The sequence below is a fragment of the Leucopleurus acutus genome, assembly GCF_964270905.1.
Source record: "Leucopleurus acutus genome assembly, chromosome: 2".
In the NCBI taxonomy this organism is placed as follows: Eukaryota; Metazoa; Chordata; class Mammalia; order Artiodactyla; family Delphinidae; genus Leucopleurus; species Leucopleurus acutus.
The window spans coordinates 97,441,245-98,017,960 of NC_139143.1; the positions used below are offsets into that span (position 1 = coordinate 97,441,245).

The 576,716-nt window shown below is 42.1% G+C and overlaps 17 protein-coding genes and 1 pseudogene across 33 annotated transcripts in view; 10 read left to right on the forward strand and 8 right to left on the reverse strand.

The window, feature by feature from the left end:
• Nucleotides 1–12,503: 12,503 nt before the first annotated feature.
• Nucleotides 12,504–35,819, forward strand: PSMA5 (proteasome 20S subunit alpha 5). Of its 3 annotated transcripts, none has more exons than XM_082863014.1 (9): nucleotides 12,504–12,525; nucleotides 16,639–16,705; nucleotides 23,274–23,400; nucleotides 25,641–25,708; nucleotides 26,646–26,753; nucleotides 26,895–26,953; nucleotides 27,544–27,646; nucleotides 28,872–28,958; nucleotides 35,581–35,819. In XM_082863014.1, the coding sequence occupies exons 3-9, from the start codon at nucleotides 23,352–23,354 to the stop codon at nucleotides 35,656–35,658; spliced, it is 552 nt and encodes a 183-aa protein (XP_082719140.1). In that variant the 5' UTR covers nucleotides 12,504–12,525; nucleotides 16,639–16,705; nucleotides 23,274–23,351; the 3' UTR covers nucleotides 35,659–35,819. The 3 variants fall into 3 exon arrangements, with proteins under 3 accessions (XP_082719140.1, XP_082719139.1, XP_082719138.1); XM_082863013.1 differs by having other exon boundaries at nucleotides 12,505–12,631; XM_082863012.1 differs by lacking the exon at nucleotides 12,504–12,525 and having other exon boundaries at nucleotides 15,810–16,705.
• Nucleotides 35,820–40,220: 4,401 nt separating this feature from the next.
• On the forward strand, nucleotides 40,221–112,329 carry SORT1 (sortilin 1; the record flags this gene model as incomplete). 6 transcript variants are annotated; one of them, XM_082832709.1, is made up of 21 exons in its annotated part: nucleotides 40,222–40,580; nucleotides 68,982–69,041; nucleotides 70,454–70,527; nucleotides 79,017–79,119; nucleotides 79,652–79,816; nucleotides 82,876–82,949; nucleotides 85,840–85,889; nucleotides 86,777–86,907; nucleotides 90,464–90,608; nucleotides 91,474–91,629; nucleotides 93,250–93,356; nucleotides 96,003–96,105; nucleotides 96,441–96,609; nucleotides 97,645–97,835; nucleotides 100,945–101,134; nucleotides 104,534–104,650; nucleotides 105,266–105,374; nucleotides 106,183–106,281; nucleotides 106,826–106,932; nucleotides 107,199–107,322; nucleotides 107,760–112,329. In XM_082832709.1, exons 1-21 carry the CDS (start codon nucleotides 40,275–40,277, stop codon nucleotides 107,772–107,774), a joined length of 2,595 nt encoding a protein of 864 aa, XP_082688835.1. In that variant the 5' UTR covers nucleotides 40,222–40,274. The 6 variants fall into 6 exon arrangements, with proteins under 6 accessions (XP_082688834.1, XP_082688835.1, XP_082688836.1 ...); XM_082832710.1 differs by having other exon boundaries at nucleotides 40,230–40,580; nucleotides 86,780–86,907; XM_082832713.1 differs by lacking the exon at nucleotides 40,222–40,580 and adding an exon at nucleotides 41,014–41,023.
• A 2,656-nt stretch (nucleotides 112,330–114,985) lies between these two features.
• Nucleotides 114,986–131,257, forward strand: MYBPHL (myosin binding protein H like; the record flags this gene model as incomplete). Its single annotated transcript, XM_082858921.1, is given in 12 exon segments — nucleotides 114,986–115,013; nucleotides 115,016–115,129; nucleotides 123,248–123,336; nucleotides 123,889–124,089; nucleotides 124,296–124,374; nucleotides 124,377–124,429; nucleotides 124,568–124,727; nucleotides 124,829–124,860; nucleotides 124,864–124,923; nucleotides 124,927–124,965; nucleotides 125,302–125,488; nucleotides 131,226–131,257. Coding segments are annotated over 12 exon segments (1,074 nt in total).
• A 298-nt stretch (nucleotides 131,258–131,555) lies between these two features.
• Nucleotides 131,556–134,074, forward strand: PSRC1 (proline and serine rich coiled-coil 1; the record flags this gene model as incomplete). The annotated part of the gene is made up of 7 exons (XM_082864623.1): nucleotides 131,556–131,599; nucleotides 131,749–131,808; nucleotides 131,900–131,957; nucleotides 132,397–132,838; nucleotides 133,200–133,314; nucleotides 133,405–133,653; nucleotides 133,977–134,074. The coding sequence occupies exons 2-7, from the start codon at nucleotides 131,790–131,792 to the stop codon at nucleotides 134,072–134,074; spliced, it is 981 nt and encodes a 326-aa protein (XP_082720749.1). The 5' UTR covers nucleotides 131,556–131,599; nucleotides 131,749–131,789.
• Nucleotides 134,075–138,781: 4,707 nt separating this feature from the next.
• CELSR2 (cadherin EGF LAG seven-pass G-type receptor 2) lies at nucleotides 138,782–161,802 on the reverse strand (the record flags this gene model as incomplete). 2 transcript variants are annotated; one of them, XM_082865747.1, is made up of 34 exons in its annotated part: nucleotides 138,782–138,803; nucleotides 139,245–139,479; nucleotides 139,619–139,789; nucleotides 139,928–140,122; nucleotides 140,235–140,323; nucleotides 140,554–140,681; nucleotides 141,274–141,396; nucleotides 141,508–141,634; nucleotides 141,723–141,802; nucleotides 141,946–142,058; nucleotides 142,380–142,554; nucleotides 142,867–143,067; nucleotides 143,182–143,308; nucleotides 143,408–143,575; nucleotides 143,726–143,906; nucleotides 143,992–144,120; nucleotides 144,229–144,412; nucleotides 144,890–145,099; nucleotides 145,335–145,429; nucleotides 146,198–146,299; nucleotides 146,478–146,661; nucleotides 147,088–147,208; nucleotides 147,381–147,522; nucleotides 147,764–147,938; nucleotides 148,028–148,315; nucleotides 148,581–148,747; nucleotides 149,094–149,219; nucleotides 149,384–149,547; nucleotides 149,935–150,092; nucleotides 150,487–150,575; nucleotides 150,751–150,866; nucleotides 151,278–151,500; nucleotides 153,447–154,094; nucleotides 158,508–161,802. In XM_082865747.1, 34 exons carry the CDS (start codon nucleotides 161,800–161,802, stop codon nucleotides 138,782–138,784), a joined length of 8,751 nt encoding a protein of 2,916 aa, XP_082721873.1. The 2 variants fall into 2 exon arrangements, with proteins under 2 accessions (XP_082721873.1, XP_082721872.1); XM_082865746.1 differs by lacking the exon at nucleotides 138,782–138,803 and adding an exon at nucleotides 138,922–138,949.
• Nucleotides 161,803–172,603: 10,801 nt separating this feature from the next.
• SARS1 (seryl-tRNA synthetase 1) lies at nucleotides 172,604–189,458 on the reverse strand. Its single transcript, XM_082832941.1, has 11 exons — nucleotides 189,236–189,458; nucleotides 185,215–185,285; nucleotides 182,038–182,118; nucleotides 180,724–180,882; nucleotides 179,617–179,760; nucleotides 178,504–178,659; nucleotides 175,709–175,930; nucleotides 174,621–174,750; nucleotides 174,194–174,351; nucleotides 173,332–173,461; nucleotides 172,604–172,996 (listed from the first exon to the last, which is right to left on the reverse strand). The coding sequence occupies exons 1-11, from the start codon at nucleotides 189,369–189,371 to the stop codon at nucleotides 172,839–172,841; spliced, it is 1,545 nt and encodes a 514-aa protein (XP_082689067.1). The 5' UTR covers nucleotides 189,372–189,458; the 3' UTR covers nucleotides 172,604–172,838.
• A 5,232-nt stretch (nucleotides 189,459–194,690) lies between these two features.
• Nucleotides 194,691–258,980, reverse strand: ELAPOR1 (endosome-lysosome associated apoptosis and autophagy regulator 1; the record flags this gene model as incomplete). Of its 5 annotated transcripts, XM_082865697.1 has the most annotated exons (23): nucleotides 194,691–194,893; nucleotides 195,550–195,602; nucleotides 195,846–196,011; nucleotides 196,535–196,713; nucleotides 196,791–196,917; nucleotides 198,113–198,214; nucleotides 198,686–198,782; nucleotides 199,084–199,264; nucleotides 201,822–201,995; nucleotides 203,286–203,549; nucleotides 204,546–204,683; nucleotides 204,946–205,051; nucleotides 206,885–206,975; nucleotides 207,377–207,505; nucleotides 208,239–208,416; nucleotides 211,864–211,952; nucleotides 217,679–217,828; nucleotides 217,961–218,066; nucleotides 218,995–219,075; nucleotides 219,546–219,693; nucleotides 225,196–225,388; nucleotides 227,674–227,794; nucleotides 258,828–258,980. In XM_082865697.1, the coding sequence occupies 23 exons, from the start codon at nucleotides 258,978–258,980 to the stop codon at nucleotides 194,794–194,796; spliced, it is 3,126 nt and encodes a 1,041-aa protein (XP_082721823.1). The 5 variants fall into 5 exon arrangements, with proteins under 5 accessions (XP_082721823.1, XP_082721825.1, XP_082721824.1 ...); XM_082865699.1 differs by lacking the exon at nucleotides 195,550–195,602 and having other exon boundaries at nucleotides 194,691–194,862; XM_082865698.1 differs by lacking the exon at nucleotides 195,550–195,602 and having other exon boundaries at nucleotides 194,691–194,907.
• A 1,167-nt stretch (nucleotides 258,981–260,147) lies between these two features.
• On the forward strand, nucleotides 260,148–265,176 carry CFAP276 (cilia and flagella associated protein 276; the record flags this gene model as incomplete). 2 transcript variants are annotated; one of them, XM_082861041.1, is made up of 5 exons in its annotated part: nucleotides 260,148–260,228; nucleotides 263,243–263,359; nucleotides 263,890–264,005; nucleotides 264,561–264,688; nucleotides 265,106–265,176. In XM_082861041.1, 5 exons carry the CDS (start codon nucleotides 260,148–260,150, stop codon nucleotides 265,174–265,176), a joined length of 513 nt encoding a protein of 170 aa, XP_082717167.1. The 2 variants fall into 2 exon arrangements, with proteins under 2 accessions (XP_082717167.1, XP_082717168.1); XM_082861042.1 differs by lacking the exon at nucleotides 263,243–263,359.
• Nucleotides 265,177–268,531: 3,355 nt separating this feature from the next.
• Nucleotides 268,532–273,749, reverse strand: TMEM167B (transmembrane protein 167B). 2 transcript variants are annotated; one of them, XM_082832581.1, is made up of 4 exons: nucleotides 273,642–273,749; nucleotides 271,996–272,140; nucleotides 271,583–271,714; nucleotides 268,532–271,027 (listed from the first exon to the last, which is right to left on the reverse strand). In XM_082832581.1, the coding sequence occupies exons 2-4, from the start codon at nucleotides 272,069–272,071 to the stop codon at nucleotides 270,945–270,947; spliced, it is 291 nt and encodes a 96-aa protein (XP_082688707.1). In that variant the 5' UTR covers nucleotides 272,072–272,140; nucleotides 273,642–273,749; the 3' UTR covers nucleotides 268,532–270,944. The 2 variants fall into 2 exon arrangements, with proteins under 2 accessions (XP_082688707.1, XP_082688708.1); XM_082832582.1 differs by lacking the exon at nucleotides 271,996–272,140.
• Nucleotides 273,750–282,968: 9,219 nt separating this feature from the next.
• On the forward strand, nucleotides 282,969–290,572 carry TAF13 (TATA-box binding protein associated factor 13). The gene is made up of 4 exons (XM_082834049.1): nucleotides 282,969–283,035; nucleotides 283,759–283,837; nucleotides 287,588–287,685; nucleotides 289,751–290,572. Exons 1-4 carry the CDS (start codon nucleotides 283,009–283,011, stop codon nucleotides 289,919–289,921), a joined length of 375 nt encoding a protein of 124 aa, XP_082690175.1. The 5' UTR covers nucleotides 282,969–283,008; the 3' UTR covers nucleotides 289,922–290,572.
• A 16,038-nt stretch (nucleotides 290,573–306,610) lies between these two features.
• On the forward strand, nucleotides 306,611–363,556 carry WDR47 (WD repeat domain 47). Its single transcript, XM_082834047.1, has 15 exons — nucleotides 306,611–306,825; nucleotides 323,330–323,496; nucleotides 326,349–326,432; nucleotides 330,288–330,372; nucleotides 331,964–332,766; nucleotides 337,230–337,353; nucleotides 343,120–343,298; nucleotides 347,390–347,650; nucleotides 350,455–350,530; nucleotides 352,322–352,479; nucleotides 355,585–355,754; nucleotides 356,529–356,699; nucleotides 357,382–357,513; nucleotides 360,334–360,552; nucleotides 362,254–363,556. The coding sequence occupies exons 2-15, from the start codon at nucleotides 323,339–323,341 to the stop codon at nucleotides 362,394–362,396; spliced, it is 2,763 nt and encodes a 920-aa protein (XP_082690173.1). The 5' UTR covers nucleotides 306,611–306,825; nucleotides 323,330–323,338; the 3' UTR covers nucleotides 362,397–363,556.
• LOC309958296 lies at nucleotides 324,631–325,480 on the reverse strand (annotated as a pseudogene). The gene has a single exon. The product of its transcript is annotated as an uncharacterized misc_RNA (transcript).
• A 2,868-nt stretch (nucleotides 363,557–366,424) lies between the features above and the next one.
• CLCC1 (chloride channel CLIC like 1) lies at nucleotides 366,425–392,125 on the forward strand. Of its 2 annotated transcripts, none has more exons than XM_082832721.1 (11): nucleotides 366,425–366,510; nucleotides 377,814–377,954; nucleotides 378,356–378,457; nucleotides 380,613–380,720; nucleotides 383,313–383,534; nucleotides 383,800–383,940; nucleotides 385,305–385,398; nucleotides 386,657–386,754; nucleotides 387,037–387,183; nucleotides 388,797–389,138; nucleotides 390,596–392,125. In XM_082832721.1, exons 2-11 carry the CDS (start codon nucleotides 377,826–377,828, stop codon nucleotides 390,809–390,811), a joined length of 1,599 nt encoding a protein of 532 aa, XP_082688847.1. In that variant the 5' UTR covers nucleotides 366,425–366,510; nucleotides 377,814–377,825; the 3' UTR covers nucleotides 390,812–392,125. The 2 variants fall into 2 exon arrangements, with proteins under 2 accessions (XP_082688847.1, XP_082688848.1); XM_082832722.1 differs by having other exon boundaries at nucleotides 366,434–366,446.
• Nucleotides 392,126–393,890: 1,765 nt separating this feature from the next.
• GPSM2 (G protein signaling modulator 2) lies at nucleotides 393,891–442,657 on the reverse strand. Its single transcript, XM_082834341.1, has 14 exons — nucleotides 442,568–442,657; nucleotides 433,428–433,649; nucleotides 432,911–433,046; nucleotides 432,416–432,555; nucleotides 431,761–431,884; nucleotides 431,530–431,645; nucleotides 428,884–429,039; nucleotides 427,653–427,761; nucleotides 426,657–426,786; nucleotides 410,982–411,052; nucleotides 408,353–408,529; nucleotides 405,896–406,055; nucleotides 404,799–405,016; nucleotides 393,891–394,802 (listed from the first exon to the last, which is right to left on the reverse strand). The coding sequence occupies exons 1-14, from the start codon at nucleotides 442,621–442,623 to the stop codon at nucleotides 394,575–394,577; spliced, it is 2,043 nt and encodes a 680-aa protein (XP_082690467.1). The 5' UTR covers nucleotides 442,624–442,657; the 3' UTR covers nucleotides 393,891–394,574.
• A 37,302-nt stretch (nucleotides 442,658–479,959) lies between these two features.
• AKNAD1 (AKNA domain containing 1) lies at nucleotides 479,960–513,020 on the forward strand (the record flags this gene model as incomplete). The annotated part of the gene is given in 15 exon segments (XM_082858934.1): nucleotides 479,960–481,025; nucleotides 482,950–483,018; nucleotides 483,549–483,697; nucleotides 483,794–483,856; nucleotides 488,400–488,438; nucleotides 488,442–488,533; nucleotides 496,278–496,434; nucleotides 498,530–498,819; nucleotides 505,259–505,356; nucleotides 508,310–508,399; nucleotides 508,402–508,431; nucleotides 508,527–508,634; nucleotides 510,928–511,009; nucleotides 512,046–512,145; nucleotides 512,889–513,020. Coding segments are annotated over 15 exon segments (2,565 nt in total).
• A 3,836-nt stretch (nucleotides 513,021–516,856) lies between these two features.
• STXBP3 (syntaxin binding protein 3) lies at nucleotides 516,857–569,503 on the reverse strand. Its single transcript, XM_082833279.1, has 19 exons — nucleotides 569,386–569,503; nucleotides 560,472–560,521; nucleotides 559,774–559,855; nucleotides 556,408–556,484; nucleotides 553,708–553,786; nucleotides 552,348–552,448; nucleotides 547,511–547,665; nucleotides 543,871–543,961; nucleotides 540,935–541,059; nucleotides 538,304–538,399; nucleotides 538,111–538,168; nucleotides 532,448–532,513; nucleotides 531,296–531,376; nucleotides 530,267–530,405; nucleotides 529,870–529,976; nucleotides 529,228–529,320; nucleotides 526,526–526,611; nucleotides 518,639–518,787; nucleotides 516,857–517,747 (listed from the first exon to the last, which is right to left on the reverse strand). Exons 1-19 carry the CDS (start codon nucleotides 569,432–569,434, stop codon nucleotides 517,653–517,655), a joined length of 1,779 nt encoding a protein of 592 aa, XP_082689405.1. The 5' UTR covers nucleotides 569,435–569,503; the 3' UTR covers nucleotides 516,857–517,652.
• On the forward strand, nucleotides 519,543–520,477 carry LOC309957389 (large ribosomal subunit protein eL37-like; the record flags this gene model as incomplete). Its single annotated transcript, XM_082832599.1, has 1 exon — nucleotides 519,543–520,477. The coding sequence occupies one exon, from the start codon at nucleotides 519,543–519,545 to the stop codon at nucleotides 519,834–519,836; it is 294 nt and encodes a 97-aa protein (XP_082688725.1). The 3' UTR covers nucleotides 519,837–520,477.
• Nucleotides 569,504–574,526: 5,023 nt separating the features above from the next.
• The window catches only part of FNDC7 (fibronectin type III domain containing 7), a gene marked incomplete at both ends in the record, with an annotated part of 22,429 nt that continues 20,239 nt past the window's right edge, over nucleotides 574,527–576,716 (reverse strand). The window contains one exon of the mRNA XM_082858949.1: nucleotides 574,527–574,558. Within this exon, the coding sequence (XP_082715075.1) occupies nucleotides 574,527–574,558 (32 nt within the window). The remainder of the gene's footprint in view (nucleotides 574,559–576,716) is intronic.

Sequence of the window (576,716 nt, forward strand, 5' to 3'; positions counted from 1 at the left end):
GAGTTGTCTGGATATTTGAATATTTAGGCCTGGAGCTCAAGAGAGGGTAGAGGCTAGAGATACAAATTTTGTAATGATTAAATTATATATGAAAGGGACAAATATGAGAGTGGATGAAATTAGGAAGAATGAAAAGCAGAAGCCAAGGAATAATCCTGAGGTATCAATTTTTTTTGACAACAGCACATGGCTTATTGTTTCACTTCTCATGCCTGTTAAAGCCTTTCCTTCCCTGGATTCACACCCATCTCTCATAGTACTTTACAAAAATCTTCATTAGCACTTATTTCATTGCATTTACGTTATATATCTGCTTCTTCCACCAACCTGAAGGCTCCCTCTGCCAAAAGCTTTATCCATCTTCGTTTCTACAACTCTTAACATAATGCATAGTAGGTGCTAAATGAATGAGACATGGAGCAGGGGGAAGTTAATCCACAAATAGACTGTGTGATATATAAGCATCAGGAAGTGTGAATATGCCTTTTATGCCTTTCTGAAAGAAATATACATGTTGGAAGGAATTCATCAGTGAAGCTATCTGGAGTTTTCTTTGTAGAGAGGTTTTAAATGATTAGTTCAATTCCTTTAAAATACAAAATATAGAATTTCCTGTTTGTTATTATTTCAGTGTTGATAAGCTTTATTTTTCAATAAAATTTTCCATTTCATCTGAATTGCCAAATTTATTGGTATAAAGTTGTATCCTCTTATATTTTTAATAGCTATAGGACTTGTGGTGATGCCCCTATTTTATTGCTGATATTAGTAATGTGTTCTCTTAAACTTTTCCTTGATTAGCCTTGCTAGGAGGTGATTAATTTTTTGTCTTTTTGGAGATTAATAAGTTTTGCTCTTGTTGATTTTCTCATTTTTTTGCTTTCTATTTTTATCAATTTCTGATTTTATATTTATTTTCTTTTTTAAAAATTAATTTATTAATTTATTTTTGGCTGTGTTGGGTCTTCGCTGCTACACGCAGGCTTTCTCTAGTTGTGGTGAGCAGGGGCTACTCTTCGTTGCAGTGCATGGGCTTCTCATTGCAGTGGCTTCTCTTGTTGTGGAGCACGGGCTCTAGGCATACGGGCTTCGGTAGTTGTGGCTCATGGGCTCAGTAGTTGTGGCTCGCGGGCTCAGTAGTTGTGGCTCACAGGCTCTACAGCGCAGGCTCAGCAGTTGTTGCACACAGGCTTAGCTGCTCTGCATTATGTGGGATCTTCCTGGGCCAGGGCTCGAACCCGTGTCCCCTGCATTGGCAGGCAGATTCTTAACCGCTGCACCACTGGGGAAGTCCCTTTATTTTCTTTTTAAACTGTCTTTGCAAAAATTTCCTTTCTCTCAATTTCCCTCTGAGCTCTGAATCCTAACAGTAGTTCTCAAGCCAAAGTGTCCCATTAGAGGAGTCCCAAGTCTGGAAGGAATGAACCTGCATTTTTACTCCACCATGCTCAGTAGTTAGGTAGGAGTAGGTTGTGGGAAATGTGGCCTCAGTTGTGAACACATTGGTGGATCCAGATCAGTATCTGGGTTCATCAGTTAACTATGCTATGCACAGCAGGAAATCCAGTGGCACATTTTCAGAAACACCACAGTCCACTCCTTTGACCCACTGATCTATACACTTCTTCTTGTTGGTTTGGGGAGAAGCTCTTCCATGGTTTCCATGGGCCTCTCTTCCTGATGAGAAACTTGAAAGAGGAAGGTTAGTGGAATGAACTATAGAAATTGGTCTGGAGGCCACAGTTGATACTCATTCTCTCCCTTTTCCACTATCCACTCTAAATTCCCCTCACCCTCAGTCTTCATCTTAGCAGGTCTCGGTGGCTTATGTGGTGGTATAATCCAAACCCTTATTCTTGAGGGGACTGAGCTCCTAGTAACCACACCCTTCTTAGTCCAGAGTTGCTGCATGTGTTCACAGTTACAGTGGGGCAAGGGAGTATCAGGAGATGCCCAAGTGGATCACATGGATTCTGTAAAAAGCCGTGATACCTTCTCCTACTGATCAGGGTCAGTTATCCTTGTCATGATGGTGACTTCTCTTTTCACCTACCGGTCCCTGGAATAATGAGTCCAAAGTGCCCCAGCAGCAGTCATAGCTTACAGTTCAATGGGACCTTTACTGTGTCCCTTAACAGGAGTGCAATCCCATTGGGGACCAGTACCTCCAGCCCTATATATCCCAGGTTTGTGGGTACGGGAAGCACAAAATCCTCTAGTGGGTCATTGGTAGTAAATGTAAATGGAGCTATTCCTGCAACCACTCCTTGGTTAGTGGACCCATGTACTTTTCCTATTGGGTTCATAAAGGCCTGGGATTTAATGTGTATAACATATCCTGAATGATAGCATCTTGTTTTTTCAGAGTTGCCTCTGCAGCATGTGGGAAGCTGGAATAATGAATAAGTGAAATGAATGGCATTTCACTTGAGACTTTAGAAAGCCATTCCAGCTCTTTATCAGGTCAGCTTTTTCTGGCTGGTGCGGTACTAGGTCATGGGTCCACTCTCGCACTTCTTTTACCATGAAGCAGTTGCCCTGGTTGGATGCTATGTTATGCAGGATTCTGTGCCTGTGGATCAGACACTCCACAAATCCCAATTCAGTAATGTTGGCTGAGGATCTGTTGGTGGAAAGGAAAACCCATATCCAGAATAGCTATCTATCACTGTGAGAATGAAGCACTGGCCCCCACAGAATGGAAGGGACTCAAAGTAGTCAACTTGTCACCAAGTAGCCAACTGTCTCCATGAGTAATAGTTCCATTTTGGGGGCTCAGCATTGGTCTCTATTGCTGACATGTTGGACATTTAGGCATTAGTAGCTAGATCAGCCTTAAAAAGTTGGAGTCCATACTTTCTGGGCCCATATATAGCTTCTATCTCTACCACTGAGGCCACACCATTTATGTGTCTGTATTAGTTTCTTAGGGCTGCGTTAACAGAGTACCACAAATTTGGTGATTTAAACAACAGAAATTTATTGTCTCACAATTCTGGAAGCTAGAAGTCTGAGACCAAGGTGTCAGTAGGCTTGGTTCCTTCTGAGGGCTGTGAGGGAAAATCTGTTCCATGCTTCTCCCCTAGCTTCTTTGGTGTTCCTTGGTTTCTCCTGCATCACCCTAATCTCTGTTTTTATCTTCACATGGCATTCCCTCTGCATATTTCTGTCTTCATATGGCCTTCTGTTTATAAGGATACCAGTCACATTGAATTAGGGGCCCATCCTACTCCAGTATGATGTCATTTTAACTAACTACAACAGCAAGAACCCTATTTCCAAATGTCACATTTTGAGGTATTGGGGATTAGAACTTTAACGTATGAATTTGGGGGGGATACAATATAACCCACAACAGTGCCCATCAGGCTGGTTCCAAGGTAGCCAATGATTAAGGCTGGTAATGACAACTGCATGAGTTATTTTCTCTACTTAATTGTTTAGTACCTCTTCCCTAGTGGGTGCAAAATATGATACAAAAATCTTCACACTTCATGCCCACTCATGTATATTCACCCACAAGACTCTACCCTAGACCTTCTTGTCTTTGGTCTTCCAGTCTTTTTTCTTCCTGGCCCCTTACCAGCGGGCCAGGCCATTGACACATGCCCAAGAATCTATATATATTCTTACTTCAGTCTGTTTCTCCTTATACACAAACCAGATGACCAGGGACAATGTTTCTAACTCTACCCATTAGGAAGATTTTTCCTCTCCACTATTTTTCAAAGCTTCTCAAGTATGTGACTATAATGCAGCCACTATCTAACTTTGGCTTACATCCACATCTTAAGCTGACTCACCCATAAACCAAACTCAGGCTTTACCCCTCCTTCAGCTGGTCACGGTATTGGTGCAGTTGTGGTGGGTGACATGGGGGTCTGGACTACCTGGTCATGCAGCTTACAAGTACCTCAGTTGTGCTTGAGCTCCATCTCAGATGCACCATTTCCATCTTACAATACATGCTGCTGGGTCCATCTGAACACCAAAAGAACCAAGGCCGTAACAGGCAGTTTTGGACACATGACTACTTGGGAGTCCCACGGTTAAGTGTTCGGTTTCTACCAAGGCCTAGTATCACATTAGTAGCTGTTTCTTAAAACGTATATAATTCTCTGCTGCAGATGGCATGGCCTTGCTCAAGTTCCAGGGACTGCATTGTGATTTTTCCACTGAGGCTTACCATAAGTTCTGTCTTAAGTCAGTTTGGGCTGTTATAACGAAATACCATAGACTTGGTGGCTTAAACAACAGACACATTTTTTCACAGTTCTAGAGGCTGGAAGTCTGAGATCAGGGTGCCAGCATGTTCAGGCTCTGGCAATCCCTTTTCCTGATTTGGAGACAGCCACCTTCTCATTCTCACTCTGTCCTCACGGGGTGGGCGGAAAGTGCTCTCTGGTATCTCTTCTTCACCATCACATTGGGGGTTAGGGCTTCAACATAAGAATTGGGCAGGGGGACAAATTCAGTCCATAACATTCCACCCCTGGCCCCTAAAATTCATGTCATTCTTAAGTGCAAAACACATTTATTCCATCCCAATAGCTCCCAAAGTCTTAACTCACTCCAGTATCAACTCTAAAGTCTCATCTAAATATCATCTAAATCAGATATAGTGAGACTCAAGGTATGATTCATCCTGAGGCAAAATTCCTCTCCAGCTGTGAATCTGTAAAATCAGACAAGTTATGTGCTTCCAAAATACAGTGGTGGGAGAGGCACAGGATAGACATTCCCATTCTAAAAGGGAGAAACAGGAAAGAAGGAAGGGGGGATGCGTCCTAAGCAAGTTCAAAATTTAGCAAGAAAATTCCATTAGATCTTTAAGGTTTGAGAATAATCCTCTGGCTCAGTGCTCAGCCATCCAGGTCCAGTGGGGTGGCAGCATCACCCCCAAGGTTTTGCTGGGTAGTCCCACTCCCAAGGCTTCAGGCAGAAGCCGCCTGCCTGTCAAAACTGAGGCAGTGGCCCTGGTGATCAGCTATCACTCTGTCCTGTCCAATTCAATAAATCTAACAGCCATCCTTCATTTTCCCCATCTCTGTCCCCTTCAGTTCAAACTGGCAGTGCTTCTGCTCATGTAATCCTGTAAACTCCTTATCAAGTGATAATCTCATCACACCATTGGTATTTGAACATGCTTTCTCATTTTTTGCAATATGGATAGCCTGAGAATCTTCCAAATCATCAAGTTCTGGTTCCTCTTTGCTTAACAATTCTTTCTTTAATTCACCTCTCTCCTTTCACATTTTACTGCTAGCAATCAGGTGAAACCAAGCCCCTCCTTCAATACTTTGCTTAGAAATCTCCTCAGCTAAACATCCAATTTTATCACTCAAATTCTACCTTCCACAAAACACTAGGACACAGTTCAGCCAAGTTCTTTACCATTTTATAACAGGGATCGCCTTTCCTCCAGTTTCCAATAACATATTCCTCATTTCTGTTTGAGATTTCACTAGATTTGCCCATAATGTCCATATTTCTAGCATGTAACTTAAAATTATTCCAGCCTCTACCCATTACCCGGTTCCAAAGCTGCTTCCACATTTTTAGTTATTTTTTACAGCTGCACTCCACTGATAGTATCTCTATTAGTCAGGGTTCTCCAGAGAAACAGAACCAATAGGAGTTAGATATAGATATAGATGTAGATTTATTATAAGGAATTGGCTCACATGATTAGAGAGGCTGAGAAGTCCCAAGATCTGCAGTCCGCAAGCTGATGACTTAGGAGAACCAATGTTTAGTTCCAGTCTGAGTTCAAAAGCCTGAGAACCAGGACACCGATGGTATAAGTTCCAGTCTGAAAGTTGGCAGGCTCAAGATCCAAGAAGAGCTGATGTTTTGGTCCAAGTCTGAAGGCTAGAAAAGACCAATGTCCTAGCTATGCAGTCAGGCAGGAGGAATTCCCTTTTACTCAGCTTTTTTGTTCTATTCAGGTCTTCAATTGATTGAATGAGGCCCGCCTACATTAGGGAGGGCAATCTGCTTTACTCATTCTACCAGTCCAACATTAATCTCATCCAGAAACACCCCCCACCCCAACACACCCAGAAAATGTTTGACCATATTATTTGGGTACTCCATGTCCCAGTCAAGTTGACATAAAATTAACTATCACAAGCTCCAAAATGCATCTTTTCCCACTCTTGACACCTCTAATACAAAAGAGTCTACTGGAATATATGGCCAAGTGGCAGAGATGCTTGTACAGGAGCCTGGACCTTCTGAAGAGCCCTTCTCCTGTTCTGGGCCACAAAGCTGGAAATCTTCAATACTACCTGGTATATGGGCTGGAGCAGTATTCCCAGGTATGGAATGTATTGCTCCAGAACATAAAGAGAACTACCAAGCCCTGTGAATTCTCCTTTGTGGTAGGGGATGCAAGATGCAACAGTTTGTTTTTTACTTGGAAGGATATACTACTAGCACACCTCTAACCAGTGGACCCTTAAAAATTCACCAAAGTGGCAAGTCCTTGAATCTTTGTAGCAATTTTCTACTCTCTGGAGCACTGGTCTTACCAATACCTCCAGCATACTAGCCACCTCTTGCTTGTGCTTGTCTGACCAGCATAATATTATTTATGTAATGGGTCAACTACTGAAGCCTGCAGTAGTCTACAGTCATTCTCCAGGATCCATCTGCAAGGGCCAGACTGGCTAATTAAGTGGAGACATGATAGGGACCATCCTCCCTCCACCCACATTCTTTAGGTCTTTAATGGTGGCACTAATTTCCATTATGCCCCTGGTATGTGATATTTGTTTTTTTAATTCACTATGTTGGCCAGGGGTGGGTGTTTCCACTTGGCCTTGCCCACTATGATAGCTCTTACTTCACACAGGTCAAGGATTTAATGTAGGTAGGTATCACTCCAACCGCCAAATATATCAATTCCAATTACACACACAGAAACCGGAGAAATCACCATCGGGTGGGTGCATAGACACAATGGACCCACTGTAAGCTGGACTTTAGCCAGGACCCCATTTACTACAAGGCCCCCATAAGCCCCCACTCTAACAGGGGCCACGACAATGCTTTGGGTCTCAGGGTACTGATGTCAACTCAGACTCTGAGTAAATTTTCTGGTTATTCCTCTTCCCCAGTGTGTACAGTCACCAAAGTAAATGGCCACAGGTCTCTTTGGGGAAGGACTGAGGAATCATTACATGTATACTTGCTGCAGTGCTGCAGGATCTGCCACCTCTTAAGTCAATGGGTTTCAGATCTGAAGAGTGGCTCAAATCCAGACACTGAACAAGGGATAATGACTTTTGGTGCAGTGCGGGGGAACCATACTCAGGCTCTTGCTTCTCCATTTTGGCCTTCTTTTGGTTGTAGATGTTAACTTTGCCCCTAGAGATGCCAAGTTCTATATCCATCTCCACAATTCGCTGTGGGTCAGGCCCCCTTGGTTGCCACTCTTGTCAGATGTTGTTGGTCTTTGTCATAATTGTAGCCTCCTGGCTTCTGGTGACTAAGTGCCACCATCTGGTCTCTCTTACCTGGGGGAAGGGGAATATCATTCCCATAGTTATTAATGAGCCCCAGCTCTGTGACTGTTTCTACTGTCAGCCCAGGCAGCAGAGAACTTCTTGGTGATGCTCTTGCCCCTCACCAGATTTCTGATGGCCTCAGTGAATGGTGTGTTTTCTGGGCCTTCCTGTTGAACATAATCTTCTGATGGGTCTTCTGGCTTCACACACCTATTCCTGCATGCCCACTTTCCTGTCTTTTTTTTCATTCTTGTATCATATGCCAGGGCAACTGGGGCATTTCTACTTTACTCAGCATTGGCCGTCACTTTCTCTAGGTTTCTAAAAGCCTCCCGGCAGTGAGTTTTTTTCATCCCCAAGAGTTCTTGCCAGGGTGTTAAATCCTGTGCCTCAAGAAAGTGCTCCCAATTCAATGAATTCCTGATTGTCTAGTCTTATATTCCAGCCACTTTGATCAAGCAACCTCAAATTTCAATTGCAGGGTACTCCCCTGGCTTCTGTCTATATATGCGAGCTAATTCTTACAGCTCTTTGTATTTAATCTCTTTCCTCCATTATCAGGCCCAGTATGTTCTCAGCTGGGTTTTTTTTTTTAAATATAAATTTATTTATTTATTTTTGGCTACGTTGGGTATTTGCTGCTGCGTACAGGCTTTCTCTAGTTGTGGCGAGCGGGGGCTACTCTTCCTTGCAGTGCACAGGTTTCTCATTGCGGTGGCTTCTCTTGTTGTGGAGCATGGGCTCTAGGCGCACTGGCCTCAGTAGTTGTGGCACATGGGCTCAGTAGTTGTGGGTCGCGGGCTCTAGAGTACAGGCTCAGTAGTTGTGGTGCACGGGCTTAGTTGCTCTGAGGCATGTGGGATCTTCCTGGACGAGGGCTCAAACCCACGTCCCCTGCATTGGCAGGCGGGTTCTTTTTTTGTTTTTTTTTTTTTTTTTTTTTGTGGTACGCAGGCCTCTCACTGTTGTAGCCTCTCCTGCTGCGGAGCACAGGATCCGGACATGCAGGCTCAGCGGCCAAGGCTCACAGGCCTAGCCGCTCCGCAGCATGTGGGATCTTCCCGGACTGGGGCACAAACCCATGGCCCCTGCATCAGCAGGCGGACTCTCAACCACTGTGCCACCAGGGAAGCCCGGCAGGCAGATTCTTAACCACTGCACCACCAGGGAAGTCCCTCAGCTGGGTTTTGTTAGGATTTAACTCTAGTTACTGGCCTGGCAGCCAGGACAGGAAGTAGGGGCAACTTCTATGTTGCCTCATGGGGCAGTGGCTCTGCAGTGTCTTTCAGCATGCAGAGAATAATACGAAGAGGTGAACCACCTCTGCAAACTTTGTAAGTTCATGTGGGTTTGCAGAACTAACATCCTTACAGATGTCCATCCAGAAGTCCTATCCCTTGTTTCAGGGTTTCAGGTTTTTGCAACCAGGGCCCTGACCTGCTTTGGTTGCACATTTAAATGTCTCTGGAACTCTGTTGCCTCTATCACGACCTGAGTCTGTGGTTTAACTGTGTCAGCTCTTCCACTATAGGACATAAAAGCCTCTTTGTAAGCTACTAAAGAGGTTTTCTGTCTCTCACACTTAGGCATTAACCCAGGGAGAACCCTTGCTTTCTCCTTATTCCTTTTCAGAGTGTCAATACCACTTAGCAGTAACCAGCCAACTCCACTGTCCTTGTAGGCATGTTCCCACTCATATATTTCACATGCCTGAAGTTCTATCTGCAAGGGCTTTCTCCTCCACTGGGATGTTTTCCCAGGTCACTACTGATTAAATCTTTAGCAACTGGGTCACCACCTTGTGCTAGGAGCTACCCATGCCCCTATATTGCTCAAGATAGCATCGTCTTTGCTTATGAGGTAATGAGTGTGCCAGTCCTGAAACTTCAACTTATTATGTTTTCTTGGACCTCTCCTGGTACCACTTGTGCTAGTTTGGGCCCTCTGAGAGGCAGTTGCCAAGGTGGGATTTGACATGTGTATTAGCCAGGGCTGCCATAACAAAATACCACAGACTGGATGGCTTAAACAATAGAAATTTATTTCTCCTTTATTTCTGGAGGCTAGAGGTCCAAGATCAAGGTGTCAACAGGCTTGGTTTCTTCTGAGGCCTCTGTCCTTGGCTTGCAGATGGCCACCTTCTCACAGTGTCCTCACATGGCCCTTCCTCTGCAAACATGCCCCTGGTGTCTCCTACGCGTCCAAATTTCCTCTTCTTATAAGCAATCAGCCGAACTGGATTAGGGTTCACCCTACCTAACACCTTCATTTTAACTTAATCACATCTTTAAAGGACTCATCTCCAAATGCAGTCACATTCTGCAGTATTGTGGGTTTAGGGCTTCAACATATGGATTTTGGGAAGGACACAATTCATAACAACATGCAAGATATTTTTAGGGGAACTATCTGTGAAAGATAAAAGGGAAGGGAGCAAGGGAAGGTTAGAGAGTCTGCAAACTGTGACTCAGGCCTGACACCTATGAAGGAGAGGGAAAAGAAAGGATTGAGAGTAGGCAGGGTCTCAGACCACAGCACAATTTGAAGAAAGTTCAAGCTAGGATGATGGGTTCTCCAGCCAAAACTGCCCATCAGAGACCCAAACATTACAGCAATGAAGCACATTAGCCATGTTCAGTCATTTATAAGTTAGACAGTTACAGGAACATAAAGAATTCAGTTTGGGGATCAGTTCTTACTGGTTTTTCCAGTAGTGTCTCCAGTCCACCCTGACCATTCTGCCACACTTTATTTTGCTCCAGGAGCCATGTGCCTAGCTCTCCGAGATGTTTATACACCTTTCTCAGTTTCTGAATCTAGCTCATTCTCTCATGCTTTACTCCATTCCTTTCCTTTCTGTCTTCTGTGGCTCATTTTTTCAGAGGGACACCTGGTTCAACTTTTAATGAAGCATTTATTGAATGGAATTGATTACAGGCAAGAAACTATACTAGGTGCTGGATTTTTTTTTTAATTTATATTTTTTCTGCGTTGGGTCTTTGTTGCTGCACGCAGGCTTTCTTTACTTGTGGCAAGCAGGGGCTACTCTTCGTTGCAGTTCATGGGCTTCTCATTGCGGTTGCTTCTCTTGTTGCGGAGCACAGGCTCCAGGCGTGCAGCCTTCAGTAGTTGCAGCACGTGGGCTCAGTAGTTGCAGTGCAAGGGCTCAAAGGCATGCAGGTTTCAGTAGTTGTGGTGTGCAGGCTCACTAGTTATGGCTTGTGGGCTCTAGAGCTCAGGCTCAGTAGTTGTGGCGCACGGGCTTAGTTGCTCCACGGCATCTTCTGGGATCTTCCCGGACCAGGGATCAAACCCGCGTCCCCTGCATTGGCAGCCGGATTCTTAACCACTGCGCCACCGGGGAAGTCCGTAGGTGCTGGATTTTTATTCCATAATGGTCCACTTTCTTGGGAGAAACCAAGATTTCCCTTCTTATCCACAATGAGAGCTACCTGTGACTCCCTTTCACTTATGATATATAGGGCACAAACACATTTACCCAGAGGAGTCTACATTCAAATAATCTTGTGAGACATTCACCACCACATCTGATACGAGTAAGGGCTGCAGAGCACCTTGCATCCCTGGGTGTTCAGGAAATACTATTATGCTCAAGTACCTATATAGGTACATAGGTAATATTTATGTAGGTATATAGGTAGTTACTATATATTAATTTCAAGAGAACTTCAAAAGAGAGGGCATACTGAAATTAACTAAAATTTTTTAATAGAAAGGGCACATTAAGCTGACCAGAAACTAAAGGATACCATTCCTTTCTCAGAAATCTAAAAGGTCCCTGAGGATTGCCACTTGGAATTTCTCCTCAGTTTTACTGGTGCCAAACTTCTTATTGGCTAGGGACCACAAAACGAAATTCCTGTCGAATTTACGAGGGAAAGAAATAAATGTTGGCAAAAACAGATGTCAATACCCAAAAGGCTTATTTCTACATTTCCCCTACCACTGAATTGCCTTGGTCATTTACAAACCTAATCTAAGGCTAAGTTATGAACTTAACTTGAGAGAGACAGGCCTGGAGAGGTTAAGGCCTTGACCAGTGGTATATCTTTAACCAGAATCGGAACCCTTGCGTTTCCCTTTCAGTCATACACTGCCCACTAAATGACTTCCTAACTGGTTATCTTTCTTGAACACATAATTCATTTACAGTCTTTCTATGAAGCTGTGAAGTTGCTCTCCTACGCTTAGGGAATGGAAGCATGAAGCACAAAAAAGACGGCACCTTCAGCTAATTCATGAATAACAGAAAAACAGTGAACAATTTGAATCCCACATCCAGAGCTCTGGGTCACCAGGTCGAAAGCCTGTACTGGGGGCAGCGGGGAGAAATGGAAGGAAATGCTAGTAAAATTACCTCGACCGTGCGGAAACTTGAAGACTTTCCTACCGACTAGAACTCACCAACTTTTCTCAACAAACGAGCCATGAGAGGGGTGTGCTGAAGCGACTGGACTCGCCCCCGGCGCCCGCTCAGACGCACCGGAGCGCACCTCATCACCTCCCAGGTCGAGTCCTGGAGGCCGTCACACAGCACCTGGAGGAAGTCCGCGCCGGAGCCGGAAAAGCGAGGAGTCCCGCCAAAGGCCGGGCAGGTGAAGAGCGAGGAGAGACTGGGACCAACGTGCTCTGGCGGGGATTGCGGGAGTCGGCGAGGGACCTGTCAAACCAGGGTTCAGACAGACCGACTCTCCATACAAGTTCCCCAGTTGCCAATCTTGGGATGGCTTCACAACGTCTCTAAAACGTGAACTCTCACCACACACCTACCGTTCCGAGCGCCCCTAGCAACCACAAGCAATTAAAAGCGGAAGAACGACCTTTGTCCCGCCCTCTCTGGAACTACCGAGGCCGGGCGGGGGAAGCGCGTTGGCCCAGTCACCTCGGCGGGAACTCCGACCAACCAATAGAAGGCAGGTACAGGAGGGCGGGCTGAAGGGGTTGCGAGCGCACGCGCAGTTGGTAACGGAGACTTGGCTGTGTGGCGGTGTGGGTGAGTTGGGTGCAGGTGGACTCGTCTTGGCCCTCAGAATCCCCGAGTGGCCGCTGCCGCTTTCTCCTGCCCTTACCATGTTTCTCACCCGGTCTGAGTACGACAGGTCTGTGTGGTTGGGGGAAATGGGGTGGAAGTTACGGGTCGGCGGGCCCGGGGCCCGGTCTGGGCCTGGGTTCTGCCGTGTCATGGGGGCGCCCCAGGATCCCGAGTCTGGCCCGGCCCGGGGATCTCTCGCCTTCCCCAGCCGCCCGCTGTGATTCCCCAGGCTAGAGTTGCGCCTGTCGGCCGCACTTGTCCTACCGCTGAGTCACTGCTGGGTCCGAAGTCGGTGCGGAAGCGTGAAGCTCCGCTTTGTGCTTGGGGAAAGGCGGCTGGCGCGCCGCGACTCCGACCTTAACCTGGAAAGGCCAGGAGTCACCCCTTCTCCCCTTCATCTTTTTGTGCTGAGTGTGACTGCCTTTTTAAAAATGTAAACGTGTGCCTGGAAGAAAAAGCAATTAGAGATCACTTAATGGGTTTGATCATTTCAGCTCCCTTTTCCTTCTAGGAGCACAACCTCGTTTTCCGTTTCTTAGCTGTGGGAACAGAGCAGCCATTCCTTTGATTGAGGTGTAATGGGGCGTGATGTGATGTATAGTTTCTGCAGAAGCGCGAAGGAAGTCTCAGCTTCGCCCAGATATAGTGTATGGTGTCTGATTTTATGGGAACTGGAGTTTAGAGTGTTCTCAAGAGTTTTGTCATCATGCTGATTCAACTAGACCCAAGCTTTTCTGACTTTTTAAACAGTTTAAAGCAAGTTACTTTAAATGTGTGTTGCAGCCAGATCTGTTTTTGAAATCAAAGCTGTGAGGTTGTTGTATTTGTATAAAACAAAAAATCTTTCAGAGCTTGGAAATGTTAAGAAATATTAAATTGTACATACTTATGCTGTAGACATTTTTACTTTCAGTTTCTGTTTTGATCAGTTACGTTTCACATAGCTATTGTTTTTTTTTAATTTTAAAGCCAGGAAAGGCAGATGTTTTCTTTGTACTAGATGGCTTGAGAAGCTGCATTTCTTGTCAAGTATATGTTGAACCTGTCAAAAGTTTTATCAGTTAGAACTACCACTTTAAGAAAAAAATCCTTTTACTGACTCATAGAAGATGTATGTGAGGTTTTAAAACTGACTCCTTAAAAAAAAAAAAAAAACGGACTCCTTTTCCTACTGTCCTATAAAATAACTTTGTTAGTCAGTATTTAGCTTCCAGAGCATTGAAAAGAATCATCTTTGGGTGATATAATTTTGAGTAAGGGGTGTGTATGATGGAAATTGTTATTCTTATCAGAAAGCCTTTATTAAGGTTTTTGTGATCATTTACTTAACATCTTTATTAACTGCTTTGTGTTACTCATTTTTGTATCTTCCTAAAGAATGCCTAAAACAGTCCTTTTTTATTCACTTAGCTAAGGTACTTGAATGCTTGTCATATGGCAGTGAACAATATCATGATCCTTTTTCTCATATGGGAGACTGTCCTTTAAAGAACTATTTACAAAAGTAACTATAGTATAATTCAGAAATGTGTTCATGTCATTAGAGAAGCTCAAATCAACACTATGGGAGTTTGACGAGAGAGATTGCATTCAATATTAGGGTATTATGGAAAACTTCAAAAGGAGCTGATATTTAAACTGAGCCTTAGGAACTTCCCTGGTGGTTCAGTGGCTAAGACTCCGCGATTCCAATGCAGGGGGCCCGGGTTCGATCCCTGGTCAGGGAACTAGATCCCACATGCATGCCGCAACTAAGAGCCCACATTCGGCAATGAAGATCCCACTTGCTGCAAATAAGACCAAGCACAGCCTAAATAAATAAATAAATTTTTAAAAACATAAATAAACTGAGTCTTAGATGTAAGGTTTTAATAAATATGGAGAGTGAGAGTGAATAGTTTTGAGGCAGAGAATATAGGATGAACAAAGGAGGGGCAGTGGGAAAGCATACATAGTGTTTGCGAAAATTCTAGTCTGCTGGCACATATGATACACATATGGGAATGGGGGGAGATCTGGGAAAACACTATGGTGCTAGATACTGGATGGTTTTTAATATGAGGTTGAGAAGTTTGGGTCTTATTTTGTAGGCATCTGTGTGGCATAAATTATAATTTTAAGAAGTTACATAATCATAATTGCGTTGTATAGAGATTAATTGACTGGATTAGAGGAAAGAGAATCAGTACCAGTTAGAAGGCTATTAAAATACTTAGTTGAAAGGTAATGAGGGCATTGAGAATGGAAGGGAGTGTAGAGTTACTGTGTGGGGGGCGTGGGGGGAACTGATTTGAATTGATATGACTTGGCATATTGTTAATTATGGGAAAAAGGGAGGAGTGAGTCAGATCGTTCAGAACTTTATAGTTTGGGGAACTGGGAGATGCGAGGTGTTTTAAAGTAAAAATGAAGTAGGAATGGCAGGAGATGTAGCTGATTTTGCAAGGGTGACTGTATATTTCAGACTGGAAAATGTCAAGTGTTTGGCACTAATGGGATATCCAAATGGAAATGCTCAGGAGGCTTTCAGATTAATCAGGAAAGAGGTCAAACTGGTAATAGAGATTTGGAAGTAGTTAGTGCTTGACATGAATGAAATAACCCAGAGAAAGTTTGGAAACAGGGCCAAGAGTAGAGCCCACATTAGGAAAGACTTAGTAATACCTCAACAGGATAAAGTTCCTGAATTAGGGTGAAAATACTGTATTCGTATTCACACAGTACTTTACACTTTACAAAGTGCTTTCATAATCTGTGCAATTCAATACCAATTGTATTATGACAGAGGCAGGATAGATTTTTTTTTTTTTCATTTGAGCAAATTAAAGTTAGTAAGTGGCAGAACTAGAATTTAATCCCAGGTCTTCTGCCCTCGGACTTTCCTCTCAGTGATTTTTAAAAGCTGTTTCTTAGAGTCTTAAATTTCCTTTTAAATGACATTAGGGATAGTACCTCTGGGGAAAATGGGAGGCTGGAATGGTGAGATTCTCTTTTGACTCCTGATAGTTGAAAGCTTTGTCTTAGATTGCCTAAATTCTCATTCCAGTTCTGCCTCTTATATGCTGAGTGACTTTGGGCAAATTAGTCAACCTCTTTGTGTCTCAACTTCCTCATCTCTAAAGTAGTATCGCTTTAGAATACTATTTCATGGGATTGTTTTGAGAATTAAGTGTGTTGTCATTTAAAGGTTTGCAACAGTGCCAGGCATATAGTACATATTCAGTAAATGTCAACTTGTATTATTATCTGTTTTATATTTGGGATATATATATATATATAAAAATATTTATTTTTTTAAAAAAAGAGGTTTTGATAAAACAAATTAGAAAACACTGCTCTATATCATCTTACACGTTATAAACTCCAGACTCCATAAACCAAGGAGCACAACTATTTTCATTCATTTGTTCAAATATTCTTAAAGTGTCCATTGTGTGCGGAAAGCTTTTATAGCTAAGACCATGATGCTTCTTCTCCAAAGGGATTTCTAACAGATGAGCAAGGAAAGGTTGGGAATTGTTTAAGGGAGAAGAGCAGTCTGGCATGTATAATGTATTGAGTGAATTAACTAGGTTAGGCTTTAGGAACTGCAACAGATCTCAGTCTGTTTTTCAGATAACAATACTAATTCATACAAATAAATAGAGAAATGTCCCTGTGGCTGACTTTTACTAAAAAGTAAGATATTAACATCAAATTCACGTAATGGGAAGAGGATAAGGATAAATGCACATTTTCTTAGGAATTGCCTGATAGTTTGGGGGCATGAATTTACCAGAGGGATTCCAAATTGATTCAAGATTGAGGCAGAAAGTCACCTGCTTTCATTTGATCAGTTTGAAGATACTATGGGAGTGGGGCAGAGGTGTTCTATGTATAGGTTCCATTCTCTTGAAAAACTGTTAATGTACCAAAAAACAGCTACAGATTGTTGTGGGTAAAGGAGCATAAAGACAGTGTGCACATCTTGTAGCCATCTGAGCTAGATGTCAAGGAACTTGACTTTAGTGTCTCTATGCTTATTTTTTCTGACAATTTTAATACCTTTTTCTTTTTTCTTTTTTTTAATTATAGGGGTGTGAATACTTTTTCTCCTGAAGGAAGATTATTTCAAGTGGAATATGCCATTGAGGCTATCAAGGTATAGTATCAAGTGGGGTCGTTTTTGAAATTTCATGGCAACTTAGTACTTTGCTGGCAGAACATTTGGAGTAAATGTGTTTTAGCTATTCCTTTAGAAAATGTTCTTTATCTTCCTTTAATCAACCACAGTTAACCTTCTTTTTAATTTTATTTTTTTATTGAAGTATGGTTGATTTACAGTGTTGGGCACAATTAACCATTTGTATAACAATTTCAATCCCATTCCTAAAAACTACTTTGGAACTTTTTAAACAAATAACTGCTTCATAGTTATGTAAGTAGCTTTTTCTTAGTGGGGTTGGAAGGACATGTTTGTGTTTATAATCTTCTTGGCTATAAAGAAAGGGGTCTAGAATTCCTGAGTTAGCACCTGGGAGATATTTTATCATCTTGAACAATTCATTTAACTGATCACCTGTATTCTTGTTGGTAAATTTGTCAATTTGTACTAGACATTTTTGGGTCTGAATAAGAGATGTGTCCTGTAATCTAACAACAAAATCGAATAGTTCAAACCAGTATTCAAAAAATTAGTTAGAAAGTAAGCTATTTATACTAAAGTTACTTATGTGGGATCTTCTATTTGTTGGATTATGGATAATCTAAATTCTGCTTTAGATCTAAATTAGGTCGTTTAGGATAAGGTCCAGGCATCAGTATTTTTAAGGACTACCTCAGTGATTCTTAGTGTCTAGCAACGGTTGAGAATCACTGATCTAGTCCAACTCTTCACTCTGTTTCAATCACCTCTGCATCCCCAAACAGCTTCTGTTTTTATAGATCTAGTGACAGAATATTTTCTCACTAGATACCTCATTCTGTTTGGAAATCGTTCATAATGGTTTAGAAATTTATCCTTATATTGAATTGAAAGTCTAGCTTCCTGAAGTTTCCTTCAGTTGGCCCTAGTTTTGCCCTTGAACCATACAGGATGTTTAAACCTCTTCCATAAGGCAATTCCTCACATATTTGAAGAGAACTATTGTGTTTCCCTCTAAGTTACCTCTTCTAGAAAGAGTGTATTGGGGAAAATAGTTGTATGAGAATCTGGAAAGGGCAAAGAAGATTCTTAGTTGAAGACATAGAAGTGAAGGTGGAAGCATTGTAGTAGATAGTGGGCAGAAAACGATGGGCCAGCTACAAAAAGTGCCTGTTTTCTATTTCTAATCATGTGTGCCCTATATTTAAACCATATGTTACTATGAAGTCTGAGATTATCACAATTCCAAGCTGTAGCATTTATTTTGAGCCTCAGCTAAGGTAATAGTTCTATCCAGATGTGCAAGCGAAGAGTAATTCTCAGTTTTTTTGGTTCTCCTTAAGCCCGTTAGTGCTAGTAATTTCCACGTTGCTTAGAGATAACGAGATAGTATCTGATCTCTGTAGCCCTAGTTTGAGCTAGGATGCAGTAGTGCCATTAATGTATGCTGCTTAACCTGTGTAAAAATTCATACTCCTAGGTGTTGAAACAACCTTGTTGTTGTCTTGGCAACTTAGCCAATGTGAAAGCAATTTGATAACTATAAGGATTTAGTAGTATGAAAGGAGCTGGAGAAATGACTGAAAATGGCTGACAAATAGAAATTATCACGTAGAGGTGCTGTATGGATGGCATGGGTGAGATATAGCCAGCAGAGGTGGGAGCAGAGTGCCTTTTAGAGTTAGGTTTGGGGGAAGAAATGGAAATCTGTGACAGTGTCAAAATTATTGTATTATTCTGAGCATCTGGACATTGGTTACTATGCTAGTGAATTATATTAAATAAATAATACATAGTTCAAGTGTTCTCTTTCTTCCCTCCTCCATCTCCCCAGTCCCAACCCAGGGTGGGGGTGGAGTTTAGTCAGAATTGTAATATTGAAATGTCTGGGTATAAATATAATGTACAAGAGAAAATTATCTTGATATATTTTGTAACATAGCCTGTCTCAAAATATTGACCCTTTTTTGGAGTAGAAGCATAGAAATTATATTTTTTAATTAATTGATTGATTGGTTGATTTTTTACTGCATTGGGTCTTTGTTGCTGCGTGCGGGCTTTCTCTAGTTGCGGCGAGCGGGGGCTACTCTTTGTTGTGGTGCTCAGTCTCTAGGTGCACGGGTTTCAGTAGTTGTGGCACGTGGACTCAGTAGTTGTGGCTCGCGGACTCTAGAGCGCAGGCTCAGTAGTTGTGGTGCACGGGCTTAGTTGCTCCGCGGCATGTGGGATCTTCCCGGACCAGGGCTCAAACCCGTGTCCCCTGCACTGACAGGCGGATTCTTGACTACTGCGCCTCCAGGGAAGTCCTAGAAAGCTATTTAAGTTGGAGGCCAAATTGAATAAGTTGAAAATTTTTTCTTGTGCTATGAGAACTTCCTCCACAAAATAATTACAGGGACTATTGACATTTTAGAATGGATAATTCTTTGTTGTGGGGGACAGACCTGTGCATTGTAGGCTGTTTAGCAACATCCCTGGCCTCTACCCGTTAGATGCCAGTAGCACTCACTCCTCCAGTTGTGACAACCAGAAATGTCTCCAGACTTTGTCAGTTGTCCCCTAGGGGGTAAAATGGCTCCTGGTTGAGAATAACTCTGCTAGATAAAATTTTAAGGTAGGCATGGGGACTTCCCTGGTGGCGCAGTGGTTAAGAATCTGCCTGCCAATGCAGGGGACACGGGTTCGAGCCCTGGTCCGGGAAGATCCCACATGCCGCAGAGCAACTAAGCCTGTGAGCCACAACTACTGAGCCTGCGCTCTAGAGCCTGCGAGTCACAAGTACTGAAGCCCACATGCCACAACTACGGAAGCCCATGCACCTAGAGCCCATGATCCATAGCAAGAGAAGCCACCACAATGAGAAGCCCACGCACTGCAATGAAGAATAGCCTCCGTTCGCCGCAACTAGAGAAAGCCTGCGTGCAGCAACGAAGACCCAATGCAGCAGTAAATAAATAAATAAATAAAAATTTACAAAGTAGGTATGAATTCTGTTCTGCTCTGTTCAGTTGGAGATTCAAGATCAATACACTATACACAAAACAATTAGAGGACAACTAAGTGCCAAATTAAATTCTCTGACAATGGTTTCTGACTTTTTTATTTTACAGTTGACCCTTGAACAAGGCAAGGGTTAAGGACACTGACCCTCCAAGCAGTCTAAAATTGCCCTATAATCTATTGATATAGTTGGCCCTCCATATCTGTGGTTCCTCATTCACCCATTCAACCAATCACAGATCAGTACTGTTGTATTACCATTGAAAAAAAAATCCACATGTAAGTGGACCTGCACAGTTCAAACTTGTATTGTTCAAGGGTCAACTGTATTTTTAAGGCATACGTGCATGTAGTTTTAGTCAGAAGGTAAAATAGTTTTATAAACCTTGTAACAAAAGCAGAAATCCCTGAGCCTGCCCCTCTTTATCTTCAGCTTCTCAGATGCAACATTTTAAAGTCTTTTAGCTAATTTTCTTGGCATTTACTTCCATATCCCTAAGATAGGAACACAGACTTACATTTTTTTCACCTAGGTATTATCCACAGACTTTTCATTATGAAGGATGACGACTTCTGCCCCCAGTGACACACAGATATACAGTTTCCTACTGGGGTAGAGATAGGGCAACCCTCTCAATGTATGTCATATCTATCATAATTTTGTTAGATCATTAGTCAACATTTCTATTGGTAAGACTACGTAAATGCTTTTCATACCTGAGCTGTTTTTCTGTTTCTGCACAATAGTGTTTTCCTGGGAGTTTGTAATTCTCTTTAAAAATTTTGCCTAATTTAGTATGTAAATATCAATAATTCATCCCCAAGGTCTCTCCAAGTTATGTATATCCTCTCAAAACACTCAGGCACATTAAGTATCCTGTAAAAGATTCTTAAAGAAATCTTTGAGTCTTTGACCAGCTCTAATCTGGACTGGTTCTCTGGGCCTGCTGCACAGCTGTATACTTAGGCTCTTCTATCATCATCATCCTAGGAACTCTCTTTAACTCCCTCTTGCGTTAGATCGCAAGTCATTTTCTTTTTTGATGTATTCCTTCAATTTGGTAGAACCCGTTCTCCAATGATTTCATAAGAAAGTATTTTCAATTTCCAAGCTTCTTTGCTTTTTTCCTTTTTCTTATTAGTGTCCTGTTCTTGTTTTATGGATGAAAATACCTTTTTCAAGGACTAAAAAAAAATATTTTCTTTAGATTTGTTTTTCCCCTTGAACAAGCTAGATTCTTTAGAGATATATATTTTTAAACTGCAGATCTTGACCTATTAGTGGGCACTGAATCAATTTAGTAGGTCATGGGAGCATTTCTTTTTGACGTAGACTGGAGCAGTAGATCTCAGAATGCCTTGCTCATAGTATTGGTGAGTGTTTTCTTTTCTTCATGAAACTTTGTTTCTATTATATTTATTTCTTTGTACCTGTTTGTGTATTTTGGTCATGATATAAAGTATATTTCTTAATGTAGATTTGGGTCAGAAAATTTGAAAACTACTGCTCTAGAGAAAACTGCCTCTTCTCATTTCATGCCTTGAAGGTGTTTCTGCCTGCTCACTTCTGAGAGCTGAGCAGGGAAAGAAGGCTGGGGTTCTTAACATTAAACTTGTCAATTTTTACTTAATTCCCCTGTTTTCCTGTAGTACTCTGCCTTCGATGGTGGCATCCCCCAATCTAGAGACCCTCTGTTTTACTCTCTCCAGAGTCTTCTACAGGAGTGGGAGTGGGGGCCATCATCTAGCTTTACAACGTAGGGTAAGAGATCTGGAAATCTGTCTCTTAAGCAAACGTTGAACTAATTTTATAATTTTTAGCTGTTCTGTTTCCATTTCCAGAGGTCCTTGTTGCTACCATTCCCTTTTTGGGGGGTCCTATGATAGAAATCAGGTTGTTTCTTGACTTTCTTTACTACTGGCTTAGGATTTGGATTTCTCAGGTTTGCTAAGTAAGTAATCACTAACCCATCTTCTTTCTTTAAAATTTTGTGTCTGTGTCTTTGTCCACTCTTTGTCCTAGTGGATTTATCCAGTCCCCGCTTAAGCCTTTTAATCTCCTGTTCTCAGGCTTGGAGAAGGAGTAGAGCTAATGTATGTATTCAGTCTACACCTTTACTTAGAAGTAAGAGCACTCATTTTTTACATAAAATTCTTTGACATTTTATCTCCTGTAGTTATGCATGTACCATTAAGAAAATATACAGTGAAAAGCAGGTATATATATTTAATAACACTTCTAAATAAAGTCACAACTTTACACATTTGAAAAATAATTCATATATGTAAAAGACATGATCATTCAGTCTGCATGCGTTTTAAGCATGTTATGCACAATGATTTATGAAATTCTTTGGAATACTTTGCAATAACAGACTCCAGGAATCTGATGCTCACACTGATAGTCATTGCTTTGTAGAACTAAGTAAATATAGTGATTTACTGTAAGTAAATATAGTGATTATTTAGAGGAGAGAGCACATATAGTTATGGAAGCCTTTATGAATGATGGGTGGAATTTGGATAGGCAAAGGGAGGAGCGTATTCCAGGTGGGACAGCATGGGCAGAACAAGGGTAGCGGATAATATAGCATGAGAAAATGGATTTGGCTATACCTGAGGGATTTTGCTGGAGAATGATAAATAATAAAGTTGGAAGAGTAAAGTAGGATTAGGTTTTGAGGACTCTGGAAGCTTTACTTGGATTTTATGTTACAGGCAGTATAGAGAGATATTAATTCTTTAGAGAAGGAGAAGTATAATGAAAATAGCATTTTATTGTATCAGTCAGGCCATAATATGAAAGATACATTGGGAGAGAGAGATTAAAGATAGGGAGACTAAGGAGGCTATTGAAGTAATCTTGGCATATAAAAAAATAGCTAACACTTGTTGCTCATTTATTATGTGCAAGTTACCATTTTAAGCATTTTATGTATGTGTGTTTACCCCTCTTGATGTGTAGGTATTGTTGTTATTATCCCCCTTTTGTAGATAAGGAAACTGAGACAAAGAGGGGTGGGTGACTAGGATGGTGACATGGAGATGGAGAGATGAAATCAAGCTATATTGTAGACTGCTAGTGACCTTGAAAGATATTTTTATGTTGTTGTTGGTGTTTCTTTATCTTTTCTTTTTTCTTTCTTTGTTTTTTTTTTTTTTTAAGTAAATTACTTTTCTGGAGTCACATAGATTTGAGGGATATCACCTTTTCGGATAGATCAAGGTAGCAGAGGTAAAAAGATACCAAGTCCAGAAAAAACATTAGAGTTGTATTACTTCTTGCCCTCTATGTTTAGAACTTTAGAATCTGCCCCTCTCCAAAAAACTGGCATTAGAGTTGATCATTTTCCGGACATTTTCAAGACCTTCTTGAACTTCCCCTTTAGAAGCACAAAATTCTGTAAATCAGTGCTCTTGCCATTGACAGGAATAGTACATTATTAGGGTGCTCCTTATTTTCTCTGTGTATTAGATATGGCTGATTGAAGCTTCTATCATGTGAAGATATACAGAGAGATTCCTGGTGAGTATGTGAGATTGTTCTTTGACTTCTATATGATAACCATAACCTGTTTCTCTTTAGCTTGGTTCTACAGCCATTGGGATCCAGACATCAGAGGGTGTGTGCCTAGCTGTGGAGAAGAGAATTACCTCTCCACTCATGGAGCCCAGCAGCATTGAGAAAATTGTAGAGATTGATGCTCACATAGGTAAGGAGTAGGAGAAGGCTGTTCTGTAGGATCTTGCCTGGGTTAATCAGTCTTCTTTGATGTTTCAAGGGAGGTTCATTAGGTGAGCATCTTATCCCTTGTTAGTTATCATTTTCCAGGTAGTAGGCCATTGTGCATAATATAGGTAGTAGGAAGCAGTTATAGGATTCACCTACTCCCAGACGTTCCTTTCTCCCTCAGATTTATACTTGGCAAATGTGATGGTTATTGAAATATGTGAAGGTTGAATCATAGGCCAGCTCCCTATGGTGGCTGGGTCCTCATCGATGCATAACATTAGGAGGCTACCTGGAGCAGAGGATTGTGTGGGAAGGTAGGGGTGTCCACTAAGCAAAGAGAAATTCTTAAAGATCTTCAGAGTGACCAAGGTGCAGAGAGTATAAGGATGATAGACTTTGACCCAGATCGGTACTCTTCCTCTGTTTTCAGATTTATCATTTCAATCTATCTCCCCTCACCTTCCCTTCCTCCCTTTTTTGGGTCCCTGTTAAATTCCCCTGCCGTGGCTTCTGGCATCATTGTAGCATGATGAGTAGTTCTACTTATTTATAGCATGGCATTTTAGTTGACTGCCCACATTTACTTAACCTATCTAGTCATCTAATTACTGAAACATTGGTAAAATAATTAATTGCTTGAGGGCGTCAGAATCAAATGCCATAGTGACTCAGGGAGCTTGACATTATCTCTTTCATAGATATAGAAACTGAGATTTAGTCTTTTAAGATTAGAACATTTTATCTACTTTCTCTGAAGCCATCTACCTTTTGGAGGTAGGTCAGTGTCACTTCATTCAACAAATTGAGAACCTATTATGTGCCAGACTTTGTGCTAGACACCAGGGGCACACAAAGGAATGAGACATAGTCCCCGTGTGTTCCAGGAGCATACAGTTTAATAACAGAGGTAGATATGTAAATAAGTCAATGCAATTAAGTGAAGTAGGTATTAAGAAAGGCTGTAGTATATGCTTAGTAGGGGTACAACGGAGGAAACAATTAGTTTTCCCTGGGGCCAGTGGTAGTGAGGTTTTCAGAAAAGGATTCCATAAAGGTGATGCTTGAGCTGAACTGAATTCTAAAAGATAAGGAAGTGTTTACCAAGTGAATAAGTGTCTGGGTGTAGCAGGGGAGAGCTTTCTGGTCGGAGGGAATAGAAGAGCAAAGCTGTGGTGGTGTAAAATATAAAATACCCTGGCACACGCAGTTTGGCATGACTGGCAGGTGAAATGTGGCAAGAAATGAGTCTGGGATCAAACAGTGGAAGTCCTTTTTACCACACTAAAGAGCTTGAACTTGATCCTTTTGCATTGCCAAGGTTTTGAGCACTGAGGAAATATGATCAGATTAGGATTTGAGAAAGACCATTCTGATAGTAGTGTTGAAGGTACAGTGAAGGGGGCTGAGACTGGAGGCAGGGAGATCAGGTCAGAAATTTTTTTAATAGTCCAAATAAAGAGATGATGAAGGCTTAACCAAGGTGGTGGCCAGAAGACGGAGAGGTAAGGACTAATGCCAGACAGGCTAATCAGACAGCAATTGATAGAATTTGGGATTCAGTTGGTTGTGAGGGCCAGGGAAAAAGATGGAGCCTAGAAGGGAAATGAGTTGAGTCTGTGGTCTATCCAAGTAGATATATTAAGGGAGTCATTTGGCTTTATAGGTCTGAAATGTGAGAGTGAGACCCAGGCTGGAAATTTAGATTTGAGTCATGACGTGTAACGTCACAGCCATAATCTTGGCATCTTGGGCCATCTCTCATATAACTAGTTTGTGTTTGGTCAGAAAGTGAAAAGACTTGATTTTCCTCTAGGGTCTTCCATTGTAGCTCATAGTGAGATAGTTATTTTTTTTCCCTTGTTTCTCCTGTTGGACTGTTAGTGCTTGCTTAGTTTGAAAGTGCATCATGGGCTACCAAAGAGTGCTGAAGGAATGCTTGAGGATGTAACGTGTGGAAATTCATGTTTGAGTAGCTGCTCTTCTCTGTCTCCTACCTTAATAGCTGGACTTCTGTTTCATTATGAATGGTTTTTATTTGTTAGTGATATAATTATACTTGTGTTCAGTGTAGATAATTTCCCATCTAATCTCTTAGGTATATTGCTATGGGATTGCTGAATGGCTGCCATGGTTTCACTCCAGAATTTCAGTATTTCCTGAGTGGATGAAAGAGTTCTACAAGGATTTGGCTATCGGGTCACTGTTGCTTTTACATTGCAGGTTGTGCCATGAGTGGGCTAATTGCTGATGCTAAGACTTTAATTGATAAAGCCAGAGTGGAGACACAGGTAAAATTAGCATCATCTCTCCTTTTTACCATGATGCTTGTGTTCCTTGTTTAGTGATGATATAACTGCCTGGGCTGTACTGCAGGTATCTGTGTTAATATCAGATGTAGCTCTTGGGAGTGATTTTGGGTAGAATCCCTAGTTACAACTTTCTGAGGCTTGGAGTCTAGCCATCCAACCATTGCAGCTTTGAGGAAGCCCTGGTAAATAGTGCTGACAGTCTCTTGCTTCTTTTTGACTTGCCTTATATAAAGCAAACATTGCACTGCATTCTGTTCCCTAATTGACTTTCTGTGGGAGCACCATAGCAAGAGGTAGAAATAGCTAAAGGAATTCTCACCCCAACTGCCTTTGCAGCTAGGCTTGCAAATGACAGCTCTCCTGTAGTGAGTAATGATATGTACCAGGTGATAAATGCTGGTTAGGAATACTGATTTTTTTTTTTTTAACTGAGCTCCTGCTGCCTACAGAGTAGTAGACTGGTAAGAAAAAAATATCTGATTGGTAAAAAATTTTTTTTGTGCTTATTTGCAGGTTTGCTGTCAGTACTTATGTAAGAATAAGTCATTTAATTTAAACTCCAACAGAATGATAAGATAGGGCCTTTGAGGGAAAGCGGCACTCAGCTATTAGCCTTCACTTTGTGAAAAGACTAGATTTGGGGCTCTGAAGGGTTAACTCTGTTTTTCAAGGGATCAATCCTCTCCCTTGAAAAGTCGTCATTGCTTAGAGTCCTTTTGGTATAACTTTTATTTCCAGAGCTATTTCTCTTCCTCTCGTGCAGTCCCGAGCATTTGAGTTTAATGTTAAGGAAAACACACCAGAGCTTGAGCATTCAGTTTTTAACCACAGTTCAAAGGGATGTGTGTGGTGAGATGGTGGGCTACTTTTAATGCCATTCTTACGAAAGGTAGACCATGCTTTGCTCTTCTTTTAGAACCACTGGTTCACCTACAATGAGACCATGACAGTGGAGAGCGTGACTCAGGCTGTGTCAAATCTGGCTCTACAGTTTGGAGAAGAAGATGCAGATCCAGGTGCCATGGTGAGTTTGACGCTTGTGCGAAGCTTTCTTGTTGTCCTGTGGAACTGATGACATTTGTCCTCGGAACATGTCTTTCCTGTCTCTTCTCGCCCCCCTACTTCATAGCTATTTATCTTAATACCTCCTGCTTTTTGGTTCTAGTCTCGTCCCTTTGGAGTAGCACTGTTATTTGGAGGAGTTGATGAAAAAGGACCCCAGCTGTAAGTACCATTTGGCCATTTTTTTCCTGCTTCCTTTTTGGGAGAATTATTTTCATTTGGGATGGGACTGGTTGTTTAAATCAAGTGAGAAGATTATTGTAGAGTTGTAAAAATGAAGGGCTTCTAATTCTATAAAGTTCATTGATTCTGTGCTGCTTACACAAAAACAAATTTGGGGATTTTATGAAGAACTCCTCTACTGGAATCAGTCCTATTTCTGGAAAGAAATTAGAAGTAACTTTGTTGCTGTAGTCAAAATGTGTTTGAGCCTTGCTTTGGAATATTGATTTGATCCCTGTCCTCAAATAGTATTTAGATAGGCATACATAAGTATCATATTTATATATACTCTCTATATAAAGTATTCTTATACATACTTCTCTTCTAAATCCCTGAGGAAATTATTATTAGTTTTCTTAAACACTTTTTAAAAGATCTGGTTTCTCCAGCCATAGAACATCTTTTGGATTTGTGCCTCGGTATTTCCTGGCTGCAGGGCCAAGCATTTATATTTTTTAGTGAGACGTTTGTTACATAAAATGCCACTGTTCTTAAGCATTTTAATCCTCTTCTTTTTGGTGGTTTTGCAGGTTTCATATGGACCCATCTGGAACCTTTGTACAGTGTGATGCTCGAGCGATTGGCTCTGCTTCAGAGGGTGCCCAGAGCTCCTTGCAAGAAGTTTACCACAAGGTAATTAAGCATTCTCACGACTTCCATTATCTTTTTTTTAAATCATGGTATAATTTACATACAATAAAATGCACAGACCTAAGAGTTCAGTTCTATGAGTTTTGACAATTGTATACACCCTTGTAACCAGCACTTAAAACAAAATATAGGGACTTCCCTGGTGATCCAGCGGTTAAGACTCCACGGTCCCAACGTAGGGGGCCCCGGTTCGAGCTGTGGTCAGGGAACTAGATCCCACAGGCCGCAGCTAAAAGATACCGCATGCCACAACTAAGACCCGGCGCGACCAAATAAATAAATAAATAATTTAAAATAGATACATATATATATAGCACACTTCCATCACCCTGCCCCAAAATGCTTGCCTCCTCTCCAGTCAGTCTCTTCCCCCGTTTCAGGCACATTTACCGTTGTAGATTAGTTTTGTCTGGTCTTTCTATGAATAGAATCATACAGTTTGTATTTTCATGTCTGCCTTTTTTTGTTCAACGTACTGTTTTTGAGATACGTTCGTATTTTTGCACATTTCAATAGTTTCTTTTTATTGATGAGTGGTATGCCATGGTATAGATATACCACAATTTGTTTATCCTTTATCTTCACAGCTTTACTTAGCAGATTATATCCTCTAGTCTGGCTCTCCAAGCAAGTGGGCATTTGGTACTTTTTATCTTTGTGGGATGGGAAGCCTTGGTTTGGGGTAACTCATTGTAGTGGCTGAAGGCTGCCCTACTTGTCATTCAGGTGGTTCATACAGGGATGCCTGCTTAAATCAACTTCTCCTAGTATTGCTTTTACATGTGCAGGAAATTAGATACAAAATGGGGTAAGCAAAGAGCAGATTTTCTAAACCATTGGGCTACCTTCTAGATCATTTGGGAATTATTATTCACAGGATATCATCAATATTATCTTGCTTCTAAATCAAAAGACAATAACTAGAGAAGTCTAACTCTTTCCCCTTCTTCAAAGATCATTTAACATATTAAAGTTGGTAACTTTGTTCTGGTTCAAAATAAGACTTCTTTTCTCTGAATAAAGGTACTCTACTTATTTACCATTTACCTGAATTCTGGAGATACTTGTAATGCACTGTACTTATTGAGATGTTTGATTTATTAATATTTGCTAAATCATTTCTTCAGGGAGATATAGGGGAAATCTTTGAAGGAAGGAGGGATTATGTACAATTAATGGCTACTCTTCTTACCCTCTTTGTTTCAAGTCTATGACACTGAAAGAAGCCATCAAATCTTCACTCATAATCCTCAAACAAGTAATGGAGGAGAAGCTGAATGCAACTAACATAGAGGTATTTTTCTGTTTTATTCAGATATCATAGCTCTCATTGCTGAAGATCAAGATAGTAACATTTTTGTATGCTCAGTTCTCAAGAAGTTATTATCCTGTGAATAAGCAACTTTAGTAACATGGTATGGCAGAAGCCAGAATTTGGTGAGTTAAAGAATAAAAGGGAGTGATGAAGTGGACAAAACAAGAATGTGCTGCCTTCTCAAGAAGTAATTAATGTCAGCAGCAGGCAGCATTAAAGAAAAGGATTTTTGTCTTTTTAAGGATGGGGAAAGACTTGAAAATACTTTTATAGTCTGAGAAGCAAGTAGTGGATAGAAAAATGTTAAAAGAATTAAGGGCTTCCCTGGTGGCGCAGTGGCTGAGAGTCTGCCTGCCGATGCAGGGGACACGGGTTCGTGCCCTGGTCCAGGAGGATCCCACGTGCCGCGGAGCGGCTGGGCCCGTGAGCCATGGCCGCTGGGCCTGCGCGTCCGGAGCCTGTGCTCTGCGACAGGAGAGGCCACAGCAGTGAGAGGCCCGCGTACCACAAAAAAAAAAAGAATTAAAAGTGGAAGTTAGATAGTGATGGAAAAGTTCTAGAAGAGAGAAGGCATGGTACAAATGAAGGAGTTGGTTTTGAAAAATAGAATTGATTCAGCATTATAGTGAATACCCATTACATGCCAGGTACTATGTAGATGCCAGGGATACAGACACAGAAAATCCAGTTCCCATTAAGTAGTATAGACGACATACAGATAATAACAGCTTGGGTTGGTACTTCTGTAATAGCAATATGAATGGATTGACACAGGAACATATAACTTATACTGGGGCGTTGTGAAAGCTTACTGGAAGAGGTGAAGTTTGGAGAAGGGAAGAGAATGGTATTCCAGGAAGAGGGAACAGGACATGTAAAATAACGTTGTGCGTAAAAGGGGACTCAGGGATTTATCTGAATGCTGGAGTGTGAGATGTATGTAAGATAGGGAGATGACACTGGAGAGACGTGGACCAGATTCTGAATGCCCTTATTTAGGATCCTAAGAGTAGACAGCAGGATGGGAGGTAATGATGAGTAAAGTTAAGGCAGGCTTGGAGGTGAACTGGGAGAGAGGTGTTATATTTCCCTGGTGATTGTTAGATCATCTGCTGAAGGTGGGTGAATGCAACAGTGAAATAAAAAGGAATGGAAAATATTTGGAAAAGTCATTATGGATAGGGAAAAGGGAAGACAGGGATGAGTAAAAGGATTGCTGGGTCACATTAAAATACGCTAGCTGAGGCTGAAATCACAAAACAAGTTGTTGTAAAAAGTCAGGATAGTGGTTACCCTTGGAGGCATGGTATGTATGTATATTATATTTTAATTAAATTTTTAGGGCTTCCCTGGTGGCGCAGTGGTTGGGAGTCCGCCTGCCGATGCAGGGGACACGGGTTCATGCCCCGGTCTGGGAAGATCCCATATGCCAAGGAGCGGCTGGGTCCGTGAGCCATGGCCGCTAGGCCTGCACATCCGGAGCCTGTGCTCCGCAACGGGAGCGGCCACAGCAGTGAGAGGCCTGCGTACCGCAGGAAGGAAAAAAAAAAAAAAATTTTTAAAGGCCAACTGAAGCTGGAATCACAAATCAGTAATTAAACCAATCAGCACTTACCAGGATACTTTTCAGCTATACTCAGCATAGATTGAGAAAATGTATATTTAGATAAATCTCTGGCAAAGGATTGACTGGTTATGGGCAGAAGAATGGAGAGAGTACTGGAGAGTATTGTTTATCAATCTGTCACCAGTAGAGCCCGGTTCCTTAGGCTGCAGTGAAAGGGGCAAAATTGGGCACCAGAACAAGGGGCTGGCCTAATGGTGGGAAGGTCTGAGAAGAGTTGGAGAGAGGTTGGGGCTTCGGGAGGGGTGTTTGGCTTGCTTCTTCAGCAGTCATGGGGAGAGGGGGTTATGGAATGGAAATGGAAAACTTACTTCATAAATAGTTGTTTTTTCACCTTCTCAGTAAAGATTTGAAAATGCTTGCCCTTCGTGCCAGTCTCTGAGATGATGAGGCGCAAAATATGCAACGATAGCCCATATTGACCCTTAGGAGGGATTTTGTCAGTTCCTTTTGTGCTTTGTTTTCTGTGGTACTGAATGAGATAGGGTCTTGGCATTTCCACTAAGACTATCTCCTTGCTACCTCAGAGTAATTCACATGTAGCTCTTTTGATCTCACAGTGAAGGTTCTAAGGCCTGCTTGGTTCAACTAAAACTTCAAAGATATTTTTTAGCTCATTCAGTTTCAGTGCAACTACAGTGTTGCTTTGAAGAGAGCATCAGGTGTGTGTCCCATCCACGCTCTATCATTAATCCCTGACTAGAGTTTTCTTCCCTTTAACACAGGGGCACTTCCACTTTTCCAAGCTCTAACTCATGGTTTCCAAACCTGGCTGTCCATCAGTCTTTGGCTGTCCATCAAAAATCTCTATTTTTGAAATCTCCTTGGGTGACTCTGATGCTCAGCCTAAGAAGGTCAGGCATTTGGGAGCCACTGCTCTAGAGCCCACCCTCCTCTATCTCTTTGAGGTCCCTGCTCCTCCAGTTGTCCCTTGCGTCACCAGCCTCTCCTCAACAGCCACTTCCCCTCAAAAAGGGAAAATTTCCAAGTTGCATCTTTCTTTAGAGAAACAAAAAAACAAAACCCACCTTTGTCAACCCCTCTCTCTACCTAGTATCCTTTTTTAAAAGATCAACTTCATTGAGGCATAATGTACATACTGTAGTGTGTGCCTGTTTTAAGTTTACAGTGCAGTGTACAGTTCAGTTCAATTTTGACAAAGGTATAACCCTTGTATCCGCAACCACAAAATAGAGAACGTTTCTGTCGTCCCCAAAAGTTACCTCATGCCCCTTTTTAGTCACTTCCTTCCCACTGATCTGCTTTTTGTCACTATAGATTTGTTTGGCATGTTCTAGAATTTCTTATAAATGGATCTTACAGTGTGTATTCTTTTTGTGTCACACTTCTTTCACTTAATAATTTTGAAATTCAGGAGTTTGTTACATTTTATTGCTATTCCATTCATCATATCTTTTAACCTTTAATTGCTAGATGATGAATCTGTATTCATTGTCTTCACTGCCTCGCCTCTCATTTATTTCTCAGTCACTGCCTTGGTTTCTGTTATTATTTCCCTGAGACTGCCCCTTGCTAACATAACTCCTCTTTATCAGATTTCATGGTCATTTTTAAGACTTCTTATATGACCTTTTCTGAAGCAGACACCTCAAATTTTTGACAGTTGTAAAACTAAACACATTTTTCCTGAAAACCATTTCCTCTTCCCTTATTTCTAATTCTGGTTGATGACACCTTCAGTGAACCTGTCATTCACAGCAGAAACCTGGAAGACTCTGACCTCCCTTTGCCTTCACCGATTTGTTTCTTTGCCTCCTTAAATAACTCTCATATCAGTGCCTTTTCTTCATGCCTATTCCTAGGGCCTTCTCTTGTTCAGGCCCTCATTTTTCTCCTGCCTTGTATGTTTTGAGATTTCCTAGCTAGTCTTCCTGCCTCTAGCCTTACCCTCCTCATTTTCATTCCATTTCCCCTGCCATTGTGCTACTGAAGTGGATTTTCTAAATTGCATATCTAATCTCAATTGTCCTCCACTTGTAAAAAGTCTTTTCTGACTCTTAACTGTCTGCAAGATAAATTCCAAACTTCTTTTCATGTCATAGTAATTTACTACTTCTTAAGGCATATGTTTAGCCTGTTAGGTACCTTGCTAATTTTACATGCAATTATCTTTTAATCCTCACAATAGCCTTATGAAATAGATATTCCTACTTCCATTTTACAGAGGAGGAAACTGAGGCTTTGAGAAGGCAAGACCTTGCCCAAAGTAACAGTATTGGTAAATGGTGGGGTCACGGTTTGAAACCAGGTCTGATTTGGGGTCCTGTCCTTTTTTTTTTTTTTTTGCGGTACGCAGACCTCTCACTGTTGTGGCCTCTCCCATTGTGGAGCACAGGCTCCGGGCACGCAGGCTCAGCGGCCATGGCTCACGGGCCTAGCTGCTCCGTGGCATGTGGGATCTTCCCGGACCGGGGCACGAACCTGTGTCCCCTGCATCGGCAGGCGGACTCTCAACCACTGCACTACCAGGGAAGCCTGGTCCTGTACTTTTTAACACTTTAATACACTATCTCTGTATGAGCTCTGAACTCCTGCTACCTCTCCATTTCATCTCATCACATATGCAACTTCTGCTCTAGTCATTCGGAATTACTTTCAGTTTTGCAAATGCATCATCTTGTTTCGTGCATTTATGCATTTGCATATTCGGTCTGCCCTCTGCTCCTTGACTGACCCATTCTTGTAGTGCTTTAAGACACAACTCAAAGATTGCTTCTCCTTGAAGCCTTCCTGGACTCCCCCTAGATTACTCCTTTGTGCCTTTATGTATGCTTGGCTCTGTTGTAACACTTACCTGACTTTAAAAGCATTTGGTGTCTAGAGCTCTTAGTAAATAAGACAGACTTTCTTCATGTTTGGATCTCTAGTGCCTTGTACAACTGTAACTAGTACACAGGTGCTTAGCAATTAATTATTGATCAAATCAGTAAAAGAAAATATCTGTTTTACCTGCCTCACAGAGGTTTTTTGAAAGTAAAGTGAGGATTTCCCTGGTGGCGCAGTGGTTAAGAATCCTCCTGCCAATGCAGGGGACACAGGTTAGATCCCTGGTCCAGGAAGATCCTGCATGCCACGGAGCAACTAAGCCCGTGCGCCACAACTACTGGGCCTGTGCTCTAGAGCCCGCAAGCCACAACTACTGATCCTGAGTGCCACAACTACTGAAGCCCACACGCCTAGAGCCTGTGCTCCGCAGTAAGAGAAGCCACCTCAATGAGAAAGAAGCCCGTGCACTGCCATGAAGAGTAGTCCCCGCTCACCGCAACTAGAGAAAGCCCGCGTGCAGCAAGGAAGACCCAACACAGCCAAAAATAATAATAAATAAATAAATGTATTTTTAAAAAAAGAAAGTGAAATGAGATAAATAGAAAAGTAGCTTTCATATAGATTATGTAAGTAAATGGCAAGGGGTTATTTTTACTCATCTAGTGATGGGTACCTTCCTGAAGGCAGTATTTGGTTTAAGTCCTATTAGTATTGATTTGCAGCCTGGTTCTATAGGACTGTTCTAATTCAGAGTTGCCCAGTTTCTGGTTTTTAGCCCCTGTAATGGTTTGGGAGGACTAGCCTGTGAGCCATGGGTGACTTGACAATGAACTCTATAGGCTCTCACTCTTCTCTGGTTTATTGACTTTGTATCTCTCTGTCCTCATGTCCTTAAGAAAAGCATTTATATATTTTAATTTCCTTGGAATAGAACTCATGGTCTATATGGACATCACTAAATTATTTAACATACATTTTACAAATATGTTTGGGACTCTTCTGATATTTCGTGTAATTGGATAGATCTCTTAGGAGAATCTAGTGGAGACTGCAGGCTTTGAGAGAACATTTTTTTTAGTCTGTCCCCAGACCAGATCTTCAGGTGTTTTAAGATGTGCAGTAGTAGTCTTCTTCTAAATTTTACCTGTAGTTGAGGCAGAGAATAATAAACATTATGTAACTGAGCTACGCTAATTTTGGCAGTTTTCAAATTATACTAAATACCAATAGTGAATGTTACTCAAAAAATGCCCTATTATGTTTAATTTTAAAGTTAAAAAAAGGTAATATAAGGAAATGACATTTCAAACAAACACAAAAGCTAAAGGGAAAAGTGAAGTGGCACCTATTCCTCAGTATTACCCTAAAACATGGGACTATGTTGTCAGCAGAGATGATGGAAGACCTGGTGGTTTGGTTAAATTTGAAACTAACCATCTTCTGACCCTAGTCTTTTATTGCTTAAATACATTATAATCTGGACTGCTGGTTATTACTAATATCTTTAGTTGTAACTGATTTCCTATGGTCAGTGTTAATGAGATCTTTTCATCGCCAGTCCTTTTAAAAAAACAAAACAAATGTTTTTCTTGTTAAGTTACCATATGGGCAGTTTTAGAGAAAATAATACCCACCAATAATAGTTAATTATGTGGTGCTTATTACAATGTTCTAGACACTGTTCTAAGCACTTTACATGGATTAACACATTTAATCCTCACAACTACTCTATGAGTTAGGTGCTTTTATCCCCATTTTACTGATGGAAATTGAGGCACAGAGTGGGCAAGTATACCAAGGTCACATACACAAGTTCAACTTGCAAGTGTGTGAATATGCTTTTAATATATTTCTAAAGGAATCTTTAACAGAAAAAACTACTGACACCAATTTGCTGCTGCTTTTGTGATCCTTGTTGAAGTAACCTCAAGAAGTGACAGTGATGCCAGGCATTTGGTTAACTATTATGTGGTGGGTTAACCTCAAAATAGAAAATTTGGTCAAGAAGATTTTTATTTTGGAGTCAGACAGCTATTTTAGGAACTGCTGCTGGAAAGGATATCCCTGGGACAGCAGATCCCTTAGTTCCTAATGAACAGCTGTGTCACCAACAACTTCTCCTGACCGTGCTGGGGCTATAAGCAGGGTGATCGAGCCGAGCTTATTAAGCCTTCTCTGTTTTCTTTCCAGCTAGCCACAGTGCAGCCTGGCCAGAATTTCCACATGTTCACAAAGGAAGAACTTGAAGAGGTTATCAAGGACATTTAAGGAAGCGTGATCCTCAGAATTTCTTGGGGACAGTTTCAGTTCTCCTAGTTGCCCTTAACTTTTATTTCCAGCTCCAATTCCTTGGAAAATCTCCAGTGTATGTGCATTTTTTTATGATGTCTGTACATAAAGGCAGTTCTGAAATAAAGAAAAATTTTGAATATTTGTTAATAGACTATTCTCTTCTAAAGCCGTCTTGTGTATAAAATACTTGTGTTGTGGGCAGAAAGGATAGTGGTATTAACATCCCTATCCTATCAGTATCCTAAAATTGTTTTAGTGGCTCTGTACAACAGAATCAACTATATTATGAATTCCTTGGTGTTGACAGATGAACTCCCAGCTAGTCCAACTCCTCCTCATGTGTTATAGGTACTAATACCACTGTAAACTTCAGTTCTGTAGTTTTTCTTGAGTAAATAATTTTTTGCTGCTTTCCTTATATGAAGGAGATGCTACTAATTGACCATCAAAAGAACATGTTTTGAGGCCCTCCCCAAAACTGATGGGTTGGAATAAGCCAGCTACAATGTTGTACTATTTGTTGTGCCTTAAGGGACAATTTGGAATGAGATTTTCTTTTTTTTATGAAGTCAAGGACTATAAAAGCATCAAATTTATGATCTTGGCCTCACTGGCAATCAATTACAAATCAGTAAGAGAGAACTGGGTAATTCAGAAGTAGTTTACATTAGACTTTGGAATATACTATGAACTTCCCCCGTTAGAGCTGCCAGCATATGACTGGTTGAGATGATTTAAAGAATCAATCTATTGGAGCCTCAAAAATGGCCATATGGACCCAGCAATCCCACTACTGGGCATATACCCTGAGAAAACCATAATTCAGAAAGAGACATGTACCACAATATTCATTGCAGCACTATTTACAATAGCCAGGACACAGAACCAACCTAAATGTCCATCAACAGATGAATGGATAAAGAAGATGTGGCACATATACACAATGGAATATTACTCAGCCATAAAAAGAAACGAAATTGAGTTATTTGTAGTGAGGTGGATGGACTTAGAGTCTGTCATACAGAGTGAAGTAAGTCAGAAAGAGAAAAACAAATACTGTATGCTAACGCATATATATGGAATCTAAAAAAAATGGTACTGATGAACCTAGTTGCAGGGCAGGAGTAAAGAGGTAGGCATAGAGAATGGACTTGATGACCTGGGGTGGGATGGCGAAGCTGGGGCAAAGTGACAGTAGCATCGATATATATACACTACCGAATGTAAAATAGTTGGCTGGTGGGAAGCAGCAGCATAGCACAGCACAGATCAGCTCAGTGCTTTGTGATGACCTAGAGGGGTGGGGTAGGGAGGGTGGGAGGGCGGCTCAAGAGGGAGGGGATGTGGGGACGTGTATGCATATGGCTGATTTGTTGTGCAACAGCAACTAACAGTATTGTGAAGCAATTATACTCCAATAAATATCTATTAAAAGGAATGGCCACATGAAGTAGATATTGTTACTTATACTTAACAGATGAAGAATGTAAGGCTGTGTGACCATGGACTCAGAAAATTAAGCTGTTGAGACTTGAACTCAGGTTTTAAATCATCAACTCTTGGTACAATGCCAGGCATGAGAAGCCTAGATACCTACTGAGTAATAGGGAAATCTCATTGAGATTTGAAATGTACTATCCACAACATGGCTAATCCACGTGCGAATAATGCAGAATTGATTGTGTATTGTCTTCATTAACATTTGTAGGAAGTTGTACTCTATGATTTCAAATTCTGATGATTTGAATAGGCTGAATTCATATTAAATTTATACCAAATTTCCAGCAAAAAACGTGCTTATATACATTTGGAAACTGCAATGATGGGAAACATTTGGGAAAACAGAATTTTGCTCTAGACACACACACATAAGGTAGGGAACTAAAGTTATATTGTCGCCAATGTTCTTGAGACTGTCCTAGTGATTTTAACCCTGTTATTAAATATAACGTGATCATGAGATTAGTTTCCCTCGTGTTCACCTCTTATCAAATCCTAATAGAAAATGCCATTGAAAAATCCTATCTCAACTAATATTTGTTCAGATTTAACAAATTTGAGTACCTATGTACTATATGCCAAGTAATGTATTAGGCATTGGGGATAGAGCTGTGGTCTAGGTATGGTCTGTGCTCCCATGAAGCTTCTAGTGGGGAGAACTAGGCAATAAATACCCCATTTAACTCAATGTAGATTAATGCAGAAATGGACTAAACATGCTGCTTTAGGGCAAGGTGAAGTTGTGTCTCTGAATCATGTGTATTATGTAGGGAAAAAACATATACCAAGGAATAAAGTAGCTCTTAGCTTCAGCTTACACTGTACTGGTGAAACAAAAAATTTCATACCCTCTATAATTCCAATTATAGAATTCTTGAAAGAGATGGACTTTGGTTTTCTGTAGAGTTTTAAATTTTCCTACGAAGTTTCTTTTTGTGTCCATTTAAATAGAATCAGAAATAATCTTATTAGCAAAAGCAATGGTTTTGTGAAACGTAACTGCTTTCAATTCATCTTTCTGCCACAGAATTTATCTTGGAGAAATGTATGGTTTTTAGTAATAAGATAAATTTACATATTTTAGTTCTGCAAGTAAGGTAATATCTTAGGTGTGGTATTTCACAAAGGATATCTGACAGTGCAACTTTTGTATTTCGTGCCAGTGTCATTGACAAAAGCGAAATACTAAAATAATTCATTCACTCAAACATTTTCTCAGTTCCATATGCAAGGTACCATGTCCCCAGAAGCTGATACAGTTTGAAGAAGGAAACATATTCTGTAAACATACAATAATAACTAAAAGCAATATATTAAAAAATGAAGGTACAGGTAATTCCAACAATTTAAGAGTTTAAAAGTGTATTTAGTAATTTCTCCAGGAGATGGCACTGTTGAGTTGGCTTTTTTCTTTTCGGACAGTAAGACAATAGACCATTCATCTTTGTGTCACCCAAACAAAGAAATATTCCTGTATAGACCCTTTTCTCTCCCCGGCTAATCACATGCTACTGGAACTGACTGTCTTGTGATCTACTCCACAGTTGGCACAGATTAAAAAATAATCTCTTACAAAAATTATCTGACACATTGTAGTTAATGGAAAGGAACAAATTGTTCACCAGTTTTCATGGAGCTTTATGTCGTCAGTTCAGTAGCTGAGAACTTGGAATAGTATTTTAGTGATTTTACCATCCTGCTCAGATGCCATTCAAAAATATTTTTCACTTGTCATGTCTTACTATGGTTGTTCTGGCAAAATGTAAATTTGTAAATTTTTGTTTGCAAATTAATGTGACTAGAGGATTTTAATGTAAACCTTGGGTTCGGTGCACTGCACCATTTATTTTCCTCTACAATAAATATATTCTCATTCGGGTTTACCTGCAGTTAATAGTTAAAAGTAATTTTTTTTAAAAGTAATTTTTAGTTGCTTTCTTTATTTGGGTGTAACGTGTTGTATACTTTGTGTCTTTCTATTTGTTCCCTTTTCTTCTGAACAACTGGCATTCTGAAGAGATGGAGTCAATAAAGAGAACATCCAGAACTGGTTTTACCTGCACTGCATGTTCCAGAATAAAGTTATGGGTGTAGTTTCTGCGATAAAGGGAACAGCGTAGGGGTTTTGTTTTATTTATTGGAGGCGGGATGTTAATTTAGGGGATATTATATATCGAAAACCAAACTTATGCAGTGCGCTCACTGCAGGGTTAAGGCACCCTGATAAATATGCATCTATGCAATGATCATGTCTAAAGTCGGCACTGAGCCAATTTTATAAAAGGGGGCAATTCTCTTGCCCCCTTTTACCTGCCCCTAATGCCTAAGCTACTTTCTAACTCCAGGAAAATCAATAAGCAACTTCTTCTTTGGCTTAACCCCCTGCATAAGAGGAAGGTGAGAGAGAAGAGACTTTCTCCAGGCTTGCGTGAGTCACGGATGTTCTGATGTCTGCCTCCATGAGACTTAGCCCACACAGTTCTTCACCTTGTGTCAGCAAGGCGGCTGCTTCAGCAGACAATGGGCGCTGCAGCGTGTGGGGGTTAAAAACCAGAAGCACCGGTTCATGACGGAGACCCGTTTTCCAGCTGAGCAAACTCAGGGTTTCCCCGAGGAGATTTTCCAGGCGCTGCCACAACCCAAGGAATTTTAGGGGTGTCTCTGGGGGAGAAGAGGGGACCAACCCAGCCCCAACTTGAGGGTGCCAGAGGGAGCAACGAGGGGTCGGGTCGCCACGAAGCGGGGGCGTTCTTGTGAAGGGGCGTTCTTGTGAAGCTCCTACGCTAACTCTAGAAGCCCGGCCTTGGATACGCCGGCGAGAGGGGGATGACCTCAGCCGTCTCTGCCACGTTCCAGCCAATCAGTCCTGCAACTTGGCATCCTAATCCAGGACCCCCGAAGCCGGAGGCGACGCGAGCCAATGAGCAGTGGGCCGGGGAAGAAGGACAGGCGGCCAGCCTATGGGGGCGGAGAGGCCCGGCTGCGCGTATCCAAGGAACGCCGGGCTCGGGCTCGGGGGTGTGGCGCGGCGCCGGCGGGGGTGGGCGGGCGCGCCGGGCGGCAGGTGTCGGCAGCTTAGGCATTCGGCGGCGATGGAGCGGCTCCGGGGAGCTGCTGGCGACCTCTCGCGCTGGCCCCACAGTCTCAGCCTCCTCCTCCTCCTCCAGCTGCTGCCGCCGGCGACCCTCGGCCAGGACCGGCTGGACGCGCCGCCACCGCCCGCTGCGCCGCTGTCGCGCTGGTCCGGCCCCGTCGGGGTGAGCTGGGGGCTGCGCGCGGCCGCGCCTGGGGGCCCGGCTCCCCGCGGCGGCCGTTGGCGCCGCAGCGCGCTCGACGAGGATGAGGACTGCGGCGGGGTCCGGGACTTCGTCGGCAGGCTGGCCAACAACACGCACCAGGTGAGCGGGCGCCGGGCCCGGGCACCGCCCGGACTACGAGGTGCCACCCGCGGGCCCCTGGGCCCGCGCACCCGGCTCCTCTTTCTCTGTCCGCGCGCCTCGCGTCCCAGCGGAGGAGACCCCGGCCGCTCGCCCGCCGCGCGGCGCCCGCGCCACCTGGGCCGCAGCCCCGAAACTACGGCGGGCGGGCGGGCCGAGTCGGGCCCGGAGAGCGGTCCCCGGACGCCGCAGCCCGGGCAGCTGTGTTTCGTCACAGGGGAAGCCGGCTTAGACTTTCACGCATTCTTTTTTTTTTTTTTTTTAAGTTGTCAGAATCTCTCGAGCGTTGTTGTTTTCCGTCTGTATAAATAATTTGGATCCAGCAACGCTATACCCCAACAGGAAGCTGGAGGAGTGGTTGGAGAAGTTGGAGCTAAACAGAAACAAACGTGTGTCCTCGCGGGGTCAGTACTTTCAGGGTGGGTAGGCGGGTGTTCAGAAATCCCAAAGCAATGATTAGGTTCCTGTGTGTGTTTTAATAGTTAAAGGAACAAGCTTGGCAATGGGGTGACAGCGTATATGGGATCTCTCTTACTCCTTCAACTTGACCTTCTATCATGGCATTGGACTCTGACCAGGATGTCAAGATCCTCTTGTAACAAGGTTTGCAATGGGTAAGAAACACATTGCAGATACTCTGCTTTGAGCTAGGTCCTAGTCGGACACTTTAAAAATTGTGGCAGTTCTGTTTCTGGGGACAAGCAACCCAACCTCTGCACACTACTGTGTTGACAAAGCCAGTTGTTGGCAATGTCCTGGCTACTTGCTCTAGATCAGCTCGGGCATCTTCTTCGTGTTTTTTCTAGAACTGCCGGTTTAATTGTTGCATAATGTATTTTCAGTTTAATGCATTTTCTCTCTTATATCTCTTCCTCATTCAAAGAGAGTTGCACATGGGGACAGAGGTGAGGGGCTAACTGCACTTGTCCTCGTTGAACCACATTCTGTATCAGCCGAATCTCAGTCTCCCCTTGATCTTTCTCCCTCTGCCTGGACTCTACTTGTTACCTGTGCAGAATTCTCTGATCTGGGGACCCAGGGCAATTGCACTTAAAGCATAAGCAGTCAGGGAGAACTCTCGCTAAACGCAGTCCAAGCAGCAGCTGCCTAAAGGTGGCCAAGCTAGTGCTGACGTGTGGGATGGGTTGGGTGCAGATAGGGCAGAATGAGAACTGGGAAGTCTTCGCGTTTGATGAGGGGGAAAAAATGTGTAGACTTCCATCTCACGGTGGAGAGTTGAGAAAGGCTTTACAGCACCAGTGCCTAATTTATAACAGGAGCACTTCCTTCCTTGAGCCAGCCAGACACAGCATTCTTACTCCATATTTGGATTCTTCTCTTTAGGACCTGGGGCTACTGGATTTATTCCTTTAGTCAGAATCTTCCCTGGTTGGTTTGAATTTATATGTCATTTGCAATATATTGATTTCTAAAGCAAGAGGTTGAAAAAACTGGCTCAGGGGGTTCTTAGGCCAGATCTACTCAAGAGCAGATCTGAAACCTCATTCTTTGAAGTCCACATGTTAATAAAAAAATCTTCCCTCTTTTTCTTTCATTTTATTTAGTTATTGTTTCCAGTGACTTTTTAAATTTATTTTTTTGTCTTCTTTCATTGACCTCATTTAAACGAACTGTTTTTGCATTTCTTAATCTTCCATGGTTTCTTCAGAGATCCCATCCTTTTTGTAGCATGTGTATGTGGTAAAAGTGGAACCACTGTTAATAATCTTCACCTTAGAAATGGTTGAATAAAGCAGTTCTTAGTGGTGCACCCCCTTAACCAAGAACTGTTATCTAGTGGTCTGTTCTGCTTTTCAATTCTATAGTTTTAGAAGTCATAATAAATCATCCTGACCTTTGCTGAAGAGATCTGGTGTTGGGGGAGCCTTTATAAATAGTGTGAAATAAAAGTATAGGCATAACAGAACAACTTTTTATTAGAAATATTGTATACTTTTGTACAGCTGGGAAAGTGCCATTTAGAGTAGTTTTTCATAAGATGACAGGATTCAATGCCCAAGAAAAATGAAAAGTTCGTTGTTCTCTTATTTGTTATAACTTGCTGTTCATGTCAAGCCACATTGCTTCATGTAGTCAGTGTACATGAATGTCCTCCAAAAGTCCAAGATGTGCTAGATACTGGGGGTGCCAAGATACAAAGAAGAGATCATTCAGACTGGAGAACGAAAAGCCTCAGAAAGTTTTAGCGAATCTCCTAGACCTGTTTCTATGGCTTATTTGGCTTTGTGAGAATAGGTTGGTGTTTAACTAATCTTCTTAAGAAAGCAAAGTAGAACTAAAGCGTGATAGTGCTTTTATAGTCTTCTGGTTTTAGGAGACCTTTGCCCTAATGACCTATATAACTCAGTCTCCTCACTCATGAAATCCAGCAAATATGTGTGTGTGTGTATTTATAAATGATTTTTTCTTAGACTAATGAATAACCTTCCTTTTGCCTTTAACCCCAAACTCTTTTCATGCCACACTGTTAACTGATTCTTTCCTTTAAGTGCTTGGAATGTTCATGACATGTATAACCTTTGTGCATGAGAGAAGTTGAGCAAGCCTAGAGTTTATTAATGTTGGTTGCTAAGTTGGATTGCTTCCAAACATTCCTCCTATAAGCACCCCTTTGAGGTTAGGCATGAAGCTCTGTCTTAAAGAAACAGATGAAATGCCTTGGTCAGAGTTATGGTGGTGGCTGACATAACTTCCTTACTTCTCATTCCTGAGTTCAGACTATTTGACAATTTCCTTAAAACTTTTAAAACTTAGGATTAGTAAAGCCAGGAATGTTGTTCATTCTCTGTCCTCCTTCTGTTCCTGTCATTAACTACTTCTTTACACATAACTTCCCAACATCAAAGCATCTGGTTTCTTATATAAACAGGCCCTGTAGTGAGGTTGTGTTGTATGGGGTGTCAGCTCTGAGAAGAATGCGTGTATTTGTTTGCTGGTGCTGGCAGGGCTGAGTCCAGGCTGACAGGACTGAATGTGCCTGTTGGAGGCTTCAGGGAGCTGCCGCTCTTAGCCTGTTGTGGATCTTTGTCACACCCGGAAATCTGAAGGTCAGTGCATTTAACTGCCCCAGAACTTTCTAACTGCCTCATTTATCCCAGTACCCACCCTCTCTTCATACTGCCTTCCCTGCCACTCCCACCGTCACCCTCTAGTTAATCTTTCTTGAGTCCTGTTTCATCCATTCGTGCCGGGGTCAAGGAATAGGAATTCTGTAGGATCTCCTTCCTGGTCCTGGTTGTGCAGAATGAGCAAAATCCTCATGAGGACTCTGCGCCCATACAGTATATTCATCAGACTTTTAACCCCTACGGGATGTTAAAATGAATTCTGTATTGGGGATTTCAGTTAGAAGTATCAGCAAAGTTGATGAAGTACATTTATCTGGGGAAAGGTTAGTTGTCACCTGAGGTTTGGTTGAGGTGAGGGTAGAGAGCTAGCCAGATAGGACAAGTGGCTCAAAGGGAATGCAGGGAAACAATTAGGTAAGTTCTCTGCTGACTCAGATTTTTGGTTCTGTGCATAGTGATTTTTAATTAGAAAATTAAAAATCACTATGATGAGTCTCCTGGTCAATTTCTAATGACTATTTTCTTTCTCTAATGATAATAGTAATAGGCTCCTTATCCTGCTGTTTTGATCTGATATTTTGTGTTAGGTTCACATAGGCTATTAGCTTCTTTTGCACTCTGCCAATTTCAAATCAACTCTTGCCAATAAACGTTGGGTTCTCAGTGGGTGACTGCAGAAACCATGCCCCCCAACTTTGTCCTAGTTGGCTTGTTACTCATGTGATCCTCACAGAAAGGGCAGTGCTTGAGGGCAGTGGCCAGATGCAGCTTTTCTAGCAGAGGGCTGTGTGGCAATGGCTCCAAAAAAAGATACTGCATTTGTAAATTTCTAAAAAAAATATTCAGTTACTTTTTTTTTTTTTTTTTTTTTTTTGCGGTACGCGGGCCTCTCACTGTTGTGGCCTCTCCCGTTGCTGAGCACAGGCTCCGGACGCGCAGGCCCAGCGGCCATGGCTCACGGGCCCAGCCGCTCCGCAGCATGTGGGATCTTTCTGGAGCGGGGCACGAACCCGTGTCCCCTGCATCGGCAGGCGGACTCCCAACCACTGCGCCACCAGGGAAGCCCTCAGTTACCTTTTTATCTTTTTCTAACTAGTGTTTCTGTTGCATCTTGTACTCTTCTATTTAAACGCTTGGTGAAAACTTGTTCTTTCCACTGTCTACGTGGCCTCACTGATCTGTACGTAGGTGGTTTTGAGGGGTAATGGGGCTTGAGGAACAAACTGGTCAATTTCAGTCTGTTCTAGGCAGGGTTTTTTTTACTGACACTGTAATAGTGACTGCAGTCAAAGTTGGGTTAGTAATATGTGGCTTTGAGCTATCTGAGTTGAATGAATCTTCATGATAGACGCTTCATACCTTTAGAGGTTGTTAGGTGAATGCTGGACATGTGTTTTTTTTTTTGTTTTGTTTGTTTTGTTTTTTAAGATTGGGGCTATTTTTTCCTTCTCTGTCCTCAACCCCAGTCTCAGGAAACCACAACAAAAACAAAATCTTCTATTCAGAGCCTGTGGTGTTTTCCTGAGAAAGTTTTCTGTGAATGTAATTTATTTTCTGTTTTGCATTTCAGTATCTGGCCCTCAACTCCTCATCTACAGCATGAGAAGTTTTGGACTAGATTTAAAATGTCTAAAGAACTCTGTGATTAATATGGAAGAAGAGGAGGCCAAAGGTTGTGATCACAAATGTTTACTGGTTGTTTCCAAGTTTAGAAGCAAATTGTGGCTGTTCCCTTTCCCAGTTGAACTTGAACATAGCCTGGATTTCACATCTGGGGGTAATTTGTTACCACCTCCAGAGCTTGCTTCAGTGAAATATGAGTGTTCTTAAAGATAACAGGAGTATTTCTTTTTTCATATAATTGCGAAAGACATTTGACTTTTTATTTTTGGGAAATACTTTATTGTTCCTTGTTGGCTGAAAAAAAATCTAATGCAAATCAAAGCTACTAGCTTGGATATTCCAAAAGCAAACCAAATAGATATCTAGCAGTAAATTTGTTTTTTCTTTTCCTTCCCTACAGCACTCTGCCAAAACTGGGGCTTTTATTTTTTCTTTTTGTCTTGGCTGCCTGTGTGCTTGAAAATAGATGGTCAGCTTCCCATTAAATACTCAGCCCTGTGCGAGTTAGAAACTTACGTGTGATTAATTGGCTTGATTTATTTTCATTAGAAGAAAATGTATGTTTTTTTCCTTCTAGGGCTTATGAGTAGTATCTCTCTTATGTTTGCTTTTGTTAAGAGTTTTGCTCTTTTTTTTTCCTGTATGTTCTAAAAAACTAAGTTCTAATATTGTAGTTGAGCCTGTTTGCAAATCTGATTCAACAGTAAGATCACCCTGAAGTACCAAGAGAAATTGAACTGGGAAGGAAATTTTTAACTGACGTTAGTACTTCCCAGACAGGATAGTTCAGATCAAATGTTTATCTGGTACCTGCTCTTTGTCAAAGAGTTTCACATCATAAACATGCTATATGAAAAGTTCAAAAAAGACTTCTTAATACTCAGATTTGAATCCTGGCTCTGCTGTTTCATAGTTGTATGGTATGATCATAGACAATCACTTAACTTCTCTGACCTTTATTTATTATTTTTTTTAAAACTGGAGAATCAGTTTTAGGATTATTTGGAGGGTCAAGTGAGAAGTTTTATCAGAATGTTTTGTTAAATGTATTGTGCAGATATCTTTCACTCAAACACTTCTGGAGTTCTGGCCTGTACGTAAGAAAAGTTAAACATTAAAAACATCCGCATTGGGCTTCCCTGGTGGCGCAGTGGTTGAGAGTCTGCCTGCCGATGCAGCGGACACAGGTTTGTGCTCCGGTCCAGGAAGATCCCACATGCCGCGGAGCGGCTGGGCCAGTGAGCCATGGCTGCTGAGCCTGCGCGTCCGGAGCCTGTGCTCCGCAACGGGAGAGGCCACAACAGTGAGAGGCCCGCGTACCGCAAAAAAAAAAAAAAAAAAAAAAAATCCGCATTGATGTCATCTTAAGTATTTAGCTGTTCAGAGATGGCTTGCTGAGAGTTTGGAAGAGTTTTTGAAGAAGGCATGACCACTGCAGTGCAGTGGTCTGGGAAGGCCTCATGGATGAATAGAGAATCAAAGTGTGGAGGGAATTCTTAGGGAGACCTGTAAAGGCATGGAGGTAGGGAAGTCCAAGACATGCTCAGGGGATGATCAATGGGGACTTTCTGTTGGGGAGAAGTAGTTGATGAGAAGTATGAAAGACTAAGTTTTCCAGGAAAACATATAGAGAAGTAAAAAAAGATAGCTCTTCCTGCCGATGCAGGGGACATGGGTTCATGCCCTGGTCCGGGAGGATCCCACATGCCGTGGAGCGGCTGGGCCCGTGGGCCATGGCCACTGAGCCTGCACGTCCGGAGCCTGTGCTCCGCAACGGGAGAGGCCACAGCAGTGAGAGGCCCGCATACCGCAAAAAAAAAAAAAAAAGATAGCTCTTTGTGGGGGATGGGAAAAGAGGGGAGGTATGGGGAGGGAGTCTGCCATTAGGACTTACTGGAGAAAGTGTTTTAACAGGTAGTGGTTGACATGAGGCTAGAGCTGGATAAACCAGAGGTGGAAATGGGGAGCCAAGAAGAGTTATCCTTTTGGACGTTGACCGTTACTGTGCTCTGTCCAACAGGAGAGCAGAATAGAGGGCAGGGCCGACCATCTTTTATACTTGAAGTGCTCAAGGTTCCAAGAAACAATCCAGGACTCCTGGAACTTATTGAAGGAGGTTGTGAGCCCAGGCATGAGGAACCCAGGAGCTATAAGACAGTGAAGCCCGTGAACAGATTTTTCTGAACATTTGTGAACAAGGGTAAGATTGAACTCTTGCTGATAATGTGCTTAACAGTTTGAATCATAGATTCTTAAGCTGATTAACTGGTCAGATCTCTTACCAAGAAGGCTAAATGACTTGCTTACAGGCCAAGAGCTGGGCGTAGAATACTTATGTCCCAACATGGTGCTGCATTTGGAAGTGTTTCATAGAGATATTTTAAGTCAATGCATTTGCTTTAGGAATAAGGCAGGGTTATAGACCCCAGTTGTAAGTCATGTAGTTGTGAATTTCTCTCTGCTCCTTGAGGTCATAGTTCCCTCAACAGAGCTCAATTAGCCTTTCTAAGCCTCAGCTCCCCATCATGTAAAATATTATTATCATAAGGCTTCAAAGAGAGAATGTTTTGAAAACCTTGAATCCTACCACATATGTAGGATTTATGTCATTTCTATATTTTTTTAAATTTATTTTATTTATTTTTGGCTGCACTGGGACTTCGTTGCTGTGCGTGGGCTTTCTCTAGTTGCGGCGAACGGGGCCTACTCTTCGCTGCGGTGCGCGGGCTTCTCATTGCGGTGGCTTTTCTTGTTGCAGAGCACGGGCTCTAGGTGTGCGGGCTTCAGTAGTTGTGGCCCATGGGCTCAGTAGTTGTGGCTCGCAGGCTTTAGAGCACAGGCTCAGTAGTTGTGGCGCATGGCTTAGTTGCTCTGCGGCATGTGGGATCTTCCCGGACCAGGGCTCGAACCCGTGTCCCCTGCATTGGCAGGCGGATCCTTAACCACTGCGCCACCAAGGAAGCCCCATGTCATTTCTTTATAAGCCTGTTGGTTTATTACTGTGTCCATAGAGTCCAATTGTCAGCCAAATGAGCCTGATAAATACCAACTCCAGAGGAACATGTGCATAAAAGGAGACAGATGAGGCATAAATGTATTCGGTTTTATCACTTGGCAGGGTTGGGTGACAGGCTTGGGCGGAGGTGGCGAGAATGAAAGTGAGTCAAGATTGGCAGAAATGTAAGAAGCATATGTGTTCCTTTTTTTTTTTTTAACCTTCATGATTACATCAAAATTTTAACTGGTTAATATGAGTGATACTAACAAGTGGTATTAATTGGAGTTCTTTGAGGCCGTGGTTAGGAAGGAATGTGATCACAGGTTAGACCTGGATTCAAACTTCAGTGGTAACCAGGGACAGATGACCCTTAGTGAACCTTAGTTTTTTCATCTATAAAATGGATATACTAATACGTACCCCTTAGGGTCTTTGTGAAGATTAAATGAGACTGTGTAGAATTTGGTGTGTATTCATCCTTTATTGGATGTTTTTTATAATGATTATCTACACAAAGCTTCTAATGCATAACCAGTTAGATGCTCAGATATTTGTGTATGCACTTAAATTTTTTTTCCATAGCTGAAATATTCCAGGAGAATTAGTATGGGTACTCACAGGAACCAAATATGTATTAAGAATTATGTACTAGTTATGTGCTTGGACTTGGAGTTAAAAAAAATTGGGTATGGTAAGGGAGAGACCATCTATTCAAAGTATCTTTCTTGAAGCTATGGGAGATGGAGGAGAAAATAACCCCACCATCATCAGATACCTGGTCATCTGGTTATAATAGTTTCAAGTATATATAGTTATTTACTTATAGTGTTAAAGAACTTACAATTAAAAAAATAAGGCTACTTGTAATTCAGTAACTATTTCTCTTCTCATTCATTAAGCTTTAAATATGCGGTTTTAAGTTGACAGCTCTAAAATAGCACTTTGCCTGTTTCACCCTGATTCATTAACTGAGCAATCACTATTAGCTTTGTACTCTATCGACCTCTGTAACGTTTTAAGAAATATTAGTGAGATGTGATAGGTACTCCTCAAGAACTTAGCTTGAGAGCAGGGCAGACCAGAATGTTAATGGAATTCTTTTTTATAATGCGCGTATACCTTTAAGGTAGTATCTCACTATTTCCTGGCCTACGTTAGCTCTGCTCTAGTTGAAGTTACCTTATCACCAGTCCCTTTAGCTTGCCATGTGCTCTGTTGCTTCTCCATTTTTGTTTTCATGGCATTCCTCCCGTCTGAATGCCTTTCTAGCTCTGCTTGTTTTATTTCTGTTCTCGCCTACAACATTTAACAATGCCATGTAATCCAGCACTTTACTATAGTATTCTATTTTGTATTCACTTTCATTTATTCAGTTGGTATTCTCCAGATTATAAACACCTTAAAGGTAGTACAAGCATGACCCCTTAACTTCACCCTTTTGCCTCACATAGTGCTGGAGAAAGTGTAGTCATTAAATGTATAGTCTGGAGTCAGACAGGAGCTTGAAACCTTGCTCTGCCACTTACCAGCTGTGTAACTTTGGGAGAATTATTTAACCTCTCTGACCCTCCTTCTTCATCTGTAAAGTAGCAATGGTGCTTTATATATCATGAGTGCTCAGTAAAGGTCAATATTATTATTATTCAACACTTTTTATTGAGCACCTACTATGTGTTGGGCCTTGTACTGGGTACTGGAAACTGATTTGGAACACAACAGACAAGATCCCTGCCTTTATGGACCAGTAGAGAAAATGGACATTAAACACATATGTAATTACAAATACAATAAGTACCAAGAAGGAAAAAAGCAACTACAGGAGAATAATTGACAGAGGTCCTTTTAGCCTGGGGCACTAGGAAGCACTTGCTGAGAAAGTACTTAAACTGGTACTGGAAGATGAATAGAATTTTTCCTGTAGGAGTGTCCCAGGCAGAGAGAAAAGCATGTTCATAGGCCTGGGGCTAGAAGGAGCATGGTGCACCCAGAGGTCTGGAAGAAGGCCAGTGTGGCTGTAGCAGAGGGAGGCCGGGCTGGTCCCCACACCCAGTGGGGACTGGTGAGCTTTTATGGTCCAGTCAGCTGGCCACAGGCGCATATACTTTCATCACTTTCTTTTCTTTGAAATGAGATTAAGATGTAAAAATTAAATGCCAACAGTTTGAAATTTAACTCATTTATTAGGCATGATGAGAAATGAATTATCCCATGAAGATGAGTTTTTCGAAAACTAAGCCTAGGGTAGACATTTAAGCCTACCCTTTTGAATGCCAAAGTTTCTTGTTTTTGTCATTTTTAATGGATATCTTTCTAAAATACATATGTCTCTGCCTTCTTTGTCAACAGTATGACCTTGGATCATTAAGGAGATTAAATTATGCTGTACCACGACTCACATCATTTTAAAGTGGTATGGCATTAATGCCCTCAAGGTCTGTTGAGATTTGTGGGGCTATTTTCTCCCATTTTGAATGGCCCAGATTTATAAGCTTAGTGCCATTGTCTGCCTGTTGAAGTTTACTCTTTTTTTCCTGCAGAAATGATAGTCCCCTTGCAATATCCTGTTCCTTCTTGCTGCTATCCCTGTCTCTAGATACAGTGTCGCCCAAATTTAACTTCTGTAAGCTAAGAAATTTTACTTCTGTAAGATGCTTCTGTAAACTGAGAAAAAGATTTCTAATTTTAGGCAATCTAACAGGTTTAGCAGATTGATTTAGAGCGACGGTCTGCAGGTTTCTCTTAGTGGTCAGGTACATAGGGTTTTATTGCATGGACACTGTCATCAGAGGTCTCTCTCCCTTGCTTCCTTTCAGTGAATGTCCAGGTTGTTGAGGTTTCTAGATAATGGAGTTGCTGTTGCCCTTTCCTGTTGACACTAGAGTATTGTGGAGCAAGGGGCTGATTTTTTTTTTGTTTTTTTCCCAAATGAAGGCAGAGCAGTGGAAAAGCAAACTGAGGTGTGAAATTATTGATGAGTCATAGAATTTTAAAGCTTATAGGTACTGGAAATGCTGTCATTCCAGCTTCCGCGCCTTGGTGGTGAAGTTAGGTTTTACTGCCCAAGTTCACAGAGCTGTTGGCAGAGCCGGAAATGAAATTCACATTGACCAGGTATTAGCCCAGTGCTCTCCTCTGTTCCATCCTGCCTCACAGAAAACTCTGAATAATTGAATAGGTTTGCAAACTTGTATACTGTTTTATGTTTAGCCTTTTTATTTCTAAGGATAGTCTCTGGGAGGACTGGAACATTTGTGATCTTATTTTTGGCTCGTGTTTTATAGTCCTAGCAGTGCCTTATTTAACGGAACTGTATTCTGTTAAGGTTTTATTCCTGCCCGCAAGAGCTTCGCCCAGGTCTTGTCCCAAACCTCTCTTACACCATCACTGTGTCCTGTCTATCCCTGTGTTCCTTGTTTGGGGTTTGGAAGCCTAAATCTTAAATTCCCAGCCTTTATGGGATCACCAGTGCCTTGTTATTTCATTTGATTCTTATTATTCCAGTGAGTGAAGGAGCATAATTCAGTTTCACTCCTGAGGAAGTAGATTCCCAAGAGAGAAAATGATTTGTGCCCACTTTCCCAACCAGTTAGTTACTAGACCAGGCTTTAACACCCTTTTGCAGTTTTATTTTTCACAATGACAGGTTGTCTTCTGTAGGTTGAATATCTAGCATGTTTAATCTTTATTCTTAGACTTCTGTTAAGAAGTGTGTTCATAGAGTATAAGCTCCCTGAGCACAGAGTATGTGTTATCACTGCTGTGTCTGCAGCGCCCCAAAGAGGGTCCGGCCCATGGTAGGCAAGCAGATGTATTTGTTGAAAGAAGGAACATGTGTGAAGGATGGCATCATTGAATTCACTCTCTGTTTACTTGCCAGAGAGGTTGCTCCTGATGGCCAGACTGTCGGGTCATCTGCAAGTGGCTTTTAAACTGGGGCGCGCCATGTGAAACTGATCCAGGCTCAGTTGTGCTGGTGTTAATTCTTTCAGTGTTTTACTTTTGATCAGGTGTGTAACTAAAGATAGGCAGAGGTTTCTCATTACCAGAATTTTTTTCCAAGCTACGGTGACTCTCGGGACCAACTTTAAGTTCTCCCAGCTATAGTAACAGTAATTTAATTAGACTTCTTGTTTGATTAGATGTGAAGACAAAGTTATTTCCGTAAAGAATGTTGTGTGTTATGGCCTTTCTCTTTTCCAGATGGAACTAGGGATTAGCCAAATGACCACAGAAATGGACATTTTTGTTAATTCATGGTCTCTAAAATGTGTGGACCTCAGGCTTTAAATGGTGGGCATTAAATGTGTGGATGAGTCTTGCATTATCCTGTCAAGATGGTTGTGTTTCAGAGAAGGTAGTACAAGCTGTCACCTACTTTCTAACGTAATGGGTCCCTGAAAACCAATTTGGTTATAAATGCCAGTCAGTGACTCCCTGCTGCCCAGAGCTCCCCTACCAGAGGTCAGTATATGGCTATCAGTGCCACCTGGGACACTAGAAATCACTATTCAACAGATGATAGGGTGGGGAGTAATTCAGTCACCATGGAAAAACTATAAAGAAGAAACACCACCATAAATTCTGCCACTTAGAGATGGTTGCTGTTAATATTTGGAAGAATGTTTTTAACCATAAACGCACACACACACGATTTTACATGCTATTCTGTAAACCTGCTTTTTACTCAACATGTTATGAATATCTTTCAATGTCAGTAAATACCTGAAACATTTTCATTAGCACCTGGTATATTGTTTCATTGCATAACATAACGCATTTAACAAAGCTTCAGTTCTTGTCTAGGATATACAGGTATAGTAATATGGGGTTGTTATGTGGATTAAATGATAATGTGTGTAAGATGTTTAACACAGTAGATGGCCTGCAGGATGCAGTAAACCTTCAGGTGTATAACGTATTTTGTAAAGATGTGTAGTTATCCCCTGATAATAAATTCCTGAGTGGGATTGCTTGGGTCATGTGGTGTGGACATTTTCAGTTCTGATTCACATCACCAAATAGCTCTCCAGAAAAGTTATAGCAGTTTATATATTCCCACCCACAGTACACACAGGTGCTCTGGTGTCCACCCCTCACTGGATACATTTTGTCAAGCGCTTCCAACAGGTGGAAAATGTTATCACATTATTTTTCTTTGATTTTCTTTTGATTACTAGTGAGATTGAATAGCTTTTCAAACATTATTGGTCATTTCTGTGTCCTTTTGTGAATTACTTGTTTGTGTCCTTTGCCTATTTTCTTTTCTTTTAAATTTTATTTATTTTTGGCTGCGTTGGGTCTTAGTTGCTGCGCACAGGAGCTACGCTTCATTGCAGCGTGCAGGCTTCTCATTGCGGTGGCTTCTCATGTTGCGAGCATGGGCTGTAGGTGCTGGCTTCAGTAGTTGCAGTACAAGGCTCAGTAGTTGCAGCACGCGGGCCCTAGAGCACGTAGTTGTGACACGTGGGCTCAGTAGTTGTGGCTCGCGGGCTCTAGAGCACAGGCTCAGTAGTTGTGGCGCACGGGCTTAGTTGCTCTGCGGAATGTGGGATCTTCCCGGACCAGGGCTCGGAGCCATGTCCCCTGCATTGGCAGGCGGATTCTTAACCACTGCGCCACCAGGGAAGTCCCTGCCTATTTTCTTTTGAGATCTTTGTCTTTTTCTTATTGATTTGAAAACTCTGTATTAACCCTTTATTGTGTTGCAAATAATTTTTTCCAGTTTTTTTTAACTTTATGTTCAGTATTTTGCCATTAATTTTTTTTAATAGTCAAAGTAATTGCTATATTAAGGGTTCTGGGTTTTGTATCATTTTTTGTAATGGTCTTCTCATTTCTAAGATTATAAAAATATTCACTCATACTTTTAGGATTTTTATGGTTTAACTTTCTGTATTTAAATCTTTGTCATATGTGGAATTTAATGTGGAGTCGGGGTGGGGGGTAAGAAGGGAGTTAGAAATCCAGCTTTTTATTTTTCCCAAATAGCTGGTTTTTCCAAAACTCTTTTACCACTGATTTGAAATGCTTGCTTTATCATACACTAAAAGAAACTTTGTCCAGCCTTGGACTTTGTTTTGTTCCATTGATCTGTCTTATCTATTCCTGTGCCAGTGACTGTGCTAGGGGATTAATAAACCTCTCACTAGATGGGGCAAGTTTCATGCTCATCTGTTCCTGATAGAATCAAGCTGACATTTGACATAGCTAATCTTAAAGTTCTGGGTTTCTGAGCTTTCTACAATAGGGTATGATTATGTAATCTGAATTACTGTATTTACTCTGTGGCCCCTCTAGATGCTGGTTTTGGATTGCTAATCACACAAACAGTATATTTACGTGGTTTCCCTTAATTTTGACCTGCTTCTAGATCCTGCATTTGACTGACTGCTTAGCAATATGTAGTGGCCAGATCGTGTTCTCTTTGTGCTAAATAATCTACCTCTTAAGCATACTACATTGGAGCAGCACAACTATTGTTTACCAGAAATAAAACAGGCTTCAGCTCTCTGCCGCCTTCTCCATTTCATTTGTCATGTATACAGCTAATACATAACATCTTTTTTGTAACAATGCTTGAAGTAGACACTTTACCTTCTATTGGCTGGACTCCTCAACTCCTAAATGTTTTATTTATATGTTTAGTATTTTAATATTGTAGGATATTCATTGGAAATATTGTGTTGGAGGTTTGGGGTTTTCTCTTCCTAAAGGGCTTATTCTGCCTTTCAGTTCTTTCTATCCAGAGTTTTGTCCTCTGCTCTTATTTCTTTTATTCATCTAACTTTGCCTTGATTAGAGCAGTTGAACCATAACTTATTAGTTGATTATGTTCAGCTGTATGTACCGTTGGAAACCTTCCTCATTTTTTTTTCTTTTTACAATTTGTTTTTATTTGTATCACACAGTACAACTGTTCAAAAAACTTTATGCCATTCTGGAAAAGAAAAGGCTCCCTTAAATAGAAGGACCAAAGTGATAATGGGGAGAATAAAATAGGTTAATGCAGGAAAATGCGGTTTTGGTTTCTTTATCTAATAATAGTATGATAGGCAGAAAGAGTTCCAAGTTTTACTTATAAAGGACCAAAACAAATGAAATCCTAGAAAAGAATATGGAGGCAGCCAACTAGCCAATTGACCATTACATAGGTAGAACATAACCCCGCTTCCATTTATCCCATCGCCAAGGAGTATCATTTGCTTTTGCTTAGGACCAGGAATGTGTACATTGTGATGCTCAGAAAGGCAGCAGAGAAGCACCATATATTTTCAATCCAGAATGAACACAATATACCGTGGAATCTTTTGGGTTTAGTTTCTCCCAAGAATAGATCTGACTCTTGTGGGGTAAAAGAAAGTAAGAACCAGGCTGCCCTGGGAAACCTTCCTTGTTTGAGTGAGTGATCCTGTGGCCTCGTCTCAGCTTTCTTTGGGTATTTCAAGAAGTACTTTTTCTTTTCACACACATTTCCTTTTCTCTATTTTTATTTTCCTTTTATTCCCACTATAACTGTGTTTATCCTGATCTTGAAATTCTTATTTAACAAGTACTTAATAGCATCTACCGTATACGTAGCACTTTACTAGTTGGTGAAATTAATATATTTTATTTGTGTTACCCTTTGAACTTTTTCAAAATACTTGCCTATATCTTCGTGTTTGTTCTGCCTGCACAACTCCCTCTACCATACCTTGCTATTGCTCCCAGCTGCTCCCACCTCTGTCATCCCTGCTTAAATCTTAGTGGACAGACTTTTATTTCTTCATACTCAAATATTTGAATTTCTCTTCTGTATAGTCTACTCCTGGCCGTTGCCTCTAAACACTTTGATGTGTTTATCAATTTTTGACTATATGGAATTGATGGTAACTACAGTGAAGGAGAGGAGTAAGGTCACTATTGTATGTGTGAATACCCAAGAACACATACTAGTGTTTAACAATGTTGTGGCTGGCAGTAAGGGCATAGGAAGAAACCCTACTTAGCTAGTATTTACTGAAATGGTGGTAAGCACGGTAGAGGGGAGATTACACAGATCAATTTTGGTAGCAGGGGTTTAGGAATACACTTTTATGGAGATGGTCTTGGAGAACTTACTATCTATAAGACCTTGTGCTAGGCCTGACAGGAAATACCAGATCATACTGTTTGCCATCTAAGAATTCCTAACATGATTTGAGAGGTAGCCAAATATGTAAATAGTTATAGTACAAGCAACATCAATAAATGCTGTGAGAATAATACCTAAGAAGAGGTTATTCAAGCTCTGATAATTAGGAACTAGAGTGGTTGGTTTTACATGGAAAAATGGGATTTCAGCTGTCTTTCAGATCTTTTGCGTTGGTGTAGTCCCTCTCTTGTGGCTATCAAAAAGAAACACCCACAATGTGGGAATGTAAATTGGTGCAGCCACTATGGAAAACAGTATGGAGATTCCTCAGAAAACTAAAAATAGACTTTGCCATATGGTCCAGCAATCCCACTCCTGGACATACACAGACAAAACTATAATTCTGAAAGATACATGCACTCCTATGTTCATGGCGGTGCTATTTACAATAGCCAAGACATAAAAACAACCTAAATGTCCATCAACAGGTGAATAGATAAAGATGTATGTACACAATGGAATATTACTCAGCCATAAAAAATAATGAAATACTGTAATGCCATTTGCAATGACATGGATGGACCTAGAGGTTATCATACAGAGAGAAGTAAGTCAGAAAGAGAAAGACAAATACCATACGATATTACTTATATGTGGAATCTAAAATAGGACACAAATGAACATAAGTACAAAACAAAAACAGACTCACAGATACAGAGAACAGACTTGTGGTTCCCGGTGGTGGGGTGTATGTGTGTGAGGGAAGGATTGGGATTTTGGGATTAGCAGATGCAAACTATTGCATATAGAATGGATAAACAACAGGGTTCTACTGTATAGTACAGGGAATTATATTCAACATCCTGTGATAAACCATAATGGAAAAGAATAGGTATATTGGGTTGGCCAAAAAGTTGGCCAAAAAGTTCATTTGGGTTTTTTCCATAAGATGTTAAGGAAAAACCCAAACTAACTTTTTGACCAACCCAGTATGTATAACTGAGTCACTTTGCTGTACAGCAGGAATTAAACACAACATTGTAAATCAACTATACTTCAATAAAATTAAAAACAGAAAAGAAAAGAAAAACCCACCATATAATGCTGAGGAGCGATGGATATGTTGAGAACAGAACCTTTCTTCTTTAAAACCTGCATTTTTTTTAATGTGTAAAATTTATTGATTTTTTCATACATTCAGAGAGTTATGCAATTGTCAACTACAATCATTTTTTATTTTTTTAACATCTTTATTAGAGTATAATTGCTTTACAATGGTGTGTCAGTTTCTGCTTTATAACAAAGTGAATCAGTTATACATATACATATGTCCTTATATCTCTTCCCTCTTGCATCTCCCTCCCACCCACCCTCCCTATGCCACCCCTCTAGGTGGTCACAAAGCACTGAACTGATCTCCTTGTGCTATGTGGCTGCTTCCCACTAGGTATCTATTTTACGTTTGGTAGTGTATATATGTCCATGCCACTCTCTCACTTTGTCCCAGCTTACCCTTCCCCCTCCCCGTATCCTCAAATCCATTCTCTAGTAGGTCTGCATCTTTATTCCTGTCTTGCCCCTAGGTTCTTCTGACCATTTTTTGTTTTTTAGATTCCATATATATGTGTTACCATACGGTATTTGTTTTACTCTTTCTAACTTCCTTCACTCTGAATGACAGTCTCTAGGTCCATCCACCTCACTACAAATAATTCAGTTTTGTTCCTTTTTATGGCTGAGTAATATTCCATTGTATATATGTGCCACATCTTCTTTATCCATTCATCTGTCGATGGACACTTAGGTTGCTTCCATGTCCTGGCAATTGTAAATAGAGCTGCAATGAACATTGTGGTACATGACTCTTTTTGAATTATGGTTTTCTCAGGGTATATGCCCAGTAGTGGGATTGCTGGGTCATATGGTAGTCCTATTTGTAGTTTTTTAAGGAACCTCCATACTGTTCTCCATAGTGGCTCTACCAATTCACATTCCCACCAGCAGTGCAAGAGTGTTCCCTTTTCTCCACACCCTCTCCAGCATTTATTGTTTGTAGATTTTTTGATGATGGCCATTCTGACTGGTGTGAGATGATATCTCATTGTAGTTTTGATTTGCATTTCTCTAATGATTAATGATGTTGAGCAGTCATTCATGTGTTTGTTGGCAATCTTTATATCTTCTTTGGAGAAATGTCTATTTAGGTCTTCTGCCCATTTTGGGGTTGGGTTGTTTGTTCTTTTGATATTGAGCTGCATGAGTTGCTTTTATGTTTTGGAGATTAATCCTTTGTCAGTTGCTTCATTTGCAAATATTTTCTCCTATTCTGAGGGTTGTCTTTTGGTCTTGTTTATGGTTTCCTTTGCTGTACAAAAGCTTTTAAGTTTCATTAGGTCCCATTTGTTTATTTTTGTTTTTAATTTCCATTTGTCTAGGAGGTGGGTCAAAAGGATCTTGCTGTGATTTATGTCATAGAGTGTTCTGCCTATGTTTTCCTCTAAGAGTTTGATGGTGTCTGGACTTACATTTAGGTCTTTAATCCATTTTGAGTTTATTTTTGTGTTTGGTGTTAGGGAATGTTCTAATTTCATTCTTTTACATGTAGCTGTCCAGTTTTTCCAGCACCACTTATTGTCTTTTCTCCACTGTATATTCTTGCCTCCTTTATCAAAGATAAGGTGACCATATGTGCGTGGGTTTAATCTCTGGGCTTTCTATCCTGTTCCGTTGATCTATATTTCTGTGTTTTTTTGCCAGTACGATACTGTCTTGATTATTGTAGCTTTATAGTATAGTCTGAAGTAAGGGAGCCTGATTCCTCCAGCTCCATTTTTCTTTCTCAAGAGTGCTTTGGCTATTCGGGGTCTTTTGTGTTTCCATACAAATTGTGCAATTTTTTGTTCTAGTTCTGTGAAAAATGCCAGTGGTAGTTTGATAGGGATTGCATTGAATCTGTAGATTGCTTTGGGTAGAGTCATTTTCACAATGTTGATTCTCTGAATCCAAGAACATGGTATATCTCTCCATCTATTTGTATCATCTTTAATTTCTTTCATCAGTGTCTTATAATTTTCTACATACATGTCTTTTGTCTCCTTAGGTAGGTTTATTCCTAGATATTTTATTCTTTTTGTTCCAATGGTAAATGGGAGTGTTTTCTTAATTTCACTTTCATATTTTGCATCATTAGTGTATAGGAATGCAAGATATTTCTGTGCATTAATTTTGTATCCTGCTAGTTTACCAAATTCATCGATTAGCTCTAGTAGTTTTCTGGTAGCATCTTTAGGATTCTCTATGTATAGTATCATGTCATCTGCAAACAGTGACAGCTTTACTTCTTCTTTTCCAATTTGAATTCCTTTTATTTCTTTTTCTTCTCCGATTGCTGTGGCTAGGACTTCCAAAGCTATGTTGAATAATAGTGGTGAGAGTGGGCAACCTTGTCTTGTTCCTGATCTTAGTGGAAATGGTTTCAGTTTTTCACCATTGAGGACGATGTTGGCTCTGGATTTGTCATATATGGTCTTTATTATGTTGAAGAAAGTTCCCTCTATGCCTACTTTCTGGAGGGTTTTTGTCATAAATGGGTGTTGAATTTTGTCAAAAGCTTTCTCTGTATCTATTGAGATGATCATATGGTTTTTCTCCTTTAATTTGTTAATATGGTGTATCAAATTGATTGATTTGCTTATATTGAAGAATCCTTGCATTCCTGGGATAAACCCCACTTTATCATAGTGTATGATCCTTTTAATGTGCTGTTGGATTCTGTTTGCTAGTATTTTGTTGAGGATTTTTGCACCTGTGTTCATCAGTGATGTTGGCCTGTAGTTTTCTTTCTTTGTGACATCTTTGTTTGGTTTTGGTATCAGAATGATGGTGGCCTTGTAGAATGAGTTTGGGAGTGTTCCTTCCTCTGCTATATTTTGTAAGAGTTTGAGAAGGACAGGTGTTAGCTCTTCTCTAAATGTTTGATAGAATTCGCCTGTGAAGCCATCTGGTCCTGGGCTTTTGTTTCTTGGAAGATTTTTAATCACATTTTCAATTTCAGTGCTTGTGATTGGTCTGTTCACATTTTCTATTTCTTCCCGGTTCAGTCTTGGAAGGTTGTGCATTTTTAAGAATTTGTCCATTTCTTCCAGGTTGTCCAATTTATTGGCATAGAGTTGCTTGTAGTAATCTCTCATGATCCTTTGTGTTTCTGCAGTGTCAGTTGTTACTTCTCCTTTTTCATTTCTAACTCTATTGATTTGAGTCTTCTCCCTTTTTTTCTTGATGTGTCTGGCTAATGGTTTATCAATTTTGTTTATCTTCTCAAAGAACCAGCTTTTAGTTTTATTGATCTTTGCTATCGTTTCCTTCATTTCTTTCTGATCTGATCTTTATGATTTCTTTCTTTCTGCTAACTTTGGGTTTTTTTTGTTCTTTTTCTAGTTGCTTTAGGTGTAAGGTTAGGTTGTTTATTTCAGATGTTTCTTGTTTCTTAAGGTAGGCTTGTATAGCTGTAAACTTCCCTCTTAGAACTGCTTTTGCTGCATCCCATAGGTTTTGGGTCGTCATGTTTTCATTGTCATTTGTTTCTAGGTATTTTTTGATTTCCTCTTCGATTTCGTCAGTGATCTCTTGGTTATTAAGTAGTGTGTTGTTTAGCCTCCGTGGTTTGTATTTCTTACAGAATTTTTCCTGTAATTGATATCTAGTCTCATAGCGTTGTGGTCGGAAAAGATACTCGATACGATTTCAGTTTTCTTAAATTTACCAAGGCTTGATTTGTGACCCAAGGTATGATCTGTCCTGGAGAATGTTCCATGAGCACTTGAGATAAATGTGGATTCTGTTGTCTTTGGATGGAATGTCCTATAAATATCAATTAAGTCCATCTTCTTTAATGTATCATTTAAAGTTTTTGTTTCCTTATTTATTTTCATTTTGGATGATCTGTCCATTGGTAAAAGTGGGGTGTTAAAGTCCCCTACTATGATTGTGTTACTGTCGATTTCCCCTTTTATGGCTGTTAGTATTTGCCTTATGTATTGAGGTGCTCCTATGTTGGGTGCATAAATATTTACAATTGTCATATCTTCTTCTTGGATTGATTCCTTGATCATTCTTTGTCTCTTGTAATAGTCTTTGTTTTAAAGTCTATTTTGTCTGCTATGAGAATTGCTACTCCAGCTTTCTTTTGATTTCCATTTGCATGGAATATCTTTTTCCATCCCCTCACTTTCAGTCTGTATGTGTCCCTAGGTCTGAAGTGGGTCTCTTGTAGACAGCATATATATGGGTCTTGTTTTTGTATCCATTCAGCCAGTCTATGTCTTTTGGTTGGAGAATTTAATCCATTTACATTTAAGGTAATTATCAATATGTATGTTCCTATTACCATTTTCTTAATTCTTTTGGGTTTATTATTGTAGGTCTTTTCCTTCTCTTGTATTTCCTGCCTAGAGAAGTTCCTTTAGCATTTGTTGTAAAGCTGGTTTGGTGGTGCTGAATCCTCTTAGCTTTTGCTTGTCTGTAAAGCTTTTAATTTCTCCGTCAAATCTGAATGAGATCCTTGCAGGGTAGAGTAATCTTGGTTGTAGGTTTTTCTCTTTCAACACTTTAAATATGTTCTGCCACTCCCTTCTGGTTTGCAGAGTTTCTGCTGAAAGATCAGCTGTTAACCTTATGGGGATTCCCTTATGAGTTACTTGTTGTTTTTCCCTTGCTGCTTTTAATATTTGTTCTTTGTATTTAATTTTTGATAGTTTGATTAATATGTGTCTTGGCGTGTTTCTCCTTGGATTTATCCTGTATGGGACTCTGTGCTTCCTGGACTTAACTATTTCCTTTCCCATATTAGGGAAGTTATAAGATTATATCTCTTCAAATATTTTCTCAGTCCCTTTCTTTTTCTCTTCTTCTTCTGGGACCCCTATAATTCGAATGTTGGTGCATTTAATGTCCCAGCGGTCTCTGAGAGTGTCCTCAATTCTTTTCATTCTTTTTTCTTTATTTTGCTCTGCAGTAGTTATTTCCAGTATTTTATCTTCCAGGTCACTTATCCGTTCTTCTGCCTCAGTTATTCTGCTATTGATTCCTTCTAGAGAATTTTTAATTTCATTGTATTGTTCATTTCTGTTTTTTTGCTCTTTAATTCTTATAGGTCCTTGTTAAACGTTTCTTGTATTTTCTCTGTTCTATTTCCAAGATTTTGGATCATCTTTACTATCATTATTCTGAATTATTTTTCAGGTAGACTGCCTATTTCCTCTTCATTTGTTAGATCTGGTGGGTTCTTGCCTTGCTCCTTCATCTGCTGTGTGTTTCTTTGTCTTCTCATTTTCCTTAACTTACTGTGTTTCCGGTCTCCTTTTCACAGGCTGCAGGTTCGTAGTTCCCGTTGTTTTTGCTATCTGTCCCCAGTGGCTAAGGTTGGTTCAGTGCGTTGTGTAGGCTTCCTGGTGGAGGGGACTAGTGCCTGTGTTCTGGTGGATGAGGCTGGATCTTGTCTTTCTGGTGGGCGGGTCCACATCTGGTGGTGTGTTCTGGGGTGTCTGTGGCCTTATTATGATTTTAGGCAGCCTCTGTGCTAATGGATGGGGTTGTGTTCCTGTCTTGCTAGTTGTTTGGCATAGGGTGTCCAGCACTGGAGCTTGCTGGTCGTTGAGTGGAGCTGGGTCTTGGCATTGAGATGGAGATGTCTGGGAGATTTCCACCGTTTGATATTACATGGAGCTAGGAAGTCTCTTGTGGACCAGTGTCCTGAACTTGGCTCTCCCACCTCAGTGGCACAGCCCTGATGCCTGGGTGGAACACCAAGAGCCTGTCCTCCACACAGCTCAGAATAAAAGAGAGAGAAAAAAGAAAGAAAGAAGAAGATAAAATAAAGTTATTAAAATAAAAATAATTAATTAAAAAAATTTTTTAAGTAATTAAAAAAAACAAAAAAAAACCCCAGACAGGCAGAACCGTAGGATAAATGGTAAAAGCAAAGCTATACAGACAAAAGTCATACACAGAAGCATACACATACACACTCACAAAGAGAGAAAAAGGGAAATATATATATATATATATATATATTGCTCCCAAAGTCCTTCTCCTCAATTTGGGATGATTCGTTGTCTATTCAGGTATTTCACAGATGCATCAAGTTGATTGCGGAGATTTAATCCGCTGCTTCTGAGGCTGCTGGGAGAAATTTCCCTTTCTCTTCTTTATTCGCACAGCTCCCGGGAGTTCAGCTTTGGATTTGGACCCGCCTCTGTCTGTAGGTCACCTGAGGGCGTCTGTTCTTCGCTCAGACAGGACTGGGTTAACGGAGCAGCTGATTCGGGGGCTCTGGCTCACTCAGGTCAAGGCTAGGGAGGGGTACGATGCGGGGCGAGCCTGCGGCGGCAGAGGCCAGCATGGCATTGCACCAGCCTGAGGCACGCCGTGCGTTCTCCCGGGGAAGTTGACCCTAGATCACGGGACCCTGGCAGTGGCAGGCTGCACAGGCTCCCAGGAGGGAAGGTGTGGGTAGTGACCTGTGTTTGCACACAGGCCTCTTGGTGGCTGCAGTAGCAGCCTTAGCATCTCATGCCCGTCTCTGGGGTCCGTGCTGATACCCGCGACTCGCGCCTGTCTCTGGAGCTCCTTTAAGTGGCGCTGTTAATCCCCTCTCCTCGCGCACCAGGAAACAGAGGCAAGCAAAAGTCTCTTGTCTCTTCAGCAGCTCCAGACTTTTTCCCGGACTCCCTCCCGGCTAGCTGTGGCTCACTAACCCCCTGCAGGCTGTGTTCTCGCCACCAACCCCAGTCCTCTCCCTGGGATCCGACCGAAGCCCGAGCCTCAGCTTCCAGCTCCGCCCACCCCGGCAGGTGAGCAGACAAGCCTCTCGGGCTGGTGAGTGCTGGTCGGCACCGATCCTCTGTGCGGGAATCTCTCCGCTTTTCCCTCCGCACCCCTGTGGCTGTGCTCTCCTCTGCGGCTCTGAAGCTTCCCCCCTCCACCACCCGCAGTCTCTGCCCACGAAGGGTCTTCCTAGTGTGTAGAAACCTTTCCTCCTTCACAGCTCCCTCCCACTGGTGCAGGTCCCGTCCCTATTCTTTGTCTCTGTTTTTTCTTTTTTCTTTTACCCTACCAAGGTATATGGGGAGTTTCTTGCCTTCTGGGAGGTCTGAGGTCTTCTGCCAGCGTTCCGTAGGTGTTCTGTAAGAGTTGTTCCACATGTAGATGTATTTCTGATGTATTTGTGGGGAGGAAGGTGATCTCCGCGTCTTAACTCTTCCACCATCTTGCAGCTCCTCCAGGACCTGCATTATTAAAAGGTATTTTCACTGTGTATAGAATTCTATCTTTACAGTTTTTTTTTCCTATTCTTTAAAGATGTTGATACACTGGCTTGCATTGTTTCTGGAGAGAAGTCTACTATGATTCTTTGTTCCTCTGTATGTAATAATCATTTTTTCTTCTGGATTCTTTTAAGATTTTTATCACTGAACCAATGGATGCTAATGGATGGGGTTGTTTTCCTGTCTTGCTAGTTGTTTGGCATAGGGTGTCCAGCTCTGTAGCTTTCTGGTCGTTTTTTGTGTGTTTCTGTTTGGATAGTTTCCACTGGGAGTGTCTTCCAGTTTGTTAATCTTCTCTTCTACAATGTCTAATTTCCTGTCAATCCTATCCAGTATAATTTTCATCTCAGACGTTGTAATTCTCATCTCTAGAAGTCCAATTTGAGTCTTTTTTTTATATCTTCTGTATCCTTATTTAATGCTTATCTTTGCTCAGTCTGTTCTCTAACTTCTTTTCTTTTATATTGGAGTGTAATTGCTTTACACTGTTGTGTTAGTTTATTCTCTAACTTCTTGAATGAACATATGGAGTATAATTATAACTTTTAATGTCCTTAATCTTATTATCTGTGTCATTTCTGGGTCAGTTTGATTGATTTTTCTCTTCATTATGGGTCCTGTTTTCTTCTTTGCATGCCTGGTTATTTTTTATTGACTGTTGGATGTGGTGAATTTTATCCTCATAGGTGCTGCATATTTTAATATGCCTGTAAATATTCTTGAACTTTGTTTTGGGATGTAGTTAGGTTACTTAACAGTAGTTTTTGGTCTTGTTTTTAAGCTTTTTAGGCAAGGCTAGTATAGCATTTAGTCTAGGATTAATTTTTCTTCATTACCAAGGTAAAACTTTTCTGAGTATTCTGTCCAAATCCTTGTAAAATATGTGGTTTTCTCCTATGATTTTTGGGAACAGAAATTGTTTCTGGTCCTGTGTGACACACAGATATTGTTTCCTTCAGTTTTTTCAGGTATGTTTTTCCCTGGCCTCAGGTAGTTTCCTCACATTCATGTGATGATTAGTACTCAGATGAACACTTGGCACTGCTCTCTTTCTTTGTAGCTCTTTCCTCTTTCATACACTAAGCTATGAACTCCAGCCTCTTTGGCCTCCTCAGACTATCAGCTCATCTCTTCAAGTGAGGAAGACCTCTGGGCTCTGCCTGGGCTCCTCTTCTTTGTACCGTGGCCTGAAAATTATCTCCGGACAGTAAGCTAGGGCAGATGTAGGCCCTCATTTGGGATCATTGTCCTTCATTGCCGGAAGTCCAGTGTCTTGAAGACTGTTGTTTTATATATTCTGTGCTTTTTTAGTTGCTTCAGGTGGGAAGGTGAATCTGATCCATGTTAACTCCGTCTTGGCCAGAAGCAGAAGTCCTCTCAGAATAGAACTTCTACATTTCATTCTCATTTCTGCCTTGGGGAAATTAAGTGGATCTGGCCTTATCTTTTCACTTCATTATCCTCCTTTTCAGAGCTTTGCAAGTAGTTCTTCTAGGAAATGAATTCAATATTTATTGTCGTCCATGTGCTATTGCTATATATTAGTTGCCAGAATGAATAAGCTTGGTCCCTGCCCCCGATGGGCTTCAGGTCTAGTGAGGGAGGCAGACAAGATTCTTGTTGCTATAGTTAAAAGTAACACACGTTTTGAAATATCTAAGATACTACCGTAAGGTAGAGTGACGTACATTGTGTTAAACACGGTAAATAATCAAGCATTAGAATTAATGGCCTTTTGCTGACATTTGTAAATTCTGTCTCCTAACTATGACCAGATTGTCCACCCTTTTCCTGGACATCTGTAATCCTCCCGTTGAAGGGGAAGGATTGTATCTGGGGTCTTGGTTCCCCATTCTCCTGGATTTGTCTCCTTTCCATATGACCTTTTCTTTCTACCTGAGCTCTGGTCTGTTGTTAGATCTGATTTCATTTTTCTCTTTTATGTTCTCTAGTATAAGAGTGGTAAAAACTGAAACATAAAAAAATAATTGCTTTTTTCTCTAGGTGGATGAGTTTTTCAGTGAGTTTGTGTGTTTTCAAAAGTAAAATTTAATTGGTTGTTGGGAAAGGAAGGGAAGGTTAAGGGTAGCAGGCCACAATTGTAATTCATGAATTTCACCTGCATTTTCCCAAAGGAACTCTGGGTGATGAATGAGGTCGGCTATCCTTTGATTTGTTTGGGTTAAGTTGAGGGTTGCTAGTGTCATCTAATAATCTTCCTCTTTCTGTGACTGAGCAGTAGGAAGATGTGAGTAATTCCAGTGTCTGCTGATTGGGTCAGGTGTGTAGAGCATTGCCTGAAAAGTGAAAGCTTGATCAAGCTAGCCAGAGCTCCTGGGATGGGATTTTTCTTTTATCCTAGTCAGCTGTTGTGCCCAGAACCTTTCTTGGAAAGATAGCCTCTGTTTAGGTAACTGTTAGCCCATGTGATCTATCTGGTGTTTGTGGAAGCTCTGAATATTCCTGCTCTCCTCAAGGAGCTCATTGATGTAATTTCAGACACTGTATCCTCACTCAAGAGAACATGCTGTCTTGCTCTGTGTGGCATCTTACAAGACGCACTGCTGTGTCAGTTTTTAAGCTTCTGGCTCCAGATGTCTCTAGCAGACGTACTTTTTCTCAGATGCTTGGCCGGCTTACATGTATGAATAACCTTTCTGTCCTGCAGTGGCTGTGAGAAGCTCTGAGCGTTTGAGAGTTAACCAGCACTTACTGAGCAAGCCGTCTGTGTGGCACTGATTGTACTATTTACAGAGATTGTACAAGAGATTCTGTCGACCTCAGAGGTACTTACAGCACAGGGGGAAATAATATAGGTGAATTCAGTGGCCCATTTAGGAGGACCACAAAGGAAAATTAAAAGATAAGCAAAACAGTTAGTGTTTTGAGTTCTGTTTCTTCAGACTTGTCTGTTGGGAATGGTGGCTTGAGTGACCAAGCAGCTGGAATCCCACCAGCTGCTTATGGACATGTTCTATTTTGAGATCAACTTTGTGGTTTGGGAAGGATGTATAATCACTTTCAACAAATGCCTATTGAGCATGCAAAGTGTCATGGTAGGCACAGGGCATACCGTGACTATAAAATTATATCCTCAGCTACTAAGGAACTGCGCATATTTGGAAAGGCAGGACATATTTAAGATTTTTTAAATCTTAATAATATATAAGTCTTCATAAAAGAAAAGCATAGTCGTCAACATTTAGTAGAAATATAGACTAAACTACTAACCCCTCTGGGTGGTGGGGCTGTGGCGGGAAAGAGGAAGGATCTTCATTTCTTACTATATACATTTCTATATATATAGTAAGAAATTTTTACCAAGTGCTAATGCTGCCTTTTTGGTGTTATTTCTTTATCGGTTAAAAAAGTGATAGAGACCAGTAGATTATACACATAATGTTAACCTTGAATATCTCTGTGTGATAGAATTATGAATGATTTATATTTTCTTTATTATATCTATTGTACACATTTTCTATAATGGATGTATATTATTTTAAAAATAGAGAAGAAAGTAGTTGAAAACCAAAACTCAAAAGCACCTACAATAATTATTATAGCTGCATTTCAATATGATTACCATATTTTGGATATAATATACCAGCTTTCCCGTTTTTGTCTCCTCACTCACCGCATCTCTATTAAGGTTGTTCTATTATTATTAATACTATTATTGTTGTTGTTATTATTAAATAAAAAGGTGAAACAAGGGCATTTACTCTTGCTTCTGTCCCTTGTCATTTTGGGTGAGTTAGCCTAGAAGCAGAAGGAATCCAGCTATTAGCTATTCAGCTGTACTGTGAAGGCTGCTTAGAAAAATTTTAACTATGCTGATCGGGTTACAGTTATATCTGTCATTGTGGGCTGTGATCTCTTGTTTTAAAATATCCTAAGAATACTTTCTATATCTTTATATTTAGTTCTGTTGGAGAAGGCAAATAGATTATCCCATCTCCCCATCTGGTGCAGTGAAGAAAACTCATCTGTTTGGCTTACTTTGTATGAGAGAGAATTGAAATTTCCAACTTATTTGTAATTTAGGTTAAGTGGTTAAATACTATCGTGTCCAAATTTTTTTGTTCCAGGAATCCATATCCCCTTATGATTATAAACATAATTACTTTGAAAGTAATAGTGTTCTGTATTATTTAAAGAAGTCAAAGATTGAAGAGGAGATGTCATTTCTAAATTGAGGTTCTTTTTCCCTTATAGCATGTGTTTGATGATCTCAGTGGCTCAGTATCCTTGTCCTGGGTTGGAGATACCACTGGGGTAAGTAATGTTTTGAGTCTGTTGATTCAACCTAACAAGAAGATGGTGTAGATTTGGGGAGTTTAAGCGCTAAGTGTTTTACCTTCTGAAACTGTCTCCAACCTCAGTCGTAGAAAATGCATGTTTGCTGGACAGACTTTCAGGAAGCTGTGGTCGATTTTGTTTTGCTTTAGAACTAGGAACATCTTGTGACCACCTTCTTCCATAATAGGAAGATAAACACCTTTTTAGTCCTTGGTGGCTGCTTGGCATCAAGATGAGCAAGAAGAAGAAAGAGGAAAGAGAGTGCTATGTGCGAAAAGGGAGACTTACAGTACTAGGGAAAACTTCTGTGTGGAAGCGGAAAACTGCACATTACACATCTTGGCATTTTTCCTCCAAACTGTATTGTTCCGGTGTCCTTTCCCACAGTTAATGTTGAAGGATTGTAGTGCCCGTGGGCTTATCGCTGTTAGCTCCATCTTTTGTCCCTTCCCCTACCACAAAGGAGGTACTGCCAGGATCGGGGGAATGGGAGAGTCAATAAGCTCCCCCTTATCCATCCTAGTATGTAGCCCATCTCCTAGTAGGAGGGATGCTGAGGATTCATTGGCCTCAAGTCTTGAATCAGGGCTTGGCATTACCTGTGTCGGTTATTACCCTGCCTGACAACGTCAGGGACCACAGCTCATGCCCCTCTAGTATTCCAGTAATGTGTGCATCAGAGCACTGAGGCACGTGATGGCTGTATCAAGAGCTGAAAGAAATATAATTTTGGCACTGAAGAGTAAGTTATAAATTAAATTTTAAGTTCCTGGTAGAATTTCTTCAAGCAGGTCTCGTTTTCTTCTAAAATTTGAGTTGTTCCCTGTTTCCCATGATTTATCCATTTATCTAAGACAATTGCTGTCTCCAAGATTTGTTATATGGCTATTTGAGACTCCCTAGCCGCTTGTTCTAATCTTTTACAATCTTACCTTCATGCATATTTTTCTCTAGAAAAATGCTTATTTAAAAAATTGATTTCATGGAGAGCTAATGGCCGGGGGAGGAAGAAAAGGACCAATGTGACATAGTGACTTCTATTAGAGCATCCACCCTATTCTAGCCTCTGTAAGCAGAGAGATGATTCTTGCTTGAGAATATCTTACAATAATGTGAATACAAAATAGTTAAATCCTTCCTTTACTGTAATGTGGAGTTGATTAGCTCTGTCTCACTGCTTCAAATGTAGGCGATGAGACCATCTCAACAAAATGAGTGGAAATTTTGAATCATTGTAAGCCCTAATCACTTGATCCTTCTTGGTTTTCAGATATAGTATTGCAATGTAGGCTCCTACGAAGCAGGGATCCTGGCAATCGTTCAGATGGTCAGTTGTTGCAAGCATGTAATCGGACTATGTTTCTTACCACATGCTTTTGTCTCTCCAGATCATTCTCGTCTTGACTACATTCCATGTACCACTGGTAATTATGACTTTCGGACAGTCCAAGCTATATCGAAGGTGAGATGCCTAGCATATGATTGGGGCATCTGACTGAGTAATGCATTGTGAATGTAAGTTCTCTGCTTTTCTAGACATGATGGGATCCAACAGTTGATTTAAAAGATCTTCTGGCCATCTTAAATTTTCACCAGACTGTCACACTCAGCACACTTTTTAATATCTATCTACTTAGCAACCTGAAGAAGTATGAAAAGGGATCTAGTTCCAAGGAAATTAGGTTGACCTGACTGAGTGGCAGAACAGTAAAGGAAGATGAAGGAAGTGTCTATAGGGGTGTATGCATATTAATTTAAATGGATATTTGTGGGGAGGTAGCTTAGTGTTTAACCATCTTTCTATTTATTATGAGCAAAAAATGGTTTTTATACCCCTGAAGTTACAATACTTACTGTATCTTCCAAGTGAATTTTTTTTTTTTTTTTGGCCATGCAGCACAGCTTGCAGAATCTTAGTTCCCCGACCAGTGATCAGGCCCAGGCCGCCACAGTGAGAGCGTGGAATCCTAACCACTGGACTTCCAGGGAATTCCCCCAAGTGAATTTTTTTTTATCTAACATTTTAAGCCCCAAACATTGTTTTTAGATCAGGAGGAGGTTCTCAGATCAGACGTACCAAAGTGCCTGGTAATGATTGTGGTAATGTATGTTCTGGAACCATAGTCTGTACTGTGACATTCACAAAGCTTTAGAATTATCTTCTCAAAGGTACAGCTTGGGGGCTTCCCTGGTGGTGCAGTGGTTAAGAATCTACCTGCCAGTGCTGGGGACACGGGTTCAAGCCCTGGTCTGGGAAGATCTCACATGCAGTGGAGCAGCTAAGCCTGTGCGCCACAACTACTGAGGCTGCTCTCTAGAGCCCGCGAGCCACAACTACTGAGCCCGCGTGCTGCAACTACTGAAGCCCGTGTGCCTGGAGTCCGTGCTTCGCAACAAGAGAAGCCACCACAATGAGAAGCCCACGCACTGCAATGAAGAGTAGCCCCTGCTCCCCGCAACTAGAGAAGGCCCACACGCAGCAATGAAGACCCAACACAGCCAAAAATAAAAAATTAATTAATTAATTAATTATTTAAAAAAAGTATAGTTTGGTTAAAGAGTAGGGTTCTTTTCGTTACCTATAAAATTCAAAACCAGCTAATATCCAGAAGTTGTTGATTGTCTTCCCAATCATTTGTTTCTATCCCATTTTTCCCCTAGAGACCTAAAGAAATTTGACATTTCAGCAGATGACACAGAAATTACCCTCAGGGCCAAAGGATCTCCCAGGAGCCATCATACTTTCTCAGGGTTCTTTTTTGATTGTTGGTCTTGGCCAAGGTGGGAGTGAAACTCTGAGATAGATCAGCCCAACCTCCCTTCCTCAATAGGTGACCCTTGACTGCTGCTCCTGAGCCTGGAGATGGTGCTCTCTGCCCTTTAGCACAGTGACTTTAGCTTAAAAATAGGCCAAGAAGGAATTGCCATCTTGGAATTGTTGTACGCTCCATGAAGGCAGGTTCTTGACTAACTTGAGGTTCTCTAGCAACTAGCCAAATGTCTGACACATAGCAGGCAGGCAGTACATATTAATTGAATGAATGAATGGCTTGCCTTCTCTAATAATTCTTAGACTAATAATATTTTTGATTTGTTTGATAAAGATTGACAATGTATTATAGAATCCTAGTTCTAGAAGGGCTATAATTTATAGGTGACTTTGTTTATTAAGTTAGAACAGTAGTTGAACCATTTCAGACATATGAAAAGTATCCTGTTTTAGAAGGGAAAAAAATGCATTAAAATTTTTGTAACTTTAATAACTCCATTTTTTAAAAAAATTTGCTGTTGTAAAATCTATGATATAGTTTTTCTTACCAATGCACCTTTCATTAAAAAAAAAGCAGGGCTTCCCTGGTGGCGCAGTGGTTGAGAATCCACCTGCCAATGCAGGGGACACAGGTTCCAGCCCTGGTCCGGGAAGATCCCACATGCCGCGGAGCAACTAAGCCCCTGTGCCACAACTACTGAGCCCACGCACCGCAACTACTGAAGCCCGTGCACCTAGAGCCTGTGCTCTGCAACAAGAGAAGCCCCCACAATGAGAAGCCCGCACAAATGAAGACCCAGCACAGCCAAAAATAAAATAAATAAATTTTTTTTAAAAAGCAATAAAACCATATTATAAAACATTTGGAAATTTTAAAAGAAAGAAAAAATTCACCCTAAAGTCAAGTAATCTTATTTACAGTTTATTATCTTGATTTTTCCCCTATAATGTTATACCATATGGCTAGATAGTCTAGGAAGCAACATGGTATAGTGTAAAGTTGCCAAATTTTATTGGCATATAGGCCTGGGATTGGATCTCAGCATTGTCATTTGTGAGCAGAATGAACTTGGGCAAGTCATTTAACCTCCCTGAGTCTTTTTGGATGTCTGTAAAGGAAAGGTGATAATAGCGGCCACCTTAGAGCTGCTGCGAGTTACGCTTTGCGGTGCCTGGCACGGAGTAAGAACTTGGTGCTCTTAGCTGCTACCGTGCCAACGGCCAGATATGGTATGTAGCCAGCATGTACTGGCACTGTGGTAGAGTTTTTTAAATGAATTGAAAGCCTTCCGAACCAGTTGATAAAAAGTGCCTGACAGCAGGTGCCTCCATGACTTCTACAGATGCACACCCCCCTTCCCCGCCAACATGCAGGTGTTAGTAACGCTTGGCGTTGCAAACTATAACCATTCTGATTGGTCAGTGCTCGTACCATGATACTTGTCATATTCCCTCTGCTAGTAACCCATCATTTTTGTTAGATTGAAAGAATTTATTTAATCATTATTCTCTTGGACAGTTAAGTCGTAGCTAATTTTTTTACTATTGTTAATGCTGCTGTAATCAATATCACACATATATGTCACAGAAGATGCCTATTTCCAGTTTATGTTTTGGTAGCAAATGAAAACCTCCTCTCTGATTGATCTCTACATGTTTTGAAGCCTTTATAAACTCCTTCTCTTGGTTGAATTATCTCCTAAATCTGTTGCCTCAGCCATTTTTTTGCTTGCCTTCTGAATTCACTTTTTAGTCTCTATAGTGCTCTTTAATCCTGTGGCTAGAACTGGGCCTGACAGACCTGCGTCATGCCCGTGGGGAGTGAAATGTGTTCATGACTTCTTTTCCTATTCTTTTGATTTTCAGTGTTGTGCTTACTTTGAGACAAAACCAAACCAAACAAAATGGTATCACTATGTTACTGTTCAAATACCTACCACCATCTGACTCAGCCCTTTTCCATCCTATATTTGTCTAGTCTTGTGAGAAACCACTAACATGCAGTTTACCAGAGAGTAATCCTATTTGTTTCTGGTATACTATCATGTTACTAAGGTTCTTTTTCTTCATTTTGCACAGCGGGTTGTTTGTTTGTTTGGTTGGTTGTACAAAGGTCATTTTGAATATTAATTACTTCCTCCCTGCTGTGAAGTGAAAACTCTTCCAGAGTTTAGGTGGAAACTGTAAATATTCCTTGTTGCCTCTCCAGTTGGGCTGGCCTGGCCTGGTCTGAAGTGACTCATGTTGTTGGACACACCAGCCAAGAGGCACATGTTGCTTCAGAAATGGGAAAGGGAGGGAGCAGTTTGATCGAAATGAGTCCTGAATATGCTGAACTTGCCTAACTGAGGAATAAAATAAAAGCCTGTTGAAACTACTCTGAAGATTCTTCTGTTTTTCACAGCTTTAATGATTGTATTATTTATTGGATTATCTTTCTCTGCTACATCTTATGTAGTCAAAGGTTCATTTGGGATTCAAATAGAAGGCAGCTGATCACATGCCACCTGCCTTGAGTAGTACTGCATGGAGGCGCACACAAGGAGAAGGAAGTTGTCTGTGTTAGCTGTGCAGAGTTGGAGCATACTTCAGTCGTCAGGTTGTGAAAGAGGATTGTTGAAAGATTTGGGAAATAAAGTCCCTAGACATTAGTGTTTGGGTAGAATTGAATAATATATTAATATCTTCAATTTAAAGGAATCATGTTTGAATAGTATAAAGTTTGATTCTCTGTTAAGTAATATTAATTCATATAATAGATTATAAAGTACATTTGCCTCTCACTTGCAAATATGAAGTTAAAAAGGAAATAACTGGCTACAGTTAAGATGATAATTTGATTTTTGGCAACTAAAAGATGTTTTGCACCTTTTTGTTTTATGGCGCCTTGAGTCTAACCTTTCATTGTAAGATTAGCTACTTAGTAAAGCACATGTAAGCATTATGTACAGCAAAATTCTGTACCAAATTACCAGAAAACTGCTGGGCTATTTTATTTGTGATTTCTATTTCCTGTTGAGAGTTGTTCAGATTTTGGAAATTAATAAGGGAATCTCTGAGAGATTTCACATTAAATTTTATTCCATAGTCAATGTAAGTTTTTCAGGATGTTACTTGAGGTTTTAAAAAAAAGGATAACTTGGGCTTCCCTGGTGGCGCAGTGGTTGAGAGTCTGCCTGCCGATGCAGGGGACACGGGTTCGTGCCCCGGCCCGGGAAGATCCCACATGCCGCGGAGCGGCTGGGCCCGTGGGCCGTGGCCGCTGAGCCTGCGCGTCCGGAGCCTGTGCTCCTCAACGGGAGAGGCCACAACAGTGAGAGGCCCGTGTACCGCAAAAAAAAACCAAAAGGATAACTTAAAGATATAGAACAGATATTAAAGCAAAGTTCAGCAAACCAACTTCTCCAAGGCATGTCATTATGACAACTTTTTTTTTTTTTTTTTTTTTTTTGCAGTACGCGGGCCTCTCACTATTGTGGCCTCTCCCGTTGCGGAGCACAGGCTCCGGACGCGCAGGCTCAGCGGCCACGGCCCACGGGCCCAGCCGCTCCGCGGCATGTGGGATCTTCCCGGGCCGGGGCACGAACCCGTGTCCCCTGCATCGGCAGGCGGACTCTCAACCACTGCGCCACCAGGGAAGCCCCAGGATTCTTTTACTGTTACTTCTCGTTAAATGTCTGCAGGTCAGATGCCCGGTGTCACAAGTTCCTCTCTATTGTAAATGAAAAGTGCTCAAAAACAAGGGTGTAATCCTTGGCTATTGACATTTGGGTTGAGTGTCAGTCAGCATGTGAATCTTCTGGAAAAATGCCCTCCTGAGTCTTTCATCTTACTAGGAATTTTTTTTTGCATCCGTTCATTTATTCATTGGTTTATCCATTAAACACATTTTTTTCTTTAACATCTTCTTTGGAGTAGAATTGCTTTACAATGGTGTGTTAGTTTCTGCTGTATAACAAAGTGAATCAGCTATATGTATACATGTATCTCCATATCTCCTCCCTCTTGCGTCTCCCTCCCACCCTCCCTATCCCGCCCCTCTAGGTGGTTACAGAGCACCGAGCTGATCTCCCTGTGCTATGCAGCTGCTTCCCACTAGCTATCTATTTTATATTTGGTAGTGTATATACGTCCGTGCCACTCTCTCACGTCATCCCAGCTTACACCTCCCCCTCCCCGTGTCCTCAAGTCCATTCTCTACTTACTAGGAATTTTGATGCTATATCTTACCAGGACTCCATGTGGTGATTACCTTTTTTTCCCCATTTATTTAAATGTCTAGATTTTTCATGTTCTTTGGGGGTATTAGGCTCTATTCCAAAAATATTTGTATTCCAGCACTATTTTTTGTTATAAATGTACATATTCTTATGCGTGTTTATACCACAGATTTAAGCAAAAGTGATCATTTATTTTTAGTAACCAGAAAGAGCAGATATTAGGATTGAGGTATAGAATTGTTATTAAAAAGACTTATCTCTAAAACAGATGGTTTTATAGGGCTTTGTTAATGTTTGACTACTGTTCATATCTCTATTATCATATGGAATTTGAAAAGTGATTTATTTTTCAGGGTGTTTCATTGATTTCCTCTTCCTGATATATCATGTATGCTGATAAAAAATAAAGCTACTTTAAAATAAAGTGCTATATTAAAATATATCCCTGAGCCCAACGCGGCCTCCACAAAACCCTACTTTAAATCCTACCAGGTTGAAACTAGTCCACTGTGCTCCGTTTGTTTAACTGGCTAAAGTGTCAGAGTGTTGCAGCAGATGGTTTTTGTTTCGCTCATGTCGCTTCCTTTTTCTGAAGGGCAGGGATGTGTTTGTTGTGCCAAGTTCTTGAAAAGCAAGCAGACTTGTCAGCAGGGTTGTGGAGGGTCCCCGGGATGTCGTGAAGGAGCGGCAACGTGTAAGCGGGTGATAATCGAGCCACTGCAGACCACTTAAGACGTTGTCTGAGCTATTGATGATACAGGCACTGTAGAACTAGGACATGTTTATGCATATCTCTTTTTTTTTTTAGTAAATGTATTTATTTATTTTTGGCTGCGTTGGGTCTTCATTGCTGCACGTGGGCTTTCTCTAGTTGCGGTGAGCGGGGGCTACTCTTCGTTGTGATGCGCGGGCTTCTTATTGCGGTGGCTTGTCTTGTTGCGGAGCACGGGCTCTAGGCGTGCAGGCTTCAGTAGTTGTGGCTTGCGGGCTCTAGAGCGCAGGCTCAGTAACTGTGGCTCGCGGGCTCTAGAGCACAGGCTCAGTAGTTGTGGCGCACGGGCTTAGTTGCTCCGCGGCATGCGGGATCTTCCTGGACCAGGGCTCGAACCCATGTCCCCTGCACTGGCAGGTGGATTCTTAACCACTGCGCCACCAGGGAAGTCCCTATGCATATCTCCTGGCCTGCTATTGGGAAGATAAGAACTCTTGTACTCCAAAGCCAAGAAAGAGTAATACGGGAATCAGTTGGGTGGTACCTAATCCCTGTTTTATTTAACTAGGACTCTTCTCTGTGTATGTTCTGAGAGATGGGAAGACAACTTAAAGTCCCATGTAGTTTGCTTTAGCATTCTGTCGGGGACCTGTACAGACACTGAGAGATTCTTCCCTCCTGTGTCTCTGCACCTTCCTATAAGCTGATCTTTCCTGCCAGGCCACAATCCCTGGCAAGGAAGAGAAAGACCACAGGTTGCAAAGGAAGAATTCCTAACACATAATTAAAAGTTGTCTCAAGTTTGAGGCTGAGAGTTAAGAGAACTGGACTGTAGTTTCAATTTTGCCCTTAATTAACTGGTTGACTTTTGATGAATTGCTTCCCCTTGAACCTCCTCATGTGTGAAATGAGGGATTTGGACAAGGTGTTCTCTTCAGTCCCTTGTATCTCTCATGTTCTGTGGGTCTGTGATTCTTTCTTTGTTGAGGCTGCTACCAAAATTGTACCATCTTTTAAGTCATATATACTATCATTGAAGACCACTGTACACTGTGTTTATCACTGGGCAACTAACTTGCAGTACATAGTGGTCATCACTCGTGGACATTGAAACTTAATGAATATTAAGATTTTAGCATTATATATCATAACAGAACTGTGTATAGTATTAAACCTGTCAAAATTAAACAGCTACTGACTTTGTTTTCTTTTATTTTTTGAAGTCTAAACATGGAATTTAATACCTCTCAAAGATATTGTTGGAATGAACGTTTGGGAAAAGCTTTACCAACCCAAGAGTTGAGATTAAGTTTCTTTGTCTTCCCTAGCTGAGTGCTGCATGCATTAAGAGACTTGTGCTTAGGGATGGTAACTTTGGTGGGGGACTTAACTTACAGCTTTATTGTGAGTACTGTGCATTGGTAGATTAGTTAGAAAGCCTTTGGCTACATTTACCAGAGATCCCAACTCAAGCTAGCTTAAATAATAAGGGAATTCATGGCTCATAACTAAATACAGAGGAAGGATGGGTTTCAGGGTCAATTCAATCCAGGGTCATAGGTTCTGCTTCTCTGGAATTCCAGAATTGCCTCAACAGTACTGTCCACTTACGTTGGCTTCATCTTCAAGTTGTGTTCTCATTGTATCAGAATGCTTATAGCACTTTTTTGTTTTGCATTCACATACTACAACATGGGGGTTTCTCAACCTTGTGCTGTTGACATTTGGGGCCAGATAATTCTTTGTTTATGGGACTCCTGTGCATTGTAAGATGTTTAGCAACACCCCTGGCCTCTACTTACTAGATGCCAGTAGCACCTCAACCCTGAGTTATGATAATGAAAAATGTCTCCAGACGTTACCAAATGTTTACTTGGTGGGGTTGGGGGATGGGGCAAAAATACCCTGGTTAAGAACCACTGATCTAAAGGAAGACAGATCATTTCACTAGGTGGTTGTCTTAAATGTGTTTCCTAATAGACCCCAATTCCCCCCTTTTGCCTTACTGGCTCAGCCTGGATCACCCCCTCACTCCTGACCCCATCACCCATGAGGGGTTGGAACTTCTTTCCACTAATCAGGCGCCCACCACTGGAGGTACGGGTAGAATCAACTTCCCTGAAGCTGTGACCTCTTGAGGAGGGTGAGTGCTTCAGTAAAGTCGGCGAGAGTGATGGAAGCCGGGTGGGAACCCAACAGTGTCCGTGACCTCTGCATTCTAAATTTGTCTTTTTTTTTCTTCCTCTCAGTGAGGACTATGGAAAGAACTTTAAGGATATTACAAATCTCATCAATAACACCTTCATTCGGACTGAATTTGGCATGGCTATTGGTCCTGAGAACTCTGGGAAGGTGAGACTCATTCATACATATACAAAGCTGTGCATGATACCATATACAGGGCTGTCAGATGTTGATATTTGAATGATCCAGTGGTACACAGCAATATATTTAGTTTACTATTACTGTGTTTTAAAAATTAAACATGATTTAATACTGATCACAAATCAATGGAATTTAGCACACAGATTCTTTTTTTGGACCCTGTCCAAGAGGCACCAAAACTCTTCATAATTATGTGGTGGTTATTTAGCATTGTAAGGTATACATCTTAAGGCAACATTTTAGTCTTTGGGGAAACTGGCTAATCTCAAACTGACCAGGCTCAACTTCATAGATATAATATACTGGCTCAATTCAGGACAGTATTTTTTGATAAGACTAATACTTGAGGAGTAGAGTGTACCAATTAATCTGTTTTTTTAACTCTTCTTACTTTTGGAACTAAAATTTTCTTAACAAATGTCTGGTGAAAATGGTGCAAGAACTTCCTGTAGTTTCATAGTATTATACCCTGATGCTGAACTTCCTTCTCCCTAATCAGGTGATTTTAACAGCAGAAGTGTCGGGAGGGAGTCACGGAGGAAGAATCTTCAGATCATCCGATTTTGCAAAGAACTTTGTTCAGACCAATCTCCCTTTTCATCCTCTGACTCAGATGATGTACAGTCCTCAGAATTCTGATTATCTTTTAGCTCTCAGCACTGAAGTAAGTTAGGTGAAGAGCTTGTCTTGCCTTTTGCACTTTTATAGTCTCAAAATGTACTGTCTTAAAACGACCCTGTAGGTAATGCTTTTTATGTTGGACTGTTTTCTAGTGACTTCTTATGGTATGAAGTATGTATTTTTTGCATTTTTTCCTATATGGTAAAGGGCACAGTTTTCATGTGCTATCTATTCCAGATAAGTATGATGTCTAGTCGTCATTACAATTTTTAAAAATTAAACAGATATGTGCTGTTGGAGTAATGAACTAGAAAACGGTTTAATGTAATCCTTCTTGTTCTACAGGGGACAAGCATAAATTGTCAAACTCCTAATGATGTTATTGTTCCTTTCCTATGGCCAAACCACATCTTTATAATTTTTTTGTTTAGGTCCTTGGTATAAAAGCCTGTTGATTTCTGTCTTTGACACCCATGTATTAGATACCCAGAGTCTTAAACCCCTGTACCCGCTACCACATTCCTATACTCTCCCCAGAAACCAGTGTCCCTCCCTGTCCCTCCTGCCTCTCTTCTGAAAGTTCCCTGAGGAGCAGCTCAGCTTTTCCTTTCCTGGAGGATCAGTCTCCTGTATCATGAATGTTAAGGGCCCAGAGTGGCTGAGTTGCTAGACTATGATAGTCGTAATTGCCCTCTATATTTATGTGGCTGTCTCTCATCTTATTGCTTAGAGTGTGGTCTAATGACCAGCAACATCAGATAGAAACCCTAGGGAGGCTGGTTTAAGATACAAACTCCTGGGCCCCGATCCAGATATAGTATGTTGGTGACTTCTGGTTGCGAGGTTGCTCGTGTTTTTAACAAGCTCCCCAGCTGAGCCTGCACACTAAAATTTGAGAGCTGTTGCCGTAATGACCATTGTGGGGACAGAAATAGGATTATCAAATATAGACAAGTTGGGCTGAACAAACGGATGGCATGGAGAGGAGGAGAAGGGCACTTGGAAGAGAAGTCTGGGTTCTGGGCCTTCTTTGGGCAGATCTTTGAGTTGAGGTGAGGCTGGAGGACTCAGGGAAGGTCAGAATTAAGCTTAGCCAAAGGAGGCCAGAGGAAGGAAACTCGCCTTCTGGGTAGGCTTTAGATCTTAAAGCAGCAATTCCTGGGAACTGGCTTTCAGCAGCTTGAGCTGAAGGCCCTTCAAGGGAACAGAGAGACCCCTATAGGAATGGACAGAACCATTGATCTGCCTTTGGCCACCCCATCACAATTATCAAGTATCTTACGCTTATCAAACCAGGCTATCCTCAGGAAGAGGCAGACACAGTCTGCCTTTATACCTGAAATTGCTTCCCATTAAGGGTAAGTCTGAAGTACAAGTAACCAGGGTAGAGAAGATGGGCCAATTTGTACTAAAGTGCAAATAGGTGATACCAGACCCTTTCCTGTTTCTGAGTAGAATTAGGTAGATTAGAAATGCTGGGAGGTGAACATTACTAGAGGAGGAAAAGTTAAAGAAAGAAGAATGGTGGGTGAGAGTGGAGGAGGACTGAAGGTAATTCTGCCTAGATCTGCACCATTTAATTTCAGCTGTACTGGGACACCTCTGTCCCACCTCCACTGAATCTGGGCCCACTAGGCTCGTGTTGCCAATGTAACTGAAATTGTCAGTCTCTGCTGCACTTGAAAGTATTGACCCATCCTTCCACTTGCTTGGCTTCTGTGACATCATTCCCTTTGTTTTTCTCCTACCTTCTAATGGTTGCTTCTTGGTCTCTTTTTTAAACTCCTTTCAACCTCCGCTTAAATCCCTGCTCATTTTACTCTGAACAGTCTCTTCCACTCTTACATTTTACTACCACTGTAATGCGTAAGAGTCTCAAATCCCTGTCTTTGGTCCTGGCTTCTTCCTAGGGCTGCAAATGCCTATTTTGCTGTCCCCTGGGTATCTCTAGCTAGATGTCCCACAGGTCCCTCAAACTCAATCTAAAGCTGACATCTTCCTTGCTGTGTCTCAGACATGTTGTTCTTCCCTTCATCCTTATGCTGCCTAAAGATTCCACAGTGCTGCTTTCCCCTCGCCCAGAATCCCAGAGTGTTCAGCTCGCGCTCGCGCTCTCTCTCTCTCTCTCTCTCTCTCTCTCTCTCTCTCTCTCTCTCTCACACACACACACACACACACACACACACACACTCCGTCCTGCCCTACCAGAAAAGCCATCCAGTTCTACGGACTCCAGCATCTAAATTCTTCCTGAGCCGCCTCCTCCCAGCCGTGGTGTCAGGCCTCACTAACTCTTAATGAACTGATGTGGCAATTAGTCACTGCTTTTCCTGCTTCTAGTCTGAACCCTCTGAAATCCATCTTTCCCACTGTCGTCCAAGTATTCCTCTTAAAAAAGTAAAACTAGTTGTGTCATTCACCTACTTCAAGTACCTCATATAAAAGAAAGACCAGATTCCTCAGCATGGCATAGAAGGAGTGTACCCCCAACCCAGCACTGGCTCCTCCTGTCTTCACCTTGGAATGTGTGCTCCACCTGTGTCTGAAGGCTTTAGCTCCCTGCATACGCTGAGATGTTTCATCACCTCTCTGCCTTTGCTTGTACTAGTCTGTCTTTGTGCAGTGATATCTCATCTCCCATTTGCCTTCTTTTGGTTACACTGCTCATCATTTAAGACTCAGCTATCTTCTTCACAAACCATCTCTGATGCAGTGTCCCTTCTTTCCCTGCTTTTACCCCAGAGACCATATTTCCGTAACACTTACCACATGTATTGAACTTCCTTATGTGCACCCCTTGTTAAACTGTGAGCTCCTTGAGAACAGGGAGTGTGTCGTATTCATCTTTGTATCCCCAGTGCAACGTCTGGTATGGTGCCTGGCACACAGTAGGCACTTCATAAGCATTTGTTATTCTGAACTTGCAAGACCCCAAAGGGCCCCCATAAACCGTGTGTGTGTCTGTGGAGCTCAGGAAGCTTAGATGGAATTTCAGTGTGTGTTTTTACTGTCCTGAATGATTGGATATGAGTTATTAAAGGTCATACAAGCAGCTGCACAGGATAAAGCTGGAATTTTGATAAGTCATTTATAATCTTTCAGAATGGCCTGTGGGTGTCCAAGAATTTTGGGGGAAAATGGGAAGAAATCCACAAAGCAGTATGTTTGGCCAAATGGTGAGTAACAGAACATTCCATCTGTGCAGGGCCCTAAACCTTTCCTGACGGTGCTGCCAGAAGTCACAGGAATAAATATTGAGCACTTACTATGTGCCGGGTACTCTTCAGGGTGCCGTAAGGGATGCGAGAGAGGGGTATGCCGCAGACCTTGACCTGGAGGAGCTTCTGATTCTTCTGGGAAAGAAGACTTAGTCTCACTAAGTTTTAGAATGTAAAGTATAAAACAAGGCACATGACTGAGTAGCTGCTGCCTGCAAACGGTTGATTTTATGTAAATGGTGACATCAGCTGCAAGAGCATGAAGTACAGCGTTGATTTGGGGACTTACATACTTCTCTGCGCACAGAGATCTCCTCTAGAGATCCATTTCAGTTATGTGGAATGTAGTGAGGCATCAGGAAGAAAGCTCAAAGAGCTTCCCGACTGCCAGAGTCACACTGTCCATGCACCAAAATCCATTCACTTCTCTCGGTGCCCCTCCCCAACCCCGGCTTACAGACGATGGAGGGAGGGAGGAGGCTCCTACTTGGGAGTCATGTCACCTTTGTTCTAACCTGGATCGGCTGCTAGTCGAGACTTAACCTCTCTGGGCTTTAGTTTGTTCCTTCTGTGAAAGGAGATTTGTTTGGGGAATTTGGGGGACGGTTGAGCAAGAATTATGAGCCTTCATACCTCCAAAACTCTGGTTAGGCTCAGACCCTTGTTTAGAGCCTCTTTCTTCTTTCTCTTTGACTAATTTCAGCAAGTTTGTTGATCTGGTTTCCCAGTTGATAGCAGGTTGCTGCCAGAGGTGGGGCATGTGAGTGTGAACAGCAAGCACAGGCCAGCCTGAGAGTCCACTGCCTGGGAGCCACATGGAGGCAGGAGAACTCTCAGAGTAGGCAGACAGAGAACGCAACGGGATGAAAGGATTTAGTGCTGTGTCAAGAGAGCACACAGGCCTCAGTAACTTCCAATAGGAACACTGTTACCGTTTCATACGGTTGACATGGACGACGATGGTCCGTAATCCCAAGGAAGAGTTCACTGTTTAATGTCCTCTACTTAGGGAGATAGGGAAATGTGTAATATAGACATTGCCAAGTATGTCTACCAAAATAAACTATTAAAAATGGTGCTTAAGTAAAGCGTCCTTTTTTAGAAAATGCTGGTTAAATTAGGTTTTTACAGCACCACTGTGGTACACGTGCCACATCTGCTTTAATTTTATGTATTTTAATTAATTGTGTTTATATCTTATATGGTCTTATCAGGAAGGAATTTTTAAACTAACAAAGTTAACAAATTATTTCGCTCCTGATAGACCTAAAATACGTAAGGTGTGTTCAAATAAGACTATAATAATTTTGATCATTAAAACTCACCTTTACATCTGTATATCAAATCAGCACAGTGTATGCTTTAAATATCTTACAATTTTATTTGTCAGTTATACCTCAGTAAAGCTAAAAGAAATAAATAGAAAACGCATCTTTAAAACTAAAAAGTTATTTTAAAGTGGTATTTTATTTTGTGTCCTATACAAGATTTTTTACTTTTGTAACTTGTTTTTCTTCATGGTGTCTAAATATAAGATCTGGGCTGCTGGTAACTGTTTACTCACCTTTTAGATCTTTGGTTTCTAGGAAGTTACAATCTAAAGTTCCGAAAGAACATGCTCAGACCCAGCGCCCTTTTTTAATTGAGTTACAGTTGATTTACAATATTATATTAGTTTCAGGTGTATAACATAGTGATTCAAAATTTTTATAGATTATATTCCATTTATAGTTAAAAAACATTGGCTGTATTCTCTGTGCTGTACAACATATCCTTGTAGCTTATTTATTTCATACATAGTAGTTTGTGCCTCTTAATCTCCCACCCCTATCTTGCCCCTCCCCTCCTCTCTCTCTCCGTTGGTAACCACTAGTTTGTCCTCTGTGTCTGAGACCCAGCACCTTTTGCTGGTGCTAATCTATAAGTACTATCAAGGTCTGAATCTAGTTCCCTGGAAACTCCCTTTCCAAGTTAGAATTTAAATAATTCAACCTCTGACCTAGTTGTCTATTTGAGGTGAAAGAACTAAATTATTTAGTTCATGCAAAGCATTGAACTAGGTTCTAAGGGGAAACAACAAAGCATAAAACTTAGTACCTGCCCTGAAGAACTCAGTAGTGTAGTAGGAGAGATAAGACACACACTATGCAATTAAAATAGCCAAACAGGAGACAAAGGAGTGCCAAGTGGCTGACACAGAGTAGCACAGGGCTCTCGCACAGGGTTTCTCAACCACAGCACTAATGATGTTTGGACTGGACAGTTCTTTGTTGCGGGGGGGAAAGCCTGAGCATTGCAAGATGTTTAGCAGCATCCCTGGCCTTTCCCCACTAAACAGTTGTAACAGTCCCCCTCCCCCAGTTGTGACAACCAAGAATGTCCCTTGGGAGCAAAATTGCCCCTGGTCGAGAACCACTGCTCTAGAAGTTTGCACCAAAGAAGGCTTCCAGTTAGAGTGACAGGGAACACTTCATGGAAGAGTTAGATTTTAACCTGGAGCCTGAAGGTTGTGAGGGTAAGATTTGGTCACACGAGAGAAAAGTGTTTTAAGAAGGAAATGATATGAGCAAATGCAAGAGGCAGGTTTGGAGAGTGTAAGGAGACCCGTTTGACCGGCTGGAAGAGTTCACATAAAGAAGTGGTGGCGTGTGGAAAACGCCTGGGGCCAGACTGTGGGAACCTTGATGTGAGGCTGTGAAAGAATCGGTGTACAGCATCCAAGAAGGCTGTTTCGGCTGGTACCCATAGGTGACCCTTATTAGACCTGCTTGGAACTAAGTGACTAAGGTTGATGCAGTCTGTTAGCAGTCTTGAACCGTGTCTTTTCTCTGTCTTTGCCTCACTGTAGGGGATCAGAAAACACCATCTTCTTTACCACCTATGTGAATGGCTCCTGCAGTAAGTATATTTTAGTCCCAGAAAAGAGTGTCCTGGTGTCCATTCATGGTAGAATATTCTGGGTTGTAAGAGGTAGAAGCATCAAAGATGTTTCCATTCTCTTGTTATTTTAATAGCTAAAGATAGCTAGCTGTTAGTGATTTTTAAAATCTGGAAAGTACAAACAACCAAGTACTATACTCTGCCTCGATCAAATAAAAAATGAAGGCTATACACAGAGACAGTATACTTAATTTTAGCAGTGTATTTACATAAGGTAAATATGAGGCTACAAACAACAAATTGAAATGCATAGTGATTTCTGCCAAAGAGCATGGACTGTGTTTGTGTAGGTGGAAGCCGCTGGCTTTCCAATCAGCGGCACAGTTTCGAAGCTGAGAGCGTAATCTTTCATTTATTCATTCAGCGGACTCATTTCGTTTATCCATTCATTTGAGCACCTGCAGTAGTATGCTAAACACCATTCTCAGGACGGCGAGAACGAGACACCCAAGGCCTGCTCTTACGGAGCCTCGGTTCAAGTAGGGATGCTGGATGATCAACAGGAAAACCGAAACTCAAACAAGACAACTTAAAATACAATAAGATAATTGCAAACTGTGTTGTGAAGAAAGTAAAGCAGGATGCTGCGGTGTTTTTATGCAACACTGTACTGGAACTAAGTAAACTGTCTTTCTGTCCAATATAAAACCTCACATGTATAAAGATAACACCCAACTGTGAATTTCCTGTGTCTCATTCTATATTCTTTTATATTGTTACCGGATTAACATGCATAAGATTAAAAATTCTTTTGCTATAAAACTAAGAACAATTCTAAAACAATTGTTTTGAACTAGAGGCTCACAAGTAAGTGAAATTTTAATTAATATTTTGTCTTGTTTAAGAAGCTGACCTTGGGGCACTGGAATTACGGAGAACTTCAGACTTGGGAAAAAGCTTCAAAACCATTGGTGTGAAAATCTACTCATTTGGTCTTGGGGGACGTTTCCTTTTTGCCTCTGTGATGGCTGATAAGGTGGGTGTTTGCCTCTTCTCTGTGGGTTCTGATGTTTCTGTAAATATGCCTCAAATAGATAGCTTTTACTACATGTACTGATGGAGTTTCTTGCCTCTTGCAATATTTAATAAATTATGCCTCAAATAGGTAGCTTTTACTACAGGTACTGATGGAGTTACTTGCCCTTTGCATAGTTAATATCACCGTAAGATTTGGAGGTGGTTCTTTTTATAGAGGCTGATTGACTCTTCTGGGATCCTCTGTACTTTGGCCTGTGTCACCAACTGAATTCTGGTATCTGTTTTGCGATATGTAGACCCAGTGTTTGGGCTTGACTCAGACATGGATTCTGATAAAAGCAATCTACTTGCCTTTATTATTCAATAAAGATAATGGAAATATGTAACATTAATTGAGTACCTGCTATATACTAGGTATATAGGCTCTGGGAATATAGCAGTGAACAAAACAGATAAATGTCCTGCTCTCAGAGTTTCTATTCAAGTAGGGAGATAGATACTAAACTGATCAATATGATATAATATCAGGTAATGATTAAAGCTTTGAAGAAACCTAAAGCAGAGTGAATACATAGAAAGAGGCGGGAATTGGAGCAGCGCTGTTTTATTTATTTGTTTGTTTGTTTGTTTATGTATTTATTTCGTTGCGTGGGATCTACACTGTGGTGCACAGGCTTCTCTCTAGTTGTGGCGTGCGGGCTCTAGTGCATGTGGGCTCTGTAGTTTGCAGCACACGGGCTCAGTAGTTGCGGCGCACAGGCTTAGTTGACCCGCGGCCTGTGGGATCTTATTACCCCGACCAGGGATCGAACCCTCATCCCCTGCATTGGAAGGTGGATTCTTAACCACTGGACCACCAGGGAAGTCCCGGAGCAGATAGGGTGGTTTGGATGGGCTCTCTGAGACCTGACTGAAGTGAGAGCACAGCCGCATGGACATCTAGGCTGAGGAAGCAGTGAGTGCAAAGACCCTCAGGCTGGAGTACGCTTGGAATACTGAAGAAAAGTGAGAAGAGCAGCATGGCTGGAGCATAGGGAAGGGTGGTCCAGAGATGGGCAGCCAGTGGCCAGATCGCACAGGGCCTCTGTAGGTTGTGATTAAGACCTTGGCTTCCATTCTTCACGTGTTGTGAAGCTGTGAAAAGGTTGCAAGCAGGGGAATGGCATAACTGGCCGTCTCTTCTGACAGAATAGGTGTGTGTAGAATAGCCTCATGGGGCAGGAATGGAAGCAGCAGGAGCAGCAGTGAGAGAGATGGTACGTTGGACCAGGCTGTTAACAGTGGATGAGGGGAGACATGGTAAGATTGTGGATATATTTTTAAATGTATCGCCAATAGTGTTTGCCGATGGATTAGATGCGGATTGTGAGAGAATAAGACGAACCAAGGATAACTTTAGAGTCTTTGGCTTGAGCAACTGGGTGAATGGTGGTGCCATTTACTGAGACGGCAAAGACTGCAGGAGAAGCAAGTGTGTGGGAAGAAAATCAAGAATTCAGCTTTGGATGCGAGATGCCTATTAGGTATCTAGGTGGAAATGTCAAGTAAACACTTGGGTATATGAATCTTCCAAAATTATATGGTGTAATCATATGGTATAATCTCACCTGGCCATGTGACTAGATGGTATCTTGTGGAGGAATGAGTCAGTCAAGAAGAGCTGGGAGGGCTGAGCACCTGGTGCCCTGAATCACCCCAGCAGGGAAAGGTTGGAAAGAGACTGTTCAAATCAGCAAAGAGGACTTCGAGGGAGGGACCAGTGAGGTGGGGGAAATAAGACAGGTGATGTCATGAAAGCCAAGTGAAAGAAATGTTTCAAGGAGGAAGAAGTGGTCAGCTGTGTTAAACTCAGCTGAAATGTGTAGTTAGATGAGTTCTGAGAATTATCCACTGGAGTTGGAAAAGTATAGGTTGTTGGTGACCTCGATGAAAGCAGTTTCCTTGGAGTACTGGAAGTTAAAAGGCTGATTGGAGTGGGTTCAGAGAGAACTGGAGATGGGGAAGTAGACATAGTAACTACAGATCACGCCCTGGAGCACTTTCATAATAATCCTCCCCACAACCCTATAAGTTCATACTGTTATCTCGGGTTTTATTTGAGGAAATTGAGTAACTTGTCTAGGGTCACCCAGAGGTGGAACCCTGGTGGAAACCAGACTGTCTAATTCCAGAGGTAGTCGCCTATACACTGTACTGTTACAAAATTAAAATTCTGCTGTGTGCTTTTGAACTCTAGTTTCTACCTATAACAGTGACAGTAAGATTCACAGTAAACATCTAAGATGTGAGTTAGAAAAATAAGTTAAATGTACTTGTCACTGAAGAGTATTTAACATAAGGAGGCTCTGGGACTAATTCTTGTGCCCTGACTAAACTGTCTAGAAGCTATTTTAAACTATTTATCAGACAGTATGTGTTAATTGCCTCCTCAACAGACTCCTTTTAACAGCTAAATACTCCCTGATCAGCTTCATTATATTAATTTCTGACTCTCCTTGGCCTCTTCCCAGGCTGGCATGTTCCCTCCATCATGGCTGTTCGGAGAGCCTTCCTTAAAGAGGAGACATGTCATGTATAGCTGATTCACTTTGTTATACAGCAGAAACGAACACACCATTGTAAAGCAATTATACTCCAATAAAGATGTTAAAAAAAAAAAGAGGAGACATGTCACATTTTGACTTCCCTCATGATCTCCCAAGCCTGCGTTTCATCTCCATTTTCTAGACCCTTAATTATCTAATTCTTTGGATTATGCCAGGACTGTCTCAAAGGGACCAAACTTCTATGCAGCAGTCATCATTTTAAGAATTATCTGAGGGCTTCCCTGCTGGTGCAGTGGTTAAGAATCCGCCTGCCAATGCAGGGGACACGGGTTCGAGCCCTTGTCCAGGAAGATCCCACATGCCACGGAGCAACTAAGCCCGTGAGCCACAACTACTGAGCCTGCGCCCTTAGAGCCCGCGAGCCACAACTACTGAGCCTGCGTGCCACAACTACTGAAGTCCACGCGCCTAGAGCCCGTGCTCCACAACAAGAGAAGCCACTGCAACGAGAAGCCTGCGCACCACAACGAAGAGTAGCCCCCGCTCACTGTAACTAAAGAAAGCCCGCGTGCAGCAACGAGGGCCCAATGCAGCCAAAAATTAATTAATTAATCAATTAAAAAATGAAAAGAATTATCTGAGCAAGCATATGCGAATGGCTATAGAGCCAAACTAATGATGGTCCCGACAAACCCTAATCTCTATTGAAGGAAATTGGCATGTCAGAAGTTGGGAGGTTAATATCTTAGGGGGCCACACCAGAATGAAGAAGCCAAAGAGGAACCCAGGATAACCTTACTTACAGTAGGATGGATTGTTCCAGTGCCTGGATCTTGCAAGAGGTTAGAAATAGCTTTGGTAATTGGTACTAGGACCTTTCATTTTTAACAGTTGTACCCAGTGAGGAAATGGATAATGATACATATAATTAATAATGTATCTCTTCGTGTCACTGCACATGGTATCTTGGTAGAGAATTTAAAAGATAAATATTGGCATTTGTTCCAGGATACAACAAGAAGGATTCATGTGTCAACAGATCAAGGGGACACATGGAGCATGGCCCAGCTCCCCTCTGTGGGGCAGGAACAATTCTATTCTATTCTAGCAGCTAATGATGACATGGTGTTCATGCATGTAGACGAACCTGGAGGTAAGAGCTGTGCAGTGGCTCACCCTTGAAGCACAGAGATTTAAGCTCTGAACCCTATTTTAGTAGCTTTCCTTCTTGCGTGTCAATTTTTCCTTTTACCCCTAGGAATTTATTGCTGGCCTACTGAATACTCTGTCTTAGAGATGATATGTAGCCTCTGTTAAAAAGGCCACTTGCTTTGACCCTCTAAGGCGGTTTGTATAGTATGTCCAGGTGTTCTAGAGCAGTGCTGCTCAAAGAATGGTCGGAGGACTGGTACTAATTTGCAAATTCTTTATTACCAAATATGTATGGAAAGCAAGAGCGAGCATTTAGAAACTCTTACAGCCCTTTGACAAAGAAATTTTGTATCTGTTGACTCTAATAATAAAAAAAATTTTTAAGGATTATATTTTTTCTTTCTTTTGTATTTCATTTTTCTAGTGATAAATTTTTGTTATATTTACAAAAGCATCAGTTTGTGACATAATTGAAATCTTAAAATTGATCCTTCACCACAGTTTGAGAAGCATTATTTTAGAGTGTAAAGATTTTAAAAGATGTGTAAGATATGAAGCTAAATACAGTGCCTCTGCCACCAGAGTATAACTGAGAAGAGCTTTTCTGTAACATCTGATTAATTTATTCAACAAATTCAGCATCTGCTATATTTCAGGCACTAAGCTGGGTACTAGAATTAAAGATGGCCATGAAGATCTTGAGTATCAAACCTTGATTGACTCTCAGGTCTGCGTGTACATCATGAAGGGAGAGAGTTGGCTGATGTGTGCAGTCAGTCAGTCATGTGTCATGTGTCTGACTAGACTATTGTTTTCTCTCTGTTCCCTCCCAAGACTTAGTGTTTTTGTTTGTTTGCCTATTCCAGATACCGGATTTGGCACTATATTTACCTCGGACGATCGAGGCATTGTCTATTCTAAGTCCTTGGACCGACACCTCTACACAACCACAGGTGGCGAGACAGACTTTACCAACGTGACCTCCCTCCGTGGGGTCTACATGACAAGTGTGCTCTCAGAAGGTGGGTCTCGGCACAGCTCTCCTTCAGCTGAACATGTTGGGAGTGGAGGCTTTTGGGGAAACTGAGGATCCTATCCTCCCCAGTAATGTTGCTTGCCTAGTCAACAAGGCTATCCATGTAAATTCTGGCTCTCTATTTTAAATAAGTTATGGTAAATAGAACTAAGAAAGAACAAAACAGCAGCAGGCAGAAAGAAAGATTTGGGGGTTCTACATTGTTTATAAAATAAGTCTTCTGTGTTGGGAGGTTCAGGCCTACAGGAAGGAGTTTAGACCACTTATGCTTTTCGCCTTGTGGAGGGCGGAGTGATAGCCAGCCGAGATTCCTCTTGGCGTTCTCTTCACTGGTTCTCAGACTTTCCCTTTACTGTGGCCCAGTTGCACAAGTAAACACATTACCCTAAAGTACAAAGATTTGTTTAGGTTTTGTTTATTTATGTATTCACTTTTTGGAAGGAGGTGGGGGATGTTTGTTTTCACTTTGTGAAGACCCTGCAAAGTCCAAGTGATATTGACACCCTAGTTCCTCCCTGACCTCACTTCTAGCTCCTCTCTGCTTTGCTCACTCTCCTGTAGTCACTCTAGCCCTTTGCCAGTCCTTAAACACACCAGAATCACACACTCGTGGCTGAGAGATTTGCACTGACTGCTCTCTCTCTTTCCCCAGATATCTGCAAGGCTGACGCTTTCCTCCTCCCAGCCTTTGGTCGTGTTACTTTCTGATGAGACCTGCCCTGACTATCCTATTTTAAATGTCAGTCTGCCTGCCCCTACACACGTACACTCTCAGTCCCCCTCAAGCTGTGCAAGTCTTTTCCACAGCACTTATTTTCTAACGTACTATCTAATTTACCTATGTACAATGTCTAGTGTTTGTCTGCCTCACCCTAATAGAATATATATTTCACAAAGTTTTTTTTCCTGATTTGTTCACTGATATATTCCCAAAGCCTTACAGCAATTTTCACATAGTGGACAGGCAATAAAACATCTATTAAATAAATGAAATTTACCTTATTTGCTTTCTTTTTTGATTCTCCTTGAGAAACTCAAAGCATAATATCTTTGAATTTAAACCTGCAACAGTTTATATCATTAAGAATAGAGAATGGGGAAGACACATGAAGAAAAAAAAGGAAAAGGTAAAAGAGGGATAGGATATGGAGTGGCAGAGAGACAAAATTAGGAATTATTAACTGAGACTTATGCAGATACATTCAAATCTTGAGATTCACTGAAACAAGCCCCGTATCATGGCCTTGTCTGAGTCACGATTAGAATGCCTTCCCACTGTAGATTTTACTTCCAAGGCAAGCAAACAAGGAGGAAGAATAGATGTCAGCCTGTTAGTGCTGGTAAGGAGATAAAGGTATCTTCTTATAAGAGCATCAGTGTAGATGATTTCTGGGATCAATTGGATCCTGTTCAGGTGGGAAGCCTCTTTCAAATATCATACTCACCAGCACTGAGCCATTTCACTGGATGTAACAAGCTTGTGGGACTCCAGAGTTCTAGCGGTGTTATGTAGTCTCTGTTAGGAGAGAGTTATGCAATGATAAACTGAATTTAATAGGGTGTGCTTCCAATGTATCAGGCTTAATATCATCCTTTTCCTATTCAGATAATTCTATCCAGACTATGATCACTTTTGACCAAGGAGGAAGGTGGAAGCACCTGAGGAAGCCTGAGAACAGTGAATGCGATGCTACTGCAAAAAATAAGAACGAGGTTTGTTTTACTCCAACTGTCATATGTATTTGGAGCAAAGCAGCCATTCTCTTCTGCTCTTATTAGTGCCAGCCTTTTGAATAACGAAGTTTTGTACTTGATGAGGGTCTACAGATAAAGGTGGAAAATTTGGAAATGAGGGGTTGAAATTAACTAGGATGTAGGAAATAGGAATGGCAAAGAAAGACCAAAATATCATGGCTTATTTGTCTTTAACGAAAAACAAAATCGAAGGCTAACAATTTGTGTTGTACTAAACTGCTGAATGAAAACATAGTGGACAGATGGGCCGGTGATTAGTTAGGAGTCATGATGGCAGCTATGAAACTTCAGGAATTCTACAGAAAGCCATAGACCAGCCATTCATGAGCAGTGCAAAGCTGTACTGGCCAGAAACAAATGAAGGAGAACTTGGTGTCTCTTCCCCTCTGCCAAAGCTCCACGTGGCCGGTGGGTGTGGGTGGTGACCCGGTGTGGCATGTGGAAGCAGGAGAAGAGCCCTCTGAGGAGAGACCAAGAGCTAGAAATACAAACGCATTGCTCCAGGAGATCCCAGGTTTCATGATGGACAGGTCTTGACAGCCAAGAAAAAAAGGAAAAACAAACAAAAAACAAGCTTTATGTCTGACTTTTACAGAATTTGAGAGGAGCTTAGTGGAACCCTGGGAGTTTTCTTCAAAAGTGACAGTGTTGGTAATTCCAAGCTCTCCTCAGAGTACCTGTGGCTGATATGCACTCTGCTCTCCCAGCTGGGCTTTCTGGTACACCACCCTCGTCACGCCCTCTCTCTTCTCTGTATTCATGAGTGCTGTGGAGTGTCTCTCCCTATCCTGCTCCCCTTTTTCCATCCCTCCGCCCTGGCCTCGCCCTGCACCTGCCCTTCTCACCTTAAGCCTGAGCAGGTACAGTGGCCTCTTTACTTACCTTGAAACCCTCACGCTGCTGTGTCTCTCCCTCCCCAACACTCTTTGTGGTTCCCCTTTGCCTGTGGTCTGGCGAATGAAGGTCCCCTCCTCCCCTGTCAGGATATCTTCTGCCTTTTCATTGTCATTGCCCATTTTATCACTGGCACGCCCCTTGTAACTTCTGCTGCTCCCGGAACACCCTGCATGTAGCTGCCTCTTGCCCACGTTATTCCTGGGGAAGTTGTACCTGTCTCCTCTACCCCCAGTTCATTAGGGTTAATGGAAATCCTAATCATCCTTAGTGCCCATCTTCAGTTAGAACTAATCATTGCTCTTCGTTTCGTTAGCAGTTTGCTTGAAGCTTTTTTTTATTGCAGTAAAATATACATGGCATAATATTAACATTTTAACCAATTTGAACCTCTTGTAAAGCACTAATTTTCATCCTGCTTTATACCTCAACTAGTTTCTGAGAAATATTTCTTAAAGACAGGACTGGGTCTTATTCAAATCACCGCCACATCTTGTACAGCATCTGAAGTATGTCAGGCGTTCATCAAGTTTATTTGTGTGGAATCATACTTTAAATATTGATCAGAGGCTTTGATGTAGTGCAGGAATAAAGTAAACTAAGACAGATTACACATGCGAAAATAATTGCATAGTTTTTTCCCAAATATACTAATGCATTTCAGAATCAAGAATATCCCACTGAGCCTGTAACTCAATAACAAAAAAACAAATAACCCACATTAAAAATGGGCAAAGGACTTGAATAAACATTTCTCTAAAGAAAATATACAAATGGCCAGTAAGCACATGAAATGATGCTCAATACCACCAATTATTAGGGAAATGCAAATCAAAACTTTTGATTTGCGAGAGATCACCTCAGATCCATTAGAATGGCTACTATCCAAAAAATAAAAAATAGTAAGTGTTGACTTGGATGTGGAGAAATTGGAACCCTTGTGCACTGCTGGTGGGAATGAAAATTGTGTAGCTGCTATGGAAAACAATATGAGGGTTCTTCAAAAAGTTAAGTGTAGAACTACCATATGATCCAGCAGCTCCACTTCTGGGTATATATCCCAAAGAATTGAAAGCAGTGTCTCAAGAGTTATTTGAACATGCATGTTTGTAAGCAGCACTATTCACAATAGCTGAAAGATGGAAGCAATCTAAGTGTCCATTGACAGATGAATGAATAAGCAAAATGTGGTGTATAAACACAATGGAATAATATTCGGTCTTGTAAAGGCAGGGTATTCTGGCACATGCTGCACCGTGGGTGGACTGGAAGGACGTTATGCCAAGTGAAATAAGCCAGTCGCAGAAGGACAAACACCGTATGGTTTCACTTCTATGAAGTACCTAGACTAGTCAAACTTACAGAGACAGAAAGTAGCATAGTAGTTGCCAGCGTCGGGGGAAGCGGGGATGGGGAGTTACCGTTTAACAGGCACAGAGTTTCAGTTTTGCAGGACACAGAAGTTCCAGAGATGGATGGTGGTGATGGCTGCACAACAGTGTGAATGTACATAACACTACTGAACTGCACACTTAAAAATGGTTAAGATGATAAATTTTATGGTATGTGATTTTTACCACAATTTTTTTTTAAAAGAGTATCCCACGGAAGTCTGGGTTAATACATTCAAAGCCTTATTAGAAGACTCTCTGAGATGAGAAAAAAAATTTCACCTTTGGTTTTAATCTAAGCTTTGCTTTCTTTCTACAGTGCAGCCTTCATATTCACGCTTCCTACAGCATCTCCCAGAAACTAAACGTTCCAATGGCCCCACTCTCAGAGCCTAACGCTGTTGGCATAGTCATCGCCCATGGTAAGCAGCCCACCCTCACTTCTGCAGGAAGAAGTGGCTGAGCACACTGAAACTCAGTCACAGTGTCGAGCCCTGTGAGAAAACCACCATACGTGGCTTTTACCATCCTTTGCAGAATTTCTTGCAAGATAATGATACTGTGGGTTTTTCATAGACTCTCATCAGAGAGCAACATGACTTCTCCCTTTACCAAATTGTCAGTGGCCTTTTTTTCAATTACAAGAGGCATGATGGGAAATAATCAGAATAAACTCATTCAGAATTATTCTCTTGACAGTAAATCCTCTCTGTTTCATTGCTGATATGTGCTGATGAGATGGTGGATTGTGTTGTAGGTAGCGTGGGGGATGCCATCTCAGTGATGATCCCAGATGTGTACATCTCAGATGATGGGGGTTACTCCTGGCTGAAGATGCTGGAAGGACCTCACTATTACACCATCCTGGATTCCGGAGGCATCATTGTAGCCATCGAGCACAGCAGCCGTCCTATCAATGTGATTAAGTATGCATGAGCTCAGCTCCACCCACACTATCTGCATAGAGAGCAACTGTGGGATGTTTGTCAGTTTGTTGGGGGGAAGTTACAGTCCCTGATTCAGATTAGTGCATTCTACAGAGCTGTAGGGAAGGTGCTTGAAAGGATTGCATTTAGAGCAACTCAAATTAAATAGCTTTGTGTTTTCCTCTGACTCCCTCTAGCTAACACTTTTCGTCACTTTTAAAAAATACTCTTCTCCCTCCCAACAAGAATATTATGGGAGCATTTAAGCACTCTGGAGAGGAAATGACTCCTTAAGTACAAGTTCTTATTATATAATTTCTGTTTGTTGACTTGGAAGCCCATTCTTACATGAGTCACTATCCTTTTTTCCTTTGGAAGAATTTTTTTTTTTTTTTTTTTTTTCTTTTTGAGGTACGCGGGCCTCTCACTGTTGTGGCCTCTCCCGTTGCGGGGCACAGGCTCCTGACGCACAGGCTCAGTGGCCATGGCTCACAGGCCCAGCTGCTCCACGGCATGTGGGGTCTTCCCGGACCAGGGCATGAACCCGTGTCCCCTGCATCGGCAGGCGGACTCTCAACCACTGCGCCACCGGGGAAGCCCTGGAAGAATTTTTTTTTTTTTTTTTTTTTTCCGCGTTACACGGGCCTCTCACTGTTGTGGCCTCTCCCGTTGTGGAGCACAGGCTCCGGACGCGCAGACTCAGCAGCCATGGCTCACGGGCCCAGCCGCTCCGCAGCATGTGGGATCCTCCCGGACCGGGGCACGAACCCGCGTCCCCTGCATCGGCAGGCGGACTCTCAACCACTGCGCCACCGGGGAAGCCCTGGAAGAATTTTTATAAAGGCGTTTTCTTCCATAATATTTGAGTGAATCCCTTTTCCCCGTTAACTATAGGTGTTAAAAATTAATATAATAGTAAGCCATCACCTAAATATGAGAGTTTTTCTCTGATTTGTTATCAAACAGCTGGTGGTTTCCTGATATTCCCGTAAATGTTGATCCTCTCTCATGATCTTTCTCTAATTGTGGTTTCAGGTTCTCCACAGACGAGGGTCAGTGCTGGCAAACCTACATGTTTACCAGGGAGCCTATCTACTTTACTGGCCTGGCTTCAGAACCTGGAGCTAGGTCCATGAACATCAGCATCTGGGGTTTCACAGAATCTTTCCTGACTCGCCAGTGGGTCTCCTACACCATCGATTTTAAAGATATCCTTGAAAGGAACTGTGAGTGTTTCCTTTGTACTTTTCTACCAGAAACTTGTGAGCCCATTTTCCTAAATAACCGATTCAGTTTAATTTCTTCTAGCTGGAATAAGAAAATCATGTGTGTGAAAGAGGAATGAAGGATGTTCCATGTGGGTTAGCAGGCAAAGGGATGGTACCAGAAAAGCACTTCCCTCTTTGGATTAGCACTGTCCAAGAGAAATAAAATGAGAGCCACGTATATAATTTAAATTATTCTATCAACTAGCTACATTATAAAAGTAAAAGAGGCAAAATTTATTTTAATAATATAGTTATTTCAGTATGTCCAAAATATTATCATTTTAACATGTAAGCAATGTTTTTAAATTATTAATGAAACATTTTACATTCTTTTTTTTAAGGTATTTTAATTTTTTTATTGGAGTACAGTTGATTTACAGTGTTGTGTTAGTTTCTGCTGTACAGCAAAGTGAGTCAGTTATACACATACATATGTCCACTCTTTTCTAGATTCTTTTCCCGTATAGGTCAATACAGAGTATTGAGTAGAGTTCCCTGTGCTATACCGTAGGTCCTTATTAGTTATCTATTGTATATATAGTAGTGTGTATATGTCAATCCCAATCTCCCAGTTTATCCCTCTCCCCCTTTCTGCCCTGGTAACCATAAGTTTGTTTTCTACATCTGTGACTCTATTTCAGAAATGTTTTGTAAATAAGTTCATTTGTACCTTTTTTTTAGATTCCACATACAAGCAATATCATATGATATTTGTTTTTCTCTGTCTGACTTACTTCACTTAGTACGATAATCTCTAGGTCCATCCATGTTGCTGCAAATGGCATTATTTCATTCTTTTTATGGCTGAATAATATTCCATTGTATATATGTACCACATCTTCTTTACCCATTCCTAAATGTCGATGGACATTTAGGTTGCTTCCATGTCTTGGCTATTGTAAACAGTGCTGCAGTGAACATTGGGTGCATGTATCTTTTTGGATTATGGTTTTCTCTGGATATATGCCCAGGAGTGGGATTGCTGGATCATATGGTAGTTCTATTTTTAGTTTTTTAAGGAACCTCCATACTGTTCTCCATAGTGGATGTACCAATTTACATTCCTACCAACAGTGTAGGAGGGTTCCCTTTTCTCCACACCCTCTCCAGCATTTATTATTTGTAGACTTTTTGGCAATGGCCAGTCTGACCGGTGTGAGGCGATACCTCATTGTAGTTTTGATTTGCATTTCTCTGATAATTTGTGATGTTGAGCATCTTTTCATGTGCTTTTTGGCTATCTGTTACGTTCTTTTTCTTCTAACTAGGGCCTCAAAATCCAGTGCATATTCTACACTCACCCTTATGGTAAATCTCAATTCAGACTAGCCACATGTGGACATCTAGGAGAGTATAGTTTTGTACTTTAGATCTCTGTAGCATTTTCTGAGAGTTTTTTGTGCTTGTAAGGATAATGCATGTTTTTGTTTGTCTAAAATTATTTCATAACACTTCAGGGTTTTTCACACTTGATTACAACAGAACTGTAGAGGAAAGTGTGTTACAAAGACCATCTAACTGACTGTGTCACTTATCAAAATGTTGAAGTGAGGAAGTTTTCATGCAAAGAGTTTGGCTTGACCATTTCAGAATGCTGTGACTTCAAACTGGAAGGCATGTTAAAGGCCCAGAAAATGGCTTCAGAGAAGTTAAAATATTCATTGCAAGGTGTTCCTAAAGAATGACAAGCAAACCCAGGCCCCCAGTACCAAAGATGCTGACATTGTACTGAAAACATGGAGGATAAAAAAAAAAAAACTGGAGAAAAAGTGATGACTCCCTGTGACCCATAGTTGCTTTCTGGCATAATATGATAGAAGACTTAAGTTTCGAGAAGCTCTGGTTAAATTTGGTCCTGACTGTTATTAGGCTGTGTTGGGGGCCCGTTTCCTCAGCATGTTAACTTTAGTGAGTCCTGCAAGAAGCAGAAGGACTCAGTTTGGACCTTACTTTTCTACAAGATGTTTCAATGATTTAAAATCGGAGAGTCATTATAATCTAAATTCACTAAATAGACTGTAAAGGAGCTGGCTTATGAGTTTTCCCCTCAGCAGGCAGCTCTACAGTTATCCCTGAAGTTTAACATCATTAAAAGATTTGTTAAGCCCCTGCTCTTTTTTAAAAATTTTTATTTATTTATTTTATATTCATTTTTGGCTGTGTTGGGTCTTCGTTTCTGTGCGAGGGCTTTCACCAGTTGGCGGCGAGTGGGGGCCACTCTTCATCGCGGTGCGCGGGCCTCTCACTGTCGCGGCCTCTCCCGTTGCAGAGCACAGGCTCCAGACGCGCAGGCTCAGTGGTTGAGGCTCACGGGCCCAGCCACTCCATGGCATGTGGGATCTTCCTGGACCGGGACACGAACCCGTGTCCCCTGCATTGGCAGGCGGACTCTCAACCACCACGTCACCAGGGAAGCCCCAGCCCCTGCTCTTTAACAGGCCCTGTTCTGGTCTTCACATCCCAAAAGATAAAAACCTAATCCACAGTCTTTAGGCCACAGCCTTTGAGTCATTTTTCCATGAGTGGATGATATGACACACTAAGCCAGGTTGACTGTCATCACGGTCTTCATTTGAAAGCCAGTCTACAAGAGTTAAAAGCCTAGAAAGTATGTTTCCCCTTCCGTTTGAAGCAAACTAACCCATAGTGAAATTAAACCCATGCTTTTGGCTAATTGGTGTCTTGTCCTAAAGGCAAGCATCTGGTTGCTTACCTGACAGCTTCTGCTGACCAAGGGCACAGGTGTGCAAGACTTAAAGACAGAAGCTTCTCAGTCTGGAAGGAACCTTAGAGGTTCTCCATCCAGCTCCCCACTTCAAAAATAAGGTTTTTCCTAGAACTCAAATGGGTCGTGAGATGCAAAGACTCCTCCCTTGGCATGAAGAAAAGCCCATTGCTGGTAGGCTCCCACTAATGTTAACTTTCATTTGCAATTCCAAAGTGAAGCAATAGGTTGAGTCAAACATCCCTACTTTTCCTCTCCTCGTTCTTCCTATTGCCTGGCAGCTGCCTCACATGGGTGGGTTCTGTCCCATGCAGTTTCCTGAACAGCCTGTCTTTCTTTTAGGTGAAGAGAAGGACTATACCATATGGCTGGCTCACTCCACAGACCCTGGAGATTATGGAGATGGCTGCATCTTAGGCTATAAAGAACAGTACCTACGGCTACGCAAGTCTTCCGTCTGTCAGAATGGTCGGGACTATGTTGTGACCAAGCAGCCGTCCGTCTGTCCCTGCTCCCTGGAGGACTTCCTCTGGTATCAGCATCCCTCAGATCCCTATCAGCCATTTCCCGTGCTGGAGGAGGCAAAAGACAGTTCAGAAATCTTTAAATCCTTTTCTTTCCCTTCTTCCTCAAGAGTGGAGTACTGTTGCTTCTTATTAAGGAAATTGAGGCACAGAGAAAGGGAACCAGAGTTGTTAATAATTGGACAGATAACATTGCATCAGTTACTTATTGGCCAGAACCAGCAACAACCCCTGGACATCCTGACTTGGCAGTGGTGGGAAGGAGAGAGGTACATAAGGAGGATGAGAATTAAAAAGGAGAGAGAGAGAAGATGATAGGACAGAAACACCAAGAAAAGTGGTACAGGAGCTCAGAGGAAACTGGACTTTAGCAAGCAGCCTGACAGCCTGGGTGTAGCAGGTAGGGTACTAGGTTTGGGGTCGTCTGCAGGACTGAAGGCGGAAAGAGTGTGGATCTGTCCCAAGAGAGGAGGTGACATCAGTATGTATGGTCTGTATGTCCCATCAAGGGTTAGAAGCCATCAAGGTGAACTCCCTAGAGTTCAGGACCATCCAGGCTTAAGGGTTAGTTTCTTGGCTGGCACAGGGTTAGTTGATTATACAAGGGCAAGGGAGTCCCTAGGTAGCCTAAGCAAGGTAACTTAGGGCAAATAAGAGGAACTGCTTCACATCACAGGTACTAATCTTATGGAACTTGTTACCTGCAAAAGATACTGACAGGAGGTAGAAGTGGATTTGGAAAAGAAGGCAGGCAGATAGCAGTCCTGTCCTCCCACAATGTATTCTCCTGAACTGCAGGTGACAGAGAATGCAGGACTGAGCAAACTGCAGCCTGACCCAGTGTGTTTCCTCCTGCATGGCTCATATCTGTGGAATGGCCAGGGGTCCTCCCTTCTCTATTTCCGCAGGGGAAAATATCAGTCAGATCACTTTGATGTTGTAATAGGGCTAGAGCTTATTCACACTGTCAAACTCTGAAGGGCTGTCTCCCATCCTTAACTGCACACAGGGTGGCTCTCGGTCACCTGAGCTTCTGCTATTTTCCAAACATGTTGTGCTTCTTCAGAGCTCCATGCCACTGTGCATGCTGCTGCTGCTTCCTGGAAGTCTGTCCCTGCTTGACCCCAAGCCTGGTGAATTCCTACTTAGCCTTTAATACTTAGCTCAGATACCGCCTTCTTAAAGCCTTCCCCAGATTTTCCTCATCTAGGCTCCTAATACAGCACTTACCATATTTTAATTTTTGTGTGTAGATTTGCTTCCACCGTTAAACTCCAGACTCTTCGAGTGCATATTGTATTTGATAATCACATAGTCATAATGATAGCCGCTGACGTTTTTTAGCAGTACGTCTGTTTACACTTCCCCTCAGCAGCCCTGTGAGAGAGGTACTCTGGTTATTTCCATTTCACAAAGGGAGAAATGAAGGTACAGAGAGGTTATGACTAATTTGCCATCACGTGGCAGAGCTGCGATGTGAACCTGGCCATTCAGCTCCAGAGCCTGCCCACTGTACCCCACGTGCTTGAGAAATGTGTACTTTGTGAGTGGGAAGGGTATGGTCCCTGAAATTTTGGATTGAACACATAAAATTTTTGCCAGAAATTTCTCCTCGCTATTGGAGGTGTGGTGTCTTCTGTATCTTTTGTTCTCTCTACCCTCTCCCTTAAATATTTGTCAGAAAGCCTTGAAGTACAAGCAGCATCTATATATTCACCAAATATTCATTGAATATTTTCTATGCACAGGGCAGTGCAAAGTGGTAACAGGAAGTTTATTATAGACGCTCCTGGTAAGATGCACATAATTATGTTTGAAACAGAAGGTGGGATCCTTGGGGATTTAGAAAAGGGAGAGACTATTCCATCCAGAGCTGAAAGGAGGTAGGTGGGTCAAAGAAGGCTTTGTAGAGGAGGTGGCATTTGGGCTTAGCCCTGACGAGCCGTAGGATTTGACCATGCACATCTGGGAAGAAGCAGGTCGTTAAAGCCCATGGACTGATGTGGGCTTAGACCACCCCAACAGCGTGATCAGGAAGGGTGTGCTGGAAGATAGGCCATGAGGGGAAGTTACAGTAGTCACGATGAAGTGAGTGGGTCCAGATGGGGGTGCTCAGGCTGTTTCCAACTTAGATGGTGGGAAGGAAGGTAGTGTCCTGGACAAACGGAGGAAATGACCGGAGGGACTGGCATGAAGGAGGAAACGTGATGTATTTTGAATGTTTTGTTTATTTGAGGTTCTGTCAGCAGATTTAGATGGCAGTGTCCAGCAGGTATTTGGAAATGTAGGATTAGAGCTCAAGAGAGGTAAAACCTAGAAGTTTTAGTTGCAACAAATAGTTAAGCTCATGAAGGGGGAGTAAGAGAATGAATTATAGGATCTTGGAAAACATCTGCACTTATGGGTTAGGAAGAGAGCAGAGCAAGCAGTGACCAAAGAAACAGACGAGTGCCGCTCTCAGGGCCTCAGTGGGTGGGGCACAGCATTGTGGCAGCTGCCCCAGAATAGGTGATCAGAGTGAACGAGACAGAGAGAGCCCCCTAGGTTGGATGACTGGTGAGCCCTGGGGGGCCACAGACATTCATTTTCAAGGTTGCAGAAGGGGGTCGAAGCCCAAATGCATAGAATAAAAAGTAAATGAGTACAACAGAACAAGGAAAAAATATTTTTTAAGAAATCTGGCCAGTAAAGGAGAGGATGGTGAAGGAAGAGGACAGGTTCAGGCTAAGGAGGAGCCTCCAGGTGAGTGGGACTAGTGGTCACTGCCACACTGTCCATGGAACGAGCCCCCGCCCAGGGGCATTAGGAAGGATGGGGCCGAGGCCACTCGTGTCATTTCTTTGGGGAAGGCAGAGAAAGGGCAGATGGGTGGTGCTATGGAGAGATGGGATAGAATGGAGGGCAAGAACAGGCATTCACATTGGCGGCAGGGACCATCTAAGAAACTAAGAGGGACACGGAAGTGGGGAAGGCAGGAAAGGTTTAACATACCCGCCATGGGTAGAACATGGGTAAATGAGTTATTTGGAGAGAAATAAAAGAGTTGCTGAGTGTCCCAGAGTTTAGATCTGTTGCTGATGTACTATTTCTCTGTGTCTTAGTCACGTGAGTCCCCACCCCCTGCAGGCTGCCCTCCTTCCCTTCCCGGAGCCTGAGCTGTCTGTGTGGGACTCCTAGCTACTGAGTCTGAAGCCCAATCCATAAGCTCTTTTCCCTCAGTTCAGCCCTCCCCATGTGCTTTTTTTTCCTAAACAGACCTCTTTATATGTCACAGGCTTCCTTAGCTTCTTTCTGGCAACCCAAGACTGGAATATTCACCATCCACTGCCCCATATAAAGCCTTCATTGCTAGTCGCTTCCTGTCTTTCAGCAACTTTGAAAGATACCTTATTTGCTGATTCTTACAGTGATTTTGGCTACTTCCGTCCAGAAAATGACTCCAAGTGTGTGGAACAGCCAGAACTCAAGGGCCACGACCTAGAGTTTTGTTTGTACGGGAGAGAAGAGCACCTGACGACAAATGGGTGAGATGCCTGCTTCTCCCGTATCGGGACTGAGTCTCCACTGTGCAGAGTGAAAGCTGCGTCTCTCCGCATAGTTCTGAGCAGTAGTTGAGAGCACTCTAGAAAAATACTGTCTACTAAAACTTTCTGTGATGGGGGAAATGTTCTGTAATCTGCTGTGTCTGATGCGGTCGCCACTAGCCCTTTGTGGCTGTTGACACTAGTGTGAGTGAGGAACTGAAGTAATTTTAATTAATTTAAGTGTAAATAGCCACCACAGTAGAGAGCGCTGCTCTAGAGGAGGCTCACTGCCTCCTTCCCTGATAAACACTCCCCTCCCCTGTGGTTTATGTACCGCGTGTTGACTGCATTCCCTGGTCACAGTTCTTTGACACAGTCTCTTAAGGCAGAAAGGTGGCATGTCCCTGCAGCAAGGCAAGGGATGTGTGGTCTGTCCAAGGACTGAAACTACACAGAATATCCCCAAAACATCCCTGCAGATCTCCCCCAAGGCCTGAAAGATGGTGTAATGACCAGAAGTTTTTCTGCAACTCCTAAAATCTTGTTTTCAGGAAGCAAGCAAGAATCCAGAAGTACATCCTTGTATTCTGTTAACAAATTTTCTCTGCCTCTCAGGTACCGGAAAATTCCAGGAGACAGATGCGAGGGCGGAGTGAATCCTGCTCGAGAAGTGAAAGACTTGAAAAAGAAGTGCACAAGCAACTTTCTGAGTCCAGAAAAGCAGGTAAGTTAAAGTAGATCTGGTTTAGATACAAGTGGGGTTTCAAGTTCTGCCAGGAATAGTCAAAGTTACAGTGTCAAGAACTCTGTTACTGAGTACAAGTGGCCAGACTACTTCTGTCAGGCTTCCCTTCGTACAGGAAACTGTCAGGATGAGGGATGGTCATATAACCCAACGCTAAGCTCATCTACCGAAAACGTTTTTGTTGGGGGGAAAAAAATGGTATTCAGTAAAGTTTTTCCAAGTCTTAGATGCATACGGTTGAGGAAATTTCTGAGGCTCAGAGTCATTTAGGAAAAAGACTCAAGAAGTTTGGCTGTAAAGGGCTGGAGTTTTACACATGTGGAAGGGAGGGTACTGGACCATAGGTAGGGTGGATCTCTTTGCCGAGTCATGTCAAGTGTGTTCAGAATGAAAAACTGAACTATGGTAATAAGGGGCTGGTTTTGATTTAGAAGCAAGTTTTAGGGCTGATTACAGTTCTGTAGCACTGAACTATCTGGCTGGAATATGGGGATATGGTAAAGAGGAAACCTCTTGATAAAGAAGCACTGGCCCAGCAGTGAGACTTGGGGCAGTAAACTGTGGGCCCCAGGTTCCTAATCTGGAAATTGAGAGGTGGACAATCTGCAGTTCCCTCCTATCTAACCTTCTAAGGGATGAAGGCCTGACAAGGGGTGGGATTAAGAAGGCAGTGGGAGAGAAATGTGTGGGTGTGTGTACTTGTCGGGGGCAAGTTCCTCCTTCTCTGCATCCCCGCCCTGCACTCCTGGTGGCTGTCCTCAGAGTGTTTGTGTGTGTGATTGCACAGGACTACCGCCCACAGGGACACAACTTGTCCCAGAATCCAGCTCCGCCTCCTCTTGGATACATTGAAAACACACACACCCTATCTCCCACCCAAAAGCAGGTAGGTCACACTCAAACAATGATACGGAAAGCTTATTTGTAAAAACATACAACAACTTAAGTAAAAAATCTCGGTGTCATAGGATGGCTTGCCTAACGTAACATTGGCACAGCTCCTTTCCAGGTAATTGGCCCTGTTGTAGATTCATTCAGCCCACTTATTATCATAGTCTCCCTTTCCTGCTTCACCCTTAAAAGCTCCAAGACTTATAAACAGTGGTAGTGGGGAACAGTCACAATTACCATTTGATCTAGGTAGTTGCTACGACTTCCAGTGTAACTTTGACATGGAAGCCACTGAGTTTGCACCATTCTGACAGCTTTAAGGCAGTTGAAGTTCTGGTCACCCTCTGCCAGCTGTGATATTCTCCTGTTAGCACTGAGATGGTTCATCTTGGGGGCGGGGGTTGGGAAAGTATCATCATTAGGTGCCTAGAGACTGCAGATCATTCAACAGAGAAATAGGGGAATGAGCAGCCTCTTTGAATTCAGTCTGAGAATATGCACACCCAAAATTGTTTGTGTTTGTGTTTTAATTTATCAAGAATTCCAAGTCAAATTCTGTTCCGATTATCCTGGCTACTGTGGGATTGATGCTGGTCACAGTCGTAGCAGGAGTGCTCATTGTGAAGAAGTACGTCTGTGGGGGAAGGTAAGGAACGGAAATCAATCAAACCAGAAAGTCCACCGAGGGCAGACGGTTGAGTCAGCCCCTGGCAAAAACTAACTAGTTGAAGTGATGTTACTGAAACATCAGGCCCAAATCTTTCCTTACATTTTCCATATGCCAGCTACGGGCTGTGCTTCCTATATGTGTGACTCATTCTGCAAGTGTGTAAAACTTGGAAAAATCCGCCGTCCTATAAGAAATGCACCCCTCCTCCCCATGTGAGAGTTGACGGTGGTTTCCACCCGCAGGTTCCTGGTGCATCGATACTCTGTGCTCCAGCAACATGCGGAGGCCAACGGTGTGGATGGTGTGGATGCTTTGGACACATCCTCCCACACTCATAAAAGTGGTTATCATGATGACTCAGATGAGGTGAGACTATTTCTTCTTGAGGGGTGGTCCAGAAATTTTTAAAAAGGGTGATCTTTGGGCTTCCCTGACGGTGCAGTGGTTGGGAGTCCGCCTGCCGATGCAGGGGCCACGGGTTCGTGCCCCGGTCCGGGAAGATCCCACATGCTGCAGAGCGGCTGGGCCCGTGAGCCGTGGCCGCTGAGCCTGCGCGTCCAGAGCCTGTGCTCCGCAGCGGGAGAGGCCACAACAGTGAGAGGCCCACGTACTGCAAAAAAAAAAAAAAAAAAGTGATCTTTTCTTACTCATGATCAAGATAATGATTGAAGCAAAGGAGGGTATAAGCTAGAAGCAGCAATTTAATGACTGTAAGACTTGGCCAGCCCAGAAACTAGGTAATGGCTTTCAAAATAGGGATTTTTTTGGTCTGTAAATAATATGGCCTATGTCTTTCTTTTCAGGACCTCCTGGAATAGCTCCTCAAAGGAGCTGGGACTGAGCACAGATGATGGAACCGCAGTACCTCTTACACTCCCTGTGGCTCCGACTTGGGGAAATAAATTTCCCATTGCGAGGGACCCAGCTCTGTTTCTGCTGCTTCCATCAAAGCCAAAAGGACCTACACTAAAGAAATGGGGGGTGGGGACCCTAAACACTCTTACAATTGGCCCTGAGAAGAGAGGGAAAATTTTTAATTCTTTAACTTTTCATTTCAAGTTCTGTCTTTTTGCAAGGTACGGGCCCTTTTCGGTTTTGTTTTTGTTTTTTAAGGGAAATGAAATGGAATTGAAGGGAACTTTTCACTAACCCCACTGTTGCATGTTTTGCATGGCGCCTGCCCCAGGGCACCTGCCAGCTTCAGCATCAACTCTCACAAAGCACTTGGTGCCGTCCCTGGGCTGTGCTGGCAACACGGAGCAGCCGCAGAGATGAGCACAGAGGCTGCGATGACTGGCACAGCCTGGGCAGCCTTTCTCCATCTGGGGACAGCCCCGCTCCAAGAACACTGCACACCAGCTCCTCACACAGATCCCTGCTTTTTGTTGTTGTTGTTGTTGTTTTTTCAGGGACCATAGGCCACAGTGATTTTTCTTTTCCCCTGTTTAATTAGGCAATACCCTCATTAATTGCCCTTTGGCAACTAACTTACATGTGCTTCCAAGACACTAAATCAGGAAAACTTAAAGGGTAATATTTTTAATTTGGGGCAGGAAAAAGGGAGCAGCAGAGAATTGACTAGATTTAGCACCTATTAAAGGAGAAACTCTTGCTTCTTCCGAGATCTTTCAAGCCATGCTTTGTGTGTGTGCCAGTGGACTTGCTCAAGGTCTGGGTTCACGCTTGCCCGGGCTGTGTGCCCAGGCTGAGCGAGCTCTTCGCTGGAGTGGCTGGTGGCATGGGCCGTGCAGCCCCTGAGGATGGCACGTCACAGTCTTCTGCGTCCCCTCCTGCCTGCTGTGCTGGCTCCTTGGTGAATCATTAGAATGGCTGCTTATTTGCTTCCTCTTAGGTTGCTGCTCTGCATGGAGCCATGACTAGACATGTTTTCAGATTTAGGCTTTTTTAAAAAAATCAGAATTTTATTACCAGACTCTCCTCCTCTGCCCTTTTTCCCAGCTTTGCCAAGTAATTTGTTGGCATGAAACTTTTGGCTGAACCAACTGAAAAACACACTTCTAGTGTAGATGATGTTTCGTGTGATACATTAAGTTCGTATTTTAAATTTAAAAAAATTTTCCTTTTGACATTTTTAAAAATGAGATAAATTAGAAAATGTAGCAAGATGGATTTTGGGGTGGCCATATAGTGATGGAAAGCTGCAATCGTTAGTTTTAATACAGCTTGACTATTTGCTATACCAGAATATAGTAGCACGTTTTCAGTCTTAGCATACCTACTGTGCCGGTCACAGTTTCTCCCAATAATTATGATTGGGACATTCTTTGATAAACTGCCGTTTTGTTGCTAGTTCACTTTATGGCTAGAAAGTCAGGAAAAAGTAAATGTGCCAAATTAACTGTTGTCAGAATGCGTGAGCAGATGGCTGAGTTCTCTCCTCACCAGAATGGATTCACAGCCGCAGGGAAAGTGGGGGAGGGAATGGATGGAGAATTCTAGAGACTTTGAAACTGCAGTAAACTTAAATGAGTCAGGGAGCTATAAAGTTAGGGCAGTTTTTGTAAAGAGAGTTAATACTTGTTAGAGCCAGAGAACACTTGTCTTTTAGGAAAAGCTCATTCCTTTTACAAGGTTTTTAAATTAAAAGTAATTCCAAAGATATACCAGCTCACAAATGATTAAGTATCGGCTTTTGTCCCCGGTCGCCCTCACCTCCTGCCCAAAATGAATTTGATGTCCAGAAAAGACCTACTTACACCATACACCTCTTCTCCCCACATATACCCGCTCGGGTAGGTGTGCTGATACATGGTAATTCTCTGATTAGTTTTAAGATAGGAAAGTTAATATTCTTCTCTAACCGTATAAGATTAGGGCTCTTTGCCTATAATGATATTTCTATAGAACTTGGCAGTTTTCACAGCACTTTTTCTCTTGCATTATGTAATTTGAACCTTACAACATTCTCGTGAGATTTAAAAAAAAAAAAGGCGGGGGTTGTAATCCCCATTAGAGATGGAGCTGAGGTACAAAAACGGAGCAAGTCGCCAGGGTCCCTGTGTGTTACGAGCACCGCCAGTGGTTGTCTTCAGATCTCGTATACGTTTTGATGCGCGCCAGTGCTGAGCACCTGGAGCAGGGCTGCTTTCTTACAGATGACTTGCTATTCTTTAGGATGCGGATCAGTGACATTTCTTGCAGAGCAGTATTTAGCTGTTTTTTGCCACCTTGGTAAACAGAAGAGTTTATTCTCCTGTTGTTCATGGCTGAAAACAAAAGTAATGGTAATTTTGAATATGTGTTTAGAAACCGCCCCTCACCTTGTTGAGGGTCACTGTTCAAGAGTGCAGGAATGGAATCTCCATTGATGAGTCACCCTCTTCATTCTTCTTGTCCTCCCACCACTGGCTGGCTAGCGAGCTCAGTTGGTTTGAGGACTGCTAACAAGCCTGGCTAGTTAGCCTTCTGGGTCAGCCTGCACTCACACAAGTGCATGCCCTCAGCCAGACAGGAAAACGGCCTAAATCCATGACAGCTTCTAAGAAAAGAAGATTTCCAATTTGTCCTATCGATGTTAGGTTAGGAGAATCATCTTTGAAAGTAAAGTTGTGTAAAGTCTCAGGCTTGATAGCAAAAGATTATTTCAACAATAGAAGTTAGCACTGTAAGGTAGGTTGGACATATTAGACCGTCCAAAGTGACCTGAGCTCTAAAATCCAGGCGGAGAACTCATCATCCTTCGTGCTCTGTGGACAGGTGTCTTGGACGTAAGGGGGCTCTTGGTTTTTAGTGAGACCAGAGACCAGGGATGCATACACCTAGGCTGTTCATTGAATGGGAATGCCCCTTAGAAGAATGAAAGCGTTTGGAGGATTGTGGCAGTTCTAGGCTGGGCTTAAGAGATTCAACAGATTAGCTGTAACTAAAACTTAGAATTTGCCGTCTGCCTCTGAATAGGCTTTCCAGTGTGCGTCTCTGTAATTCTTAGGTTTGCCTCTGGGCCTCTACATGCCCAAGCTGGCCTTTCATCCCTGACAGATAAGTAATGAACTGGCCACCGCTGGCTCTGTAAACCATTGCTGGTTCTCCCATGGCCTTCACCACGGTACAAGGATAGAGAGAGGAGTGCAGGGCAGTTCATATCCACTCCAGGTGGCAGGACTGTCCTGACTTGAGTCATTTCTTTATTTTCTAGGCAAATGATTCAGGTAGAGAGATTCTCTCTTTCCTTTTCGGAGAGGTTTAAAGAGCCCCGCTCCTGTGTGCAATGGCTTAGAGCTCGCCCTGCTCATTTTTGGTACCGCCCCCTTGCCTCACATGAAGCCCAGATACTTGGAACTGCTAAAATAGGAAGAGATTCAGCTTTTCAACTTTGCTACTACCTTCCCTCAAGCAGGAAGATTAACATGGACTTACATGTCCTTTGGACAAAAACCAAAGTTTAAGATTTGCCACATGATGGAGTGATAGGGAGGGCCAGACTTTCAGCACTGGCACTCAGCAGGTGCCAGACTTTCTGTTCCATCTGCCACTGATCCGCCCAGCTCAGGCAGCTCTGGCAGTGCTGTCCTGCCCTAGCAGAGCCCAGGCCTCACCCTCATGGAGGATGATTAAAATAGCAGGAACATGTTGATTTCTTGGCTACTTTGCATTATAACAATAAGAATCAGAACATTAATTAGAAATTGTCTTCAACAACTTAACTGTACGCATTTTTTCACACTGGTACATTTTTAAGCGTCCTTGTTTATATAGGATAACTTAAACTAATCTGTACCTTTCTATATATATATGTGTGTGTGTACATATATACATGTATAAACTGTATAGTGTACATGTTAATGATTTATTGATATGTCCCAAGTCTTTAATGCAGTTCTCATCTTCCGCATGCCCTCAGTTTGTGGTCGGGTGACTTAAATGTTCCTGATGATTCTGCCCACCTCCTGTGTTTGGACGCCTAGGGAGGAGGGGTTTGATGGCACCCTCCTTATCCTCGTGCACAGAAATGCTCAGGGTCCCCGTGTGCCTGTTGTCCAGCCCTGTCTTGTCTCTTGTTCCCTATCAGCATGTGGTCCCTCCTTGCTCTGTAACTTCTCTGCCTCCACCCCAAGCTGTCGGTACAAAAGTGTAAAGCAGTATTAAGATCGTTACTGCATGTATGCTGAAAACCCAAGTTTTCTGTTCCCTTGGGACAGAAAATTGCATGTGAGGTGGGATAATCAAGTTTCAATGACCAATGTCGGTTACACAAAAAAGCCAGACCCTAGAATAAAATTCCACAAAATGGAAATAAAACTCAAATTTCTTTAGCATTATGTAAATAAATCTGGGTGTGTTTAACTTTGTACTGGTAATTTTCTGTATATTTGCAATATTTGGGTTAGAAATAAAACAGACTGGACTTTGTTACCTGACCTACTAAAATGACTAAGCTACAGTTTGTTAATATGAAAGCTTTTCCAGTTTTCTAGCTTCAAAAATCAAACTCCAGCAACCAGAGAATAAGTCAGTTAAAGAGCCAGGACTATTCATTTATAGCATGTAAGGTATTAGGTAATTTATAGGAAAAACTACTCACCTGTTTCTGCTTTATGCTCACAAAGATCTACCTCCCATGGGTATTTGTAAAAGCAGCTTTCTTGTTCTTACTCCGGGAAAGTCTAGCTGAGCCACCCCGTACAGCTTCTCCGTTTCAACCGCTACACTCTTCCTTCTGCACGCAGCGGCATGTCATTACTCTCTTGAATTCCATGTTCTTCTAGCAGGTTGATAAGTAACACCAAGGAGTTTACCTTCCACACCTTTCCATCTGCCCCTCTTAACGTTTCTCCTGCTGCACTTACTCGTAGTCCTTCCTGACCCATTTCATTTAAGGACCTTCAAAGAGTTGCAACTTTCCTCCTCCAAAATATTTCTTTTAGGGGAGGTTCCTGCCCACCCCCACTGAGCCTTTAGCCAAGCCTCACGACTGCTCAGCCTTCCGTCCTGGCGGGTATTTCCATTTAATGCTTGCTCTGGCGTCGTGGTCTAAAGATGACCAGGCAGAGACCTTGCTCTTGAGGAGCCCATGTCTGCTGGAAGAGCCCTCCCCCAGGAGGTTATCCAAGGTGGTTTATTTTCTGGAATTCTATCTAACATAGTGTTCTAAGACTTCCTGCAACAGAATCAGTAGGTTGTTTTTTTAAAATGCATATCCCACCTAGACCTATTAAATTAGCCTTTCCAATGGATAAGACCCTAGGAGTCTGCCTTTTTTATTTGATTCTTCAGTTGCAACAGGAGCTAAGACCAAAAGCCTGGCCAATCTCCTCATCAAAGCATGGATTAAGTGGGGTATAAGAGGGGGTGTTTGGAGTCCCCTGGTGTACTGTCTGGACTCGTAAGGGCTTTGGCTGGGTCAGACGAGAGAAATAGGTCAAAGAGGCCTTTACACAAATCCTGACATGACACAGCGCAGCCTCTGACCACCAGCCTAAGGTCAAGCTCCACAGTCACCCTCTTCAGTCATCCAAGCTCCTGATAAACAGCTTCCTGGGCACCAGCTGTGTCTACAGGTTGTCCTAGCCCTCGGTCCCTATACAGGTTGCAAAGATGAGTTCTGGGCTTCTGTCCCACACCCCAAGATAGAAACAGGCTCCCAGGATCCTAGTGACTGCCCCCAATTTGACGGCTAAAGGGGAGAAATGAGTAAGGAGCTCATTCATTCAACCATACTCATTTGTTTCCATAAAAAATAAAGGAGAGGAGGGGAAGGGGGGAATGTGGGAACTCTACTTTCCACTCAACTTTGCTGTGAACCTAAAACTGCTCTTTAAGCCTACTTAAAGAAAAAAAAAAATATATATATATATATATATATATTCACAGAGGGGATGCCAGCTTCTGGAGATGAGAGAGTATGATAGGAAACCAGATTGATTGGATGGAGTGCATAGAACATATAAATGATGGTCTGGTGAGCCTAGAAATCACATAGGACCGTTAGTATGTAACACCTGTGCTCTGGCCACTTTCATATACTTTTACCATTTTATCTTCAACACAATTGTGGCATCATCATCCCTTGTTTCATGGACCAGGGACCTGAGGTTCAGAGTAAGTGATTTTCCCAGGGTCACCTAGCAAAGGAGTGAGTAGTAGAGCCCAGAGTCACACTCAAGTCCTCTAACCTTATGCTCCTGGCTCTCCCCTCCATCACTGCTGCCTCTCACTTAATTTGTACTTTATCTCATAGGCAAGGGAGCTTTGAAAGGGACAAGTGCTGGCCCAACCTAAAAATAGCTTACATTTATCGAGCACTTAGTCGGCTACACTCTGCTAAGCACTTTACCCAGATTACCTTTGAATCCTCACAGCAACCCTATGGCTGTTATCTCCACTTCACAGATGAGGAAACAGACCTGAGAGAGACTGTGATGTGTGGTTACAAGTCACACAGCCAATTGGTGATGGAGCCAAAGTGAGCCGGGGGGTCTGGCTCCAGTGTGCAGACCCTGCCCTGCACTGCCACGGGGGGGAGTGGAGAGGATGGGGCCGCCCCCATAAAGGCTGAGCTGGCGAGACTTTACAACTCAGCGAATGTGGGAGCAGAGAGGGAGAGACCACCTAAATGTGTGCCTGTGAATCAGCTAATCCTGGGGCCCCTTCCTTGGACCTGGACACCCTTGGATGAGCTGGAGGTCAGGAGCCGAGATGTCACCCAATCCTCCTGCCAGAAGCCAGAGGCCCCATTTGGATGGTCTGGGTGGGTAGGGGCTGTTTGAAAAGCTCGAGCGCTCCCCTCCCTCCCTGGTGTTGTGAGAGAGGTGTCGGTTCTCTCTCCCAAGATAACAGGACTACCAGGTCCTCCTCCTGCAGCTATTCTGGGCTGCGGTCCACTCCCCACTCTTCCCCTAGCCCCTGCTTCAGCCGTCTGGGAGTAGCTGGGTGGGAACAGGCCAGCCCTGTTACATAACCCTGTGGCTGGGACCGTGGGGAGGCCGGGCTGGCGAGCAGGTGCTCAGCCCCTCCCTCGCCACCAACAGTGAAAATCTTTCTCTGGAGCCCAGCCTTGGGGTGGCCCAGCATGGAGGCAGCCACAGCTCTGGAGGTGGCCTCGGATCCACGCTGAAAGTGAAAGAAGCCAGCCTAGCGGATGCTGACGGAGCCCAGGCTTCACCTCGGCGGGGGGCCGTCAGCCCCATTCCCCAGCTCCTGCCCCCCACAGAAGGTGATCCATGGGGATGGGGAGTGAGCGGTGGGAGTTGGGAGGATGCGCTACCGCCCTGACTGCACCTCCATAGGTTTTGCGGATCTAAATGGTTTCATGGGATTGGTACTTAGGATGGGGAAGCACCCATTGGAGCCCCCACCCCCTTCCTTGGTGGATTCTAGCTTGCTGCTCAAATGTCTCTGCTGGGTCTTTGCTTTTTACCTGAAAAGTCAGTGAATGATGTTTGTGGCAATTTACAGTGACTGATAATGATAGGTTTGTATTTTTACCTTTAAAATATGTCTGTCACAGGGACCTGATATACCAACGCCAGTCAGGAAGGGAATGAGGGGTGAGATGGTGTCCATCTGGATTTGGAGAAGAAAGAAACAAAAAGCTTAGAGCCACCGGGAGGCTAAGTGGTGAACAGTATGTGACGCTCCACCTCGCCCTTGGTAGAGCCATGGGTCCTCCACCTACCCTACTTACATCTCCACTGGCTCCCACGGGAAACCCTAGCCTATTTGAGCCTGAGCTCCACGGAAGTAGAGACCGTCCGGAAGAAGAATTTGGCTCCCTCTCTGTGGTCTCTGTGAGCCTCTCAGCATAAAGGCATTTTCGAACTAGGTGGTGGGTGCCCCTTCCAGCCCCAGAGTTCCCTGCCAGCAGCCCTGCTGCCCACCCCCCAGACTGCCCCTGGCTGAGGCCTTTGTAGCTAACAGCTCTGTGACATTTACCCTGGGTGGCTCCCACTGCACCTGGCTCAGCCGACAGAAGTGGAAGACGGGAGCCTGGCTCTTCCCCTCTCCTGCGAGGTAATCGGCGGAAGCAACTACAGGGGCTGCACGAAACATTTAAGAAAGTTCCCTGCACAAAGTCCCCACTTCTGGCCCCTTGGAGTCTTGAGTGCGGAGGATGCAAAGACCACAAACGAGACACCGTGGAATCCCTGGGTAAGGAGAGGTAAGAAAAGAAGACAGCATCTAGACTCAATTCCCAGGGCCACCTCCAGCAGCTCTGTGACCTTGGCCAAGTCAATGGACTGCTCAGTTTCAATTTCCTCTCTGTAAAATGGTGAGTAATAGTATCGACCTGGTAAGGTAGTCGAAAGGATTGTTGAGATAATCCAAAGTGCCTTGGAAGAGGCCAAACAAAGATACGAATAGATAATAAATTATTTCCAAGTCAGGGATAAAGACTGAGTTCTCCCTGCAAATAGGGTTGTGGAGGGAAAGTTTGCTGCCTCTTATCATCCTGATGGAAGATGCTGGGTCTACAGAAGCTATTTGTATGTCAGGGGCAGAGAGCCGACCAAGTTTGCCCCACTGAAAAACAGGTAAAGAGAGCAGAAGTTATTGGGAACATACTAGGCTGGAATGGTCTTGAGGCAGAAAATCAGTTTCTTCCCCAAAAGGCCCAGGGAATAAGTCACAGGCAGAGGGAGAATGAGAGCCAGGACTGCGGACTCTCTGACCACTGGTCTGCACAAAACCCTGGGGGAGGGTGCTCATCCCTTCCACACTCCTCCCTCCTGACGGCCCCTGGCCACAGCCCCCAAGTGCGGCCTGAAGGGCCTTGATCTTGTGTGTGGCCTCAGGGCCACCAGCACCCAGCAACTCAACCCACCTACATGCCAGAGGTCACTAGCAGCAAGGACTCCTTGTGACATTGTGCAAAGTGTTTGCATCTGTTATCCGGTTGGGAAAAGAAGACATGAGTTCAAACCCTAGCTCTGTCCTGTGACCCAAGGCAAGTCAATCCACCCCTCTGGGTTCTATTTTCTCATCTGTAAATTGAGAGGTTGAACTAAATCAGAGCTCTTAACCCTTCGGTGGATATGGATCCCTAGGAAAAGCTGATGAAAGCTGTGGATTCTTGCTCCAAGAAAAATACTCAACAAAGTTCAGGGAGTTCATAGCATCACTGAAGCCTAGCTAGAGGTCTTCAGGGGGGTGCTATGGTGCTGGACTAGATGGCCCCCAAGCTCCCTGTGAGCACCAAGGACTTTTCCTTCCTCTTAACGCCTCCTCTTCCTTATGGGGAGCTCTATGGGACATAGAAGGGCACAGTGGCTAGCATGTGAGTACACATGAAATAGAGCAGGCGTCAAAATGTTTGTGACATTAAAATGAACTGCAACTGGCCGACACTGAGCTTTTAGTCAAGAAAGACTGCTCCATGGCTAAAGAAGCAGAAGTAGGTGTTTGGCATTGGGAAACCATCCTCTGTCACTCTCAGCACTGCACAGAGGCACTGTGTCCTGGAGGCAACGCTGGGCAGGGGCCAGAGGAGAGCTTTCGAAAGAGTGAGAGATATGGGACAGACTGCACCCTGACACGGAGAAGACGGGACTCTGAGACCCGGTAGGAGGGCCCGTCTGCTGATCTCAGCTCGATTGCTTCCAACTGACCCTGTATCCTCTTTCAGTCTGGACTGTTCTGTGTCTTCCAGGCTTGGGAAGCTGAATCCCTAGCCTTGAAGTGACCATCCTTCCTTCCTCCCTCCCACCCTCCCACTGTCCCTTCTTATCCTCTTTCTTCCTTCTACAAATATTTACTTTGTGTCTATTATGTGCCAGGCACTGTTACAAAAATGCACAAAATAGGCAAAAATAACTTCCCTTGTGGAGATTACATTCTATGTAAGGAGATAGATAATAAATAGGCAAATAAAATATATAAAATATCAGAAAGTGATAACTGCTATGCTGAAAAGTAAAGCAGAGAAAGAGGAGGATATAAAGTGCTGGGGTGGGAAGTGTACTTGCTGTTTCAAGCAGGATATTCAGTGAAAGTCTTGTTAATAAGGTCATCTGAGCAGCAACTTAAAGGAGACCAGAGAACAATGCATGCAGATATTGAGAGTGAAGGTTTTCCACAGACAGAACAGTAAGTGCAAAGACCCTGAGGCAGGAGTGTGCATTATGGATTGGGGCCACTGTGGCTGTAGCAGAGTGAGGGAGAGAATAGCAGGTTTGGGGTCAAAGAGGTAGCAGGACCATTGTGAACACTGGTTCAACCCTGAGACAGATGGGCAGCCAGTGCAGGGTTTTAGGTGAGATCTGGCATGATCAGGTGTAGGTTTTAAGACTTTTCTGGCTGCTGAGTTAAGAATAGGCTATAGGCAGGCTTTAGACACTAGCAAGATTGTCAACTGAGAATAAGGATTCAGGAGAAGGTATGGAAGTTTTAGAAGAGGGTGTACAACAGTCACCCAGGAGAACAGGAGATTGAGTGAATTAGGGAAGTCTGGCAGATCTGCCAGGGTCCATTTGGAGGCAATGGCCATCAATTTAAAGTCAGCATAGTTTTGTAATATTTTTCCCCAGTCGTGTTTGGCTGTGTGGATGCAGACACTGAGGGGGTGTATTTAACTGGGGCTGGGTATTGCTAGGAAGTGGAAAAGGATTAGGGCTTTGAGTGGGTATGCAAGGGAGTGAGTCTAACGATGACCATGGAATCTAATTTGGGTGGGAAAGAAAGTGATAACATGGAGGGGTGATGGAGAGTGAAGGGGTGGGAAGATAATGGATCAGAGGTCTCAGTGGGCTGAAGGATCACTGCTGGCGGAGCTTTAGAGGGAGGGAGCTGAAGGGATAGAGACTGTTCATTAGGTTATGCGACCTCAGAATTTAAGGCTCAAATACAATAGATGTTTATTCCTTACTGGCAAAACAACTAAAAGCAAGCGTTCCTACTCAGCAGATAGTTCTCCAGCACTAATTCAGGGACCCGGGCCTCTTCCATCTTGCGGCCCCGCCATGCCTTAGGGCCCCGTGGCCGCCTGCATGCAGCTAGCAGGTGGGAAATAGAAAACTCATTCATTAAAAGCCTCGACTCAGAAGTGATTCTCATCACTTCCACTCACATTTCACTGGCAAGAACTAGTCTCACTGTCATACAGCAAGTGGGGCCGCTCCTTCTCAGAGATCCCTATACTATGGAAGAGATAATATGTACAAATTGTTGTGAGCAATTAGCCATCCCTGTCATGGAGGTGGTGCTGAGAGAGTGGGACGCTTGAAATTCAGATTCTATAGTGGCTATAGTTATTGGTCTAGACAATGACCAAAGGAACCATGGGCTGAAGCAGGGGAGGACAAACTCATTGGAGGAGTGGCAGGCAAGGCTGGGAGCGGCCCTGCAGGGACTGGAAGTCTAGGTGTTGAAATGAGCAGGAATCATGACCGGAGAAATGTTGGAGAAAGTGACACTGAGCCAGGGCTACCGTCATCAGCATGAGGGGGAGACTGCCACAAGGGGAGAGGGTGATGGAGTCTTTTCCTCAGAGAAGTATTGCCTATTTCTATGTCCTTTTATTTTTTCTGATCTTAGTTTCATGGCCTTCAAGGAAGTGACACTCTTGTCCTTCACAAGGTTTTTAGGTTTATTTTTTTGAAGTCACCACATTTCTTTCCCACCACACTCCTCCAGACAAGTTTCTGATAAGGTCAAGTCCACACCCTATGCATCTGCTAATGTTTCTGTAAGAAATGCTGGTAGTTTTTGGATCCCTGGAAATCTCTGGGGTTTTTTGGGAGCCATAGCTTGCCTTGTGCATTTGCCCTCTTTTGGTAACCGTTCACTCACACAGGCCTGTGCATGTGTGTGCACACATGCACACGAACTCACAGTATTGCACACTCACGCACACACTCTTTCAATGTGTCTATCTTGTTCCTTCATTCTCTGGGCCATAATTAATACCATCAATCTGAACTACACAGTCCTTAGGGAATCGCTGGCAGTAAGTCTTTAGCCATGTGAAACCAAGTTATGAGAGGATGGGAACAATTATTTCCCATGAGCAGAGAATAAGGAAATGGGCATAAACCACAGCGGGATGAAATTCGGTAGAATTAGGAAGGATTTTCTAATGAAGAGAAGTCGAGATCTCTGGACTTTAAGTAGTTTCCTCTCCACTCCTTTTTAAGACAGTATTCTGTCTGAGAGAAATTCAGTGCTGAGAGCAACACAGCTCAGAAGCCAGGGGCTCTCAAAGGACTTTTCAAAATGTCTTTTACCTGAGACTCTATGAAGGGAGAAAATCTCATAGACAAACTGCGGCTGTCTCAGACCTGGTCTTAGAAACCCGAGGTTCTGCTTTAGGGCTGTAGCCTTTGGTTCACATCCCTCCTGGCGTATGAGGAGGAGAAAGACCTTGGGCGTCAGGGAAAGCCATGTTTCTCCAAGGTCAGTACAATTAACACCTCGCTTGACTGTGGATGTGTGAAAAGAGATGTCCCAGATGAGCCCTCCTATTAACACTCTTAGCAAGGGGTCAGATTGCTCTTGTTTGCTGGGCAGATTCAAGGCCTGGGATGCTCTGGAGAAGAGCTTGCTGCAGCCCAGGCACCTGGAGCTGTCACACACTGTCACCTCCCATATTTTGTCAGCAGCTTTGGCCTTAAGCCCATCCTCTGCCCTCCCACTGGGGCTGGGAGACTGCTGAGAGCAGAATCCTCGCCTACTAGTCCTCAGACTTAGAACATTCCAAATAGTAACTTAAGTTTGTCCCCTACTGATTCACCATCTTGTCAGGGAATCCCACTTCTAAGCAAAGAACTGGCCCGGGAGCCCTCCAGGGAGGAAGAATCCACCATCCTGGCTGTCAGCCTTTCTCCTCTGTCTCTGCCCCCTGCTGGCATCCCCTCTGGATCTCAGGGCCATTCTGCTCATCCTCCTCCTAATTCCCCCATCTTAGCTTACGTTCCACATAAACTTATTTCTTTCATTTTTCTCCTTAGTTCAAGTGAAACAATGCTAACCTTTTCCAAGATACTTTTCTAGGAAAGACTAAGTGGGAACAAATACTATATACATCAGCATGCACCTACCTATAGAAGCCCCCTTCCTACCTGAGGTGTAAGCAGATCAGGGCTCAACTGGCACCTCTTTCAGGCGTGACAGCCTGGGTTCCTTTCCTCACATCAGCCTTTTTAATCCTTGAGTGTGGCCCCCTGCCTTCCCTTCTTGGCCTTTTCCCTCCAGGGGCAAGATCACTGCAGGAGCCCTGACTGTGGTGCCCAGCCCCAGGTGGCCACTGAAGGGCAGGTAAGTGGACAGATATGCTGTCATGCTCAGAGAACAGGTCCTTCAGACACACGTTCCTAGATGGTGCCAGCACGACTTCACAACCGGCCGTGAGGTCAACAGCAAAGCTGTTTCTCTCTCCCAGCCCTTTCCTTCCAGTCTTCTCCTTGCTCTGGGTGCTCACCAAGGTCCTTCCTAACTCAGAGGTTCTGTAGGCAGCGCAAGGGACAGCAGAGCCGGCTTCTCCCCAGCCCTCTCCCCGGCAAGCGTGAAGGGTTAGGTCCCCACTCAGCAGTGGGGAACCAAGCCCAACAAGATGAGGTTTTGACCCTCCTTTTCAATTACCGCCCTCTTTTTGCAGAAAACCCTGAAGTCATATCCGCCTGTTCTCAACTCCTTGGTCGCTTGCCAAGATGGCCACAGGAAAGGAACACATCACACAACACCACTTCTGTTCTTCATGCCCCGCCTCCACCCAAACTGCCAAAGTCGAACAGAGGGCAGCCGAGCAGGGTCATTCAGCTGCCTGGGTTCCGAGCTGAGTCCTTGCTGAGGCCTCAGGCCCTGGGCCGTACGGGCAGGACAGCGCTTAGAGCCCTGGAGGCCCTGTACCACACAGTTCCCACTTCTGTCAGGGTAGAGGGGTGAGGCGCAGCCTAAGACAGCACAACCCAGGTTAAAACGTAAGCCACACGGTGGAAAAGGAAACTAGGCAAATAAAATGGACAGCATGCACTGAATATTTCTGTCTATCTTCATCCACAAAGCCCAAGTTATCTCAAGATGCTAATCAGGGCGGACTATGGAAGTTCCTGGTCTCTAAACAACGATCTACAAACTGAGGTGTAGGAAGAGCTTTGTAGACCCTTCGTTTAATTTATTTTCAATTTCACCATTCAAATTCTGCATTATGTAATGTACATTTTAAACAGTTCAATTTGTAAATAAACATACATACATTGGGGTGAATGTTCAGGGATGTATTTACAGGGAAATGTGTGTTATCAAAAAGTTTGGAATCTGCTATCAAGCTGTTTGCCACAGTTGTGTGCTGGGGTGGAGTTCTTCCAACTGATAGGAATGAAGGAGCAGGGAGGCTGGGGAGTTGGTGGGAACTGAGACTGTCACACTCCCTGTAAGACTACAGCAGCGGGGGACTGTCTCTGCCTGAGAAAGGGGGAAGCAGTAGCACCAGAAGCCTGGAAAATGGAGTAGATTTCAGCTAGGACCCGAAAGGAACCCAGGTGGGATGTCTGCACTTCTTCAGCCAAGGCTGCCGGAGGCATCCTGAGAGGAACTTATACCTGATCATTCCCCAAACTTACACTCAGCACTTTCCTGAGCATCTCCTGTCTTCATCCTGGAAGCCAATAAACATAATCTAATCTCTCTTCTCACTGGAACACGCCTGGAAGATCAAGGGGGAGTAAGCAGTGGACCTAATCTGTCCCAGATTCTGACTGTACAAAGTGATCCTCCACAGACTGGAAGACACTGTGCAGGCCCCTGAACAGGGCAGCCCTGCAGAGAAGGGACCAGACGCCAGCTCCCTCTGCAGTGACATCAGTGCTGTCCTGGTGGGGCCAGGGTGTTGACTCTGCCTGCAGAATATAAAGCTTTCTCCTCGGGGTCTGGCACCAAACTGGGGAGCGGGGCGGACACTTGGGGGTCAGGATTGACATTGAAAGTGGCCTTGAAAAAAGGAGTGTTGTTGAGGACAAATGTAGAAAAGGAGTGGAAAGACAGACCACTCGGACTGGACTGGTCTGTGCACAAACAAAAAAGAAATCTCAGTTGATGAAAAGTCGATGGTGGAGAGTTACCAATTAAAAGAAGTAGGTGTCAGGCTCGCGCTTCAGTGCTCTTTCTGCTGAGACTAACTCTCTCTACAGGATCCCACAGCTGGTTGCTTATCCCTAAATCCCAGTGAGACAATGGGAACTATCTTCCCATTCCCCGAGAGAGGGCTTAATTTGCTGAGTGTTGCCTGGGTCACCTGGCCATGGAGCACAGCTAGATGCAGCAGCCACTTACACGTCCTCTAAACTCTCCTTTTCCCCCCAGGGAGGCTCACCACCCCGTTCTCTCTCTTTCCATCACTCAGAGCACCCCAAGATCTGGCTACCTCAGGCCCAGAGGCAGACCTACGTCCGGAAGGTTGGAGACACTCTGAATCTACTAATCCCGTTCCAGGTGATCATGACAGCCCCACGTTGGGTCCATGACTGGAGCCAGGCCAGGGTTTTGATTTGGAAACAAAAAACAAGAGTCCTGCTAGCAGTGGGACAGTCGTCCTAGCCTTGAATGGAAGGGGCATGTCACTGAGTGTGAGGCCAAACAGCCCTTCCATCAGCACTCCTGCGAGTGTTGGGGTCAGGTCGGGTTAGGCATGCCCAGGTGATGATGTAAGGCTAATCCATGCCCTTCAGTCAGCAGGGGTCTGGGAGCTCTCAGTTTGGAGAGCTCTCAGGAGTTTGGGCAGCTAATTTTAGTCCCAGCTGCCCTGAGTGTCCATGACCTAGACTCTCAGAGGCGGGGAGACTCAAAGCCATCCCCCTTTCCCATGATCCTGAGGCTGTTGCTGAGAGATGGAAGTCCGCTGGGACAGTCCACCAACCTCTCACTCAAGGAATTTGCAGCTGCGAGTCAAGTCACCACGTGGACCTGGTGGATCTGACCCCTGTTGCAGCCGGGAGGGGCAAAAGGCCTCTCGGGGCAGCTCACAGCCTTCTCCCCATTTCTCAGAGCAAACCCCAATCTCAAGCCATGCGCACGCATGACGGCTGTGCCTTGGATGCCAGTCATGTGAGCGTGCGGAATGGGGAGCGGGACTCCAACCTCTTCATCCGAGAGGCCCAGTGTGCTGACTTGGGTCACTACCAGCTCCATGTGCAGCTGGGCGGGCTGGAGGCCACCGCCACCACTGACACCCTGGTGATCGGTACAGTGGGGGAATGGGAGACGACGTGGTCCTTGGGGGCTCCCACCCCAGCCTGAAGAGGAATCAGCACAGAGAGCCGGGGAAGCGGGGCTGTGGGACGCAGTGGTGGGTGAAGGGAGGGGTGGCTGAGCAGAAGCAGAGGGGCCCCTCCTGGTAATGTCCTGGCGTGTGAGGCGTGCCATGCCCGCTGCCATGCTTGGCCCTTTCAAAGAGGCCAGGCTCTCCTCAGAGTATCAAGTTGGTGGATGTCTGGGGCTCCAGCGCTACCCTGGAGTGGACTCTGCCCCAAGACACGGGAACGCACTCCTGGGATACGCAGTGCAAAAGGCTGACACCAAATCTGGGGTGAGGCCCAGCTGGGATGGAGGGAGGGGGGAACAGCACATTCTGGAATGGGACTCTGGTAGTTCCACGCAGTAGGCTGGGGTGGAGTGAGTTGCCAAAACAGGGGTCTCATTCCGGGCATCTTCCGGGGCCCCACAGCTGTGGCTCACGGTGCTGGAGCGCTATCACCGCGCCAGCCGCACAGTCTCCGACCTCATCGTCGGCAACTCCTATGCATTTCGAGTCTTTGCTGAGAACCAGTGTGGGCTCAGCCAGACAGCCTCTGTCACTGCCAACCCAGCCCACATCCAGAAAGCAGGTAAAGCACTGAGACTCGGAGCCGGGAAGAGTTAAGGAGAAAGAGTTGAAGGCGGGTGGGGCTCTCAGGCACTACAGCAAGGCCCTTCTTGGTCCCCTCAGCTCCTGTTTACGAGACGGAGGGGTTTGTCCAGTGAGATTTCTCAGAAGCCCCGAAGTTCACCCAGCCTCTGGCAGACTGCACTACAGTCATTGGCTGAGACACCCAGCTCTTCTGCTGCGTCCATGCCTCCCCCAAGGTGAGCAAGGAGGTCTGTGGGTGGCTGTGCTGCTTTCTGCTTCTGCTCTAACCTTAGCTGTGTCGAAGAACATTCTAACCAAAACATTTGCTCCCGTCACCATCATCTGCCTGTTCCACAGCACATTACGTAGGAACACTCAGGGCACTGGTGTCCAAGACAGGCTGATGTGGATAATGTTTCCAGTTTTGCTTTTAGTGTTTGTTCCTCATATATGAAGATGTCACTTAATGACCTGCTGGCAATTGGGCACGAGATTCAAAGCTGTCTCTCTGGCAGGGGGGCTGGAGTCCTGTTGGCTGCTCCTGACTCACCCCCCTCATCTTTGTCTTCCAGCCAAAGATCATCTGGCTAAAGAACAAGATGGATATCCAAGGCAACCCCAAGTACAGAGCCCTCACTCACCTGGGAATCTGCTCCCTAGAAATCCACAAGCCTGGCCCCTTTGACGGGGGCATCTACACCTGCAAGGCCGTTAACCCCCTGGGGGAGGCGTCAGTAGACTGTCGGGTGGATGTGAAAGGTAAGGGCAGAACTCGCACCTTAAGGCGCAATCACCTCCTCTCTCCACAGGTGGGAAAGTCGAGGGCAGAGACACAAGCCGAGATGGAGAAGGGCTTGGGTTGCTTCCCCTTCAGGCCTTCTCATCACTGTCATCATCAGGATGTATTTTAGGAGCCATTTTTATCATCCATTCCTCATTTCTCTCCATCATAATTCTGTAATATAGGAAGAATCACTGTTTCCACTTTGCAAAGGAGAAACCTAAAGCACAGGGAGGTGATTGATCAGTTTACCTGCGATTTCCAGTGCTGGTTAATTGAGGAGTTGGCACTATGGTGGAAAAGAGGCCAAGTCTGCTGGACCTTACCCAGATCATTTTTCATTAAACTATACAATCTGACTCAATCCAGGAAAGCTGTAGCTTTTTATTGGGCTTTTAAACAAACCAGAGGACTTTCATCTCTAGTTGGTTAAATGGGAATATGGCACATCCTCTCTACCGCTTTTAAAGTATTCATTCATTTATCCATTCCTGTCCCCTTGCTCAGATTGCCATCATTGCGTTTAGAATATTGTTTTATAATTATCTATTTACTGATCTGTTTCCCCATAAACTGTGAGCACTGTGAGGGCAGGGACCATCTTATTCACCTTGTCCCCCAGTGTCCAGCCCAGTTTCTGGTACACAGTGGGCACTTTCTAAGCATGTGCAGCATGACTCAGGAATGAATGGGCCATTACATGTCCTATTCTTCCCTCTGCATAGACTCCTAATTAGCACCATGGACTCCCTCCAAACCTGGAAGTATATCCCTTCTCGATGCTCTGAAAGGTTTCCCAGAGATTGCTGAGATGTTAAAACGGAGAGATGTCAACACAGAGAGATGTCTGAATTTTGCAGCTCCTAACTGAGGCACACTAAGCAGACATTGGCAACTCTGAGGAAGGTAAGGAGAGGTACAGGGGATCTGAACGGAGTATTTCATGTTTATGGCTAGTGTTGCTGAGTCTGAGACAGATATATATTCCTGAGCCTTTCAACCATACACTCACTGGCAACCACTTTTCTTTTAACCACTTTTTTTCTTGTAAGTGAATACTATCATCTCTGTGGAGGGAATTTACCATAGATGAGGTCTACTTTTGTCACATCCTCTATGTATCTGTACTCCTCAAGTTGATGACAGGAATTAAACCTAGCGGCCCTCTGAAAAAGAGTGATAGCATCTACCTAATTGTAAGGGGGTTTTGTGGGAGGGAGTGAGCAGGTGCTGTAAGAAAAGGTGTCAAAGAAAACAATCAGGAGTGGAGGATGGCCGAGGTCACCACCACCACCACATGACAGAAAAAGAGAGAGGAAGGTGTTCCCATCAATTAAGTGTTTCTACCTCAGTATCTTAAGCATGGTGAAAACCAGATGAGCTTGCTTCCTTTTTACTTTGAAGATTTTGGATTCCTTCCCTTCCAAGAGAAGAAAACCACTGTTATCATTATATGTCAACAATAATTGAACATGTAGGGAATGTGGTCCCAAGCAGCACGTTACTGGCAAAGGGCAACTCAGACCATCATTTAGAATTTGATAACTCCTTCAGACTCTAAATCACTCACAGCAGAAATGTTGTGTACAAACTGATGAGTGGGGTGAAAAGGAAGCTCATGAGAGAATTAAAGAGAACTGGTTCCCAACATCTCTGACTTGCAGCTCCTGGTCAATGAAACCCAAGAATTAATTCCATCCCAGAAGCCATTTATTTAAGCCTCTCACTGATCTTTAGCAAATGAAAACCTTGAGGGATGCATTAAAAGTACAAGCTTCTGGGCTTCCCTGGTGGCGCAGTGGTTGAGAGTCCGCCTGCCAATGCAGGGGACACGGGTTCGTGCCCCGGTCCAGGAAGATCCCACATGCTGCGGAGCGGCCGGGCCTGTGAGCTATGGCCGCTGAGCCTGAGCCTGCGCGTCCGGAGCCTGTGCTTCGCAACGGGAGAGGCCACAACAGTGAGAGGCCTGCGTACCAAAAAAAAAAAAAAAAAAAAAAATAGTACAAGCTTCTCAGGAGATCTCTCTCTGCCAGCTGGCTTGCACAGCCAGTTCTCTCACCATCCCTCAATTCCTTCTCTGCATTAAGGTTAAGGTTAATGTCATGTTGTGTTGGTGTTATCCTTGTTACTCTTAGTGCCCTTTTCCATTTCTCCTGGTCAGTGCCAGCAACGAAGCAGGGTAAATACAGAATTCAGAGCACAGGACCCAGGGACCATGAAAGGAGGTCACCTCAGCAGCCTGGATGAGCTCTCACTGTTTGCCGTTATGGCCACAAAATACCCTCTCTTTTCTGTGCCTCCAGGAAGCCTGTGGAGAGACTGTGTTCTTAAGGAGCTCCAGCATAGTGTCTGTTTGGACTAATCTAAATAAAGGTGTGGATCCTCGCTGCATAAGTGTCCATCTGTTTGAGCCTTTCTATATAGAAAACCATTGAGAAAGTTGGAATCCTTTAGCCAGACTGTATGGAATCTACGGGCCCCCAGACTCCTCTTTCTCTTCCCATAACTACATTCTCTTCCACAGAGGTTCCTAACACTGTCCTTTTCTCTAGACAGTCTATGACAACTCTATACAGTATTAGGTGCTCAAAGGGGGATGCTCAAGATGACCTGCTCTCTTCCTCTCTATGCTTTCCGGTATAAGTTGGAAAACAGGATTCACATCTATCACAGAGACACAGACAGCAGGACACATAAATACACACAGAGCTAATTAAAGACAGAGCACTAAGATGTGAGGGCCGGGAGATAGTGAAGAAACCAGTGCAGAGTCTCATTAAGCCCTGGGGAAAGAATAAAAGTGATGTGCTCTTGCTTACATGTTTTCATTTCTATAACAAATAAGATACTGAAGGCATTCTGTGATGGAATCTGCAAAAGATAGCAACAATTCCTCCCATCCTGGAATGGTCATGGTGCTCTTTCCACCAAGAGTTGGAGTCTTTTTCTCCCCCCTTGAATTTGGCTGACCATGTGCCCTGCTTTGACCATAAGAATGTAGTGGAGGTGATGCTATGCCAGTTGAGAGTCTACTAGTCTCTGCTTTTGCTTTTGGAAGTCAGTTCCCATGTAAAGCATCTCAGGATAGATTACTGAATTATGGGAGGCCACGTGGAGGACAACCAAGCATCCCAGCTGACAGCCAGCATCACAGCCCTAGACATGTGTGGCTACCTTGGACCCCTCAACCCTAGTCAAACTCAATCTACTCCTCACGTAGAGACAGGTTGTCCTTGCACAGCTCTGCCCAAACTGTAAAATCATGAGCAGATGAATAGTTGCTGTTGTTTCAAACCACTAAATATTGGGTGGTTTGTTGCACAATAATACATAACTGAAACAGCTTTCTATGCATCAGGCGTTATCTCTTTTAATCTTCATTTTACAAATGAGTGAGTTGAAGCTTACAAATTGCTCCAAGTTATGTAGCTGGAAAGTAGAAGTTCTAAGATTTGAATCACGTCTGTTTGAATTCAAGTCTTCCCTATTTCCTCTTATCTCTTTCACCCAGGGACCCCCACTGTTTCGGTCTGGGTTGGAATCATGGATTTAAGAAAGAAAAAAATTCTAGGAGGCAGTAAATATAAGGCAAGGTTTTGAGGAGGAAGTGGATATGTTTTGGCTGAGTGTGAAGAAGAGCTTTTCTGTTCAGACCAAAGGCCTATTTTCAGTTGAGGCCAAGTATCTATTCCAGTCTTTCTCAACTGAAGTTCTATGAGAAAGTCCCAATGCCCCAAGGCATTCATTGTATGTCATAAATTAACTTCTTCCTATGCATCAAGAATATTACTAGTTATGTAGCATCCTTGGGAAAACTGAGAAAATAGTCAAACAAATCATTTGTAGGGTCTAAGGCACTAGCGGAACCCCGGCTGAGAATGTTGAGAGGGCCATTAGGGAGCAGGGGCCAGAGTCCCGAGCCAGCCGGTCACGTACACAGTGACCAAGAGGCTTCCCGGCATTCAAGGAGAACTGCACTGGAATCCTTAAGTTTATCATTTATGCACTCAACACTACGCTCAAAGTACCTTCTCAACTAAGGCTTACCATGTGCCTGGGAGGGGGTATACTTTCTTCATTAATTCATTTCTTCATAATTTACCCAAAATCTTTAACTCTTATTCATACATACCATTTTGGAGTTGAGCTGAGGGGGACACGTAATTTCCCAGATTAGTGGCCTTACGCTGAGTGAAGAATTCTTGTGCCTGAAATCTATATCTTCTGGCTTTGTTGTCATTCTGGTGGAAGAGAAAGCAGGTCCATTGCTTTTTTTCTTCAACAGCTTTCAAAATCATAATTTGGTGACAGAAAATTGGAGATGAGTTTCCTTAGAAGAAACTAACTTCCAACTTGCTAAAACTGCCTCTTCCACTTACCTGAACGTGGGTGAAGAACTTCCCTACTCAGGCTGCTCCTAGGGGAAGATGGAATGCAGTTAATTAACAGCTTCTTTCCCTCTGATCTCCACTACCTGCCTGAAGAGAGAGAAGCTACTGGCTCTGGTTTTCTTACCTCCAAAGAATTTGAAAACTGCAAGCAACTAAAATTCCACTGTCACCAGGAAACCTACGGAAAAAGAGGCAATCCTCTTCTCTCAGCTTTTCCTCACACAAGCTTGCAAGTTCTGGGTCTCCCCACCCTCTCCCTTATCACACCACTAAATTCCAAGCCTCCTTTGCTCCCTGTGGCATTTATTACTGTAACATCTCACTCCTGCCAACCTCACCACCTCAACTTCACAACTAAACACTCGGAAGTAAACAAAAAGCCTATAAACCGCCAAAATAATGGTCATAAACTCTGGAGACTAAAAGCTTAGGCTCTTTGTTTACAGGAAAGCTCTTCAACCATTCTTTTTGGGACTTTTAACTTAAAATTTTTAGAATATTTCTGAGAAGACTGGTGGCCCAGTCTATTCACAGGCAACCCTTGGAAACAACAAAGAAAATCCCTAATAAGTAGGCTTAAGCTTTTTACACCACAGCTTTTAATTTAGAGGAAGGCACACGGTATAAAACTTGATGTTCATAACTATCCTCCTAACCATGTACTGCGACGGTCACGATCCTTAGATAAGCGAGGGGTCAAACATAAGCTCAGAGAGGTCAAAGATACTCAATATACTTGTCAACAGAGGAGCCACGGTTGAATCTGAACCCAAATCTCCTTGTCTGAAAAGCCCATAGTTTTCTTCACACCTTGGATGCCTCAGGTTCCGAATGTTCTCGCCTAAAAAGCCGATGGAAGATGTACGTCTTAGAGAACCTCAATATACCTAAAATATAAATGTTTAGTTGCTTCCGTGAATACACCTGAGGGATCAGGCTAACCTGCGCTTCCGAATGGAGTGAGCCGAGTGAGCCCAATAAAACGAATTTCCTCAGGCAGAGCGTTAGTTCTAGGGCCGACCGCCGCAAGGGGCGTCAAAGCTCAGCTCTGCCCCGCACAAGAAGGAGGGGGCGGAGAAGAGGGGGACGGCAGGTCGCGAAGCTCTCACTCATTGGCCCGTTCCCTCGCGCGTCGCCGCGAGGTCCCGCCCCTCGCAGGCCCGGCTCCGGGAGGGAAGCCTAACAAGGTCTCCCGGGCAAGTAAGCGCGCTCGCGGCCTCCTCGCCTCAGCCCTCCAAATGAAGCCTTTCTTGGAACGGCTTTCCACTCGGCCCCCACCTGCGGACTTCCGGCCGGCTACCCCTCTACCGCCCCGCCCCACAAGGGCGGAGGATGCTGGTCTTCACCAATCATTGAGCGCGTGTGGTAGGAGTGGGTGGGGCCTGAGAGATTCGAAAGGAGCCCCGCCCCCTCGGAGCGGGTTCCCTGGACAAGGTTGTAGGAGGAAAACACCTTCCGCGGGAGGTGAGGCGAGTCGGAGAGTGAAAACTGAGGGTGGCGTGGAGGTGTGGTGTGAGCGTGGTGCCGCGGGGAGTAGAAAGGTGGCTTGGGGAGAGGAAGAACCCGGAGGGTGATGTTGGGGAGGAGGATGGGGCGCGTAGACCGCCCCAGCGAGAAGAGGTCGGGTCGCAGTGGGGCGGGGGCCAATGTGCGGAAGGAGATGGGAGGATGGGGCATCTGTCGGCACTTGCTCCGGAGGTAAGAGTACCTCAGTTACAGGGGCAGGTGCTGCTGCTGGGACGCCTGCTTTACCTCCGTAGTGACTCCCAGCCCCTGGCTTTTACCGAGTCTAGCTGGGAGGCCTTGGGCAGGATGGAGACCTGAGGAAAGGTATATTTTCTCTCCAGCTCCGGGGTCTAAGCTGACTTTTGCTCCTGCTGGCTGGAACATGGAAGATTTAGAAGAAGGTAAGGAAACGCTGGAGGGAAGAATGAGGCCCTGTGATTGAGAGCCGTGTTAGGAACCAAAGGCTGGCATTCCTTCTCTCCTCCCCTACAGATGTAAAGTTTATAGCAGATGAGACCTTGGACTTTGGGGGGCTGTCACCATCTGACAGGTAGTAGACTCTTTATCCTACTTACCTTCTTCCAACAATGGTTGTCTCTAACACCTTACTGCTGAATTATTGGCCTTAGGTCTGGATTGGTAATTTAGCAAGGTTGGGTGCACTGGGGCTTCTGGGTGGCTGGTTGACTTCGCCCCCTATGACACTACTGGGGAAGGGGAGAAGGGATAAGCTGGAACGAGATTTCAGGGTGTTAAGAAGAAGGGTAAGTGGATTTGCTTCATGTACATCCTGGCATAATTCCCAATGTCAGTAAGTGCTGAAGGCCTCCTAGAACTGGCTGTCTCATCACTTAGATCTCACAGCCAGCACGGGTATCAGGGTTTGGGGTTGTGTTCCTAGCTCTGTAGTGGGGGTTTTGCCCAGTCTCCCTTGTAGTCTCCTGCTCTCTTCCATGTGGGCATGGTGCCTGAGTTGTTTTCTTTCTCAGTCGAGAGGAAGAAGATACAGCAGTGTCGGTGACTCCGGAGAAACCCCTCCGACGAGGTCTCTCCCATCGAAGTGACCCAAATGCAGTGGCCCCTGCCCCCCAGAGTCTGAGGCTCAGTTTAGGCCCCCTTAGCCCAGAGAAGCTGGAAGAAATCCTCAGTGAAGCCAACCGGCTGGCAGCTCATCTGGAACAGTGTGCCCTGCAGGAGCGGGAGAACACCAGTGAGGGCCCGGGGCCTCGAAGGGTGAAGCCCAGCCCTCGGCGGGAGACCTTTGTGCTCAAGGACAGTCCTGTCCGAGACCTGCTGCCCACCGTGAGCTCTTTGTCTCGGAGCACTCCCTCCCCAAGCAGCCTGACACCCCGACTCCGGAGCAGCGATAGGAAGGTGTCAGTCAGGGCTCTTCGAGCAACATCTGGAAAGAGGCCCTCCAGCATGAAGAGGGTGAGTGTAGAGGGTTTGGGTTAGATGTGTGCCCCCGACACTGTGCCTGACTCAGTGCAGGCATAGAGCAGTTTCCTTGTTGGTAAAATAGAGATAGTCAAATTCTACCTCATAGGACTGTTGGAATTAAACGAGGTACCATAAGCAAAGTACTTACCACCGCGTCTGTGCGTGAGCTCTATAATGCTTATAGTCAGCTCTCAATAAATGGCATTGGTGATGATGATGATGATGTTGGCAGCTAACTTCTGCTCTTCCTTACTGGGATCTAGGCAGCTCTCCACCTCTGTCCCTTAATCAGCCAGCAGAACAGATTCTTTTTCCATTCTAGTCCTTTTTTTCCCCTCTCTTTGTGCTTCAGGAGTCGCCCACTTGCAATCTGTTCCCTGCATCCAAAAGCCCAGCATCTTCTCCTCTTGCCCGATCAACTCCTCCAGTCCGGGGGAAAGCCGGGCCCAGTGGGAGAGCAACAGCAAGTGAGAAGACCTGGGCAGCAAAGCTGTGGGTGAGTGGGAGGAGGGAGGATGTGGAGCTGACCCTAAAATTCCTCTGCTCCTCTCCACCAGGCCCACCTACCTCTGTCAGACCAGTCTTGGCTCCACAGCCTTCTACCAGCAACTCTCAGCGCGTGTCTCGGCCACAGGGAGCAGCTGCTAAACCTTCCAGTCGACTGCCTGTTCCGTCGGCCATTCCCAGGCCTGCCAGCAGGATGCCACTCACCAGCCGGAGTGTACCATCCAGCAAAGGTGCCCTTCCTCCAGATTCCCTGCCAGCTCGGAAAGGACTTCCAAGACCAAGTGCCGCAGGGCACAGAGGTGAGAAGAATGGCCATAAGGATAAGAAATCAGGAGGAAGAATACCTACCCCTGCCCAGCATGAACGCACCCTCCCAGAGTTGGTAGCAGTGACTTTCTCCACCCTCATTACAGCTCTGTTTGAAGATGGGAAGGCTGAGTTAAGGAGAGAATGTGGGCCTGGGCAGAGTTTGAGCCTCAGTTTTCAAATACCATATGTTTTTTATCTTGGGTGGGAAGAAAGGCACTAATCCCAAACTCACTCTACCTTCATCCAGTATTTCTTTTTGAGAAGGTCACTTGAACCTTCTGCTAACTCATGTCTTTTGTTAACACCCATCAAGTTCCTGTTTCTCAGCGACCAAATCTTCCCATCCCTGGTGCCGGTCGCAGCAATCTGCAGCCCCCCAGGAAAGTTGCAGTCCCAGGACCTACCAGGTAAGACAGGTTGAGATGCTGTCTCTTTCTCCCTTGATGGGGATGACAAGGGGAGCCTGGAGGGGCAGAGAGTCCCATTTCTTCCTGAACTTGAACTCAGCTGGTGACAAATGGGCTTGTGAAAGAAGGGCTATTTAAAGCAGTTCCTTCTTCTGTCTCTTTAGGTAAAGAGATCAGGACAGCAAGCAAGAATTCAGTAGCAAACTACTATAGTCACTGCCTGGACTCACCTCTGTATTCAGCTTCCCAAGCTCTCTCCTTGGAGGCAGGCCTGACTCCAGCAGATTCTGGCCCAGGGACAGAAGGAAGAGCTGCCACCATGGCTGGTGCCCCAGGAGTAGAGACCATGGGAGATAGGGTGGATTCGGGTTGAGCTGGAGGGGAATCAAACTCTCAGTTGAAACAAGATAGGAAAAAGAGGTTGCCTCCCAGTGGTGAAGTTAAACAGAAAATAAGAAATGCTCCAGAGTGGTTTGTCCTCATCCACCCCCATTCTTGTGTCCAGCTCCACAGAGTTTGATTTTCATCCCAGGCTTTGGTTCGATGGACATTTACATGTGAATGGCCTCTGTAGCTAACCTCCGTGCTCTCCAAGGAGCAGTCCTCCTGAATAACATCCTCTGCTGGACTCAGGCCTGTTTGGAGAGGCAGAGGCAGGCATCTGGTCTCCAGAACTTGTTTCCTGTGGATTCTATGACTCCTAACAGGCCAGTTTATGATGAGCTTACTCCATTGGTCTGCATTTTTCTAAAATAAAATGAGTATATTTTTATATTCTGAATACATGTGGAAGTAAATCCTGCTCCAATGTCTAACAAATTTGGAGTAAACTCCTGTGTAATTCCAATGAGGGAGCCAGGATGGGCTTCCCAGGCAGGGGTCTGAATAGGCCTTAGACCCTTGAGATTCCAGCTAATCAGGCTATGACTAGCCCCCTTGTTGGCATTCGATGGGAACAGGCTGCCTTTTTCTAGGCATTTCCAGGCTTCATATGTTATTAGAAGGTCCAGATCAACTTAAGTAGAGTTTATTTACTTATTTTTTTGCGGTATGCGGGCCTCTCACTGCTTGTGGCCTCTCCCGTTGCGGAGCACAGGCTATGGACGCGCAGTCTCAGCGGCCATGGCTCACGGGCCCAGCCACTCCACGGCATGTGGGATCTTCCCGGACCGGGGCATGAACCTGTGTCCCCCGCATCGGCAGGCAGACTCTCAACCACTGCGCCACCAGGGAAGCCCTAAGTAGAGTTTAATTCACAGTATGTGAGGCTATCAAACCAGGGTCTTGGTAAATTATTATTTATATTCTAAACGTGCATGTCCTTTCCTGGCAAGAGAATGGATACTCCTAGGAATTCAGCATCTTGTCTGCTGTACTTATGGGATGAGGGGGCCTTTGGGTGGGTACCCTGGTGTTCGGGTTTGCTGATTGCCTCAGGCAGAAGATGCCTGAACACCTTGTTATGTTCTGCCTTACGTCTTTAGAATTGTTGGTGTTCTCCTCTTCTTACCCCTACTAGACTTGAGGGCTGGCGCCAGGATTTATAAACCTCTGCAGTGCCTAGTGTTGTGATTTGTATGTGGTGGAGAGTTCTATTCATTTATTGAAAAAATATTTGAGTGCAAGATGGGGGGGGTGTTTGTTAAATGAATGACAAAAGATTCATTTAACAGATTAACTAGGGGTCTCCCTTTTCTCACAGCCTTCGATTCTTGGAAATGCCAGAACCAGCCCAATTCCTTATGAGTTTTGAGAGGACTTTTCCTCCTTGGAGGCCAGGCCCTGACTTAAGGAAGTCAGGCAACTGGGCCAAGGGAGTGAGTTCCAGCTCGTGCCCCGCCCCCCCCAGGTTTACATGCCGATAGGCCCCCTTCTGAGGCACTAAAAGGCCCTTCCCCTGTTCCTGGGCCAGGCCCCCACCCCGGGGCTTTCTTCTTTTTATAGCTGATCTTAAGGTTCATTTAACACATTCACCTATATCGCAGTGACAGCTGCCTACACTTTCACCTTTCCCTGAGCCTCTGGGATTCCAAGCATTGAGTTGGGGGAGGGTGTGTGGAGACAGACAGAGTGTCTGGCTCTGGAGAACATTTGGCAGGGGCAGGAAGACCTCGGTTGCGTCTCCCAACCGCGTCCTGCACTGGTGTCTGACAGAAGCAAGCCCAGACACACGCTTAGGTGTGGCCAGCAGATGGCATGTTCGTGTGGCCTGCGTGTGAGCCAGGCCCCAGTGGGTCCTCAGAGGCAAAACAAGCAGCAGACCCGCGTGCTATTGCCACCTGGTGGCCGAAGAGGACAAGGCAAGGCATGTTCCTTTCGCCCTTTAAGTCAGTGTAGGGTTTCGTTAACTGCCCCTCCAATCCCACTGCAGATCTGTTTAAGCAACGTTCAGGAGGCAGCATCTGCGGGGGAGGAGGCCTGCCTGTCACGGCTGCCCTTCTAGCTCACTACCTGCTTACTTCCTTCCGTTTGGGTCGAGCTTTCTGTCTTTTCTCTTTATGCACTCTATCTTCACCCCCCTCCCCAGTAGCACCAGGGAAGGAAGCCAGGGTTTCTTGGTCTCTTAACTATGCACTGTGAACTGTTCTAAGCGCTAACATATGTCAACTCATTTAATTCTCATAAAAGCTCAGTTAGGCACAAATCATTATCATCCTCATTTTGCAGGCAGGGAAACTAAGGCTCAGAGAGATTAAATCACTCAGTCTGGTTCCGGGGTTTGTGTTCTTAACAACTCCCCTCTATGGCCCCCGTGTGAACTCCCTATCTAGTTTGTTGAACAGACCTTCGAAAAACACAAAACTTGGGAACAGAAGTAATGTGGTAGAGCACACAGCTGGCTACAGTATGAGTAGTTGCTTCATTTCCGATGGGGAAAAACACGAGACCGCCCAGAGGAATGAAGTTAGGATGTACCTAGTCACTGGGCACCTTTCAATTCCCACCAGCCTCTCAGCCCTCCCTGCCTCCTGAATTCTGCTCCCAGGACGGGACTCAGTACTGAGGCTATTTGGGGGACACTGCTGGGGGTGTCGAGAGGATATCTGAGTCCCCTGACCTGGCCCTTCCAGGGCCCTGCCTGCTCGTGTTTTCCAGCGACCAGGCCTCCCCGCGCTGGAAGGAGAGGGCCCCACACAGGAGGAAAGGATGACAGTGCTCAGCCCGCAGAGAACTAGTTTTATTCAGTGGCATGGAGAACTGAAAAAACAAAGCACAAAATGCTACCATATTTACAGTTACAATCAAACTGTACAATCAGATGGTTAGTATCAAGTTAGCATCCAGCATCTTTGTATTTTTTTTAAGTCAAGTCATCAGTAGTAAAAACCAGTTAAGTTTTTAACCCTTTGCAGGAATTGCTGAGGGGAGAGGCCAGGGAAAGAATCCATGGCAGAAAAGCCAGAGACCAGCCTTACAAATGAGAAATAGGAACACTTTTTCTACGCATAGCCTCTTTTTCTAGCCACCTGCTCCAGAGGAAAATGGGTGACAAGTCTGGAATACATGCTCAGCATAAATGGTGACTCAGATGAACAGCAGTTGGCAAAACTGAGGAGGGAGGGAGAGGGGGGGAGATGACAGCCTGGAGCAAGAGGAAGGGCCTGAGGCCCCCTCGCCAGGACTGCTGGGTACACACCCCACCTGACTGATGGCCACATCAGACCCCCTGGGACTGGACCCATCCCAACACAAAAAGCAAATAAATAAAAAATATATATTAACTCTCTCTTCGCAGGGAGCTGGGTGGTGAGGGGGAGAAAGAGGAACAGGGACCTGGTCCTTCGAAGAAGAGAGCCAATTCCAAGAAGGGGAAAAAAATAGAACATGTCTCAGAGGCCACAGCAGGTCAGTGGGGTTTGTCTGGTCTCAGAGGAGGGCGAGTGGACCCTGGAACCCAGGCTGGAGACCTGGGCTGGAGACAGCACGGGGCAACCGTGCCAGCCCCATCTGTCCTCTTCCTCCCTGTCCCACCCACACAATAGCAAAGAAGCTCAACTTAACACATGACTGGCCTTCCCCAGCACGGGGCGGGCAGGGAAATGAAGCACTTTTGGGTCAGCGAACTGAGCAAACACCTGGGCTGCAGTGCACGGCCAGAGTCCAGGGAAAGGAGAGGGGCTGGGGTGGCCCGGCCGCCACCCAGGGGCATGGGTTCCCTTCAGAATGTGTTCATGCAGCATTTGGGGGTCTGGGGGCGCTGAGTCCTTCTGCCCCCTCTCCGGACAGGGCTTTTTCAGTTCCTGGAAGGGGCGGCACAGGCGGGGTGAGGAGTGCCCTCGGCCCTGCGCCCTCACCGCACTGAGGCCCGCCCGGTGCGGCCCGCAGGGCTTGATGCCCTGGGTGCATGTGGCTTTGTCCTTTCCTTTTGGTGATGGCAAACGAGGGGCAGGTCCCCCAAGAGTCCCTTTCCTCCCAGAGGCACAGCAGATGGGAAACTGAGGAGAGGCTGGGAAAGCATCCTGGGAGGTCCTATCCTCTTTGGGGAGGGAAAGGGGAGTCAATTTCCAGCGTATAAAAAAAATTAATCCCTGAAGTCATGAAGAGTGGAGTTCCTTTTTTAAATTTCTTTTTTCCTCTTTTCTGAAAAACTTTGTCTTGGAGATGTTGGCCCCAGGGGTCCAAAGTGCAGTGAGGGGGATGGTGGGGGAGGGAGTTGGCACTAGATGGCCTTGGGTGGGGTGGGTGCCCCTCCCGGCAAGGCCCAGGCTCCTCAGATGGATGTTTCGTCGCTGCTGCAGGCAGGCAGGCAGGGGGAGCAGGGGCGGGATAAAGCACAAGACAGGAGTGGGAGCATGAGTGCAGCTGGGGAGCGCAAGGGAGCCTCAGGGTGTAGGAACCACCGGCCCAGGGTTAATGCAGGAAGTTAAAGAAGAGAAATCTGGAGAGGCAGGAAAGGAAAGTGACAGAAAAGGCAGACAGAGGGTTAGTCAGAGCAGAGGAGACAGTGAGAAGCTTTCACCAGAAGAAGGAAACAGAAAAGCAACCCCAGCTCCCCACCCTCCCTCACTTTGCCCGATGCTGGGCTGGGCTGACCCCACAGGGTGTCATGTTTGTGGGCATGTGGCCTGAAGGGACCTGGGCCACACTCTGCTGCCCACCAGAGCGGCCTGGGAGGCCTGGAGGCGGGGCCTCTGTGGGGCTGCACCCTGTCCCGCCCACCCAGCCACACTCACTCGGAGCCTGACGAGTCCTCATCCACCGTGCCTGCCTTGATGCTCATGGCGATGGGCATGACCCCGTTCAGCTGCTCCTGGAGGCTCTGCCGGGGTGGAGGGCGGGGAGGGGGCCCACCCCGGCTGCCCTCGCTGGCTGAGGAGCCCCGGGAAGACCCTGTGCCCTGCTCCAGGGGTAGCCGTAGGAGGCTGCTCTTCTCACTGATGGTGGGCAGACACTTCTTCTTGAGGATGCCTGTGGGCCAGAGGGCGGGTGCCATGAGGAGCAGGTGGAAGGAGCATGGGGCTGCCCTCGAGAGCCCTGCCAGCCACAGGCCAGTGTGAGGAGTGAGGTTGCTGATGGGGGAGCATGCAGCTGAGCATACCCCGCTCACCTTTGTGAGGTTGGGCAGAAGGGCCTGGAAGGGGACCCAGGGACCCCTCCCGAGGCAGGGCATCTCCATTCTCCCGCGGCCGCTCCTCAGAAGCCCCATTGCCACCACTGTCCTTTGCTGCGATCCCAAAGTCTCCTGGCCAGGGGGCCTTCCCGGACCCCAGGCCCCCATCTGGTGGAGAAAGGAAGTAGATGAGGCCCAGAGAAGACAGACGGCTAGGAGAGTCACCACCCTAGTCTTGCTTCCCAGGAATCCCAGCCCCTCTGCCCTCCCACTGCCCCCAAAGGCCACAACCCTGCGCTGACCCACCCTTGGGGGTACTGTGCAGGGGCAGTCTCTCCGCCCCAGGCCCCAGCAGGCTGTCCCAGCCCGGCTCTCCAGGGAAGGTGGCCTCCGCCTCTTCCTCCTCTTCCTCCTCCTCACTATCTGATGAGTGGGTAGAGGCATAGGAGCCACTCTGGTCATCTTCCAGGGACAGGTCACTGTCAGAGTCTGTGTCTGGATCTAGGAAGTGTGGGAGAGATCACAGGCAGCCCATCCGCCACTGCCCACCCTCAACAAAAGTTAGGCAGCTGTGCCTCCACCACCACTGGCCGTCAGGAGGTTCCGTCCTCACCATGCTGCTGGTCTTGACCTTCCAGGAATAGGCCACCAGGGTTCCCCAGGCCAGGGGGCCCTTGGCCAGGGTTCAGTGTGGACTCCTCCCTAAGAAGACAAGACATGCTGGAGGCATCAGCCTGGCCCCTCACCCGGTGTCCCATTCTCTTCTCTGTTCTGGGTTTTCCAGTTCCTTCCCCATGTTCCTCACTGCTTCCACTTCAAGCTGCCACCGTGTCGGCCATGGTGTGTGCTACGCAACTCCTAGCAGCCTGGCCTGGGTCTAGCATGCCCGGTGCCCTTCTCCCCTCCCCAACTGTCCCATCACCAGAGCTCACCTCAGCAAGAAGGGGATGTAGCTGGGCTGACTCTTGCCCGAGCGGCTGGCGCTGTGCAGAGAGCCTGCTGAGTCTCCGTAGGGCTGGTAAAGCCTTCCATCTGCATAGGGGCTGGGGCAGTTGTAGGACTAGGCAGGGAACAGGGAGGTCAGTACATGGGTGAGCCGGAAGGGGTGGCCCCGGGAAAGCGGAGGGGCCGAGGGAGCTTGCCCTAAGTTCTCCCCGCCACATGCCCAGGACTGAAGAGAGAGGCCCCACATCTTTGCTGCCCCCGTTTCAGGGCCTAGTAGTGTTGTAGCTCTGCCATAGCTGTGCCAGTTCTACGCACCCCAAGTGCCCCGGACTCGGCTGTATAAGGGTCTGCTGGCAAAAGATGGCACCAGGAATTATCTCCTGGGAGCATTCTGGGAGGCACAGAAGATTTACCAAGAGGCACAAGGGATTCTCAGTTGTGGGGCATTTATGACCTGATTACCTGTCTTGGCTACTCCCTCATCTATTCTAAGCTCTGCTCCCATCCCTCCCAAGTCAAAAATCCCCCTCCCCGACCCCAGGCCCCTTCTTCCAGGCCACACATACCATTTCACCACCCCTTCCTCCTTCCAGGAAAGGATATAAGGATGGAGAAAAAGTGGGACAAAAGCACAGCCTTTGTCCCTCCTGCCTCTTCCCCCTCAACTCCCCATGACCCCTTCACCTCCCTGACCCCGGCTCCCTCACCGAGGTCAGAGTGGACTTGGTGGTCAGAGCAGGGTCAGGGCTGGGCTTGCGGCTGCAGGCAAACTTGAGTGCTTTCCGGACCTCCTTGCTAAGCACCACATAGGAGAGGAAGATGAAGGGGCCCTGACAGGCAAGAAGCAGCAAGTGTCTAAGTGCTTATTAAGGCACCTCGTACCCAAGCTTCCCACCTACAATTCCACCAGCCTCCCACAGGGCAAGGGTCGGACCAGGTACCTGGATGCAATTGGAAGCAGCAAAGAGGTAGTGGAAGAGGAGGGTGTCACTGTTGACAGACAGCAGTGCCAGTAGCCACGTGGCGCTCAGCAGCAGGAGGACGGCGAAGGAGGGCCGCAGGCCCAAGCTGGGGAGGGGGTGGGCTGTGAGTCTGGCCGTGAGGCCTCCCATGCCGATGCCCGTCCACTGCCACGGCACCCACACCCCATACTCACACAGGGCCTTTCTTCTCAAAGCCCTGCCGCTGGGCAGCACAGGACGCCCGGGCCGCCAGGATGTACAGGAAGACGCTCATCTAGCAGGGGAGGGGGACGTGTGAGGGGGACCATCAGGGAACAGACAGCTTCCACCCCACCCTATGGAGGCCTCAGCAATTCCTAAACGGGATCCTGAGGTCACACTCAGCCTGCTCGCCCCCAGCCGCTTTCCAGCACTTACCGAGACAGCAAAGGCCACGGGGCCAGCAAAACTCCAGATGAGCGTGTCGTAGATGGAGAGCCAGCAGAAGTCAGGGTTCCCATAGCCCTCCGGGTCCAGGCCCACGGCTAGACCTGGTGACAGCAGCGGGGAAGGGGTGATCAGGGACTTGGAAATCAGTCAGGCGGTCAAGTGGGCTCCTAGGGCCAGGTGCAGGGGATGAAGGCTTCTGCCCACCATCTGTCCATGCCGTCCTCTCCAGGATGGGGGACCCTGTCCCTGAGTGGGGGTGTCAATAGCTGAGTTAAACCAGAGGGATACTTGTGGAGAACATGGTCTGGGCATAGGGATGTGGGCCTCTGGGCCTGGGATGGGAGTGGGAGAAGGTGGCATGAAGATGGACTTAGGCCCTAGGGACGTAGAACCTCAAGGCCCGGGATCGGGGGTGCGGGTACCTGTGATGAAGGCGGGCACACCCCAGCCTAGCATGTAGTAGAAGCGCATGGGGCCGGCATTGACGTCGCGCACCTCGGTGAGCGCCCGGTACAGGTGCAAGGCCTCCAGCAGAGCCCAGGAAAAGGTGCAGAGGTACAGGAAGTGCAGCAGGATGGCGATGACTGTGCAGGCAAACTGAGGGCCCAGGCCGCGCCCAGTCAGTGACCAAGGCACACCCAGAGTGTGGGTCCTGCTCTCGCCAGACAGGGGAGGAGAGCCTGGGTGTTGGGGGGTGCTTCAGGGGGAGTCTGGGCCAGAGGAAGGTACCTCTAGGGTGCTGGGGAAGTAAGGGGGAGCTAGAGAGGAGGAAACTGGGGGCCAGGCACTAGGCTGGCTCAGTCACTACTGCAGGAGCAGGGATTGAGGGGGCCGCTGGGGAGGACGCGTATGGGAGCCTGAGAGGGCTGGGCACTGGGGAAGGTTTCTGCGTGAGGAGGAACATCTTACAGGGAGGTCAGCCTGGTTGATTCCCAGGAGGAAGACCAGCTGAGCTAGGCCCAGGGCGGCAGTCAGGTTCCGTTGGATGCCGTGCTGGTTGGAGCGCAGGGCACGCAGAATAGTGAGGAAGAGGAAAGTGAGCAGTAGGGCAGCCAAGGTGACCCCTAGGGCCACATAGGTCAGCGTCTTCAGTGGCAGGATCTCCCCATTCTGCAGGGTGGGTGGCAGAGAGCCAGAGGGATTAGGAAGGGCGGGGCCTAAGCACCTAGTCCAGTGCCCTTGGCTCCCACCCCCAGCTCTGCAGCTACCCCTGGTGGGTCCAACCTCCCGCCTGGACACGTCCATGAGCACAGCGAAGCTCGTCATGTGGTTGCACTGGCAGCTGACGTGGCTCTCGTTGCGGAAGACGACTTCGCAGCCTCGGGCTGACCAGCCACCTGTGCCACTGACCCTGCGTGAGGGAGGCAGGGTCAGGAGACAAGAAGGGTGGGGTGCCCAGGGGCCTGAGCTCTCCGCCCAAAGCCTTGGGGGCAGGGCAGTGCAGGCTCACAGGATCGAATGGTTCCAGAAGACACAGATGGGCTTGGTCCGCTCCTCCGTCTCCAGCAGCCGGAACTGCACTGTGACTGGCTTGTCCAAAGCACGGGGCAGAAGCTCCTCATCGTCATGGACGCTGATGCTCACCACGGGCGTGTTGATGACAGGGCGTTTGGGAACTCTGGCGCGGGCAGGCGGGCACACAATCACCACGGTAGTCGTGTGACTGGAGGACGCCCCAATCACTCTGAGATGCCCCCAACCCCTGGCCCCTCTCTGTGCCTCACCCACCCGACCTGTCTCCCCCCGACTCGTCTCCCCAGCCGCTCACCTCAGGCTGCGCTTGTCTGGGTCGTAGTTATGGGGCAGCAGCCCAGCCAGGGTGCGGTAGATGATGACACTGGCCACCGCCTCACCCTGACTCAGCTCCGGGTGCCGCCGCTGACGCCGTGCCAGCTCCTCTGGCTCCTGGGCCTCTCCAAGGCCCGCGGGCCTGACCATGGGGGGCGTTTCTGGGATGGGGACACTGTCCACTCAGCTGGGTCCTGCGCAGATGCCCTGGCCTGGCCCCTGACCCACCCCTTGGCCCCCACTGACCTCTGAAGACGGACTCAGGCAGAATGACCGTTGTCTCAAGGTCCGGGGGCCGCTCCCCTCTCAGCGCCTCGTAGCGGGGCAGCTTGGCCCCGGCAAAGTTACCCTTGTCCAGGCGAACTACAGAGATGACTAGGGAGAGGTCACAGGTCAGACCCCCGGTGAGGTGGGCAGGCCCCTGGCACGGCCGCCCTTACCAGAGACTCTCCCTGGACCCTCCCACCCTGGCAGCAGCCTCACCAATGTTGGGCGTGACGATGGTGAAGGGGCTTAGGTAGGTGTGCCGCATGTTCTGGGCCAGGGCACTGGCGTAGGCCTCATAGTGCTGGAGCAGCCAGGCGGTGCCACCCTCTGTCTGCTGGATCAGCTCCCAGTGCCGCTTGTTGGCTGCATCCAGGAGGGCGCTGCCCACCTGCAGCAGATTCTGGGGGAGGGCACGGTCTCGGTGGGCTGTGCCTGAAGCCTCAGTCCTCGTCCCCAGCACCAGGCCCCAGCCTGTACCTAGACCAGCCTTGGCTCGCCCCCCACCATGCCCCTCCCTCTAACCCTTCCTCCTCAGTCTCTAAGAGTTTCCCACACAGATGTCATTAGATGCTGGTTCCTCCCTGTCCTGGCACGATGGGCAGGGCCTCTCCTCTGAGAAGCCTGATCAGACCAGGCCCCAGTACAAACATTATTTTCTATGGGCGCCTTGCTATGAGAAGGGTTAGGAAGAAGTGCTCTAAGTTACCCATATGCTGGGCCATGGCTCAGCGGGTCTCATGGCGGCCTCATGCCGGCTGAGAGCTCCCCAAAGGCAGGGGTGGGGAGTGCCCCCCAGTTTGCCCCCAGGTGGCCAGGAGCAGGCTCACTCACCGTGACCTCCACCCACCCAGCCATTCCTGCCCCCTCCAAGCCCCACCTCGGTGAAGTGCACATCCTGTGTGGCGGACAACCCGAAGCCTCGCTGGGTGCTCTCGTGGGCCAGTAGCCGAGCGGCCAGCTGGTAGGCCACCTTGACGTCACTGCCGAAGTAGCCAGCCGTGTGTTGGGTAGCGTTACGCAGAAGCAGGGCCAGCCGCTGGGAGCGCCCCGAGTCCAGGCCTGACTCGTTTCGCTGCAGCCGCTCAGCCTGGGACCAAGATAGGCTGGGGGGTCAGCACAGGAGTGAGGTACCCAGAGAGTGAACTGGAACTCTAGAGTAAAAGGACTCAGGAAAGGGGAGAAATGGCCTCCAGGTGGGGGCCCTGGGAGGCAGGAGCTGGAATTCCAGAGTCCCCTTTCTCAAAGCTGGGGAGGCAGGCAGGTCATACTGGGCCAGGGCAGGGGGCAGGGGTAAGGAGATGGAGATGAGAAGTTCCACTTACAAAGCCCTTCAGCTCTGAGAAGGTGACTGATGTGCAGTTGAAGAGGTTTGGGGGGAGCCACCCTCTGTGCTCGTCACAGTGGCGCACAGCAGTCCCTGGGGGAAGGCAGCCAGGAGGGCAGGCCTCAGGGGGAGACACAGGAGGCTGCCAAGACCTGGCTGAGTTCTGCTGGGGGGCAGCCCCTCATGGACCAGAGGCAGGAGACAACCAAACAAGGGCCCTGACATCCTGTACTGCAGGTGAAAACAGGGAGACGCGTGTGGAGAACACCAGAGCCAAAACCTCTGTAGGATCAGCCCAAAAAAGGGCTACAGGAGCACACGTGGTCCTGCAGTACACGTGGTCCTGCGGCACATGTGGTCCCTTTGAGCCCCCAGACGTGGCTGTCTCTCTCCAGCCACCACCTTGAGCTCCCTGCCACTCACTCTCTACTTCTGAACTCTGGTCATCGTCAATCCAAGGACCAGCGCCAGCCCCCATCCTGCGGCTGGGTCGCCTGGGACAGCACCTCACCTCCCCTACTCCCCAGACCATCTTTCTAGTGGCATAACTCCAGCACTAGGTGGTGAGCTGAGGACGGGAACCCTGTGTGACTCATCTTTGAATCTCTAGCACCCAGCCCTGTGCCATGCACACTGCAGGTTTTTTAGCACTTTTGTTAAGAGTCCAAGATATAGGCACCTTTCATTTAGGCAACCTTGGGAGCAGGGAACAGTGAGCCAAGGAAGCATGGGATATGGAATCCCCAGGACCTGGAGGCTGGAAAGTGGGGTCTTATGATCAGTAGCCAGGGGCTCCCCACCCTCACCCCACTGATGAAAGGCCAAGTCCTCAGTCCCACATTCTGGGCCTCCAGCACCTACCAAAGGAGCCTTTGGGGCAGGGGGCAGCAGCAGGCAGCCCGAAGCGGGTACGGGGCCACCAGATCCCAGCCTCGATGGCCCGTGGGCAGCTGTCATAATTCACTGCAGGGAAGCACACACCGTCACTCAGGAGCAACTGTCCCCCTACAGCTCTGGCCAGGCTCCCCAGCCCTCCCTGTGCAGCCTCAGGCCTGCAACCAGCCCCTGCTCCTGGCCTCCCTGGGACACCAGGGCCTGGCACACAGCAGGGAGGGCCACCCATCTACCACAAGAGCCCTACCTTCACAGCCGTTGGTGGTGACCTCAGCAAAAGGGTTGTCACAGCGATCACACTGGCGCCCAATGACACCTGGCTTGCATGGACACTGGCCATCCTCAGGGTCACAGACTCGGGACAGAGAGCCCGTGGGGTAGCAGTCACACAGCAGGCAGGCGGGGCTGCCAGGGGGCCGGTAGTGGTTCTCCTGGGAGGGGAGAGGGAGGATGGGGTCACTGGCTCAGGCTCTCTTCCCTGGATGCTCATGGATCCTTCACTGTGGCCCCTCTGGAGAGAGGCTCCCTGACCTCAGGTCCCCACCAAGAATGGTACATTCAAAATATGTAACAACTGGTAATGTTTTGGAGTTTAATCCATCAATGAGACACCAATCAGAACAGGCTGCAAACAACCAGTATAGCTGACCCAGAGCTCACTGGTTAAGTATAGGTCCTGGACGCCCCACACCCCAGACACACGAGGACAAACAGCCCCTTGCCCGCCCTAGTGGAGCAAAGGCACATAAGCCCTCAGCTCTCTGCAGAGTCTTCCTTCATTGTCCCCCCCAAGGGCCCAGGAGGTACAGAACAGAGGCCAAGGCAGCCGCTATGGAGGCCTAGGCCGGGGCTGTCACCTTGCAGTGGCACTCGCCGCTTGTCTTGTTGCAATCCGGATCGAAGCCTTTGCTGACGTCACAGTTGCATGGGCCGCATGTGGGGTGTCCCCACCAGCCTCGGGGGCAAGGCTGGTCGATCCTGCGGAGAAGGACCAGGCAGACATGGGCTCCCTCTGCCACCCGTCTGGCGTAGCCATGTGTGGCCCTTCTGAGCCTGGCTGTGGCTCAGCCAGGTTCTCAGTACTCGGAGGGACACAGCAGACACAGGCAGTGCCACTGGGACCTGCTGCTGCCTGCAATGGTCCACTTACCTGGTCTCACAGTATGGCCCAAGGTAATTTTGGGGACACTCGCAGATGTAGCCATGGGGGTCACTGGGCTTTCGGGTACACACGGACTGATGCTCACATGGGTTCAGGTCACACACGTTAGTACAGTTGTCACCATAGTAACCTGGGACCAGAAGGACAGCAGAGGCTCAATCCCCACCTTCCCCTAGCACTTTCTTCAAACCTGCCTTCATCCATCCCCTTCTATCCTGAGCAGCTATACCAGCTGGTTCTGGCTTTGTAGTGCAGGAGGAGAGGCTCAGAGAGGTGATGTGACTAGCCCCAGGTCACACGGCAGAGCCAGAGTGAACCGTCGCCGCCCCGCACTTGCTAACCTGCCCCATTTCCCTGGATCCCTGGCATACCTGGATCGCAGCTGCAGGAATAGCTGTCCCAGTCGTCACTGCAATAGCTGTTGGCAGGACATGGGTTCGAGTCACAGGGGTCTGGCAGGCTACAGCCTGGCTCCACATTGATGCTTTCCCCACGGCTGGGATCCAGACTGCTAATACCCTCGGACGTCTCGCTTACCCGAACACCCTGGGATGGACAAGGTAGTGTTGGCCCTTTGTGGAGCGGGCCTCCAGCCTCCAGCTATTGGAGATGAGAAGGCAGGGCAGGAGGCTTACCTGCAAACAGCCCCGGAAGCCACGGGCCACACCACTGGCCGGCCCAGGCACTCCCCCAACGGTAATGTTGCTCAGGTGTAGCCCATGCAGCCGGGGGCCCAGGTTGCCCTCTGCCCGCTGCTGCCCATAGTCGAAGGACAGGATGGCGTGGCCGGGGCCCCCACTGGCTCCCAGTGCCAGCTGTGCATGGTGCCAGTCGCCATCATTGGCCCGGCCTGGCTCCAGCCGGAGAGACGAGGCCTGGAGTCCGGTGCCCTCCACGCTCAGCACCACGTGGCCCTCCTGAAGCTGGCACCAGAAGAAAAGAGGGTCAGCAGACTGCCTTAATGGGCTCTTCTTCCAGCCCACTGTCCTCCTTCCTGGACCACCAAACCCATCCTGCTGCCCAGCTGAGGCCAGAGAGGAAAAGGTATTATTTCCCTTGGGCCCAAGAGATGGCAGCAGTGATCCACCAAACGAACCTAGCTGCCTTTCTTTCCAGGGAAAGGCCCCGCCCAGCCATCTTTGACCAACCCTGGCCAGGGCCCGCCTGCCCCACCCCTCTCTGCATCACCTGCAGGGTGATGGTGCTGCGCCCCCTGGTGACAGCCTGCAGCAGGACGCCGTCGGCCTGGCGTGTGCGGAACATGAGGCTGAGGTGCCAGGGCTGAGAGATGGGCAGCGAGAGGCCATGCCAGGCCACCAGGCTGCTGCCCAGGAAGCGCTGCGGGTTGGCCATTTCTGGGGAGACAGATAAAGGCAGACTCTGAGAGGTGGAGCACCCAAGTGCCCCAGGGGGTATGATGCTCAGCAGGGGCGGCTCCCTGGGAGGCAGGGCACTGTCCCTCCTAGTGCCCACTCTCCACGGCAGCCCCGCCCCCCAGAGCATTCACCTGCCCTGTGCCCAGGCCTGCCTCTGACTGGGCCCTTTGTCTCCCGTGCTACCCTCTCAAGGCTCTGCCCAGACACGCTTTTCTACCCACAGCCCAGCTCAGCTGGGCCCTGCCCAGTGCCTGCCCAGACCCTGCCAGTGTTCCCAGCAGTGCTGACAGCTCCCAGGCCCCGACCTCTGAGGGCTGGCCCCTACCCTGGGCACAGCTCTTGCCCCCGAAGCCCAGAGGGCACTCGCAGCTGAAGGCATCCCACTGGTTCACACAGGTGCCCCCATTGTGGCAAGTGTTGCTGTCACACACGTTCTTCTTGGCAGGGCAGCCTAGAGTGGAGAGAAGGGCGCTCAGGTGGAGGCTCCCAACAGAAAACCTGTGGCAGCGGCTGGAGGGGGCTCTGAGACCCGCCATGTGCAGGGGTCCCCGCAGCAGGCACACCCCTCCTCTCTGCGTAGGGCCCCTGGCCTCGCCCCTACCCCAGCCCCCATACCGGGCACGGTGCCGTTGTTGGCAATGAAGTCCGCCATGTCGACGTGGCGGCTGTCCACCTGCAGGTTCCTCATGCAGCCCACAAAGTGCCGGGTTCGGACAGGGAAGCTCTCGGGCAGGTCAGGCACCCCGCCCAGCAGCAGGGGCCCTGTCAGGTCCAGAGACCTGGGGGAGCGAAAATGGCTGCAACATGAGGGAGAGTGGGGTGCTTCCGGCTCTTCCTCCTCCCTCAGCCCTGTCGCCAGGCCAGGAGCCCAAGGGGCCCTGCAGAGCAGCCAGGGGAAGGGGAGCCTCAACCCGGAGCTGCTCTCATCTGATACCCGCCCCTCCCCAGACCGCTGCACGAGGCCCAGCTCTAGTCCCCCAATCTTGCCCGCTCCCACCTCCCACCCCAGCCCCCACAGAGCGCTAAGCAGGGGCAGAGGGAAGCAAGGCGAGGGATGACCCCCGTCTGAACTGGTCCCCATTTCAGGGCCCCCAAAGGCCCCCCTACAACCCTCCTCCCTGACTGGCCCACACCTCACCGCAGCCCCAGCCCTCTCCCCTGCTTACTTCTTGCTGCCACCCTGGGTGCCCTGGGCAGCGCAGGAGTAGTTGCCCAGCACAGCTCCGAAGCGCAGGGCCACCCCTGTGTCACAGCCATCCACGGTCACCACGGCCACCTTCTGCTCGGATGGGCCCTGCGGGAGCCCTGTCTGACCCAACAGCGGCTGTGGACAGGGAAGGGCAGAGACGGGAAAGAGTGGGCAAGAGCCACTCAGGTCACGGGCCAGGCACTAACTCACCCCCTGTGTGTACACACCCCCCCACATATACGTGTGTGTGTACACAAACACACATGCACACTGATGTGTGCTCACAGGACTTACGCACTTTACCTTCCTCAGCGTCTACTCAAGTTTCTGCCTACTAGAACAGGAAGGATCTATACCACCCAGCGGAATGGGAATGCCCAGCAAGGTGGTAAGTTCCACCCCTCCCTTCCCCCATCTCAGCCAGAAGTGCCATGACCAGCCCCTGGGGAGGCAAGTGCCCCCCAGGTCTAGGTGAGCTCCTGAGCCAACGACAGAACCCTCCAGCTCCTTGACCGCCTCCCACACCCACCTTATTGTAGTACTTCAGCTGCACTGTGTGCCACTGGCCGTCACTGACCCCTCCGGACACGAACGGGGACACGGTGGTGGTCGACTCCCCTGGGGAAAGGACCCAGGTGAGCTGGGACACCAGATGAGGGCTGGGAATGGGGAGGGGATGCTCATGGTTGGGCTGGGCCCAGATCTGGCTGGGAGAGTGTGTGCCTTGGGGTCAAGGGCCGAGAGACACGGGGCCTCTAGGAGATGGGCAAGGACATGGGGCAAGCGGGATCACCTGCAGAGAAGGTGAGCTGGACCTGCTCCTGGATCACCTCGAGGGCCACAAAGTCATGCTTCTCGTTGAAGCGCCCATTGTACAACAGCAGCCCATCACGCTCCTTGGTGGCAAACCTGAGTAGGAGTGGGCGATGGGGGCACGCAATGGGGCACCCACCTGGATGCCAGCACCCCAGCCACCTAACCAGCCCTGATCCTACTCAGGACTCTCCAGAGGGCTGACTCCTTGGCCGAGGCTATGGGCCATGTGGCTAGAGTGTGGAAGATGAGCCCAAACCAGGACCAGAAGCAGAACCTTGGCATCCTAGCTCCCACCCTTGAGGGTGGGGTGGGAGGAGCGTAGACGGCCCTGGTGGGTGAAGGAGGCCTGCTGGCCAACTGCACAGGCAATTCCAAGTGCAGACCTGGCTCTGCCAACAACCTTTTCTGGGCACTTTTGCTGCCTGACTTCCCACCTCGTCCGCAGAACAGGAGGCACCAGACACCCCCCCCCCCGGCCCCTACCCCCAGCACCCAGGAACTCACGAGAGGGCCAGGGTGAAGTGGAAGCGCTGGCGTAGGCCCCGGAAGGTGATGAAGGAGCGGGCGGGGAAGCTGCGCGTGGTCACCTGGCAGAAGGGCTTCTCAAAGTCTCCGGATGGGCAGTCGCACTTGAAGCCGCCCACCAGCAGGTTGACACAGGTGCCCCCATTCTTGCAGACACCCGGGGTGCAACGGCCTGAGCGGGCACTCACCTCACAGTGCTCACCTGGGCAAGAGGTAAGGCAGGTGAGCACCAAGTGCCTGGGGAACTGGGACTCCCTTTGCATCCAGTGATCCCTCCGTGGTCTCCTGTGACCCCCATAATACCCCCAAACTCTCCCAGGCATCCCCACTTCCTCTCATGTGCAAACTCAGCCATTCTGTGCTGTGCGTGGCGCACTGGGCTGTTCTCACCACAATCCCATCTACGGCTGTCCTGCGAGTTCCCTGAGGCTCCCAGTCCCTTCCATAGCCCTGTTTGGACCTCGAGAGCACAGGTCCACGAGGTCGCTGATTATAAGGGCCAGGTCCTAGTGGCCTTTGGTGTCAGGGCTACCACGCAAGCTTAGGGGTGTTCTGGCCCCTTCAGGGGTGAATGCGCATGGAGGGAAGGGCCTGCAGGACAGCATGAGGGCTGCTGCCAACCCCTGCTTCCTCCCTCCCTCCTACTGCTGCTTTTGTCCCTGTCAGGCACCAAGATCAGTTTCCCTCCCTGGGGATAAGACCAGGCTTCCACTTGGATTTGTCGGAGTTATGGGATGGTGTGGGCAGGAAGCTGGGGACTTTCCAGAAATGGGGCAGGGAACTCCCACCCTGAGCCCTGGGGTCCAGACTGAGGACCTCTGTGCACTTGGGAGATGCTGACAGAGTAGGGAACTGAGCCCTGGGAGCAGACCAGGATTCAATGGAGGAGATGAAAATTCCAACAATATCAGATGGAAAAATCCACCCTTTTCTCTCCCTCCCCATTCCCAGATTCTAGAGATAGGTTCTCAGCTCCAGTGCCTAGTGACAGGCTCCAGTTTCCATGGAAACTGTTGTTCGCCTACTCTAAGCACCCCCCTACCCCATCCTCCTGGACAAAGACTTCCCTCCCCTCCCCCAAGCCCACCCCTCTGCTCCCCACCCGCCCCTCCACCCACAGTAGCAGCTGAGAGGAGTCAAGTCTGGCAAGTTCTGGGCAGGAAGATGCAGCAGGGGTGGCAGTGGGGCTTGCCTACCACTGCTGGCAGAGCCAGTGGGCATAGCTCTGGAGGAGAGGGAGCAAGCCCTAAGGCATCTGGGAAGGAAGGACCCATGGAGGAGAGAAGGGGATGTCCTGAGGAAAAACAGGAGCCTGCAGGGAGGGGTCAGGAGCACAAAGCAGAGGCAGTGAGCATCCCAGGGAGAGGCTTGGGACAGGACGTGTAAAGACCCCTGGAAACAGGCCAGCAGGGAGGCCTCTTGGTCAGGACGCTGTTTTACACACCTGGGCAAGGGTGGGGCTATTCTGTTCAGGGTCACACACAGGTGCGATAATCTGAAAACCACTATCCCCATACCCAAACCCTCCAGTTTCCCCAGCTCTTCTGTGCCTTCCCCTCAATACCTAGGGAAAAAAGCACTTGCTGCAGCTCAGAAAGGTAACTCACTCACCAGTGGGGAGAGATCAGGTACTAGGCCCAGCCGCATCTCTAATCCAGATGAGACCTGGAGCAAGTCACCTGATCTCAGCTTTCCCTTAAATCACAGCCAACATTTCCTACAGGCCAGGTCTTTACCCGTATTAAATCAGTCCTCACAACCACCTTATCATGTGAATAGATTCATCATCCACTTAAAAAATACTAAGGCACAGAGAGGTTAAGTAACTTGCCCAAGGTCACCCAGCTAGTATTGTCAAAGCTGGGATACAAATGCAAGCCGCTTGGCTCTAGAGCTAGAGCTGACCTCAGTTACACCACTTGGGGGTGGGGGCTGGGTAGGTGGCCGAGAAGAAGGGGTCCCCTCTCTGCCTTCCTCAATAGGTGGTTGTGAAAGAGCAAGTGGGACTTGTGAATGGCCAGTGTACCCTGTACCTTACTCTGGAAAAGAACGAGGCCACCCCTGTCCTTAGCCTGATTGTGCTGGCACCGCGGCGTTAGCCCCCCAGAGCCGCCCCCAGGGGTCCCCCCTCCCTCGGTGAGGGCTCACCGGTGTAGCCATCGCGGCAGAGGCAGGTGTAGCCGCCCTCACGGCTGCGGCAGCGGCCGTGGGAGCCGCAGGGCCGCGAGTAGCAGAGGTCCACCTCCGTCTCGCAGTAGTCGCCCGTGAAGCCAGGTGGGCAGCGGCAGCGCAGCCCCCCGACTGGGTGAATGGGCCGGAAGAGCACGGAGGAGGAGGCGATGAAGGGCGCGGAGGAGTCGAAGCGCAGCACCGACACGCAGCGCATGTAGTTCTCGCAGGGCTCGCGCAGGCAGATGTTGTCGTCGAAGGGCAGCACGCGCTGCGCCGAGATGGCCGTGAGCAGACTGCGGTTGAGGTACAGGCGCTCCTGCAGGTCCTCAGAAGGCAGGAAGGGAGGCCCGCCCCCGGGCCCTGGCGGCTGGCCCACCGACAGGCTCACATTGAGGATGTGGCCGCCTGGGGCGTCCGTGTCCCGCTGCACGTTGAAGACCACCACGTGGTCTGGGGGTGTGGCCAGCGTGGCGGCCACGGCCTGGATGAAGAGACCCAGTAGGGGCGACAGGAAGCGCTCGGGCGACATGTCCTCCAGGCGCAGCGTGATGCTGTGCGTGAGCATCTCGTCGGTAATGATGGTGACGCGCAGTGCGCACTGAGCGGTCACACTGTGCACGCCATCTGCGGAGAGGTGAGACGGTCAGCACCTGGGGAGGGCAGGGTTGCCAAGCCATAGACCTGGCCCCGGGCAGGAGCAGCCGGAGGAAGGAGTGAGTGCGGGCTGAAATCCCGCCTGCACACTCTTGCATTGCCTAGTTGCCAACAAAGGGTCCTCTTTTCTAATTGGCATAAAGGTGCACTAGGAGTTATGTGTACCTCACCTGAGGGAGAGTCACTCCATGATGGCTCAGCCCGCATGGGCACTTAAGGGCATTGATTTTCAGAACTTCTTATTGCATACTTCCCAGAAACCCTCTGTTGTGAAGCACGGATACATCTTTTAATATTTGTGCACCTTTCCCTGCCCAAGCCACAGGTCCTGCTCCCTTATACCAGACCAGGTGCCTTCCTGCACAAGAATCTTATTTCGCCTTTTTCTTACCTTCCTACAGGGCCCAGAGCACCATGAGAGACCCACAGATATAATCCTTCTGCCCCCTCAGCCTCTATTTCTCAACACTACCATAACTCTGACCCTGGCCATGTTCCCCCTCCCCCACTGCAGTAGAGAATGGAGGGTGAACTGGGTCAGTGGGCCACCCAGTCCCCCTCCCACTGAGCCCCACGGCTGCTTGGGCTCAGGCCCGCTATCCCCATGGCAACGCCCCACACAAAGCATTCTTCCCGCCCAACTCTCTGGGCTGCAGAGGGTAGCCTGGGGGGCCCCACCCCAGGAAATCCAGCTGAGCCACCTTACGGGTGGTAGCACCACCCACTGGCCTGATGCTGTGGCGTTCTGGGGGTCAGAGATGGAAGGGCCTGGGCAGCTCTCCACCCTGAGCCCCAGACAAGAGCCCCAGTGGGCTGACCTCTCCTCCGGCCCTAGGGCCTCTGGCTACTCATCACCCACTTGGCTAACCGCATTATAGCCGAGTGCCTGCCACACCTCCAGGCCACACACTCACCTATAAACAGCTAAGTACTAACACTCTGGCTTCTCACTCCACCTACACACCCTAAGCCCCGAAATACCATATACACCTGAATGCACAAATACATGGCAATGGATTTTATTTAGCTCAAAATGAAAGCTGGAGGCCAAGGGGAGAGGGAAATGGCTTGGCAGGGCTATAAAGGATATTCATCTTTTTTATTTACTACAATGTCCTACGCATAGTAGGTGTTCAGTAAGATGTTCATGAGAATTTATTTGGTCTCCATAATGAAGAAAGGGTCTTTAAAACACAGCAGGAGGGGCCCGGGTAGCTATTAAAAAGGACACCCTAGCAGGAATGGGACAGGAGTTGGTATTTCAGGGGTGGGGTGGGAGTAGGAAAGGGATCTGGGAACAGATCCTGCTTCTGTGTCACAGCGACTTGAGGTGGCTAACTGCACTGGCGGCTGGGAAGGCTAAAGCCAGACACCCATCTCAGCCGTGTCCTCGGCCCACTGCCCACCTGCCCTCCAGCCGCATTGCTTGAGAATGCAAGGCCCGCCTGCTCTCACCAGCAAGCCTGTTTGTCATCACTCACTTGCTCCTCCTTCTCTTGACTTGCTGCTACTGAACAAGCTGTTCCTTCCTACCTGGCCTATCCAGACACCAGCCCACGGCCCTCCTGGTTTTCTAACCCGCTCTAAACTCACCTTTTCCAGGAAGCCTGCCCAGATTTATGACCTCAGGCTCTACTGTTCTCCCTCTTTCAGACCCCCCTGCACTTAGTTATGGAGCTGGCACAGGGCTCTTGTGTACCTGGTGCCGTTATTCCTTGGTGGCATAGTCCCTCCGGGCAGAATGCAGCCCAAGAATCCACACAGAGTACTTCTAACTAATCAGGGAGGGGAGGGGGCAGTCAAGAGAAACCTCACCACCACTCAGCCCTGGGAACAAGCACTCCTCCCTATGTCCCCCCTCCGTCATCCCAGGCCCCGCCTGCGCCCCTTGCCCAGTGTGTCTCTGTTGCTTCCCATCTGGTCCACCATCTGTGGCCACCTGCCCCCTCCGCTATTTTCCCCCATCCCAGCAGTCAACCTACTGCTCTCTGCTGCTTCTTTGTTCCTCTCTCCTGCCTTGACCTGGGTCACCCCTCAGGTGCAAAAGGTAACGGTGGAAACAGGGGTGGGGGGTGCATTACCTGAGCCATCCTCCTGGGAAGAAAAGGGGTGGGATGGGCCCTGACTCCAGGAAACCCCACCTGTGTCTAGAACCCAACCTGCCACACCTGGAAAAGTGCCAAGTCCCAGACTGTGGCAGAATCAGACTCCAAGCCCCTCTTCCCCTGGCAGATGTGCCAGTGGGAGTTGTAGGCCTGGAGGGGGTCTGCCACTCTGGGGAATGACCAGGCCATGGACAGGAGCTCCTGTGCGCCCTAGCAGGGTAAGGAAGAGGCAAGGAGAATTCAGGCTTCAGGGGAGCCATCCGGCCCAAGCTGGGGCAGCTGCAGCCACAGGGAACAAGAGAGGGGGAAATCAGAGAGGCATAAACACAGAGACCAAACAGGGGCAGACAAAGGCCCAGGAAAAGAGCCAGCAGTGGAGAAAGTGGGAAAGCAGGAGAGAGTCACACAGGAGATGGGGAGAGGGCAATGGAGGGGGCCGTGCAGAAGGGCCCCCAGGGGCAGAGGCGGGAAAGAAAGAAGAGACAAAGAACAAGAGAAGGAAAACAAAGGGGCAGTAGGAGTCAATCCCCCTTACCCCAGCCTCCCTGAACTTTGGGGTTGCCGTGGTGACTGCCTCCAAGGGTCAGGGCTGAGGGGAGAGGGTGGGGCTAGGGCTGGAGGGTTAGCCGAGGCCTTCCCCTCTATTCTAGGGGAGCTGAGGTCTGGGGCTCTGCTCTGGTAGGAGCACAAAGGCTGGGTGGGGCCCCTGCCCATCCCTCCATCACCTAGGGCGGACTGGGGATGGACAGGAGGGAGAGGCCCTTCCTCTCCACTCCTTCCCCCTGCCTCCCAGCACAGAGAAGGACGAGATAGGGGAGCTCCAGCTCCCACTTACTCCTCCTGGAGAGGAACTGAGGCTTCAAGATGCACAGAGCCTTGTCCGTGACCTCTAAAAGCTCATGTGCCCTGGCTCTGATGGCCACCTGAGGAGTGGGGAGGGGAGTCATGAGTCCCCGGAAGGACCATGAGTGGAGGGGGTGGGGAGCTGAAGCCACACCCTGTGTCTTGCACGCCTCTCACTCCCATCCTGGCCCAGACTCCCCAGGGTGGAAGTGAGGCCCGGCAGGCTCTTCTCTTTCTCCCCTCCCTGATGTGTCTGGAGTGAGGGTACCCTGACCCACCCATCCCCAGGGCACAGCTAACAGTGAGCCCTCATGAGGGTCCCAGTTGTTCCCAGGCTTGGGGAAGGGGTTCAGCAACCTGGTGCTGGCCCCCTCCTTGCTGCTGCTGCTGCTGCCCACTCCCTGTAGCTGACAGAAGAGACAGGATGTCGTCCCCACCCCAACTCTCCTCCCCCAGCCCTTCTGTCCAGGGAGTCTGCAGGCTGAGCGCTTGGCCAAGCAGCTGGAATGCCCGGCCTAGGTCCCGGCCAGGCTCCCATGCCCCAGGATTCTGTTCTCTCACCACTGGATCAGGGGGCTGTGCCTTCAGAGGCCGCCAGTCCCCTGGCCCATTGCGGTCCCCACACCCCATCCCCTGAGCCCAGGCTCTCACGGCCTGCAGGGAAGGCCTGGCGTCTGAGAACAGCCAGCCCTTGGGGCAGCAAGGGGACCCAGAAGGCTGCAGCCTGCCCCGGGCTTGCAGCCCCTCCCCCAAGCCGGACCCCGAACCACAACCTCTGACAGTGGGGTCTGTTTGGACAGAGACAATGAGCTGTGGCCTCACTTCCTGTGGGAGCTCTGAAGGGGGAGCCGGGCCAGGCTCTTTCTGCCTGGAGGGAAAAGAATGTCCTAGACAAAGTCCCCCTCAGCCGGTCTGCGGCTCAGCCGGGAGCCAGAAGGGGCCCGACTGCAGGGTCCTGACCCCGAAGTGGCAACCCTGTGCCCCACGGCCTCAGCTCTGTCAGAGGCTGTATGAGATCACAGGGAGACCCCGGTGGGCGGGCGTGAAGGGGCGCTGAACCGCCGGCTCGCCTCTCCTGGCCACGGTCCTCTCCATCCCTCCCCCAGCTCTCCCGGACCCCAGTCCTCCACGCGCCTTTTTTCACAATTCTTGGCAGCCGTCACCAGGGCAGCCTCACAACGCTTCCCCCACCACGTCACAGGCTGGCAGGCAGGGGGCGGCCAACCGAAGCAGCCAGGTCTTGCAGCCCGGGGCAGCGGGCAGGGCCAGCACAGCTGCCAGGATTTCTAGGGCTCCTTCCCAAGCTGCTTCTCACCCCTCAACCGCCGGGCCAGTACCGGGGACAGAGGCGGGTCAGCAGTTCCGCCTTGAATGGCTCTCCAGGCCCTCCCCCACGGACCACCCCCATCCCCATGTCACCTGGGCCCTTCCTTACCTGACACCAGCACGCTCATGATGGCCTCCAGAGGTCGGTTGTTGTCCAGTGCCCGACTCAGCCTCAGCTCGCCCGTGGACGCGTTGAGCAGGACCAGGCTGAGTTCGTTTCCCCGCTCGAAGCTGTAAGTCAGGCTGTCGGAGATGTCAGGGTCGTGGGCAGGCACCCGGCCGATGGCACCCCCGGGGAAGCTGCTCGAGCGGTTGGTGACATAGTTGTTGAAAAGGATCTCAAAGTTGCCCAGCACAGGTGGGTTGTCATTGCGGTCAAGCAGGCGGACGTGCACTGTAGCCCGGCTCACCAGGGGAGCCGACGTGGCCTGGATGACCAGGATGTATTCAGGCCGGTCCTCGTAGTCCAAGTCCACCAGAGCGGTCAGCTCCCCAGAGAAGATGTCCAGCTGGAAGACCTCAGGGATGTTGCCCTCCACGATCTGGTACATGATCTGGGCATTAGTGCCTTCGTCAGGGTCCGTGGCTGTGACGCGGGCCACAGCCAGCCCAATGGGGCTGTTCTCTTCGACAAACACATCAAACTCATCCTGCTCAAAAACAGGCGGATTGTCGTTCACATCCAACACAGCGACCGTCACGTCCATGGGCGTGCGAGCTGGAGGCATCCCCTTGTCCACTGCATATGCTCGCAAGGCATACTGGGCCACATTTTCACGATCCAGCCTCCGCAGTGTTCGCACAATGCCTGACGTGGACTCTACGATAAAGTCACCATCTCCATCATCGCCTCCCTGGAAGGTGTAGAAGACCCTGCCGTTAAGGCCAGAATCACGGTCAGTGGCCGAGATCTGCAGGACACTGGTGAAGGGGGGCACATCCTCATAGACACTGCCCTGGTAGGAGTCCCGCAGAAACTGAGGGGCATTGTCATTCACATCATTTACCAGGATCTCCAGGTAGGTGGTGTCAGACTTCTGGGGAATGCCATTGTCCCGGGCAGTGATAGCCAGGGTGTAGGACACCTGGTCCTCATAATCCAGCTCGGCCTGGGTGGTGACAGCACCTGTATCTGCATCGATGTGGAACTGGGGGATGCTGTCCTCCATAAAGTAGGTGATGCGGGCATTCTCACCTGTGTCCTCATCTGTGGCACTGATCAGCACCACCGTGGTGCCTGCTGGCCGGTCCTCGTTAATATTCACCGTGTAGTGAGAGCTCTGAAACACGGGACGATGGGTGTTAGCGTCGGTGACGTTCACCACCACTTGTGCCGTGTCCTGTCGTGTGCCATCGGAGGCAGTAACAGCCAGCACGTACTGCCGCTCCAGTTTGTAGTCCAGCGGCAGGGCGAGGGACACCAGCCCCCCCCCACTCTGGCTGGTGATGGAGAAGCGGTTTCGGGTGTTGCCGCTGGTGATCTGGTAGGTGATGACACTGTGGGCATCACGGTCCACGGCCGACACCGTCACCACGCTGGTGCCCACGGCCGCATCCTCGTTGAGCCGCACCGTGTACTCTGGTTGGGTAAAGCTCGGGTTATTGTCATTGACATCCAGGATGGTCACGCTGACACTGGCCGAGGCAGTGAGTGCTGGGGTGCCATGGTCGCGGGCTTCTACTCCAAAGCTGTAGAAATCAACCTCTTCCCGGTCCAGCTCAGCAGCCACGGAGATCCAGCCTGTGCCATTGTTGATGGTGAAGGGGAAGTCATGCCCGACCCCCGCAAGGCGGTATTCCAGGCGGGCATTGTCACCAGCATCAGCATCGATGGCCTGGACATGGAGAACCAGGTAGCCTAAGGGGACACTCTCCAGGACAGTAGCCTGGAAGGGGGTGCTGACGAAGATGGGAGCATTGTCATTGATATCCAGGACCTGCACTGTCACCAAGCCGGAGACGTTGGAGAGAGGGGGGCGGCCGCCATCCTGTGCTCGAACCCGTAGGGTGTATTCCTTGGTCGTCTCATAGTCAAGAGGGCTCACCACATCCAGAGCCCCAGTCTGGGCATCTAAGTAAAACTGTCCCCGCGCGTTGCCACTCATGATGCTGTAATGCACCAGGGCATTGCTGCCCTTGTCTCTATCCGAGGCTGTGACCCGGAGTACCGGAGCTCCTGGGGCCACATCCTCCCGCACCTGGACCACATAGCGCTTCTCGCTGAACTGGGGGGCATTGTCATTATCATCCTCCACAGACAGGAAAACAGCAGCGGTGGCACTCCGTGGACCGGGGTCCCGACCCTGATCACTTGCTTCCACTGTCAACTGGTAGGATTCCACCTCTTCCCGATCCACAGGGCCACGGGTTCGTATTACCCCAGAGCGAGGGTCAATCTCAAAGACCTCAGAGGGGCTGCCCCCAGGCCCCTCCAGCAGGCGGTACAGAATATTGGCATTGGGAGGGGCGTCACCATCTGTGGCTCTGACGGTGAGCACCTCATAGCCCACCTCCAGGTTCTCCCTGAGGCTCTCCTTGTACTCCTGCTGCTCAAAAACAGGGTCGTGATCATTGGTATCAGTCACCAAGATGGTGAGCGTGGCCAGGGCACTGCGTCGGGGCATGCCGTGATCCTGCGCCGTGACTCTGAAGACATGGGTGCTCTTGGTCTCACGATCCAGCTCCTCGGCTGTGGTTACTGCACCGGTGATTGGGTCCAGGGAGAAGAAATGGTTGGAGCGGCTATCGAAGAGGGCATCCATAGTGTACTCAAGCCGACCTGCCTCACCCTCATCTGGGTCGATGGCCCGCAGAGATGCCACAGGGGTACCTGCTGGCTGGTTCTCGGGCACTGTGGCCTGGTAGCTGGGGGGCTGAAACTGGGGGGCTGTATTCACATTCCTCTTCCGACGTCCACCCATGGACGCTTCTGCTGAGCTCTCCCCTGCCCTGAACCCTGGGGTCTGCATCAGCTTACAGGACTGGCATCTCAGCCGTGGGGCCTTTAAGCACAGGTGCTCATGGGGCAGGGCAAGCTTGCCCTGTGGGGAAAGGTGGCCTCCAACGCCCAGAAGACGACAGCTCCAGGGGCAGCCTTCGGGCGCTGGCGGCAAGGGGATGTGGGCCCCGGATTCTGGACACCAGACCCTCAGACCATCATGGTGGGGCACCAGATGGCCAGTCAGTTCCGTCCCCGCATCCCTGCAGCGGCTGGTGTAGAGCCAGAGGTTCGAGGATGAGGCTGGACAGAGCCAGCCCACGGGAGCACAGGCCCCCGAGGAACCGCGTCCCCCAGGTCCCAGGGAACGACAGGGCCCCACCTGGTCTCCCAGTAGTGGCGGCAGCAGGAGCAGTAGCAGCGGCAGTAGTGTTGGAAGTGGGGCGCGGGCCGCCGGGCTCCGCATCTCTCCCTCTTCCCGGCCGGCCGGGTCAACGGCGGCGGCGGCGGCGGCTCCTCCTCCCGCTCCTGCCCGCCCCGCCGCGCCTCATGCCCAGGCCAGGGCGCCAGTCCCCGGGGGCCTGCTCCTTGATGCCTCACCGGAGCCCGGGCTCCCACCGTTCCCTGAGCCGGGCCCGCGCCCCGGTCACACCGACCACCACGGGCTGGCGCCGCGCTTCCACTGGCACACCCGGCTCTCGCCACCTGCACCCGCGGACCCCGCGCGCCCTTGGCCCTGCCGGCCCCCAGATCCTCGGAGTGTTCCTCGCTCCCGCGGGATAGCCCACCTGCTCCCGCGGAGCTGCGCACCCGGACCCCGGCCCGGCCCCGGCCGCCCCCGACGGCCCAGCGCCGCCCGCTCGTGCCCCGCGTCCCCGCCGCTGCTGCTGCTGCTGTCGCCGCGGCCCCGGGCCCAGCCCCACGCTCCCTCGCCTCCCAGGCGGGCGGGCGAGCTCTGCAGAGCAGCGGCGGCGGCGGCGGCGGCGGCGGCGGCGGCGGCAGCAGCGGCGGCTCATTACCATAGACCTGCTCGCGCCGCCGCCGCCTTAAAGTGGCGACGCCAGCCGCACCGAAGGAGGTGGGCCCCACCCAGCGCCGTCCTCCGCACCAGTGCTGCAGAATTCAAGCAGTCCAGACCCCCTTCCCCCACCCCAATCCCACCCCAGGCCTGACCCTGGGCCGATGCCACATTCCTACAACAGTCTAGAGAGGAATTAACAATCAGAAGCCAGACAGCAAATGATAATAATGGTGGCAGTACCCTAAGTATGCTTAGAGGTTTTCAAAACCTTTTGAAGGGCTCTCGGAGGCCAAGTGCCCACCTCACGCCACCCAACAAGGCTGGATGCCGCTGGCTGCTGATAGGAGCCCTTGCTGCTGTCCCCTCCACAGGTCTGGGTCAGACTGAGCTAAAACGGCCCTGTTCGATAGTATAAAGCCTCCCCCATATTCCAGAGAGACACCCCACTTCCCTGCAAACACACAGTGAGGTCCTGAGCCCACACCTCCCCAGACCCCTCAGCAAAGTTGTGATCTAATCAGGCTGCCCCCTTGGGGTCCAGCTGCAGCATACAGTACAGAATGGCCTCAGCCTCAGCTTGGATGCCACCTGGGCTTTTTAGGGGGAGGTAAGCTGGGAATGTCAGAGCAAAAGCCAGCTGGTATAAACATGCTAATATTAGCAGGTTCTGAGGTCCAGAGAGGGTGAAACTTGTACAGGGTCACAAGGCTGGATAGGGGTGGAGCCAAGTTTTAACTCAGGCTTCCTGGGTCCTAGACCAGTGATTCTCACTGCCCCATAGGGCCTCTTGTCTGGAGACATGACCTCTTGCCCCCTGCCTCCTTCTCCATCAACGTCCAGCTGCCACTCCCCTCCTTCTACCCACAGCTTTGTGACAGCAAACAGCCCTGCCCAGTGCATGGGGCTCGGGGGGCCTCTTCACAGAGCAGGCCTTCAGACTGGACGTGCCACTTGAAGGGGTGTGGGAGATTCCGGGGCTCCTGGAGGAGGTCAAGGCATGGAAGCTGGACCTTGAAGAAGAGCCAGGCAAGGGAGGTGGAGGATGATTCAAAGGGACTTCCGTCTCTCATACCCCAACCAGGGATCCAGGGCCAACGGTGTGAGCAGCGAGGGGCTGGGACTGGTGGTCTGAGGCCTGGCCTGTGGAGGAAGCCAGGGCTTTTCCAGGCCCAGCCCACCACCCTCTAGCTGTGTGACCTTGGTCAAATGCTTGTGCCTCAATTTCCTTTTGTAAAATGAGGGGATCGAATAAGCTCAATAATTTCAAAAATTAATTTAACAGTGGAATCCTTTTTTCAATGAAATCTAAAGTAGAAGCCCAGAATATAAAGCGGATAGAAGTAGTGCTGCTGGGTTGAAGTGGGCGTCAGGTCTTGCCACATCCCCACTGCTCCCCAAGGAGCACACCTCTGGGCCCCCTGTGGAGCTTGAGGGTCTGGAGGAACCCAGTTTGAAAAGCATGGGGCCAGATGCTCTCTTCCAACACGGCACTCTGGTCACAGCTGTGTCACTCTCAGTGGGTCACAGCAGGAGAGCTGTGAATCCCCTCTCAGAGGCCCCAGCCCAGGGAACTTCCGTGTGACCACAGAGTGATGCCAAGAATGAGAAATCAGCGTTCTTCTTTCTCCCCAGGGAAAAGGAAAGGAGATGAGCTTTGGCGACAGCAAGAGGGATTCGGGTTAGACTAGACTCCTGGCAATGGTAGTGGACTGGATGAGGAAAAGGAAGTGGGCGGGGGACCCACGACTCAGGGAAGTGCCCTCTTCTCTGACTGAAGATGAACAAGGCCAAGGGCAGCTCCAGACACAGAAGGATGGCTTAAGTGCCCTCCACGGGGCTCTGCCTCTCCGGACTCCCTTTGACTCTGTGGTTTGGGAGGATCTAGGGGCTGCGTAGGCATTTTGCTCTTCACCTAATAGCCATGTGGCGCGGAGAATGCTCAGAAATTATACCATCTGTTAATTATCCTTTGAATTGGGGTTGGGTAATGAGACTCATTTCTGCTGCAGGCCCAAGCCAACGCAGGCAGAAACTGCAGCCCTCCATTCATCTCTCTCCCTTTGTACTAAAATAAGCTTGCTGGGTAGGAGAGCGCTGCAGCCTTGGCTGGAGAACTTGATTCTGGAGCCTAGAGCGGAGGCGGCACGGCTGTGGGAAGCCCCTTTCCCTGCGAAGGGCCTTTCTGCCCAAGGACAGACAGGCTGGGGATGCAAGGAACCCCTCCCTTCATCTCCAGGCACGTTTGGCAGATAGTCCTTCGTGGTCTCCCTGCCCTGCCCCCAAGGAGCACAGGACAGAACTGCCTCCCCAGTCCACTCTCCCCTGCTCAGCCGCTTCTCCCTACCAAAAGCAGGACAGAAACTTCCAGGTCTTCTACGCATCATGGTGTCTCAAACTAGGGCTTGTCTTTGTGGTGTCCTCCTTGACCCCTAGGGGAAGGTCTGCCTATTTCATGGAACTTTCCAACTTAAGGAACCTTTAGATCTCCCTCCCACATGGGAGAAAACCAAGGTGCAGCAAGATCCTGGAGTCTATTCAAATGGAAATTACTGCTCTTCTAGTCCAAACCTTGGGAGGGAAAGTGACCTGTGGGGAGAGCCCAGGCTGCCCTCCAGTTCCAATGGACTTCCTCACCCATGCTGCTTCCTGAGGGTCCCCCAGGCCTACGGAAAATACACACATGCATAAGATGTGGCTCTCAACTGAACAAGGTAGTGTGGGTGAAGTGCTCCAGGAGCAGCTGAAATAGAAAAGGCTAAAGGAATTCAGAGGAGGGAGAAGTGAAGGTTGAGGAAATCTCAGTCTGCCTCTTGGAGGAGGTAGGACTTGGGTTGCCTCTTGAAGAATCAGGAACTGCATTCCTGGCCAGATGAATTCATCGGCAAACTCCTTTAACCTACAGGCAAAGGGTTTTCTCCAAGGTTACACAGCTAGTAAATGGCAGACCTGGGATTGGAACCCAGGCAATCTGGCTCCAGATTAAGCTCCAGATTATCTGGCTCCCGATAAACTATGAATGAGTGAAATGCGAGTGTCACCGAAGCCAAGATTGGGGTGGGTGTGGGAATTCCCTGGCCATCCAGTGGTTAGGACTCGGTGCTTTCACTACCAGGGTCGGGTTCAATGCCTGGTCGGGGAACTAAGATCCCGAAAGCTGCATCGCATGGCCAAAAAAAAAAAGATGAAAAAAGACTGGGGCGGGTGTGTTGTGGCCCAGCACACTGAAGGGCCAGACAGGGCCAGACTGGGAAGAACCAGGTGATCTCTGTCATGGGTAGATCCTTGTGAGCTGAAATTCTGGGACCAATGGCCTGCTTGGAAGGAGAGGTGTGGAGGGAGGCTTCTGGTGGCAGAGGTCGAGGTGACCTTTGGTGGGTGGGCGGGGCAGTTTCTCTGACAGGAGAGAGGTGGGGAGAGGCCCCGGCTGCCGATAAAGGACCAGGACAGCAGCCCCGGTGGGGGCGCGGGGGGCAGGACCTGCGTGTTCTCCTGTCCACACTCGCCTGCATGCCCCTCTGCTGCCCTGCACTTTTCTTCACAGTGCGTGTGTTTCTCAGCCCCCATCTCCATGCCTGGCACAGAGGGGGTGCTCAACCAGAGTTGCATGGATCCTTCATGAGGCTGCTTCCCCTCCAAACCAGTCACCATTCAGCCACCTAAGTAATCTTTTAAACTTTTTAAATTAATAAACATTTTTTAGATTGAAAACACACTCCCCCAATTTTTTAAAAAATATTTATTTATTTTTGCTGTGTTGGGTCTTCGTTTCTGTACGAGGGCTTTCTCTAGTTGTGGCAAGCGGGGGCTCCCCCAATTTTTTATTTTAGAAAATGTCTAGCATTCAGAAAAATTGCCAAAATGGTACAACGTATCCCCCGGATACTCTCCACTCAGGTTCAATCATCGTCAGCACTATGCTTTCTCTCAGTGTTTGGAGACCAAAGTGCAAGCGAGGTGCAAACATCATGGGGCTTCCACCCTCGCCCCCGCAGTGTGCCGTGCCTGAGTCAGAGCCCTAGGGGACCGCTGCCACACCCAGGAACTCGAGTGATGATTCCGGTGTCATCTTATGTCCGGCCTGATACAAATTCCGTCTTGTCCCTCAAAGGTCTTTGATGGCTGTACTTTTAAACCAGAAGTTTATGCATTACATTTGGCCGCATGTCGCTTTAGTTTCCTTCCTTCTTTTCTTCCTTCTTTGCTACCTTCCTTCCTTCTTTCTTTTCTGTGATATTGACTGTTTGAAAAGTCCAGGCTAGTTCTCTTGTTGAATGTGCCACATTCTGGATTTTTCCGATTAAAGGACTCCTCCTGGTGTCCTTTGGCGATTAGTACTGTGAAGTATGAATCTGAGCATATCGCTCTCTTCCTAATGACCCTGCACCGGGCTTTCTGATTGTGCCTTGAATAAAAGCCAACTTCATAGGGGTCCACAAAGCCCTGGATGGCGTGGCCCAGCGCCTTCTTACTCCTCCCCCTTCACTCTGTTCTGGGCACCCTGCCTTCCTTCCAGCTGCTGAATGTGGCAGTCTTAAATATCCCCTCCTTTATGGCACATATTGAAGTCTGTTATTACAGAAAGTATTTATTTGTTAATTTACTTGGTTAACAGCTGTCTTACCCACTAGCTGTAAGCTCCAGGAGCAGGGAAAACACGTTTGCCTTAAATACCTAGTTAGTACCTAGCATGGCACCTGATATGTAGCAGGCACTCAGTAAATTCTAGTCAAGTGGATGGATGGGCGGATGGATGGATGGATGAAGTGACGAATGGCATAAAGGAGTGACCAGGTGGTCCCTTCATTCCTTGAACCACCATCTGGGAGGCCAGTTGGGTCTGCAGGGTTCTCTTTGGGCGGCCCTGAACTCATTCACATTAATCACAAAACTGTATTCCCAATGCCAGCTGCAGCCAGGAGTTGTAAGCCTGATGTCCCAGCCAAGTTAGACAGATTTTCTTTGGGACTCAAAAGGTGACACTGGTTACCTTAACCCATGATAGTTTCAGCCCGCGGTGCTGGCACCGTTTGCGGAGAGTGGCTCAATAGGCCCAAACATTCCATACAGATGCACAGTCCATCTAAGATCCAGTTGAGATCATTTTTGGCTCCTGAGCACAGATGGGAAGAGATGGAGCCCGAGATTGAGCTGCGAGGAGCAAATCCCAAAGCAACATCTGTAATAACTTAGTTAAGTTTATCAGAGCAGGCCGAGGAGAGAGCCCTGTCCAGCCCTAGCCATGCTCCAGGCACCGGACTAGGTGTGAGAGGGACACAAATGAACAAGACTCCAGCTCTGGCCTCAAGGAGCAACCAGTCTAACGTGGACAGAGACAAATGCTGTGGTAGAGCCGTATTCATTAATATCTCTGTGTGAGGGTGGGAGAAGTTAGAGAAGGCATTGTAAAGGAGGCGACATTTGAATCACCTTGAAGGGGAAGGAGGAATTCCAGGGACAGGCAGGAGGAGAGGCACTGGGGTAGAGGGAACAGCGTGAGCAGATAAGGAGGGGGCATTGCATGGTCAGTGCTGGAAGAGGTGAGTAGTCCCCTGGGGCTGAAGCAGCGCTCACGGTAAGGAAAAGAAGAGCAGAAGAGACTGCTAATCTGAACTGTGGCCACAGTTTGATGAATCCGGTTCTGGCTGAGAAATCTGGACTTTACTTCCTAGGTTGAGGGAGTCAGCTGAAGCGTTTCGGCGGGGGTGGGGGTGAGGGCATGACGTGGCTGTACCCTCGGCCACAGCGGGGAGGCTGCACCTGAAGGAGGGGCTGGGGTCTAGCAGACGCAAGGCGGTTGTAACAGTCCAGGAGGAGGGGAGTCTGTGCTGCAGCTGAGGACTAGGCTGCCAAGGGGCCAGATCCGGGTGATGAAGAGATTCAGTGGGACTGTGGGAGATCGGCTGCTGGGGAAGAGGAGGGGGTAGTCCAGGGTGACTCCCGGGTATTTGTTTTGGGTGGCTGAATACCCAGAGGAGGGTGGGAGCAGAGGATCAGATAGGGAGTTAGACTTTGGACTTACAGGTTTGGATCCTGGTGAAGATGCTCAGTGTGTGTTGGGGGTGAGTGGGCCAGAGTCAGAGATGTGTGAATGAGAGATGACGGATTTGGGATGTAGAGCAGGAGAGCATACAGAGATAGAGCAGCCAGAGGGAAGAGCCCCAGGAATCCAGCATTTCGGGGCAGGCCCTGTCTCCTCATCCTGCCCATTTCTCTAGCCCCAACTCAACATCCCCCTCACCCTCTGCACTCCAGCTATTCAGGCTTTCTTCCTGCTCCCTCATGCTATTCCCTCAGTCTGGAACATTCTACCTTCCCTCTGAAGGGGTTGGGACTAGGAGGACCCGGAATGTTGATGACGTAGCAGAACCTACGAGTGTCCAGGGTTTATTTTTCTTTGAGGAAAAGGAGCCAGTTGGGATCATAATTTGACAGCAGAGGCTGGATGGCAGAAAGGTTGTTTTAAGATGGGGAAGTGTAAGTAGGTTGGTAGTTGAGGGGAATGGGTGGGGAGGGGAGGCATAGGAGAGGAAGAGGGAGGTTGAAAAGAGAGCTGGCTGAGGAACAGGGACTCAGGAATTCCCAAAGGCGGCGAGATCCAGGGCACAAGTACACAAGGCTGGTTTTGGAGAAAGAGTAAAAAAAAAAGAATTTTCTTTCCCCCCTGAGACAAGATGGAAGGAGAGAATGAATGCTATTCTAAATGGGAGCTCAATTCTTCCCTTTCTTTGGGGGTTTAATAAAAACAAGGAAAAAGAAGTGTCCCTAAAGGGTCACACCATCTTATCAGTAATTTACACCTCAGTAAAATTAATTCTCCAGACCATTTCTGACAGCAGGCTTGTGTAGGGGGAGTGAAGCCCTGGTCCAAGGGAAGGACCCTACCGCTCTCCAAAATGCAGGGCTCGCCAGCCAACCAATGAGAACAGCGCGACAGAGGAACTTCCCCTCTAGAAAAAAGGGGTTTTCTCAGAATCTGAGGTTGCTGGGACCCCCTACCTCTGCCCGCAGGTCCGGGGACCCAGACGTCGAGACTGGCAAGGTGGGCGTCCTGTCTCCTCCTTTCTGCAGACGGGGCGCCGCACTTGCTGGGGTACTGCAATGAGAACCTGCCGGCCGCACGCCAGCCGCCGTTGCGGGGTGGGGGGGGTCTCTTAAAAGGGCAACGTCAGAGGCAGCTATGCCAGCACCATCAGGACCTCCCTCCTTGGAGATGCAGGGTGGCGCCCCCTTTTGTGTGTATCTGGGAGGAGCTCTGGGGGAACCCTTTGCTGAGAAGTGGCTGGGGGAGTGGAGCACGCCCCTCATCCTGGCACAGGCTCTGACTTGCAGCATATTTCTCCAGGGTCCGTCCCAGCTCTGCCTGTCAGACTCCTCCTGGGAGTGCAGCCAGGGCTGCCCCAGGCCCCCAGAGGGAGGTATGGCGAGAGGCGGCGTTCTCAGGACCCTGGGTAAACCGGAACCGCTTCAGGGAAGGAAAAGCAGGACGGGTAACACGGAAGGTGTCAGTTCCCAGGCGTGGTTTTCCCCATTGGCGGTACCCGGCTGATAACTAAACTTCCCAGCAGACTGTGAGTTCGGGCAGGCCCCTTGGTCTCATGTTGGGTCCCCACAGTTCCTGGCTCTTTATATGTTTCTCTCTAGAAGTCGGCCTTCTAGTTGTCTCTCTCTTGCTAGAAAGGCCTAGTGGCTCCTCTCTCTTGCCTGAAGCACTCAGACCTGCATCTTGGTCCCTGAATTCCTGGGTGTGGGAACCAAGGGTTGGTAAGAGACCCAGGACTCTGACTCATTCCCTGGTGCCCGTGGGGGCTGTTTGCTGAGGTAACCTGGGCAGCTGAGGTTACCTGGGCAGCTGAGGTTGGAGATGGGGCAGGTCAAGGTGCCAGGGATGAGGGCATCAGCCGTGGGTTGTGGAGGCAACTGCCAGGGTGGAGTCAAGGTTATCTGGGCCCATCCCTGGTACTCAGCTTCCAGGCCAGCCCGCCTATCCTAAACAAGGTTCACATCAGCCCCATCCCACTGCTCCAGGGAGGGAAGGAGCCTGGAGGAAGGCAAGCCACACCTTTCCCAACGTCCGGGAGTTCCTTGAGAGCAAGGACTGTGTCCCATTCTTTCTGTAACCCCTGCTCCTAATCACACCTAGCGCAGGGCAAGCACTCAGTAAATAAGTGCCTATGTGCGCTTCCTGCTCGTGCATTTTCCACCCACAGGGAGGGACCTCAGCCACGGGATATTCCTTTCCTTCACCATTACTATTTTTCTGTCTTGTGGCTTCAAGGAGGTAGAGACTCTCAGCTAACAGACTACTCGGTGCACACAGCAGCTGTTTTCCGGGCCTCCACTCACTCCTTTTTACAAGCCAGCCCACACACTGGCCAGCCACAGGGAAGGCTGGCATGGGGAGCTGGGCTGCTGGCAGCACAGGGCAGGAGGCTCTCTGGATAAACAAGCAGGAGTCCAGGTCCCAGGTGCAGCCAGGTCCAGAAAACTAGGTGGGTGAGAAGAAGGCGGGACAGCCTGGGGTGGGGGTAGGGGGCGGGGGGTGCAGTGCAGGAGCCAGGCCTGGGCCCCCAGGGGCTCAGAGCCCCAGCTCCTCCTCCTGCGGCGCTTTCAGGGCCAGAGAAAAGCAGTGCCTCCTGGTGGAAGGTCATGGGCGCCAGCAGCCAAGAGGGTAGGAAGGGGGAGCAGAGGAGGCAGCTGTAGTGACCCCTAAGGCTAGATGGGGGTGTGCGGGGGCACTTGAAAGTTTCTAATCCCAGAGCCCAATGAGCTTTTCAAACAGGAAAGAGCGGTGTGTGGTGGTGACCAAAACCAGCCTCCTGCTCACTGTGTAAACTGCCTTTCTTCAAACCAAACAGCTGAGGCTACAGGAATGTGAATCTCATCCTTCCAAGTATATGGGAGCAGCTTGCTCTTTTGTTCTTTGGCCCTGGCTTTGTTAGCCCAGAGCTGGGGCACTGGCTAGAGTAGAGGCAGGCTGCTGAGCCTGCCTGGGGCAAAAGGGTCACTGTGGTCACCTTTTCAGGTGCCCGGTTTTGACAGTAGCAAGATTCACAGGCTCAGCCCAAGCTCCCAGTGGAAAACCAAGCACATGGGCTCTTTCCTGGGTGCTAAGCAAGCTCCAGCAGGCCTGGGGAGGCTGCTGCTTAGGGACTAAGGACGAAATCAAGCTTCTAAGTTACAGGCCAGTTCAGAGTCCTGTTCTCATCCTTCCAAAGAAACACAGCGAGCATCAAGCCCTGCTGAGGAGTCAGGACTCCTGGCTTCCACCCGGCCGTACTTTCTCATCTCCCTTACCCACCTTGTACTCTCTTCCTTATGATGGAAGAGGTATAATCATGTCCCCACCCTCCTGTCTGGGACTGTCACAAAGATAAAAGAGATCCTCTATAGGAAGTATTTAGACTCCTAGGGGAGAAGCACTAAACTAACAGTTGGTGTTATTAAAAGTGTTTGTAGATTGCAGATGAAAGGCAGCAGGTAAATAAAGAGCCTAAACATCATCCTCCCCAGAGAAAGGGTGAACTGGCTATTGGGGCAACGGTGGAAGCTCCAGAGAAAGGACTAAAACCTTGTTCCCACTAGCCCCCTGCCCTGTGGGCTGTATCGATCCTCTGGAGTTGAGCCACACGCTGCCAGGCAGTTGGTCTCCCATTTGGGGATGAGTGGAAAGAGAGAAGCAGCTGTGAGTAAGGCCCTGCCCCGTGCTCTTGAATCTAGGGGCTTTTCTGGATTAAATGTAGTCTCATCTACCCTGATGTCTCACCACCTCCTTCCCTCTCCATGGAGCCTTTCCTAGGGAACAGAAGTGCTATGAAACTTTTATTGTTTTGGCCACGCTGTGCAGCATGTGGGATCTTAGTTGCCCTACCAGGGATCGCAACTGCGCCCCCTGCAGTGGAAATGCAGACTCTTAACCACTGGACCGCCAGGGAAGTCCCACTATGAAGCTTTTTATATCAACTCAGGTCTCTAAGCTGGTCCTACCTAACTGCTTTAACAAAGCAGGAGCAAATTTACAAAGGAGGATCCTGCCCTTGCCCTGCAAGCCTGTGTGTCTCAGTCGCAGCTTTCACTTTCCCCTTGAGCCTTTACTAAATCTACCCCTGCCTTCACCTACCTTCTCAAAGGCTCTCTGCTAAATGGAACAACCTGCCTGATATAGCAGGAAAAGCAGAAGTGAATACGGTTCCAGGGAGAACTGTCAGAGACAGGGTTCAAGCCCTGGGCAGAAGACTGAGGAAGAGTCCTGGCCTCCCTCAGAGGTGCTTTATTACATGGTTTCATCAGTCATTGGTGATTAGATCCTATGCCCAAGCGAGAAAAGAGGAACACTGCATTGTACAGGGCAGATGGTTCCCCTTTTGGCAATGCAGTCACACGGGGTGGGCGATGGGTGCGTGCTTGGCTTCCCTGCCTGTGGGCAGGCTCTGAGATTGCAGCTAATTGAAATGGAAGCCTGGTAAAGTGGGAGAAAGGAATGTTCAGGAATCAGTGACCTCCATATTCTGCAGCTGGCTTTCCAGGGCAACATCTCTCGCTGCCCCTTTCTTTTTGCTGCCCTCATGCTGCTTCTTCTGCTTCTTCGATGGCTCCTGGTCAATGGGTGCGGGCTTCACAAAGGGGATCAGTTCCTGGAGACCTGAAAGGAAACAGCCAACCAAACAACCCATCATTCCTCAAGAGTCAAAGCCCAGGGACCTCTGGGGAAAGTTACACAAGACAAAGAGGCAGGCACTGCTTTCATTTATTCCTTTTTTTCCCAGCCTGAATTTCAGCTGCATTTAAATAGAAGCTCATACCGGCACTGGCTACTTTTCAACCTTGCCCCTTGCAATGCCCAGCACCAGAGGACAGGCAGAGTTTTGGGGGCCGTGTATGAACAAGAAAACTTGGTGCATTCTGAAAGGGGCTTACTATTTAGAAGAGCAGGAAGACAGACAAGAGGAGGAAGATGGGCTGGGCTGGGAGCCTCACCTGGTGGCATGAATTCCTTCAATTTCTCAGGCACGAGGATGCCCTTCTCTGTCTGGTAGTTCTCTAGGATGGCACAGATGGTGCGAGTTGTGGCGCACATCGTGGCATTGAGCATGTGGACAAACTCCACCTGCGAGGAGAGGGTCCCCAGAGGGAGCAGTTACACTCAACCCCTAGCTGGGCTTACTGATGACCAGGAACCATCCACTCAGCCAGACTCCCCCAACTGCAACTATCCAAATCCAAATCTAAAATCAAATAAAAAACAGGTTCTACCCATATTAATGATCTCTAAACCTTTGAATTCTGTTTGGCTTATTAGATAACTTATGGCTTATTAGATAACTCCAGGAAGATTCCTCATGTCTCCATGAGTGACAAGTGGTAGGTCCCAGTATTTTGAGGAGAGTTGGGCCCTTTGAAGGAGGGAAGAGACTACTCAATGGCTTCTCCTTTTAACCCCTTTCAAGTCCCTGACCTGGAAAAGATTAGGGCCTGGAAATTGGGTTTGAAGAGATAAGCTTACAACCCAGACCTTCTTGGGTGAGAAGGGGGGAGACATTGCCTCCAACTTGTTCTGCGTAGACAAATGGGGATTACTCTTTATCTGGAGTTATGGAAAACAAAGCCAAGAAGAGAAAAGCTAGAATTACCTTGTAGAATAGAGCTAGATTCAGGTTTCTATCTAAAAGGACTCAGTCCTGATTCAGTGAAGTCACTTTCAGATTCCCTTTTTGGTCTAGACTGAGAAGCTCAGATTTTCCCATGACGCTGGGAAATAATGTCCTCCAAGGGCTGAGAAATAAGATGGACCTACTCTGAGCTGAAGGCCCTGCTTCCTGCCTCCCCAGGGGCCATCTACCTTGTCCATCATCTTCTTGGTTTGCCCGTATCGGATTCGGAGCCGGCGAGCCTGATAGTCTGTGCAGTTAGAACAGGAGACTAACTCACGGAAGGCTCCTGAGCCCGGAAACCAGGCCTCCAGGTCAAGCTTCTTACTGGCAGCGTGATTCAAAGAACCTGTAAGGAAAAACCCCTAGAATTCATGAAGGAGGGATGGTATTTCAGAAGGCTAACCTTTAGCAAACCCAAAGAATTCTTTAGTTCACATGTTATCCCCAAGAGGGAAATCACGCCCAGATATTCTTATCACCAAGAACTCCCAAGGGAAAAGAGTGTGATATTTTAATTAATGTGGGCAATTAATTGGACTGTAAGCTATTTCTTTGTGTGGCAGTTCAACTGGTCAGGGTGGTGTTTGTGGGATGCAGGAGAGGGAGGCTGATAACCTGAGACAATATTCACGATATGGTAAGGGATCCCCAGAGACTGGTAGAACTCCTCAGCGGTAGTGATCATCTCCTCAAACATCTCCCAGGACTTGTTGTCATGTGGCGATGAGTAGACAAACTGTTCAATCTGCAAAGAGGGACCCAAGGGCACAGTGACAAGGGGATGGGGTGAATAAACTGAAGGCTGAAGTGGGAATTATCCTAGCAATGAAGACCTATTCCTATTCCACTGAGAGTCAGGCGGGGCTGGGGCCCTGGTGAGAGATCGGGGCTGAACTGGACTGGCTGGGGCTGCAGCAAGAACGAATGCTTGTGTAGAGAGCGTCCCACATAACGTGCGGCTACTGTGCTAAGTACTTTCTTTCTTTTTTTTTTTTTTAACATCTTTATTGGAGTATAATTGCTTTACCATGGTGTGTTACTTTCTGCTTTATAACAAAGTGAATCAGTTATACATATACATATGTTCCCATATCTCTTCCCTCTTGCGTCTCCCTCCCTCCCACCCTCCCTATCCCACCCCTCCAGGCGGTCACAAAGCACGGAGCTGATCTCCCTGTGCTATGCGGCTGCTTCCCACTAGCTATCTACCTTACATTTGGTAGTGTATATATGTCCATGCCTCTCTCTCACTTTGTCACAGCTCACCCTTCCCCCTCCCCATATCCTCAAGTCCGTTCTCTAGTAGGTCTGTGTCTTTATTCCTGTCTCACCCCTAGGTTCCGTTCTAAGTACCTTCCACGTGGTAACTGGTTTAATCCTCACAGTAGCCTAATGGGGTAGGTACTACTATTATCTTCCTTTGACAGAGAAGGAAACAGCACAGAGAGGTTAAGCAAATTGTTCAAGGTTACACAGCAGTAAGTGGTAGAGTTGGCCTTAGGACTCAGGCAGCCTGGTTCCAGAGTCCATGCTCTAGCCGCTCCACCATGTGCTTCTCAGGCTCTTCCCTAGAAACCCAGATGGAGGCAACGAGAGGAAAGACTGGAGCTGGGGTAGGCCTGAGCAACACAGATTCTATCTCTTCTATAACAGCCCTGGAGAGATAGAAGGGTCCCATCCCTCACCCTGATCTGCCTGCTCACCTTCTCAAACTGATGGACTCGAAAGATGCCACGGGTATCACGGCCGTGGGAGCCCACCTCCTGGCGAAAGCAGGTGGACAGGCCGGCATACTTGATTGGCAAATCCTCTGGCCGAAGCCACTCGTCCCGGTGGAGAGCAGCAATGGGCTGTTCGGAGGTGGCAATCAGATATTTTTCCTCATAGGTGCTGTCATCAGACTTTTCAGTGCCTTTGCCAATCACCTGTCAGAGGAGGGTAATATTTACTAGTTAAGAGTGAGGGAGTAGGACCTCAGCTCAAGCAAGAAATCAAAGATCACACAAATCACACAGAGATCTGAGCGATGGGAGGACAAATTTTCTTCAATCCCTGTCCAGGAGTGAGCAGGAGATGCTAAAAAGACATGGGAGGGAATGGGTCAGTCCAAAATGGGGTCCCTACTAGAGATCAAAGAAATGCAAATTAAAAGAAGACAAACTATTCTGATACTACTTTTTTTTCCCTTGGCTTCACCATTTGCAGCTTGTGGGATCTCAGTTCCCTGACCAGTACCCAGGCCCCCTGCAGTAGAAGCGTGAAGCCCTAACCACTGGACCGCCAGGGAATTCCCTCTGATACTATTTTTACTTTATCTAATAAATGAAATACTTATAAATGATGTATAGTGGCCAGTGATGGCAGGTGTGCAGTAAAACCTGAGCTGGTAGCAGTATAAATTAATCCACTTGACAAATGTTTGTGAGGCATGTAGTAAGAGCCAAGTCCTTTTTGCCAATGTGGGGCAAAAGGAGATAGTCTCTGCTCTCTTCGTGCTTATGGGTTGATCTAGGGTTGTAATCCTTGAAGAATCACTTCGGTATTCAGCTGAAGAAAGTAATGGAAAAGAAAAAAACTATAGACAGGACAAAGTTCATTGTAACATTACTTACTGATGGCAAAAAAAAGGGAGCCCCCTAAATATTCAACAGGGGAAGCGCTGGGCAGTCTATGTCCATGCCAGGTAATATTATGGAACCACTAATAAACGATGGTTACGAACACCATGTAGTAACACTGAAAAATGCTTCTGATATAATGTGAAGTAAAAAGGCAATCTACATATATTGTGATTAGAAGTATGAGAAAATGATACATGTATAAAAAAAGCTCCCACAAGAATATTAAAAATGACAGTTGTAGTAGGTAATGTGAAAGAAGATGATTTCCCCCCACTAATTCCAAATTTTCTGTCATGTGGTATTACTTTAACTAAAAAAAAAAAAAAAAAGGGGAGGAAACTTCCTCTAGGCCACTGTTTGGAAATGTGGAAAACTACCTTGCTGCCTAACAGTGGGAATTTAGCCCCGTGTGAGGCTATTCACATACAATGTAAAAACAATAGAGCTTGCGGTCTAATATGGTATAGCCACTAGCCATACACGGCTATTTAAAGTCAATTAAAATTTAATTCCTTGGCTTGCATGAGCCACATTTCAACAGCCACATGTGGCTGGTGGCTGCCACACTGGACAGGACAGATACAAAACATTTCCACTATTGCCGAAAGTTCAGTTGGACAGTCCTGCTCTAGAGAATTAATAAACTGAGGTTATTAGGCAAAAAGTGCCAGCCAAAATTCCTCACTATGGAGACCTGTGATTCTCCCTGCCTATGGCTCCAAGAAGCATCTGGATAAGAGATGGAGAATGCTGCGAACACTCAGAGCACCTGCTACCTAATATTTTTCATAATCCTCCATATAAGCTTCTCCCTGGTGTTACCTGCAGGGCATCCTTCTAAAGTTCTGTCAGTGATTATCCATCCAATCTTGGGAGTTGAGATGAGAAAAAAAGGGAAAAGATAAAAACAGGTCTCATCTGATAATGCACGAGTTCCTCTCATTAAAAGGAAGAAGAGGAGGACCCCAAGGTTGTACCAATGCTCAGTGTTTGGAGAGAGCATTTTGTTTCCCACTGCATCTTGAATTAAAAAATACCTTTGAACTCACCAACAGGACCTAGTGGGAAGAAGGTTCTGACTGTTAAACTCATCTCTCTACATAAGATAAATCAGATGAGGCCAGGAGCAGTTTTCTAACTACCTGCTACATGGGTTTTGGGAGGAAACAGCCAATAAGAACAAAGTCTTTCCCCCTGCCCTGGAACAGGGTTGAAGGAGAAGGACAGGTGAGAAGTGGACTCAGCTGCGATGGGCAGCCGTTAGCAGAGACACTAGAAATCCTGAGTGTTGGGCGTAGACTTCAGGTGGGGGGAGCTACAGCTGATGTTAAAGCTGGTTGATTCAGAATTACCTTCTGTACCTCAACTCAAATCCACTGGCTCTCCCTGAGATGGTTCATGATTGAGAAAGAGCCACAAACTGGAAGCCACATCCATCCAAAGGAAAGTATGTCTCCCCCTGTGGAAACTTCCAGTCTGGGGTCAGGAGTGGGAGGACACGGGAAGATCAGCCACTTCTACAATTTCCTTTTGTCCAAGCTTAATAATAATATATGAGCTTCTTTTCTAAGCTCATGGGGCTAAAGCATGCTCAATTTAGATAGATCACATAAACTATCTGGGGAAAGATAAAATAGGCTCTATGTCTGCACTGTCCAAATGGTAGCCACCAGCCACATGTGACCATTTAAATTAAAATTCATAAAGATTAAAATTTTACTTCCTCAGTTGCACTAGCTGCATTTTAAGTGCTCGATAGCCACAATATAGAACATTTCATCATCGCAGGAAGTTCTGCTGGACAGCATTGCTGTGTCTTTGAAGTTAAACTTCATACCTTTAGGAGTCATTCTGCCACACTGCCTCAGGCTACTCACCTTATAAAGTTCTTCATCAAACTGGCTGAGCTGTGCCACTTCCTGCATGACCTCCTTCCTCATGAAGAAGGGGGTATAAATGGGAGTGTAGCCTCGACTTCCCAATGTGCGAAGAGCATACTGGATGAGTGCCTGTTCCAGGAACACCAGGACCCCCTAAAGGAGCAGACACAGCACTGTGTGAGTGGGTTCTGCTGCCATCACGTTCATCTGCTAGCATTTACCCCCAGAGGCAACTGGGGGCACACAGGAGGCCACAAAGACCATGGATCCAACAACTGACTCAAGAGACTCTTTCTTTTTTTTTTTTTGCGTACGCGGGCCTCTAACTGTTGTGGCCTCTCCCATTGCGGAGCACAGGCTCCCGACGCGCAGGCTCAGCGGACATGGCTTACGGGCCCAGCCCCTCCGCGGCATGTGGGATCTTCCTGGACCGGGGCACGAACCCGTGTCCCCTGCATCGGCAGGCAGACTCTCAATCACTGCGCCACCAGGGAAGCCCAGGAGACTCTTTCTTAACAGCCATGCACAGCACATCATCTGAAGAGCATTCCCTTTAAGATACCAATCAAGGGAAAAGGACTGTTCACCCAGGGTGCGTGGGAGAGTCTTCCTGTGCTAACTCTTAAAACACTGGACTTATTTGTATATGTAGAACATACCAATATGGACAGTGTTTCCAAAACTACTTTACCACGTCCTTCTGGAAGGCTTCCCTGAGCGCATCTGCCCTCTGTCCAGCTAATCTGGGTGTGTTGCCTCCACCTACCCGTTCCTATAGCACCCTGGGCTACTCACACCAGAGCACTTATCACAGAGGGTTTTTGACTCTTTGTTACTTGTCTGACTGTCCAATTACACAGAGCTCCTTAAAGGCACAGACTGTTCTAATTCAGTCAGCAAAACATATTCATTATGGAGGATCACTCAGTGGCTTTTGTTCTAGGGAATCCTGATAAGCACTCTCCTGCCTTAGAAAGAGAATTGCATCTAATTGCCAGTAAGTTTGTAGTAGAAAGGCGGATTTGTGGGCCTCTTTAAGTGGGTTATGTTTTCTGCAATTTTTTTTCAGTTCTTTCTTTATAACCAACCTCACTGGCTGCCAACTCTTACCTTCAGGAAGTATCCTCGACTCCCAGCCACCACAGCCCCCTTTTCGCCTTCAAAGCCATCTACCATCACCACCAGGTCCACGTGAGAGTACTTCTTCCTGACGGTACAATCACCCCAAATCCTCTCTACTTTGTTGTCGGCGTCCTAAGCAAACAAGACCAGGAGACAAAGATGCAGGAGCTCTGAATTCTACAACCTCCATCTTTCCGAACCCTATTCCAAGAACGAACTAGAGCTTTGTGAAGTCACTGCTTAACTCAAACACTAGGTTTTGGCCCTTGTGTACAGAGACTAGAAAAGGGAATTTGCTAGAGAATCTGCGCTCAATAGAGAAATAATAATTTATAAAGTCCTAGAGGCAATTCTAGCCATGGAACTGAAATCATGATTTTCCAAAAGATCTGTAGTATTCTCTCGTTTTTATACCCTTTTAAATGACTCCTTGAAAATCCTATACAGGGAAAACCCTTCCCTGGACAATCTGCACTGCCTGGGGTACGGAGGGGAATGCAGATTTTTGTTTTTCCAGGCTCTCATTGGTCCAGGGCCACACAAGGGCGGGCTCAGGGCCCTGACCTCTTGAGTCTGCCACCCCAGCCCTCAGTGAGTTTAATGTCCCTTCACCAGGGAATGAATGAAAGAGGCACAGATGGGCCCTGCCACGGCTGGGGTGTCAGGGAACAAAGGCTGGGCTCAGAGCAGCTTTGTGCTGGGGAAGCTCCCACTCGGCAGGAAACTTTTATCATGCAGATTTCCCTTCAACCTGCAGCTTCTCAGCAGGGTGTGGGTGAGGGGTGAGGCTGATCTTGCAGATCCCTCCCACGAGATGAGCTGCTACCATGGGCAACACGCAATGGAGGACAGCAGCCTGATTTAGAAGAGATTTCCGTGCCAGGAGTCTCCACCTACCTGCTGTCTCTGCTACTTCCCAATCAGGCAGGGATCTGACTCTTTCAATTCTCAATTGGTGGGCAGAGCGAATACACAAAGAGCCTGCTTCTATTATACAGAGCGTGCCAGACTTTCACTGTCCTCCTCCCACTCCGCCCCCTTCCCAAAGGAGAGGGGTGACGCAAGGCAGCCGCTCACTGTGGCACCGACGCCTACCTCATCATTGCTGATGGGCACAGAGGGGTGCAGAAGGTTACCAATCTCACGAAGGTTCTCAAATCGCTCTGCTTCCAGCTTTATCCGCTCCGCATCACACTTCAGGATGGCTTCGTCGATGAGGAGTCGGACTTTTTTGATTTGTGAGACTTTCAGGTTCTGTAGATGAACAAGGCCAAGCCCGTCCAAGGCCACAGCAAGTCAAGGGCAGAGTAGGAAAAAGATTGTTGCCCCAACCTTGTTGGGCTCTAATGATAACTCTTGTAATAGCATTTTAAAAATTGACACTGGAGGCTTTCAAAGAACTGAGATTTGTTTCACACAGGGATATATACAGTTTTGCCCGACAAATCCGTTGGCATTTTCTTTCAGGGTGCCTAAGGCAGAGGTGGATCAATTCTGGCCACTCCTCTTGTCCCTGTACATCTCAGGAGTGTTAATACCATAGCTTAACTTGCACTTCCTGATATTCCTGATTAAACCAATTCAGCATGCTATTATATCCTATATGTAACTGTTCTCTAGGAAGATTATAAATTTATTAGGAGCAAGAGACCTTGTCTTAAGCTCATTTTGTATTCCTTATTGCAGGTGTTTCAAACTGTACTCTGATTTCCTGGGGGGGCCCTTAGCCGGTAGGGCAGGGCAGGAATAGCACCCCAACCTTGCCCTTCAAGCACAGCAACTCTGCTTTTTCGGGTTTATGCTCTTGCTATTGTTGCAGGGGGTTTTTTGTTTTGTTTTTTTTTAAGATTTTTTTGATGTGGACCATTTTTAAAGTCTTTATTGAATTTGTTACAATATTCCTTCTGTTTTATGCTTTTTCAGTTTTTTGCCTGTGAGGCATGTGGGATCTTAGCTCCCCGACCAGGGATCGAACCCTCACCCCCTGCACTGGAAGACAAAGTCTTAACCACTGGACCGCCAGGGAAGTCCCTGTGTTGCAGGTTTTAAGAAAGGGTTCAGTGACTAAAAAACTTGAAAATTCCTGCTCTAGGCCCATTGTAGTGAATATTTACTGAATTACAAAAAATTGAAAAATTACTGACTCTGTGGAAATAGAGTTATTAAACCAAACATAGTTCAGTTCCTTTTTTCTCTTCTTCCTACTCTTGACTTTTCCATTCCACCTGTCTCCATCTCTGCTGTCTAATACTCAAGTACTGAGATTAACAAGAGGGGATGGGGACATGTCCCAGCTGCAGAAATTCAAGGATGCCACAGTGCTGTGTGGAGCAGAGCGTCAGGACTTGCTTGTCTAGGAACAAAGCTAAAAGAACAGAAATCCTAACCTGGAAAATGACAATAACTTACAGTTAAAGTGTCTGCAGTGAGGTCATCGAGATTTAATACATCTTCCGGAATGGACTCATCATTTCCCGTTGGCTCTTTTTTCTATGGGAAAGAAAAACAAACAAACAACAACAAAAACATAACTAATTATAAAGAAAAATGTCTGACATAGTTTTATAAGTGTACACCAAACTAATATATCATATAAACTAATTACAGAACTTTCTACATAACTTAGTCTCTAAAAGATGCAACGCATGGGAGAAAAATTAGTGAACTGGAAGCAAGAAGTTAACGTTCCAAGTCCCTGTCCTGACACTGTCTAGCTTTCTGATCCTGGACAGACTGATTAACCAATCCAGGTCAGAGGGTTGATACCATCGGGAACTTGAGAAGGAAAATGTCTGACATGGACATAGAATGTTATGACCCCAAGAATGTACGAAAACACTCAGTGCTGGTCAGGAGCCAGCGCTGGGCAGACACCTGTGTGTCAATTTGTGAATCCCCATCTACCTACTAAGAACAAACCCAGCCCTTAGGCCTGCGGCTAAGAGGAAAAATGGATGGGATGAGGAATATTAGGAAGCCAAAGAAACACAATTTTTGAGGAAAAAAGCCACGTTTAGAGCAATCAATGCAACTTGGCAAAACAGCAAGGGTATACCCAGGACTAGATTTTTTCCCATTCCAGTTTCTCTCCTCACCCATCTTTATGATATTCTTCCAAATCGTCATTTCTAATCGTTATCCAGAGCAAGGGAGAAGACAGTGATTCAAGGAAAATCATCTTTAAAAGCTGGAAAAATCTGACAATATCAGAATGAGTCTTGATAAGAACAGGCATAGACTGCTGAGGTAGAAAAAAATGGCCTAAATCTCAAGAAGTTCCATTTGGTAGCCAAGATAGCTGAGGCCCTCTTCCTCTCCGATAATCCCTCAGGGCAGCAAATTCAAGTTCTGAGTTCAAGTTCTGGCTCTGCAACTAACTGATGGCACCATTTTGGGCAAGCCCCTTAATTTCCTAGGCCTCTTTACCCTACCCTTTCAATAGGGTTAATAAATGTACTACCTACACTCCACGTTTACAGCAAAGATCAAAACCAAAATGAGACGTATATGAAAGGGTTTTGAATGCTTTCAAGTGCTATACAAATTAAAGCACTGCTAGTACTATCTCAATGGATAGCAAGAGAGAACACTCCTTGCAGGGCCAGCAGTCAAGGGAACCTAAGAACATTAACGCAAATGAAAATACTCCCATCTTCTTGCTAAGAAAAATACTTGGCTGGCACTATCCGTATATATGCCCCTAAGAACACTCAGGCAGAAGTATACATGGAAATTAACATAATTATGGGGTTGCTGATGTGTACCTGACTTAGTGTCAAGAGTTCCACAGGAAGAAAACTGTATGATTATCATCAATATCAATTTCTACAGCCTGTCACATGCTGAAAGTATAACAAAATAGTGTTAAAGAGAAGGATACAGAATATCATGAAGGATAAGGTGCTAAAGTCCAAGGGAATCTTTTTTTTTTTTTTTTTTGTGGTACGCAGGCCTCTCACCGTTGTGGCCTCTCCCGCTGAGGAGCCTGTGCTCCAGATGCGCAGGCTCAGCGGCCATGGCTCACGGGCCCAGCCGCTCCGTGGCATGTGGGATCCTCCCGGACCGGGGCACGAACCTGCATCCCCTGCATCGGCAGGAGGACTCTCAACCACTGCGCCACCAGGGAAGGCCCCAAGGGAATCCTTTTGTTATGGTCTTTCCAGGTTCAGGTTCCTAAATTTCATAATTTTTTGGTTTATTTTAGAGGTTTACAACTTAAAAATGAGAAAGACTGTAGGGTGCATTAACATGTTTTTTTAAAAAAAAATGATTAAGAGGCTAAGAGCGTATTTTTGAAGAAAGATTAAAAACTAATCTGGTGGGCTTCCCTGGTGGCACAGTGATTGAGAGTCCGCCTGCCGATGCAGGGGACATGGGTTTGTGCCCCGGTCCGGGAAGATCCCACATGCCGTGGAGTGGCTGGGCCCGTGAGCCATGGCCGCTGAGCCTGCGCGTCCGGAGCCTGTGCTCAGCAACGGGAGAGGCCACAACAGTGAGAGGCCCACGTACCGCAAAAAAAAAACACCCCCCCCCTCCCCGGCAAAAAACTAATCTGGTTACCAAAGTAAAGCTAGCTGAAACTCAACATTCTTCAAGGACAGGAAGGATATACTGGATGAAGGCCAGTACTACTTGCCATTCACTGTTACTCTCAATAGCTAAATAACTACAATGTTCCAGGCACTGTGCCAGGTTTTCTATATTAGAAATTCTCAGTTCTCACAATTGTATTCTAAAGGTTAGTGTTAGAACTGTCATTTCATAGACAAGAAAACTGAGGCTCAGAAGTTAACTTGCCTGAAGTCACATAACCAAGAGTCTAGGATTTGGACTCAATATCTGTGCTCTTTTAAATAAAGAGCATGACTACACTGGGATAAAGAATCTGAAATTTACAACAGGAAAACCTCTCTGGCACTGTAGGTTGAGCTCAAGAAATAACTGCAAAGGATTACTGGTGGAATTCATTTTATTAAGAACAGAACAGACAATGAATGACTTGTATGGCAAGAATCTTATCTTACAACAGACTGAATGTCTGTGTCCCCCAAAATTCATATGTTGAAACCTAATCCCCAATGTGATAGCATTTGGAGGTGGGGTCTTTCAGAGGTGATTAGGTCAGGAGGGCAGAGCCCTCATGTATGTAATTAGTGCCCTTATGAAAGAGACACCAGAGAGCTCCCTGCTCCTTCTGCCATGAGGACACAGCAAGAAGACTATCTATTAACCAGGAAGTAGGCCCTCACCAATCTGCTGGTGCCTTGATCTTGGACTTCCCAGCTTGCAGAGCTGTGAGAAATAAATTTCTGCTGTTTATAAGCCACCCAGTCTACAGTATTCTGTTACAGCAGCAAGAATGGACTAAAACATACCTGCAGACAGAAGGTGGACTCACTGATCCTTGAAAATGCCTCTTAGTTCCCTCCCTGCCTTCCTCCCTTTCTTTTTAAAATAACTTTCCCCCTCTGGTAAGAAATCCAGTAGCTCATGGAATTAAATACTACGTTAGAAATTATGAATTAACTAAGAATAAGATTAAATACCTCTGCTCAAGCTCTCAAGGGTATTAGTCAGTTCTCTTACCTTCATTTTCTCTCCAATTGTCTTGCTGCATAGGTTCTTCAGCTTGTTCAAGTTGTCTGCCTGAAATCTGCCTGAGAATAAAGAACCCAATACACCAAAGATAGGCACATAATTAAGATACCTCATTCCTAATCTTGGCTCCTTAGGACTGATCTCAGCCCAAGGCCAAAATACAGGCAGAGCTAAAGGATCTGCCTCACAAAGTTGTGTAATTCCCCAGCATTTGGTGACAATGAAAAGGCCATTCTGGGGCTGAAATTAAAAAGTATCATAACCTGGACGATACCACTGTAGACAGAGTAACACATCTGAGAAAACTGGAAAATACTCATATAACTATAACCTGTTCAATTATCTTAAAATTCACTTAAAGAAACTATGTGGTATGCACCAGGATCTAAAAAAAGGCAGTCAGTCAAGTTTCTATTCCCATGAACTTGGTTGCTACTTCTCTATGCTAGAAATGGTTAATGTTATTTCCTTTGCTTTGATACAACGCTCATCTGGCAGCCTTGAGAAGAATTCAATTTCTTACACTTTGGTTTCTTTGGGGGAAGACAGTGCACTAATCAGCCTGCATAGGTATTCTGGCCCAAATTAACATCTTGGTGTTGTGATTCATCAGTCTAACCTTGATTTGCAAAAGTTGGACCTCCTGAATCTAAGCTTTAGCAACAATATGGTAAAAATTAAGCTTTGGACAGGTAAAAAGATGACTAGAGATGAGACAGCGCCTAGACATGGCTATTCTTTGAAGTTTTCCCAAACTTTAAATTTAAACTAAATTTCAGCACAAACTATATAACTACTTTCTCATTCACTTATTCACACTGATTAGAGAGATGGAGAACAGATGAGTGGTTTTATATGTACTCATTTGCGTGTGCCTGTATTTCTGTGTGATATCTCATGTGTAGATCTGTGTAACCACTGCTACACTCAAGATACGGAACTGTTCCATCTCCACAGAGATTCCTTTTGCTATCATCCCTCTGTAGTCCATTACCTTTCCCCTGCCCCATCTAACCCTTGGCAACCACTAATCTGTTCTCCATCTCTGGAATCAGTGTGAATAAGTGGCTAAAATTAAAAGGACTGCCAATATCAAGGGCAACGTTGTAGAGCAAATGGAGCTCTTATATATTACTGATGGGAGTATCAATTATTACAACCACTTTGGAAAACTATTAGGTAATATCTACTAAACCTAAACATGTGCCTACTCTGTGACCTAGCAATTCCACCCTTAGGTATATACCCAAAAGACATGAGTGCTTACGTCCACCAAAAGACACAATGTTCCTAGCACATTATTCATAGTACCCTTAAAGTGGTAACAATCTGAAAGTCCATCAATGAAATTGGTTGGTATGTTTACATATATGGAGTACTACACAGCAATGAAAAAGAACCAACCACTGCTACACATAATAACATGGAATAATCTTACAGACATAATTTTGAGACAAAGAAGTCACATGCAAAATTATATACTATATAAGTCTGTTTATATGAAGTTCAAAATCAGGCAAGTCATTTATGGTGATAGAGGACAAAATACTGTTTTTTTGGAGGAGGGAAGTGACAGTGAAGGGGCATGAGGGAGTCTCCCCAGAGAACTGCAAACGCCTTAGATCTTGATCTGAATGGTGGTCACATGGGTATATGGCTTTGTAAAATTCATCAAGCTGCACATTAAGATTTGTGCACTTTACTGAACTTACTGAATACATTACATCTCAATAAATTTTAAAAGGTTGTATATAAAAATAATATAAATGCCACAGCAGAAATATATAAGATAGTATATGGATCATATGTCCTAGGTGTGGCCCTGGACTAGCTGAGACTGGGGTCAAAGGAAGCACTTAGAAAGTTTTTCCAATGATAAGGGCCTGGTTTAAGGCATGTGCAATAGGGTTAAGAGGAAGTAACAACTTCAACTGATAATTCCTGTAGTTAGTGGCAGATTTCAAGATACATGGAAATCTACTGACTTTGGAAGTAGTCAAGACAAATGCTTATTATATGCCCAAATGTGTCCTCATTATATTACTCTGAATTAAAAGAAGAAATCACAGTTCGAATCCTTGAAGTTACAAGAGCTGTGGTAAACTCTGATGTGGTGCTCTGACTCCAAGTCATAGCAGATTCCTGTGTTCTACACAGAGCCCTAAACCTTGAAGGTCTACAGATGGACAAATGGGTATAGTTGTAATGGAGGGCCTTTTGAAGCTTGCTGTGTCCTCATTCAGGGAACATGGTCTGATTTCTTAATGTGGCTCTGGGTTGCAGCTAAGGATAGAAGAACCCTAAACTCTGATCAGAGGTTCAGATGTAAAAGAATCTTGAAACAAAATCTGTCAATGTTCACCTTCAGCAGCCAGCAATGGGAAAAATCATTAACTCCCCTTAGCTGCAAAGAGAATACTGGTTAGGGATGTCAAGTAGGAAAGAATCAAATCAATAAATATGTTGAAAATAAACTACATCAACTGCTTTTCATATGGAAGAGCACAGTACCCTGAACACAGAAGATATTCATGACTTCAACAAACCTTTGTCAAGCCCTGAACAAGGACCAGGTGCAGTGCTAGGTACTGGGATTATATGTACACATGGGTATATGTATATCCTGTATCTATATGTATACCCTGGGTACTGACACACAGATGAATAAAACACAACCTTGTCCCTGAAGAATTCATCCCCTCAGCACATATCCACTCCTCAGATAAAAGACAGAACTTCCCACAGAGGTGTACATTATACCCAAGAGACTAGGTAACACATTCAAAGTCATTTAGCAGCTGGGCAATGGCTAGAGAGAAACAAAAATCTGATACTTCTGACTTCTGACTCAGTAAAACAGTGTCCAGTCTAGTTTTTTCACTCCAATTTAATTTAATTCCATTGCAACTCAAAACTTCAGATTCAGATTCAGGTGGTGGGATCACCACCACACTGGGCTTGACTGTGATGTGCAGAATCAGCAAACAACCTGAGCTAAGCAAATATTCTCCTGGTACCCAATACCAACTCTTCCTTCGACTCTCTCCCTACACGGGTGATACTTATATATTTAGGAAAATCAACTTTCCTAATATAAATCCATGCTTTTGGACAGCGAATGTCTATGCAGTACGCTGTCATAAACCTGTCTCTCTGCGGGTGGCAGACCTATTGCATCAGACAAAAAATCACGTGTTTGACAGCATCCGGCCAGTTAGTGACTACTCCAGCTAGCCTAGGCAGAGATTGATAGGCAGAGGGTTCTATGGTTTTATTTAGCCTCATGAAAGATGCCCGGTCCAGTTCCAGGATCTAGCCCAACTCTGCCAATGTGTTCACCGGAAAACTTTAAACAGCCTCAATAATTACAAGATTTTTCTTGCTTCACCGCACCCCTCTGCCCATGTCTGAGCTACTACGTAAGACTATTCTCGGTTCTTAAAAGTTTGCCCACAGTTCAGGGGGATGGCCTTCCCAAAAGCTCCGGGATCACTGTTTTTAGCCAGGAGCGGCCTCCACAGTCCCAAAATGGTTCCAATATGGACGGAGTGAACCTACTGTGCTGCAGATGTGACTCAGTCAGGTTGGAACCTTTGATTCTATCAAGATAGAGGGAGACCACTCTGGCCTTGCTGAAGATGAGAAAAAGACAGGAGGCGACCAAAGATAAGTGCTGGAAAGGGGAAACCCCCCAAACCTCCCCCCTGGCTTTCTTCCGGCTATCCTTGAGGCTGAAGGTTTGACAGCTCTTGATGCGAACGCGCCATGCTCCTTTCCCAGACTCAGAAGCAGCGACCCGCACCCAGCTAGCCAGGAAGGAAGGTCGCAGGGCCCGGACGGAGGAGAAAAGTGGGTCGGTCCGGCCCCCCGGGTGGACAGGGACAGCTTCGGAGCCACCGCAACCTAGGAGGGGGTCTTATGAAGGGTGGAACCTCAGGAGCGGTAACTAGGTCCAAACAACGAAGTTGCGGTTGGCATCCGGGGATACTCCGCGCGTCCCGGTACTTACATCGTCGCCACTCGCTGTCTGCCTTCACCAGCTGGTCCACCAGTCCCGGGTCCTTGAAGCGCTTCTCCTGCGACTCTCGGATGAGGGCTGGGTCCCCTCCTTTATCCACCCGAAACAAATCCAGATCCAGCACCATCGTTCCTTCTCCAGGGCCAACACTAAGAGAAGGGAGGTTAGTCCCACAGCAGCCGCCCTGTTACTGCCGCACTGCACCGGCGCGCTGACAACCCGCCCCCCCTCCCACTTCCCGCGCAGGCGCAACGGGAGCGTGCAGCCCGCCCTCCACTCTGGGCCGGAAGTGGCTGCGTAGGAGGCGGGGCCGCGCAGAGGAGGACGGGGTGGGTGGGCGTGAGCTCGCTGGATGTGTTCAAGTCAGCCCCACTGGCGGGTTGTGCCTCCTCGTGTGCGTTTTCCCCAGCTGTGCCCGCTTCTCTAGGGGCTCTAATTGCCCCATAGAAGAAAAATGAGTGCCTGTTTCTGTCACATGTTAAAGGGCATATCTAAGACAAGGCCTGTCAGTATAATCACTGGCTTGGAAGCTGGTACCTCCCATAGATGCCAGTTTCCACCTTACAAGCTTGGGTCCTAAGACTGGACCCTCTCTCTGAACCTCTGCTCTCTTCTCCGTCTTGAGACAAGAGTGTGGCTACATGTTTTAGTCCCCAGATTACCTCAGTTCAAAATACCTGCTCTCCTGCCTCAGAGTTAGGATACCTTTCTTAATCTGATTATTGGGTGAACCAAATTGTCCCTTTATCAACCCTTAAGATCACAGGGTTGGAGAATCTTTTAGAGAGACACTTGAGTAGACTTTTCCAAAGGGAAAATATTTAGGAGATTTGAAGGCAGTTTAAGATATTGAGGTCATGTCTTGTATCTATTTGAAAATTCCTAGAACAAAGATTTCATCATATTTTAATTTTATAATGTTCATGCCTTTACAGGGAAATATTCTGGTTGATGACTGGAGCCAAAGTTATCCAAGAATCTCCCTGATAACAAGAGCTTATTCGAAGGATTTGGGAATAGGCATACTGTTCCCCATCCTTCCACTTTACCAAGAGTTTAGAGACCCACCCACCATGCCCCAAAGCTAACTGTGCTAAGACCTTGGTCTTCTGCCACTTGCTTGTGCATCTGTCATGAGGATATGGCATTGCTATCCTACTCCCCAACAAGGTTCTGCCAAGCCAATTCTGAGGTGTAGGACAGGGCTAATGACAGTACTGGAGCTGACTAGTAGAGACCCATAGGGAGGCTTAGGAAAGGCATTTGTCTGGGTTTGGACCCCCTAGGTTCCTCTTACCAAGAATGTTAGGTTTAAAACCAGTGGAAAGGGGGACTTCCCTGGCGGTCCAGTGGTCAAGACTCCGTGCTCCCAGTGCAGGGGGTGCGGGTTCAATCCCTAGTGGGGGGAACTAAGATTCCTCATGCAGCACAGCACGGCCAAAAAAAAAAAAAAAAAAAAAAAGATAAAACCAGTGGAAAGGAAGTGTTGGGAGCTACAGCTCTGAAGAAAGCATGTAAGAAGACTGTCCTCAAAGGGTTGGCTTCCCTGAAATCTTCTGAGGGCAAGTCTGTGGTGGGAGCTGTCTGCTTCAGTCAATGAAGGCAGTGCCAAAGCGTATTGCTTGCTAAGTTTCAAAACAGTGATGGGTGTTCCTGAGGCTGCAGGGGGCCCAGGCCTAGGGGAGGAGGGCCACTGAGCTAATACTTTAAGGAGGTCATCAGTGTAATTGGAAGGATGTCCTTAAAATTCTGACCTTTCCAAATTTCCTTAGGAATTTTCACCATTAGTTTTATCGTTAGATTACAGACATCTTCCTTTAAAATGCTCATGCTACCTGGTAAGTATAACAAATTAACATAATAGAATGACAGAGCTTATGACTGAGGAACAGTAAAAACTTCAGTGTGGTTAGAGCATAAGGATGTGCAGTTAGGGTTAGTGTGTATGCCATATTACTAAATCTGTTGGAGATGCAGTTTCCTCATTATAGTGGGGCCAGTACCTGCCTCTTGGCCTGTTCTGAGAACCAGGTGAGCAATGTTATGAAAGAACTTAGTCCAGGCTTGACACATAGAAATGCCAAAGTAACGTGAGCTTCCTACTTTCCTTCTTAAGAGTTTAGATTTGATCCTATAAGCAGGGGTGATATTTAAAATATTTAACCACCAGTACAACCCAGGTACCACCCAGTCAAAACAAATTTAGGTCACAACTAATCAGCTGAGGGAATTCGTTTTAGGGGATTAAGTGCCCTCAACTAGAGTGAAGGAAAGCACGGAAGTGGAAAAATCCAGCTGCTCTGGGAAATGGTGTGTCCTTGATGTCCTCTAGGGTTTTATCCACATCTAGTCCATAATAATCCATGTCATACCCAAATAAGCTAATTTTACCTGTCTTTGTAGGCACATTGTTATATGGCTGGCCTCAGTGCCACCCAAGGGAAAACTGAACTGGAACGGAATGGAACTGACGTTCCAAGTGTTTTATGTGTTCTCCTTTTCGATCCTCACCCAATCTTGGGAGGTAAGGCATCATCAGGTGTGTTTTATTATTGTGGAAACTGAGGCTTTGATTGATGGCTGATTCTTCAGCAGGTGGTGAGAGGCTTCTAGCATAGGTCCCTATTGCTCCCAAGTATGCTCTTTTCTCTGTCACTCTGGGGTTCCAGAATCCTTCTCTTCAGTTTAAGCTTCAAGGACATTTACCACTTCTCACTCACCCATCCAGCCATCCAACCTATGTTCAAGAAAAACAGCTGAAAGATATGCTTTTATTTCACAAAAAAGTGTGACATGCGATACCCATCCCCTAACAATCTACGAACTCTTGGAATACAGAGTAAAAAGGAAATCCAACCAGTCTTGATGAGACAAAAACTTGATTTCACAAAGCTGAAAAATCCATTACAAAGTCTCTGTTGTATAAATATAGTCAGTCTTATCTTTAATGTAGAGTGAGACCAAAAAAAAATAAGTTTTGTTGACATAAGAAATCCCTGTCCTTGAATACACCACAATCTTCATTTGTACTCCCAGCCCAATACAGGTGACACCTACATGATGAGAGTTACATGTGTGTTCTCGGACTCTAAGTAACCAAATGGGATTTAAGTATTTTGTCTCCTGAGCCCACACTCCCTCCTCCAATAGCTTGTGCAAAATGTTATAGCCTTAGTTTGCTAAAAGCTTTTCCCATATAAAATAACATGTGTCTATTCTAAATTTGATTGTAGTAATGGGCGTACAATTCTGTGAGTATACTAAAATTTATTGAATTGTACATTTTAAATGAGTGACTTGTATGGTATTTGAATTACACTTCAATAGAGCTATTAAAAAATATCTAACATGTGTCTAAGTTGCTAGGGGAGCAACAGGTGACCCCAATAGCATAACTCAGGAGTTCCTGGCAGGATGCAGGGAAGATCTGCAGAAGTCGGTACACTAAGGGATGTAGAAAGGAGATCCTTAAAATATTATGATTAAGTCAATAGAGTTTGAGTTTGCTCTAGGGGCACTCAGATTCATGATGTCAGAATAAAGAAGTCAGTGGGGTATGTACTTTTTCTGAGTGATTCTAGAATAGTCTAAGAATCTTCCATGGCCTTTGTCACAAAAGAAATTTATTTGGTGGAAAGGTAGTTGCCCGGGGTATTGCTGAGGCTACAGAAAACTTCAGGCTGGAGCTTGGAAGCTGGCTATCTGCATCCACTGGGAGAAATTCCAGCATGGCCACAGGTTCTGAGAGCCTGAGTCCCACAGGAGGAGGGAGAATTTAGATACCAAAGAAAAGCTTCTAGATTTATTGAACCAAAGGGACTGCCTGTCTTCAGTGATGCGGTTGTTGGCCAGAAGTTACAGCAGGGTTCCAATTCTCACTGACCCTTTTATAAGACCATTGCCAAGGCAGCAGTGGCCAATCACATCAGCACACCATCATGTGGCAGACAAACCACTTACAAGTGCCGTCTCCATTCTTTACCTACCATCTGGTCACCAAATGGTCACTTGAGAAAGGAGACAGGCACAAACCATGGGCAACAGGGCCCTTGAACAAGGATGGTCATTCTAGCCTGACAGTGAGGGAAGGAGAATAGCCATTAGTAGAAAGAAAAAGAGAATTTAAACTCTTGCTCCGGTTTTACCATTTCTAGTTACTTAAAGTTCATCAGTTATACTTGTTGTGAAAGTGGAGAAAAGGGGCACAGAGAACATTCACTTTACTCACCTTTCAAAACAGATGCTGCCAGAAGGTGGGGCCGGAAGTCTTTTTAGTTTTTCAGCACACAAAGGAAATGAGAACAGGAGGAAGGGAAGGACAGGGGCATGAAAGTGCAAGGGTTCCCAGTTTGGTGCACACCTTGTCCAACTCCCCTAGTGTCTCCTCCTTGAAGACTGATCTGGATCTACTCACTGCTGGGGCACGGGCTACAAGTCCATGCCTTTCTTGGCCAGCCTTGAGGTTGTCTATTCTGTGGCTGAGCAGATGAATTAAGTTTAGAAGCAGACATCATGGCCACCTCAGGTCCATCCCATTGTGGGCTGACTCTCTAGTAGGGCCCCATTAAAATCTTGACTTCCTTGTGTTCTTTCAAAATACGACACACCTGTTCCCTAATATGGCCCAAGCCTCTAGGAATGGGGCACTCAAGGATGAGGAATTTTCCTCACAGGCAATGTTTGTCATTTCTGGGTAGAAGCAAATAGAGAATAAAGCTAGAACATCTGGGATTGGGGCTTACCTGGTTCCCTTTAGTGTCATAGGGAGATGGTGGGAGGTAAAAAAAAAAAAAAAAAACAAAACGCAGTGGGTTGCGGGGAGAATAGATCCATCAGGGCTTTCCCCATTTTCTCAATGAACATTTTCCTTTGGCTCCAGTGAGAATAGTTATAGCTTACTCAAGGAAAGGGAATGAAGTACCCAGTTTAAAAAACAAAATAAAACCTTCCTTTATTGCCTCTTTGTGCTTATCAAGCCCTTTCTTACCCAGGGCTTACTCATCTGGCCCTCAGCCTACCCACTATACCAGTTTGAGTTGGTTATCCAGGAGAGATGAATCCAGGCAACCGTGAAGATGGTTCATCAGGGGATGCCAGTACCCTCCTCACCCAGCCTCTCTCCTAAAGAGATCGTGAGCTGAGGGCATATGATCAGGGAGACTCCCAGCTGCTTGTGCCCTTAAGTAAGAGGACAGGGGAGGGAGTTTCTATACTTAAAAAGAGAGAAATACTTTTGTTTCAGAGCTATAAGAAATCTGAGCAGATGAAGCTATGGCTCCAATGGCTGGTCCATTTTGGGAAACAAGATGCGAGCGAGGAAGTAATATATAAACAAAGTGTGGGTATATTTGGCAAGTTTGAGGCAAGCAGAAAGGAGGGTTTGGGTACTCTATAAAAAAACAAAGATCTGAAATTCAAACTTCTTCTGATAAGGCCACAACGAAGAGATTTCCAGCAGTGGGTGTTGCAGGAAACTGGCACCCACATTGCCACAGGCTTGCAAGGTGATGTGCCCAGGTGAGGAGGCAGGTGAGGCAGGGCAGCGCCCCTCACAGGTCCATGTCTGGGCTTCCTGAGGATGTCTTCAGTGGCACCGAGTCAAATCCATCAGGAGTCCTCTGAAAGAGAGATGGTGACAGGAGCTGGCTGCTGCACGTGGGCAAGTTTGGAGAACAAAGGAGGGAAATGGAAAATAGGTGACAGAAGGAGCCCTCATGAAATTCCTGCTTTCAGTGGCTTTGTGGAAACATGGACCTAAGATATCCTCTATTCTTCTTGCTCCCTTTAGCCAGTCAGAGGGTAAGAAATATCTTTAAAACCCCTTGCTCTGCATCTGTGTTGAATTCTAGAAGTTCCAGAAAGACTCAAGCATCCCAGGATAAATTGTTCTCCCATTAGTTAAAAAAAAAAAAAAATTCAAGGTCTAAGGAGGCCAAGGGAGTCACCCTGGAAGATCAGCGCAAAGGGAATGAGATTCAGCCAAGTAAACACCTCCCCCCCTTCCTTTCCTCGCCATCCCTCCCCACCCCATTTGGATGAACTGGTTCAGGGCAGCAGTGAGCTGTGGGCACTGGCAGAGTGGGGCTGCAGAGGGCAGCGGCCCTGGAAGAGTTGCCTGAATGTTCTCTGCTTGCCCCAGGCCCAGGCCCAGACATCCGTGGGACAGCACCCTCCAATGGCCAAAGGAGAGCCACACTTCAATTGGAAGTTGATCCTAGAGATCACCTCTTCCCCTCCCTCCAAAAAAAGAAAAAAGAAAGAAAGAAAAAGGGCAGGGGGGAGGGGGTCATGAATCTTAATCTTACAACATGGGTGGTTCAATACTTCTGGAAGTTAAAAGGCCCAAACAGTCCATCCACTGGAGTGCATGTCGGGAGAGAAGGAGCCTAGTCAATAGCAGCCTTGGGCCCCAGGGGAAAGAGTATTGGTGTGGAAATACAGAAGGCAGAAGCCAGGATTCACAGGGTGGGGGGATAGAATAGTATGGAGGATGGGGAGCAGAGTAGTGGCCCCTGAACAGTGTGGGGTCATTCAGTATCCTAGGACTGGTATCTTCTCCAGCCCTCCAGGCTGACCTCAGTGCACTGGCCAGGCTCCCTACCTTGGAGGTGAATGATCTGATCTTCCCAAAGAGTGACTTCTTGCTGGTGAAGATGAGGTCATCCTCCACATCCTCGCCTTCCATGATGGCACAGCTGTCGGCTGCTGGCAGGTCACAGTCCTTGAGGGTGGCATTCATCACCAGCTTGGAGTATTTGTACTCTAGCCTATGAAACAAGGGGATGGGAAAGACAAGACACCAAAATGTGGAATAAAAGGGAAAGGGAGAAAGGCTGGGCTGTAAAGAGATATTCCCATACCATGGGTAATGGAACTGAAGCATAGCAAAATGGTGTTGGGCTGGGCATATAACTAAGGAATCCGACTCCCAAGTCAGGGATCTTTTTCCTCAAGTATAGGTGTTTCTGTGATCTCAAAGCTTAATAGAAATAATGGAATTGTAAAGTCATTATTTTTGTCATTAATAATAACAAATTAAGAATTCTCTTTGCTTTTCTTTTGAGAATCTAACAGCCCTTCACAGACTGCCATGTGATACCATCCCTGTTTAGGAGTCAGGATAACCAAGGCATACACTGGATAAGTGGCTCAACACATCTCTGGCCAGAGTCACAGGGACTGTGGCCAATGCCAGAGAATAGCCCCATGAACTTATACTCTCAGATATTCTCTTCCCAGCTCAATGATCCAATCCTGGCCATCCCCAAACTGCAATACCCCATCATGTACTTTTGATTCTTTTTCCAAAAGTAACAGGTCAAGACGGTGAGCAGGATAGCAGTGCAGGTGCCTGCAGAGATGCCCACTTTCAGCCAGAAGTCTATCGTTTTGCAGATGGTGACTCTCTGCTCAGGCAGGGAGATGCCACGCGAGCACAGCTTTGGTTCTCGCCACACGTAAGTAGTCTTCTATCGGGGAGAAAAACAAGGAACTCAGATATCACATTCCCTTGTCTCCTGGGAAGTCCCCAAGCAGAGACACCTACCTGGATCCCGGCCACGCAGCTGCTGACGATAGCGTGGTAGTCAGCAGCTGAGCAGAGTGGGCAAGCGGCCACGCTCTCCCACAGGAAGTGGAAGTTACAGCCATCACAGGTCCCATCGGAGCACGTGCTAGCAGAGCAGAAAGGAGACATGAGCGCACACTCGCAGGACTGCTGGGAAGATCTGGCTGGAGTCCTGGCGTCTCATAACTTGCCTGATCTGTCCTCTCCTTGCCAAACTGTTAGCTCCATCAGGATCCTTCCAACTAGTCCTTAACCCAGGTATCGCTCTCCGATTTCCCTGATGATAAGAGGCCTTTCTGGCCTTCACCAGGGCTCCCACCCTCTGCCCGTTTGTTTCTGCTGACATCCGATGAGAACTAATGTAAGCTGTCTGAGCTCTAGCATAGCTGCCCAACTAACCCCTCAGAAGCTCCTGTCCAACCCATGGACATGTGACATTTTGCAAAAGTCACATGCAGCTTCCTGCAGAGGGTGGAGGTGGGAGGCAGGGTTCAGGAATGAACTTCAGGTCACTGCTATCTGCAGTGTACTTTACTGTAACGTTTGCAACAAGAATAGTGATCTTACACTTTGACACCACTGCTGGGTCGAAATGTGCTGCTGGGCTCCCCATCTCCCTGATCAGCTGTTGTCTAGGAGCAGCATTTCCCAAACCATCTTCCTCAAGACTGGTACCCCTCAAGATGTTAGTGTTATGTGAAAAAAAGGAAGGTTGGTGGGGGAAGGGTACTGTAATCAAATTAGTTCAGGAGTCCTCAATTTAGTGCACTCAGCTATTAAACTCAGAATAGGGTCTTCCAGCTGTAGAGAGATTCCTAGGATTCCCTAAACCTTTACTAATCCTAATGATAATAGGAAGTAACCACATCTGAGAAAGACATCTGGGGAAGTCCTCAAGTCTCATTATCTCATTTAATTCTCATAACAGCCCCCTGAGGGAATTTATTACTATCCCCATTTTACAAATAAGGAAGAAGAGGCCTAGAGAAGATAAGAACTGTATCCATAACAGAGCTGGTAAGTGGAGGAGGGGAATCGAATCTGGCTCTCAGCCCCAGCAGTTCGTCACTTTGCTAGGCAGCTGCCCCTATAATGGTCTGTGAGTGTGAGGGTAGCTTTGACTCTTCCTTCTGCTCCATTCTTGACATCTAAAGACTGAGGGTTTGGAGCCATGACTGTGTCCCCAAGAACCCATTAATGGATCTCACATGGTTTTCTCTTTTGCTCTTTTGCAGTACTCTTTGTTTGGTTCTTGAGACGTTATGAGGCCAAGGGAGGGAGACTTTGTTACATCCCTTTACCTTGGCAGCGACAGACTTCCAGGAGCAGGTGTCAGCAGACTGCATCTGACGCGGATGGTGGTTGATCTCCCAGAACTGCAGGACTGGGTCACATCATTGGACCTGCAGAGAAAGCAGCCCCCATGGGGGAACGAGTCACTCATCTGTGTCATTGGAGAGCCACTAACTAAAGTCAACATGGAACGGTTCCCTCACTGGGGAAGTCTGGACTTGGGCTGTGGCCTGACACACAGGAGAGTGTTGTGGTCAGGGAGATCTGGTCAAGGGGAAATGCACTGGTCTAGGAAAGGCTAGCAGATGCACAACACTGGAGCCTCCCTTAGGCAGGAAGGGTAGTCCGCCACAGGTCATCCAGTATTCCTCCCTGCCACCAGAGGCAGACCTGCCCCAGGAATACCCAAGAACCTAGGATGGGGAAATCCCAGCCTTTAGTGCTCATTGCTGGGCAGGTCTGCTAGACCTTGGAAGTGGTCTGGCTTGATAAGTAGTAGGTGGCTAGAGAGGGAGGGACACCACAGAGATTGCGGAGGAGCCCTGGGTTTCACTTGCATTAGCCTGGCCTCTCATTTTCACCTATAAAAGAAGATCACGTCCGGTATTCCCAAGGGCTCCGGGTGGAAAAGTTCAGCTGGGGAGGTGATTCCGTCCAGAGTCATATCTGTTGTCACCCCTGCCAAATTAGAGCTCCTAATTAGTCCTCACTAGTAGCATTTAGCTGGCAACCACTTCTGTTCTTTCAATACCTGTCCACATCCCACCTTCCTTCATCTCATCACATCCTTGAGTGGCTCATGAAAGGGTGAAACAAAGGTTTGTCAGTGGCCGCAGGGGCATTTCGTACCCCAGGATGGAATAGGAAACAGAGGTCAGGAGGTTGGGCCCCTCACCTGGGGCCTTTTACCTCAGAGCCTGGTAGGCTCACTCTCTCTTACAGACATGCTCAGACAGGCGAGAGCAACTGTGTTACTCACCAATAAGCCGATCTGCGAGGCTAACAGGCTGCGAGGACACTCCGGCCTTGTAGCCTGTCACCTCCGGGGGAATGATGACCGCCTGGCACACGTAGGCTGTGATGGATTTGGAGAAACCTGACTCACCCTCAGGAATCCGGAGGTCAGTGACATTGTCGGTGCACACGGACATTTTCTTACCCTGGGCAGGGGGATGTGGGGAGGAAGTAGGAAGGAATGAGTGATCACAGAAGAGCTCCCAGAAGGGAACAGGGAACAGTTTTTCCGTGTCTAAAATTTCAACTTTCTAAGAGTGTGTTGCAGTGGAACGATTCATCCCAGTTCTAATTACAAGACAGATTTTAAAAGATAAAAAGTTAAGAATAAGGCCTAGGTGTCCTAGTTTCCAGAACTCTGGTTCAGGGATCCCCAGTCTTTTGTTTCCTTGGAGTCACCTGGGAGCCCTATATAAGCAGTGCTGTGAAGGTGGCAACTGATTTGGAGATCTAATCTACCAGCCCACCAGTTAAGGGCCTTCCTTATCCTAGTCAGTTTTCTAGGCAGATACTGAAATGTGTAACTAATCCCATGAAATTTATCTGGACCTCTGGCCTGCTTCCCATTCCCTTTCTGTGTCTTCCTTGGAGCTGTGATTCTACCATACTTACTTTGGAAGCACCTTCCAGAGTGTCCTGGGGGTTAAAACAGACCCCATAACCAGCCCTCTCCCTGCCTTGAGGTAGGACATCTTAGGATCTACTGGACCCTATTCCATTTAAAAATATTTATTGGGCTTCCCTGGTGGCGCAGTAGTTGAGAGTCCGCCTGCCAATGCAGAGGACACGGGCTTGTGCCCCGGTCCGGGAAGATCCCACATGCCGCGGAGCAACTGGGCCCGTGAGCCATGGCCGCTGAGCCTGCGCGTCCGGAGCCTGTGCTCCGCAACAGGAGAGGCCACAGCAGTGAGAGGCCCGCGTACCGCAAAATAAATAAATAAATAAAATATTTATCAACAGAAGAAAGATTGTTTCTCCTCCAGTCTTTAACAACCCATACTGTATAGAATAGAACTCTGGAAGATGGAGGGAATTGAAACTCCTTCCTCGAGATTTTGTAATAGAAGAGATATTGAGATACTGTTCCTTTAAAAATTCTTCAAATTTGGGCTTCCCTGGTGGTGCAGTGGTTGAGAATCTGCCTGCCAATGCAGGGGACACGGGTTCAAACCCTGGTCTGGGAAGATCCCACATGCCTTGGAGCAACTGGGCCCGTGAGCCACAGCTACTGAGCCTGCGAGCCTGGAGCCTGTGCTCTGCAACAAGAGAGGCCGCGACAGTGAGAGGCCCGCGCACTGCGATGAAGAGCGGCCCCCCGCTCGCGGCAACTAGAGAAAGCCCTTGCACAGAAATGAAGACCCAACACAGCCAATAAATAAATAATTCTTCAAATTTATGAAATATGAATATATAACATGTTTGCTAATATAAGATCATTTGTTCAATATTTTAAATTTAAGTGGACCAAGCATTTAGAATGTAGGATTTTCAATATGATAAATTTTATTACAAATAGAGCTAAGTTGCTAAATCTGGTATTTCAGTTTATTTTCAAGATTGTAAGAAATAGGTTAAGAACATGAGAACAGAAAGGAACCTTTAGATTATATAAGAATAAGGGAGCAAAGAAAAGAAAACTCACAGACTCCGCAAATTCCCATCTTCTCTCTCCCAACTCACTGACTGAAACTTTTGCTGCATGGGGCTTGCTTTAATCAGTCTCAATTCCTGAGTTATCACTGTCACTTCTGAGGCTTTAACTTCTTCAAAGACTTCTTAAAAGCAAGATAGAGACATCTGTCTCTAATCTTTCACAGATTAGTTTATTTCTTGGCATGTTCTCTCTATAAACACAAATCAACTTTTTTGCATGCTGCAGAAGATGGGTAGAAGCTGTGTGGTATAAAGACCTAACTTCCACACACAGTCACAGACTAAATGCTCAAGACGCTTTTTATTTTGCAACATTTGAAATTAACTTTCCAACCGCTAATCCTGGCCTGTTTGTAATTTAGTCAAGTGCAGTGGTGGTGTGATTATCCTTTACATTTCTGCCTTTGAATTTTGCATCCAAAATATTTGCAGCAGCCCGAAATGCTGATGGTAACATGTACTGTCAGCAAAGATACATGTAGATGAAATAAAGAGTAATTTATTTTATTCAGCCTCTAGAAAATGAAAGGCAAGTGTCATGATTACTGAAGACTGCTTTCTTAAGGAAAAAAAATCTTTCTCCTGCATAGATTTTTTTTTTTAATTGAAGTATAGTTGATGTATGGGCATAGTTTTTATATAATCATTTTGAGAGAATAAAGGTCAGGGAGGAGTAAATGTACACCTTATTTTATTTTATTTTAATTTAAAAAATTTTTAAAAATTTTTTCGGCTGCACCACACGGCTTGTGGGATTTCTGTTCCCCAACCAGGGATGGAACCCGGGCCCTGGCAGTAAAAGCACGGAGTCCTAACCACTGGACCGCCAGGGAATTCCCTACACCTTATTTTAAACACGTTCGTTTTCCTAAATGTTTATAATCCAGATGATTTGATTTTAGAGGAGAAAGTCCTCAGGGAGAGTAATAATCATTAAAAAACCTTTGAATCTCCTCAGTCCTCTGCGATCTGAACCTCCCGTGTCCTCTGGCCTCTGATCCGCTGGCGCCCCCTTTCCGTTCTCACATGGTCAGTACCTGCACAGCTTACCTGGTTTCCGCAGAGACTGAAGGTAAAGTGGTGGAAATATTTCAGCCCTTTGGAAGTGAAGCTTGGCCCTCCAGCCAGAGAGACGGTGTTTTCCAAAGCCAAGAAGTTGTAGTCAAAAGTCCTGGTTGGAGTGCTGACTGAGAAGGTACAGTCATTGTAGCACAGGGAGTGGATCTGAGGGGAAAGGGGTCCATCAGGCCGGCTGTGCAGGCAGGGCCTTGAGGAGGCCCCACGGAGAGTGTCAGTCTCTCTCCCCAGCCTGGTCCAGCCCACGCAGGGTGAGAGAAGAGGAAGTATGAATTAGGAGTGGGCATTAAAAGATGCAAAACAGGGGCTAGTGTGGTTATGTACATCTTGCCATTCAATTATTAGCACATATATGATGCACAAACCCAAACCTCTTATTTTTCAGTAGGTAGTTGGGTCAGATTCTGTAGCCTTGTTCCTGTGCCTAGATTATAAAACTCTCTCAAGACACGAGATAGCCCTTCTTACTTTCAAGCAAAAGACAACAAGGTGCTAACTGGAAGAAGGGTGTCCAAGATGGCAGAAGAGAAGCTACAAGCCTGGTCCCCCTCCCCCATTTAAAACTCACTGAACCCCAGATTACTTTTTCCCAGGCTCTCTGTAGGAAACTGAGCCATAAACCCCTTTCTTGCTCATTTTAAGGTCCCCAGGCAGCAGCGGCCTTACACAACTGTCAATCCCTCCCACGGCAGCAGAGGGAGCCCTGGGGGAGGAATTTTGTGGCAAAAGTCCAGGGTGCCCCAAAGAGGTTGCCAGGGGTCTGCAGAATTGATGCACGTATTGCACAGCTGAACTTAGCAGCATCTGCAGACTGTGTAAACAATGTCTTACAAATGTGTGTCCATGTGGTTGTGATTAGTAAAATTCAAGTTCACTTAAAAGCATTAATGAATAACTAAGCTTTTGGTCATACTATTTTCTTAGATTCAGGAAGTGCATGGGGGAAACAGCACTGCTGCTCCACTTTAGAAGAAACCCCTGGGAAAGGAGACAGCAATATGCCAATTAACCATATGTCCCAGCAAAGGTGGGTTACCCTCCCCACAAAGAGGAGGCAAATTCCCATGATAACAGGCTGGACTGAAGTAGGCTGAATTTCAGCCACAAGTCCCACTACTCCTTCCCTTCAGGTCTCTGCACAGATGTCAAATAACCCTCTGGACCAGATGGTCACAGATCTCCCTTACCCATCCCCTGAAGATGAGACTCGCTCATGACTGAGGCCCAGACCCTGAAAACCAACCACTACAGCTAAGAACTCTCCATCTATGGTCATAGCCTGGATGGGTGTCCTCTAGGATGCCAACCTGGGCGTATACTGGGGGGGGGGGTGGTCCTTGGGTATTAGCCCCTCAAGAACCCCACCCAGGACCCGGCACCCTCTGAGGTGGCCCATTCAGAGGGCCAAGGTTATGATGTACGGCCAACTGCTGGCACCTTGTTGCTCTTGGTTCCTGGACCGCAGGTCATGCAGGCCTGGGCACCATAAGGCTGGTGGGCTTTCAGGATTGTGTTAGGGGGGCAGGAGCGGCAGGTTCCTGAATCCCGATCAATATAGTAGCCAGCAGGACAAGAGGTGCAGGAGGAGCCTATGTCAGAGGCTTCCAGGGCACAAGGACGGCAGTAGGAAGCCACGCCATCCATGACATTGGTGACATTGATGGAGTAGATCTTGGCGACATCGTTGGTGTACTTTCTTCCCTGGAAACAGAGACAAGAGGAGAGTGGGCCAAGTTCTGAGCAGTAGCAATTGAGTGCTCTGGAAATAGTAAGAGTATGACTTAATACATCTTATCCTGTGATACTTGAGAAAAATCTTTAGAAACATCCTATTCTTTTTACTCACTTAACAGTAACTATGTACATTTTGTGTCATTTTAAAATAAGACTGAACAACTTAAATGACATATAAAAATATTAAGTACCGTGGGGAAATATGCAGTAGATGCTCATATTTTTTAAAAAAGCAGTTTTTTTCCTTATAAAAGAAAAAAAAGTATTTGTGGAGAAATAAAGACTGTATAGGAGATACTTCATAGTTAACTGGGTTATCTCTGGGTAGTAGGATTATGGGGGATTTTCTTCTTTTTGCTTATTTCTATCTTTTAAGTTTTCTCGCAATGAAACTACATTATTTTGAGTTGAGAAAATACAACAAAACCGGAGTTATTATTATTAAAAACAAGAGCAGGGACTCCCTGGTGGCGCAGCGGTTGAGAGTCCACCTGCCAATGCAGGGGACGCGGGTTTGTACCCCGGTCCGGGAAGATCCCACATGCCGCGGAGCGGCTGGGCCCGTGAGCCATGGCCACTGAGCCTGCACGTCCGGAGCCTGTGCTCCGCAACGGGAGAGGTCACAACAGGGAGAGGCCCGCGTACTGCAAAAAAAAAAAAAAAAAAAAGAGCAGGACTGAACAGGGTATACCAGGTCAGGAACCACACATGTCCTCAGGGCAGGTCTGCTGAGGAGGGACAGGTAATTTTAAGAGTTTAGAGTGTCATTTTCCCCTGGAAGTCATTTGGCTAAGGCTAGGTGCTCCTCAGGGGCTGGAATAGGCGTTCTTTGCTTGACTCCTTAGGAGTCTTCTAATCCCTGGATTCTGAAGCTCAACCTCATACTTAAGCTAATGCAGGAATCCTTCCAGGTTCAGAGGTCTCTTCTGGGTGCTGAGCATCTGAGTAAGGGGAGGAGCTTACTGTCTCATGAAAAGAGGTTCTCTGGAAGGCCCAGGTGAAGCTCATGGTAGCGTTCTCCTCAATGATGTAGGTATAGGACTGTTTGCCTTTGGAACCTCTCCACGTCTCCACGGGACTGTTGGTCCTAGAATTCATACCCTGAACCCAAGACAGATAATTGAAGAAGACATGATGGCTGGGTGGCTGGTGGGGAGAGGATGCCCATGCCGCTGCCATCCTGGGGGCCATCACAGGGGGTTAGACCCATATTAAACGGTGCAGTCCCTGACAGACAGTCAGGCCCTTCCTCTGTGAAATCACTGTAAGCAAGGGTGTCAGTTATATTGATACCCCGATAGGGCAGAGGGGCCAACCCTCCCAATAGTCCCTGGAAGCCCCAAAGCAGGCAAAGAAAACGTACCACCATGAAGTAGAGCTCGCAGTTCACAGAACAGATGGTCTCAAAGACAAACGTGATCCTGGCCACCTCTTTATTCTCTGTGTCTGCCATCACTGACTGTGGAGGTCTGTGGGGCAGAAATCAAAAGTCGGTTCCAGAGGCAGACAGTGCTTATTGAAGAGCCCAGATGGCAGCAAAGGGTCTGCTGGGGGACAGGATTAAGTTCTGAGTATGTTGGAAAGAGCATAGACTAAGTCCAATTCTGCCACCCTAGCTGTGTGAACTTGACCTAGACAAACTATAGTTTCCTCATCTGTAAAACGGAGGTAATAATCTTTCTTATTTACCTCCCATCATTGTGGTAAGATCCAAAGGCATAACAGATGTGGAAGTGCTTTGTAAAATGCTGTATAGCCTCACAAGCAGAGTGTGGTCTCCAGACCCACTGAATCAGAATCTGTGCATTAACATGATTCCCAGGTGATTCATATGCACGTTAAAGTTTGAGAATCATCACTATCATAAGATGTCAATTGTCTGCATTCGCTCAGCAGCTCTCTCCCAGGGATAGTGGGGTTTTGCCTGGATCGAATTAGCAGGTACTTCAACTTGTTTCTTTTTTTTTTTTTTTTTGCCATACGCGGGCCTCTCACTGTTGTGGCCTCTCCCGCTGCGGAGCACAGCCTCCGGACGCGCAGGCTTAGTGGCCATGGCTCAAGGGCCCAGCCGCTCCGTGGTATGTGGGATCTTCCCAGACTGGGGCACGAACCCGTGTCCCCTGCATCGGTAGGCGGACTCTCAACCACTGCGCCACCAGGGAAGCCCTCAACTTGTTTCTTTAACAAGGTTCTCAGGCTGGTCCTTCTTTGGAGAAAGAGACAGCCATGCCCGATGGGTGGGGATGGTGGGGGGGATAAGTGGGGTGAGGAAATGCTTTACTGCTATAATCATATTTGCAAATTGAAAAGTACTTTGGGGAGTGTTACCTCCCAAAAGTCTAAAAAGTTTGCTTACCTCATAAACATGGGATATAGCTGTTCGGCTCTGAGTAATGTAAATTAAGGGAAGGGAAACCTTTTGAGCAGCCGCTGTGGCTGAGCACTGTGCCGGGGATGGAAAGGAGGGAGCTTGAAGGAGGGAATGGAGAAGCCAAATTTGCAACTGGGACGCCGATTCAGTGGTTCCCCCGACCTCTAAAGCACATATAGGCAGAAGAGTTCACTTTGGCTTTGGAAATCCATTTATGGCTTTTCTTTTGGCTTTGGCCATTTGCTTGAATTCTGAGGACCTCCAGTTCCTGGCTCCTCCCTACACAGTGGTGCTAACCGATGGGCTAGAAGAATCATCTCAATCTGAGTTAGTCCAAAATCACAGACTGTCAATCCCTCTTGTTTTACAGACAAGGAGCCTAAAGCCTATAGGGGCACAATGGCTTTCCCAAGTTCACCTAGCCAGTAAGTGGCAAAGCTCAAGTGCCCTATCTCCCAGTCCCGTGTTCTTTGCACCGTACCACCCTGCCTGTATTTTTTTTAATGGCAAACAAATTGCTTATTATCCTAGGTCTTCTTGGGATATGGGGATAAATATGAGAAGAACAATCCCTCCCAAGCTTCTTGCCCCAAATAAGGATGAACTGTCTATGGGCACCCCTGGCCCTATTTTTTACAGGTTTTTAAAATCTTATCTGTTGCTGTGAGGAGGAGGAATTCAAGTAGCATGTGGCCAAATGATGGGAGAAGCTAGACGGGATGAGAGAGCAGTAGGTAATCAGCATGGGCAGCAACTAAGAATGAGTGTCAGCATTCAGGTTAACTTTATCAGACCATAACCATGATCTCCTCTGTTCTGAACTGACGCTTCCACAAGCCAGAAGCCCTCTCCTCTACAACACTCCTAGCTATGTGGGACCTGGATGTGGCCAAGGGTGGTGGGGGCTTCCCGTTAGCTTTGTACTCCTCACCTAAATCCTGGCACAACCAGAGTGAGAATCATGAAGTCATTGTCTGAGGCTCCAACAGCTGTATAAATGTGATCACCAGCCACCTCCCAGCCTGGAAAAGGAGAGGGAAGAGTTAATGCCCAGTGGTCTTGGGTGCAGGGCAAATGTGCACCCAGATGACACTCTGGAAGAGAGATAACACCGTCCTTTGAGGCGTTCAGAATCACCGCCAAACAAACCATGTTACTTCTCTGGCTACTTTGGTCAAAGTCTCTGAAACTCTCAGAGCACGGCCTTTGGAGTGTGTACACATTGTTTCTAGTTCTGTTTCTGTCTCTAAAACAAAGGCTTGGCAGAATATATATTATATGCCCATGGGCAGTGGAGCATGCAGGGGAGTGCATGGCACGATTAGCTCATTTTTCTCCAGACATCCCTATTATGAAGAAACGTGAGGTGGGAAGAGCCCCTGTGGCAGTGCTGAAAGCTCACAGTCAGGAGGGAGGCAGTTACCTGTCATGCCCTTGTACTCAAAGTTGATCCCACTGAGGACAGTCGTTTCCATGTTCGTGGGCAGTGTGTTCCACCATTTGTATTCGAATCCCACGGCAGGTTCGGTCCCCGCTGGGCAGTGGCTACAATCTGGGGGAGCCGTAAGATCCACGCATTCAGCAGGAAGGCCACAGCCACCCTTACTGGAGCTGCTGTCACACAGACAAGTGGCAACAGGGGTGGGCAGCCCAACAAGAGGTGGTGCTGAGCACCGTTGCACAGTGACATCGAGCTGACTTGAAAGCATTCTGACAATGTTATTTAACAAACTCAGGGTGTAAACACTGACCCTTCATTATCATATTCCAATTAGGCTACTGGCCCATCAAATTATTCATTTTAAAGCTTAAACATATCCTCTGGTCTGGTACATATAGTTAATATTGTTTGTCACATTGTTATCCTCAAATGCCTTCACATTCATAGGTATACAAAACCCCCAACTCCCTTTTTGCAGAGTGGCTTACAAATCCTGATTGTGTCAATGTGGCCATCCCAGCTCCCTAAACCTTCTAGGTAGTGTCCCTGCCACATGCTGGAAGCCTCTGATGTGAGGATTGGGTCCCTTCAGGCCTGAGTCACATTCAAAGTTGGAATGAGGAGGAAGGTCGGCAGTTCTCAAGTATGACTCGGACCTACAGACAGGGCCCACCCTAACCTCTCTTCTCCTGAGTATAGACCTCAGAGGTGGCCTGGCCCTTCCTGCCTCCCTTGGAAAGACAGAGCCCGTGTTCAGCTGACACTGGGAGTGCCCACATGGCCCACCCATGTGGGTGGCGTGGGAACGGACGCGAGGCAGGGAGTGGGGTGGGGGAGGGGTTACCGGAGCCATTGGAATAAGAGCCATAAGGGCAGGGCTCGCAGGTGCTGCTGTTGGTCTTGAAGAAACCAGGGTTGCAGGGTGGGCAGCGGGTCTTCACGCCAGAGGCGGGCAGCTTCACTGCCCCCTCCAGGTCCTCACTGCAGATTTTCGGCTGGGCCCATTTGTACATGAGCTGTGTCTGCAGAAACAAAGCACGACTCAGCCTTCCCGCGTGGGATTATCTTCAGGAATTTACCTTGAGAGTGGGGGGATTCTGGGCTCCAGTGAAAGCTCCACCACGGTGGGGCACTTTGTTTTGGTCACCGATATACCCCAGGCCCGTCGCCTAGCGCCTGGTACATGGTCATGCTCAATAAATATCTGCTGAATGCATGTTGACTGAATGAAGACGGATAGACCTAATGAGGACTCGTGTGTCGGATGGAATGGGGGGACCAGTTGCCTCCAGAGAAAGCTCTGATTCCAGTGTAGAATCTTATTCCTACCAATGTCACAGGAAAAGCCGCCGGTGAAAATCCCAGAACACGAAAAGGCATGGAGTAGAGGTGGCTTATGTAACCCCTGGGGAGGAGAGAGGTTGGCTGAGGTGCCCCAGTTTGTCTTCCAAGTGTTTTCTTTGCTTTTTCACTTATTCAGTAGGCATCTATAGCAAGTCTAATAGATCTATGTGACTCAGAGACGAAGGACGTGGCCCCTGCCCTCAAGGAGCTCACCGTCTAGCAAGGGCACCAAGCACATAATAACAATCCCCATGGGGGTATGGACACTACGTTCTCTGGGACATCCAGGCAAGAGGAACGATGTTGGTTAAAGAACACAAACTTCCAGTTATAAGATCAGTAAGTTCTGGGTATCTAAGGTACAGGTGATTAGAATTAATAATACTGTATTATATACTTGAGAGCTGCTGAGAGAGTAGATATTAAACATTCTCACCACAGAAAAGAAATGGTAATTATGTGACCTGATGGAGCTGTTAGCTAGCTCTATGGTGGTCATCATCTTGCAGTATGTAAGTGTATAAAATCAATACATTGTACACCTTAAACTTACACGATGTTATGTGTCAGTTGTATCTCAAAAAAACCAGGGGAAAAAGGCAAGAGGAACGGCCAGCCACCAAGTCAGTGGACAAGAGAAGCATTGTATCTGTCACTTATTAGGGTCGTCCCTAGTCTTTTGATGGAGAAATTGGATAGAGAAGAGGAGATGAATTACAGGAGGCCTTGGTGAATCAGGGGTGAGGTTGGGCAGTGTGAAGCTTCCCGTGTGGCCCTTGGGCAAGTCAGAAACAAAAGGATTGCATTGAGGTGATGATGCAAATGCTCTGTGTAGCATACCATACATGTGAAAAGGTGGGTGAATAAAGCATCGGTCCATTTTCTTAAGGATAAGAAATGACAGGGTCTTAAAAGGGTCCTGTGCTGCCTGCATTGAAGGTGAGCCCTGAGACAGACAACTCTTCTCCCTGCCCAGCTCAGCCTTTCTCCCTGTGAAGAGCAGCCAGTGACCAGAGACCTGGACTAGTGCTCTAAACTTATCTCAACTGGCTTGTCTCCTTGAGTCTCATAGAGAGAAAGGTCTGGGGAGCTGGTAGACTGATTTAGGCCATCTCTTGGAGCAGCACACTCAGCAGCCCCAGTGGATCGGCCATCCTGGTCCCTGAGAAAGCACTGAGGCACAGCAAAGGCCATAATAGGAGTCCCTTGATTTTAAAATACAGCTTAGAAAACAAAATCCCAAGCAGAACCAGTGTGGGCCTGAGGGCTGAGGCTTCTGTAAAGCGCTCCTGGTGACTGCATATCCCTGTGCACTCCTCACCGTGTATACTCCAGGGCTCCTCCCTGAGCTGTGCTTTGGCGGGGCTGCAAGGTGCGAGCACTGGCTCTGGCCCCACTCAGCATCTAAGGACCCTCAAGGTGATCAGGGGAGGGCAGGCACCCAGGCTTGCAGGCATCAGAGCACACGATGGATCTAGAATGCCTTGGTCTAAGCCGGGAGGGGAAAGAGTGGGGCAGAAGGAAGCAAAGACAGCCACAATCGGCCACATGTTATGCCCTGGAGGGAGAAGAGGGGCAGGATTGTCCTCATTTAATCAGTGGGTCAACTGAGGCCAAGGAAATGACAGTAATTTTTACAAGGTCATGCAGAACACCAGACACTACAGAACGGGGTCTAAGGTGCAACTGACAAGATATATCATTTCGCCTGGCTGCTAGGGAAGGGGATTTTGCTCGAAACATGAGGGTGGGGTGGGGCAGTGCGGGGGCAGTAAGAGATGACTATAGAAACAATCACCGTAAAGGATTGGACTTTATCCCATGCTTAATTAGCAAAAAGAGGATTCGGCCAGCCAGCCAGCCAGGAAACATTTATACATCCTAATAGCCAAGCATATGCTTAGCGCTGAATGATGCAGAATTCCCCACTCCTGTTTCCTGAGAGGCTCTGATTGAGGGATATAGGCAGCAGTTCATTCAGAATGTCTAATCTGAGACAGATCCCTCCACTTGTGCCCTTGAGCCCTCCCTGCTCATTTACTGTTGTTCCTCGAAGTCATCCGGCACACACCTGCCCCCTCTACACCTGCTGCGTGCCCCCTGCCTGGAAAGCTCCCCTTCACCTCACTCAGATCTCTGCTCAGATGTCACCTCCTCAGAGAGGTCATCCTTACCCTCTCTAAAATAGCTCTGTCATTCTTTATCTCCCAATCCTGTTTTATGTTTTTCTTCCTACCACATACCACCATCAGACGTATGACTATACACCCATTTGTTGTCTGTCTGTTGTCTCTCCCTCCACTTGCTCCCCAACAGGAATTAAGCTCCACGAGACTAGACGTTCCCTTGGTTTTGTGAGCTGCTGCACACCAAGCGCCCAGCACAGTGGCTGGTTGTACATGTGAACAAATGACCTCCTCTGAAACGCCTTCCCTGCTCGCCACCCCCCATCCTGGTCACTCCTCTTCTGGGTTCCCCCAGCGCCCTGCACACCGTCAGGCCCATCTTCCTTGTCCCTGCCCTCCCCCACAGGACTGTGAGCCTCTGAGGGCAGGAGCCCTTCTCGCTCAGCTCTGATTCCCCAGCTGGAGCACAGTGCCAGGCGCAACAGCTGATGCTCAAAAAATGCCTGTTGACTCAATGGCAGAGCAGACAACAAAGGAAAGTCTTTCTGAGGCAGAAAGCCTGGGGGCAAAGAGGGAGCCAGCAGAGACGGAACAAGTCAGGCCATTCTCCAGTGAGCCAGGAAGTAGGAATCATCCCCTTTGCCAGCCCACAAGAGCAGCGCCGAGGGGACAGGTCTGATGAGTTCCGTGAAGAGATAAGTACGCGTGGACGGGCAGCCATTGCCCAGGGGGTGAAGCGAATGGAAGAAACCGAGGAAAAGAAAATGAAGGTGTTTTTCGAAACAGAGCATATGTGAATAAGCAGCAGAACAAATGTGGCAAAAACAGCTTCTGACCTGAAAATAAATGAGGTCATCTCGTTTTACTTCCCCACTGGCCCCAGGGTCACTGCAGAGGTCTGTGGGGTTTTCTGGGGTGCCAGCTTCACTGGCCGCTGGAGGTCCGGATCTGGCAAAGCCCAAGGAGCAGGCAAAGGGGCCCCATGACCGCGTTACCCACCTCTCCACTGGCATCACAGGCCGTGTGAGTGTAGAAGTAATCTTTGTCTGTGCAGGCTGGCCGCACTCTGCAGGTGGAGGATCCTTTTTCTAAATGGCAGAAGCAAGGACAAATATTTGAAGTTAAAAAAGCAGAGCTCTTGACCCCTTGCTTACGATGCTATAACGCCCAAGACCTTGGGGTGAGGCACAACACAGACATTGCAGAAAGTAGACAGTCCTGCACACCCACCTTCCCTTTGCCTGAGCAGCAACATTTTCGGTCCCTAAATCCCTGCTCAGATACACCCTTTGCGCCTCTCCCCGGTGCTGATGAGAAACCACTGGGCCTGCCCTGTGGAGCAGGGCATGGAGAGGTGGACTGGCCAAAGGACCAGCAAGGAGGGAGGTAGCCAGAAGGAGCATCTTGCAGGTTTACCACCAATTCCCTGGAACTCGCCATCTTCCAGGTGCCTCAGAACCCTGACTGTGCAGGTGGTTTTTCTACTCCTGAAGGGTTGAAGCAAAACATAGGAAAGCTAGGACAGTGCTTCATCCTCTTACTCCAATTCTGTCTCTGAATTGTCTCTTAATATACGCCTAGAATGAAGGGCTTCCACCTCTGTATTTCCCCTTCTCCATGCAGCGATCCTACGCAAATAAGGTGACGGTTTAATTCAACTCTTCCCACTTTCCCCAGCCCCAGGCCTCACAGTACTCTCTAAGCTTTGACCTGAACTTAATGAAAAATGTTATTATCATTTTTATTTACTTTACTCTCTGTATGTTTTTTTTTAAAAAAATATTTATGTATTTATTTATTTCGGCTGCACCAGGTCTTAGTTGTGGCATGTTTAGTTGCAGCATGCGAGCTTCTTAGTTGCAGAATGCAAACTCGTAGTTGCGGCATGAGAACTCGTAGTTGTGGCATGAGAACTCATAGTTGTGGCATGCATGTGGGCTCTAGTTCCCCGACCAGGGATCGAACCCAGACCCCCTGCATTGGGAGTGTGGAGTCTTATCCACTGCACCACCAGGCAAGCCCTTCTATATATTCTTCTTATATCTAGGTTAGTTCTGCTTTAACCCTATGAACCCCTGGATAGCAAGAACTATTTCAATGAATCCCTCTTTAAAGCAATGGATTTCATCTTTTTTGAATTACAAACCCTTCTGAGAATTTGAAAAAAAGAACTGTTTCCTGTATCCTGAAAAATATACATACTCTATGCAAATAATTTTTTTTTAATTTCCAGGAGATTTACTTTCTCCAGAATAAAAACCATTGCTTTACAGAGTGCCAGTACAATACTGCTTACTACTACTGTCACCACTATTTCTAATGTGACTACTGTGTTACCTGCAGCTAAGCAGGTGACAATGGTGAGACCCCTTCTCTCTATTACCTGACAGGCAGTTTGGTAGAATGGAATGAGATTTTTAAGTCAGACAGATCTGGGTTTGGATCCTGCTTAATCATTTAGTAGCTGCATCACTTTCAGCAAGTTACTTAACCTCTCTGAGCCTTTGTGCTCTCACCTGTAGAGCAGGAATAATAACATCTTCTTACTGGAGCCGGCACATACCTGACACATTGTAAGTAAGAATTTGCTAAGTGCTGGTAACTATTATCACCTGGGTTTGTGGGAATTATTTTTATTTGGTAGCTGTCATGGGATTTTTAATAAGGATTAGAAGTCCCCTTTCTCTTCCAGTTAAGGCTTATTTCTCAACTGGTCCCTTCTTCTTCCCAAGGCACCAAATGAGTTGCTAGATCGGAGAATCTCCTAGTTACCGCCTTGTTGGCCTGCACTGGGGAGTTCCCTCAATCACACATTTCCATGCCTCTTCTGTCCCCATCTTAATTAGCCTGGGCAAGAGGGAACTACTGGCTGAGAAACAGCTGGGGTCTTCTCAGCTCATTTACTTGGTTAACAAACAAAGGCCTATTTCAACATAGAGGGATCCAGGGACTCCTGGTTTTGACAGACTTGGCCAGGAGAAATTTGGGGGGAGATGCTGAAAATAAGCCAGTTCCCAGGCCCTTGCATACTAGATCTAGCAAATTGCAAGTTACGTGTTAGAAAGTGCATTCCACACAGGGACCTTTCTCTGCTTGTCAAATATTTGTTCAACCTGACACCCCAGCTCTGGGTTTCAGCAAAAAGGGTCCAGCTGTTTACACACTGACAACTTCTAAACTGGTTTTAATAAATGATTAACGCAAATGCTGAGCCAGACCTCACTTTCCCAGCTCAGCTTTCATCAAGGTGTTGAAACTGGAGACTAGTCATGTTCGAAGGACTGGCCTAGATATTTGTTGAGAAAATGAAAAGTGATTCCTGTAGGACTGGCCCTGGGTAAAACTGTTTGTAGATAAAGTTTATCTTGGGGGCTCCACCTGCTCTTTCTGCACCTTCCTCCTCCTTTCCGTATCTTCCCCCTGCCTCCGGAAATACAACCTTCTCGTTCTGATCCTTTTTATCCAAGGAAAACATTTCCCCTAAAGATTTCAGTACCAAATGAACCCAATGCCCAGCTCCGACACCACCACAGACTCTGGGCAAATCCCTTAACCTCTGTGAGCTTCTCCTAATTCATTTGTAAATGGGGAAATCGCCTCTTCACTATGCTACGAGTAATGAGAAAATGTTTTGTAAACTGTACAGTACTGTACAAGTGACTTATTATTGTTACCTATGCCCAGAGTGGTTTCACACCACAAGAAGACTGCTGGGACAGGCCTTAATGTAAATGAATAAATAAAATCAGTGCTTACTACATGCCAGACACTGTTCTAAATCTTTACCTGTTTTAATCCGTGCACACAATGATGCTATGAGGTAGATACAATTATTGTCATTCCCATTCTAGAGATGAGAAAACTGAGGCACAGACAAGTGATTTGCCCAAGGTGGCACAGCTAGGAAGTGGTGGAGCAAGTATTTGAACCGCAGTGATTTTGTTCTGGAGTCCATGCCCTTAAACCCTGTGCTGTTCTATTAGGAAATGAATCCCTAATATTAAACATAACACAAAGGAATTAATCCTAATGATCAAATTTAATCTCTCAATGAGAAAGATGCTTTCAGTCAAGCCTTTGTCCCTGACATCCTCATGCACATCAGCTCCTCGTTAGTCTAGGTCCTGGATACGGGCAATGGCGCCCGATGCAAAATCTTCTGACTGTAGCTTCTGCCTCCAGCTCTTCCTTTCCTCATCCATTTTCCAAATGGCAACCAGAATGGTCTTTCAAAGGCACAAGCCAGATCATGTCATTCCCAGTTTTACATTCTTTAATGGCTTCACACGCTGATAGGATCAAATCCCAATTCTGTAGCAATGGCACAGAAGGGTTTAACAGTAATCTGTTCCCTGCCCACCTCTCAGCCTTGGATGCTAATTCTAAGTAAGCTCCAGCAATGCTGAGTTACTCCTGGATTCCTGAGCCTTCTGGCCTTGGCTCACACTTCTTCCAGAATATCCTGCCCCCATCAAATCACCAACTCATCTTTCAAGATAGCTTATCTTTCAAGACCACAGCTAGTGCAGCCTTTCCTCCCTCCCCGGAGAGGACTGACCACTTCCCCCTTTTGCTTCCACCGCACACTACACTCAGTACTCCTATCCTAGCACCTCCTGTACCGTGGAGTTATTACACTTGGTGTTTCTATAACCACATTTCCACTTTTGACATAAGCTGGAGGGCAGCACCAGCTGTAACCTTAGCATCAAGTCCAAGCCCTGGCACCCAGTGGCCACTCAGAATATATTTACAAATGAATGACTAAATGGCCACAGGGCCTCCTGCCACTCCCTTTATGTACATTCCATCATAGGCTCTCATCAGACCCTCTCTGCATTTTCCCAGTCTCCCACTGACCCTGTATTCTGGAACAATCAAGTCCCAAAGAAACGTGATACTCTTTGTATCCCAAGCTGAACATATTCTTCATAGTAAAATCTCACTTTCCATTTAAAGAGGTGGATGGAAAAATCAGTGGCAAAAGGAGAATAGACTCCAAGAATTCAGACTCCCAAACTAATACCTTCCTAACCGCTCTCTGGATAGAAATCAATTTACATAGCATTGATCAAAACACTCTGTAGGCAGTTCTTCTAGAACCACCTTGCCATTTAAACCCTGTACCACAGCGGGGCTGGAAAGGGAGCTGGAGAAAAAGACTGACAAAGGCTGCTATTGATAGAGCAGGGAAGAGGAATACGAAATTCAAGTGGAAAAACGGGAATTTAGACTTATAGGTAAAAACTTTCCCCAAGATCTAAAAATCTATGTTCTTGCTGAAAGCTACACTCATTTGGCAAGATCTGTGTAGATAAAGAGAACTTCTATTTTAGGAATGGTGTAGAAATAAGCAGCTCACAAGGTCAGTGGCGGGTCTTGGCTGAGCAAACACGTACTGTGATGTCTGTGTGAAGGGTGGGTGTGTCTGTGTAGGGATGGGCGTGTTTGATTAAGAGAGGGCCTTGAGCCAGGTTTGTATATAGTTCTGTGTAAAAAAGGAAAAATGGAATAGTTATGGGCATTTGCAGGGGAAGGGAGGGGACTCTTTCTCTCTCCCTACCTGTTTGTTTCAGAACCTGTCTTGGAGATTGGTTGCTGTGCCAGTCATTGCACTGTCTAAGCACAGGGCCCTCTGGGGATACTACCCATCTTATACCAGAGCCCTGCTGCTGTTGAGATCCTCTCAAATAACCAGGTCCCGTTTCTCAAAGTTGGGCTGTTTTAGGAAATTATCCAGGGACTGCAGAAATAGGCTGCTTCCCACTGTCCTCTTATTTTCCCTTAGAGCAGTGGTTTTCCAACTGTGTTCCAAGGATCCCTGGATTTCCTGACAAGGCCTGCTTTGAATTCAATGGATGCTTTGAATTCAGTGGATGAAAGATTATAGCTTCTTGCTATCAAAATGTTTTGAGTAATACGACCTCATGGGGCTTCCCTGGTGGCACAGTGGCTGAGACTCTGCCTGCCAATGCAGGGGACACGGGTTCGAGCCCTGGTCTGGGAAGGTCCCACATGCTGCGGAGCAACTAGGCCCGTGAGCCATGGCCGCTGAGCCTGCGTGTCTGGAGCTTGTGCTCCGCAACAAGAGAGGCCACGACAGTGAGAGGCCCGCGCACCGCGATGAAGAGTGGCCCCCGCTCGCCGCAACTAGAGAAAGCCCTCACACAGAAACGAAGACCCAACACAGCCAAAAATAAATAAATAAATAAATAAAATTTAAAAAAAAAAAATGACTTCATGGCTCTTCTAAATTAACTTTGATAATAATTGTTATAAATTAAAATGTATAAATTTATGCCTCTTTTATCTACAGTATATATTATTTATAATTCTAATCTTAATTAAAGTTTCATTAAAAAACGGTTGCAACCCCTTTCCATAGCTTTCCTAATTCCTCTAATTCTGAGCTGCTTTTGCTTTTTGCCGTGGTGCCCTGCACTTTTTGCTATCTAATACACTATATAATTTACTATATATTTATTATTTAGTTATTATAGTTATTATGCATGCCATTTACATTCCAGAATGTAAATTCCATGAAGACAGGGACCCTTGTCTATTTTTTTCACTGAAGTATTCCAAACACCTAGAGTAAAGGCCTGGCAGATAGTAGAGGCCTGATAAATACTTACTGAATGATTTCATTTCAAGAGTGATTGGCGGATTAGATGGGCTCTTCCAGGGCCCAGAAAGCAAGTGCTTAAGAAGAATTGTCTTCAGCTTGGCCAAAAGGATGGTTCCACTTCCTGTCTGTCCCTGTGTATATGTTGGTACCCCCCCACCAAACTCTTCCCGCCCTCAGAAACATCACCTGAATATTTGTCAGGGTCACACTGGTGGCAAGAAGTCTCTCCCTTATTGGAATAAGAGTTAGCTGGGCAAAGTTTGCAGCAAGAGGAACCCTTCTGGTCTGCGTATGTGCCTGGTTTGCAGGGGAAGCATTCTGAAGTGTAGGCCACTCCTAGGGAGGACGAACAACATAGGAAAGCAAGAATTGAGCCTAGAGACTGAACGCCCTGAGGACTAACCCACACCCTCCCTGCTGAAGTCAGCATCAGACCCCAGACCCAACTCCATTCTCTGTTCTCTGTACCTGTTATGGCGATGTTTCTCACCAGCACAGGCTTAGAAACTTTGGACCACACTGAGAAAGCTGTGGTTCTCCAGTAGAGGACGTTATTGCCTCGATTTAGTTCGACCTAAAAACCACAAACAGGAGTTAGTTCAGTCACAGACACAAGTCTTGCTAATCCATTGCATTAGCCTCCTGTTGGGATCCCCCCTCTTGCAGTCTGCATGGCAGTGCCTATTCTGCTCCTCTCCCTCAACTTCCTCAGTGTTGCCCTTCCTCCCAGCTCCTCTCTCCTTCTTATTTTCTTTTTATAAATTTATTATTTATTTTTGGCTGCATCGGGTCTTCGTTGCTGTGTACAGGCTTTCTCTAGTTGCAGCGAGCAGGGGCTACTCTTCGTTGTGGTGCACGGGCTTCTCATTGCGGTGGCTTCTCTTGTTGCACAGCACGGACTGTAGGCTCGCGGGTTTAAGTAGCTGTGGCTCACGGGCTCTAGAGCGCAGGCTCAGTAGTTGCGGCGCATGAGCTCAGTTGCTCCATGGCATGTGGGATCTTCCTGGACCAGGGATTGAACCCGGTGCCCTGCATTGGCAGGTGGATTCTTAACCACTGCGCCACCAGGGGAGCCCTCCTCTCTCCTTCTAAGGCTCCTCTTACAACCCTCTCATGCCCTCTCCCACTTCTCCTTCAGTCACATATACCATGAGCATTTCTATGTTGAGACCAATGAAGGGACCTGAGGGTACTGACAACAGGGTGGCTGAAACTCCCTCATTCTTCTCTGGTTGTATTTATCCATGCCCCAGCCCCAGAAGACTGGGCCTTTAAAGCCGGAAAGCTGCTGGTCCTTGGGGTCAAGCCAGAGGAGCGAGTCAGTTCACATCCACATTATGTCAACTCAAGAGGGGAGAAACTATAGCATCCTCATGTTGTCAGACAACTGCCCTCTAGGGAGAGAAGAGTGGAGGCCCAGATGGGGAGGAAGCACTCTTTGGAGGAAAGGCCCTTGGTCCCTTTTCTGGAATCTCCAGGGAGAAGGCTGCTCTGATACTCACACTGTGCAATTCCCATCCTTTCTCTGTGGTTTTCATCCACCTCGAGTCATCTGCATTGGGCTGGCACTGGTCATTCTGAACCTGAGGCAGCAGGAATTTGAGATCAGAGTCTCTCAGCTTTCTAAGGAAACGAATTGCTTACCCCATGATGCCCCAGCCCTTCAGAGGGCCCTTCTTATGGGAGAAGGACTGAGCTCAGAAGTCATGAGATTTGAAGTATGGCAGGAGCTAGTGACACACACAAGATGTCAGTACGTGGACACTAAAGAAATTATGCATTAACTCAGAGCTGTTACGTGCTGTTTTCATGTCTGAACAGGGCAGAACACCTACGAATCTCCCAGACTCTATCTACTCTTCCCCCCAGGGTCCTTTGACTTCTGCCTTTCTCTTTGCCTTTTGAAACCTCAGCTCACTTTGACCACAGTTCTCTCCAGAGGGAAGACAACTGTGAAAACTTCCCAAGCAGGACTATGCGTGTGATTCCTGTAAATGAATGTGAGCCTCGGAGGGCCTTTACCTCCCACCTTCCCCCTCAGCCAGGGGCTTACAAAAAACTCGAAGATGATGCTGGAGTCTGGGTAGTAGTATTCAAAGTTAACAGTGCCAGACTGCTTCAGGTTCACGGCGTACATCAGCGTGGCCGTGCACTCATCCGTGTTGGAGGAGATATAGTCACCCAGAGGAACCCACTTGGACCTGTGAGGGAACAGGAGCCAAGTTCACAGTCAGGAGCCCAGCCCACCAGGGCTTGTGCGATATGCAGGTCTCATGTCCTGCTAGGTCTCTGCAGAATTCCAGACTTGTGATTCACAAGTGGAAGCTTACACCTGAAAATGCTCAGTGAAGAATGACCTCCAAGTCAAGGAGCCTGGAGGTACAGCCAAGAGGAGGACAGGTAGGTGTACCTCCACATTATGCAGAGCTATCCAGAAGATAGACGGCAGGTAAGGTTGTGGATAGGGGGAGGTAGATAATATTTATTGGTTGCTTACTAGCTCCCAAATGATGAACTACATATGCTACATTCATGATTCCTTTCTATCAGTAAGAGGAAATGCAATTTTGTCCCCATTTAAGGGATGATACAACAGAGGCTTTTTGAGTGCCTTGCCCAGTATAACACAGCCAGCAAATGACAGGGCTGAGATTCAAACCCAGGTTTGCCAAACTCAAAGCTCTCAAAGAAAGTTAGTAGATAAAGCTATTCTTCAGAACTCAGAAGTCCATCCAATCTAATCCACCCATTTTTTTGGTTTTGGTTTTTGTTTTGAAATGTCCACTTTTAGATGCTACTAGGAACTGGTTTTTATGGGAAGGGGGAAGGGAGAAGGCATGTTGATTTTGCTTTCTAAATACCTCTACTGTGTCTACTCTACCCAAGGGCTCTTCCTTCTCCTCCCCGCATGTCCCTCAGCTCTGAATCAGCCCCAACTCGCCTCCCTGCATCCAGTCCTGCTTCCTCCAATCCCTTCTCCACAGTGTGGCTGGAGAGAGACTCCAGAAGAAAAATCTGACCCTGTCACTTCCCTGCTTGAAACTCTGACTCCCTGTTGCCCTTAGGATGGGGTACGAACTCCTCACCCACTCTCTATGCTCCAGCCCTACAGCATTTCTTTCAATTCTTCTGCCAAACTTTCTCTCACCTCTGGGTCTTCCCACACACTGTTCTCTCTTCCTGGAACAAACTTCCTCCTCCCTCCATCTATTTAATTCCTACTCGTGTCTTAGAGCAAACGTCACCTAATCTGAGAAGTCCTCCTTGACTCCTTTACCTGCCTCTGCTACGTGTGCCCTCAGCTCTCACTGTTCCCTTTCTCATAATCACAGTCCTCCTGTATTTCATTTAAACATGTTATGAAATATTTAAGACCCGCCACGCTGCTTATGAAATGCAACACAGCAGAAGTGTTGGTGTACCCCTGGCTAATCTCAACCCCCTCCGCATCACACATGCCTTTCCCCACTGTCAAGTAATCACTTTCCTGAGTTTGGTGCTTGACGTCCCCATGTGGTTCTCTGCCCTTCACTAATTATGTATGTATTTCTAAACAATACACTGTATGACAGCATTTTGCACGTTTTTATATCTTATGTGCTCACGGATTCTGAAACTTGCTTTTTTTCCCTCAACACGTATAATGATTGTGGGATTCCTCTATATCCATAGTCACACGTGAATAACAGCTCTTCTTTCACTTTTACCAGTATATAAGATTGCTTTCTATGGTTCGCCCATATTTATTCATGCATTACTTGTTGACGGACTTCTAGATTGTTTCCAGTTTTTTGCTATTGTGCGCACTCTTGTTAGGAACATTCTCGCACGTCTCCTTCTACGCATATTTGAGTGGAAAGTCTGGGGGTAGAACTGCTGGGTCACAGGGTATGTGAACCTCCAACTTTACCAGCTATGGCCATGTTGTGCTCCAGAGTGGCTGCCGTCAGCTACACCCACCCGCAGCGAAAGACAGCTGTTCTGGCTCCACAACCCCCCCCCCAACATCTGGAACGGTCAGACTTTAAAATTGTTGCCAATATGATACGGTAGGACAGAGTGTCTCAGTGGGCTTTAAATCTTAGTTCCTTAACTATAAGTGAGGTTGAGCATCTTTTCTTAGTTTATTTGCAGTTTGGCTTCCTCTTCGGGTCATACTTGAATTCTTCTTGAATTGCTTGTCTTCCTGCCTGGCTCGTCGATGCTGTGAGGGCAGAGACCAAACTTAACTTGCTCACTTCTGTGTCCCTAGCACTAAGCCCTGGACCTGGCACATAAGAGGGACTCAGGGCATTAAACAGCTGAATGTGGGAAATGGGTGATCAAAGACAATCCCACTATTTCACTGCTGTGCCTGAGACCAGCCCAGGTCTCCAGTGATTAATAATGGTCAGTTCAGGGGACCTCAGATTAGTCCACTGTTTTCCCCCTGTGTTTGTCAGAATAACATGGTACTTCCAGCTCTTCAACAGTTAGTGTCATTCTCAAATGGAAGCATATCCAAAATACCTAAGCTGAGCTCATCCAAGATACCCAGCTAACCTAACGGTACTGATTTCTCCTTGTTAAAAGAGACAGCACTTAAAGCTGATGTGCTCCACAGCATCAGCTATAAATAACTCCTGAAGGTGGATGAATAATTCAAAGGATGCCATAAGTGGATTTCATTTGCAAAATGCGTCACAATTCCGACTTTTGTCAGAGCTGTCCCTGGTGAAGATCGTTTCACGTTCAATGATAACATGTCTTGATTGATTTCTAATGCCAGGCATCGCTCCAAATCTTTACAAGTATCATTTCGTTTCATCTTTACCAAGGCCTCTAAGAAGAGTACTATTTTTATCACTGGTTCTTAGAATGAGGACACCAAGGCATGGAAGAGATTAGGAACCTGCCCCCGGTCATTTAGCTGTGATCTGCTTATACCTGCTTTGTTTTGCCGTGGCCCTGGGGAAAAGGGAGGCAAGTTTTCAAAGAGGAATTCTCACATGGTGGCCACCCAGACACACTGCCGAGCTCACACTGGGTAGCACTGTTTATAAATTCAGGTTAGAAAGAAGAAACTGTACAGGAAAATTTAGAGGCTTCCAAAGTTTGAGACCCTTTTTAATGCTTTCTCTCATTCTTGTTTCACCTTCACAGTATTTGGTGTTCTGTTCTTCTCCGTGAATGTACAGCATCTTTTCCACAACTCCCTTTTCACTCTTATTCCCTTTTGCTTATCCCAGTTTTGGATCTGAGGACTGTTTCCATCACCTTAGTCATGAGACATTTACCCAGGAACCAAGGATGACCCCCTGAAGGCTCAGGAACCTGCCATGGAAACTCCATTCAGTTGGCCTGTTGTGTTTTCAATTATTTATTTTGTGTCTGCTTTGTGCCAGGTGTTAGATACTGGAGACACAGCAAAGCACAAGACAGTCCTGACCCCCTCACTCTTGGAGATTGCATTCTATTTCTAGTGGAGGAGATAGAAACTTATCACGCAGTTAATAACATAGTAATAACTATGGTAAGTGCCATAAGGAGAAATACAAGATGATGTATGTGTGTGTAACAGGGGCCTGTGGGGTCAGGGATGGCTTCTTTGAGGCAGTCACTTTTAGGCAGAGACCCGAGGGTGAAGCAGGAGTCAGCTGGGGGAAGAGTTGGAGAAGAGTGTGTTAAAGGCGCCAGGAGGGCGGGAGCATGGTGGCCAGCTGGCTGGAGCTCTATAAGCAGGAGGAGAGGCACTGGAGAGAGGCTGGAAGAAGGGGCAGGGGGCAGAGGCCCTGCAGGCTGTGACAACGTATTGGATTTTATTCCAGTGGGAATCCACAGAATCCAGAGTTTTGAGCAGCAACGTACTGTGATTGGGCTTGTGTTTAAGAAGATCAGTCTGGCTGCTGAGGGGACGGTGGCCTGCAGGAAGCTGGGGGTGGAAGCGGAGACCAGCTGGGAGGCGCTAGAGGCAGAGCAGGTGGGAGGCGCCACTGGTGGGGGTTAGTTTGGGGGCAGTGGGCTTGGATTCAGGTAAATACACAGTCGAGCAGAAAAGCCAGACACTTGGTGACGTGATAGCAGCTGTTATTGCCTTTCTGGGGCACGGTGGGGAAATCACAAACCCTCTCTAGGTGGCCATTTCCTCTCCATTTCTCCTTTTTCCCCCTCCCGGGAATGTCGTGGGATGCCTTAAGATCCAGGCCCTGAAGCAGTCTGTGCTGTGGAAACACAAGTCGTTTTGAACAGACCCACATCCAGCCTCGCTGAGAGAGAATGATTTCTGGACTTTCACTGCTTCCCCAGACAGGGAGAAAACCCTGCTTGCACACGCGTGGCGACTGACCGACTGAGCCAGGCCTGCGCCTTGTCCAGGGTCAGTCACGTTCTCTGTGAGGACTAAAATGGGGGTTGATTGTATTTAACCCACACATTCCCTCTCCTTCCAGCTTGAATCCTCTCCAGCTTTATCTCTGCTGCCAACATTGTCATGCTAATGATTTTGACTCACAATATTGAAATCTGAAACAACATTAAAATTGGACTGTTAGAGGCCTCCTGCCTGGCTCACACAATGGTGCTTCTAGGAGATTTAAGTATAGGAATGGGAGACATTGTTCCCAACTTTAGAAATCCAGGTGTAATACAATTAATCCTTTTTTATCATTTTGATTGCTTGGGTATAAGAGAAACTTTCATGTACTTTTCTCCTGTATTCTTTGTCAATATTTAACAGAGAGCACTGGACGATTGTGTTTTACATCTATGCATCCCCCAACTTTTCCTCTCTAGGACTGGATATTGCCCTGCGTGCACTAAATGTTGTTTGAAGGTGGCAGCATGGGGCAGTGGAAAGCTTGGACCGGGTGTGAATTCCAGTCTCCCCAGTTGTAAGCTAGGTAATGAAGGACAAGTCACTGAACCTCACTGAGCCTCCAGTTCCTCATCTGTGTAATGGGAACAATAATACGTATTTCACTGTCACAAGGGTTCTTGTGAGGATTAGAGAAAATAATATACGTAAAGCATCCAGAATAGTGCCTGAACTATAGAAGGCACATCATTTAATTCCAGGGATAGGATACTCCCATCCCGGGAATTAAATATGCAGAGATTTGATAAGGATCACTCACCCGTTCTGTAAGCACCCTGGGCTGAGCCTTTCAATTACTGAAAAGATTTCCTTCTGAGCTGGAGAATTCTCTGGTCATCAGGATCTCAAAGGGTTTGGAAGATCTCAGCCGTCACTGACCAAACCTCTGGTCCCACTTTATCCTCCCAAACCCATAAACTCAGACCAGTTTTAGAAGCTAGCACCAAAGCCAGGAAGATACCCAAGGCTTTGCACATGGTGTTGCAATCAAGTTGAGGAAGTTTATTGGCTGATCCAAAATTCCACAGTGGAATCCAGTTGGATTTTGTTTTGAAGGGACTGGACCATTTAACCCTTGTTGATCTTATCCACCTGTCTCTATTTCACCGTGTTTTTCACCTGTCACAAATACCTGTCAGTCGCTGGTAAGCTTAGGTCAGTAAGGCTGGGCTGATGTGGATGTCATGTCCAGCAGTCCAGTGGGGACCTGCTCTAGCCCTCACCCCGAGGAGCAGGAGAGGAGGCTGTGAAGTGCTCCCTGCAGCCCCTTCCCCAATATGGGGAGCAGGGAGGTAAGGGGGGCGTGGGGCTATGGGGGTGGGCGTGGAGTGTGGGGAGAGGGGCGACTCACGAAGTGCAGTTCTCCGTGGAATCTGTGGTGCTGTCCTCGATCTCCATGTTGGTTGAGAGGCTGGCAAAGCCATGGGGCAGCCCGTCCCACTCGTCAAAACGGATGCCTGTGCCAAGGGAGTAGCGGCCCTCAGCACACGGCTTACACGACTGGTCCTTCATGTCCAGAAACTCCCCGGCTTTGCAAGAGAAGGCTGGAACACAGAGCGGGGACAAGGGTGGGTGGTGAGGCTGCTGCCACGCAGGAGAAGTGGGTGGGTTGTGTGTATCCTAGGGGGAGGAGCAGAGGATGGAGACCTGGGAGCTTCCCCCACTAGGATGTGGAGCCATGGCGCATCTTGTGTGATTCCACTTCCGTGGACTGTCCAGAATAGGCAAATCCGTAGAGACAGAATGAAGATTTGTGGCACCAGGGACTTGGGGGAGGGGGCATGGGGAGAGATTGCTAATGGATAGGTTTCGTTTTGGGGTGATGAAAATGTTCTGCAGTTAGATAGTGGTGATAGTTATGCAACTGTGTGAATATTTTAAAGCCGCTGAGCTTTATAACTTACAGGGGTGAATCTTCTGATATCAATTATATCTCAATAAAGCTGTTATTTTATTCTATTTATTCTATCTATCTGTTTATTTATTTATTTATTGGCCACACCACACGGCTTAAAGGATCTTAATTCCCTGACGGGGGATTGAACCTGGGCCACGGTGGTGAAAATGCCGAGTCCTAACCACTGGACTGTCAGGGAATTCCCAAAGCTTAAAATTAAAAAAAAAAAAGATTTAGGGCCTTGTTGCAGGACTTTGGGTTTGTCCCTGTCAGTCTCGTTTCCTAAGGGGTCTAAGGGGTAGCCTCAGCCATTCTGAGAGCTCTCCAGTGAAGAGCATGGTCTCTCGTGCTGACCCCTCTGAATGGCACCTAGCCCTTCAGCCTTGAACTTCCCCCTTGAGTTTCTGGCCTCTGTCTTCTCCTTTCTGGTCCCACTGCCACTGTACTAGTTGGGATTCTTGTGACCTGTTAGTTCAACCATTGCAATGTCCTCCTAACTAGTTCCCTGTTTCTTGTCTTTGCTCATTCGGTGGTCAGAAGTATCTTTCTAAAACACTCATATGTACTATTATTTCTGTTATTTAAAAAATAATCAGGCACCATCCCCACTTTGGGTTATAGAATTAAGCTCTCAGCCTGGCATTCAAATTCTTCCCCAATTTTCCCCCAACCTAACTTTCCGGCTTGATCTCCCACTACAGACCTTTCTCCACCCTACTCCCATCCATCCCCTCCCTGTGTTGCCTCCACCCCAGCCCAGCTCTTCTCTGAATGTGTCTGATGTTCTCCCACCTCCAAGCTTTTGCTTGAGTGGTTCTCCCAGCGGTTCCTGATCCCTAAGTATCCATAACTCCCATTCTTTTCACCTCATACAACACATCATATTGATGTGTGCCTCCCACTAGGCTCTGGGCTCCTCGGGACGGTGGCTCAGCGACTGGCACAGACATAGCAGGGGCTACATAAAGGTTTGCTGAAAAAAATGAATGGATGAACGGGTGTCTGCTCCTTCCACCAGACTGTACGCTTCTGAAGGCGGAGACTGTGCCTTATTTATCTTTGTGGCTCACGTAGCAGGTGCACGTAGTGCTTAAGAACGCTGGCCAAGTTTACCGAAGATGGCTCATTTGTTTCCATGAGTCACACCTCAGTTCTACTCAGATCTTAGCAATATCCATTCACGGATTTAACAAGTACTTATTTGCTCACCTACTGAACTAGGCTAAGCTTGTTTTAGATTTTAAATGCCCTCAACCTCCTTTCCAAATTTTCAAGTATTCCTTGATTCTAGTTCCTGATTTTTATTGTGATCCACTGCCCCCCTTTGCATTTCTAAAAAGAACAGCTCAGGGGGAATAGCTGCCAGTGGTAGCAAAGTTGTAGCTGCAGAGTCCCAGAGGTGGGGTGGGAGCTGCAGGGAAGTCACTGCCTTTCCGGCTGCACGGTCAGCTCCACAGTCAGGGAAGATTCTTGTTCCCTGAAGTAATGCCCAGTGCATCTTAAAGGTCTGTCTCTGCAGAAAGTCATCTTCTCTGGCTTCTTTTTCAAGAACGACTGCAAATCACAATCTTTCCTAAATGAGTGACTGTGGCTAGTGAGTGTAGGTTGGAGAGAAATGCACAGCCAAAAAAAGAAAATGTATGCAAACAGAGAAAATATCTAAGTGGCACACAGCCGGAATTATTTTTACTTTATACCCTCATGGGATTTAAATCTGAAAATAAAACAAAAGTAAATTGAAATACCCAGTTTGCATCCACGAAATAACACTTCTGCACCAAATCTCGAGAGGTTTGGGGATGAGGACTGACCGGGTGGGAGGGGGGCGGGGCGAGATCTGATTCCTTAAGGCAGCCACACTGTCAGGAAGTGCCTAACTTGGATGCAGGAGGCTTGGGGCAGAGGCCAAAGCTGAGAGGCAGGGCTGCTTACAGCACTCGGTGCCCTTGACGGGGTCAGGGAGGCTGGTGCACAGGCCCGGGGTATGCGGCACGGCGACCCTCCACCTGGAACCCAAGCTGTCACACGCAGTGTACTCGTAGTGGTACTCAGACTGCAGACGAGAGAAGAGTGGGCAAAATGTGCATTAGTAGCGGTCAAACATTAACAGCTTCCTACCCACTTCCTGTCCAGCACGATGGCTACTGACACTCATCATCACAGTAACGGGCCCTGGGACCCCGGCAGGAAACAAGGCATCATGGAACCAAATGATTGTTATCAAACACGTACAGGAGCTACGGTTATTGGATCATTCCTCTCCACCGGCCATGGTCTAGTCCCTAGAAACACCCCCCCCCTTTTTTTTTTTTTAATGACTCTCTTTGCGGTTGTGTATAAATGTCCTGATAGGCCAGAGGAATGTGAGAAGGTAACCAAAGAACAGGCTACAAACAGGTGGAATTTTTCTTGTCCCAAACTGCAGAATTTATGAGCAGGGACAGGTCCATGAAAAATTTACAAAGGATTGTGACAAAAGCTGTATTTCTGTTTCCCTGATTTCCTTGCATTCTTCATGCTCTCTCCTTTTCTCCAGAAAAACTATGAATTCCCACCTCGAATTTTATGAAAATGTCACATTTAGCCCAGGCAGGTGATGGGGTCTCATCACGTGAGCCTATTCATGCCTAATTTCTCTGTGCAATGGAAACTCACAGCTCAGTTGCTTTACCTGAACTAAGAATAAACTGAATAACAACAACAAAACTGCCAAATCAAGCACTAAATAAAACAGCAAGAGCCACAACAAAAATCACAGAAAGCACTACTTGGGAAAAAGAAAGCACAATAAACGTGCCAAATACTCTTCAACATTTCTTCCTCTTTTAAATCTCATAATAAACAACAGTCCATAGAATTAATGTGAATTTGGGCTTCCCTGGTGGCGCAGTGGTTGAGAGTCCGCCTGCCGATGCAGGGGACGTGGGTTCGTGTCCCGGTCCGGGAAGATCCTACGTGCCGCGGAGCGGCTGGGCCCGTGAGCCATGGCCGCTGAGCCTGCACGTCCGGAGCCTGTGCTCCGCAACAGGAGAGGCCACCGCAGTGAGAGGCCCACGTACCGCAAAAAAAAAAAACAAAACTATAAGAATTAATGTGAATTTGGTTCTGATAAGCATTTTACAATCCTCACCAAAAACTATATTCAAGCCCTAAAGTATTTTGTATTACTGTATCCATAAGAAAAATAGAATTAATGTCCCCCTTCTACCCATATGAAAGGATGATTGCATAATATATAAATGCAAGGAGCTGGGGCTAAAACTGAGACAGTTTGAAGTTGGCTAACCTAAGAATGTATCAGAACCAAAAAAAGAAATCTTTACTTTTCCGAGGGGTTAAATAGACTGCCTTTCATCTCTTCTAAGATGCATATTTCTTTCACATTTTAACATCTGTGAAATCAAGTTGTGGCTTATAACTGACACAATTAAGGAAGCATCGTGTCATGTTTTAACTGATGCAGTTTTTCCTTTCTTTTTGGTACATAAAAAACAGTTCTGTTTCTCCTGTGCTAGCTTGGCTTCTCGTGGCTTCCGTGGAACCGTAGACACACTAGGGGTTCCCTGTACTTTATGCTATTCACTCCAGGCCCATCTACTAAGCATAGGCTTTCTTTTGGTCTTAGAAGCAGTGTTATTTCAGATTTGTGGAAATACAGTAAACATGTTGTTTCTTGATTTGTAGTTTCAGAAACTTAGGGTGCTGAGAGAACAATTTTAGAGCTCCATTTTTATTGTCTTCTATTATAAATATTTACCAAATATATATTGTCTGCCCAGCACTTAGAGGTACTAGATGTTGTGTCCAGTGTGGCTCAGGACAGCAACGCATAAACTGGGCACTTTCATCCAGAGGGAGCAGATGCGGAGTAGGAGGAGGAGTTGGGGGAATTGTGAGCCTAACTTTTTTTTTTTTTTTGGCGGTACAAGGGCCTCTCACTGTTGCGGCCTCTCCCGTTGCGGAGCACAGGCTCCGGATGCGCAGGCTCAGCGGCCATGGCTCACGGGCCCAGCCACTCCGCGGTATGTGGGATCTTCCCAGACCGGAGCGCGAACGCATGTCCTCTGCATCAGCAGGTGGACTCTCAACCACTGCGCCACCAGGGAAGCCCCTACTTTTCCTCTTAATTCCATTCTTTTCTTCATCCCAGAGGACTCTGAGGATAAATAAGGCAACTGCACATATATCAATTCAGGTCTAAAAATGATACTCTCCAAAGGGTTTTGCTGCAAGAAAGAGGGGTAAAATCCACAGTATGTAAATTAAATGGAGAACTGAGTGAATCAGGGAGAACGGATTCAATGTTCTGTCCGCGAACGTAATTATGCCTGTCATCTGCACAGTGCTTCTACATTCCCAAACACCATCTTATTTGATCTTTAAACTCCCAGAAGGCAAGCCGAGCAGGGGGCGTTTCCTCCATTGCACAGATGAGTAAACACTCTCCATGGGGTGAAATGGTTTGTCCAAGGTCACACAGCTGCTAAGTCACTGAGCTAGAACTCAGGCTTTGCTACCAGGAATCTTCCACCCTCATAAGTCCCATCAAACACAAACTCACACTGGGAGAAATTTAACAGCCAAATCTAAAAATTAAGCAAGGCAGGGTTGGTTGTCTGCCAGCAGCCAGGCTCGCTTCTGAGGCCTGATAAGTGGTGTTAAAACATCTAGTCTGGGGTTTCCCTGGTGGCGCAGTGGTTGAGAGTCCGCCTGCCGATGCAGGGGACGCAGGTTCGGGAGGATCCCACGTGCCGCGGAGCGGCTGGGCCCGTGAGCCATGGCCGCTGAGCCTGCGCATCTGGAGCCTGTGCTCTGCAACGGGAGAGGCCACAACAGTCAGAGGCCCGCGTACCACAAAAACAAACAAAAAACACCTAATCTGTTCGAGCAGATCGTTTCAGTCACTCTGACTGCATTTGGCTTCTCGGAGACACATGGGCCAAGCCTGCTTCTCTTTGCATCGTCTTTCATTTGGTGTCCCCTGGGTCCCGCCCTGGTGGGAGGTTTGCCGGGAAAATGCTGGTTCCGAACCTTAGAAAGTTTCCCTTTCAATATGTGCTACTTTCCTTCATGTCACTTGGGGATATTTACACCACCCAATGTGGCTGGCTCTGCTGCAGCTGTTTCAAATCTGAACTATACTTTGCGATCTCACCATCCAAGACATAGGCTTAGACAGACAGTTAAATCAGAGACATAACTGGCAGCGCTCCTCAATTATATTCAGAGTTCTGTGAACAAATCAATTCCCCCACAGTGCCTCAGTTTAACCAGTGATCTGTCTTTGAGAGCATACAGTCTGCATAATATACAGATTCACAAAGGAGACACATGAATAGATTTAATTCGTATGTCCAGCATACAATTCCTTGTTCTCCCCATTCACAAAGATATGACACAAATCACAATTTTAAATGGGGCACAGGAAGCAGTGGCTGCTGCCTGTTCATCGAGGAAAGAAGGGAAGGGTTTGAAAACGAGGGGTGGGCATCTTACTTAATCTGCCCTCCCCTAAGTCACCCAGCCACATGTAATGCTCCCAGGGAACACAAGAAATTAGAGGGAAAACCCCCAAAGCTGGCATCTGCTTTGCCAAATATTGGTAATGCTGATCTTTCAGCTCCAGAAGAAGGATTCACTCAGACCCACAATGTTTGGGGTCCTTGCTGTCTGGGTAATGAGTGGACTGCTGAAATGAAAAAATAATCACCAAGCCAGGATGGTGCCTGGATGCAAATGTGTGCTTCTTTCCACCTTTCCCCCTTCTTTCAAATAACATGTCTTAGTTTTTTAGAAGATTGTCCAAGTAATAGATTAGAGACTAGAGATTGGTATCACCGGTCTACAGATTAAGTGCTAGAGAGGCATGTGGTCACTATCTACTGTGGAAGATGCACAAGGTGTAAGCTGATGAGCTGGTGCCAAAGGGATGTGGTCCACGGCACAGGTGGTGCTTAGCTTCTTTGGCACGTGCACTAAGTAAATAGGCGAGCTAGAAGGGATTCCACACCCCATCACCACATGGGGCTCAACTTCTCTCAGCCACAGCTGCCTCATCTGGAAAATGGGGACACACAAGTACCTGCCTCTCCAGAAAGCTGCCCAACTCAGAGTGTGAGTAAAGTTGAAATCTAGCTCAAGTCCTTCATGCTAGGCAGTGTGCCCAGAAAAGGGGTGCCTTTTTCCCATGGATAGTAGGTTGGTTGTGATCATAAATAAGATGATACAGGTCAAGCACTTACAGCAGTAGGTTTTTCCATCTTCAAAACATCTTAATGGAGTAGGTATTATTATTTTGCCATTTTACTGATGGGAAAACTGAGGCGTCAAGAGGTGAAGTTACCTGCTCAAGGCCACATAGCCTGGAGATTGCCAAGCTAGGACCGAACCCAGGCAATCTGAGTCTGTAGCCTGTGTTCCAGGCTGCTGGTGTTTGAGGGCAGCCTGTGTGGGCTACAGTCACACTCAGTGAAAGTGTGTCTGGGGCCCGGCACTGGCACTCAAGCTGCTGAAAACTTTGCAACAAAAGCCAAGGCATCAAAACCTTTGTGAACAGGGCCCAAAGGGGAAACAGTCAAGCCTGGCGCTATGTGGAATGGGAAGGCTGAAAGGCACTTAAACCTGGTTGGAGGACCTCCCCGTCAGGGACGCCTGTGGTTCTTGCCTGCCCACTATCCACAGCTCCCTCCCATGCAGCAGAGCCTCTTTGGAGGATACATCCCCTCCTTATTCTATTCCATCTAGGCGGGATCGTCAGAAGAGGTGGCCATCTGTCCTCTGCCGAGGCACGGACACACGGCCCACACAAAGCAAATCAGAGGCTCTCTCCGGGTAAGCAGGAGATGGGATGAGGGAGTAAGGCCACTTCGCCGTGAGTAGGGACCTGAAGTCGTTGGGAACTCAGGGAAGGATGAGGCAGGAAAGTGGGCTAGCTGGGGATAAGCCCCTCCTTACTTCTCAGCTCTACCTAGGGCTGGCATTGGTGCCCCTCCCCAGCCAAAATCCACAGCAGTCATAAAGCTGAAAATTATGCCATGTGAAATAAGCCAGCCACAAACGAACAAATGCTGTCTGATTCCGTGTATGTGAGGTGCGAAGAGTAGTCAAGTTCAGGAAAAGAGAAAGCAGAACAGTGGGTGCCAGGGGCTGGGCGCCCGAGTACAGAGTTTCAGTTTTGTAAGATGAAAATAGTTCTGTTGATGGATGGTGGCGACGCTAGCACAACAATGTGAATGTCCTTAATGCCCGAACCGTACACTTAAAAATGATTAGGATGGTACATTTTATGTTATGTGTATTTTATCACAATTTTTTTAAAAAGTTATGCTACAGGAACATGCCCAATCTCTGACTTATCCTAATAAGTCCCCCAGAGAGTAGAAGCAGGATCATCTGGTAGTCTAAATTTAAGAAATATCTCCCAAATAAGATTATGTATGTCAGCTAATTGGATGGCCAAGTTCAAGAGGGAGGAGTGGAGGAAGGAGTGGAAGACAACAGACTGGAGTGGACATCGTGACAGTCTCCCTGGAGATGCCCATGGTGGTTCCCTGATGCTTATGTGTTTGCCACTGACAACTCTTTGAAGCGTTGCATTGCAGGTGTGCAAATAAATATTAATGCTAAAAACTACTTTTTTTCAAACATTCTGCTCTTTTGGAATTAAAATGTTTAAATTCTGGAAATACTGTTAACTTGGAACCTGTCAGGTCTTCTACGTTCTAGGAAAATGGTGTTCACTCATTCCATGTTCAACAAGTGTTTACTGAGGGCCTATTGTGTGCTAGGTTCTGGTGAAGCAGTGGTGTCTGAGACAAAGTCACAGCTCTCAAGCAGCATAGATGTGTATGAGGCGGGGAATGTGGGGCAGGGATGCACTGGGGAGGAGACAGACTATAAACACTTATGCACGTGCTAATTTCCAGTATTCCACCGTTCTCTACAATTATTTGTCATTGTACACTCTTGCTGGCCCCACTTTCTCCAGAGAAGGAACGTTGAAGCGCTAAAATGATGGTATTTGTAGGTGGAGCCTTTGGGAGATAATTTAGTCATGAGGGTGGAGCTCCCATGAAGGGAGTAGTGCCCTTAGAAGAAGTGAAGCAGAGCTAGCCCTCTCTCAGGCCTGGAAAGGATATAGCATGAAGACGGCTGTCTGCAAACCAGCAAGAATGCTCTCACCCGATACTGGATCTGCCAGCACCTTGATCTTGGACTTCCCAGAACCGTGAACTTTCCAGAGCTGTGAGAAATAAACCGTTCACGTTTTAAGCCACCCAGTCTATCGTATTCGGTTTTAGCAGTCCAAACAGATGAAGACAGTGTCTAGGGACTCTGGCAAAGACCGCAACATGTCTCTGACTCCAGCTTGACACGAACCATTGAACCACACTGTTTCTTTTTCAACTCATGATGGTTTGAAAGTCATGACAAGCCAGACCTGACAAAAAGATAGCCTAGCTGCCTAGAAGTAACCTCTGCCACAGAAGAGAAGACAGAGATGGCCAGCTACGACTGTCCAAGGGAGAAGCACTGGTGATTGGGTGGCAGTGAGGTCTAGAGTTTCAGTGGCCTTCTTCCTGCCAGGGCATTTCTCCAGCCCAGCTGGCCAAGGACACTGGCAACGGGTGGCCCAGACTGACTGGAGAGTCCAAGGGCTGCTTCCCAAACAGGGCCTCCAGCTGTTAACATTGTGGGTATGGCACAGGCTGCAAAGCTCCTGGGGCCATGAGGGCTCAGTGAGCTGCTAAAACAAGCAGTCAGAGAGACTAAGAACAAATGGCTTAGTTGGGCATTCGACACTCTGGGCCTCGGTCTTCTCATTTGTAAAATGAGGAAGTTGGATTTAGGCGATTTCTAGCTTCTAAGATTCCTTCCAGTTCCAATACCTCGTTATGTTATGGTTGGTGTGTGCATGGAAATCTGTTCTTTCCACCTTTTCCCCTCTTCCTTCAAAATGGCACTTCTGGGCTTCCCTGGTGGCGCAGTGGTTGAGAGTCCACCTGCCGATGCAGGGGACACGGATTCGTGCCCCGATCTGGGAAGATCCCGCATGCCGCGGAGCAGCTGGGCCCGTGAGCCATGGCTGCTGAGCCTGCGCGTCCGGAGCCTGTGCTCCGCAACGGGAGAGGCCACAACAGTGAGAGGCCCACGTACCACAAAAAAAAAAAAAAAAAAAAAAAGGCACTTCTCAGTTTTTAAAATAATTATCAAAGTAATAAATGTTAATTGTAGAAGAGATGAAAATACAGGCTAGAATTAAAAAGGAAATTAAAGTCTGCCATAAGCCTACGAAGCAGAGATCACTAGTTGTAACGTTTTATTGTATTTCTTTTCAAATTCATTTTCTATACATGCATATGCATTTTAAAAAACAAAATGAAGGGGCTTCCCTGGCGGCACAGTGGTTGAGAATCTGCCTGCCAGTGCAGGGGACACGGGTTGGATCTCTGGTCAGGGAAGATCCCACATGCCGCGGAGCAACTAAGCCTGTGCACCACAACTACTGAGCCTGTGCTCTAGAGCCCGTAAGCCACAACTATTGAGCCCACGTGCCACAACTACTGAAGCCGCACGCCTAGAGCCCGTGCTCCACAGCAAAAGAAGCCACCGAAATGAGAAGCCCGCGCACTGCAACGAAGACCCAACACAGCCTAAAATAAATAAATAAAAAACAAAATGAAGATCATATGGTATGTGGTTTCTTCTTCTGACTTTTTTTTACATTTTAGGTCACAAGCACTCTCCTGTGTCTTTAAGGTTGCACCATAATTTCTCTAACCATTTTCCTGTTGTCAGACATTGAGTTTTGTCCAATTTTTCCTTATTTTAAATAGCACTACAATGAAGCTTTATGTGTATCTCTGATTATTTCCTTTGGAGAGATTCCCAGAAGTGGGATTACTAGGGTAAAGAGTATGAGTTTCTTTAAGATTCTTGATCGGGGAGGATATTTCTAAGAGAAAACAGACATTTCTAAGTCTTTTTTTTTTTTTTTTTTTTTTTTTTTTTTTTTTTTTGCGGTACGCGGGCCTCTCACTGCTGTGGCCTCTCCCGTTGCGGAGCACAGGCTCCGGACGCGCAGGCTCAGCGGCCATGGCTCACGGGCCCAACCACTCCGTGGCATGTGGGATCCTCCCAGACCGGGGCGCGAACCCATGTCCCCTGCATCGGCAGGCGGACCCTCAACCACTGCGCCACCAGGGAAGCCCTCTAAGTCTTTTTTATTTCTTCACTTTTTACTACAATAAATTTCAAATATATTTTAATTTTTTAATAAATTTATTTATTTATTTTTGGCTGCGTTGGGTCTTCATTGCCGTGCGCGGGCTTCTCATTACGGTGGCTTCTCTTGTGAAGCACGGGCTCTAGGCGCGTGGGCTTCTTGTGGCATGCAGGCTCAGTAGTTGTGGCGCACAGGCTTAGTTGCTCCGTGGCATGTGGGATCTTCCCGGACCAGGACTCGAACCCGTGTCCCCTGCATTGGCAGGCAGACTCTTAACCACTGTGCCACCAGGGAAGTCCCTCAAATATATATTTTAAAAAGACAGAATATGATGACCCCTATGTACCCATCACCCAGCCTCCATACTTATCAGTTTCTGCCATTCTTGCTCATCTACCTCTACTCAGTCCTCGTTTACTTCTATCCACTCCTCCCCACTCGAAGTTGTTATTTTTTCTAGGTTTTTTTTTTTTTAGCAAAAATTTATATACATTGAAATGCACAAATCTTAACTTGTTCAGTTTGGATAAATGGCTACACTTGAGTAAAACAAAGAATCACTGCCCAGAGACTGCTGGGGAGAGTGGTAACCCCTCGGCCACCGCCCCCCACAGACAGAACAGACAGAGCCAAGCAGAGTCTCAGATCCTGAGCCTTAGAGTCACCGAGCCAGTGCTGCACAAAGTCACAGCCACCAAGGAAGCAGGCGAGCAACACAACTTGGGTTTGTCTTGGCTGGGACAGGGCCTGCGTCAAGAAACAGGTTCTTAAGTAAACCCGGCTTCTGACTAGAGGCCTTGGGGTCTGGAGGAGGCCCCCTCCTGCTCTTCCCCCAGCTGCAGGCTCAGCCTCGTCTCCTCTCACCATCTCTGAAGGGCAGATCCTTTGGGGAGAATGTCAATATGGGGGCCGGGTGCACCAGGCAAACACCTGAGCTGGTACAGTGGGGTCAGTAGGTATTTGTTGGTTCAGCTGCAGATGACACTTTGCTTGGAAAGCCTCTGACCTAGATGGGAGCAGATCCCATTAAACAATCCTGACTGTCAAGGAGAGACCAGCCCTTCACTGGGAGGGAGGAGTGAGCTCTACTTAGCACAGAACATGGAAGACCACAGTGAAATGTCAGAATTTGAACATCACGGCCCCAGAGAGACTTTCTCTGTGGCCCAGCCCTAGCTGGATGGTTTCCCAAACTCCTGTCCTTTGTTCTTTTGGCTTCGGAGTGTCCTCACTCAGGTTTTGGGTGGATGGTCCGCTGAGGCTCAGAGACACAGTGACCTTGACCTCTCAGGACCTTTCCTATTGTTCGCTAGCCATCTGGAGAGACTGGAGAGACTCCCTCTTTCCTCCCTTCTCTCCCTCCCTCCTTCCCACCCTTTTAAGACTGCTAACTCAGTAGCAGTGTCTCCTGGGCCCTAAAGGCCTAGACATACCAGCCCTCAACCTCTGGTGCCTACATCTGTCTGATTATCACAACCGTCTGGAGATCACATTAAAAATACAGATTCCTGGGCTCTACCTCCAAGATTTGATTCCCCACTAGATCTTTTTCTCCTTCTGCCCTCTTTCAAAACTCACTCTTCTATGCCTCAAGACTTAAATATTTATCCCATTTGGAAGCAAATCATATAAATACATCTCACACAAGACAGGGACCTTTAATCTAGGATCCTGGACAACTTTCCCCATAAAACCAGATACAGAATTTTAGGTATATGCATTTTTCTGGGCACTGTTTTCACCAGATCCTCTAAGGAGTCTGTTATCCATCCCCTCACACACAGGAAAATCATTGAAATCTATAATAATGCGTTCTTAATTTTTAAATGGCTTAATATTTTTACCCCACAACAGGCTGTTCACTTTTTAACAGGGGGCTGAAATATTTTAACCCAGGTACTTTCAAATTCTGCTCCAGAGTCTAGGGGTTTAGAAAGCCAGACCCTTCAAAGGGGAGTGGGGATTCCCCACTTTAATGGCGCAAGGTTGTTTTTAAAAATCTGTTTAACATGCTAGTCTTCTCAGTTTAGGTTTTGTTTGAATCGGAAGTTCTACACTCGGGCTTCCCTGGTGGCGCAGTGGTTGAGAGTCCACCTGCCGATGCAGGGGACGTGGGTTCGTGCCCTGGTCCGGGAGGATCCCACATGCCGCGGAGCGGCTGGGCCCGTGAGCCATGGCCGCTGAGCCTGCGCGTCCAGAGCCTGTGCTCCGCAACGGGAGAGGCCACAGCAGTGAGAGGCCCGCATACCGCAAAAAAAAAAAAAAAAGTTCCACACTCAGAAAAAGTTTAACACCAATCTTTACTTGAAAGAGCAAATCGCTAAAGGTGAAATTGCAGGCATGAGGCAGAATCATAGAGTTAAGGATGCCTTTTTGGCCTTCTCTTAATCCCCCTACATAGTCAGTTGTTACCTCTACCTACAAGCGATGCCCCCTCTCTCCCAGAGCAGGCACCAGCTGACACACCCCAAGCAGGCTGACCCCTGCCAGCTGTCCTCAATCTGTGTGCTGTTGCCTAGCAACACGGTGTCAGGAGCCCTAGGGATCTCAGAAGTATGGGGGAGCCCTGGCCTTACATTGCCCCTTCTTTCACATTTTCTATTCTACTCTGGAATTCCAGATTCCATCCTGATCAAATACAGCAGAGATGGTGCTTGGTGTCCCCAGCAGGACCTGCCCTGCTGGTTTGGCCGTGGACACAACACACAAAGCAGATACGGGGTCTCTACACCCAGCTGGGGCAGTTTGTGGCACCATGCTCTGGGCCAGACAGGCCCCTGACCCTGAGGTCTAACCTGTCTGTAACTAAGCTGCTTGTCCATTTTGGGCACAGTCTTGGTTGGGGGCTCTTAGGAGACAGGGCTGGTACCGTGATAACAGCTGCCGCTAATGAGGGCTTATGACCACCCATGTGCCAGGCTCTGGACTGGGCACTTTACATGCATCTTCCCTTTAGTCCCACAAGCCTCCCTGCTATTATCCCTACTTCCCTGACCTCCCTGTTTACAGTTGTAATCCACTCCCCTCAGTCCCACTGATCCTCAAATCCTGAATGACCTTTTTTCCATAGCACGTATCACCTTCAAGCACACTTTATAACTTAGTTATTCATTATATTTATTGTCTATTTCTGCCCCTGCCCTCACTGCAGATGAGATGTAAGCTCCAGAAGAACAGGGATCTTTGTTTTTGCTCACTGATGCAGCCAAAGAGCTCAGAAGAGTGCCTGACACACAATAGCTATCAATAAGTATTTGTTAACAAGGTCCTACTGTCTAGCACAGGGAACTATATTCAATATCCTGTGATAAACCATAATGGAAAAGAATATGAAAAAGAATACATAGATATGTGTAAATAGTCACTTTGCTGTACAGCAGAAACTAAACACAACATTGTAAATCAGCATACTTCAATAAAATTTAAAAAAATAAAATAAATGATAAATATAAAATAATAAGTATTTGTTGAGTGACTGAATGGTGAGCAAAGGCATGACTTGAGAGTAGCTCTGGAGCTGTGCAGACACTCCAGATTACAGCCAAAAGATCTAGACTCTCATCTTGGCCTGACACCCCCAAACTATATGATTATGGGCCCGTTATTAAATCTCCATGTACCTCAGTTCCCTCCCCCATAGAACAGGGGTACTAACACTCTGCTAAGATGATTAACAGATTCCTTCCCCCTAAACTGACTAACATCAAACTATCAAGACAATTAGGAGATTAGGTTCAGGAATGCTCTTTGTAAACTGGTTAAAGAAGAAGAAGAAGCCAGCTACTAGTTAAAGAAGAGAGGGCACGTGGAGGGGTCACCCAGGTCCTTCTCTCCTCTTTCTGGCAATAGGACAGGGAGAAAGGAGCCAGGTGACATTTCTGGCCTAACGGCAAAGATGACAGCAGCAGTTCGATCCTCCTCGTTTCCCCTGATGTTTACCACCCACGCTGACTCACCCTCTTCTCTGATCCTAGTCTACTCATACATATGAAACAACATCTGTCCTTTTCCCCCCAGCAACTCCCCCAAAACTAATCTCTCCAGGAGAAAGCCTGGTCGTTGACATTTATGACACTCGGTAACAGCGGCCAGTCCGTCAGGTGCAGAGGGCTTTTCATATTGCTTGTAAATATCCCTAGGATTGAAATGGCTTTGTAGCCAGGAAACAAAATGTCCCTTTATAAATTCTAATCCCTTTCTGATAGGTGAGAGTTTGGTACACACATCTGTCTACAAGGCAGGGCTTTATGAGATTGTATTTCAAAGATGTGCCTTTCTTGGTTTTTAATGAGATCAAAATGTTCCATTAAATGTTTTCACCTAGGCTTTTAATCATGCCTGAAAGAAACAGGCCATCTAGGTCCTGGCTTATGCAAAACTCTCCAAGGATAGCTTAGTGTTTGGACGTGTTAGCTGTTTAGGGTGGAGAGCTTGAACCTGGAGGACAGACTTCTAGCCTAGAGAACCAAGTCAACAGACAAGGCTTCTGTAACTCGAAAGGAACAAATATACGTGAGCAGCTGCAACACCACGATCTCCCAGTACACTGTTTTTCAAACTGGGGTTTAAGAGTCGTCAAACGCTTACCCATTAGCAGTCACTCACCATCTTCCCAGCCCCTGGATACCACAAATCTACTTTCTGTCTTTATGGATTTGCCTATTCTAGACATCTCATATAAATGGAATCCTACAATATGTGGCCGTTTCCATCTGGCTTCTTCTACTTAGCGTATTGTTTTCAAGGTTCACCCATGTTGTAGGATGCATCAGTACTTAATATTATGGCTCATGAATGTTCCATTGTATGGATGTACCACATTTTATTTATCCATTCATCAGTTGATGGACATTTGGGTTGTTTCTATTTGGGGGCTATTATTAATAATGCTATTATGAATATTCACATGCAAGTTTTTGTGTGAACGTATGTTTTCCATCTCTTGGGAATATACTTCGCAGTGGAGTTGCTGGGTCAAAAGGTAACTCTATGCCTAACTTTTTGATGAACTACCGAACTGTCTTCCACAGTGGTTGCACCATTTAATATTCCCCCCAGCAATGTATGAAGGTTTCAATTTCTCCACATCCTTGTCAACACCTGTTATTATCTGTCTTTATGGCAGCACCAGTGGTTCACTTTATCTCTCTTTCTTTAAAAATTTATTTATTTATTTATTTTTGGCTGCGTTGGGTCTTCATTGCCGTGCGCGGGTTTTCCCTAGTTGTGGAGAGCGGGGGCTACTCTTTGCTGTGGTGCGCAGGCTTCTCATTGCGGTGGCTTCTCTTGTACGTGGGCTTCAGTAGTTGTGGCTTGCAGGCTCTAGAGTGCAGGCTCAGTAGTTGTGGTGTACTGGCTTAGCTGCTCTGCGGCATGTGGGATCTTCCTGGACCTGGGCTTGAACCTGTGTCCCCTGCACTGGATTCTCGACCACTACGCCACAGGGAAGCCCCACTTTATCTCTTAAATGGATCCTCCACTACCGCCTGACAGAATCCTCTGTTTCCATCAGGGCCACATGCAGCTGTGGACTAGAGTTCACTTGTCTGAGTTGGCAAGAGTTGACTGTGCTCACCTCTTCCCAACTCCATGCTCAATGACACTGATAGCTTAAAATTGGCTATGATGGAAGTATCCACACCATGGAAATCAGCAAACATTAAAAAGTCGAACTTCCCTTCCCCTCCCTAAAGAGCCAGTTGTTAAACGTTTATCAGCACATCACCAACAGCATCCACTTACTCCAAACTCCATAGCTTTCTTTGACTTTCTCTTTTCTTCAGCTTGCAAATCCACCCTTCTCCCTACACATCCTCTAGTTCAATTAAAATCCTAGTCTTCTCTAAGGTTCAGTTGAACTCTCTTATATGTAGAGTTTCAATTGCCTTCATGGACTGATGACTCCAAGTTTCTATCTGGAGCTCAGCCCTTACTCTTGAGCGACCAGTCCTTATCTAGTGTAACTGCCTGATGTGCCTCAAGCACATCAGATCCAACATTTAAAATAGTTCTCGGGCTTCCCTGGTGGCGCAGTGCTTGAGAGTCCGCCTGCCGATGCAGGGGACACAGGTTTGTGTCCCGGTCTGGGCAGATCCCATATGCTGCGGAGCGGCTGGGCCCGTGAGCCATGGCCGCTGAGCCTGCGCGTCCGGAGCCTGTGCTCTGCAAAGGGAGACGTCACAACAGCGAGAGGCCCACGTATCGCAAAAAAAAAAAAATATATATATATATATATATATATATATATATATATATATATATATATATATATATATATATAATGTATCATCCTGCCTTTGTCACTTATTTCTTCAGAGTGGCCTGGGTTTACAACTGATCTCCAAAATAAAAGAGTCAGAAGAGACCATTGCACTGTCTCTTCCGACCCCATAGAATGCCCTGCCTAACCCTCTTCACCCCTCCAGTCCCACATGAAGCACCCTTTCCTAGGCCTTCAAGAAACAGTCTCGATCCTTCTAGAAGGTGAGACCTCCATCCTTCACACCACTCATGGCGTGATGATCATCAACTGCCTTGCTCTGTTGTTACTTCTCAGTTCACCTGGTCCCAATTAGATGGTAAATTCTCTGACTCATATTTCTGTGTCACAACCCCTAAATGAATAACTGTGCTTTGCCTGCAACAGACACTCCCCAGGCATTTTGGAAAATGTCATATTATTGTAGATTGAAGTGAGGTCTACTAATCTAAACTCCAACCTGGTGCAGACATCCCTGAGTGACCTGATGGATGGTAGAGAGGTTGGACAACTGAGAGAGTCAAAAGATCTAGAAGCAGATGAGTGTACTCTTCAGATTATTTAGCAGTAATTATACCTACACTAAAATCTTTTTTTATTTTTTAAATTTAATTTAAAATCTTTTAATTATCAGCATGTTTATATAAAAATTCAAATAACAGAGAGATGTATGGATAAAAAGTAAATGTCCTCCTTCACCTCTCCTCACTGCACCCATGAATGATGCCATATTAACCATCACAGGACCTGCATCAATCTGCTAGGGCTACTGTAACAAGGTACCACAAACTGGGTGGCTGAAACAACAGAAATCCACTCTTTCACAGTTCTGGAGGCTAGAACTCTGAAATCAAGGTGTCAGCAGGGTTGATCCCTTCCAAAGCTGTGAGGGAGAATCTGTTCCACACCTCTCCAGCTAGCAATCCTTGGCGTTCCTAGGTTTGTAGCAGCATAACTCCAATCTTCACATGGCATTTTCCCTGTGTATGTCTGAGTCCAAAATTCTCCTTTTTATAAGGACACCAGTCATATTGGATTGGGGCCCACCCTAATGACCTCATCTGAACTTGACTACATCTGCAAAGACCCTATTTCCAAATAAGTCACATCCTGAGGCGGTAGAGTACACGGGGGGTGCTCTAAGGTACACATGAATTTTTGGAGGGCACGATTCAACCCATAACAGTGCCCACACCTCAGATTTTCCATCTAGACAAGGAAAGACTCATAGCTCTAAGTTCCATGCTGTGAAATTTGAGAAATTTCCCTTTTTGGACAAAAAAAAAAAAAAAAAAAAGTAAAAGCAGAATTATGTTGCCTCCTTCGAGAGAAATAAAATTAATCCTTATTATGCATCTTTCATGGTCCTCAAACTTTGCAAATTTCATCTCTTTAGTCTTCACAACCACCCAAAATTCCTTGACATCAGAGACTGTCCCATCCATTGTCATATCCCCACTGTGTAGCTTAGAACTTGGTGCTGCAACAGTTATAAAACAAATATTTTTTGAGTCAATGAACTCTGTGGGGTAGATGTTATTTCCTCCATTTTAAGGATGAAGAACTCAGTGCAGAGATGCTCAGACACATGTCCCAAAGTCACACAGCTGGTAAGGAAGCTGCAGGTTTGGGACTCAAGCCCAAGCCTGCCTTTCTTCAAAGTTCACGTCATTTCCATTATACTTAAGCCAATGGTTCTCGAAGTATGTTCGCAGGACCAGCAGCCCCAGCAGTGCCTGGGAACTTGTTAGAAATGCAAAGGGATTCCCCTGGTGGTGCAGTGGTTAAGAATCCGCCTGCCAGTGCAGGGGACACGGGTTCGAGCCCTGGTCCGGGAAGATCCCACGTGCCACAGAGCAACTAAGCCCGTGTGCCACAACTACTGAGCCCACGTGCCACAACTACTGAAGCCTGCGCGCCTAGAGCCTGTGCTCCGCAACAAGAGAAGCCACCGCAATGAGAAGCCCGCGCACTGCAGAGTAGTCCCCGCTCACTGCAACTAGAGAAAGCCCGTGTGCAGCAACGAAGACCCAACACAGCCAAAAATTTTTTTAAAAAATAAATAAATAAATATAATAAATAAAAAGTTGCAAGTTACCCATGCTGTATGAAAAAAAAGTTAAAAAAAATACAAATTTTTAGGCCTCTTCACCGATCCACTGAATCAGAACCTCTTGGATGGGGCCAGCATTCAAGCCCTCCAGGTGACCCCCAGCAGTTTGGCAGCCCCTGTGCTAAACCAGGAAGCAACTGGGAGAAGTTGAGAGTGGGTGTGACCTTAGAGACTGGCTTGGTCTTTTTTTTTTTTTTTTTTTTTGAGTTGCCTATGCAGTTCCAGGATTTCCAGAAACCTTACCTTCTATTCCAACCATTGTTATTTTTTGATGCTGAAAAATTACATTACCCCACTATTTTCAGAAAGGAGGGAGGAAAGAGAGATAAGAGTGCCCAGAGGTAAGTATTCAAATCTGAACTCTTTCTTCCAGTTTCTTTCCTCTGCTGCAAATAATGAGACACCCTGGGAGAAGCTCAGATGAAAACACCATGAGAACTCTCAAGTTCAGCTTCAGCTTCACCCAGAAAAGAACACTGACAGTCCTCTCGAGGATAAAGTTGGCAAGATGCTTTGAAAACTGCCAAAGGGCTTCCAAGGTGAATGAAGTAATTGAAGGTGGAATGAACTCAGCTCTGCAGAATTTCATCCACACAATCATGAAAGAAGAGACCAGAGCAGCAGGTGCAGCAGCCGGCTGAGCAGATATCCATTTCTTATCTGTAAACCAACAGGGCACGGTCATAAATCTTAAGCCAGCTGTTCACTGGATGGAGGGTTGGGACTCAGGAACCGTTTGCAAGAATGACCTGTTTCTTAAAGAATAGCACTTTTCTTCCCGAGGATCTTGATGGCACCTGGGGTGCCTGGGGCACCATCACTGGGAACAGAGTCCACATCACCACATCTTGCTTTGCCAAAGCAGAAATGGCCTGAGTCCAAGAGTGAAATTTGGTGTTAGAAATTAAGGCAGGATGCCATTCTCTCTAATTTTCAGGAAGACCTCAGATGATGCTCCTGTTTTTTCAGCAGCCACAGGAGGAAATAGGACAAACCTTCCCACTTCTTTATTTTTATACCTACTGATAAACTGCCTCGTTTTTTTCTCCCACTCTGAGCTGTGCCAACTTCTATAATGGTTAATAGATGGTAATTAAACATCAAGTTCCCGGCTATTTCAATTTGAGACCAAAGGAAATTGGTTTTAAAACTAAGATTCTTGGGACTTCCCTGGTGGTGCAGTGGTTAAGAATCCACCTGCCAATGCAGGGGACAAGGGTTCAATCCCTGGTCCGGGAAGACCCCACATGCCGCAGGGCCAGTAAGCCCGTGGGCCACTAAGCCCATGCACCGCAACTACTGAGGCTGTGCGCCACAACTACTGAGCCCACGAGCTGCAACTACTGAAGACCACGCGCCTACAGCCACCGCAATGAGAAGCCCATGCACCTCAACATTCGCCACTAGAGAAAGCCCGTGCACAGCAAAGAAGACAAAATAATAAATAAACGTATTTTTAATTATTAAAAAAAAGGTAAATAAAAACAAACATCCTCATTCCCTCTCTCTCTCTCTCTCTCTCTCTATATATATATATATATATATGATTTATATTTCAGTTATAAATACAGCTATATATATATATATATATGTAACTATAAGTTCTCTATAAACAATGCCTGGCACATAGTAGGTCTGTGATAAAATTTGTTGAAAGACAATGAATTGAATGAATGAGTTCATACATACATACACATTGGCTTCTCTCGTTCAATTTATTTCAGTTTTCCAAAGCATGTATCTAAACATATAACCACGCTGCTCAAAAAACTTCTCCAGTGTGTTCAGAATCAAGTTCAATCTTTCTCCTTAACACAGTCTATTCTATAAGAGCCTCCAAGACTGGCTTCAATCCACCTTCCCATACCCTTTCCTCTCCCCTCCACTAAAGCCACCCTGGACAACCTGAAATTCCCCCATACAAGCCCTGCATATTCCCATCTCCTGGCCTCAAATGTCTTTCCCTGGTGACCTGCCCAAAATCTACTCTATACTGGGGTGAGGACTAAGCTTTGAGACAGGCCCTCAGATGCTACCAGTATACCCCCAAAGCCTTCTCTGATTTCTTCAATTTCCCTCTTATAGTGCAAACCAAAAGCCCTTTGTTTATATTCAATTTTATATAAGTGCATTCTATTTATGGACATAATCCCTCTCCCCCACTAAACTGTAAACTCCTTGAGGGCAAGCATTGGGCCAATTCATTCCACATTTGCATCTGCAAGCACAGTGCCTGACACATTTGGAGTGCTCAAAATAATTACTGTATTAATAAGTAATAATAATAACATGGAGATTTAGGAACATCAAATTCAGGAAAACTAGTCCAACAGTTAATGGAATGGATGATTTCATGATACACTGTGATGTGGTGGTTTTAAAATATGTCCACATATTCTCTGATGTTTCTCCCTTCAGGAGGAAGATAGAGCTTAATTCTCATCCCCCTGAGTGTAGGCTGGACTCAGTGACTTGCTTCTAATGAACAGAATATGGCAAAAGTGATGGTGTGTGACTTTTGATATTAAGTTATAAATGGTGTTGTGGCTTCTTCCTTGCTCTCTCTGATTCCCCGCTCTGGAGGAAGCTGGCTGCCTTGTCAGCCAGGACACTCAAGCAGCCCTCTGGAAGGACCCATATGCGAGGAACAGACTCCTGACAATAGCCACATGAGTGACCCATCTTGGAAGCTGATCCTCAAGTTCTAAACAAGCTCTTGGGTGACTGCAACCCTGGCCGACATCCTTTTTTTTCCCCTTTTTAATTTTTGGCTGTGTTGGGTCTTTGTTGCTGCACAACGGCTTTCTCTAGTTGCAGCGAGCGGGGGCTACTCTTGGTTGTGGTGCGCGGGCTTCTCATTGAGGTGGCTTCTCTTGTTGCGGAGCACGGGCTCTAGGTGCGCGGGCTTCAGTAGTCGTGGTTCGCGGGCTCTAGAGGGCAGGCTCAGTAGCTGTGGCGCACAGGCTTAGTTGCTCTGTGGCATGTGAGATCTTCCCGGACCAGGGATCGAAACCGTGTCCCATGCATTGGCAGGCGGATTCTTAACCACTGCGCCACCAGGGAAGTCCCCTGGCCGAAATCTTGCCGGTAACCTCATGAAAGACTCTGAGCCAGAATCACCCGGCTAAGCTCCTCCTAAATTCCTGACCCACAGAAACTGTGAGAAAACATTTTTGTTATTTTAAATCACTAAATTTTAGGGTAATTTATTATAAGGCTATTGCCTAATAGATAATAGATAACAATCCATTCCCCAAAAAAAGGTACAGTTTTTCATTCTTGTTGGACCAAAGGAGATTCCTGATTTTACAAGGTTAATAACTCTGTGTTAAAATACTGATATGCTCTTCTCTTCACCTGATACACCCTATTACCTCTTCAGTTCTTACCTAATTTTACCACCTCTTTAAGGCCCTGCTTGACTCTCCCACTTCTTTCGCAAAGTTCTCTTTAACCACTCCAGGCCACACTGAAATAATTTTTGTTTATACTTTGGCACTTGATAACTATAATTGCTCCCACCTATGGAGTCCTTACTATGCGCCAGTCCTTACAGTGTACCAGGCTGAAGAGTGTCCCTCCAAAATTTGTGTCTACCCGAAGCCACAGAATGTATAATCTTATTTGGAAATAGGGTCTTTGTAGATGTAATCAGCTAAGATGAGGTCGTACTGGATTAGGGTGGGCCCTCAATTCAACGACTGGTGTCCTTATAAGGAAGCCATGTGAAGACACAGAGAGACACACAGGGAGAAAGCCGTGTGACAATGCAGGCAGAGTTTGGAGAGATGCAGCTGCAAAGACAAGGCACGCCAAGGATTGCTGGCAACCACCAGAAGCTGGAAAGGGGCAAGGCAAGATTCTCCCCTAGAGCTGTCAGAGACAGCATGGCACTGCTGACTTTCTGATTTCAGACTTCTAGCCTCCAGAACCGTGAGAGAATAAATTTCTGCCACTTTAAAACACCCAGCATGTGGTACTTTATTACCGCAGCCCTAGCAAACTAACACAGCTAGTTAATGTTCCCATCTTCTTCCTCATTCCTCATTTTCACGACAATCCTTCAACTTAAATATGATAAGCTCATTTGGTAAATGAGTCCCACAGCCAGGAGCACTTCACCTGGGCTATGAACATGTGCTCTGCCCACTGCCCCTTCCTATCTGGCCTCACTGCATCAGGCACTTGATCTCTATTTGTAACTGCTTGTCCTTTGAAAGGCTGTACGTGCATCAGTGTTAGTTTCTTGTATATAATTCTTCTGTGTCTCTTTCAGTCCATTATGTTCAATAAAACTTGATGAATGAATTATTTTAAATTTCAGTGGATTAAGAAAATTAAATAAAAGAGAAAAGAATACGTATTTGGTGCAGAAAACATAACAGTAGCCCACAATCTAGAGGAAATCTGTCACTAATGTTTTCAGACTGTGAGTACTGTGATGATACCTGCTTTCTGGGACCAGGTATCAGTATGGACAGTATTGTGAATATTCCTAAGAGAGACAAAAAACAGAAAGGGCATAGGGTGGAGGAAGTAAATGTCAGAAATAATGACATTTATAATAGGTAACCAGTTATGCTGCTTAACAATTACAAATTTAAAAGAAGAATACTTTTTGCCCCAATGATATGGCTTAACTCTAGAAATAGTGAGCTTCTCATTACCCAGGGTAAAAAGTTTTTGTTTTTGTTTTGGCCTCGCTGTGTGGCTTGCGGGATTTTAGTTCCCAGACCAGGGACTGAACCCCAGCCATAGCAGTGAAAGCGCTGAGTTCTAACCACTGGACGGCCAGGGAACTCCCAAAAGTATTCCTTTTTAAACATTTGTAATTGCTAGGCAACCTAACCCACCTGAGGATAGGCACCCGCTCCGCTATGTTAGGGAGCTGGTGAAGATGCCTTAGGTGTGAATGATCACTGAGATTCACCCTAACACCAGCACTTTACAAGGTCGCAATTTTATATCTAAACGACATAGATTGCACCAACCTGTTGATCTCCTTGCATCCTCTGAGGATCTCCTTGGTCCTCAGTTTCTGCAAGTATCAAATTAAGATTTATACCTGAAACTAGCACAATACTGTAAATCAACTATAATTCAATTTTAAAAAGAGTTTAATAAATTTGGGATGATAGCAATCTAAGGTTTTTAAAAACCTTAAATTTTCAGTTTTTGAAAATTAAAAAGATGTCTCCTCTTGCAGAGAAGCTCCTGAGAATCTATCTGCATCCTCCCAGTGGTATCACCTTTATCTGCTCATACTCATTCACGTCCCTGCCCTTCAGCTACTCATCATCTAACTTAAGAATGTATAAGCAATTCCTGCATCAAAGACAACCAAGTGCACTGGCCACGATCACACGTTCCTCAGAAATCATACATGGCCTGTCTCTACATGGGAGAAATAAGCCGGTGAATACACAAGCAGGGGGTAGCCTTTTAGACAGTCCAGGACTAAAAGTCTGTATGTTCTTTTTAAAATCTGACTTTCCCCCCGCCCCACCATAGTTCTTTGTTTTCTTCTCGTGTCCTGCTAACCTGTTATTTATTTTATATTTGGGCACAGCTCCTTCTTTTCTTTCACAGATGATTTACACAGCTGAATTAATATTTGTAAATGGAGGTTCTGGCCCTAATCTTTTAAAATTTCTTTACAAGGAAAATTAAGTTGATCCATTAACTCAAACTGTATGGAGCATCTAGTCTGTGTGTAGCACAGTGCTTGACATGCTGACTTTTCTCAAGTGCTATCCTGAGTCAGAACCATCCTTAAAATTCTTGTAAGCATGGTTCTCGTAAGGAAAAGTCAGATGAACAGATATAACTGATGCTCCCTTTATCTTTTCTCTTAGTGGCTTACTAGCCACCTTTTATTGTCATATGTTTCCAGTTGGAGACTGAAGTCATCAATTTCAAGCAGAAACTAGCCAATTTCAGTTTCCTTTCTAGTTCAGAAACAGCTTTATTGTTCGGCATGGGGTGAGAAGAAGGATGCTCCAATTAGCATGCAGGCTTATTAAAGTCCATATATTTTTTTGCCTTTTATTTTGTATCATCAGTAAGAATCAGACTTGGACAATCACATTCTGGGCCTATGAAACTCAATTTATTTATTTTGTCACTCAGCATAGTTCTCTGGGTCTTTTTTTTACATGCCTTTCATGGTACATGACAAATCAAAGAAGAAAAATAGGTAATAACCTCCTATTAGGCTTCTCAGACTTCAAGGAATTTGAAAAGTGGAGAGCCTAGGAAGTACGATAAATATATTTTCTTTCAGCAGCTGTCAAGCGCTAACTATAATTATCTGTTCTGTGCTTTATCTGCTACGACATAGAAGGAAAGCTTAAGAAGAAGTGTGACAAATGGCCCAATTTTTATCACTTACCAGAGGAACAGTACAGACTGAGGAAAAGCTACGAGTTTGCCCAACTGCTTTTCAGAAAATTTGGCAGAATTGACATCAGGCCCGGCTGCCCTGCCTGGGACAAGCTGGCAGCTTGGTAAGGCTGACAGGCTCTCCGGAAGGGCCCTCCAGGTCTCTATGATTCCCGGGTGAGAGTAAACTCTGACTGCCACCCTCACAGCCAAAGCCTCCCTCCTCCTCCTCCATTGACTGCAGTTGGAGAAAACTAATGCTCTTTGAAAATCCATGCTGCTTGGGACGTCCCTGGTGGTCCAGTGGTTAAGACTCTGCCCTCCCAATACAGGGGACCCGGGTTCAATCCCTGGTCAGGGAACTAGATCCCTCATGCCGCAACTAAAAGATCCCCCATGCGGCAACTAAAGATCCCGTGTGCCGCAACGAAGATCTCACTTGCCATAACTAAGGCCCGGCACAGCCAAATAAATAAATAAATATTAAAAAAGAAAAGAGGGCTTCCCTGGTGGCGCAGTGGTTGAGAGTCCGCCTGCCGATGCAGAGGACATGGGTTCATGCCCCGGTCCGGGAAGATCCCACATGCCGCAGAGCGGCTGGGCCCGTGAGCCATGGCCGCTGAGCCTGCGCGTCCAGAGCCTGTGCTCCACAACGGGAGAGGCCACAACAGTGAGAGGCCCGCGTACCACAAAAAAAAAAAAAAAAGAAAAGAAAAGAAAAGAAAAGAAAAGAAAATCCATGCTACCAACTTGATACACATCAATCAAAATGTTAAACACTTAGACTCTTTGACCCACTATTTCTATTTTTAAAAATTCGTCTGCAGATAGACTCAAACAAGTATGCATCAGTATGTACTCCTGTAGGAGGATATTCACTGCAGCAATGTTACCATATAAGCGGCTGGAATCAACCTATTCATCAAGTTTCTGTTTCAATAAATCACAGTACACACATACAATGAATCGCAGTGGAGCTATAGTGATGAAAACAATAAAATACAGAATAGGACAAATATTTTGATCTAATTTGTACAGGAAGGGCAAAAGAATACACGGATGTGCTTGTATAGGCAAAAAACATTTCAAGAAGAATATATTTAAGCAAGTGTTGACAGAGGTTAGCCTTTGGGGATTTGCAGGTGGTAGGGAAAATTTGAACTTTTCAGCTTATACCCTCTTCCCAGTTTGGATTGTTAACATGGACAGGCAGGAAATACAGTAGTTAAGAGCTCAGCTGCCTGAGTTCCTGCTCCTTTACCAGCCAAGTAACCCTGGGCAGGCTAATCTCTCTTTGCCTTAGTTTCATCATCTATAAAATGGGGATTCATTCAGGGCAATTTTTGAGTATCTATCTACTATATGGCAGGCAATGGAAATATAGAAATGAATAAAACATACAAGAATACCTGCCCTCCGCAGTGGTTAAGAATCCGTCTGCCAATGCAGGGGACAAGGGTTCGATCCCTGGTCCGGGAAGATCCCTGGTCTGGGAAGATCCCACATGTCGTGGAGCAACTAAGCCCGTGCGCCACAACTACTGAAGCCCATGCACCTAGAGCCCATGCTCCGCAACAAAGAGAAGCCACAGCAATGAGAAGCCCGAGCACCGCAATGAAGAGTAGGCCCCACTTGCCACAACTAAAGCAGCAACAAAGACCCAACACAGCCAAACATAAATAAATAAATAAATTTATAAAAAAGAAAAAAAGAACAGTACCAAAAAAAAGAATACCTGCCCTCATAGACTTCACAATCTTGTCAAAAGAGATAGACAATTAAAATATACATATATATGTATGTATATGCACACATATGTACATATGTAAAATATATGTCAGATAGTAAAGAGTGCTATGGAGAAAAATAAAACAGGAAAGAGGAGAGGTAATGGTGTGGGGTGGGATAGTAATAGGACCTACCTCATAGAGTAACTGTGGGAACTGAGTTAATGCATGTTGGTCACGTAGAACACTCAATAAATATGAATTATTATTATTGCTATGAGCATATATTACTTTAGCATGTAAAAGTAAATGATAATTTTGTTTTGTTTTGTTTTGTTTTGTTTGCGGTACACGGGCCTCTCACCGTTGTGGCCTCTCCCGTTGCGGAGCACAGGCTCCGGACGCGCAGGCCCAGCCGCCATGGCTCACGGGCCCAGCCACTTCGCGGCATGTGGGATCTTCCCGGACCGGGGCACGAACCCGCATCCCCTGCATCGGCAGGCGGACTCTCAACCACTGCACCACCAGGGAAGCCCCTAAATGATAATTTTTAAACAAACCCATGCCCCCAGGAACCTTTGACTAAAATCTCACCTCTTTCTTTAGTAGTTTCTGAAACTTCAAAATGGGGATATACTTTTTCATTTATGAGTATAAAATCATGTGGTCCAGCCACACTGGCCTTCTCCCCATCCCCTAAAGCACCAGACTCTTTGTTGTCTGCAAGCTCGTCTGCACATTTTCACCCACCAAACTCCTCCACATCCTCAGCTCGCCGCTTAAACTCACTCCTCAGAGAGTCCTGCTCCAACCTCCCTGATCTACGTCAGATCTCCTCTCCTAATCTCTCAGCCTATCTTTCCCTTTTCTCTCATAGCACTTAACCAAATGCAGAGGTCAGCTGGGGTGGTTATTTATGAATATCTACTTTGCTTTTCAAGCCAAAAGAACTCCTTCCCAGTGACCACCTAGGCGGGGAAATGTGAAAGAGAGGAGAGGGGAAGCCAGGCATAGCATGGGTGGGCAGAGTTCTCACTCCAGTTTAGGTGGAGGGGGAAGCAGCTGAGAAGGGATTCAGAATAAGAATGATCTGTAGGGATTTTTATATTGTTTGCTATAGAATGAGCAAGCATTTTACTTCTCAGTCACAGTAAGAGCATCCCAAAACACTCTGAGGTCACTTAGGAGCCATAGATGGGATCCTCCTTGAAACACACAGGGTCCCTCCACTATGAGCCAAGCAAGAATGAAGGCGTGTGTGTGTGTGTGTGTGTGTGTGTGTGTGTGTGTGTGTGTGTGTGTTGTCTAGTGATTTATCAAAATTTGAAAGGATTGATGGTTGGTTTGTTTTAATTTATTTTTGGCTGTGTTGGGTTTTTGTTGCGGTGCACGGGCTTCTCATTGTGGTGGCTCTTCTTGCTGCGGAGCATGGGCTCTAGGCGTGCGAGCTTCAGTAGTTGTGGCACGTGGGCTCAGTAGCTGTGGCTTGTGGGCTCTAGAGCGCAGGCTCAGTAGTTGTGGAGCACAGGCTTAGTTGCTCCGCGGCATGTGGGATCTTCCTGGACCAGGGCTCCTGAACCTGTGTCCCCTCCATTGGCAGGTGGATTCTTAACTACTGCACCACCAGGGAAGCCCAGGATTGATAGTTTTGCCAAGGATGTGAGGAAATGTGCAAAGCTGATGGGAAGCAAAATTGATGCAATTTCTCCAAAAGAGGATCTCATAATATGGAACAATATAAAATATATGTGACTTTTGATCAAGGAATCCCCATTTCTAGAAATATAACTTAAGGAGTTAACTGAATGATCTTACTCTCTCATCCAACAATTCTATTTCTAGGAATTTATTCCAAGGAAGTAATGACAGATGTGTTGGAAAGAATACGCAAAAAGAGGCTCATCTTAGCATTGTTTATAATAGTCAAAAATTAGAAACATATGTTTCTAACATATATGTTCAATGATGGGGGATTGGTTAAATAAATTTCATCAGTGGAATATTATTAATCTATTACATTAATTTATTAAGGGCCCACAATGTGCCAGATATTATTTTGGGTGTTGGAGACACAGCATTAAATGAAACACAAAAAGCCCTGCCTTCGTGGAGCTTACGTGTTAGTGGGAAAAGACAGAAATAAGTAAAATAAATAAAATATAGAGCACGTTAGAAAGTGGTAGGTTCTCTGGAGAAAATAAAACAGAAAATGGGATAGGAAGTGGGAAGACATTTCAACAAAAACTTGAAGGGAATTAAGAAATAAGCTGCACATCCTGGGAGAGAGCCTTCCAAGCAGAGAAGATAGCAATTGCCAAGACCCTGAGGGGGCAGGTTACCCCACAGTTCTGAGAAAGAGTGAGGAGGCTGGTGTGACTGCAGAGGAGGAGGTGAGGATTGTACATACAGCCTTGTAGGCCCGTGTAAGGAGCTGGTTTCTACTTTGAGACAGGAAGCCTTTGGAAGGTTTTGAGCAGAGGAGGGGCAATATCTGTCTTATTTTCAGTAGGTTTACTCTGGCTGAGCACTAGACAATATGTGGGCAAGGTGGAAACAACAACTAGGATCCAGTGCAGCCAAATAAATAAATATTAAAAAAAAAAAGAAGAAGAAGAAGGTGAGAAGGGGTGGGTCTAGTGTGGATGGTCAAAGCGAAAGGGTTGACATTAGGGATTAGTCAGGATAGGTAGTTCATTCCGTTCCTCATTAAAATGGTGTTATGCAAGGCCATCTAATGACTTAGAATGATGTTCTATTACGTTTTCTAAAAGCATATTTACTGAGCACTTACTCTATGCGCTGCATTTTGCAAAACACTTTAAGCATTATCTTGCCTAATTCTCCCAGTGATCCACCTGACTCCTTCAATCAGTAGCCAAATCCTCTAACTTCTACCTTCGGCATGTTTTTCTCATATCCAAGCCTTTCTATTTATCCCACTGCCACCATCCCAGTGCAGTCCCTTTGTTAACCTCCTCCTTGACCTCTGTAAGATCTTTTGAACTGGTCTTCTCGCACCCATCTCTCTGCTCTCACCTTTTGACCTATCTCAACTTATTTACTTTATATTCATGCTAATCCACTACCTCTGCTAAGAATCCTTCAGAGATTCTCCACTTAGTTTCCCACTTTCCAATCTTGATTTCTATGGTACCCCACACCTACTCCACATTTCAGCCACGTGGTCTACTTGCAATTGTCAAGATCTTTTCCTTGGTCTCCTTTCTCTATCTAGAAATCATGCTCCCCTCATCTCTGCCTGTTGAAATTCTGCTGATTATTCCAGAAGCAGGTCAAGTGTCAACTGTTCAAATATGTTTTCTTCTTTTCCTATCAACTCTATATTGCCATTCCCACATTGCTTACCACATGTTAACATTATGTCATCATTTGTACGTCATTATTTGTGGACTTATCTTTTCTGCCTACCAATGTTTCTGAAGCCCCTATGACATGTCAAGGATATATACTAAGCATTTTACATGTGTTATCCAATTTAATTGAATCCTCACAATAGCCTTGTGAGATAGGTGTTACCATCCCCATTTTACAGATCAGGAATCTGAAGCTGTCAGAAGTTAATTAACTTGCTCAAAGTAGCATCCTTACTAAGTGGCAGAGTCATCATTCCTTCACCAAATTTTTTTCTAATCCATGTTTGCCAGATTCCTAAGCCCTCTGGGCTTTTCAACACAGATTGGGATGTCCCTTTGGGGGCTATTAGCACTGAAGCCTCAGGGCAATACCTATCTGGGAAAGGCAGTTTTCTCTTCCTCTCTCATTTGATATAGATTCGTTGTGCTATAGAAAATGCTCCTTTGGCTCTCAGTCAGCACTTAGCCTGGGCTAGCACAGGACTAAAGAAATGATTCATGAAGACAAACACCACACAGGATGTTTAGTTCCACTGGTGACCCTGATTATTGTAAAACTGTGAAAGGAACGCCAAGCCCCAGCACACGTTTAGCAATCTAGAACTCCCAGCTCTCTGCCTCCTCAGTTTAGGCTTTATCCTAAACCTCTTTGTTCCCTGATTCGATCCAGACGGATGCCTCAGATTTCAGAAACAAGGCAGGAACAGCATTGTTGTCATGAGGGTCAGCCTTGGCGGATAAGACTCCCTGCCATTAATACCCAGCAAAGACGCACAAGAAATTCACATGAAGAGTAAGAACAGGGAAGGGTTAGTCTACCCTGAATTGTTTTTTTTTACCATTTAGGATTGGAAGCCCCTAAAACTTATTGGGTCAATTCATACTGCCAAACAAAGAATATTATAATAATGGGTTTATTATCTTCCTTATTGTTTTGGAGTCGAGGGTGTTCAGCAGCCACTGTTTGCTCAAGAAGAGTGTAAACAGGACTTGCTGACGCCCGTGGCCAACATAGATGACTCTTAAGCCACTTTCACTCCGGCATGGGGTGTGGATCTAATGGTAAAGAAGCTGAATGGGAAAGAGAGTTAGGTAACTCTAATTTGTGTTTTATTTGTATTTTCTCTTTCAGTCCTCAAAGCAATCTTTTTTGAGGTAGGTGTTATTGAAATACCAATTCTACAGATCCAAAAACTGGGTGGTAAGTAACAGGTAGGAACTGGAACCCTGGTATGTTGAGTTCCACAGCTTTCCACTGCCCTCAGCTTATGCTCTGTGGCAAGGCCTTTTGCTTAGGCAAATGCCAATCATTTAAAAAGGACTAAAGGCAAAATTTCTACACAAGTTAGAGCTCTCAAGTATCAATATTCTTCCCTCCCTCCCAAGCAAGATGATACAAAGTGTTTAATTTCTTAACCGGCTCGTATTTTCCATAGTGGACAAACATATCAACAAGAAGTGGTAGTTGAACTGTAAGATTGTTACCTTCCACACAGGGGGAGTCCTATGTTGGATTCTTAGGCAAGTGAGTTTGCTTGATGGAACTCACTTGGTTGGTTAGACCACAGGCCACCAAGGCCAGTAAGCAACACTTACTGACAAAATCATCCTGTTCCCAGCCATCTTTAAAACAGGTCATACAGTGACTGGGTGAAAATGTGGATGGCCCAGGGCAGGACACTGCTGGTACTGATACAAGTTACAAAAATTTCCACTGACTGGGGTCACTTGTTCATATTCATGAATGAAGTGAAGTATCTTTATTCACACAAAAATTCTCTTCTCTCTTGCCACCCCCCTCACTTCTTCATGATCTGTTTTGTCATAGATGGTCTAATGGTTAGAATACCGTCATAATAATACATTTCCATATGGGACGGGGTTATGGTTGCTAATCACTAGTTAACCATGACAACTTATAAATAATATTTCAACCTCTCAAAACCTTAGCCAAGTATGACATTTCAGATTAATTGTACAGGGCTAGACTCAATGTATTACAAAGTCTTTCATATTTCACGTAGATAACAACTTTATTTGCCTTCTGCCATGAAGTTCTTGTAAATATGTTGTTGCTGCGTCTGCCATATGGTTTTTAAAAAGTTACTCAGAACACAACCAATTATTGTTATTTCAATACCGTAGAAACTACTGAGTTTTGTTACTCCTTTTTTGTATCCCTCCAAAAGAATGTTCAAAGGCATTTTTGGTTGGAAGACATTCACTACTTATTCTCTGAATTATGTTGGCAACATTTTAGAAACACCTTGAGAAAGACTTACGACATATGTCAGCAAAAGTCCAGAGAAGGAAAGTAGAGATTGGCTGAAAGTGAGATACTACAGAACTCAAAGTCTGGCCAAAGGTGGGTCATGTACTGTCAGGTACACTAAAGAAAGCACACCGGGGGAGGCAAACTATAAACAGGATCCACATTTAGCAGCCCACAAGGAAACTGGATGTTTAATACCAAGGGAAGAGAGGTGATGGGATCCTTCAGTCCCCCTTGCAGACCTCCCATTTTCATACTTTCTTGAAGCCATGATAAAATCACAAGGATTCCCACTTTGATCCATTATTTTCCGTTGGCCTTCCAAACTCCTTTCTTACCCCACTTCTCCCTTTTCCCACTTTCTATTTTGCCCCTCTGTACATAATCTTTTGTTTTCAACCACTTTTAAGGTAATTTCATCCCAGCTGGGAAACAACCCATGTCTTCTCCTTCCCTCATTCCCAAGTCCAGGCACTCAGGTCCCTCCTGAGGTCCTTGGAGCTGGGACCTTTCCCCTGAGCTCAGCAGCCCAAGCTGTGAGGCTGATCTGTTTCGTGAGTCCTCCAGTGGGCTGGCTTCTCCATGACGCCAGTCTACTCCTCTTCCTCCCCCACCCCCCATCCCCAAAGAAACCTAAACTCCGTGGCTTCTGAAACTGTCTTGCGCGGGTCCCAAGATCCCTGCCGAGATCCAAGATTTTCTGACCTAAGTGGGGTTGGGTCGGGAGGAGAGTACCTCTTTGCAGGCGTGAAGCTCCGGTCCCGCTCCCTGAGTCACCTGGAAGGTGGTCCCAACCCAGAGCAGCAGCCGCAGAAGCCGGAGTGTGCGCGGCTCGGTTCTTCCCCTGCCCCTGGCAGAGGGATGAAGGCTGTGCCCAGGCTCAGCCATAGTGTTGTTCTGAGCGAGCGGCAGCAGCGGTTCAGGTGCTGCGGCTGCAGCTACTGCTGGAAGAAGGCGGAAAAAAAGGGGAGGGAGGTTCACAGGGGGGAGGATGCAAGGGGCTGGGCTCGCTTCAGTCACCTCCCTGCGGCTACGCCTAGGCAGCCCATCCTTCCTCCTCCCTCCTTCCTCTTCTCCTCCTCCTACCCACGTCGCCTTGGCAACCGCCTCCTCGTTCCCTCCGCGCGGGTGGGGCACCGGACCACTAGCTCCTCTGCAGCTCACCTGCCGGTCGCCATGGCAGCCGCCGCCACTGGCGCGCGCGGCGTGGGAATGCGAGTGCCCAGGGTCTGCAACCGTCCCAACAGGCGCTCACAGGGCTCGTGTAAGGAACGCGGTGGAAACAACCTCCAAGCCATCGCCACCAAATTCATTATTTCGTAGCCATCGGCTACTTATGAACACCTCTAATTTTGCAGACGTGGCGTTCTATATATACTTATTAAGCACCTCCTGTGTGTGAAGCGATAGTAAAATGATTGAGATGCCGTCTCTTCTCCAGAGCTTATAGCCTGGAAGAGTGGCCCCGGCACGTGTCACCTACTCTAACAGCCTCTTCTGGAGATCTTACTTCCACCCCGCCAAATCCATCTGTGCCTTTACAACCGGCGCTATGCTAAGCCCTGAGACTCCTTTAAGCAAGGAGAGTTTGCCTTAGCCGGCAATTTTCCAAGCACGACACCTGGACTCTTCTGTCTCTTGACATCCCCATTCTCTCATCGCTTTGAGAAATCCTTTGGTTAGATGCCAGGAGGAAGGACATTTCTGGGCCACCTTTTAGGAATACTTTCTTTAACTGAAGTCTTTTGCAGAAGACCTGTTCGGCGTTTTTCACCGAAGTCTCACGAGTGCCAATCCAGGGCTCCCTGGTACACTCAGCGGCGCTTTCCCTCTGCGTTCCCAGTAGCTTCTTCCCGAGGGGCCTCCCGCGTTGGACCGCCAGGTGGCGCCATTCTCGGAGGGAATTCGCCTCAGTCACAGACGGCGGGGTAGTTGCCTGGCAACTGAAATTGGGCGTGCCAAACAATTGGGACCCCGGCTCCTCCGCGTGCAAGATTGTGAGCGGCTGCGCGGGCCTCTCATCACTCTTAAAAGTGTCTCGCTCGACATTTTACCATGCCTCTCACCCGAGACCCTTTCCAGCATCCTACGTTGGAAAACGATGATTCCTACTTGGGAAAACTGCGGGCTTCCAAGGTACTGAGGTTTCTTGCGCAGATTCCCAGTAGGGTCGACCGCACTCTTCTTTCTGTCGGCGCGACAGGAAGAGATGGTAACTTAAAGGACTATGGTGAGGACACTGAGTCAGGTACCGGAGAAGTCTGTTCTCTGCCTTCCTCCATGTCCCCATATTCAGGTCTGCCAACATTTCACAGGTGCTTTTGAGCAGAGGCAAGTGGAGTTCTAGTCCAGAGGAACAAGAGGCACTCACAGCCCTAAGCAATGATTGCCAAAATGGGGCTTACCCAGGCCCAGGTTCCACTTTTCTCGTAGAAGTATTTGAGATGTTTGAAGTGGTGAAAAATAAGGTGAACTAAATGGTAATTGTGGCTTAATAACAAAATCAAAGCACTCCCTTTTGTTTATTCAACATTTATTATTTACTGTATGCCGGGCGCTCTGCTAAAAACTGAGGATGTATAGACACATTAGATTAGCTCCTGTTCTCAGGGAAATCTAGTATAAAAGCCAGACTGACAACAGCAACAGCAAAAGTGCTTGCACAGCAGCACATGTGTTGTGACAGTTATATGTGGTTTCTCATGGGAAACAGGAGCTTAAAGGAAAGACTCCCAGAGCAGGTGAGTTTTGACATTCAAATATGAGTCAGCTGGACCAGGGGAGGGAGGAGGTGGAATGTAAGTTAGGAGGAAGGAAACAGGAACCAGACATTCAAGGCAAAGGGAGCAGCAGGTGCACATACATGGAGAGGAGGATGAGGGTGGCCTCTTTGGGACCAAAGAGTCCAAAGTGGCTGAAGCGTTGGTGTGAAATGGAGGAGTGGAGAGGGTGGAAGCTGGAGAGGTGACCCTCCTGGGGTGGGTGTGCTGTGTACAGCATGCTAGTGAGCTAGGTTTTCATCCTGGGGAATCATCTCAGGACTGTAAGTACTGCAGTGGCATACTAGATGGGTGTTGTAGAAAGCACAAGTGGCAGTGGATTGGACAGGATGTTAGTGCGACAAGAGGGATCAGCTACGAGGCTGGTGCAGCGATCTCCAGGAGGAGTAACGGATGTACAGCAGTGATACAGGGGATGGCGGTAAGATGCAAAGGGCAGGACTGATGGGACTTTGTGGCTGACTGGACATGGGTTCAAGAGAGTGGATGAGTCAGGGAGAGCTTTCTGAGGGCTTACCTGATACCATTTACTGAATGAGGCATCCAGGGAAAGCAAGTTTGGGGAGAAAGATGTTGAGATCAGTTATGTAGCTGTTGTTTTCGTGGTGCCTGTGGGACATTTCCATAGAGATGAAGAGTAGGCAACCTGGTTGAGAGCTGTGGGTTGAAAATGTCTGGAAGCCACAGTATTCATCTGGTGGTTGAAGGTATAGGAGAGAATGAGCTCATCCAGTGAATGTGAGAGTCAGAAAGGCAGAGACAACCCCCCTGGAGAATACCACTAAGGGACAGAGAGAGAAAGCAGAGCTGAGAAGGAAGCTGAGAAGTAATAGCCAGAGGTAGGAGGAGAACCCGGAGGATCTGGACCCACATAGGATGGAGAGAACATTTCGTGGAATCAGAGTCGTGGTGCAGAAACCGCAGAGGTCAGAAGGTCAGGACTGGAAAGGATCCACCTGACCTAGCCACAAATGTCAGTGGTCACCAGCAAGAGTAGTTTCAGTGGGTGCTTGAGGCAGAGGCCAGACAGCAGTGGGCAGAAGAGGGAATGGGAACGGGGAGGAAGTGGAGTTGGCAAGTGTTGACTCTTTAAGAAGGCTGGCTCGGTAGGGAAGGTCATGGAGTGGGTAGCTAGACAGTGACGAAGGAATGAGGAGAAGCTGGGTACAGGGGCTGGCAGGATAGCACAGGGCCCTAAAGCACCAGGAAGGGCTGGGTTCATGGAAGGGTGATTCTTGAATAAAAGGGACTTCCCTTTCTCTGAGATGGAAGGAAAATGGATGTGAAGATGGCACTCACGCTCGACAGGCTCGACTTTCTCAGTGAAAGACCGTCTCAGCCTTCTGCTTATAGAGGCTTATGCAGCCTTCGAGGAATGGGAAGAGAGCTGCCTGTGCTTGCATCATATGTATTTGTAGTTTTCCCATTTCCTTTTTCATCTTTCTTGGTGACAGTATACTGCCTGGTTCACACCACTCAATTAATGCCTAATTGAGCTGAGTCACACAGCACTGTGTTATATACAGGGGAGGAGGAGGGTTCCTACATCCAATAGGTTGAACGAGATTTCTACTAGGTTGTAGTTGTACTCACTGGAACTCAGTCATTGATTCAATCAATATTTCATTTTAGAACACCATGTGTTAGGTCGCTGTGCTAGGCACTGGGGATACAGTGGTGAATAGTATGGCATTTTACATGTAATGAAGAAATCAGCTGTGTGCTTTTCATATTCGTACTTGTGGGGTTTTAATTAGAGGACTGAACATCCAATGAACTTTTTGACATTCCTGCAGACACAATGACCCTTCCCTGCTTACTGAAATTTTCTCACCTGCCTAGACACTGCTCTCTCCTGATTCTCTTGTCTCTGACTGCTCCCACCACCACCCCCATTATAATACTGTGCAGTCCTCATGAACCGCCTCTTCCTTGTTGGTCAGACGCCTTTTTGCAGGCTTCAACCACCACTTCAGGGGGATGACCCCCAGATCTCTACTACTTGTTCTGAGCTCTCCTCCAACAACTGCACACCTCCAATTTCTTACCTGTTAATTGCATTAGGATATCTTCTCTCTTCTTCAAGCTCAGGACTTCTAAACCTGAGCTCATCTTGCCTCTCTGCTCCCCACCCTTCACCTCCTGTACCACTTCACCCCTTTCCCTGTATTCCTGGCCCATTTCTGTCAGTTCTGAGATTGAAAACTTAGGAGGATCAGAAGCCTGGGAGTCTTGCCCCATTTCATTCTTCTCTTTTAGATGTTTGCGATTCAGTTAAAATGGGATGGGGTAAGGGGATGGATGTCACTGACGCTATCACATCAGCAAGGCCTCTGGTAACCAGGGGTCGATGTGGTTTCTCTTTTGCAGAAACTGCCATATAAGAACCCAACTCACCTTGCTCAGCAACAGGAACCCTGGTGTCGACTCAGCTCAACTCCCACAATCACGTCCATGAGACAGGCTGTTTATTTTTTTGATCCTGAGGTACCTAGCATTGAAATGCTATTTCTCCTTATATCCACTTAGGACTAATTAATATCCTTTTTGAAAGGTAGTCTGTCCCTGACTACCTTAGCATCTTTATCTTGTCCCCAATCCAAGATCCTACCAAATCTAAAACCAAATACCAACTTATCAACTTCCTCTGGGAAGTCAGAAGGCTTGGGTTTTGCTGCAGTTGATTATCTGGAGCAAATCATTCTCTCACCAGACTTCTCATTATAACCATGAATGAGGTAAGGCCCGTTAAGCTCAAGTCCAGGACAATATAGTGGTTCTCATGTCTCCAGGAGAGCTCCCCACTCCTTAGACCTAACCATGAGACAATTCTTTATGGACAAGAGTTAAGAAGTCATCAGGTATAGTAATTTGGTATGTAGGGAGTTGGTGGATCTCAGGCCCAGAAAGGGTTCACTCTGCTTTGGGGCAAGAGTAGAGCCCAACAGAACCCGACTAGAGCAGGTGCAAATGTGGCAAGTTAATCCTGGGAGTGGCGGGGTTGGCTTCCTCCGTAGATACCGAAGGATGATCTGGATTTCCGATTAGCAGCCTTGTACAACCACCACACAGGGACGTTCAAGAGCAAAAGTGAGACACTGATACACCAGGAGACCATTCAGGATGCCCATGGGTAAGTGGTGGAGGCGGAGCCTCTCCCTAAGTACAATGCCAATCAAGTAAGGTAAAGTGTCATCTGGGAAATAACAATCAATAGGTTCTTGTTTCTATAGATTTCTGTTATTTTTTACTTCTGTAATACAAGTTCTGTTTTTTTATTTTCTAAAATGAACAGAGATCTTCCAGGATTGTGCTCATCTGTAGCACAAAATCTTTGGTTCATTCCAGAGGGTAAAAACGGCCTTCAGCTGCTTTATTTTATTTTTATTTTTATTTTTTTGCGGTACACGGGCCTCTCACTGTTGTGGCCTCTTCCGTTGCGGAGCACAGGCTCCGGACACGCAGGCTCAGCAGCCATGGCTTACGAACCCAGCCGCTCCGCGGCATGTGGGATCTTCGCGGACCGGGGCACGAACCCGTGTCCCCTGCATCGGCAGGCGGACTGTCAACCACTGCACCACCAGGGAAGCCTCAGCTGCTTTAAGGTTGCATGCAACTCTTTCCCTCCTTACCTTTCTTCTCCTGATTGATTTCACTCTCCCGTGTTCTTCCCCACACCATCTTCTAGAATCAAGATCCAATTCTCTGGAGAATCTTTATCCCCTCCCCAGCCACCCGCAATCACTTCCCAAGCTAACATCAGACACTGGATCAACCCTAAGAAGGAGTCTATTCACAGCATCCAGGGATCCATAGGTAAGGGTCAGAAGACTGAGGGGTGGGAGGCAGATGGATGGTGCAAGAGTTTTTCTAAATGGTCACAGGAATCAGGGAGTTGAGGTGATTGGCTATTAGGGAACATCAGGGATAACTGAGAGTCTGGCACATATCAGACTAAAACCAGGGGACATGCTGACTGTAGAGCTAGGAAATGAATTCAGTTTTTCAGAGCCACTACCTCAGCCTTAGGTCTAGTGGACAAAAATTTTCAGCAAAGGGCAGAAACCGGGGAGTGAAAGACCTATAGCTACCTCCCATCAGTCCTCTATATGCCAGTTTCCTCAGCTGTTAGAACCTTCTCCATTGTCCCCATAAATGTATGGGCGACAAGTTCCCAGAAAAGGCAAAGGATCTGAAATTCACAGCCCACTCCCTCTTCTCTTTTCTCCACAGTGTCCCCTCACACTGCAGCCAGCAATGGAGGATATTCCCGAAAGACTGATGGTGGCTTCTTCTCCACCTAAGTGTTGACGGGCCCCTGGACTAATTAATCATAGTGGAACATCCTGCCGCCCATCTCCATGAAATAGATTTGTGTAAGATGAAGCCTGGAGTATCTGTTACCCATGGACTACCAGTTGCCACATGACTACTCTTAAAATATGGAAGTTTCTCAACTTCTAGAAACTAATCCTGTTGGGCATATTTGCAACTCGGAAAGTCATCTTGCTGAAAAGATACAGATTTAGGACAGAACAGCACTGTTTTTGGCAGGAGACAGGTATTCACGTTTTGTGAACTGGAGTCATTCGAACCATATCCATTCAACATTTCTTGCAAACTTTTTTTTTTTTTTTTTGGTGGTATGTGGGCCTGTCACTGTTGTGGCCCCTCCCGTTGCAGAGCACAGGCTCCGGACGCACAGGCTCAGCGGCCATGGCTCACGGGGCCCAGCCGCTCCGCGGCACATTGGAGCCTCCCAAACCGGGGCACGAACCCGTGTCCCCTGCATTGGCAGGCGGACTCTCAACCACTGCGCCACCAGGGAAGACCCTCTTGCAAACTTTATGTGTCAGGTACTGAGCTAAGTGTTGGGAAAGCAAGAATGGACATAGTCCATTCTCTTGAGCTTACAAACACTAATTTTAGTAGCTCTTTGTGGCATTAACACTTATGCTGAGGTCACGCTTAACAGATTTCAGACCTTCTGGATTTAGTCATCTGCTGAGCTCTACTTTTCCATGAGGGCTCCATCTCCCTGGCTCCTTGCCATTGTTCATTCTCTTAACTCTGCTGTCTCCTTGCCTGGGAGTCAATTCTCTTTTCTTTGCCTTGATTTGTGCTGTGATATATAGCCCCCTATTCTTGGAAACAGCGTTCAACAACCTGATCCTAGGGTCTGAAGGTACCTAAAAACTGATACAGTAATGTGGTTTCTAAAATTACAAGCCACTCACAGGAGCCTGCTGTTAAAATGAGCAAGAAATGGCAGACCTTTTAGAATATTGTACACTAAGTTCCCATTTCTAAGATTGGACAGCATATGCATTGTTGAATAAATCAGATATGAAAGGGCTTCTTCCTGGTACTCAGGTGCAGGGTCAATACCACCAAACTATTACAGCCCCGCTTCCACCGAGATACTCCAATCGGTTCATAGTGTTTGCTGCCCAGTGGCAATATTTTCAGTTCTCTTTATTTAGAATAGCTGAAAGTGGCAGAGTGGGTGACTTTCTGGGATAATCACCTCATGTGGGTTGATACTGAACATCAAAAAATTTATTACTGCGATCCATGCATGGAGGCTTTAAATAATATAGGTTCCTAGACAAGCCCCCCCCCCCCCCCCCGCTAATTCTAATTCAGTAAATCCGGTGCGGGTCCCTGGAATCTGAATTCTTATAAGGTCTCCAAGTTCTCTTACAGATATATACACGTATACAGACATGCATATATACATATATCCCTTCGCGGCAGGCGCTGTATAGTGCCTTTAGACCGGGGGCACCAGTGTTGGTACCATACAAAAGAGTCATTATGACAAGTCGGGTCTAAAGAAAAAAAGGGAGGCGGCTACAAAACTGCAGCGGGGAACAAGGCCTCCATATCCTTTCAGCTCCCGCTCCCGCGGGCGAGGCGACGGCTCATTCTACCTCCGTCCGCCAGCGCCCGGGGCCCGCAGCCGACCGTTGACACGTTAGCCTCAACGCCACGGGCGGCCGTGCCCTGGGCCCGGGCTCAGATCAGAATCGCCTCGATAATCAGTGGTCCAGGACAAGCCCAGCCTCATCTATCTGATCAATTCATCACTTCTGAGCGCCGGGCCTCGTAGGACCAGCTCCGGGACCTCCGGGACCGCGGCGTTGCCACCGCCCAAGGGGCCTCGCTGCACAGCGCCCCGAGGAAGGGGCTTCGCAGGAGGGGAGCTTTTCATTTCGGGTTGGTCCGGCGGGGCGGGAGTCACAACCCGATCAAATAAGATCAAGGTGTAGGCCGGGGGAGGGGCACGGGGGCGGGCGCACGCACTCGCCTTGCACGCACCACGCGCGCACTCACACATTCTCGCGTCCACTCACACACGCAGCCCGCAGGCGCCTTCCACACACCTCGCCACACTTCTGACCAGCCTCACCCCACGCCGCTCTCCCTCCGGTGAAAGGGCGGAAGTACGCAAGCTCCTTTAAAGCCTTCCGCCCCGGAGGGTTCTGGGAGGAACAACCGAGCACAGGCCCTCGCCGAGTGCGCACTTTCCTGCCCCCACGTGGCTCGGAGGGGAACCAAGGGCCCAGGTAAAGGCGGGACAAATTCCCACAATACTGAATCGTGATTGTCCTTGGATCTCTGTGCAGCTACACATTTATATCCATATCTGTAGTTTTTCTTTGATCTTTGATCCAAGTTCTGGATATAACATGATTCAATCTCAAGAGGCCTCTAGGTGAATGATTTCTTTCCCAGGGAGAAGGCAAATTCTGGTCATTACCAACATCAGCTTCCCTAGGAGCTCCTTCTCCCATGGGAGAAGGCAAACATCATTTTACAAAAGGGAAAGGTAAGAATAGATTACTTAAATCCAAGGACTAGGTAGTTAGAATATAGTAACTATATATACTACTAATATACTACCTAATATACACTAAGTAGTAGTATAAGTAAAGGTAGGAAGACATATCCCTGTCCCCACAGAGCCCTCTTGCTACCCAGAACTTGCTGTCGCAGTCATATTGCTGAATCTTCATTTACTTTCATATCCGCTAAAATAAATCTTTCAAGAATGAGTGTAAGAAAAAAAAAGGAACAATTATGTAAGTTAGAATTAGCTCCTTTCACATCACAAAGCACAATTTGAATGTCTCAGTTCCTTCTTTTTCCTTTTTCAAGAAATACATATGTGAGGGGGGAAGACAAATCAGAATTTTGTTATCATTTGTACTTGTGCCAGTCCCACCATGTACTTGGAATAAACAAATTGGGGAAAAGTGTCCATTGTATGTACCAGAAGCCCAAGGATTTTCTAGGTATGTGGCTGGGTAACCTGATAACCTCATTTCACTGAAGAAGTTTATGGCTTGTAATGGCAGTTGATACTTTTAATAGCTTTGGTAGGTAAAATGTATTGGAGAATGTTATCTACATTGTTTAATACACCTCAAAATGTGTATATATATATATATAAAATTAGTTCCCTCAAAGATATACCCTCATAGATTCTGAACTATATCATACATTCAGTGACCATCACAAGGGGTTAACAGGATTGATGATATTCACTAATATAAACTAAAAAGGTATACTATGGGCAGAACCCAGGGGAATATTGAACAAAGTTCAATAATTCAGCATGCATGTGACAAAATGGACAAAAACAGTAGGGAAAGAAACTTTATTTTCAAGGATTTGTGCAGACAATGGTGAATAAAAAGTCTTATTTCAACTATAAAAAGCTGACTTCATTCCACCCTGGCATACAGGGTTTATGGTGACGCCAGTTTGAATCTGAGGCAATACTGCTATCCCCCTTCTTCCACCCCTAAAAGACTCCCTTAGAGGAACAACTTCCTACAATTTTCAGTCAAAAATATATGACACATCAACCAAAGTGATGAATTAAACAAGTTTCTGCTTATCTAAAGTCAAGAAATGAAATAAGCTGTGTATTTGTTTCTTGCTGTAAATTACCTTCACTCTGTGTACTTTTTGGTACATTCTGGTATGAAAACATCTCAAAATATAACAGTTCAAGAGCTTAGGTCAAGATGACCCACCCAGGAGGCTGTAAAAATTGATCTGAACTGTGAAATGGGACTAGTTTAAAATATGAAGCAGCTCTAAACACCAAGCTTAGAGATATTAGCCCTATTAGGAAACAAAAGTCATTAAAGCTACAAAATAACAAGTGCAAAACATGCTGAACCTGTATTTCCAGAGAGTGACATTCCCGTTGGCCAACAGGTTCCAAACTCACACCCACAAGGTGCAACTCTTCTTTCTGTTCCACTAGCCTTCCTTTCTCTTGTGTGAAAGATCCTCAGAAATGACAATGAAAAATATATGAATCATTGAAATTTACCCTGTGGACCAATTCCTGAAGAGACAACAGCCATAACGCTGAGATGATTAGACATGTAGTGTTTACTTGATGACTTTCTATACTTCTAGGAACCATCAAAGCACTAAACTGAATGTTTCAGAACCTAAACTTCCTAGCAGCTTTTGTTCTTTTGGAATAAGACAAAAGACAATTTACTGCCACACTGGGGTCAACCACAGCCAACTTGTCCACAGTCAAGTTTACTTTAGTGAATAATTCCACTGGTAGACCTATGTCTCTGCTTGCTCTTTACAATAATTTAATTTTAGACCAATTCTTTTTTTTTTAATAGAGAAGTTCTAGGCTTCAGAAATGCAACAGTTGATCCTTTTGCAGATAAAAGGAGGAGGGAATGGAGAAGTCTTCACTTCAAATGTAGAGTCATCTAAAATGATTTGTTCAGGAGTTCCCATACTCCATGGAAAAGCCCATCAATCTCAATTGCGAACCTCTGCTTTCCTTTACTTTAGAAAACACTCTCATTTTATTCATGGATTCTATGAACTGTCCAAACATGCCTATGAATGCCATCAACTTCTCTCATTCAAATTTCCCATGTTCTTATAATTTCCAAGAGACAGCTAAATACTACAATATGAAGAAAATTAAAAGTGGGCCAAGAAACACAAGTAATCGACTGAAAATTGCCATAACCCAGATTTAAACAAAGAATAAGTTTGTATGTTGGTTAACATGACAGAACTTCTATCTAACATCACAATAAATTCTAGATGACTTTACTAGTATATGAATTAATATACTAGATTTATTTATTTATTCTACCCCAACTGCAAATTATTTCTTCAATAGTTTCTCTTTCCCCTAGTGGTGGCATTTAAAACTGAGTAACAGTATTTAGCACTCAGTAATTTAGAAAATATTTAAAAAGCTTTAGGAAAATAGCAACAGTTTCAATATACCATTTGAGGGGGTGAAGTTTCCTTTTGGGAATACTGGTGAATAGAACATTGTTTCTTGTCTAAGTTACTCCTTTCTGGTCTCATCACAGACAATTTCCAAATCTTATGTAGGCCCAGATTCTCTTGGCAAAACTCTCTGGATACCAGCACACAGCACAGCTATTTCGTCTGTTCTCTTTTTGCAATGAGGATCATGCCTCTCTCTTATGTTCCCAGACGGGTATATGAAAGATAAATTTCCAAAGCCAAAAAATTCCTTGGCATTGTTTAACTCCTATTTCCCACCCAGCCTCCCCACCCCAGCCTCCCAGGCCCCTGCAATTTGCCAAATCCAAATCAAACACTAAAAAAAAAGTCAAGTCTTGAAAATTATCTCTCCTTCCAAGAAGTTTGAATACAGCTTATATCCTCCCCTAATGAGCCTCAGTGTGAAAAGTTCCTGATGAGGGGCTGAAGCACAAAATAGGTGACAGATTTTTAAGCAGGAGGTATGTAATCGTATCACTGAGGGGTGTAATTCATCTGGACATTATATGCTCTCTGCTGAGGACTGATTTACACACAGGTCAAAGGAAGCTGGCTTTCTGTAGTCCCCTGAAGCATAAATAATGTTTGTAACCACGAGGAGTTTTCCCCACATAAGGTAGGGGCAGATGCTGTGGTGTCATCCTGGGGACTTTGATGATTTTAGCTGAACTCTCCTACGCTGGGCCCAAGCTCCTGACAGGCTCTTCACCTTCGTCCCCTTGGTTGGCAGTTGATGAAATGGATGCTTTGGAATTCATTTTATAAACAGGACGTAGAAGGCCATTACAACGCAGGCGATTGCTACAGCAGCATGCAGCCTAGTTCCAATCACAGCAGCTAGCAGGAAAAAATAAAACGAAAAAAGAAGTCAAACCCTGCCCTTCATATAAGTCCTCACTTTCAAGATTTGAAATCTCTAGTCACAGACGACGAGACCTATCAAGGGTCTCAAGAACCCACCCAGGAATGTATTTAAATACTACCCTTAAGCCCTAGGTTCTAGATGAATATACTGTTAGTTTATATTTTGCCTTATTTTGAAAAAATATCTAGGTAAGTAGGATTCCAGATGAAGATGCCCCAAATAAAAAGTAAAAAAGCATCTGAGTTAATAAAATCAATACTTAAAAGAGACTCCAATAAATTCTTTCCAGAAATTCAGAAAAAAAATTTTCACTGGGAAAATATTCCTTCCAACAACTCTAGTCCAATTAAAATTGTTTAATTTATATAGTTTTACTCCATGGAGAATACTAAAATTACCTGGGAGCTAAAATAAACAATTATGTAAAAGTTGAACCACATACAATTCCAGCCTATCCCACCCCCACCTTGCAGCACCTCACTGTCCAGAGATGGCAATCTCCTCTCCCTGAACAGATATGATCTTACCTTTGTAAAACACACCCCAAACTCCCTTCTTCTCTGAGAGCAGCCAGCTTTTGAGACGAGGTACTTTCTTGAAGTAGGCACAGGTGCAAACAAAGAGCAAACCAAACACCAGAATCCCATCCAAGGAGTACACTGTTACAGAAAGAGAAAAAAACCTTTGGTGCTAATCCAGTTTGGGACAGGTGATCCCCCTGGAGAACAGAATGTGATAAAATATCAAGATGATAATCTCAACTGCAGTGCCAGCCCTGACAAGAGGAAGCCAAGGTCCCGGGACTAACAAGGTTACCTTTCTGTTCCCCCAAATCACTTGTAGACAACCCCCTTACAAAGATTTCACTGCCCCCTTCCCTCTCCTTTCAAGAAGTATAAATTCCGAGAAGAGTGCATCACTTTATGTGGAATCAGCCTACCAGGAATGGCCAGTGTTGCCATTAGGTTGAGAGAGGCATAAGAATCCTTCGAGCCTGAGCTGAGAGAATGAAACATGTTCTTCCTATAAATCACTCATGTGATAAAGGAGAGGTAGATATTTGGCCAAGTCTCTCAGATCTGCATCTGTTGGTGAAGAATATGTTAACGCAAAAGTAAAGCTTAATGGAAATTGCAAGAGTTAGAATCCATATGACTACAATTTTCCTATGCTTATCTTACACTTCACGCATGATACTCTACTTACAAACCAAATTTCTGCCTGAGTTAACAGATTCTTGAAAACAAACAAGCAATAAAAGATCTGAGGCTTCGACAAGGTGGAACAATTGTGGGGGGAAAAAGCTTTGAACAATTAGTTCTATTTCTTACATTTGTAAACCAAACTACGTCTTGTAAGCGCAAAGAATCACCTAAGTAGAAAAAAAATCAGACCACAAAAGGGGAAAGGATGACTAAAACTTATTTATTAATTACTATGTGTCCAACTGCTCTCTTATTTCTCAGTTCAGATTATTTGTTCCTCCGGGTGATGTCCCTTCTTGTACTGTGCCTACTAACCTCAGACCTCTGACTACCCAGGAAGCTCCAAAAGGATATTTTACACAACTGGCATCTGCCAGTTCTGGGCCACTCCATCTCCCTCTCTCCCTCCAGTAAAACTATCTCACAACTAGATGTCACACAGGAAAGGGTCCAGTAAATTAATACATACACCAAGTTTTACGATGAACAATACGTGCTAGTCTTTTCTCCCGTAAGTTTTTGCAAAGCCAAAAGTCACAAGGAAGTGAAATTTGAAACTTTAGTACCAGGCTTATGAAGAAGGTACTTTTGAGAAATGCTGTCCTATGCCCTTCAAATCATACTGCCTAAGAGGTCTTGTCATCTTTTTTCCTGTAAGATCGACTCTAAAGACCACAAAGTCATCGTTTCCTGCCCTTCCCTGGAATTCAGAAATCACGTCTATAAAGTGTTTGAAGACGCCTGGAAAATTAGGTCAGATAAACAGGGTGGCAACTGCCACATCATCTTTGGAAAAGGCAGTGTCTAAATCCAACCCCTGCAACACTAGCCACGGTCTCCAGATGGGATCGCCCAGGCAAGACTTTAGAATCAAACACGAGAAAGCTTCCCGACATTTTAACAAAACAAGGAGAACTTTTTTTTTAGGATCTACATTCACCCCCGCCCCCCCCAAAGTATGGGGTTTAGAATCCTGTGTGATTCATCGGTCATCCCAACGAACCTACTATCCAAAAGTTTGAGAACACAGAGAGCTGTGAGGAGGCTCCTCTTTTTCCTGGTGCTAAAGCAATAGTTCAACTGGGACTGGCCTCGCGAAGTGGCTTGTAAGGGTCAGAACGAACTTCTAGGAAGGGAGAAGGGCACAGTGTGGGAACCAAGAACTACGGGTGTGGGCACAAGAGGCACTGGGGGTTCTATACGGGCACGGAACGGGGGAACCCCCGGAGGAGTATAGGGGACAGGAGTTGGGGCACCGAGAGGCCAAAGGGGGACTGGGCTGGGAGGGGGCGGGGAGAACGGCCACGTCAGTCCCGGCTCCGCCCGCCAGGTTTCCACTCGCACTGCACTCCCATCCTCGGCTCTGGGCATTAGTTCTCACCATTCGTCATGGCGGCTGGGCCCGGGCCTGGAGTTGGGGTCCGGGGGTCAGCGGCGATAGCGGCAAAGGCGGGGGAACCCAGCTCCCGCTTGACACTTCCCGATCCGGGCCGCGGCGACGGGCAGGCGCCGTAGTACGCAGGTGCAAGGGCAGAGAGACGAGCGCAGAACGCAATCAGGCGTGGCTAGCAGATTGCCGAGCTAGGGACCTGCGTGGGTGGAGCTCGCGTGAGTGGAGCTCGCGTGAGTAAGTGTGTGTAAGAAGAAAGCTAAGAAAGCTATCCGGGAGGCTTCCTACGTGGCCATGGTAACCAATATTTTCTGGGTGCCCCTTTAGTTAGTGTTGGGGTGTAACCTGACCTGCTCGAGTTGTGTTTGAAAAGGTAAAGGCTTGCAATTTTGTTTTTTTTTAAATAAATTTATTTTATTTATTTATGGCTAGTTGGGTCTTCGTTGCTGTGCACAGGCTTTCTCTAGTTGTGGTGAATGGGGGCTATTCTTCGCTGCAGTGCGTGGGCTTCTCATTGCGGTGGCTTCTCTTGCTGTGGAGCACAGGCTCTAGGCACACGGGCTTCAGTAGTTGTGGCACACATCCTCAGCAGTTGTGGAGCACGGGCTTAGTTGCTCCGCGGCATGTGGGATCTTCCCGGACCAGGGCTCGAACCCATGTCCTCTGCATTGGCAGACGGATTCTTAACCACTGCGCCACCAGTGAAGTCCAAGGCTTGCAGTTTTGCACTTTGTTTTCCGCTATGGCGGCTGCTCTGTTTGTGTGTGTGCGTTTGGTGTGTCTGTGAGGAGCAGCCCACCTGCAACAGAGGCCTCCGTCTCAAGCTTCCACGTAAGAGAACCCGGACAACAGGGGTCTAGAGGCTGTCCCCGCGGCCTCCGGAACTGCAGAGGATCTTTCTTACTCCTTATGGAAATCTGGATAGTGAGGCTGTGTCTGAACTTTCAAATGAAATTAGGAACCCCGTAACAAAAACAAGTCGCAAATTTCATATGCTAAAGCTACACGTTGTCGGGAAACGCTTAGGTAATTGCCTATTTGTATGAATTTTTCTTTAAACTATCAGGATAGTCTCTATTGACTCCTGTATTTAGTTAAAGTGGGGTCACCTCGGCCACTTTAGGAAACGGCGATATCGGGATAGCCCTTCTCACAACACTTTCACAGCTTGACGATACCTTCAGTTTAATGGTGGCCCAGGATGGAGGAGACAAAGCCGCAGATCCCATTTTGTACATTGAAATTCTTAATTGCACACAGCTTGACCTGCTTTATTAGAGTCCGGGCTAAAGTGCAACTGAGTCGTCCGAGGCTGAAACTGTAAAGTTACTAGTCCGCAGTTGCTGTCAGGTCCTAAAGGGACCCTCTGCCCCTCTTGCTATAGTGCCATCTGCTGGCTGTGGCCTGCTTGGTTACGCAGAAGAAAAGCTACCAAAGCCTCCTACGAGCTGGAGTAGAAAGGCAAGCCAACAAAAGTCTGATGCAGGACAGACTCCTTGTGAAAATGTGCTTAAATGCAGAAACAAACAAAAAACCAGGGAAGACATACAAGACAAAATAAGACAAAGCAAATAAATGTGTGCAAATACATACACAGACGAATCTCCCTGCCCAAAAGAATTGCTAAGGACTACTCAAAAACAAAACAAGACAATAAAAAAATCCCTAATTGTCTTTGCCTTTGAACTTTTCATCAATAGTTATCTAAAACAGTATCAGCACTAGTATCATCACTGGCAACTGTTAGTTCCCTGCACCAAAGCTGGATAAAAGCCCCAAGATACTCTAACCAGGTCCTAAACAAATTCATGTTCCCTAATTTAGACTGAATCATGTAGCTCATCTTCATCTAAAAAAATTCTCCTTTCTTACATACTATGGAACTGTGCTATCCTCCCTGACCCGCACTTCGTTGTTCTCTTTACCCAGGCTCTTTTTCCACGTAAACATAGACGTTCCTAAGATACCCTCACCCACTTTTTCTCATTATTAACCCTTACTTGGTGACCTATCATGTCCCCTGGCTTCAACTACCACCTCTACGAAGAGTTTTGTTTTGGTTTTGTTTTTGGCGAAGTGGCCTTTGTTTTTGGCGAAGTGGCCGAGCCCTCCGCAGTGAAAGGGCGGAGTCCTAACCACTTGACCGCCAGGGAATTCCCCGTGCAGAGGTCTTAAGTTGATGTCCTACCCAAGCTCCAGTCCTACATTTCTAGCAGATGTTCTTCTGACATTTGAAATGTTTAAAACAAAACTCACCCCCTTCTGATTTCCCTGTTTCTATGGTTAATAGTCCTTTTCCCCTAATCACTGAATTTAGAATTTGTAAATTATCTTCGAATCGATTAACTCCTTTTTTTCCAAAATGTTGTTCCAATTGCCCCCTTTTCATTTCTACATCCATCACTTTAGTAATTTTACCATTTCAGTCTTCAAGCATCAATTAAATCCTCACAACAGTGAAAACTTATTTTTTTTAAACTGAATTATGCCTCAATTTATTCATTGTTTTATTTCTTCTATTTTTTGGTTGCATTGGGTATTCATTGCTGCGTGGGGGCTTTTCTCTCTAGTTGCAGTGAGGGGGGGTGGCTACTCTTCGTTGCAGTATGTGGCCTTCTCATTGCGGTGGCTTCTCGTTGCAGAGCACGGGCTCTAGAGCACAGGCTCAGTAGTTGTGGCTCGCGAGCTTAGTTGCTCTGCAGCATGTGGTATCTTCCCAGACCAGGGATCGAACTGGTGTCCCCTGCATTGGCAGGTGGATTCTTTTTTTTTTTTTTTTGCGGTACGCGGCCCTCTCACTGTTGTGGCCTCTCCCATTGCAGAGCACAGGCTCCGGACGCGCAGGCTCAGCGGCCACGGCTCACGGGCCCAGCCGCTCTGCCGCATGTGGGATCTTCCCAGACCGGGGCACGAACCCGTGTCCCCTGCATCGGCAGGCGGACTCTCAACCACTGGCAGGTGGATTCTTAACCACTGCGCCACCGGGGAAGTCCAGTGAAAACTTACTTTTCTATAACATTTTTACTTTGTAAAGTGAACACACCTTGTCATAATATCTTATTTAATCCTTACAACTGCCTTATCACCCCTATTTTAGAGGTAATCTAAGGTTTAGGGTAAGGACTAACCAGTATCAGACTTGAACAATAATTCTGGTCTTCTGAACTCAGAACTAAAACATTTTGCTCCAGACCACAACTGCTGTTTCCTTTAACAGCAGCGACTGTCTGCTGAACATATGTTTAACTCCTTACCCTGCTATTCAAGGCCTTCCAGCAGAATTTTTCACTGTTCCCATAGGCAGACTTCAAGCTTCAGCTGCGAAAACACTGTTCAGTGTTCTTCAAATGTACTCTTTGCTTTCACATTTTGCTCATGCCCTCCTCTTTTGGAGATAACTTTGTCTCCTCCTCTTTTCACTGGATGGAAACCACTCCAATTGTGTCATGCTCTGAAAGATAAGTCTTTCGTCCCCTGTCACTCTCGGAGTTTAAGAATAAAGATATCACAGTTGAAGAACTGGGAAGAGTAATTAGTTTTCTACTTATTATTTCAAAGGACAGTGATAGTCCACAGTATCTTACTGTTTCTTCTTTTTCCATGTGTCTATCTCTCTTTCTTCTTCCTACTCTTTCTTCCCATTTTTTACATTTATTTCCTTCCTTCTTTCTCCTTCCACTGTATTTTTTCATTTCCAGGTTTTAAAAAGTATTTTACCAGGAATTCCCTGGCGGTCCAGTGGTTAGGACTCTGCGCTTTCACCGCCAAGGGCAAGGGGAGCCGGGTGCCGTGGCCAAAAAAAAAAAATTTTTTTTTACCTTTTTTATTGATTAAAGTGAATCTCACCAGATTTTTATTTCAAAATTAGTTATACCAAGAATTTCATATTTTTTAAAATTATATTTTGCTTTCTTTCTGTAAAATTGAGTCATAATGGTTGCTCCTTTGTAGGGTTGTTGAAGGATTAAATAAATTACTATTTACAACAATATCTGGCATGAAGTAAGTGCTCCATAAATCTTAGCTTTCACTGTTGTCGTTCATTTGTTTAGAAAATATTTACACACTTTGCTAAATTTTGCAGGCGTAGAGGCAAAAACCGAGTCCCTGACCTCAGGGTACAAACTATATTGGCGAAGATAGATGAATAAACACATTTTAGTAGAGCACAGGCATTGTATGTGTAAGGACATTATCTTTGATCTTCACAACTGTTTTGCAGAATGGTTTTTTGGTGAGAAATCTGAGGCTCAAAGAAGGCACATGGGTGAGATCACAGAGCTAGTCTGTCTGACTTCAAAGCTCCCTTCCCCTTGTTATCACACTGCCTCAAATTAGGATTCTGTCCATTGATATTGATCTTTGACGATTTTGTTCCAAGCATTAGTGTTTCTGTTGTCCTGAAAAGCCCCAAAGCCTCACGCCAAAGCCTGGGTCACTGTCTCTCACAGCCCAAATGCAAGGGATAAATAGAGCCCCATTGCATGGGGACTCAATTCAGACAGTCCTTCCTCAGTTCATTTCAGCCTCCACTGGAGGACGGGCAGTTGTTGCCAAACGCCTGTCAGTCAAGAACAGTTGCCCGTTTGTTAGGGTTGTTGCAGTCCCTGTGGCAAACACTAATCAGTCATGGGGACCATGACTATGGGATTGTGGTTTAACCAAAGAGTAAGTTCAGTCCCAAAGGCACAGCTTGTAACAATAGCTTCATTGAATTACAACATATTTGAAAAGGGATGTCAAACAAGCATTAATTTATGCTACAAATATTTGTTCCGGGAGTCTGAGGAATGTGCTAGCCTTTGGGAGCTCAAAGGTGAATAAGAAACAGACTCTTTTCTTAGTAAGTTTTAAGATTTAGTGTACGAGACAAGCTGTGTGTATAAGTAATCAGAAAATACATTAGAAAGAAGTGTTGAAGGAAAATGAAAAGTAAGTGCTGGTGGGAGTGTAAGAGAGAAAGTGCCTTCAACTGGAGCACTCAGGGAAGGCTTGATGGAGGGGCAGACATGTTAGCTGGGCCTGAAAGACATGTCGCATTTCAACGGAAAAGAAAGGTATCCTAGTGGGAAAGGAGTAGTGTAACCATAGGCTTGAAGATGGTATAAGTTTGGGGCACAGCCCACTTTCCCCTTCCTCTTTCACTGCCTAACTCCATTCATCTCTCAGGTCTCAGCTCAAATGTTATTTGCACAAGGAAGTCTTCTCTGACTTCTTGGGTCCCCTTTCCCCATCATAATCTTCCAAAGCATACAATATCTATTTTATTCATGTCTCCCTGCTACATTGTAAGGTTCATGAACCCTGAACTGTGTATTTATGTTATCATTTTATCAACAGTCCTATAGTAAGTGCTGTTCAGGTGCTTGATAAATATTTGTTGCATGAATAATTGAAAGTGGCCTTGTGGAACTGGATTATAGAGTTCATGAAGGTAATGCTGAAAAGTAACTTATTGTAGTAGGTATTTATTGAGAAAAATCCATATATAAGTGGACCTACACAGTTCAAACCTATGTTGTTCAAGAGTCAACTGTATATTCTTCCCTTCCTCCTCCCTCACTTCCTCTTCATTTTTCTTCTTTTATCTTTTTCTGCCTCTTGGACCATTTCTTCTCTCTCTGTCCCGTGATGTACTGTTTCTGAGGATCTGCCCGTTGCCTCCCTTCTCTCACTTTTGTTTCTGTGCAGTGTTTAAACGATTGCCCCCGCATTGATGTCTCCCATGCCATTTTCTCTAGTCCTGATTTCTCTGGATTTCCAGACCTGCACCTCCATCTGTCTACAGGACACCTCTAGACTCTCACACTCAGACTGAACTCATTTCCTTCCCTCCCCAGTTGCTTTTCCATTTTACTTTCCAATTCATATTAATAGCATTCCTTCTGGATATAAACCTCTCTCTCCATAGCTCTCAGATTCATTCAGACACAAAGTCCTGTGATTTCTGCTCCTAAAATTCCTTTGTCTTAATTCATGTTCTAATCAGCTCTCATCCTAGGTGGTCTCCCTGCTGAAGTGATTTTTTATTTTAAAGATGGGTCATGTGACTCTTCTGCTTAAAGACTTCCCAGGCACTCGGCACTTTGAATGAAGTTCAGTCTCTGAAGAGAATATTCAAGGCCTTTCACAAACTCAAACTCCAGTTTCATTCCAGCCTCATTTTCTACATCTCCACCCAACAAACTTGACTCTGGCAACCCACCTGAAACATCCTCTAGAAGCACACCGTGACTTTTCACTCTCTGGGCTTTATTTCCGCTCTGCTCACAACACTGATTTTTTTTTTCCTTTACATTTTGGATCTCAGGCTCAGAATGTTGAATTATTCACACTCCACAGTTCATGCCATACTATTGTAACTGACCCTTCCCAAGTCCTTCACTTGTTATGTATCTTATGCATTCTCTTTATCCCTATTCTTATGTCTCCTACCCTGTAACCTCCCTAATGTATTTGACGTCTATGCTTTTTTTATACGTTCCTGTAAAATATGTATTTTTTGTGTGTATATATGTTTAATATACATAAACGGTCTTTTGTTATAGAGCTCATATTTCTTACTTTTTAAATTTAGCGCTCTGTTTCTAAGCTCTATCCATGTTGCTAGTCTATTGCTTCTGATTGTTGTATAGTACACCTTGGTGTACATCCAGCACATTTTACCTATCCATTCCCCTGATAATGGATACTGTGAATATTTTATACCTGATTCCCTGGACAAGGCCAGTGTTTCATTACTACCTAACATAGCAGTTCTCAACCCTTTCAGACCCAACAAACTTCCTTAAATAACAAATATGTCTCCTTTATTATTCTGAAATGAAATTCACAAATGATATAACCTACTATGGTATGCAGCCTCTCAGATAGCCCCCAATGATGTCTGCCTCCTGGTATTCTCATCCTTGTGTAATCCCCTCCTCTTGAGGGTGGGCTGCATTTATTGATTTCTGGTGAATAGCATAGGGCAAAAATGATGGGATGTCACTTCCAAGGTTAGGTTACCAAAAAAACTGTGTTCTTGGGTGTTCTTCCTGGTTCTCTCCCTCACCTGCTCTGAGAGAAGCCAGCTGCCCTAGGAAGTTGACATGGCAAGGAATGGAGGGAGGCCTCTGACAATAGCCAGTGAAGAACTGAGGCCCTTAATGTAACCTGAAGTAGCTGAATCCTGCTGACAACAACGTGTGTGATTTTGGAAGCAGATCCTTCCCCATCAATACCTCAGATCAGACTGAGGCCCAACCAACACCCTGACTGCAACATAAGGGACCTTGAACCAGAGGCATCCAGCTAAACTGTGCCCAGATTCCTCACAGAAACTGTGTGATAAATGTTCATTGTTTTAAACCACTAAGTTTTGGGATAATTTGTTTCACAGTAATAATAACTAACCTAACTACCCACGTAACTATAAAATATAATGTCCTAACTATAATGTAAAGTAAAATAAAGACAGTAAATTATAATAATATGTGTTTCAATATGTAAATGCTCAGTTATGACTACACTAGCGGGTATAATGATTTCAGATGCTTGCACCCATATGTATATGCTTGCACCATGAATGTAGGAGCTAAAATGCAGACTGATTCCAGTGAGTTTTGGCTATCCAAACTATTACAACTGATACAGCCTTTCATGACATTGTTTCCTGAAATGTTTCACAGCTCTTGATAAGTTGCAAATAAAACAAAGAACTATATCTCTCCAATTTCAGGGTAGTTACTGTTTGGGGGAAAACTCTCAGCTTTTTCCTTCCTGTGTATCGTTCTCCTTTACTTTTACACTGAACGCTTCACTTATGACACTTCTCATGACCAAATATGTGGGTCCCCCCTCCCCCCTTCACACCAAACAATTCTGTGACAGCAGCTGGGTGTCCTGCAATTTAACTCAATACTGACGCTATTTACCTGGAGATAGTTTTAGATCCCACTGATCAAAGGCTCAGTCCCGCAAGACTGCTCCCAACTTTAGATGCCAATCGAAAGTAGTAGGTCCCCAGGTTACCCACAACTTCTGTCTGACTTGGCTAAAATTCAGAGGTTTCCATGACCTCCTCCACCTTGGATTTGGTTATTTCCTAGAACAACTCACAAAACGCAGGGGAATACGTTTACCAGTTTATTAAAGGGTATAGTAAAGGATACAGATGAAGAGACACATAGGGCAAGGTCTGAGAGGATCCTGAGCACAGAGCTTCTGCCTCCATGAAGTTGGGGGTGCATCACCCTCCAGGTAAGCGGATGTGCCCCCCAACCTGAACACTCTCTGAACCTCCTACTATTGGAATTAGTAGGCAATACAAGGCAATTGTTATGCCTTGTATAGGCATGATTAATTACTAACTCCATTTCTAGTTCCTCTCCCCGCTCTGGAGAGGGCTGAAAATTCCAAGCTTCTAATCATGGCTTGTTTTTTCTGGTGACACAGCCAGGAGCCATCCAGGAGCCCACCCAGAGTTGCCTCATTAGAACAAAAGACGCCCTAGTGTTCTTATCACTTAGCAAATTACAAGGGTTTTAGGAGCTCTGTGCCAGGAAGAGGGGTGGGGTGGGTGAGCAGAGACCAATACATATACTTTCTACTATCTCACAGTTGCGTTCCTAGAAAATTCAATGTACCTTAAAAGCATAGGAAAATGCTTTGTGTTTATATGTTAATAAAGTTATGTTCTAGTCCCAGCTAATTATGAACAGATTTTTCACTCACAGGAATGTTTAGCAGGACATTCAGAAATAGTGTATTGTGGAACAATCTTTCCCTGGTGACATCATCTCTTGCATTGCAGAACACCTTATATCCCTAGCTTTAGCCTTCTAATGTCCCTGGTTTTCCCAAGCACTGTTCTGATTAAAAAAACAACAAACAAAACCACAAAAATTAAATCCTCAGTCTAAGGGGAGATAACATTCCCTTGAGAACTGGTAGCGAAGTACAATATCCCCAATAACGAATAAGCTTGGCAATAAATCATAGTGGTACTCTAAGTTGTTGAAATTGTTTACACCCCTGGCTAGCCCCTCAATGATCCAAAGCTTCGCAGTCCCGAATAAGGAAGTGGTGATCTGATACGCAGAAGCAAGTTCAAGGAGACAGCGAGATACACGGCACCTAGCCAGTGATTTCCTTTTCGTTGCTAATTTTTAATTCCTTCTTGCCAAGACGACACCCATCTCTCCTTTAGTACTGCTGTGGTTTCACCGCTGGGCGGGACGCGCACGCTCCACTTCCGCAGGCGGGTTTCCAACTAGGCCCCGCCCCACCTCCTCGCGTCACCGGAAGTGAGGCCGCGGAAGTAGTAAAACCCGCTCCAAGGGAGGCGGGCGCGCCCTGGAGGTGGCTGGTTGCTGGGATGGCAGATGAAGAAGAAGACCCCACGGTGAGTGATCGCCTCTGTTCCAACCCACTTTTTTATTCACTCCCTCGGGCACCGTAGCGGAGGCCGAGAATCGGGTTTGTTTTCCTTAGTGAATTCAGCCGAGAGAATCGGGGACTTCACCCCGTGCTAGGCTTTTTCTTCCGATTAGTCGTAGGACGCGGGGCAGGAAGAGTAGGAGGGTGGTCCCCTGCCCTTTGCTTTTGGTCCATATTTGCCAGACACCCTTTGAAACACGTAGAGAATCATCAGAGGACAAAGCTAGTATTTGTTCTCTGTGAGCAAAGTTATTTAACTTTGAGCCTCGGTTTTCATGTCATAAAATAGGCTTAAGTCTCACTTGAGGAAAGTTCTTAGCACTGTGTAAGCAGTGCTTAGTAAATACTAGTTTTGCTTACTTTTATTCAATATCACCTCTTTTAATAGTAAAACTGTCTAGAAATAGGCCAACTTTGTTGGTTAAAAAAAAGAATGTATGGTCGTTGGAACTGCTCCAGGAGAGGCAGTACAGTTGTTGTGGACATTGTAGAAGCCATTCCTGTGTGAGTCTGAAGTTGGATAGGATAGTTGTAAGGCCCCTAAAATGCTAAGGTTTCATGGTTTTTTGCTGCTTGCTTTATTTAGGCTTTCTGGCATGACATCAGTGTTGAAGATGGAAAAAAGTGTTAATTATTAAAAAGTCAAAAGCAGTGCTTGACGTATCTATATATACATTTTAACTTCTAGTTTGAGGAAGAAAGTGAAGAAATTGGAGGAGGTGCAGAAGGTGGACAGGGTAAAAGAAAGAGACTTTTTTCTAAAGAATGTAAGTAGTATTTGACAATGATTTTTTATAGATAAAAACTTCTGGGTATGTCGGTTCAAAGTAGATTTATTGTTCTGAATGTGTTTCTTTGTAGGGACAATATTCTCAGACTTGTGCATAAATTCTGCTTAACCTGTGAATCACAGATAGTAATAACCCTAACCCCAATTTATGTATTTATATATATGCGTGTATACACACACACACATACACACACACCCATACTTTTTTTTTTTTTTAAGTAAAGAGATGTGATCAGTGTTTCAGTTCAGGGCCTAAGAACATACCTCCGTTACCTCCCCTGTCCCGTACCTTTCAGCAGGGGCTCCTTTGACTGTAAGCCAAAGGTTCTTTTGGATCCTGGAACAGGTGCTGAGGGTAGGAATTAAGTTGGGGCTTTGGACTAAGGCAATGGGCAAGGCAGGAAGATGATGAACAATGTGAGGCAGTCCAGTGGCATAGAGATTATAAGGTTTTGGTTGTCTAGTCTGTTCCCTCAGTAGACCTTTTGTGGCAGCAGCAAGGAGAGCTGCTGCTACTACTGATGTTCAAGGTCAGCCCCTTTAAGGCACCGTGAGAAAGTGCTCTCCATCTCCCAGTCCTGAGAAGGCGACACATCACCTGATTTATTTATGCTAGTTCCGATGTAAGCAGTTCCCAAATGCTCTTGAAACTACAGAGTCAATATGTGGGTTTTTTTTTTTGCCATTCAAATCCCTTCCTATATCTCAATTTCTCACCTTAAGTTTACCACTACTTATTCCATCTCTGATGTTATTTACTCCATTTGTACGTGGTTTTACCTAAGTCGGCATAAGAAGGGGATTCCTACACCAGAGCATCCCAGAGTGATGACAAGAATTTGGAATCTTCACAGCCTTTTCCTTGTCTTACCTGAATCTTCCTATGACTTACTGACCAAGATCTGTTCTCCTAGACCTTCTTTTTAAAAAAAAATTTTTGCTAATATAACACAAAATTTCAAAGCATTCACTTTTATTTGTTTATGTCTTTACAGACCCTTTAACCAAATGCAGTTCACATACTTCCTGTCTAATATGATTTTGCTTTTCCAGTGAAGTATATTTCCCTACTGATGAATTCTCCCCATCAGAATGTTAACGACAAGGTATCTCCCTCAAAATATTTAAGGAAAAATATTAAGTTTACAGTGGAGAATCCTGGCAGACATTACTTTAGCCAAGTGATCAAAGTTAATAAGATCACCAGTAATATATGTTGACATTACATACCCCTGATATGACGCATTAAGAGGTATATCATCACTGTTATTCCCTTTCTAGTAATGCATAACCACAATCTAATCATGAGAAAACATCAGACAAACCCAAATTGAGGGACATTCTACAAGATAACTGACCAGTATTCTTCAGAAGTGTCAAGGTTATAAAAGACAAGGAAGGGCTTCCCTGGTGGCGCAGTGGTTAAGAATCCACCTGGTAATGCAGGGGACATGGGTTCGAGCCCTGGTTTGGGAAGAACCCACATGCTGCAGAGCAACTAAGCCCGTGCGCCACAACTACTGAGCCTGCGCTCTAGAGCCCGCACGCCTAGAGCCCGTGCTCCTCAACAAGAGACGCCACTGCAGTGAGAAGCCTGTGCACCACAACAAACAGAGACCCCCACTCACCACAACTAGAGAAATCCCATGCGCAGCAACGAAAACCCAACGCAGCCAAAAATAAATAAATAAATTAATTAATTAAAAAAAAAAAAAGACAAGGAAAGTCTGAGGAACTGTCACAGAACAGAGGAAACTAGGGAGGCATGACAACTAAATATTGTGGGATCCTGAAACAGAAAAGGTACACTAGTGGAAAAACTGGTACAATCTGAATAAGTTACGTATTTGTACCAGTGTTAATTTCTTAGTTTTGAGAAATGTCTTTGGTTGTGTAAGATGTTAACATAAGGGGAAGCTGGATATAGGGATTCGGGAACATTGTGCTGTTTTTGCAACTCTTCTCTAAGTCTGAGATTATCTAAAAAAACAAACCAAAAAAAAAAAAAGCAAACAAAAATTTCAGAATCCAAAAAACACAGAGGGGAGAAAATATTGGCTCCTGTGTTTGTTTTCTCCCTCCTGTATCTGGACCTAAAAGCTTTTGCCAGAATAAACCCTAGGGGCACTTCTCTATCCTAGTCTGACTTCTAGGTCACCTGTTTCTTTTCTTCCGCAGGCCTGGTCTACTGTCTTCTTAGTTCTGCCTGCTTTTGCTTCTCCTAAATAGAAATTATTCTTAACGTACTCATTCCTACTTTTAGAAGTGTTCTAGGAGTTCGTTCCATTTATTTATTTATTTAATTTATTTTTTTTGCGGTACGCAGGCCTCTCACTGTTGTGGCCTCTCCCATTGTGGAGCACAGGCTCCAGACGCACAGGCTCAGCGGCCATGGCTCACAGGCCCAGCCACTCCGCGGCATGTGGGATCTTCCCGGACCGGGGAACGAACCCGTGTCCCCTGCATCGGCAGGCGGACTCCCAACCACTGCGCCACCAGGGAAGCCCCGTTCCTTTTTTTTAAATGTAAAACTTAAATACAGTAAATTGCACTAGTCTTCATTGAACAGCTTGATGAATTTTCCATATATACATATACTTGTAACCACCAGTCAGATCAAGATACAAAACATTTCTAACATATGACAGAGTTTCTTAGTATTTATATACCCCTTTGAGAATCTGCTAAGAGTTGATTCTTCTTCCCAGAAAAATGCACACACAAATAAGGTATAAAATTTTTACATATAATTTCAGTAGGGTTCCAGGACTTCTCAAAACTTGTCCATGGACTGATTGGGAGTTTATAGGCTATAGCATAAGAATCCATATGGATCCCATCTGCCCTAAATTACCAAGAAGTGTAATACTGTTGTGGGTAGGAGTATAGACTCTGGAGCCAGATCATCTGGGTTCAAATTCAAGTTCCATCTCACTATCTGTGTGACCTTGGGTAAATCACTTAAACTCTATGCCTCAATTTTCTCATCTATGTAGAATGGGGATAATAGTAGTTTCTACTTCAGAGGATTGTCCTGAGGATTAAATGCGCTTACAACAGTGCCTGGCATGTAGTAAGGGCTATATAAGTTTTAGCTATTAGCAGTTATTTTCATTACTCTGTAGACTTTTCTTCTCTTTTGCATTTTCTATGGTTCCTTCAGATGAAGACCAAAAGGGCTTTGCTGGCAGTTGCTTTGATCCAGGGAATAAAATGTCAAGATTCTGTATAGTAAGCCCTTTGCTTTCTCCTTTTGATTAACCTGTTCTTCCTATAAGAAGGTAATTGGAGCACCTTCTCTCATGTCCTCTTCCTTATGGTAGTATCAGAAAGGATTTTGCCTTCTTTTTTCCAAGACCTCCCCCTCACCCCCTGAAAACACTCCCAGTAAAGGCTAAACCATTGCTACTCATCCTGTTCCTGCTACGAAGTTTCCTACTTAAAGGTATTCTGGGGTTGTTGGTGAGTAGATAATAGAGATTAGGGAAGGAATATTGATATCAGGGTTCAGTAGCTGGGAGGGAAGGGGAGTTCCTACCTAGGGAAGGCTAGGTAAGAACAGTTGGTTATGTGCTAGTGGTTAATACCTTTTACACCAAAATCCATACTTGGAGACAAGAAATACAATGTAAATATACTTTCATACCAATATCTTCTATAGCTTAGTTCTAATTTGAAAAAGTATTGGTCAAGTTTGTTTAAACAAAAATGATTGTTCTTTTTACAGTACGGTGTATGATGTATGGGTTTGGGGATGACCAGAATCCTTATACTGAGTCAGTAGATATTCTTGAAGACCTTGTCATAGAGTTCATCACTGAAATGGTAAGTTTTTTTTGTAATTGGTCTTAGTTAATTAAGGAATAGATTTGAAATTCTAACTTTTAGATAAGACTAGAACTATGGCATCCTTTGAAATAAGCTTGAGTGCCATTTGAGTGCCTGTTTTGTGGCAGTTACTATTTATCATTAAGGATAGAGAGAGATAAGTGTGTGTGGGTGTATACACACACACATACACAAATACCCACACACACATGCACACACAATATATTCTACCCCCTCCTCTGAATTTTATTTATAAGGACATAATTATAAGATCCTTGAATAAAATGTAAAATATTACCCATAATCCCATCATCCAACATAAATTTCCCTCTTCCAGTATTTATGTAAAGATATACAGTGTTTTACATAGTGTTGATCATAGTAAACATTCTTTTTACTCAAAGTTTTTAATACATATTTCCTATGTTCTAATCACAATTATTTTAGTAGCTGCATAAAATTCATTCAAATTATTTTCTAATATACTTAACCATTTCCCTATTGAAATTATTTACATATTATTTTTAACTGAGTAGATAAGTATGAATGACCATATTCATGAAATTTCCCCCTTCTCTGGATATGTTTGCAGGGATGGGAATACTGAGTTTGTTTGTGTTCAGTTCTTATGAATTTTTACCCTGTGTTTTGGATTATTTCCTTCATAAAGAATAATAGAAGTAAAATTACTGGGTCAGAGAATCCATTTTTTAAAATCTTTTTCTGCTTATGAAAGTAATATTGATTAAATTTAGAAAGTATTAAAGAGTGCAGGGGAAAAAATAAAAATCTGTAATCCTTCTACCTAGAGATAACTAATGCTGAGATTTTGGTGAATATTCTTTTGTCTTTTTACACATATTTTTAAACTTTATAAAACTGAAATCATACAGTATATATAGTCATAGAACCTGCTTTTTCACTTAGGTACGTCTACAACATTTTCCCTGTGTCACCGCATAATTAATATTTTTGATGGCTTCACAATATTAATTGACTAGGTGTGCTCAAATTTGTTCAATTTATTAAATATTTAATTTCCCTTTTTCAGTCATTAGAAATAATGCTGTGATGAATTTTTGTTTTTGCAGTATGAATATGTAATGGTAGGGGATGAGATTTGATTTTAAGGAAACCCACCAATATTTATCAGCTACTGAAATGGACACAAAGTTTAAATGAAGCGGTGGTTACAAAGAAATAAAATTATTTTATGCAAATGAAGACAAACTACATATATCAAAACACACAGAAAGAAACATCAGTGCAAATGGATAAAGAAGATGTGGCACATATATACAATGGAATATTACTCAGCCATAAAAAGAAATGAAATTGAGTTCTTTGTAGTGAGGTGGATTGACCTAGAGTCTGTCATACAGAGTGAAGTAAATCAGAAAGAGAAAAACAAATACCATATGCTAACACATATATATGGAATCTAAAAAAAAAAGGTTCTGATGAACCTAGGGGCAGGATAGGAATAAAGACGCAGACATAGAGAATGGATTTGAGGACATGGGAGGGGCAGGGAAGGGTAAGCTGGGACGAAGTGAGAGAGTAGCATTGACATATATACACTACCAAATGTAAAATAGATAGCTAGTGGGAAGCAGCTGCATGACACAGGGAGATCAACTCAGTGCTTTGTGTCCACCTAGAGGGGTGGGATAGGGAGGGTGGGAGGGAGACGCAAGAGGGAGGGGATATGGGGGTATATGTATACGTATAGCTGATTCACTTTGTTAAACAGCAGAAACTAACACAACATTGTAAAGCAATTACACTCCAATAAAGATGTAAAAAAAAAATTTTTTTAAATCAATAAATTTGATAGTTTTAATGTCCTTAATATTAAAATGTCTATAAAGCATTGAAACATTGTTAATAACGGTAGAAAGTGGACAAAGGACATTAATAGAAAGACAATTCATAAGTGACTAGCTATAATAATTAGAAGAGAAAGTTTCAAACTCACCAGCATTAAATAGACACAAGTTAAAAGAATAAAATGTTAGATTTTTTAAAAATTAATTGAATTTAATATGTTTTTTTGTAATAGACTCACAAGGCAATGTCAATTGGAAGACAAGGTCGGGTACAAGTTGAAGATATCGTCTTCTTGATTCGAAAGGACCCAAGAAAGTTTGCTAGGGTTAAAGACTTGCTTACTATGAACGAAGAATTGAAACGAGCTAGAAAAGCATTTGATGAAGCAAACTATGGATCTTGACACCTTTGGTACTTTCTGAAGCTTCATTATTTTCTGGGGAAACCATATTTAATAACTATATTTTCCACAGTAAGGTTCTGATATCTAGCCATGTGAATGAAAGATAGAGAACCACAACGTTTTCAGTCTTTATTCATGTCTTCAATTTTAGAGTGATATTTGAGCCTTTAATTGCCTGCCGTTATATTACTATACTTTGAATTACTTACTGGATTTTAATGACCACATGTAAGTCAAAGTACCTTGCAAACCATTCAGTTCCTTCTGATTTTGTGCCATTGTAGGCTGTACTGTGGCTGTTTAATATGTGAAATCTCAATGGTACCTTTGATAGCTAAGACATGTGTTTGATGTTTCTAAAGTTTTTAGATTACAGTAGTCTAAGTTATTAAAAGATAGTGAACTGGTTTGTGTTTCTTTTAAGGAGAAAATGATAGAAAATACAGCCTTTTTAAGAGTGTTTGTCTTAAGATAATTTGTTTTAATACTCTTTTCTTTAGATAACAAGTGATTTTTTTGATTTTAATTTTTTATTTTTTGAGAAACTAAAAGTTTCCTATGAATTCTTCTGTGTTGGAAGACCTATTTGATTTAAAATCTTTTGGGCTGGGCTCCCCTGCTGGCGTAGTGGTTGAGAGTCCGCCTGCCGATGCGGGGGACACGGGTTTGTGTCCCAGTCCGGGAGGATCCTGCGTGCCACGGAGCAGCTGGGCCCGTGAGCTGTGGCTGCTGGGCCTGCCCGTCCGGAGCCTGTGCTCCGCCACGGGAGAGGCCACAGCAGTGAGAGGCTCGCGTACCGCAAAAAAAAAAACTTTGGGTCTTATACTGTTTGTCAGGTTTTAAGAGAACTCATTTCGCCAGGTCAAATTAAAGCTTCTAAATATAAGTGTTTTCAGTAGCAGGAATGGCATTGCTGAAAAAGCTGATGGTAGGATAAGCATTTGGGGTCGTGTTTTTTTGGTTTTTTTTTTTTTGCGGTATGCGGACCTTTCACTGTTGTGGCCTCTCCAGTTGCTGAGCACAGTCATCCAGACGTGCAGGCTCAGCGGCCATGGCTCACGGGCCCAGCCGCTCCGCGGCATGTGGGATCTTCCCGGACCGGGGCACGAACCCGCGTCCCCTGCGTCGGCAGGCAGACTCCCAACCACTGCGCCACCAGGGAAGCCCAGGGGTCGTGTTTTATTAACATATTTGTTAGTACTTGTTCATTGTGGAAATGTGTACTTGACTAAGACCACGTGTGGCTATGGAAACCACTTTTGTAGTTCAGCATATACAGATTTTGTGTGTATTTAGCTTATTGTATTTTTCTTGCACTTAGCTTAAAGTAAGGATTTAAAATTGCATTTAAGGGGATCATTGGATATTACTGTTTGTGAAACTGAATGTTTTGTGTGCTGCTTATAAACATTATGAATCAGTACTTAGGAAAATTTTACTTTCTTAACCTATCAATATAAGGAATAAACTATGAAAAATTAAAAAGATTAATACTTGAATTTGATTATGTGATTTATCAGCTTTTCTCCCCAATGTAATTCTAGCTGCTTAATGTCACTAAAAATTTTTTTACATATTATTCGTGTAATGCTTCTGAATTGGTAATGAGATTCTAGATAGCTGGGCTGATCTTTTTATTTGAAAAAGTAAAAACCAGTTAAAAAGCAACTTTAGTCTAAACTGAAATCAAGACTGAGAGTGGAATAACAAAAGATCAATATCACTATTTTTTTTTTTTTTTTTTTTTTGTGGTACGCGGGCCTCTCACTGTTGTGGCCTCTCCTGTTGCGGAGCACAGCCTCCGGACGCGCAGGCTCAGCGGCCATGGCTCACGGGCCCAGCCGCTCCGCGGCATGTGGGATCTTCCCAGACCGGGGCACGAACCTGTGTCCCCTGCATCGGCAGGCGGACTCTCAACCACTGCGCCACCAGGGAAGCCCAATATCACTATTTTTGCTAGTCAGGGTCTACTTCACCCTGAAGAAGGACCTGGGAGTAACTGCCACTAGGCAAGTTATACTGGGTGCCCGTATTAGTCAGCTTGGGCTGCCATAACAAAATGTCAGACTGGGTGTCTTAAACAATGGAAATTTATTTTTTCACAGTTCTGGGGACTGGAAGCCTGGGATCAGGTGCCAACATGGTCAGGTTCTGGTGAGGATTCTTCCTGGATTGCAGATAGCTGCCTTCTCACTGTGTCCTCACGTGGCTGAGAGAGACCTCTGTTGTTTCTCCCTCTTATAAGGCCACCAGTTCTGTCAGATAAGGGTTCCACCCTTATGACCTCCTTTTAGCCTTATCACCACCTTAAAAGTCCTTTCTCCAATATAGTCAGATGTGGGTTAGGGGGACACAGTTCAGCTTATAGCAGTGCCATTAGTCTTACTATTTTGCTAATGATCCTGGCATTAAGAAGTTTTTTACGGGACTTTGTATTAAAACTTTTTAAAGTTGGAATTGTTAGAACTTAACTCAAAAATAGCATAAGCAAAAAAAAAAAAAGAAAGAATTTATTGGCTTCTCCAACTGAAAGAAGGGAAAGAAAGGGTGGAGTTGACTCCACAGTTGACTGGATCTAAGAACTTGAAGAGAAGACTCTGCGCATCTTTATCCTAATTTTGGTTTTACTCTCTTAGGAGTCTCATCATGTGTCAAGGGAGCATGATGGCTAGCAGTTCTAGGGTTCCATCCATACAACTCCTGATCAAGGGAGTTACTTTACTTCCTAATACAGAAGATTCCAAGCAAGGAGTGTGGTTGTCCTGCCTCTGGTCATTATTCTTGGGCCAGGAAGAAGTTGTACTGTAGCCTGGGTCTCATGCCCCACCTCTTTGGTGAAGAAGGGCTTGGAGTGGGGCTCGGAGCTGGGTACTACTATTAGCAAGAAAGGGAAAGAGAAGCTGGGCGGATAGAAATAACAGGTGTACACTGACTCGATTCATGAGCTTACTTATTAACTGAATTCTAACAGTAAGGCAGCATGGCTCTTCTAATATCTAGAGCTGCACTGTGTAATATGGTAGCCACTAGCCATGTGGGGCTATTTAAATTTAGCCAATTAAAATAAAATTGAAATTAAATTCCTCAGTTACACTAGCTACATTTCAAGTTCTCAATAGCCCTGTGGCTAGTACCAATACATTTCCATTATTATAGAAAATTTCAGATAGTGCTGATCTGTAGCGTTCAGGTGCACTCTCCTAAATTAATTTACTTTTTTTTTTAACTTACTATGAAAAATCTCAAGTATATACAATAGTAAAATAGTATCTTGAGCCCCAGGCTTCAACAGTTAACCAACCTTTTGCTAATTTAGTATCTTACCTGCTGGGAGGGGCAGTATTATTTTAAAGCAAATCCCAGATATCACTGTATTATTTCATCTGTAAATACTCCAGTATGTATCTCTACAAGGATAAAAAAGCCCAAATACTATTACCATACCCTAGCAAAAATTAACCTTAATTCCTCAATATTCTATCTAATACCTAATCCCTGTTTAAATCTCCTGATTTGTCTCAAAATATCTTTGAGTTTGTGTATTAGTTTTCTATTGCTGCTGTAACAAGTTACTGCAAATACAGTGACAACACATTCATTCTTTCCAGCTTTTTAGGTCAGAAGTTTGAAACGGTCTTAACTGGGCTAAAATCAAAGTACCAATATAGCTACGTTCCTTTCTGGATGTTTTAGAAGAGACTCTGTTTACTTGCCTTTTCCAGCTTCTAGAGGCTGCAATCCTTGACTCGTGGTCCCCTTCCATCTTCAAAGCTAGGAATGTTGCATCTCTCTGATGCTTATTCCATAGTCATAGCTTCCCCCTGACCCCCAGCTGGGAAAGGTTCTCTGCTTTTAAGGACCCATGTGATTATATTGGACCCACCTGGAGAGGCCAGGCTACTCTCCCCATTTCAAGGTCCTTAACTTAATCACATCAGCAAAGTCTCTTTTACCATGTAAGGTAACATTCACAGGTTCTGAGGATTAGGACATGGACATCTTTTGGGGCTGTTATTCTGCCTACCATAGTTTGTTTGTAACAGGAACTAAACAAGGTGTCGCCCATTGCATTTGGTGAGTGTGTCTAAATTTCTTTTAATCTCTAATAGCTCCCCTCCCCCATTTTGTTTAAAGTGAAGCTCTTTCTTCGAAAAAATTCATACCTTTTATTTTTTTTAGCTAGCATGTTTATTAGTTGCTCAAGCAGACTGTCTAATAGCTATCTAAGACTCACTTGAAATTGTTTTTACTGTATTTAAGCTGGTTTTCTTAAGTAAAAACTGTAATATTAATTCTAAGTGTAGAAATTTTTAAATGAGGGGAAATAGTTCACTTGGCCTCTCATCAATGGAGAGAGGTGTTGTCTGGAGAGTTGTTTGGCTGCTTCCCAAGAGGCCTCAGGAGGTTGAGTTACTTGGGAGAATGTATTGTAGTCCAGAGTTTGATTTGCAGCATTGCAGGCTCAGAAACCGATTTCATCAGAAAATGGAGAGCACATCCATCTCTTGGGGTGACTCAGACTCACAGAAACCAAGTTCATAAGACCAGTGTATGAAAATGGATGCCAATTTACAGATGTAAAGTAAAACTTGCATCGTGTGGCCAGCAAATTCTTCCCTTCTCCAGGCAGACATGTGGGAAACTGAAGCATTAATTATGAGGGCAAATCAGAATTTGGGGAGTTACATGAATGCTTTACCTAGAGCATCAGGTAAGATAAGATTAGGGCTGATACAGGAAAAGTGGCTCCCCAGGGCCTGAAGCAATACAGAGGGGTGTGTTTCCTGGGTATCTTCCTTCAAGACTGCCTTGTTACTGTCACTAGAAACTCGGCTTGAGTTTTCACTTCCATGGACAATACCCATCCAAGCATTGTCTGTTTGTCAGCTTTAAAGTGACTTTGCGTGTTTCTACTGTACTTCATTTAAATGTTCATCTCAGAGGTAGTTCAAAGAGGGCAATTTTATTTCTAAGTTCTTCAGGGAAGCTTCATAGTTGCTCCTAAGAGCTGACAACACTGAGCATTGGGCCTGAAAATCAAGAACTTTTTAAGAGCTCTCCCTGTGTCCCAAAACATTCCCAGTTCCCTAGGCCTGATTTTCTTAGGGTCTCTATGCTTCCCTTCTTACCACAAATAGAGACTGAGGGGTGGACGACCAGTGAGCAAGGTGTTAAATGCGTTGCTGAGGCTTCTGCTTTGCCTGAGTCCTGGTAAATGGCTGCATGAGCTAGTCAGACTGTTATGTTATGGGATAGGATCAAGGAAAAGGTTTTGGTATATCAGACAAGTATTTATTAAGTACCTATTATGCTTGAGGCATAGCACAGATACTATTTTGCTATATGGTATCTGGATAATTGGGATTCTAAAGTTATAGAAATAAAGTAAGGAGCAGATTTCTTATATGTTACCAGTAGATTGATAAGAGTTTCAGTTTGAACTTTCGTATAAAATCCCAATTCATATGTTATTTGTAGCTCTGAGACGTCTATGCACATGTTTGCTTTATTATACTTAACACAGAAAGCCTGGTAAACTGTTACGAAATCCTTGGGTGTATTCTTTTAGAACAGGAAGAACAATAGCCAAAACATAAATCGTTTTGTCATTTGCCTTTGCATGGCCATTTTTGATAAATAAATAAAAATTTATTAGGAAAGAACCTTCTTAGTTACTGACCACGCTCTAAAAGAAATACTAATACTATACTATACTTCTGAAATTGGGTTTTTTAAAGTATTTTGGGGACACATGAACTTATAATAAGATACCTACCTAGATTTTGGTGAATCTCTGTGCTTTTCTACCATTTTTATAGCAAGTTTTACTAAACATGCTCTCAAGCTTATTACTAGAAACTTACCAACTTTATCCTGAAACACTCGTCTGAAATTATGCTTCTTAGTGTGCTTTATGTACTTGTAGGGGAGCAAAATTTGCCACCCTAAAATGTATCTCTTTGGCATGAGGATTATTTTAGGCTGATTATTTTTAAGAAACAAAAGACTCAGGATGTCTTTCTTTTTAACTCCCCCTTAACTGCCTAGAGGAATTTAGATAAAGGGCCTGGTCCGGGAAGAGCACTATCACCAGAGATGTCTACACAGAATAGGGGCTCAGCACGGTAGCGGGAACTTTGCAGGGCCTGGAGACCCAAGTTCTCTTTGTGTCCCACTGTCTCTGCATGGCCCAGCAAACATTTGTTTACCAGACATTTCCCATCTTCCTATAAATTGTTTTCTTTCCCTTTGAAGTCCCAAACCCCTAACCCCTTCTCTTTCTCAGATGGCGTATAAGCCTCAATTGCCTAACTTGGTTTTGGGCCTCCTATTCTTATGCAGCCCCCGTATGTAGTAATTACATTTGTTTTTTTTTTCTCCTGTTAATCTGTCTTGTGTCAATTTAATTATTAGACAAGCCAAAAGAACTCAAGAAGGGTAGGGGGGAGATTTCCCCCTCCCCACCAGTTGGTGTAGTCAGGATAATCTTCACTGGCTGCAAACTTTCTCCCAGAACTGCTACAGATGAGATCCTGGGACGTCTGATAAAAGCCAGCAGAAGGTAAAGTTTCTCACCATGTCAGCCTCCCAGATCTCTGCAGGATCCAGTGAAATCAAAAGTGGTGAGAGCCCCTTTTCTCTCTTTCTAAATTTAGATTAGCAGGAGACGATATTTGTGGAACAAGTCCCTTGGGCACCACAACTCTGGTAAAAATTTGGTAAATGCGTACTCTCAGTTTTTATTGATCCTTTTCCTCCCAGAGATGGTCACTGTTTTTCTTTGTCTCTGTCTGTTGTGTTGTTTGTCTTGTTCTATGCCTTAAGAGCTTAGCTTTATGACCAGTGAGAATATTCTCTCTGGTCTCCACCATCAGGAAGGTGCATGTATCAGCGTGCATTTGGCAGTTAGTCAATCAAATAGACTGGGATTCTGAGCAGCTGTAGCCTGTTGGTCAGAAACCCAGGTAACAACCTAGCCTTGCAACTGGCTTCTCTTTTCCAACTGTGCCAGCTCTCAGGGGAATTTATCATAAGGGTCCAGTCCATAAGGGGCCTTTGTCTTCTCAACCTTCGTTGTTTTGTTAGTGCTGGAAAAGTCCAATTCCTGTAGTACCTGCCTGGTGTCACAGATTAGTGGGTCTTTGACTGGAGGCATTTCATGTTCTCATGAGAAACTGGAGACACTGCAGTACACCATTCTTACCACCTGTGACAACAAAGGTCTTTGTTCTCTTTTTAAAAAATATTTATTTATTTATTTGGTTGCACCGGGTCTTAGCTGCAGCAGGTGGGCTCCTTAGTTGCAGCATGTGAACTCAGTTGCGTCATGCATGTGGGATCTAGTTCCCTGACCAGGGATTGAACCTGGGCTCCCTGCATTAGGAGTGTGGAGTCTTATCCACTGCACCACCAGGGAAGTCCTGGTCTTTGCTTTCTTGATGAATTCTGGGAATGAACTTTCTGGATCTTATGAGGGCTTCATCCTTTGTGCCTCTTGCATTTTTGGTTAAGCCATAAAAAGGCTTACTGATTTGAGTTGCTATTTGAGATTAATATTGGACCCTACTCATCAAAGGCCAGATGATGCATCCTTTGAATTGGCTATATTTAAAAGAGAAAATATAGACAGCTCTCATCCAAGGACCAAATTTAAATGTGGGTTAAAAAAATATACATATGTAATGGCTAACTTTAGGGACTCTTAATAAGAGGGAAGGACAGAAATTAGAACACAAATCAAAATCCACTCAGACCCCTTCCTATTGGCCTTCAGACATTTGCAGATATTGTAAAAAATTAGGACATTGGAAGTTCAATTGTCCTGTACTTAAGAAAAAGAAGGAAAAAAAAAGATAAACTATATGGAAATTGGGGGGTGAAATATTAAATGACTATGAACTATAACCCTGGAAGCTATAAATATCTATAAAAAAATAGCTGGGCAAAAATATGGGTTGTACCCTATTTGCAGCCAGATATGGTTGGACAGAAAATGTAGGTTATGGAACTTTCCTGGCGGTCCAGTGGTTAAGATTCTGCACTTACAATGCGAGGGGCTCGGGTTCGATCCCTGGGTGGGGAACCAAGATCCCACATGCAGCACGGTGCGGCCAAGAAAATATTAAAAAAAAAAAAAAAGAAAGAAAATGTGGGTTATACTCCATTTGTGACTAGGGTCCTACCAAACTGCTGCCAGTCCTCAAGGAAATTACAACCTAGAATGACAATGGCCATTATGAGGAATGTTCCAGTTAGATAAGAGCATTTAAAAAGTGTACTTAAAAGCAAGGGCTGGGGCTTCCCTGGTGGCGCAGTTGTTGGGAGTCTGCCTGCCGGTGCAGGGGACACGGGTTCGTGCCCCGGTCCGGGGAGATCCCACATGCCGCGGAGTGGCTAGGCCCTTGAGCCATGGCCGCTGAGCCTGCGCGTCCGGAGCCTGTGCTCCGCAACGGGAGAGGCGACAACAGTGAGAGGCCCGTGTACAGCAAAAAAAAAAAAAAAAGCAAGGGCTGGGACTTCCCTGGTGGCGCAGTGGTTAGAATCCTCCTGCTAATGCAGGGGACATGGGGTTCGAGCCCTGGTCTGGGAAGATCCCACATGCCGTGGAACAACTAAGCCCATGCTCCACAGCTACTGTGCCTGCGCTCTAGAGCCCGCGAACCACAACTACTAAGCCCGTGTGCCACAACTACTGAAGCCCATGTGCCTAGAGCCTCTACTCCTCAACAAGAGAAGCCACCGCAGTGAGAAGTCTGTGCACCACAACGAAGAGTAACCCCCACTCGCAGCAACTAGAGAAAGCCTGCACACAGCAGCGAAGACCAAATGCAGCCCAAAATTAAAAAAAAAAAAAAAAAAAAAAAGCAAGGGCTTCCAAATCAAGCAAACAAAATTGGATACCTACTGTAATCAGTATGTAGGAGCTGCCAAAAGGCCTCAAAATTTCAAAATAGCTTCATTGAAAGATTTGTTGTAAAAGGCAGAAAATAAGATGGAAGGCCACCGGTCTGACTGAATTTGTGACCATAACTCAGATTCAGAGCATAATAGGAAAATTTTTTAGGCCCTCTCCCCTAAGCTAAATGTATCCGGATAGAAAGAAAAACATTCCAACATAAGTTGATGGGCATGTCATTCCTATGATAAGCAACTAACTTCACTGATCTATCTCAAAAGATGTATAAGTATTCCAGCCTTAAGAAATCAACTCCTTGGAGAACTTGCATTCCTTTCCTGTGCCTTTGGGATGTAAATGTTCCAGAAACTTAAGGGAGGTTTCCTGCTTTTTTTTCTTTTTTCTAATTGAAGTATAGTTGATTTACAATGATGTGTTAGTTTCTGCTGTACAGCAAAGTAATTCAGTTCCATATACACACACACACACATATATATTCTTTTCCATTATGGTTTATTATAAGATATTGAGTATAATTCCCTGTGCTATACAGTAGGACCTTGTTGTTTATCTATTTTATATATAGTTCTTCGTATCTGCTAATCCCAAACTCCTAATTTATCCCTCTCCCACCCCCTTTCCCCTTTGGTAACCATAAGTTTGTTTTCAATGTCTGTGAGTCTGTTTCTGTTTTGTAAATAAGTTTGTATCATATTTTAGATTCCACATATAAGTGATATCATATGGTATATGTCTTTCTCTGATTTATTTCACTTAGTACGATAATCTCTAGGTCCATGCATGTTACTGCAAATGGCATTATTTCACTCTTTTTTTTTTATGGCTGAGTAGTGTAGTATTACATTGGGTGTGTGTGTATGTGTGTACCACATCTTTATCCATTCATCTCTGTGTCTTGCCTATTGTACATAGTACAGCTAAGAATATTGCATGTATCTTTTCGAATTAGAGTTTTCTCTGGATATATGTCCAGAAGTGGGATTGATGGATCATATGGTAACTCAATTTTTTAGTTATTTAAGAAACCTCCATACTGCTTTCTATAGTTGCTGCACCAATTTACATTCCCACCAACAGTGTAGGAGGGTTAAGGGAGGTCATTTTATCAGAAAAATAACAAAAAGAGGAAAAGGTCATTTGAAAATTTAAATGAATGAAAATTCATGTGTCTTCTCCACCAGTATTAGTAAAAAACCTTTAAGTTTACAGATAAACTTAACTTTTTCCAACTGCTGAAACAAAATTTGGATCCAAATGTTCTTCTGTAAACTAGTAAGTTTTGTACCATTGTGCCCATTTAATGACTAAAGTTTTTTTTTAAATGAAAGCTATAAGATCATTGCTTGTATCTGTCTATATGTTTGTGTATGAGTCTATGTATGTTGTAGATGTGTGATATTTTTATACCAGTGGAGCCCTATTCAATTGGCTTAAACAAGTGCTTATATAAAATACTCAAAAATATAATAGAAACTCAACCAAATATTTTTCAGGTTCACATGATCTAGGATTAATCTTTAGAAAATAAAAGCAAATTTAAGGTTATTGGTTTAACTAAAACAGGCGTGTCTTTAGCATTATCAGCATTAAGTATAATAATTAAACCAAATTAAATAGATGAAAATAGGATAAAAAGTTTTTACGTGAACTTGTTAACAATAATTACGTATCATGGTGTGTGTACTTAAAAATACTTTTCAGAATTCTTTTGGTAACTTGAAACCTTAGAGTTTTGCTAAGTTAAATGATGGAAACTCATTGAATATCTAGGTCATTTCCAAATAAGATAAAGTAATACAATATTAGTTATGGAATATATGTCTATCAACTTTTATCTTCCTCTTGCAGAGAAAGTAAACATAAATTTGTGTCTATTAATAACCACGTCCTGTGCCACATTGAAAGATTGCACTATTTAAGAAGGTACAGGACTTCCCTGGTGGCACAGGGGTTAAGAATCTGCCTGCCAATGCAGGGGACATGGGTTTGATCCCTAGTCTGGGAAGATCCCACATGCTGAGGGGCAGCTAAGCCCATACACCACAACTACTGAGCCCATGCGCCACATCTACTGAAGCCCGGGCGCCCTAGAGCCTGCTTGCCGCAACTACTGAGCCCGCACGCCTAGAGCCCGTGCTCTGCAACAAGAGAAGCCACCACAATGAGAAGCCTGCACACCACAATGAAGAGTAGCCCCCGCTCACCACAACTAGGGAAAGCCTGCACACAACAACGAAGACCCAATGCAGCCAAAAAATAAACATTAAAATTAACTACCAAATGTAAAATAGATAACTAGTGGCAAGCAGCCACATAGCACAGGGAGACCAGCTCGGTGCTTTGTGACCACCTAGAGGGGTGGGATAGGGAGGGTGGGAGGGAGACACAAGAGGGAGGAGATATGGGGATATATGTATATGTATGGCTGATTCACTTTGTTATAAAGCAGAAACTAACACACCATTGTAGAGCAATTATACTCCACTAAAGACGTTAAAAAATAAATACAAGGGTACATGTTTCTATAAATTATAAAAGGTATTTATAAATCCACCAAGCCACAAAATGCTAATACCATTCACAATTGTTTACTTCTTTATTTTCACTAGAAATTAAGGTTTCTAATTAACATGTGTGACTAAGGCTGCTAGAAATAATTAGGAAAACAATTCTGTATGCAAGAAAAATAAGATCTATTTTTGGTTAAGAAAAGGTATGAGATATGGAGGTGCATTTTTGTTGATGGAAATGAAAGTGTCTTTGTCCTAAAACTGATTGTTTCTAAATGGGAAAGAGAACAAGAGACAAACTAAAATAGATATAGAAAGTTATAGAAGAATTGTGAAAAAAGGAATCTTTGGGAAGAAATTTTATGTGTGGTCAGGACTGGTTAAGATTGGAATACATTTATTTAAGTAAATGAGTTTTAATACAAAAGTAAGCCTGTGCAAAATTAGAATTTGGTTTTCTCTCTGATACTGAACATATAAAAAAAGAAGTCCAGTCTGAAATTCCTTATGAAAGGTTCCAACAAAGCAGATTAGGAGGGCCTACATGGTCAGTTGCAATTCTTGCTGTATTTAAGTAGATAAACAGGCCAAGTTTATTGAAACTAAACTTATTTTGCAAACAAATTTGTCTTAAGTTGACTACCTTTGGTAAAAAATTAGGGTGATGGGACTTCCCTGGTGGCGCAGTGGTTAAGAATCTGCCTGCCGGGCTTCCCTGGTGGCGCAGTGGTTGACAGTCCGCCTGCCAATGCAGGGGACATGGGTTCGTGCCCCGGTCCGGGAGGATCCCACATGCCGCGGAGCGGCTGGGCCCGTGAGCCATGGCCGCTGAGCCTGCGCGTCCGGAGCCTGTGCGCCGCAAAGGGAGAGGCCACAACAGTGAGAGGCCCGCGTACCACAAAAAAAAAAAAAAAAAAAAAGAATCTGTCTGCCAACGCAGGGGACACGGGTTCGAGTCCTGGTCCAGGAAGATCCCACATCTCGCCGAGCAACTCAGCCCATGTGCCACAACTACTGAGCCTGTGCTCTAGAGCCCTCGAGCCACAACTACTGAGCCCGCGTGCCACAACTACTGAAGCATGCGCGCCTAGAGCCCATGCTCCATAACAAGAGAAGCCACTGCAATGAGAAGCCCGCGCACCGCAACGAAGACCCAATGCAGCCAAAATAAATAAATAAACTTATAAAAACATGATTTTAGAGAGAAAATTTATGTTTCAATAATACACTGTGGATATTAGCTTCTAATACTGTCCATTGTCTTTGAGGTTTGTTTTCTACCTATAAACTGGACTAGATCCTCAATTCTTCTAGTTTCCTCATATCTAGCTACAACTCTCTGAACTAATGTCTGCTTTTTCCCATCCTTTTGATTTGGAATTATTGAGAATTGCCTTTTCTCCTGAAGCCCTGCAAACTAAAACTAGAAAACTTGATATAAACTTCAGAGAAATCACCACAGTTGCTCATGTTTTAGACAATCTTTTTTGTGCCTCTTGCTATGTGGGCCACTCAGAAAGTTTACTGGTATACCTGATAACATCACCAAAGACATTTGAGTGACAAACCAGGAAAATCTGTCAAATTGTCACTGCCTGCCCTATTCCATCTGAATATGCTTTAAGCCGGACATCTAGAAATCTCCACTGGCTGCCTTCAGATCCCAGGAACTGGGATTATGTGTCTGCTCTAGTCATTAACCATTGTTTTATTTTGTCCCCATAGAAATGCCTCATTAAATGCCTGTTTGCTTGCACCACAGCCCTATTTTGGGGAGCCCATCTGAATCACCTCCTAAAATGAGTCTAACTGAACTAATCTATTGTCAGGACTAAGAGACTGGTTCAGTGAGATAAAACAATCTTCCACCTCAGCTTCTGGACTATGAAATTTCTTGGGGGAAGTTTTAAAGATGGGACGGTAGGGGAGCAAAATTTGCCTCCCTAAAATGTTTCTCTTTGGCATGAGCATTATTTTATGCTGATTATTTTTAAGAAACAAAAGACTCAGGAAGTCTTTCTTTTTTACCTCTCCCTTAACTGCCTAAAAGAATTTAGATAAAGGGCCTGGTCCGGGAAGAGCACCATCGCGGGAGATACCTACACAGAATATGGGCTAAGAGTGGTAAGGGGAACTCTTCAGGGCCTGGAGACCAGTGTCTTCTTTGTGTCCCATTGTCTCTGCGTAGCCCAGCAAACATTTGTTTACCAAACATTTTCCCATCTTCCTGTAAAGTGTTTTCCTCCCCTTTGGAGTCCCAAATCCCTAACCCCTTCTCCTTTTCTCAGATGGCATGTAAGCCTCAATTGCCTAATTTGGTTTAGGGCCTCATATTCTTATGGACTCCCACACATAGGTAATTAAATTCATTTTTTTCTCCTGTTAGTCTGTCTGGTGTCAATTTAATCATTAGACCAGCCAAAAAAAAACTCAAAAAAGATAGGGGGGAGATTTCCCCCTTACCAACATATTATTAACATTTCCTAACACATAGTTTCTAGTTTTAAAAAATTGTTGAACTATTTCAATGACTTAATTTAAATAGGTTGAGTATTTCTTTCCAAAACAAGTATTTTATTTTATTTACTTTGTTTTCAATATAACATCCAGGTATTTACTTAATATAAATACAAGCATACCTTTTTTACATTGAAACAAGAAGGTATGTTTCTTTACTAGGTTCAACCATCTGCATAGAATTTAAGCTTTTATTTAGGGGTGTGGAGAGGAGCTCTGGTAGACCCAGTATTCTACCTTCATAATCCTTGAACCTGTTTGAAGGAGAAGCAGCCGTGGTGGTACTTTGTTTTCCCAGAGCCAGAGCACTGCTGGCTCTGAAGCACACAGCTCTTTGGTGTGTATATTTATGAGTATGCATTCTAATGAGAGTGGAGCTTTTAAAACAAATTCCCTTATACCCATTGATCTTCCCCTGAACAACTTGAGGCAAGAGTTCCTTACTTAGGTTTGTACTCAGCTTCCTTTCTACTTTTGGGGAAACACCAAAACCTTTTATTCTCCCTTTTGGAAGTGAGATTTGAGAATCAGATGAAAACGGGTACACCTTAGCCTATAGGCTTGAGTCACAAGTCACCATGAATCATTTCATCAAGTTAGAACCTGCATTTTCAAATGATACCTAGCCTAGTTACTGATCCAGAGGAGGCACTCTAAATATTTGGTGAGTGATTGAGGCAGTACCTCAGGATGTGAGGACAGCCCTTCATCTAAGAAAGGCTTGTCCTTTCTGAACAATTCTCTGCTTTACAGCAACTAGAGTGAAAGACAAGAAGATCTAATCTTAACCAGTGTGGCTGAGTGTAGAAGGAAAGGTGATATCTTAGACTAACAGCTATTAAGGTTGTAGTGTAAAACTTGATGTTACATTAGGAAGCAAATACATAGTCAATGCATTTATCAGTGTACAAGTGATAAGATGTACCAGATGTCTTGTATTTCAGTGCCTGGTTCTTTTCCTCCTCTCATCCCCCTTTTCTGGAAATATAATGGTTGTGCATCTGCTTCCAATAATTCTGATTACTATTTACTGAAAACTTAGATGCAAATAACACTATGCCCTAGGGCATGAGGGATATAAACATGAATAAGACCTCTTATTCCCTCTGCCTTGTCAGAATAAAGTCCGTTTTCTTCAAGCTAAAATTTCCAGTTATTACACAGTGAGGTGGAGTAGATAAAGAAGGTTTTAAGATTCAGAATGGTTAGAATCTTGGCTCTGCTACCTATCAGCTGTTTGACCTTGGGTGATTTATTTCCCTTAATCTCTAAAATGGTAATAATTAACAGGCACTTTAAGGGAGATTGTGAGGCTTAAATGAGAATATAGGTGAACTATTTTGTTTTGTAGTTAGTGAACACCAAAACCAATCTAGTGCCAGAAGGTCAGTTTCTTCCTTTTTATAGCACTCTGCCCCTATTAGGTGGTCAAATGTTTTTCAGATTGTTCCTGATTAGTAACTGTTTCTAGATTTAGTTGAAGATTTAAGTGATGCTGGTTCTTGTAACTGCTATTGTTTGAGAATCAAGATTGAGAAGCGAGTTGTCAGGTAAACTATACTGGTAAAATAATCAATAGACTATTTATTTCCAAGATATATTTGCCCACTTTTTCATTTTATACGTTCTGTAAAGTTTTTGTTGTTGTTGCTGTGTTTTTAACATCAAGACCCTGGGTAACATTAACTTGTGTTTACATTTATTTTTCTGTCACTTATCACTGAGAGCGTTCTTAATGAAGACTTTCTTCCAGGAGTTAATCAGGGCTAGGCAATTGAAGTTTTGCAGTTAAGCTTCTGTGCTTAAATTGTTTTCCATCAATTTGTAAATGTTTTTCTTAGAACCTTTTCCTCAAGCTATAGCTTCTTTTATCTTGAATTGGGTCAAATTCTTCCTTTCCAGAAATGTTTCTGATGTTTATTACCAGTCCCTTTTGCCACATTTCCCTCACTTTGGGAGGCCCCACTTACTCTTGGCTTTTAGCCTTTGTGAGGACCAAGTTCTTACAGGTTTGTGTCCTGTATTCTTTCGTTAGCTCTACATGGTTTTACCCCTGAATGCTTAATTCAGCTCGGTTGAGCATCAGGTATATTTGTGGAATGCTGCTGCACCGATAGGGTGGGAACTAGTGAAGTCTGCTGTCATGGGGCTTACAACCAAAACGGGTGATGGAAAACAGTGAATGTGTTAAGTGTTAAATAACAAAAATACTTCAAGCATCAAGAAGGGGGAATTAAACTGCTGGAGTCTTCAGGAAGGAAGTGGAACCGGGAAAAGCAGAGAGGAGAAGGCGGCGAGATTTATTTCGTTATCCCTTATTAATAGATCAACAGCGAGGAGTCTTAAGAGTCACTTCCAATGCGCAGACGACTCTCGATTCGGAGGAGACAACTCCCTCCGCCCTATTTCGGGAAGCGGGGTCATCAGCCACCAAAGGGTCTGCGTGCCGGCTGCTCTCTCGCAGAGAGAGAGTCTCTCACGCAGTCGCCGCGCCGGCTTTTCCTTCGAGTCCAGCTGGTCCTTGGAGCGCTAGCGGGGAGCCGGTCCACCAGACCAGTCCCCACCGTGCCCCGGGCTGCCGCCCGCCCAGCCGACTCTCCCTTCGACGCAGGCACCTGCCTGGCCGCCCCGCTCGGCGGGGTCCTGAGGCGCCTCGGGGAAGCGCGGCGATTGGCTGCGGCTCGGGGCTGGTGCTCGGCTGCAGCGCCGCTTGACAACCGCAGTGTGTGAGAGGCTGAGCGGACGGTCGCCGGTCCGGGAGGGGGAGACGGGAGGAAAGACAGACTGACGAGCTGATGGATTGACGCGCGGGCGGCTGAAGGCAGGACCGACGTCGAGCCCAGACCGCCGCCCTCACACTCCCTTTCCAGCCCGGAGCCCACCGCTTGGGGGCCCCGTCCTCCGGCCTCCGCGCCGCTTTCTCCTCCGCGATTTCTCCGGGCTCGTCCCGGAGCCCTCAGGTGAGCGACTTCGGGAGGCGGAGGCGGGGTCGGGCCGCGCTGCACACCGCGGGTTGCCATGGTCACCCGTCACCGCCTGTCACCACTTGACAGGGCTGCGACCGTGGCGACCCCCAAGGGCGGCGTTCGCGGCCCCGGAGAAGGGTCTTGGGTAGGCTTGGGTGCTGACTGGGTGGCGACTGGGGTCGTGGGTGAGGCCCCGGCGCCGACGGATGGGGGCCAGGCCCCGACGGGAAGCCGCCGCTCCTGAACCACACCTTTCTCTCGCTGCCAACCCGGCTCCGGGGGCCGAGCGACGGCCCTCGCCCTGGCACCGCCCGCCCCTGACCAGTAAGCCAGCGCAGGGTTGGTGCCCACCTCGCTGCTGCTGTGGGGCGGGAGGGCGGCTGACTGCTCTGATTCTTCCTTCCTCGCCCCTCTGCCGAGCCCGAGCGACAGCCGAGGGACGCGTTCGCGTCCCATTCTGGGCACGCCTTGGCCGGGAGGAGGGGAAGGCGCTGCGGGGCTGGGGCAGCCCTGCGGGGGCCGGGTTTGGCCTTTCTGACGTCAGTGGTCAGTGGCAGCAGGGCTTTGGGGGTCTGGGCGGGGTCGCGGAGGGGGGCAGCGACTGGATTTGGAACTCGGGTTGGACCGGTGCCCCGGGGGCGTCTGCGTAGGAGACACGGGAACGGGAGCTTGTAGAACTCTTAGGGTTAAGCCGCTTTCTTATGTTGGGGAGAAAGAGATTGGGGCTGCAGCTCTGGCGCGAGGCCTTGGGCGAAAGGGGCGGGGGCAGGCAGGGGCGGCCTTTGACCAGTATTTGATTTTTTTCTTTTCTGTACCCAGAGGTGCAGTCAGTAACCACGCATGGTATCTGAGCAGAGCGTTTTTGGCAACTTTGTTCTCTCTGCATAATGAAGGGAGAAGTCTTTGTTCCACCCACATTCATAGGTTATGATCCTAACACTTATTTTCCTCCCTTTGCTGCGGACTTCTTAGAATGCTTCAAGAAGTTAATGGCACAGAGATTAACATGTAGGCTTTAATACGTTATAAACCTTTTCTTTACAGTAAATCCAAGTAGAATTTTTTTTGTCTCCAGTGTTGGTACGTGTTGCCTGGAAATTTTACTAGAAAGGAGAAACGCCTAAGAGCCCATTTTCCTTTTTATGACATATTCTTTGGTCTCGTTTAGGAGGAAAATGTAATGAACAGTTTTACCTTAGGTTTCAGTGGGTAGATTGCTTCCACACAGGAAAGAAAAATTATTTTAGTGACCAACCAGTTAAGCCATAACCGTATATTGTTAGGGGAAAAACACACACAAACACTTGAATTTGATGCCATTATGGATATGTAATTTTTTTGTGAAGGAATTTTAACCTGTTTTCTTCCCACCCTCCCACTTCCTAATTCTTGTCTTTTTCTTTTTTTTTTTTAAAGTCAGTACTAGGAATGTATCATAAGAGAGCAGGGGTACTAGCTTATGTTCCTAGTTACATAATTGTGTTCAACCTCTTTTTCTGTTTGTGAAATCGAGTTTATCAGTTAGTTACTTACTAAATAGTGTGTGATATGCTTTGATATATGCTGCAAAATAAGTATGAAAAGATGCAGTTTCCCTCAGTAGCTCAGTAAGCTGGAAATCAGATTTCTAGGATTTAAGTTTCCCTTTGCTACTGATTGCAATCTTGGAAGAGGTACTTACCCTACTAGTGACTTAATTTCCAGACGATAGTACTTGCTATTGTATTAATCTCGGAATGAGCTCTGAAGTTGAACAAAGTAAAGTATTTGAAAGCACTTTGGAAAAAAATTTAAGGCATCTGTTGATTACCTTTTAACAGAATGGAGCATTGACATGGCTAATTAAAATTTTCTGCATGATCTATTTAGTATTTCTAGGTCCAGGACCTTATTTCTTACAGTGGCCTTAAAAAGGCTCATGGAAACTATTAAGATGTGTCTTTACCCCGTGGCAGAGGTTCTTTATTACTGTGGCGACATGGAGAAAAGGGTGTTTCCTCCCTATATGTGGGTCAGGATTGCTTTCCTGCTTTCAGTAGGGTATTCTCATATTTTAGAAAATAAGGCTATGGCCAATAACTCTTACTTGAGTTTCATTTGGTGTTAAATAATCCTCAGCGTGCATCATTGGTTCTTGAATAACCAAGAAATAGCTTACTTTATCCCCCCGACCTTTGCTTTTCAAATAGGAGTATTAGTGATAAGCTGCAATGTGACAAGAGATAAATCTGTTGTCACAGAACATGGCACACACTAATGGAGTTGTCATCAATTTCACTTGAAGAGTTTGATAAAAAATAGTGTTTTTATATTAAACAGAAGATATATGGAGAATGTAATATTCACACTAATTTCTAGGTAAAATTCAAGGACTGCAAAGAAATTTTATGCTTATGGGCTCTGTGGGGATGGGTTCAGTTTCTTCTGTCCTTATGGAGAAAAGTTTAAGAAGCATTGCCTTAGACTTACTCAGCTAATAAATGACAAATCACTACATAGGACAGGAAATAAGTTGAATTCCATTTTCTAAAACTTTGACATTAGCCTCAAGATTACTTGAATCCTAACTATCCTCTCTTTGTTTTCACCCCTGTATATGTTAGAATGTTATAGTGGAAAGGTCACAGGATTTTAGACCCGGTCGTCCCATTCTTGCTTCTGCACTTTTTGCAGTATGACCTTAGACAAGTAACTGACGTCTCAGAGTATTAGTGTAATCATCTGTAAAATGAAACTGGAGAGTTGTGAGTGTTATATAGATGAAGGATGGGAGTATTTAGCACAGGATCTGACATAGTGGATACACAATAAATGTTAGTTACTTTTTCACAATAATGTTACTTTTCCCTTCCCATCTCTGCATGTTAGGATATTAACAATCCTTCAGACCCATTCTTAGCAAGATACCTCAGAACTTCCATAGCATTTTATTTGTAATTTTTTATGATACTCTTTACTTTATATTTTATGTATATTATTTTTATACAGAAGACTTTAATCCAGGTCTTCAGGTTATAAATCCAGTGCTGACCCATGTCTGAGAATACTTTTTTTTTTTTGCCATTTAATTTTGAGACCATTACATTGAATAGCCAAAGCTTACATATTTCAGCTGATTTTTCTTCCTTTTTATTTTGAGTTTGTTTGTGTTTGTGTAAAAAGATACCTTACAAAACACCACACCCGCCCTTAGAAGCCTTTGTTTTGTGTTTTATCTTCTTGTTCACCATAGTAACTCAATCACTGTATCCCAGGGATGCAGCATCGTGCCAGCACATAATAGACACAAGTATTTTTAAATGAATACTTACTTCAAACATGTTACCACAAGTAGGAGTCTCTCCATATGGCATCTTTAACATAATTGATCTAATCAGGATTCCCAATGTTTCAAAGTTACACCTAAAATTTTTTTAAAAAACAAGGTAAAAAAAAAAAACAAGGTAAACTTTTTCCAGAGTAAATTTTTATAGTTATCTGTAGCACAGTAGCTCTTCCATAGCATGTTATTAGCAACCCTAAGGACAATGCCCTTACCTTATGAGTTCTAAAGGGGATAAATTTATATTGCACCAATCACATGCTTGCTACTCTACTAGGAGGTTGATCCCATTTCACAAGTCAACACTCTATTTTATAGAGAAACAGTACTACATGAAAAAGGACATAAAATCTTTATATTATTTATAGTTGATATATTTGATTGAAATAATGAATTCTGTGAAATGAATGAGTTTCTATGATTAAGTGCCATGTTTTGTGACTTCTGTTGATCTATTGAAAAAGAAAATGGAACTTACATAAAATCTTTGCGAAAGCTTTATAGAACTGAGCTAAAATTGGTGCCTTAATGTCCATTTTGGTTTAACATTTTTTCCTGTTTATTTATTTATCTATTTTCTTCCAGTTTTATTGAGATATCATTGACATGTAGCACTGGATAAGTTTAAGGTGTACAGCATAATAATTTGACTTACATACATTACAAAATAATTATCACAGCAAGTTTAGTAAACATCCATCATCTCATATAGATACAAAATTTAAAAAATAGAAAAAAATATTTTCCCTTGTGATGAGAACTCTTAGGATTTACTCTCAACAACTTTCCTGTATAATATACAGCAGTGTTAATTATTTTTATCATGTAGTGCATTACATTCCTAGTACTTGTTTATCTTATAACTGGAAGTTTGTACCTTTTGACAGCCTTCATCCAGTTCTCCCTTCCCCTGCTCCTTACCTCTGGTAACCACAAATCTGGTCTCTTTTTTCTATGAGTTTGTTTCTTTGTTTTTGAAGTATAATTGAAGTATAATTATTGAAGACTGTGTTAGTTCCTATTATATAACATAGTGATTTGATATTTCTATACATTTCAAAATGATCACCATAATAAGTCTAGTTACAATATGTCACCCTACAAAGATACTACATAGTTATTGACTATATTCCCCACACTATACATTTTATACCCATGACTCATTTGTTTCAGAACTGGAAATTTGTACCTCTTAATTTCCCTCACCTATTTCTTTTCTCCCCCAACACCCTTCCCCTCTGGCAACCACCTTTTTGTTCTCTATGTATAACTGTTTCTGTTTTATGTTTTTTAGATTCCACATGTAAGTGAAATCATACAGTATTTACCTCTCTCTGTCTGACTTATTTCATTTAGCATAATACCCTGAAGGTCCATCCATGACAAGACTTCATTCTTTTTTATGGCTGAGTAATATTCCATTGTGCATATGTGTGTGTGTGTGTGTGTACACACACACACACACACACACACACACACACACACACACACACACCACATCTTCTTTCTCAGTTCAAATACTGATGGGCACTTCGGTTGCTTCCATATCTTGGCTTTTGTAAATAATGCTGCAGTGAACATAGGGGTGCATATATCTTTTCTAATTAATGTCTTCGTTTTCTTCAGATAAATATCCAAGAGTGGAATTACTGGGTCCTATGGTAGTTCTATTTTTAATTTTTTGAGGAATCTCTGTACTGTTTTCCATAGTGGCTGCACCAATTTACATTCTCACCTATAGTCCACGAGGGTTCCATGTTCTCCACATCCTCACCAGCACTTGTTATTTGTTGTCTTTTTCAATAATAGCCATTCTGACATGTGTGAGGTAATATCTCATTGTGGTTTTGATTTGTATTTCCCTGATGATTAGTGATGTTGAACATCTTTTCATGTGCCCGTTGGCCATCTGTATATCTTTGGAAAAATGTCTGTTCAGATTCTTTACCCATTTTTTAATCAGGAATCGGGTTGCTTTTTGATGTTGAGATGTATGAGTTCTTTGTATATTTGGATATTAACCCCTTACTGTATATGTTGTTTGCAAATTTTTGTAAATTTTGCTGTTTTGTTGTTTACATTATTTTGAGAGCTTGGAAACAGAATTGGGTTGGTCTTCTTTCCAACTTCAGGAAAAGCTTTTGAAATGAAATTCTGGGAAGTGCAAAAAACAATATCTCACAACTAGATGGTGTAAAGCAACTTTAGGTGTGTCTAGGTGTGTTCATTGTATAGTACCCACATAATGGGAATTGTTAATTTCACTGTGTACAGTTGTTGACCAGACCATACCTGGAGTATTGTGTTCTATTTCAGATGCTTTAAAGAGAGAGATTAACAAATGTTCAGAGGAGAATGACTAGAATTGTAGGGGATCTGGAAGGTATGTGAAGAATGGTTGAAGGAAGTAGGGAACTAGACCTGATGATTGTCAGATTCAAATGTGTAAAAGTTTTTAATGTAACAGATTTTTATTATGCTGACCCAAAGACATACCTAGATGAAAGTAGATTTTAATTCAATATTAGAAAACAAAACAAAATGCCTTTTTATACTTGAGAAAAAATTGAAGGAATTCTGTATTATCTATTGCTGTGTAACAAATTACCCCAAAACTAAGTGGCTTAAAATAGCAAATATTTATCTCACTGTTTCTGAGGGTCCCAACATCCCAGCTGGGAGCCTCTGATTTTAGGTCTCTCTTGAGGTTGCAGTCAAGTTTCCTACAGGGGCTGTCGTCTCACCTGAAAACTCGACTCGGGGATGATCTCCTTCCAAGCTCAGTGACCTGGACCTCTGTTCCTTGTTGGACTGAGGGCTTCCACTCTCCACAGGCTGTTGACTGAAGGCTTCCCTCAGTTCTTTGTTACTTGGACCTTTCCACAAGGTTGCTTCATGACATGGCAGCTGGCTTCCCAGAGTGAGCAGTCTGAGAGAGGGCACATGCGTGCCCTCAGGATGGATGTTACCATCTCTCTATAAATCTTGGAAATGACATCCCAACACTTCCACTCTGCACTTGGGTACAAGTGAGTCAGTAAATCCAGTCCACACTCAAGGGCCAGGGACTACAAAAGGATGTAAAAACACTAGTAGTCTTATTGGTGACCGCCTTAGAGACTGTCTTCCATAGGTGCCTTGGGGGGTATAGAAATTTTCTGTTATTGGAGGCATTTATGTAGAGGTTGGCAGACCATCTCTCAGAGTTAAGTGTTCAGATATTCTGTACTAAATTAGAGAGTGGACAGAGGTACCTTCCAACTCAATTCTATGATAAGTTTATAAATGCGAAGGAAGTAGAAAAGTTAAGAATAGAAAACTTTAATGGGTAATTAGTATATACTCTGTTGTACTTCTTTCTATAGTTAATATTGTATAATTTGTGTTATTTTTAGTAAGCTTTGAAGTTTTTGTGACTCTTGGTTCAGTATATTTTCTTATGTTTCTGAATGTACCACTATATAATAGATATAGTCCTATACTTACTGACAGACCATTTTTTATGTAGTTCAGTTTTGAAGCATACTCACATATCTTTAAGTTCTGCTTTTCTCGTTGAAAACAAAAAAGTGTGGGAGTAAAAAAAGAACATAAAGGATAATTTTAATCTATTTTACAAAGCACTCTTTTGGTACCTTGGCTTTAGGTGTGACAGAAAACAATACTAGAGATTTCATCATATAATGAAAGGTTCAATTGTGTTCTTAGATAAAGCATACCTTTTACCACAGATAAGGTAAAAACACACAAACAAGCAAATAAAGAATACTGTATGAATTTATATGAATATTCACTTTGATCTTAGTTGATGTAGCATTAATTTGTGATTAGAGTCTATACTTAAAATTTTTGGTACAAATATTAATCTTAAAACAATTCTACATTTCTTACTTACATGTGTTTTTATAGGTTGAAATTTTGCTTAATAAACATTTGAATGTTTACGATAAGGTGCTGTGATAATTTAAGGAATAAGCTATTTAAAACTCCTTTAGGACTTCCCTGGTGGCATAGTGGTTAAGAATCCACCTGCCAATGCAGGGGACAAGGGTTCGAGCCCTGGTCAGGGAGGATCCCACATGCCATGAAGTAACTGGGCCTGTGCGCCACAGCTACTGAGCCTGCACGCCAGAACTGCTGAAGCCCGCGCTCCGCAACCAGAGAAGCCACCGCAATGAGAAGCCTGTGCACCACAACAAAGAGTAGCCCCCGCTCGCTGCAACTAGAGAAAGACCACGCGCAGCAACGAAAACCCAACGCAGCCAATAAATAAATAAATAAACGAACATCCTTTATCTTAAAAAAAAAAATTAAGTGTGGTTTATCAAGTAGGGTTAGGAAGTATATTTTATTAGACCTGGAGAGATCTTTTAAAATAAAAAATAGGGCTTCCCTGGTGGCGCAGTGGTTGAGAATCCTCCTGCCGATGCAGGGGACATGGGTTCGTGCCCCGGTCTGGGAAGATCCCATGTGCCGCGGAGCGGCTGGGCCCGTGAGCCATGGCCGCTGAGCCTGCGCGTCCGGAGCCTGTGCTCCGCAATGGCAGAGGCCACAACAGTGAGAGGCCCGCATACCGCAAAAAAAAAAAAAAAAAAAAAAAAAGTCTGGTTAGATTGTTATTAATGTAGACTTCTAGCTTGTTTACTCACCCTATTAACATTGTTTAATAGAAAAATAATTTGAAGAATCAGAACTATGGACCTCTGTTGGAATAATTTTTATATATTATTTCAGTAAAATGAAGGTTTTTCATTTTGGCATATTTAGATGACTCTATCCATTTTATGTTTTTCCTTGCTTTTGTAAAGTATTGATGCCCTTCCCTTTCTTGGGAATCAGTGTGATACAGTAGGAAGAGCTTTAGAATCTGGTCAACTTATGGTTCCAATCTTGTTCTAGGGTTTTAACCTTTGTCTGCTGTATTTTCTTCCTTCCTTCCGTCCCTTCCTATTTCTATCTCTCTGTCTCTCTTTGCCTCTCCTCTATGTCTCTTATTTCTTTTACTCTTTCACAGTCAGAAATTCTAATTTTTATTGTTACAAAGCTTAGGATATGAATTGGGGAGGAGGAGGCAATTTCTTGCCTGACTATCAAGATAAGGCAGCCCAGATGTTTAAGGAACTAATGAAAAATTGATCTAAAAGTTAATCTAAATATATATATTTTTTCCTCCTCTTTGCCTCTTTGTTTTGTTACACAATTAAATAGGTTCCCTCAGGTACTTTTAAGAGATTTCCTGGATGGTGTTGACAGGGATGTTGATATCAGGATTTATGTCCTGACACACTTCTGAAAGAAGTATTCAGCTGCTAGTGAGATGTTCAGCCTTAATATAAATACTGGGCTAATTTTTTAACCTTACAAAGCTTAGTATCTTCATCTGTAAAATGGGGATGAAATTGCCAATCTTGTAAGATTGTTATAAAGATCAATTAAACAATATAAGTAAAGATCCTAGAATAGTTTTTGTACTCAATAGTTTTTGCATTGTAAATGTAGCAGTTGATCCTATCTTTGGGATTCTATTCTACCTGGTACCTTGATATAGAAGAGAACTTTTGAGATCTAATTCTATAATATTTTTCATTTTCACAGTTTTTTCTGTGTAAAATTAAAAATTTTATTTATATAAGAAATGTATGTATAAATGTACAAGTAATGCATGAATATATATTGGTTGTAAACCATTCAGATAATACAAACGATAAAGAGTAAAAAAACTCCCTTCAACCCCTTTCCCTTCCTAGTTCCCCACCCTCTATCCAATCTCATTCCTCTCTTCAGAGGTAACCACTCTGAACAGTTTGATAAGTATCCCTCCAGTCCTCTCTTTGTCATTTATTTAGACACAGAGATACTATGCCCTCCCTTTTAAAAAAGATAAATTGGCCTATTTATATTCATCCATTCAACAAATATTTATTGATAGCTGTATTGTTCTGTGATGTGCCTTTTTATTGTTAAGGTACAGTAGATCTACATCACTGCATTAGTATTCTATAGTGTGAATTTACCATAATTTAACAATTCTCCTATCGAGAGCTCAGTTTGTTTCTAGTTTTTCTCTATTACGAGCAAATCTTAAGGAACATCTTTGTATATGTATCTTTATATATATTTGCAAGTATTTTTGCAGAATAGGTTCCTAGAAATAGAATTGGAATCAGTGAGTCAAAGAGTATATACATTTAAAATTTTCATAGATGAAAATTTCATGCTGTCAAATTCTTTTTCAAAACGTCTGTCCCAGAACTTCGCTGTTGGCACAGTGGTTAAGAATCTGCCTGCCAGTGCAGGGGACATGGGTTTAATCCCTGGTCTGGGAAGATCCCACATGCCGCCAAGCAACTAAGCCCGTGTGCCACAACTACTGAGCCTGTGCTCTAGAGCCTGCGAGCCATAACTGCTGAGGCTGCACGCCCCAACTGCTGAGCCCGCGTGCTGCAACTACTGAAGCCTATGTGCCTAGAGCCTGTGCTCTGCAATAAGAGAAGCCACGACAATAAGAAGCCTTCACCACAATGAAGAGTAGCCCGCTTGCCGCAACTAGAGAAACCCTGTGTGCAGCAACAAAGACCCAACACAGGCAAAAAAAAAAAAAAAAAGTCCCAATTTATATTCTTAACACAGCATATGAAGGGGCATTTACACTCTTGCCAACACTATATATTATCAGGTCTTTTAAATTTTTCCATAAATGGTATCTTTAATATTACTAGTGTAGTTGAACGTCTTCTCATAAATTCTTTGGTTATTTGTAATTCTGTGAATTGTCTGGATTTTTTGCTTATTGTTCAACTGGAATTTTGGGGGGGGATATTGATTTGAAGTTGCTATTTTTATGTTCTAGATGATAATCACTTAGCTGTTTATATGTATTGTATTTGGTCCTTGTTTGTCCCTTGTCTTTTAACTTTATGGCAACTTCTGTAAAATGGAAGATTTACATTTTACATTTTTAGTGCCAAATTTAGCAATTTTTAAATTTATCTTTTCTGTTTTTTTAAAAAATAAATTTATTTATTTTTATTTTTGGCTGTTTTGGGTCTTTGTTGCTGCGCGTGGGCTTTGTCTAGTTGCCACGAGCAGGGGCTACTCTTCGTTGTGGTGCACAGGCTTCTCATTGTGGTGGCTTCTCTCATTGCGGAGCGCAGGCTCTAGGCAGGCAGGCTCAGTAGTTGTGGCGCATGGGCTTAGTTGCTCCGTGGCATGTGGGATCTTCCCGGACCGGGGCTCGAACCCGTTTGTTCCCCCTGGATTGGCAGGCGGATTCTTAACCACTGCGCCACCAGGGAAGTCCACCTTTTCTGGTTTTTATGTGACTCAATTATACAGCCTGTGTCTGCTTATCTTGTACATTTTTAGTACTTTAGTAATTAAGTATGTTTTTTAAATACTTGTGGGTTCGAATATGCAAATAATTCAAATACTTTAATCTCATAAAGAAAGATTGAAATAATATTTGAATCTGATCTGAGAAGAGGTCTCAGGTTATAAAAGAAATACAAATCACACTGAAATGTTATTGCTTCATTATATACACAGTGAATACATTATATTCATTATATTTCTAGTTCTTTCCAGTTTTTTGCAATTGGAAATTCATTATTTATGTTTCATGTATAATATTTCAATTTTTTGGAATAGGTAATAATTGTACATGGTACAAAATTGACAAGGTACAAAAGGGTATGTAGTGAAAAATCTTCCATTTCTATTCTTTATTATCCAGTTTTCCCTCTTGGAGGCAGCCATTTTTATCAATTTCTTGTCTTTTTCCAGAGATATTTTATGCATATACACAACATATTGTTTATGTTAATTGATTCTTTTCTTTTTATAGCTATATAAAGCTGCACCTGCTTTAAACATAATTTGTTCTTCACACCAAAAATCATTCACAGTTCCAGAAGGTAAATTAAAATAATTGATGAATAGAGAACAGCTGTCAACAGTAAGAAGGGACACACACTGCATCCATGTTAGCCGATTAGCAGACGTGACAGAGCCTTGCAGTTAGAAGGGCTTTTCTTTTGTTTGTTTACTTAAATGATCTAAAGCAAGTCTATTTTCTTTCTTCTTGTTAAACTGACCTAAGGATCAGAGACTTCTGATTATTCCAGACTTGCTATTTCCCCCTAAGAATATATACTTCCTGTTACTGAAATGTGAGTTAAAACAAATTATAAAAGTTGAAGGGAAATCATAGAAATTAGCCAAACTAACCCTCTTATTTTATGTATGAAGAAATTGAGACCCATAGAAATTGTGACTTGCAGTGTCACATTTATATTCCTGAAGGACCAGACATTTACAATTAAATGATCTGGCAGCAACATAAGTTTTTGGAATGCTATTTTATTAAAGAGATAGCTAGCAAGTTTTTCCTCACTCTTTTTTTCTTTCTTTTTTTAAGGAAAAAGTACCATAGTCTTATGTTGCAGTTTGATATTTTATGAAAAAGCTTCATAGTACTTCATTTCCTTATCTGCATTTTTGCCTGTAAACTGGAATGGTAAAGGACTATTGTTCAGCGTTAGGCACTCTGTAATTCTTGGAAGGTTAAAGAAAGTGGTGTTTATTGTTTAGGATGGAGATGGGGATTAATGGAGCCTTTTTATGCACTTTTTTCTTGATTATAAAATATTTAGTGGCTGTGCCTTAATTCCCTTAATCTTATGCTTCTGAATCATTCTCAGCCTTATGCTTCTGAATCATTCTTAGCCTTTTGCATTTTTCTTCCTTTCTAATCTGTATTGTAAGTAAGTAGAAGAAGAACCTCATTGCAAAGGAACATTTAAATATCTATTTATATTTGGCTAGAAAGCTACCACTGATATATTTTTCATGAAACTTTTTCCGTATCTATGTATGGAAATATACATAGAAGTCAATATATTTCTATTACCATTCTTTTTTTTCTTATCTGTTGTTAACATTTTACCTTTAATCTTAGATTTCTAAAAATAATTTTATTTCTTGCCCTCTAATACATTCTTCTAATCTTGATTCACTAAGACAGTAATCAGCAGGAGTCCATATAGAGACACCATCTGGAATTTAGTTTCTGTAGGTGTTAATTGTATATTAGTACTAAAATACTAACCACTTTCCAGCTGGTTTCCAGATATATTTATTTTTAAAGAAAACTCGTGTTTCCTTACCTCACTTAGTCCAGATATTGAATATAAGTAAACATTTATTTCTTAAAGGAAAATTCATAGCATTCATGTTTCTGTGATTTTTTTTTTACAGTAAATCTATCATTTAATACGGAAATACTGAAACACTCTGATTCCTCCTCCCCCATTTTGTTTTCTGTTTTCAGTGGAATACACTTTATTGTTGGTCCTATATAAATTGTGCGTGATGAGTAATTGTTCACATGTACCATGGGCTGGCAGGTCTACCTAAGATGTTATCAAGGCTGACTTTGGCTAAATAGTCAGATTAAAGGGCCAGAGCTTTATCCTTTTGAATGGCTTGTGAAAGCACAGTGTCCTAACCACTGGACCGCCAGGGAATTCCCTTGAATAGCTGTTAGAACAGTTGCAAACAAAAGCATCTACTCTGTACTTTTTAAGAGACATTTCTTCATTGATGTTTTTGCTTCTTAAGTTAATAAGTGTTAATTTATAACACCTATTACATACTGTACATCTGATTAAAAAATCATTTTAGTGGTTCCTAAGCTAGTTAAATCTTACTTTGGATTTGTAGTCCCCTTGAGGGGAGGGGAAGAGGCATTTATTATTGAATTCTACTCCTCTGAATTAGCAAAAAATTCTAGCTTTGTAGTGATTAGTAGTTTAAGGAAATTAAAGAATGAATCATGCTTTTATGTTATGTTTAAAAATACATACATATCTAATTTCTAAATTATATAGTTAGGATTTTGGGAGCCTCTACAAATGTTTCAGTAACACAGGGTGGGTTACAAAAGAATAATTCCAAGATATAGTCATTATGTTATGTGTCTATGTTTTATGTTGTATCCAGCAACAGTAAAGTTTATAAGAGTTAAAATTCTGGGTTGGGTGATTAAAATATCATACTTTTCTACTGGGAATTCTACAGTATAGAATTAAAACTTATCTTTTTAAATGAATTACTTTTTATTTTTTAAATGAATTTTTTAAAACCCTGAATAATTCTAGGGTAATTAAATCTATTTTTTGTATCTATTCAAATTCTAGATATAAAGTCAGTGTAAAATATGTATCTGTAAGAATATACTACTTCTTTTTCTCTTAGGTTTTATTAATCAGAAATGATGGCAGCATGAAACTTGTGGGACTATTGCCATAGATTCGTAGTAACTCCAGAGTTACTTAGTATTAGACTGAATGTTGAATGAGGCCTATAAAATGTTTAATATCATTGGATGTATTGAACATTAGAAAATTATAGTCTCAGTTCTGTATTAAGTTGTGTGATTGGTATATGGTGATTTAAGTGAAGTGCCCTCTAAGATTCGAGGGGATTTACAATTATTTTTCTGAGAGTTAAATTAGCAAAAGCCATTCTTTTCTAGTAAGAATTATCTGAAGATTTGGGGAATGCTAAAATTGCTAATCTCAGAGACACAGTTCTGAAATATGATCAGAATTTATTGAATGGAAATATCATTAACTTTATTGTACAGAGTCTTTTGGACAAAGTCTATGAACAGAAGGGTGGTCAGCTCAGAAGATAGCAAAGGGAAACCCAAAGCATGAGGAATTGGGTGGCTGGCCTGTTGGGGGAGAGAGATTTGTGAGTTGTCTGTTTCCTGAGGTAGGCATGTCCTTATTGTGGAGATGGATGTATGAGATTAGCTTAGTCTGATGTCATTAAGTATTTGAATCATAATTATTTTTCCATGCTCTGTCCCTTGTTTACTCTATCACCTTCTCCACCTAAGAGAGAAAATGTATTCATCTGATGAACATTCTAGTCTGCTAGATGTTTGTACTTCTCATTATGAAGAAATAAATTGTCAAAATAGTAGACAAAAAATAAACCCATGTGCATACATGCATATGTTTATGTTTCTGTGAATTTGGTTGAAGACAGGTCCTGTGAGAAGATAATTGGTCCTGTGAGAAAGATACGTTTACAGTCTGTTTCATCTGATGAGGTCTGTTTGCAGCTAGTCCGCTTAGCTTGGTAGTCTTTTGTACTGCTCTGAGTGTGAACATTTGAAAACTGCAGCAACTTAGGCCATTTAACTTGTGTGGCCTCATCTTTAAAATGAGAGTGTTAATCTAATGATCTTCAGAATTCCTCCTAGTTCTAATTCTTGATGAATTAACCTGTGTGCTCAATTGTATCACTGCAGACTTACAAGTGAGAGAAGGGATTTGAGAGAGCTGAAATATCACTGATGTTTAGGTTGGTAGTACCAATATGACTTAAAGTTGCACATTTTAACCAACCTTGTTTTGTTTGGTTCCAAAGTATAGGGTACAACATTTTACTTGTTGCTGCTACACTCTGTAAGTTTCTTAAGGACACAGCCAATGTGTCCTGACTATACAGGACAGTGTCTATCACAGAGAAAAGACAGTAAGTGCTTATTGAATTAGTGTGTAGGGCATAGCTAAACATGGTTTGGTTATTAGTGATTTTTTAAAATATTCTTTATTATGGCAAATTTTAAACGTATGTAGGAGTAGACAGAATAATATTGTCTTAGTTCATTTGGGGTGCTATAACCGAATACCATAGACTAGGTGGTTTATTTATAGCATAATTTATTGCTCACAGTTCTGCAATAGATGCTGGAAGTCTGAGATAAGGGTGCTAGCATAGTTCCGTTCTGGTGAGAGCCCTCTTCCCGGTTGCAGACTGCTGAGTTCACATTTTATCTTCATGGAGAGAGTCGAACTAGCTTTCTGGGGTCTCTTTTATTTTTTATGATGATGATGATGATGATGATGATGATGATGATTTTTTTAGGAAGAGCGCAAGGGCCGCGAGCGGCCGGGAACCTCGGCCCACCCCCTGCGCCGAGGGTGGCGGAGGACCCAGACACGGATGCGTTCGTGCCGCCGCCCCTCCGGCCCCCACGGCCCCCACGGCCCCCCGGGAAAGGGGCCCACGGGGCCGCCCTGCGACGTCCCCCGCCTCTCGGTCAGCACCCGCCTCCCCCTTTCCCCGTCCAGCCCGTGGGCGAGGCCCACGGCGGGGTGGGGAGGAGGCGCGGCGCGCCGAGGCCGGGGGGCGCCGCCAGGGGCGCCCCCTGACCTCTCGCCCCCCTTTTCCTTCGGCGGGACGGGCGCCTCCCCCGACAGACCGGCGCGGGCCGGTCCGGCAACATGCGCGCCGAGACCTGCCGCCGCTCCCATCGCGCAGACGGTGGGCAGCCGCCGAGGGTGGGCCGAGGACGCCGCCCGCGGGGTGCTGGGTGGGGGAGTCCGGAGAGCGAGGGAGGGAGGAAGGAAGAAACGGACGCCGAGCTTTCCCGGGCCCTGCCGCCGCCACCGTGGCGGCGGTGGGAGCGACAAACCCTTGTGTCGAGGGCTGACTTTCAATAGATCGCAGCGTATGATTATTATTAAAAATTTTTTTCTTATTTGGCCAAGCCGCGCGGCATGTGGGATCTTAGTTCCCCGACCCAGGGATCGAACCTGTGCCCCCTGCAGTGGAAGCACAGCGTCTTAACCACTGGACTGCTAGGGAAGTCCCTGTGGTCTCTTTTATAAGGGCACTAATCCCAATCATGAGGGCTCTGCCCTCATTACCTAATCACCTCCCAAAGCCCCCCACCTCCTAATACCATCACTTTAGGGGTTAGGATTTCAACATATGAATTTTGGGAGGACACCAACATTTAGACCATAGCAAATATAATGAACCTCCAATTACCCATTATCCTACTTTAATGGTTGTGATTATTGTTTTATCTTTACTTCCTCCCACATGCTGCTGCTTGTATTATTTTGAAGCAAATCACAAACTTCATATCAATCTGTGATTCCATTGTGTATCTCTCAAAGATAAGGACTTAAAATCATAGCCATTCCTATATCACACCTTAAAGAATGACTTGGTTTTGACAAATATTACATTAGTTTCACTTAGAATAACTGTATTAAATACTTCCAAGAAACTTGTTATGTGTAGTTTTCAGATAGTTAATAATGCTTAGAAATAATAGAACTAATTTTTGTTTTTGTTCTGTTTAATATTTAGGTTATCAACATGACGGCTGAAGAAACAGTGAATGTAAAAGAGGTTGAAATCATTAAGCTAATTTTAGACTTCTTGAATTCAAAGAAGCTTCACATTAGTATGTTGGCCCTTGAGAAGGAAAGTGGAGTCATAAATGGCCTATTTTCAGATGATATGCTTTTCCTGAGGTATGATTTCATTAGCACTGTGAGGTTTGTAGCTCATTCCAAGAAATGTTAAGTATTAATAAGATAATAGGTACAGTATGGATAGACCTTTGTAATTATGAAAAGACAAAGTATAGTTTTTTAAATGTTTATTTTTATAAAGAACGTTTACAAAACAAAGTTTTCTGTAGAATGTTTTCAGGAGTAAGATCCAGAGATTCATTAAAAAGAGTCACAACTCTATTGTGTTTGTGGCATCATCATAAAAAATATTTGATTAAGAAATCAGAGACTCTGTAAAGTTAAAAAAATATTTCTGAAATACCTTTTTTATGCTATAGAAGTAAAACATACTCGTTATATAAAATATTCTTTGTAGAAAATATAGAAAAATAAAGAAGAAAAATCAGCCCACCATCCACACATACTACTGATAATTTTCTGTGCATATTGAAAAAAAGAAACAATTCTGTTGCATTTAGAATTTTGTATCCTGCTTTATCCATTAACATTATAAGAATTCTCTATGTGATTACAAATTTATGCTTTGAAAATTTTCAATTTACTTAATTTCCTAATGATTCCCCTATTTTTAGACAATTAAATTGCAATTTTTCTTAAATACATGCTCTACTGAGCATCTTTCATACATGTGACTATTTCTGTATCTTGAATTATTTCCTTAAAACAAGATTCTTGGAAGTGGAATTACAGAGCAAAAGGGAGTCAACATGTTTGCCAAAATGGAAAGCTAAATATATCCTTCCTTGAATTGGATTGAAAAAGAAAAACCCAAATTTCCAGGCAGAAATGTATTCTGTGCTTATGTGATACCAAATGTCCTTGATAAGAAGTACAGATTCTTCGATATGTAGCATTTTGTGGCTAGGAAAGCCTTAAGAAATGAAATGTTTCTAATTCATGAAGAAGGAGCTTTTTAAAAAGCTTTATTATTAGGAGAATTTATTTAAACTCATTGCACTTCCCTGTATTTGACATTATGAATGACATTCAGCCCCAGGGAGCTTAGTCAACGATATAGTCAGGAACCAGTACTAAGGCAGTATTCTTTGGGCTCTGTCATTGCTACTTCTGGAATTTATCAGTGGCTCTCAGATATCCCCATGCAGAAACCTGATGGTTTGTTATGAAGTTTTACTGGTCTTAGGTGAAGTTACAGGATAGTAAGTTTTTCATTAAACTAAATGTATTCATCTTAAAGGGCTGCCGGCCGTTGAAATTGTGTCCTTCTTACTTTTGAAATATTAAAATGTCCCTTTAGGGCTTCCCTGGTGGTGCAGTGGTTAAGAATCCGCCTGCCAATGCAGGGGACACGGGTTCCAGCCCTGGTCCGGGAAGATCCCACATGCCACGCAGCAACTAAGCCCGTGCGCCACAACTACTGAGCCCGCGCTCCAGAGCCCGTGAGCCACAACTCCTGAAGCCTGTGCGCTTAGAGCCTGTGCTCTGCAACAAGAGAAGCCACCTCAATGAGAAGCTCGTGCACCGCAACACCGTAACTAGAGAAAGCCTGTGCATAGCAACAAAGACACAATGCAGCCAAAAATAAATAAATAAAATAAATAAATTTTAAAAAAACCTTTAAAAAACAAAATAAAATAAAATGTCCCTTTATAAAATGATTATGATACATATTGTGATTGCTTTTTATTAATATTCATTCTTTGTCGAATCAAAAGTTGGCAATCCTTTGTAGATCTTCCCTGCCTATTTTTTGTTTTTTTCGGTTTAAATCTTTAATGCACCGGCTGGCTGGGCAGTGGCAGCGGGGGGTGCGGCGGGGGAGGCTGTGACTGGAGCGCTGGGGAGCAGTGCCCAGTCTGCTTGACAGACAGCTCATCAGCTGAGGCTCCAGCTTCTGCTCCCGAGGGTGCGCTGAGCTCTGCTCCCTCCACCACGTGCACAGCCAGGGGAAAAAGTAGAAACAGCCCCAGTAGATCTCCTCAGCCTCCAGCGCTACCTCGTATCTCCTCAATCCCAACATGTCCTGGATTCGAAATGTCTCCTGGAGGGGGGCTGAGGGGTCGGCGCAGCCTAAACGCCCACCCTCCCTGGCTCCACTCTGGAAAACTTCCTGCCTATTTTTAAATTTTCTGTTCTAAAAAAGCATAAATAGGGAAATTACTTTTATAAAAGAACAGTAATCTGAATGCCTTATAACTTTTAGAAGTTCCTGTAGACTACTTAAGTAGGATGAAATATGATATTATTCATTACTATTTTCATTCTCAGAATATAAACTCTAGTGTTAAATGCCTCAAAGATGTTGAATTCACAGTTTAGAGCAGGGTTTTCAACCTCAGTACTGTTAACATTTTGGGCCAGATGGTTCTTTGTTTTGTGAGTGTGGGGGTTTTCCTGTGCATTGTAGGGTGTTTAGCAGCACTTCTGACCTATACCCTGAAGATGCCAGTCGCACCCTAGTTGTGACAACCAAAAATGTCCCCAGACAGTGCCAGATTTCTCCAGGGGGCAAAACTGCACCCAGTTGAGAACCAATGACTTAGTGAGACTGGAACATACCAACACACTGGCCCCTAAGTAATACAGAATAACTTTAAACTATAAGATTAGTGGGGAAATAAAGAAACTTTTAGACTTAGTTCAATGTTTTTACATAGGTAAAAAAAAATTTTAGAATGAGGAGTGGGTGCAGATTCACAAATTCTTCTCATATAGCATATGTTGTTACACATAAGTTGTGAGGAAGTTTATTATAGTGGTTGAGAAACCAAGTAAAATGTTATTCTCATTACCTGCTTTGTGAAGTTCTAATGCTATCTTGTCATCTCTTCTGCTTTTAATTAGTGTAACACAAATTTGATAGCATGTGTGGATTTTTCTTTATATAGGCAGCTAATCCTTGATGGTCAATGGGATGAAGTTCTTCAGTTCATTCAGCCTCTAGAATGTATGGAAAAATTTGACAAAAAAAGGTAAGATTTCATCTGTATTTTTTAGTGTCTTATCATTGGTAGAAGTTGAGCAAAACAAAACAATAAACAAAAATTTAAAAACAAGACTTTTAGCTTTCCTAGAAAATAGTACACTCAATCCCATTGAGTTGGAGAACTTCTAGAGGACAGCTTGCATGTACTTCAATTAGTTGAACATCTGATATATAAACCCCTTAGTCAACAGTGTCTATATATAAAACATCACAAGGGCCATGTCTGAAGCAGTTGTTTCGTCATGATAGTACAAAGAATTTAAAGATGTCATTCCATTGTTTCCTGGCCTCCATTATTTCTGACAAACAGTTATCCTTAATTCTCTTGTATGTAATGTTTCTTTCTTTCTATTTTTTCTTCTTCTACTGGCTGCCTTCAAGATTTTCTCCTTGTCATTAGTTTTCAGCAGTTTGATTTTGATGTGCCTAAGTGTGATTTATTTGTATTTTTTCCTGCTTGGGGTTTGCTGAGCTTTTTGGATCTATAAGTTTATGTCTTTCATCAAGTTTGGGAAGTTTTTGGCAGTTACATCTTCAAAAATTTTTTCTGCCCCTTTTTCTCCTTCTAAGTATACAATATTAGACAGATTGATATTGTTCCACAGTTTTGAGGCTTTGTTCCTTTTTTAAAAAAAACATTTTTTCTGTGTATTTTTCAGTCTGGATTATTTCTTTTGATTTACCTTCAATATTTATTGACACTTTCTTGAGTTATTAGCAATCTGCTCATAAACAATGAATTTTTCATTTCAGATATTGTACTTTTTGGTTGCAGAATTTACTTTTATTTATAATTTTTCTCTGAGATATTCCTATCTGTTTGTTCATTGTGACTGTACTTCCCAAAAAGCCCTTGAACATATTTTTAGTAACTGCTTGTTCACCAATAGTCCTTATTTGCTAATTCCAACTTTTAGGTTATATCAGGCTCAGTTTCTATTGATTGCATTTTCTCTTAACTATGAGTCACTTTTTTTCACGTCTAGTCATTTTTTAATGTATTTTGCACATTGGGATTCATTGTTGAAACTCTGGATTTCTGTTATCTTCCTTTGGAAGGTATTGATTTTTATTCATGCAGGGAGTTTACTTTGTTGTACTTCAGAATGCAAACTCTGTCCCTCACCTAGTGGACACCAGATGAAATCTCTGCTCAGTTATTTAGCCTTCAATCTGTTGCTTTCCCTGGGCTCTTTGGAGTCTCCGTTGCATCTTCAGTTTTAGGGATGACCAAGGATTTAGGCACAGTTTATACAGTAGATTCTGGTGTATTTTTCATTGTGGTTTCCTCTTGTTTTGGAAAAAAATGAAACCTGCCCACCACTTTTCAGCTGTTCTGGCAGCCGAACTTCTCAAAAGCCTGACTTCTCCAAAGCCTGTAAAACTGCAGCTTTCTGCCTGAGTTCTAGCTCACACTGTGTGGACTGGGGAGTGCTCTCAGCTGGAAGGCCTTATACCCTTCAGTCTCACCCCCTAAAGTTCCCTTTTTCAAGGATTGACTTCCCTCTAGTTATGCCAGCTTTTTTTTTTTTCTTCAGTGCTTTCAAATATTTTTTGTATTTAATCTAGGGTTTAATTGTTATTTGCAGAAAGGTTAGCCAGGTACAAGTTACTCCACCATTATCAGAAGTGGAACCTCATATTAGTTTCTGATTCTCCATAAACCATGCTATTTGATACCTCTTTGCCTTTTTTTTTTTTTTTTTTTTGTGGTTCACGGGCCTCTCCTGTTGCAGAGAACAGGCTCCGGACGTGCAGGCTCAGCAGCCATGGCTCACGGGCCCAGCCGCTCCGTGGCATGTGGGATCTTCCCGGACTGGGGCACGAACCCATGTCCCCTGCATCAGCAGGCGCACTCTCAACCACTGCACCACCAGGGAAGCGCCCCCTCTTTGCTTTTATACATTCTTCATTTATCTGGGATACTGTTTCTTACATCATCTCCTGCCTTTACATAGCACATTCTTGATCATCTTCCAAGAGTCATTTCTTGTAAGACCCTCACTATTTCTGGTAGACCTGTTTCATACTCCTTTGAAATCTTGCTGAATCCTATACATATTTAATGCAATTTATTAGATGACCCTCTTCTTTTTTTAAAAAAATTGAAGTATAGTTGATTTATAATAATGTGTTAGTTTCAGGTACACAGCATGGTGTTTCAGTATTTTTGCAGATTATATTCCATTATAGGTTATTACAAGATATTGGGTATAATTCTCTGTGCTATATAGTTAATCCTTGTTGCTTACCTATTTTATGTATAGTAGTTTGCCTTTGTTAATCTCATACCCCTAACTTATCCCTCCCCACCCCCCACCCCCCATTTTGGTAACCACAAGTTTGTTTTCTGTGTCTGTGAGTCTGTTTCGGTTTTGTATATATGTTCATTTGTATTATTTTTTAGATTCTACATGTGTTATCATATAGTATTTGTCTTTCTTTGTCTGACTTATTTCAGTAAGCACAATATTCTCTAGGTTCATCCATGTTTTTGCAGATGGCAATATTTTGTTCTTTTTCTGCTTCCTTGTGTGACTTTTAAAAAGTTTTTTATTGAAGTATAGTTGATTTACAATGTTGTGTTAGTTTCAGGTGTACAGCAAAGTGATTCAGTTATACATATATCCACTCTTTTTTAGATTCTTTTCCCATGTAGGTCATCACAGAGTATTGAGTAGAGTTTCCTGTGCTATACAGTAGGTCTTTATTAGTTATTTATTTCATATAGAGTAGTGTGTATATGTCAATCCCAATCTCCCAATTTATCCCTCCTCCCCTTCCCCCCGTTAACCATAAGTTTGTTTTCCACATCTGTAACTCTATTTCTATTTTGTAAATAAGTTCATTTGTACCACTTTTTAGATTCCACATATAAGCGATATCATATGATATTTGTCCTTTTCTGTCTGACTTACTTCACTCAGTATGACAATCTCTAAGTCCATCCATGGTGCTGCAAATTGCATTATTTTGTTCTTTTTTATGGCTGAGTAATAGTTCATTGCGTGTGTGTACACATGCACGCAATGCACCACAGCTACTTACTCCAATCATCTGTTGATGGGTACTTGGGTTGCTTCCATTAGATGACCCTCTTCCTGAAGGCAGGGATTTTGTTTTATTGGACACATATTTGCTGTTACAACAGTGGTTGAAAGAATGACTGTGAAGTTCATTATTATTTTCTTTCAGCCCTTAGAAACACTTTTCTTTAAAGTGCTTAAGGCATTCAACATGTTTTGATTCATAGAGAAGTCACGTAGACACTCCCTTCCCCTCTCTGAAAAATCCCTTTTAAAAAGTTTTAAGTCTACAGTTATCTTATGGTTTTTTAGCAATGTTGTTGATTCCTTCCTATCCTTTCAGCTCTATTTTTATTAGACCTTTCTCATGTTTGAAAAGAAAAGAGGACATATTTTGGGAAATAAAATATTTGTAATATAAAGAATTTTGATTTCATATTAGGTGACATTTGACATCTTCCATGAAAACTTGATTGCTTAGAATTAATATTGCAAATAGAAATCCTTCCTTTGAGTATTAAATTGTGATTACTTGCTGCTGAAATTATTTTAATTATGGCTTCAGTGTGATCAGCTTTGTAAAATAATTAAAGAATTTTCTGAAAGGAAAGCTACTTACAGTAACTTATAAGTACATTTGATTTATGAGACATTGGAAAATTAATTTTTTAAAGTCTTTTTTTAAAGAAATAATTAGTCCTGTAAGAAAAACTTGGCCTGTTTTGCTTTAGGAACTTGAGTCTCATTTCTTGTCTTCGACATTGCTATAATTCAGATTTTAATCATTTTAATGTTTCATATTTTATTTTTCACAGGTTTCGTTATATTATCCTGAAGCAGAAGTTTTTAGAAGCTTTATGTGTTAACAACGCAATGTCAGCAGAAGATGAGCCCCAGCATGTAAGATTTTTATTCCTAAAGGTTTGCTCCACAGTCTTGTTTCAGTCATAAGTATTCTATTCACTAAAGCAAAAGATTAGTATCATGAGTTTTCAAAGTTTTTATGAGCGGGTGTGGGGCAAGATCTGCTCTTTTGCAGATGTAGTACTTTCAGTCTGTAGTGCTTCTGAATTTGTTGTGTGATTTAGGCAAAGATGATAAGTGAGTGGCTGTCTGGTTGGAGAGTGTGTGCTCCCCTCTTGTTTAAGGTGATATAGATAGCAAAAGATGTTTGACTTGATGACTCTACATCATTGCTTCTTTTCTTATCCCAGAAGTGGATTATGTTTACTTCCTCTTTCTGTCTTTTCAGTACTTTCTTTGATCCAGAGGTGTGTTTTTTAACTCTTTTTTTTTTTGGCTGCGCAGTGCAGCTTGTAGAATCTTAGTTCCCTGACCAGGGATTGAACCTGGGCCCTCAGCAGTGAAAGCACAGAGCCCTAACCACTGGACAGCCAGGGAATTCCCCAAAGGTGTTTTTTTAGTACAATGTGTATTTTTAATAACAGTTTAGATTTAATGATATTAAATTCTTTTTGATTAGAGAGATACTTTTAAAGTTTTAATATTAGTATTGTCGCATCCAAAACCAAAGAAACTTTTATTAAGTGCCAGTAAGTAATCATTGAAATAATAGAGAAATGTTTGCAGATAATGATGTTTAAAAGTGGAAAGAAGGACTTCCCTGGTAGTCCAGTGGTTAAGACTCCATGCTTCCACTGCAGGGGTCACGGGTTTGATCCCTGGTCGGGGAACTAAGATTCTGCGTGCTGCATGTTGTGGCCAAAAAAAAGAAAAAAGTGTAAAGAACACTGGAATATTAGTCAATAAGAATTTTTATTCTGTCTTTGTCACTAACCAACTGAATTACATAGGTTAAATCTGCACCCTAACTTTTCCTACAGGTAAGATATAGAAGCTGTGCTATGCAAGCTCTAAGGTTCCTTACATCATCAAAAGCTTATGATACTAAGATAATATTCACTATACAAATTATTGTAATTTGTTTTTCAGCTAAGCTTCCTTTTGTTCTGTCTCTGCACTGTTTTTGTAGAAATGAACTGTAGGTGTTCCCTTTCTTGATTTGCTTTCTCTCTCCACACACATTTGTCCTAAGGTAAGTTTGAGGATGGCTCTTTTGCTTTTTGAGTAAGCTGGAGTGATAGCAAGCTATAATAAATAATTGAATTTTGGCATGCTTCAGTTTCATTGCTAGAAAACTTAATTATCCTTACTCTTAAAAAATTATACATTTGAAAATGATAGTATTAAGTCTGAATTACAACACTTTTTTTATAGGTAAAAGTTTAATGTGCTAATAACCAAATTTTAAAATCTTTATTTTAGGAGTAAAAAACATTTTGGTTCCTGACTTGAAACTTGTTAAATAGCCCACAATTATATGAGTATTCTGTGACATGAGTTTATCCTTTTGCAATTGAACAGTTTGTGAAAGTTGGTAAAGTGTCTTTATATTTGAATAAAATACTCTCATTGTTTTCATATCTCATAGCATCTCTCTTTATAGCAATCACTTATGTTTTTCTTACAGCTGGAATTTACCATGCAAGAAGCTGTGCAATGTTTACATGCCCTAGAAGAGTACTGTCCTTCTAAAGATGATTACAGCAAGCTCTGTTTGCTTTTGACTTTGCCTCGTCTGACCAATCATGCTGAATTTAAGGACTGGAATCCCAGCACTGCACGAGTTCACTGTTTTGAAGAGGCTTGTGTCATGGTTGCAGAATTCATCCCTGCTGATAGGAAGCTAAGTGAGGCTGGTTTTAAAGCAAGTAACAATCGTTTATTTCAGCTTGTAATGAAGGGCCTACTTTATGAATGCTGTGTAGAATTTTGTCAAAGTAAAGCAACTGGAGAAGAAATTACAGAAAGTGAAGTACTACTTGGTATCGACCTCTTATGTGGTAATGGTTGTGATGATTTGGATCTGAGTTTATTGTCATGGCTTCAGAATCTCCCATCTTCGGTCTTCTCTTGTGCTTTTGAACAGAAAATGCTTAATATTCATGTTGACAAACTTCTGAAACCCACAAAAGCTGCATATGCTGATCTTTTGACTCCTCTTATCAGCAAACTTTCTCCCTATCCATCATCTCCATTGAGAAGGCCTCAATCAGCTGATGCCTATATGACCCGCTCTCTGAATCCTGCTTTAGATGGCCTCACTTGTGGACTAACCAGTCATGATAAGAGAATTTCAGACCTTGGGAACAAAACTTCTCCAATGTCACACTCCTTTGCTAACTTCCATTATCCAGGGGTACAAAACCTCAGTAGAAGTCTCATGCTTGAGAATACAGAATGTCACAGTATTTATGAAGAATCCCCTGAACGGTAAGTATTTGCTCATGAAAATTGGGAGATCTCCACAAGTGTGAGATAATCTAATTGGGGGGTGTGTGTGTGTGTGTGTTTTAAATGTTCAAGTCCATTTAGTTGAAAGTTAGTCTTTAAAACTTTATTTATAAGGCATTTTAAAAATTTTGATAATTACAGTTATCAGGGAAAACCTTTATTTTTGTATCCCGTATTATCATTTTGCTGGTTATAAAGGCAGTACATGTGCATTGAAGAAATTTTGGAAAATATGGAAGAGTATCAATAAGAGAATTAAAATCCCACACAATCTTGCGCTTAGATGACCAACATTTTCCCAATGAATACATTTTTAAAAATTGAGAAGGTTCTATATATATTTTCATATAATTTGCTTTTTTCACTTGATAAATCATGACGTTTTCCCATATATTTTTCTTTTTTTGCGGTACGCGGGCCTCTCGCTGTTGTGACCTCTCCCGTTGTGGAGCACAGGCTCCAGAACCACAGGCTCAGTGGCCATGGCTTACAGGCCCAGCTGCTCCACGGCATGTGGGATCTTCCCGGACCAGGGCACGAACCTGTGTCCCCTGCATCAGCAGGCGGACTCTCAACCACTGTGCCACCAGGGAAGCCCCTCCCATATTTTTAAACATTTATTGAGGTCAGTGATTAATGGTGTGTGCAGTATTCCATTGTATGACTGGATCATAATTTTACCTAGTTCCTTATTGTAAGAGAGTAGACTGTTTCCTGTAAATATTACTGTACTGAACATGTATGTATAAAAATCTCTGATTATTTCCACTTATCATTTTTTAGTAATTCTTTATATACATACATGAGAAAATTAAGTATTAAAACTACCACTTTTTCCTTCAAACCTGGCTTGTAATAATAATTTCCTGATTAGCAGTTCTTTATTTCAAGGCTTAGGAAACTTCCTGCCTCCATTTTCCAGGAAACCTACTGGGGACACATCCTGGTTTCCTATACTCAGAGTTGATGCTATGAAGTATTACTATCGACTGCAATAAGTTTATTAAAAGCACAAAAACTAAACCTAAACCTTTTACTATTCATATAGGAGAGTTGGAGGCATTCTTTATTGAAGAAGGAGCACTGGACTTGGAATTTCTATTTCTAATTAAAACAGGAGGAGATCTTTAGTTAAGGGTTAAGGCACAAGAATTACAGGATAAATATTTATGGAAGCATTTTCTGTTAAGTTGCTGTGAGATTGTTGGGGTGGGTGGGTGTGATTTTCTTTAATGTTCTTTAAAGAGAGGAGAGGATTCTGGGATCAGTTAAGTGAGGGACTTCCCAAAGCCTAGGGTGACTTCCTAAGGCATCTTATTGCTCTGTATTTTATATTTGAAAGATAAAGATGATATCTAGTGATAAAAACGAATGAATATAATTTAATATAAGAGCATCCTATTATCTAAATCCTAAAGGAATAGAGAATCTTGAGCATTGGTAGAGACTATCTTAAAGTTTTCTTGGACTTTCTGATCCCCTTAGAGAAAATTCTCATTGTCTGGGATGCTGGGCTTCAATTCTGGGGGAACTGCTGATATTCTTCTGAGTACATGAGATGATAGGATATTCTTGGTTGATATAATGAATAGCACGTTTTGAATTGTGCACCAGTGGGATTGTCTTTATAAAGAAAAAAGACACACAAAAATCCAGCCAAATTTGACTCTACATGTGCTATTCCCTATGTAAAGAAAGTACTATAAATTGAGGAATGACTGAATAAAGATGGAAAGAAGTGGAATATAAGTTATTAGACCATTATAGAATAAACAGTGGGGTAAAACGTGACATGTCAAAAGGTAAGTAATATATGTGTTTTTAGCTGAGCAGTAGTAATAACCCAGAAAACATCTGTCATGTCTCTGAAATTGGAAAACTTATGGGACAAAGCAGTGTAGAACAATGAATAGAACATGGTCTTTGGAGTCAGACTTGGGTTTGAACTGTAGCCTTGCCATTTTCTAGCTGTGTGATCTTGGGATGGTTACTCTCTGAGCCTCAGTGACCTCCTCTATAAAATAGAGTGTTGACTTGCAGAGTGGTAAACATGTACCTAGTGCTTAATAAATATAAATTTCCCCTGTTCAGGGTCCATACCCTTGGAAAGTACAGTGTGTCAAAAGGGCTACTAATAACATACTATGGGAGAGCTATTGTGCTGTGGATAAAGTATAAAAATTTACTTTGGAAAAAAGTTTACCTGGTTTTAAAGAATATTTTAGGTGTAATTAAAAAATATTGGAAAGCTCAGATCAGTTATGTTAAAATGCAGCATAAAGAAACTCCTGCTTGTGGTAATTTGAAGTCAGTATTCTTTAAAAATATTTGATTGTCTTCTCTGTGCTAGCACTGTGCTGCATCCCCAGGGTATGATTGAGTTACTATGGTGAAGAAGAAGATAAAACACAGAAGAAAAGATTATAAAAGAGTGTGTGGTATTTTGAAGGATATCTTTTCACTCCAACAGAAACCAACTCAAAATAAAAAAGGAATAAAAATCAGTTGAAATACACAGGCTGTGACTATACAATATAATGGTCTCAAAATTAAATGGCAGGAAAAAGATCTATTCGCATACATGTGCCAGCATTGGATTTGGAGTCTGAAGACCTGGATTCAAGTTCTAACTTTATTTACTGTGTATTTTTGGGAAAATGACTTTTTTGAGTCTGTTTCTTCATGTGTGAAGTGGGAGTTTTAACCTATTTTACAGGTTATTGTGCAAGTTAAGTGAGATAATGCATGTGGAAGTGCTGTATAAATTGCAAAATTAAATCAAATGTTACTTTATAAAGGTTGTTTTATTCTATCTCTATACAGTTAATAACTCTTACAAATTCAATTTATGGACTAAAATGGGGCTTCCTATGGTCACTAGCAGCTTACAGCACAGTCTGATAGCTGAAAACTCTTCCCAGGTCTTTCTACTTCCTCCTCAGGGTGCATGTGTGTGTATGTATGTTTAGGTACTTAAGACTACTAGGCTGCTAACTAATGGTGCCTTTGTGAAGATGACTGTCTAGCTCTGCTTTCCTAAACCCTAGACCTATATTTTGATATGTCTTACATACTTCTGCCTGGAGAGGCCATTAGGAAGTCATCTCCTAATCAAATTCATTGAAGACAAAAATCACTTTACTTTTGTACTTGTTCCTATGGTGCCTTTTACTGATAGGTAATCTATGTGAATGTGGTATTTGTCATCTTTGGATAATCTTAGTTATTAAAAACTTTGAACAGCATAAATATGAAAGTAGAAATTGCTAGTATTTTAGAAGACTGTTAGGAACAACCTGACATAAGACATCAAGCTTACTAATTAGTATACATTAAAAATATTTGAGGACTTCCCCTGGTGCAGTGGTTAAGAATCCGCCTGAAGGGATTGAAGGGGACACGGTTGAAGCCCTGGTCCGGGAAGATCCCACATGCCGTGGAGCAACTAAGCCAGTGCGCCACAACTACTGAGCCTGAGCTCTAGAGCCTATGAGCCACAACTACTGAGCCCGTGGGCCACAACTACTGAAGCCTGCGCACCTAAAGCCTGTGCTCTGCAACAAGAGAAGCCACTGCAATGAGAAGCCCACACACTGCAATGAAGAGCAGCCCCCGCTCGCCGCAACTAGAGAAAGCCTGCGCGCAGCAACAAAGATTCAATACAGCCAAAAATAAAATAAATTTTAAATAAATAAATAAAAATAATTAGTATAAATTTTTTTTAATTTGAAAGAGGTATGTTTAGCTTTTGTGTTAAGTGCAAATCAAAGAAAGCCTTTTAATAAAATCTCAACTATTCTTAAAATTTTATTGAAATATATTAGAGGAAAGAAAATTGATGTTTGGATAACAAAATAACAGATTAAGAGTTCTTTAAGAGAGTGTAGGCCTTAGGTCATCTAACCTATTAATTCGTAGGTGAAGCTGAGCCACAGAGAATGTAAGTGATTTTCCCAAGGTCACACACATTATTTTAGATGGGAGCCCCTACCGTCCTTGCTTAATAATCCAGTGCTCTTCCATTATAAGCACATTCTATTTTAAAAAATCCCTTACATAGTGTACTTAAGAGAAGAAAGTGGGCTTTCTTGGTGGCGCAGTGGTTGAGAGTCTGCCTGCTGATGCAGGGGGACGCGGGTTCGTGCCCTGGTCCGGGAGGATCCCACATGCCGTGGAGTGGCTGGGCCCGTGGGCCATGGCCGCTGGGCCTGCGCGTCCGGAGCCTGTGCTTCGCAGCGGGAGAGGCCACAGCAGTGAGAGGCCCGCATACCGCAAAAAAAAAAAAAAAAAAAAAAAAGAGAAGAAAGTAAAATTTAAAAATCTGTTTTTGTGCATTTGATAAACACTTAGGCTAAATATTCACTTTTTAAATTAAAATTTCTCTAACTACAATATGTTTTTCTTTACCCCTACCTCTTCCTTTTTGTTTTTTTGCCCTGAAGTGATACACCTGTTGAGGCACAGCGGCCTATCAGCAGTGAAATCCTGGGCCAGAGTTCAGTTTCAGAAAAAGACCCTGCAAATGGAGCACAGAATTCAGGACCAGCTAAGCAAGAAAAAAATGAGGTAATATTTACTACACCTCGAGTCTTTTAGAGTTATTCTCTTTGTAAGAAGTAATACTATTTGCTTGGATAGAATTTAAAAAGAATTGTCTGATATTTGAGAGTAGGAGAGAGAATATCTAGATTTTCTTATTTAGTAAATCATTTTCTCCCCTCTTCCTTAAGAATTTATAGTATTTTTAGTTATCACTGTATATTTTGGAGCATTTTTAATGGATGGATTTATTAACAATTTAAAATATCACAGTTGACATTGCTCCTGCATGTTTGAGCACTCATGTAATTGAACTTGCATTAAATGCAGACAGCTTGTATTTTTAAGATATATGCTCTGTATTTTGCTAATTAGATTTAATGAGCAAGAAATTGTGACATTTATAATATAGAATAATACTTTATCTAAGCCTTTAGAGTTCCAGATTATTTTTCTGTGGTGCTTTGGGAAGGAAATTGTACTGTGAAATAGGGTGTAAATTTTATCTTATATATATCCCCACTTATAAGGGGTGAGTAGGTAGGTTTAATAAGTTGAATAAGTTTTTTTGGTTTTGACTAAATATTTAGAATGAAGTAGAAAAATTTTTCTTAAAAGTACATATGGATATGCACAAAACAACAGAATCCCGAAATATATGAGGCAAACATTGGCAGAGCTGAAGGGAGAAATAGACAGTTCTGCAATAGTAGTTGGAGACATCAATACCCCACTTGCAGTAATGGATAGAACATTTAACAGAAGATCAGTAAGGATATAGAGGACTTGAACAACACTGGACGTAATAGACATCTATAGAACACTCAACAATAGTAGAATACACATTCTTCTCCAGTGCACGTGCAGTGTTCTTCAGGATAGACCATGTGTTAGGACGCAAAACAAATCTCAATAACTTTTAAAAGATCTGAAATCATGTAAAGTATCTCCTCTGACCACAGTGGAATGAAGCTAGAAATTGATAACAGAAGGAAAATTTTTAAATCCAAAATTTGTAAAAATTAATCAACACACTCTTAAACAACCACTGGATCAAAGAAGAAATCACAAGGGAAATTAGAAAATACTTAGAGACTAATGAAAATGAGTACAACGTACCAAATATACAACAAAATTATGGAATGCAGCAAAAGCAGTGCTCAGGGAGAAATTTATAGCTGCAAATGCTTACATTAAAAAAGAAGAAAGATCTCAAATCAATAACCTAATTTTATGCCTTGAAGAGCTAGGAAAAGGAAGAGCAAGCTAGACCCAAAGCTAGCAGAAGGAAGGAAATAATAAAGATTAGAAGAGAGAGAAATAAAATAGAGAAAAGGAAAACAACAGAGGGAATCAACAAAACCAAAAGTTGGTTCTTTTAAAAGATCAATAAAATTGACAAGCCCTTAGCTAGACTGACAAAGAAAAACAAAACACAAATAACTAAAATCAAAAATAAAACTATCAACCTTACAATAATGAAAAGATTATAAGAGAATACTGTGACCAGTTGTAAGCCAACAAATTAAACAACTTAGATGAAATGGACAAATTCCTTAGAAACACAAATTACTAAACTGACTCAGAAAGAAATAGAAAATCTCAACAGATGTATAATGAGTAAAGAGATTGAATCAGTAATCAAAAAACTTCTCAACAGAGAAAAGACTGGGATCAGATGGCTTTACTGGTGAATTCTACAAACATTTAGGAAGCGTTAACAATCCTCAAAATTTTCCAAAAAATATGAGGAGGAAACACTTCCTAACTCATTCTGTGAGGCCAGCATTACCCTGATAGCAAAACCAAGTGAAAATATTACAAGAAAAGAAAACTACAGACCAATACCTCTTATAAACATAGAAGCAAAAATCAACAAAATACTGGTAAACCAAATCCATCAGCATATTAAAAGGATTATGCATTCTGACCAAGTGGATTGATTGCAGGATGCAAGGTGGTTCAACATAAAAAACAATCAGTTTAATATACATCACATTAATAGAATGAAGGAAAAAAAGAAACAACATGCAATCATCTCAATTGATGCAGAAAAGACATTTGAGAAAATCAAACACTTTGCTGATAAAAGCTCTCAGAGAACTAAGAATAGAATGGAACTTTCTCAGCATGCTGAAGATCATTTATGTAAAACCCAACCTAACAGCATACTCAATAGTTAATGAGTAGAAGCTTTCTCCCTAAGGTCAGGAACAAAGATAAGGATGCCTGCTTTCACCGCTGCTATTCAACATTTATTAGAAGTTCTAGCCAGAGCAGTTAGACCAGAAAAAGAAATAAATTGGAAAGGAAGAAGTAAAGCTATCTCTATTCACAGATGACATGAATATTATATGTATAATCATGAATAATTCACAAGACAGCTACTAGAGCTTATAAACAGGTTCAACAGAGTTGCAGGGTACAAGATCAACACATAAAAATCAGTTGTGTTTCTATGCACTAACAATGAACAATCAGAAAAGGAAATTAAGAAAGCGATTTCAGTGCTTCCCTGGTGGCACAGTGGTTGAGAGTCTGCCTGCCAATGCAGGGGACACAGGTTTGTGCCCCGGTCCGGGAAGATCCCACATGCCGCGGAGCGGCTGGGCCCGTGAGCCGTGGCCACTGAGCCTGCGTGTCTGGAGCTGTGCTCCGCAATGGGAGAGGCCACAACAGTGAGAGGCCCGTGTACCGCAAAAAAAAAAAAAAAAAAAAAGAAAGCGATTTCATTTGCAACAGCATATAAAAGGATAAAATATCTGGGAATAAATTAAGGAGTTGAAAGACTTGTATGCTAAAATCTACAAAACATTACTGAAAGAAGTTAAAGAAGATCTAAATAATTGAAGACATTCTGTGTTAATGGATCGGAAGATTTAATACTGTTAAGATGTCAGTACTACCCCAGTATTATTTACAGATTCCATGCAATTCCTATAAAAATTCCGCCACCTCTTTTGCAGTAATGGAAAAGCCAATACTCAAATTCATATGGAATTGCAAGGGACCTTGAATAGCCAAAACAATTTTGAAAAAAGAAGAACAAAGTTGTAGGAGTCACACTTCATAATTTCAAAACTTACTGCAAAGCTACAGTAATCCAAACTGTGTGGTACTTGTATAAGGATAGGCATATAGACCAATAGAATAAATTGAGAGACCAGAAATAATTCTGTATATCTGTGACCAACTGATTATTGGCAAGGGTGCCAAGTCCATTCAGTGGGGGAAAAAATAGTCTTTTCAACAGATGATGCTAGATCAACTGGATTTCCACATGCAAAAGAATGAAGTTGGACCTCTACCTCACAACACATATAAAAATTAACTAAAAATAGATCAACAACTTAAGTATAGGATCTAAAAGTATAAAACTCTTAGAAGAAAACAAAGGGATAAATCTTCACAACCTTAGATTTTGTAATGTGTTCTTACGTATGATACCAAAGCTTAAGCAACAAATGTAAAAATTGATAAATTGGACTTTATCAAAATTAAAAACTTTTGGATTTCCCTGGTGGTCCAGTGGGTAAGACTCCATGCTCCCAGTGCAGGGGGCCCGGGTTTGATCCCTGGTCGGGGAACTAGGTCCCACACATATGCCACAACTAAGAAGTCTGCATGCTGTAACTAAGAGCCCACATGCTGCAATTAAAAGATCCCACATGCCACAACTAAGACCCAGGGCAGCCAAAATAAATAAATAAATATTTTTGAAAAAAACCTTTTATGCGTCAAAGGACATTATCAAGAAAGTGAAAGGACAGCCTACAGAATGGGAAAAATATTTGCAAATCATTTATCTGGCAAGAGTTTAATATCTAGAATATGTAAAGAACTACTACAACTCAACAACAAAAAAACCCAGTCTAAAAAAGGACTTGAATAGACAGTTCTGCAAATTGGCTAAATGTCTATAAATGGCCAGTGAGTACATGAAGAAGATGCTTAACATCACTTGTCATTAGGGAAATGTAAATCAAAACCACAATGAAATATAACTTCACAACTACTAAAATGGCTAAAATCAAAGCAATGGAAAATAACACGTGTTGATGAAGAAATAGAGAAATTTGAGCCCTCACACATTGCTGGTTGGTATGTAAAATGGTGCTGTTACTGTAGTTTCATGGTACCTCAAAAACCTAAATATAAAATTAGTGTATGACCCAGTCATTTCACTTCTAGGTATATACCCAAAGGCATTGAAAGCAAGGACTCAAACAGACACCTGTACATCCATGTTCATAGCAGCATTATTTATAGTGGCCAAAAGGTAGAAATAACCCATGTCCATCCACAGGTTAATGGATAAACAAAAGTGATATATTGATACAATGGGATATTATTCAGCCATAAAAAGGAATGATATGCTACAACTTGGATGAACCTCTAAAACATCGTGTTAAGTGAAATAAGCCAGACACAAAAGGACAAATATTGTATGATTCCATTTATATGAAATATCTAGGATAGGCAAATTTTTTTTTTTTTTTTTTTTTTGCTGTACACGGGCTTCTCACTGTTGTGGCCTGTCCCGCTGCGGAGCACAGGCTCCGGACGCGCAGGCTCCGGACGCCCAGGCTCAGCGGCCATGGCTCACGGGCCCAGCCGCTCCGCGGCATGTGGGATCCTCCCGGACCGGGGCACGAACCCGTGTCCCCTGCATCAGCAGGTGGACTCTCAACCACTGCGCCACCAGGGAAGCCCGGATAGGCAAATTTATAGAGACAGAAAGTAGAAGTTAGCAGGGGTTAGGGGGAGAGGGAAGTGAGGAGTTATTGCTTAATGATTATGGAATTTCTGTTTGGGGTGATGAAAATTTTTGGAAATAGATAATAGTGATGGTTGTACAATACTATGAATCTAATGCCACTGAATTGTACACTGAAAAATGGTTAAAATTACAATATTTGTATCTTACAACAAAAATTTTTTTAAAGAACATACAGATAATTTTGTCTCAGAGTTATTGCTATAAGTTATGAAGTAAAGGGGGACTGTTACTATTTTCTGGAAAAGGGAGACAGTTTTAGCTTTGGTTAGCGGTACAAGACTCTTAGATAAGCTTATTATCAGTGTTGGCCAAGTTTAGAGATGACTGATTTGTTCCAGTTCACGTGACCTGTGTAGTGTGACCAGACTCTGGCTTGGCAGGAATCTTTCTTTGCCAGTATTTGAATTCACTATGATATCTAAGTCCTTTAAGTTGGCTTCTAGAAGAGTGAGGAAGGAATGTTGAGACTGCTAAGTTTAACACCCATTTATTGTACTTTCTTGTGAAAGGCTGTTTGAATTAAAGTATTGTTTTTGAGGGAAATTTTATAAGCTTCCCTCCAGATTAACCTATTAAGCCACGTACATGCTTAAATCAAGTGTGTTGGATAAGATTAATATTGTGCTTATTAAATATTAATGTAGTCCCTCAGTATTTTTTTTCTAGTAATATAGATAGATTTGTGTTTGTCTGTATCTACATTTGTATTCTCTATGTTTCCCTTGTGACAACTGTAACTTGTATTTTTATTTGGTGTTAGGGATCCAGGATGACCATTCATTTTGGTCAGTTCCTTGCTGTGGAATTCAGCAAATTAACTGATCTGATCTACTTGACTGTTAAGACTCATGGATACTATGTTATTTTTCAAAGAGCCAATATATTAAGTACTTTCTGATTGTTATTTATAGCTATCTGTATGTTTTATTCAGCACTTACAGAAGTTACTGTTGAGTGGTGACATATTCAATTGTAGTCTGCTCAAATATATTATTTTTTCTAATATTTTTAAGCTTCGAGATTCAACAGAACAATTTCAAGAATATTATAGGCAACGATTACGCTATCAACAGCATTTAGAACAGAAGGAGCAACAGCGACAGATATACCAACAGATGCTGCTTGAAGGAGGTGTGAATCAGGAGGATGGTCCTGATCAGCAGCAGAATCTTACTGAACAATTCCTCAATAGGTCAGTCTTTTTAGTCACTTTTTTAAATATAAGGAATTATTTAAAAGCTATTAAGAGCATGCAGCAACTGCTACTTGCCGTGTATAGTTTGAAATTTTAAGGCTTTTTAAGTGTTTCAAGTAGTGTGGAGTTACGTAATCTCTTCCAGTCACAGCATTCTGAGGGCTCATCTGGTTTTGTCCTTCTTCCCTTTAAATGGCCTTTCACATGTAAGCAAAGGGAGCAGTGAGAGTGGTGGTTTCAGCACACAGCCTGGAAGTAGACTACTTCTGGATCCAGCCCTGTCCCAGGGTAGCTGAGGACCTAGAGGGAGTTACTATCTTCTATTTGCTTCTTTCCTCATCTATTTCACAGGGTTGCCATGAAGATTAAACGCGTTAATCCACGTAAAGTGCTTAAAAAAGTACCTGGCATAGAGTAAGCACTATATTAAGTGTTACCTGTTATTTTTATTGTTATTTTGAGAGCTTAAACTCTCAGATTCTATTGAATTCAGTATATTAAAATGATTCTTTCTTATAATTTCTGCCAAGACAGTATGAACTTATGTTATTTTTAACTATAGGAGGTAAATATATGGTAACTTTTTTTTTTTAGAAATCAGTAAACCAGAATATGTTTGTTTATTTATTTATTTATAAAAATTAATTAATTAATTTTTGGCCACGTTGGGTCTTCATTGCAGCGAGCCGGGGTTACTCTTCATTGCGGTGCGCAGGCTTCTCATTGTGGTGGATTCTCTTGTTGCGGAGCATGGGCTCTAGAAGCGTGGGCTTCAGTAGTTGTGGCACATGGGCTCAGTAGTTGTGGCTAGCGGTCTCTAGAGCACAGGCTCAGTAGTTGTGGTGCACGGGCTTAGTTGCTCTGCAGCATGTGGGATCTTCCTGGACCAGGGCTTGAACCCGTGTCCCCTGCATTGGCAGGCAGATTCCTAACCACTGCACCACCAGGGAAGCCTGAATATGTATATTTAAATGAGCAAGGGTTGTTGGAAGATTGAATTAGCATACATAAAAAATTACTTAGAATAATTTCTAGCATATAGGAGGTATGCCATAAATGTTGGCTATCATCATGATTATAATATGGCAGTGCAGTGGGGACTGTCTTTACTTGGTTCAGTAATATTGGAAGTAATCTGCTTGACACTCTGCGTGTTATGCAAGTCAGTGAGCCTGAAACTGATCCTGTCTTCAAACCTTCACACAAGGAACTTGTATAGTGGTAATCTATAGAGTCTAGGTAGGCTTCTGAACATTCAGTTTGAGGGTCGTTTAATTATCACCTCTGATCAAGTCAGTGGCTTATGAGAATTATCCTAATTTGATGAATTGCTACTTCTAGTTCTTGGATGTCATCTTCATATCAGTAAGTCATGGTTGCAGTTTGACTTCCTGACTGTTTTATTTTTCAGTGAAAGCAGATACCTAGCATTAAGTCAGAACATGAAGTGGCAAGGTTCTGTGATACTGGTAGTAGTAAGATGTCCTTTCTCAGAAAAAAAGTTAAACTATTCAAGATGGTTTATTCTTCCTTTAAAGACAATAATAAATAGAATTCAAATTATTTCTTATAATTTAGGTTCAGTTTAGAGCATATTTATTATTTAACAACTGTTCTCAATTTCTTTAGAGATTAGAATTTTAAATTGTACTAAAGGTAAGTATGTTATAAAAATCCATAGGATAACCAGGTCTATTATAAATAAATATGAATAGGTGTTTATCCTAAGTTTTCGTAAATTAGTTTCATATAAATTCTCTGTTGCTGTCTTTTTTTTTTTTTTTTTTGGGCTGCATTGGGTTTTCGTTGCTGTGCCCGGGCTTTCTCTAGTTGTGGCGAGCGGGGGCTACTCTTCATTATGGTGCACGGGCTTCTCATTGCGGTGGCTTCTCTTGTTGTGGAGCATGGGCTCTAGGCACGTGAGCTTCAGTAGTTGTGGCATGAGGACTCAGTAGTTGAGGCTTGCGGGCTCTAGAGCGCAAGTTCAGTAGTTGTGGTGCATGGGCTTAGTTGCTCCGCGGCATGTGGGATCTTCCTGGACTGGGGCTTGAACCTGTGTCCCCTGCATTGGCAGGCAGATTCTTAACCATGGTGCCACCAGGGAAGCCCTCTGTTGTTGTCTTAACCATTTCTTACCTATTCTGTTTTCTAACTCTTTAAAATAATAGTTCAGGGCTTCCCTGGTGGCGCAGTGGTTGAGAGTCCACCTGCCGATGCAGGGGACACGGGTTCGTGCCCCGGTCCGGGAAGATCCCACATGCTGCGGAGCAGCTAGGCCCGTGAGCCATGGCCGCTGAGCCTGCGCGTCCAGAGCCTGTGCTCCGCAACGGGAGAGGCCGCAACAGTGAGAGGCCCGCGTACCACAAAAAAACACACAAAAAAGATAGTTCAATCCTTTTTTTCTGGACCTTATATAACTGAGCCTGTACCAGGACATTAAAGTACCTGACTAATACCAAGGACAAATTGAATAGAGATGGAATCTAGAAATTAAAATATACTTTTTTCCCCTTAATGTTTTAGTCTTCCAAATCATTCTAGCAGCAGAGCAGTTTCCAGAATTAAATTTTGTTTCTTCCTTCCCAGAGGCATAGAAAGAGGCAGAGAAATGAGTCATGTTCTGTAATAGAACTTACTGAAAAAAATCAACTAAAGCATGATAGGATTATTATTAACAGTACTGTATCACTACTTTATACCTCTTGATATTTTGTTTCTGTTACTAATAATTGGCACTTATTATAGGCATATTCTGCCCCTTCCCCATCCTCCCCACTTTGAGAAAATCAATATGATATTTGCATTTTAGATTCTTTATACTTAGCATTTCCCACATTTATTTGACTCAGGATCTTTTTTTTTTTTTTTTGCTGTACACGGGCCTCTCACTGTTGTGGCCTCTCCCGTTGCGGAGCACAGGCTCCGGACGCGCAGGCTCAGCGGCCATGGCTCACGGGCCCAGCTGCTCTGCGGCATGTGGGATCCTCCCGGACGGGGCACGAACCCGCATCCCCTGCATCGGCAGGCGAACTCTCAACCACTGCGCCACCAGGGAAGCCCAGGATCTTTTTTTATGGGGAGCATTTCACAGGATTAGTGTTTCATAGACGATTAGAAGTACTGTCTAGTTAAACATTTTAACTGATAAATATTTAGTAATGGCTGCCAATTCCTTTAATAATATTAAACTGCTCTTTTAAAGTCTTTTTTAAGCCCTAAACATACACATGCACGCATGCACAAGCACACACACGAACACTAATGTTTAATGTAGGTAAATTAGAAAATACAGTGAGCCACAATACCCCTTGGTAGTTACATCCCTTATGTAGTCCTCTCTCATACTAAATCTAGGCGGGAGAAAGTGATTCTCCAGTTCTGGTCTAAATCTTAAGAGAGCCTGGCAGCTTCCTCTGTGCCCTTTGGAGCCCTGAGTCCAGCATAAGGAGTCAGGCTACCCTGACGTAGGGAGACTTGCGGTGAGGGAAAGACCCCAAGGCCACCTTGTTTTGCTCCCTGTTTTATCTCACTAGTGCCTAGATCAGAGCCTGGCAAATAGTTTTTGTAGAATGAATAAATGAATGAATGAGTGAATGTGTGGATAATAGGGATGCCACTTGACTTTGTCCCATCATGGCCTGCTCTAGTCATCCATTTCTTAGTTGATATGACATTACTAGACAGATGAAATGAAAATGGCTTGTTTTGTTTTGTTGGTGAGAAATTTGATAGTGGTGATATTTTTATTATTTTGGGAAATTAATTTTCATGTTGAAAATTGAACCAAAGTTGTACTGGAGAAGAAACAGATTTTTTTTCTGTTTTTTTATGGTAAAAGGTGCTTAAAAAAAATCAGTGATACCCATTATGCCTGTTTCCTTTACAGTGATATTCTATAGGAAAATTTGGATCTTCTTTCAGTTTCTTGGTTATGTCTTAAACTGATGATGGTAATTTTTAGTACTAAACTTGTCATATATTATATGTTATATGTGCATGTATTTACCCTCTCAAATTTTCAGTCTTCTATATGTTAGGAATATGACTAAGTTTTTATTTTAATATAATTATGTTGTTTTATTTTATAGGTCCATTCAAAAGCTAGGTGAATTAAATATTGGAATGGATAGCCTTGGTAATGAGGTACCAGCGCTCAACCAGCAATGTAATGGGAACAAAGGCAATGGATCTAATAATTCTTCCATCACTAGTTTTTCTACACCATCCCAAGACTCTAGTCAGAGATTAACACATGATGCTTCAGATATTCACACAAGCACTCCTAGTAATCCTGGATCAATAAATCACACACCTTTTCTTGAGGAATCACCTTCTTGTGGAAACCAAATGTAAGTGCTTTACTTTGTTAGACCTGGAAATGTTAACTTCATACTAATAAATAGACTTGGAAAGTTGAACTTCTCTTTGGAGCCTTACAAATGAAAGTTTTTACAGTTCATTACCTACAAAATTTTTTTTTCTGATCTGCCTTCATTTATCTATATTCTCTTCTACTAACTTCTGAGTCTCTTAATAGTCTTTATTCTCCTATTTTTCTTTTTGCTTTCTTACCACCACCAAGGCAATTCTATTTTTTTATAAGCCATCTTACTCAGAGATCATACAGTTTTAGGCTTTATCTTCTCCCCAGTTTTTTCCCTTGCCATTGGTACCTTTCAGCAAATAATCTTTTAATTCACAGACATCCAGGGCACAAGAAGATGTTTTCTGACATGGTGGAATGATTGCAGCAAGACAGTCTTGGCAGCTCTGGTAGTTACAGCAATTGAGACTTCTTGCATATTTATATTTTCAGTAGTCAGAGAAAAATTTTCATCTTGTTATCAGTAGACAAGTGTTAGTTTATGCAATGGGAATAGTTGAGCATTTTCTTCCTCTATTATAATATTGAACACCTTTGGGAATAGTTCGTTTTAAAATGCATAACTTGCTTTTGGCATTTGGATGTTTACAGGAATTAGCTTTATTCATTTAGTATCAAAAACTCTAGTTTTATACTTAAGAATATAAGTTTATTTAATATTTGCTTCTTTATTACAGTTCCTATAACACTTGTTTTGTATACCCAGCAAACTAGAACTCAGATTTTAAAATTGGTTTTTATTTTTATCAAAGTAATATACATGCATGGTTTAAAAGGACAAATAGCACTTCAAGGCTTAAAACAAAACAGAATCCCCTCTCTTACCCATCTTTGTCCATGACTTCTGTTTCCAGTAGGCTGCCATTTTCAACCTAGTTAGCTGTTTCTTTTGCTATGTATCTCCACATTTCTGAATAATCTGCTTCTATTGCTGTTTTTATTATCCCTTGATTCCCTGCCAATTAGATTTAGCTACCATACCTTACCCACAACACATTAATTTTGTCTACACCTTCTTCTAATATACATCAATTTTTGTTTAAATCGGTATTCAGTGTTAACATTACTATGGCCATGTAAATGTTATTTACAACTGAGTCATATAATATGAATATATTTCCTTTCACAAAACTTTTTTGTTTTTCATGGGGGGGAGTAATTGCCTCAGTTTTGGTGTGCATGTGTATGTGTATACATGCTTAGTCTTCTTGGTACTAAACTATCTGCAGATGCTGTGACAGAACTGTAAAATCATAAAACTCCTCATTACAGTAAAAAATATTAGGTACTTTCTCTTTCCATTTTTTTTCCCCCTGGGAGATACCCCTCCAAGGTCACTCCTGGTTCACTTTATATTCATTGCTTCTAAGTCATTTTATTCAGGCCTAGATAGCCCTGGGACTTTCCTTCACCATTCTCCTGGGAGTTTCCTTTGCCTGTTCCCTGTATTGGATCCCCTATTTTAGGATCTCATGTAGTTTTCTGAAAAGGAGTACATCAGAGTACAAATTTCTGAGATCTTGCATGTCTAAGTATTTCATATTTGACTTGTTAGTATAGCTGAGTATAGAATTCTAGAATGGAAATCATTTCTCAGAGTTTCAGAGTCATTGCTACATGCTCACATACATATTGAAAAGTCTGATGCCATTGTGATATGATCCTTTGTATGAGGACTACTGCTTTTTCCACTCTGGGATTTTTTAGGACTTTGTCTTCCCTGATGTTCTAAAACTTCATGATGATACACATCAGAGTAGGTCTATTTTACTTCATTTTGCTGGATACTTCGTGGGCTCTTTTAAGCTGGAAACTTAAGTGCTAGAATATTGAAAACATTTATGTAGCAATTTTCTTACCTCCATTTTATATTGATTAATTTTTTCTGGTATCATTTTTATTTTCTAAGCTCTTATTCTCTAATTTTCCTTATATTTTTTAATAGATATTTTTCTTGTTTCTTGGATTCATTATTTCCCCTTATATTTCTTAGGATTTTAATTATATTTTTGTAGTTTTTGTTTCCTTAATTGTCTTCCTTCTTCCAAATTCCTTTCTTGTTTATTTTACTCTTCGTTTTTTTTGTTTTGTTTTGTTTTGTTTTTGGCTGCATTTCAGGGTTTGCAGGATCGTAGTTCCCTGACCAGGGGTGGAACCCGTGCCCCCGCGGTGGAAGCATGGAGTCCTAACCACTGCACTACCAGGGAAGACCCTAGTCTCTGGTTTTTATTTAGGAGGCTTTCTTCAAGCATTTGACTATTGGGAGTGAGGCATTTTTTAAAAAAGCTGATTGGAAGGAAGGGCCACATGTATGGATGCATGTGTTTACCTGTTGGCCTCACCAAAAAGTGATTAAATGGAAACATTGTTTTATTGTGGGACCCTGAACTGTCAAGTTTCTGTTAGTCTTTTCTCATGGTCCAGATAATTTTTCTAAAGAGCAATCCAGGTTCCTGCCTGGGTTAGGATTTAAGCATAGCAACCAGGATTCTGGAACTAAGCAGGGAAAAGGTAGTTGACATCTGACTATAAAATTTGTGGACTTTGACTTAATCTCTTTTCTAGAATGGCTTCTCATTCCTTCCTTACAACTAACTATGCTTTGTGTTATGGAGTCCAGAGCCTCTTAATAAATGGCTCCAGAGAGTAACTATGACTGGAGTCAGTGGGTGTCATTTGCCAAAAAAATAAATATTAGAGATTGAAAGGACAAGTTAGTTTCTGTTTTGATATTCAGAGTAAACTGTACTTGAATTTCTATTCACACAGCTCATCAGAACATTCGGTCATTAAGCCACCTCTTGGAGATTCTTCAGGGAATCTGTCAAGATCAAGAGGGGAAGAGGTAATACTTAGGGGAAGGAAGGTTCATTATTTTTATATTTACTTGCAAATTTTGTCAAGGAATTCTCAACTTAAAGAAAGAACAATCTTTAGAAATAGTCATTATTGTTAATGCTGGTAGTTACCTCAGGGTAATTGAGCTTTCACTGAGTGAAGTGAAGGGGTTGCCTGAGAAATCACATTTTGAGAGTATTCATATTAATTGTCCAGTGGTGATCTTGGCGCATGAGTTAGGGCTGTGTCACTACTCTCTGAACCCTGTGGTTAATTAGTTAAGGTATTATTATATCTTTACTCCTTTGGGCTTCTCATCAATGCATTTGTTTTTTGCTTTGGAACCCGATATCCTTCTCTAACCAGTATACACCTTCACTCTATCTTATTTTCTCTAGTTCAAATTTTAACCCCATAAACAATAATTATTTCAGATGCTTATGGGGCCAAACAGGTAACATAAATGAATAAAGTTGACTATTTTTGTGATAAATACATAGGAATATTTGTCCCTTGCACAAAGAAATATGCTGGCCTAGTGTTTCTAGTTCTTTTGATTTTCAAGAAAAGCTAGAAAGTTAGATTTTTATGTGAAACCTATTTTTTCAATGGCAACAAATTAAAAAAAAATTTAAATACACTGGAGAAGAGCAGGTAAAGTTAATTTTGGCTCTGCCACTTCTGCTGTAAAGCAACCCTTAGTAATTATTATTAATGTGCTATTGGCCATTTAATCAATTAGTCATTCCCCTCCATTTTATCTACCCATGCTATTCATTTGGTAAATAGTCACCTTTCTTGTATATGGATTAATGGAAAATGTAGTATTTCTAGTCAAATAAATTGATATGAATAATACAAGAATTCAATTCAGTTACGTAAGACAGATTGTAATATATTAGGTTTAACTCCTATTCCCCCATGAGGATGTATTGCTGAATACATAAAAGTTTGGGTAGGGAGATGTATAGTCTCTTCATTGATATAATAATCACTATGGATTCTAGAGCTCTCAGCATACAACCAGAGCTGAAGTGATTTGCCTTTGGAACGTATGAATGTCAAGTACCTACACAAAGAGAATTTGGTTGGGTCTGTGCACCACACCCAGCCTGGAGGGCTCTGTTCCAGGTCCAGGGTCCAGTCCTGGTCAGGGTAGCAGGGTGGTTTCAAATGATACCAATAATAGCAGTCACCAAAGCTTTTATACAGAGCTGTTTCAACTTGCCTTCCTCAGAAGAGGGCTGTGGACAGACAGGTTGACAGTTTAAAATAGAAATGAGGCTGAAATTAAATTTTCTGATTAAAATCATTTTTACAGTTTTAAAAGGGTATTTTACAATTTGAGTTTGAAATATTAAAGTATTCATTGCTGGAGATAATGGCAAACTTTTTTTTTAACCCTAAAATGATTAAATAATAGTGTTTTATATTTCCTACTTTTAGAAACATGAACAGTTTTCTGTTTTTGTAAGAACTATACATGTGGGCTATTTTTTTCCTTGATAGTTAAAGAGAACTTAATATGGGAATGCATATTCTTATATTTTGTCATAGTAAACGAAGAAAAACTTGAATGTCTGTGATCTATGTGAGCTTAGTTTAGCAATGAGCAGCAAAAATAGAAAAATTGGGCTTAATTTGGATTTGCCATTCAAAAGAATGTATGATTGTAGATTATGAACATTAAAGTGATGAAGTGAATAATACAGTTCAGATTAATTTAAAATGAGATAAAGACAAATTCTTTCAAATTCATTTTTTTATAGAATGACTTTCATATTCATTCTTTCCATAGGATGACAAAACAAAAAAGCAGTTTGTTTGTATTAATACCCTAGAAGACACACAAGCTGTTAGAGCAGTGGCTTTTCATCCAGGTGGTGGTCTATATGCTGTTGGTTCAAATTCAAAAACTCTGAGAGTATGTGCCTATCCAGAAGTAATTGATCCAAGGTAAGGATAGATGATTTATTGTGCCATTCTTACTTTAGTTTTTAATTTAGCTAAGAATTGCCATTCAGTAGTGTTTAATTTTTATTTCTTTTCCTTTTATTAAGCTTTTACATTTTTGTTTTCAATACTTAGGAAATATACATAAGAATCATCAATTAACTTTATAAGTTGTTTTTCATAAAATGTTTTTGATTAGGCCATTGTTCACTCAATAGTTTAGTTGTCTTTATTTACATGGTTTTTGTTAAGTTTTTAAAAAATCTGCAAGATCCTTCTAGCTTAATTACATAAAGACAAAGTATTGCTGGTTATAGACTTGGAGAAAATTTAAAATGTCTTGTACTAATAACTTCAAAGAAGTATTAGGTTGAACTATATGAAATTGCTGATATTTGACCATTTTGACCTAGAAAGATTCAATTTTCATTCGGTCAACCTAATTTTGATTTTAGTCTCTTGTTTTAACAGATTATGGGATTTGAAAATAAGAGATATATCTTTAAAGGCATATGTCGCAAAAAACCAGGCACATGACCTTATGTATTAGGTGTACAACTAATTCTTTAAAGTTACTGAGAAAGCATATACCTTAGATATAATCTCACAGAAAACCGAATTTGAACTCTTTTTGTCAATTTATTTGTCAAGGCTTTTACTATCAAAATAAATAGGCATTATAAAGATCAAGAACTATTTGGTAGATTTTGTAGTTAGAGAAATGGCCACAAATGGAATAGTTTTCATACCAGTAGACAAAAACACTCAAATAAAACAAGCTACACATCTTTAAAAATTTAAAAATAAAAAGCAGTACATGTCATAATATGTTTTGGAAACTTTTTACAACCCTTAGGCTTTTTTATTATAACCCCAGTTTGGAGAACAGAGGGGCGAGATTATTTATTTATTTGCATTTCTTGGTATATCTCTTATCTGAAACTAGAAATTTAGGCTTTTGGACTGCAGTAGCATTTAAAGGTTGGGAAGGGGAATAGGGATCATGTTAGATGATAGTAATATAATTTATTGATGCTCATTGTGTTAGTTAAGTAGGATTATATGAGAGAGAATAGGCAGAATTCCAGATCAGGGCGTGGAAAAGAAAAACAATTATGTAGGCAGAGCCAAAGACTTTGTGTATTTAAGGTTAATCTGATCTTAAATTGACTTTCCTCTTTTGTATTTCTCATGCTGGCACAGATGTTTCATAGACTCCCTTGAAGAAACTGATTTTTATGAAAATAAATTCATTTATTTAACAAATATATTTTGAGCTCCTTCTATGTGCTAGGCTTTGGGGATAGTTGTGAGTAAAACAAACATGTTCATTGACCTATGGAACTTCTGTCTTAGTGGCAAAGATGGATATTATGGAGATAGGCACACTAATAAATGTAATTATACATTGTGGTAGGTGCTATGAAGAGAAAGTACAAGGTGCTGTAGCATAGTAAAATGGGAGATGAGGGAACTGGGAAGTCAGAGTAGGACCTCTTTGAAGAAGATGTGTTAAAGCTGAGATCTGAGGATGAGTAGAACCTAGCCATGTGAAGAGAAGGGATAAGATAGTAATTAGAGGGAACATGAAGTGAGAAAGAGCTTGGCTTTTTAAGGAACCAAAACAAGTTCAGATCGGCTGGTGTATTGTGAGCTGTAGTGTGATGAGGCTACGGAGATAGATGTGAACTAAATCATGCAGTTTTGTATCCATTTTGGATTTTATGGTGAGTGCAGTGGGAAGCTGCTGCAAGTTTTCAGCAGAACAGTATTGTGATGTAAACTCTGGGTCAGATGGCAATAAGATTAGATGCTAGGAGAAAGGTAGGAGGCTGTTGTCAATGGCCGGTGTGATGGCAGTGGAAAATGGATGGAGGTAAAATACATTTAAAGAAAGAATTGGTTGGCCCTGGCAATGAACTGGATGTGCAGCTGAAAAGAGAATCTTGATCTGATTTATTTTCTCTATCACTATTAAGCACCTTGTAAGTAAGTGTTGAAGATTTATCAATATTATTGTTTTTTAAAAATTTCTTAATTATGAAAATTTTAAGCATACACAGAAGTAGAGATTAGTACACTGAAATGCATTTGTCAAGATTTTTGTCACATTTCTTCATCCTTTTTGTTTACTAAAGTATTTTAAGGTATTTTAATCCTAGATATGTCATTTCACCCTTTAGGATAAATCTCCAAAAACATGTACATTTTCTTACATAGACTTGATGTTATCATTATACCTATAGTGTCTTAATATAGTCTATGTTTTAAAGTACAGATAAGATGATACTACTCCACTAAACCAATGTTAGACTCCCATTAAAGGCCAAGCTATAGAGGAGCATGGCATTTGGGACCTTCCCCAGCTGTGCTTGCTGCTCCTCACCCATCATGTCTGTCCCACTCAGTCTCTGGAATGCCCCAGGCTTCTCCCCGCCAGTCCCACAAACTTTTTCCCATGCTGCATACTGGGCTGGTCTCCCCACTATATTTTATCTTCACTGAAGCAGTTTTCCTGCCTTCATCTTTTTCTGTAATAATTCTCCCTGTCCTTTAAGGCCTAGTACCTTGTATTGGACTATAATATTTATACTTGCTTTACTGTATGTGGGTAGTCATGAAACATCTACCCCTGCCAGATACTAAACTCAGGACAGATCTCTTGCCACTTTTATTTTTTCTCTGTCCTTTTCTTTATCCTTTGCCTTCCCCTAGCCCCAGGCAATTGCTCATATTATATGTTTAATAAATGTTTATTGAACTTTTTGAATTAGAAGCATCATCAGCTCTTTTTAAAATTCTTTTGGGAATTTAAAAATATATGAAAATATGTGAAATGAATACTTAAAAAATATCCTCTTCCCTATGTGGTCTGAAATAAGACTTAAGATTAGTATAATAATGGTTAATAATTTTACTTTTGGATTATAAATATGCTTTAAATTTATTTTGTCTAAGAGTTTGAAAATTGTTGTTAACATATTGTCTGATACTTTTTTTGCTCCCTCCCTCACGAACAACCATAACGCAGAACTTCACATTCACTTCACATTCATTAACCTTAGTAAGCAAGAAATTGAAATATCTTTTTGCGATTTTTCTTTCTAGTGCACATGACATCCCTAAGCAGCCAGTGGTGCGTTTTAAAAGGAATAAGCATCACAAAGGATCCATTTACTGTGTGGCCTGGAGTCCTTGTGGACAGTTATTAGCGACAGGATCAAATGACAAATACGTCAAAGTGCTGCCCTTCAATGCAGAGACTTGTAATGCAACAGGTAGGGGCCGAGTATGCAAGCAGTAGCTTGCCAGTGTGTTCTTTATGTTTCCCCATGTGTGTCTCTGATATAGCTCTGTACTGTTTTTAGTAAAATCTAAGAATATACCATTAAGAATTCTTTTACATTCTAATTGCTTGTGTTCATGAGGCATTATTCTTTTCTTTTTTGCGGTACGCGGGCCTCTCACCAATGTGGCCTCTCCCGTTGTGGAGCACAGGCTCCGGACGCACTGGCTCAGTGGCCATGGCTCACGGGCCCAGCCGCTCCGTGGCATGTGGGATCCTCCCGCACCGGGGCATGAACCCGTGTCCCCTGCATTGGTAGGCGGACTCTCAACCACTGCGCCACCAGGGAAGCCCGGCATTATTCTTTTTTAATCAGTTCTTACAAGGTGGCCAGGTGGTATCTAATCCTCAGAAAATTATTGTCATCAGAAAAATAACTTTTATATAACTTCCAGAATTGTATTAGTGAATATTTTCCAGAGAGTATCTGTTTTTTCTTTATTTTCTTTGGGATAAAAGCCAAGAAGGTAACTCTGCATAAAGCTCTGTTTTAGTGATGATGATAACCTAGTCGGTATTTTGATTTCTTGACTTTTTTTACTCAGTAAAGTGAAATTGATTATTATATCAATTCCAAAATGAAAATATAAACCATACCATTCTACCGTTCTACTACTCTTGGTCAGTTTGGAGGCATTTTAGCAATCTCAAATTATCACAGTAAGTTGAGCAGCGTCTTTTTTTAAAATTCTTATTGCTGTTTCAGGACCGGATCTGGAATTTAGTATGCATGATGGGACAATTAGAGACTTGGCATTTATGGAAGGCCCAGAAAGTGGTGGAGCTATTTTGATAAGTGCTGGAGCAGGGGATTGTAACATTTATACAACCGATTGTCAAAGAGGACAGGGCCTCCATGCTCTGAGTGGGCATACCGGTATGTGATATCAGTCTCAGATGCTACTCTTCTTTTTGTTCATCCCATGCTTTTTCCCCCTACGCATTTTCATTAATGGGGGTATATTGCATCAAAAGGGATTTCTTTAGGACAGGAAATTTTTATTTCAAAAATCTAAATTGTGAACTTTGGATAACAACACAGTAATGATAGCTAACATTTTCCTTTACTTATACACATAATTCTTTAATTTAATCCTCACAACAACCTTATAAGGCCAGAAGTTCTATCTCCATCTTACACATGGAAAAGGCAAAACTTGAAAAGGCAAAATGACCTGCTCATTATCTTACTGCCAAACATGGCAGAACAGGTCTGTCCCTTCCAAAGCTGGTGATCTAATCCCACAATCCTGTGCTTCCTCTTTGGAAAATTTGCCCTAATTTCAAATGATAATATTTTTTTCAGTACTAATTATGATGTCCTGAAATATTTGACTCACCAAAAAAGGTTAAGTTTATACAGCATGGTTTTGATGTGCCTTTTACTGAATTTAATTTTTTGAAAATTGCCAGTATATTTGATATATATGGAAAATCCCTGCCACACAGTATATTTGATTAACTAGATTAGATGTGCTCAACAGTAAGGAGTACTTAGCTTTGAATGTGTTTTAGAAAAATACTGTTCCATGGTAATAACTGATTATATGATCTTTTAGGGCATATTTTAGCGCTTTACACTTGGAGTGGCTGGATGATTGCATCTGGTTCCCAAGATAAGACTGTTAGGTTCTGGGATCTCCGTGTACCAAGCTGTGTTCGCGTTGTTGGCACAACATTCCATGGAACTGGTAGGTTTTTTTGGAATTTAAATAAATTTATATGAGAAAGAAACTTTATAGATTGCACTCACTTCTTCTCCCCTGCAAAACATGTTAAAAAAAAATAGGAACCATAGAAACTAACTACTTGGCATTTTATTGATTACCTTAAATTCTTACAAAATGCTTTCCTCTGTTAGTTTATTTGTAAAAATAATATTCAGCTAAGGAAACCAAGGCCCGAGGAGATTAAGTATCATGCCCTAATTATTCTGTTAGCAGGGTCGTTTTAGAACTCAGACCTTTTAAAAACATGTTTTAATTGCATACACATGACAAAAATTGAGCAAAAGGGTGTAAAACATTTTCTTCCCACTCCTGTTTCTTGGTGTCTTTCCCTAAGGGACCAGTTTCTTATTTATTCTTCTAGGAATATTCTGTAAGTATATAAGCAAAAAGTTTGTATATCATAATCTCCCTTCTCCTTTAAACACACATATACACAGGCACAAATGGTAGCATATGACATGTACCTTGCTTTTTTAATTTAACATGGATTGTTCTGTGTAAACTGAGGTTACTGCTCTTTGTGTTATATCACCTTTTAAAATACTGGTATCTAAAAGCGACAGTATTCTGCCATTGTCTTCATTTTAGAGTCCCTTTTCGGTCTTTGTAGTGTTTTTTCTTTTTTTTTGAGGTATGCGGGCCTCTCACTGTTGTGGCCTCTCCCGTTGCGGAGCACAGCTCTGGACACGCAGGCTTAGCGGCCATGGCTCACGGGCCCAGCCGCTCTGCGGCATGTGGGATCTTCCCGGACCGGGGCACGAACCCGTGTCCCCTGCATCGGCAGGCGGACTCTCAACCACTGCCCCACCAGGGAAGCCCTGCCTTTGTAGTTTTTAATAGCAGTTCTGTGGTGCTATTCCAAGTGAAAAGATCTGTCTTACATTCTTAATTTTTTTGTTTTTTCTGTAATGCTTTAGCTATTCTCTCAACTTTCATGGATCTTCTATACTTTGAATCAAACCAGATATGTTCTTCCACTTGTCTGCTCATGGTCAGGTCCTCTCATGTTTGGTCTTAGCTTTACTAGCACGTTGCCAGAAAGGTCTTCTTTGCCTTAATTGGGACCTTACCATTATTTTCTATCTTCGAACTTGTTTTTCTCCTTTATACTTCTCATCACTATTTAAAGTTATATATTTGTGTGTTTATTGCTGGTCTCCTTCAGTAGATTTTAAGTTTCACAAAGGCAGCAGTCATATCTGTTTTATTTCTCAGAGTAGATTTAACATCTACCATAGTGCCTGGCCCAAGGGAGTAGTGATCTAATAACTTTGTTGAATAAATGAACCTAGAATTCTGTTGGCACCATAAACTTTGCACTTGTAAAGCTAAGCTCATTATATTTCCCCTGGAAATCCGCTCTTATTCCCATTTTCTCTGTGTTTGATAATGGTTCTCTTACTTCCTTGTGCACATAGATTTGAAATCTGGGGCTCATTTTTCACTTCTTTTTTTTGCCCCCATCCACGCAGTTAGTTGACAAGACTGTTGATTCTTTATTCAATTTTTTCCTGAAATCTGTCTACATGTCATCATTCAGGCCCTTATTCTCTCATTATTCTACTGTTCTATCTTGTCGTCCAGTGGTTTCCCTTCTGTAGTCTGTCCATTTTAATTTGATACACATTTTCACATAGATTAATCTTCCCAGAGCACTCCTTGGATCATGTAAAATCTCTTGCTTAGAAACCTGCAGTGATGTTGGGCTGTGTATAGGAACAAGCTCACACTCTGCAGTTTGGCTTTCAAGATGCTTGACGGTCTGGTCCTAACCTGCTCTTAGGTCTCAGCTACAGGCTACCTTTTATGTTAACTTGTGAAAGCAAGAAACTGCAGTCAAACTAAGCTACCTATCCTTCAACATTTTTATTCCTTTCCTTTAAACATTTTCTCATGTAATTCCTCCTGATAGACTCTTCTTTTCTCTATCAAAAATTCAAGCAAAGATTATTTCTAATTACATATATGTGTAATACATGTAAACACATTCTCTCTTATTTATACTGTTTACTATTCTTCAAGATCTAACTTATGTCCCTTTTTTCTGTTAAGTTTTCGCAGGCCACTTTGGTCTAGAGTAGTGCTCTCAACCTTATTTTCATTATTGCTTTCCTTAAGGAGAAAAACAAAATTAAATTTTTTCCTAACAAAAGAAATTAAATACTAAGGAATGAGATTTTGGTTTGGTAGGGCTGAACTTCGAAGGGTTACAAACCATTGTTAATATTTAGGATTTTTTTGTCCTCTGAGAACCAGTTTGCACCCCCATGGAGGCATTATTCCGTGGCCTAGAGTCAAGGGTCCAACCTGTAGACTCAGAGCTTAGTTTTTGTTCAGTTCCTGTTGGCGGTTAATCATGTGTTGCTTAGAGATATTTCCCACACTGTGTCCTAAAACATATTTTGTTATTTAATCTTTTGTTCCCCCAACTAGACTCTGAGCTGGGTATGGAAGAATTTCTGGACACTTACCCAGTAGTGAAAACACTGCATTAGGAAAAGTGGCTCATCTATTGCACTATAGGTAATGCTGCTCCAGGGGGTTCTCCCAAAGGACAAAAGAAAAGGAGCTTTCTCATTTTTCACAGAATCTTGCTTCATATATCCTCTAAAAAAAGGATGCAAGTATTTATTGGTTGACAGTTTGGATTTTTCCATAACTGAACAGTATTGATAAGCTACATTAAATCTTTAGTGTATGGTTCAGTGAACATAAGTAGCTGTTGTAGTTTAGCTATATTGATTTTTGCATATCGAACCTTCCATTCCTCCTGCTATACAGGCAGTGCAGTGGCATCTGTAGCTGTAGATCCCAGTGGCCGTCTCTTAGCCACAGGACAAGAAGATTCCAGCTGCATGTTATATGACATAAGAGGAGGAAGAATGGTACAAAGTTACCACCCTCATTCCAGTGATGTTCGCTCTGTTCGATTCTCTCCTGGAGCTCACTACTTGCTAACAGGATCCTATGATATGAAAATAAAGGTGACAGACCTACAAGGTGATGGAAATTGACCTCTTTCCTTTTTTTAGTCTTTCCTATTCTATTTGGAATCTTTCTTTTATGTTAATCTAGTGTGATTGACTATACAACATTTTCAACTTTTAGTTTTATAGCTTCTGCTGAGCAAATTACTTGGTAAATGTATTGAGAAGAATTGTAACAAATTATTAAATTGAGTGAATAGTCTTATTGTTAAATAGTTTTTAAAATATTTAAAAGAACATTTTTTATACTGAGTCATTTTGAGTTCAGTGATGGTAGATGTTAAAATATACATTTATGTATCAATACTCCTGCTGCTACTTTAAAATAACGTAGTGTATAATCTGTATAATTATATCTTCAGTATCTAGTTTTGTTTTTAAACATACATTAAGCAAATATTTACTGTGTACCAACTAGGGACAGACAGAGAGATGAATGAGACAGGTAACTTTCTTCCTGATGGAGCTTATATTTTAGAGGTCAGTAAAAACCAAACCAGTAAACAGTGTAATTTTAGGTATTGGCAAGTGCTGTTAAACGATTAGCAAGGCAGGAGAGAGTGACAGGGTGGCTAGGGGAAGACTGTGCTGGACAGGCTAGAGCAGGTCTCACCAGGGAGGTGCCATTTGCACAGAGACCTGGTGAGAAGAACAAGCTGTGCCAGGACCCTAGGAACAGACCATAGCACGGTCAAGGTGCTGAGTCAGGCATGGATTTGGCTTGCTCATGACACTGCAAGAAACTAGTCTGGCTGGAACTTCATGAACCGAGGGAGAGAGAGGCAGGAGAATAAATCAGAGGCAGGGTTTTGTAGGCATTTAAAAAAGCATAATAGGAATCCTTCGGAAGATTTAAAATAGGGAGTGATATGGTCTGTAAATTTAAAAAATAATTTTGAATTATAGGGAGAGTGTGAAAGTATAAATATCTGCGAGGAGGCAATTGGACCAATTCAGGTGGAAGATGATGGTGGCTTGGACTAGGGTTGTAAAGGCAGAGGTAGTAAGAAGTGACTGAATTACCGATGTATTTTAGTTTGTTTCTGTTAAGTTTGGGGAGTGAGGGAAAAAGGAATCAGTGCTGATTCCTAGGTTTTTGGCGTGAGCAAGCAGATGGTACCATTGAGATGAGGAAGACAGGTAGGGAGAGGAACAGGTTTAGGCAAGAAAATCAAGAGTTTGTTTCAAACAAGTTATACTTAAGTTGACTGTCAAGGCAGTCAAGTGAAATGTCAAATAGTTGTTTGTCTACTAGTCGAGCTCAGGTGAGAAGTCAAGGTTGGAGATGAAATGCGCATGAATCTTAAGTATATAAATGGCTGCGGTAGTATGGTACTAGGTGAAATTTCATAGGAGATGAGGTATAAAGGGAACAAGAAATTTGAAGGCTGACTATTGGGATTCACCAAACTTTAACTCGGGAAGAAGAGGACAAACATCAAAGAAGGCCGAGGTGTAGTGGCACTGAAGTCAGGGGGATATCAAGGGGAGAGAGTTTCAAGGAGAGAGTGGCAGCCGTGTCATGTTGCTGTGTATATGTTACCAAATACTGCTCACATAATTAGGTCTTCAGTAATTTAAACTGTTTAAACTTTTCAATGTACTATATTAATGTATTAGGCTTTTATATACTGTAATGTCTTAAAGTAATAGGAAGTCTATGAAATCTATACATATTTTGTACTGTAAGTCAAATCTCTTTTCTTTAATTTAGGAGACCTCACTAAACAGCTTCCTATCATGGTGGTGGGGGAACACAAGGACAAAGTCATTCAGTGCAGGTGGCACACCCAGGATCTTTCCTTCCTGTCGTCCTCTGCAGACAGAACTGTAACCCTCTGGACATACAGTGGATAGAGTACAGCCAATGTCAGTCTATGCAGTGAGGGCACAGACTTAAGACTACTGAGTTGTGAACATTACAAATTTGAAGAACATGGACTGACCTGGAAGGTGGCTTAGCACAAGGAGGCCCCTTATTACCACGTATCCCTGTGATAGGAGCTGTTGGGTGGTGTTATTCTGCAGTGCTTTCAGTCTTCCATGTGAGCTCGTGCTGCTGTGACCTGCTGTATGTAGTCTTGTTGCCAAAGTCTGCGGAAGAGCTCTTAGGTTGTCAGTGTGCACTCTAAGTCAAGGTGGCCGATGTGTTTACAGTTTAGTATTAAATGCATTCCTTGGTCTTCGCCTAAATGACAGTTTTATATACACATTGAAACTGAACTATAAGCATATTATTACATGTAATGCAACCAAGTTCTACACAGATTAAACATAGATATTCAGAAATTACTTTTGCTTTTCTCACAATCCCATGATATTGTATCACTTGTCAGCTAGAGATCAGAATTACTCCCCAGAGTTACATTGTTGTTTTAACTAAGGATCACTATGGAGTTTAAAAATGGGTGGAAAACTGCTTCTTAGTTCATTATGTGGTATAGGCCTTTTCTTTTTTCTTAAACCCAGGGATAGAATTACTCTTTTGTCACATTATTTTGTTTCAGGCTTAAAAGGTAAATGTGTTTGCTTCATAAACTTGTTAATTTCAATTTTTTTGGGTGCAACAAGATACCTCCCTTCTAAACTGTACTGTAGGCAGAGCAGCAGTGTTATGTGATGCAACACTTGATGGTACAGTAAATTTACTGGCTAGCATTTTTCCTTTTCAAAATTAAAAAATTTGCCATAGACTATAGCATGGCTTGAAATGCTATGTCTGCATGATAATTTAAAATGGAAAATTTAAACTTTGCACTCCAAAAGCTTATTTGGATTCTTTTCTTGCACTGTTTTGTGTAATGCAGAATAATGATTTTATTTCTATGGTATTGTAGATCCTAACATTTATGTATCTTTATTTTCATATTGTACAGTAATTTTACTTTAAATTATTAAATAGCCTATTTTATTTATTTCAAATGCAGTTGAGTTGATTCTAATTATTGAACTGTCTGTGCACTGTATGTAGCAAGCATTTTTAATCTATTGTATACAAGTGGAAAGGGTATTAGAAGTGTAACTGTGCTATTATTTCAATAAAGACCTCTTGACACCTTAAATTATTCCTGTTCCTCAGTGTCTGTGGTTTTCAGTTTATAGAGTGTTGTTTTTTCCAGTTTACTTGGCAGTAGTGTGGTCCAGTGGATGAACCCCACAATCACAAGTTTCTTTTTAAATTTCTCATAGTAACTTACTTTTCAATCCTTCGCAACTGTCTTACTTTTGTGTGTCTTCTCTTTTATTCACTATCTAGAGGACTATATATACTGAACATATTGTAAAAGTTAATTAATAAAAGCTGAGCAAAATATATAAATTCTAATTTTGACTACAAATACATTGAATTGAGTACTTTAGAAATAAAATATGATTAGCTTGTGGATATTCAGCAGTACAATTTTCCTACCTCTCAGGCATGCAGAAGGGAATTCTGCTAAAATCAGGCCACAGTCTCCTTTAGTTTACTTTCATACTTAGTTTTACACATTTTAGATATTATAGCAGGCCATTAGTGTTAAGTTAAAACTAGAAAAAGGCAATTTCTTGATGTAGACCAGATCAACTTCATGGTAAAAAGTGTTCATGAAATTATGTATTCTACCTCCATCACTGTCAAGGAGAAAACTTTAAGATCCTCCCATATGTTGGGTGTTTGTACTTTGCAGTGCATTAGATATAAGCGCTAGAAATTATCTTACTTATTTCAGTAACTGTCTGGTTACATATGTCCTTTTTCCTGTGCCTCCACACTGTCTTCTGCATGGAGGTGAATAGATTCTTGGAGGTTCATTTGAAAGAGAAAATAACGAGAACTGAAGTATCTATAGTCTCTGAATCCTCTGTTGGGGGTTCAGGGAAGGAGACTGGGGATGGGAGGGTGGTGTAGAAGTTCCTGACTTCTCCCTGGCAGAAGCTTCAGAGGTCTGATTCAAATTTCACTTTTAAAAAAAAATTTATTTTTAATTTTTTTGGCCATGCTGCTCAGCTTTCAGGATCTTAGTTCCCTGACCAAGGATGGAACCCAGGCCACGGCAGTGAAAATGCCAAGTCCTAACCACTGGACAGCCTGGGAATTACCCAAGTTTCATTTTTTTAATGTTTAATTATTTTTTAAAAAATTGTGATAAGCCAAAGGACATAATAGTGAAAGGGCAACCCATGAAATCAGAGAAAATACATGCAAATCATGTCTGATAAAGGATTAATATCCAGAATATATAAAGAACTCCTACAGCTCAACAACCACCAAAAAAAAAAAGTCTGATTAAAAAATGGGCAAAGGACTTGAATAGACATTTCTCCAAAGAAGATAGACAAATGGCCAATAAGCACATGAAAAGATACTTAATGTCATTAATCATTAGGGAAATGCAGTGGAAAACCACTGCACACCCAATAGGATGGCCGCTATCAAAAGAACTAAGTGTTGGCATGCATGTGGAGAAATTGGAACTCTTGTGCATTGTTGGTGGGAATAAAAAATGGTGCAGCCACTCTGGAAGACAGTATGGTGGTCCCTCAAAAAGCTAAAAATAGAATTACCGTTTGATCCAGCAATCCCACTTCTAGGTATATATGCTCAAAAGAATTGAAATCAGTGTCGCAAAAAGATATTGTACACTGATGTTCATAGCAGCATTACTCACAAGAGCCAAAATGTGCAAGAAACTGGAGTCCAACAGGTAAATGGATAAACTGTGGTATACAATACAATGGAATATTATTCAGCCTTTAAAAAGGAAGGAAATTTTGATATATGTTACAACATGGATGATCCTTGAGGATATTATGTTAAGTGAAATAAGCCAATCACAAAAAGACAAATATTGTATGATTCCACTTGTATGAGGTACCCTAGAGCAGTCAGAGTTATAGAGGTACGAAGTTATAGAGTATCTTTGGTGATTGCAGGTGGCTGGGGCAGGGAGGAAATGATGAACTGTTTAAGGTGTACAGAGTTTCAGTTTTGCAGGATGAAAAGATTCATGGAGATGGATGGTGGTGATGGTTGCACAAGTATGAATGTACTTAATGACACATCTGTACACTTAAAAATGGTTAAGATGGTAAATTTTATGTCAGGTGTATTTTTTTAAAAAATATTTATTTATTTATTTTGGTTGCTCTGGGTCTTAGTTGTGGCATGCGGGATCTTTTAGCTATGGCCTGCGGACTTTCTTAGTTGCAGCATGCTGACTCTCAGTTGCAGCACACATGCGGATCTAGTTCCCCGACCAGAGATCCAATCTGGCCCCCCTGCATTGGGAGCATGGAGTCTTACCCCCTGGACCACCAGGGAAGTCCCTGTTCGGTGTATTTTAATTTTAAAAAATTGTGATAAGCAACACGCACACTCAAGTGTACTATATGATATACCAAATTTTAACTCACTTTTAAACTTGCTGCCAATAACTTTTGCGTACACCTCTCATTTCTTCCAAGTGTGTAAAACTCATTATTTCCTCTTTGGAGAATTTTTCTGAGCTTGCAAGGCCAGTAAGGGATAAAATGAAAAGAAAACTTACTATTTCCAACTACCACATAGCGTGCACTCCCCCACCCCTCCCCAGTACCCAATACTTTAGAACTACTGTTTGTCCTTCATTATGCCCCATTTAAAAAATTATACTCAAAATAGATTCCCGGGTTTTACTGCAAATGTTACACATTCTAGAACTTATAAAATAAATCCATACTAAGAAAATACGCTTCGTATCCGTTTTATATATTTGGTTTCCATGTAAGCCTTCCCTTGCAGAGTTCGGCTGACGAGCGTAAAAAAAAACTCTTGCCTAAAAACAAGCCGACGGGGGCCGGCCCCGCCCCCTCGGCAGGCCAATCAGCTGCGCACCCGGGAAGGACGTACAGCTGCAGGCCGAGCGAGTCGATGAGGCCGAGCGAGAGGTAGGACCCTGCTGAAGTGCTCGGCGGCTCGGGGGGCGGCTCGCCATCTTCTCCAGCCTCTCGGGTAGGTGTTTGTCTTCCCGGAGCGGTAGGCTGGCGACCAGAGACGTGAGTCCGCCCGGTCGGGTGTGTTTGTGCGGCAGGCGAGGCTGCGGTTCGGCCTGGGCGGGTCCCGCGGGCGGCGACGCAGGGGAGGCCGGGACCTCTGTGCTGGCGGGGGCCGAGCTCGCCCGGGCCTGCTGGGGACTTAGGAGCGGGGCGCAGACCGGGATGAGCGAGAAACCTGCCCCCTTATCTCCCCGGCCCGTTGGCGGTCTTAACTCTGGGTGCCACGCGGTTGCTCTTACTTTACGCCATTCATAGAGCGGCCTAGGGAAAAGGGGCAAGAAAGGCAAAGTGAGACGCGAGCGAACGTTGACTTTTGTTGGCTTCAGTTATCTCTGAAAACTTTAGGTATAATCTGAACAAGTACCGTCAGCAGAATGGCTCGGATTTGTTTGTAGTTGTTTTCAAAAACTCCAAATTAATTTGAATGTTAATAGAGATGCATATTTATGAGTGGGTGGTGAAAAACAATGACGATTTTCACTATGATGGTGGTTATGAAGGTGTGGTCCCCAGACTAGCTTATCACCGTTACTGGCATCATCATCGTAGTCATCGAGGGACCTTTAGAAATGCATATTTTCAAGTTTGAGAACCACAGTTCCGGGAAACTGCACAACGCACACGAACTAAATTGCAAGACCCTGACTTTTATGCCAGGCTACTTCTAGGTTAATACAGAAGTTGACTCTAATACCCAAGTTAGCTTTGTCTTACTCATTTCACGTGTAAATTCATTGAAATCAGGTGTGTCTCCTTTGTGCCGATTTCCACTCAGTGGCTGGCAGTTTCCTTGGAGAGCTCTGTCTTTGTTGGTAGCTGTACAGTCTAGTAACGCCTGTTAAAGTCCACTCTCCGTATTTCCTGCTTTGTGGAGGTGGGGATCCCGCAGTTCCTCCTCTCCATCTTCTCAGAAGATGCCACTAGCATCTTGCCCTGGAGAGGCAGTTTTAGGTAGAGCCAGTCTGGGTTTGACCACCTAATAGCTGAGTGGTCTTGGGCAAGTTACTTGTTTTTCTAATCTATAAAATGAAGATAATAATAGTACTACTTCTAAGAGTTCTTGTGAGGATTAAATGAATGAATGCACGTAACAGATTTTCCCACATAGTAATCAAATACTTACTATTATTATATAATAATTTTGACATTATTAGTGTCAAAGACACATAGATGAAAAAATTTTTAAAAAATAGAACTAAGGGAGAGAGACTATTACTGACAAATGGTAGAATAACACGTGCCACCACTGAATTACACCAACATAGGATGGTTACTTTTCCTTAATATTTTGCTACTCAGAGTGTGGTCTGTGGGCCAGTGTCTCTGCCATCACTAGGAGCTTGTTAGAAATGCAGAATCTCAGGCCCACCTCAGATTTACTCAATCAGAATCTGTTTCTTAACAAGATCTCCACCAGGTTTAGATGTGGCTTTGTTTGGAGGAAGTGTGAGATTATCTGAAGGATTTCTCAAGGAGAAATCAGTGACCACAGGGATTTGGCAGGAGGCCCTGACTTTGCAGCTGATTTCACTATTCTGCATCACCTCCTGGTCTTCCATCATTTCTGCATTGCTAAACCCTATCCCTGGATCTGCTGATCATTATTGGAGAAAATAGCATAGTTGCCAATAGCATGACTTTGTGGGGGTCATAGTCAAAACTCAGCTGCTTGACAGGCGTTTTGATTCATCTCCCTTTGTGGAACGCTCCCTTTAGTGCTGTTTTTCCACATCTCCATTCTCCATCCCAGCCTCTGCGTGCACAGGGACACTCTGGGCTTTCCAATGGACGTTTTCAGTATCCTCTTGATACGAACAGTAATGTGAATTTTGAGCTTCTCTTCTTTTTGCTTTAGAACCTTTATTTCCATCCTTCCTCATTCATTTCTATTGATGAAGTCATGTAAAACTTTGTTGCCTATGAAAAGCCTTAACTGTAGCCTTGATATTAGACACTGCCATCTTTTCCTAGTCTCTGCTCAGTTCAGACACTCCCCTTGTCACCTATTTAGTTCTTTTTTTTTTTTTTTTTTTTTGGCCGTGCCATGCGGCTTACAGGATCTTAGTTCCGGACCAGGGATTGAACCCGGGCCCACACAGTGAAAAAGTGCGGAGTCCTAACCACTGGACCGCCAGGGAATTCCTTAATTCTTTTTTTTTTTGTTTTCATTGAAGTAGAGTTGATTTACAATGTTGTGTTAATTTCTGCTGTACAGCAGAGTGATTCAGTTATACATATATATATACATTCTTCTTTTATATTCTTTACCATCATGGTTTATCATAGGATACTGAATACAGTTCTCTGTGCTATAGAGTAGTACCTTGGTGTTTATCCAGTCCGTGTATAATAACTTACATCTGCTAACCCCACCATCCCACTCCATCCCTCCCCCAACCCACTCCCCCTTGGCAGCCACAAGTCTGTTCTCTATTCACCTTCTTAGTTCTTAACTGCTTAGAATTAGGCTTCTCCCTGTCATTCTGTGAAAGTCAGTTCACAGATAACCAGCTAATTAACCAATCCAATGGCTTTTTTCAAACTTTATTTTTCTCATTTTCTCTGAAGTATTTAATATAGTTGACTAATACCTCCTTCAAATTAAGCCCCTCTTGCATAAAACACTGCATGTTTTTAGCTTGCCTTCTATTACTCTCATTAGTCTTTACTCTCCTTTTGTATTTGGGTCTTCTCAAGGCTTTATTCCTTAGCTTAACTCTTTTTTTTTTCCCCAGTAAAGTAATACAGTTATCCAGTATTTCTAAGCATCTCTGGAGCGTGACAGGGATTTTAGGATGCCTTTCCCATCATTATTGTTATCTAGTATTTTGGCTTTACATTTTTAAACATAGAAAGTTAGGTTTTTTAAAAAAACTATCAGTTGTTTACTAAATTTATCGATATGCTTGATCAGTTCCTATGCTCGTTGTTGTTTCTTTTATTCACACCTTTCCTCATTGAGGTTAAACTTCTTTAACATATCAAGAGTCTGTGGGTTGTAGACTTTATTAGTTTTTTTTAATGTCTAAAGAAATTTGTATTAGTTTGCTAGGGCTACCTTGACGAAGTACCACAGACTGGGCAGCTTAGACAGCAGAAATTAATTTTCTCACAGTTCTGGAGGCTGGAAGTTCAAGATCAAGGTGTCAGCAGGGTGGGTTTCTCTGTGACCTCTCTGCAGGTGGCCGTCTTCTCCCTTTGTCTTCACATCATCTTCCCTCTGACCTGTGTCCAAATTTCTGCTTATAAGGACATGAGTAATATTGGATTAGGGCTAGTGACCTCATTTTTAACTTAATTACTTGTTTAGAGATCCTGCCTTTAAATACAGTATTCTGAAGAGCTGGGGGTTAGCACTTCAACATATGAATTTGGTGGAGGGATGCAGTTTAGACTGTAACAATACTTTTTTAAAATTAATTTTCATTGGAGTATAGTTGCTTTACAATGTTGTGTTAGTTTCTGCTGTACAGCAAAGCGAATCAGTTATGTGTATACATATATCCCCTCTCTTTTAGATTTCCTTCCCGTTTAGGTCACCACAGAGCACTGAGTAGAGTTCCCTGTGCTATACAATAGGTTTTTGTTATCTATTTTATACATAGTAGTGTATATATGTCCCCATCTCCCAATTCATCCTACCCCTGTTTCCCCCCCTTGGTATCCATAAGTTTGTTCTCTACATCTGTGTCTCTATTTCTGCCTTGCAAATAAGCATAACTATATCTTAATTAGTCTTTCCCATGGGGGGAAAAAAACCTTTTGTAAAATGTGAAATATACATACAGAAAAGTGTGTAAAATACAAATGTTCACCTTAGCAAATTATTAAAAAGCAAGCACCTATGTAACTACCATCCAGGTTAAGGAGTAGAACATTGCCATCGTCTCAGAAGCCCTCCAGTACCTTCTCCCTTGTCTCATTCTTGATCTCAGAGGGAAGGGTTTCAATATTTACCACCAAGTGTGATGCTTGCTGTAGTACTCTGACAAAGTTTTCTTTTATTCCTGGTTTGCTAAGTGTTTTGTTTTAATCATGAATGGATTTAACCTGTTTCTTGATATTGGTTTTGGGGGCCTTCTTTTTTTCTTCATTAATCTTACTATAGGTTTATCAATTTTATTCATCATTTCAAAGAACCAAGTTTTGGTTTTGTTATCTTCTCTATTACATGTTTTCTAATTTATTAATTTTTACTCTGTTTTTGAATTGAATCTTCTCCGTGATTCTTTCTCAGGCCTCAGGTACTTTCCTCCTGTGTGTGCACTGATCAGTGTGATGCTGAATATTCAAGGGAGTCTGTTCTCATACCAATTCCTCTGATACACACTGTGTCCTCCAATTCAGTTCAATTCTGACCCTAACTATCCAGTTACTGCACACCCCACAAGTTAAGGGCAAAGTCCTTTACAAGACTTTCCCCACATCAGATGCATGTCTTGGGGGCCCCCTGTACTTCTGACCAACTGGCTGTAGATTGAGGGCTTCCCATTACCCCATCAGATTGGGTAATTCACTAGAACCACTCACTGAAAGTTCTACAGTTAATGGTTTTATTATAAAGGTATAGATGAAGATCAGCCAAATGAAGAGACACATAGGGCAAAGTCTGTGGGGGAGAATGCAGAGCTTTTGTGTCCTCATGGAATCCAGGTGTGTCACCATCTCAGCACATCACTGTGTCACCAGCCAGAGAGCTCCTCTGAGCCTCAGTGTCCAGAGTTTTTATCAGTGTTTCAGTCTGTAGGCATGATTGATTCATTGACCACATGATTGAATTCAGTCTCCAGCTGCCCTCTCATCCCCAGAGGTTGGATGGCTGAAAGTTCCAACCCTCTAATCATGTGCTTGGTCTTTTGGATGACCGTTCCCCAACCTGAAGCTATCTAGGAGCCCACCATGAGGCACTTCATTAGCATAACAGACAGTCCTATCACTCAGGAAATTTCAAGGGTTTTTGAAGGAGCTGGGGCCAAGATGGAGTAACAGGGACCCTCTGCAGACCTCTGCAGGTCTGTCTCTATGCAAATTTCCCTCCTGAACTCCAGCTGCCTTGATTTCTCCAGACTCAACTCCATCTCCTCAAGGATCCCAGCTCCTGGGCTCTCCCTGAATTTCCCCTCTGGGTGCCCATGGTTACTTAAGACAGTAGCCTGGGGCAGTGGAAGGGCTGTCCATGTTTGTTTCCCATCTTTCAAGGACCACCATTCTTTCTTGCCTGGTGTCCAGTTTCTTGAAAACCATCTCTTTTTTTTTTTTTTTTTTTTTTTTGCTGTATGTGGGCCTCTCACTGTTGTGGCCTCTCCCGTTGCGGAACACAGGCTCCGGACGTGCAGGCTCAGTGGCCATGGCTCACGGGCCCAGCTGCTCGTGAGGATCTTCCCAGACCGGGGCACGAACCCGTGTCCCCTGCATCGGCAGACGGACTCTCAACCACTGTGCCACCAGGGAAGCCCATCTCACATATTTTATGCAGGGTTCTTTCTTGGTTGTTCAGGCAGGAAGGTAAATCTGGTCCCTGTTACTCCATCTTGGCCAGAAGTAGGAGTCCGGGGAGTGCTTTGGAGCAAGGAGTTACTATGTCATCTTAACCCCAAACCTTTACCTGAATTCTTCCTTTATTCCTGTCAGGCTCTTGTCCCTAACACTTTGTTAAAAACTGCTATACCAAATCCAGTGGTCAGTTTGCTGCCCTCTGATCACCTGATCTTTCAGCAGCATTTGATACAGTTATCTGTTCCCTTCTTTCTTCACATGGCTTCTGGAATACCAGCCTCTCCTGGTTTTCTTCCTGCCTTACTAGTACTCACTGACAGTGTCTCGTCAGTTCCCCCTCTTCTTTCTGACCTCCAAGTGTTGGCATGCCCTAGGACTCAGTCTTTTATCTTCTTAATGGATCTTATGGTGATCTTATCCAGTCTGTGGCTTTAAACCTCATCTACAACCTGATGGCTCCCAACTGTGTTTCTGTAGCCCCACTCCTCTCCTTAGCTCCATACTGTGTATTAGACATCTCCACTTTGATATTAGTAGGCATCTGAAATGTACGGTGTCTAAAACAGAGCTCTTGGTATGTCAGAACTTGGTATCTGCTCACCTGAGTGTCCCTCAGTCTTTCCCATTCTCCCAGTTGCCGTGGTCACAAACCTTGATGTCATCCTGAATCTTTTCTTGTCCTTACTTCTTACGTCCAATTTACCAGCAATTTCTGCAGTGTATTTCTGGATTAGTTAGGGTAGCACAAGATGGTGTTAAAAAAACAAACCCCCAAATCTCAGGGCTTACCATAAAAGAAATGTATTTTTGTGCACATGAAAGTCAAAAAACATGTTCCCACGTAGTAGGTGGCCTTGCATGTGGTCATTTAGGGTCCCAACTCCTTTAGTTTGGCTGCCCTCCTCTAGGGCTCAGTGCCTTCCCCATTCCCTGATGGTCGAGGGGGCCAGCTGATGGAGGGTCACGTGTGGGAGGCTTTCATGGATGTGTTGCATATCCTTGCACTGCTTTTGCGCTGGCCAGGACTTAATTGTCACATACTTAACTGGAGGACGGGCTGGGATGTGTAGTTACCATGTGTCCAGAAGGAAGAAGATGGAATGTGCTTGGTGACCTGTTAGCTGGTTTTCGCCACATGTGGTAATGTCTACCTCAAATTTTAAAAATCTTATCATTTATCATCGCTTTTGTTGCTGTCTTAGTTCATGCCACCTTCATCTCTCAACTGGACTACTGCAAATCCTCCTTTCTAGTCTCTTGCTTTTGCTCTTCTCTTCCAGCCTCCACATAGTAGCCCCAGTCATTGTAGAATGTAACCCAGATTCTATCTCGTCTGTACTCAAACTCTAGTGGAGACACAGATGTAGAGAACAAACGTATGGACACCAGGGGGGAAAGTGGCGGGGGGCTGGTGGGGTGGTGTGATGAATTGTGAGATTGGGATTGACATGTGTACACTGATGGGTATAAAATGGATAACTAATAAGAACCTGCTGTATAAAAAAATAAAATAAAATTCAAAAGTTCAAAAAAAAAAACCTCTCTAGTGGGTGGCTTCCTATTACACTTAGAGTAAAAACCACACTCATTACTGTGGCCTATTCCCATTCTCCCCTCCAACTCATTCCCAGGACCCAGTTGTTCTGGCCTCCTTGCCCGTTCTTTGAATGCTTCAAACATAATCCCTGCTTGGACCTTTATGCTTGCTATGCCCTCTCTCTGGGTTTTCTTTTCCTAAATCTTCCTAAGGTTAGCTTATCATTTTTTCTGTTTAAATGTTGTGGTTATCTACCACTGTGTAACAAACCACCCCAAAGTTTAGGGGCTTTCAACAACCATTTTATCATCTCTCATGAGTCCGTGGCTTGTGGGGCTTGACTGAGCTCAGCTGGGTAGTTATTTTTTTCCACATGATGTTGGCAGGATCACCAAGTCAGTTACCAAGGGATTGGACTGGAACCACCTAGAAGGCTCACCCACATGGCTGGTCGTTGATGTTGGCTGCCAACTGGGAGCTCAGTGTGCCCCTGCACGTGGTCTCTCCAGGTGACTTGGCATTCTCAAAACGTGGTGGCTGAGTTCCAAGAGGGTGTCCCAAAAGCAGGTGTTCCAGAGTGATAAAGTAGAAGCAGCTGATCCTGGTATAGTTTAGGCCAGGCCCAGAACCAACACAGCATTACTTCTACCACAGTATTTTGGCTGGTCACACGGCCAGCCCAGATTTAGGAGGAAAGGAAACAAACTCCATCTCTCAGTGCGGGAAATGATAGAGAATTTGAGGCCATGTTTCTTCTCCTCAGAGGCCTTCTCTAAAATACCCAGCATTACCTAATCCATCTACACCATTGCCTTGTTTTATTTTCCTTATATGACTTATCACTATCTGAATTTTTTTTTTTTGCCAATCCATTGTCATCCCGCACTAGAGTGTAAGTTTCTTAAAGAAGACCTGGCTGGTCTAGTTTCCTGGTAGCCCTGTCACTTACGACAGTGCCCAGTATCCAGCAGGTATTTTGTAAACGTTGAACAAGAGAGTGCTGAACGTTCTCCCAAAACCTTATTCTCGTTCCGAAAATGATAGCACCATTTTTGTTGTTGGTAGGCCTTAAAATCTTGGAGTCATGTCTGCCATCGTTCTCTTTCTTTCCTTCTACGTGCATTCAGTTGCTGAGGTCTATAGAATTAATCTTTAAAACATGTCCGATGGGTTCTTTCTGTTCTCATCCACATCACTCTTTCAGACCAACATCCTTTTTCTACTCAAGCCTCCTTGTTGAACTCTCTGAGTGTACATTTAATGCTAGTTTCATCTTCCCAAAATGTAGTTCCCATCACCCTTGAAAGCTATTGTTAGCCCGTGAAGTTAGTCATAAGCGTTTTTACTTTTGCAAAGTCATCTCAGCCACCTCTCCACCTCTGTGTTCCGCCATGTCCATTCTCGTGTTTCCAGTCTCTGAGGAGTACGTTTTCCTCTCTGTCTCTGCCTCCCTCATCTCATACTCTTAGAATGTTGCCCATACTTCAAAGTCCATTTCCCATGCCCATTCCTCCATGAAATCTTCCCAGTTTCTCCCAGTCATATGTGCTTCTTCATCCTGTGAGCCCCTAAAACCCTTTGAATCCCTGCTGAGGCTTTGATCATTTGCATTTGCGGCTTAACAAACATTTGCTGAATGTCTTTCACTTGCTGGCCACTGGGCTGAGTGTTGGGCTTGGAGAGATGGAGGGGGCAAGATGGAGAGGGCATTGGGAAGGTGAATTTAGACTTGAGTAAGATGTTACCTTCCCTGGAAAAGTTCACGTTACAGTGCAGTGGTTTTCTACCTTCATTGTGTGATGGAACCCGGTGGGGAGCTTTAAAAATCCCAATGCCTGGGTCCCTCGCCTAGAGATTCTGATTCAGTTGGGTTGGGATGTGGCCAGAAGATTGGAGGATTAAGAAGCTTCCCAGGTGATTCTAATGCACGGCCAAGACTGAGAGCCACCGTGCTAAGGGATGAGACTGCCCAGTAAGTGGTTAATTTCAGTGTGTGATACTCTAGAAGAAGAAACAGAGCACACCAGGAACACAAAAGAGTGTTTAGTTTAGCCTGGAGTTACTTTTTTTTTTTTTTTTTAGTAAGCAGGCCTCTCACTGTTGTGGCATCTCTCGTTGCGGAGCACAGGCTCCGGACGCGCAGGCTCAGCGGCCATGGCTCACGGGCCTAACCGCTCTGCGGCATGTGAGATCTTCCCGGACCGGGGCACGAACCCGTGTCCCCTGCATCGGCAGGCGGACTCTCAACCACTGCGCCACCAGGGAAGCCCTGGAGTTACTTTTATTCCTGCAGCCAGAGTGTAAGCCATTTATGGGCAGGGCCCAGGGCATTCTCATCTTGGAAATCCCTTACCTGATCCGTATTCAGAGTAGGTACAAGAGAGGCTGTCTGACAGAACATTCTGCAGTGGTGGAAGTATTCTGCATCTACGCTGTCCAGTTTGGTAGCCACTAGCCGTATGTGACAACTGAGCACTTGAAATGCAGCTAGTGAGAATGAGGAACTGACTTTCAATGTAACTTAATCTTAATTAATTTAAGTTTCAGTAGCCACATGTGGCTAATGACTACTGTGTTGGACACTTGAATAGAGGAGATACTGTGTTTTGAGATACGATTTGAGGGTGTTTATGCAGAGGCTTAGATGAAGCAAGCTGTTTTCTCTGTTTGAGAGTTCAGTCACATCATTTGAATCTTAATTTTGCACCTTTTAAATTTCCCATTTGTTAAAAAAAATGGGAGATGGGGAGGGTTTGGTTCAAATACCTGTTTTCTTTAAAACAGTTTTACTGAGAAATAATTCACATACTATACAATTCACCCATTTAAATTGTACAATTCAGCAGTTTTTAGTATATTCACAGATATGTACAACCATTACCACAGTTAATTTTAGATCGTTTTTCATCACTATCTAAAACTTTTCATCAGAGTTTTTCATCAGAAACTGTGTACTGGGGACTTCCCTGGTGGCAGAGTGGTTAAGAATCCGCCTGCCAATGCACGGGACGTGGGTTCGAGCCCTGGTCTGAGAAGATCCCACATGCCGTGGAGCAGCTAAGCGCGTGCGCCACAACTACTGAGCCTGTGCCCTACAGCCCGCGAGCCACAACTGCTGAGCCTGCGTGCCACAGCTACTAAAGCCCGCACGCCTAGAGCCCGTGCTCCACAACAAGAGAAGCCACCACAATGAGAAGGCCGCACACCACAATGAAGAGTAGCCCCTGCTCGCCAAAACTTGAGAAAGCCCGCACGCAGCAACGAAGATCCAGTGCAGCCAAAAGTAAAATAAATAAATTAAATAAATAAAATTGAAAAAAACCCCAAAAAAGTCTGTACCAACTCACAGACATAGAGAACAGACTTGTGGTTGCCAAGGGGTGGGGCAGGGATGGATTAGGAGTTTGGGGTTGTTAGCAGACACAAACTATTATATATAGAACGGATAAATAACAAGGTCCTACTGTATAGCACAGGGAACTATATTCAATATCCTGTGATAAACCATAATGGGAAAGAATATAAAAAGGAATATATACATATGTATAACTGAATCACTTTGCTGTATGGCAGAAACTAACACAACATTGTAAATCAACTATACTTCAATCAAAAAAAAGAAACCCTGTACCATTTAACTACCACCCCTCTGTCCCTTATTATATCCTTAAATTTATATACCTACCAATCTGCATAGATTTGCCTATTCTGGACATTTTGTATCAATGGAATCATATAATATATGGTTTTTGGTGACTGGTTTTTTTCACATGGCATGATGTTTTCAAGATTCATCCATGTTGTAGCACGTATCAATACTTCATTCCTTTTTATGGCCTAATAATATTCCACTGTATGGTACTCATTCATCAGTTTAGGGACATTTGGGTTATTTCTCCTTTTTGGCTATTGTGAATAATGCAACTATAAATGTTTGTGTACGAGTTTTTGTGTTGACGTATATTTTCATTTCTCTTGGAGATATACCTAGAAGTGGAATTGCTGAATCACTTAGAAAATCTTATGTATACTTTTTGTCCCAGTGAGAATAGAATATGTGTGCATGTGTGTATATGTTTTTATGCAAATACCACTTAACTGAATATTTTTAATTCAGTTATTATTAAGAAAGCATTATCTTAACACTAGAAGGAAGTGGATTGTTTTTATTAAAACAGTTTCCTTCAAAAGTAATCATACTTCACTATATCTATTAATTTTTGTAGCCTTCATGCAGGATGCTGTGTTCTGTGCTCTTTTGTGAATGTCTGTGGCTGATAACTGCTTATGCTCATGAGGATGACTGGATTGACCCCACAGACATGCTTAACTATGATGCTGCTTCAGGAACAATGAGAAAATCTCAGGTATTTAAAAAATGCATGTGTGTATAACACCTTATCAGTCCTGTGATGGAAATAGTCTACTTTTGTTATTGTTTTTCACAGAGCTATGAGAATCCTATATCAATGATTAGCAATTATGCAGAATGTCTTCTTGCCTCCTAGTCTAAGATGATTTCAACCTCATCTGTTTATTTCTGTTTCAAATTTGAATGTAAAGCCCGTCGAGAAGCAAACTAATTTGATTTTAGTTCTTAGCTAGTGTATAAATTTGAGGCTCTTACTTTTTTGGTGGTTTAATACAGTTGAGGAATATAATGAGCAAAGCCATAAAATGATGAAGTAAAAATTTTAGTCTCATTAACGGTAGGTTATTTTTACAACTGAACTATAAAGAAAGAAAATCTCTCTCTCCTTTGCTTTAGGTGAAGTATGGTATATCAGAGAAAGAAGAGGTCAGTCCTGACTTATCACATGCTGATGAATTGTCAGAATGTTACAGCAGACTTGATTCTTTAACTTATAAGGTTAGGTTTTTTTATTCATGATTTTTGTATTATTTATAGTATGTTAAATTGCTCTCTGTTTTCCTGTCGTTGCTAACATTATTTGTGTTTCTATCTAAACTACAATTGACATATATATGGGTTTTTTTTCTTTAGTTGCTCTGGCCTTTGATTTTTAAAATAGTACTTCTATTTTGCTGTAATAACATCTCACTATGCTGTAATTATTTCTTTACCAGACTGAAAATTTCTTGGGACAAGGAATGGGACAAGGTGATGCTCTATCACCTGTTGCGATGCTGGGCTATAGTAACAACAAATATAGCAAATGAAGAAATGGCTCTACTGCTAGTTTCTAAGCATAAGAGTTGCTCTTATAAATATAAGGGATTATTATAATTTAGTGTGTGGTAGCTATTCATTTATTCAGTCCTTTATGTGGCTGAAGTAGAGTTTATGAGAGAGGAAGTAAGTCAAGATTGCTGGGGAGTTTGAACACAGGTTATGCTGCGGGAACCCACCTCGGTTGTGAGGCAGGGTGCTGGTGGCAGTGTGGAGGGGGCTGGGATGGGGGGGATGGCAGAGGTCCAGCGACACTGGAGGCTCACACTGAGGCAGTGACGGGGTGAAGAGAAGAGGAAAGCATGCAACTTTTCCGTGGTAGAATAAGCAAGTTGTGATGGTTGAGGGAGGAGGGGAAAAGGATAGGGAAGGCTAGCGTGAAAGAGGGAGGTTTCCAGCTTGAGAGATTGGGAGGGCTTTTTAATTGAGATCCAGATATATCCGAATTCGAGATCTATAAGTAGCTGCTTGTGGTTCTTATCAAATGTGAATGTTTTCTCACCCGAGTGCTAGCAAAGAAATGCTTGGATAAAATTTGCTTCAGTCTTAACTGCATTTTGTGGTGTAGTGAATTAATTTGGCTGGATGTTAGGAAATGGAGAAATGCCTTTTTACTGAAATTTTTCATTCCATTGTTTGTGACTTTGGTTCAAACGTTGTAACAGCATGATTGGTAAAATGGAGTCTTTAGTCTTTGTTTTTAAAAAATCATTTCTCTTAAAAAATTGTTTCTCTTAAAAAGAAACTAAAAATTCTTAGGGATTGTAAACCTTGCCTGAAAGCAGAGGAGACTGCCCTGTGACTTCTTGAGTGTCTTTCTGTCCTGAGTCTGTGTGTGCTGCTCAGTTATTGTATGTTCATCATCTGAAGCCCACTTCAGTGCTCCATGCAACTTGTGGTCCACACTCAAGTAAAAAGTACTTTTTCACAGGTTCTAAATGTCTGTAAGATGTGCACTACCCTCCCTCAGAGACTAGGCCACTGTGGTATTTGTAGAGCTAATTTCAGAGGAAGTCTGTTCTAATGAAGGACTCTGTGCAGAGGGGGTGCCATGTGTAGGACACTCTGGAGAAGCCATGGTTCCTGACAGATGGTAGGGGGTGATCGATAGTTGGCAGGAAAAATGAATAAAAGGCCAAAAGTAATATACACATTCAAGAAAATCTTTGCTGTGTCCTTCATTTTCCGGCTTCATGCTATCCCTGTTTCTCTTTGTCCTCTCTTTCTGGGTTATTTTCCCCCCCCCTTTTTCCTTTCATTCCTTTCTTTGTTAAACCATTACTTTGGAATTAGGAAGAGGCAGATTGGTCCAGATGTTCTGCTTGTCCACATCTCTGCTTCCTTGTTTCATGATCTTCAGGTTTTTTTTTTTTTGCGGTACGCGGGCCTCTCACTGTTGTGGTCTCTCCTGCCGCGGAGCACAGGCTCCGGACGCGCAGGCCCAGCGGCCATGGCTCACGGGCTCAGCCGCTCCGCGGCATGTGGGATCCTCCCAGGCCGGGGCACGAACCCGCGTCCCCTGCATCGGCAGGCGGACTCCCAACCACTGCGCCACCAGGGAAGCCCATGATCTTCAGTTTTAAAATTGCTGAAAGTCAGCAAGAAAACTGCCAGTCAGGGCGCAGTGTGGGACACGTGTTCCTTATTTGTTGCCTACTTGCCCTTTGCAAAGAGAACCCACAAGAAGCAGGTGAGATCTACATTTTAATGCGAGCTTGATAAAAAATAACGAGCTCCTTACTTTGATCTCGATGGGGCCACTAGGCTAGAAACTTGACCCTTATTACATTAAACTTTGACGCTAACTAATGTTGTATTTATTTTGTGGTTACAGATCGATGAGTGTGAAAAGCAGAAGAGAAAAGACTGTGAAAGTCAAAGCAATCCTGTTTTTAGGAGATACTTAAATAAGATTTTAATTGAAACCAGAAAGCTTGGCCTTGTGAGTATTTGGTGCTGTGATACTAATCAGTGTAGTGGATATTTTCATTATTTATTAATTTCACATTATAGCAAGCAGTGGCAAAGCATCATTATGCTTCAACAGAGAATACCTGACTCACCCTTTTACCAAAACCTAGTCATGCAGGATTGAAGGCAGCTGCCTGCTTTACAGTGGTTTGGTGGAAGGCAAGTGAGCAGTGCAGATCCCTCTTTTTCCTGTAGTTCATGGGGATTTACTTACTCTGTGCACTGCCCTACCACTTAATTGAGTTGGAGGGAGAGGGAGTTTTTTTGTTTGTTTGTTTGTTTTTAAATTTTGGCTGCACTGCACAGCATGTGGGATCTTAGTTCCTCAACCAGGGATTGAACACACGCCTCCCTGTATTGTAAGGTGAAGGGGAAGTCCAGAGGGAGATTGTTTTAAATTTGCTATTTGAACTTTACTGAACAGTTAGAAACTTAATAAACTCATGACTTGGTAAGGAAATTCTATCCCAGTCCTTACTTCTTGTTTTCTACCACTTCCACACTTTCTTATTCAGATGATGTAATATTACATATTGAGAAAAAGAAAAGTGTGTTTTAAGTAGTTTTTTCCCCCTAGCTGTTTACTGTGGCAAGGCTGCTTTATAGAAATTACATATCAGGCACATACTGTTCATGATTAATGTTAAGATTCCATTTTTTAGAGTCATTGTTTTCACTTTGAGGAGTCGAAACATCAAGAAAACTTAAAAAAAGGGGGTGTTAGATGAATAGTAATCCCACCTTATTTTGGAGATGTAAAAGCAGATGTACTCACATGTACACCCTTCAGTTTGAGTCTTATAACTGAGTGCAAGGTGGAAAAGAGTCTATTTTATAGATGAGGAAACAGGTAGAGTCAGAAAATACTCAAGATGGAGATGCTTGGAATATTTCGTTCCTGGTTTTTTAGAAATATTAATCAATGGATGCTTTTTTATACTTACTGATGATTTGTGATATTACATGACACTTTGGTTTTTCTCATTTTATATTTTTTAATATAAATATCAGTATTTACTATTAGAAAAGATAATGTTTATAATGATTTTGCTAACCTGAACTCTCAGTAATATAGTTGTGACTGTCATGCATATTTATGGAAACCAGATTTTGCTGCTTTTTGAGATCCTTTTTGTTTTTCTTATTTGTACTACTGCAAATTTTAGGCTATTTGAAAACTGTGTCAGCAAATGGAAAGTCATAAATGGAATCATAAAATAATGATAGTTTATCCTCATTATTTGTGGATTCCATATTTTTGAATATTTCAAATATTAAACTTTATTTGTAACCTCAGAATCAGTACTCCTGCTTTTGTGGTCACTTTCAGATATGCGCGGAGCGACAAAACGTTTGAGTTGCTCAGTGAGCCCATTCTCAGCTGAGGTGAAACAAGGCCATTTTTTGCCTTCTTGTTTTCAGCTCTCATGTTATAAACAAGTACTTTTATGTGGTCTGTTTATTTTTTCGGGCTTTCATTTTTTAATTTTTAAAATTTTGCTGTTTAAAAATCTCCCGGGCTTCCCTGGTGGTGCAGTGGTTGAGAGTCCGCCTGCTGATGCAGGGGACGCGGGTTCGTGCCCCGGTCTGGGAAGATCCCACATGCCGCGGAGCGGCTGGGCCCGTGAGCCATGGCCGCTGAGCCTGCGCGTCTGGAGCCTGTGCTCTGCAACGGGAGAGGCCACAACAGTGAGATAGGCCCGCGTACTGCAGAAAAAAAAAAAAAAGAAAATCTCCCAAGTGTTATGCTGTCTAGTGTTCCTAAGCACAAGAAGGCTGAGATGTGCCTTAAAGAAAATTCCCTTGTTAGTTAAGCTTAGTTCAGTCATTAGTCATAGTGCTGTTGGCTATGAGCTCAGTGTTAATGGATCCACAGTATATATATTAAGGTGTCTTTATTTATATATATTTTTAATTTCTTTCCTTTTTTTCCTTCAATATTTATTTATTTTGGCTGCGCTGGGTCTTAGTTGTGGCATGCGGGATGGTTTTTTTTTTTTAGTTGCAGCACACGGGGTTCTTAGTTGCGGCATGCATGTGGGATCTAGTTCCCAGACCAGGGATTGAACCTGGGCCGTCCGCATTGGGAGCGTGGAGTCTTACCCACTGGACCAGCAGGGAAGTCCCTATATTAAGGTGTCTTTAAACAGTAACATAAAAGGGTTATGAATTGATTGGTTGATGAAAATGTGCTTGCAGGAATCTAACCCTGTATTTCCTGTAGGAGCCATGGTTCAGTATTTGCTAACTAGTGTTCAGGGTGACTTTATAGAATGTAAGTACTGCAGATAGCAGGAATCAACTGTAATTTAGTATAATGTACTGTATGTTACTTGCATAGAGTTTTATAATTTTTGAAGTGTTTTTCACGTTATTATCTTTGGTTTTCATGTTGGCCTGTGAGTCAGACAGGTAGATATTATTCCTCTTATTTTATACCTGTGAAATATTGTGAACTAATTATATATTTAGTTCCAAATTAGCTTTTGTCTTAAAATATTTCATTGAGTAATGATAAAATTCTCCTTTTCTATTTGTTTTTTTTTTGGCAAATTTAATTCAGCCTGATGAAAACAAAGGTGATATGCATTATGATGCCGAGATTATCCTTAAGAGACAAACCTTGTTAGAAATACAAAAGTTTCTCAGTGGAGAGGATTGGAAGCCAGGAGCCTTGGATGATGCACTAAGTGATATTTTAATTAATTTTAAGTTTCATAATTTTGAAACATGGAAGTGGCGATTTGAAGATTCCTTTGGAGTGGATCCATATAATGTATTCATGGTAAGATGGGATGAGGGGGACATGATTAACATGTTTTTATTTTTAACATGTTTTTGTTTTTTAAAACACTTTAAAAACCCCATCATAATTATGTTGAGAACTCATACTAAGTCACTGTTACTGGGTTGACGAACATGCAGCAAAATGGTACAAATGATTTTGCGTATTCAAGTCCAGTTCTTTTGTTTTTGCTGACGATCAGTGTTGTTTTGGGGAAGGATGGCTTGGCGGTGACTCTTCTCTCTATTCTGTTTCTGTTTTTGAGATGCTTCTGTGTCTGCTCTGCATCGTGGTGTTAGTAGCTACTGAGCTGTGGACATATGTTCGTTGGTACACCCAGTTGAGACGTGTTTTATTCATCAGTTTTCTCATCAGTTTGGGATGGAATTGGATATATTTATATAAGGTATTGTATAGATAGAAGGTTTTTAAATTTTCAAACGTTACTTCATAATGAAAGACTGTAATCCATTTAGAGCTAGTATATAATCTTGCCTCAGATGAGGGCAGGAGGCAGTGATTGGAGGTGGTGATGGTGAGGAAATTGGCAGCTGCTCAGGTGTCCCTGGTGTTTTGGGTCCTTGACCAGTTAGTGGGGAAAAATGTGCAGTCCTGATTTTCATAACCCAATTCCTGATGTTGGGTGGCATCTGGACAGCTAAATCAGAATAGAGTTATGTAGACACACTTGAAAAATTCTCATGTAGGTAATTTGGGGTATGTCTTTTTGTTTGCTAGAAGTGATACCAAAATACTGTTTTTTAAAATTAGTTTATTTTCTGAATATAAAAGTGGTATATTTATGGTAGAGAAGATAGGAAAGATAGAAAGATACAGAGAAATTTAATTCTTAAAAATTGTCTAGGGAATTTCCTGGCAGTCCAGTGGTTAGAACTCGGCACTCTCACTGCCGGGGGCCTGGGTTCAATCCCTGGTCAGGGAACTAAGATCCCGCAAGCTGCGTGCAGTGGCCAAAAAATAAAATAAAATTGTCTATAATTTTACCACCTAGAGATAATCACTGTAGCTATTTTGAAGTATTTCTTTATAAACTTTTTCCAAATTTTTAATTCTTTAAAAATCAGGACCACGTTATATATAGAAATTTGAAGAAGCATTATTGTTCCTGTCAAAATAGCATAATCATTTAAGGAAAATTTTAGACCTTTTTAGCAGGGTGAGTCAAGTAGCCAACTATTTTCAGTGAATTCATCTGATTAAATCACTGTGATATTTCCTTAGCTCTAAGTTCTATAGCTTCTAGAACTAAGTATTTACAAATTGGAGGAAATAAGGTAGTTCGGTTGAAAATTGTTCTCTCAATGATTTCCCCCAGGGCTTTTATTTTTAAAAGGCATATTTGTCATTTGTGCTAAAAATCATCCAAAGCAAAACACCATTTTGTCATGAATTGTATAAGAGAATGAGTAGTCGTTTAATATGTATAGCTGTCTTTGGGGGCATGATATCAGCTATATTTGAACTAATTTTTAAAACAATCTTTTTAGTAAAAACGTTTTCCTTCCTCCTCATAATTACTTTATAAAGAAGGCAATTGTAGTTAGTTCTTTACCTGTTGCATTAAAACTGTTTTGCCATGAGCTGAAAAGAGCCACTTTTAAAAAATAATATATTTTTTTCTGTGAAAAATTTTTAAATAATCTGGTTTGGGTGAATGGTGAAGACACACTTTGAACTAAGGTTTTTAGGATGTGTAGGCGTAACCTTCATTGTTAGCAGCCTTTCATGGTTCCCTTTGGTGTTGGTCAGCTAGCCTTTGCCCAGCATCAGGCTGAAGTTGCCAAGATGGAGCCATTAAACAATGTGTGTGCTGAGAACATGGATTGGACTGGAAGTCTCTTGGGTAAGGTGTTGGTTCCCTTGGCCTTATTTTGAGTAGAATTTCTGAGAATGAAAAAACATATTAATAATTACAAAGAAATGATAAAATGCCAGAAGGAGGCTTTCTATGACTGAATCTTTAGTATCAGAACAGGCAAGAAGTGTCTTAGGTTTCAGACCAGTGACTTCTGTGTTCATGTAATGTGACAGGAAAGGGATAGAAAGTGTGTATATTGCTGGCTCTTATATTATCTGTCTCCCTGCATTAGACTCACTTTTGTTCATCTAGTCCTTAGCACAGTGTCTAGCACATTCTGGGTCCTCAGCAGAAGTTTATTAGAGAAGTGAATCAATGTATATATGAATTCATTTCCATCTTCGATTTAATCTCCTTATATTGACGTGTGAAATCTTATTGTAGCTTTACTATACTGTTTTTTTTAAAAATTAGGAATTATTTTACTTTTTCTTACAAATTTTATGAACACTCACTAATGTTGACTGCCTTTAGTTATAGGTATCTAACAGTGGGAATGGTTTGATGATCAAAGTCTCTTTATAAATGCAAGTCTCTAATGACTGACCCAGAATAGAATCTCAGCAACAAATCAAGGTGTCCAAAAAATTAATTTTCTTGAAAAGATATGGGAGCCAAACCAGCCCAGCCTTGCCTCCTGGCTTCAGGGGACAACTAAATGCCTCCTGTAGCTCTTGCTAGTACATAATGTACATGAGTCTGATTTAGAAAAAGTGAGAGAACTAATGTTCTACTTTATTTTGTAAAATAAGTAAAGAACTGACATTTTTAATTGAAATTGTTTGGACATAGTTGTAGGTTCACAGGTAGCTGTAAGAAACAGAGATCCTGTGTACCCTTTACCCACTTCCCCCACTGGTAACATCTTGCATACTTACAATAGTGCAGTATCACAACCAGGATATCGACTTTGATACAAGCCACCAATCTTACTCAGATTTCCCCAGTTTTACTTGGATTCCTTTGTGTGTGTAAAGAACTGTTTTTGTTTACCTTTTAGAAATCTTAATAAAATATATTTTACCTGTATAAGAGTTGTATAATTTGAATGGATTTTTAAAATAAACATTTTGGACATAAGATGAAATTTTTAAAAATCACTGTTAGTGGGAGACTGTTTGCAAAACAATTTAAAATTGATTGGGGGTTGTGGGGAGAGGGACAGTTAAAACTAAAATATTGTCTTATTTGGGAATGAAATATGACTTTTTAAAAAAATGACTGTTTTTGTTTCTCTAAATAGAATGGCTTAGAAGTTCATGGACCTATAAGGATGACTCATGCCAAAAATACTATGAGCTCTTATTAGTCAACCCTATTTGGTTGGTCCCACCAACAAAGGTTAGAATATATTTTGTGAAAATTACTTATACAAAGCAAGTAAAAAGTCTCTGTATTTATTAAAAATTGTTAGTGTTTTTTACCATCATTTTGCTAATAATAAACCTTTGTTCTAGAAAAAAATACTTCCATTACACAGTGATTTTCACATGAAAAGTATATGATAACATTTAAATGTATGGAATTTCATAATTTCAGCCTCAGTACAGTTGATTATGGCTTATTCTATATGCCTCAATCCTTTGAGGAAAAAAATTAAGTTGTTTTTATCTTTTGTTGTAGGCACTAGCAGTTACATTCACCAACTTTGTCACGGAGCCATTGAAGCATATTGGAAAAGGAGCTGGTGAATTTATTAAAGCACTCATGAAGGAGATCCCAGTGTTACTACAGATTCCAGTGCTGATAATTATGGCATTAGCTGTCCTGGTTAGTATATAGCACTGTTAACAATTAACAGGATTTACAGAAAAAAGGCAATTCTGAAATTACTAGGTTTCTTTTATGTTGTAAATCAGGCTAAGTCATGCTTAATGGTATGAAAAGATGATTTTTAAGTGATAAATGTTTGTTTATACTTACTTGTACATTCCTCTAAGCAAGAAAACGGTTCTCAAGTTTGATTGTAGATGTCAAAGCGGTGATTTAGAATAATACCCTCTTTTAACATTTGTTCTTTAAACTTCATGAATTACTACACATGATATCAGTTATGTCTTCTTTGAGAAAGGGGACCTTATTTCAGTCTGAATTTTTGCCGCACTGAGAACAGAAGAACAGTGGGTTTAACATAGCATCAGAAAGGGATGTAGAAAGAGGTGGGTGTACTAAGAAACAATTTGGGGGATCCAGGAGCAGACATTTATTAAGGAATATTACAGTATTACTTGTCAGTCATCCATGGTCTCTTCAGCTCTTTTTTTGGTTGATTTTCAGCCCTTACCCTAATAAAGCAGTTGTCTCATAAAACAAAATGCAAAGAACTCAGATGTGCCTGGGGAAATTATTAAAGAATTGTCTTCCCTTAAGGATACAAAATTCACTATGATCTATTTACTTAAAAATTATTCTTGTTTTGTTTTTTGGCTTGTGATTAGGATTCATTGGTTTAGGGATATGGTTTTGTTAGGTGACATTAGTTGTATAGTAGTAGTTTAGTCTCTAAGACTGAAATTATAAGCAAAACCCCTTCATCGCTTGTTGCTTCATCTGCTGCCTAAGAAAAGGCCTTTTGCTGCTCTGTCTTCGAAGAGTAGTATCTCCAGTACAGTGGTTTTCAAACTTTTTGTTCTCAGGACCCTTCTGTATTCTTCAGAATTGAACACCACAAAGAGCACTTGTTTGTGGGAGGTTTATTTATTGATATTTACCAGAAATTTTTAAAATACAAGTATACACAAGCACACAGTGCATGAGCCATCAGAGTGAGGCAGTCACTGTAGCCCCACAAGACTCTGCTGTACAAGAGGAGAGTGAAGAAGACTAATGTCTTTGTATTATGAAAACTTTTGACCTCACAGATTCCTGAGAGTCTCAGAGATCCCCTGAGGGGTCCCTGGGCCACACTTTGAGAACTGCTGCCTAGTTTTTCCCTTGGGGTGTGACTCAAAACCTGTTGAATTTTAGCTGTAGCTAAAGCGAGTTTGTAAAAAATAAACCTACAGGAGAATATTTACATAATGGTGTACAAATTTAATTTTCAGCATTTGCCTTATATGATGCGTGTGAATGTAGACAACACATGAGCAATGATCAGACAATTAATACCTTTTAAATTTCTAGGCTTTAGCCTAACTGCTGTTATAATTCAATAAAAATGTGTCCAGCTGATTGAAATGTCTGCTTAATACTTGGCTATTTCTCACATTTTATTGGCTACTCTGGCCCTGTATTAATCTAGAGAAAATCCAGTGAAATTAAGATGTTTATGTCTATAAATGCCACAAGTTATGAAATTTTGTTGGCACCGTGGAAAGCACCTCAAAATTTCGTTGTAAGTCAGCCATTAAGTACTCAGGAATATGTATTTCTTTTCCTTCTAGAGTTTCTCCTATGGTGCTGGAAAATCAGTTGGTATGCTGAGACATGTGGGTGGCCCTGAAAGAGAACCACCCCAGGCACTTCAGCCAGGTGAAAGAAGATGGCAGCAGGAAATTGATTATAGACCCCATGGTGGAGCAGGTGATGCAGATTTCTATTACAGGGGCCAAATTGGCCCCATTGAGCAAGGCCCTAATGACAAAACATGTGAGGGTAGAAGAGATGTTTTGAGAAAGAGAGATGTTGACTTGAGATTTCAGACTGGCAACAAGAGCCTTGAAGTGCTTCCGGCATTTGATTTACCAGACGCAGAGGCGAGAGAGCATCCCAAGGTGGTACCCAGTGTAAGTCAGCAACTGTTTATTTCGCTGTCCCTTCATACTAGGTGTAAGTGCTTCCTATAGTGCTTTTGGTTAAGTGCTTTTACTTTTCATGGTTAATTATATCACCAGTGATAATAATTATTCACTCTCCCCCTTTCTGGTTGAAAGTTAGTCCAGCCTCCTCAGAAGAAATGAGATTTAATTTTTATGTTAAATAGTATTTAACAGTAATTTGTTGGAACAGATGGTAATTCATAATGACATTTCATAGGAAACCAACAAGTGAGCATGACTGAAATTTCTACCTTTGAAGAGATCAGAGAGAAGTCCTCACTGAAGGCCTGGAGCCTTAGGGAGCCAACCGCAGGAGAGCCCTGAAGCCTTAGGTAGATGAAGAGTGAGCTGGGAAAGGACCAAAAACCTCGCTTTCCCAAATCTTTTATATCGTTGGCTGGCTAGACTATACTTTTTACCTGTGGAATGGTGAGGCCTCTTTTCCACCATTATTGGCCATTTAAAGGGACATTTCCATTTCTGTTTGAGAGAGGACTTTGTATTGTCATTTGCAAAGTTTAGGTTGCAGACGCAAACCTTTGAGAAATAGTAAGAAGCGCAGTAGAATCTAGGAAATTGTAGAATCCCTTCCCATGGAGTTCCTTAGAAGAACATATCTGCCTGCGTCTAGAAAATTAAGATGTTCCTTTCAGCTTTAATAGTTAATGGTTATCTGTCACTCATCTCAAAAATCCTCCAGTGAGTTCCGGGCTCACTTGAAGGGAAAGCCAAAGATATCAAGATGGCCTAGGGCTTCCCACCTCTGTTACCACGCTGCTCTCTCCTCCTGCGCCCCCTCCACCCTCATCCTCCTTCAGCCCCAAGGGCCTCCTGCCTATTCCTTGAACTCAAGCCTTTGTACTTGCTGTTCACTATCTAGAATGCTGTTCCCAATATATTCATAAGGTTCATTTCTTCAAGCCTTTGCTCATGTCATCTTTTCAGACCGCCCTGATTTAAACAGCTATCCAACCCTCCCACCCCCAGCATGATACTTTGTTAAGTTATTGCCTGATTCTCTCCCCAGCTTAAATGTAAATTCCAGGGAGGGCAGGGGTTTTTGTCTGTTTGTTGTCTTGTATCCCCAGCACCTCGAACTTAATGTATGCTCAGTAAATATTTGTTGAATGAATTATTCTCCCTAGCAAGAGGAGTTAGCAGTACTGGTCACCAGTCTTCCTGACCCTTCCTTAAGCTGCATCACTAGACCACCTGGCATATCCTGAGTTTCCCATTCCTCCATGTACAGTTCTGTGAGGCTTAATAACATTTATATAATTACAATCCAGCACTGGAACCAGGACTTGAAAGAGTTCAACGTTTGCTATAACAGATTTGTGTGGGAACTTGTGGAACATGTTTATTACGAACTTTCACATTATGTTAATTAAACAATTAAAACACTGTAATTCTCTACTTTGTAGCATAAATCACCTATTTTGGATACAAAGCCCAAAGAAATTGGTGGAATCTCAGGAGAAAGCACACTGACTGAAAGCAGCCAGTCTGCTAAGCCTGTCTCTGGCCAAAAGATACCAGAGTGTGTGGAAGGTTCCCCTGCAGTGGAAAAGGCCCAGCTCAGGACTGACGCCACAGGCGGCCCAGAGGAAGGCAGCACGTCCAGCCCGGCACTGCAGTGAGGGTGTGTGGAGGGGATCCAGACTGCAGCCCATGTGGCTAGAGGAACACAGACATGGACCACAGCTCTGAGGTCATCTTTGAGTTTTGTAAAGTATACTCCTCACAGCTATTTCTTCTTCTCTACAAATATTCTGTTATTTACTACACAGGTGCCAACTTAAACATCAGTATTTTTACTCATAATCAGAATTAACAAGCACACATGTATCTCTGTTTAATTTCATCTTTCTTTGATATTAAGATGCATCCTATAAAGTTTTGAAGTGTTAATTCTGGAACAGGATCTCATAGATGACATATGGCAAGCATTAATGATTTTGAATAATCAAAGAGGCCAGTCTGAATTAGGGGACATTGAAAAAGAAGTTCTGTTGTTTACAGGCATATATAGGAACCAACTCACCAAAGTGTGTGTTGCCTCGTCGAAGTCCTGTGATACCTACTTTAGTTAACAGAATTATTTGTTGTGCACTGGACTCAGAATATTTCACGTGGTAGGTACTCAAAACCAACATTTAAGGAAAGTCACTGTAGTCATGCTTACCCTCTTCATTCACTTCAGCATTTTAGTGCAGCCACGGAGTCTGCATCACCAGTGTCAGTCTGCCTCGTGTAGGCTGCCTGCAGATCAGCCTTCATCTCTCAACTCTTACCGCTATTACTGGGCCTGCTTCCTTATCACCCCCTTTACTTTATCCTTAGCTAAGACAGAACTGAAGATTGTCAGGGGAATTTAGATTACATAGCTTGTTAAGTCAGCAATCTCAGTTTTACATCCTTTGAGAATGGCTTTATTTCCCCAGCAGATGAAGTACACAGGCTTTATAAGACCTGTTTTCCTTGCTACTCAGAATCCCAGCAGTTGTGATTGTTAGATATTACTATATCTTATTTATATTACAGTAAACCATATTGTCCAAGCCATATGAAGTTCTAATTTTTAGAGATCTATACAAAGAGAGGAATAAATACCACAATAAGGAAAACAGAGTAGGATGGTTTTTTTAACCCTAGACAGGTGATATAATCAACATTTCAAATTAGTTATTCTGATTTTTAAACTATTCTTCATTTTAAACTTTCTAAAAAAGGAATTTATAAATTTTGCACAAGATCTAACTAGGAAGCACATATATTACACATATTCGGGTATCCTTTATCTTAACCTTCACACTACAATTTATATTCAGCTGCTTACTAAAAATGATAGTAGTCAGGAATGGTCTTAAAATTTTCATGCAGGCATTTCTTTCAGAAAAAAAGATGTATTTAAAGCATTTGCTTTTTTTTTTTTTTTTTTTTTTTTTTTTGCAGTACGCGGGCCTCTCATTGCTGTGGCCTTTCCCGTCGCGGAGCACAGGCTCCGGACTCGCAGTCTCAGTGGCCATGGCTCACGGGCCCAGCCGCTCTGTGGCATGTGGGATCTTCCCGGACCGGGGCACGAACCCGTGTCCCCTGCATCGGCAGGCAGACTCTCAACTACTGCGCCACCAGGGAAGCCCAGCATTTGCTTTTTGATACGTTTTTTTACGTGAAATGCAGTAATACCCCCTCTTTGGCTCCCAGAAGCATCACTTAGATGCCTGTAACGATTTAATTTTATGTGTTAATATTGTTTTCTAGCTTCGTACTGCAAACAGTATTTCATCAGAAAGGTAATTTTCTCCAAGAAATGCAAAAGGATTTTATATAAAACTTTATAACATAGTAGGCATGTAGGGATGCCAGCAGTTTGGGATAGATCTGTGAACATTGATGAATATAGTCATCTGGGGGCTAGGCCTGTTCACACTGATTGTATGCTCTGAAGGTGCTAATTATCCTCTGAGCTGTGAAATGAATGCCTCAGTTTATAGACTGTAACTGTGAGAGTACAGTTAATGTTGTTTTGCACTTCTGACTGCTTTTTATCTATCCAAAAATGAATCTTTAAAAGAAAATTTAAGAAAAAGTTCACCTTTGTATTCTTTCATTACAGATAACCATTTGGGGGTGAAATCTACTTTGACAGCAGGGCAGCAAGGTACTGCTGTTGAAAGGTGACAGCAATTCAGGGAAGACTTACTAAAGCAAATTGAATATATCAAGGCCAGTTTATAACTAGAAGAAACAGCCTTGTTTATTGTCTAGCCAATATTTATCATTAAAATCAAGGATGATAGTAACGAGCTTTTAGGAAAATCAGAGTGGGGCAGATAGCTTTTCAAACGCAGTTTTTAAGTGGAATGGATAACGCTGAATGTTTACAGGGTCTGAGAACTACCATATACACAAAATAAACACTTATTTTTACATTATTGTGGTTTGGTATGCTGTCTTTGCTCAGTAAATATGCTTGTAAGAAAAAGCCCAATGGAATTTAAGTGCAGGTTTTAAAAGGATGCTAATCCAGGACATTATACCCTATATATAATACATAAAACATAATATAATCCAGGTGTTAGTACTTTTGACAAAATTTGTGTCTGATCTCAGAACCAGGAGTAATCTTTTTTTTTTTTCCTCTGAGCCCTTAATGTGAGTCCAGATTGTGTAACTATCTTTCTTCTCATTTTTTAAAACATTAGCTATTTGTAGAAGTGCTTTTCACTGCCCGTAAAAATCGCCTGGAGGATTTTTGGAAAGAACAAAGGCCCAGATCCCTAGATCCCATCCCAGCTGTGTAGAATCAGAAGCAACCAGAGGTGAATGAGTTGCCAACTTGTTCCAGACGTGGGCATTTGTATTATGCAATTCAGCCTTAGTCCAGGCCCAGCTCTGTCCCATCCTTGTTGACTTGCTTTTGCTAAACTTATGTCATGTTGCATTATGTCCCCTTGTAAAACCACCTTCAGTTTCTGGGAAGAGGCTTAATGACAACTGAGGGCTTAACCTACGTCTTTCGTACTTAATTTTTGTGACCTACGTTCTTGACAGAGTCACATGAGGGTTTTGGATTTTCTGACATTAGGTCCTAAAAAGTTTTACAACAGTATTTTGCAACAGAACATACAATTTTAAACCATTTTATATACATACACACACACACACACACACACACACACACACACAATGTACATATATACATATCTGTACTTATATATGTAAATATATAAAAATTAGTTATTTAAAAAATTACACAGAGGCCAAAACATGCTAAAGAAGTTTATTTTTAAGAGTTTCTTTTATAATGGTTTTGGCCTAAAATTATATTGAAAATAGAGATTTTCTTAGTGGAAAAAAATCTAGATTTTTTAATAGACTGTATAATTTTTTACACACTGGTCAAGTATATTATTTTTATGAAATAGCATAATTTCCCGCTACATCGGTATAAAAAAGAGCCATTGTCAATTAAAAGTAAAAAAAAAAATCTACCTCAGCAAGAGGATTAAATCCTAGGCTAGATTCATTTAACTTCCTACTTTACAAATACTAGGTAAAGGAATCTAACAAGTTGCGGAAGAACATAATCCCAAGCAGTAATCACAAAAGTTGATTTTTCACTGCCCGTAAAAATCACCTGGAGGATTTTTAGAAAGAACAAAGGTCCAGATCCCTAGATCCCACCTCTACCCTGAAGCGAGTGTCCAGAGGAATGTTAATTAATACTATGCTATCAAAGGTTAAATATTTACATCAGGCTAAAAACATTTTAAGCTCAGTACAGTGCTATAATTTCTCCTTTGAAGGAAAAAAGTAATAGATTGAATTTTCCTGCAGTGTTCTGAAAGGAAATAAGGTTGCTTTAAAAAAGATATTCATTGTATACTAGTGGTTTGCTTATTTTTTTCCTGAATTTTCAAGTTCCAACAGAGCATTATTCTGCAAAAGGTCCTTCGGTCCAAATTCAGTGTCTCTGTTTTGATCTCTTTGTAAAAGAACTCTCTGTTCATCCATTCTTTTTGCTTGAGACCGTAAAATAAGGCTAAAAAAGTCCTCATCTGGTACTGTTGGTCCCTTTGTGGCAGCAGGTGGTGGAGCACATCTTTGATCATCTAATCTGGATCCCTAAAAATTTACAAGAAAGAGATTAAAATACAAATACTGCAGGGAAGGAGAGCACCAAGGTATGTTATGTCTGTCATTCACAATAAGAAAATGTAGCTTTAAACATTTTCTGCCTCTTAGAAGTTTACTCAATCTTTAGACCTGAAACCTAGTAAGATCTTTTATTTGAAATGACTTATATAATCAGAGCCTAACAAGTATTGTGTATAACAAATATGAAGCCATAGCTTCATGGCTTTGGTAAGATTAGTTAAGATGCAAGGTCACCTATGTCTAAGATTATAATCTTACTGTAATAGGCATCATCAAATACAACGTACCAAATCCTTAGGAATATCATGTGAGGTACAGAAACTCTACATCACTACCTTATAAATACTGTCTTCGGCCAAGGGTCAGCAAACTATAACCCACTGCCCACTGTTTTTTTAAACAGTACTTTCATTTCAATACCACGCTTGTTTGTTTATGAGCTGTGTACGGCTGTTTGCCTGCTACAAGGGCAGAGCTGAGCAGTTGCAACAAAGGCCATAGGGCCCCAAAAAGCCTAAAATATTTTCTTTGGCCCTTTACAGAAAAAGTTTGCCTACCCTTGTCTTAGGCAATAAAATCTGTTAAGGAAATAAATAACCCAGAGTGAATTTTCAAGTTCTGACTTACAATTCTTATTTTAGAAGTACGTTAGAAATGTTTTTGATCAAATGAAAGCACTTAAAAGTCTACAGGACAGTGTCTGGTATTGTAACTCAAGAATACAAGTAGGAATGTGATGGCTGACATCGGAGTGTCCCGTGTTGCTAGGCGCTGTGCACTAACACGCCTGAGCGTTTAACCCCACCGCCCAGTGAGGGTGCCGTGGCTGCCCAGATTCCTAGTCAGCGCCATCCCACCCTCCACACACACCTGGTTCACTCTTCATCATCTCTCCCGTCACGATTTGTGGTCATTTCACTTTCCTCTAAGTTTACCCAACACTCAGGCGCTTCAGTTCCTAGACCTCCCCTCCTCTGGTGTTTCATCCTTGCCCTCTGCCTTATCCAATAGCTCCCGTGGTCAGAGGCCAGACACAGTCATTCTCAATAACTGCACCGTCTTTGAAATCATGATTTTAAAATATCTCATGTTGACCACGGACTCCTATTTTTCTAGATCAAGCTCCCCAGTACTACCCCCCAGTAAATCATTTTTTTAAAAACTGAGGTAAAATAAATATAAAATTTCCAATTTTTTTTTTTTTGCGGTATGCGGGCCTCTCACTGTTGTGGTCTCTCCCGTTGCGGAGCACAGGCTCTGGACGCACAGGCTCAGCGGCCATGGCTCACCGGCCCAGCCGCTCTGCGGCATGTGGGATCTTCCCAGACCGGGGCACGAACCCATCTGGCCTGCATCGGCAGGCGGACTCTCAACCACTGCGCCACCAGGGAAGCCCCAAAATTTACCATTTTAACCATTTTTAAGTGTACAGTTCAGGATCAGGTACATTCATATTTTTGTGCAATCATCACCACCATCCATCTCCAGAACTTTTTTCATCTTGCAAGACAAACTCTAAACCTATTAAACAACAACTCCCCATTCTCCCCTCTCTTCAGCCTCTGCAACCACCGTTCTACCTTGTCACTGTTAATTGGACCACTCTAACTAGCTCACATGAGTGGCATCAGAGTATTTGTCCTCTTGTGACTGCATGTTTCTCAGCATCCATGTTGCAGCATGTTTTTAAGGCTGAAAATATTCTGTGTATGTACACCACATTTTGTTTATGCATTCATCTGCTGATGGACACTTGGGTTGCTTCCACCTTTTTGGCTGTTGTGAATAATGCTGCTATGAATATGGGTGTACAAATATCTGTTCATGTCCCTGCTTTCAGTCATACCTAGAAGTGGGACTGTGTATGATAATTCTGTTTTTAACTTTTTGAGGAACTGCCGTACCATTTTCCATAGCAGCTGCACCATTTTATATTCCCACCTGCAGTACACAAGGGTTCCAGTTTCTCCATATCTACACCAGCATTTGCTATTTTCTGCATTTTTTGGCTTGTTTTGATAGCCATCTTAATGGGTGTGAGGTGGTATCTCACTGTGGGTTTTTTTTTTTTTTTCGGTTGCACCAGGTCTTAGTTGTGGCATGTGAACTCTTAGTTGCGTCATGCATGGGGAATCTAGTTCCCTGACCAGGGATCGAACCGGGCCCCCTGCATTGGGAGCATGGAGTCTTATCCACTGTGACACCAGGGAAGTCCCTCATTGTGGTTTTGATCTACATTTCTCTAATGATTTGTGACGTCAAGCATCATTTCCTATAATTACTGGCCATTTGTATATCTTCTTTGGAGAAATACCTATTTGGGTTCTTTGCCCACTTTTGAATCAGGTTTTTGTTGTTGAGCTTTTGGAGTTCTCTATATTCTAGATTAATCTTTATGTCATATGATTTGCACATATTTTCTGTGGGTTGCCTTTTTGCTTTGTTGATGGTGTCCTTTGATCCATAAAAGTTTTAAGTTTTCATGAAGTCCAATTTGTCTTTTTTTTCTTTCGTTGCCTGTGCCTTTGGTGTTGTAACCCAGAAACCATAGCCAAATCCAAAGTCATGAAGCTTTCCCCTTATGTTTTCTTCTAAGAGCTTTATAGTTTTTTAGCGTTTATATTTAGGTCTTTGATCCACTTTGAGTTAATTTTTGTATATGGTATTAGGTAAAGGTCCAACTTAATTCTTTTGTATGTGGATATCCTGTTTTCCCAGCATCAACTGTTGATAAGACTTCCTTCCATACTGAATGGTCTTGTCACCCTTGTTGAAAACTGTTTGACAGTATATAAGAGTGTTTATTTCTGGGCTATTCAATTCCATTGGGCCTCATTATGCTGGTATCACACTGTTTTGATTACTGTAGCTTTGTGATAAACTCTGAAACCAGGAAGTGTGAGTCCTCCAACTTTGTTCTTCTTGTTCAAGATTGTTTTGGCTATTTGGGTTTCCTTGAGATTCCATATGAATTTTAGGATGGATTTTTAAATTTTTGTAAAAAAGCATCACTGAAATTTTTGATAGGGATTGCATTAAATATGTAGATCACACTCTTGGTGGTACTGACTTAAAAAATTTTTTTTTCACTTTATTAAGTACTTGTCAGACCAGTATACTGGTCTGACCATTCTGTCACACTACCCCACAAATGAGGAGCGATGGGATTATGTCAGGTGTCAAAACAGTATTGACTTTTTAACAATCTTAAGTCTTCCAGTGGGAGAGACTTACGTCATATTTAATTTCTTTCAGAAATATTTTGTAGTTTTCACTGTACAAGTCTTTCACCTTCTTGGTTAATTCCTAAGTATTTTATTCTCTTTGATGCTATTGTAAGTGGAATTGTTTTCTTAATTTCCTTTTTGGACTGTTCATTATTAGTGTATAGAAACGCAACTGATTTTGGATGTTGATCTTGTAACTTTCCTTCTTAGTTCTAATAGTTTTTTGGTGAAATCTTTAGGATTTTCTACATATAAGACTCTGTCATCTCCAAACAGATCATTTTACTTCTTTTCCAATTTGGCTGCCTTCTGTTTCTTTTCCTTGCCTAACTGGCTAGAACTTCCAGTACTATGTTGAATATAAGTGGCAAAGTGGGCATCCATGTCTTGTTCCTGATCTTAAAAGCTTTCAGTCTTTTACCACTGAGTATGATGATAGCTGTGTGTGTGGTTCATAAATGATTTTTATTATGTCATTGTAGTTTCCTACTATTCTTAGTTTTTTTTATCATGAAGATGTGTTGAATTTTGTCAAGTGACTTTTCTGCATCAACTGAGATGACTCTGTTTTTTTCCTTCATTCTATTAATGTGGTATATTACATTGATTGATTTCCATATGTTGAACCATCTTTGCATTCCAGGAATAAATCCCAACAGGTTATGGCATATAATCCTTTTAATATGCCACTGGCTTCTGGTTGCTAGTATTTTGTTGCTAATTTTTGCATCTATATTCAAAAAGGATATTGGTCTGTAGTTTTCTTATAAAGTCTTAACTGGCTTTGGTATCAGGGCAATATTTGCCTCATAGAATGACTTAGGAATGGGAAATGTTCCCTTTTTTACAATTTTTGGAATTGGTGTTCTTTAAATATTTGGTAGAATTCACCCATTAAGCCATCAAGTCCAGGGCTTTTCTTTTGTCAGGAGGTTTTTAATTACTAATACAATCTCCTTATGAATTATGGATCTATTTTCTATTTCTTCATGGTTCAGTCTTGGTTTTGTGTTTCTAGTTATTTGCCCATTTCATCTAGATTATCCAGCTTGTTGGCATACAGGCATTCATAACATTCTCCTATAATTCTTTTTATTTCTGTAGAATCAGTAGTAATGTCCCTGCTTTCATTTCTAATTTTAGTAATTTGAACCTTCTCTTTTTCTTAATATAGCTAAAAGTTTGTCAATTTTGTTAATCTTTTCAAAGAACCAACTTTTGATTTTGTTGATTTTTCTCTATTTTTTCATGTTCTCTCTGCCTCTGCTCTAATCTTTATTATTCCTTCCTTCTGCTAGTTTTAAGTTTAGTTTATTGTTCTTTTTCTAGTTCCTTAAGTTGTAAAGTTAGGCTGTTGATCTGAGATCTTTTTTTTTTTTTTTTTTTTTTTGCTGTATGTGGGCCTCTCACTGTTGTGGCCTCTCCCACTGCGGAGCACAGGCTCCGGACGCGCAGGCTCAACGGCCATGGCTCACGGGCCCAGCCACTCCACGGCATGTGGGAATCTTCCTGGACCGGGGCACAAACCCGTGTCCCCTGCATCAGCAGGTGGACTCTCAACCACTGCGCCACCAGGGAAGCCCGATCTTTCTTTTTTAATGTAAGCATTTACAGCTATAAATTTTCCTGAGCACTGCCTTCACTGCATCCCATAAGTTTTGGTAAATTGTGTTTTCATTTTCATTAGTCTCTAGGTTTTTTGTGTTTTTTTAAAATATTTATTTATTTAGGCTGCACTGTGTCTTAGTTGCAGCACACAGGATCTTCCTTGTGGCACGCGGGATCTTTAGTTGTATCATGTGGACACTTGGTTGTGTGCTGGCGTTGTGGCATGTGGACTTCTTAGTTGCATCACGTGGACACTTAGTTGTGGCACATGGGCTTCTTTAGTTGCAGCATGCATGGGGGGATCTAGTTCCCTGATCAGAGATCAAACCCAGGCCCCCTGCATTGGGAGTGTGGAGTTTTACCCACTGGATCACTAGGGAAGTCCCTAGGTATTTTCTAATTTCCCTTTTAATTTCTTCTTTGACCCACTGGTTTAACTTCTACAAATTTGTGAATTTTGCAATTTTTCCTTTTGTTGCTTCTAACTTCATCCTATTTTGGTTGGAGAAGATACTTTGTATAGTATCTTAAGATATCTGTTGAGACTTAATTTGTGGCATAACGTATGGTCTGTCCTGGAGAGTGTCCCACATACATGTAAGAATGTGTACTCTGTTCTGTTGTGTATTATTCTAATCTGTTAGATGTAGTTGGTTTATCGTGTTGTTGTCCTCTGTTTTTTCTTATCTTCTGCTTGGTTGTCCTACCCAGTAATGAGAGTGGGGATTGAAGTCTTTAACTATTATTGTAAAAACTCCATTTCTCCCTTCAGTTCTGTCAATTTTTGCTTTATAGATGTTGATGGTGTGTTATTAGGTAAGTAACTTCAGCATTTCTTGAATCCACTGAGACCACTGCCACTTTTCACTTTCACACCTTTCCTTACGTCCCTTCTTAGACACAGTCCAGGTTCCAAAATCTGTTACTAAAAGCACTTCCTGACATTGCTCTCCCTCTCTATCCTATTCTCCTAGCAATACAAAGCTTGATTAAATCTATCTCTCTGCCTCCTTAAGCAGCTGGTTATGACTGGAGAAAATATACAACTACACTGACCAGCCTTAGTTCCATGACTGTGAACCTCAGCACAGCTCAGCAACCCTGTTTTCCCTGGCCAGTATGCTTTTAGTTTCTCCAAGTCAACTATACTCCACTTCCTTTTGTTTTCATAATTACCATGCTCCAACCTCAATCTCTGCTAAATGGCTCTATTTTTCTTTCATTCATTCATTCATTCATTCAGTTTATTCTTTTGGCTGTGTCAGGTCTTAGTTGCAGCATGCAGGATCTTTTGTTGCAGTGTGCAGGCTTCTCTCTAGTTGTGGCAGCACGTGGGCGCTGTAGTTGCACATGGGCTCTCTAGTTCTGGCATGTGGGCTTAGTTGCCCCTTGGCACGTGGGGTCTTTGTTCCCCAACCAGGGATCGAACCTGCATCCCCTGCATTGGAAGGCAGATTCTTAACCACTGGACCACCAAGCAAGTCCCTCTTTTTTTTTTTTTTTTTTTTTTTAATTAAGTATAGTTAATTTACAATGTTGTGTTAGTTTCTGGTGTACAGCAGAGTGATTCAGTTATACATATTTTCTTTTTCATATTTTTTTCCATTATGGTTTATTACAATATATTGAATACAGTTCACTGTGCTATACAGTAGAACCTTGTTGGTTATCTATTTTATATATAGTAGTGTGTATATGTTAATTCCAAATTCCTAATTTATCCCTCCCCCTGTCCCCTTTCCCCTCCTTGGTAACCATAAGTTTGTTCTCTATGTCTGTGAGTCTGTTTCTGTTTCATAGATAAGTTCATTTGTATCACGTTTTAGATTCCACATATAAGTGATATCATATGGTATTTGTCTTTCTCTGACTTACTTCACTTAGTATGATAATCTCTAGGTCCATCCATGTTGTTTCAAACGGCATTATTTCATTCTTTTTTATGGCTGAGTAGGTATTCCATTGTACTTATGTACCACATCTTCTTTATCCATTCATCTGTCAATGGACATTTAGGTTGTTTCCATGTCTTGGCTGTTGTAAATGGTGCTGCTATGAACGTAGGGGTGCATGTATCTTTTCAAATAAGAGTTTTCTCCAGATATATGCCCAGGAGTGGAATTGCAGGATAATAGGGTAACTCTATTTTTAGTTCTTTTGTTTGTTTTAATTGAAGTATAATTGGTTTACAGTGTTGTGCCTCTTTGCCCATTTTTGAATTGGATTGTCTTTTTTTTTTTTTTTTGGGCTGTGCCAGGTCTTCGTTGCTGCATCGGGCTTTCTCTAGTTGTGGCAAGCGGGGGCTAACTCTTCGTTGTGGTATGTGGGCTTCTCATTGTGGTGGCTTCTCTTGTTGAGGACCATGGGTTCTAGGTGCGCAGGCTTCAGTAGTTGGAGCACGCAGGCTCTAGTAGCTGTGCTACTAGTTGCAGCACGTGGGCTTCAGTAGCTTTGGCGCGTGGGCTCAGTAGTTGTGGCTCATGGGCTCTAGAGCACAGGCTCAGTAGTTGTGGCACACGGGCTTAGATGCTCTGTGGCATGTGGGGTCTTCCCGGACCAGGGATCGAACCCGTGTCCCCTGCATTGACAGGCAGATTCTTAACCACTGTGCCACCAGGGAAGTCCAAGTTTTAGTTTTTTAAGGAACCTCCATACTGTTCTCCATAGTGGCTTTACCAATTTACATTCCTACCAACAGCATAGGAGGGTTCCCTTTTCTCCACACCCTCTCTAGTTATTATTTGTAGACTCTTTCTTTGATGATGGGATTCTGACCTGTGTGAGGCAATACCTCACTGTAGTTTTGATTTGCATTTCTCTAATAATTAGCCATGTTGAGTATCTTTTCTTGTGCCTCTTGGCCTCTGTATGTCTTCTTTGGAGAAATGTCTGTTTAGGTCTTCTGCCTTAAATAGCTCTACTTACTTTGCTAAGAAAATAAAAGCAACCAGAGATGATTCCTACTTGCTTCTACCTCCAAGTCTGTACACATATACTCTGTTTTCCTTCTCACCTATGCAAAAACTGTTCTTTATCCTATACTCTTCTGCATCACTGGTTCCCCTCTCTACGTGATCATTCCATCAGCAGACATGCTGTATACTAACTCTCAAAATAAGGAAAAACCCACCTATATCCTATAACCCCCTCCAACTTATGATTCATTTCTTTGCCTTCCTTTTTTTCTGTGTACTATCTCCCCTTTTACATTTCCCATTTTCTCAACCCACTCAGTCCTTTGCCCCCTCATGCCACTAAAACAGTATCTTTCACAATTATAAATGTTGCCATATCTAGTAGGCTCAGCCATCATCTTACTTAGCTTCTTAGCAGCATCTGACACAGATGAACATTCCTTAAACACTTTCTTCACTTGGCTTCTACCACACTCTCCAAGTTTTCTTCCAAATCTCTGGCTGATTTCCTGCTTCAGTGGTTCATCTTCCTTTATCCAGTTAGTGGTTTCCAGTGCCCAGGGCTTAGTCTTCCTATTTCCTTATCTATTCTTTCTGTAATCTCTTTCCCAGGGCTTTAATACCAGCTATATGCTGATGACTCCTAGAGTTACTTCTATCTGGGGCTCCAGGTTTTTATTTTAATAATGCCTATTCCACTTGAATGTCTAATTAGGTTTCCCACATTTACATATCTAAAGTAAAACTCTTGCTTTTCTCCCCCCCATACCTGTCTCTCCTCTGGTCTTCTCCATTTCAGTAAATGGTACCATCCGTTTACTCAGTTATTCAAGCCAAGAAGGTAGGAATCATCCTTGATTCTCTTTCTCATACCCTCCATCCAGTTTATTAACAGCTCTTGCCAACCAACCATAATTTCAAGTTATATCCCTATTCTGACCACTTATCATCACTGCTCCCACCATGCTAGTCCAAGTCACCAATATTTTTTGCCTTATTACATTAGTTTCCTAGCTGGTTTTCCTACTAACAAACACCCTTTGCCACTACATTCTTTCAGTGATGGTCAGGATGATCTCCCAGAACCATCCAATGTCCTCCTATCACATCTGGAACACAAGACCTCATCATGGCCTACAAGAGCCTATATGATCTAGGCACTGATCACTTCTCCATCCTCATCCTGTAGCACTTTCCTCTACCCTTTACTCACTCTACACCAGTCACACTACACTGGCCACCTTGCCATTCCTTGAACCTGCTAAGCTTCTATATCCAAGAGGGGACTTGCTGTCTCTGCATGGAATGCTCTTCTGGTAAATATGCACATGGCTGACTGCTTTACCTCATTCAGGTCTGTGTTCAAGTGTCAACCCAGAAAGGTCTTGCCTAACCACCACGTCTAAAACAGACACTCCATCAACCACCACCACCACCACCCCTGGTTACCCATTACTTCTTTATCTTGCTTTAATTTTCTTTATAGCAAGTATCAGTACCTGATATATACTACCTATCTATGTATCTGTACACACACACTCTTACTCAATGTCTCTCCCGCTAAAAGGTAGGATCCTTTAAAAAGCAGTGTATCCCCAATATCTAGAATAGTGCCCAGAACATAAAAGGTGTTCAGTAATATTTTGATTGAATGAATGAGAGATCATCATTTCATCTTTTTATGAATGAGAAAACTGAGACATAGAACACAGAACTAGGGTTAGGCACAGGAAATGTCTCTTTTTAGTGAAAATAAGCATTATTTTTCTCATGGTCCTGTCCAAGCCATTTGAGATATTTCTTAACCACTTTGGCTAATAATTATTAAAACAGCTAAAATATGAAAGCTATCTCAATATATACATTTCTCCCAAATGGTAAACTGTTTAGAAAGGGCCCCAGCTAGACTCTCTCCATATTAATCACTGGGTTGCTCCTGATGCTATTCCGAAAATTCAGAAGAGGGGCTCTTCCTGTAGTCTCTACTACAGCTCAGAGGGAGTCATCGGCAACATCCCACCTCACCAGCCAAAAGGAACACAAAATATGAAGCGATCATAAGGGAGAAACAGTGTCTGATGGACCCCTGAATAATCAACTTACTGCCTTTCTAAGACAAAATGAGCTTTTCCCAATTTAGAATCATAATACTGCCAAAGCTCTCAACAACATCTGAGCTATATATACGGAATGACAAAAATATGCAGACATACTTGACATTTTACAAGGATGTCAAAGAAGTCTTCATCAGCCTCTTTGTTGTCATTAGTCATCAGGTGGCCAAGTACTGACTGACTGTTGTTTTGTGTCAGACGAAGCCCAGGCAGATTACTGAAACTGGCTCTCTGATCATCCAAACGGCGGCTCTGTGAGCTGGCAAGAAGGTCTAAAAACTCATCTGTGTTGGGGGACACCATGGAAACAGATGGTGCTATGAAAAAAAAAAAATAATAAAGTTATTTAAGCATATTTATTATATACATACAATTTCTTTCTGCCTTATTCACTCCCAACACCCTTTCTGCCCTCCTGCTTTAGCTCCGTCACTGAGAGTCACTGATAGGCTGGGGCCAGACTAGATGGGTGGGGAGGGAAGAATGAATCCCAGAGTACTTCACATGGTCCGCTTGGAGGTAATTCGGACTTGACTATATTTCCCTTTATCTAATGTCACCCAATATGTAACTTTATAAGATATGGGGCTAGATTTCAGAAGGTAACTAAATTGTTTTTCTCACATACTTTCTCAGACCAGGATGAATGGACAGTATTTTTATCCCATGCCCTGGATAGGACATTCAGCTAACTAAACTTCGAGTTAAGTGCTGCTGGCAAGTCTTGGTCTATGGGGGAGGAAGTCTTTTGGTAACTGAAATAGAAAATTTTAAGTAACCTATTTTAGATCTTTCGAAGGCCCAGGCAAGCCTTAGCTTCTGCTATAGCCATAGGTTCCTCTTCAGTCTGTCTTGGCTTTTCTTTTTTAATCCACATATGAAGTATCTGCATTTTACATGTAATTATAAGGTATGTATAACTATAATTTTTTCCTCATTATTTTTATTTTTTTAAAGTTAGATTTTTTCCCCCACCCCCTAGGAAACTTGGGAGGCAGTATGATATAGTTAGTAGAAAGTGCACTGGACCAGAAATACAGATAAACTTAGGGGAACTGAAACAAAACCTTGTTTGAAACTGTACAAATACCAGCGTTTCAGATGTACCTTGATTCAGGCTCCTTTACTGTACCTCCTAAATTCTCAGAAATAAATCACAAGAATATCAAATTGCAGGAGAGGCACAGATAACTTACTTTGTAGCATCATTCTGGGGGGAGTGGCAGAAGCTGCTGTTGAAGCTGATCCGGAGTTCTGTTCTTTTAAGCAGCACCTCTGATCGTCCATCCGATTGCTCTGAAATCGGCTCAGTAGGTCAAAGAACCCTTCATCTCCAATAGTATCTGCACTGATTTTCTAAAATATTGAGAGGAAGTCTAAATATTTCAGCATTATCCTTAGATCATCAATGAAACAATATATATACCTCAAATGCAAATGGTAAACGATGAAGATTAAAAATAAAAAATTGACATTTTCTTTATACAAGATGCCAACCACTTGGTAATAAAAAGTTATTTCAATCCAACTAACAAAAAGCATTTCTAGTTATTTTTTAATCCTTGTATTCCTAAAGCTAAATAAATGTACCTCAGACTTAGGGGAACTGCTACAGATACTGAATAAATTATGCAAATATCAGTGATACAGGCATGTACCCCAGGTTCAAAGTTCGGTTCTAAGATGCTACAACAGAATTTAAGTAAACTAGTCTTTCTAAGAACTGATTAAAGTAAGAAAGCATGTATATTTTCCTGGCATAGTGATTTTTAAGGTCTTTTATTGTATTTAAAGATTTGAAGATCCTGAAGAAATATAAACTTCAAATAAATGAATATTTGAGACAGAGAGGTACCAGTTATACTTTATTTGGAAAGCTGCAAAACTAAAATAACTAATGTTTAATAAAAGTAATTATTTTAGTTTTCATAATGATAGTATTATAATAGAAGTACATATATACAAACTGTTATGAGCCTTGGGAGAAGGGTGTAACTAATTCTTAAGTGAAACAGCAGAAACTTACGTGATATTTGAGTGGGTTCCTGGAGAGTGAATAAGCATTTGCAGGGTAGAGATGTTTCACACAGATTAATGCGCAATTCCAAAGCTTTGTAGTGTTTAGGGGATAATGAACTGAAGGGTATGCAGGGGTGGTGAAAAGGGGAGGGGAAGAAGAGACCAACACAAGGACCTCTGTATGACATACTAACAAGTTAAAGACATCCTATGTGACATAAGAGAAGCACTGGTAATAGCCAATTTTAAGCGGTTTTGTACAGAAACAGAACTGGCCCTTCCAATTGATTGCAAGGGTTAATAATGGAAGGAAAGGGGTCAGTTCAGGTGCCTATTCCAGAAATCTGGGTAAGAGATAAAGCAGTACATTAAGAACTAACACATAGTAACAGAGATTTTTTTTAAAGGTGGGGGGACGGTGGTCAGGGCAGATCTGAGTGATACAGGGATTAACTGGATGTGGTCAATGAAGGAGAGGGAGTCTAGAATGACACCGGCGTTCCTAGCTTGGGTGACAGTGTAGTATACATGGTATCCCTTTAATTGAAGTAAGGAAAACAGGAGGGCTTGAGACAGCACAATTTTTAACACGTCAAGCTTGAGGTTTGGGAATAAGTATGTACATAAGCTATAGTCAACTGTCTTAATCACTAACAAAAAGACTTTTCCCTAGGGGCAAGAAGCCTCTAATTAAAAATTCTGAATATCAAAAGACAGGCTCCAAAAATACAGACATTTTTGGTTGGGCTAAGTGGGCTTAGTTAAGACCTCAAACCTTGAACAAAGATATGCCTTCCAGATCTATAAAATATTCTTGGACCATTTTTATATACCCCATAATATTTTTAATAATATAATAATAATTATAATAATTTCCTTTTGTTAGTCATACATGTGTAAGGAACATGTAAAAAACTGATAAAAACCAAGGCAAAGGACACTACAAGGGTGCAGATACAAAAAAAAAAATGCTGACAACAGGACCAATAGAAATTTCTGTTAAAAAATAAAAGGCTAACAATTTTTTCAAAGGTTCTCAACTGCTTGAAAAATGGACTTGATAATTTGAAGTATCTTCTTTGTAATTTATTTTGATCTTTTTATCAGACTGTAGGGTAGATAGAGATACCCCTGATACTTAACAGTAAACCCATGGTATTTTTCAACTTCTAAATATTTTTTTATGTTTAATAATCTGATTTCTATGCTCACTTTTAAACAAAATCGTTTTTAACTGTATCATTTTAACAACAGAAATAAACAAATTGATGCATGCAGACACTCTTCATTTTAAATTAGTATTTAAAACTCCTTGAACATCTGAATTTCATTTGTTCTGACTTCTAGACTGAGTGGAGGACATTTTCACTGGGAGACGCTCTGGTGAAATGAAGGTAGTATTTTTGCAAACAACAGTGACTTAAAACACAAAGAAATAATTACTGCCCAAAGTAGTGGAGCAACTTATCTATGAATGGAGTAATTATAGTTTCTAGCTTTGAAGAACACAGAAAAGATAGGAAAATACAGAAGACTTCTTTGAATAACAAAGATATTTTATACTGAATATCTAAAAATATATTACAAAAATCCAGTATGAATATAAAAAATTCAAAAACTTATTTTAAACATACCCTTTGAGAATTTGAAATTCGGTGATCGATGGAATTACTGGCATCTTGGAGAACTTTAGTGGAGGAATTACTTTTGTATTTTTTCCCCTTCAATCTGTTGACAAAGAGGAGCTTTGCAGAAGGTTTGGCAATAAGAGGTTTTTGTTTAGCAAGAATTTCACTGTTCCAGTTTTGAACCTACACAATTATAAATGGAAAGCACGACATGAAAAAAAACCACCAAAGCTATATATAATCTGCCATTTAGTAATTGGGGGTGGGGAGGGGGGTGAGTGGCTTAGATCTCTTAATAAATTCCTTTTTGCCAGTATATCTCACTGTTTTCTTTTTTAATTAATTATCTTTGGCTGCATTGGGTCTTCGTTGCTATGTGCGGGTCTAGTTGTGGCGAGCAGGGGCTATTCTTCGTTTTGGTGCGTGGGCTTCTCATTGCGGTAGCTTCTCTTTTTGTGGAGCATGGGCCCTAGGTACATGCTTCAGTAGTTGTGGCATGCGGGCTCAGCAGTTGTGGCTCATGGGCTCTAGAGCGCAGGCTCAGTAGTTGTGGCGCACGGGCTTAGTTGCTCTGTAGCATGTGGGATCTTCCCAGACCAGGGCTCAAACCCATGTCCCCTGCATTGGCAGGCAGATTCTTAACCACTGCGCCACCAGGGAAGTCCCTAACTCACTGTTTTCAACAGCTTGTACCGAATGTGTGTTACGAATTTCTCATTATCAAAATATTAAAATGGAGGTTTTTAAAAACCTAAGAAAAGAAAACAAAGTTTGCAAAAAGTCCATAAAAATAAAATTTAAATGGTCAGAGAAGAAGCCAAAGTTTTATTCTTGGTATGAGTTACTTAGAAATCTGCTACAACTGGAAATTTTGGATGTATGTAGAATTTATAACCCTAAAAAATAACATCTAAAACTTACACAGCAGTAGTAATCTTTTGTTGATAAAACTGTACTGAAAAAAAAAAAAAAACTGTACTGAACTCTTTGACTTTATTATGACTTCCAAACAGGAAGTTAGGGACTTCCCTGTTGGTCCAGTGGTTAAGAATCCATCTTCCAATGCAGGGGATGTGGGTTTGATCCCTGGTCAGGGAGCTAAGATCCCACATGCCGCAGGGCAACTAAACCTGCACGCTGCAACTACTGAGCACACAGGCCACAACTAGAGAGCCCACGTGCCATAACGAGGAGCCCATATGCCTCAACTAAGACCCAAGGCAGCCAAAACTAAAACAAATAAATATTTATTATGAGGTAAAAAAAAAATCACAAAGAACTAATTCCACTTAAACATATTTTAAATTAGACATAAAGCTTTATCATCATTAGGCTCTTGGAAAATTACAGGGTTGAATCTGGTCAGCTTCTCATGGAATTTACTGTTGGTACCACTACAGATGCACCAAATTAATTTTGCTGCTTATTACTAGTTTCCTACCTACTAGAAAAACGAAGGAGATCTAAATTGACTTAAGTTTTATGTGTTCTGGTTTTTTATTTTTTTAAATAATGTACAGATTTAAGGATTTGAGAACCACTCACCAATATAAGAGGTAAATATATGGGGGAAATCATAAAGCCCTTCAGAAGTTTTAAAAAAACTCTGTAACTGTTTGGAATAAAAAAATATTGGATATTAGTTCAGATCAGATGTTGGTCTTATGAAGACTACTTACACAAAAAACGTCAATATTAAAAAATAATATGCCTATTATAATAATAGAGCAGAAGAATATTTCATTACATGGAAAGATGCTGATATATTGCTATGTCTTATAAAATAGTATCTATAATATATTCATATGAAAATGCAAGACGAATAAATACAAAAACATTAATTTTGGTTACTACTGGGAGGTGGGATTACCGATAATTTCAATTTCCTTGTTGGAAGTTTCCAAAGTTACTACAATAAACACATTTTATAAAAAGTGTTTCAAGAAATATACCATAAAGGTGTAAGAGCATACCTTAACAATGTAAAATTAAGATAAATGGAAGTAGGAGAAAGCAGCCTAGATTTGTTCTTCAATAACCTTTTTCCAATTATAAAGTCCCTTCTCTGTTACTTAAAAAAAAAACCTAGAGAAGATGCGTCTTGAACAGAGTTATTTCTTTGTTAGTTAAAAAAAATGCTTTTCAAAAATGCAGTTAAAAACACTAGCTTGATCATACATATCATTAATCTTGCCAATAATGTTGCTGTTATTTAGGTGAAAAAAGTTTCCTAATCCTTTTCTGATTTTCCTGTTCTTCTTTTAATTAAAAAAACAAAGTAATGCATGTACATGGTAAAATAGTAAAATATTCAAACAGTTCAAAATAGTATATAAAAGTGTTTCTCCTAACCCAGACAGCAATTCTTTTCCCACAGGCAATCGTTACAAGCAAGTATCTTATATATTATTCCAGAAATGTCTTATGCATCTACAAAGGATATATATGCATAAAACTTTTCTTAAACAGATGGCAGCACACCGTACACATTCTTTTTGCATTGTACTCGATTCGATTCTTTTCAAAGGAAAATGTTAAAGTGATACCCATATATGACAAGACTTATTTAAATTATTTAAATTAAAAGTTGCTAAAATATTTTGTTATAATAGTTCAAGAAATAAAAACTGCCAACCTTTTCTGGTGTTAACTTCATAAGTTCCATGTTTTCCATACTGTGTCGGCGTCCAAACTTGGGGCGTGCACCTTTGTAAAAAAAAGTTAATTTAAGTAAGCCAGGGAGCCCTTAAGACTGAAAATTCAGCATCACTGTGTTATTCAAATTTAAAGTCTGCTACAAAAACCCACATGGAAGGAGGAAATATGTATTCGTTCAAGAATAATAATTTTCCACACCAACTAACTTAAAATAAAATATACACTCCCTCTAAAACGTTTTGATGTAAGGAAGTTAACGTTTTGGTTGGAAACTAACTTTGGTTACTAACTACCCCTTAATTTAGAAAAGGCATTTTTATAATAACTGGTTTTACATGATACACAGTCTCCTAAAAACAACCCAAACAAACTGTAGAGAGGTTTAAGTAAGTAGAAACATAAGGAAAACATAAGACCTTCAAATTTGAGGTAAGAACCAAAATAACATCCCCAATACTATATTATTACTCTTCTGAGTTACCTGTTTCCATTTTAAGATCTCATTAGATGACAGATTTACTGCCAGTCAGGAAAAAAGTTAAATAAAAAGATCTTCAAAATATTTTTTCAAAAAGTTGTCATTAAATATGAAGAACTTTCATATCCATTCAATCTTTAATATTTTAAAAGGCATAATATAAGAAATACATGATACCTGATAGCCAGCTTCAGAAATAAACCACGGGGGAGGGTGAGGGGTGCCTTCAAGATGGCAGAGGAGTAAGACGTGGAGATCATCTTCCTCCCCACAAATACATCAGAAATACATTTACATGTGGAACAACTCCTACAGAACACCTACTTAATTTTAACAGAAGACTTAAGACTTCCCAAAAGGCAAGAAACATCCCCACGTACCTGGGTAGGGCAAAAGAAAAAAGGAAAAACAGAGACAAAAGAATAGGGACGGGACCTGCACCTCTGGGAGGGAGCTGTGAAGGAGGAAAAGTTTCCACACATTAGGAAGCCCCTTCACTGGCGGAGACAGGGGGTGGCGAGGGTGAAGCTTGGGAGCCACGGAGGAGAGTGCAGCAACAGGGGTGCGGAGGGCAAAGCAGAGATTCCTGCACAGAGGATCGGTGCCGACCAGCACTCACCAGCCCCAGAGGCTTCTCTGCTCACCTGCTGGGGCGGGCGGGGCTGGGAGCTGAGGCTTGGGCTTTGGAGGTCAGATCCCGGGAGAGGACTGGGGATGGCTGCGTGAACACAGCCTGAAGGGGGCTAGTGCACCACAGCTAGCCAGGAGGGAGTCCGGGAAAAAGTCTGGACTTGCCTAAGAGTCAAGAGACCACTGTTTTGGGGTGTGCAAGGAGAACGGATTCAGAGCATTGCCTAAACAAGCTCCAGAGATTGGCGCCAGCCGCGGCTATCAGCATGGACAGCAGAGATGGGCACGAGATGCTAAGGCTGCTCTTGCAGCCACCAAGAAGCCTGTGTGCGAGCACAGGTCACTATCCACACCTCCCCTCTTGGGACCCTGTGCAGCCCGCCACTGACAGGGTCCCGTGATCCAGTGACAACTTCCCCAGGAGAACACTTGGGATACCTCAGGTTGTTGCACCATCACGTTGGCCTCTGCCGTCGCAGGCTCGCCCTGCATCCGTACCCCCCCCCCGCCCTCCCCCGCACCTGAGTGAGCCAGAGCCCCCGAATCAGCTGCTCCTTTAATCCCATCCTGTCTGAACAAAGAACAGACGCCCTCAGGCGACCTACACGCAAAGGCGGGTCCAAATCCAAAGCTGAACCCCGGGAGCTGTGCGAACAAAGAAGAGAAAGGGAAATCTCTCCCAGCAGCCTCAGGAGCAGTGAATTAAATCTCCAATATCAACTTGATGTACTCTCAGTCAACTTGTGGAGTACCTGAATAGACAACGAATCATCCCAAAATTGAGGTGGTGGACTTTGGGAGCAGCTGTAGACTTGGGGTTTGCTTTCTGTATCTAATTTGTTTCTGGTTTTATGTTTATCTTAGCTTAGTATTTAGAGTTTATTATCGTTTGCAGTTTATTGATTTGGTTGCTCTCTTCCTTGTTTATTTATATATATATATGTATGTATATGTACTTTTTTCCCCTTTTCCTCTTTTTGTATGTGCATGCTTCTTTCTGTGGTTTTGTCTGTACAGCTTTGCTTTTGCCATTTGTCCTAGGGTTCTGACTGTCCATTTTGTTTTGTTTTTTAGTATAGTTATAGTTTTTAGGGCTTGTTATCATTGGTGGATTCGGTTTTTGGTTTGGTTGCTCTCTTCTTTATTTCTCTTTTCTTTAAATTACTTTTTTATTTTTAATAAATTTTTTCTATTTTATTAACTTTATTTGATTGTATTTTTTCTTTCTTTTTCTTTTCTTTCTCTCTCTCTTTCTTTCTTTCTTTTTCTTTTCTTTCTCTCTCTTCCTTTCTTTCTTTTTCTCCCTTTTCATCAGAGCCATGTGGCTGACAGGGTCTTGGTGCTCTGGCCAGGTGTCAGGCCTGTGCCTCTGAGGTGGGAGAGCCGAGTTCAGGACACTGGACCACCAGAGACCTCCCGGCCCCAAGTAATATCAAACAGTGAAAGCTCGCCCACAGATCTCCATCTCAACACTAAGACCCAGCTCCACGCAACGACCAGCAAGCTACAGTGCTGGACACCCTATGCCAAACATCTAGCAAGACAGGAACACAACCCCACCCATTAGCAGAGAGGCTGCCTAATATCATAATAAGGTCACAGACACCCCAAAACACACCACCGGACGTGGTCCTGCCCACGAGAAACACAAGATCCAGTCTCATTCACAAGAACACAGGCACCAGTTGCCTCCACCAGGAAGCCTACACAACCCACTGAACCAACCTTACCCACTGGGAGCAGACACCAAAAACAATGCGAACTATGAACCTGCAGCCTGTGAAACGGAGACCCCAAACACAGTAAGTTAAGCAAAATGAGAAGACAGAGAAACACACAGCAGATGAAGGAGCAAGGCAAAAACACACCAGACCAAACAAATGAAGAGGAATTAGGCAGTCTACCTGAAAAAGAATTCAGAGTAATGATAGTAAAGATGATCCAAAATCTTAAAAATAGAATGGAGAAAACACCAGAAATGTTTAACAAGGACCTAGAAGAACTAAAGAGCAAACAAACAATGACGGACAACACAATAAATGAAATTAAAAATTCTCTAGAAGGAATCAAAAGCAGAATAACTGAGGCAGATGAACGGATAAGTGACCTGGAAGATAAAATAGTGGAAATAACTACTGCAGAGCAGAATAAAGAAAAAAGAATGAAAAGAATTGAGGACAATCTCAGAGACCTCTGGGACAACATTAAACACACCAACATTCGAATTATAGGGGTCCCAGAAGAAGAATAGAAAAAAAAGAGACTGAGAAAATATTTGAAGAGATTATAGTTGAAAATTTCCCTAACATGAGAAAGGAAATAGTCAATCAAGTCCAGGAAGCGCAGACAGTCCCACACAGGATAAATCCAAGGAGAAACACGCCAAGACACATATTAATCAAACTATCAAAAATTAAATACAAAGAAAAACTATTAAAAGCAGCAAGGGAAAAGCAACAATTAACATACAAGGGAATCCCCATAAGGTTAACAGCTGATCTTTCAGCAGAAATTCTGCAAGCCAGAAGGGAGTGTCGGGACATATTTAAAGTGATGAAAGGGAAAAACCTACAACCAAGATTACTCTACCCAGCAAGGATCTCATTCAGATTTGACGGAGAAATTAAAACCTTTACAGACAAGCAAAAGCTAAGAGAATTCAGCACCACCAAACCAGCTCTACAACAAATGCTAAAGGAACTTCTCTAGGCAGGAAACACAAGAGAAGGAAAAGACTTACAATTAAAAACCCAAAACAGTTAAGAAAATGGTAATAGGAACATACATATTGATAACTACCTTAAATGTAAATGGATTAAATGCTCCAACCAAAAGACACAGACTGGCTGAATGGATACAAAAACAAGACCTGAACATATGCTGTCTACAAGAGACCCACTTCAGACCTAGGGACACATACAGACTGAAAGCGAGGGATGGAAAAAGATATTCCATGCAAATGGAAACCAAAAGAAAGCTGGAGTAGCAATTCTCACGTCAGACAAAATAGACTTTAAAATAAAGACTATTACAAGAGACAAGGAAGGACACTACATAATGATCAATCAATCAATCCAAGAAGAAGATATAACAGTTGTAAATATTTATGCACCCAACATACGAGCACCTGAATACATAAGGCAAATGCTAACAGCCATTAAAGGGGAAATCAACAGTAACAAAATCATAGCAGGGGACTTTAACACCTTACTTTCACCAACAGACAGATCGTCCAAAATGAAAATAAATAAGGAAATACAAGCTTTAAGTGATACATTAAACAAGATGGACTTAATTGATATTTATAGGACATTCCATCCAAAAACAGATTACACTTTCTTCTCAAGTGCTCATGGAACATTCTCCAGGATAGATCACATCTTGGGTCACAAATCAAGCCTTGGTAAATTTAAGAAAATTAACATCGTATCAAGTATCTTTTCTGACCACAACGCTATGAGACTAGATATCAATTACAGGAAAAAATCTGTAAAAAAATACAAACACATGAAGGCTAAACAATATGTTACTACATAACCAAGAGATCACTGAAGAAATCAAAAATACCTAGAAACAAATGACAATGAAAACACAATGACCCAAAACATATGGGATGCAGCAAAAGCAGTTCTAACAGGGAAGTTTATAGCAATACAATCCTACTCAAGAAATAAGGAACATCTCAAATAAAAAACCTAACCTTACAGCTAAAGCAATTAGAGAAAGAAGAAGAAAATAACCCCAAAGTTAGCAGGAGGAAAGAAATCATAAAGATCAGATCAGAAATAAATGAAAAAGAAATTAAGCAAACAATAGCAAATATCAACAAAACTAAAAGCTGGTACTTTGAGAAGACAAACACAATTGATAAGCCATTAGCCAGACTCATCAAGAAATAAAGGGAGAAGACTCAAATCAATAGAATTAGAAATGAAAAAGAAGTAACAACTGACACTGCAGAAATACAAAGGATCATGAGAGATTACTACAAGCAATGACATGCCAATAAAATGGAGAACCTGGAAGAAATGGACAAATTCTTAGAAAAGCACAACCTTCCGAGACTGAACCAGGAAGAAACAGAACATATAAACAGACCAATCACAAGCACTGAAATTGAAACCGTGATTAAAACTCTTCCAACAAACAAAAGCCCAGGACCAGATGGCTTCACAGGTGAATTCTATCAAACATTTAGAGAAGAGCTAACACCTATCCTTCTCAAACTCTTCCAAAATATAGCAGAGGGAGGAACACTCCCAAACTCATTCTACAACGCCACCCAAAAATCCTCAACAAAATACTAGCAAACAGAATCCAACAGCACATTAAAAGGATTATACACCATGATCAAGTGGGGTTTATCCCAGGAATGCAAGGATTCTTCAGTATATGCAAATCAATCAAAGTGATACACCATATTAACAACCTGAAGAAGAAAAACCATATGATCATCTCAATAGATGCAGAAAAAGCTTTTGACAAAATTCAACACCCATATATGATAAAAACCCTCCAGAAAGTAGGCATAAAGGGAACTTACCTCAACATAATAAAGGCCATATATGACAAACACACAGCCAATATTGTTCTTAATGGTGAAAAACTGAAACCATTTCCACTAAGATCAGGAACAAGAAAAGGTTGCCCACTCTCACCACTATTATTCAACATAGTTTTGGAAGTTTTAGCCACAGCAATCAGAGAAGAAAAAGAAAAGGAATCAAAATCGGAAAAGAAGAAGTAAAACTGTCACTGTTTGCAGATGACATGATACTATACATATAGAATCCTAAAGATGCTACCAGAAAATTACTAGAGCTAATCGATGAATTTGGTAAAGTAGCAGGATACAAAATTAATGCACAGAAATCTCTTGTATTCCTATACATTAAAGATGAAAAATCTGAAAGAGAAATTAAGGAAACACTCCCATTTACTTATATTGCAACAAAAAGAATAACATACCTAGGAATAAACCTACCTAAGGAGACAACAGCCCTGTATGCAGAAAACTATAAGACACTGATGAAAGAAATTAAAGATGATACAAACAGATGTTGAGATATACCATGTCCTTTGATTGGAAGAATCAACACTGTGAAAATGACTATACTACCCAAATCAATCTACAGATTCAATGCAATCCCTATCAAACTACCAATGGCATTTTTCACAGAACTAGAACAAAAAATGTCACAATTTGTATGGAAACACAAAAGACCCCGAATAGCCAAAGCAATATTGAGAAAGAAAAATGGAGCTGGAAACAGGCTCTCTGGCTTCAGACTATACTACAAAGCTACAGTAATCAAGACAGTATGGTACTGCCACAAAAACAGAAATTAGATCAATGGAACAGGATAGAAAGCCCAGAGATAAACCCACACACATATGGTCACCTTATCTTTGATAAAGGAGGCAAGAATATACAATGGAGAAAAGACAGCCTCTTCAATAAGTGGTGCTGGGAAAGCTGGACAGGTACATGTAAAAGAAGGAAATTAGAACACTCCCTAACACCATACACAAAAATAAACTCAAAATGGATGAAAGACCTAAATGTAAGGCCAGACACTATAAAACTCTTAGAGGAAAACATAGGCAGAATACTCCATGACATAAATCACAGCAAGATCCTTTTTGACCCACTTCCTAGAGAAATGGAAAAACAAAAACAAACAAATGGGACCTTTTGCACAGCAAAGGAAACCATAAGCAAGACAAAAGGACAACCCTCAGAATGGGAGAAAATATTTGCAAACAAAGCAACTGACAAAGGATTAATCTCCAAAATATACAAGTAGCTTATGCAGCTCAGTATCAAGAAAACAAACAACCCAATCCAAAAATGGGCAGAAGACCTAAATAGACATTTCTCCAAAGAAGATATACAGATTGCTAACAAACACATGAAAGCATGCTCAACATCCCTAATCATTAGAGAAATGCAAATCAAAGCTGCAACGAGATGTCACCTCACGCTGGTCAGAATGGCCATCATAAAAATATCTACAAACAATAAATGCTGGAGAGGGTGTGGAGAAAAGGGAACCCTCCTGCACTGTTGGTGGGAATGTAAATTGTTACTGCCACTATGGAGAACAGTATGGAGGTTCCTTAAAAAACTACAAATAGAACTACCATACAACCCAGCAATCCCACTACTGGGCATATACCCTGAGAAAACCATAATTCAAAAAGAGTCATGTACCACAATGTTCAGTGCAGCTCTATTTACAACTGCCAGGACATGGAAGCAACTAAGTGTCCATCGACAGATGAATGGATAAAGAAGATGTGGCACATATATACAATGTAATATTACTCAGCCATAAAAAGAAACGAAATTGAGTTATTTGTAGTGAGGTGGATGGACCTAGAGTCTGTCATATAGAGTGAAGTAAGTCAGAAAGAGAAAAACAAATACCATATGCTAACACATACATGTGGAATCTAAAAAAAAAAAAAAGGTTCTGAAGAACAACCTAGGGGCAGGACAGGAATAAAGACGCAGACGTAGAGAATGGACTTGAGGACACGGGGAGGGGGAAGGGTAAGCTGGGACAAAGTGAGAGAGTGGCATGGACATATATACACTTCCAAATGTAAAGTAGATACCTAGTGGGAAGCAGTCGCATAGCACAGGGAGATCAGCTAGGTGCTTTGTGTCCACCTAGAAGGGTGGGATAGGGAGGGTGGGAGGGAGAGCAAGAGGGAGGAGATATGGGGATGTATGTATATGTATAGCTAATTCACTCTGTTATATAGCAGAAACTAACACACCAATGTAAAGCAATTATACTCCAATAAAGATGTTAAAAAAAAAAAGATTGTTGCTCCACTTCATAAGCTCCATTTTAAACAGGAAGTGCTCTAATTATCTTCTTTGAGGCATGGTGATAGTAGGAACTGGCTCCCACACCTTATTCTACTCAGACAGTTTTATTCTGGGAATAGTGTTGTAGGAAATAGATTAAAAATATTAAATTACTTTTGAATACATACCATCAGAAAACAAATACTCACATAATGTGGTTGTTACTGTTTATGATGTCAAGAATTTTCTTCCCTGATAAGAAACTCTTGAAGATAAAGAATGAAATAAATACATCTTCTAAAACAATAAGCTCACAAAATAATGGGGCTGGTTGCAGTGCTCTCAGAGTTTAACTGGAAAACATAGTCACTGAGAAGGTAATTTGAACTATGACTATAAATTTTTGTGATGAGTCATCATCTGTAACAAGCCTTTTACTTCATTTATTCTTAGCTATTTCACATAAAGAGAAAAAATTTTTCTTAAAGAAACTGGATGCACTAGAAAGTAATGAAATCTAAAGTTATTCTTTTTGTACAAAGTGAATCTGTAAACCTCTCCAGTTGCTACTCTTTCAGTCCCTTTCTTTGAGATTTTTACTTGACAGGGGTGGGGTAAGGGAACGTAGTTTCTCAACAAATTGCCTTCTTTCCATAAGTAGTTCCTACCCTGGTTTTTCTTGTCACAAAAATCTGTAACTTTTCCAACTCCGAAAATTATTTCAGTCAAATTGTGTATCATGTGCTGCTTACTTTGTAAAACAGCACTTTGAGAAGCAAAAAAAAAAAAAGAAAAGAAAAAAAGAAAAAGAAACCACAACTGACACATTAACTCCCCCTTTTGTAATTCCCCCTATAACTTCCCTCTTCCTCCCTAAGTTTTTATATTTTCATTACATATGTATATATCTCTAAGCAATGGAGCTTATTATATAACATTACATACTGTGTATGTTCTCTAACTTGCTTTCTTTGAGCAACCTCATGTTTGTGAGATTCATCCAAGTTGGTATGAGTAGTTTAATTTTCATTGCGATTTTAGGACAAGGAAAGCATATACCCTTTCTATTGGTGACAGCTATTTAGGTTGCTTCCAATCATTTGTCATTATAAGCAATATTACTACAGAAATTCTTGGAAATATCTCCTCGTGTACACGAGCAAGGCCTTTGTTCCAGTCTGGATAACAGATGAGCGTAACTGGGAGTGGAACTGCTAGATCATATGGTTGGTACATCTTCAACTCTACCAGAATATTGCCAGACTACTCTTTTGAATACACCAATTTCTACTCCTATCAACACTGCATAAAAGTTTCTATTACCTGTATTGTTTCAATACTGGTGTCATCAGGCCTTTTAATTTTCATCCACCTCATCCACCAATATTACCTCACTATGGTTTTCCCTGATTAGTTAAATACCTTTTCACATATTTATGGGCTGTGTTTCTTCTGTTCATCACTTTTGCCTATCTTTTAGTTAGGTTATTTGTCTTGTTTTTAATTCATAGGAGTTCTTATAAATTGAGGATACAAATCCTTTTTTAATCATCTGTGTGGCAAATGTCCTTTCAGTTTGTGTTTTATCTCTTTACAGTTTCTTTTAATGAAATGAAGTTCTTAATTTCAGTGTCAATCTTTTTCATAATGGTTTTGTTTTTGTGGGTTTTTTTGTTTGTTTTTGTGTTTTGAGAAATCCTTTCCCTCTCTGATATCATGAAGATATTCTCCTTTATTTTCAGAGGGAGTACAGCATACTGATTGAACAGACCAATCACTCATTGTGATATGACCTTGGGCAACTACCTCTCTGATTTTTCTCATTTGTATAGGACAACTATACCTACCTCATAGATCACTGTGTGATGATAAATGCACCATCATCTGTAAAGGGGTCAGTATGATGCCTGGTAAGTAGTAAGCATTCAGCAAGTGTTAGCTGGCTGATCATAAGTATTGCTCTAAATCTGTCTTCCATACTTAAATCCTTGATCCATCAAGAATTTATTTGTGTGTGATATTAATTTCCATATATGCAAGGATTATAAATATAGACTCTATATTCCATTCCATTGGTCTATTTGTCTCTATGCCAGTAACACACTGTCTTCATTACTGTAGCTTTATAATCTTTATATCTGTAGAGAAAGCACTTCTCATCTCTTGTTTTTCATCAGGAATGTTTTGGCTTTGAGTTCTTAGCCCTTTTTTCTTTCATATACATTCATGAATGACCTGGTCAAATTCCACAAAAAAACTGCCATTATTTGCTTGGCAGCACACTGAATTTCTATCAATTTGGGAAGAACTGACATCCTTTAAAATATTTAGTTTTCGGATAGGCACAATTCCTGAGAGAAATGTGTTTAGATTTCCCCTTATGGTTCTGGATTTTCCCATTTCTCCTTTTAGTTTAGTCAGTTTTGCTTTATGTACACTGAAGCTTTGTTATTAGGCTTGCTAGATACATACAAATTTAAGGCTTTTATCTTCCTGGTGAATTGAATTCTTAACCATTGTGAAGTGACTGTCTTCATTTCTAACAAAGTCTTTTGACTTAAAGTACATTTTATCTGATATTAGTACAGCTGTACCAGCTTTCTCTTGATCAGTTTTTCCATGGTATGTTTTTTCAATCCTTTTACTTTCAGGCTTCGTTGGATTTTATTCTTTTACCAATCTGATACTCCTGGTCCTTTAAATGGAAGGTTTACATTTAATAGAATTATGATATATTTGGATATTTGAGCTATTTTCTCCTTTACTATGTTTACTGGTATATTATATTAATTGATTTCCTGATATTCAGTCCACTTGAATTCCTATTTATTTGTTTTAAATACACTGTGGGTTTGGTTTGCAAATATTTTGTTTAAAATTTTTACATCTATGTTCATGAGTAAAGATTTGCCTGTAATTTTCCTTTCTTGTACATACTGTTCTTGTCTAGTCTGGATATCAAGGATATACTATTCTCAGAAAGACTGATAAAGTGTTCCCACTTTTCTAGTTACCTATAAAATTTTATGGAAGGTTGGAATCAAGTTTCTTAAACGTTTGGTAGATCACACTTGTAAAATCACCTTGGCCAGGTATTTTCTCAGTGGAAAGATTTTAAATGACTCATCAAATTTCCCTATGGTTTTAAGCATTAGAGATGCCATCCATTCACATTACATTCTACCATTAGATTTTTCTAGATTCAATTTTGGTAAGCTGCTTTTCTAGAAATTGTCCATTTCTCTTAGGTTTTCAAATAAAATTATTCAGGATAATCTCATCTTTTTAATGTCTGCTGCATCTACATTATATCCCCTTTTCTCTCTCTTTTTTTTTCCTCAAATAATCTTGCTGTAGATTTGTTAGTCTTTCTAAAGAACCAAATTTGGGTTTTTAAAAATTTTCTCTATTGAATCTTCGTTTTAAATTCATTAATTTCTGCTATTATTTCTTGCCTTCTACTTTCTTTTGAGTTTTTTGTTTTTTTGTTTTAACTTTTTAAAAGCTGGATACTTAGGTCACTGAGTCTCTTTCCTTTTAAAATATGATACAATATAAATTTTGCTCTAAGAACTAATGTAAGTTGTATCACATAAATTATAATTCAGTCCTAAGTCATTTTCTAACTTTATTTATGATTTCTTCTTAAATCATACCATAAGTTACTTAGAAGTATGTATTTTCAAATGAATATGTTTTATACATTATCTTCTTGTTAATTTCTAACTGAACTGCACTGTGCTCAGGGCATGAAATCTATGTGATACAGATTCCTTCAAATTTGTTGGTTTGGCATGTGGTCAAATTTTTGGACCTGTTTCATGAATGTTTTAAAAGAATGTGAATTGATTAGTTGCTTGACACAGTATTCTGTATGTCCATTAAATCAGTGTGACCCATATTTTTAACTGTGACTCACATTAAGAAATACATTTGGAATCTAAAAAAATAAAACGAATAAAAATAAGAAAACAGAAACAGACTCACAGATACAGGCAAGAAACTAATGGTTATCAGTGGGGAAAGAGAAAAGGAGAGGGGCAAGATAGGAGTAGGGTATTAAGAGGTACAAACTACAATGTATAAAACGAATAAGATGCAAGGATATACTGTACAACACAGGGAATATAGCCAATGTTTTATAATAACTTTAAATGGAATATAATCTATAAAAATTTTGAATCACTATGTTGTACACCTGAAACATAATAATGTAGATCCACTATAACTTTAAAAAATACATTTGCATTGCAACCCTAAATACACTTAAATGTAGAACAAAATCTCCACACAACAGTACTTGCCCTTATTATGTATGATAACCGCATTAACATGTATGTATGTGGGTGTGTATGTATTTAATGTTAGTTGCAACACCTGAGATTGATTTTATAACTCATTAAATGGGTCAAACACACAATTTGAAAACACATCAAGCCCATTAATTGTGCTGGTCAAATCCTCTATATTATTACTGATATCTGACTCCTGATTTTTACCTATCAATTACTGAGAGGTACGTTAAAATCACATTAAGCTAAGAGGGACTCTCAGCCAAGAGGGACTCTGAAGCCAGACTGACTAGGTTGAACTCCCATCTCTACCACTTAAAAAGGTAACCCCAGGAAATTTACCTAACCTCTCCTGCCTCCTAGAGTTGTTAGGATTAAATGAGTTAAAACAGGCAAAGCCCTGCCTGGGCACATAGTAAGCGCTCAATAATTGTTAGCTATTATTATTTTTTTCAAATCTGCATGATCATTTTTGTTATTCCTTTGTTTCAATTCTGTTATTCCTGTAAACATTTAATCATAGTCATTTTATACCCTGAAGATCTTGGTGACCTGATTTTGCTTTTGTTTTCTTACTCATTTTGGCTTGTTTCTTTAGGTATTTGGTAATTTTGTTATTGTTGTTGTTGTGAGTCTTTATAGGCCTGGATAAAGGATGGCTTGCTTACCTCCAGAAAATATTTGATCTTACTTCTGCTAAGTCCCTAGGAGTATTTCTACTTTAGTATTTCTAAAGTGCTTTCAAAAGCACTTTAATGGATTGGGCTTTCTTATACTGTACAGATAGAATAAATCAAATTCCAAACCAGTGTGTAGACAGGCTTATGAATTCAGATTCTTATGGGAGACTCCTTTCCTCCACCCTGAGCCAACACCAGAAATATACAAGTTTTCTTGTTTCTTTTGGCTGCACCACATGGCATGCGGGATTTTCATTCCCCGACTAGGGATTGAACCCGTGCCCCCCCTGCAGTGGAAGCATGGAGTCTTAACCACTGGACTGCCAGAGAAGTCCCTATACAAGTTTTCTTGCAGTTCCTTTAGCCAGCAGATTTTTCCAGGCACTAGGGATATAGCAATGAACCTAACAGACCAAAAAATACCTGTCTTCATGGAGCCAAAGTGAGCAGGGGGTGTGGGAGGAAATGATAAAGCAGTCTGGGCCCGGATTACAGGGCCTTTTAGCCACGATGAGAACTGAAGATTTGGTTCCAGGTATGATGGGAAGTCACTGGAGGGTTCTGAGCAGAGGAATGACATGACTTGATTCATATTTTAAAAAAGCACTCTGGCTGCCCTGTGGAAGTCAGTGTGAGGGATCAACAGCGGAAACAAAAGAAACAGTTGCAAGGCTAATGCTCTGCTGGGAGATGTTGGCAGCTTGTACTAAGATTGTTGCAGTGTACATTGTAAGAGAGATTAGGGATATATTTTGAAGGTAAGGTTTCTGATAGGTTGGATGTAGGAGTGGGTGGGAGAAAGGGAACAAGGATGGCCCTTAGGTTTTTGGCCTGAACACTGGTGTGAATCATGGTACCATTTCCTGAGACAGGGCAGACTAAAGCAAGAACATGTTTGGGGAGAAAAAAACAATTGATCCATTTTGGATGTGTTAAGTTTTAGATGCCAATTAGATATTCAAGTGGAAATGTTAAACATATGAAACTCTAACTCAAGAGAGAAATTATGACTGGAAATATCAATTTGAAAATCATCAGCATATAGATGATATAAAAGCCAACCGACTGAATGAAATCATCTAGAGTTGTGCTGATATAGTAGCCACTAGCCACATGTGGCTTTTAAAACTTTAATTAAAATTAAATAATATTTAAAAATTCACTTCTTTTTGCACTGGCCACATTTCAAGTGCTCAACAGTCACATATGGCTAGAGGCTACTATACTGGACAGCACAGATACAAAACATTTCCATCTTCACAGAAAGTTCTATTAGAAGCACTGATCTAGAGTGTAGGATAAGAGGAAAAAGGATAAAATCAGGAGGAAGGATATGGATGGACAGAAGACAGAGAAGGAGAGAGGGAAGAGGGAAGGGAGAAGAGGTCCAGCAACAGAACCCCAGGTACTACAAATGTCAAGGATTGGAAAGATGAGGAAGAGAGGGGAGTTATGAAGACAGAGTGGCCAGTGAGGTGGAGGTAAGCCAGAAAGAGGGTGATCCTGGAGGCCAAACGAACAAAGCACTATGAGGAGGGAATGATCAGCTACAGGAAATATTGCTGAGAAATCAAATATGCGGACATCTAAAACTGATCAACGTATTTGGTAAAATGGAGTTCTCTGGTAACCTTGAAAAGGTTTTAGTATCATCATGGGGCAAAAGCCAGAGTCCAGTGGTTTGAAGAGAGAATGGGAGGTGAGGAAGTAAAGACAAGGAACAGTGATGTTATTTTCAAGTTTTGTGGTAAAGGGGAACAAAGGAATAGGTCTATAGCTAGAGCGGTCCACGAGGACAAGTGATAATTTGTTAAAATATGAGAGCTATTACAACTTAACCAACTTGAAAATTAAACACAGGAAAACCTTTTAGCCCATTATTCAATTACAAAGTACACGGTCCAGTTTACTATATTGTTCATACTTCAATATCATTTTTCAATTAAATGTTCTTTCAAAGTCTTAGATGACTAGCCACTAATTTCTTTTTCTTCTTCCTTTTCTTTGTATGGGTTAAAGGAGGATATTGGGAAGATAAAAGCTAGATTTTTCACTGACTTTCAAGTTCAAAACATCTGTCTGTGTCAGTAATTTTTTTTTCAGACTAAGAATTTTTTAAGCCTTGGCTGGATCTTTAAAATGGATCTCACATAGAGTTACATATAGATGGTATCCAAAAATGTGGTTCTACTTTTTGTTCCTTTTTATTTTTTTTAATCAACAGTAGGTGTTTTTTTTTTCACTTAGAAACAGAGACATTATAGCATATTTTTTTCTTATAGCAATGTCAAAACCAAATCAGCACCTAAAGAAAATTTCTGGGTTTTCTGAATTAAAAAAATAAAAAATCCTAAGAGATTCCCCCTTAGAAATGAAACGGGGGGAATAAAAGCTAAACAAAAATCAAATATGTAAAGACATTTGAAACAAAGAGGTTAAACAGTAAAATGTTTTAATTTTCACATCTTCACATTTATGAATTTTTGAGTGGGCCTAGAGATACAGAATTTAAATGTATTTAAAAAATATTTAAACAAAATAGTTATACCTTTACCATTTCTAAGTTCATGATAAAAGCTATAAAATACTGTATTCCATACTGATAAATTAATGGGACAGTGGTAAAGCAAAAAAGTATAATAGTTGAGCTTCCTATGTTATATATCTCTCTGGATATGGTAAACATGAGATAAGTAATTTAAATGTATATCTTGAGGATAAAGAAATTGGGTTTTGAAGACCTAATACTTACCATGCAAACTGTTATCAACTTCAATATTTTCAGACATCATTGAATTGTTTGTGCTGTAGCTCAGCCCAAGAACCATTTGAAGATCTGAGAGATTGAGTTGTGCTGTTAGTTCACCACTTCTATCCCCAACCTACAACCATAAGCATTTATACTTTAGAGTAGTATTTAAAGTAAAGAATGGTGAAGATTAGTTGAAAATGTTGTCAACCTAAAACTGGAAGAAACTAGAGAGATGAAAATAGTTATTTTAAAATTATAATACTATGAATGAAATGTGTTTTTTCATTAATAGTATTTTAAAGAAGAAAAGCGACTAAAATATGACAAGAGGACAGATAATTACATTCTACCAATTCCTTACTTCTCTAAATATTAGATTGCTCTTAATCTCTATGATCACCTTAAATAATAAAGTAGGTTACTCTGTGACACGTTAACTTGGCATCACATGAATACAATTTCCTTAGAATACTGTATTTCCATCCTATAGTAACAGTATTTATTAAGCTAGCACTAGATATTATACTAGGTACTTTTATATATACTTTATCTCTAATCTGTATAACAATTTGCAAAGCAGATATTATTATTATTCCCATTTTACAGATGAGAGAAATGATGCTCAGAAAAGTTTCCAAGCTCAAATAGCCAGCAAATGGCAGAACTGTAACAGGAACCAGTCCTTGATTCTAAGAGCCATGTTCTTCCTTTCATACCATGCTACTTTTCCACGTAGAGATGGGGGGACAGTGGAGGCACATGTTAGTAATTCTCCCATTCCTCCATGCTCAGCCCTTCCTTCCTGTCTTCCTACATCAAGGCCAGTGCAAACATACCCCTGATCTGTATCTCAAAATGCTCTGTGCAGTTCCTATGCCAAGAGAACAATATATAATTAAATTTATTACTCAGCCATATAGGAGCATTCTAGAGAAATAATAGGGCTGCAGATCTGTGAATCACAATAGCACAGATAACAATTTTTTAGTTTCATACCTCTCTTGAAATTTCCAAGTGCTTTTCAGCAAAATGCATCGCTTGATCATGATTTCCTAGAGCTGTGTATGCATTTCCTAAGCTCCAACATGCTCTTCCTTCACCAATTCTACAAAATAATTCAAAGCTAACATGCAGTTATCTGAAAGGAGGTCTGTGTGAAGAATAAAATCTATCTAGTAGTAATTAAAGGCATAAACAATGCTTTGGGTTTATTTGGTCTTTCTTATAAAGAACAAACTATCATAATACTAGAGACATACAGTTGGCCTGCTTCAAGTTCCACATCCATGGATTCAACCGTTATCTGAGAAACCCCCCGGATACAGCCAACTGTACTACACCATTTTACATAAGAGACCTGAGCTTCCATGGCTTTTGGTATCCATAGGGATTCTAGAGCCAAACCCCTGCAGATATCAAGGGACGACTGTATTAGAATAACCACATAATAATGAACTCAGAGTCAAGTTTTAAAATGGAAAACATCCTTTTTAAACATGCAGTATATTATAAATAAAGTCTCAGGGATAGGTCTTGCAGTTCAACTACCCCATTTTCTTTCCATGGCATCCTTACCAGGATTCAGTCTATAATCATTCAGTCTGTATTTGAACACCATGAGGAAGAGAGAACTCACCTCTTGAGGTAGCATACTTCATTTTGAATAACTGTACAGAGTTCTTCATACTGAGATAAAAATCTATCCTACTAAAGCAAACATCACACACTAAAGTCCTGCACAGATATTCTGTTTCTTCATACAGTTTTTTAAAAGAAAGAAGAATTAAACATCAACATTTAAAAATCAGAAGATTTTATATGAAACTCAGGACTTGCAGCTTCTCTTGAAAAAAGAGGTGGCTCTGGATCCTCATTCCTGCCAGGCAACACTTAGCTGGAATTGAATAGCAGCTGTCCCCTTAACACTGTTGGGCCTATTAATTTCACTACAATTTTCACACTGATCTTGTCAGGAGGGCCTTTGCAGGCAATTGAGTTTGTGACCTATTTACTGATCTTGGTTCAAGGTTATATGGAACCATTCTAATCCTCTCTAGCCCTTCAAACAGTAACATACAGAGGATGTTACTGAAACAGAGGAAATACCTTAAAAAGGAATTAAAAAGAAAACAAAGGAAACAAAAAAAGAAATTTAAAGGAATATTCTAGGGATTCAACAATGTATCTATATTTTATCATAACTATAGTGAAAAGGTATATAACTTACCTATCATTTAGCTCTTGAGCAATTGCTAAGTGCTTTAGATGATAGTCAATGGCCTTTTCATAGTCTTGAAGTAAAGTATATGTGTTTCCAAGACTGTAGCAAGACTGTGCTTCTACAGCTCTGTCTTTAAGCTGTCGAGCCAATAGTAGTGTCTTTCTGAAAAAAGAAATTAATTCTTACATAATGGCTATTATAACTATATTGGCTATAATAACCATAAAATAAAACTCACTTTTCCTCCTGCCTTTAAAGTAAATCTGTTTTAGATCCTAATGTCCCATATTTTCTCTATTACTTCTAGATAAAATGAAAAGATGTCCTTGAAACACAAAAAGCAAATCCAGACTTTTAGAATAAATGTAGAAGTCCTATTAATTCCCCAGAGAAAAGGAGAACAGATGCATGAGATCAAGTGCCTCTGAAGATTAACACAGTATTTTTAACATTAAAAAAAAACTTTCACTGTTGCAGCAGTGCAATAACGTAAAGTAAGTTTGTCCACATAACCTCTCTTTTCAATCATACTGTTGCCTTTACATTTTGTCAAAATTGAAAATACTTAGTTAAAATTGTTATGTATAGGCCATTAGTCACTGATTCATGAAAAATATTAAATGCTACATTTAAGTATTAACCAAATTCTACCTTGTGGAATCAATGAGAAGCTAGTGTAGCAATTAAGAGCATGGACCCTAGAGCTAGGCTGACTGGGTTCAAATCCCAACTTTGTCAGTTAGTAGCTCTGTGACTGGGGCAGGTCACTCACCCTCTCTATTCACTAATTTCCTTTTACATAAAATGGGGAAAACACCTCACAGGGGTTTGTGAGGATTAAATGAATTAGTATATATAACGTGCTTAGAATAGCATCTTGCTCACAATAGATGCTAATAAATGTTAATATGTTTTGTTATTATTATCATCAGTGCTTAAATCTACAGATGCTTTTTGGATCCAGTAATTTAAATGACACTTTCCTATAATTTCTGCCAAACAGTATAAATACTTCATATCATTTATAACTATATGATAATGTGATAGTTTTTTTTAAGCAAACAAACCTGAAATTACATGTTTAATGATGATACCTTTAAAGCTGTTACCTTGGGAGGCTACCCGCTTGTTCTAACATTGCCTGCCCTCTCAAACACTTTTGGAAGACTTTTAGAATTGCTTCCGGCCCTGTGGCACAACCCTTTCTGGCACGCTGTTATTCTTTGAGAGTACAGCTAATTTGTAAATGGTTGGAAGTCTTTCTGGAACCAAACTCAATTACTAAAGTAGGTTTACCAAACTACTGCTTTCTGTCCTTTCTATTATGGATCTATAATGTTAAGAGAGTTTTCTTGTATGGCCCTGAAAACAATTCCAAAGAAGAGTTCCAAAAATATTTTTAATCAATATTTTTGGAATATATGTAAAGTTCTGAGTTCTACCTGTTTGTGCGTGTGTGGGGCAGGGGTAAATTTCATTACTTTATACTCATGCTTCTTTAGTCAGACAGCCACCATCCACTTTATTACAGAACTTTTCAGTATTTAATACAAGTACATCATTTATTAAGACTTTTCTATGTGTTTTGGATTTAAAATATAAGAAACTTTTGTATTTAAAATCAAAACATATGCTCCTTGTATAGTGATGTACTTTATTTGGAAGGATATTTCACATCTAACTAGTCATAACTAGTCAACCAACAAATATCAACCATTAGTTGAAGTTTAAAGGAGGATGGGATGACATTCTAGTTTTTTAGATGGACCTAAAGCAATTTTACCTTTTTTTTTTAGATGATGAACTTTCCAGAACTCTCTCATGGATTTTTCAACAATAAAATATAAATCAATCAAGACTGTGTCTTTGGTTCAGTCAAACTGGCTTCTGCCTAAGGTCTGTATGGGCCTTCAGTTCCCACTAATTAGAGAAAACTCTGAACAATCTAGAAAGCACAGGGCAGGCAATATGAAGCAGTTTAAACATTGCTATCATGTATGCTTCAAGTCTACAGATAGATTAAAGAGACCCTGCCACAGAAGAAGCTGGGAGTACTAACTCCTCGAGTAAGTGAACGGGGGCCTCAGCTTACAGCAAGGATCAAAGCTGGGCAGAGGATGGGAGGATAACTGCTCGATAAGATGGTAGGATGATGGCGGGAAATTCAGTCATCACTGGAGGAAACTAGGGCATCTATTTGTTACCAAGCTTTCTTGTGGCCTCTCTACAAAGCCGTAACTGGTGGTGGTGGTGTGGGAGCATATAACTATACACACCATACATGCTAAACAGGTTTAAAGGATTTTAAATGTTTAGAATCTCATTTAAAATAATGTTTTAAAGATAAAAGCTAATAAAAATATAAAGGGGCCATACTGCTGCTATTAAATCTTAGGTACAATGATATGTATTGAGCACCGTGTGCCAGGTACTGTGCTAAATAAGTGCTTAATATATTCTTTCATTCAATCCTCATAACAATTCCAAAAGCCAAGTATTGATATCTTCCATTACAGATGAGAAGACTGAGACTTAGAAAGCCCAAGGTTCTGCTGCTTGTATGCAGCAAGGAAGTTTTAAACCCAAAGCCTATGATTCTTTGGATTGCATAACTACCCATTTTACATTTATCTACAGAAATATTAGACTAACCTATAGTATTCAGAGGCAGTTTCAAATTCACCAAGAAATATATACGCATTTCCAAGGTTGCTATATGCTCTTCTTTCAGCTGCTTTATCTCCAAATTCTTTTGCAATAAGGAGACGCTGAAACAGAAAATTTTAATTAGATGTAACTATATAATAAAACTAAAGAATAATCTAATCACTGTTCAAAACACTGATGGAGAAAACGACCTGGCTCCAAAGCCTTGCATCATACCTGCTCATGAGCTATAACTGCATCTCTGAAGTTGCCAAGGAGGTAATGCGTGTTTCCAAGATTGCCAAAGGCACGTCCTTGGGCTGCTCGGTCGCCCAAAGCAGTCACTAGTGATAGGTTTTCCCTAAGTGATAATAAAAAGTTGTGAAAAAATGAGTTTGAGAAAAACATTTATTGACTTTATTTACAAATCTAAACTCTTTATCAGGAAAAGAATATTTAAATAAGCTTACAACCATAATGTGCCACATTTAAAAGATATAGCTATGCTGGAGGGTGATTACAGGAAATAATTGGGAACATTTTACTCAACCATTCAGGTAGGTTTCTGCCCAGAGTCCAGGACAGAGTTAAACTTAGAACCCCTATAGCTAAACAGTTCTATGAAATTCTACTGATAAAAGACTAAGTTTACTCCAAATAACCTAGACTAACTATTGATGCTTCTTGTTTGTGCCATTAAGTGGCACTGGTCTGCAGTTTAAATGAAAGTTTTCCTGGGGAGGGAGGGGATTACTTCTAATACAACACTATAACATTTTGGCAATGATTTGATGGTTTATTTTACTTACTAGTCTATGATTTTAAAACCTTTGCCAAACTTAAAAACTTACTACTGGCTTGGGTGGGCCACATGACTGCTGATGCTACTCACTCATAATAATCCACAGCTGCCTGCAGAGCGTTTCTTACTTCTTCTGGAAATTCTACGTCCTGAGGACCAGGGCAGCCAAAACTTTTCCCTTTGGCGTGATACACATTTCCGAGATTGTAAAGTGCTCTTGCTTCTCCCACCTAGATGAAGATAACAGCAGTTTACAATTTGAAATCAGAGGCCAGGTATTATAATGCTATCACATATATTTATTCATGAGATCCTTGACATTACGGTCAAGAGAAAGAAATGTTTACATTAGCCATCCATACAGAACCAAACACATGACTACCTATGAAAGAAGGACCTCTCGTTATTTCTTTTTTCTCATCTATTAAAAATTTTTCATTATGTTTCTCTTTTTCTTCCATTTTTCTACAAATACTTTTTTTTGGTATTAACTTTTAGATAAACTACAGTATAATTAAATAGGATTAAAACACAAAGCAATTTCAATGAAAACATTTGGCCTACCATCTAATGTTTCCTTATTACCTTGTCGTTAAGCTCTCTGGAAATATCTAGGTGTCGCTGACAACAAACTACAGCTTCATCAAAATTCCCAAGAACCTTTAAGGTGTTTCCCAGATTACCACTAGCTTTAGCTTCCCCCAATTGGTCTCCAATAGTCCTGGGGTGAAAAAAAAGAAAAAAAGCAAATGGTGTGTTAAAATATAAAGCAGCCAGAATACAGTTTTCCCTAGAGAACAGTTGACATGCTTAAGGTAAGAAAGACCCATTAGCCTTGAAACCTTCCTTAAATAAAAATCTTAAACTTACATTTCTGTATTTAAATTTAATTAGTTTTCATTCATTTAATTAAACTCTAGCATCATTTCACTACTATTCATTTACTTAATTAAACTGTGTTCAGCCTAAAGATTAGTTTTAAAATTCAATGCTAATAAATTAGAACTCACTAAATGTACTGAATTGTTAGTTTTTTTAATTGAATGAAAATGTGTTTTCAAGTGACAGTTAATCTAGGGAGAATTCAGCTTAAATTAATTACCTTGCAAGAGTTAAATCATGATGATGGTATTCTAATGCTTTGGCATAATCATGCAAATAGAAATAAGCATTGCCCAGCTGGCTGTAAATAGCGCTAAGTGTTTTTAGGTCTTCAGTTCCGACTTGAACTGCAGCTTCAAAGAAGGACACACCAGCACGGCAGTCTCCTGATTTACACAGACGCTCCCCTTCCAACGCCAGTTCTAGGCAAGAAGCTTCCATTCTATAAAATTATATAGGACAGACATTTACAAGATTACATTACAAATGCACCACAGTGTTTTAACTTCCAGTAATATAATTTAAATGTGGACTGTGGCTACTCTTGCTTACAACAGCAGCCTCTATCATTGAAGTATATATACATTATTGATAAAAGAGGAAACTATTATTTATAGCAAAAGCTTATTTGCCTATTCAAATGTCTCTCAGCTACAGAGGTCTTTTTTATATGATAGCTAAAGACCTCTATATGGAGCTGATGAAATAAAATTCGTGTTTTATGGCAAGATGAGAAAAATTTAAACATAAAATTTTTCTTTGACGATTTGGCCTCCTTCCTCCCCTTTATTGTGTATTGCACATCTGCATTAACCAGACATCTTTAGGAGACAACATTCCTTCTTAATCTCATCAAGGGTCACAACTCCTTAGGAGATAACCTTCCTTCTTAATCTTTAAGGGGGCACGATGACCCCATGACCCACTACTTGCTTTGTTGACCCATTACTTGCTTAGTACGTGTAAATCTGGATTGTGTAAAATGTCAATAATAAGTCATCTAATGTACAGCCCTCTGTCTCAAAAACGTACATAACTCAAACAGGTAGAACAATTCTCGGAGTTTTCTGAGAGGTGTTCCCGGGTTATAATCTTCAATTTGGCTTAAATAAAATTTTCCATTTCTTTCTTAGATCCACTGATTAATTTTTTCATCGACAGAGCTCATTTTACTTGCCTCACCCAGAGCAACCTACTTTACCAATGAGAGAACCTAGTAGTTTTTCCTAAACTGTTCTGAACTGTGGCAGACTTACAGACTTTCTGAGAGTCTGGGGAGAATAGGGGTGCCTGTGGGAGGTGAAGTCCTATAACTAATACTCTTCTCTATCCAGGTATGCAGGTGATCTACTCAACCTGTCCATCAACCCCTCCTACCACACATCCCTATCTCATACTCGTGTCCATGCACGTGCATGAGCACACACACTACCACCCCCTTCCCCGTCTTATCACCATAGGATCACCTATACCTTAGAAAAGCAGAGGAGCAAAATATCTTGATGCACAAGGTACACTTCTATGAAAGAACTAAGTGTTAAGAAACTTTATGTTAGGAAGCAATGATTTAAAGATCTGCAGAAATTCTAATTCTCAAAGCCTGTCACTGAATTTTAAAAGCCAGAAAAATTAAGTTACTATAAATATATCTAGGAGAAAAAGCACCATTACTTCCGATTCTAATCCTAACCTTTAGTAGGTGCCCTTCACCAAAGTTGCCATTGTGTTTCTTCAACATTTTTATGATTTCTGCCATGTCTATGTACTACATAATCATTCACTTAAATGTGTTTCTAAAATTTGGCAAATTCCTTTAAATTGGCACACGCCGTGAAAAAAAAAAATCTAGTTTCATCCAAAGCAGTATCTACGAAACTGTGAGTTTGATGTGATACTTACATTCATTTTCTAATGCACCTCGAAACAAATATGGAAGTATTAAAATAAAAAAGCGAGTAAAGTTACCTTATGTACCACCAGTGGTATAACACCATCCTTTGGAAGACTCTGATTTAGCTCATCAAGCATTTTAATTTTTGGAGCAGCACTAAATTATTCCTTACTACAATTAGCTTTGAGCAACTCTACCAGAGTGGTGGTTCTTGATCCTGGCTGCACAGCAGCAGAGCTCACATGGAGCATTTTTTAAAACTCCATGCTGGGTCCCACTCCCTTGGGCATGAGGTCTGTCCCCAGTATTGTTTAAAAGCCCCCAAGTGGGCTTTCCTGGTGGCACAGTGGTTGGGGGTCCGCCTGCCGATGCAGGGGACACGGGTTCGTGCCCCGGTCCGGGAAGATCCCACATGCCGCGGAGTGGCTGGGCCCGTGAGCCATGGCCGCTGAGCCTGCGCGTCCGGAGCCTGTGCTCCGCAACAGGAGAGGCCACGGCAGTGAGAGGCCCGCATACCGCAAAAAAAAAAAAAAAAAAAAAAAAAGCCCCCAAGTAAGTCCAATGTACAAGACAGGTTGAGTATCACTGCTTTAACAGGAAATATGAGTTAAACCACCACTCACCCTAAACTCATTCAAATATGATTACACTTTGTATTTTTAGTAGCAGGTCAATTAATATGTTTCTTCAGGTGCTGTCTTTTAGTCTATAAAACTTCAAGTTTCCTTAGAGTCATAAATTAAAATGGAATTGTAAAAGTGGAAAATGAACCAGGTGAAGCTAAATGAAAAGTCTGGACTAAGATTAATAGAGCCAATTAACAAAGGTTCAGAGCAGACTTCTGGCTCAGAATAAGCAGATGAAAGTAGTCATCTCTGACAGGTAATTTTTAAGTTTTACATCCAGGTATCTTTTTCTAATAATTCAGGTGATTTAGCCAAAGGCTACTGTTTGTTCACAGTTAGACTAGTGACTTCACCCTCACTTTATGGGTCAAAGTAAAATAACGCAAGTTAACCTCTTTTTAACATTTTGCTTCAACATTAGACTAGGGGGCGGGGGTGGGGGGAGAGCTAAAGCACGTGGAAATATAAATCAGTTCACTGGAAACCTTAAACTGCTGTATTTATTTTTCTTTATAGGTCATTTCAAATTTAAAAAGCCTATTTTTGTCTTTCACAAGTGACAACTGCCATTTGGAACTGTATTTTTGAAGATGAAAGAGTTAAAAAAAAGATTTTTTTTGTTTAAGGTTTTATGAGGTTACTGGTGTATTGCATGTGTGAAGAGAAATGAGTCAGCAAAAGATTAATATGTAAAAATGTGGTTTTATTTTCGCTAGATAAAGTACCTGAACTACTTGCCTCTATTTGTCTAAATACTAAAACCACTGAACTTCTAAGAATCATCATAGGGAAAAAGATTGGAAAAGATATTTTTACATATAAAATACATTGCTTTCTTTCTATTAACAAATTTTAATTTAAGCATGATATCAATTATGGAAAAAAATTATATATTGAGCAATTTCACTGCTAGGAATTTATCTTAAAGCTACACGTACACAAATTCAAAAGGATATATGTAAAAGGATGGTCACAGCAGCAAAAAACTACCAACAATTTAAATGCCCATCACTAGAGTATTGTTTAAAAAAAATTACATGCCACCATACAATGGAATACTAATGATGGCACATGATTTCACCGAGGGAGAGGTAGAGAAATAGTCACACCAGAACCATCAGTTCAGGATGATTAGGTTGCTGGCCAGGAAATCAGAGATAAGGCTATTGATGAAACAAAATTATTTTTAAGGCAGGACAAAAAAATTAACATAAAATTTTCTTTGCCATTTGAGCCATTACCCTCTCCCCTTTAGTGTGCATTGTGCACCTGCATTATACATTAACTAGATCCCCTCAGAAGACACAGGAATGCCTTCTTGCCAAAAAAAAAAAAAAAAAAAAAAAAAAGCAGTTCCTCCTGGAGCCAGCAGGTAACTCATTAAAGACACAACATTCCTTTCTCAATCCTGTAAAGGTCACAATAATCCACTACTCACCTTGCTGGATTATGTAAACTGTCAACATGTTACTTTGATGTAAAACCCTTTGTCTCAAAAACTTTTATGACTGTGCATTAACCTCTCAAAGACAGAACAGTCCTTAAAACTTTCTGAAAGACTGTCTCCCAGGTTATAATCCTCAGTCAGGTTGGCGCAAATAAAATTTTCCCTTTCTTTCTAAGATTAACTATTGATTAATTTTTTTGTCAGCACTATTCATATGTAAAAACTGGAAGTTAATAACAGTATATCCATATAAAACACAGAAGCATGTTCTTCAAATAAATATCTTCACCACAAATATTTGACCTTCTGGACTTAAACTTATACAACATTACAATGAAACCATCAATCCAAATGCTGTTGCTGCTAACAAAAGTTAGCTATAAGGCTGAATGGTATCATAAGAGCTACAAATTTTTAAAAAGGTACTTTACATAATTCTCACTGGAAACAGTGATAGCCACCTGGAACCCTGCTGGCTACACAGCTGTCCTTAAAGTGCATGAGGTGAGACTGCCCTACAGGAGAACCTACCTTAGAAAAGTCATTTCAGTAACGAATGCCCAAAATAAAGCTCAAAACTCTCTAGCTTATTAGAGTTTATTTTGACATATATTTTGGCTGTGGTATATTTTATTGGAAAATAAGTCAATATTCTGGCAAAATCTCCAACACCTCAAATATACCTAATTGCAAAACAGCCAACGCAGGTTGGTTTATAAATTTTTTAAAAGATCATTAAATAGTAACAGAGAAAGTAATTTCATATCCTGTCTCTATGAGAGAATAGAATTACTTCATTTGTTTATCAGTTGGGTTGAAAACAAAGAACATACCCAGAGTAGAAGACAAACCAGGAAAACAGCTCTCCATTAAAATACATCCCACATACAGAGTTTCTTTTATTCTTCCTAATGGCCTATTTAATTATATAATCAAAAAAGTACATTTCTAATAACTATAAAGACAATATTACTATCCTTGACTGAAATGTTTTCATTTTTGTTAATAGACTGAACATTATAGCTTTAATTCCTCATCTTCTGCACAAACACGTCAGTTCAATTTATTTTAATTTTTGTATTTTATTATTTTTTACTTTTCTTCTACAACTCAATTTGTTTTTTTACCTCCTTATTTTTGGTTTCTTGTGTTTATAGTATATCAATGAAAGCAAAAGAGGATTAAAATCTTGATGCTACAACATTTAAAAGAATTTAATAACCGATTTTGTCCAAATCTGACTCTCCCTTCTAAGGGCTTACATACTAATTAAGAATAAATGATGGGACTCAGGACTTAAGATCAAAGCAAGAGTGCCCTGCACCTTCTCCATTGTGCTGTCTTCTGTGGCAGTCCACTCTCTCATTACAGCCCTTAGCTCCACCTTCTATGTGTTCTACTTGGGCGTGGATCTTTTCCATTACCGGTCCTAGCCCCCATAAACAATTTTCATCCATCCAATTTACCACATATATCTAATTATTCCAGTTTACTTTATAAAAGGGAAAGTGTAAAACCATCTTGATTTAAATTTAAATTTTGATTGGTAACTTAGTTTTAAAGTGATTCTAACTATATATTATATCAAATTTAATTCTCAAAATGATGCTCTGAGATGGGTATTATTACAGAAGCGGAAACTGATGCTCAGTGACCTGCTTAAGATCATACAATGACAAATCTGAGAAGTGAAATCCTGTCTTTGTCTCCAAATCCAGTGTTCTTTCCACCACTCCACATTACCTCAAACTATTCTTCAGAAAGAATATTATTAATAACTATATTTATCTATCAAAATTGAAGAATTCAACACCAAAACTGTATTCCTTTACAACTTATGTGCAATAATCTAATTTTCACATTAAAGTACTGAAATGTTTGTTATTCACAGTAACAAGTATGAACAAGGACATTTCTCAAAGAAATATAAAACTAGAGAAACTAGTATGATGAACCTGATACATCCATCCTTCTACATCAACAATTACCAATATATGATACATTATCAATATATATTTCATCTTTACTTCCACCCTCACTCTACAACTTCAGATTCTTTTGAAGTATATTCCAGAATGCATATAACTTCATTAGTAAATATTTTAGTATGTAACTCTAAAAAATAAGGAGCCATTTTCAAAAATTATAATCAGGACTTCCATGGTGGCACAGTGGTTAGGAATCTGCTTGCCAATGCAGGGGACATGGGTTCGATCTCTGGTCTGGGAAGATCCCACATGCCACAGAGAAACTAAGCCCGTGTGCCACAACTACTGAGCCTGCACTCTAGAGCCCGCAAGCCACAACTACTGAGCCCGCGTGCCACAACTACTGAAGCCCGTGCGTCTAGAGCCTGTGCCCCGCAACAAGAAGCCACTGCAATGAGAAGCCCGGGCACTGCAACGAAGAGTAGCCCCCACTCGCCGCAACTACAGAGAGCCCGCGTGCAGCAACAAAGGCCCAACGCAGTCAAAAAATAAATAATAAATAAAATTTTAAAAATATATCATCACAGTACTATTATCATTCCTAAAAAAATTAACGATAGTTATTTAAAATCAATTGCACACTTTTTAAAAGTTTAGAAACAAATCCCATTTTACTATCAGTTTCCATTTCTCTCTGCCTCCACAAATAAGTTGTAAACTATTTCATAAAGCATTCTGATATCTCTCAAGAGGTTTCTTAGTGTCTGAAGAATTATTCCACTTCAAAATTACAAACTTATTGTGCCACAGAAGCTCCTCCAGAGATAGATGAGGACCTCCTCAATGAAACAACCAGATGGATAAAACTTTACATGCTAAGTGTTTTCCACAGCAAAAAAATAACCTATATTGGGCCATAACTCCTAACACAAGGGATACAAACTATTACCTGCAGTTATACAATAATCCAGTCAGTGTACAGAATGCTGATCTTATAGCACTGATGAAACCAGAGATTTGTTTGGTATAGTCTTACTACAAGCAGTTGAGTCTTAAAGTTCTTTTGGTGAAGTCCTATATCAATGTATAACCATGTTTGACCTATGCTATATCATGAAAAAAGGATGAATCTAAGACCTTCTTATAGGCAGAGGTACAATCCGCTCCTGCTTATCTATTATTGTTACAGTATTAAGAAGTAAACCACTCTTAAAAACATTTAGCAAGACAGATAAACATCTTACCAGGTTCATCTGATGGTTATGTCCAGTGAAGTTCAATGGACAATTCCATCAAATGTGGACTACAAGCCAGACCACAGGCTAGGCATCATGGCTGCCCTAAGGGAGCTAAATGGTCAAAGAAGGGGTGGCGGGGACTTCCCTGGTGGTCCAGTGATTAAACCTCTGCACTTCCACTGCAGGGGGCGCGGGTTCTATCCATGGTCACGGGAACTGAGATCTCACATGGCACACGGTACAGCCAAAAAATAAAAATTAAAAAAAAAAAAGAAAAAAAGGGAGTGGCAGGGACGAGGAGACAAACATATAAACAGATACACTGAATTTTAATACAGTTGGTGCTAAGAAAGAGATATGCACACGATATGTGAGGGCATACAGCCAAACTATGGAGTTTAGAAATGGTTTCTAAGAGGAGAATATTTCTGAACTGAATCTTAGATATTGAGTAGAATTAGCTAAACCAAGAAAGTGGAAAGGGCATTCAAGTCATAGGGTGTAGCATGAGCAAAGGCACTGAGTCATACACAGGGAACCAGAGCTCAAAGTGCAAGGTGAGGACTGGAAGGAAGGAAGGGTGAAGGAATAGGTAGAGGCCAGGCAATGGAAGCTCCTTTGTACTATATTAAGTGTGGCTCTGCCCTACAGGTGACTAGGAGCCACCAAAGGGATTAAAGCACAGGTTGCATGTTTATAGACAGAGCCCTCTAGAGGCAAATTTAAAAGACAGATTCCAAGAGGAGAGAATGGAGAAGGCAGGGAGTCTGGAGGGAAGACGATTTAGTTCAGTGCTACACTGAACTGTAGCAGTGGTGGGGAGGATCCAGATGGATGGATAAATCTGAGCAACATTTAGGAGGTAAAACTGGCAAGACTTCACAGTGGATACAGAGGTTCCTGGAACTATGCCCCACAGGGTAGAGCGAGAGCATTTCTATTAAAAGCTGATTTTAATTATGGTGAATGTCTTCCATTTTCTTTTATTTGAAAATTTTAAATTTTTAATAGAAATGCTCTCAGCTTACCTATATAAACTTCCTTGGCACCATGCCCTAACATGGACCATCTGCTCCAAAGCAAAGGACAGTAAATCTCCTCACTATTTCCTATGCATGTGTTAAGACATCCAAAATTTGGTATCAAACATCTTCACTCATTAGGGATTTGAATACTATTCAAAGCCATAAGTTCTGACGTTTTAAAATATTATTCAATATTTAACTTATAATAGTTTTGATAAGGAATCTATTCATGTCTAATCACCTTACTAACAACTGTCTTCCATTCTAATATTTGTTTGTCTTTATTTTAGTTTAGTACAATGACCAGAACTTCCAAAATAAATGTTAAATAATGATGATGCAGATATTCTTGCTTTCTTCCTAAATGTATCAGAAATGTCATTAATATTTTACCACTAAATTTTTTTTTTCTGGCCACGTTGGGTCTTCGTTGTTGCTCACGGGCTTTCTCTAGTTGCGGCGAGCAGGGGCTACTCTTCGTTGCAGTGCACGGGCTTCTCACTGCAATGGCTTCTCTTGTTGTGAGGCATGGGCTCTAGGTGTGCAGGCTTCAGTGGTTGTGGCACACAGGCTCAGTAGTTGTGGCGCACAGGCTCAGTAGTTGTGGCGCACGGGCTTAGTTGCTCCACGGCATGTGGGATCTTCCCAGACCAGGGCTTGAATCCATGTCCCCTGCATTGGCAGGTGGATTCTTAACCACTGTGCCACCAGGGAAGCCCCCAGTTTTACCACTAAATATTAAACTATTAGTTTATCATGTTTAGAAAGTACCCACCCATTCCAACATAATACCCATTTTTTAAAACTCATTTATAAAAGATCACTAAAAATTTTAACAGAAAAATTAGGTCATTCAGCCAAACCACACTACAAAATCCATCCTCTGCCCTCAGAGATTCAGAAATATATTTCATTTTTATATTTGCATTATATAAAGAGTAACAAAGTTTAAAGTAACTATTCATAAACTCTTCCTCAGAACATTAATAAACTATAGTAAATAATTGGTCTCTACTACCATTTTCCTATAGAAAGGATATAAAAACTTATAACAACCACAACAAAAAGAAAACACTGCTTAAAGGAGATTCTAACTATGGCTAGTATATTTTTAGTAATTTCAAATTTAAATTTGAAATGATCAGAGTTAAATACACGTTTAAATAAGTATTAAAAATTACCCGCTAAGAAAGCAGTAGTCTTACCTGTAACGAACATGAAAAGAATGGTCTTCCCTCATGCTTATCAGATTTTCCTCCATCGAGTCATATTATAAGCTGGGTATAATAAGAAATTATTTTATTTTGTGCCAATCCAGTTCTACAATGTAGAGCTGTTGCAGAACATTGTCCGGTTAGTATATTAATGAGTTGATGTTAATACATCCTAAGCTCCTGCTTCTTCTTTATTAATAATGAAAGGAGGTCAATGTCAGACAGCTTAAAGGTTCAAAATGTGTCCCAAATCCTTGCGTCTCTGGCCCTTTCAGCAGCACTTCAGCAACATTTCTGCAAAAGGAATACAAGATGTTTTGCTTGAAGTCCTATTTGCAAAGAATAACCTAATGTACTTCCAAGCTGTATATAATCACACAGGTAACTTCACAGACTGTTGTCATGTCAATTACGGGAGAAAAACAGCAGAGGGCTTAATTGTCAGAGGGCTTCTAAATAAGGATGTGAGTATATGATATTTATTTGAGACCTGTACTTTATTTTAAATTGGTTTGAAATAAATAATTTTATGTAATATTTTCTATTACAAACATAGAAGAATATGTATGATATTAGTATCTTAAAATTATGATACTTCAAGATTTTAAAAACTGCTATTAACAAGTAAAATGAAATTTCAATAATTCATTTGAACAAGTCAATCCTAAACTCTGTAAACATATTTCTTCAAAGAAGATGTTTGTGCTGATAATAATATTACACTGATATTCATTTGTTCGCAATGCACATCCTATTTAAAATCTTTGAGGATTTTTAAATGTTTTCACTGAGTAAATACAAAAGAAATTTAGGAAATATGTGTATGGTAGAATGACACAATAGCACCCACTTTAAGATAAAGAACATTAGCACTGCCTTTGAAGTCTCCCGGGTGCCGCAACCTAACCCATCTAAGGTGATCTCTAAACTGAATTGTGTTCATTATTTCCTTGCTTCTCTTTATAACTTTGCCACAACTGTCTGTATAGGTTTAAATCATATATTGTTTAGTTTTGTATGGTTTTGTTCAACATTATGTTTCTGAGATTCACCTCGCTTGTTGTTGTACACAGCTACAATCTGCATGTTTTACTGCTGTATCACATTCCATTGTATACCAAATGTATTTTTCATTCTGCTTTTGATGGGCATTTGGCTTGTAGTTTTTCAGATTTTGTTTTGCTACTATTAAAAGTTTTGCTATGTACATTGAAACTAGTAACTCAAATTACTGGTTAAACAGGACAGCAGATAAACTAAAGAGATGTACTAGAAGAATATCTGCAGAGTTTACCCAGACATACACAAATAGATAGAGATGAAAAATACTAAAAATACTAAAGAGCAGTTCAGAGAAAAGGAAGACAAAAATGAAAGGCTCTAACAGAGGTCTAACTAGAGTACCAAAAAGAAAAATAGAAAAAGGAGCAAAGGCAAAATCTTCAGTGATAAACACTGAGAGTTTTTCAGAATCAAAGACAGACATTAATTAGCAGATTGAAGAAGCACACTAAGTCCTAAGCAGGACAAATCAAAATGAATCAATATCCAGATATACCACAGAGAAACAACAGACCATCATATATAAACTATAACCTCTAGAGAAGTGGTTGTGGGACCCCCCTGCTGCCCTCCCGGACCCCACGAGTGGTCACAGGTCCCCACGACTGCCTGCCCGAACTCCAAGAGTGGTTGCAAGCTGCCTCCGCTGCCATCGCGTGCTCCAGGGGCATGCCTGAGCCGCCACCGCCACCACCAAGGACCCCAGGACAGGGCATCTGCCACCGCATGGGCACACCCTCTATCAACGGGATGACAACCAGCACATGCTGAGGAAAGAGGCGACAGACATCCATACTAAAACAACCCGCACACCAAATATATTAAATGCACACAAGCAACACAGAGACAACCCCACATATAAACAGCCCTTCGAGACCACAGTAGGTACCTCTTTCTCCTAAACTCACAGAGTAAGAGAAATATAAGCAAAATGAAGAAGCAGATGAACCACTCCCAGTTAAAAGACCAAGAGCATTCCCCTGAAAGAAAATGAAGCAGACCTCTTCAGTCTAACAGACACCAATTTCAAAATGGAGCTAATGAAAATACTGAAGGAATTAAGAAAGGCTATCAACAGAAATGCAGAGTATTGTAAAACGGAACTAGAAACTATAAAGAAGAACCAAGAAAAATTAGAAAACTCATTTGCAGAGATGAAAACTAAGCTAAAAGCAATGAAGAGCAGATTGAATAATGCAGAAGAATGAATAAGTGACCTGGAAGATAAAATAATGGAAATCACCCAATCAGGACAGCAGACAGAAAGTCAAATGAAAAAAAAAAAAAAGAAAGCAATATGAGAGACCTATGGGATAATATAAAGCATGCCAACCTACACATTAATAGGGATGCCAGAAGAGGAAGAAAGAGAAAAGAAGATTGAAAATGTATTTGAAGAAACTACGGTTGAAAACTTTCCAAACCTAGGGCTTCCCTGGTGGCGCAGTGGTTGAGAGTCTGCCTGCTAATGTAGGGGACACGGATTCAAGCCCTGGTCTGGGAGGACCCCACATGCTGCGGGGCAACTGGGCCCGGGAGCCACAACTACTGACCCTGCGCGTCTGGAGCCTGTGCTCCGCAGCAAGAGAGGCCGCAATAGTGAGAGACCCGCGCACCGCAATGAAGAGTGGCCCCCGCTTGCCACAACTAGGGAAAGCCCTCGCACAGAAACGAAGACCCAACACAGCAAAAATAAATAAATAAATTACTAAAACTCCTACCCCCAACATTTAAAAAAAAAACCAAACTTTCCAAACCTAAAGAAGGAAACAGATATCCAGTTACAGGGAGCACAGAGGGTCCCAAGCAAGATAAACCCAAACAGACCTACACCAAGACATATTATAATAAAAATTGCAAAAGTTAAGAATAAAGAGAGGATTCTAAAGGCAGCAGAGATAAACAAACAGTTAATTACAAAGGAACCCCCATAAGGCTATCAGCTAATTTCTCCACAGAAGCACTGCAGGCCAGAAGGGAGTGGCAAGATATATTTAAAGTCCTAAAAGGGAAAAATCTGCAACCTAGGATACTCTACCCAGCAAGATTATCATTTAGAATAGAAGGAGAGATAAAGAACTTCTCAGACAAGCAAAAATAAAAGAATACAGCAATACTAAACCTAAACTAAAGGCAATATTAAAAGGTCTTCTCTAAATAGAAAAGAAGTAAGAATCTATAGGAAAGAGAAAATCACAATTGGAAAATAAATCACTTAAATAAGCCAGTACACAGATTAAAAAAAAAAATCAAAAAATTTTCTGTGAAAGTGATGATAACCACAATAAGCAGCAAAAGGATGAACATGAAGATGTGAAAGAGGACATCAAAATCATAAAATGTGGGGGAGGAGAGTAAGAAAATGTAGATTTTTTTTCCCCTAGAATGTGTTTGAACCTATATGACTACCAGTCTAAGGCAAGTAGATATAGGAAGGGGTTAACATACTTGAAAAACAGGGTAACCACAAATCAAAAACATACAACAGCTTCACAAAAACCAAAAAGAAGTGAACATAAGTATAATACAAAAGAAAATCACCAAAACACAAAAGGAAAAAGAAAAAGAAAGGGACAAAGAAGAAATATAAAATCAACAGGAAAACAAGGTTTAAAATGGCAATAAATACATATCTATCAATAATTACCTTAAATGTCAATGGACTAAATGCTCCAATCAAAAGACACAGAGTGGCAGACTGGATTAAAAAAACAAGAGTGTACAATGTGCTGCCTACAAGAGACCCACTTTAGGGCAAAGGACACTTATAGATTGAAAGTGAGGGAATGGAAAAGATATTTCATGCAAATGGAAATAACAAGAAAGTGGGGGTCACAATACTTATATCAGACAAAATAGACTTTAAAACAAAGGCCATAAAGAAAGATAAAGAAGGACTCTATATAATGATAAAAGATCAATACAAGAAGAGGATTTTACACTTGTCAACATATATGCACCTAATATAGGAGCACCCAAATACATAAAGCAAATACTAACAGACATAAAGGGAGAAATCGATAGGAATGCAATAATAGTAGGAGACTTTAACACCCCACTCACATCAATAGACAGATCTTCCAGACAGAGAATCAATAAGGCAACAGAGATACTCAATGATACAACAGCACAGTTAGACTTAATTGATAATTTCAGGATATTACATCCAAAAAAACTTGAATACACATTCTTTGCAAGTGCACATGGAACATACTCTAGGAGTGACCACATAGTGGGCACAAAAAAAACCCTCAACAAATTTAAGAGTATAGAAATTATCTCAGGCATCTTTTCTGACCACAATGGCATGAAATTAGAAATCAACCACAGAAAAGGAAATGAGAAAAAAAAGATTACATGGAGACTAAACACATGCTACTAAAAAACCAATGGGTCAACAATGGAATCAAAGAGGAAAGTAAACTATAATCTTTAAGGTAACAGTTAAAAGAGACAAATAAGGTAAAATTAAGATATATGTGCTTATATAAATAAAATTTATTTATTTATTCATTCATTCACTCACTCATTCATTCATTCATTCCTGGAATCCAGCATTATAAACAACCTCATAGGTCAGTTAGTCCAACATATTACTACAACTACAACACTCCCAGAAAGGTTACAAGGCAGCTAATCCTAATTTTGAATAGTCCTTTTAGACAGTTGTTCCACACTTTGAGCAATCTTTCCATTTCTACCCATTTCTCCCTTCTGATGCCATCCAATAGAGCCTAATTCCTCTTCCACATCCTTTTAAGTATTTCAGCTATAACATAAATTAGACTCTAGATAATACACTCCTGCTGCTTTGTTAATTAAGTATAGTTAGAGAGAGGTTAGTATGGAACAGAGCAGGAGGAGGAAGGTGGAAAGGATTAGCCTCGGGAACACTGACAAGCTTCCTAGAGGAAATGAGGTTTTCATATTAATACCAGTTTGGCACATAAGAAATACAAAATATCATTCCTCTTATCCTCTCTCTTGGCCAACAAAGGAAGCAGTGTCTTAAGAAAAGATGAAAAGGTAGGTAGCAGTTATTAATCCAACAAATCTTCTCTTTTCCTTTTGTTCAGAATTCCACTGTACCTTTTTACCTTAATAAAAAACATTAAGGGAATTAGTGTAGATATTCATAGCAATAGCTCCAAAGTGCATCTAAATTACACAACAGCTACACTGTCAATTAAACTGTCTTCCACTACCACTTTGAGGTCTAGGTTGTTATTTATACTACGGGGCAGAAGGTGAGGTATTAGAATTAACTTAACTTAGAATTAAGTTAAATTATAATTTAATTGAAATATTTTTCCAGCCATGAGATCATAATGAAATCCCCAAATTCACCAATCATTAAAAAAATGTTAACTTCATACTTATTAAAATGTAAGCATTTAATTAACAAATGTACATAAATGGAGCTGCAAAATACCTTACTTGATTAAGACTGCATACAGAACCACTAAAAAATTTTTTTAAATAAGCAAGAAAACAGAGAATACAATTCACCATTTTACCAAAGACAATTTATAATATGGCTTTACTATCTTCAAAGGAAGATTATCCCCCCACCCCGCAAAAGTCACTCTTAAATTTCAATCTCCATAACAATTAGGTAGCATTTCTTTTCTTTTTTAATAAATGTATTTATTTTTCGCTGTGTTGGGTCTTCGTCACGGGGTCTTCGTTGCTGCGTGCAGGCTTTCTCTAGTTGCAGAGAGTGGGGGCTACTCTTCGTTGTGGTGCGCAGGCTTCTCATTTCAGGGACTTCTCTTGCTGTAAAGCACAGGCTCTAGGCACGTGGGCTTCAGTAGTTGTGGCACTCGGGCTCAGTAGTTGGGCACTCGGGCTCAGTAGTTGTGGCTCACGGGCTCTAGAGCACAGGCTCAGTAGCTGTGGTGCACGGGCTTAGTTGCTCCGCCCACGTGGGATCTTCCCGGACCAGGGACAGAACCTGTGTCCCCTGCACTGGCAGGTGGATTCTTAACCACCGTGCCACCAGGGAAGTCCCTAAGTAGCATTTCTTACCTTACAATTACTCACTGAACAAACAAGCAATTCTTTTTTTTTTTTAACTTTTTTTTTCATTTTAATTTTATTTTTGGCTGTGTTGGGTCTTTGTTGCTGCGCATATGCTTTTCTCTAGTTGTGGCAAGTGGGGACTACTATACATTGCGGTGCATGGGCTTCTCACTGTGGTGGCTTCTCTTGTTGCAGAGCACGGGCTCTAGGCATGTGGGCTTCAGTAGTTGCAGCATGTGGGCTCAACAGTTATGGCTTGTGGGCTCTAGAGGGCAGACTCAGTGGTGCATGGGCTTAGTTGCTCTGTGGCATGTGGGATCTTCCCGGACCAGGAATCGAACCTGTGTCCCCTGCATTGGCAGGTGGATTCTTAACCACTGTGCCACCAGGGAAGTCCCAAACAAGCAATTCTTGATTCAATGATTCATGTTGCAAAAACTCTCTAACTAATTTACTAATGTGTTCATTAATGCTCCACATGGAGCTAACAAACCCACTTCATACTTAACATATAGTTTACATATTACTAGATAACACTGATAAAATTTACAACAAATATTAAATTATTTTTAATATTTTAAAATAATTAACATAATAAAATTTAATGACAGGACCAGGAAATGGAATGGAAATTATAGGTTTGAAAGAATATTAAGAAGCTATCAAGTTTAACTTCCAACCTCCATTAAGACTTACAACTAATAATTTTCAAGAAACACATATGCCCTTAATAGCATCTCCCAGGTTTTAACAAACAATGCTCCAAAAACCTCACTGCTAACAAAATTGTTAGCTCACAGCATCTTTTGGTCTAACCATAGATAAAGAGAAAGCAATAATTATTTTCCATTTTTCCATATTTTCCATTGATACTTTACTCGATTGTTAGCTCACAGCATCTTTTGGTCTAACCATAGATAAAGAGAAAGCAATAATTATTTTCCATTTTCCATATTTTCCATCGATACTTTACTCGATTAGCAGTAAAGTATCTTCAAACTAGGTGACTGTGAAAAATAAGGGATAGACAGTTACAATTACAGTTGATCCTTGAATGGGTTTGAATTCCAAAGGTCCACTTAAACGGGGCATTTTTTCAATAGATACTACAGTACTACACAATCCACATGGTTGAAACTGCAGATGTGGAACCATGGATATGGGGGGCCAACTGTAAAATTTTTCGTGGATTTCCCACTGCCCAGGGGGTCAGCGCCCCTAACCTCCACATTGTTCAAGAGTCAGCTGTATATCTTTTGTCCTCCTTTCAATCAATCTAAACTATCTACTCCTGACTGCAACTTAAATGCCAATAACTTTTGGTCTGATTCTTTCATTTAAGTGTCTCTATAAAGTGGTAACACCCATCAGATAATAAATATCTTACTTTTCTTGCCTCCAGGATTGATAATCTAAATTCTTTAAACTCCTCTTATCCTAATAATTCCCTCTAAGGTACAATACTCAAATTCTCCAAATCCCTTCAGCTGTAATGTTTCAAATTAGATACAGGAGCTCTTTATAAATTGGAACTGGGATAAACACTGAGGAAGAATGAAGAACACACTTAAAATAAAGTTCTTTCACATTAGAACTCAGGGTAAAGGTTAGAGTAACAAATACACATCATAGTACTAATGGGGGTAGCAAAGTAGGAGGCCAAAACATCCACTTATAAAATAAACTCAGGTAACTACCCTAGGTAAACTGGTTATTTTCTGTCAAATTATGTATCAGTAAGCAGATACTAATTTATTTGTAGATGGTCTAAATATGGCTTGTCACCTAATCTAAACATGTGTTCCTAATTACATTCTATCTGGAAGCTACAGTGCAAACAAGGTGGCAGGTATAAGGAACGATACATGTAAAATCAGGAGTAGGAAGGTAAAAGCAGGAAGTTTACATAGAAGGAGATGAAGAGTGTAAGCAAAGGGTGTAGTAAGCAAAGGCCCACAGAGTTCAGAGCTTGATTTTAGTGTAGCAGGTGTTGAGGAGCCAATCAAAGGCAAGAAAAATTATTTTGACATTAGAATATACGACTGATGTGGGAAATTAGTGCCTAAAGCAAGGGAAGTTAGGATCAAGAACGACTGGGTACTTAAGTAATCTAGCTAAGAGTACCTACAGAAAAATGAAAACAATGCCCACTGGCTAGGTGAGAGGCAAAGGTCAAGCAGAGACAGAGAGCTTACAAGACTTCCAATTTTGAGGACAGGTGGAACAGTAGCAATAGGCACAGTAACTGACAAATTGGATTGCAAGAGTGATACTTCGAGAGGGGAAAAAAATGGACTATTTGCTTCAAACTTGTACTTGGTAAAGTGCTAGGTTCACAAATAATAGCTGAAAGAAACAAAAAGATAACTTGAGAAATTTTGATATCAGATAAAATTTGATAAATGGGGACGGATGGGGGAGGGGGGAAGTAGAATGAGTGACTAATATTTCTTAATTTTTCACATCTTTAAAACTAAAAAATTTTAAAGTACCCATGAGATTCAAATGTTAAAAACTGTGATGAGTCAGTGGCAAAATTAAGGAGAAATTGCGATGGGAGAAAAGAAAATAAAGCAATGCATAAAAGGTCTGATTCTTTACTCAACATACTAAATCTCTAAACCAATAATATAATCAAACTGTCACATAATACTGTGAACTCAAGATTATAGGCATGTGTGTATCTATCTATAGCTATCTATAGTGTTGGACATAGTTTTAGTGTTAACTGATAATTGTATATATCAAATGTGAATTACTTTACACAATCTGAAATTAATAAAATAAACAATCATGGTACATAGTAAAGCAGATGATTCTATTCTCTAATCATTCTGGAGAAATGGGAATTTGCCACAGAGTATGCTATAAAAACTGTATCAGTAAAGTTTTCCTTTAGCAAATATATAACCCTAAAGTATGTGCTCCAATTAAGGTTACATCTCAGTTTATTGCTAACCTTTAAGTCTGCAACAATAAATATAAGTCTGTAAGATATCAGGCCAAGTTAGGTTAAAAAACAAGTGTAACTAACAGTGTAACTGTTAAATAAATACATATTTCATTATAAAAACTTTCTAATAAACTGTGACTACTGATCAGCTAAATAAATAGAATAAATTCAATGAATAGATTAGAATAATGGTTCTAGATTCCAAGTAAATCTATATCTTAAAGGCACATCACCAGTCAGAAGGGTTCCCATGTATATTTGAAATTAATCCTCATGGGTCATTCGGAAAAACAGCAAATACATGCAAAGTAAAAGCACTATTGATTTTAAACTCTCATATTTATTCTTGGCAGATGAGAAAACAAGAAATTCAGGTCTAGAGCTGTGGACATTAAAAAGGTAAAACAATGAATGCAACTATTTCAAAGTTGTATAATCCAAAAATAATTTTAGTAATATAAAATAAGAATTCCTTTTCATTTTTTCCAAGGTTTACACCTAAAAGCTCACCATTCTAAACAACTATATATAAACTTCCTTTTTTGGTAAAGAGCATTTATATTTTTATCCATCACATAAAGCTAAAAGAACTTCAAAGAATATGTTCTCTGGATAACCAAAACACTAATAAAGACCGTATATGAAATTTCAAATTAGATAAATACTAAAACAAAATGTAACCTAGAAGAAAGGGATTTGAATATTTCAAGTCTTCATCTTAGCATTGTTGTTTAACGGTGAGAAAGGACCAAGTGTATGAGTCTACTTATGAGATAGGCTGAAAGTTTGTAGTTCAACAGTAGTTTCCAACCATCTCTACACGAAGCACTACAAATATAATCATTTCTGCACAGGCAGCCTCTTAGTGTCTTAAGGTTTGGCAGTCCGTGATAAATCAGAAAGAAGTTGAATACTGAATATTTTCCTGGGGAAGGGGATGATAAACTAGAAAGGGGATCTATTTTTAGATTAACATGGAGCCAATCTGAACTATGCCAGTGACTACGCTAATCATTAAAACTGCTGTTCTGAAATTACAGTCCTTAGTGATTACAATAATTTAATGGAGGATGAAACAGCTGCTTAAAAATTTCAAGAACAAAAGGAAGATTCTTTTATGCAACAGCTCTAATCTTGGTTACCTTTTTTCCCTGCAAAGCAGTTAATGAATCAAAAATCCTATTTCAACAAAATTACTTATTTATATTTAAGAATATAAGTATGTCCAACTAAAGGAGAAGAGTCTTATATATGTTCATTAGAATAAAATTAGTATTTTTCTCCCTATTACTTGGTTTTATTTTTCCTCAAACTGAAGCCCAGAGTCTACAAATAATGTTAATTTTCCCTCCTATAAAACAATTTAAAATATATTGTACTTTTAATCCATTAGTAAAATTAATAACCTTTTGGAAGAGTTTCAACTAGACACATAAATGATTTTTAGTTCATTGCTGTAAACACATAAAATTGGACACATAGCAGTATTTTAATATCAAGGTTATAGAAGACACAATGATAATTTTTAAAAAATTCAATCAACCCTAATTATATTTTCAGTACATTCCAAATGACTACTCAGGTTATAAGGCCAGGTGATCACAAGAAAATGCAATCCAAAAACACTAATGATTCACACTAAGCCCAATTTCTTAAAAAAAAAAGACAAAAACCAAACCTAAATATATACATTAATCTTTGCCCTTTCCAAACTGTAATCTTTTGTTAATAAATAAATTATCGGACAAACATGATGCAATTAATAGGAGCTCAAAGAAGTAAACGCAAAATAAACATTATCTTATGAGGACATTACTATGTCAGAAAGAAAAAGAGAAATACTTATTAGTAAACAATGGGGAGAACACTACTTAGAGCAAAACTCGTCACCAAGTCACCAGAAAATATGACCAAAAGCCCTTTATTACTACCAATGATGGTCAGCCATCAGCTTAAATCAATTAATATATGTATGAAGAACGAAATAGTGAAGGAGAAAAGAAGTGGTCTCTTTTCCTGAGCATTGTTCTTGAGTTAGTAAATGACAATAAATCAGTTCTCTTAACAGAAGAACTATGAAATGGCAAAATTGGTTTCAAACACATTTTTAAGGAGAAATAAATCCCAGATGCAAAATGATTATAAATGCCTAAAAAGAATTCTTAGAGAGTTTGAATTCAGAATTCTTCATAGGAAAATATAACTGTTTTCTCCTTCTGAAAGTTATCACAATTAAGTGTAAAAATGTTTCTGTTCAATTCAGTGACATTATGAGATGATATGGGAAGAATAATTCTAAGTAAAAAGGACTAGGGAAAGCTTTTTGGAAGCAAGGAAATCGGCATTGCACCTTGAAGGATGGGTAAACCTTATTAGGCAAATCCAGAAAAGGTGTTCCAGTCATGGGGAATGCTCAAGCAAAAGTAAGGAGGTGGGATCGCAGATAAAGTGTCCCAGGATGAGCACACTGGGTTAGTAGTAAAAGAGAAGTCTAAGAAGGTACTAAATTGTGAGGGACACTGAATATGTACGTGGCTGAAGGAGTATTTGTCCTTGTATTTATATGACGAGAAACCTTGTAATTTTTTCAACAAAGGAATAGCAAAGCTGGATCTGTGTTAGGAAGATAAACTGGCAGCGATAGACAGAGCAGGACAGAAGGAAGTTACTGCAAAAACTCCAGAAACTATTATTGAAAAGGAAGCTTTCTCTCCGCTATCTCACAACACCAAGCAAATTGCTTTGCACATAATTGATGTCCATCAAATTTTTTTGATTTCTTGCCTGGGAAGAAGATAAGAACTATGAAGCTGCAAAGAATCCTATTGTAGTGAGAAAACCAGACTTTAATACATTTCTGCTCCAAAGTAAAGAGTATATTCATAGTCACGTAAATAACTCAGGAAAGTGTTACTCTTATATTTTTACTGTTTTTATAAAGACGATTAAAAGGACACTGAAAATGTTATGTGACTTATAAAGCATTGAAAGGAAAATAGCTGTCCTAAAAGAAGGGCTGAAATATTTCTGCACAGTTCACAGCAAAACAGAGCACATACAGGCATCTTAAAAGTAGGATTACGTCTCTACAAATGGAATCCAGAGACCTGGAGGAGATTTAAACAAACACAGAAACAATACAGCATGTGCTTTGGGACCAGGCCATGGTTTGAATCTCAGCACCGTGACTTATTAGTTATACGATCTCGAGCTAGTTAAACTCTCAGTGTTGGTTTGGCGTAATGATACTTATCCAACATGTGTCATGATGATTAGAGATATGATTTATAAAAAGCACCTCAGTGCCTGGCTCTGGTACTTAAAAGTACTCAATAGAGTAGTAATACTGATAATTGCCATTGTTATTATAAAAAATAACGTCTATTAGAATAGATTTAGAACACTAGTCTAAATCTATGTTAGGTTTTCAATTTTAAAATTCCAGAGAAGTAATTACAGAATTTTTATCTTTTAGGTAAATCTTAGAAACATTTTATGCTTAAGAACAATGCCATTTAAAGAACTACTATAACCTATCTTTGTTTTAATTAGCCTAGTACCAAGTCTGAGATTTATATTAAAATATAATATTTGTAACACTGCATGTCTGATTTAATAACAGAAGGAAATACAACTAAACAGCTTATCTAGCCAAAGAGGATTTGGAGGGAATGCCTCTAAAACAATAACACACAACTTTTTACTCTGTATCTGCTCCACTCCTCATATTATAAATAATGGCCTGAGAAAGAGCTTGCCAGAAGGAATCCATGGTAGGGTGTAAAGAAGAGTAGGTATGAGACTGTTCCTCCTCCCGAGTCCCCACCTACACACACTCACACACACACAGGTCAACCAACAGCGATCTGCCCCTTTTTAATGCTGCTTACTGACTTCTAAACGATCAGCCAAAGCTGCTTCTTGAATAATGACAAGCCAAGCAAAAGTAGTATTTATAAGAGGTGATCACACTGGTGATTATCAAGTCAGAAATCTTCCGTGCACCCTTCTAAAGTGGCAGCTTGAAAATTCAGCTTCCCACACACGCCACCAGCGACTCCAATACAAGCCGACTGAAAGGAAAGCCAAGAATCTACTTCGTTCAACTCCACGGGAGGGTTAAATTATGCATTAAGGCAAATAGAATTTCCATCCTTACTCGTTTTCTTTAAGAGTTCAAATTATACCAGGTAAAATGAGCTAACTGGTTACCATCAATACAAGGAAATTATAGGTTTTCCACTTTTTAGTATTCGCAGATATTCTATAGATTTTCAGGAAAGCGCTTTCTTGACATTCTCTGCTTACTAAAAGTTTTTGCAGCAACTATCAATTTCTACGGTAAGTCGACAGGTTGGTTTCCCCAAAGTCCATGAATGTCAATGTGGTAAACGCAGGTGTCTGAAAAAGCCTGCCCGCTTTAGACAACAAACTCACGACGACAAGTGAACGCGACCCGCCTCGGATTTAATTCCACAGGGTTTCGGGTTTTTAATGTTTGTCACACTCCGAATACGTAAGAAGTCGTTGTATCCTACCGTACTTTTTATTTTTAAAAAAAACTAGGGAATGAAGCTCTTAGAACGTACTCTTCTTTTTAAATCTCCAACCTGAAAGCACCCGACTGCTCGACCTGGAGCCGGCTGCTGCTCACCCCGAGCTTCAGGTTTCTCGAGACCGCCCCCGCGACCACCCCGGCCCCCTCCCGCCCCGAACAAAGGAGCCCGCCCCCCCCACACGCCCCCTCCCTGTCACCTCCCTCCGCGGGGCGCCCACAAACTCCCCTCCGAACTCACCTCGCGGGGGCCGGCGAGTCTGGGGAGCGCGGCGCACGACGCGAAGCTGCAGCAGGGGCCACCCGGGCTACTGGCGGGTGGCCGCGGCCCTTCCCCCGGCGGGTCCCCAGGCAGAGGCACCGCGGAAAGCCGGCACGCAACACCCCTCCTCCGCCCCCACAGGTCACGTGGGTCAGAACTCGGGGCTCTCCTCGCCTCCCGGCCAGTCGGCCGCCACACTGTGGCCCCGCAGCGTCGCCCGCCCGCTGCCGCGCCCCTCCTCTGCGCCTGCGCCCCACAGCTCCAGGCGCTCCCATTCAAACCGACAACGCCCCGCGTCTTTCGGACACGCCAATGGCCAGCGCGGGAGGCGAGGCGGGGCGGGGCCATTGGCGCTCTGCCTCCGCCGTCTGGGGTGGGCTGGGGACTGCGTGTCGGCCTCAGGGGAACCTTAGGGTTCTTAGTCCCTCCGCTGCCCCGGCGTCTGTCCTCAACCACCAAGTTGAAGTTGCTTTCCTGCCCTCCTGTTTCTTCTTCAGACGCTGAAGGGTGGGCGATAAATATCGTCCAGAAAGCGTCCTTCAGACAGGGTCTGGCGGAGAGCATTTTAAAAGATGGGAAGCCCAAGCAAGTGCCGCCTGTCCTGAAGGCTTGGTTCCGGCCCGGAGAATGAGTCCCCCAGCGGCATTTGTGGGATGTTTAAGAAAAAGAGGGCTCTATGAAAGGAACAGAGGGACCCGTGTGAAAGTCTGAACAAGGCAGCCTCAGTTCTTGAGGCTGTGTCACAATTCGGCGTTCCCAGCTGTTAAAAAAGCAAACTTGTGTTGACCGCAGAATCATTGGTTCCCGGGAAAGTTGGGTGGCAGCTTTGCTCAGTTTCAAGCAACTACATTCCAAAGACACTAGGAAGGCTAAGTTTTATTTCCATTCCCTTCCTCTTCACGTCAAGTTAAATGAAAAATAGGTCTGTTTGTGCTTCACAAAAATACTAAGACTATAATCTCTCTCGGCTAACTAATCTGATGAATTTAATAGGATTATTTCTCAAATAGATATTTCTCCACTGAAATGAAATTTAAGGGTTTTTACAGCCTTAAGGCTGTGTTAAGAAAACTCCATTTTCAGTATCTCTTACTGAGAACGTGTTAATGGCAAAGGGGTTAAAATAACAGCTTTGGCATCAAACTAGACCCAGATTTGAGTTCCATCTCTGCCACTTACTGGTTGATTGACCGTGAACGAGTTATCCTTATCTTCTTTAGCCTCAGTTTCCTCAACTGTAAAGCATAGATAGTAAATCCTCTTTTAATAAAGGTGGTTGTGATGCTTAAGTGAGGTAAGTTTTGTTAAGTGCTTAACATCGTTCCTGACTGCTCAATAAATGGTACCTGTTATCATTATTATCAACAACTACCCTTAATATCAGGTGCTTAGAAGCAGCAACTGAATTAGCTGGCTGTACTATTTCAGAGATAGGTATTATAATCTCTTCTTACTCATAAATTCTTTTTGGGGTGTTGATATGAAAGCCACAAAGGAAGTACAATGTGTCAAATTCATCATGTCGGAAATGAATCATTATTTCCCCTTGCAAATCTTCTCTTACACATATGACTTTCTATCATATTAGTTATCTCCATATTACTCAAGTTGAATTATTTTTAAATTATCTTTTAAAAGGTATAAATCAGATGTCCTACTCCTACTTGAAAACCTTTAGTGACTTCTCATTTGATTTAAAATAAAATCTAAATTCCCTGCCATGACCCGCAAAACCCTAAACCATCTTTCCCTGCCCACCTCTCCACTCTCCTGCATTTCTCCCTCCTGCTAGCTCACTTCCCTCCAAGGGCACAGGACATTCCTCAGACACAAGAATAGACTAAGCTTCAGGGTTCTCTCAGGGCCTTCTCCCTGGCAGTTCCCTCTGCGAGTTTTTTACCCCAGCCTCTTTAAATGCCTGGCTTGTTTTCAGTCCTCAGCTTTCAGCTTATTCATCAGAGTATTCAGCAAGTATTTATTCTGTTTTTGCTATGTGTCAGGAACTGTTCTAGGTGCCCGAATGTAGTAGCAAGCAAGAAAGAACACAGCCCTGCCCTCCTGGAATTCAATTAAAATAAATAACAAGAAAGATATCAGGCTGTGATAGGGACCATGCAGAGAATTCAAAGTAGGGGGATGTGAGAGTGACTGAAGGACTGCTTTACATTGAGGGTCAAGGTAAGAGAGGCCACTCTGAGAGGACAGTATTCAAACTGAAATTTTAATTATCAGAAGGAGCCAACTTTCCAGCAAAGCTCAGGGAAGAGCACATTAGGCAAAGGGAACAGCTAACGCAAGGACTAAAGCTAATGCCTGTGAGGACAAGCTTCGTGGGTTTGAGAAACTGGAAAGAGGCCACTGTGGCTTAAGATGCAGTGAGAGAGAGGAGAGTATACAGCTCACGTAGGCCTTTGTAAACCAGGGGAATGCGTTTGGGCTTTATTGTTATAGAAGCCAGTGGGAGATTTTAAACATGGAAATAAGTTTATCTGTTTATATATTTTTAAAAAGCACTGTGAAATAAATGCAGAATTTGAGACATTCTATTAGCCAACTAGCCCAGACTCTTCATAAACATCATTGTCAGGAAAAACTAACCAAAAAAAGTACGTGAATCTTGATGGAGTTCTAAATGAGAGAGAGACAAGGGAAAGAGAAGAGAGAAAGAGAGAGAGAAGGGAGAGACTATAAAAGACATTTAAGAAACAATTGGGGAAATTTGAATATAGGCTGTGTATTAGATGATATTATGGAATTACTGTTATTTTTCTCATATGGAATTATGGCTATATAAGGGAATTTATTTTTAGAAGATACAAGCTGAAATATTTAAGGGTAAAGAGCCATGACTTCTGAAACTTATATTCAAATGGCTCAGCAAAAGACAGAGAGAAATACAAACCAAATATTAACAGTTGGATCTTGGTGAGGATGTATGGGGAGATATATATATATATATATATATATATATACTATTCTACTATTTGTGTACTCTACTATTCATGTATTATTATTTTACCTTTTCTAGAAATTTGGAATTTTTCAGAATAAAAAGTAGGGAAGAAAATCACTCTGTAGACTTCCATTTCTGACAGTTAATGAAATAGATACCTTGTCCAACTCAGACTGAAAGCAACTTAAAGTGCTTTTAAATATTAAAAAAAAAAGAAAATGTATCAATGAGCTAGCATGAAAATAAGGATTGATTACTCAGAAGCTAAGAACTAGTAAAAGAGATAAGTAGGACCCTGAAGTCAAGCTTTGTCTTGGCTAAATCAGATGAATTTGAGTTTTAGCTGTCATGGTCTCATGAAGCATGGAAAGAAGAGACAAAGGCCAGGTTCCTGCCAATGTGAGGACTCTCATAAGACACTCCACACATAAAGCCAGGATCCCCCAAAAGGCCTCTTCAGCCTCTTTCCAGAAGACTACAAAAGGAAATTGCCTATAATCAGCCTTACCATAGGATGGAGGGGGAAATATCTCCTCTGAGATTTTTTTTTTAACCAAAGGCAATAATCTTCTCTACCTGAGTTGTCTGAAAAACTCAAGCACGTAATTTACCTTAAAGTGGTTTCAGGTTGGTGATGCCCGCAGGCAGCTGGCAAAGGTAAACCAGGTCACGTTTAGAGAAATCCAAATGCTATAGGCTGAATGTTTGTTTCCCTCCCCCAAATTCATATGTTTAAACCTAATCCCCAGTGTGATGGTATCTGGAGATAAGGGCTTTGGGTGGTGATTAGGTCATAAGAGTGGAGCCCTCATGAATGAGATTAGTGCCTTTATAAAGGAAACCCCAGAGAGCAACTTCACCCCTTCCACCATGTGAGAACACCGTGAGATGATAGCCCTCTATGAACCAGAAAAGGCACCCTCACCAGACACTGAATCTGCCAGCACCTTGATCTTGGGTTTCCAGGCTTCAGAACTGTGAGGAATAGATGTTTTAAGCAATGGTATTTTACTTTACGGTATTTTGTCAACCCAAGTTGACTATGACACCAACTTAAGCCAGACCCCAAACATTTCCACAGAAAAACTTCCAAGAAATATGAACTCTCAATCAAATCAGAAATCATACAAAGAGAGAAGGCGTCTTGTACAAGAATTAGCAGGAAAAAAAAAAAACCCCAAACAAACAAAAAAGCAGATAACAGAATCAAACACATAAAGACTTTAAAACTGGAATAGATCACAGTCATAGATTATAAATAGTCATAGACTATAAATAAGTATGTTTAATATAAAAGAAATAAAAGATTGAAAATATAAATAACGAAGTTCTGCAAAAAATGAATGGGCAGGTTTAAAAACAATCTAGACTTTAAAAAGATCCACAATAATTAGAATTTAAAATTCAATGGGCAGGTTTACCAGTAGATTAGACATTCTGAAGAGAGAATGAGCAAATTGGAAGATAGAACTGAACTATTTTTTTATATAAAAGAGAATCAGAGGATAGACTGAGAAGATCTAACATGTGTCTGATTGAAATTCTAAGATGAGAAGAGAAACAGACAACACTTTCAGCAAGATTTTTTTAAAGAATAAAAGAAAAATATTTACACCTAGACATGAAATAATGAAAATGCAGAGCACTGAAAACAAAGTAAAACCAGCGAGAGAGGGCTCCCCTGGTGGTGCGGTGGTTAAGAATCCACCTGCCAATGAAGGGGACACGGGTTCCAGCCCTGGTCTGGGAAGATCCCACATACCGCGGAGCAACTAAGCCTGTGCGCCACAACTACTGAATCCTGCGCACCTAGACCCCGTGCTCTGCCACAGAGAAGCCACCGCGGTGACAAGCCCGCGCACCACAACGAACAGTAGCTGAATATCTTTGATATTACAGTCAGAGAAAATGACTGTCAACCTAGAGTTATTTAACCAGTTGAAATATCTTTCAAAAATGAGGATGAAATAAAGGCATTTTCAAGTAAACAAAAACTGATTTTGCCATCACAGACCCTCACTGACAGAAGCTATATGGGTTCTCCTTCGAGAAGGAAAATGATCTTGGATGGTTAAAGATGCAGGAAGGAAATGGCGACCATATTAAGTGGTAAATAAATAGATACATATAAACAACTATTAACTGATGTCATTGCTCTATCTTGCCTTGTAAATTCATTCAGTCATCTATTCAATAACACATATGTTGAAACGCCTATTGTGTGCCAAACATTACTAGATGAATGCCCTGGTGTTGACATAGGCTTGCTTGACCATTTTCCAGTGCCTTGAAGAAGGGAGAGAGCAATGAGTGTGCATAACCTTAAACCTGCTGGGTTATTAAGATAGATCAAGCTTAGCTTCTTTTTTTAAAAGCTGAAGCTGGGTGGCTGGACTTTTCTCTGAGTTATAAATGACACCATTGAGTCAAGACAAATTTGAATAACCCGGTGGATGATGCTTGTGGCTTTCTTTTCCAACAATTCTATCAGAGAATAACACTGCTCCCTTGACTGAAAGAAAGTCAGAATGTTGGGTGTGATAAAAACGAGCGAAACTGAGTTATTTGTAGTGAGGTGGATGGACCTAGAGACTGTCATACAGAGTGAAGTAAGTCAGAAAGAGAAAAACAAATACCGTATGCTAACACATATATATGGAATCTAAAAGAAAAAGAAAAAAAATGGTCAGAAGAACCTAGGGGCAAGACGGGAATAAAGATGCAGACCTACTAGAGAATGGACTTGAGGATACGGGGAGGGGGAAGGGTAAGCTGGGACAAAGTGAGAGAGTGGCATGGACATATATACACTACCAAATGTAAAATAGATAGCTAGTGGGAAGCATCCGCATAGCACAGGGAGATCAGTTCGGTGCTTTGTGACCACCTAGAGGGGTGGGATAGGGAGGGAGGGAGGGAGGGAGATGCAAGAGGGAAGAGATATGGGGACATATGTATATGTATAACTGATTCACTTTGTTATAAAGCAGAAACTAACACACCATTGTAGAACAATTATACTCCAATAAAGATGTTAAAAGAAAAAAAAGAATGTTGGGTGTGGAGGTTCCTCAGCAAGAATATAGACTTGGCAGCTCTACATTTTGGAGTAAAAGAGAAAAAAATGAAGGGGAAGGAGCTTTCCAAAGGAATACCTAAGAAAAGGGGCATGGGAAGGAGACCTCAAAATGCAGGGGAAACAACCTATTAACAAGCTTAATCTTTGATTTGAAATGGAGAATGAATCAATCAATAATAATAGATAAGATTAATTGATGCTAAATATGCACCAGGCATGGTTCTAAGCACTTTACTTGTTTAAGGATTATACCTGGACCCTGACTGATATAAGGACTGAATGAATTAATACATGTAAATTGCTTAGGACAATGCCTAGTGCATAATAAATACTAGATAATTTTTGCTATTACTATTATTTTAATTAATATTTCATCTCTACAACAACCCTATGAAGTAGGTACTAATATTATCCCCATTTTACAGACTCTTAGATTGGCTTCCCTAGAAGCAGATCCTGAGACAGACATTTAGATCCACATGATTTATTGAGGGAGAGATCTACAGGAGGCACCTGTAAGGAAAGGAGTGAAACAGAATAGGGAACAGAAAAGAGCTGAGCAAGAATAACTCCAAGGAAATCTTAGCCTTGGTCTGATTCATAGACAGAGGGCTCTAGAGTCTAGAGCATAAACCTCACCCACTTTAGAGAAGGGTGCTAGCTTTTAGTTCCCCTGTATCGGGATGGGCTGAAATGTAACTTCTCCAGGTATGGCAGCTCCCTCTAGGGCAAACTCTAGAGAGAGGAGGGCAGCTGTAATCCTTAGTAGCCAACCTCACAGCAGCTGGGAGATGTGTATTCAGTAAAGGGCCTCTGAACAGGGCATCTAAACAGCATCCACCACAGCTGGTAAATAGCCGAGCCAGTGTGTCTCTCCCTATACTGCCTCTTGTGAAGTCAAAAGGAAAATGATAAATGGAGACATATGTGACTGACAAAGGGTTAGTACTAAATACTTAGTATTTAAAGAGCTCTTACAATGAAACAACCCAACAGAAAAAAAGGCAACAACCTGATAGGCAAAAGACAGGGACCAACACTTTACAATGGAAATTCAAGGAACCACAATGAGCCCACATGTGAACTTCAGCTTCACTAGTGTTTCAATAAATGCAAATTAAAACAATGGGACACCTTTTTTGCCTATCATATTACAGATTTTAAAGAACGATAACTCTGTCGGTGAGGGTATGTGAAATTAGTCCTTTCACGTGCTGCTTTTGGGGCGGGAAATTGGTATTACCATTGTGGAAGATTTTGTAATACATATCAAAAACTTCAGTACCTCTTGACCAAACAATTCCATTTTTTAGGACTTTACCTACATAAATGATCGGACAAGTACACAAAATAAATGAACCAGATGTTCATCACATTCATCACAGTCATTTTTAACATGGAAATATTAGAGACAACTTACATGTCCAGAGGATTGGTGAAAACAGTTCTTGTTAATCCATACAATAGAATATTATGCAGCCATTAAAAATGATGGCTTAGGGACTTCCCTCCACGCTCCCAATGCAGGAGGCCCGGGTTTGATCCCTGGTTAGGGAACTAGATCCCACACACATGCCGCAACTAAGAGTTCTCATGCCACAACTGAAAGATCCCACATGCTACAACGAAGATCCTGCACGTGGCAATGAAGAACCCACGTGCCACAAGTAAGATCCAGTGCAGCCAAATAAAAATAAATAAATAAATATTTTTTTAAAAAGTTGTTTGTTTAAAAAAAATGATGGCTTGGGCTTCCCTGGTGGCGCAGTGGTTGAGAGTCTGCCTGCTGATGCAGGGGACACGGGTTCGTGCCCTGGTCCGGGAAGATCCCACATGCCGCGGAGCGGCTGGGCCCGTGAGCCATGGCCGCTGAGCCTGCGCGTCCAGAGCCTGTGCTCCGCAACAGGAGAGACCACAGCAGTGAGAGGCCCATGTACCGCAAAAAAAAAAAAAAAAAAAAAAGTAAAAAAAAAAATGATGGCTTAGATATACACTGGTTGACATAGAAAGATATTCTCAATGTATTGGATTGAGTTATTTAAAGAGTATGTTATAAAACACTATAAATATTCAAATGTTCTAATCCATTTTACAATGTTCATTACTTTTTAGTTACTTTTGTAATAAAATAACTAGTCGTATTGTGGATAATAGATAAATGAGCAAAGTACTGAGATAATTCACAAATGAAGAAATAAAAATGGCCAATAGGGACTTCCCTGGTGGCACAGTGGTTAAGAATCCACCTGCCAATTCAGGGGACACGGGTTTGAGCCCTGGTCTGGGAAGATCCCACATGCCGCGGAGCAACTAGGCCTGTGCGTCGCAACTACTGATCCTGAGCTCGAGAGCCCGCAAGCCACAACTACTGAGCCCACGCACCACAACTACTGAAGCCTGTGCGCCTAGAGCCAGTGCTCTGCAACAAAGAGAAGCCACTGCAATGAGAAGCCCGCACACTGCAGCAAAGAGTAGCATCCTCTCGCAGCAACTAGAGAAAGCCCGCACGCAGCAACGAAGACCCAATGCAGCCAAAAATAAATTTTAAAAAAAAGTCAGTAAACACATGAAAAATGTCTAACCACACCAGTTATCAAAGTACTTCAAATTAGAACAACACTGAAATTATTATTATTATTTAAATTGTTGGCTGCACTGCGCAGCTTGTGGAATCTTAGGTCTCTGACCAGGGATCTAACTCATGCCCTCAGCAGTGAAAGCATGGAGTCCTAACCACTGGACGGCCAAGGAATTCCCTGATATTATTTTTTAATTGACAAAGATTTTTAAAATGTTACTGTTTAATGTTACAGAGTATATATCAGTATATCATTCCCAGGTTGCTAATGAGAATATATGCCTTTTGAAACTAATTTGGTATACATGTTAAAAGCATTAAAATATTTACACTCTGTCCTAATACTTTCCCACATAAGACTCTATCCAGAGTAAATAATTTAAAATACAAGGAAGAATGTTTACTGTTATGCTATTTTAAAACATTGAAAAATTGGATACAACGTAAATGTCTGTCATTAGGGAAATCATAAATTACAGTATAGCTATAGGGTGGATATAACCATTTTAAAAAGGTATTTATTTCAAAGTTTTTAATAACATGGGGAAATCAATGTTCAATGAAAAAAGCATGTTGCAAAATTGTATATTATGACCCCAACTATGTAAAAAATGTTTAATAAACACTAGAAAGAATTATCCTGAAGCATTCTCTTTACACGTTTCTCTACTTTTCACATTTTCTGTAAATAAGCAGAAAAACATAAAGGAATTTTTTAAGGTTTAAAAACTAAGAAAAGTTACCGTGGATTTGCATATGCCCATCCCCCCATAAGTGTGCCTCTCCGTCATTTCCTTCTGGTGGCTTTGTATAAAAAATACTTAGGTGGCTTCCCTGGTGGCGCAGTGGTTGAGAGTCCGCCTGCCGATGCAGGGGACACGGGTTCGTGCCCTGGTCTGGGAAGATCCCACGTGCCGCAGAGCGGCTGGGCCCGTGAGCCATGGCCACTGAGCCTGCATGTCCAGAGCCTGTGCTCCGCAATGGGAGAGGCCACAACAGTGAGAGGCCCGCGTACTGCAAAAAACAAAAAACAAGAAAAACTTAGATATGAAATGGGATTAAGTGATTAGGAGTAAGGGGATAACAGAGAGGTTAGGAATTTGGTGGGGTGAGGGAATCCATTCTATGTTGGGGTGACTAACCATTCCTGGATTGAGGGGGTCTTAGGACGCAGAACTATCTTAAATCCAGGACAGGAGTTGGTAAAGGCAGGTGAGCATGGCAACCTTTAGGGCTTGTGGAACAAAGACGGTAGGTGTACGAAGCCTGAGAAAGAGAAGCAAGTAGTTCAGGGCTTTAACCAGGAAACAGCTGTGTTCTTTTACAGGGTTAACTTTTGGGGTTATCTAAAGTTGAGATGGTCGGTATCACAGCTTAACAGCAGATCTGGATGCTGCCTGTTAGCAAAGCAATCAAATGCTCTTAATTCACATGGTGTCACATGTGAAAGAAGTTGCCCAATGACACTTATTTACTACCCTATTATTCCAAAGATCACTTAGGAGGGTGGATTGCTTAGAAAGGAAGCGAGACTCTCTTTCAACTCCCCTAGCAATCTTCCATGTGTCTGACTTCTAAGGGTCTGTCTGCCTCCAGGATAGTATGCATACTCAGATGTTCTCCTCTGAAGATAATAACCACTGTTTTATGACGTTATTATCAGTTTTAATTATGGGATTGCAAATGTGCCCAGAGGTTCCCTTTGAAGACAGGATCATGCAAATCTAAACTATATCTGCTTAGAACTCTTTCTACCTTAGTAGCTAGACTCCACCTCAGATAGGTGTCACTGACCCTTCCCAAAGCATTGTTTTGTTTTGCATCAGTAGGACCTTGATAGGACCCAGAACTCACAGTCACAAGGGACTAAGTTACTTTTTAGAGGTGCCCTACTTCCCAGCTAGCTCAGATTCCTCCCAAGAAGTCAGGTGTGGTCATCCTACAGATACTTGCCACCTTGCTTGCTGGAGGGATTGTGCAGAAAAGAGCAGATCTTTTAAGAATATTGAGCAACACCACCACATCAGCATCTACGAATTCTCTTCATTGCTTTTTACTCACCATCAGTTACAATTGACCACCCACTGACCACAGGCTTTCTTTAAGATGTTCATGTGTTCTCAGAGCCCCTCAAACCCATTTAGATGGCTTATTCATGTCTCCTCTCTATCCAGCTAGGTATAAAGGCTAATTTTTAAGTCCAGCTTTCTTAATTAAACTTCTATACTTGTATATCCTTCCACTAGGGAAGAGGAGGAAGAGGGAAGAAAGACTGGACAATCATTGAGTACCCCCCCCTGCCGTGTCAGACACGGAGCAAGCCACTCTATATACTTATCTCATTTAATCCCCACAAATACCCTTTATCCGCATATTGTGGATGAGGAAACTGAGGTTCAAATCACTTTGAAAAGTTAATCAAGGTCCTCATTTAACAAGGAGCAGAGCTAAGAGTCTGGTTTTCTTTTTAAACACGTGTGCTCTTTCCCCTCTCGTCAAACAGCCAAATAGGTCTTTCTCCCTCTCTCCCCTCTCCTTTCCTTTCTTCTCCTGGTCCCCTTCTCTCCCCACCTTCCTTCTGCCGATATTTTATAATTGTGATAAATGCCATTAAAGATACACAGAATGCTCTGAGGGCTTATATCATGAGAACCAGAACTAGTATAGGAGATGAGGGAAGGTTCTGGAGGAAGAGATATGCTAAGAGATGGGTAAGAAATAAGCAGGTAGAAAGCAGGAAGGTGGGTCAGACACTTTAGGCAGAGTGAACAGCATGAGGGGAGGGCCCCAAGGTGGGAAGGAGACAGGGTATCCGAGGAACAAAAGAAATGAAGTGGGCTTCCCTGGTGGTGCAGTGGTTGAGAATCTGCCTACCAATGCAGGGGTCACGGGTTTGAGCCCTGGTCTGGGAGGATCCCACATGCTGCGGAGCAACTGGGCCCGTGAGCCACAATTACTGAGCCTGCGCGTCCGGAGCCTGTGTTCCGCAACAAGAGAGGTCGCGATAGTGAGAGGCCTGCGCACCGCGATGAAGAGTGGCCCCCGCTTGCCACAACTAGAGAAAGCCCTCGCACAGAAACGAAGACCCAACACAGCCATAAATAAATTAATTAATTAAAAAATTTTAAAAAATAAATGAAGTGCAGAGAGTAGGAGGGCTGAGTGAAACTTGGTGGTTGGCGAGGCAGATGGGGCCAAGGGGAGTGAATGCTTGTAGCTGGGGGAGAGGACTCTGGTCCTTCACTGAATGCACCTCACACTCACCTGAAGCACTAAGGAAGAGGAGTATTTTCAATCTTTGTTGAGAAAGCACTTTCTGTCTTTAGAGTAGTGTTTCTTAATGAAAGCCCTATTGGCACTAGATGTGATTAATCTTCTATGTACAGGACTGGTTGTACTTTGCTTCCAGGCTGGTCTCCAAGTAATAAATGCCAGCAGCAACTTCCTCCCCCCTAGTCCAGGCACTGTGATGACCCCAAACACCCCACAGATTTCTGGAATCCTCTGGAGTGGTCCTGCCTCCTACTGAGAACCATTGCTCTAGTTTGGGCTGCAAGAGTCACTGCCACCAACTTCATGACCATGCTTTATCCCTTCGTCTATCAACATCCAAATTTCTCTTTTGCTGGATGTCCTTCCTACAGACACCCTAATGGCTCTGATATTTGTCTTCATTACATACTGCGAGCATTTTAATTCCATGCAGTAACTGTTGAGTCTGTTATATGCCAAGGTTGGGAGTACAGACAGGCTAGTGACATAGACAGATGGGAAACAATTACTTACCATACGGTGGGGAAAGTGCCACTAAGGAAGCTTGCACAAGGGACAGGGTTGGCAGAGGAGGAAGTGATGACCTCTCCTGGACCAAGAGGCCAGGGAGGAAGGGCATTCTACAGGTGGAGAGGGCAGCAGCACATTTTATGGAGACATAGAACACCTGGTGAGCTTGGCAGCTATAAAGAGCTTGGCATTGTTGAAGCATGAATTTCAAGTCAAGGTGTGGCAGGAAGACAGGTTGAAGAGGGAGGAAGCCACAGTTCACCAGGGGTCTCATGTGTCATGCTAAGGAGCTCAGATAACATGCAGAAGAAACTCCCCAATGTGTTATACTTGCAAATCTTCAATCATCCTGAAATGATAACATCTGAATGAGGTGTTTGAGAATTTTCTGAAGAGCTATATAGATAAGGTCACAGCAGTGTGATGCAGTTTCTCTCTGGCTCTATAACCTCATTTATGAAGTTCTTGTGTGCCTTGGTAGATTTTGAAGTTTCTTTTCATGGAGTTTTTAAAAACAGCTTTATTGAGCTATAACTGGCAAATAATAAACAGCACATACTTGAAGTGCATAATTTGTTAAGTTTGATGTTTAAATGGCATACGTACGCATCTGTGAAACTATCACCTCAATCATCATATCCATCCATAAAAATTTCCTCATGCTCCTTGGAAACCCCTCCCCTAACCTCCATCTCAACTCCAGGCAACAACTGATCTGTTTTTTGTCACTATATATTAGTTTGCTTTTTTTAGAATTTTATATAAATATGTGCTCCTTTTTTTTTTTGGTCTGGCTTCTTTCAAAGAGCATAATTATTTTCAGATTCATCCACATAGTTGCACGTATAAATAGTTATCATTTTTAAAAACCTTTCCACTTTTGAGGTATGCCCTCCTACAGTATTTACTATATCTCAACAAATTTGCTCCATGGAATAAGAAAGCTCCACATTAGGAGGGGCTTTGGGGATAATAATCCCCCCTGGAGGTACAAGAGATAATGCTTGGGGAAGAAATGATGAGGCAGAGATTCTAGTTTTCTAAGAATTCTCCAAAATGTAAGAGTACTGTGATAAGCAAAATAATGGTACCCATAGATGTCCACATCCTTGTCCCTGGAACCTGGGAATATACTACTTTATATGTCAAAGACGACTTTATAAATGTGATTAAGTTAGGGATCTTGAGATGAGGAGGCTATCTTGGATTATCTGAGTGGAACCACTTTTGTAATCACAGGGGTCCTTGTAAGTGAAGAGGGAGGCAGGAGAGTCAGAGTCAAAATGAGATTTGAAGATGCTGTCATGTTGGCTTTGAAGATGGAAGAAGGGGTCACAGGCCAAGGAATGCAGATAGTCTTTAGAAGCCGGGAAAGGCAAGGGAATGGATTTCCCCCTAGAGCCTCTAGAAGGAATGCAGCCTGCTGACACCTTGATTTTAGCTCGGTGAAACCCATTTTTGGACTTCTGATCTCCAGAACTGAAAGATAAGAAGTTCGTGCTGTTTTAAGCCCCAGTTTGTGAAAATTTGTTAAAGCAGCAGTAGGAAACTGATACAATCACCAATACTGTTAAAAAAAAATAGAGTCTGACCACTTCTATTTCCTCTTCCATTTTGTGACATGTGGTCTGATAGGAGAGGAAGCAAGTTGGATTTGGAATCAGACTGACCTATCCTAGCTGCTCCTCTGAGCTCATTCCCTCATCCTAAAGGAGGGATGATACAGTATTTATCTTTGGGGGGGGGGCCTGGAGAGAATTGATGAGAGGATATACACAAAGAGCCCAGCACATAGTATGCCCTCAATAAACATTCACTTTCTTTACTTCCCACCTAGTACTTGAATCCAAGGAACTAAATTCTCACTGCTAGTGACCTGCTGCATAATTTTGGCTAAACTGCTTCTTCTCCTTCAACCTATTCCATGAGGTTAAAGGGAGATACTTATTAAGTCTCTGAGAGTGTTTTTATTAAGTCTCAGAGTGTATATTAAGTCTCTTAGAGTTTGTAATGTGGCTAGATACTCTTGGTTAAAAAGCATTATTTAGATGCAAAGTGCTGTTATCTTTTGAGGAGGTAATTATTTCCTGTCCTAAATTGTTTAGCACCGTACTGAGGTTCCATCTGAGATGATGATATTGCTTGAGAGGGTGAAGAGATACCTCACCTGAGTGTTGTGAGTCTTAATTAATGGTTGTTTATTAAGCCTACACAAGCCTATCATAAAAGGCTAAATGTTGAGTATTATTTACTTTTTATATGTTTATCACTACCAGTATTTTAATATAGCAGCTAAAACTGTCCAATAAAAGTTGGCATTTTGGTGTCGGATTAGGTAATATTCACTTTACTTGGGGGGAGTCTAATTGATTACTATTTAAAGAGCTTTGTGCTTTTTATAAGAAAGGGGTTAGGGAAATAGTGCTGTTATTTCTTTTTTCTTTTTTTTTTAATTTTTGGCTGCGTTGGGTCTTCGTTGCCGTGCGCAGCCTTTCTCTAGTTGCGGAGAGTGTGCGCTACTCTTTGTTGCGGTACGCGGGCTTCTCATTGTGGTGGCTTCTCTTGTTGCGGAGCACAGGCTCTAGGTGCGTAGGCTTCAGTAGTTGTGGCACACGGGCTCAGTATTGTGGCACAAGAGCCTAGTTGCTCTGCAGCATGTGGATCTTCCTGGACCAGGGATCGAACTCGTGTCCCCTACATTGGCAGGTGGATTCTTAACCAGTGCGCCACCAGGGAAGTCCCACTATTTTTTTTTCTACAAGGGCTTAATTTTTAACATTTACATTTTAAATCCTTACCTTTTAGATAAAACTACAGATGGTTTAAAAAGCTAAAATTTTGAAGTACTGAAAGAGATAGTTTATATAATAGTTAACAATTTTTTTAAAGGGGGTATTTATCAGACATTATGTGCCACACACTGTTCTGAACTCTATGCATGCATTAAAGCTAAAATAAGCATAATCCAGCCCCAACATGCTATAATGATTTAGAGGGCATTGCTATCTTCATGGATTTCCAGATATATAACTGGTTCATCAGGATGAGGGTGAGGGTGGAGGACGATTTACACAGCTTAAGACTTTGGTTCCATAGTAATGGTTACCATTTATTGGACATGCTACATGACAGACACTGGACTAAGTAAATGCATTGTCTTATTTTATTCATATATTAAGCCTTTGAGGTAGAGTTGTCATCACCATTTTACAAAGTAGGAAAATAAGTCAATTGCCCAAAATTGTGAGTCTAGAAAGTGGCAGAACCAGGATTCAAAATCATGTCCTGGGCTTCCCTGGTGGCGCAGTGGTTGAGAGTCCACCTGCCAATGCTAGGGGACACGGGTTCATGCCCCGGTCTGGGAAGATCCCACATGCCATGGAGCGGCTGGGCCCGTGAGCCATGGCCGCTGAGCCTGCGCGTCCAGAGTCTGTGCTCCGCAACGGGAGAGGCCACAGAAGTGAGAGGCCCGTGTACCGCAAAAAAACAAAAACAAACACAAACAAACAAACAAACAATCATGTCCTGCTGTCCTCAGAGCATGAAGTGTCTGTATGAGGTATAGAGAACTATTGTTAAGTACTCAGTAAATGTTATTTGACTACAAGTACGTTTAAACCATAGAACAAGGGCGATTATTTTTCTACATGTTTAGATAATCATCTTTTCATAGTTTTCAATGACATGTATATTTCCTTTTCTGTTAATTCATGTCCTTTGCTCTTCGGGGTCATTTCCTTATTGATTCAAATGATCTGTATTATAAAATACTTGGAAGTACAAGAAAGCATGACCAAGGAGTCATGATAAATTCCTCCCTTATCCTCACCTACCTTCACAAACACAGTGCCAGGTTCTGTAGATTTTTCCTCCAAAATATGCCTTATGTCTTGAAGACATCCATTTCTTTCATCTTCACTTCCATCACCCATGCTAGCTCCTTTTAGCTTCCACAATACACAGAGTTTTTTTTCATCTTCCAGTCTTTGCATACATTTTCCCTGTGCCCAGAACACTCTGCCCCAACTCTTTGCATGGCTGGTTTTGCATCCTTCTTGAAAAGTATGTCCTCAGAAAGCTCTTTCCTGCCTATCCTATCTCAAGAAAGATTTCCTTCCTTTCTCACATTCTTTTCCTATCTTTCATAGTAATTATCACCATTTATAATACACAATATTCTAAATCCTTTGCATGCAATTAATGAATTAATATTTGTAAAGTGCTTAGAACAGTGTAAGGCACATAGTAAGTACTATATAAGTGATGATTTTAAAAATCAACTCCCATGATCCTCACAACCCTATCTGTGCTATTAATGTCACCTTTCTACAGATGGACGAACTGAAGAACAGAGAAGTTAAGTAACTTGTCCAGAGTTGTGCAGCTAATAAGTAACAGAGTCTAGCTACAAACTCAGTCTGGCACCAAAATCTACACGCCTAACCATTTTCTGTATTTCCTTTTCAGTCCACGACCTAGCATAGTGTTTTGCACCTACTAGGTATTTTCAATAAATATCTGTTTAATAAATGAAGGGACAGCTCTAATAATAAAATAAAATTTACCTGTAATCCTACCACATAGAGATTTGGGGATTCATCCTTTAGATTTTTTTTCTAATGCAAGGTTAGACTTTTTACCAAAATCATAACGTTCAGAAATCACTTTGAGGAGCATAGATCAGGCATTGGTGTACAATATATTTGACATTTTATTCTTTAAAACATTTATTGATAATTTCAAGTCAATGTTCTTCCTTTAGACAGGGGGTAAAATGTGAGGGAAAGAAGGGCAAGTCTTTAAACAAAAGAGAAAGAATTTTCCTAAAATATTCTGGCCCTTCTTATCTCTAGGCAGAGGTTGCCAAACTCAAGCTAGAAAGTTTAGGGAAAGGATGAGGTATTATTCTTCTTTAAATCAAGCGTGTTTTGAAATTTGTGGTAAGTATTATTTTTAGAAAATCAACTGGTAAGAGTTTTCTAAACGTTCCCAAAGCACAGCAAAGGTCCATTGTTTACCATACAAATCCAACAATCTATGATGATTACCTGGCTATGTCAGTGGGAAAATTGGATAAAAGGACAGCACTGACCACCAAAGGGCAAGGAAAGTAAGCAAAGGCTGCTGGTAAAACACCAAGAGGAAGCTTCTCCATACACTAGTTTACTCAGTCTCAAAAAAATTTTTTGTTCTTTTAAAACAGTTTCAGGATAGATAGCTTGTAGCAGCTGGTCATCAAATTTGCGTACACTCAGGGAAGTCCTACCTTGCTAAGACTGACTATGAATAATACATCTATCGGCTCTCCAGGGAGGATTGGATTGGTTTGTTGCTCCTTCACAGTGTCTTCCTACTGCCACTCAACAATAGCTGGATGAAGCCAGACCGTCGCCCTGAATGGTGTGTGGTTACAGTCACAGACACTGCATTTGTGGGCACCCTACATTTCTGAGATAGAGTTAGCTGATAGAATTACCAGAGCGTAATCAAATGCAGTCATTGCAGAGGGAGCCTTCTATCACATTACCTCTGAACATATTTTAATCTAGAAACACCATACACTGGATACAAAATCCATGACTACCTGACCTCTGGGCGTGGCCTAGGATATACTACTCTGAGCCATCTCCTATTTGCTTTCATGGGTAAATAGAAATCTTGAGCTAGGAACAGAGGGAGAGAATTTGAAAATTAAAAAGGAGTCAAAGTCAGTATTTTTGAAGGCTCTTAAAAGAACAACAAAAGCAACAAAAAAAAAGACAAGTTTAGATCACATCAGAGGTTCCCTATGTAGTCTTCAAAGCTGATTTCTTACAGTCAAAGCTACCCAGAAGAAGCAGGCACAGCATGATCAGGTTTTGCTCTATTATTCAATTGCAGCCAACTTCCAACTATTAAAAAAAAAAAAAAGAAAGATGATTTAGAATGACAGGATTGCTCATCTGTATTTCAAGGTCCTTCAACCAGTTTACTCCTTGATGTCCAGAGACCCCAAGATGGAGGTGAGTTTCTATTGCTACCGCTGTCGTTTTGTTTCTTCGTGTTGACTGCAGCATGTGTTGGTTGAAGACTTAGAGCATATTGATTTATGGGCACGAAATATCATTGGATCATGTACTTGAAGTTCCTAACTGTAATCTAGTCACATTCTTAATGACACACACAAAAAGGAGTAAGAAGATTTTGGATTGTTGAATCATTGTTTCCAACAGTCAACTCCTATTATCATTACAGAAGGTAGGGTTGATCTTAGAAGAGTGGGGTTCAGGACCTGAGTGTTAAGTTCTTTAGTGGAAGGAGGCAGGGAAGCATTGGTGGCAACAACACCTGTTTTCTCCTCTGCCTCGGGGCCAGGTGCACCCTGTTGGAGGCTAGCAGGGATCTAAACACAGAAGAGAGGGTATTGGGGATGAGGCTAAGAGACTGTCACAGGCACACAGCCCCACAGTTTTCCTTTGAAGATGGAAAGAGTCCTCTGATACATAACATCATATATAACATCTGTATTACCACTAAATGGGCCTGGTAGATAGAACAAACATCACCTACCAGCCAGAAACAATGATTCGCTGACCATCTTTGGTCCCCAACCACCAAGGAGTTTTGGTTTATCCATCTATAGACATTCTTAGTTGAATACATCAGATTTGCAGTCATCCCAGCCATGGTTATTGTCTTCTCTTAAACTAGGCATATTAGTGAGGTTAGGCCAGCACCTCAGCACCAAATTTGGACTTCATAATAAAGTAAACTACACAGGGGATAGAGGTCAGCATGGTGAGCACTGTGCTGTTCGTCCCTATTCGGGGCCCAGACTGAACTGTTTCCACAGGGCCAGGTCGCTGTGATGTGCTGACCTCTTGTGCTCAAAGTATTCACTCTCAGGGTGATTTGTGAGTTGCTGCTGAGCACGTAATGATCAGGACAGCTGCAAAAGCAGTCATGGCCCCAAATATGTCCACCTGAACTCAGTAAATCAAATTGGGTTCTATAGAAAAGTTCTGTTGGGTTCTGACTGGAACCTCTTAGGATTCACCTTTGGATTCTAAGATGGAGCTGAGTATTGGTATGGGAAGATGGTCTAGTTGCTTCCAGCTACCTGGAAGGGGCCCATGATGATTCTAAGGCTGTAGCTTGTCCTTTAGCAGAAAAAATCCTTTTAATATCTTGCAATCACACACAAAAATAACTATAATAATAACAGAAGCTGTTTTCCTGTGTGTAATGAGAGCATCCCTCAAGCTCCTACCTTGTCTTGGTGGTTGCTCTTGTTTCTTTTTCTTAAGAGTCATGGCAAAAATTAAATTTTATCAGTTTAAACAGAATGATATTTTAGAAATTAGAATCTGGCTAACAAACGGTCTTTTCTTCCATAGCAAGAAGGGCTTCCATAGCAAGAATTGCTCAGCAATGAGTACCTCAAGATACAAAGAAGGCTTGAGGATGAGTTTCAGGCTATAGCTTGGGTCATTAAAAGTCCTGCAAAACTAGAATTCATCTTTCTTTTCTCTTTTCTCTGTAGGCATTTAAAGATGCTTTTTCCCCTCAAAAATTAGACAACTTTAAAAAATTAAAATATATTTGACATATAACAAGGTGTAATTTTAAGGTATACAACATGTTAATTTGATCCATTTACATATTGTAATATGATTACCATTTTAGTGATAATTAGACCTCTATCATGTTACATAATTATCATTTTTTTAGTGGTTGGGATACTTAAGTTCTAGTCTCTTAGAACGTTTGATGATTATAATACAATATTGTCTATACTCGTCATGCTGTGCTTTAGATCTCTAGGGTTTATTCACTGCTCGTTGCAAGTCTGTACCCTTAAACAACATCTGTCTTATCCCCCCACCCTCCATCCCCTGGTAACCACTATTCTACTCTCTGTTTTTATGCGTTTAGCTTTTTTTAGATTCCACATATAAGTTATACCATACAGTACTTGTCTTTCTCTGACTTATTTCACTTAGCACAATGTGCTCAAGGTCCATTAATGTTATGGTAAATGGCAGGATGTCCTTCTTTCTCATAATATATATATGATAACTTCCATACATGCACCCCAATGTTCATTGCAGCACTATTTACAATAGCCATGACATGGAAACAACCTAAATGTCCATTGACAGATGAATGGATAAAGAAGATGTGGTACATACATACAGTGAAATACTACTCAGCCATAAAAGAGAATGAAACAATGCCATTTGCAGTGACGTGGATGGCCCTAGAGATTATCATACTAAGTGAAGTAAGTCAGAAAGAGTAAGACAAATACCATATGATACCACTTATATGTGAAATCTAAAATATGACACCAATGAACTTATCTATGAAACAGAAACAGGCACACAGACATGGAGAACAGACTTGTGCTGCCAAGGGGGAGGTGGGGGAGGAATGAATTGGGAGTTTGGGATTAGCAGATGCAAACTATTACATGTGGAATGGATAAACAACAAGGTCCTACTGTATAGCACAGGGAACTATATTCAATATCCTGTGATAAACCATAATGGAAAAGAATATGAATAAGAATGTATATATATGACATCTTCTTTATCCATTCATCCATTGATGGGCACTTAGGTTGTTTCCATGCCTTGGCTATTGTGAACAATGATGCAATAAACATGGGAGTGCAGGTATCTTATTGATATCCTGTTTTCATTTCATTTGTGTATATATCCAGAAGTGGAATTGCTGGATCATATGGTAAATCTATTTTTAATTTTCTGAAGAACTTTCATATTGTTTTCCATAGTGGCTGCACCAACAGTGTACAAGGGTTCCCTTTTCTCCACATCCTCGCCAACATTTGTTATCTCTTTCCTTCTTGATGATGGCCATTCTAACAGGTGTGAGGTGATAGCTCATTATAGTTTCAATATGCATTTCCCTGATGATTAGCAATGTTGAGTATCTTTTCATGTACCTGTTGGCCATTTGGACGACTTAGATAATGTTTTTTGTTTTGTTTTGTTTTGTTTCTGCGGTACGCGGGCCTCTCACTGCTGTGGCCTCTCCCGTTTGCGGGCACAGGCTCCGGATGCGCAGGCTCAGCGGCCATGGCTCATGGGCCCAGCCGCTGCGCGGCACGTGGGATCTTCCCGGACCGGGGCACGAACCCGCGTCCCCTGCATTGGCAGGCAGACTCCCGACCACTGCGCCACCAGGGAAGCCCAGACAATGTTTTATCTAAAATTATTTGGTGATAGTTTTCACGATCAAACAATAAATTCATTTCCAGATAGATTTTTTAAGTAGTTTTAAGGCTCCTATAGAGATCATGTCTCATATATGCCATTTATTCCTTTATCCTGTAAATATCCCACAGATAAAGAGTACCTAACCTTCCATACCTGGGCGTTCTTCAGCACTCCAACACTGAGACTGTTTTTCTCATTTTTAAGCTACCATAATTGTTTGCTCGCTCTGTGCTGAGCACTGTGCCAAGAGCTTTAGATCGCTTATCTCATGTTCATCTAGCAATCCTGTGAGCTAGGTATTATTATTCCTATTTTTCAGAAGAGGAAACTAAGACTCCGAAAAGTTAAGGAACTTGCCTGATGGCACAGAGCTAAAGAGTGGAAAAGCCGGAATTCAAATGCAGGTCTCCCAACGCCTGCTTCCCCTCTGTGCTTTTGACTTTCCTGGGAAGCATTTCCCTTGTTCTTCACGTTCAGTTGGAGTAGCCTGTAATTTTGTTCATGTACCTCACTTTACGGTAAATATTAGACTGGTAAAGTAATCCTGCAGTGATGATGATGACGATAATTCTTCTTTTTCTTCTCTCTTTCTCCCTCTCACTTTAAACAAAATATTTTTTTGAGTTCTCTAACATTGGCATATATCTATAAATTCAAATTTTTGTACAATGTTTTATAGATATCTTTACCACATTTAGCGTTTACTCTATTTTTTGCTTGGAGAATTAATCTTACTTTTTTTGTCAAACATATTGCTTTAGCTTTTTAGGTTATATAATAAAGCAGAAGTCCACAGACTCATAAAAATTTAGATGGGGAAGAGGCCCTCAGAGATCTGTTCATCCAACCCCATCATTATATGGGCAAGGGAGGCCAGCCAGTGGTTGTGGGTCCCTTGGTTGAGTCAGAGCCTCAGTTACTCCCTTAAAACTGGAGGTAATTATACTACTTCTAAAAAGTTGTCCCAAAAGTTTGCAAATCAAGAAGTGATATCCAAATGGATGCTTTAAATTTTATTTAAAAGAATAAAAGACTCTTACCAAATGGCAGCTGGTTTTGCTCTGAACATTTTCAGGAGTATCGCTGAGACACGCTGCTACCACCAGACTGTGGCAGCTTGACAGGACTGCTCAGAGCAAGGCAGTCTCTTGAACTGGGTTCTGCCTGGGTTCTAATCAGAAGAGGGATGCTTGATGGCAGATTGGCCTCTGGGTGTTCAAAAGACCTTTTGGTTCCTTGCTCATATTTCTGTCAGTCCTTCTCTGCCTTTCTCCAATATACAAGGGAAAATCAGAAGAAGGGGACAAGAATGTCTGGGAGGACAAATGAAAAAGCACCAGAACAGAGTAGGCTGGTGGTTTGTTTGAGTTGAGTCTGCTTTCAGTGCCACACAAAGAGGCCCATCAGTGATGTGTGGACAAGTGACAGCCGTGGTACTTAAAAAAAAAATCAATCCTTTACTTGCATTCCAAGCTCCTATTTGGGGAGAACAAATTTCAAATAGTACTTCCTAAGAGAAGTTGGTAAATATTTGGTCATTAACTAGAGACCAATGTCTCCCTCAAATTTTAATGAATAAAAAATTTAGCCCCCCTCCTTTCTAATTCCTTGCTTATATACCACTGATTATGTTCATGTAGGCTTTAGGATGAGTTACTCTTGGCTGTGCTTCCTGCCTTCATGTTTATAACTGCATTTCTCTAAATGAAAAGCATCCGTTTTGTTCCGGCATAGACACTAGGATAAGCATGGTTTCATACGTTAAATAAATTATATTTAATAATGAGGCTCTTTTTGTTTTGCACGGACTAAGACACACAATGAAGACAATCAATGAAAACCAGAAGGTCTGTTGCTACAATTAAGAACATCAAGACCAGGCAGCAACTGATAAAGGAGGTCAAGCCACACATACATGGATGAAGCCAATTTCTCGGAAGATGCAACTTCTAAGAAACAGGAGGATTTGCCTTATGATGGGGACTTCTCCCAAATTCAGATGTACAACGATTACCATTTTACCTCAAAATATGACATCCTTGATGTCTCAAATCAAATGAATTTAACAGAAGAGGACCTTCAAGAAAAGGCCACACATAGAGAGACTTGCAGAAAGGCAGATATGGCCGTGACTTTGGATAAAACAACTGAAAATGCTGTCAGCAAAAAATATAATAAAGAGAATCAATGCACCATAAATCTTCATATTCCATCTAACCAAGGAGACCCTTCAAAGTCAAACATTCCTGATATTTTACTCCATCATCTTTGCAAAGAGGAATTCTCAAAAGGTCAAGGCATTAATTGTGAAACTCTCCCAGAGATCTCTAATGCTGACAGTTTTGACGGAGCTATTATTAAAAATATTATTTTGCAGCATGTTACGAATTCTTGGCCAACAGAGCAAACCTCAGAACTCACTGACCAACTCAACTCCAAAAGCGATGGTGAAAACAGCAATAAGCCCAGGTGTTTGCCAACCAAGACAGAAGAAAACACCTCTGATTTAGAAGATCCAGTCGCTGCTGGAGAAAGCAACCATCAGGAAAATTCAAATTTTCTAACTAAAATCAAGAGTCCAGGTGATAAAGAAAAAAGTTGCCAAGGGCAGACACCCCAGAAACAGCAGGCTGAAAAAGCAAGTTCAGGCAACAGGTTCAAATATGGCCAAGGTCAAGTTCATTACTGGTTCTCTGATTCCTCTAAGGTTGCTCCTAAAAATAACATAATTGACAAACCACTTACAACTGATAAACAAGCCAGCTTTTCTCCTAAATTGAGAGATAAGTCAGCTATTGTGCAAGATATTTCAGAAAGCATGTCTAGATCAAACGGTGTTGAAAAACAAGAGCAGAAATGGAAAACTCCTGAAACTTCACAACAGATAGAGATAAGTGAAAGCCGTCTCCAGCAAACATATAAGGAGGGCCGCTACTCATCTATATCAGTGTGGGTCTCTGGAGGGTGCATAGAACTGAGGTGTAGGTCTGAGGTTCTGGGTTCTAGTTCTGGCCCAATACCTTGACCTCTCAGAAGCTCAGTGGGTCTTCTCCTGAGAAGAATCAGGGGCTGAACTAACAACAACACATAATAGAATAAAATCCAAGTTCTTCAACCTGGAATTTGCGTTTCCCTGTTTTTCATGCCATCCTACTCTTCTAAACTAAACTCCCCCCTCCCACCCCAGGAGTCATCCTTAGGTACCTGGCTGGCCCTGCCCACTCTGAGATCCTGCCTTACGTGGAACATCCCACCTCTGCTTACCACAGACCTGCTCATTTTCATGGCCTCCTTCAATTCCCCACTGGCCACAGGACTTCTCAGAACCCCCTAGTCACAGTCTTTCCCATCCTTGTTTGTTTAGTATTCTGTCAGAGCATTTATCTCAGCCCGCTTTGGATCCTAACGATTTAGAAACATCTGTTCCTTCCACTAGATTTGAAGACTCTGGAGGCAGCCACCTTGTCTCCATCTTTCCTTTGCCCAAGTTCCCCCAGAGGCCTAGCCTTCTGTTTGCACATATTATGTCCTTGGTTATGAATGCTCAATTGGACTGAATTAAGATCTTTAATAACATGCTTCAAGACTGTTATATTGGTAACTATTTAGTACAAAATTTTGCTAATGTTTACTTTATACTATTTCCCCTTTCCGCATCTTCCCATCCTTCCACCCACCTTCCCAGCATGCTGAGGCTCAGGATCTCATTGATTGTTTGAGGTTCAATAGTTAGGTAAGTTCACAGTAATGATCAAAGGAAACACTGTAGCTCTCGGCACTTTGCCAGGACTGTATGATCTTTCCTTTAAGCATTCTATGAGGGTCCCCCTGACTGAACGTTCTCTGCCTATTTCCATTTCCACCTCTTTATGCTTCAGCTGCCTTCCCTTTCAGCTGAACGTTCTGGGGAGTTTGAGCAGAAGCCCCCACCCCTGACACACACACACATACACACATACTGGGACCCAGCAGCCCACCTGGCCTCGACTGGGATGCTTCTCTCAGTCATGGAGAAATCTGCACCCCTGTGACACTGGGAAGTCTCCACGTTCCTCATTCTGCTTGCAGGAGAACACCCCTCGGTGGGCACAGTTCTCAGTGCCCTGTCGTTAGTAGGGGCAGAATGAATATCAAGTTCATCTGTCTCTGGCAATGGGAGCCTGAAGTCAGGTGTCTGATTTTCTCTCGTCCTGTCAATTCAGGTTGGAGAACTGGACTCTATAGGTTCCACAGCCACCATATAATTGAGATATTCGTAATAACCACAGTCTAGTTTGACCACTACAGTAGCTCTCTGGCACTAGCGTGTTTGTGAGCTGTGTGTGTTGGGAACAATGGGAAGACCCTCAAGGTGAATCACTCCGGAATCTGAACTCTTATCCAGTTAGCCTCTGGTGAGTAGAAAAGGGCTGTGTGAACAATCACTATCTTGACACATTTTGGAACTTAACGCTTACTGTTATTATTCTCTGGAGTGTGGCTACCATGTGTCTGAGTGTTAGTGAGAGCGCCAGCAATAGAGCCGGTGACGAGATCAACAACGGTCCTTTGTGGAACCTATGGTCTAGCTGTAGGAGAAATATGTGAGTATTCCTCGTAATAGTAACAAACATGACAGTAGTAACAGCTAACATAAACGCTTACCATATGACAGATACTATGGTAACATTTAATTCTCATCACAACACTATGAGGTAGGTTCTATTACTATATCCATTTTACTGTTGAGGAATTTGAGGTTTACAATGATGAAGTAATTGCTCTGGGTCACCTGGCAGATAAGTGTCGGAGTGGAATTTAACCTTGGCATCAGGGGCCCAGCTCTTGACACAACTGGGTGGCCTCCATGATGACCAGAACACATCGAGTCATCCTGAGTAATGGCGTCATGATCACTATCAACAGTCACGTTTTCTTATCCTTTAAATGCGCAGATGGAGCCCATGGTACACGTCCACCAAGAACATCTTGCAGGTACTAGCATTTTAAAAAATATTTATTTATTTAATTTTTGGCTGCATTGGGCCTTCATTGCTGTGCGTGGGCTTTCTCTAGTTGTGGTGAGAGGGGGCTACCCTTCGCTGTGGTGCTTGGACTTCTCATCGTGATGGCTTTTCTTGTTGTGGAGCACAGGCTCTAGGCGCACAGGCTTCAGTAGTTGCAGCACGTGGGCTCAGTAGTTGCAGCTCGCAGGCTCTAGAGCGCAGGCTCAGTAGTTGTGGCACACAGGCTTAGTTCCTCCAAGGCATGTGGGATCCTCCAGGAGCAGGGATCCAACCCATGTCCCCTGCACTGGCAGGCAGATTCTTAACCACTGGTCCACCAGGGCAGTCCCAGTACCATCATTTTTAAACCTCTTTGATTTAGATATACATTTTGAAAAAAAAATTTTTTTTTTAAATAGTGATTGGTAGTGATTGCCACAGACTTCTGTTTTCTGTACTTAATAAAACTGCAGTGCAGCTGACATGAATGGTAACCAAAACTTATTCTTTCTTACATAGGAATAGAATCTGAGACAAGTCTCTCTCAGATGCCATTGACTTCTCAGAAAGACCCTTCCTCAAGTTCTTCTTACACATTTCACACGATATCCCAAGGGAAACAGATGTGTCAGAAGTTAAAAGAACAGACTGATCAACTGAAGACTAAAGTAATACTTTTAAAGCTTATTATGAAAGATAGAAATAACCAAATTCAAACGTAAGACTCTATGCCCTTAACGAAATATTGCATTTTTTCACTGCAGGTACAAGAATCTTCCAAAAGCATAGCACAGGATTCTCCCTATCATTTGCAAGATAGGAGGCTGGTAATAAATTTTATCAAGTTTTAAAAATCTTTTTAGGGAATTTCACATGGGAAAATACAAATGACTTTATAGTATCATGTTTTCTCTACATCGGTGGGAATAGAAATGCTCTGATAAGAAGTGCTGTGCTGAAGATGAAACTATCTTTGTGTTACAGGGACTAAAAGAGCTTAGAGCTTTCTGTTTCTATATGTATTTAGCCCTTTCTCCTTCTCAGGGGATCTATTACTTATGGCTGTTTTTCCTCAGCAGTCATCCCATAATAAATATGAGACCATGGTAAGTTCAAGAGAATAATATGTCAGCTGTTGTAAAGGGCAAGCACATCCAGATTTGATGGGTCCTGGGGGATACAGGCTACAAAAATTGCCAGTATCTGGCAACTCAATATGTAAAACTTAGAAAACTTAAAATTAATCTTGAAGCCATGCTCTTCAGATCAAAACCTTTGACTTTCGCATCCTTGCTTGTTGTTGCATTTAATCAAATCATTAATTTATGTTGTAACCATAGCCTTGTTCATCAGCGTCAGGGTCGTGGGAAGTGGGGGTGAAGCATGGCAGTGGGGCAAAAAGCTGAGACTACTAGAACCAGGTGTGTGTGAAGTTGAAGATGTAGTTTAGGCCATTGGGTCAGCAGCAGGACAGATGGCCAGAAGTCCTGACATAAAGGACACGAGCAAAGCTCAGGGCAGTCTGTGCTTCAGAAACCAAACAGTATAGACAAAAACTAGGAGGAGGCAAATGTTGAGACACAGTTCATTATTCTTTCACCATAGTAATTAAATAACTCATACATTCATTCGACAGCATTTGTGGGGTACTTCCTATGACTCAGACTCTGTATCAGGCATTAGGAATTTGGAGGTGATGAAACATTTCTTTTTCAAGCGACTTATCGTCTCCTAGGAACAGACCAGTAAATCAACAAGTAACATGCAGCTTGGGAAAGGTTACATATGATACTAATGGCAGCACTGAAGAGGCTCACCCTTGCCAGTGAGACGGTATTTTAGAAGGCTTCCTGGAAGGGACTTCTGAGCTGGGCATGTAGGAAGAATATGGCAGAGTAAGGGCAAAGGTGTATTCCAGGAAAAGGAATCAGCAGGTGCAGTGGCACAGGGACAAGAAAGTGCTGAGAGTGTGAGGAACTGTGTGGCAGTGTAATTGACCAGATGGAGCTCAGGGGGAAGGGAGGAGACTGGAGAGGTAGATAAGGACTACATCATGAAAAGCCTTTACACCACGCTAAGGAGCTTAGATTAATTTCATCCTGAGGTGGAGTGATGGGGCAACACTGGAGGATTCAAAGCTGAGAAACAGCAAGCACCATGGGGGCAAGACTGTAGGGACAGAGATCGGCTAGAAAGCCATAATCCAGGTAACAAGTTATATGAAGTCCTAAAGCAAGGCTGGCAGTGAGGATGGAGAGGGCACAAATCCAAGAGTTTAAGGAAGTGGCGGCAGATTGAACCAGGTAAATAAGAGAGGAGGCTTGGATGCATTCCAGATTTCTGGCTTGGGTAACCAAGGTCAGGAATAAAAGTGGAGGATCCAGTTCAGAATGGGTGTGCCAGGTAGGCAGGAGGCCAGATGTCACATTCAGTTTGGGACATTTTGAGGTACCCATAAGACATCCAATTAGAGAGGTCCAGTAGGCAATTAGAGCAATGGATCTGAAGCTCAGAGGAGTTGTTTGGGCCAGAAATGTAAATTTGGGTATAGTTTTATGTTGAAGCTGTGGGGTATAGGCGATTGCTCAGGCAAACACGCAGAGTAAGCAGTGAAGAAATCCAAAGATAGGATCATAGGAAGCAGAACCAGGGGCAGGAAAAAGAAGAGGGGTCCTCTAAGGAGATCGATGAGGAGAGACTCAAATGGTCGAGGCAGACCTGGAAGGGGCAGAGCTACAGAAGCCAAGAGAAAAGAGGGTTTTGAGAAAGAGGGAGTGGGCCACACCATCAAATCTTCAAGTAAGGAAGGTAAGCAAGATGTGCATTGGATTTGGCAACTGAGAGGTCATGAGGGAGCTTGGCAACCCTGATTTCAATGAAGTGGTAGTTCTACAGAAGCCAGATTGCAGGAGTTAAGGAGTGAATGATAAAGGAGATCTCCTAAAACCCAGGCTTTCAGAAACTGGGAGAACATAAAGTTTTAAAAGGCCAAGCAAAGCAGAGGAAACTGGTTCAAGGCATTAGCCTTCTTGAGGAAGTTTCAGGAAGTTTCTTCCTATGTTAGAGGGTGTGTGGGGATTCGTGTCGGGACTGAGAGAAGAGGAGAGAGGTGACTCCTTAGGAAGGTGACTCCTTAATTCCGGGCCCATCTGGTTCAGTGAAGGAAGGCCAGACAGGGCTAAAACTAACTTTCTCAGGGTGAGCAGCACACGGAGAGAGCATTTGGATTTTGCAGCAAACATCCTGGTTCTATGTGTTGATTGTACAAGCTTAGACATGTAGCATGTCTGCCTATCTTCGTTAAGAGAGTTAAATGAGGTACATTTATGGCAAGAAAACTATGCCCTATCTTCTTCTGAACACAATTAAAATTCCAAGATCCCAAATTATAATTCATAATCGGCTTGCTTCACTTTTCTCTTTCCTTCGAATACCTAATTCCTTCTCATGGCTTTAACCACCATTTTCATGCTACCAATTCCTAAATTACTAGTCCTCACTTCTCATCTGGAGCTCCAAATGTTTGTGTTGATCTTCCTTTGGATCTCCCACTCTTACCAAAATTCTACCTTGCCCAACATTGACATCTTCATTCAAACTTGTTAGCCTTTCCAAATTCCTCAGTTTCATCAGGGGGTTCACATTCTTCCCACCTCCCACAGTAGAAACCTTTGAGTGTTGTCTGTGATATTTATAGTATCAGTCAGGGTCCTGGCAAGAACAAGAAGGCTTACTCCAGTGGAGTTACTGAGGAGAGCTTAGTAAGGCATTATTTTACAAAAGCATGGTCAAGGTTAAGGGAAACCAATAAGGGATAGAAAGCATCTCATGGAAGGAACAGTGGGGCAGAGGGATGGAGGAAGAGCAGATAATGGAGCATAAGAAGAGTAGCAGTAGCTGTAGGGGTAGCTGACAAGTTCTGCGGCTTTTGATAGAGACACAGCCAATCCATGATGATACAGACAGGAGGAAATCAAGGAAATAAAGACCCTACCTCATCCTTCTTCAGTTCCTCTCTCCTGCTGTTGTCTTCCATTGGCTGAAATCAACCAAAGCCAGAGGCATGGGAGCCTATTGATACAGTCCATTGAAGGCCAGCCTCCTGGCTGGGGCACAGAGAAAGTTGGAGGGTGGATCTGGGGTGAGGAGAAATGGAAAACATCTACCACACTTGCCATTTTTTATACCCGTATAGCCAGTATGCTTCTAAACTTGTTTGTTTATTTTAATAATAGTAAGAACTAATAACAATGAAGATGAGAGCTACCATCTATTGAGGGTGTACTATGCTCCTGGCACTAAGCATTATCTCATTTAATTTTTACAATATGAGGTGAGGGCTATTATCTCAAATCAGAAAACTGAAACTTAGAGTTCAAGGTGACTAAAATCATACAATTAGTAGGTGACAGTCTGAACTTGAACCCTGGTGTGTCCGATTCTATAATCCCATGATGCAGTATTCTTGCCCTTGGCAATATCTCTCCAATTCATCCTTTCCTCTCCATTTTCACGGATACTGCCTGATCCAAGCCCTCTTGAGTCCTTTAAGCCTGACTTAAGTCTCACTTCTTCCATTGAGCCATAGCAAAGTATTCCATCCCACAGTCTGTTTTCCCAACTGGAATAAAATCCCTGAGACCAGGGACTGTGCCTGATACAGCTTTTGTGTCTCTCACACTTTTGGCCCAGGACCAAACCTGGGCAGTGCTCAGGGAATATTTAGTGACTGGGGCTGCAGGGCTGCAGCCTCTGTGCATCGAGATAAGACCCTGACCTGTACAGTTTAAACATTCATCTGCATGAGGCTACATCTGGAAGACCCAGTTGAAGCTTTTGACTAAACTTCCCGATGTTCCTTCCCCATTTCATCCCCCAAGTGCCATAGATTCAATCCCAGGTCCTCTAACTTCAGTTCTTTTCTAATATCTATGTGACTTCTGACATACTTCCTAGAGCCCCAATTTCCTCCTCTATAAAACTGGGATAGCCACGTTTACAACATTGATGTGTGGATTAAATAAGATAATGAATGGAAAAGTGCTCTATGAGCTAAAACTTATTCTGCAAATATGTAGGATTATGAATGTCCCATTAACAAAAATTTAAACACCTCCAAGTGGGTTCTAGGAGAGAAATCAGAAGTGACCATATTTTTCAGCTATGTGCTATGAGGTGTCATAAATGCTGAGATGGGTCTTGGGTTGTCTATATTTTAGATGTCAGACTCTGAAACAAAACAATTGCCAGGAGAAGGATGATGGCTTTGTTTTGACACTACTGTGGGGTACATCCTCATTGTGTTTTGGGGAAAACCAACTACACACACAGGCTTACCTGTGAATGATTCCAGTGACTCCACTGTTACAGGTCCTCGAGAAAATGCAGGGACACCTCGAACTGCTGGAATAGGAGTTTCTGGCCAATAAGGAAAAGCATCTGACTTTGAAACAGCAAGTCCACAAGCATGAATCCCCAGCTGTCGATGAATTTGATCCAGAAAGGTGAGGCTTAAACTGTGTAAGGTGGAAGGGTCAGAGGTAATCTCCTTCAGGTGGGATTCTGATGCGGCTGATGGCTTAGTGCTTGGAGAGCCATTGGTCTTGGGTCAGCAAAAACTGTGCTCCCATTGAATAAGTGTTACCCCATGCAACAAGCAGTACGGAATTCCTGCTATGTGTAAGGTCCTGTGCAGGGCACTGACCAAGATAGAGTGCCCCAAATGAGCAATGGTCTCCTGGAGGAGAGACATTGTGCCACCACCTTGCATTTTGTTGGATGTCATTATAATTGGTTCTGAGAATCAGAAGAGTACAAGAAACTCTAGAAAGGCTCACGTGTTAACCCCAGAGGACCCTCTCCTCTCCAAGCTCCTCCTGTCCTGTCCTCTCCTTCATCCCACTCCTGCCTTTATTTCCCCTGCCTGGTTCTTCTTTTCTGTCCTTCTTTTTCCTCATGCACAGACAATTCCAAAGAGACAGCAGGCAGGAATGAATCATTGTTACATTGGTTAGTGTTGGGGTAAGGGACCCACAAATCCTGATAAAGGCAAAATGTTAAGGCTTGAAGTCAAATGATTCCTGAATTAATTCACATTAGAAACTTGGGCGCACAATCATATCGAATGAAGGTTCCAGTTGGCCATTCTGATGCCACCATGCCCCTCTCTTTCCAGTCTAAATAATTTTAAGATGTAGTCCAGGACTCAAGGCTAGGATTGTTTCCATATAATTTCCTGGGATGAATTTAAAGAACCCATTTAGTAGGCTTAATATTTGTAAGTTCAGCTCTTTCTATTCATAGCATTTTAACATGAATTCATTCTTGATGCCAAAATATTTTAATGGTTTGTATTTTGGCACTAGCGTCCTGAGATATTACTTCTTCAAAATGAATGAAATCTCTGTCTATTGTTATTTCAATACTGAGTAATTAGACAGCAAGGATGAGGTTTTAATATTGATTTTTTTCCCCCAAAGCCTTTTTTTTCTTGGAAAAAAGGATCTCCGCATGCTTTCACTATTTGTTTAAAAACTAATAGAGTAAGGATATTTATTTTCCAAGAAATCCCACTTGTTTTGGCAGTCGTCTTAAAGACAAGCCTCTGTGCGCATTAAGACCAAAGTTATGCAATGCCTTATTTATATCCTAGTTACACCCACACTGCGCCTGGCCCCAGTATAAATCAAAAGAGTTTCAACTGCAATTATATCCCATATACAGGAGAAGCTGTCAACACTGGGGCAAGGGAAGGACTCAGCCTCTCCCAAAACTCACCTCAGAACTGCCTCAGAGCAAAGTGTGCTCAATTCCTCTTGTTCGCAAATGGGCAAAATGTGGCAAAGAGCAGAACCCAATCCAACCCTTGAGGTCGTAGTGTGTCGAGAACCTTCTAAATGATGGGTCCAAAGGCTATTGTTGATGGCTTTCTGTAAAGGAAAGAATTGTGCAAATTAATTGGCTAATTGCTTAAATCAGCTATTGTGCTCTTATTAAAACTTTCTTATTATTGCCTTTGAAAGGTAATATTCAAAAACATTGTTTGGATTTCATGTATGTTGTTTGTCAGAATGTAGTCTGATGGTCATTTGATTCTTTCACACACCAGAAGCCAAGGAGTCAAGAAATGGGGTTCTGCCTCCATCAATCCCTCCTCCCTGATACTATCGGCATACACTCTTGTCTTCTATTTTACAGAAAAGATCACAAATTCCCTCAAGAAATGTCTTTTCTCCACCTCCAGTTCTGCATGTTTTCACCTCCTCTTTCTTCCTTCACTCACCTTCCAACCTCTCCAGCCTTGGTCCTTGAGCCTATCTCTTCCCGCTACCTTGAGGCCTCGCTCCATCATTTCACTTCCTTTAAATTTTCAGTCTCCCCTTGTCACCTGATGAATTCCCTTCTGCCTGCCAGACTAGAACATATTTTCCTATATTTTACTTATCAGTCTGGTTTTCCAGGTTTAGATCTTTGTCCCACCACTCGTTGAATAGGGCAGCCTTTCCCCATTGGTAAAAAGCCACTTTTATCATATACAAAACACCCGTGTGTTCATGGGATTGGATCTATCCTCCCCATTGTTCTGTTTCTATTTCTACATTAACCACATAGTTCTAAATTACTATAGGTTAGTGTATATTTTTAAATGTTTCTTCTTTTAAACTTTCTTTAGCTATTCTTATATACTCTTCTTACTAATAAACTTTATAATCAGCTCAGCAAATTTCTTTTTTTTCATTGATAGAGCCACTTTTATTGAGAAATATAGTTTTAGGAACCAAATTCCTTTAATAAAATTCCATTTGAATTTTGTTTAGGATTTTGTTGAATTTACAGATCAGTTCAGGAAAAATTAAAATCTTTGCAATGAGTATTCCCATCCCATTCCCATGAAAACATCCCCAGCATGTTTTCTTCATGTAGATTTTACATGTTTTGTCAAATTTGTTCTTAGCTATTTTATACTTTTTCTGTGTTTTCTTTTAAGAGTCAAGATTATACACATACCTTATAAAAATATTTATTTGGCTGCATCAGGTCTTAGTTGCAGCACGTGCGATCTTCCTTGCGGTATGCGGGATCTTTCACTGTGGTGCATGGGCTCTTTGTTGCGGCACGCGGGCTTCTCTCTAGTTGTGGCATGGGCTCTAGAGCACGCGGGCTCAGTAACTGTGGCATGTGGGCTCTCTGGTTGTGATGCATGGGCTCCAGACCGTGGCAGGCTCAGTAGTTGTGGCGTGCAGGCTTAGTTGCCCCACAGCATGTGGGATCTTAGTTCCCAGACCAGGGATCGAACCTGCGTCCCCTGCATTGGAAGGCAGATGCTTGACCACTGGACCACCAGGGAAGTCCCTCTGTGTGTTGTTAATAGATGTTTTCTCTAATCCATATACAGGAAATAAAGAAAATTGTATGTTTAACTTATACGGGGCTACCTGACACAATCTTGTTCTTACTATTTCGTTGATTTTCAGTTGACTGTCTTAGTTTTTAGGTATGACAATCAGAAACAGATAATAGTTCCCCTCAACTTCGCTTTTCCCCTTAAATATTTATACATTATATCTTTTCTTCCCACCAACTTTTCTATATCACATTTCTTTTTATTGCTTTATTTCATTTGCTAGGTTTTCCCAAAAAACATTGAATAATACTTGTGAAAACAATCATTCTTGTCATGTTCCTAATGGTATTGGGAATTCTTCCAAGTATAATGACTGCTGTAGGTTCAAGTAGATAAGCTTTATCAAGAAAGTTTCCATCTATTCCTAGCTTACTAGAATTAGATATTTTTAAATTTAGGAAAAAGTTTAATCAAATGGGGTTTAGAAATCTATTTAATCTCCTTTATGAATCTCGTGAAATATATTAATAAATATCCTAATGTTTATCTATAGAATCAGTTGGGAAAATTTCCCCTTTCTTTTTATGTTCCAGAAGAGTCACTTAAGGTCTTTGGTAAACTCACCCATAATCCCACTTGGATTTGGTGCTTTTGGGGGGGCAAAATCATAAAACCCCTAGAACATAACATAGTAGAATACCTAGATGACCTTTGTTATGGTGATGGTTTTTGAGCTACAACATCAAAGGCACCACCCATGAAAGAAATAATTGATAAGCTAGACTTCAAATTAAAAACTTCTGCTCTGCAAAAGACAATGTAAAGAGAATGAGAAGATGAGACACTTCTCGTAAAGGACTGTTATCCAAAATATGCAAAGAACTCTTACAACTCAACAGTAAGAAAAACACCCAATTAAAAAATGTACTAAAGATTTTAACAGACACCTCACCAAAAGAAAACATACAGATGGCAAATAAGCATATGAAAAGATGCTCCGCATCATATATCATCAGGGAAATGGCAAATTGAAACAACAATGAGATACCACTACACACTATTAGAATGCCCAAAATCTGGAATGCTAAAAACACCAAATGCTGGTGAGGATGTAGAGCAATAGGAACTCTGCTTTATTGCTGGTGGGAATGCAAAATGCTACAGCCAGTTTGGAAGATAGTTTGGCAGCTTCTTTCAAAACTAAATATACTCTTACCATATGATCCATCAATCATGCTCCTTGGTATTTACACAAAGGAGATGAAAACTTATGTCCAAAAACATGCACATGGATATTTCAAGCAGCTATATTCAGAACCATCAAAACTTGGAAGCAACCAATATGTCCTTCAGTAGATGAACTGCACTAATTAACTGTGGTCTATCCAGACAATGGAATATTATTTGTGCTAAAAAGAAACGAGCTATCAAGTCATGAAAAGACATGGATGAAACTTAAATGCATATTACTAAGAAAGAAGCCAATCTGAAAAGGCTACATGTTGCATGATTCCAATTATGTGACATTCTGTAAAAGGCAAAACGGGCAAAAACAAAAAGATCAGTGGTTGCTAGGGGTTGGGGTGGGGGGAGGGTTGAATAGGCAGAGTACAAAGGATTTTTAGGGCAGTGAAAATACTCTGTATGATATCATAAAGGTGGACACATGTCATTATACATTTGTTCAAACCTATAGAATGTACAATACTAAAAGTAAATCCCAATGTAAACTATAGACTTTGGGTGATTATGATGTGTCAATATAAGTTCATTAATTATAACAAATGTACCACTCTGGTGGGGATGTTGATAATGGGGGAGGTTATATATGTGTGGAGGCAGGGGGTATATGGGAAATCTCTGTATCTTCCTATCAGTTTTGCTGAGAAGCTAAAACTTCTCTAAAAAAAGGTATTAAAAAATTATACCACTCACATTCTCTGATTACTGGAAATTAATAATAAAAAGATAGTAAAAATCTAATCAGAAAATTTTAACACTCATCTAAATAATTCTTGTGTTAAATAGGAAATAAAAATGGAGGTTAGGAATAATCTACAAGTCAATAATAAATGAGAAAATAACATGAAAACCAATGTAATGTAGCTAAAGTAGTACTCTGAAGAAAATTTATAGTTTTAAAATGCATTTATTAGGGGGGAAAGTTCAAAACCAATAAACTAAGAATTCAAACCAGGAAGGCAGAAAAAGAACATCAAAATAAACCCCCAAAGAGGAAGAGATTCATAAAAGGAAGGAGAAATAAATGAAGTTTAAAATAATTTAATCAATAAAACATTTTCTTTGAAAATATCTATAAAATAAACCACTGGAAAGTCTGACTGAAAAGCATAAATAACATAAAGAATGAGAAAGGAAAAATATCAGAATAAAAATTTTAGATCAAATGGGATTGGACAACTTCATATCAACACAGTTTAAAATGTAGATGAAATGGACAAATCTCTAGGAAAATATAAATTATTAAACTCTACTCAAAAAGAGGTAGGAAATCTGAAAAGACTAATAACCAGACAATAATAGAAAAGATGGTAAACAGTCAAACCCCCAAAATGTACCAAATCCAAGTGGGACTATGGGTGAGTTCAACAAAGACTTTAAATAACTCTTCTGGAACATAAAAAGAAAAGGGAAAATTTCCCAACTCATTCTATACATAAACATGATCCTTCTATTCCCGGTCTATGATACGTTTTGGGCTGATTTTTGTGAAGAGTGTAAGGTCTGTGTCTAGATTCATTTTTTTTTTTTTTTTGCACATGGATATCCAGTTGTTCCAGCACCATTTGTTGAACAGATTATCTTTGTTCCGTTGTATCACCTTTACTCCTTTGTCAAATATCAGTTGACTAATTTTATGTAGGTCTATTTGTAGGCTGTCTATTCTGCTCTTTGGTCTCTCCATATAAACTTTATTTTTTAAAACATTTATTTTATTTATTTTTTTGGTTGCGTCAGGTCTTAGTTGCGGCATGTGGGATCTTTCATTGTGACACAGGCTTCTCTCTAGTTATGGTGTGTGGGTTTTCTCTCTCTAGTTGTGGCATGTGGGCTCTCTAGTTGAGGCACGTAGGCTCAGTAGTTTTGGGCTTAGTTGCCCCACATCATGTGGGTTCTTAGTTCCCTGACCAGGGATTGAACCCAAGTCCCCTGCATTGGAAGGAAGATTCTTTACCACTGGACCTCCAGGGAAGTCCCCATATAAACTTTAGAGTCAGTTTGTCAATAGCCACAAAAGAAGTTGCTGGGATTTTTACTAGGATTGCACTGGATCTATAGATCAAGTTGGGAAGAACAGATATTTTGATAATATTGCGTCTTCCTATCCATGAACATGGACTATCTCTCCATTTATTTAGTCCTTTGATTTCACTCATCAGAGTTTTGTAATTTTCTTCATAGAGACCTTGTGCATATTTTTTTAGATTTATACCTACATATTTAAGTTTTTTGGATCTTAATGTAAATGGTACTATATTTTTAACTTCAAATTCCACTTGTTCCTTAAAAGAATATAGGAGGGCTTCCCTGGTGGCGCAGTGGTTGAGAGTCTGCCTGCCGATGCAGGGGACATGGTTTCGTGCCCCGGTCCGGGAAGATCCCGCATGCCATGGAGCAGCTGGGCCTGTGAGCCATGGCCACTGAGCCTGCACATCCGGAGCCTGTGCTCTACAATGGGAGAGGCCACAACCGTGAGAGGCCTGCGTACCGCGAAAAAAAAAAAAAAAAGAATATAGGAAAGTGATTGACTTTCATATATTAACCTTGTACCCTGCAACCTCACTATAATTGCTTATTAGTTCCAGAAGTTTTTTTGTTGATTCTAATTTTCTACACAGATGATCATGTCATCTGTGGACAAAGACAATTTTATTTCTTCCTTTCCAACGTGTATACCTTCTCTTTCTTTTTCTTGTCTTGTTGCTTTAGCTAGGACTTCAAGTACAATGTTGAATAGGAGTGGTGAGAAGGAATATTTTTGCCTTGTTCTTGATCTTACTGGGAAAGAACTGGTATAATTTTTAATGTTTTGGAATTTGTTGAGATTTTTCTTTGTGGAGAAATATGAGATAAATTTTTATAAATTTAATGAATTTGAGGAAAATTAATTCTTTGGGGGCAAAATATATATTTATATTTATATATGCATGTACATATATACACATATACCTATATGTACATATATCTATGGATCAAGCTTGTTAATTAAGTTATTCAGATTTTTCATATCATTCTTTTTCAGTTGATATAAATCACTATTTTCCTAGAATCATAGCTCTTAGAACTGTAAGGGACTTCAAGATAATCAGATCCAGATAAGCAAAATATTGTTATCTCATGTTATAGTTGAGACATTGGAGGCACAGAAAGATTAAGTGATTTGCCAAAAGATACACAGCTAATGAATAACAAAATGAGAATTAGAAATATAGAACATGATAAATATAATTAGCACTACTGTACGTTATATATGAGAGTTGTTGAGAGTAAATCCTAAGAGTTCTCATCACAAGGAACAAATTTTTTTCTTGTTTCTTTAATATTGTATCTATATGAGATGATGGATGTTCACTAAATTGTTGTGATCATCATTTCGTGTTGTATGTAAGTCACGTCATTATGTTGTACACCTTAAACTTGTCCAGTGCTGTATGTCAATTATATCTCAATATAACTGGAAGAAAAAATTGAGTATTAGAGCCCAGGCCTTTGCAGTGAAACTATAAACAGGATGCCTGTCAGGGAAGGTGTCCATTACCCTTCCTGTCTGAAGATAGATGGCATTAAAAATGTAGATCAATGTTATATTCAAGAACTGTTGTTACTAATTAGAATGTTGACTGCATACTCAATAAGATGCCTGTGTGTTTATATTTACCTAGAAAAGTAGAAGGTGAAATCTTCACGTTGGAGATGCTACTTGAAGATTTTAAAGAGAAAATTAATAAAGGCAAATATACTTCAGCTGTCTCTCTTCCCATGAGTTCTCAAATCAACCTGGATGACTTGTCATCCACATCCTCTCCATCCTCAAATGAGGTAATATAGCAGCCTACATCCTAATTTCATGCCAAGAAAAATGGTTTTTATGTATTTATAGAATCCTAATTAATGGAATCACTGAATTCTATCTTAACATTTCATGAAAATTTAACTTTCCAAAGACCTATGAATCATATTATATAAAGTGGAACCAGCTTTTAAGAATTAGAAGCTATTTCAAGTGTTGGTTTTTGAAATATCTTATTGGTTTAGGATGTAACAATGCAGCTTAAACTGATGAACTGCTAAAGAGCTATTTCTTCTGGATGAATAGTAACATTCTTTGTAGATCTTGATTGCCTGGAAGAAATAATTTTTCTTCTTAATAGTTTTGTACTATTTCTGCTACATAAAGAATAACACACTCAGTCAAAGAACCATTTCTCATGAGTCCACTTCTACATTTTCTTTCTCTCAAGTTAAATTCTTTTGGATTGTCTACATATGCAAAACCAGGAATTCAAATCAATTACCAGTGTCTTTCTATAGTACTTTTTGTAACCTCAACTATCAGAACATTTCAGAATACATGAAAATTCTGACAAATGGAATCGTCTAGATAATTGCCTTAAATTGACTGTATTTGAAGACACAGTCCATGGCTGTTATTCAAAACTTGAATAGGTTTTTGTCAGAGTTTAGGACAGGATATTGAAGATTATATAAATGTTAGCCCTTCCAAACAAGTATGTTTGCCTCCTCAAAACCCTTACCTGCCTGGCAAAATCCCATTCATTCAAGGCCCATCTTCAGAGTTAGCCCACTAACTCTGAAGGTTAGTTATATAACCTTGATGCATAGCCGCCCACTCCAGGCAGGATTCTTCATCCCAGCCTCTGTGCCCCCACAGCATCATGTCTCATTTGTCCTTGTGCCTTTGTACCCATCTTTGTAGCCCGAACAACTGACTGAATGCCTGGTATAGAGTGAGTACTCAGTATAGTAAACTCTGCACTACTGTGGATTTAACAAATGATCCCCAAGGTTCGCAGCTGGTTCTCTCTCTAGTCCTGAACCGAAATTAGCTTCAACATGGTGTGAGTGAGCCTAGTGAGGCAGCCCAGGCTCCTGCTCAGCACTCCCCTCAGGTCTGGGTTCGCTCTTCTTAACTGGCCCCAAGTGTATAGCAACTGTTGTGAGATGATGAGGACTCTATAACTTTGTGATAAATAGCCCTGAAAAGAGAGTCTACCTCTAGTATTAACCATTCATTCAGTAAATATTTCTTGCTAAATGCTAGGCACTTTTCTCGGTATTGGGGATACAATATAAACAAGGCAGACAAACCACCTGCCCTCAAGATGCTTACATTTCCATGAGGGACACATACAACAAACAGATAAAATTAATGTGGAATTACAGAATGTTAAAAGTGCTATGTAGGTGCAAGTAATAATGCATTCCTTAGGACTGTGAAGCCAGACTGCCTGGGTTCAAATATCAATATGAGCTCTGTCATTAATCAGCTTTGTGACCTTAAGAAAGTTATATAAACTCTCTGTGCCTCAGTTTCCTCCTGTATAAAGTGAGGATAATAATATCTGCCTAAGCTTCCAACTCCTCTTTAGCAAAAAGTCTTTGCAAACTGTAAAGGTCTGAGCCAACGGAACTATTATGTCTACTATAATTTTGTCATTATCATTTTAGACCCAGGGGTTTTTAATTCCATTATTTCTAATTCCTTTATAATGAAATATCTCAAAGCTGGCCCCCAGACCAGCAGCATTGGCTTCACCTGGCAGCTTCTTAGAAATTTTAATGATATTATTAGGACATTTAAATGAGTTAATATACGTACTTAAAACAGGGCCTGGCTCACAGTAAGCACATTACCTGAGTGTTAGGTACCGTGACAATTAGGTGATGGGATATGACCATCAGTAACTCACAGTGGGAGGGTAGGGTCAGAGGTGAGATCTGAATTGAGTACTGGGGGATAAGAATGAGGTAGCTAGGTGAGGAGTCCGGGGAAAGGGACTCCAGGCAGGATGTGATGGTGCCTTAGGGGTGGTGGGGAAATGCAGAACCCGTTTTGAGTCACCTCCTGTGCAACAGCAGCCCTAATGGCAAGTCCCTCTATGTGGCTCCCCAGTTACCCAAGGAGCATCCTGGCCATCCTGCATGGCGTCGGGGCCATGTGGGTGAGAGGGGACAGGGCGCCGCCCCCCCCACCCCCCACCGGCACAGACACAGGAGGCCCCCTCTTCCGAGGAACTTGACAGGCTGGTCCCACAGCTCAGCAAAGAGGGCAGCGACGGGCCCCTCCCGAGGGTCCGAGAAGGGAGACGTGGACTTGGACCACCGCTTCCACCTCCGGGAGCCTGGCTTCCTTGGGGGCCCTCTCTCTGTAGAGACGCCCAGGGGAGGGAGGGTTGGAAAAGGGCAAGTGGTCACTTGTTCCCACTGTCCCAGGAGTGCTGAAATTAAATTCCCAGTGACTCTTCACCAGATTAAACAAAACCCAAATAATCCCCCAAAGTGGGGCGCCCAGGTAGCTCAAGAACTGACTCTAAAATTCAAACTGCTTTTTTTTTAAAAAAAAAACAAACTAGACTAACCAGATCAAATGACCATGAGGTTGTCTTCGGCTTCTGGAGTAACGTCCTGCAGCCCCGTCCTGGCTCTGCTCAGTTCATTGCCTTGGCTCTTTAACCAACCAGTATGGCTGAACGTGACTCTGAAATTGGCATAATTAAGATCACTTGGCTCTTATACTAACCGGCGCCCTGGGTGTTAGTGCTGGTGAGAGCTGCCTGTATTGCTAACCCTCTCCACTCTTTCAGAACTCAGGAGAAACCTGCTTGAGGTATCTGTTCTAGATCAGGGCTTCTGCAAGTTTAGTCTGCCGTGGACTCACCTGCAGATCTTACTGAAACGCTGGCTTTGATTCGGTAGGTCTGGGGTGAGCCTGCAATTCTGCATTTCTAACAAGCTCCCAGGTGATGTCAATGCTGCTGGTCTGGGGACCACACTTTGAGATGATTTCATTATAAAGGAATTGGAAATACTGGGATTAAAAGCCCTGGGTCTAAAATAATAATGACAAAATTATAATAAGCAATAAACTAATAATTCTGTTGGTTTGGAGTTTTGCTGTTTGCATAGACTTTTTGCAGAAGAAAAATTGGAAGCTTAGAAAGGTGAAGAGATTTGCCCAGTGCAAATGACAGGAGACACTGGATCCCAGGTCTCCCAGTTCAGGCGGAGGGCACCCCCCCTACATTCTGCTAATGTAAATCTGCCTTAACTGTGAAGTGCGGAGATACTCCCTGAAGGCCCAGAAGTAATAAAAGAAAACACAGGGGAAAAATGAAGCAAAAAAAACCTCATTATTTTTTAAATTATAAAAGTGATACAGGCTTATTGCAAAAAAATCAGAAAATAGAGAAAAGTATACAGAGGAACATTTCACTGACAGAAAAACCATTACTAATATTTTAAGGTATATCTGGTTGTTTTTTTCTCTGATACACATTTTTACAAAAATGGGATCATACATGTATTGGGGGCTTTTTTAAGAATTTTTGATGTGGACCATTTTTAAAGCCTTTACTGAATTTGTTACAATATTACTTCTGTTTTACGTTTTGGTTTTTTGGCCGAGAGGCATGTGGGATCTTAGCTCCCCGACCAGGGAATGAACCCGCGCCCCCTGCATTAGAAGTTGAAGTGTTAACCACCGGACCGCCAGGGAAGTCCCCATACATGTATTGTTTTAGGATATGCTTTTTACATTTAACATTATATCGTGGGCCTCTCAAAAGTTATTGAATAAACCTACAGCTTCATTTTTAAGGACTGCACTGTATTTCATTGTATGGGTGTACCCTGATTCATTAAACCAATCCCTTATTGATGGACATTTAGTTTTTTCCACTTCTTTGATATTAGAAACACTGCTTCAGTAAAATCATTTTATATGCAAACCTTTGGCCATAGTTGATTAGTTCCTCTGAATAAAAACCTAGGGTTGCAGTTAATGGTTCAAAAGATACACAGTGAAAATTTGGATAAACTGGCCTTTAGCAAAGTGGTGCCCACAACAGTGCCTGGGAGTGAAGGTGCCTTCCAACCTGAGCCAAACCAGGGTATCTGTTTTCTTTTTCTCGCCAACCTTTGCTAAAGTGATAAAGGAAAACTGATACCTCATTGTGTTAATTTGTATTAATTTGACTATTTGTGAAATTTACCCATTTTCATATGTTTCTTGGCCATTTCCACCACCTCTTTGACAATGTCAACATTTCAACTAATGTTTGCAAAACTGAAACCACAGTAAATCTTTTTAAGAAAGGCAGACAACTTGGAAAATGGTAAGAGCAAACACTGTTCAGGATGAAGATTTTTATCATACAAAGTTGCTCTGACAAGGGCACGAAGGAGCAGTAGCTCTGTGGTTAAGGACACAAGTGTACGGGGAAAGGCTCAAATGCCAGCTCTGCCACTCACTCTGTGTGACCTTGACGAGCTGCTTAAATTCTCTGAGCCGCAGATTATTCATCACTAAAATGGGGACGACACGCCAGGATGGTGGTAAGGAATAAAGGAGGTGATATGAGAGGTACTTGGCACAAGGAGCAATCAACAAATGGTTGTTTTTATGAATAAGAAAACACTGAAACCCTCCAAAAAATTAATGGATAAAAGATTAGAACTGAAAGTCACAAGTAGGATATACAACCAATAAATAAACATATGTGGAAATGTTTATCTCCTTTAATAACAGAGGAAATGTTAACACAGGGAGCCACCCCTACTTTTTAAATTAACAAGAACATTTTCAAGGGATAACTCCTGATGCAGAGGAAGGTGTAGACAAACGAGCCACCAACGTTGATGGCGGCTCTGTAATTCGTACAGCTTTGGTGGAAAGCAATTAGGCCACACGTATCATCACACAAGCACTTTCACAACCTTCGACCCAGACATCTCCTAAGGAAGTAATTCAAAATATAGAAAAAGCTGTCTGTACAATGATGCTTATTTCTCACTATTGTTTATAATGGTGAGAAAAGTACGTTTATTTTCTGTTTACATAAAGGGTAAAACCATAGTAAGGGTGGTGTCAGCCTTTTCAGTTCCATAGTGTGATTTTTTTGTGTGTGTTAAACAGGGACATATAAACAATCATTTAGACCTCTAGATAGTCCCTAAACCTTGTTTTAATTCATAGTTGAATACATTGCTTTGGAAAGTCTTTTAGATTCTGCTAACCAGTGGTCAGATTGAAGGATTTAAAAATCATCTTAAATTGGTTCATCCTCTGGTGGAGCTTGGTGTAATTTGAAACTAAAGGAAAGAGAAAACAGGGTGGGGAGAGTATTCTCTCATCTGTACTAGATTTTTAAATGTCTGGAGAAGGAAGGAAGTCAAGGCAGGGTAGAAGCTTTCTTTCTCTAAGCCCCAGGCCGTTACAGCACAGGCCCCACTGAGCCAGAAATCAGAGTGGAGTCCTGAGATGGTGAGTTTGGCGGGGTCCGCGCGGCTTGCTGGGCTGTGCCTGAACTGCCGAGGGGTGAGTCACTTCCTCGGTCACATCCACATCTGTGTGTGCTCTGTGGTGCAGGAGGAGCCTAACAATACTTCGGGGAGGCAGGACAGCACAGGGACGACCGGTGCAAGCTGTGCCTTCTGCCACCGGGTCCTTGAATGGTGAGGGCTTCCAGCTGCTAAATTCCCAGGGTGGGTGGGAGCCGGTCCTGGAATAGTTAACTCCAGTGAGGATGGGCATCAACTAACTGAACAGGTGCCAGCAGCCACGGGCCGAGTTATAGAATCGCAGATCTCAGGGCTGGACATGCAGCCCGGTCTCCCTCCCAACTGACAAATCCCTGGAGCAGCGGCTCTCAACTGCGGAGAGCATCAGCCTTACCAGGGCACTTGAAAATAATGCACATGCCTCAGCCCCACCTACTGTATCAGCCTCCCCGGGGTGAAGCCCTGGTGGGAATCTTTTTTTAATATTTATTTGTTTGGCTACGTTGGGTCTTCGTTGCTGCGCGCAGGCTTTCTCTAGTTGCGGCGAGCAGGGGCTACTCTTCATTGTGGTGCGCAGGCTTCTCATTGTGGCGGCTTCTCTTGTTGCGGAGCATGGGGCTCTAGGCGCGCGGGCTTCAGTAGTTGTGGCGCACGGGCTTAGCTGCTCTGCAGTGTGTGGGATCTTCCTGGACCAGGGCTCGAACCCGTGTCTCCTGCATTGGCAGGTGGATTCTTAACCACTGCGCCACCAGGGAAGCCCGGGAATCTTTCTTTTAAATCTCCCCCAGATGATTCTGATAGGCCTCTTGGTTAAGAATCATGCCCACAGCGTATGGAGGGTGGTTTGGCCTTTAGGCTCCCTTTGAACCTTGCCCATGTGGGAGATTATTATACACCATTGTGTACCAGCTCGCAGCCTCACTACTCTCTCCTCACAATGAATGAAAACTTACCCTGTTGGGTCCCACCTCTGCCCCCCAATGCCACCGGAAATAAGCCTAATCCCGTGTCCCAGGGTTTACTTCTCCACATCCCTCAGCAAGAAATCTTCCGGAGGTGACAAGCTGTAAATTGGGTAAAAAGCTGTAGAGGTGAAATCCTAAGGAGAAATTCTTAATGGTTTTGAAACACTCTTTGGTCAGCTGTTAGCCCGCGTGGATTCAGAATCATTTATTTGAAGCTTCTATCAGTCAGCAAGAGGCGCCTCCTCCAAGCTTGAGAGGCACTGTGGACTGGAGCCAAAGCTTGGCTAATTGACCTTAGGAAGGTGGAGAGGCAAGGAGGGAGGGGCTGTTTAGCCACCACTATTACCTGAACATAATGGATTCGAATAGAAGCAGATGACAAGGTCTGAAAGACTGAAGTTTCCTGTTGGAAAGCATGCCAAGCACGGAATGAGCACTTGTCATAAGGGTCCTATTGAGTTTCCGCCCTCTAAAAAAAGAAACAGCATGATTTTGTGGTTAAATATCCGTGTGTCATCTGGTGTGGACCATTATTTTAAACCAACATGTCCATCATCAGCTTTGACTCTCTTTTCAATACAAAGGTCACAAATGATGCCAAATCCCTGAGTCATCCCAGATCCACTATTTTTTTTAATTGAATTAAAACCTATGTTTTGACATTTTTTTTTAGGTTTTAGTAAGCATAATAAAAATAGCTTGACATTAAAAAAACGTTTTGATTAAGCTTTCAAGGTACTAAATATTTCTCTTCCAAATTCGTAGTCTAGACCTCACAGAACCACTAAAGTAGCAAGACAGGGACTGGTGTTCTAGACTACACTTTCTCTTTTATAATGAACAAGATGGAAGGCAAAACACAACCAAGTGTAAAATCAGATCTAACAGTAAATCAACTGCTGGGGTGTGATGTGGCGATATGCATGATTCATAAATTGAAATCTTGGTAAACTGTATCATCCCTGAGGAATTAATTGAACAGAGGGCTATATATACTCTTTACTCTTTTAGAAGATTAGCTCTCTCTCAGATGGGATGTGTTCTTTATTTAGCCTACTGATGTACGTACTGTTTGAAGGATATTTATATATATGCAGATAAATAACACATATACTATGTGTAAAATGCTTATCCCTTTATGTCTGATGCAGAATTTTGGATTTAAGAGTACACTTCAGCTACTTGGTCTTGTTGAAAAACTGTCTTCTCAAGTAGAACCGCCCTTAACTGTTTTTGGCAAGAAGATTTTAGTGCACAAAGAAGTTTAAAAGAGGCAGAAAAAGAAAGTCATGTGTTGGACTAAACTCACTTGAGTGCCATCCAAGTTTTCCACTTTGGAGAGCAGATGTTCAAATGCCCCAGAGGAGGAGGGTGGAGACAGAAAATGAGGTGTGAGAAAATATGTGACTCATGAGGAGAGCATATTTTTCCAAGAAGAGGGAAAGGGCCTGGCTTCTCAGCCCCCAACCTCACAAACTCCAAGCATGGCGCCTCTCTCCACCAGCAGCAGGCCCAGGCACAGTGGGACATGCACACATTTGCAAGCAAGGCCTGAGGCTCAAACTCCATCCCCGGGAATCAGTCTCATTCCTGACTCACTGGCTACATCCAGGACATCTTGGGCTACATCCAGGACGTCTTGGGCACGGTGCCCTCCAGGCTAAGAATGAGCAACGTTCCCTAGGGGCTATTATAGTATTCCAGGGGCTGAGCTAGAGCTTTCTTAAGAATTGCTATCAACTAAAATTCCTTTGGAGGAGTTAGAATTTCTGTGAAGGAGGGAGACAGAAGCTACAGACAAGTCGGAGGAAGTGTCCCGGTAAATGACAATCGAAGGGCATCTTTCTGATGCCCCCTGGTGGCCTTGCACAGCTAAAATTAACCCCACATGCTCTCATAGCCTTTAGCCCCGTAGACACTGGACAAAATCTACCTTGCTGGAATTTTCGGATCGCTCAGCTTGTGCTTATGGATCCAAAGCCACGTGATCTGGTATTGACATGTAGTACAGCTTCTTCCCCTGATAAGAACTGATTTTGAGACAATGAATTAAACTCCAAATTTTATAATTCCATACTTCAAATTTCTATATTGTTTATGTGTATCATGACTAGATATTATCCTCAGGGAAACAAAACAGATTTACTTTTAATGTTTGGTATGCATGTCCTTTTCAGGCCAAATTGAGCTGGGTGCACTTTCTTACGGGGAAGCTCTCAAACAGGCAGGCAGAGGGATAGCTGTGTTGAGGATGACATGCATCCTCCATCATTCCAGGCTCTGACATAAGAAATTTCACATTTCAGTTTTACCAGACCTCTCACTATCGCTATTAGCAGTATAATAAAAGTTTATGGGATTTTATGCACCTTTTTTAGGAAGCAAAAAATGGAGAAAAAAGGCCACAGAGGAATCAACCGTGGAAGGTTTCCTGTTGCCATTCAAGACAAGGCACGGCACCCAGACTCAGTTCTCGGTAAGTTGAGGGGTCTGGGGCCAGTCGTCATGATCCCTCTCCTTGGGGTCCGCTCACTGCCAGCAGACCATGTGCTTTACTTGTCAAATAGCTTTACTTAGACTAGGGTGTTGCACGTTGGTTATTATTATTATTGTTGCAAAATGTAAAGAATAATGAATTGATTCAAATGAGATGTGGTCAAGCAGGGTGAAAGTGCCCACACCTGTCTCTGCCTGGAGTCACAGGGCTCCGTGACTCAGTCACGAGGCGGCCTCAGTTCTGCGTGGCAGCCCCCCAGCATGACCCGTAATCTGCACCTTGGGAGCTCCCCCGCCACGGGACAGTTGCTGCTGACTTGTCCATACACATTTCATAGGAGCAAAGAAAGTTAGAGCGGGGAGCAGACCCAGAGAGCACCAGTGCATGGAATCCAATGAGTTTTAGTCATAGGGGCCCTTCTCCAAAGATAATTTAAGCAGAAAAACATCCCCTGGCAGGACTGCCCTGGGTGAGGAAGAGGTGGAGTTGAGGCCTGCTGGCTTAGGTATCTCCTGAGAAGAAAATCAGCGGCCGAGCCTAATCTACCCAGTTTATACAGCAGGAAGCTGGGGGCCAGAGAGCTAACCAGGCTTGTTTTTTCCTTCAACTCAGTATTCTTCCTGTTACGTCACATTTGGTTCTATTTCTTCTCTGTAGATGACACATTTTCTAATAATAATAGTAGGTTTAATCGATTGAACACTTACTGTATACCAGACACCAGAACAGAGTAGAGATTTTCAAAGTGTGGTCAGAGGGCCCCCGGGGGGCCGTGAGGTCCTCTCTTTTCTGTGCAAGAACAATATTTCAACAGACTGAATGGAGATACAGCTATAAAGTCCAGCTGCCTTCTGTTAAGCTAGATGTTTTAGAAATTTGCCAAAACGTAAAACACTGCCATTTTACTCACTGATTTTTTTTCAAAAATAGCTATTTTTCAAAAAAAATGTTATTTTGTGAACATGAAGTGATTATTACTGTTTTTAAATGACAAAGTATTTTTTAAATGCTTCAGTTTAAAATTCTGAAAAAAAAAAAAAAGCTTTGAGACTGCCCATTTAGTCTTAGGAAAATCTGAATGATTCTGCACAGCAAAAATTACTTGAAATTTATAAATACCTCTCTACCAAGCCACATTCAGTTGACTGAATGTTGTATGACAGCTCTTCTCCAATGCAAGGGGAGGGTGGATTTTTACTACAGGTATAAAAAATTTCATATATTATATGATAAAAACTATAATAAGCAAAAGCTCTTTAGGGTTCTCAATTTTAAGAGTGTAAGTAAGAGTGTTCTGAAATTAAAGAACTGAGAATGGTTGACATATAGTGTACATCACTTGACTATCATAATACCCCTGTAAGGTAGGAATTATTATCTTTATTTTATAGATAAGTAAATGGAGGCTTGGAGAAATTAAGTGACTTGCCAGGGTCAAAGAGCCTGGTGTGTTATTTATTGCTGTGTAATGATGTATCCCAAACCTTAATGGCTCAAAACAACAAACATTTGCTATCTCATAGTTTCTGCAGGTCAGGAATTTGGGAGCCATTTAGCTGGGTGGTTCAGGTTCAAGGTCTCTCATGAAGCTGCAGTCAAGACGTTGGCCAATACTGCCATCATCTGAAGGCTTGACTAGGGCTAGAGAATCTGCTGCCAAGATTGTTCACACACATGGCCACTGGCAGGAGGTCTCAGTTCCTCACCATGTGGACCAAAAGGATGCTTGAGTGTCATTAAGACAGGGCAGCCAGCTTCCCCCAGGCAAGTGATCCAAGAGAAAGACTGAGATGGAAGTTTCAATGTCTCTTATGACCTAATTTTGGAAGTTATACACCATCGTTACCACTTTATTCTATTTGTTAGAAGCAAGTCACTAAATTGTGAGTTGTCACAATCAAGGAGAGAGGAATTAGGCTCTATCCTTTGAAAAGCATGAATTTGTGGACATACTGTCAACCAATATAGCCAATAAGTGGCAGAGCCAGGCTGCAAATCAGGCCTATCTGAACCCATGTCCTTTCTCCTGTACAACACAACCTTCCCAGGGTGTAGCTCCTTCTTCCTCTATTTGTAATTTCCTTGACTTCTGGATTAGAAGGCATTCAATGACCATTGACTGAGATTTGGGAAAGAAAACATCCTTCCTAGAGCTCATTCCATTTGTGATTTACACTTTGGAAGATAATGTTACAAATGAGTGTAATCATGAGTGCAGCAAGGCAGGTAGCATTGGCAGAAGCTTTGTCCCCAAGCCTCGTCTCTCCTGGAGCTAAGACGTTGCTTGGACACCCAAGTGTGATGTGCTCACCTGCCGGGCCCATGCTCCCACACTCTGGCCTAACCTGGAGAACTCCACTGCCCACAGCCTACCGAATAAGACTCAGACCTGCACCAGACACACATGCTCTCTACTGCTAGCCTCTCTGTGGTACTGATGAGGGCAAAGCTATGATTCAAGTTCCCATATGGACTCACGAACGTGATGTGAGGAAAACCATCTTTCCAATTGCCTGGATGACAAAACACAAGCTCTTGGCCACCGCAGGGTCTAAGAAGAGAATGTGGATGTATCAGGGCTAATCTGGAAAAATAACTACAAATGCAAGATCGTCTGATAATTCAATGGACGAAATTCTCACAGATCCATCCATTCAGAGGACCTTTACTAAACACCTACATCTGCTAGGCAAATCTTAAGACTTTCCTATCAGAACTGTTTTCTATCAAAACATCTCTCAGTTGTCATAAGGGGAGTCCAAATGTCACCCCTAGGATGGCAACCCCCCTTGGTAAATTTCCCCTTGGGGAAATGGAACACTCTGGGGCCTAATGCATACCTTGCACGATCAGAGCTCTACTCTCCAGAGCATATTTTAGGACTATAATAAAAAAACCTCACACTTCCTTTGTGTAACTTGGGCTTTTTCAGGTTCTGATACAGGACTCAGCTGCTATTCTGCTTCTGGGACTGGACTGCAGAGTAATAAATGTGAGAACTGCAGCACTAAGATTTATAACTCCCGAGAGTCTGCGGTAAAGCATTATCTAAAGGTGAGAGTGACTGGGCCGCCTCAGAAAACAAGGCATAAATGGGGGCAGCTGTTGCTCCCAGGCAATGAGTTGTATTTTTAATCTTTTCTTTTTAGAATTTCATTACATATTCAACACCCCGGGACAGAATTTCTTTAATCACAGCAAAAGAAGTGCCTTTGCCCAGCTCTGTTATTTAAATGAAAATAAAAATTCTTCACCTTGTAAGTACATCTGCAAGATCCCATCTTTGTACACAACCTAATCTCCCTGCATGGGAGACCTACATGATACCAGCCACTGCTTCCATATGGGGAGCCCCTGCCCTGTTTAGTCTGCCGCCAGGTCTCTAGCACTCATCTGACACTTGCACATCCAGCCCGACACCTGGATGGCAAGAGGCTGGGCTGGGACTGGGAGATACGCAATCCTAGCAATAAAGAACTTTGAAAGTTACTAAGTGCTATACCAGTGTAAGTTGGTAACAAGTCATAAATATTTGCTGAACAAGTAACTGATTGAATAACTGCCACTATTATTGTTATTATTCAGAAGGGGCAAAAGCTTTAGATCTATCCCCACTAAAATTCAGCACATAAATAGACTATTTTACATTCCTTAAACATCATATTGCTAATTTCAATGCAAAATTTTGCTGTCTTTGGAACTAAGTAAAATCCCACAAACATTTATTTATAAAGATGAATAAAACATGGCTCCTTGGGCTTCCCTGGTGGCACAGTGGTTGAGAGTCTGCCTGCCAATGCAGGGGACACAGGTTCGTGCCCCAGTCCGGGAAGATCCCACATGCCACGGAGTGGCTGGGCCTGTGAGCCATGGCCGCTAAGCCTGCGTGTCCAGAGCCTCTGCTCCGCAGCAGGAGAGGCCACAACGGTGAGAGGCCCGCGTACCACAAAAACAAACAAACAAACAAACATGGCTCCTTCCTCCCAAGGAGTTTACAACCTATTGAGAGAAAGGAACTCCTACCCAAATAAGGAAAGTTCATGGAAAAATATGATAAGAGCTAAGAGCACAGAGTGTGCTAAGGGAACACAAAGGAGGGAAGGGAACACCCTTGTCTTGCTTCTGAACGACAGCTGTGTCTGGTTCTCTGACATCCTTTCCTCATGGGTGAGTTCATACCTTCAGAGCGCTTTCTCTCCATCACTGGGGACAGGGCACCAGAGAGAATGTTTCTGACCTTGCACAACTGCCAATGTCCAAGACTAAAGAATGGTGTTTATCTGGCTGACCTCAGCTATGTCTCCCCTACTCACCCCCAGCTGCCAGATCGTCCAGTTGGATGTGTTCTGTTGAGACAACAGTCCCTAAGACTCTGAAGAAGCAACAGACAGATTTCTTTACTATCGCCTTGGTTTTGGGGTCTACAGCCCACAAGACCTCTTATTCCAACATACGAATGAAGAAAGCAACTGAGTCACTTGAAATGTGATCTTGAACTCCATTAGTAAACATATAGTGGCCAAGAGGGTAGAAGTCCCAGGAAAGCATCTTTTGCTCGGTGTTAGACAGGAACCTCCAGAACGGACAGAAAATGGAGCGGGCTATTGCAGGAGGTCATGAGTCCCACCTGTAGACTGAGAGACAATGTACTTTGTCAGGATGTTGTAATCTGTAGACTATGAGAACTGGACCAGATGACCCTATGACCCTTTCCAACTCTGAATTTCTATGTTTCAAATAAAATCCACAACTATATTTGGAGGTGACCAAGGGGTTAAGACTGAGCTCATTAGTGCCTCTGTTCGTCATGACTTAAGTCTGGGTATAGCATGACTAAATTTGGACTTTCTGACTTCTGCCCTGCCTTCCGTGTCTCTCCCTGTTCCTTTGTCAAATGGGACCCTCCTGAGGGGGAGTGAAGCCAAGCTACTAGAGACCAGTGGATATGACAGAAGAATTAAGGAGAAAGAGGGGAAGATAGAGAAGAGAGGAGGAGAGGCAAGAGAAGGGGGAGAAAAGAGCCTCAGCGACAGAGAAGGCAGATTTGTTGGCTACTGACTTTCTTCTCTTCCTTCCCCTGGCGTTCTTCTTGTCTTCCATGGTGACATTTATCTTCTTCTCTGTTTAGTCTCTATTTTCTGGAATTGTCTTAGTAACATAATTTAGTTTCTGACTCCTAGAATCCTTGCTCCTAAAGTGGAGAGGACTTCAGAAATCCATTCAGTTCAAACTCTTGGAAAATATTATCCCTCCATTTGCCAGATGAAGAAGTTGAGCCCGTAGACATGCCCAGGTCACACAGCTAGCACCAAGGGAACCTAGAGTCCTGGTCTCTTGTCTGCTAATAAAACTCCTTTTAAATGTTGAATTTCTTTTCTTGAATTCAGAATACTCGATGGCTATTTTCCATGTTCCCTAGTTTTATTTACTTAGTAAAATTTTATGAAAGATTTCATTCATACAGAAAAGTTCAGGGAATGATACCCATATATCCACCATTTGGGGATCATTTTTGATGCTCTGAATCTGATCAGAGCTAACATTTTTCAGCTCATTCAAAACCAAAATGGATCTGTTTCCAGAGTGCAAATTCAAAATCCTCTCATGATGAATGTGAACTCATACCAGGAGAGTAAGTATGATTAACAAAATGGCTACCCATTGTTTGGATGCATGCAATGCACTTAGTGCATTAGATCACCTGCCCAAGATCACCTAGATCATAAGTAGTAGAGCCAGGATTCAAACCTAAGTTTGGCTAATATTTCAATCATTCAGTTATTCATTCAACAAATACTTGAGTGTCAATAGCAGGACACTGCACAGGTGCTGAGGACACAGTGACAAAGTCAACTTCTGTCCCTGCCCTTACTTTTTTGGTAGAGGAAAAGGGGGCATACAGAGTGCTATTAGCTAATTTGGGGGTTTAGGGAAGCTGAGTTCCAAAGGATGAGTGAAGTAGCAAGGGGATGGGGGAGTAAGAGAGAAGAACATGCCAGTCTAAGAGAGCCTTCTGGTGTGGAAAAGCCCTTGGCAAGTTCAGGAACAATGTAGCTGGAGCCTAAAAGAGGGAGAGGCAGTGGAGGAAAGATGGGGCGGTGAGATGAGCAGGGCCAGGCTGTGCAGGGGCTTGTCAGCTGCATGAAGGATTTCAGACTCTTAGGTATAATGGGAAGCCAATGAGATTTTTTAACCAGAGTGTTTTTTAAAGTTTTCCAGTGTTTTAAAAATCACTCTACTAAGGGAGAGGGAATGGATTAGAGGAGTCAAGGATTGGAGCACAGAGACCAAGTATGAGGCTAGTACAGTAATCCAGGTGGAATGATGGCAGCTTAGCCAAGGGTGGTAGAAAAGGAAAGAGAGAAGTCTAGTATTCAAGAGCTACTTAGGAGGCAGAATCGACAGTGTAGCTGAGTGACCAGAGTTCAGGCTGTGTGGAGTCACACTCACTCAGTCTGAACCCCACTACTCACTACTACAGTGCAGTGCAGTGTGTATGAATGTAGCCACTGGGGAGTTCTTGGGTTTGTGTCTTGGTTGTGTGTCCTTGGGCAGAGGGAGCACAAACTCCTCGCCCCCCCCACGCCCACACACACAGCCACTACTGGACCACAGAGTTGAGGATGGCACTTTATACAAGTATCAGTGTGCTTTTGCCTTTTTTACAGTTCAGACCTTGCTACACCCTCACCCCATTCCCACTCCTGCAGGATTTCTGAAAGCACATCCTCAAGCAACTTTACCGGTATCGAAGAAACGGAATCTGAGGTGAGGACTTAGAAAAAAACACTCTAGAATCTTTGCAGCTTGTAAGTTTGGTCTTGATGACCACAAAACTGATGGCTTTTAAATTATTATAGTATGAGAGCATCAGAAAATGCTCTGCTAAAACAACTTGTGCTCAGCACTAACATAAAGACAGCCTGAGCAGCCACATGGTTTGTATTATTCCTAAATTGGTTCCAAGGGATATTTCCTGGAGAAAATGTTTTTTGGGTGGTGCCTCAGCTACAGGATTCCCCGGCGCAGACCTGAAGGCATGCCGCTCACAAGTTTGTTCCAGGGACACTGGGGTTAGAGCTATCAGTAGATTCCTATTTTCAATCAGGTTACTTTCAAATGCTGCCACAGCATGTGCTGCATCCCTGGGTGCCCTCTCAGTGGTTATGGCCCCTAAATCTCCTTCAATGCCCCTCCCCCCAAGAGCTTTTCTTCTTTGTCACGGATCTCTTTTTCCACAGCAGGGAAACAGCCCAGCAGGTTGCTGACTTCACCCTCTGATTCATGCTCATCAGTCACATGTTGGTCTTTTTTCTGTCCCTTTCTCTACAAAATATATTCCATCTCAGACTGGTTTCCTAGGAAACCAAGCCTCAAAAACAGAAATAGACTGGGTGGAAAACAGAATACTCCAAAAATTCCACTTTGCAATGTTCAATAATGAGGGAACCCAATTAACAGAAGCAGTAGTAAATTTATGTAACTAAAACGTGTGGACTTTTCCTCTGTAGATTTTAAACTCGTCTTTGGATCATGCCCTAAGGACAGCAACCATTTTGAAACAAACTCCTGATCAAATGATTACAACTATTGCAGAAGATCTTGCCAAAGTAGAGAGATGGAGGAACAGACTGAAATACTAGTTTGACTCAAGGCAACCAAGGATTAAAAAAAAATGCAGAGAAAACTTGGTCTTCACCCCAGAAGTATTTTACTTATTACACAAACTTATGAAGATGACTTCCTAGAGAAAACACCAAAACTGCAAGAAATGGGGGACACAATGTGCTAAAATGAAACAAAAAATGGACCTCTGATTCTTAAAAATCAAAATCAACACATATTTCCTTAAAAATAAATGTTATTCCTAACTCATAATAAAAGAAATCAAAATAATGAAATATAATTTTACCTATTAGTGTGGCAAAAACTAAAGTTTGAAAGGAAGTAAAAATGTGCTTCAGAGATAGTAAATCGTTTCAGTTAGGAGCAACAACGAAAAAAGTCTTTTTCAGGGTCTTGATACCAGAATCTGTAACTGCTCATTCTACCGAGGGTGGAGTGGGGTAAGGAATCAGCTTATAGTAGGAATTTATGTGTGATGACCTCTTATGTCTTCAAATCCAGTAAGAAATTTAGGAAACAAAGGGTCTCTCCAACTCTAAGCCTAAAATGTATGTGAAATTTGAGGCCTAAAATGTAGGCCTCAAAGGATCTCCTATCAGTGTGATAGGGCAGAGTGATCACTGAGGTGTGCAGTGATTGAATGAATGGACCAATGTTTGCTGTCATCACACTCTTAGCTCCATTTGTCACAGGGCATTGGATTACTATGAATCTCTGTTCCACACATGTACTAACCCTGGACAGATAGTTACCAAGGCATACAAAGATCTCAGATAAAATGCAGATACCAAAAAATCAACCCTCTCACTGGCAATGTACTGTTCTCATGCTCAGTCTCAAAGAGAGCTGTTTGTTAGACTGGTGGTTGCCAAGGGGCAGGGGGTTGGGGGAGGGATGCAGTGGGAGGTTGAGGTTAGCAGATGTTAAGCTTTTACATATAGAATGGATAAACAACAAGTTCCTACTGTATAGCGAAGAGAACTATATTCACTATCCTATGATAAACCATAATGGAAAATACATTAAAAGAAAAGCATATACATGTATAACTGAATCACTTTGCTGTACAGCAGTAATTAACACAACATTGTAAATCAACTATACTTCAATTAAAAAAAAACAAAGAGAGCTGTTTATTAATGTCACCTTTCCTCTCCACATATACATGTCATCCAGGTTAAACTGTATTACCTCTCTGTGCCTTTTGTTTTTCTCAGCTTTAAAATGGAGATGATAATAGTGCCTATCCTCACAGGATTAAATGAGAAGACTGAATGAGGTAATATAAACACTTAAAAACAGTGCCTCACATATAAAGCACAAAGTAAGCATTTGCACATTATTATTTTATTATCATTACTTAGTAAAATATCAAGTTCTAAAATTAATATATCAAAAACAGAAACCTTCCTATATATAAAAAAATCCAGGGCTTCCCTGGTGGCGCAGTGGTTAGGAATCCGCCTGCCAATGCAGGGAACACGGGTTTGATCCCCGGTCCGGGAAGATCCCATATGCTGCAGAGCAACTATGCCCGTGCGCCACAACTATTGAGCCTGCACTCTAGAGCCCGCGAGCCACAACTACTGAAGCCTGCACGCCTAGAGCCCGTGCTCCGCAACAAGAGAAGCCACCGCAATGACAAGCCCACACACTGCAACGAAGAGTAGCCCCCGCTCGCCACAACTAAAAGGAAAGCCTGCGCACAGCAATGAAGACCAAACGCAGCCAAAAAAATAACTTAATTAATTAAAAAATATCTGTTTGAAAAGCATAATAGAAGATCCAATTCACATGGAACCATGAAAAATATTATGGCGATATGCAGGATCTATATAAAGAAAATAATGATTCTTAAGGTCATATTTTCCCTAAATTAACCTATAAATTTACTGTACACCTAATGAAAATATCAAAGTAACTTTTCGTATTAACGAGACTAAAGTTTATTTTTAAAAAATGTAATACCCAGGGAATTCTGAAAAATAACGGTAATTTTGGTATGGGTGGAAAAGAGATTACGTCCACATATTAACACACCATGAATCAAAATAGGGAATAAACTGGGAGCCTGGGACTGATATATACACACAACTCTATATTAAGTACATAATAAGGACCTACTGTATAGCACAGGGAACTCTACTCAATAGTCTGTAATGCCTTATATGGGAAAAGAATGGTATATGTATAACTGATTCACTTTGCTGCACACCTGAAACTAATACAACATTGTACATCAACTATATTCCAATAAAAATTAAAAAAAAATAAAATAGAGAAAAAGAGATACAAACTATAAGTCAATAAAACAGAATCCAGAAATAGACCAAAATACAAACTTAGTTTATGAGAAAGGTAGTATTTCAGTTCAGTTGGGGAAAGAGGGATTACCCAATAAAATTTGGTATAGTATCTGACTATTTAGAAAGAAATAAGGATGGATCTCTGTTAAATACTGTATCAGTCAGGGTTCACGGGAGAACAGAAACTCCTCTAGATATTTCAAGAAGTGTTTTAACATATAGAGAATTAAGTCCTTAAAACTCATGGAAAAAGCTGTAAGGGCAGAAACTAGGGGCCATATTTTTAGATTCAAGGTCATATCACCATCTGATCCAGAGAACAGGAAGTTAATGCCACCAGTTGCCACCAGCATTGCCTCATACCCATGAAGCAGGTGAGAGACACTAAAATGTGGAGTCTGGTTGCTACAAACAACTCCTGTCGGCAGCAACTTGCTTGTCCATTGGCACAGCTGCAGCAGATGGCCTCTGCCTCCCTCCTAACTTCAAAACTTGACCAAATGCAAGTAGTTGGCAGAATCTAACCTGTTCAGAACCCCACTTACCTTTGAGTCTGCAAAACTTCCTTTTTAGCTTTCATCCCCTGTGGTATGGAATGGGGAGGCATGGGACATAATGCCAAGTGCTAAGAGACAATATCTAGCACACATTCTCATACTAAAACCAATTCCAGATGGGTAAAAGAGTTACCTGTAAAAAATAAAATGAACCTATCAAAATGCTCTAGAAGATCGATGGGTGAATTTACAATCTCAGGTGCAAAGATATTTCTAAGTACAACATAAATTTGCAAGCCACACAGGAAAAGTGATGGATTGATCTACATAAAGATTTTATTTTTTTAGTATTTATTTATTTATTTATTTATTTGGTTCCATCGGGTCTTAGTTGTGGCACGTGGGATCTTTAGTTGCTGTGTGCGGGGTCTTTTTAGTTGTGGTGTGGGGGATCTATTAGTTGCGGCATGCCAACACTTAGTTGCAGCATGGCAGCATGTAGGATCTAGTTCCCTGACCAGGGATCAAACCCAGGCCCCCTGCATTGAGAGCGTGGAGTCTTAGCCCCTGGACCACCAGGGAAGTCCCTACATAAAAATTTTAAATGGTGATATCTATCAGTATTTTAAAGCACAAATACTTTAGACAGCTATGTCCTTGCTAGAAATTTATATTATAGAAATATTTGTGTAAGTTTGCACAGGTATGTACCCAAACAATGCCGCATTATTTGTAAGAACAAAACTCTGAAGACGAGTGATATATAAATTACAGCCCACTCTATAATAGAACACTATGAGGCCAGGTAAAAGGAGAGATTTTAAATGAAGATGTTCCCTTTGTGTAACACATGTGCACACATATCCTTACATTTTCCAACCATATACAAAGATTACATTATTATTTTCTTAGGTCAAAGGGAGTTATCTTGGTGGGAAGATTATGATGCATTCTTCTTCTTCTTTGTAATTCTCTGACTTAGAACTTTAAAATTTCCCAATTTCCCCTTCCTCCCTGCCAAAAAACAGAGATAATTTTTGTAAGTATATATTTATTTTCTCTTAGAATGTTCATGATTATTTTTGTTTGCTAATTTAAACATACATTATTCAGAATTATACAAAATTGTGTTCTTCAGAAGTATCTAGCAACAGTATATGCTGTGAAATCATTCTATTCCTATTAATGACTAAATTACTTTACATATAAAAGAAGTTATGAATTTCAGTTGAAAGAAAAACTGCACTTATAGGAAATCATTCTATCATACATACAAGTTCACAGTTTTTACTTTTACAACCTTTTCATTTAAAATCATTCTTTCCCAAAAAACTATACTTCAGCATTAGACAGATAAGTATCTAATAAGTAATTAGTATGTACATAGATGGCTGTGAAAAATTACCCATAACTGTAATATATTCTGTTCCAAAGCTGAAAATATTTCCTTTTAGAAAGCATTTTAACATTTCTTCTCATCATCTATAAAGCAGCAACAATATTTAAATTAAAAATGGCAAATCCAGGGTTTCCCTGGTGGCGCAGCGGTTGAGAGTCTGCCTGCCGATGCAGGGGACATGGGTTCGTGCCCCGGTCCGGGAAGACTGTGAGCCATGGCCGCTGAGCCTGCGCATCGGGAGAGGCCACCACAGTGAGAGGCCCGAGTATCACAAAAAGGCAAATCCAATGATATGCAATCATAAACAGTCCCTTAAGAAATATATTTGAAAAGTCATTATTCCTTAAAATATTTACATTTTTTAAATTACATGACAGCCACAATGTCTTGATCTACTTTAGTTGATCAAATTAATAAGAATCTCCAAATCCCTCCCCCGCTAAAATGCTATTCATCTTTAATACAGGAGACTTTATCCTTGGGTTTATTCAGCATCTTTATATCATCCAACAGCTTTTTGGGTGTTAAAATATGCGTGGAACCTGGTAGAGGAAAAGAGAAATTTTCAGAGGCCAGCAGTTAAGTCAATTTTCCTTGGCTAATTATATTGTCCTGTCCTTCAAATATGCAAAGTGCAGTAGCTTGGGGCAACTTAAAATTTCTATAGGATGCCTTCCTGAAATCTGCCTGAACTACAGTATTTCAATCCTTCCTCTTCATTGAGCACACTCAGTAACCCTTCAAAAACACTGCCCACTCCTACAGCTTTGTCCACTTTGTGCTATATATTGATAAACTGAAGACCAAAACTGGAGGTTAGTCTGTCCTCCTGACAAAACAGCAACAGGCACTGTGAGTTCAGTCACAGAGAACTGTTAAGCAGTGCTGCAGATCGAGGCTTGGCGTATAAACGCGGCACCTCCACGGGTCAGGAGAGTTTCAGTATCAGTGGCTTTGACTGAAATTCTTAAAACTAAATTCCATACAGGCCTGGCCAAAGTCAGGTCCACAGACAGAAAAAATTTCAAAATATTTCTGTAGTAGAAATGTATGTTTCAAAAATTATTTAATCATGAGGGCAAGAAAAGGATAGGATGTAATATTTTAAAGGATATATTCTTTATGTAATATTTAGAATATTATAAAGAATATATATAATATATAATATATTATATATTATAAAGATTATAAAGAATATAATATTTCTGAAGCTCATTCTCTCAAAATCAGAATTTTAATAAAAAAAAAATCAAAAAAGTCAACCAGGAAAAAACTCTGGTATATCAGATAAAACACACTATGATTTAAAAAATACTTTTTTGCACTCAACAATTTAGTCCTAAATGTAAATTACAAGATAAAGTTTTACATATATATTTTTGCATTTAGAGTTTGTTTTAAAAAAACAGAAAAGAGGAAAACACAAGTCTTACCAATAATAACTTCACAGGATTTATGTGCCTGAGATACTTCATAAGCACAACGCATTTCAGAGTATGTAATTCCTCCGATTACAAAAACAATCAGCTTAGACCCATTTTTTCGATCCTCTAAATAATTAGCTCTGGGTTTCTGCCGAGCACTAAAAAATAAACACAAACACATTAAAAATATTTCCAAAGCCATACTGCTTTTAGTCTTTTAAAAGAGTCCAACTCAAGCAAACTCAAATTTGGCACCAGCTGCATTGATTTTAAGGAAATGACTTAACTATGGTATGACTGGAGCATCAAGGGCCAGGTAGGACAGCCCCACTTTAAGTTCAATTTTGATCTACAGAGTTTGAACAAATGACTCATAATCTAGCTCAGCACTTTTACCTATAAAATAGAGCTAAGGCCCTGTCTTATTTATTTCAGATAAAGACATAGTATACCTGAAAATCTATGACTTCCTGAAGTTAAAAAAGGGGGGGGGGTGGCATTGAGACAATAGGGTTTTAAAGACATAGAGGGGGTGAGGGAGGCACAGGTGCTGCTTTGGAGCTGACGTGGTACCAGAACGTCCCTTGCTGGAACTCTACTAGTAAAGTATGATTATAGGAGATATCGAACACATATCTGCACTCCTGTAGTCACTGCAGTATTATTCACAATAGTCAAGATATGAAAACAACCTAAATGTCCATCAATGGATTAAAAAAATGGTATATATAGAGAGTGGAATATTATTCAGGCTTAAAAAAGAAGCAAATTCTTCCATTTGCAACAACATGAATGAACCTGAAGGATATTATGCTAAGTGAAAAAGTCCAGACTCAGAAAGACTGCATGATCTCACTTATATGTGGAATCTAAAATAGTCAAACTGCTCTTTGTTCTTGGCGGCAGAAGCGAGATGATGAAGGGAACATCATTGTTTGGAAAGCGTCGGAATAAGACGCACATGTTGTGCCGCCGCTGTGGCTCTATGGCCTACCACCTTCAGAAGTCGACCTGTGGCAAATGTGGCTATCCTGCCAAGCGGAAGAGAAAGTATAACTGGAGTGCTAAAGCTAAAAGACGAAGTACCACCCAGACTGGTCGAATGAGGAACCTAAAAATTGTATACCGCAGATTCAGGCATGGGTTCCGTGAAGGAAAAACACCTAAGTCCAAGAGGGCAGCTGTTGCAGCAACCAGTTCATCTTAAGGACTTCAATGACTAGTCGCGCAATAAATGTTCTGGTTTTAAATAAAAAAATAAAATAAAATAAAAAAGCCAAATTGATAGAAGTGGAGGATACAATGTTGGTTGCCGGGGAACTGGTGGAGAGGAAAAAGAGGCAATGTTGCTCAAAGGGCACAAAGTTTCAGCTATGCAAGATGAGTAAGTTCTAGAGATCTAATGTACAGCATGGTGACTATAGTTAACAAAACCGTACTGTATATGTGAAATACGCTAAGAGGATAGATCTTAAATTAAGTCTTTATGCCACAAAAGAAGGAAAAGAAAAAAAAAGGAAAAAAATGTAATTATGGATATATTAACTAGTTTGTGGTGATTTCCCAATGTATATGTATCAAAACATCAAGTTGTATACCTTAAAAATATACGTTATGAAGTCAATTGTAACTCAATAATGCTGTTAAAAAAAAAAAAGAGAGCCACCTGGGTTTCAACTCTGATTCTGCTTCTTTTTAATTCTCTATGATTTTTAGCAAGTTCCTTAACCTCTCTCTAAACCTAAAGGGTTGTTTTCAAGATCAAATGAAATAATGTACAGAATACACTAAGTATGGAATCTAGTACTAGGAAAGCACTAAACAAATAGAACTACAATTTCTACTACTTCCCCCCTTAGATTGCTCTAGATCTGCGCACTGGCCAAGATAGCAGCCACTAGCCACATGAGGCTATTTAAATTTAAATTAACTAAAATTAAAAATTCAGTTTCTCAGTCATGATATGTGGCCAGTGGTTATCATATAGGACAGTGCAGATATAGGACATTTCCATCACTGCAAGAAAGTTGTATTGGGTAGCACTGCCCTAGGTCATAGAAACCACTATTTTTGTTCCCACACCCCACTGGTAAAAATTCTGAGCTTTTATTTGAAAAGTAAATAAATATTTTAAAATAAGCATGTACATCTATTAAAAATATATATTAGTTTATAAATTATATATGTGTACTAGTATATACTAATAAAGCTTAATTTCTCCTTTTTCTAGTATAAAAATACTACCCAATAGATCACCTTATTACCCACTTTGGAAACCATATACTAGATGACCTCTAAGACCCTGCAATGTAGGATATCACGGTAAACTTTTTTTAAAAATAAATTCATTTATTTATTTTTGGCTGCACTGGGTCTTTGTTGCTGCACGCAGGCTTTCTCTAGTTGTGGCAAGTGGGGACTACTCTTCATTGCGGTGCATGGGCTTCTCATTGTGGTGGCTTCTCTTGTGAAGCACAGGCTGTAGGTGCACAGGCTTCAGTAGTTGTGGCTCGCGGGCTCTAGAGCGTAGGCTCAGTAGTTGTGGTGCACAGGCTTAGCTGTTCCATGGGATGTGGGATCTTCCCAGACCAGGGCTTGAACCCGTGTCCCCTGCATTGGCAGGGGGATTCTTTTTTTTAAGTAAATTTATTTATTTATTTATTTATTGGCTGCATTGGATCTTTGTTGCTGTGTGAGAGCTTTCTCTAGTTGCAGCGAGCGGGGGCTACTCTTTGTTGTGGTGCGCGGGCTTCTCATTGTGGTGGCTTCTCTTTGCTGTGGAGCACAGGCTCTAGGCACGCGGGCTGAGTAGTTGTGGCACACGGGCTCAGTAGCTCCACGGCATGTGGGATCTTCCAGGACCAGGGCTCGAACCTGTGTCCCCTGAATTGGCAGGCAGATTCTTAATCACTGCGCCACCAAGGAAGTCCCAGCAGGCGGATTCTCAACCAGTGTGCCACCAGGGAAGTCCATGGTAAACTTTTAATAATGTTCTCAGTCTAGCCTTTGGATGGTAATTTCCATCTGCCATCTTAAGGAACGATGAGGTAGTAAACAACAGAAATAGTAAAGACACTTAGTAGTTTGCTTTGAAAGATGAAACAGGAACAAGATACACTCTTGGTTCCCATACAAAATAAATCAAGGACATACTAAAAGTACAACCTTGGTTTAAAAACTTTCCAAAGAGAGTGAAATAAAGAAAGCAAAAGAAAAGGAATTAATATTGCTCAAAATGATTATGTGATTGTAACGATTTTTAAATTTCTGAATAGCAATTTTAGGACAATAGGATTACATTTAATTTGTTTCACATAAATGTGTAAGACACTGTGCTAGTGTTTTACACTCTGAAAGACACATAAATAATGATTAAATCCCTGTATCCTGAAAATCTCACTCTAGAAAGCACCTAGAGGCATTGGTTAAAATAAGAGCAAACATCTTTTTAAAAGCATAGCTGAAAGTAAACAAGTAAGAGCAATTTTCAAGGGCCAGCAGCAGTACAAAGGAAACTAAAAACTAGAGTGGTAAACTGAGTTGAGGCTTGCTCTGCCTTACAGTGTTAGTCTAATCTTAGCAAACAAGGGGTCTGGGTGTTTCCCTGTTTAATGAACACAGAAGACAAAGTCTTGGATATTGTGCAAGGTAGAGATGGGGAGATGACACCCCAGCATAAGGTCAGGACACACTCAAAAGCAAGGGGAGATGACAAAGAAGCTTCTTGCCTGATAATTCAACACAGGCCTGTCTCGTGAGAGCTCTAATTTACACTACCTTCATAGGCTGGGGAACCCCAACTGAGAAATTAACACACAAAAGAAAAAAGTCTCTAACCTTTGCAGAAGCAAATGCAAAACCTCTCTGAAGGTACCCACTCTCAATCCTGGCTACTGAAATAAGTTCAGAATCCAAAATTATGAAGCACATGAGGAAATAAGCAAGCATAAGTGTCTGCAGAAATGAAAAAGCAGTAAAATTAGACCCCAAAGAATGTCAGATGTTGAATTTAGTAAAAAATAGTCTAAAATTAAGTATGTTGAAAATGATACATGATAATAAAGTAGAACAGAAAGCATGACAAAATAAAGAAGTCCAAGCATATTTGAAAAAGAAACAAGGAGAACTTCTAAAATAAAGGAAAAGTAAAGTCAATGAGCATAGAAGCTCAAAAAATATATACATATATACAGTTTACTCAGCAGATTAGGCACAAATTTAAGAAAGAACTAAAGAATTGAAAACTAAATCCAAAGAAAAATTTCCAAAAGGAAACACAAAAAGTAAAAGAAATATTAAAACTTGAGGGATTATGAGGCATGAAGATAAAATGAGATGTTTGAATAAAACCAAGACTGCAGAAGTGGCAATATTTGAAGAATTTATGGAAGATATGAAACTTCAGATTTTAGGAAACACACTGAATCCCAAGGAAAGAAATAAAAATAAACCCTCAGGTAGACACAGCACAGGAAATGTACAGAATACCAAACACAAAAAGCACCAGAGAGAAAAGGCAAATTACCTATAAAAGTACGACAAAACTGTCTGAAAACACCCCATCCCCATACACACACCTTCCCAAGAGCTAAAATGGAAACCAAGAAACAGGAGAATAACATTTCAAAGTGTTGAGTGAAAATTAACATGAGCCTAGAAATTCAAAGCTATCATATAAGAACAATGACAAAATGAAGACATTTTCAGACAGACCAAACCACAGAGACCCTACCACCAACAGACCCACACTGAAGAAACTTCTAAAGGATAGGATATATTTCAGAAAAGAAAACAAATGAGCCCAAAAAACGGGATGCAAGGTACTCCCCTGGTGGTGCAGTGGTTAAGAATCCACCTGCCAATGCAGGGGACACAGGTTTGATCCCTGGTCCGGGAAGATCCCACATGCCATGGAGCAACTAAGCCCGTGCGCCACAACTACTGAGCCTGTGCTCTAGAGCCCATGAGCCACAATTACTGAGCCCGCATGCCACAACTAGTGAAGCCCACGCACCTAGAGCCCATGCTCCACAACAAGAGAAGCCACTGCAATGAGAATCCTGTGCACCACAACAAAGGGTAGACCCCGCTCACTGCAACTCCTGCGTGCAGCAACAAAGACCCAACGCAGCCAAAAGTAAAATAAAATTAATTTTTAAAAAAAGGGATGAAAGCAGAAGTGGTGCGCAATATAACTGGTTAGTATGCACACACAACTAAAAAAATAATAATGCTCATCATTAATTTGGGAAATAAAAAAGATATAAGGTGAAAACAATTAAGAGAACATTTAAAGGGTATGTAGTTTGAATTAAGTTGTTCTAAAGTTCTGTATTGTTCATGAGAAGGGCAAAGATAACTAATCTCAGACTTTGTTGAGTCAAAGAAGTGTACTAAAATTCTAAGGATAATAGGTACAAAAGTACAAAAAGGCTATACAACTTCCAAACCAGGAGAAAATGGAAAAATAAAACTAAAGAAAAAGTCCTCAGACCAAGAGAATCACCCTAGAGAAATACTCAAACACACGTAAATGTACAAGAATGCTCATTGCATATTGTTTGTAATGCTGCCAGTTTTGACACAGCCTAAATTTCCTTTGTGTGGAAAATACATGAATAAACTGTGATACTCACATAAGAATACACCAACCAGCAGTGAAAATTTATGCATGTTATCAATTTGGGATAAATTTCACAAACATAATGTTGAGGGAAATTTAAAAAGGAAGTTGCAGGAGGACACATACAAGATGACACCATGTATATTAAGATTAAAAACACAGTCAAAGGCAACTTGTGGTCATGGTGGAATAAGATGGTCAGAAGATTGCCCTCCAAGAAAACAAGTATAAACCTGGATGAAGTTGTGGGGGAAAAAACCAGTTCAGGTCACTTGGAAATCAACCACAGGCAAACAGCAAATTGAGAAGCATTTACTCTTAAAAAATATGTTAGCATATTGGTAAGAATGGTGGTAGTGACTACGTGACCTTCTAGCCTGAGACTACACTCAACCTGCACTGTTCTTCCAACTCAGTCAGCAAAAACTATAGCTTTACTGACCTGAGGCTGGCTGAGAAAACCACCAACTTTACTGCCTGAGGTGGAAGACTTGATTCAAGGTAGGGAGCGAAGGGAGTACAAAATCCTGCAGCTTTGCTAGTTAAAAACGGCAGAGCTGGTTTAGAACAGGAAGACCTGCAGCTCTGGTAGCACAACATCTTGGTCCCAGTATGGGATAGGTGGCACATCAGCCAGAAATTTAATGGGGAAATCCTGAACGTACGAAAGCCAAAGAAGACAAAGACAAACTCTCCCCACATCCTTAGCTGACTGCCAAATTATGCTTGTGCCAGGACAAGCCAGAGAAAGCCCAGGGAAAGAATAGGAAAAAAAAGAAGGGTGGTGGTGGGGGGGAAGACTCAAGAACTGACTCTGACTTGTAATGCAGGTCTTAACCCACACTCGGATTGATCAGCAGATGATGGAAGGCGTGAGGTGTCTGCCCAGGTAACTGACTGACCTCTAAACTATTCAGACATAGGGCAACCACTAGGAACCAAGCAAAAAAATTAAATTTAAAATTAAAAACCCCTGCAATGACATCAGTGGCTAAACTGCAGGAGGCAGTGATCCCACAGCTTAAGTCCATACAAGTTACTAAAACAAAAAACAATTTAGAGTTGCTACAGTACAGTATCTAAAAGATCCAACTTTCAAGCAAAAATTAGTAGATATGTAAGAAAACAGTAAAGTGTGTCCCACACGTTGGAAAAAAGCCATCAATAGAAACTGACCCTGAGTGAATCCAGATGTTGGATTAGCAGACTTTGAAGAATCTATTATAAATATGATCAAATAATTAAAGAAAAGCATGCTGATACTATGTTAATCAATGGGGAATTTCAAAAGAGAAATGGAAACTAAAAAAGAAGTAAATGGAAATTCAAAATGTGAAAAGCACAATAACTGAAATGAAAAATTCACTAGATGGGCTCAATAGCAGATTTGAGATGTCAGAAGAAAGAATCAAAGAATTGAAGATGGATCAATAGATATTAGCATATCTGAAGAACAGAAAGAAAAAAGGTGGAAGAAAGGTAAACAGCCTCAGTGACCCATGAGACAAAGTCAAACTTTCCAACACATGAGTAATGGAGTTTCAAAAGAAGAGGGAGAGAGAAACAGGCAGAAAAAAAATTTGAAGAAACAGCAACTGAAAACTTCCCAAAATTTGATGAAAAATATTAACTTGTAGATCCAAGAAAACTCAACTACCCCAGGTAGAATAAACACAAAAAGAACTCCGCCTAGACACATCATAGTTAAACTGCTAAAAGCCAAAGACCAAGAGAAAAATCCTGCAAAACACAACTCTATACATAATTTAGAATACAGATATATGTAGAAAATGTATAAAGATGCACAGGTGAATGGTAAACACCAAATTCAGGATAGTGAAGAAAGGGAGAATAAAAATCAGAGAGTGATATATAGGAAGCTTGAACTGTATTTATGATTCATTTGTTAAGCTGGGCACTGAGTATAGGGTATGCATTATAATATTGTTTATAGCTTTCTGAATGTCTCAAATATTTTATCACCAAAAAAAATCATCAAAAAGGATTATGTCCTCTGCTAATGTGAAGAAAAAAAAAGATGAGTGGAGAAATTCTTCTCTAGTTTCATGAAAGTTTTTTTTTATAATAAGGCACATTTTCATATTGCTTATCTGGACTCATCTAAAACAGGTTACAGTTAAAGAAAAACTGCCTTTTAAGTGACTATATGCTTCAAGAAGAGTTACCAATATAGGAATACCTGTGTACCTTTTCAGTTATTAGTCTGTAATTTCATAGTGAAAATTTCACTGGTTTTCATTTATAGGTTTTACCTTACAGCTCCTGAGCCATTCCATACTGCTGGACACTGGGAACAATATGGCCACTCTTTTGAATCTAATCTATTATCAATGGCATCCTAGGAAAGAAAAGAATTAAAACCATCAAGAAAATATTGTAAATTCCAGGATTTTGTTTGTTTTACATAAAACTCAAAACTTGTGTTTACAATTAAGGAACATAAGGATATATATTTAATAAAATAAGGTTAGCCCTCTTTTTGAAACTCACAAATCTTAATTGCTACAAAAATTAATGAAATCATTTACTTATTAAACTAATTTATTGCATGCCTGTATTTCTTCATCTGGAGGGTTCCCACTTTGGTGTGAGAATTCCAGGTACCTTATAAGGATCTTTATCTTTAGAGTACTAGGGGTTCCTTTTTTAAAAAATAAATTTATTTATTTTATTATTTATTTAGGCTGTGTTGGGTCTTTTCTTGCTGTGCACGGGCTTTCTCTAGTTGCGGTGAGCAGGGGCTACTCTTCGTTGCAGTTCTCTAGTTGCGGTGAGCAGGGGCTACTCTTCGTTGCAGTGCACGGTCTTCTCATTGCAATGGCTTCTCTTGTTGCGGAGCACGGGCTCTAGGCACATGGGCTTCAATAGCTGTGGCACACGGGCTCTAGAGCACAGGCTCAGTAGTTGTGGCGTATGGGCTTAGCTGCTCCGCAGCATGTGGGATCTTCCCAGACCAGGGCTTGAACCCATGTCCCCTGCATTGGCAGGCAGATTCTTAACCACTGCGCCACCAGGGAAGCCCAGTGCTGGGGGTTTCTAAATACCATCTTAACCCTGACAGACCTCTTAGGCTACTGGAGTCTAGGCCTTGCCCTTCATAGCGGTGGCTCTAAAACAGAATGTGGCCTAGGTGTATTCAAGACAAGCCAATGGGATGAGCAAGGCTTTCCTTTTCATTTCATTTTTAAAATTTTCCTTCTTTTTAGGGTTAATATTTTATTATATATTTTTGTGTAATTGTATATACTATACACATAGTATTTTATCAATACAGAATTTATATAGTTTATAAATAAATAATCATATACTCTAGGCTCCTGATCACATCTATTATGATTAAGTGTGCATGATCAAGAAAGTTTAGAGACCACTGCATTAGAGCATGGTTGTACAAATGGTATCAATAAGTAGGAATGGACAAGGAATGGGCACAAGGTACTCAGTAGTCCTAGAATATTTCAATAAGACTGCAAGATGTGAAGAAACCAAGTTTCAGTTGAAACCCTGAAGGCCATAGACTGCCACTGAGGTAAAAGTGGGTTTTCTGAATTTAATATGCAAATTCTTGTTAAAGGGTTTGAGAAGGTCAATTCTTATTTTTAAAATACTAGCAAAGAAAAACTATTTAGTTCTATATCCTTGTTATGGATCAGGAAAAAAAAAAACAACTTATGCTGCAGAAAAAAAAGTCTAAACTCTTTAAACTTTTCATCTATATTAAGCATGTGTGAATGACATAGAATTAGTCAAGTAAAACAGAAAAATCATAGGAATAAATTGTACACAATTAGTTTCCATAGGAAAGTAGAAATTAAAGTTTAATAAGTTAAAGGCAAATTAGAATAAATAGAACTATCTGATTATGACTGAAGAATCAATGTCATGACTTTATTGAGCTCATAATGTGATTTTTATTAGTTCATTTTCTAATTTCCTATAATTGAATATTATTTTCTAAAAGTAAACAGTACAAAGGCATCAGCCATCTGTTGACTATAAAAGCAAACTATAGTGAGGCTTACATTTTTTTCTTAACATCTTTACTGGAGTATAATTGCTTTACAATGGTGTGTTAGTTTCTGCTTTATAATAAAGTGAATCAGCTATACATATACATATATCTCCATATCTCCTCCCTCTTGTGTTTCCCTCCCACCCTCCCTATCCCACCCCTCTAGGTGGTCACAAAGCACCGAGCTGATCTCCCTGTGCTGTGAAGCTGCTTCCCACTAACTATCTATTTTATATCTGGTAGTATATATAAGTCCATGCCACTCTCTCACTTCGTCCCAGCTTACCCTTCCCCCTCCCCGTGTCCTCAAGTCCATTCTCTACATCTGCGTCTTTATTCCTGTCCTGCCCCAGGTTCTTCAGAACCATTTTTTTTTAAGATTCCATATATATGTGTTAGCATATGGTATTTTTCTCTTTCTGACTTACTTCACTCTGTACGACAGTCTCTAGGTCCATCCACCTCACTACAAATAACTCAATTTCGTTTCTTTTTATGGCTGAGTAATATTCCATTGGAGGTTTACATTTTAATCACAAATACATTTCCAAGAATATTGGAGTCTAACACTTTCTAATACTGGTCATAAACAAATGTTATTTTGTTGAACTTTCATTCAACTAAATTATTTATATTTCTGCTACATATAGTTATTTCAAACAGAGTTTTTTTCATAAAGCATGTGTGTGCTTTATTTTTTTTAATTTATTTTGAGTCAGTCAGTGGTATGAATTTGCAGTCTTTAAGGAGAGAATCTTCAAGAGTTTCCTTTCCTCCCTTAACACCAGATACAGCCTTCTTTTGTGAACTCTCCCAGTACTGCAGATAATTCCTGACCCATAGATATGCTCAGACTGACAGATAAATATACAAAGAGTAAAAAATATTGTACAGAAGGGCACTCATTAATTAATTAATTAAATGAAATTTAATTAATTTTACCTCCAAAATATCTTTGATAAAAGGTGTCCATCGAGAGAGCTGAAACGTTTCTTCTGCAGACCGATCCTTTCTTAATGGTTTGCCTTGTTGAGACTAATATAATTAGAGGAAAAAATTAAAAATCAGTAATTTTATTTAGTGATATTCTCTTAAGTTTTCTAACAAGATGTTTAATTTACAACAAACACTATGGTGCAGTTGACTTAAAACTAAGAGTGGAAAAGCCTACTCAAAAAATCTGAATAGGTGTGGTCATGTAACTTCACAGTATTTTGTGCATTAATGATAAAATTTGTGATAGTATCAGAAAATATGTTTACTCCAAAGTGCTTATATAAAACTCGATGGGAAAGAGTGAGATTCTATACGAGTTCTTCAAATTCTGCTATAAATGAATCATAAAAAGAAAAGCGTAAATAGCAAATTACAACAGAAGCTGTAAGATATAAATTCACTAGAAAAATGTACTTGTCCAAATTACTCATATATGGAAAAAATGAAATTATTAATATTTTACTTACCAAATCAACAGAGTAAAATTAAGAAGACTGCCCACATGGATTCCCACATAAGAAAACATATTTAATGCAAATGACCACACATGCATATGTATAAGTATATACAGAATGTAAAATTTCTTACGGGAGGGACAATGGGAACACCAAGGTAACTCCAGTTACGAATCATGTCACTCTCATTTTCTATCTTTACGTTCTGGATCAACCTGTCCAAGTTTTCTTCCGTAGTTCCTTAGATAAGTAAAATATGAGTGCACAGTCAAATAATTGCTACCATAATCATTTCCAGGTTTTAGGTATCCAAGAATAAAGCTTTTTTTAAAAAAGCAAACATTTAAATTATATACCCTTCAGTACGCTCCCAATTTCACATTTTTCCTTTTATTTATCTTAACCAACTGTAGCCACTACTTTTGAATTTTCTAAGATTTTCTTATGATCAAATAGTAAACCACTTATTGTAAAATGATTTTAGAGCTGGGTATTTTGATATATTCAAGAAAATAAACAGTCTGCATTACCATTAATACTGAATATATAAAGTAGGATTGCTCTTATTTTATCATAATTATCATGATTTTTGCTGAGTAGAACTGGAAGGAGTACTCGCATAGCATCTTTGACTTTCTGTCCTTCTGCGTCAGTTCCAAGTGCCAGGTCCTTAACGAAAATGAAATATAGTCAGTGGTCTATGATCCAAATTCATTTTTCAGTTAAAAAAAACCTATTACTAAAACTTGCCAAATTTTAATGGAACACTGATGCCTTTTCACAGGAAAATGTGAGTATCACTTGTAGACTAATACTGTACAAAATGTAAAAAGTCAAAAAATAATTCAGAGAAGAAAATCATTAATCTATACCTTTGCTAATATGGTAGACATGAGCCGCATGTGGCTACTGAACACTTGAAATGTGTCTAGTCTGAATTAAGATGTGCTCTAAGTTAAAACACCAGATTCTGAGGACTTGTTTGTGAAAAAAAGGATGTAAAATATTTCAATAATTGTTTTATATTGATTACATGTCGAAATAATATTTTGGATGTACTGGGTTAAATCAAATATATTAAAGTTAACCACACTCATTTCTTTTTACCTTTTTAATGTGACTACTAGAATATTTAAAATTATACATGACTTGCAATCTATTTCTATTAGACAGCACTGATCTAAATAGTTTTGGCATTATAGAGGAGACTTTAATTAAATGTGCCTACACAGTACTCTGCAGGATGCTGCCTTAAATGCTGCACCCACTGAAAAAGGTCTGCCAACAGTGCTACCCTGAATTAATGCTCCAAACACTTAAATCATCCCATTCAACGAAAAATGCATAATCACAGATTAGGAGGGACTGCTTACTATGATACTGTATAGCTACTTGTTAGCGTTGGTAAGGAATGATGTATTAAACCAAGTGGGTGAGTCTCCTTCTAAAAGAGGTTCTGTGATCTAGTGCACTGTATTGAACAAAAAGTTAGGTTTTACCTTACAAAGTTAATTCTGGAAATCTATCCTGAACATAGGTATTTCTGGCTCTGCACATACCTGTTCAGTTTTGCAGAGCTTTTCTATATTAGGCTTGAACTTATTCATGCAATCTTCTGCTAAGTTAAGATGAACAACTTGCTGAAAAACAGAAGAAATCAATCATTTAAAGCATTTTCATTTCTTTCTGTGTAACTGATAATATTAAACTTTTGAGATGGGCCTGAAGGAAAGCATGGGCTTTGGTGGGAAGGAGGTACCATGTAGATCAAGGGAAACATCTCGAGAACGGAAAAAAGTGAAAATTACCATGATCTACAGGGGATAATCAACAGACCACAAAAAACAGAATGGAAGGGTTGAATTTGTGTTGGGCTTATGAGCAGTGAAAAATAAGGTGAGAAAAAAATAGTGAAGTCCTTAAAGGCAAACAGAAAAAGTTTGAATTTATGTTATTGATTCTTGATTAGGAAGCAATATGATAAAAAATATGTAAATATTATTCTGATAAATACTTGTAAGAAGGACTGGAACAGCAAAAAAACAAAACTTTACCTGCCCACACAGCTTTGATTGCTCTTAAATCTACTGATATATAACTATTAATTCAGACATCCCTGGTGGCGCAGTGGTTAAGAATCCGCCTGTTAATGCAGGGGGACACGGGTTTGAGCCCTGGTCCAGGAAGATCCCACATGCCGCGGAGCAACTAAGCCTGTGCGCCACCACTACTGAAGCCAGCATGCCTACAGCCCATGCTCCACAATAAGAGAAGCCACCACAGTAAGAAGTCCGCACACCGCAATGAAGAGTAGCCCCTGCTTACCACAACTAGAGAAAGCCGGCATGCAGCAATGAAGACCCAATGCAACCAAAAATAAATAAATAAAATTTTTAAAATAACTATTAATTCAACGAACCAAGTATAACAACAACCACTTGTCAATCCAATGTTGAATTTTCTTATTAAGTTGATAAATATTAAGCTTTTTCTGTTTGGCTATTCAAGATAAAGATATAAATCAAGAGTATATATAGACAGAACTCTATTGGGGAGCTTAGATATTTGGGGTATTTCTCAGACCTAAAGTAATGTTTTAGAGGACAACTAACACCAAGTATTCCATGACACCCACTGCTAAACCTGACTACAGAACTGGATGGACTAATAAAATAAAAATGATAACATATCTTATGTACGATACTGCTTACCTTAGTAATCTGTTTACGGAAATGGGGCATCTTTTTCATCAGTTGGGCAAGAGCACTAAGTGATGTCTAGGAAAAATAAAACATTTTTTAAAACAAACTTATGATTCAGTTATTTTTATATAACAACTTTAAAATCCTGTAGTTTTAAATATTTATTAATTTACTAAATATTTGGCAATTTTAAAAAGAAAACAAATTCAAGGTTTCCAGTTGCAGCCATGATAAAGTAACTGATATAAAAATTATTCTCTGGGGGGTTCCCTGGTGGCGCAGTGGTTGAGAGTCCGCCTGCCGATACAGGGGACACGGGTTCGTTCCCTGGTCTGGGAGGATCCCACATGCCGCGGAGCGGCTGGGCCCGTGAGCCATGGCCACTGAGCCTGTGTGTCCGGAGCCTGTGCTCCACAACACGAGAGGCCACACAGTGGCCTCTTTTGCGTACCGCAAAAAAAAAAAGAAAAGAATTCTCCCTCCATAAACAAAAACAAAATTGGACAAAATAAAAAAGACAACAGCTTTCAGGCAAAGGATTTTTCAAAAATAGCTCAAAGCTAGGTTACTTGAGCAAAGGAAAGCATAGACGGTGATCCCTGCACTCATCCTGGCTCTTCCCTGAAACATTTTCCAAAACACAGTGAAAGGAAGTAGAGTTTAAGTAGAAAGCAAGTCTCTCTGGGCAGAGGAAAAAGAGATCAGAGTTTGGGGCTACTGAGGTAGGGGTTGGGGTCCAGGGTTAATACAGAAAAGAGCCAGTCACAACATAACTCAAAGACGTGTAGAAGGGTTGCCTTAGCATCCCTGGCCAAATACTAAGCTGCACATATACAGGGCATAACTCTTAAAGGCCTAGCAGAGAACAACTGCAGAGATTTCAGAGGGGTCTTAATGCAAGACAATATTGGCATTCTCTGATCCAGACAAAGTAGACAGTTCTAAGTGAACATCCCAGACATTTAGTCCTGGAAGGACTATATCTTCAGACTAAATGCAAAAGTGAAATACACTCAACATAACAAAAGCCTGACATGAAGTCTCAACAGAATCAAGGTTATTCACTAACAAATTAACTGCCTGCCAGAACAGAACTCAATACTCTTAGTAAAGAGAACATCATCAAGAGCCTTTGCAACATAGCATCCACAATGTCTAACATACAGTAATATATTACTGGACATGTAAAACAGGAAAAAGTGATCGATACTCAAGTGATGAAACAGTCAATAAAAGTAGACGCAAGAAAATCCAGACGCTGGAGTTAGCAGACAAGGACTTTAAAATATCATACTTATGTTAAAGAAAACAGGTGAAAAGATGAACTAAATGGATGAAAAGATGGAGTATTTCAATAGAGAATTATAGACTTTATTAAAAAAAATTCAATGGGGCTTCCCTGGTGGTGCAGTGGTTGAGAGTCCGCCTGCCGATGCAGGGGATGCTGGTTCGTGCCCCGGTCTGGAGGATCCCACATGCCGCGGAGCGGCTGGGCCCGTGAGCCATGGCCGCTGAGCCTGCGCGTCCGGAGCCTGTGCTCCGCAGCAGGAGAGGCCACAACATTGAGAGGCCCGCGTACCACAAAAAAAAAAAAAAAAAAAAATTCAATGGATGCCCTAGAATTAAATGCAACTTTGAAATTAAAAACACAACGAATGACTCATACATTGTTGGTGAGACTGTAAAATGGTACAGCAAATTAGGAAAACAGTTTGGAAGTTTCCTAGAAAATTAAATATACATTTACCATATGACCCAGCAATCTTACTCTTATTTATCCAACTGAATGAAAACATTTGTTCACACAAAACCTGAATGTTCACAGTGGCTTTATTTGTAATTGTCAACAACTTGGAAAAAACCTAAATGTTCTGCAACTTGTGAACAGATAAAATGTAGTATATCCATACAATGGAATACTACTCAGCAATAAAAAGTGTTGAAGCTCCTGTTACATGTCACATGGATGAATGTCAAGTGCATTATATTAAATGAAAAAGCCATATTGTATTATTCTATTTAGCTGTCATTCTGGAAAAGCCAAAACTATAGGAAAGAAAATAGATCAGTGGTTCTGAGGGGATCAGAGTTGAGTGGAGAGGTTGCCTACAAAGTGGCACAAGGCAATTGTGGGGGGAGGTGTTGATGGATTGTTCTATATCTTGGTTGTGGTTATATGAGAGTATACGTTTGTCAAAACTCATACAATTTTCTACTATAAAGGGGGAACTTTACTTTCTAATGCAGTTTAAGAAACAATATGTTGAATGGGTTTAACTGCAGACTGGATACAACAGAAAAAAGTAGGAGACTCGGGCTTCCCTGGTGGCACAGTGGTTGAGAGTCCGCCTGCCAATGCAGGGGACACGGGGTCGTGTCCCGGTCCGGGAAGATCCCATATGCTGCGGAGCGGCTGGGCCCATGAGCCATGGCCGCTGGGCCTGCGCGTCCGGAGCCTGTGCTCTGCAACGGGAGAGGCCACAACAGTGCGAGGCCCGTGTACCACCAAAAAAAAAAAAAAAGTAGGGGACTGAAAGTCAGGTTAATAGAAAATATTTAATTAAAGCACAGAGGAGGAAAAAAGTGGGAAAATAAGGAACAGAATAGAAGAGATGTAGAATATGGTCCAAAAATCTAAAACACAAGTGAATGGAATCCTAGAAGGAGAGGAAAGACAGACTAGGACAAAATCAAGATGTGAGGAAATAAGAGCCAAGAATTTTACAAATATGAAGAAGTTACGAACCCAGTGATTCAAGAAGCTCAATAAACCCAAGGAGGATAAATACCAACAATAACACATCATAGTAAGGCATATTATGGTCACATTGCTAAAACTAAAAGATAAAGACAAAAATCTTTAAAAAGACACTTTATCTTCAGGAAATTAACAGTAACATGACAGCTGGCTTCTTTAGCACAAAAGACGAAGGGAGGTAAATGGAGTTAAACTATTATAAGGTTCTTGAATTCTTTAGGACATGGCAAAAGTATACTTTAAGGTACACTGTGATAATATAAGGATACATTTTGTAGTACCCAACATGATGACTACAGGAAGGATACCAAAAGGTAAAACAAAAGTTTATTTTGGAGACAAAATGGAATAGTTTAAAGAAAAAAAAAAAGGCCTGTATATATAAAGAAGGCAGAAAAGGAAAAGGATAAAATAAAGAGAAAACAAATAAGATGGTAACAAATTCAACTATATCAATAATTACATGAAATACAGATGGACTTAAACATTCTAATTAAAAGATAAGGATCATCAGATTGAATAAACAAACAAACCTCAACTATCAATACAAACTCTTTAAGAAGCACACTTTAAACATAAAGGCACAAATTGGTGAAAATAAAGGATGAGAAAAGATATACCATGTAAACACTAGCCAAAATAAAGCAGGTATGGCTATATTAAAATCAGACAAAGTAGAGCTTAAGTCAAGAAATATTGCAAATGAAAAACAAAATGACATTTTGTATTGATAAAAGATAAATTCAACAGAAAGGTAACTATCTTAAATTTATAAAGACTATAATTAACATGGCTTTATCAGTTGATATAGCTTTGAAAGTTGAAAAGATTCTAAAAAAAATAGACTAATTCATAGCCATAAGCGATACCATTCTCAGTAACTGATATAAAAACCAGATAAAAAATGAGTAAAGAAATAGAATATTTGAATAACATGATGAACCAACTTGATTTAATTGACACACATAGAATTTGTATTCTTTTCAAGTACACATTGGGTACTTAACCAAAATAGATCGTATGATAGGTCACAAGTCAAGTCTGAACAAATTTCAAAGGACTGAAATCATACATTGCACATTCTCTGACCACTATATAGTTAAATTACAATTCAATAACAGAAAGACAAGTAGAAAATTCCCAAACTCTTTGAAATTAAAAAACATATTCCTATATAACACATAAGTCAAAGAAGAAATCACAATGGGAGTTAGAAAACATTTTGAGCTGAATCGAAATAAAAATAGGTTATTCCAAAACTTGGGGAATGCAGCTACAACAATGTTAAGAAGGAAATAAATAAATATATATAGTAAGAGAAAAAAGGTTGAAAATCAGTGCTGTAAACATCCAACTCAAGAAGTTAGAAAAAGAAAAACAAGCCAAAGAAAACTGAAGGTAGGAAATAAAAATGAGTAGAAATCAATTCAACATAAAACTAACATACAGTAGAGAAATCAGCAAAGCCAAAAGTTGGTTCTTTGAAATACTAATTATATATATAGGGATATTAATAGTATGTAGGCTAAAACACAAATTAACAATATTAGGATTAAATAAGTAGCACACAGCTATAGGTTCTACAGACACTGAAAAGATAATAAGAGGATATTTGAAAATGAAGATATAATAGACAAATCCCTTAAAAATGAACACCCCAAAACTGATATAAAAAAATTAAAAATCTGAATAGTTCTGTAACTATTAAAGAATTTGTAAGTAAAGACTTCCCCATAAAAATGGAAAACTCCATGCCCAGACTGCTTCAGTTGTGAAGTCTTCCAAGCAATGATGAGACAAGTAATAACAATCTTACACAAACACTTCCAGAGAATGAGAGGGAAAACATTACAACTCATTTAAAGACCAATATAATTTTGCTGCCAAAACCTGACAAGATTATCTCACTCACACACACACACACACACACACACACACACACACACACACACACACACACACAAGAATTATTACAGGGAAATACTATTGTTCATAAACCTAGAAGTAAACATTCTAAGCAAAATACTAGCAAATAGAATCTAGTGAGATATAGGAAAAGGATAAAGTATCATGACTAAGTGGAGCTAATTCCAAGAATGCATGGTTGGTTTAATGTTAGAGAATCAATGAATGTAACTTATCACATTAAAAGAATAAAAGAGGGAAAAAAATTTCAATAGGTGCTGATAAAGCATTTGATGAAATCCAACACCTACTGCTGATTTAAAAAACAAAACCAAAAAAAAAACCTGTTGGCAAATACGGAACCGAAGGGAACTTCTTAATCTGACAAAGGATGTATCTAAAATAATCTAAAACTACCATAATACTCAATGATGAAATATCAAACACATTTCCCCTTAGGTTGGGAATGAGACAAGGATATCCTGTCACCAGTTCTAGTCTACATTATACAGCTAGGAGGTATTAACTACTAAGAAAACTAGTTTAAAAGGTATACAGAATCGAAAGGATCAGGCTAAATTTTCTTTATTCACAGATATTATTGTGCAACTTTCTGAAATGATAGAAATGTCCTATACCTTAATTTAGGTGGTAGTTCCACAGGTATGTGTGTGTATGAATACATATATATGTATGTAAAAAGTTATTCAGTATACACTTAAGATTTGTGCACTTTACTTAGGTAAATTATACCTCAATATAAAAAATCTAACAAGAATGCATTAATGCAATTGGCTAAATGGCCTTTTAAAAATAAATTTTAATGGAGCAAGACAGAGAAACTTTTGCTAACCGTTGAGGCTAGGTAATGGGTACGTGAAAGTTTATTTTCTCTACTTTTGTGTATGTTAGAAATTTCCCAAAATGGAAAGTTAAATAGATAAAAAATTTTACACAGACTTTAAAATTCACCTTCATTGTTATCTTGAAAGTTAAATAATACTCTTACCTTTCCTTCCGTTGCTTTCTTTGTTGATGAAATTTCTTTCATAAGCTTGGGAATTTCCCTGTCAAATTGTAAGAGGATTCTTTAAATTTCTAAGGTGTAATTCTTTACAAAAATATTTTAAGATTACAAAATGTACTATCATGTATTTAGTATTTTAAAAATGTGGAATAAAAATTAAAATGAGTTGACATACTCTAATACAACTGCAATATGCCGATGTCGAATTCTGACCCAGAGGTCATCATCTTCTTCAAGGACTGCCTCCTTTTCTTTCCCATCGGTTTTATATCTACAAGTAGAGAGAAGTATGAACTTTTTGATTATTTTCCCACCCAAAAAGTGAAACATTTTTATAAACAATAATTTTAAGATACAGCTCAAGAAACTGAAGAATACATCCACTATTTTGGGGGATAATGAATACATACTCAAAACTAAGGCATATTGCTATCCATACAATAAAAATCAAAGTGCTATGTCTACCAAGACCTTTTTACTTTCGTTAGGTTTAGCTGTCATTATTATAGAGTTTTATCTCAGCAAAGTGGTATCTTAGAAACAAAAATTCAACGTTCCACAATCAACTTTAAGAACAAGAGTGAATACACTAACAACTTGTATTCTAGTTGCTCAAAACACTACTTTGACATACTAATAACCATCAACTCAACTATCAAACATCCATTAAGAAAAGAAATGTCACCCCCTAATGTAGCCTATTTAAGTACTGCAGGTGTTTCAGAGTTGATACAAAATTCACAAACATATATCATCTGTTTCTATATTCTTCCCTAACCCTATAACTACATCTCCTTTAAAGAATGGGAAAGGAAATGAGAGAAAAACTAGTGTAGCCATTAAAAACCTTGATTGCTTTAATGAGTTCTACTGAACTGAGAGGCAATTCAAGAGGTTCATGAAATTACTCAAAATGGGCTTCCTGACTGCTTCCCCAAAAGTAATTCCTCGCTTCTTTTATGCAAATAGCCAGCCTCCTTCCATTTGTGGAGCTGGAAAATTCAATCATCCCTGGGACTGTCAACGTCCTCAAGATCAGAATGGACAGCATTGAGCTTTCCTAGCACTGGATAGCAGACAATAAATGGAGATTTCTGCTGTATAAATATAATCATTTCTACAATCCCCCAAATTTCAGGCCCCATCTATAAAACCATCTACCTATTTGGTCTTAATTACAGATGCCCAAAGGCAGAACGACTGTGCTTAATTACAAGACTGCACTAAGGACAGAGGCCTTTTTGTCATTTAAAATGCTACTTTGTACTTCTTTAACCTTTGATTTATAAACAAAGATTAAGGTAGCAGGCCTGACAATACTAAAAGATGGTGACAATCCTAAGAGTACATTTAAAGAGGTCACCAAGATGAAGAACACAGTCTGGATACTTAGAAGTTTCTGCATTATTTCCATTAAAAATTGGGATGGAGCACAACCCACAGGGAGTTCGTGCTTCTACCTAGTCTTATCCCTGGACTTTTTCGATTCATTCAAAAAATCTCTGACTTCTTTGTTTTTGTTTTTAAATAAGTCTCTCTATTACTCTTAAAAAATTAAACCTTGCTTTGCTTGCCAGCAAACCTAGGGAGATCATTTTTTTAAAAAAGTACTAGGTTAGAAATGTCTGAAACTTATGTCAATAGTCTGGAACCAAATTCTTAAGTGTCCATCAGTTTAAGTCGTTTCTAAGTCTCTTGAGCAACGTAGGTTTAGAGACCTAAAGGATAAGAGAGGTAAACAACATGCTTTCTGAAAATTCTGAAAAAACTGCTTAAAACTACTTTTATATTAGAATAACTACTTTTATATTAGAAAAACTACTTTTATATTAGAAAAATGTTGATCTACGTCATCTAACATTAATACAAACAAAGAAAAACTCAGAAGCCAGGATCTGACCAGAATGCAAATAAAAATACAATAGAAAATACAAAATTAGTTTAACAATATTTGGTTTAAGAAAAAATATTAAGTATTATAATTAGCACAAGTTTTTGGATCTTTTTAATCTATTAAAATTACTAAATTAATTTAAACATAAAATTTCAGAAAACTAATTTTCTTTTTTATTACTATGCTCAAAGCAGTAAATCTTAGCTGAAAAATGCCAATCTGGATTTAGAAATTATGATATCAAACAACATGTTATATATTTATGTGTATATATATATGTATGTGTGTGTATATATATACACACACTCATAAATGATGCACAAAGGTACAATAAAATGGTTCCTTAACAGAAAAGTGATTTCATTTTTCACTTAGCTACTTGATATTACTTTTAAAGTTAATATGCTTATATCAGAGTTAAGTCAATAATAGGTACCAAATTGGTAAACTTGTATCTATTCTCAATAACCATCCTAATGAGGTTCCTAGTCTTCTAATCTTTTTAAATACACTATGTTGACAAGACACACATATAGATAACTTTTGGATGTGTGATTCAGAATAATCACAGCCTAACCAATTTGAATATGGTTTCCACTTCAATAAATATAGTAGTGAGCCTGGTATTTACTGAAAAGTACAAATTCCAGCTGTTTAAAATCTATTTTTGTTGTAGACACAGTTAAGGAAGCAAATACACCGAAAAAGCTTCAAAGCAGTTAAATTACCCATTAACTAACAAGGTCAAGATATTTTTAACAGATTATGATTATAGGGGTAAGAGAAGGATAAAGTCTCTGAATGAAAAAGGTTACAGGGGCTTTAGATTTCCGGTGCCTGCACGAATCATTAAATGCTAATATTCTATCCTGTTTGTATATGCCCTATATATTCCCTTCAAGTTATACTTGCTTGTATGTATCATTCTCAATCGGCAGTAGATCATATGCCATTGCCTGAAAGGTCAGTTCATGCAGGACAGTGGACACAGGATCAAAGCCACGATCAATTATTATGAGCTGGGAATGAGTTTTACCCTGGAATAACAAAATAAAATTATCTTAAGAAACTTCAATTTCTTTGTGTGAACACATTTTTAGTATCTTAGAAAACAAAAGCAGACTTTTCCTAAGTTCTGCCCCATTCCTAAGAATGTGAAGTTATATTAAAACAGAAAAATCTGAGTGGTATAACAGGGGAAAAAAATAAGACTACAAAACCAAAAGCTTTCATAATTAGAGTAAGAGGCTATACTCAATAATACGATATTGTGAAAATTCCTTTAAAAAAAGTAACATTTGGCCTGCACTAAATCTATTTCCTTAGGAATTCAGCTCCATAAACACTAAAACTGATATAAATTATGAATAGTAGTTATTACTTGAGCTCTTTATGCTACACACTGTGCTGAGCAAGAAATATCCATATTATTTAATTCTTATAGCAACCCTGTGAGACAGGGATTATTAACTCCATTTGACAATGGGGGCATTAAGGCTTAAAATTAAGTAACTTGCCCAAATCACATAGCTAGCTAGTATGTGGTAGAATGGAGATTCAAACCCAGGTCAGCTTCACTCCATGGCCTGTACTCTTAACCTTTACGCATTTTAAAAGATTACATTGATGCCAGCTAAGATGGTAAATTACAATGAAAGCTTTGCTATCATTAACTCACAAACAGCACTAATCATTAAACAGTGAATAATAGTGCTGGGAAAAATCATTGTTAATATCAGTATCTTCTATACTTCATTTTAAAAAGTAATAAATTCTCTGGATTATTATTTGGAGCAGTAAGAGATAACTACAACTCAGACAAACATTTCTTATTTATTTACTTCCAGCAGACAAAGGTAAACTACATAGAATAGATCTTTAAAATTTTTTTTAGTTAACCATTCACTCATTTAAATAAACCTTGAGATAGTATGGTATAGTGATTAAGAGCACAGCCTCTGGAATCAGGTAGATCTGGGTGTGAATCCAGCCTTGACCACTTTCTCTCTCATTTTTTTTTTTTTTTAATTTTTTGGCCATGCCACGCAGCTTATGGGATTTTAGTTCCCTGACCAGGGATCGAACATGGGCCCTCGGCAGTGACAGCATGGAGTCCTAACCACTGAACCTCCAGAGAATTCCCAGCCTTGACCACTTTCTTGTTGTACAACTTTGGACAAATTGCTTAACTTGTTAATATCTCAGTATTCTCATTAAAAAAACAAACAAAAAATATATATTTAATCAGAACCCCTGCCCTACAAGATTACTGTAAAGATTAAATGTAATAATACCATGAACACTTATCACAGTGCCTGGCACTTAGTAAGCCCTCAATACATGTAAGTTATGAGTCTTCAGAAATATGAATAGGAAAAAGACTGTGCAATATAAGTGCTATATCAGGGCTTGGGGCTATGAAAGTATGTGAGAGGAAGAATCGCTTGACCTGAAGAGTGAGGAAAGACTTCAAAAAGGAGGTGACACTCTCTCAGGTCCTTGAATGAAGAAAAGGTATCAAGCATTCCCAAGGTGTATAATTTCTGAGGCAGAAAGAATGGAAAGGACAAGTTTGGTTTTTGTGGATTTTCCTTTTTATCATTGAAATCATGAAGGACTAAAGGGATATTAACTAATATAATGATCGTTTCTCTTTCCTCATTCAACAAACATTTATTGACTACCTACTATACTATGTATACCGAGCCATTATCTTCATAACTACAACCAGGACAACAGATTTCACTAGTCCTCCAAACCAAAAACTAGTAACTTTTTAAAGTTCTGAACCAACATTACATCTAATCTTACACCCTCCATTCTAGCCAAGTTGTTTGTGAATTTTGCCTTTTTCTCTATGCCTCTGCCCAAAGAACCCTGTTATCCAAGAAAAAAACTCCCTCTTCTGTTATACTCATTCTTCAAGCTCAAGGGCCTCTTCCTCTAGGATGCCTTCCAAGACTCCAGTTACAATAAGATTAAGCCCCAGCCTATGTTTCCACTACATTTCATGTATTCTTCTCTCATTCCTCTTACTACATGCATTGTAATTGGTGGTTTCCTTGCCCATCTCCTCTTCTAAACTATCAACAGTTCCTTCTTTTTATTTTTCAGCTACTGTAATATGGCTTCCTAGCCCTGTGGCACCACCTCTGGCAGTCTACTCAAGCTCTTCACTCTCCAACCCAAGCTCAAATGCTAGAATTCCCCAGGTTCTAATCTTAGTCTTAGATTACTTTATATTACCTTGATAAGATAGCAATAGCTATCATTCATTAAACTCCTATTATATGCCAAACACAAGCTAATCTGCCTAACCTTCATACCAACCAAGTAAGGTACATATCATCTGATCCATTTTATAGATGAAAATACAACTCAGAGTAAATAATATGTCCAAGAACACAAAGCTGGTGATAACAGGAAAAATTATGTTTATTAACTGTTTACTCAGTTGCAAGCACTATTCTAAAAACTTTTTATGTATTAACTCATTTAATCCTCTATTTTATAATATAGGTATTCTCTTATTATCCCCATTTTATAGGTAAGAAAACTTAGGCACAGAGAAGTTACATCATTTGCTAATTGACATATCTATGAATTAAATGGCATAGCCAGGATATAGACAAAGTGCTTATTTCAAAACCCTTATCTTCTCCTCTAAGCCACACTGTCTATTAAGACTTCTACTACCACTTATATCAGTGATTCCCAAATCAAAATTGGGGATCTGTGTTAATGATTCTCAAATCAATACTGGAAAATGAATGAACAACAGTTTCCTTGGTTTAGAAAGAAATAAGACAGACTTTATGCATAACCACTATTTATCTTTTATATGTTACCTTTATTAGGCTCTTTTCATCAATCTTGTAGTAGTTTTCAAGTTTTTTTTCAACAAGCTGAGCAAGCTTACTGGCATTATCCAGAGGTTTACTAGAAATGGAAAAAATGTTCAAACAATTATCTTTCTTTCAAGACACACTTTACAATATCAAGTTGAATTCTAAAATTAAGCCATAAATTTATTAATTTAAAAGATTTTATAAACATGGAGAAGTTCAGATAATACATCAAATATAATGCTATATCAATTTGTCTGGATTTTATCAATGTAAACCTTATTATATGTGCTTCAGAGTTTTTTTCATATGAAGGAAATATTATAAATAAAACCGCAGCTCCTTTATTCCCCTCCCAATTCTCGGTCTTCTCCCCCACCCCTAGCTACCCCCACTCCAAGGCAATACTATCATGAATTTGATGTGTATTCTTCCTGTCATTACTATTATATATATGTTTACTGTTTTATATGTGTTTTAACTGTATGTTTTTACTGTTATATATATGTGTGAGATCTATGTTGACACATATCAAATTTAATCATTTTAGTTCAATATAGTATTCCATCATATGATTTATACTGGATTCTATACATTCATTCCCCTAAAGATGGATATTTAAGTCATTCTCAATTTTATACCATTGCAAACAACATTGAAACAAATATCTTTGTACATACATCTCCATGTACATGTTTCTCTAGATATATTATTTCTAAAAGTATAATTGCTAGATTATATGGTATGTACATTTTCAACTTTTCCAGATATTACCATATTACTCTCCAAATTACTTGACCAATTATCTCTCCCACTAGCAGTATGAGATCTCCCTACATGCTCTCTAACATTCAGTCAACTTTCCAATATAGTCTTTTGCATAAAATCTTATATACCACTGTCTTCTAAAATGATAAAATCATACTCTAAATTGTAACTTCATGACCAGTGACATTAGTATAACTTCTGAGTCTACAAGAAATTGTAAGAAAAGGCTCTTCAATTAGCAAACCAACCTCAAAAATGGAGGCTCTCCTTGTAAGGGGCTTCAAAGTGTTAAAGGACCTTTAGGTTTTATACCTCAAAAGTCAATAAAGAAGCAACTATAAAGAATAATTTATTACACATTTTGCTTTAAAATATTTTCAAAAGGAAATAATTTCATGTTAGAATTACACTTGAAAAGTCCATGAGGCATAAAAGAATACTTTGTGAAAGAACAGGTAGGATTCTAAAAGCCTGATTATTTAACTATTACAATAACTCCAAACAGGTCCAAAGGTGAGCTATTAAATTATAAATTGGCCTCAGTTATCCCTCAGTATCCACAGGGGATTGGCTCCAGGACCTCACTCAGATTTCAAAATCTATGGATGCTTAAGCCCCTTTTATAAAATGGCGTAGTATTTGCATATAAACTATGCATATCCCCCATATACTTTAAATCACCTCTAGATTACTTATAACACTAATACAGTGTAAATGCTATGTAAATAGTCATAAATACAATGTAAATGTTATGTAAATAGTTCTCTGCATATAGCAAATTCAAGTTTTGCTTTCTGGAACTTCCTGGAATTTTGTTTTCTTAATATTTTCAATCCACGATTGGTTGAATCTGAGGATGCCGAACCTGTGGATACATATGGCCGACTATATTACATACTCATTACCCTGAACAGAGCCAAACACCAAGAGTAGAAGCTTGAACAGAGACTGAACTCTAGCAGGAGATAAACCACTTAGTTCAGAATGTAATTAGCATATCACCTATCAGAAAAAGAATGTTTCCAACACCTGAGGTATGAGTGAAGAGCCTGTTTGGTCACATCTGAATTAAGGAGATTTACTATATACTTTCTAAGTAATTAACAGAAAATTTTTTAAATGGTCAAGAATAATGAAACTTAAATATAAAGTACTACATGAATTTGAAATTAAACAATTCATCCAACTACCTTGACAAATGTCAATGTTTAAGTTAAAGAAACTTTTAAAACAGAAACAAGTGACATAACTTAGTAGTAGTAGTACAGTATATTTACGTCTACTAGTTTATTAGTGTCATACACTATTTTGAGTTCTTTACAGATATTAACTCATTTAATTCTAAAAACAACCTTATAAGGTGAGTACTATGATTGTTCCCATTTCATAGATAAAGAAACTGAGAGCAGAAGGATCACACAGGCAGTAAGTAGCAGAGATTAAAATCCAAGCTGTCTGGCTACACAGAACAACATGAATGTCTAAGAACATAATACTGAACAAGAAATAAAAAATATAGAATAAAAAATATAGAATAAAAAACATCAAGCTCAAAATCAGGCAAAACTAAAATATGTGTTAGAAGTCAAGATAGTAGTTATCTCTGGGGAGGAGACAGGGGGTGATGACTAGAGGGGATCATGAGGGGGGCCTCTGAGACACTGTTAGTATTCTATTTCTTGACCTTGGTGAAGTTAGATAGGTATTTCACTTTGGAATGATTTATCAAGCCATATAAATATAATTTATGCACTTTACAGTAAACTTTACTTTTAATAAGAAACAAATAAATAAAGGTACATAGTACTAAAGTCAAACTTTAACTTTTAAAAAACTCCAAAAATTGGGCTTCCCTGGTGGCGCAGTGAGTAAGAATCCACCTGCCAATGCAGGGGACACGGGTCCGAGCCCTGGTCCAGGAAGATGCCACATGCCGCAGAGCAACTAAGCCTGTGCGCCACAACTACTGAGCCTGCGCTCCAGAGCTTGCGAGCCACAACTACTGAGCCCACGTGCCACAACTACTGAAGCCTGCACGCCAAGAGCCAGTGCTCCGCAACAAGAGAAGCCAGCACAATGAGAAGCCCGCGGACCACAACGAGGAGCAGCCCCCGCTCGCCGCAACTAGAGAAAGCCTGTGCGCAGCAATGAAGACCCAATGCAGCCAAAAATAAAATAAAAGCTGTGACAAAGTGAGAGAGAGGCATAGACATATATACACTACCAAACATAAAATAGATAGCTAGTGGGAAGCAGCCGCATAGCACAGGGAGATCAGCTCGGTGCTTTGTGCCCACCTAGAGGGGTGGGATAGGGAGGGTGTGAGGGAGGGAGACGCAAGAGGGAAGAGATATGGAAACATATGTATATGTACAACTGATTCACTTTGTTATAAAGCAGAAACTAACACACCATTGTAATGCAATTATACTCCAATAAAGATGTAAAAAAACAAAAAACACCTCCAAAAATCTATTTAAAATGGCTACTGGAATTAAATACCATAGATATTTAGATACTATAACCAGTATCCAGATATTATGACTATTTAAATTTGGTGGAAATACAATAAAACATTAAATGTAAGATGGTATTCCCCACAGGACAACAAAGACATTCTTCTAAGCATTCCTTAAACTCATGAAAAATATACATGTAAACCATACCAAATTTAAGCTCTGAAATTCAGTAATAGAGGATATTAGTTACTCTGAAATTTAAGCCTTAAACTTTAAATCTCCTATATGTACAGCATAATTTTATAAAGAAAATAAATTCTGCAAACCAACACACAAAAGCACAGAGACATTACTTACCTGTACACCAAAGAGCAAATAGACAGCATAACATATAAAGGCACCACTGAGTGTCTTACCTTTTATATCTTACTCCAGGATTTTCATCCAGGGTAGCACATACTGTAACTATCTGCTCAGCCATCGCTTCCATGATGATATCTTTTCCATTTGCATTACTAGGGTCTGGAGTGTAACAGTAATAGAATGCATCTGGTACATCAAGAGTATATACCTAAGTTAGGCCAAAAAAAGTCACACTGTCAATTTAGAAACTTGACTAAAAATATCTATCTAGAAAAACACAGCTATTCCTTGGGATTCTAAAAAAAAATACTTGCACCAACCATGCTGTTTCCTGAAACAACTGTGTCTTTGCCTTAATCAAATCTCATATTCTCTGTCATCTTGATTTCATCCTTTATTTCTTTTCTCACTCTCCTTTCCTGCTTAGTCTACCTCTCTCCTTCAATTCTTGTTTCATATAAAGATTGTACTCTTTGATTTTCTCTACCTGTGCAGCAGATGAAGAAATCTGAGGTAGTCAAATAAAAATAAAAATCTAAAACCTGGCACAAAGAAATAAAACAAAGCCAAAATTGGTCTATATATTTGACATACATTAAAATCTTAACCCATTAGAGAATAACCTAGAAATTTTCCAAAGTTGATATATATTTCAACTCTTTAGCTTATACTCTTAATGTCCTTAAAATAGAGACATACTTCCCCCAAAGACACAGCATTGTGCCAGACATAGTACTGGTCTTACGATATATACAGTGAAACCTCACAGACATTTTTCAACTAACAAAAGCATTTACTTACATGCAAAGAATTGGATTAGAGATTTACTATTATTGTGTTACTTGAAGAATACAAAAGAAAAAGCTCTCTAATTGGAGTTGAGATTTTCCCATTAAATTAATTTTGATTTTGTTTTTTAAACAATGATAGTAATCCCCCTTAGTCTAGGATAATGTATTGAGTGTAAAAGTAGACATGTAATAAACATTATAGGTTAACTAATGAATTATGAAAAAAATTCCCTGCATTTCCTTTCACACAAAGTAATTCGTTTCTCTGAACATAACCCATCACTAACAGCAGCAGCCTGAACACAGACTGAGATTTAGCTGAAGCTACCACTTATGTCTGTGTTGCTGTATTAACAAAGTCTTAGTTGCTGTATTAACTGCCAACAAGCACCCTACAGCTGGACTGTGGCTTTCTCATAGCATTCTACCCCATTGCAGTAGATAGTATCTGTTCAAAAATATTTATTGCCCTCCTTACAGGGCCTCTCCCTATGGGAGTATACTTCCCACTCATTGATATCAGGCTTGCTATGGTCACTGGAATGTAAGTAGAAGTGACATGTGCCACTTCCCTACAGAAGCTTTAAAAGCCATTGTATGGCTCCACCATTTCTCTTTTCCCTCTGCTATGTCCCAGACAGGGGCTACTCCTTCAGCCTAAGTCCCAGAATGAAGAGGATGTAGAGCAAAGCCCCAGTCAAACCAAAATGGACACTAACGTGAAGGAGAAATAAACTTTGTTGTTGTAATGCACTGTGATTTGGGGAGTTGTTACCACAGCTTAAATTAATCTTAGCTATTATCTAATACTCTAATGAACCAAATACAATTTTGGAGCTGGTTTTCATTCTATACTCACATCTTCCTTTTCCTTCCTTCTCCTTCCCCCACTTTCCATCACCACCATGACATGTTCCTTTAGACTATTACTAAATGCTTTCTTCATCTCTATGACCCACAATCAGCTCCTTAAATATAGGAACTCTCCCCCCACAACCTCCATCTACTTTTCTTCCTAAATTATAGCCAGCTTAGCTGTTTCTACCTAGATACAATCTAGCACCCTCTCCACTAACTATACCAGACTTTTTGTACTCCCTAAGGTCAACTGTAAACAAACTTCCTTATATTCTTTAATGCTTTCCATCTAATTGCCCTAACGTATATGTGACAGCATTAATTACCTTAAACCCTTTGAAAGGGAAAGAGAGCTTTCTTTAATCCCTTTGACTCATGGATTCAGGAGGAGTCAACTACTCTCCTCTCTATGAAACTTCGAAATATGATGAATGTCCAACTTCTCTTCTTCGGAAGACTATCATTTCTGACTTTACCAATTTCTCCTCAACGATCACCCAACTTCTACTTTTCCTTAAAGACTTTAGGACTTTTCTGTACCAGCCCATTTTCTGCTATCACTCTTGATGGAACCTGGTGCCTCCTACAACCTGGTCCCAACCTACCTACAGACACAGCCTTATCTATCATACCATCACCCATTATAATCCTTATTCCTGCTGCTCCCCTGCACTTTCCTGCTTCTGTATCTTTGCACTCACGCTATTCTCACTTCTTAGAATATTTCCTCCCTCTTCATTACTACCTTACGAAATTCTATTTTTCAAGTGTTTTCTCATTTTCCTAGTAAGAATTAATCTTCTCTTTTGGCAGACTATGAGCTGCCTCCTAAAAAACCATTGTTCCCTTACTTTTCCGTAATCATACCAATTATTTGGGGTAAGCAGCCATACGCTCAGCTAAAAGACTACATTTCCATTTTCCATGCACTTGGGGATTGCCATGTGACTAAATTTTAGCTAATAAGATATAAATGAAAATGTACTTTCTTCTTTCTCTCCTTCATCCTCCTTCCTCAAATGAGAACATAATAATTCTACAGACATCTTGGATCATGAGGGCCATCCCTAAGAGACCAGGCCCCTGACAATTTTGTACAGCCAGCATACCGGACTTATATAGCCCACTTCCTGACTTTTTGTATATTAGCAAGAAATAAATTTCCAACTTGGTTAAACACTGAAAGTTTAAGTTGTCCTGTTATATGCAGTTGAACCTAATCTTAACTGATATTGTTTTGAAGATGCGTAATACTTTGTATCTCTTTCACAGCTCTCGGATGAGGGTGGGGCACATATCTTGATCATCTTTCCATAGCATACTCTTTGCATCTAGAAGACAATGTCCACAGCACATGCTCTTGATGAACGCTCACATAGGCCTTTGCTTACAGCTCAAAGCAGTTAGCAGTATTTCATTTATATCTTCACTTGCAAACAAACAAAAGGTCACAATACAAAACTGAGAAAATTACAATTTTCACTGTAATTTCCCCATAACAGTTAAATTTATTAAGTAAACTCCCTTAAGATATTTATCAAGGAAGTAAATTAAAAGAAAAAACTTTTTAGGGGAAAAACATAGCCAACAGATAGGACCTTAAATAATCATAACATTTTGCAAAGACTGGTAAGTAGAAGAGTCTCATGAGATTTGTCTATACACACAAAGACAAGTTATTTCCATCAGCCATCAAATTAGTCAGATATATACACAAACCTCTCCTCCATATACAGCAATTATTGAAATTTACTGAATTCTGAGGCTAAAACCGTATTTATCTTCTGTGCGGCAAGATGCTCTGGACACATTTGTAATATTTTTCACACCGCTATTTAATCCCACAACATTTTAGGATGCCCATTTTCACTCTACACTGAACTTACATATCATATGAAAAAGAATAAATCTAAAGGTAACCTTTGGAAAACAGTTTAATGTTAAGCAGATATCTTAAAATTTTACAAACTTGATTATGGTCTTTCTTTGTCAAAAACAGCAACAGCTTAGGGACTTCCCTGGTGGTCCAGTTGTAAAGAATCTGCCTTCTGATGCAGGGGACGCAGGTTTGATCCCTGGTCGGGGAACTAAGATTCCACATGCCACGGGGCAACTAAGCCCACACGCCACAACTAGAGAAGAGAAAACCTGCATGCCACAACTAGAGAGAGAAAAACCCACATGCCACAACTAGAGAGAAGCCCGGGCACCGCAAAGAAAGATCACGTGTGCCTCAACGAAGATTCCATGTGCCACAACCAAGACCCGATGCAGCCAAATAAATAAATAATATTAAAATACACACACACACACACACACACAAAAACCCAAAAAACCCAGCAACAGCTTAAAAGAAAAATTCATTATCCAGGACCATTCTATTTCTTAAAATATTGACCTTAGAGTTCCAAACAGCAGTAAACTATTTCAATTCTATGAAATGTTGGAATCCAAACACAGAGAACAGAGCTAAACAATGCACTAGCTGTGTGATTACGGCAAGTTACTTAACCTCTTTGATTCCCCCATCTTTAAAATGTAGATAGAATTATCATCTGTTCATAGGGCTATTGTGAAGATTACATGCATACATTTATGTAAAGCATTTAGGAAAGTGACACAGAGAAAGTACTATGTGTTTGCAATTATTAATTGAAGGCTCATTAACTATTCCAAAGGCAAAACAAATCTACAAAAATCCTTCATTTTATAAATTAAATAATAGTTTATATAACACTATGTAAAAAGTTTACTAAAGAACTTTGTTTTAATATCACAAATGGTTACAGAAGCGAAAAGTATTTATCTCTTTGGAGTCATTTAACAAACATTATGCTAAAAATCTTCTGGTTTCATAATCTGATAGGTCTGTAAACCTTGACACACACAGGACTTAGCGGGAGATACGAAATTTAAGTCCACTTTCATTATTAATGTTACATTCCAATTTAGTACTCATGCTCCTCCCTTCATCAGAGGAAATATTTATTTGTGGATTGTTCAAACTTCACCAAATATATAATATATAAAACATCTTTAGGATAAACCTTATTAACAAATAAGTTCATAAAACTGAATTTTAAAATCCATTATAAACTAAACTTAAAAATAAAAGGCATTTGGATCTTCTGAGCACAAGCTGCCCATTCACCTTGCTTGACCCTTGTAACAAACCTTTCTCTGCTCAAAAAAAAAAATGTTTTAATAAAAAATAAATTAAAAAAATAAAAATAGAAAGTACCTGAGATTCAAGTGGAATGAAGGAAATATTTATTTCTTTACATCTTCTTATTGTCTTGGAGCAAGAAGCCTTAATTTTGTTAAAGAGACTATCAGGGCAAACTGAGAGGGAAAAAAAACAAAATCAAAGCATATAGCTGCATTTAAATTTTCCTTCTTTTGAGTAAATCATTCCAACATCCAAGAATATTTATTTTTTATATATAATTACTGACTTTCACAAAGTAATTTTACTATGAGGACAGAGATAATATGTAAATACTGTTTTTTCACTTTATAGAACAGATGCATTCTAGTAATGAGGGCTGTAATAGAAATTCCACTTTCCCCATTCATATCCACCGTAACCTAAGATATATTTCCTTAGAGAGCTGCTAACACAGCAAACTAAAATTGTTAGGAAGGAAAATCAAGTCCAAACTAAGGATTTAATAAACTTTCACAGGACTTGCAGAACTTCTTAGGAATTTATACTACTTTTCTAAATCTACCATTAAGTGCAGCCACACCACACAAATTTTTAATTTTTCCTTGAATTACAGGATATCCTTTAGTGTCAGGAAATTCTAAACCTCTAAACTAGTAAGTTCTGGATTTTAGAACCTTTCTTTTCCCCCCTTTTACCTAACTGCTTATATAGTTTCACTAAAACTAGGTTGGAGTATCAACCACTGGCTTCTGCTGTCTTTTAACATGTTGTTCTTTATCCTCAAAATGCCTTAAATTAAAAGAGGCTTCATACTCATTAAATTTTATCAATTCCATAAACATGAATTTCTGTATAATAAGGTTACTTAAATGACAAATACTTATGATATGGCCTTATAAAAATTGCAAGCTACTACTAGGTATGAGCTAAATAAAAATTTACAGGAAAAATAAAAATTTACAGGAAAAATAATATAGAAAGCTGCTTTTTATTTGAATGTACAGCATAGAAAAAGAAATGTGATAGGTTTTCTCGCTTAATATTAGCAAACAGATGGCAGTTTCTTCAGTGCATCTCCCAAAGGGTCTTATTTTTTTATTATATAATCAAATCCCCAGTTGAAACTTTTATTTAAAGAAGAATTCTTCCTGTTATTGGCACAGAATTTGAGGGATAGCCCTCTCCATCAACCCCCTCACCCCTGTACACCAGCAAAAATGACTATCTTTTGAAACTAGTTTGGAATGATTTAATTTTCTATCACCTTACCATGAATTAGCATAGAAATAATCTTATATTTTTAGATTCCTTCTAACCTAATTAGAACAAACAATAAATAGAAAGCACTAGTACTAAAATAGCATTACAAGAAATACTTCATAATTAATAGGATTTGAAATAATGAAGCAATAACTTTTACAAAGCTACTTACAGTCAGTGAAGTAGATATACGCTGCTTTGTATTTGTTCTCCGATTTACTTCCGAAATCACGTAAAAAACAGTCCACAGACTTAAAAAAGGTTAGATGTTAATATACATTTTATCAAATACTAATTTAAATATGCTATCTTTTGAAATAACTAAGATTATTTTGATGATAAAGTAAAACCTTAACTGTCAAAAGATTAATTTATAAACCGATTTTTTAAGATGCTATGTTGTCTAGCCAGTTATAGCTAGAAGCATAGTAAGTAGTAGGGTAAAATGTATGAATAGAGTGCTGTTTTGGTGACGAGGAGCTCTAGGAATGGTCAAGTGACTGAGAAGCTGAAGCAACATAAAAGACAAGACCACTGGAATATAACAGATCAAGGAATTGAGAAATCAATGAACGTACTGAAAGTATTACCTACAGGGAAAATGAAACCATCCAGACTATGACTGGTGAACTGCTGAACAGACTGACAGTGAGCTAGGAGCTAAAATTGTCAAGGGGGATTAGAATGAAAAAGCCACAGGCTGGCAGACTGCGAAGAGGAGGGAGAGCAGGTAATATAGTCTAATAGTATTTGCCTCTATGCTGGTAGTTTTAAAGATACAGTAGCCTGAAAGCAAAAATGAAGAACAAACAATTTAATTCTCTCTCATCCATCTGTTCCTTTTTCTCTTCCTGCAACTCCTAGAACTAGTATATTTCTGTTAGAGCTCATGAATCTATCCTGCAAGTCTCTTATCCTTCCCCTCATGATTTCAATGATTGTTTTTTTGCTTTGAGATACTCCATTTTTATCTTTTAGACTATTAATTCAAATTTCCATAGTGATTATCCTCTTCAATTAACTCTTTAACTGAGAAAATACACTTCTGAGCTTCAGAAAGTTTATGTGCTATACCAGACTCTTCTTAAGTGTACTATTTTTTCTGTTCTGGTTATCATTCTTCCCTCCAAGCCCCTATATGTTGCTAGACGTGCCCTTTTTTTTCATTCTTACTAAACTGTCTCTCTCTGGCCACCTGACCTACTTAGATGTGTGGTTGCTTCTCTTTGTCAGCTCACTTGAAGCTTAGGTTTAGTTGTTGGAGTATCCTAAATAGAGGCAGTACCATTAAGAAGAGGAAGGCGAAGAGGAAGGCAAAGAAGTTTCTCCTCCTGAGGGCTGTAAGTATAAAAGCAAAAATCCACCCAACTGACCTTTCCCCTAGGGTTCACAGATCTCTTATACATAAACTCTTCCTGAAATCTGTCATTTTATGACCCTTGCTTGGGAACTCTCTGATGCTGGTCTCCACGTGCTCACCCAGCCCCTGAGGAAGGAAATCTCACACCAAGTTTCTCTACAAGTACCCAAGGAGCCCAAGGCCTCACATACACCCAGAGGCCTATAGAACCCCAAGAGCTAATTGATTCAGGACAGGAAGAGAAACTGGAGTTGGTTGTGGTAGATAAAGGAGTCACATTCAGGTATCATTTTCTTTAAATCCTTTGATACTTTATTGAATACATAATTTTGTATCCTGCTTTTGTCACTCACATTAAAAATGAACATTTATAGAGATCATTAAAATTTTCTAGAAACCTCATGTTCAATGGCCACATGGTATTTCATACCAGTATTTGTTAATGCTAAGAATTTATCTGGATATCTTTATTGCTTTTGAAATTTAGCTTGACAATTTATTTGATTTTTTTTTTTTACAATAAACTCCAAGATTCAGAACATTTCAAGGTTCTTGATACAGCGAATTATTTTCCAAAAAGGCTATATTAATCTATACTCCCACTAGCAGTAATATAGTAGTTTCTACTCCATTAACCATTGATAATGGGTATTGACAGCTAGAATAGGATACATAGATAAATAAATAAATGTCTACATATACACACTTTTTTTTAATCCCTCTGCCTATTTAGTAGGTGAAAGTGGTGCTTCTTTCATTTTTTCCGATCATGAATTTTATCTTATAAAATTATATTATGGATAAGATATAAAACGTCATTAAAATCCACCAGCAGCCAATATGTAGAGACCATATAGTAAATGTCTGGGTTTTTCCCTACTGTCTGCTCTGCTAGAGTTAGAAGAAATGAAATTGGAATTGCCAAATTAACATTCTTATTCTAAGAATAAGCCAAAGGATGTGTTAGAAAATGCATTCTCAGATACTATACAGAATAAAGGAATTTGATACTTTATATGGCTCTACAGTTTTGGCTTTAAGTATGAATTAAATCATGGTTAGATTATAAAGAAATACCTTTCCCATAAAAAATATATATACACATACATATACGCATATATACATACATATATGTGTGTACACCCATACATATATGTATACTATAGGGAAGTCACTAAGATAAATGAAAGATTAATCCAAGACCATTTCTTTTACATACATTTCCATCCTCCTAAAAATTATGGTTGAATAGAAAGTGCATGGGTACAAATTATTGAAAGAAACTCTATCATTTTATATAATTAAATTCTGCTTTAATAGACGGGGAGAAAGGAATTCTTTCACTTAAATATTCTCATTGAGAAGAATGCAAATGAAACAATCTTCTAACACAGGGAGACTCTCCTAAGCATCTAATAAAGGACATTTTATTACTTTGAATTTTCTAAGAGAAAATCATGTCAATGGTGAAAATTTTGAAGAACATACTTTTTAAAGATTCAAAACACTCACCTTTGATGTTGGAGAGATAAAATAAAGAGCTTTCATTTGTCTGACAGGTTCTCGATTCTTATAAATATTCTCCACAACTAACCAAAAAAAAAAAGTCATTTTATATAACCAAATATTTATAAACTTGAAACAATTTTTAAATGAAATTCACTGTACTTCTTTATTTATAATAATATAGAAACACAATTGTATATCCTGGGCTTAACATTTTCTTTGTCTTCACTTGAAAAATTAAAAAGTCCTGAAAATGTGTCTTCCCTAAACTCTGGGCTAAGTGCTCATCATGAGAAAAAAAGATAAAGCAGCTATTTGATAGCTAGGTCTACCAGCATAAGCAATCAACATGCCATGAAGAAACCAAGAAATGCATTTAAAATTAAAATATGTATTTCTTTGGGCTTCCCTGGTGGCGCAGTGGTTGAGAGTCCGCCTGCCGATGCAGGGGACACGAGTTCGTGCCCTGGTCTGGGAAGATCCCACATGCCGTGGAGCGGCTAGGCCCGTGAGCCATGGCCGCTGGGCCTGCGCGTCTGGAGCCTGTGCTCCGCAACGGGAGAGGCCACAATAGTGAGAGGCCCGTGTATCGAAAAAAAAAATGTATTTCTTTAAAAAAATATTCTACTATAATAATAGAAAATATAATATCAGAAATCAGGCTAAGCATGAATTATCTGTTAAACCTCATAATAACCATTTACGTATTTTACAAATGAGGTAACTGAGGCTTAAAAAAGTTAAGAAACTTATCCAAGTTACACAGTAAGAAAGAAGAGACAGGATTCCAACCCACATCTGTCCAACTCTAGAGTCTAAGTTTTTAACTGCTATAACATTCTTTAAATAAATTGCCAATTAACTCTTTTTCTTTTAAAACCACACATTAATATAAATCATTTTTCAACAATGAAGTATCACCATAATTTAATCAATTATATTTTTATTATTGAAATTAAGAACTCTATAAATAACTAATATAAAACAAAGTGAATTTAAAACTAGTAAGCCCGAAATTGTCAAATTAACTATGAAGGCTATATTAAAACAATACTAACTTAAAGTATCATTCTACAAATCAAGAGAACCATCTTTCAAGATTCACGCTGGCAAAGGGCCTAGAAAGAATTTAAAACATTAATCTGACATGCAAGGAAGGCTACCGTTGGACTTCTCTTTTAAATACAATGATTCATTTTCTCATCCCTAAATTTATACTAGTATAGTATAGGTTTATCATAGCTTCTGTTAGAGAGGATATCAAATAAGATTTCTGAGGAAATAGTTAATTTTATTTTTATCTCCACTCCCAACAATTGTAATTTCACCTTTAAAAGATTATGGTTAAATCTGTGTTAATTTACTTTTATTGCTTAGTGCCCAAAATAAAGTGTCTTACAGTCATCTTATGCTGTACATACTATGTATTATGTTTGGAGAGTAACATACATGTTAAAATGTTGTAATATGATTTAGAACACAGACTTTGAAAAGATTCTGAAATGTCTGGTTATCAATAGCAGAAAGTGCCACTTCTTCAATTCACTGAAAAGTGGATATCTATTAAATGATAAAAAAGGAAAGGTTTTTATGATTATTCCTATAATAGTGACAAAGGAATAATCTAATTCCAAGTCTATTTTTTTTTAAAGGTTTTTACTTGACTTTAGTGGAGACACTGAGGTAGCATCACACGTGTATTTTTTTCTCATGTTTTTTAAAAGTTCCAAGACACACTGAATATTTTCACAAATGACCTGAACGCAGACAGAAAGTCTGATCACTGAACGGCCAATGCAGGTGAGCTGATGTGGAACTCAAAAGAAATGTGCCATGTTCAAGTTAGTAGATATGATTATGATTAAATCAGAGCAAACCTAGGTGACTGGAGGATATTGAGAACAATCCACAGCAATACGCTCCATGATATACAGTCCTATATAATACTTCCCAAAAAAGGCTTCTGTGGTCAAATAAGTTTAGAAAACTGAATACTATACCTATTCACAGGGGATCCACATTATCTGCTAGCATATAAAAAACTCCAGAAAAGTCCTAAAAAAAACTGGTTAGCTTTGTTAATGCAGTTTCCCAAACTAACGTGGCCACAGAGTCCTTTCCTTGAACAATATCAAAAAACACTGAACACACAGTAAAAAACAATGGTCTATAAAAATTCAATAAAACCTCCTTACAGTGCAAAATGGTTCTGTAGCTTCATAGTGCTGTACACATATTATCAAATGGTTCTCTAACTGCACATCAGAGAGACTCTGGGAATGTAACAAAACTTAAGTAGCTTAATCAATATTACATTTATCTAGTTAGTAGAAAAATCAAGGCTTTAATCTTCTAATTTGTAGTTCAGAGCTTAATTTTCTACTGAAAGTCATAAAGACCACAAACTGAATATGTAATCAACAATAAAAGATTATTTTATTAATAAATATCAAAAAGTTGTAAAAATAAATAAATAAATATCAAAAAGTAAACATTGCTAAATTTTTTAGGTAATCCTCTCATTCTACACAGTGCTCACACTTTCTTGAATACTGGGTGTACTTTTGAACCTCACAAGTTAGGAGTGACAGAGGATACAGATATTATACTAGAATCCAAAATATAAAAGAAATATATTTGACTTTGAGTCCCAGTTTTCACTTTACAAATCGGGGTATTAATATCTGTCTTTAAAGCGCTGTTATGAAGGCAAATTTAAATAGATGAGTTAAACGATGATGAGTTATATAGATGATGATATGATTAGGAATGGTACAAGATATTGGTATTCTCTCCAAAATGTAAGAGAAATTAAAAACTCATTAACACAATCCTGCCCAGTGGAAGACAGCAACTGTGGTAGTGTGATTTTTTTCCCATAATCCCACACGAAAGCTGATTTAAATTTACAATTAATAGTCTCATTTCTAGGTAATAAAGAGAAACGTATACACTTGTAAATATGTACAAAAGTTGATTTTATGATATAAATCTTACTATTCATTTAAAAAACAATACATGAAAACCACAAACATTCATCAAAATACTAAGGTAAACCTAGTGCATCAGCATACAAAACTGTAACAAATACATAAGAATAAAAAATTTGAAGAACAAACTCAATAAGGCAACTTAGTCTTGGTTAGGGGTGCTTAATTATATGTCTCAGCTGAGGGAAAAAACTCTGACTTACAGAGGTTATTCTGAAGATTCACAAAGAAAATAATGTCCAGTGTAATTATTATGGCTAGAATTACTAAAAAAATAAAACATAACCCCCTGAGAAACACAATTACTAAAATTTATTAATACTTCAAACTCTCCCAATCATAATAAGAAAAGTTTTTCATGATGAGTATTTGTAACACTTACCAGTTATACCCTCTGCTAGAAGATCTGTCATTTTGCAACACGATGCCAAAAGCTTAGTGGTAAATTCATCTAGAAGCATTATCTTAAAATGAATATAAATTAAGAAATACTATCAGCATTTGACTGCCAAGAATTCACAAAAGACAGAATTTAATACATTAAACCTACTCAAACTTATAAACTTTTTATAATATAAAATTAAAATATTAGGACAGTGGGCAAAATTATCTCAATTCATTTAACTTGCATGACCTAGAAATTTATTTCCTCAATGTACGGACACATGATATTATACATAAGTAAGCAAATAGAAATCTTTTCATTTTGAAGCAGAGAACTTGCTCATTTTAAATGTATGTTAACATCAAATTTTCTTAAAATTATAAAATGCCACTTGTAGAATTATAATTGTTCTAGGCACCACTTTAAGCATTTTACATGGATTAATTCATTTAATATTTACAACTACCCTATGAGGTACTTCCATCCCCATTTTATCGATAAGGAAACAGGCACAGAGATGTCAAGTAATTTGTTCAAGAAGCCACAGCTAATAGGAGGTAAAGCTAGGATGTGAACACAAGCAGTATGGTTCTAGACTCTATACTTTTATAGAAGTATAATAAGTAAAATATATAGAAGTCTTCAATAAAGGCTTCTAGCTTCATGCAAATTCTATGTGAGTATGCAAATTCCACCTTCCATTCGCCTTCTTTCTTGCAGTCATCAAACACTGTTGCTTTTATCTCTGCAAAGAAAAAGGGAACTATTTAGGAATTTTAATCAACAGTCAGAATAACTACTCAAAAGGTCCAAGATGGCTGGGGAAATATCAGCTGGAATTGCTCAGCTACATAAAAAGCACATTCACATGTTAAACTCGAAGTAAAAATCCAGTTCTCTTTAATACATAACCTATATGGTACATTTAAACTGTAACATATTTTTAATCTTTGAGAATAAGAATATTATTAAAAAGGCTAGGGACTTCCCTGGTGGCGCAGTGGTTAAGAATCCACCTGCCAATGGCAGGGGACACGGGTTTGAGCCCTGGTCTGGGAAGATCCCACATGCTGTCGAGCAAAAAGCCCGTGCGCCACAACTACTGAGCCTGCGCTCTAGAGCCCATGAGCCACAACTACTGAAGCCAGTGCACCTAAAGCTCGCGCTCCTTAACAAGAGAAGCCACCACAATGAGAAGCCTGCGCACCACAATGAAGAGTAGCCCCCACTCAACGCAACTAGAGAAAAGCCTGCGCGCAGCAGCAAAGACCCAACGCAGCCAAAAATAAATAAATAAATAAAATTTTTAAAAAGGCTAACATATTTAATTATATAAACATATCTGGAAAATATTTCTGAAAGTATTAGCTCACTTGGTTTTTCCTATTTACTTAAATCCTAAGTAAACAAGATGAAAACAAGAAACTGGGACTTCCCTGGTGGTCCAGTGGTTAAGACTGCACTTCCACTGTTATGGGACAAGGTTCGATCCCTGGCTGGGGAACTAAGATCCCACATGCCACCATGGCCTGGACAAAACAAAAACAAAAAACCCACAGGAATAGCCCTAACTGGCCCATTGCTAAATTACATCTGACAATCAAAACTAGATAAGTAAGTTTCTTCCTGATTTACTACAATTTTCAAAAATGTGTCACAGCATTAGGATACAAATATTCAGAATTTATTTATAATCAGTAAATATTTATTAATGCGTTCCTTGCAATGATTTTCAAAATTAATGTAAACATATATTTTAAATTACTAAATAAAATACACAGAGGCAATTCACACAAATACCTGTTATTCTACTTTGTAAGATAAAAATTTCCCACATTTAATGTTTTATTAATTCTCAGTTAATTTTGAAAACTGTAGTAACACATAAAATAAAATTAAATGTAAATTACAGTAACTCTTGTTTATCATTAATTCTTTTTTTTAAATTTATTTATTTTGTTTACTTTTATTTTTGGCTGTGTTGGGTCTTTGTTGCTGCACACGGGCTTTCTCTAGTTGCGGCGAGCTGGGGCTACTCTTCGTTGCAGTGCGCGGGCTTCTCATTGCGTTGGCTTCTTGTTGTGGAGCACGGGCTCAGTAGTTGTGGTGCATGGGCTTAGTTGCTCTGCGGCCTGTGGGATCTTCCCGGACCAGGGCTTGAACCTGTGTCCCCTGCACTGGCGGGTGGATTCTTAACAACTGCACCACCAGGGAAGCCCCATTAATTCTTGATAATGAGATACTTATATAATTCATTTAAACTTTTCTATTTCTTAATTTATATTTAAGTTAATGCTTTTGGAAATTTACCAACAAGTTTTTGGCACCATGTTAAAAAATGACATGTCCAAGCAGAGGGTATATTTAATAAGGGTTACTGACACTCATCATAAGAATTGTGATCTGAAAGGTTTTATTGTGATTGAGAAGGTGTGGAAGTGTTAAGATATTAAGAGGCTTATACATGTTTCTGGGAAGATTATGATGTTATATAGATTTATGGGAAAAGCCTGAAGTATTTAACCATAATTTAAGCCTAAAGTAGTGGATTCTGGTACTCTACAGGCAAAGAGGAAGGATTTCCTCAAGTAGCACTGAGGCACTGAAACATTATGGTACTTCCCTTTCTAAGCTTGCTTTATTCCTGTATACCTAAAACAAGCTGAAAATCAAAGACATTTTGCTGATTTTTGCCGAATTTATGTCTTTCTCTTAGAAATGAATGCTCATGGAATTTATGATGGAGCAGACTGAACAGCTCCCTAGCCGAACTCATTCCAGTCTTTACCACCTTAGAAACTGCACTGTCACATATGGCAGAAACTAGTCACATGTGGCTACTGAGCACTTGAAATGTGGTTAGCCTGAACTGGGATGTCCTGCAAGTATAAAATACACACCAGATTTCAAAGACTTGGTACAAAAAGAAATTTAAAATATCATTTTGTATGTTATTTACATGTTTCAATGATAACATTTTAGATAGATCAAGTTAAACAAAATATATTTTAAAAATTAATTTCATGTTTTTTACCTTTTTCTTTTTGATTTGGCTATCAGAAAACTTTAAGTAACATATGTGGCTTGCCGTTATTTCTAACTAGAATCTGAGGATACCAAGCCAGCCAGTGTTAGCATCTCAAAAATGATAAAGAGATAACTAGTTTTGTGGACAGAGATTAGGGGCATCCATGAAAGGTGATGTGGTTACAGGTAAAATGTGTTTGGAGGAGTCAAAGGAAATCACATCAACTAATATGACAGAACTAAAAAGGTATTTCCTCTAATTATTAATGAGAATTATTTAACCTTATAATCCATTTCTCTTGCACCCTAAATATGGATACATCCCAAGAGTCAATTCTCTCACTTTTGCTCTGCTTGTTCTATACTCTTCCTCAGAGACCATACTCATCATCAAAGTATCCTCTAACAGATCTGTCTTTTAATTTTTCCCCCAACTTTATTGAGATATAATTAACATATAACATTTTGTAACTTTAAGGTATACAATGTGTTGATCTGATACACATATACTGCAATATAATTACCTCTGTAGTGTTAGTTTACACCTCCATCACCTCACATAATTACCATTTCTTTTTTGAGGTGAGAACGTTTAAGATCTACTCTCTTAGCAACTTGCAATTATACAGTACAGTACTGTTATCTATAATCACAATGCTGTGCATTAGATCCCCAGAACTTACTCATCTTCTAACTGGATGTTTGTTCTCTTTGACTAACTTCTCCTTATTTCCCTCAACCCCCAGGAATCCTTCAATTTTCCACAAATCCTCATCTCTCCTTGGACTTCTTTCCATTACACAATACAGGTTTAAGCACCTATGTGCCTCAAATTAAGATTAAATGCCCTAAAAACTGCTCTAGACTTCTCCATTTCTATGAGTTTTATTGTCTTTTTTTTTTTTTTTTTTTTTTTTTGCGGTACGCGGGCCTCTCACTGTTGTGGCCTCTCCCGTTGCGGAGCACAGGCTCGGACGCGCAGGCTCAGCAGCCATGGCTCACTGGCCCAGCCGCTCCGCGGCACGTGGGATCTTCCTGGACCGGGGCACGAACCCGTGTCCCCTGCATCGGCAGGCGGACTCTCAACCACTGCGCCACCAGGGAAGCCCTATTGTCATTTTCTTATTCATAGTCATCAGCTATTTCCTCTTTCCTCCATTTTCTAATCATTAGGCTGTACTGATTGTTCTTTCTGGTGACTGCCGCTGTCACCAGCATTGCCTTGATTCTCATCATCTCTCACTGAACTACTGCAATAATCTCCTGTTTGGATTTCCTGCTTTCTACCTCCAACCCCTTTACCTTTTCCAATCCATTTTTCACACTGTTGTCAGTCATCTTCCTGAAGCACAGCCCTGTTATATCAATACCCACCTCAAAATTCTCTCAAATGCTCACTGTTACCTACCTAGAATAAAATCTAGACTCTTACTATTCAACATCCTCCATCAACTGGCCTCCACCTAATCTCTAAATTAATCTTCCACCAGTCCAGATGGTCCCCAATTAATGACCTATTAATACCAATTACTCTATCTTTGCTCCTTCTGTTTCTCCTATATATAAAAGGAAATGTATTTAAAACTGTAACACCAAAGAGGATGTGAAAACACTTAAAGGAAAAATAAAAGAACTAACAAAGTAGTGTATAGCATCAGCAATGCCAAGGTATACTTGTACAACTATCTTTAATCACAGAGAAACTAATAAACCTGATAAATATGCAAGAAAAACTGATTTGTCTGGAAAACAGGAAATGAACAGGTAAGAATCTTTATAGGTAATCCCAGGGGCCTGGGGCAGAGGTAAAAGTAATACTCATTACTAGTTGAATAAAAACAGATTGACCTGCGCTTCCCTGGTAGCACAGTGGTTAAGAATCCACTTGCCAATGCAGGGGACACATGTTTGAGCCCTGGTCCGGGAAGATCCCACATGCCACAGAGCAACTAAGCCAGTGCACCACAACTACTGAGCCTGCACTCTAGACCCCACGCGAACCACAGCTACTGAAGCCCGCACGCCTAGAGCCCATGCTCTGCAACAAGAGAAGACACCGCAATAAGAAGCCTGAGCACTGCAAAAAAGAGTAGCCTCCGCTCACCACAACTAGAGAAAGCCTGCACACAGCAACAAACACCCAACTCAGCCAAAAATAAAAATAAATAAATTAAAAACAAAAAACAGATTGACCCGTTCATGGGAAAGACCACTTAGAGCTTTCAAGGTTTATTATTTAAAAATTTTATGAAACGGGACTTCCCTGGTGGTCCAGTGGTTAAAACTTTGCCTTCCAGTGCAGGGGGTGTGGGTTCGATCCCTGGGTGGGGAGCTAAGATCCCACATGCCTCGTGCCAAAAAACCAAAAAACATAAAACAGAAGCAATATTGTAACAAATTCAATAAAGACTTTAAAAAAATGGTCCACATCAAAAAAATCTTAAAAAAAATTTATGAAATATGAACAATATGAAAACTGGACTAGTATAAGACCACCTAAATATATACAAAGGCAAATATTAAAGCAATTATTTCTAGGTAGAAATTTAGTAAATTCTATATTTATTCTTCAAACAAATACTTTATAATTAAAAGTCTGAAGGGGGACTTCCCTTGTGGTCCAGTGGTTAAGAATCCATGCTCCCAATGCAGGGGGCCTGGGTTCCATCCCTGGTCAGGGAACTAGACCCCACATGCTGCAACTAAAAAAGATCCTGCATGTGGCAACAGAGACCCCGAGTACCGCAACCAAGACCCGGCACAGCCAAATAAATAAATATTTTTAAAAAACCCAACAAGCAGTCTGAAGTGTTCCTTTCTTAAACATAAGGGTGGAAAGGTAAAAAGCCACTGCTATAAAATTGCTTGATGGCAATGTAAGTCAGAACAGTAGTTACTCTGGGGTAAAGGGTGGAATTTGGCGTTGGAAGAGTTATGGGGTGCTTAGAAACATTCCATACCTCAATCTAGGTGGTAGTTACATGAATAAAAATTTATCCATCTAGGACTTCCCTGGTGGCACAATGGTTAAGAATCTGCCTGCCAATGCAGGGGATACGGGTTCGAGCCCTGGTCCAGGAAGATCCCACATGCCGTGGAGCAACTAAGCCCATGTGCCACAATGACTGAGCCTGTGCTCTAGAGCCCGTGAGCCACAACTACTGAAGCCTGTGCACCTAGAGCCTGTGCTCCACAAGAGAAGCCACCACAATGAGAAGCCCGCGCACACAACAAAGAGTAGCCCCTACTCGCCACAACTAGAGAAACCCCATGCGCAGCAACGAAGATCCAATGCAGCCAAAACTAAATAAGGACTAATAACTAACTAATAAGGACCTACTGTATAGCACAGGGAACTCTACTCAATATTCTGTAATGACCTATATGGGAAAAGAATCTAAAAACAAAAGAGTGTATATACATATATGTACAACTGATTCACTTTGCTGTACGCCTGAAACTAACACAGTATTGTAAATCAACTATACCCCAATAAAAAAAATTTTTTTTAAATGTATCCATCTGCACATTTAGCATTAGTGCACTTTACACTAGCATTATACTTAATGAAAACTTTAGGAACAAGAAAATGACTTCCTTTCAGCACTGTTCTAGTAAGTCCCCAAAATGCTGATGACTGCTGTTTGAGAAGGAGGAAAAAAAACCTTTCAGCTTTAGTAGCTCACCACTGCTACAGCATGTCTGAACAATTTAGCTCCAACCTACCTTTTAGTCTTCATCCCCCTATTTCTTGCAACAAATACTCTGTACTCAGACAAAAGGAATTATTCCCTCTTCCATAAACAATCACATACTTTCACATCTTTGGGTCTTGGCTCAGATTTCCCTGTCTGGCAAAATCCTACCACCTTTCACTGTTACCTCCTATTTGGAGTCTCCCCTGATCCACTCGCAGAGAGGAAATAATTCCTTTTTCTTCTCTTCTCCCATGAAACTTCTTCATGCTGCTAATATAGCACTTAGTACCTATGTACCTGTCTCCTCCCACTGAATTGTAAACTCCAGGAGGTCAAGGAGTATGCACCTAGAATAGTGGGCGGCACAGGGTAGTCAATAAATACTGATTTAAAAGAATACATGACTCTGCAAATACCCAAAAAGTAAAAGAAGAGAATTTTTCTCAACAAGATAAACTTAAAGAAGTGACCAGAATGAAAAAAGACATAAAACAAAGATAATTGATTAAAACAAAAAACAAAAAAATACATTTTATACATGCCTATATTGGCATAAATAAGTTCTCAAGGAATTTATAAGAAACCTGAGTGGTTGTCTCTGGCAAAGGAGTCTGGGGTCTGGGTAGGGATGAAGATTAATTTTATTTTACAGTCTTTTCTGTTATCAAACTTTTTTGCCACATCAAGGTATTTAAGAATGATTAGGGCTTCCCTGGTGGCGCAGTGGTTGGGAGTCCGCCTGCCGATGCAGGGGCCACGGGTTCGTGCCCCGGTCAGGGACGATCCCACATGCTGTGGAGCGGCTGGGCCTGTGAGCCATGGCCGCTGAGCCTGCGCGTCTGGAGCCTGTGCTCCACAACGGGAGAGGCCACAACAGTGAGAGGCCCGCGTACCGTAAAAAAAAAAAAAAAATACTGTAGCATGTTTCAGTACTTCCTTCTTTTTTATTGCCCAATAATATCCCATTGTATAGACATAACCACATGTTATTTATCCATTCACCAGTCCATGGACATTTGGGTTGTTTTTGACTTTTTGTCTATTAAGAATTATGCAGCTATGATAATAGGTGTATCAGCTTTAACATCTGTTAAAGAGATAATAATTCTTATTGTTTTGATATTTGAAAAGAATAGTGCCTGGCACAGAGTTATGTTCAAAAAATATTAGTTCCTTTCTCCCTACTTTACAGGTAAATTGAAGGTTAAGTTATTTATCTTTCTAACCTGACCTAACTATACTATCTTCAACCTAGCAAAACCTTTTCCCAAATATATGATTCTCCCTGAGGAGATTCCTCCATCATTTCTTTCAGACTTTCTCACCTTTTGCTAACAGAACTCAGAGGCTCCCACTTCTCTTTCTCTACTTTAATTAAACTAAGTGCTGAATGAATATCATCTTATCTTTTAGTTATGTTCCTATTTCCACAAAAATTCGAAGAACTATTTTTTTTAATCTGTATAACACTTCCTTCCATTCAGTGTCCCCTCTTCTTTATCTTACGCTCCATGTAGGTATCCTGGTGCTACCTCAAGTTAACAGCACAAGACGGAAATTTTGTTACCTGTAAACGCTCCCTCTTGCCTAGTTTCCATGCTATCAATACCGAGGTTACTATCATTAACCTTTTTTTTCTGATAAATGCTGATGTTAAGGACCATCTTGGAAATTATACAACACAATTCATTATCCATTTTCAAATAAATGTATTTAAATGCCACTGTGATTTTAAAATATTACCAAACCTTAAAAGGGACCCATGTAAATTCTGAAAAACAAAATGCTAACCTTATAATTATCCAATTAAAAAAATTTTCATAACTTTTTTCCCCTTCTATTTATACCCTTGTTTTTAGTATGTTAAGCAGTATGCCAGTTACCGATTTGGAGTTTTAATTTTACACAGGAACTCTGTGACTCCCATAATTTTGTTAACTCAGTCACTATTTCTGTTCCTTGCTCAACAAGCTGGAGCCAGAAATACTAATTAGATGTTACCCCTTTCCACTACTAGACCATAATTACTTTGAGCCCAGCAATGCCAAACAATGATGGTTCTTCCTGTTTGGTTCTTGGCGGTTTCATTCCTTCGCTAAGCTGGCAGACCTAGGTGTGGAGTGATATTTATGAAAGTCGTAGATGATACAGCACAATGGCAGAATATCAGTAACCAGTAAGTATTATAATACAGTCCTAGCAGAAGGGAGTGGCTCCGAGAGGGGAAAGGAAGAGGTGAAGGTGCAGATTGGCCCCGAGATTTAATCATGCCGATGGTCCCTTCTCAAGAACTCTTTAGAAAGTGGGTTCTTCTAGAAGGGAAGAAGGGTTTGTTTAACAGTGAGGTTTTCTTTTTGTGTTTTTAAAGGACAAGCATTGTAAAGTACGGTTAGTAAAACTCTCGCTGATACTAAGACGAATAAGCAGAGTAAGCAGTCTTGGAAAACTCAAGCGTGGGGAGAAGGGGAGGGGTGGGATAGAGAAACAGCGCTCAGACTGTCTCGGGTGGAGAGACATCGCCGACTGGTGGGGCCCCGGAGGCAGCGCAAGCGAGGAACCGCGCAGGGGCCGCGGGCGGAAAAGCCGGGCCCAGGGCCGCTCACGCAGGGCGGGGTTTCGGGGCCAGAGCCTGGCCGAGCCAGCCCAGAGGGTGCCGGACGCCTGCGAGAAGGCCGCGTCCTCCCGCACCCCGCCCATCGTTGGTGCTGCCAGAACGAGGGCTGGGAAAGAAAGAAGGAAGAAGTGCTAACATGGACGTGGGAGCCAAAGCAACGAGTGCCCGTGGCGGCTCCCCAAGAGACTGCTGGTCTGGGGCAGGAAAGCAGGGCCCGGCGCCGCGGCCTCCTGGCCTTCCCTCTCTCAGCCCCTGTCCCACCGCACTCACTCTGCCACACGATGCTCTTCAGCCCCCGGTCCGTCACCGGAGGCGCCATCTTCCCAAACACCGCTGAGGACCAGCCGCCGCCTCCCACTCGCAACCCACTTCAGCTGTTAGAGGGGGTTCGGCCGGGCCCCGCCCGTCGCTGAGGGGAAGGCCCCGCCCACACCCACGGGCCGCGCCCTCCGGTGACGTCACGGGCGTCCGTAAGGGGATTCCCGCCCACCCCTGGACTGAGGCTGCGCAGTGCGGGTGGAATCTCCGTGGGCAGTTGCGCGCCCTCTAGCGGGAGGCTGTCAACCGAATTTCGACGTCCTGGGACGTCAGAAAGCGAAAGCGTACCGACGGGTTGTGAGCTAATACCATCTTAAGAAATCCCGAATTCACACATACGATTCATGAAAAAGGAAGGGATCCTTCGCTTTACAAAAGAGTTCTTTGCGAAGCGGTTTGTAATAGACTCTTCACTCAGTCAGCTACCGATTAGAAAATTTAGCCGCCAAAAAGTTTATTTTATTCATTTTTCAAGGACATAATCATTGTATAGAACTATGAGGTGCCGTCCACTGTGACCAGAACTCTGCAGGACTTTCAGGAAAGTCAAAAAAAGGAGACCCACTAATGAAGAATTTAAAATCTAATTAGCTCAATTCCTGGCGTACTGAAGGTAGTCAAAAACTGGTTGAAGTAGCGAATGCCTTAATGGTGACAATATACATAAATGAACCAATAAAATAATAATTATTCAACAAACATAAATTTATGTGGGAGGGGCTATCAATGTTTTAGGATTTAAAAGAAGGGAATTATTGCTGATTCACAAAGGAGGTGATTGGAGCTCAGACTTAGAAAGTTTAGGCAGAGATCTATTTCCTGAGATGGTTCTTTTGAGACTTGAAATCAAAGCAATCATAGGCGAATTCCCGGCCGGTCCATTCCCGGACTCCCCACTTTCACTGCTGAGGGAGTGGGTTCAATCCCTGGTCCGGGAACTAAGATGCCGCAAGCTGCGTGATAAAAACAAAAACAAGTAGTCAATCATGAATTAAAAGAGTTTAGTTGCTGAGAACCGCCCCCCCCAACTGTAACATAACCGTCGTATACTGGTGGAAAGTAGACTTTCCCACACCCATTTGCAAAGAACCAATGGTTCAAGTTGGTCACATAGGGAAGCGCAAATGGTTAGTCACTACTAGTAATAACAATGGCTAACATTTACTGAGGGCTTACTATATGCCAGGCACCATGCTAAGTGGATTATCTCATTGATCCTCAAAGCAACCCTTACAGACAAGGAACCTAAGGCTTAGTGAAGTTAAGTAACTTGCCAAGGATGCACAGCTAGTGGTGCAGTGGGAACAAGAAATCAGGCTCGAGCTACACAGAAAGCAATAAGGCAGTCTGTGGGATAACTGGCAATTTTTGCTTTTTAGCTTTTTAGGAGAGAGAAGGAGAATGAAGAATAAAAACAGCCATAAAATGGGTTCAAGCAAAACCTATGGCATGAATGGTTTTTCCATGCAAGTCTTGTATGGGCCAAGCTGGAGCTCTGGCCTGTTTCAAACGTATTTTGAATGCACTTAGGTGGTCAGAATTTTAAACAAATGCACACATTACATTCCTCTCCCTTTTCAGTTTTAAATCAGATTCTACTTAGTATACCCAGGTTGAGGCCCCAGGGATAAGAAAAAGACAAGGTACAGACTCACCCTTCTAAAATGGAGCTCTTTGCCCTAGAGGGTCAAACCAAGACAGAAGAGTGATGTGGGTGGAAGTGCCTGCATCCTCTACCCTTGAGGAGAATGACCAGGTGCCATGGGATAACATAGGCCTTTCTGGGTTGGAAGTTTGACTTGGGTCACATGGGGTATAGCTGTGACTCATGCCCCTGAAGGCCAGATTCCAAGGTGGCAGTGTGAAATAGCGGAGCAAATGTTGGGTGTTAGCAGCATATAGACATGGGTCCACAAACCCTGGCTTTGCCTTTAATTAGTAGTGTGACTTGAAACACTCCAGTGTCATTGCATTTATTTGTTGAATAGAGTATAATATCTCAAACTTCACAACAACCCAACAAGATGATAATCTTTATTGCCATTTTACAGATGTGAAAACAGATTCAGAGAAGTTAAATCACGTAAGACCTCAAGATGGCTCCAAAACCATTGCCCTTTCCATCGTACCACATTGCCTAAGCTCACTTGCTCCCCTAGTTTCACATAACCTCCCTGAGCTGTCTCTCTAGTCTCCTTTAGTTGGTTTGCCTGAAGAGATTGAACAGGAATTTGAATTCCCTGAACACGACACAGCAGAATGGAAGGTAAAATCCACCAATGCTTGTCAGAGATGAAAAGTCTGCTTTGCATAATTTGTAGAGCTGATAAACTGCTACAATGATCGAGGGCTGAATGTAAAATCTCTTGAGTTAGGGCAGTTCACTCTCACACCATCCTATTCCCAGGTCTTCTCCTCTAATAATTTATCACTTAATCATGATAACCCAGAGAAATATTTTCCGTAAAAATATCATGGATTAGCAGGTCTGATCAATGGCCCCCTGATAATTTGTGCTTCAACTGGTTAGCTGTGAGAACATGGATGAATTCCTTGACCTTTCTGGGTCTCATTTTTGTTAAATGTAGAAAGGAATAATATTATTATCTAGCTCACAGGGTTTTTATGAGAACGAAATGAGTATGCGAAAAGCACTTAGAAGCATGTAATATGTGCTACGTCCATGTTTTGATTTTATGTTCACCCAGTGGGGACAACATTGTCTTCTGCAGAATTCTGACCAAAGCACCCCAGACTTAGATGCCTAGCTAAGTAGACAGGCCATTTCATTTTCTGTGTTCTGGTATTTATAGGGTATGAGTGTACTGGTCCCAGCCCCCTAGTGTCCTAGAACCAGGGATCCTGGCCTTCCATTTGGCCTTTGCCCTTGGCTCTTTGGCTGTTCCAGTCAGCCATGGACACAACTCTTTTCAGAGGGCACACCCTGCCAGCAACCGGGCTCAGCACGCAGTCTCACATGGGCTCTGAACCACAGCCCAGAACGCTGCCTCAGTTCATGGTTGACCTCACAGGGCATGGACCCACTCTGAACCCTCCAGATCTACTCACCAATCTTTCCTCACATGCCACAGCCCTCTATCTTCTGTTAAGTTAATTAAACAAGGAGGCCATTAGACTGAGGTCGTTCTCATACCTTAGCGGCCTTCCTAAGCAAACAAAAACCTAAGTCTGTAAGGGTCTCGAGGTTAAGAAATCAAAATCTAAGGACAATCAATCACAAACAGCCAACTAGGGTTTCCCAAATAAGGCAACCACTATAGCCATATAGCTATTGGCCATAGCTTTAGAGTTAATCAAATAATATCCTTGCTTTGCTTCTGCCTCTTCTCAATAAAAGCCCCATCACCACCAACACCCGCCCCCAGCACCTGTCAGTGGGGCACTCCTAACCTTTTCTGTTTTGGTGCTGCTGAATTTGAATCAATTTCTGCTCAAATAAACTCTTAAAATTTTTAATATGCCTCAGCTTATCTTTTAACACGTCTCAGCTTCCCATCATTGAAATGTTGCTTCAAGGAAGAACTCACCAAGGCAAGCCTTTTAAGGTTCCCAAACCCGGCTGCATGTCAGAATCACTTGGTGAGTTTGTTAAAAATATACATTCCCAGGCCTGGTCCCAAACCTGCTGGGTTAGAAACTCCATGGGTGGTACCCGGAAATCTATATTAAGTAATGGGTTCCCCAATTGATGTCGATACACCTAGCCTGACTCCTGTTCAGACACTGGTATTTAGGAACAAAAGTGAACTAAAACTTGGCCCTCCTCTGTGTGTGCTCTCTGATACAGCAAATTCCATTTTTCGGGATCCATGTCTTCGTCTATGTCCTTTTCAAGTGCAGTTGCTCTGGGGGGTATCTCTCATCAGTCTTACACAGAAAGGGAAAGCAGACATAGAAAAGGAAGTTTGCTGCTCCCTCCTAGTGTACCTCAAGGCTAATTCCACGCTCCAGTTCCCTCTGGGCAGAGTTTTATGGCTGTTCCTAACAACAGACATTCTTAGTTCCACAGCTATGCTTCTGGGGAGTAAACACTTTAGTTACGTGTGTGTTACACAAGTCCTACTTGCACTATCTTTTACTAAGGTTACTGGCACTTGAAGGACAAAATTATTTTAGGTACAACAGATTTATATTATATATCACTGCCTTTTCTCTCCAAAGATTAAAAAAAAAGCAGTTAGAGTGTAAGCGGGGGCTACAGCCAGCAAGACTGATGGTCCTTCCCTATGTCACTCTGCCACCATTTGAGGCTCTGGTCCTGGCTGTCCCTCCATCTGAAATCTTTGCTCATTCAAAAACATGACCACAGTCCTTCCAGCAACAGGCCAACAGCTCTGCTTTCCCAGACACACAGAGGTCTCATCACACGATGCTTTGGCTTGGTGAAGGCTGCAAGTGGCTCAGCTTCCTCCTAACTTGAGCTGAGGGTGTTTGTTACTACAGGTGGCCCTGGCAGCTGCTGCTATCCAACCTTGGCCAAAGTCCTGGTGGAGGTTCGTCTTGGGTGAGCGCTGTCTATGTGTGGTGGCTTGATTTCGACTTCTCTGAGGGTGGACGTGTCCAACCCTTGAATGGCTAGAGGGCCACACGGCAAGTGCTGGGGTCGATGAAATGCTTATGAAGTGGGTGTGCTGAAGTCCGTAGTATGTCTGAATGTGAAATAAAGAATTTCTGCTAAGCAGAACTTTCACATTTCCAGGACTTTCCCAGTGTGCTGGCTCACTCTGGCAGCCTTCCAGAGGACTTTCTGGATTCATTTCTCTACTGAGTTCTCTCCGAAGCCCATCTTGAACTCCTGTGCAGGTGAGGTCACACCTTCCTGCAGGAAACGGAGCTAGAGTGGTTCTCTAAAGGCCAAAAGGGCTTGTCCTATCCTAGAGGCATTTTGTATTCTAATAGATCTTTTCCATCTCTAATCACACTAACAATTGAGGAAACTCTGAAAAAGATATGGGAAGAATTTTTTTAAAGCAAAGCAAGAAAAAAAAAAAAAAACTTTGCCTTTGAATCATACCATTTCAATTTAAATTACTCACTAGTCAAGTCTCTTTTTTTATCCATGGTTCACTATGTCACACCGCATTTCTCTTCCCTCTGTAAATCACTGAAAAGGCAAAGAAGGGAAGAAGCCACGAAATGCATTAAATTTGCAGACATTTTCTTAAATTAAAAAGCCCTTAAATGTCTCTGAGGTTCAGATTACCATTTTAATTTGAAATGCTATTTTTGCAGCACTTCACAGCAAATAAACAAAATTAAGAGAATCTGAACTGTTCAAAGGGCAAAAAGAAACTCACCAGCAGGTTCTAACTAAGCAGGGTATTCTCTCTCCTGCTTGATGAAATGAATCCTCCCCAAGAGTCTCTTTGAGCTCAGATTACTGACCCAGGACAAAGAACTTTCCTCTCCACCCCCAGGCCTTTTATTAATTGAGCTTACTTTGGGCCTGTCATTGTGACCAACAATGTATATCTCCTTTAATCTTCATAACATCTTATGAAGAGTTTTTTCCAATTTTCAGATGAGGAAACCTATACTTAGAATTGAAGCAAGTTGCCTCAGGGTAAGGGATGGTGGCCAGATTTGAATCCAGATCTGTCTCTTAAAAAAAATCCATTCATGCTGTTGGAAAGCTTTAGGATAATCCAAGAGTAAAGCAAGACCAAAAGTCTTAGACAAAAAGATTCCCAAGGCTTCTCTTAGCATATCTGGAGGCCCCATGTCAACCAGGGACCTAATCTGACTACTCCTGTGTATAGAGAGGAGAAATGCTGAAATTGGAAGCAATTTAGAATCTCTCCCTTAATACAATGAATTCTGTATGATGTAGAGGCCCCCATATACTCATTTGTTGAGAGTGTTGCAGGATTTCTACAAGGATCTCCTTAAAGAGAGGGTCAGATCTCTTCAGGTTGAAGACTGAAATTGCTAAGGAAGGGAGAAGCAACGATCAGGGCCAGCCCAGAGGGACAGAGGAAGGGGACAGTAGTGACCTAGAGCAGGGCTTCTCAAACTTGGAGAGTCAGAATCACCTGGGAACCTGACAGAAACACGAAGGCCCAGGTCTTACCCACGTCAGCAGGCCTGGTTCTCTACATCCTTTATTAGCTCTCCAAGAGATTCTGATGCACACCAGAGTTTGAACACTACTGTCTAAGCAGTGATCCTCAAACTTGAACATGCATGTGAATCATCTGGGGATTTAGTAAATCTGGGTGGGGCCTAAGATTGTACGTTTTGAACAAGCGTTCTGGTGATGCTGATGAATAGCAAGGTCTAAGAGTGATGGTTTTCAAGCATTTAAAAAAAAAAAGTATTGCGACTCTTTCTCTAACAAAATCTTAGGTAAGGGATTTCCCTGGCGGTCCAGTGGTTAGGACTCTGTGCTCCCAATGCAGGGGGCACAGGTTCGATACCTGGTTGGGGAACTAATATCCCGCATGCATCATGGCGCGGCCAACAACAACAACGACAAAACAAAATCTTAGGGCAGACCAGAATACAATACACCACTCCTCACCCCTTAGGGGCCCCCAAGACACTTCTACTACCCCTCTATGGCTCAAGGGAAACACTAATTTAAAATGGCCATAATACTGGAAATAGTTTCCAAGAATGCAGACCCAGGCCCATGTACATTTCACTGAAGACCAGGGGCTTATGGTCATTAGTACTTTGGGAGTTTTTTAAAGTAATTTTTTATAATTTAGAGCTTTCCTCACAGTTTTTTTTTTAAACACCTTTATTGGAGTATAATTGCTTTACAGTGTTGTGTTATACACAACACTTTACAGTGTTGTTGTATAACAAAGTGAAATCAAAAAGAGAAAAACAAAAACCGTATGCTAACACAGTTTGTTTTTAATAAGCCAGGTCTGTTTCCCTGTAGTCACTGGAAACAGAAACTCTTTAAAAATTAATAGGGATTATTCTTATTTCAGACCTGCAGGTGGGGCAAGAATTAGAAAGCATGAGTCCTGCTGTGCTCAGAGAAGTAGTAGACTGGGAGAGGAAATAGAGAACAGGCAGCACAGAGAAGCATGTGTCCTACCAGTGGAAGGAAGTTTCGGAGGGGAGCTGGCCCAGGCTGGGAGGCTGTCTGGTGGGCTTTACTGGTAGGAAGGCTTCATTTCCACTCACACTCTCTGAAGTCAGCCATGTCTGATTGTGTGTATGTGTATGTGTGTTTACGTGTCCCGTCTGTACTTTGGGGTTGATAATATTCCCTGGGGGTTTTCCCACGACCCCAAATCAAGCAGGCC

Coding starts and splice junctions, on each gene's coding strand:
- STXBP3 (XM_082833279.1), bottom strand. CDS start 569,434: ATGGCGCCTCCGGTGACGGACCGGGGGCTGAAGAGCATCGTGTGGCAG. Junction 538,400..540,934: donor ATTGAGAATGATACATACAA/GCAAGTATAACT, acceptor CTCTACTTGTAG/ATATAAAACCGATGGGAAAG. Junction 518,788..526,525: donor AATGGCTCAGGAGCTGTAAG/GTAAAACCTATA, acceptor TTTATTTTTTAG/TGCTCGGCAGAAACCCAGAG.
- CLCC1 (XM_082832721.1), top strand. CDS start 377,826: ATGCTGTGTTCTGTGCTCTTTTGTGAATGTCTGTGGCTGATAACTGCT. Junction 385,399..386,656: donor TTGGACTGGAAGTCTCTTGG/GTAAGGTGTTGG, acceptor TTCTCTAAATAG/AATGGCTTAGAAGTTCATGG. Junction 389,139..390,595: donor ATCCCAAGGTGGTACCCAGT/GTAAGTCAGCAA, acceptor TCTACTTTGTAG/CATAAATCACCTATTTTGGA.
- WDR47 (XM_082834047.1), top strand. CDS start 323,339: ATGACGGCTGAAGAAACAGTGAATGTAAAAGAGGTTGAAATCATTAAG. Junction 352,480..355,584: donor CCAGAAGTAATTGATCCAAG/GTAAGGATAGAT, acceptor TTTTCTTTCTAG/TGCACATGACATCCCTAAGC. Junction 360,553..362,253: donor AAAGGTGACAGACCTACAAG/GTGATGGAAATT, acceptor TCTTTAATTTAG/GAGACCTCACTAAACAGCTT.
- TAF13 (XM_082834049.1), top strand. CDS start 283,009: ATGGCAGATGAAGAAGAAGACCCCACG. Junction 283,838..287,587: donor GAGACTTTTTTCTAAAGAAT/GTAAGTAGTATT, acceptor TTCTTTTTACAG/TACGGTGTATGATGTATGGG. Junction 287,686..289,750: donor TAGAGTTCATCACTGAAATG/GTAAGTTTTTTT, acceptor TTTTTGTAATAG/ACTCACAAGGCAATGTCAAT.
- PSMA5 (XM_082863012.1), top strand. CDS start 16,580: ATGCTTATTTTTTCTGACAATTTTAATACCTTTTTCTTTTTTCTTTTT. Junction 26,754..26,894: donor ATGCAGATCCAGGTGCCATG/GTGAGTTTGACG, acceptor TTTTGGTTCTAG/TCTCGTCCCTTTGGAGTAGC. Junction 27,647..28,871: donor TGCAAGAAGTTTACCACAAG/GTAATTAAGCAT, acceptor CTTTGTTTCAAG/TCTATGACACTGAAAGAAGC.
- TMEM167B (XM_082832581.1), bottom strand. CDS start 272,071: ATGTTTCATTCTCTCAGCTCAGGCTCGAAGGATTCTTATGCCTCTCTC. Junction 271,715..271,995: donor GGCAACACTGGCCATTCCTG/GTAGGCTGATTC, acceptor TTTCTGTAACAG/TGTACTCCTTGGATGGGATT. Junction 271,028..271,582: donor TTGGGGTGTGTTTTACAAAG/GTAAGATCATAT, acceptor TTTTCCTGCTAG/CTGCTGTGATTGGAACTAGG.
- SARS1 (XM_082832941.1), bottom strand. CDS start 189,371: ATGGTGCTGGATCTGGATTTGTTTCGGGTGGATAAAGGAGGGGACCCA. Junction 180,883..182,037: donor TCACTGCAGACACTTTAACT/GTAAGTTATTGT, acceptor GTTCATCTACAG/AACCTGAAAGTCTCACAAAT. Junction 178,660..179,616: donor GTCGAGGATACTTCCTGAAG/GTAAGAGTTGGC, acceptor CTGCTCCTTTAG/GGGGTCCTGGTGTTCCTGGA.
- GPSM2 (XM_082834341.1), bottom strand. CDS start 442,623: ATGGAGGAAAATCTGATAAGCATGAGGGAAGACCATTCTTTTCATGTT. Junction 431,885..432,415: donor GCAGCTGTGGATTATTATGA/GTGAGTAGCATC, acceptor ATTATCACTTAG/GGAAAACCTATCACTAGTGA. Junction 431,646..431,760: donor CAGTTATAGCTCATGAGCAG/GTATGATGCAAG, acceptor TTTCTGTTTCAG/CGTCTCCTTATTGCAAAAGA.